Raw genomic sequence first — 510010 nt, forward strand, 5'->3', positions numbered from 1 at the left:
TATATTAACAGTAACATATATAGAGCACCTTAAGAATGTACTTAGGTGAGGTTAGGTGAAAATTAATAAATTAAGAAATTAAAATTGATACTATAAGTTGGTAGAGCATTCTTGAAGGATGAAAATAAGTTAAAAATATTGATATGTCATGGACCTCCTTTTCGAGATATTTGAGATTTAAAATATGGCGGGAAAAGTCTGACTCGGATTACCTTACATTTGCATTGGTATTATTTGGGTCTCAAAACATAAGAAAGAAAATCAAGAATCTTCTTAAAATTTGGAAAATGACCTTTCATGAGCTATAAAGTCTTGTATGAAAAAATAAATGGGTGTTATGGGACAAAATACCTTGTATTGTATGGAAAAACACCAAAAAGTCCGAACATTTGACACAAATTCCAAAACTTCACCTTAGTACATCCTTAATACCGTTGTATATTTAGGTTAATTAAAGGATTTCAGATCATGAGCAAAGCAATGCAAAATAACATTTAGGTCCATACCTCTTAACAGTTTAAGCATTTCACTTATAAAACATTTTTGTCAAATAGAAAAGGGCATATCCCCAATTCCTGCATAAGTAATTTGACATATCAAATTTTCTTTTTTGTTTTATCAAATTGATAAATTGTTATATCAAATAATTATAATCTGTTATATCAAATTGATAATCTATTATATCAATTAAACAGATAATTTGTTATATCAAATTGTAAAAAGTAAATAAGCACGACGCTAAAAGGCTTCCGTAAAAAATAAATGAAATAAAATATTTTGTCTCTAAAAGTAAAACAAAAATGACTTTTTTTAGGTGGAAATGCTAGAAGAAAAGAAAAGGACGAATGCACACTGACAAGAGAAACGGAAACCAGCCGACTTAAATGGCCCATCATGCTCATCTGGAAGGAAAAAAAACACAAAAAAAAACATCCTCAAAGAATAAAAGCAAGCAAAACAGTACTTTAAAAGTTAACAAAGATCTTGGAAAGAAACCAACACATCAGCATAGGAAAATAGTTTCTAAATCAAAAAGAAATGGAAAAAACCGAGCAGCTCAAGAAAAGATTCTGGTAGGAATATAATTATTCTTTTTTTTTATATTTTATATAATGATCTGATTTTTAGCTCACCTGGCCCTATGAGCCAAGTCAACTTTTCTCATCACTAGGTGTTCGTCGTTCGGCGTCTTTCGTCCGTCGTCCGTCAACTTTTACAAAAATCTTCCCTGATGAAACTTCTGAGCCAAAATTTCAGCAAACTTGGCCTCAATCAACATTGGGGTATCTAGTTTAAGAAATATGTCCAATGATCTGAACAACCAACCAAGATGACCACCATCGCTAAAAATAGAACAAATGGGGGGGGGGGGGGGGGGGGGGGGGGGGGGTATTTTGGCTTATATTTCTGAATCCAAATCATTTAGATCAAATTTGACAAGAAACAATTGGTTTTCATGTCTAGATCTATCTGTCCTGAAATTTCAGACGATCAGACAAGCTGTAAATTGTTTGGTTTTTGTCCCTGAATAAATAATTTTAAGGACATTTTAGTTATTATCTTGAATATTATTATTGATAGAGATAGAACTGTAAACAGCAATAATGGTCAGCAAAGTAAGATCTACAAATGAGTCAAATGACCAAAATGACTAATTGACCCCATAAGGAGTTATTGCTCTTTAAAGTCAAATTATTTATATTTTTTTCGAAATCTTTAACAAAAGTCTTCTCCTGAAATAACTGAGACAAATTTAATCAAACTGGCCAAAATCAGCATTTTGGTATATAGTTAAAAAAAAAATGTGTCCGATGACCCTGCTAACCAACCAACATGGCAGACATGGCTAAGAATAGACAATAGGGGGAAATGAAGCTCTTGACTTGTATCTCTGAAATTAAAGCAAAAGTTACAACGGTTGCATTATTTCATGCATCAATTGTAAATAAAAATATCAATGTGAGCAATTGAGCATCTTGTTCTATCTTACAATCACCTTTTACTAAGTGTTCCGAGCGACTGAACCGAACCCATCTGTTTGTGTTGGATTCCTCAATAGATGTCCTCTATACTGTCTGTTTTAGCAGTATTGACTCAACACATGGAAATATTTTGCAATAATACTTCAAAGAAACTGGTCCGTAACGGAAATTCACACTTCATTTACACCTTAAATGCTGGTTTACCTTTCTACAAACAAAATTCATGTGAATTGATTCCCTACGAAATCAACAGTTGCTGTTATTAAAAAAAGTTACACTTGTTTTTATTTAGATTGATATTTTATAGTGTGTGTTTCTAGGTTGTGATGTTATGCTACTGTTTCTGAAAAGGGAGAAGGTTTGGTACCATTAAAACGTTTAAACCATGAATCTGGAATCTGATGTTTAGTGGTTGTCGTTTATGTATGTGGTACATTTCTAGTTTCTCTTTCTAATAAGACCACAAAAAAAATTGGGATCGTATAATACTATGATGTTGTCGTCTACGTGGTGGTCGTCGTCCGAAGACACAATGGTTTCCTGACAATAACTTTAGTTTACGTAAAAGGATCTTTTTGATTTTGTTAGAAGGTTCAATATCACAAAAAGAAAGCCTGTGATAAACTTTGGGCATTAGTGTCCCAACCGTTTAGGAATAAGAGGCCCAAAAGGGTCCTAAACAAGCATTTTTCTAGTTTCAGGATAATAACTTGTGTATGAATATTTCTATTGGTTTGAAATTGTACCAAAATGTTAAATACCACAAGTAGAAGGTTAGGATTCTGTTTAGGGGTTATGGGACCAACCATTTAAGAATGAAGGGGTCCAAAACCAGTCTTTTCTAGTTTCCAAATAATAACTTGTGTGTAAGTGTATGGATCTCTCAAAGAGAATGATGAGATTGAGTTTGGGGTTTATTGCCCCAAACATGAAGGAATTAGGGGCAAAAAGGGCCAAAAAGAAGCATTTTTCTAGTTTCAGACAATAACTTGTGTTAAAGTATATGGATCTCGCTGAAATTGTACAGTAAGGTTCCAGATGAAATCTTCAATTTGCACACTGACAGTAACGAGTAATAGCTATAGATTTGCAAGATTTTTGACCAAATTTATTTTGTGTCAAAACCTATATTATGTCAAACATTCCAATTTCAGACAGTACCAAGCTTGAATGTTGTGTCCATACTTGCCCAACTGTTCAGGGTTCGACCTTTGCGGTCGTATAAAGCTGCGCCCTGCGGAGCATCTAGTTTATGTTTTACACTAGTAATTTTTGGGCCCTTTATACCTTGCTGTTCGATGTGAGCCTAAGCTCTGTGTTGAAGACCTTACCTTGACCTATAATGATTTACTTTAATAACTTGTGACGTGGATGGAGCGTTGTCTCATTGTCACTTATACCACATCTTCCTATATTTATTATCATTTTACATTACTGTGTTATTAATGATTCGATTCATGCATAATTTTGATTTTTTTTTGTCTGTTGTTTCTTACACTTTATCATCTTCGCTTGACAATGGTTACAATGTTATGCCCATTTCAACTACACAGCAATTTCTTTTAAGATGGTACTCTGACTAAAATCTTGTATAGGTTCTAATTGGACGATACAGGATTGCAATTACTTCTTATTGAAAGCTTATCCAATTTGGTGTAAAAAAATCCAGAAAATCAAAATAACATTTTACAAATTATATAAAATATGTTTAAAAATCTTCACCTCAAGGTCATTAAAATTTACTTTTTTAAGTAAGTGAAAGATTACATGTAGTCGATGTTTTAAGCAGCATTTTAATATCACCGTACGGCCTTCAAAAATGAGCAAACCCATACCTAATAGTCGATCAGCTATACAAGGCCACGAAATGACAAGTTTAAATCAATTCTAACAAGAAAACCAACGGCCAAATTCATGTACAAAAAAAATTAACTAAAACAAAATAAAAATATGTATCGCATCAACAAACGACAATCTCTGAATTACAGGCTTCTGACTTGGGACAGGCACATACATACAGAATGTGGCGGGGTTAAAAAGTAAAATCACAAAAATATAAAACTCCGAGGAAAATTCAATCGGGGAGTCCCTAATCACATGACAAAATCAAATGACAAAACACATCAAACGAATGGACAACAACTGTCATATTTCTGACCTGGTACAAGCGTTTTAAGTGTAGAAAATGGTGTATTGAACTTGGTTTTATAGCGCTTAACCTCTAACCTAAACATGTTAGCGGGATCCAAAACCTCTCATAACCTGGGAAAGTGGCACAACAGTACAACATACATTTGTAAGAACGAACTATAAATTCAGTTGAAAAAGCCTAACTCATCAGGTGGATAAATAGAAATACATATAACAAAAACACACTGTGGACGTGGACTGTGTATCCCAGCAACAAAAAAGACACTATCCATTTTTGCTGCATACCATGTACATGGCTTTGATTTTTATGCAACATGGACATATCTAGTAACAGGAAATACTACCTATTTTTTCTGTATAGTCTTCGATGAGAAAAAATGAAGAATATACCACTGGTACCCTATGGGAATTGCTTTATAGGAATAATATTGTTCTTTTGTAACATTCTTGACCAACGGAAACACTTGCACTCTCTGAAGTGTTGAGGTTTTAAAAATGATTTTGTCCACTAGTATAACATACATTCCTGGAAGCAGGAACCAGAAGGATACGTTGATATTCAAACATTTTGCGTGTGAAATTAACATATAGGAACTTCAATTAGTTGATTAAGAACTTTCAAATTGTCACTCATTGTTGTCTTATAATGTTTTTGGGTTTCAGACTTGATGCATAATCACCACATGGCAATCGTTTATTATTTTTTCTACATTCACACATGGTCATTAAACATGTTAAAGGCTCTTCGAATCATTTTAATTGAATGCTGCAAGTTACAAATGGGACCAATATAATCATTACCTCACTGATACAAACTTCTATCTTAAACAGCCAAGAGTGGAGAGGATGGGACTTGGTCATATCCCTTAGCCAGATTATATAACTTAAAATGAATTTATTTTGTTTTTATGAATATTGGTGTATTATTTGAGTTAAGTTCATGCTATTGATATATCTTCATGTTTTAGACAGAGAACATAATTATGCGGTACTTTATTTTTTCAGATAAAAACAAAGGCAACAAAGAAACAGAATCAAAGTACATTCGTGTGTGAACTAATAATACTATTACCAGAGAACTGCAAGAAGAGACAAACTAAGAAATTTCTTAGAACTAATTTTGGTTTTTGAACTTAATATTATGTTTTGTTGATATTGTATTGCAATGCATTTATCTGTTGTAGAATTATTATTTGTGTTCAATTAATTGATCATATTTCATCTTGAAGTGACTTTACATAGTCTCATTACTACTGTTATTACCGGAGAAAGGAATTGCTTTGTTTAACAATATGCCAAAACCAGCTAATAGTAGTGTACTGTTAAACATTCTAGTTAGTGGTTGTAGTGCATAAGGTAACAATTAGTACCTATTTTGTAAAATCACATTCTCTTACTTTTGAAACCTCTATGTTAAAAAAAGTCAAACGAATATGTAAGCTTCAAATCTATGGCCAGCCTCAAATCTGTTTTCTATAGGAATAAAATATACTGTGGGAAGAAAATGACGAAATAAAAAAGATATTCCAAGAAATGACGAAGCCTTTATAGGAAACGAAATGACAATTTTTCACATGGCTATAAATGCACTTGGAAGAAATTTCTTCCAACCAGTATCACTGACAACAAATTTGTACACTAAACAAGACAAAAAATTCTTACGGGTGTAAATGAACTTAGAAGAAATTTCTTCCAAGTAGTGGTGGAGACTTTATACAGAATGGAATGATTTTTTTCTTTCTGCTGTAAAAGTTCTTGGAAGAAATTTCTTCCAAGATTGAGTCTTGAAATGGAGTGACTTATTTGTTTTATAATATAAATACCAAATATAAATATGTTTCTTTGTTTAATATGTTGAAAATTATGTTGAATAATTAATAATGTATTGGCAATTTTTTGTTGTTGCTAAATTCAATTGAAACTTCTGCAGTGCACTGTGGAAATATATTTTTTTTAATCTTTAAAGAAATTTCTTACTGTTGTAAAAGTAACTGGAAGAAATTTCTTCCAAGAAGGAACATTAAATAAGTGAACTATCTGTGTTGAACAAATGGACAATAATTTGTAAAAATATTACATGTTTCTATATTTGTTGGAACAAGTTTTGGATGATTTAAATTTACTTGGAAGAAATTTCTTCCAACTTGTCAGGGGATACAAAATGAAGTAAAAAAGTTGAGTTTATGAACTAAAATTGTACGATACTTTATTGGAAATGAAATAAATTTTCTAATTTGTTGGAAGAAATTTCTTCCAAGGAGACGGGGAATTTATATGAACAAAATTTATTGAACAAATTATGGCTTTCCATTTTATTAATTTATAGGTTACTGTTCCTTCATTTTATTGTAATTTGAATGTTTTGTAAATTATGAATAGTAAATTAATATATATATCCAATAAAATTGTCATACTAATGATGTTTTTTTCTCCATGTGTTCCCTTTGCCAGAGAAGAAATTTCTTCTAACTGTTTATTTGCAAAAAATACCCATCAAAAGCAGAATATTAGCATATGAAATTGCAGAATTAGGAATTTTCACAATAACAGCAAATTTCGACCTGTAAAAAGGACATTCTTGGATTTTCCTTTTTTATTTTGGACTCTCTTTTTATTAATAGTTGTTATAAATATCAATTTTATTCAAAAATTGTTTCTTCCGTAAATATACACGGTGAAACTAATGTTTTAAATGCCTAGTTTTGTGTACACGTAATCTACACAAGGCCTACATCGAGTATCGACTGCATGTAGACAAAACATGATTTACACTACATGTAAACATTGATTTTATCAATGGGAACGTAATTTTGTTTAGTTTACGTGTGAATTACACTTACACAACACCGAGTTTAGGTCAATGTGAACACGGCCTTAGATTTTAACTGTGAATGTGTATATGTAAAGCAAAATTATATCCGGGTGAAATTTGATCCGGAGGAAAAAATGTCACAGTAGTTGTTGTTATTTTTTTATCCGGAGGAAGATATTTCCCTGTGATATTTGTTCCTTTGCCGTGAAATTCTATCTGGGTAGTTAACTTATTGAATAGTTATTAGACAAAATGATCCTTTACAAATACTATGAAATAATAATAGTGTATTTGAATTAAAGCTAAATTGTTAAAAAAAAATGTATTATAATGGGAAATAATTTCACAAATTATCATTGAAAAAATTTCATGAAATATTCAAGTAAATATCATTCTTTTAAAAAGAAAATTATCATGAAACATAAGAAAAAAAAACAGAAGTAATTTCAAAGATCGTAATTGTGAAATAATATCATGATTAAATAAGGTAAGTGAAATGCATGTAAAAGTGAGTTGTTTTCAGATCTCAGTTCAAATATAAATTAAAAAGTAAAGGTAGAAATATAGTTGCATTACTACTGTTTACAGTAATGAAAGAATTTGATTATGATGATAATTAACTATATAAATAGTTTTGTCTGTGGACAAAGATGTAGTTGTTGATTATATGGCAATCAGATAAATCATAGCATAACAATATATTAAAACAAAAGCAATTTTAACAGCTGGATAGTATTTATCTGTGAAATGTTATCTGTCTTATTAAATCATGTTGTAAGTCATCTTTTTATATAAATGAATATATAAAAAAATATGATTAAAGGAAAAATTTCACTATGAAATATATTCAGGAATATATTATATTAATATCTTTAAAATATAAATTGCTCATAATTACCTTTGATAAATTATGCAAATTTGTTCTACCTTTCACGGTGGAACATTTTATAATTTTAGTCAGGTATATATACCGGCATTGAATATATATAATAAAGTGTTTGTGTATATAAGTGTATAAAAAAGAATTCTATAGTAAATGGGAGTGCCAAAAAAAATCTAAATTCAAAATATAAGGGATTCTACACTGCAAGTAGATTTTTTTTGCCTGACTGAAGTGGTTCATCTGATAAAGGTAGAATGTACAGAATAGAGAAGACAAGAATGACTAGATTCTCCTTAGTAACCACTGCATGTCTCTGCTTTACATTGGTACTTAAATTATAATATTTATGTAATCGGTATTTGTATATATCTCTATACCATTGTATTTTGGTTTACGAGAATAAAGTTATATATATATTAATTCAATTGTTATATACAGGATTTAGGACGTGAATTAGTACACGAGTGTTTCACACGAATTAATTGTCATGAACTTGGACAAAGGAGCGGATTTTAATAACTCTATTTATTCAATTAATCTATTGTTATATCTATTTGGCATCTGTTTATCTACTTAATCCTTTAATTGCTTGTGCTTATATGATATTGAATGAATATTTTATTTGCAAAAGCATATATAACATGCTATGGCAATACATAATATATACATAATGTGACAAAAAACTGGTAACAGAGAACAATACAATAATAACATACATGTTGTAGCTAATCAATAATATCAGATCTAGCTTTCCATGCACTCTTCAAATAGTTACAGAGCTTAATTGTTAAAGATCTAGAATTAGCTTTCAACAAACAAGATAGTTTCAAAATAGTAGGCCATGAACAATAATAGCGTGGCAAAAACTATATTCTAATTGCCCTATATGCTGGACATACCAATACAAAATGGAATTCATTCTCAACACATTGCATGTTATAACATACACAAAGACGCATTTCTCTTGGTATATCAGAGAAGCGACCAACTTCAACATTAAGTTTCAATGTACCACTTCGTAGTTTTGTAAGAATGTTAATATTATTAATGTAGCTAAAATAATTCTCAAGACAAACTTTATACTTCTATACACACTTAATTTCTCACAGTCACATATATCTGCTGACCATTTTTGTAGATATTGATCTTTAATGCGTGTCTTTATAACATCAAACGATATATCAATATTATTCTGATCAATCCAAATATGGTTCATTCCAAGACTAAATTAAAAATCACGCACATTAGATGCCCAATTAATTTTACCATGATTTGCATCGTCATACAAAATTTTATATACATCATATACAAAAGCTGGTTTATATATAACAATACGTAACCAATATTTTAAGATTAACTTTTTTCTCAAAACATACATAGGTAGATGACCAAGCTCGCCACAAAGAAAACTAATAGGAGCACGTTTACCTAATTTTAAAACAAACCTACAAAAACGGTTATGAATAATTTCTATGTCGTTGGCACGGTGAAAACCCGATATTTCGGAAGAATAGTTCAGTACCGATCCAACCATACTGTCATAAAGAAGACATTGTTGCTTTGTAGAAATGTAAATATTATCTAAACATTTTAAGAGTGACGAAAGAGCTCTTGATCCTTGTTGTGATAGTCGTTTTTGCGTGTGTAAGAATTTCCCGTTAAAGTGCAGCAACATTCCAAGGTAAACGTATGAACTTACGATTTGAAGTTCTTGATTATTATACATGAAATGATTGTTTACAGGTTGCCATCCATTTCTAAACACAACTATTTTAGTTTTATCAGTGTTAACTTCTATGTTCCATTTTCTACAGTATTTGGATAGTTTGTCAAGTAGCTGTTGAAGAAGTTTGGCAGATTTGGCAAATAAGACAGTGTCGTCTGCAAAAAGTATCAAATAAATTAAAAGACCGTTCAGGTTCACTACATCTTCATTATCTGTAACAGTTATATCTTCAATAATATCGTTAATAAAATAGAGTAATAATAAAGGAGATAAAGGTTCGCCTTGTTTCACTCCTAACAAATTGTCAAATGCATCAGAAAGAAGTCCACCAGATCTTACTCGGAGACGCACAGACGTATAAATTGATTTAATTATAGCCACAAATTTACTGCTGACGCCACTGCGAAGTAATTTATAAATCAAAATTCTCCTGCTTAATTTATCGAACGCTTTTCGAAAGTCAACGAAAGCACAGTATAGTTTAGTTTTTTGTTGAAGAATATGTACAATTATACCATGTAAAACAAAAATAGCATCAATAGTTGAATGTCCAGGACGAAAGCCAAATTGATTGTCGATTAGTTTATCTTCTTCTTCGGACCATTCTAGTAATCGAGTAGTTAGGAGAGACGTGAACAGTTTTGATAACACACTCACTAAAACAATGGGTCGATAGTTATTTGGATCGGTCAAATCTCCACTCTTAGGAACAGCAATAACAATACCATCTGCCCAAGCATCAGGAAAAGTTCCACTTTCAAAAGTATAGTTGAAAAGTTTATTTAGAATTGGAGCAAAAAATCTTGGACTTGCAGCAAACATTTCGCTAATAATTTGATCTTCTCCCGCGCTTTTGTTCAATTTTAGTTTTTTAATCGACTTCACAATTTCATCTTCAGTAATTTCAGTGTCTAGAATATCTATGCCTATATTTTCAAAATGTTCATTATTTATTAAGTTCAATACTTCATCACAAAGATCGGGTGGATTTTCGCCGAGAATTCTTTCGAAATGTTTTAACATAACATCATTTTCAACTGTGCATCGTGTTCTTTTCGTAGGTCTAATAGTGGACCAAAACTTTCGTGGATCAGTTTTTGCAATATCACAAAGTTCAATACCCATCCGCCGTTTATAGTTAACTTGGGCTTGTCGTTTTATCCTGTTGAATCGATTTCTAGCATCTATATACGATTGCCTATTAACATCAGTGGGGTGTCGAAAAAAGAAGTTTCGGACTTGGTGAAAAATATTACGCTCCGATTTACACTTTTCGTCAAACCAATCATTGTTTTTTCTATCTGTATTATTATTTTCCTCTTTAATTAGGACTGATCGGCCAAAAATTTTAAAAGCACTGTCATATAATATACGAGTGATTTCCCCTACAGCTGTATTCAAATCGTTTTTAGAAGAGATGTTGTCTACCAATGAGAACAACGCGCTACGCTCTGTTTGTAAGACTTCCATGTAATCACTATTTTTATTTGAATCCCATTTGATATACTTGTGTAGCTTGTGATTTTTGTTCTGTGGACGATTGTTTGAAAAATTAAGTTGAAAAAATAATGGCTAATGATCAGAGAATTCATTAAATTGCAACACGTTAAAGTAACTAATAAGTTTATAGTCGATCGGTGATACAAGTAAGTAATCGTTCACGCTTCGTCCTCTACTTGTAAAAAAAGTAAACTTTCCATCTGAATCGTCACCAAGTCTACCATTGGCGACAGTAAGTCCAGTAGTATAGCAAAGTTGAATAAGCTTACGACCAAAAGAGTTCACACATTTGTCCAATGAACGTCTACTTTGAATGCTATAGGGGTTTTCTACGTGCTCAACGCTCTCGACATATTTATCTAAATTATCATCACACAAAACATCATTAAGTTTACCTACTCGACTATTCAGATCCCCACATACAAATACTGATCCCCTCTCTTTATATTGTTATTGTGTTCCATTACATTTAGTTTTGAGTTTGTTGTTCAGTCTTGCCAGACTGCTTAAATAAAAGTGTATTCCTTCTTGATTCCATATAGCCCGAACACTATCTTACCCGGTCCTATCGCTATTTGGGGGGGGGGGGGGGGGGGGGCTTTATTTGTTGTTCCTGAAGTCTAAGATATAGTATCGAGGTGAACACACACACAAAATAAGGTGTGAAGGGAAAGATCAATGCTTTTGAATGGGGACATGGGGTTGGATCCCCCCCCTTTTCTCCTGCGTTTGAACCCCCACTTTTAAAAATGACTGGATCTGCCCCTGAATCTTCAATAATTATGAACACTGCCAAATAATGATACAAAAAATCAACAAAATTACTTGTTATGGAACAGACTAATCTTACAAAAATAAACAAAAAACAAAAATAAAACAAAATTTATGCAAAAAAAAAAAAAAAAGGCACGAAGAGTCTTTTATCTTCGGTAAAATAAACCGGTTAATTTAGATCACATATTTACGCATTTTGTTTACTAAATTGAAAAAATTTTAAGACTTCTCCGCTTAATCACAGAATTCAAACCACATGCAATCCCATGGAAAGGGGTTTCGGTAAGTGAGCTAGTACGGAATCGGTTTATATATATCAACAAAGCAAAAAATAACATGAGCTTTAAGGATTTATCACACCGTCCGATCATCCCACTGAAAGCCACATACAGAGCTTATGTAATATTGTTATATGTATACCAGACATATTTCTTTATAGTGAACTTTCCATTGGATATCATTATCTTATACATAGACAATATCTTGTGTGTGTGTGTGTCTTATACATAGACAATATCTTGTGTGTGTGTGTGTGTCTTATACATAGACAATATCTTGTGTGTGTGTGTGTCTTATACATAGACAATATCTTGTGTGTGTGTGTGTCTTATACATAGACAATATCTTGTGTGTGTGTGTGTCTTATACATAGACAATATCTTGTTGTGTGTGTGTGTGTCAAATAAATTATTCAGTAAAGAATCCGTTTGATACATTATTTAATTATTACGCAAGTATTTAGAAATTGGTTAATTTAATGATTTATTTCTGTCAGATTTCCATATCAATTGTGTTTGTGCAAGTTAAACTTATAATAGGACAGAGAATATAGACAAATATTTTCCCCTATGGATTACAAATATTAAAAAGATCAAACGATAAATAAAAATAACAATTAAATTAGTTTCACATATGAAGCAGTTAAATACATATTTTCCTGTATTTAAAAAAAAAAAATAGGTATCCACTCCAGATTTAAGTAACTATATAGAATGGTGCAATTTAACAAATGAGTAAACTGAAGTTTTAATAAAAAGTCTTGTGTTAAATATGATTAGAGCTTTTTGTTATGGAACCGACTTACAAAAACAAAATAAAAACAATTTGAAACATTAATGAAAAAAAAGACATGAAGAGTCTTTTATCTTTGGTAAAATAAACCGGTTAATTCAAATCACATATTTACGCATTTCGAAAGAAATTTAAGACTTCTCCGCTTAATCCTAGAATTCAAACCTCCCCACAGAAACATTCAATTCCATGGAAAGGGGAAGCAATTCCATGAAAAGGTTAAATTTAAGTAAGTGAGCAAGTACGGAATCAGTATATATAGAAGAAGAAGATGTTTTATTTCCATTAAATGGGCTCACAAGGAGCATAGTACAATATAAGACATTAATAAGACAATAACACAAAGAAACAACAATAGTCTACATACAAGGAAAAGAAAATCAGTTTGAACATAATGAACTACACAAATACATGTATATAAATATACGCTCAACAATGTTTCCCTCCTTCTCAGTAATATATATGAACAAAACAAAAAAACAGTAACATGAGCTCTAAGCAGAGTTCTCACACTATCCGATCATCCCAATAAAAGACACCTAAGATCATCACAAATAAAAGCCACATAAGACCAGCCCATTAAAAGTCACCTAAGATCCGGGTAAACTTGTCGATCCTTTAATTAAACTTATTCTAAAAGGTTACCAATTCAACAATGTAATTAGATCTTTGAATATTCTTTTTATTAGTATTAATATTGATTTTGTTATCAGTATAGTTTTATATACATATGTACAATCATGGCTCTACAATCTGTCGATACCTGTATCTTAGCATTGCACAAGGTCGTGTTTTTCCCTGACTGTTAATGACGTCTTTACACTAAATCCATTGGATGTTAAATGTGTTCTGATTGATATTTTAGTCTTAGATGCATGATTTCTTTTTATTAGTTATTATTGGCTTTGAACTAGCTGTCAGTAATTGCAAGTAATCTCAGATCTGTACTTAATAGTGTCTTTTTATTGTGGGGATGTTTAAGTACCCTGCCACGTCCCCTCTGTGTTTTTGTTAGATGCATTTCTATTTGTATCCATCTAATGAATTAAGCCTTTTTTCAACTGATTTTTATTTGTATGTTCTTATGTTTTACTGTTACACCACTTTCCTAGGTAAGAGGAGGGTTGGCGCCTTCAAACTAGTTTAACCCCGCCACATTCTTTATGTGCCTGTCCCAAGTCAGGAGCCTGTAATTCAGTGGTTGTCGTTTGTTGCTGTGTAACATATTTGTTTTTCGTTCTTTCGTTCATTATTTTGTACATACATGAGGCCGTTAGTTTTATCGATTGAATTGTTTGACATTTGTTATTTTCAGTTTTCGCTAAGAAGGTAATTTTTCCTGTTGATGCAATTCAAGACCAAAATTCAACAAAGTTAAAAATAAATCTTATCCAAATTGATTGTACACTCGAAAATGGTTACTAATGTTTTTTGGGGTCAACAAATTTTCTTTCTAATTTCCTAATTCAAAATTATGTAGTGGTGTCGAGATATTTGCATTTCACAACATATTGTTGATAAGAAAGTTCAGCAGGACAGTTTCCCCAGAGGGCATTAATTAAAAAAACATACAATGAGTCCCTACCATCACTTGTTTCCTGTAACTCAGGCTTCAGTACAGGACTCTCACAGTTTTAAGAAACATCAATATTGAAAAAAATTACCAGCATTTTGAATCGTGATAATTTGTATAAAATTCAAGGTTATTATTTCAGTTCGACTACCACATGTCAAGCTAAGAATGATCATTCGACGTCTTACTGATGAAGGATATTAGTTATCCGAAATATTTAATATTTGTTCATGATTTTACTATTTTTTTGGTGATGCACCCTTTTAAACGTGCTTGCTATATATATAAACATAGAATGTAAAACTGAAAACAAAATAAAAATATACATTTTAAGAATAAAATAAACATTTTCTTTCAAATGGACAAAATGGCTGTATTTACACCTCAAAAACTACTCCGAGTACAGACTCGCCTGTGCAGTTGGAAAAGTTTATTGGCCTGGCATCCACTAGATATTTAAAAGTTAAATGCATTTTGTGTTTCAGAAAGATAAAATATTTTTTGGATTTTGATGGGCATTTTTTTTTTCGTTCCTGCAGAAGGTGTAAAAATAAGCAAACACCTGAATTGCTTTTGATACTGTTGTCACAGTGTAATTTTGCTTAAAAATTCTTATTTGAATTTTTATTAAGAAAAGCCTTATTTTAATATTTGAATTTTTATATTGCAATAATTTTATTTTTAATGAAAAACATTTTGAAGTTTTGTTACAAATAGACGCTTCATTCAGTCTTTGTTAAATTTAGCTTAACTTTATTTATTCTTTGTCGCATTTAGAAATTCTTAAGGACATAAGAAACAGGTGTTTAATTAAGTATTAACTTTTCTCTTTGTCAAATCTTAAGTGACAGATTTTATTATATAAGATCCTCTTACACTCTTTTGTTCAAAAAGATGAAAATTCTTTGTCTACATTAGTTTCAATTAAGCTCTTACGTAAAGCTTCTCCGAGCGATATAGGGGATAATCCTAACACGTGGTAACTTTAATTTTTGTGTTACCATGGATTAATATGTAGAAACGAATTCTGATTGGTTGAACCTGCAAAATTGTCTAAATCTGTGAATTGTCTTTATTCACTCAATAGCGTCACTTTTCAAATTGAACGCATTGAATAAAGACCAATTCTTCAGAAATCAGATTTGACTATTTTCAGGCCTGTCAAAAGACTCCCGTCAACAAGATCATTATATCTTGTCACAGCTGAAAATCATACAGTCATATCACCCTGCATCTGCCTGTCACACTTGCTTCAAAAAGCTCTACCACAAAAGAACAAACAACAAACACCCAAAATCTAAGTTTGACAATTGGCGGCGGACCCAAAGTTCCCAGCAAGAAAAGACAGCAGACCGCAACTTCAGGACAAACAGTTGATGAGCTACTGGTTAAGATCTGCTAACATGCAACCTCAAAATGCAGTTATAATGGACCAACCCATCATGGAAGAAGTACATGTTCAGCCAGAGAACCAACCACATCCACCTGTTGAAAATCAGCCACCACCACCTCCACCTGTTGAGATTCAGCCACTAGTATTGCAGGACCAACCACCACTGGTTCCAGTGCAGCCACCACCAGTTCAGGCCTCAGCTTCAGGGCAGGGTAGCAATAGACCCGCGCCCCCAGGTTTTTCAAACTCAAAGATCATGGTAAACTTAAAGCATTACAATGGTGACACTGATGCCGTTCAGTGGTGGGCAAGTTTTCTTGCCTACATTACCCTTCAGCGAATGGCAGAATGGGAGGCAATTCTTGTACTACCTTTTTATTTATGTGGCATTGCCGAACAATGGTTTGAAATGATTGATTCAACCACAAAAGCCTCGTTGGTTAACATAAAACTATCCTTTCTCAACCGTTTTAAACAACACAAACAAGAAGACATTGGTCTTACTTATCTCCGCCAACAAGAAAATGAACCGGTTGATCAATATCTACACAGAGCCTTAAATTACAATAAAACGAACAGTGTTTCAGAACAATTTTTAGTAAAACTTGCTTATAGAGGTTTGAAACCAAAAATTCAACAGATAGTTGTACCACAAAATCCTGTGTCAATGTCTGACTTACTCAGCAAATCGATTACAGCTGAAATGACCGTCAATATGGTACAACCTCAACAATCAAGTGTTGAAAATTCTATACTTAAAGCGGTTTCATCCATTGAAGATAAAATTATGGACAAAATTTCTTCTAGATTAGACTCTATAGCCGCAATTAGTTCCAACAAACAACAGTCTGATTATGTGCCTTATAATCAAAGAAATAACCATGTTACTAACTTTCAAAATTCACAATCTTTTCAGGTGCCTACTTACAATGACCGCCAGCCAATGATGCCAGTTCAGAGACAAAGACCAGTAATGAATAATGGTCCACCTGGATCCTGTATTGGGTGTGGTAAGTCATGTAAATCAAGGTCAATCTGCCCCGCTTACAAAAAGTCATGTCATAAGTGTGGCAAACAAGGTCATTTCAGCTATGTTTGTTTAAGTAAGGGAAACCAACATGTGTCACAAGGAAATAGGGGATAGGGATTCGAGCCTTCCTTTAGGCATCAGTCTAGGGGTAGGCACAAGGATGATAAAAATCATTGTCATAAAAATGACAAAACTGGTACAAACAAGGAGGTTTGCACAATTATTTCTTTAGACTCAGACAAATGCACAACTTACGTCACCATAGGTACAACCAGAACCAAAGCTTTGATAGATACAGGTGCAAATATTTCTGTCATAAATAGAAATCTTTTAGATAGGACCTCTTATGCTAAAGTTCCACTGCAACCTGGGGCAATGAAACAAGTTATTGCAGCCAATGGCAATCATGTACAAGTTCTAGGCAAGCTTTCAATTACCCTTCATGTAGGCAATAAACAGTTTACTCAAACTGTTCATGTACTTGATCAACTTCATCATTCTCTCATTCTTGGTGTTGATTTCATGAAGAAAAATGGAGCCTTCATCAATTTTCAAGACTGTACTTTAGAGTTGAAAGATAACCCAAATATTGTTCTTAGTTCTATTACTCTAAATTCAGGCTTAGTTCGGACAAAAAAGGTGGTTACTGTTCCTAAACATTCTGAAACCTTGATTCAGGTATCTGTCTCAAAGCAAGACGAAGATAACACAGTTCTTTTAGAACCTTTAGATGCTCCTCCTCAATTTCTCCAAAATGTAGTTGTGGCAAAATGTCTAGTCAAGATTCATAATGGCAAAGCTCATTTAAGACTTTTAAACCCCACTGCTACGGACATTAAGCTAAGACCACACAAAGTGATTGCCAAGGTTTCACATGTCAACACTGAAGAAATTCACTCTATAGATGATAAGCAATCAGCTGACACTCCTTCTTTTTCTCCTACTACTAAATCAAAGTCTGACGACGTGACTTTTGATCTTACTAGTGCTTGTTTGACACCAGTTGAAAAACAAAAGCTTCTAGCTTTCCTTCAGAAAAACAGGTCTATCTTTGCAAATTCTCTCAAAGAGCTAGGATGCACCCATTTATACAACCACCACATAGAGACAGTTCCTGGTGCAAAACCTTTTAGATCACCTCCATATAGGCAAACCCCAAAAGTTCGAGCAGAACAAGATAGGCAGGTCAAAGAACTTCTTGACAATGACATTATTGAACCCTCATGTTCTAATTGGGCTTCACCCGTTGTCATGTGCTTCAAGAAATCAGGCGAGATGAGGATGGCGATTGACTATAGGAAGGTCAATGCGCTTAGTATTCCTCAGACCTTCCCGTTACCCCATATGGAGAGTGTATTTGATGCGATTGGAGAGGTCAAGGCCCAGTATTTCTCATGTGTCGATTTAAAATCTGGTTTTCATCAGGTCCCTCTCACTGAAGAGAGCAAACACAAAAGTGCTTTTATCACACAGACAGGAATCTATCAGTTTAAGAGGATGCCATTTGGTCTAATGAACAGTCCTATCACCTTTCAGGCTATGATGTCTCATGTTCTTAGGGGTCTCAACTGGAAATTTGTATTGGTATATGTCGATGACATTCTCATTTTCTCTCAAACTTTTGAAGACCATTTAAACCACCTTTCGCAAGTCTTTGATCGGTTGAGGCATGCCAATTTGAAACTTCACCCTAGTAAGTGCCATTTTGCAGTGAAGGAAATTATGTTTTTGGGCCATATCATTTCTAGAGAAGGCGTCAAAGTAGATCCAGCCAAAACCAGTGCTGTCAGCAAGTTTCCAACCCCACAAACACAAAAACAGTTACGAAGCTTTTTAGGCATGGCAAACTACTATCGTCGTTTCATTAAGGACCATTCTAAGATTGTCTTTCCTTTAAACTCTTTACTACACAAAGACCAACCTGTAAAACTGAAGTGGATTCCAAAATGTCAAACAGCCTTTGACACTATCAAGCATGCCCTTGTCAATGCTCCAGTTCTTAGTTATCCAGATCTAGACAAACCTTTTATTCTTACATGTGATGCATCTGATACTGCTATTGCTTTTGTACTAGGACAACTGAACTCTGATAACAAGGAATACGCTATTGCCTATGGTAATAAATCTTTAACAAAAGAGGAGCGTAATTATACAACATCCGAAAAAGAGTGCTTAGCTATTCTCAAAGGTGTTGAAACTTTTCGTCCTTATCTGGCCAACAGTGCTTTCACAGTCATTACTGATCATAATGCTCTAGTATGGTTAAAATCAGCTAAACACACAGGTAGACTTTCTAGATGGGCTCTTAAACTTCAGGATCTTAATTTTGACATTATTCATCGTCCAGGGAAAAGTAATGTTGTAGCTGATTGTCTCAGTCGTGTACCCAATCCTTTTCGGGCCACACAAATTGACACTGGTTCTATACCGATTCAAGATCAGGGTATATCTTCTTTCGACTCTATTGAATCCCATGTTTCTTTAGAAAACCAGATTTCTGAATCTGATGATGAAGTACAGTTTGGAGCTGAAGTGCATTTCTATTATGCTTCTGAACATGCAACAGATTGTCAAGAATGTCCTATCATATCTGCAGTAGATACTGAAAACATTCAAAACATAGTCGAGGATAAACCTGCACTCTCTGAACTACAAAAACAATGTCCTGAATTTTCAGCCATCTACACTTATCTTGAATCTGGTGACCTTCCTGAAGAATCAAAACACAGAGATAATGTTGTTTCAGAGAGCAAATATTTTTCTTTGTCAGAGAGTGTACTTTTTCATTGGTATCAAAAACGTTGCAGAGGCATGGACCCTGAGTTTAGAAGAATCAAGCAAATAGCCCTTCCTAAATCTCTGCGACTTGAAGCGCTCCAATCATATCATGATTCATTGGCAGCAGGAGGACATTTTGGTATTGACAAGGTCAACAATTCCCTCATACAAAAATATTGGTGGAAAAGTATGCATCAAGATATCACAGACTATGTTAAGTCCTGTGATAGGTGTCAGAGAGCCAAGCAAAACTGCAATCCAAACAGACCCCCTCTTACCAAGATGCCCCAAGTTGGTCGTTTCGACAGATGGCATATAGATGTTCTTGGCCCCCTTACTAAAAACTCTCAAGGTTACGAGTACATCTTATTGGTCATTGATGCGTTCACAAGATGGTGTGAAGCATTTCCCATGAAAACCCAAACTGCAAAGGAGATTGCTGATAATCTATACACAGGAGTTGTATCTAGATTTGGTTGCCCAAGAGTTTTGCTAAGTGACAGAGGTCAGCCCTTCATGTCAAAGATTGTCAAGGCCATGTGTGAAATCTTACAAGTTACTCAGCATCATACCACATCTTACCACCCTAACACAAATGGCACGGTCGAGAGGCAAAATCACACACTTGCTCAATCACTTCGAACTTACTGTAATGATACCCATGACAAGTGTCCTTCTCTTATCCCAGGTATTATGATGGCCTTTCGAAGATCGGTTTGTGCAACCACAGGTTTTTCTCCATTTTACATGTTGTTTGGCCAAGAGATGAAAATTCCATTTGATATTGCTTTAGAGCCAAAAGACTCCTTGCCACAAGACACACGAGTGTACATTGACCAGTTCTTGTCGAACATTAAGATGTCACACAAGATTGCACTTCAGAATGAGGCAGCTCAAAAAGAAAAAGACAAAGTGAGGCACGATCAAACAGCCAGAGTACGCACATTTGCTATAGGAGATCTTGTTTTACTAAAGGTACACAAATTTCCCAAAGTTCAGTCACGAAAGCTTTGTGACAAAGCTACTGGTCCATATCGAATTGAAGAAATTGGCCCAAATTACACATATGGTATCAGGAGAATCTCAGACCACAAAAAGCAAGCTTCATTAGTCAATGCTACCAATCTGCAACCATATATACGACCTGATCCTACTCGGCAGAGACTCTCTCAAGAAGATCAAAATATTCCCCCAGATCCAGACTCTGACTCTGACTCAGACCCAGAAGTTGACCAAGGTGATGAAGTAACCCCAAATGTAGATGTTGAAGCAACCCAACAACCCACCCCAACCCCTCAGCAAACTCCAGACCCTGCTACAAGATACCAAATTCAAAAAGTTTTAAGAGGTCGACGAAAACATGGACGCAGAGAGATGTATATTAAATGGCTTGATGGTTCATGCACTTGGGAACCTGATACATGCTTCGACCAAGAGATGTCAGATTTCATTAATAGTAGATGGACAAAACAAGGAAAACGCAGGAAATCCTACTTTAATTGATACTGGTTTACTTGTTTTCTACCTAGTTGTCCTTTTGTTTTCACTCTTATTTCATTTCTCATTCTGGTTAGGTTTTAAGTCATTGTTTTTCTACATTTCATGCAAAGAAGTCTCTACTTGAAGTTAGTATTCAAACGTGACCACGACTATACCAGGACCAAGAAAATTCATGTGAAGAAAGATACCTCAGTATCACCACCTTGTTTATAGAAGATACCTCAGTATCACCACCTTGTTCATAGAAGATACATCAGTATCACCACCTTGTTCATAGAAGATACCTCAGTATCACCACCTTGTTCGTAGAAGATACATCAGTATCACCCCTTTGTTTATTAGAAGGATACCTCAGTATCAACCCTTTGTTTATTAGGATACATCAGTATCAACCCCTTGTTTATTAGAAGGATACTTCAGTATCACCCCACCCCTTTTGAAGAAATTTTAATCTTAGTTTTATAAGTATATTTTTGTATGTCTTTTGAGGTTCACCAATTACTACTTTTGACTCATATACCTTTTGGTAATAATAGGTTGAAGAAATGCTAGCTTGAGATTATTGTTCTAAATATATATGTCTTAGTTTATTATCTATTCTGATAAGTGGCTTTACTTGTACTCAGATCTCGAAAATTGGATTTGCTTTTGATGTTATTTTACAGTTATTTCTGTAGTCTTTAGTGCTAGATTGTATGTTGAGACGTCAACTATCAGTCACCTTAAAATTGGCATATCTAACTTTCTGCATTTGATATCGTTGTAGGCCACTCTTTGACTATTTGGAACAGTCTCCTTCTCACCTATATAGTCCTTTTAAGTATGTTTTCTGTTGGTGCCACAACCTCATCTCCCCAAGATGTTATCCAAAGACTCAACTATGGAGTAGTGTTTCGCCCAGATTCAAAGATGTACCTAGCCAAAGAAGCATGGCTACACACATTCCAAATAGATATACCAAGACCCAGAGAAATTCACATTTCTAAATTACCAATTTGTTCATACAAGAACCACTCCAGTATATGTTCGTCAATGAACAGTATGAGACATTTTATCCAGCATTTACACGACTCAATGGAACATGATTTGAAAGAAACAATACAAGCAATTAGAATATTAGTTCCTCAGACTAAATTATTTGAGTCAAATAGAAATGGTCGTGCCATTCTCCCTTTTATTGGCTCAATGGCCAAAGGTTTATTTGGATTGGCAACAATGAGTGATGTTCAGTTGTTGGCCAATCACATAAATGCTTTAAACGCAAAATCAAGAAGTATCACTCAAGCTCTCCAGCAACATAGTGATCACCTTTCATCTTTTGTGAAAGTGATCGATAAAAGAACATCCAATTTAATGCAGGGTATAAAAGACAATTCATTAGAAATTCAGACAATTGCCCATTCATTTCAATTAGCAATAGTTTCGTCGGAACAATCCATGGTGAATATTTCACAGATTCTAATCACCCTAACTAACAATTTTAATGTTTTGAAATCTAACTTACTTCAGTTACAGAATGCTTTTCAATCCTTGGTAGAAGGACGAATTTCACCTTTCCTCATTCCAAAGCATGATTTTTCTCGCACACTTCACCAAATTCAGAGCACATTAAACAAGAAGTACCCTGGTTTCTACTTAACACATTCTCATCCTTCATACTATTACACTACATCCAACTTTATATTTACCCGTAATTTCTCATCTCTTTTCATCACGGTTCAATTTCCAGTATCCTCACATGCACAACCTCTTCAACTCTATAAAATCATATCTTTACCTGTACCAACCCCTACTAATAAGACTACTAAGCATGCTACTAAATTGTTAGATTTACCACAATACCTTGCACTAACCTATCAGCATGATTATTATCTCCCCTTATCTACTGATGACCTAACTAATTGTGTGCATGGACCTATTGTTTTCTGTAGTTTTAATAAGGCACTCATTCCTATAACTGTTCCTGATTGTCCCCTTGCATTGTTCCAAAATAATGTCAAACAGGTATCAAGACTTTGCAATTTTAGGTTTCTAGAAAATCACCTTTCTCATGATATTATTGAGTTAACACCAACTTCGGTGCTTGTTTACGACAGTGAAGAATTGGACTTAGTTTGTCCTCAAAGCCAAAGAAAGATACCTGGGTGCACATTCTGTGTTATCAACATACCCTGCAAATGTTCATTGTCAACTAGGAAACTATATTTTTCTCCCAGATTAGTTGATTGTTATGAGTCAAGTTCAAATTTTTCAATTTTTCATCCAGTTAATTTAGCCCTTGTACAGGAATTTTTCGATGAAAAGCGATTTACCTCCCTTTTAGCAGATTCTCTTTTTACTACTCCTGTACAATTAGCAATCCCAGATTTTTCTTTTTATAACCATAGTATGTCAAAGATTTTAGCAGCAGACACAAAGACCCATTTAAGTTTAAAGAAAATAGCTGTTGCTGCTAAAAAGGATAAAATGATTTTTAAAACTTTAACTGAACCCCTGTTGTCTGGAGATATAAGCTTGCAGTCTTCTTGGCTGGATACAAATACTATTGTTAGTTTTTGTTCACTTGGCATTGCTATTCTTTCACTTTTTGCTTTCGCATTTTTATTTTGTAAAACAAGAAAGATAGCAATGACCATGACATTTATGCAACAAATGTCGCACACCAAGTCTCAGAGTGTACCCTCTTTTATTTATGTTAAACCAACTCAGCTTCCTCAAGCGGAGCAAGATGATATTATGAATAGAGTTAAGTCATTTTTCTCATCAGAATTTTCATGGGTACACGCTTCTGTTATTTTGAGTATTTTAGTTTTATTCTTTTTGTTATTTGTAATATGTTATTTGTACAAATCAAAGCACAATCGTTGTACCTCATTAGTTTTGGAAGTAACCTGTGGTGGCGACTGTGTTGTCATCCCAATATTAGATTTATCCTTGTGCCCATCTTACTACGGATTTTCAAGACCATCGGTCTTAGATTTGACTGTTGCCTCATTCCCCTCATGTAAAATGTTCGCAGTGTGGTCATCATTTGAAGTTACAAACAAGCTTACTCAAAAGTTTGTCAACATTCCGACCACACTTACCCTAAGTTTTCTTCAATCTTATAGAATTAAGAAAGTTTTGGCACAGCCATTTAATGCCTATATTTATGTGACACATCAAGGTTTCGCTACTATGTTGAGTCAGCCAGCAAATGTTTCTAAGCAAACAGTTCAAGCATTAGCAGCTGATTCAGATTCACTATATCCTAGTCTTTTAGCATGAATTTTCAATTCATTTCCTAAGTTAGTGAACAGCTAATTTTCAAAAAGGTTAATTATTGTACCTTGTTTGTCACAATTCATTCAATGATTCTTAATGTATATATATATGTAAATATGACCCCTTGATTTTTGGTTATTAGACATGACTTTATCTAAACTCCCCCTCTTATGGCAGATATTATGACCTTGATGAGCATGACTTACATTCAAATTATTTTAACATATTACTGGTATTATATTTTTTGGTTTATATATATGTATATAGAACTATTGGCACCATTGGCAACAGCAACCTGAAAAGTAGGCACCATCGACAAAAACCGTTGTGAATAAAAAGCATGATTCCTGGATACAATCAATTTACTTGAACACTCCGTATCAACCGTTGGATTGGACCTATTCAAAATACACATGGACACTACGTATCAACCGTTGGATCGAACCTATTCTCGAATTACACAAGAACATTCATAGGATGGAATTCATATCATAACCGACCATTATAATTCCAGAAACTGTACCGTTGGACATCCCAAAATTAACCATGAACATGATGACCGTCAACCCTCGTTCCAGTAGATGTGTTTTTCAAATGAACAATCAAAGACATTATTGTTTTTCTACTGATGACATTTAATAAAAAAATTGTATATGTATATAACATTTTGAAGCTTTGGGGTCCAAAGCAGTTGGGCCAGGGAGGAGTTGTCACAGTGTAATTTTGCTTAAAAATTCTTATTTGAATTTTTATTAAGAAAAGCCTTATTTTAATATTTGAATTTTTATATTGCAATAATTTTATTTTTAATGAAAAACATTTTGAAGTTTTGTTACAAATAGACGCTTCATTCAGTCTTTGTTAAATTTAGCTTAACTTTATTTATTCTTTGTCGCATTTAGAAATTCTTAAGGACATAAGAAACAGGTGTTTAATTAAGTATTAACTTTTCTCTTTGTCAAATCTTAAGTGACAGATTTTATTATATAAGATCCTCTTACACTCTTTTGTTCAAAAAGATGAAAATTCTTTGTCTACATTAGTTTCAATTAAGCTCTTACGTAAAGCTTCTCCGAGCGATATAGGGGATAATCCTAACACGTGGTAACTTTAATTTTTGTGTTACCATGGATTAATATGTAGAAACGAATTCTGATTGGTTGAACCTGCAAAATTGTCCAAATCTGTGAATTGTCTTTATTCACTCAATAGCGTCACTTTTCAAATTGAACGCATTGAATAAAGACCAATTCTTCAGAAATCAGATTTGACTATTTTCAGGCCTGTCAAAAGACTCCCGTCAACAAGATCATTATATCTTGTCACAGCTGAAAATCATACAGTCATATCACCCTGCATCTGCCTGTCACACTTGCTTCAAAAAGCTCTACCACAAAAGAACAAACAACAAACACCCAAAATCTAAGTTTGACACTGTCCACTCAGTTACACCCTTTAACTCACCTATAGTTGTGTAGATATCTATTGTCAGTCTTTTGTCCATGCCAATCAAGGACAATCAATACAATACCATACAGTTTTTACCTGAGAGGGAGCATCTCAAAGTTGTATCCCAACTTAGTTTATTTTTACACCTTCTGCAGGAACGAAAAAAAATGCCCATCAAAATCCAAAAAAGGATTTTATCTTTCTGAAACAAAAAATGCATTTAACTTTTATGTATCTAGTGGATGCCAGGCCTTCAAACCTTTCCAAATGCACTGGTTAGTCTACACTCAGAGTAGTTTTTGAGGTCTAAACACAGCCATTTTTGTCCATTTGTCATGATGAACTTTTATAACATAGCAGATCTTGGCAGAAATAAAAGTAAACATTTTCATCACTAAATAAAAACACTTTTGAAAAAACACTTTGCAAGGTAGCAGTAAAACTATTTATCAATACATAATGTGCCTTTAGGTGAAAACATTAATTGTTATGGATTACAAGTAGTCACATAGTTACGCTTAAATTATCTAAATTGAATTACTTATTATACCTAAACCCAATAAAAGAAAACACATGTATGAATGAATAGATTTAACGCAGATAAAAGGCTATATGTAATAATGGTCATGCATGCCAATGACGTAACCGTAACCGTGACATTCTGAAACCGAGTTTTAACCCGTAAGAACAAGACGTGAGAACATTGCAGAAATTTATTTAAAAAAAAAGAACATTGCAGAATTTAAAAAAAAGATATTTGGGTCCAACAAAAAAAGATGGACCGCCAGTGGTCCTTGTATGGAATAGTTTGTGTAATATTGTGGCTTTTTGTTCTATCTGAAGCCAAATTTATCAGATTTAAGACTGGATATGAGTATGAATATAAATTTGAGTCCAATGCACAATTAACAGATTACGGAAATTTTAACATAAAAGCAAAGGTAAGTGTTCTTAATCATATGTTAAATATTTGTTGACGATGTTCAGGATGAATAAGGGTCTTAATATTTGGCTTATTTTTTTTCCCAATGAAATCGTTCCTTAGACGGGCGTATAAAAATAATCGGGTGAATGTAAGCCCCCCCCCCCCCCCACCCCCCACCCCAAAGTAAAGTAAGTTTTCCGTTCACACACGTGCATATTTACATATTTCAGTCTAAAATAGACTTATTTTTTGCAGTTAAAATTTAGATACACAGAGTCGGGCTACAATTGTTTAGACACCATTAAATCTGTCAAATTGTCTCCTTACCCTCTTTAGCATGCATATGTTTAGCAAAACTCACATTCCACCAATAAGCTGCTATTTGCTAGAAATTAAGTTATTGATTCTTTATTGTTAGGGGTATTGTGAGCTTGTCCACTAAAGTTCTCTAATGTGAATAGGTCACATAAATATGCTAAGTGAAAGTTAGATTATAGAAAACAAGTACCATCTTTTAAAAAAGATATCTGACGCAATCAGATGTGTGCATAGAGTTTAAATCAAACCACGAATCTTTATCAGGTTCCGCAATTTGTATATATTACAAATAACTGTTAATTTGACTGGTCAAATTGTTTATATATATCATAGAGATAAGTAATCAGTGACCGACGGTATGTATAACGTCTAGTTTTACGTTAAATCTCTTATTTTATTTTTCTTACAGATTAGTTTTACGAAAATAGATGAAAAGTATGGCTACCAGGAGATTCTGCTACGAATTTATTCTTTTACATTTTATGCAAATGATCCAGGTAAGATATTGTAAGGCCTCTCCTCCATTTGGAATTTAAAAAAAAAAACACAGACACTAAACCCACAAAACAAAAAATATGAATAAAAAGATAAAATAAGAGAGACCATAACATAAAAATACACTCTTGATTAAACAATTTGTTTTACATTCGATAAGTTACATTTGTAGCACTGCATTCCATTCATTTCTTCATAAAAAAAAAATCGTAAGGGTTCCGCGGATCCCAGTGTCTCGCCTACTTTTGCTGTTAATCGCAGGCTCAACTAAAATGAGGAAAAAAATCAATACAAATATTCCTCTTGATACTATCTTTTGATTGTAAGCAGCTTCTGTCCAAGTTTGGTAAAAATCCAGGATAGTTTATGGATCTAATAAATGTTTTAAAAACTTTAACTGCAGACTGTATGTAATGTTTACTGGAAGAAAAACTAAGTCCATTTATAAGTAAAATACAGATACACAGGTACAAAATTTTAACAAAATTTCCTTCTAGATGCTAGCTTTAGATCATAAACAAGCTTATGTCTAAGTTTGGTACAAATCCAAAATAGTATAAGAAAGTTATTAAAATTTTAAAAACTTTAACCACAGAGTGAATGTGTTGTTTCCTGGCAGAAAATTTAAGTCCATTTAAAAGTAAAATACGGAAAAATGGAATTTTATTTTTAAAAAATTGACTTCTGTATACTATCTTATGATCATAAACAAGCTTCTGTCCAAGTTTGGTAGAAATCCAGGATAGTTTAAGAAAGTTATTAAAATTTCCAAAACCTTAACCACAGAGTGAATATTTGTGGACGCCGCCGCCGCCGACGACGACGCCGACGGAATGTAGGATCGCTATAACGTTGTGCACGATGTTCCTACAACACGACGTTACACTAAAAATGCGGCGTCAAAGAGGGTATTTGACTTTGATTAATTTTTGCAAGTTTTATTCGTTTTTTTTTTATATGTTGTTGGTTGATTCTGGTTCTGTTCTTTTTGTGATATCATTTTATCACAAATTACTTCAAGTTGTGGAAATCGATTTAATAATGTTTACCTTTTAAGTTATTTCACCTAAAATGCAGTGCTTACTGTCGCAAGTAATGTAGGAAGGAAAAATTGGACGGAAGTACATGTATACGGTTTCCATAAATAATGTGCAAAACTTTTATCATAGGATGTTTAACTTTCATGGTGCATATCATCTGTTATTGTAAAATTTCTATATCTTAATTCAACCCCAATACAAATATATCTCACACTCTGCAAGTAAATCGAAACATTTTTAACCTTGATTAATTTGAATAGAATTGTATTTTTCTTGGCACATAATTTGTCGAAATTCACCCCTTCAATTTCTTGAATCTTGGCTTGAGAATTATTTTCCAAGTCTTCTAAAGTTGCTTGCTTAAATTGTTTAACTTCTGATATACATTTTAAAATAAAGTAATCTACTCTTGAATTGTCCGTAAAAACGGCTAATATAATCCCGGGTTTTATTAGTTCAATGAAACGGTTTTCGTCGCTGTTTTAATTGGATTTGTCTTTCAATTACCTCAATTTCATGCACAAGTTAATATTGACGAAAAGTTCCGGCTTCGCTAGTACATGTAGTACAGGAATAACTTTCAGTTATAACATGAATAGCAGGACAAATTGCAAGGTAAAACATTCCGTGGACTTGTATTAAGTCTTTTAATATAATTGGTGAATGCACCTTACTGAAGAGACTACTTTAAAAGATCTATTTCGAAGTCCTTCTGCAACATAAATTAAAATTCGCATTTTACATTTAGAGGATTGTCTTGGTGTTTCCAATTTGTCTTTGCAAAAGTTGAACGAAGTTCATGTAATGCGATTTAATTTCCCTTTTCACGATTCTTTTAAATAAATCGATAAATGATATAAACGATCAATAAAAATTGCAAAATTTATCCTGTGTCGAATCTATGTCCCGGTCGGAGTCTATACATGTAACAACATACACTATTCTTTTTTTTCGGCAGCCATCAACATCTTTTTCCAAATTTCACCAAACGATTTGTTTTAATTATCATGAACATTTAATTGAAACTTTAGGACATGTAACGTCGGAAATTAGGGTTTTTCTGATTTTTCGACGTTTTTCGACGTTTGGACAAAATGGCTACCGTTTTGTAATGTGTTGAAAAAATTTATTCCTTAAAGACCCAAATATGTAGTTAATAAGAAAAGAATTTTGGCATTTTGTACTCTTCGTGTATCTAACTTTTGTTTTGATCAGTTATAAATAACTTATTGAAATATCAGTAAAAAATACGCGTTAACTGCTTTGAAAAATGAAATATCAACTTCGACAAAATGGCTACCGCTTGAAAAACGACTGTGTAGAGAAGATTTTATAAAATCTGCAATATTTGAACTCACGAACAATGAGGTAAATATTTGTACTTTTGGTAGATGTTGTTATTGTCTTACTCTTTTTATTCGTTTTCCGCTATATCTACTTATGAAATTCACTTTCAGTCGTTAAGTTACCGAAAAACGTCGTTGGATATTTTTCTTATTCAAGCTTAATATGCGGCCACCGAGTCAAATGAATGTTGGCAAAATAACGGCTTTAACGTCACAAAGAACCGACACATACCGTTGTTCCTGCCAAGTTTCCGGAAGATCAGAGAATAAGAAATGTGATCACTATAGGGGCACTATACATAAGAGTCAAAACAGTTTTTCATAAATGTAACGTTGGACATCCGTTTTTTTCACATAGCTTTGTTATTTTAATCCTCAAATATACTAGATATTACTTAGTATATGATCAAGAGCTATAAAAACATAACTTAAAACATATATTGAATTTGTTTTATAGTGGTTCGTGTTTGCTAACATTTTTATTTTGTTTTGCGGAGGAAATTTCGAAGATTGTGTTACAAATCCTAGGGGTTGTAGGCACAGCGTGCGTAACGTTTATGTCTCGCTTTTTCGACTAAAGTCGAAGGCTCGACAAAAATCTCGAAAAATGCTGGTTTTTCACGTATTGAACGATTTGATACCATTCAGACCGCTTGCTATATTCACTAATCTGTATATATTCCTTTTGCAGATGCGCCTGGCCATGATATGGACTTGAGTAAATGGTGAGTTATGTTATAGGTACAGAGAGAGAAGAATACAAACCACATGGTCCCAATTATTAACTCGTTAGCTCCTTGTGCCCTCTGAAGTAGACGATGTTATCCTTAATTAATTTTTTTTTATTTCGCGTAGGTAAAATAATTATACTTGCCGAGAAGGGGTGGCACGTTTTTGGGATGTTGGATATAGGGGTAAAAAAGATGGATCTAGGTATTTTTAAAAAGATGGGAAAAAAGGTGTTAAGTGTGAAAATATACAAAAAATATATATCGGGATATGGGAAATGAGCACTGTGTCACTCCCACACTTGTATGTCCAGAACGAAAGTGTAACTGTTCTTATTTGGTACGGTATCAGGTCCGTTCGCGCCCAATATACTTTCGCACCCTACACGTTCGCACCTCGCACGTTCGCACCCAAGGTCCGTTCGCACTCTACACGTTCGCGCCCAATTTTAATTCAAATTCCAGTTGAATAATTGGAAAATCATCATTGTTGTTTTTAATTGCTTTCGTGTAAATACTGAATGTATTTATAGCTTGGTATGAGTAAAAGATTGAAGATTATAAATGAAAAACACAAAAGATAATTGTTTTTAACAGCTTGGTCCCTTTGATCTGAAATAATGAAACAATAAAATATAGCAATACACTATTATAACCAAAACATGATAAAATTTATTCAAGACTCAAAAAAAAAACAAAAAAAAAACGTACGTAGTCAGAATCTCACTTCATTTTGAAACAAGTCAATGAAACAAAGTTATAGTAATACACTAATCAAAACATGATAAAGAGTTATTCAACACAAAATAAAACGTTGACAGAATCCCACTTTATTTAGAAAGGAATATTATTATTTTTTTAACAATCACTATCCAAAACATGATTAAGATTTATTCAACACAAAAAAATGCTGTATCACTTTATTTTGAGACAATGAAAACAATAATACTTATAAGAATACTACTTGATTACAAAGTTGAAATTGGGCGCGAACATGTAGGGTGCGAACGGACTTTGGGAGCGAACATATAGGGTGCGAAAGTGAAAGGGGGCGAACATGAGTGGGTGCGAACGTGAATGGGCGCGAACGGACCCGGATTCATTTGGTACGTTCCGAAAGGAGATGATGTCATCCCGAATTTCCGGAAAAATGAACGTTGAATTCCGAATTCCCCCAAAAAGAATCAATCTTTCAGTGTACATACAGAATCGATGTATACAGACATTATAAAAAATATCTCGTCTCGTACCTTAATTTGGCCGCTTATCCCTGGCTGAAATCATTGCTGAGCCTTACCATAAAAAAAATATCAGATCACAGTAAAGTATGAAAAAAAAAAATGAAAAGTATCTTTGTAAAATGGAAACATTTCCAATATTTGAAACTATTTACCATTCATAGGTTATGTCTTATCTATTATCTATATTAACTGAAGTTCCCCGTCTTCGTTTCGTTTCGCTAAAAAATTATAAATTTAGTTTAACATCATAAACAGATGAGGAGGCAGTTTCAAATTTGTTTTCGTCTTGAACTCTTCACAAGTACAACTCAGTCGAAGAAGCTTATTATTGCAATATTTTCTGTAATATCTCTTTCTCACACGAAATTGGTACTTTTATTCATGTGCATTTCCATTATTTGTATTTATTCAAGTATGATGTTCAGCTGAGAACACACTACACAGGCACTTGTTTCTATCCATACGAAGGTCGACTATCCATATAAATAGAAGCTTTATATGGATAGTCGACCTTCGTATGGATAGAATCAAGTGCCTGTGGCTGAGAACCCCGGATTCTGTAATGATGCGGATTAATTTTATGATTTATCCCCTCCTTTGTCGAATGAGTGCCAAAAGAAAGAGAACTGATAACTTGATCATGTGTATGCCAGTCATTTATATTTTATGTATTATAATGCAATGTACTTTGTATTGAACCTTTGCCGATTGTTTAATATATGGGTTCATATGGCAAAATCAAGGGTACTTTTAATAATGACTAGCACCACGTGACTTATGCCCTTTTGATTAAATTACTTCCCTTGAGGGGGGATAGGAGGGGTCATGATCCCGAAATTCCGAGCTTAAAAACACGAAATCCCGAAATCCCGGGCTTAAAAACACGAAATCCCGAGGTCCCGAAATTCGAAAAAAAATATTCCTGGATCCCGAAAGTGTCAATCCCGAAATCCCGAGCTTAAAAACACCCGATCCCGGAGTCCTGATAAAGGTCCTATCCCCCCTCTTCCCTTAGTTTAAAAGTGAAAAGATAAATTATATCAAATTTGCAGATAATCTAGTCCTTTTCCGTCATGTATCTATAAAAACTAATGTGTCTTTGAAACTTCCTTTGGTGGATATTTACAAAAATGTTGTGCAATTCTAAGGGAAAATGCTTAAAATTTGACTTTTTATGAAATGGGAAGTTTGAAATCATTATGTTTTTAAAAGAATTTGGCCGAAAACTTTAGAAAGCAGGTAAGTTAAAAGTTATTTAACTTTAAAATTCAACCTACAAAGTGTTTCCCTATATGCGGACAAATCATGAACAACATCTTCTTACATCTTTATTTCTGTTTTGAATATTGCTTTTTTACGATTTTTTGTTATTTTATATAGCAATTATACTACGGTTACGCTTCCCATCCTAAAAAGGCCGAAAGTTGTCAAAATAGACAGTGTTCATTTGTACACGGACAGAAGCCTAAAAGCATGTACAATTCACCTATATGTGGACAAATTGTGGATTCAACATAGGGACTGGCATATTGGCATTTTTATTTAAGGGGCATATATAATCCTATTGCTGCCGTCATGATAAGGCAAAATGGCTGCTATGCAAATTAGCAAAGTACCCCAAATTTTGCCATATGTTGTGCAAAGGTGAAATACTAATGTAAATATTGTAGGGATTGAGGGAATAAGCTTTACAGGGACCCAGTAGCCAATGCTACCCCAAATTTTGCCATATGTTGTGCAAAGGTGAAATACTAATGTAAATATTGTAGGGATTGAGGGAATAAGCTTTACAGGGACCCAGTAGCCAATGCTACTAAAAATTTGGTTGGGTCCAAACTTTTTTCAGAATATTTCCTTATGGTCAATACAAACGTTTCACATATGTCAGTTCAATAAGTTGGGCCACTGGAGTGAAATTTTGAAGCTTATTCCCTATATTGTCTGTTAAGACAATTTGTTTTTGGCTATTTCGTTATTAAAGTTTGCCTTGTTGAGGTAAAGGTTGATACAAATTGTAATCAAAATCCTATTGTTACTGGTTTGTAAGTTATATATTTTAAGCTATTTCAGGCCTTTAAAATCTTTACCTTTGATAGTGCAGAGACATATAGTGCAATGATGTGAAAATTCTTTAGATTATACTTGTGCCAATGTTCATGATGTTAGGCAGTTTATTGATATTATTTCTCCAAAATGATGTGTAATATATATATATATATATCAGTACTAGTACTATTTTATTGAAACATTGAATAGTTGTAGAAAGTAGAGATCTATCCATTCTACATTTTTTTTGTAAGTACAATTATGAACAAAGGAAGATAACTCCAATTCAAAATATTACCTGAATATGTTCTAGTGCTGAAATGCAATGCATGATGTTTGATAATAAGTTCAGTCCAAAATAAAATCAATCTTCACCCTATAAACATTATCAGCTGCATATATCTACCCTATAACATTGAACATGTTGATGTGGGTAAGTTATTGATAGTTGTCTCAATGGCACTCGTACCACATCTTATTTATAGTGTGTCCTTGGTGTCCTAAAGTAAAACAAAACATCTTTTGCACTAAATCTTAGCCAGTGATTCTAACTGCTTTTCTTTTTAGGTTCTCTTTTGAGATTACACCTGAAGGAAAAATTTTAAGAGTGTACCATCCAGAAGAAAGTGATGATTTTGTCTTGGCATCGAAGAAAGGATTTGCTGCTCTTCTGGCATCAAAACTTCATGAAGAAGGAGAAGTAATTATAAACATTTCATATGTTTTTTACCCCTTTTGACCTTTCATTTTATATACATTTGTATGTACAATGATGTATGCCACATTTAATTACTGTTCTTACTGTGACAAGTATGACATTGTCTAATATTCCTGTACTCATGAAATTCATCTTCTTGGTTGATGAATTCCAAGATGGTCTATTTATCTAATGCATTAATTATAATTTTATACAAAGGTTTAAATATTGATTTTCAATTTTTGAAGGATTACATTATTATGATAAAATGAGGAATTGATCTTATTATTTACCACTCACTTTGACATGAAATGAGGAATTGATCTTATTATTTACCACTCACTTTGGCATGAAATGATATGAACTCATTTCTGTGTTGCTCCTTGGTCAAATTGATGAATTATCTAAGATACAACCCTTTATCATGTTTATCAGCCAGGCATGGGGTAATTGTAATCAGTAATCATAATCAATTGTAATCGATTACATTTTGCTGTGTAATCACATGTCATCAGTAATCATGTATTTTCTGATTACTAGTAATTGTAATGTAATCGATTACAATGCAAAAAACAGGGGTAATCATGATTACTTTCAGATTTCTTTTGAATTCCATTCAAATGATTACTTGCTGATTACAAATTTTATATATAAAAATTGTTTTTTTATATACAAGCATAAATAAAAAAAAATCCTCAAACTAATGTTCAATATATATGATTGATCCTATTTTAACTATTTTATAATTTCAGTTTCAGTATACTGTAGGGTGTACATTTTTTTTGTAAATGTGTGCCTTTTTTTTTTGACAGTTTACCACATAAATTTACCTTTCCAAAAGTTTCACTTTGAGATTGAGCCCTTGTGATATAAGATGTGTGCTTTTTTTAATATTTTGTTGTTCCCTTGGGTTGCAGAAAATTCTAGGACTGTTAAGGATAAGTGCAAATTTTGCTCTTTATATTGACTTTGATTTTTGACTTTAAATGATAATGGAATTTAGAACCAATTATTTTTTCACAATTTTTATAACAAAAATTCATTATTTTTTGTCATGTGTTTTCTTAATATGTTTGTATAGAAATATAAATTTTACAATCATGTATATAATAAAAAATTAAATTGTATACAAATTTATGGATTATTCCAATCAAAACAATTCATTTTAATTACCCAAGCTCACATATTGTTTGTTATAAAATTGGAAGTAGTGATTCACACCCGTAAAACATAAGTGTCAATTATATCCACACTGACATAAAGGCTACTTCATCATTAAATAATCACTATTTGTTGATTTATTTTTCTTGCTTGAAAATATGTTTTAGATTTGATCTAAAGTATTAAAAAAACAATGTTATTCCTATAACAGAGAAAGCACAGAGACATTTACATTCAAAGTAAATCTGTCAAATAAGATGATATAAATTATGTCATCAAACAATACAAATATTACACTGCTCCTTTTCTAAGTTCTTATAAATAACACGTTTATATTTAAAATATTAAAACACTAATTTTAGATTAGCTTTTTATATAAGGATCAAATGTTTAAAAAGTTTGTTTTCAATACCACAGTATACAATGTAATCATAAGTAATCTAAAGTATTCATGATTACTTTAAAGAAAAATAATCGAATGTAATCAATTACATTTGAATTTAGGGGTAATTGTAATGTAATCTATTACATCAAATTAGCAAAGTAATTGTAATGTAATCAATTACATTTTAAAGTAATCAACCCCATCCCTGTTATCAGCTCATTGTTTTGTTATTATTTTATTACTAAAGTTTAGGATAAAAACTTAAATCTTAAAACTTTTAAAGTTGTTCATGACCTGACCACAAATATTTAAGGCATTTTCAATATTTTCCTACAAACTTTTTTTCTGTATGTTGCTCCTAGTTTAAAGGCTTCTTTCATTTCTTTCTACTGAATGTACTCAGTATGTTTTCTATGTTCATGTCAATCTATAGACATTACTTGAGTAAGAGTTCTGGTAAAGTCTTTTTGGTCTAATATTGAAATATTTGAAAAAAGCTATTTTGTTATTTTTCAGATATCTGGAAGTCAATCACATGAAGGTTTTACTTACCATACACAAGAACTTGGCCATGAAGGTAAATGATCAAATACTCCACAAAGTTCTGACAAGTTAATATTGATGTGTCACTCATCATTTTACCACCAGTTCTGACAAGTGAATATTGATGTGTCATTCATCATTTTACCACCAGTTCTGACAAGTGAATATTGATGTGTCATTCATCATTTTACCACTAGTTCTGACAAGTGAATATTGGTGTGTCATTCATCATTTTACCACCAGTTCTGACAAGTGAATATTGATGTGTCATTCAATATTTTACCACTAGTTCTGATGTACGAAGGCAGATTTATTTGGCTGGGATCCTAATCATTGGGGTTCCCGTTATTAAACATGTGTGCACTTGAATTGACGCACAATTTTCTGTTCATGAATCCATGCATCTGGGGAAGCTTCCTTTTTAAACAGCTGAGTTCAGTCATCCTCAAGATTATCTTTTATCTGTCAAAAAGTATTCTTGTTCTTAGTTGATGAATTTCAATACATTTATTTTTAAAAACAATTGAATAGGTCATTCAATTTGGAAAACCTACTTCTTGTTGATATTTTTATCAAAAATTTACTTCCATTTTCATACATTGCTTTGCATAGTTAGTAAATTAAAACCTTAAAGAATAACCAAACAAATTTTGGAAGCATTATCAACATTTCTGACTTATCTGGGGTGCAATGGAAGCATTATCAACATTTCTGACTTGTGTGGGGTGCAATGGAAGCATTATCAACTATTCTGACTTGTCTGGGGTGCAAAGATCATTTTTTTTTTCTTTGTACATACAGTGAAATATTTACAGACTCTATTTTTTATTTTGATAAAATATGATTATGTGGTTATGTTTTTCTTTATAGGACCTCATAATGCCTCATACACTGTTAAAGAGACAAGTACTGGACTGCAGTTTACTAAAGTACGACATGAATCACTGGTTAAAAATGCTGGTGGAAAATACCAAAAGGTAAGAGCCATCGCTAAAATTATACCTTGACCTTAGGCCATAACAAGATACATTCATGTATATAGAAAAATTTTGGTAGGTAGACATAGATTGATTGATTGTTGGTTGCTTAATGTCCAGTGGCAAATATTTCATGCATATTCAGGACGAGAACAAGTTCACAATAAATACAATAGGTAGGTTGTTGTAATAGAGGCCATCTAGGATGATGGTCAGGGAAATTTGGACTGCCACTGGAAAATGAGGGTATATTGGATAGGGACAGAAATTTGGCCTTGCAACAGGCCACCTACGGACCTCTCAAAGAGTTGTTGCAAGGGTTCTTAACGTGCAAAGAGCGTGGCACTCTCTTTACACGAGGCATCGGATTTAACGTCCCCTTCTGACGGACGTGACTGCGAACTTGATACATCCCGCACAGCCAAACGGACGCCCCACTTCGGCAAGCGTTTTACTGCCGGTCAGGAGAAGACCAAGTGACCATATTTCTATACCCCAGTCACCCTTGGGGTGAGGTAGACATAGAGACAAGTTATTTTGGTTAAACATGTTAAACAATACTAATAGACCTCAAATGCTAGTAATTAGGGATGTCAACGAGTACTTGAGTACTGGAGTATCGCTTGGTGGTACCGAGTTTCGATTACCAAAATGATACTCGACTAATCGGTTTCCTCATAGAATGTTGTTGCTTTCTTAAGTTTCAACAAACAAATATTTTAATTGAGAGCGCCTCCCGGGAAATGATATATTAATCAAAATTGATAATAATAAAAATATGATTCGATTGTTTGCGTTTAACTGTCATTTAAAATGCTTCCAAATGGAGGTACATACATGTAGGATATATGAACAAAGAGCATTTTCACATGGCTTACACTTTTCGCTTATTTTAGTCAATCCCCACCTCTGTACCGTCAGAGCATATATTTTCATCAGCAAGACTGTTAGTTACCTAACAAATTTGAGAAATCGCTACGTCCCAGAAAAAGTTGACAAGATAATATTTTTGAATAAGAACAAATTCGTTGCACCATGTATCGACCCTCTGAAAATGATTAATGACATCAGTAAGTTCTCATCACCCCTTTGTTGATCATTGATTGTGTTTTTTTAAGGGTTCCCAAATACTGTTGTTTGAGTAATAATTTTTCTATAGATAGTAATTAATTACTTGATTAGATTACTACCAGTTTACATAATTAGTACATGCAGTAAATGAGCTGTTGATTATAGGATAAAAGTCCTTGGACTAATATCTAGTCCTAGGTAATAATGTTGAGGGTTTTACGATCAGAAGACAACGACACACAATGCATAAAATGGGTACAATTTACTGTTTCCATTTTGTTAATGTTTTACCGAGAGAGTACTCGAGTATCGCTCGGTAAATCCAACGAGTAATCGATTAGAAAATCATCACAGAGTTGACATCCCTATTATTATTATTATTCAGGTCAAATAATTGAATGCCCTGATTTACTAACTTTCTAAACTTCAACCACATATGGTCATTATATAAATAACACATAGATGAGAGGGTGATAGAGCAGACTGTTACACTGAGAAAACAGTCAACCGAGGCGAAGCCAAGGTTGACACTGTTTATTAGAAAGTAACAATCTGCTCTATCACCCTCTCTGCTATGTGTTATTAAATTTATTATGCTGAATGTTCTGCCATTATGGGCTTTAAATTCTAAATTGAAATTAATTAACTATGACGTCATGTACATAACAACATTACAGTTATTTAAAAAGCAAAAACAGTAAAGCAAGATATATTTTTTTTATTTTGACAGTCTATGAAAAATTTCTGAGGTCAAAGCATAGAAGTTGAACATTGATTTTAAAATTATTGATGTCAATTCAATTCATTGTTCTTTGAATTATCGATTTTGATTGGTGTGCACGAGAGGGTGACATTCAAAAAATGGTCTCCCGCTGAGCCATGGGATAGAGTAAGTTATCTCCCTCTTATTAGTCAATCAAAATTTGGCATTTTAACATAAAGTATAATAAAACAAAGTATTCTTGTAACAAAAATAACAAGATATATCAAACTATTAAACAGGAAAGTTGCAGCATTCAACTTAAATATAATTATTTTATAAGTATTTGCATTTTGACATATTTTGATTTGAATGACCTATTCAATTGTCTTTCTTAAAAATTTGAAAAGTATCCTGGCAAAGGGTAAAACTACATCTTGTTTCTGACATTAATAGCATTAAAGATAAAAAAATCAAGATAAGCATCATGACAAAGGGTAAAATAGTATCTTGTTCCTAACATCTGGAAAAAATCAGCAATTTACCATTGGCTTTAAGGGGACGTGGCTGAATGGTCTAAGTAGTGGAACTACTATATCACTAGCCTGTCAACTCTGAGGTTGAGAGTTTGAACCAAGCATGTGGCAGGTGTGCTGGACTCCATTCTTATAATTGACCAGGACTGTCAGTTTTCCTACCAACGGACAGTTGTTCTCTCCGGGAACTTTGGCTTCCTCCATTAAAAAAAAACTGACCACCATGTAATAGCACAATAGTGCTAAAAGTGGTGTTAAATGCCAATCAATCAATCAATCATAGGTTTTAAACAGGTCTTTGAAAAAATGTAATTTTTCTTGTTACAGGTGATGCATTACCACAAAGACCTTGAAGTTATACACAGTGTTTTAATAGAAGAAGATTTCATATCCCCTTCTAGACCGTCTGCAAAGTAAGTACTTGTGACATAAATCAAAGGATTTTTGTCTCACCTTGAGGAAGTCAAAAAGCGAGACATATATGCATAGGTATGCTGTTTTCTGCGTTGTCGGCGGCGTCAACAGTGTATTAGTTTGTGATTTGGTCTAGTTTTTGGAGAACCACTAGTGGTAGGTCAATGATATTTGGTATACAGTTGTATAAGCATTGGCATATCTCATTTCCATGGAGATTATTTGGCTCCGCCCCCTTAGTCAAGGTCTATTGACTTTTAAATTTTGCTTAGTTTACATGTATTAGTTTGTGATTAGGTCAGTTCAAGGGGAATCATTAGTGGTAGGCCAATGTTAATTAATATTCAGTTGTATAAGCATTAGCACATCTCATTTCCATGGTGAATATTGGGCCCTGCCCCCTCAGTTTTTGTCTATTGACTTTGAAACTTTTGCTTAGTTTACATAAAATTGAGAAAGGAAATGGTGAATATGTCAAAGCGACAACCACCCGACCATAGAGCAAACAACAGCCGAAGGCAACCAATGGGTCTTCAATGTAGCGAGAATTCCCGCACCCGTAGGTGTCCTTCAGCTGGCCCCTAAAATATGCATAATAGTACAGTGATAATGGACGTCATACTAAACTCCGAATTATACACAAGAAACTAAAATTTAAAATCATACAAGACTAACAAAGGCCAGAGGCTCCTGACTTGGGACAGGCGCAAAATTGCGGCGGGGTTAAACATGTTTATGAGATCTCAACCCTCCCCCTATACCTCTAGCCAATGTAGAAAAGTAAAAGAATAACAATACGCACATTAAAATTCAGTTCAAGAGAAGTCCGAGTCTGATATCAAAAGATGTAACAAAAGAAAATAAATAAAATGACAATAATACATAAATAACAACAGACTACTAGCAGTTAACTGACATGCCAGCTCCAGACCTCAATTAAACTGATTGAAAGATTATGTCTTCATCATATGAATATCAGGTACAATCCCTCCCGTTAGGGGTTTAGTATCATACTATCATAAAATATATGAGAAGAACATAACCCGTGTCATGCCAACAACTGTTTTTTAGAAATAAATGTGTTTAGTTCCGATGCAAAGACCCTATCAGTGAATCAATGTTAAAGCCAAAATATGCAATCTTTAATGACCTGACAACAGTATCGTAACTATATCCCCTTTTAATAAGTCTATTTAAAGGTTTTGTTAGTTTCTGAGGAGAATACTGACATTTTTGTGCTTTATAAAGAATATTTCCATAAAATTTTGGATGTGAAATACCTGAACGTATAAGATGTCTGCATGTTGAGTTATATTTACGAATTATTTCCTTATACCGGTGATAAAATTTAGTAAATGTTTTGACCAGTTTGTGATATCGAAAACCCTGGTGTAATAATTTTTCAGTAATACATAAATTTCTCTCGCTAAAATCTAATACATTGTTACATACACGAGCGAATCGTACAAGTTGAGATATATAAACACCATAAGATGGTGACAAGGGAACGTCACCATCTAAAAATGGATAATTAACAATAGGAAATGAAAAATCATCTCTTTTATCATAAATTTTTGTATTAAGCTTCCCGTTTATGATATAGATATCAAGATCGAGGAAAGGGCAGTGGTCATTGTTATCATTAGCTTTATTTAAAGTAAGTTCTACAGGATAAATTTCTTTAGTATACATACTGAAGTCGTCATTATTTAGAGCCAATATATCATCCAAATATCTAAAAGTATTGTTAAATTTTTGTATCAAATGTTGTTTTGATGGGTCTTTGCTAATTTTAGTCATAAATTGTAACTCATAACAATACAAAAACAGGTCCGCAATAAGTGGTGCACAGTTAGTCCCCATTGGAATTCCAATAACTTGACGATATACGGAATCTCCAAAGCGAACAAAAATGTTATCAAGTAAAAATTCAAGTGCATAAATAGTATCAAAGCATGTCCAATTGACATAGTTCTTTTGTTTATTGCTACTAAAAAATGATCTAAAAGAGTTTGAACATATGTACTCGCATTCCGACTTTTTAAATGCCCAGTTAATTAGGGATGTGAATTTTTTCTTAATAAGAATATGAGGCAAAGTGGTATATAGGGTAGAAAAATCAAAACTTTGAACAGATTCAAAATCACCAATATATGCATGCAATTTATCAAGTACTTCCAACGAGTTTTTGACACTCCAAAAGTAATTAATTCCACTATTTTCAAAGGCCTTATTTGAACAATTTATTATCAGGTTTTTTATTGTACCAAGTGTACTAGTAAGTAAAACAGACAATTTAGTAGTTGAACAATGGCTGGAAGATGAAATAAATCTATATTTGTAAGGTTTTTTGTGCAGCTTCGGAAGCCAGTACATACTTGGGACTTTCATTGTGTTTGGTTCTGCTTGTAAAGAAGTAGCTAAAAGTTTATGTTTGTTACAGATGTCGTTTTCTGAAAATGAAGTCAGTTGGAATGTTGGTGAATTCGTGATTTCCTTTTGCAGAACCTCTATATAAAATTTACGTCAAACAATAATGATATTATTCGCAGCTTTATCAGCCGGGACAAAAACAAATTCCTTGGCTAGTTCTGTTAGTTTATTTTTGATACGCGAAATAGGGTTTTTTATAGTTTTTGTTGAGGGTAAAATGTTCTTTAAAATGTTGTATTCGAATATCAACTATCTTCATTACTGAATTAAAAAAAGAGTCCAAAGATTTTTTGTCAGCTTTTTCCCGTTTTACCCATTTCAAACAGTAGGCGCGGAGTGAGTCGTTGATGATATTACGACACTCATTCCAGTTAATAGTTGACGGGGGACGATATTTAGGTCCTTTACTGAGGAATGATTTTAACTCTCGGTCGCGAACGATGTTAAGGTCTCCTGTTATAACATGGGAAATTGGTCCATAGGTGTATTCTGAATTACTGCAATTACACGACATAGGTGTATTTTCAGTGATATTTACATCTTTACACAATTGGCTATAATTAAACACATATTTTCGGGTAGATTTCTTGTAAATATAACAAATGAGAGGGAGTTCAGTATTATCAAAATATCCAGGAATTTGGTCTTTAACAGAATGGTCGTTAAAAATACCGGCAATATTTACAAAATCAAAACCTTTATTGACATACTTTATTTTAATAAAATGTTTTTTATGATCTTCAGGGCGATCAATTTTTGGAAACAGTTTAGAATAACAATATGCCATTATAATTTGGACAATTTCATACTTAGGACTGTAATATGAAATTGTGTTGCAATCCTCTAAAATTTTATTTAATTTATTTATAGGTAAAGAACAAAGCTTGGTTAACAGATAATGTCTGCCGTTGTTTTTTGAAATGGAAATTAGGTCCGAAATATTTGTATGGTTGGTCCGAAATTTTCTTTGATTCCGATTTTTTCTGCGTCCATGAGAACGATTTTTACGAACAGTTTTAGAAACTATATCCAAAATGTTAACAGAATCGGTTCTTGTTGTTGTATTGGTTTGTGATTAGATCAGTTTAAGATGAACTGCTAATGTTAAGTCAATGATATTTGGTATGCAAAGTTATTGGCATTTGCATGTATTGTTTCCATGCAGATTATATAGCCCCACCCCCTCATTATGGTTCATTGGCTTTGAAACTTTTACATAGTTTACAAGTTAAATGTTTGTTTAGGTTTGTTTAAAGGGAGCGAGTTATAATAAGTCAATGGTATTAGGTATGCAGTTGTATTAGCATTGACACATCTCATTTCCATGGAGATTGTTTAGCCATGTACCTTCAGTCATGGTTCATCGACTTTGAATATTTGCATAACTTGCATGTTAAAGTATTGCTATTTTAATTTCAACATTTGCATTATCAAAATTACAAAAAGGCGAGACATATCTCTGTGATAACAGTTTATTAATTACATGTACTGAGTTAAATTATGATAGTATGGATTTATTTATTTTTATTCCTCTAGTCATTCTGAAAGTGCTTGAAATATTTCCCCCTGGAAATTTAGTAAACGATCAAAACAAAGTAGTAATTAGGTTCAATATGACAAACTATATATAAAACCGACAGAATTGCATGAAATAAGTATAAGATATATATTTTCCCTTATAGGTTTAATGCACTGCATGGAATGAGGAAAATTAAAGCAGTCAATGAATTCAGTTCCATGGGTATGTATTGAACTTAAAAAGTAAAACATGACTGTTATGATTTACTTTCAATAACCTACTTACAGAAAAGGTTTTACAACACATTTATGAATTGTAGTTTTGTTGAAATTATTTGGTTGAGGTTACACATTTTGACCTTGCCAAAGTTTTTCTATACATATATATAAAATATAAGCATATTTGCTCTCCTGTTAAAATATTCTTTTGTGAGCTCCATATATTCAATTTTGCAGAAACATTTTTTTTTTTCAAATTATTTCATACTTCCAGAGAAATCTACAAAGTATAAAAAAAAAGATTATTTGAGATTGATAATTTTTTTTATATAACTTGTCTGGCAAACAAATTTATAAAAAGGGAGTCTTAAGGTATATTGTACCTGCCTCACTAAAACATATTTGTTGCCATAAACTTTTATTTATAAAATATTAAACTTTTGTGAGAATTTATTTATTTAAACCAATTTATTGATGTTCCCTCAAAAATTCATTTTTTTTCTGCTGATTAAATGACATGAAACAGAGTGAAAAAGAGAACTGCATGAATTGACTTTAAATTCATAAGCAAAATTCTTATGTGCAATCATTTTATATTGTAGAATTTCCTGAGATGAAAGCCATCAGTAAAGGGAGACTATCCTATCTGACAAGAAGGTTTGAAAGAGATGCTGTCACTAAACCAATGCTTGGATTAGAAGAATCAACAATCCATGTAACCAAGGTCACAAACTTTCATTGTTTATCATTCTTTATAATAACTTTGAATTTTTTTTTATATAATTAGGATTTTCTACCCCAGCAATAGATTGCCTTAGCTGTATTTGGCAAAACCTTTCAGAAGTTTGGGTCCTCAATGCTCTTCAACTTTGTACTGTATTTGGCCCTTTTAACATTTTTGATTTCAGCTTCACTGATGAGTCTTTTCAACCCAACATGCACCCTTTTACAAGAAGCATTAAAAAACTCCAGACTTAACTGGTCAATCCCCTTCGAACAATCTACTTAGTGATTTTTTGGTTCTGAATATACATGTAATATTTTCCTCTTGACATCAATAACAATCAAGTAATTAATCCACTGACATTATAGAACAAATAATATATATATATGTGAATTAAAAAATAATTCAGCTTCCATAGTCTTATAGTTGATTTTATCATATCTTCTTTCAGATGACAAGAAAAATACCCATGCTTGACCGGGCTAAAGCTTGGCAGTACATCAAAGGGAATATAACCTGTATGTGGACCCAACCTGAAAATGGTAAATATATCCTAATGATAGAAAAAATGATCATTATCTTGACTGATTTTTCACCTTCCCGTATTCTATAAATGATACAGAGCCCTATAAGTATTTGATTTTATAAATTTGATCTCACTGATGAACAATGACAGATCATAAATGTATAAATGAGCCCTTCAGAAATTTGTGAATAATCTTTACAATGAATGAACTTGAACCAGATGCAACTATTTTAGCAAACTTTGGTTGTTGATTCACATATTTTCTCTTGATTCAGTCACTAATGTACATACTTTTTTATGACCGAAAAAATTGTAAAATCACTTAAATGAATTTAGTTCAGTAATGGTTTTATTGTAGTCTGATTTTTATCAAAATAGTCACTTAAAGATTTTGCTTTTAATATAGTGGCTTAAGGTCAAATTTAAACTATTAAATGAACCATGTTTTCCCTGCATAAGATATCATTCAGTACACCTCCAACAGATAAAGTATAAAAACTTTCTATTTATTTACAGGTCGTACATTGGAAGCAAATGCTTGTTTCTTCAAGATAGTTGATGTACTGAAATCAATACCCAAAGATGAACTTGTGAAGCTTGCTAACTACTACTTCATAGAATTGAAATCAGAGTAAGTCTGAGTCCTCTCAAAGTTTAATTGCATTGTGACATAGATATAGCAGTTTAAGTTTTAAGGTTATTAAAAATTTTCATTATCTTAAAACACTTTTAATCCAAAATATTACTGTATAAATGAACACAAGTTTTGGTGAATTTTCCTGTGCATTTCTGATTGAATTGTCTAGTCATGGCTAGGTACTGTGATTAATTTTTAAATTACATCTAAAAGTAATGACTATTTATATAATCAAAAACCCATTTAAGGATGAATTGTCCTTACTAGCAGAAGGTTGGTTCAAATGAATAAATTGCCTTAGTTTTATTTAAATGTGTTTTTTTTCAGTCGTTCAAGATATGTAGGAGCAATGAACGTCATGTTGGATGCCTTTGGGGTCATCTATACAAACTTCAGTGAGAACCTCCTGGCAGATTATATTTTAAAGAGTCCTCATCCTAAGACTACACTTATCTTAAGGCTGCTGACACACATTGTAGGGAAAGACAACCCACCACATGATGTATGTATTGTACTTACACAAAATAATTAATTATTTTTTTCCAAAGAACTGTTGAAAAACAATTTATGACATTGAAATGATAAAGGAGAAATGATACATTGAAACACATATGAATCAAAACATTGTGTAAAACTGAAATCTGCCTAAATTAAACCTGTAGAATAAACATTGAACATTTAAATTTGTGGTTCAGATGAACCTAGGAAATCCACGAAGATTGGTATCCCATGAGTAATAATGAATCCACAAAGATTGGTATCCCATGAGTAATAATGAATCCAAGAAGATTGGTATCCCATGAGTAATAATGAATCCACGAAGATTGGTATCCCATGAGTAATAATGAATCCAAGAAGATTGGTATCCCATGAGTAATAATGAATCCAAGGAGATTGGTATCCCATGAGTAATAATGAATCCACAAAGATTGGTATCCCATGAGTAATAATGAATCCACGAAGATTGATATCCCATGAGTAATAATAAATCCACAGTAGTCACTGTTATATAAACTATAGTTTGATTCTTTCTTATTTCAGAATATTATAGCTGCTATGGAAGACCTTGTATTTAACAAAGAGAACCACCCAGAAGAGATGTATAAAGAGAATCTCCATGAAAGGGTCTTGCTCTGTCTTGGCTCAGTGTCACACAAGTTATCAAAAGTGGGTCGGCAAGAGGATGCTATCAGGATAACTGTACGAGTTCATCAATGGCTAGGAATACATGGTAATAATATCTTTGTTCTGTGTTTTGAACTTCCTATATTTTTTATTTTTTTTTTATTAAATGCAAGAAATGATAATTCCTTAATACTTTTCATAAATTTTCAGTGGATTTTATCCCTACAATAGGGGTCATAGGGCAGGGGTTGAAGTGATTAAATCTGCTTACATTTTTTCACATAAATATTGTATATTTTGTTAGATCCGTTTGAATACAGAAAGAAAAGAGCCATTCAGAGTGAACAGGAACAAATTGATTACGACCATTGGAGAGTGATTCTGTTAGAAACACTAGGAAATGCCAGGATGGACTTCTCTTTTGAATATATTGTATCACATATCAACTCAACTAACTCAGCTTGGATCAAAAGAGCTGGAGTTCATGCTCTAAGGAAATTTGAACATGAAATGGTGAGTTGTATATAGGTTTTACAAAAAAAATCTACAATTTTGTACTTACCGTACTCTGTAATCTGCATAAGCTTACATGGTCAGGAAAATGTTTGAAAAAAAAACATGAATATTTTCTTAAATGTTACCTTTCATTTGTTCTAGTGTCACAGTTTTCTATGAAACCAATGCTTTTCATAAAAAAATAGATATAAATAATTAATTCCTGTACAATACGAATTGAATTATTTTAAGTCTTAATATTCACTAACAATAAATTTTAGTTGTCTCCCTGTTTGAAACAGTTCTCAAGTCATGATCCAAATTATTTTTAAGCTGATTATTCATTGTATAACAGTTTAACAAAGTAAAACAAAATAAACTCCATCCATATTATGGACATATAAAATTGTTGTTGTCATTACCTTGACATACATGAAAATGTAACTAAAAATAGGTCATAAGGCTATAAGTTGTAACATTTTTTTCAGGCTGCCGATGAGATGTATAAAGCTGCCATGTATGATGAGAACGATGAGGTCCGTTACGAGGCTTTATTGCAGTATCAGGCACATCCTCAAGCAAGGATTATCACACCTCTAAAAGCGTAAGTTTAAGAATGATGAAAATTAAGATTGAAAATGGAATAGGGGAATGTGTCAAAGAGACAACAACCCAACCAAAGAGCAGAAAACAGCCGAAGGCACCAATAGGTCAACACAGCGTGAAAATACCGCACCCATAGGTGGGCTTCAGCTGGCCCCTAACCAAAAATGTGTACTAGTTCAGTGAAAATGGACGTCAATCTAACTCCAAAACATATAAATGAACTAAAATTAAAAATCATACAAGACTATCAAAGGCGAGAGGCTCCTGACTTGGGACAGGCCCAAAAATGCGGTGGGGTTAAACATGTTTTGTGAGATCTCAACCCTCCCCCTATACCTCTAGCCAATGTAGAAAAAACAAACACATAGCAATACACACAGTTTATTTAAAATTAGTTGGTTTATTACTGAAATTGTCGATTTAAAACAAAAAGTGCCTATAACTTGGGAGAATTTTTTTTTTCAAGTCTTTGTTCATTTTTTGTGTTTTTATCCAGGCGAGAAGACGTTAATGGAACTGGTATTATTGACCCCTATGAGTCTGGAATCATGGAAATAGCACCTCAACGCAGAGAAAAACGAGACCTGGGTTTTCTGGAAAAGTTTCCCAAGATAAACTTTAGACTTGAGGCCCCAAGTGTTGATTGGAGAAAAATGTTAGGATCTGAATCTATAGGTGCTGCATTTGGTATCATCATGTATAACATGCTGGATCTGAAAATTGGTAAGTTGTCTCTATTTTGATTCTGCCTAGAAATAAATTAATTATACACATCTTTGTTAAAGACCTGATACTGCAGAGATCACATACCCTTAGAAAGTATAGTTGTCACCGTTTTTATTCTGCCTAGAAATATATCGATTACATACCTCTTTGTTTAAAGACCTCTAATACTGCAGAGATCACATACCCTTAGAAAGTATAGTTGTCACCGTTTTTATTCTGCCTAGAAATATAGCGATTACATACCTCTTTGTTTAAAGACCTCTAATACTGCAGAGATCACATACCTTTAGAAAGTATAGTTGTCACCGTCTTTATTCTGCCTAGAAATATAGCGATTACATACCTCTTTGTTTAAAGACCTCTAATACTACAGAGATCACATACCCTTAGACACATCTTTGTTAAAGACTGAGATCACATACCATAAGGAGTATTTGACAATATGAAGTTTAGGTCAGAGTTCAGCTAAAATATGTGTATTTTTAAAACATTAATGTAATATCTTTTGTAGAGCCCTTAAGCGGTCATTTGAGAATAAATGTTCACGATGAGGCCTATGCCAGAGTACTCCTTGGAATTTTGGACTTCAACTTGGACTTCTTTGTAGCCAGGCTTTGTTTTAAAGGAGGCACCCAGTACAATCTGAATATTTTACAAGTATGTTGGATAAAAAAGACAGTCTTTTGATGGTTTATCAGACACTGTCAATGTAACAGTTGTTTTGTTTTGGAGGTTAACAAAATATATAATTTATTTCCAGTAGTTCTTAATATTTGAAGAAGAATTGAGATCAATTTTGAAAAGAAATTGATAAGAATATAAAAATAAGGAGATGTGGTATGATTGCCAATGAGACAACTATCTACCAAAGTTCAAATGAAATGGATTTCAAATGAAGTTCAAGAGAAGCATTTTTTTGAAAGCTTGTACTGTGAATCACTTACATTTTTTGGACATTGTTTTTTATAGTGTTATATGTAGGCATATGTATTCGCACTGTTTTGATATCATCTTTTCATTTTTTTTATGCAATTTATGATTGCTTATTCATGTTAATTTTGACCTCAGTTATTTTAAAACATGTAAATTTTGACAACAGTTTTATATTTGCTGAAAATCCTGTACATTCATTGAAAAAAAAACTACATAAAACTTACTTAACGTACTTATTCTTTTACTCCATTTCTATTCTATAGAATTTTGTGCATAAAATTTCCAAATAAAAATGCTCAGAACAACAATTGTCCCCCTAAAATTATATTGGTATAATCTTGACTTGTCATGGACATTTTTTTATTGTTCTTTTTAGGAAAATGATATGAAGAAGATAATTCAATTGGCCACTCAGTTCGACAAGAAAGTGAAAGAGATTGTTGATGGCATTGAGACAGGAGTGAGGTTGTTTAAAGACCTGATTGGTGGTCAAATAAGCATCAAAGATATTGTTAATGAATTCATAGATGCCTTGAAGGAGTTACCTGGCAAGGTAAATATTCCAAATGGAGTTAACTGAAAGAACAATAAAACTGTAAACCTACTAAATTGTGCAAGTTATTTAATTACGCAACTTTCTTTAGAGAAAAAATAATGAGAATTTAAATATGTCTAACTTGTCTTAACTTATATAAATTTACACTAACACAGTCAGAAAACCCAGAAAACGAATTCCAGCAGAGTCAGGCAGAAAGGGGGGGAAGGGAATGTTTGTAAATTAAATTATTTTGACATAAATTTTATAAATTACTGATTTTTGTTCAAGTTTTGAGTAAAGTTTTAGATCATTGCCATAGAGAAATAATATTTTGTCAGTGGGCAAGTGTTAAAATAAAACAGATTTATACAAAGAATAAGGCACTCTGATCTATATTGTCAATGACTGATTTTGTTTTTTTAAGGTCAAGATTTCAGAGATCTTATTCAAAGAAAACACATTTGTCAATATGGTTTGTAATGATAGTGATAGACTGTGCAAATGTTCGGTACATGTATCTTCATCTGATATTCAAGTATTTTTAACATTATGTCTAGTTTATTAGAATTATATTTGAGGATTCTTATGTTTGTCTTAAATTTTTGAACAGGTTTGGGGTCTTAGAGACAAAGCAGCCAATGTGATGAAAATGTTAGGACAGCTAGATGAGGAAGAGTTACCTCCCTTCTTAAGACCACTCAGAAATCTGATTGTGAAAGTAACAACAGTCTTTAATGATGTTAAAACAGATATCATGAACTTTTATAATGTAAGTTTAAGTTACATATAGATGATCTCACTGTAAAGTAGCTGCAATGTAAAGGCTATTTACTTTTTGAATAATTTTTTTAAAAGAAACAAGTTTATTTATGTTTTATTTTTAAAAGCACTTGCTTTTATTGTTATCGTGTACGGACATTTTGAAATAGAGTGCACACGTTTTTCATTCTATAGTTCTTTTAAGATCAAGTAAAAGTATGTTTTTGCTTGATTTTTGTAATGAAAATTAATAAAATTTGATGGAAAATTCCTCCAACACAATATTAAATGAGATTGTAATTTTTAAAATTTGTAATCACTTTACTTAGAAAATTCAGCGCCCTCTATCGGGCACAGTCCTCTCAAAGAATGTATCGACAGGGTACCGGAAACCAGTCCTTAATCTTGATCCGTCTAGTTACCAGTTTAAAGGGTACCAACATGGTTAAATTTATTTTTTTACGAATTAAATCTTGTTGATTCCCCAATAAAAAAATACTCAAATCAGAGAATGTAAAAAAAAATTGTGATTGAGAGTTATTGCAATTATATTTTTTGTTCTAAAAAATATTTTTGCACAATGAAAATCTGATAGCTTACTAGCCCAAAGGACTTAGTGGCTTAAAAAGGTTTTTGGTGCAGACTATTGTGTATAAAATTAATTTATGAATTGTGATAACAGAACTAATCTTGCACTTGCATGTATATTACTTAGTATATGGCAAATGGTTTTACCAGCACTATCACACTTTGATTATCTTTCAGACATTGGTTCAGACCATCACTGTTATAATTCCACAGAATGCCAAATTAATCTATGAAAGTATCGTTGATATCATTGATGGTTTCAAGGTCCTTATGAAAGATCCTAAGACAGCTTTAACTAAGATCGGCAAAGGTGTTGTACAGTGAGTAGACTCCAATTTAATAGGCTACTATTTTTATGGCTGTAGAACTACCAGAACAATTCATAAAACTAATGCAATGAATATAAATATATGAAATATTGATACAAGTGAAAAAGGGATTTGGTTGATTCTTATAATATTTTATCAAATATCAGACTTGAGAAAGAAAAGGGAATGGAAAAGAGCAGATTCAAATGATAGAAGCAAAAGAATTTACTTTTTCTTCTCTAATACCTAATATTGAATGAGGTGTCTTTGTTTTACGAAGGTCTTTTGAATATTCTTATTTCACACATAAAGAATTAAGAAATGATTTTGAGATCCTTTTTATACATGTGTATGCCTTGCCTACGGAGCAGTTTTTGCCTGGTCTGTACCTAGGTCTGTCCTGTCCTTGGGTTATCCCTAATGATATTCAAGCTTTGGTGTTCGATAATGTCGACTTATTAAGATATGTACCAATAAAGGGTTTAAACAATTAAAATTTCTATATTTAACATAGAAATTGCCTTATATACAATTTTTTTTACATATGAATTTATAAGTTATAGTTTTTTTCTAAAAGGTCAGTTAATCATGTTATTTATTTTATTAGTTAATGACCTTTAAAAAATTGCAATGTTGGTATTGAAGTATTGCTGTCATCAGGGTAGACTTTTAAATTGTGTCAAATGAAGTTTTTAAAGGGAAGACCATAATTACGTATTTGTTCCTCATTTACATATTTGCTCCTCATTTGCATATTTTTGTTTCAGGATTTTCATGTCTATAAAGGCCTTACTAGATGCAAAGAATAAAACACAAGAAGCTTGCTTCTTCTTGAAAGGTAAGTTTATTTATAAAAAAAAGAAAAAGGCCTGCGAAAAATGCTTTAAATGACAAAATATATCCATGTTTAAATTCTAATGTACTTGAAAATAGATGTAATATTAAGATCATAATTTACTGATTGAAAAGGGAAACACCTTAAAATTCCCGGTTGTGTCAGTCCTGCATTATAATTGAGGATGAGTAACATTTTCTTCTGCATTGCAGGAAAAACTCCATCATAAGACCAGCTTTTATTAAAAAATTGATTGAGGCAAACTGTATTGAAAATTTTAAAGACCTAAATGATGATGCTAAAATGAAATTTATTCTCTGTCCATCAACACAAAAACAAGTAGAAAGCATAGGTTCCTTTATAAAGCAGTCATTAGTACTAAGGGTAGGGTACTCATTATTGAACTATTAACTATTATACTTTTATACTATATAATTATATGTATTCATTATTTTGTCTATTATGATTATACATGCTTTCTTCTTGTCATTTATTATATACTATGTTTTGTTTGTTTTAGTCACAAATCATGCAAGTTGATTTATATGACAATTAAGTTTGAATTAAATTGAATTAAAAGGTATGTAAGTAAAATACAGTTGGTTGAATAAGCTGTCAATTTTAACTAAACTATTTATTATTTTGCAGATGAAAAACCATACTGGTGGGATATTACAACAGTTTTTGAAGAAATTTGGGCTCTTTCACAACAAGCTGTAAAAGCCTTGGCAACAGGTGGACCCAACTGGATAGCAACTACTGTAATTCAAGGAGATGATCCTGTTGCAAAATTCACTAAAGGAAAAGTTTCACAGGTCAGTTAGACCTATCAGTCCTATGAAGTCATTCTCTGGGAACTGGGTAGATTTTGAGTCACCGAAAAAGCTGATATCAGAGAATTACATTTAAATTACTTGTAACTATCTCTATGGTCTCATGAAAGTATGCATGCCTCAAGTGTGGTAGAAAAAGATGACTTGAAAATTGATATTAACCCTTTCAACGCTATACACAGCATATGCCGCGATGACGTACGTCGTCCACCACTGCTATTCACGGCATATGCCACGAATAGCAATGGATTTTTCATCAGGACTCTTAAAACATTCGGTTTTCATTCAAGTCCTCTCTAATTTTTACTCATATGAATCAAGGATATACAAGGTCTCATTTGCGCTTGAAATCCCGGCAATTTTTATAGTAAAATCATGCAGTAGAAGGAAAATAGAAGGAAAATAAAAACAAATATTTTGACAAATGCAAATGGCGGAAATCGGAAACGAAGCTGTAAATATGGAAATATTTCAGCATTTCTATGGCGAAACTGACGAGAATTAGTTAAAAGGTTTCTTGTTATCTCAATGTGTTTATTACATTTAATTTGTGTGGGAAATATGATTTGATTGATCATTACAAGACGTAGAAAAAGGGGGGAAAACAGAGGTTGACTGAAAATTTTGAGGACGGAGCCAATTATTTGTGCCATGATTATATAATACGTTGTGAATGGTGCAATACGCTACGGAATGCGCAACTGGTGTCTTCTATATTATATGGGAGATAAAACAACAAAATAACTGAAGACTAAAAGTAGTTTTTATTCAAAATTCAACACAAATGTAATAAATTACACCTTTTACCTGTTAATTACCTAAAAATGCAGGTAATCTGATAAAAAATTTACTGAAATAATTGCCTTACATTACAGGTCATGCTCTCCTGAGCATTTTTCATGAAATAACTGTCTCTGTATCTCTTATAATAAAAAAGATACAGCAGTCTGAAAAGGAATATACTGTTCTAATGAATGAACACAAAAAAAAAAAATGTATTGTTTTTGAGTTTCAGTTAATTTCATGTATCTAGGTGAATAAATATCGAAGGTACCATACAGAAATTGGACAAATATGCCATTAAAACATATGTATGTGACAAATTGACAAATCGACATGAGCTTGCCCTGCATTACATGTAACAGTATTTGTCCATATCAATTTTAAGCAAATTAGGTCGTCTCGCAGGCCTCCAGATTTTTTTGAAAATTTAGTGTTCACCCAAGAACCAGTTTTGCCACAACATAACAATTTCAAGTTTATTTACAATTTACAAAGTGTGTATATGTTAAGTATGTTTAAATGAACATATGATCTCATAGTTTAAGACTTTATTCATTATAGGTTGAAAAATACAGGCAAAGTTTAGATGTTTATGAAGTGTCCTATATTTTGACTTTAGTGGAACCTTAAACAAACACATGTCTTCCTTCAAAAAGTAAAATAACAAAAATACCGAACTCCAAGGAAAATTCAAAACTGAAAGTCCCTTATCAAAATGACATGATAGGTGTCACAAAAATTATAAACCTCATTTTAAATTTTGAAGCGCTATTTATATGCAGTTTTTCTTGAAATGGCAATAACTTAAAATAACATTTACATCAATTATTCAACAAACTCAATAATAAATGTATGCAATAATTTGTGAATTTTCTGTTATGTGTCTGCATAGGGGGAATCCTATAAAGTGTTACCTTGTGAACTAGCATGTACAAAATCTGGGTCAGAAGTTAGAACAAAGCAGAGCTAATATTCATATTGCATTAACATTTTCATGTCTGAATATGCATTAGATTAGCCTCAGGACATTTAATTGCCATCCATCATCATCATCAAATATATTTATAATATATTTAAAAGCTTTTATTATCATATAGCTTATTTAGTATTTTTATTCTTTATATTTACAGCAACAAATAAAAGAACAGATCATTGATAATTTAACTAATATTATCGATGAACTTCTGGAACCGTTTGATGGTCTGAGAGGAATGGCAGATAAATTTATGAAAAAATATGGGGACTTCTTTAGTCTAGTTAAAAAAGTGAAAGAGGCATATGCAATACTGAAAGAAGGGTATGTTTTATGTCAGTTCTGTTGAAAACACTTTTGTTTAATAACTTTTTGGAGATCTATTTATAGTTAGGGGATTTGACTTACAAGCTTAGGGTGCTAACCAACTAAAATGGTTGCCATTACCTAAAAACAAAGCATAGGGATAAAAAAAGGTCTTGATGCTTGCAAGTACTGATGATTAATGAAAAATAGTCTGATGGTTACAGTAATCTTTTTGAATTGTCAACGTTAAGGCCAGAAATTTAAACCAATAAGTAAGATAAATTCTGTTATCCTCATAAAATTGTGTAAATTATTAAATAAATGCAGCTATATAATCTGACTATTTCTGTACATTCAGTTACTATGTCAGGTTGATATCATAACATGTCATCATTGTCAGTTACTATGTCAGGTTGATATCATAACATGTCATCATTGTCAGTTACTATGTCGGGTTGATATCATAACTTGTCATCATTGTCAGTTACTATGTCAGGTTGATATCATAACATGTCATCATTGTCAGCTACTATACATGTCAGGTTGATATCATAACATGTCATCATTGTCAGTTACTATGTCAGGTTGATATCATAACATGTCATTGTCAGTTACTATGTCAGGTTGATATCATAGCATGCCATTGTCAGTTACTATGTCAGGTTGATATCATAACATGTCATCATTGTCAGTTACTATGTCAGGTTGATATAACAAGTCATCATGTCATCATTGTCAGTTACTATGTCAGGTTGATATCATAACAAGTCATCATTGTCAGTTACTATGTCAGGTTGATATCATAACGTGTCATCATGGTCAGTTACTATGTCAGGTTGATATCATAACATGTCATCATGGTCAGTTTCTATGTCGGGTTGATATCATAACATGTCATCATTGTCAGTTACTATGTCAGGTTGATATCATAACATGTCATTGTCAGTTACTATGTCAGGTTGATATCATAGCATGCCATTGTCAGTTACTATGTCAGGTTGATATCATAACATGTCATCATGGTCAGTTTCTATGTCGGGTTGATATCATAACATGTCATCATTGTCAGTACTATGTCAGGTTGATATCATAACATGTCATCATTGTCAGTACTATGTCAGGTTGATATCATAACATGTCATCGTTGCCATATAATAAAAATTAATAAAACATTTTCCAAAAGATCATTGAAGTACAGTATTGAGGACATGAAATAAGCTCATCTTTGTTTATTGTGGACATGAATAGCTTACCTTTAATAACAAGGTAAAACACTGAAGTCACATGTGAATATCTCATAAAATACATATATTAACGACACAATTTAATATTATTTCAGATATGAATTTGGACAGTCTATCATTAACACACTTTTTGGACCCAAATGCCACAAGGACTTTCCAAGATTGTACAGATTAGATGCAGGGCCTTGTAATGGAAAAGGTTTTTATCCTTCGACAATGGGAAAATCTGGCCAAAAAGAATACGCTGTAGAAGGTGTGGACCTTGAAGTTGATGTTGGAAAGATCGTAAGTATAATCGATTCAAATTAATATGGGAAGATAGTAAAGAAACTTCCTATCATGTATGTCCTTTGATGTTAATTAACCTTATTTGATGTTAAATGTATACTTGATGGTTTTTTGAAAAGTTGAAAATTGTATCATTATTTGAATTTAGTGAAAATGATGAACAAATTAAAACTTTTTATTGTGATTTTAAATTGTTATTTTTAACGTAAAATTGAAAGTTCTCTTTTAAATGCAGAAAGCATATAAAGCCTTTTTTTTTATATTTTTCATAAGAGTTACATTTTTTTTTTAAACCAATGTCAACACGATTGACTCTTATTCAAATATATTTAATTTAGTGAAAAGTTATAGTCAATGAGTTTTTTTTTTAAAACAACCTTGACTACCCATGAGGGTCTCAAACGGTCGGTAAAGTTATAGTATCATACACTAGGGCCATGTTAGATTATTTTGTTTTCGTTACAGATATTATAGGCTTTGCATACTTTGTGAACATGAAATTATATTTTATTTGTTTTAATGTGAAATATGTAAATTTCTTTAACTTATAGTTATAAATATTTGTTACAGGTGGTTGCTCCTTTTCCTGGAATTGTTTATAAGGGAGATAACCCCGATGAGGTAATCATTGAGGCGAACACGGCCGCCTTAAAGGGAATAAAGATTATTGTAAACGGTGTTAATGTCAATAGGACTATTCTGCATCAAACAGACCAACTTTACATTGAAAACAGGGTAAGTTAATTAGCTGATATGTTTGGACAAACTTATTTCCTTAAGGAGATAACCTTGCTATATAGTTTTATGATAGATTCAACTGTATTTTTGTTGTTAAAAATTACTAAGAAAATAATTTGGTGACAATTTGTATGCCCCCACCTACAATAGAAGGTGACCCATCCTTGTGTATTCATAATTCCTTAGTGATCACACCTGCCATGTGTGGGACTCAAACTGACCGGCGTTTTGCATTTGCGCCGATCTGCATTTCATTTGCGCCGATTTTTTCTTTCATTTCCGCCAATTTTTGTTTTCATTTGCGCCGATTTTTTACAGGTAATTTACAGGTTAATTACAGGTGAATAGATATAAGAAGATGTGATATGAGTGCAAATGAGACAACTCTCCATCCAAGTCATGTTATTTTTCATTTATCATTATAGACCTCTTCCGTCATCCAGTTGTACACTATATTCACATACTTTAAAATCAAGAAGTAAAAACCTTAGATAAAAGCACTCTGGTTTATACTAAAATGACGAATTGAAAATCTATTTACTGCATTCAAATCCATAAAAACGGATTACATTAAAATCATAAATCTGTTCTTGCTGAGTATTTATAGGCAACACATCTAATATCTTCCTTTCTTGTGATTTCGTCTCTTCTATATTTGTTGTAATTGTGAATTTGTCAATAACGAAGTCCATCTTTTCTTTGTCTGGCTTACGTACTTATGTGTACAAATGGTGTATGGCCGTCGATGGTTAAAACTTTGATTCCTCGGCTCGTTGCAATGTGCAATATGTCCATCAATTTACAGCAAAGTTCAGAACAATATGAATCAAAATTAACTAAAACCTATGTTTATAACCAGATTTTACCAATATACCTTCACGGTAAAGTACATGTCCAAGTATTCTCTTACCTGTAAATCCAATTAGGAGCAAATATAAAATCGGCGCAAATGAAAAAATAAAATCGGCGCAAATGAAAGAATGAAAATTTTAAAAATCGGCGCAAATGTCATACGCCCAAACTGACAACCACAGATTTGACAGGCTAGTGATACACTTAGTTGAACTACTTAGACCACTCAGTCACCAAGGCCCCTAGTAGTGCTTAAGATAAGAAGTATAATCCTTGCATAATATGCAGAATTCTGGAAACATGTAGCTTCAAAAAGCATGGTGACCTTTACTTTATATTATATTTGTGAAAATGGTATGATGGAAACTGCATTTAATAAAATATTTTTTTTAATTGATTTTATTTCAATTGCCAAACTACCTGAAATAATTACAAGATCCATTATAGTAAAGATTCCACTACAGTTTCTAGTTAATGTTCTGGTTTGAACTGCTATGAAGTCTACATGCTGTAGTTCTGGTTTGAACTGTTATGAAGTCTACATGCTGTAGTTCTGGTTTGAACTGTTATGGAGTCTACATGCTGTAGGTCTGGTTTGAACTGTCATGGAGTCTACATGCTGTAGTTCTGGTTTGAACTGTTATGGAGTCTACATGCTCTAGTTCTGGTTTGAACTGCTATGGAGTCTACATGCTGTAGGTCTGGTTTGAACTGCTATGGAGTCTACATGCTGTAGTTGTGGTTTGAACTGTTATGGAGTCTACATGCTGTAGTTCTGGTTTGAACTGCTATGGAGTCTACATGCTGTAGTTCTGGTTTGAACTGCTATGGAGTCTACATGCTGTAGTTCTGGTTTGAACTGCTATGGAGTCTACATTCTGTAGTTCTGGTTTGAACTGCTATGGAGTATACATGTTGTAGTTCTGGTTTGAACTGCTATGGAGTCTACATGTTGTAAGTTTGTCTATTAATGATCCCATATACCATCTGTTAGAACCCAAATAACATGATGCATTTGCTATTAATAGATTGCTGCAGGAGCTCCCATTGGTACTGCTAAAAAGTCGCCTTGTTATCCATTCAACAGTATCCACTTTGCCATGATGAAAGACAATGGAACTGTGGATCCTACTAAGTTCCTGTCTCCAAGATTCTTTGAAATTCCAAAGTGGCTACAGATATGTGATGACTACAAATTAGTTTATAAGGTAAGTTAATACAGGGCACTCCCCTTCTGATTCCACCATTTGGACCTAACTTAGTTTTTAACAATAAACAAGGGTGACAATGTATTGAGCGAGAAACTCATATGAAAAGCATTGACATATTGAAAAAAATGGAATTAATGGCAATGAGTTAGTAATTCAAAACAGTTAGGGACATTATAACATGGGAGCAATGTGCTGGCAAGATTTATTTCAATTCCGTTATTCATATAAGATCTTGCATTTTTTAGAACAGATAAAATGAAATGAAATGTATTATCAATGAATTGATTAAGACCTCAAAAGGTGAAGTAATCGTAAACCTTGGTTGACAAGTTGTTGCGTGTATTTACATACTGGTAGTGTTTTCTGTGAGATGGCAGCATTTGGAGTTGTTTAGGAATAGGGTTGACACCTTCTAAAAGACACAACCCAAAAGTTAACTTATTTATAATGTTTGATGTTCATTTTCAGTTTGAGACAATAGCCGCTGGAGTTATTGTAGGGCTTGGTGGACGAAAACAAAATAACACCAGTCCTAAGTTAGACAAGAGTAAAGTTATAGCACCTGCTGCACCATCACCTAGTAAAGACCCAGGAGCAGAAGCAGAGACCATAAAAAGTATGTTTCAACTGCTTTTATAATTTTTTAAATTTTGGAAAATCAAAATTAAATAAAAAATTGCAGTATAAGCAGCTATGTGAACTTCTTTACATTTGAAATCTTAGAAATACAAAGTTAGAATTTTGGGCTTCTGACATGTAATTAGAATTACATGCATTATTGATGATTGCAGAGTATTTATGAATATCAAAGTTCCCAAGATGTTTACATAATGTTTGCTGTTATAATTTCTTCAAAGATTATAAAAATAAAAGAATCTTTGAAGAAATTATGTTTCATTTATCTTCAATTTTGATTTTTTTGTGCTGTTTTGAGTACACATGCATAAACAATTTTTACATTCATAATACATAAAAAGTATGTATATTTACACATGTTTTAAACTTAGATATAATGATATTTTGTTATAGGTAAACCAAAAGGAATGTATTCGAAAACTAAGGCTAATCAAAACAATTTACCTGATGACTCCAAAAATGGAAAGAAAGGTAGGTATTATTGTTAAAGGGCCAGCTAAAGCCCGCCTCTGGGTGTGGAATTGTTTTGCTGTATTGAAGGCTGTGGGCTGTTATCTGCGCTTTGGTCGTGTTGTTGTCTCTTTGACACATTCTCTATTCTATATTGTACTCAATTCAATTAAATATGCAATGTTGGGTAGTATATAGTGATGTTTTCATCATTTGTATTGAAAATTATTGACACGAAGATATATTCCTGCAACTCTTAAGTAAATTTTTGTTCTATGGAGGTAATTTAAGTTAGGAAACTGATTTATAATTCTGGATTAGATTACTTTTACCACACATTGTCTTTCAGGTTGTTTTTTTTACTTTTGAATATCAATATGAAATTTGTACAAGTGTTTCGGTTATAGCACTTATTTAAAAAGAAAAAAAATGGAATATCCTGTTAGAAGTTATATATTAGCTAGCAGCTTTATTAATTTTACCTCTTTCAAGTATTTTTTATATAGAACTGGTTCTTGCTGAAAGGAAACATCATTGTTTTCAACAAAAGACTATTGGCAATTATAGGATTTAAATTTGAGGATAATTTTATTGTCAATTTGTTCATCATTGATAATCAATTGATTGTATTTTTTAGGTCCATTTGCAACTCTGATGGCTAAAGCTGACAGCTTTATGAAGAAGTTTTCTCTACGTAGACTGAAAATGGGGACAATTATTGAGTTTTTAACAAAATTGGGAATGACAGACAGCAGAGCAAAGTTTGTTCAAGCTCTCAAAACTTTACAGGTGAGTGGTTATTCCAAATATCAAAATTCTAAATTTATTATTACAAGGATTGAGATTTGTTTTTTTTGTCTTAATATATTTTGAGCTGGTTTGGTTGTCTAAAATTATAAAATATCATTATGATGGAAGTTTTCTAATTATTAAAATCTGTTTTTACAAAACACAGCAAGGATTAATTGATTGAAATTGTTTGGGACATTGTAAGCCAAACACTATATTTTGGTGTACACTTTTGAAAATATAACCTAAACTGCATTAGATACTGAAATGGTGAATTTTACATCGAATTAGGTGTCAGGTGTTAAAGTTGATATGTGATTGAAATACTGTGATATACAGATATAAGTAGCATCTATTTCAAAAATTGTGTAAATTACTAAATTCTGTTTTTTTGCAGGCAATAATTGACAACAAACCATGTTTTAATCCACATGAGCTGACAGATGAACAAATCAAACAGACCCTACAGGAAAGAGGGAAACCAATCAATGGAACTAGAGCCCAAATGATTAAAAGAATTATGGATCAGGATAATCGTATGTAACAGTTGTTTATAGTACATGTCCATTACTAATTTGTTTACCTATTTTACTCTATTTACAAATATGCTGCAATAAAAATGATTGCCATAATACTAATTATTGAAAAAGCCATATGATATTCTCTATTTATTACACTTTTTACTACAAGTAATTCCTCATGCACTTACATCTTAAGCAAAGTAGCACCAAACGTTTAATTTCTAATCAGTCATTGGACAAAAGTGAGTTCCCACTCAAAAAATGTCCTATCATTTAAACTAAAATTGATATTTAAAAAAAAAAATATTACCAAGTAACTACACGACTGATTTATATCAAATAAATACCATAAGATGTAGAAATGTTTAAAGTTTTATTGTTTATTTGGCCATGATATTATTCAGGCTCATTTTAATTTTCTGATGAGGTGAACACAAAGAAAAAGATTCCTTGAAAAGTTTGCTATGTATTCTAACCAAATTGAAATCATAAAAGTTTGCATTTGTGTTTTACCCATCAGATAATGAAAACAAATCTCACCAAAATTATGGCCAAATAAACAATAAAACTTCAAACATTTCTACATCTTATGGTATCTATTTTATAAAAATTGCTCATAAAGTTACTTGGTAATATTTTTTGGAAAAATATTGATTTTAGTTGAAATGATAGGACATTTTTTGAGTGGGAACTCACTTTTGTCCTATGACTGTATTTTCTTTTTTCTTTTAGAAAAAAAATCTCAATGTTAGTGTTGACTTGACCAATTAACCCTTTTGGAGCTATTTCATATTTGCAATTTTTATATAATGGTCTTATAATTTGAGTACTTCTTTTTTGCAGAATGTCCACTGATGTCTTTCACATTGCCAAAGAGAGTATATTGTATCTTCTCCAGTGACTGTATGGCTGTGGAATGCTGCATGAACGTCAAAATATCCATGTTCCTCAGAGTGGTTAAAGCTTATGCTAATTTTAACCCATGTACTTTTAAGTTCAGCTACGGCTTTGATATGTTTAAGGGAGAAATACAGCTTCCTAAACTTGATTTTGATGGTATGTTAAAGAGGCAGTTTAGCCACTAATTTTGTTTTGCCACTTAACATAGCTCTTATCATATTAAAAGAGAGGTGAAAGATACAAGAGGGACATACAAACTCAAAAGTCCAAAACAAACTGACCATGCCATGGCAAAAATCGAAAAACGACAAAAAGACAAAAAACAATAGTACACAAAACACAACATAGAAATCTACACACTGAGCAACACGAACCCCACCAAAAACTAGGTGCTCTGGAAGGGTGAGCAGATCCTGCTCCACTTATGTAAAAGAGATGTATGCAGTAAATCAATGAAACAACAATCCAACAACAAAAAAAATTAAAAAAAGTCAGAGGTCAACAGACAGTCTCAGAAAAGTCATTTAGAGGTCAACAGACAGTCTCAGAAAAGTTATTTAGAGGTCAGCATAGTCAGAAAAGTCATTTAGAGGTCAACAGACAGTCTCAGAAAAGTCATTTAGAGGTCAACATACAGTCTCAGAAAAGTCATTTAGAGGTCAACAGACAGTCTCAGAAAAGTCATTTAGAGGTCAACAGAAAAAATATTCGCTTAAAAAAATTACCTAACTCTATAAAATCTGTTTTAAAGATTACAAAAAACTGCCAGAGGTAAAACAGTAGTAATGATATTGTATGAAGAAAAACCAGCAGTTACTGCAATCATAGGTAATAGGAAAAACAATATATAGTTGAAATGATTTCAAGCACTGGTAAATAGTAGACAATTCTTGCAGTTATGATGTATGACTTTTTCTTTGACAGGTATAGAGAAAATAATAAATACTGGTATTATCTTCCCAATTCCAGTGATTGGTGATCTGGAAATTGTTGTCTTGTAAGTTTACTTTTATTCATATTGAAAATTAGTTATCTTCATTGTTTAAACTCATGAATTTATGAATAACAAATCATCTCATACTTTTTTTTATATTTTTTCTACTGTAAAAAAGTAGTCATAAAACATATAAGCTTATCATTAAATAGGTCAAACTCACCTTTTGTTTACAGTGTCAGTTGACAGTTTAAATGATCAACAAAGATGAGCATGCAAACCAAAAGACTGATATACTATAAGCTCTAAATTGCTGAAATTGCAGAAATGAAATGTGTATATTTTTGTTTAAATTGATCTTTATTTGCCTTGACTGCAAGGAAAGAAAAAGAGGAAAGATTTTTTTAACATGGTAATAAAATATAGCATTACTGATTTTTAAATGAGCCTAAGCTACCCCAAAAAATAATGTTCTGCCATTTGAGTCCTGAATGTTAGACCATGACCCACTAGAGTTCAATTACAGGTATCTATGGTAGATTATTTTTTGTAATAGTAAAAATTGAAGAACTTTGCTTTGATTAAAAAGAACTAGAACACACCCGCGACATAGCGAGTCCGTGACTGAATGAAGTATCTAATTATGTGTAAGCCTTATTTTAGCCTGGATTTTTAGTATTGGTATTGTCATCTGATAAAGTCATGCTGGTTATAAGATGCACGGTTTTCTCTGCTTTCTAAATGTATCTGTTTGAACCCGTCGACCTCAAAACTTATCAATTATTGGTAATCTTAATTATTTGGAAAACAAAAGGGCCGGGAATGTTGTAATTTTTTGGATACAATTGCTTTCAAGCAATCTGTAGACTTATACGATTGGCTCAGGGTGTAATGCCCTCATGTCAACCGTTTTATTCTAAACATAAAGGAACATCTCAGATTCTTATGATTGTCTTGGTTTAAAAGGTAAAAACAAACAAATGGATTGAACTTAAAACAACTTTCCTATAATGTTCTTTTCATAATCTTCATGTTTGATATTTCCCTTGACTTATATGCGTGTTTTTAACAACACGGAAAATCAGAATTAAGCAGTATTTATATTTAGTGCTTTTATAAATTTAGAAATTCTTCAGATGTGATAAAAGAGGTATTAGATTGAATGGTTGCTCTGGATTCCCCACTCAATTGATTAATTTATAACTCATGGGAACCTTTCTATGTATGTCTGCTATTGAGGGTTATTGTTGTTGCATTATTTTAAATCATATGCATCATTTAAATTAAAATAAATGTAGTCCACATCGTAAAAGTAACTACAACACCCCTTCAGGCGAAATGGAGTCTTCCATATTATCGTTTCTAGTTGTCAGCCATCCGGAAGTAACTTCCGTGAATTCTGAATTAAAACAACACGTTGAGAAAAATAAACTTGTTCTGTCGATAAACGTTGTATTATATTTAAAACGATCACAATTTAAACCTAGGAATGTGTACAGAAAGAAGTCATGATAACTGACCCAAAGGAAATTAAATATTTAAAGAGTTAGGAATGGGGTTTCTCCTAGAATTAACGTAGGAAAATAGGTGATAAGATACGAAGTTAAATACTGCTCTCACTCTGAGTCTCGACTGTTGAGGAAAGTAAACTTAGAATTGATAGTACAAAACTAAAACACAATAGGATAAGTATATTGTTCACATACTTTTATCCGGGATTGGCTATTTTGTAACTATTTAGATTACGTATATTTTACATGTGCAGTTGAATTAGTTTTGAAAATAATATTATCCAGCTACATGTATACATGTGTCAATGAAAACAATGGCAATTGTATCCCTCAGAGCAATTCTCTCTTTGATTTATTAATGCCATCGTCCTATATTAGTTATATATTAAGTTGAATTCTTTTATTCACCGTTTTTACGTCATGCCGGCTAACAAGTTGGATACTGTACCTACTGGTAAGCCTTATTTTAGTCTGGATTTTTAGTATTCGTATTATCATCTTATAAAGTCATGCTGATTAAAATACTACAACCTGAAACAAACCGACAATAATAGAATTTAATAGTGTCAACCCTGTATAATGAAGAAGTTTAGGTGTGATTATGACCTGTGTATATAGCAAATCCTAAATACACAGTTTGGTGGTGCGCTTGACTGATGTGGAACGTACAGATTAGGTAAAGTAACAGGTGTCATATACTATTTGTATCGCAATCAGATTCGACCCAGAACTTGTTAATTATTGGTAGTATTAATTATGTGGAAAACAAAAAGGTCTGAGGTGGTGTAATTTTTAATCAACACCATTGTCCTATATTAGATACATATAAAGTTGAATTCTTTGATTCGTCGTTTTTACCCCATGCCGGCTAACAAATTGGACCTCGTTATTTTAGTATTATAGATAAATGAAATAGATTGATAACAATATAATTTCATATGTATTTAGCTTAAAGATAGAAAAGACAGACTTGGAAACTGTTATAACATTTGGAGGTGGTCTCTGTGACCCTGGATCTTACCCCGACGATGAAAATTGTTTGGTTACAATCAACCTCCTGGATCAAGCTGTTCTACCCTTGCCAATATGTTATCCTAATGGTAGTTACTCGTGGCCTGACAGTAAGTTAATTTATTATGTTATCCTAATGGCAGTTACTTGTGGCCTGACAGTAAGTTAATTTATTATGTTATCCTAATGGCAGTTACTCGTGGCCTGACAGTAAGTTAATTTATTATGTTATCCTAATGGCAGTTACACGTGGCCTGACAGTAAGTTAATTTATTATGTTATCCTAATGGCAGTTACTCGTGGCCTGACAGTAGGTTAATTTATTATGTTATCCTAATGGCAGTTACTCGTGGCCTGACAGTAAGTTAATTTATTATGTTATCCTAATGGCAGTTACTCGTGGCCTGACAGTAAGTTAATTTATTATGTTATCCTAATGGCAGTTACTCGTGGCCTGACAGTAAGTTAATTTATTATGTTATCCTAATGTCAGTTACTCGTGGCCTGACAGTAAGTTAATTTATTATGTTATCCTAATGGCAGTTACTCGTGGCCTGACAGTAAGTTAATTTATTATGTTATCCTAATGGCAGTCACTCGTGGCCTGACAGTAAGTTAATTTATTATGTTATCCTAATGGCAGTCACTCGTGGCCTGACAGTAAGTTAATTTATTATGTTATCCTAATGGCAGTCACTCGTGGCCTGACAGTAAGTTAATTTATTATGTTATCCTAATGGCAGTCACTCGTGGCCTGACATTGAATTACATTGATAATGAGAAAGTAAAAAAAAAGGCAGATAATAAAAATTGCTCATGTGGATAATGCATCGTAAAATTTGGGATTGAAATTTTATTTTGTGTTACAAGAATTAATGGTCAACTTATTTTACACTGAACCAATGCATTAACAATTCAGTCATGTGTCCTTTTTCAGACTTATATATTGTACTTTTTTATAATTGCAGTAAATTGGGCAACATACTTTAGCAAGGAAGCTGTCCTGGAAAGACTGAAACAGGCAGGCAAAAAGGCAGCTAAGCAGTTGGCCGGCAATCTAGCTGAAGAAGCATTGGCTGCTCTTGGTTTACCGGCAGTAAGTTTTTTTTTAAGAAGAAAGTGCTGTTTTAATTTGATATGCCAAATTTTTCTATATTGTTAAAGATAGATCTGTTTTATCTGTAAATTTCCTCAACCCTAACCTTGTAAATCATCATTTTAGTTCATATTTTAGAAAGAGCTATTTAATTACATTTTTTACAGAAATTCATAAAAACAACATATTTTTTATCATATGTATAATTCATCCACGTTATAGAAAATTAAAATAAGTTGATGTGCTTGTAATAGAGATACACGCTTTTTAAAAGAAAAGTTTTATGCTGGAAAAAAGTTGAAAATTGAAGTGAACCTAATTTTTGTTTAAAATTGTATAAAAACAAATTTCTCATATATTTAAACTCAGTTGACCTAAACATAAATTTACAAGAGCTATATATAAGTCTATAAATAACTTTTCTCATAATTTCAATCGAAACTGGTAAAAAATTATGAATAAGGCAGAGATAGTCTTTCAGTGTTATCATTAGAACTTAATTAATTGGACTGATAATAAAATAATAATACTTATTTTATACGACTGAAATATAAAGTTTGATGAAGCAGCTTGGATTATTATGACTGATTCAAGTACAAATAAAATAGAAATTTAAATCTGCACTTTTCTGAGTGTAAATTTTGCCAGCAAAAAAAAACCGTATGATGTGAAAAAAAATAAAATATACGTGCTATGATAATTATCTGGATTTTCACTTTTATATCCCCTGAGTCATCAGGCAAAGGAGATATAGGAGTAATACCACCATTGTTTCCCCCTTATTAGTCTTTGTTAAATTGGCACTTTTTAAAAAGTTGTGCAGAATTTATCTTTGTTTCAATTAAAGAAATACCTGGCATGAGTAAAGTTTTATCCTGTCCCAACACAAACAAAATTTCACATAACATTTTATTGCATTTAAGATAATCACATGCACTGGAAGTTAACTAATCAAATTTTCACCCCTTTTCTTCCCGTTTACAAGCTTTAGTAACCATGTAACCTCAAGTTTCCAAAATATTTTTTTAGAAACACCAAATAAAAAAAGAATGGTGCTCTGAAACACCCAAGGTATATGTTTATTACTGAGAAATTTACGTACTATGATTTGGTGGTATTACACCTATAGGGTACAGACGAGGAATATGAGCCTATATCCCCTGTCAAGGTAACCTATCAAATTTCAGGATTAGTCAGACTATTTCACTACAGTATAATATACCTATATATCTTTGTAGGATTTACTTTCTGCGACTGGACCATGCCCCAGACCAGAAAATATGACATTGGCCATATTGAAAGGCAAGATGATTGATTCAGAACTAAGCACCACTGGTACAAGACTTGATCTGAATGACAGATATGAACTGTATGATAGAAGTAAGTATATATCTTAAAGACTTAAACCATAGACTAGATTTCAATTAATTTTTCAAACACCCACTTTAAATTAGTATTTTAGCTAGGCTCACATTTTTTTTTAATTTTAGCAACTTCTGACATTAATATGGCTATTTGACTTTGAAAATTAAATGAAAGTTTTTTCATCTTGCTGTGTTTTCAATTATAATTAAACGCACGATAAAGGTTACTAAATGTTAAAGACATAAGTGAATAAAAGTTGTAATTTTCCTTATCATGTCTGATACACATCATCACTTTATATCATAAAGAAATATTTCTTTTTTTTTCCAGGCTGTTCCATAGCACTAATCAATAAAACCCTGACTCTTCCTGCTATAACTAACCCCACACTGAAGAAACATCTGTACTACCAAATGTCTCCAAACTGTATGCGATTTGATGCCTGTGCTGATATAACCATCAAGGCTATAGACTACACCAAAGCATTGAAAGCCTACGTAGAACTGGATCCCTGTCACTTCATCCTTTATGCTGGTTTTGAGAAATGGGAACGGCAGTTCATCCTCATTTCTTATGAATGGGGTAAGTTGTAGTAATGTTATAATGTTGCACAGTGAAGACAAACACATAATGAAATTTATGAAAAATGTTTTTTTCTTTTAGACAAGGGCTTTTTTATATAGTGATGCACTACACACTCATCTCTTGATTTTTTTTGTCAGTAACAATATTTGTATACTTAGGAGATTGAGACTGGATAAAATCCAGTTTCATTATCATAAACGTATTTACACTTTTGGTATTTTGCTGAATTTTGTCTCCGAATAACCTTAGATGTGCTCTGAATAACCTTATGACAACAAGCAACAATAATTTTTTAATTATGACATCAAACTTTTTAAATTGTGATGTCAAATTTTACGGGAACTTGTGTGATTTTAGGTAATGGCGGACAAATTTGCATACTAGTGTAAATACGTCTATTATATCTAATATTCTCTTAAAATTTCATTTTTGATTTCAGATTATTAATTTTTATTATATGATTTTAGTTGCTCATGCATAAACAATAATTCACTGTTTATTTACATATCAAAAATTTTAATGTTATAATTTATTTTTTTCAGGAAAAGAAGAAGTACTTGAAATAACACCTGAGATAAAAGTGATGTAAGTATTTATCCAAATTTTTTTTCTGTGTGCCTTTTGGGGTTTCAAATTCTAAAACTTGCAGCCCTCCTTATTTTTAGCTCACCTGGCCGAAAGGCAAAGTGAGCTTTTCTCATCACTAAGTCTTGGCGTCCGGCGTCCTCGTCGTCCGTCGTCGTCGTCCTGCGTTAACTTTTACAAAAATCTTCTCCTCTGAAACTACTGGGCCAAATTTAACCAAACTTGGCTACAATCATCATTGGGGTATCTATTTTTAAAAATGTGTCCGGTGACCCGGCCAACCAACCAAGATGGCCACCATGGCTAAAAATAGAACATAGCGGTAAAATGCAGTTTTTGGCTTATAACTCAAAAACCAAAGCATTTAGAGCAAATCTGACATGGGTTAATATTGTTCATCAGGTCAAGATCTATCTGCCCTGAAATTTTCAGATGAATCGGACATTCCGTTGTTGGGTTGCTGCCCCTGAAATGGTAATTTTAAGGAAATTTTGCTGTTTTTGGTTATTATCTTGAATATTATTATAGATAGAGATAAACTTTAAACAGCAATAATGTTCAGCAAAGTAAGATCTACAAATAAGTCAACATGACCAAAATGGTCAGTTGACCACTTTAGGAGTTATTGCCCTTTATAGTCAATTTTTAACCATTTTTCGTAAATCTTAGTAATCTTTTAGAAAAATCTTCTCCTCTGAAACTACTGGGCCAAATTTAATCAAACTTGGCCATAATCATCATTGGGGTATTTAGTTTAAAAAATGTGTCCGGTGACCCGGCCAACCAACCAAGATGGCCGCCATGGCTAAAAATAGAACATAGCGGTAAAATGCAGTTTTTGGCTTATAACTCAAAAACCAAAGCATTTAGAGCAAATCTGACGGGGTAAAATTGTTCATCAGGTCAAGATCTATCTACCCTGAAATTTTCAGATGAATCGGACATTCCGTTGTTGGGTTGCTGCCCCTGAAATGGTAATTTTAAGGAAATTTTGCTGTTTTTGGTTATTATCTTGAATATTATTATAGATAGAGATAAACTGTAAACAGCAATAATGTTCAGCAAAGTAAGATCTAAAAATAAGTCAGTATGACCAAAATGGTCAGTTGACCACTTTAGGAGTTATTGCCCTTTTTAGTCAATTTTTAACAGTTTTCTTAAAATTTGAAGATTTTCAATAACATTTTCCACAGAAAGTACTGTTATAGATAGAGATAAAAGTAAGCAGCAAGAATGTTTAGTAAAGTAAGATCTACAAACACATCACCATCACCAAAACACAATTTTGTCATGAATCCATCTGTGTCCATTGTTTAATATTCACATAGACCAAGGTGAGCGACACAGGCTCTTTAGAGCCTCTAGTTTATTTAAAGATGGTAGGCAACACACATCTTCCTTTGAAAATTCACACATTTTAGCTAAACGTTTTTTTTTAGTGTACTAGTACTCCCTGTCCCCAGAACACTTTTGGAGATACCAAAAACAATTTATTAGTTGGTATGTGTGATTGGTAAAATAAAAACACTCAGTAGATCAAGTTCAATATGATTATTAACATGTGCTTTTAAATAAAAAGTTTTTCTTAGAGTACACAAATTTTATTTTCAACAGTATCGTAAAATGACTTTAAACTGTATATTTCAAAAAAATGATTTGAAAATCCCTTTCTGTTACAGGATCAAGATAGATCGTGACGCTGATGTAAAGAAGGTATTCAGCGTGAACTTTGGACTCCGAATTTGTATAGCGGGAGACTGCATCATTGACGAGTATTTCATACAAGATTATGAAGTTCCCATACCTCTTTGTAATGAAAATTTCACATTACCAGGTTAGTCACATGATCACAATGAAAATATCACATAACCAGGTCAGTCACATGATCACAATGAAAATATCACATAACCAGGTCAGTCACATGATCACAATGAAAATATCACATTACCAGGTCAGTCACATGATCACAATGAAAATATCACATTACCAGGTCAGTCACATGATCACAATGAAAATATCACATAACCAGGTTAGTCACATGATCACAATGAAAATATCACATAACCAGGTAAGTCACATGGCCACAATGCAAATTTCACATACCCGGTCGGTCACATGGTCACAATGAAAATATCATATAACCAGGTTAGTCACATGATCACAATGAAAATTTCACATAACAAGGGACATTAATGAAAGAAGGGACATTAGTCACATGATCACAATGAAAGAAGGGACATCAGTCACATAATCACAATGAAAGAAGGGACATTAGTCACATGATCACAATGAAATTAGGGACATTAGCCACATGCTCACAATGAAAGAAGGGACATTAGTCACATGATCACAATGAAAGAAGGGACATTAGTCACATAATCACAATGAAAGAAGGGACATTAGTCACATGATCACAATGAAAGAAGGGACATTAGTCACATGATCACAATGAAAGAAGGGACATTAGTCACATGATCACAATGAAAGAAGGGACATTAGTCACATGATCACAATGAAAAAAGGGACATTAGTCACATAATCACAATGAAATTAGGGACATTAGCCACATAATCACAATGAAAGAAGGGACATTAGTCACATGATCACAATGAAAGAAGGGACATTAGTCACATGATCACAATGAAAGAAGGGACATTAGTCACATGATCACAATGAAAGAAGGGACATTAGTCACATGATCACAATGAAAAAAGGGACATTAGTCACATAATCACAATAAAAGAACGAATATTGGAGTAAATACAGTATTTAGAATACCACAAGAAAAGGGGTACAAATTAAAAAGAATAATAGGACATGCAATATAGTACATTTAAAAATATATGGGATTAAGTTGTTAGTGGCTTTGAACTAGCTGTCAGATAACTGCGAGTACTCTCAGATCTGTTCCTAGTGTCTTTTTGTTGTTGGAATGTACAAGTACCCCGCCACGTTCACTTGTATTTTTATGCAGTTAAGCTGCATTATGCGAGCACCCTAGATTTGTGTTCTACCCAATAAATCCTGAAATACTTGCCATTGTTATTATCTAGCTTGTTACTATGTTATATATAACTAATTGAACACTTTTTTAATACTTTTTATTCTGGATTACAAAAAAAATGACCAGAAAAACCTTAAATGATCGTCGATTTATCCAAAAATTTTAAAGTTACACATAGGAAGTAGTGCTTATTAAAAATCCTTGTGTAGTTCATTATGACTTGTGTTTTTAGCTAAGATGTCAAAGAACAATTGTATGAAATATTTAATCGCCGAAAATCTCTTAAGACAAGCAGTTTAGATTTCCCAAATGACAAAAGTCGTAGGAATAATGTTTGTCATCAATACGTAGTACAACTACGTCAGTAGTCTATTATATAATTCAACTGTTCATGCTGTTGGCGGCAATTTCAAATTAGAAAAAGAAATTTTCGTAGCTTTTCAATTTGGAGGTAGGTGTGCAAATTAGCGGTGGTCCGAGACCTTCCACTTTTGCAAGCGGAATTTCGACTAGGATAGTTGGTTTCTAGCTACGCCCGACGTAGTCGCCTTACATTTGAAAGAAAATAAGAAATTACTTTGCAAACCTTTTCACCATGTTCACCAAAGTCTCCAATTAAACGAGCTAAAAACTTATTTTTATCATTATTATTCATGACGGCGATATTCATTTTGTTCAACCGCTAGCTTTATACAGAAAATCGCCGACAAATATTGAATAAATTCGAGTAAAATCGTATCTGATTGACAAAAACAACATTGTAAACACATAACAATGGCGGCCGTGAAGACAAAATTTTACACAATCGGATACGATTCCGGAAGCGGATAAGGGTAATTCCGGGTTTGACGATCATTTACAAAATAAATCCAAGCAGGTGAAAAAATACATCTATGCATGGTAAATGAATATAAACACTAGTATTGTCAACCAAAAGATATATGTAAAAGAAAGAGAAAGCAGAAAAATATTTTATTCAGAAACTAAAAATTTCTTTTTGATAAATTTTAATTTAAAAATCCAATACAACGTGACAGCTGGGAACAGTATATCTAACAATATACATGTTCATGGTCACAGTCTAAATTTTCTTTATAAATGATAAATGATGATAATGCATGTGAGATGCTTTTAAAGTGTAAACATATTACTGCAATTTCGAGGGGTTATTTGTTTTTTCTCAATTTTGAAGGGTCAATGAAAGTAGCTGAAAGTTTCATTCTTTATTTTCACAAATAATGCAACTATATTATATATACCTTAATGTAAGTAAATCATATGATATATAGGTGGCATTCTTTGGGCCACTCTACCCCCTCCTGTTTGATAACTTGGAAACGGTCGAGCTCCCCACCCCTAAACCATATGAGGGGCAGATCCAGGATTTTAGGTTAGGAGGGGCGCAAACTTAAATTTTCGCCGAGCAGAGCGAGGCTAAAAAAAAATTGAGGTAACATTATCAGAATTTTCTTTATTAAGCTGAGAAAAACCCATGCTTTGCAAATTTAAGGGGGGTGCAAGCCCGCAACCCTCCCCTGTCTGAATCCGCCCCTGCATATATTCAAGTATAGGACAATATAATAAATAAAAAAATGAAATATAGGGGGAGTCCCTGGAGTTACCCCACCCCCTCCTGTTTGAGAACTTGGAAACGGTCGAGATCCACACCCCTTAACCATATATATTCATGTTTGTGACAATATGAAAAATCAAATGAAATATAGGAAGAGTCCCTAGGGGTCACCCCAACCCTCCTGTTTTAGAATTTAAAAATGGTCGATAGATCCCCATCCCTAAACCATATATATTCATGTATGGGACAATATAACAAATCAGATGAAAGATAGGGGGAGTCCCTGAGGTCACTGTTCACCCTCCTATTTGAGAACTTGGAAATGGTCAAGATCCTTACCCCTAAACCATATATACTCATGTATGGGACAATATAACAAATCAAATGAAATATAAGGGAAGTCCCTGTGGTCATCCCAACCCTCCTGTTTGAGAACTTGGAAACGGTTGAGATCCCCACACCAAAACAATATATATTCATGTATGGATCAATATAACTAATTAAATGAAATATAGGGGGAGTCCCTTGGGTCACCCTACCCTTCCTGTTTGAGAACTTGGAAACCAATGAGATCCCCACCCCTAAACCATATATATTCATGTATGGGACAATATAACAAATAAAATGAAATGTAGGGGAAGTCCCTAGGGTCACCCTACCCCCAGTGGCGGATCCAGAAATTTTCATAAGTGGGGCCCACTGACTGACCTAAGAGGGGCCCGCTTCAGTCACGCTTCAGTGATTCCCTATATAAGCAACCAAATTTATTCCCAAAAAGGGGGGCCGGGCCCCCTGCCCCCTAAATCCTCTGCCTACCCCTACCTGTTTGAGAACTTGAAAACCGTTGAGATCCCCACCCCTAAATTATATATATTCATATGTATGGGACAAAATAACAAATCATTTACATTTACTATTAGTCCAGCGGATATCAGAATAATTGATCACTTTATGGTAAAAGCATGAAACTTGGCATAGCGAAAGATTAAGGGGTATAGACAAAATTCAGATATGGAGCCACGAAAAAAAATTCCAATATGGCCGCCAAATTCAATATGGTCGACATAAGTATAACATAATTCACTTGATGAAGTCTTCCAATTTTAATGGGTTTAGAAGATGTCACAAACTTAAGGAAATACAATTAAGATATGTCAATTATTTTTTTTTTAAACCTTATAGTACAGAAATCATCAAAATGGCGTCCAAATTCAAAATGGCGCGTCAAAATGTCTAAGTTTGACAGTATACGTATGTATACACCATCATTGTGTGATAGAAAGTTACCAAATCCGTGAAACTGATCATTTGATATAAATAAAGGCCTACATTGTATCATTTACATACCTGGGTGCATAGATAATATTTTAAAAATGACGGCAAAATTCAAAATGGCGCCGTTTAACATGTCAAAATTTGACGTTTGTTTTTAAAAATGGTATAAAAATGATTAAAAACCAATGGATCATTTATTTCAATACAAGCACGTTTATACAAACATGTTATTATTTAATGTAACAGGTGACATTAACTTTGAAATAAAAATGGCCGATACAACTCAAAATGGCGTCTTTGACGAGTTCTTATTTTACAGTTACAGGTAGTGACCTTAGAAAATTTCACAATTTTACTGAAATGAAAAAAAAAAAAAAACCAACATATGCAGAATTGAATCAGTACAAAGAGTATTTCTTTTTTAGAAATGAGATAAGAAATTAAAAAAAAAACTCGCAAGTAACTATTTAACATAACAACATATCAAAATTATAATTAAAATATGATACAAATGCAGGAAAATCAAAAGAAAGCACAGTCTCAATCAGTTTCTCTTTCACAGTCCGGTAAGCAGTTGCATAATGCTGTGTATTTGAATGCTGCTTGCAAGAATTTACATGCATGACATTGAAGCTTCAGCAAGCACAGTCCAGAAAGGTATCCAAGTACCATCCAGTTTTTGCCAACCAAATAAATCTGGTGATGGCATACTTGAATTTGCAACTAAACAATTGCCCCCAAATAACACTTTTTGGTAAGCTGCACGTTTATTATGTTCAATGAAGAAGTGTATCTCGTGTTGGAGAAATATTGTCAATTGTTCTTGTCTTCTGCATGAATAACTGTTTTCTAAACTCATTCACCATATTAGCTGTACTAGACCGATCATACAAAAGCACAACATATCGTTCTATTACTTTTAACACTTTTAAAATTTCCACTTCATTTGGATTCTCAATAACCTGCAAAAATGCTCCTGACAACTACTCATATACGGACCATGTGTCCCAAGCTGATTTCTTACCTTTCCCAGAAAAAGCTGAGACTGTGTCACAACCGGTAAATGATCGAATGGAACAGTGGAAAGACTTTCAATTTCAATGGTCCTAGAGCAAGGCACAATCCATGAATTGAAATATATCGGAAGTTCTTCCCAGCGCCAAATCCTATCCACAGATGTTCAGCCATTTGAATTCCCCTTTTAATACAGCTGGGAATGAGGACATATCAATTGAAAGTTCTCCCTCAACTAATGGGATATCTGGTTCGCTGAATCTTAGTACAGCTGGTGGAAGATTTGAATAATTCTCTGGTAAAAGAGGCACTCTCTTTGACTGGCATTTCAAAATAGGTTCAGATTGGTCAAATGTTTGAACAACGCCTTGAACATCCTCTGAAATATGTTGGAATAAAGATATACCTGTACCATGGAATGAATCTTTTAACGAGATACTGCTTGGATTGTGATCAATGTTGGCTACAGCAGATGAAGTAAAAACATTTTGTAGTAGATTGGTAGGGCAAACAATACCTTCTTGGACATAACGACGACAAGCATCATTGGCCATGGAAGTAGAAATGTCTAACACTCGATCGTAGGAGACAGATAGTCCAAGTTTGAAGAAAGTGTCTACTAGATTACGTTTTATAGTCTTACAGTGGATTATGACTCCCAAATAAGCCGAACTGCAGGTTCATGATCTTTCATGTGACGGTTGGATAGTTTCTTTGTACAACCATACAACCACTTTTGTTAATGTCTACTGAGAATATGAACGATCCTGAATGTTGGGTCCAAACTGAATCATACTGACCAAAGAAAGCAATGACTGGGGTACAGAAGCTTCCTGACATCCCTTTGGGAAGGTTCCTTTAAATTCTAAATTTGATGCGAAAACATCTTTACGAACAAACCTAGCTGATTTTGATATGTTGACAAACTCATTATCAAAGTCTTCTAAGCAATCTCTCTTCAATGCAGGACCAGTGTCATCAAAGCAAGAATGTTTTCAAGGCCTTGTTTGTAAGCATCTAAGTTAGGGAAATTAGATACAATTCTGTGTACTATTAACTCGAGGTGAAACATCTGCACCTAGACATGTTATTCTTTCCGTATAAAGTTTACATAGATCTGACAACTTGTAAACAATTATGGTCTCATCGCATGACCTTGTTTCATTTATATAAGAGACTTGTTCTGAAAATGCAATACCATGGATTTTACTTTCCTTCTTAGATTCGACATTATAATTTTTCATTCTAATTCGAGATGCATGATTTTATAAGGAAACTAAACATTTAGAGTGGTACTTTGCTTCATGTGCATTAGATCGACAGCAATTAACTTTGCAAGTATCAATGTGTCATTTAATTTTACTGCACATTCTCTCACACGTGTATCTTGCCCAAACGTTGAGGACTCATGAAGGGCTTCTTGGCCATTTTCATTACAGAAAAAGCACACAGATGGGTTACTGGTGGACTGAACGGAAAAGCTATGTCTAGTTTTCTTTTTAGATGTGGTTGCTTTATTATCTATTCTCTCATGTGAGGTTCGTTTTTCTGCTCTATTCAACGTTGTCCTGTTCAGTTTTAAGTTGCAAGATTTGTGCCAACATGCCTATTCCAGATCCCTCATCTAAGTTTTCAATGCACACTTTAATTCCTTCAGGCATCAATCGTAATTCATGAAGCTTCTTAATATTGTCAGCTAAAGATTGATACCCGTACGAAAATTTCAACAGGAGTTCAACTGGACTTCAGCTGGACTTGAGACGTATTCCAGTCTGACTTTAAAAAGCCCAGTCTGACATGAGCCGTACACGTACTTTTTCTTACACTTCGGTTATTTGCCAGCCGGTATTTTCTTAAAAGTCCAACCGCACTTTTTGTAATTCTGATAAGAAAATAACTACGGCTGGACTTTTGAGGAAAATTATCCCTTCTGTAGAATGATCAGCAGGATTTTTGTCTTAGAAATTTTACAGTCATTTATGAGCAGGAATTTAGACTTAGAAAATTTTTATCAGCCAAATCTGCCCTTTATTATAATACAGAAATAAAAAGTTTGCCACGAGGATTCTGCTATTTGAAAGTAACAATTTCTTTCAAAATGGAAAACAGTTATAAATGGAAATTTGCAAGTTATAATAATGATATCATATTTTTTTTTTAGATATACTTTTTTGATCAAACTATAAGATGTGATCTTTCCCTAGATTTACAATTCCATTATAATATATTTAACTTAGACTGTAAATGGAAAGTTGAAATTTAATATAGGTGACTTAATTTTGATTCAATTATATCCCAGTTATATAATATGTTTTCAACAATTATTTAACATTTTACTTTTTCATGAAATGAAACCCTTAGCAAAATTACATCTGTTATGATAGGTTAAATTTATACATTTTCTAGTATATTTATATTTAATAAGATGAATGCATAAAATAAATAATTATCATCATTCTTTAACATCAATTAGAAACTTGAGCCATAACAGTGATCTAATAGCAGTAGTCTTGTAGAGAGTGCCATCTGTTTTCAATTAACCTTAGTCTGGACAGGTCACAGGAAGTAGCATCTCCACAGAGGTTGATCATGAGGCCATTTGAAGGATAACACATTTCTAAATACATATATCTGCAATTTCTTTCACTTTTATTAAACATTTAATAATTGAACAAATTAATAATTGATTTTCTTCTTTTAATATATCACATAATCAAAATTAAGACATATGCAAGAAATCATAAGAAGAAAATTTTTCACAGCTCCTAAAACAACCTCATGTATTGCATTAATACAACAAAATTTGAATTTGGAATAAACAGGAAGATGTGTCTTCTTTCTTGAACAAAATGAGAAATTTACATTGGATGTAAAGCAAATGTTTGGAAGTAGTTCTTTTCACATTATATTAGAGAAGATGGATCCTTCTGACTAGCATCAATTTCAATTTACGAAGATTAATGCTGTACGTGTGCATGTATTTTGGATTGCATATTCTGGTAAGTACAATGTAATTGAATTTCACCATTTTGGTAATATTATCTGATTTGCTCTTTTTTTCAACATATTGATGAAATAATTACAACATTATAAAAAGCTTAATTTTTATTTTTGAAGAGTAAAAAGAATTTAAATAAAAAAACCTACATTAAATAGTTATTCATGCAAAAACATTCAGTTTGAGTGATTTTCAAAGCTTTACTTTATGCACTTTAAAGTTATTTAGGCTCAATATATTATCATGATAATTATAACCACAAATTTATAGGAGTAAGCATTTAGCTTCACAATTCCCCATTTCTTGGTTTTGCCAGTATTAAAGACCGTAGAAAAAAGAAATAAGCTGTATATATGCATAATGCAATCTGTTTTTTTTTTATTTTCAGATTATAACAAAGGATGCATGATGCATATCAAACCAGAAGAATCCACCATCTGAAAAACTAAGCAGTAGTAGATCAAGAGGGAGGGTTCTGAGGGGGTGGAACCCCCCCCTTTTTTGTGGATCAGCCTTTAAAGGTCAAACGGAACTTTTTGAAGTCCAGCTGGACTTTAAAGAGTTCAGCTGGACTTCTCAAAGTTCAGCCGGACTGTGTAAAGTCCGGTTGAACTTTTTAGAGGCTATATTTTTGCCAGAAATGCCGGCTGGATTTTTCAGACGTACTTTTATGAAAGTCCTGCTGGACTTTCTGAACCGGACTCCTGCTAATTTAAATATTTCGAGCCGGTTTACGGCTAATTTCGCTGAAAGTCCAGCCGTGTTATCCATTATAAGCAATTCAAAGAAAAGTCCAAATGAATATTATAAGTACGGTTCTCAGTACGGCTACTGTCCGGCTGGAGTACGTGTCATGTTTTTCGTACGGGTAACCAGCACCAACATTGAGACGTTTAGAATCAAATGGGCATATAAGTTTAAATTTTTCATCTATAATTTCTTGGCATAGGATGTAGTTTGCTCAATCAATTTATTTTATTTAGTCGGTTTGTCATATTCTACACTTGATACCCTGATACCCTGAATGTCTTTTCAGTAGCCATGTTGTAAGAGCTATGATCGTAAATTGGTTTATATATTCCTTGTGAAAAACTTCTGTATATTAGACGCGTGTTTCGTCTACAAATGCCGTATCAGTGACGCTTGAATCAAAAAGTTAAAAAGACAAACAAAAAGTATGTAATTCAAGATTTGATAACCTGAAATCCTGAAAGTTTTGCAAAGCACAAATATTTGTTGATTGTTAATAGCTTTCTAGATATACACGATATAGTTTCTGATAATAAGACTTTTGGCGGCTATTTGGAATTTGTCGACCATTAAGGAATTATCTTTGTTTGTTCAATATTCAGAAAAGATTAATTATCATCATTACTAGCAATATTCAAAGTTTTGTGCTTTTATTTTCAAATGATCAATTATACCATTTTACTGGACTCTGCCTCATGACTGTTGGCGGCCATTTTGAATTTATCGGCCATTATTGAATTATTTTTGATTGTTCCATATTCATTAAATTAATAAGCACCATAACTAGCAATATGCAAAGTGTTGTGCTTTTATTTTCAAATGATAGATTATACCATATTTTGGGACTCTGCCTCATGACTGTTGGCGGCCATTTTGAAATTGGCGGCCATTATGTGTTTTTTTTTATTGTTCCATATTCAGAAAAGATTACTAATCATCATAACTAGCAATATGCAAAGTTTTGTGCTTTTATTTTCAAATGATAAATTATACTGTATTTTTCGACTCTGCTTCACGACTGTTGGTGGCCATTTTGAAATTGGCGGCCATTGTGGATTTTTTTTTGATGGCTCCATATCCAAAAATGTTTATAAGCATTATAACTAACACTGTGCAAAGTTTCATGCTTTTACCATAAAGTGATCAATTGTCCCAAAATATTGGACTTAGCTGCTGGACTATATGGGCAAGTCAGTCAGACCTCATCTTTGATCCCTGTTGTAGTGAACATTTGTCTGATTCGTGTCTCATAACTTTTGTACTATAGAACACAAACTCAGTTTTCTTTCCAGGGAAACCAGTTCATTCATACTATTACATGTTCATACTACGTCAAATTGAACTTCTAGCAGTCAAATAAAACCCAGGTTAACTACCAAGTAGAACAACTGCAATCATTGGGAACTTGCACCACTGCAGACTCACCATAATAAATATACATTGATATATGCATTGCTTTTGAAACCTTGATAACATATAAATTATTTGCCTTAATAAATAAATCATTAGATAAACATGAATGTATTATATATGAATGTTTAATGTTGAGGCAACATTGCCACAGTTTTCATAATTACGGTTGCCTTGGTTTTTGGTTAACTGCCTTCAGCGCTTACAGCGCTTTGATTAGCTTACATGGCCCGAAGGGCCAAGTGAGCTTATGCCATCACTTGGCGTCCGTCGTTGTCCGCCGTCTGTCGTCGTCTGTCGTCTTAAACTATTTCAAGAATCTTCTCCTCTGAAACAACTAGGCCAAATACTTCCAAACTTTAACTGAATGTTCCTTAGGGTATCTAGTTTATAAATTGTATCCGAAGTTTTGATCTATCAACAAACATGGTCGCCATTGCTAAAAATAGAACATAGGGGTCAAATGCAGTTTTTGGCTTATAACTCAAAAACCGAAGCATTTAGAGCAAATCTGACATCGGGTAAAATTGATTAACAGGTCAAGATCTATCTGCCCTGAAATTTTCAGATGAATCGGACAACCCGTTGTTGGGTTGCTGCACCTGAATTGGAAATTTTAAGGAAATTTTGCTGTTTTTGGTTATTATCATGAATATTATTATAGGTAGAGATGAACTGTAAACAGCAAAAATGTTCAGCAAAATAAGACCTAAAAATAAGTCAACATGACTGAAATGGTCAGTTGACCCCTTTAGGAGTTATTGCCCTTTATAGTAAATTTTTAACCATTTTTCATAAATCTTAGTTATCTTTTACAAAAATCTTCTCCTCTGAAACTATTGGGCCAAATTTAACCAAACTTGGCCACAACCATTATTGGGGTATCTAGTTTGAAAATTGTGTCCGGTGACCTGGCCAACCAACCAAAATGACCATTGGCTAAAAATAGAACATAGGGGTAAAATGCAGTTTTTGGCTTATAACTCAAAAACCAAAGCATTTAGAGCAAATCTGACATGGGGTGAATTTGTTTATCAGGTCAAGATCTATCTTCCCTGAAATTTTCAGATGAATTGGACAACCCATTGTTGGGTTGCTGCCCCTGAATTGGTAATTTTAAGGAAATTTTGCTGTTTTGGTTATTATCTTGAATATTATTATAGATAGAGATAAACTGTAAACAGCAATATAATGTTCAGCAAAGTTAGATTTACAAATAAGTCAACATGACTGAAATGGTCAGTTGACCCATTTAGGAGTTATTGCCCTTTATAGTCAATTTTTAACCATTTTTCGTAAATCTTAGTAATCTTTTACAAAAATCTTCTCCTCTGAAATTACTGCGCTAAATTAATCCAAACTTGGCCACAATCATCTTTTGGGTATCTAGTTTAAAAAATGTGTCCGGTGACCTGGCTATCCAAACAAGATGGCTGCCACGGCTAAAAGTAGAACATAGGGGTAAAATGTCAAAAACCAAAGCATTAAGATAAAATCTGACTGTGGTTGAATTGTTTATCAGGTCAAAATCTATCTGCCCTGAAATATTCAGATGGATCGGACGACATGTTGCTAGGTTGCTGCCCCTGAATTGGTAATTTTAAGGAAATTTTGCAGTTTTTAGCTCACCTTTCCGAAAAGGAAATGTGAGCTTTTCTCATCACTTGGCGTCCGTCGTCGTCGTCTGTCGTCGTTAACAATTTTTCAAACATCTTCTCCTCTGAAACTACTGAATGGATTTGGATAAAACTGAGCATAATTGTTCTTTAGATTATCCTGCACAAAGTTTGTGCTTTGATTTTTGATCTGTCAAAAAACATGGCCGCTGTTACTTAAAATAGAACATAGGGGTCAAATGCAGTTTTTGGCTTATATCTCAAAAACTAAAGCATTGAAAGCAAATCTGACATGGGAGTAAAAATGTTTATTAGGTCAAGATCTATCAGCCCTGAAATTTTCAGATGAATCAAACAACCCATTGTTGGGTTGCTGCCACTTAATTGGTAATTTTAAGGAAATTTTGCAGTTTTTGGTCATTATCTTGAATATTATTATAGATAAAGATAAACTGTAAACAGCAAAAATGATCAGCAAAGGAAGATCTACAAAGAAGTTAGTATGACCAAAATTGTCAATTGACTCTTTAAGGGGTTATTGTCCTTTAATGACAATTTTTCACAATTTGTTCATCATATTTGCTAACTTTTAAAAATCTTCTCCTCTAAAACTACCCAACTAAATTCAACTAAACTTCATTTGAATGATCAGTAGGGTGTATAAAATAAAGTTTGTGTTTTATTTTGTATTTCGTCAAAAAACATGGCCGAAGGCATTGTTTACCAGGTGAGCGATTCAGGCTCTTGAGAGCCTCTTGTTGTCCATCTGATGAGTTAAGCCTATTTCAACTGATTTTTATAGTTCGTTCTTATTTTGTACTGTTATACCACTGTCCCAGGTTAGAGGGAGGGTTGGGATCCCGCTAACATGTTTAACACCGCCACATTATGTATTTATGTGCCTGTCCCAAGTCAGGAGCCTGTAATTCAGTGGTTGTCGTTTGTTTATGTGTTAATTATTTGTTTTTCGTTCATTTTTTGTACATAAATAAGGCTGTTAGTTTTCTCGTTTGAATTGTTTTACATTGTCATTTCTGGGCCTTTTATAGCTGACTATGCAGTATGGGCTTTGCTCATTGTTGAAGGCTGTACAGTGACCTATAGCTGTTAATTTCTGTGTCATTTTGTTCTCTTGTGGATAGTTGTCTCATTGGCAATCATGCCACATCTTCTTTTTTATAATATATAGCTTAAAATAATTTACAATGGGTTATAGGGATGGACCCTGTGGTAAATTTGTTATTTATATTTTGATGGTAAATTTGTCCCAATCCTAATCAGATTTGTTGAAGGCTGTAATTATATGTGACCTTTAGTTGTTTACATCCTCCGGTCTCTGTTGGACAGTTGTCTCATTAGCAATAATACAACATCTTCTTATTTATGTATATTTGTTTTTAAACAAACAAAAACCTAAAAAAAAAAAATAGTTTTTAAACAAACAAAAACCTTACAAAAAATTAGTTTTTAAACAAACAAAAACCTTAAAAAGGTCAGTTATGAACCATAAAAGGTGAAAATCAATAAATTATTGATATTGTATATAAGAGAGCTTTTACTGAATTTGTTATTAAATAGGAAGTAAGAAAATGTGTATTAATTAATTGAGTTTAATGTGTCAAAAATACAACAACTCAATAACACAGAAAACCCTCAGACATTTAATGTTAGTTTTCATGTTTTTTTCAGGTGGTGGAGCGCTGAAAGACTTTGCTAAAACTCTAGGAGGAGCTATTACAGCTGAGGCTTTTGATCTCATTCTCAGGATGTTAAAATTAGATGTAAGTAGTACACACCAATATCAAGTTTTTTGCCATTGAAAGAAATAGATTTTTTCCTGTAAATTTTTTGCGTCACAAAAAAAAAGTTTGACATAACACAGCAAAAGTGATTTTTGTCGAGCCTGCAACTTTTGTTGCAGAAAGCTCGACATAGGGATAGTGATCCGGCGGCGGCGGCGGCGGCGGCGGTGTTAGCTCACTTCTTAAAAGCTTTATATTTTAGAAGGTGGAAGACCTGGATGCTTCATACTTTATATATAGATGCCTCATGTTACGAAGTTTCCATCAGTCACATGTCCAATGTCCTTGACCTCATTTTCATGGTTCAGTGACCACTTGAAAAAAAAGTTCAGATTTTTTGTAATGTTGAATTCTCTCTTATTATAAGTAATAGGATAACTATATTTGGTATGTGCGTACCTTGCAAGGTCTTCATGCCTGTCAGACAGTTTTCACTTGACCTCGACCTCATTTCATGGCTCAGTGAACAAGGTTAAGTTTTGGTGGTCAAGTCCATATCTCAGATACTATAAGCAATAGGGCTAGTATATTCGGTGTATGGAAGGACTGTAAGGTGTACATGTCCAACTGGCAGGTGTCATCTGACCTTGACCTGATTTTCATGGTTCAGTGGTTATAGTTAAGTTTTTGTGTTTTGGTCTGTTTTTCTCATACTTTATGCAATAGGTCTACTATATTTGTTGTATGGAATGATTGTAAGGTGATCATGTCTAGCTGACAGATGTCATCTGACCTTGACCTCATTTTCATGGTTCATTGGTCAAAGTTAAGTTTTTCAGTTTTGGTCTTTTTATCTGATACTATACGCCTTAGGTCAACTATATTTAGTGTATGGAAATATTTTATGATTTATATATTAGTCGCGCAGGTTTTATTTGACCTTGACCTCATTTTCACGGTTTATTGCTCAGTGTTAAGTTTTTGTTTTTGGTCTATTTTTCTCAAACTATAAGTATTAGGTCAACTATATTTGTTTTATGGAAGCATTGTTAGCTGTACATGTCAGCCTGGCATGGTTCATCTGACCTTGACCTCATTTTCATGGTTCATTGGTCTTTGTTTAGTTATCTTGGTTAATGTAACGTTTATGTGACAGTTGTAATAAAGCTTTATACTTAGGACTATCAACATAATATCAATGATTAGTAAAGAAGGCGAGACATTTCAGTGTGTGCACTCTTGTTTTAATTTGGCAACTATTTTTTAAATGAGGTCAGTTGGAATAATATCATATATTATAGATGCTCTAACATTCCATTCAATTGATTATAACAAAATCTGTAAATGTAAAAGTTAGTGATCTTTTACAAAATAAAAAAAAGGGAACCTGCTATAAATACATAAAATTTGTCCTTATTTTTCTATAATTTCTTTTTATTATTCATTTTCATAGTATCTCTTAAGATCTTTCTTTAAAAGCTAAATATATTTAGAAATACAAAAAATGTATTATATCAATTGATGAAATATGCAGCAACCTAGTTTTATACCCCTGTTTACGGGACATATTATGGTATAACGTTGTCTGTCTGTCCATCCGTTGTCAACATGTTGGACAATAACTAAAAAACGCTTTAACCAATTTGCATGAAACTTTGGTGAATTGTTTATATCTATTGATTTGTTTTGTATAATTTTACGTTTCAAAGTTATTGGATTTTATTCATAAATAAGGGGGGATTGTCCAGTTTATGGACAAAACCTCAAAAGTGCTTTGAGCAGTTTTCATGAAACTTTGGTGACTGTTTTATATCTATTAAAATAACCTTCCTTTTTTTTTTTTTTATAAATTTCTGATATGACATTGAGGAGTTAAGGAACTTTATTCTTTGTAAAAGCGACAGTTGTATCATGAGCTCATAGCACAGCTCTTTATTATATTTTTTGTTGTAGACGATTTTCCAGAAAGGAAGCTGTACAGTACCTCCAGGACCCACAGGTATGCAAAATAACCATTTTTGTTGTTGATGTTTTACAACATTTTAATGCCCTCCCACTATTAAATAGCTGGGACATAAAATGTTACCAATGTTATTCATACCATTCTTCTGTCATTCTGAAGTCTAGCAGTTTTTTTCATTATGCCTCTAGATATTTTTGATTTTTGGTAAATTTGTTTGTAATTATGACTTGCTGATTGAGTTTGCTGTTCAATCAGATCGATTGACTGTTTGCAGAATTATGACAGTTGAATAGAAATTTCATGAAAATTGTACTTGTCCTGATTTCTTTATGATGTCTGCAGATCATGAGTTGTTTTTTTGTACATTACTGTATAATGATGACTTACATATTGAGAGTGTATTTTGTTTTTGTTTTACTGACTGTTTGCAATAAGGCTGCAGGCAGGGACATTCATGTTGTTCTGACATATCTAGTGATATAATTTATCACAATTTAAATAACTTATATGAAAGTTGAAGAAATTGATTGGTATCAAAGAAGAATTCAACACTGTTTTTTTGTTGAGCCTTCGACTTTAGTCGAAAAAGCAAGACATAGCGATCCTACATTCTGCCGTCGTTGTCAGCGGCGGCGTCCACAAATATTCAATATGTGGTTAAAGTTTTTGAAATTTTAATAACTTTCTTAAACTACACTGGGTTTGTACCAAACTTGAACAGAAGCTTGTTTATGATCATAAGATAGTATCCAGAACTAAATTTTGTAAAAAATTAAATCCATTTTTTGGTATTTTACTTTTAAATGGACTTAGATTTTCTACCAGGAAACAACACATTCACTCTGTGGTTAAAGTTTTTAAAACTTTAATAGCTTTCTTATACTATTTTTAATTTGTACCAAACCTGGACAGAAGCTTGTTTATGATCAAAAGCTAGTATCTAGAAGGAAATTTTTTTCAAATTTTGTACCTGTGTATTTTTCTTATAAATGGACTTAGTTTTTCTTCTAGTTAACATTACATACAGTCTGCAGTTAAAATTTGAATAACACTTATTAGATTCATAAACTATCCTGGATTTTTACCAAACTTTGGATAGAAGCTTCTTACAATCAAAAGGAATATTTTATTGATTTTTTGGAAAATGACGCAGTCATTGTTCCATAACTGCCGACCTGATTTCTCTGCCTACTGCGCTTGGTTTCGTATTTACTAATTTCAATACAAACTGGAATGTGCTTGTGTTCCTTATCATTATGCATGAGCATTGTGTAGTAATCAGCCAGGAACCAGTTTACAAACTAACTGGTTTCTGTTTGTATTCCACTACAGTCGAACAAAGTGTTGTAGTTTGACAGGAACCAGTCCAGAATTTTGTAAACTACAAAACGTAATCGGTTATTATCATTCCGTTTTGGTGTTTCATACCGACTTATATGGTTTGAATAAGCTTAAGACCCTTCAAACATTAATGTGATAGGTATATTAAAGACTGTTTTACAAAAGGATGAAACTGTTTTTCTTTAAAAGTCGTACTATAGTGATATATGTTATGTACGGATTTCCACTCTCACCGGTTAATTTCTTCTTTTACACGTGCTTTTGAAACTTCCTGTTTAAACAGAATACAGAATTAAACATCGCAAGTTTTAAAATTGTTTTTTGAGTGAATTAAACTTATTTTAACAATCACGAAGCGTTCGGGAATCATTTCAAGCAGTTTCTTCTCTTTGATGATGGAAAATAGGTTTTCTCAAGAAAATACCGCAAACGATCGCGGGTCTCTAAAAACACCGCAAAGGACCTCCTTTGTGCACAAAGGAGCACAAAGGAGCACAAAGGAGCACTAAGGACCCTAAAAAAGTTTGATAAGAGCACAAAGGACCTGAAATTCCCTGTGAAGCATAAAAATATTATGATTCCTGAAGAAAAATGTAAAAAAAATAAAATAATTTCAATAAAAATTGCGATTTTTATAATGTACGATTGGATGTTATCACCGATATCGGATTGGAACCGACTTTATATCCGGGAAAGTGATACATGTAGCTCATGTATGTAAAATTTTTAATAGTTGTAATATGATATAAATGATAAAAACATCAATTATTATTCTTAATATTTTGTTGTTGTAATATATTTTAAGATAACAGACTTTACCAAAACTACGATAATTACGTAAGGATACCGATGTTTTGCTTTCATATTTCATCATCAGCTATAGCTTTCTTATGTATGGTAGGGTCGAGGGTCAATACAGATGACCGAGAATCTATACCAGTGCGGCAGTGCCAATACAGAAACAGCCAGTTCATAACACTTTTATTAAATGATAATAGGAAAATTAAAAACCGTAATCAATACAGGGCCAATACGGCTTTTTTCCCGCTTTTTTCTGTATTGGCCCTGTTTTTTCCGCTTTTGCCCTGTTCGAAGAGCAATATTAAATCTTGATTTATATCGACAGTGTAACGTTTTCAGTATTGCACATGCTGATTTATCCGTATTAGGGCTTATTTGCTACTATCATTTTATATTTTTGTTTATTCTGCACAAAAACAAAGTATGTACCGACATTTTCTAACTTGACGATTCTTAAATTGCTTTTGCGAAAACGTTTCTAAGACACAAAGGGAACAAACAGTATGAGATTTATTCTAAAGGTATAGGGAAATTGGTTTGAATTTTTTAATCCGTTTTTCAGAAATTTCAATACCGTGAGTCTTTGTTTTATCAAATGTTATTCGCACAAAACAAAGTAGTTTTATTGAGAGTGATGCATGTTGAAATTGTGAAGTTTGAATGTTTCAATGAAGTACTCTCTTATATTAATGTCTTTTACTTCTTATAAAATTTAGAGTAAAATGGTTTCCTCATATTTTTTTAAACTTCAATAGACGATGTCTTTGATCGCCGCTTGTGAGATCTATATTTCGAAAACTGGAATATTATTATTGTGCATATGTCTATAGTTTTCTTTTGTTTTTTTAAATATATTTATAATTTAAAAATACATATTTTATTATTTTCTGAATGTAATTGTTTTTAAAGACAGTCTTTTAACGCTAATAATTAACTGTAAAGAATTTATAACGTTTTTGTCATCCCAAGTGCTATCAAGTCTTCATGAAACAATCCTTATTAATGCTCGAGTCGAAATCTTGACCAACAATGTTTGCTTTATTTTTGTTCGGTTTATTGCCCAGTCTGTATTTATATCATATGTTTGTGTTTTCTCAATATTTTCTAATTCATGAATGTATTACTAAGTAAAATCTTATAGAAAAGGTCGTAATATTATGCATATCCGTACCCATTACAGAACACATGACTGTGCAGTTCGTAAATCTTCAACTTTAATACCAATTTAACTTAATACATATTTTTTTTTTTTAAATATTACAACAAAATATTAAAAATAATAAATGACGTTTTTATCATTAATATCATATTAAAACTATTTAAAAATTCACATACATGAGCTATCATATAGCCCGGATATAAAGTCGGTTCCAAACCGATACCGGTGATTATACCAAATCGTACATCATAAAAATCGCAATTTGTATTGAAACTATTTTAATTTTTTTACATTTTTCTTCAGGAATTATAATATTTTAATGCTTTAAAGGGAAATAAAGGTCCTTTGTGCTCTTATCAAACTTCTTTGAGGTCCTTAGTGCTCCTTTGTGCTCCTTTGTGCACAAAGGAGGTCCTTTGCGGTGTTTTTAGAGACCGAACGATCGCAGAGGAATTGAAACGTACAAGTCAAGTCGGCACCTGGTTAAATTGGCATCTAGTCAAATCGGCACCTATTTGACGTCAATTCGGCTTCCAATAATATTTATTATAATATTTTCTATTCAATTAATTAATAACTGTTACCAAGAACATAGTGAATATTAGGTAAACAACGAAACCAAAGTGAATATGTTGTTGTGTATAAAAGTAAACAACGAAGCTATTGTTTTAACCATTAGACAATTATTAAAATTAAATGGAAAACTATGAGTCCCTTTCAATAAATCAAACTTTCATGCCAAATAATTAGCAAATTTAAGGTGTTTTTTTTTTTCAGTAATGTTTAAACAGCATTAAACAAACAATCCTGTAAAAGACTCAACTGGTTAAATAATGCATAAAAATATCCAATATCTCATGTATTAGTCCAAATAATAATGACGTCTGACAAGGCTATTTTATTTTTTTCTGGGACGCCTTCCTAAGACGTTCGTAGGAAGGCTTCCTAAGAAGGCGTCCCAGAAAAAAATTAACATAGCCTTGTGGTCATAGGAAGGTGTCCCAGAATAAAATTTAAAAAGCCTTGCCAGACGTAATAATTATTTTGACTACTCATATATATCATTAAAAATACACCAAAAAATTCATGTAGTTGAGAAAAATAAATACATACAAAATGTACATGAACATCCAAAAAAGTGAAAGTTAGTATTAACTCTTTTTGCTTTAAAAATTTACAACTGCATTTAAGTATTGAATGCTTTTTTTTTGTAAATTCATTGAGGTGTAAAAGCGTTGACCGAAGTACTTTTTGTATGAAGCGCGTAAGCGTAAGCGCTTCATTCTAAAAATGTGCAAACGGTCAATGCTTTTGCAACCCTATGAGGTTACAAAAAGAAACATTCAATACTTATAATTACTTTTTTTAGCTAGGATCATGAAAACACGAATTTTATAACTTTTTTATTCAATTCATCTGTGCACTTTATTGTGGGACCACGTGTTATCATGAATGAAAAGTTTTATTGAGTGATGCAATTGCTTGAGGAATAACATGTGATGTGCAGTTAGCCAATCAGAATAAAGTATTATAATGAAACATATATCAAATGTAATTATAACAAAATACATTACGTTGTAAGAGTTATCTCCCCAAACACTGTTTTTCTTGTGGCCACCTCTCCTTCGTAACCGTAAAAGATTTTATTTTACCAAATTGCTCGTTACATATTAAGGATAAGAATATTCGTTTGAACCATAGCTCTATGGGGACTCCATATGAGAGTTATTCCCCCTTTTTCATTTGATTCAAGCGATATGCATTTTCAACTGGTAAACCATAACTGATAGAGACCTAGGGTCTTCATGAGGTCATTGGTACTTAAAATGAAAATGAGGTCAATGTCAAAGGTCAAGGTCATATTATAAATTTTGATTTTGGCTTATTTTCACTTCTTTTCAAATACCATATGACATTTTGACAAATAATTTTACATGTCCTTACTTGTATATTTTGGTTGAAAGGCTGCGCATACAATAAAAGGGAGTTTTTGTCCATCTTACATTTAAAATTATGCGTCAAGTGGTAGTACTCATTAACCAAACATATTAAAGACCTAGGATATTTTGATTCAAGGTCCATGGTTTGTGACCTTGAAATTGAGGTCAAGGTCATAGGTTAATAGGACGTCATAAAGCCATAAGAAACTAACATTTTAAACTGATTTTTCATATTTCAATATAAAAATAGATCTTTTCTAGTGGAAAGACTTCAATTGTTCTCTGAACAATTTGTTTTTAATTTACTTCATATTTTGTGGGAGAAGGGGGTTCAGACTATGTGGTATCAGGTCTGTTTGCGCCCAATACACTTTCGCACCTCGCACGTTCACACCCAAGGTCCGTTCGCACTCTACTCATTCGCGCCCAATTTTAATTCAAATTCAAGTTGAATAATTGGAAAATCATGATTGTTGTTTTAAATTGCTTTGGTGTAAATACTGAATGTATTTATAGCTTGGTATGAGTAAAACATTGAAGATTTTAAAGGAAAACACAAAAGATAATTGTTTTTAAGCCCTTTGATCTGAAACAATAAAATATAGGAACCAAAATATAGCAATCCACTATTATAACCAAAACATGATAAAATTAAACACACAGAAAAAAAATTAGTCAGAATCTCACTTCATTATGAAAGAGGTCAATGAAACAAAGTATAGCAATACACTGACCAAAACATGATTAAGAGTTATTCAACGCTAAATAAAACGTTGACAAAATACCACTTTATTTAGAAAGGATTATTATTATCTTTAACAATACGCTATCCAAAACATGATTAAGATTTATTCAACACAAAAAAAAATGCTGTCTCACTTTATTTTGAGACAATGACAACAATTATACTTATAAGAAAACACTTGCTTACAGAGTTATTAAACACAAAACCAATTAAGATTAGTTACGAACATGTAGGGTGTGAAAGTGAAAGGGGGCGAACATGAGTTGGCGCAAACGTGAATGGGCGCGAACGGACCCGGATTCAGCCTATGTACCAGTGAGAAATATAGAAGCCTTTCTACGGTATTTATTTGTACAATTCAGGTAGTCTTGACCTATTCATTTGTCTTAAAAAAAACCCCAGCCAGTTGGCACCTTCACTTCACACACACACATATACGAATATCAATTATATGCTTACGAGACATGTTGCATTGTTAAACTAATTACGGTATGTGAAAATCAAGACTTGCATAAAAACTATCCCAATATTAGAGACAGTGGCGTCATTTTTCTTCAGAGCTTTCAGCTCTTTGATTTCCTTTTTTTTGTTCAGCCTGAGATTTACAGCAAAAGTAGGCGAGACTCTGGGTTCCGCGGAACCCTTACAAATTTTTTATCTAATTTTTATGTCACTCTGACTGAAATTAAGATAAAGGTGTTTTATGGGAATTGAAACAAAATAAGGATGTTGGCTTGTACAGGAAAATCTTAATATACTGTAACAATAGTTAACTAACAACAGCATGGGAAGGTAGTAATTTCTAGATACTTCTTAAGTTCCCATTGATAAAATTGAGAATGGAAATGGGGAATGTGTCAAAGAGACAACAACCCGACCAAAGAGCAGAAGAACCTCTTTTTGATAACACACATGTATGTTACATTATTGCTAAACTTTAAGGATTTTTTAAATTGTAAATATAATTCTTCATTGATCTAGATTGTCCATGGAATATTAATGTAAAATCATACCTACCAGCTGGTGTAAAACATCTTGTAACCTGTGAGATGCCTGATAACTGTTTTGGATTAGACTGTTGTATCGACGTGAAGTTTACATTACCACCAGCTTTAGGAGGCAGAGTGATAGCATATTCTGTTCCATTCTGGTTCAAGATGAGTCCATGTGACTTCACAATTGATGTTGGATTTGGAACCTGGACCTATAAAAAGACTCTCTTTGAGTATGCTTGGGGTAAGATTTATTCTGTTAGCTTAATTCTTTACCATTGATGTTGGATTTGGAACCTGGACCTATAAAAATGAGTATGCTTGGGGTAAGATTTATTCAGTTAGCTTAATTCTTTACCATTGATGTTGGATTTGGAACCTGGACCTATAAAAAGACTCTCTTTGAGTATGCTTGGGGTAAGATTTATTCAGTTAGCTTAATTCTTTACCATTGATGTTAGATTTGGAACCTGGACCTATAAAAAGACTCTCTTTGAGTATGCTTTGGGTAAGATTTATTCAGTTAGCTTAATTCTTTACCATTGATGTTAGATTTGGAACCTGGACCTATAAAAAGACTCTCTTTGAGTATTCTTGGGGTAAGATTTATTCTATTAGCTTAATTCTTTACCATTGATGTTAGATTTGGAACCTGGACCTATAAAAATGAGTATGCTTGGGGTAAGATTTATTAAGTTAGCTTAATTCTTTACCATTGATGTTAGATTTGGAACCTGGACCTATAAAAAGACTCTCTTTGAGTATGCTTGGGGTAAGATTTGTTCAGTTAGCTTAATTCTTCACCATTGATGTTAGATTTGGAACCTGGACTTATAAAAAGATTCTCTTTGAGTATGCTTGGGGTAAGATTTATTCAGTTAGCTTAATTCTTTACCATTGATGTTAGATTTGGAACCTGGACCTATAAAAAGACTCTCTTTGAGTATGCTTGGGGTAAGATTTATTCTGTTAGCTTAATTCTTTACCATTGATGTTAAGATTTGGAACCTGGACCTATAAAAAGACTCTCTTTGAGTATGCTTGGGGTAAGATTTATTCAGTTAGCTTAATTCTTTACCATTGATGTTAGATTTGGAACCTGGACCTATAAAAAGACTCTCTTTGAGTATGCTTGGGGTAAGATTTATTCTGTTAGCTTATTTCTTTACCATTGATGTTAGATTTGGAACCTGGACCTATAAAAAGACTCTCTTTGAGTATGCTTGGGGTAAGATTTATTCAGTTAGCTTAATTCTTTACCATTGATGTTGGATTTGGAACCTGGACCTATAAAAAGACTCTCTTTGAGTATGCTTGGGGTAAGATTTATTCAGTTAGCTTAATTCTTTACCATTGATGTTAGATTTGGAAACTGGACCTATAAAAAGACTCTCTTTGAGTATGCTTGGGGTAAGATTTATTCTGTTAGCTTATTTCTTTACCATTGATGTTGGATTTGGAACCTGGACCTATAAGAAGACTCTCTTTGAGTATGATTGGGGTAAGATTTATTCTGTTAGCTTAATTCTTTACCATTGATGTTGGATTTGGAACCTGGACCTATAAAAATGAGTATGCTTGGGATAAGATTTATTCTGTTAGCTTAATTCTTTACCATTGATGTTGGATTTGGAACCTGGACCTATAAAAATGAGTATGCTTGGGATAAGATTTATTCTGTTAGCTTAATTCTTTACCATTGATGTTGGATTTGGAACCTGGACCTATAAAAATGAGTATGCTTGGGGTAAGATTTATTCTGTTAGCTTAATTCTTTACCATTGATGTTGAATTTGGAACCTGGACCTATAAGAAGACTCTCTTTGAGTATGCTTGGGGTAAGATTTATTCTGTTAGCTTAATTCTTTACCATTGATGTTGGATTTGGAACCTGGACCTATAAAAATGAGTATGCTTGGGATAAGATTTATTCTGTTAGCCTAATTCTTTACCGTGATATTGAAAATGTTTATGTGTTTACAGTGAAAAAAAATATTACACCTTATAACCAGGGTAAAAACATGTTTAGACTTTTGGCAAGGACATATCTAGACTTAGAGCAAAACAATATCTAGACTTAGGACAAGAACATATCTAGTCTTAGGGCAAGAACATATCTAGACTTAGAGCAAAACCATATCTAGACTTAGGGCAAGAACATATCTAGTCTTAGGACAAGAACATATCTAGTCTTAGGACAAGAACATATCTAGTCTTAGGGCAAGAACATATCTAGTCTTAGGACAAGAACATATCTAGTCTTAGGGCAAGAACATATCTAGTCTTAGGACAAGAACATATCTAGTCTTAGGACAAGAACATATCTAGTCTTAGGGCAAGAACATATCTAAACTCGGGGCAAGAACCATGTTATATTGTGATGGAGCTTGTCCTTCTAGAAATCAATATAATGACCTGTTTGATGTTTTTGTTATGAACTTAGCTTATTATTCCGTCTTTATTCTTTCATATGGAGAAAGTCGTCAGTTTTATTTATTTGTTCTGTATATGTAGATGTATATGAATATTTCATAATATTTCATAGGTACACAGAAAGAACTGACCATTGGTGATGGTGATCCAGCACCCGTTAAAATTTTGTAAGTACTTTGTATAAAGCATGATTGGTAAAAGTATACTATTAAAGTAAATCACAGCATTAAATTTTAGTATTTGTACATTTTGGATACTTTACCTGTAAACAGGTTTTTAAGGTTTGTTCATGACACAGCCCAGACATATTATTTCAAGTTTCATCAGCAATACCCCAGAGCTAAATGAATATTTTTGGGAGAGTTATGCCCGTTGTAAATAAAATGTGGAAAATCAACATTATGAATGCTCTCTCACCTACATTTCTCATGGAAGTTTCATGAACAAACTGTGTGAACTGGTTGCATCAGTAATATCTCAGTTGAGATAGAAAAAATCCATTATATTTTTAGGAAAGTTTGAAATAATAGTGATATTGAAAAAAAAGTATATCAGTGGATGATATTGGCTACTCTGTAGTGATCTTGGTTCATTTTAAACCAACTTATATATTCTTACTATATCTATTGTCAGGTACACTATAAGTAAAATGGGAGGAGGAGAAGGATTCATCATTGATGCTATAGTGTTGATCTGTATTCCATTTGATGACAATGAGCCATTCTGTGCACCCACACCTGATGGATTACACTTACTTAAGAATCAACAAGTTCCGCTCTGTTCCAGAAATATAACCAATATCCTCAGTAGTGAGTAGTCATCGATTTCATAGGGAATGTCATTTATAATCAATTCAAAATCTGTTGTCATTTCTTTTTCAATTATATATACAGTTAAACCTGCTTAAATCACCACATATTTAAAGCAAAACCTTAGTTATAGGACCATTAATTTGAGAACCTCTGTAGTGTGTTAAATATAGATTGAAACTGTATTTAAAGACCACCTGTCTTATGAGACCACTTTTCCCTCCCTTAAGTGGTCTCAAAATACGGGTCTCATTGTATATCTGATTCATTGTGAACTTATTTATCATTATTCCCCACTCTAAAAGTAGGTGCTATATTGAAATCACTAAGTATCTCGGTCTGTTTGTCTGTCCATTCATGCAACAAATATTTGTGTAACCCTTTTTTAAGAAGCATATAAACAGAATGACACCATATTTGGTCTACAGCTTGATGAGTTGTAATGTGTGATCAATTTCTAGATCTGTCAAATGTATTTTTCCTGTTTGAATATTTAAAAGTAGTGAATGAACTAAAAAAAAACAAAAATCATCCCAATTTTGTCAGAGTTGATATACCAACAGTTTTATCTCTTAATTGATCCACAAAATAGTGAAATACTTTAAGAAATTAACTTTTTGAGTTTAATAATCATCTCAAGATATGTTAAATTCCATCATTTTTTCACATTTCTTTTTTCAGACGTTTCTTTCTCTCAATTGGCAAAGGACGTTGGATATGAAGCAGGACAACAGCTGGCCCAGGGAGCAGTACAATATCTTCTAGAACAGGTGGGGCTGACCGATTTCTTCAAAACCAAATGTGATCGTAAACGTGGTATTTATGATCCCAGTGTAGTGGGATGGAATAATAGTAAGTTAAATCAGTTTATTTATAAATAGAAAAATAAGAAGATCATGTGTTATGATTGCCAACTGAGACAACTCTCTACCAGAGACCAAATGGCATAGAAGTTAGCAACTTTTTATGAATTAATTAATAGTTATTTTGCATTTGTCTTTTTATGAATAATTTAATAGTTATTTTGCATATTTTTTAAATGCATTTCATATGCTATATTGATGTTTTTTTGTTTTTTTATTTGATTCGGAGAATCTGCCTTTGCAAATTTTAAAGAAATGAAGGAAAACAAAAGATATACAATTTAAAATTTCTGTGAAGTACATGGCAAGTGTACAAATTTTCGTTAGCTTTATAACATGAACAACTAATTTTGAAAAATACCTTTATTTAGAGTAGTACCTGCATTCCTTTACAGATTGTCTATTTAGTATTTTCAATCTTCCTGATAATTATGATCCAATTTTTTTTCCCAATGTTAAGAAAAAGCATATTGGTAAATGGCTCCTGAAAGTTAAAAAAAAAATGTTGGTAAAACTTATTTTGGTATCCACAGCACCTCTTATACAGTTCATATTATTGGAATCTTGAGGATTTTGGTTAGTTTCATATTCCAAAATTAAAATAATGTATGTCATTTGTTGAATTTCCTTATTCCAGTGCTTGGCAGGAAGTGGTATTCTGGTTTACCTCTGTCTGTCTGTCTGTCTGTCTGTCCCATGAAACATTACCAGTCTTGGAAGGAAGGGGTATTCTGGTTTACCTATGTCCGTCTGTCTGTCCCATAAAACATTACCAGTCTTGGAAGGAAGGGGTGTTCTGGTTTACCTCTGTCCGTCAGTCTGTCCCATGAAACATTACCAGTCTTGGAAGGAAGGGGTATTTTGATTTACCTCTGTCCGTCCGTCTGTCCCATGAAACATTACCAGTCTTGGAAGGAAGGGGTATTCTGATTTTCCTCTGTCCGTCCGTCTGTCCCATGAAACATTACCAGTCTTGGAAGGAAGGGGTATTCTGGTTTACCTCTGTCCGTCTGTCTGTCCCATGAAACATAGAAGGAGTACCAATCTTTTTTGACAACTAGATTTTTAACCAAAAACAATGATTTGCTGTACGCTTTTAAATATATTACCCACAATGCTCCAGATTCTGTAATGGAGATTTAGGTTTGACCTTTTGATGGATGTTATTTATAATTGTTTCACTATTTCTTTACAGTGTGTCCATTAAGTATTTCCAAACTTCCTGAAATTGATGGTCCAATGACATGTATGATTACTGAAACCTGTAGTGGCATAGATTGTTGTGCTGAGGTACCATTCATTGGGCTGACCATTCACCCATATTTTCTGATCAACACATGTGAATATAGTATATCATTTGGTATCAACAATATGGGCGTGAATCTGTCATTGTTCGAAGGTGGAATTGACAGTTATGAATGGGGTATGTATCTGCAAGATGAATTACTTAATAACCTTCATTATATTTTGGATTTTTCTTTTACCCATGAAAACTAAGTGTTATTGAATTCTACAGTTTTTAAGAATTTGTTTTCACGAATAAAAGTTTGATTTCATTATAGTTTATTGAAATACTGCACATTTGTACCCCAATGAAGGCATACATAAATCAACAAAATACAATACATCATAAAAAACAATAAAAGAACAAACATTATACTAGTAATTGCTTTGATATTTTTACTTAATTTGAATCCTTAAAACTTAATTAAAATCATGATCAGTAGGCCTTTTATAAATTTCATGAACTTTTTTCTGTTTTCTTGTATTTATATTATACTATATTATAAATTGCTGATATTTACTTTCAGGAAAACCTTGGGTGCTAAATATAGAAGACATTGTCAAGATAACGTAAGTTTTGCAAGGACTGTATATATATATATATAACTTTATTTTGTGCATTTTCTAAGACATTTAGGTTTTCATGAGGTTTATATCCTGCATAGAATATTGAATTATACAGTCCAATGCAATAATAAGACCAACAGTTATATCTTGTAAATTTTCTCTACCTATCCTTCGTAAGTCAAGATCACCAAAACTTGCAATGATTACCATTATTCCAATAAAGGTGCTTTCTTTTTAAAAGCATTTAAGTTGTTGAATGGTATTTATCATTAATGGATCTATTTGGTTTTCAATTTTGTTTTAAATGTACAAATGATATTAAAAATTGATCAAAACAAAGTTATTGAACGTTACCACCTTGTGCACTACGATTGTCCTGCTATGATAATATAAATTTATAGTGTGTAAAAACTGTGTATAAGTTTTTGAGGTAGGTTATATTTTATTTTCAATTATATTGTATTGATTTAGCATTTGTGAATCCTAAGCAATTCAAAATGGCTGCCCAAGACATGTAAATTGTGGATTTAATGGTAAATTTTAGCCAATGAATTAAGTTGATACATAATATTGTAAAAAAATATAAGTTTAACAAGAATTCAATGACTTTTTTACAGACTTATAATGAAGAAACCACCTAATGAGAAGAAATTTATTGTGGATTTAACGGCCAGTGTATGTTTTGATGAAAGCCAACCAGACCAATGTTTGACCTTTCCAATGATGGTTGGAAGTGAAATTCCTCAGCCATTCTGTGACATGACAGCTACAATGAGTTTGTCAAGTAAGTCACAGAATAGTTATATAAAAAAGAAGATGTGGTATGATTGCCAATGAGACAACTATTAGGTCATTTGTTTAAGTTTCTGTGTAATGATTTGTGTTTTTATAACTTCCCTGAATACATTGGGAGCATGAAATGTTACCTCTTGGCATAGTTAATTTGTGACAGTATATCACATGATTTACATCCACTTATTTTAGAATACTGATTATACATCTCTATGAATAACTGAGATCTTACTTTTAGATACTTTATTAAATTATGTTGCATATATGTTGTTTGAAATACATTTAAAATTTTTCTTTTTTTTCATTTAGTATATTGAAAAAAATAGAAGGAAACATTGATTTTTTTTTGCAGATTTCTCAGCCATTGACTGGGGAGCGCAGTTAGGACTTAACCTGACAGACTTCACTGGAATTTTAGCGAAGAATGTAGCCCAACTATTGCTACAACAGCTTGGCCTAGATGAGTTGATGGATGTACCGGGATGCTCTCGTAATGCTGATCAATATCAACCTTCAGTATATGGATGGAAAAACAGTAAGTCTAGTTACAGATACTTATTTTTACTTAAATTTTGAAACATTATGTAAAGCCATTAATATTTACAGAGAAGCAAATTTCTCCAATTTGTTTTGCAAGTTTAACTCAGAAATTTAGACTTTTTTAGAAACTTGTTTTTTTGTTATACACAGTTATTTTTCCTTTGTATGAAAATTTACAAACACACATTATATTATACAGGTAATGAAAAAAAAAAAATTCTTCAAAAACTTTAAATGAATTTAAAAACAATAAAATAAAGGTTAATATAATCATTTCTTGTGACGAAATAAATAAAAATATTTGATTTTTTAGCCTGTCCCTTGGACATAATCAGTCCTCCTAACATAACAGTACCTATGAACTGTTATATACCAGACTATTGTACTGGACTGGATTGTTGCTTCCACTACGACTACCTGGATATCTCGTTACATGCTTACCTGTATATTGATACCTGTAGTTACATCATCCGAGGTGGAATCGAGAAACTTACCTTTGAATATAAAATCTTAGATTTTGGTGATTTGTGGGGTAAGTTACTGCAGTAAATTATATTTAAAGTTTGATAAAATATAAACTTGTCAATTTATCATTTGTCATTTAAAATGAGTTGCAGAAAAAAATTAAATATTAGCTAGCAATTTATTTTGTGTGATATGAACTAAGATTATGAAATAAAATTATGAACTCGTAAAATTCTGATCTTCTGTCAAAGGTAATTATAATTTTACATTATTTTTATGAGTGGTCAAATATTAATCTTATTTTCAATACATAACCAGCTTTTTCTTACTATAATAGGCAAAGAAATTGTTGTTCCACTGCAGAATGTGATCAAAATAAGGTAAGTAGTCAGATTTTATTTTACGTCATAGAAAAATTTTATAATTTGAAAAACAGATGTTCGGTTGACAACAGCACATGTTAACCATAAAATACATATAAAGATCACTATATATTCTAATGGGTAAGCCCCCAAACAGTGAAAAAATGACCCTGAATATAGACATCTTGTGAAAAATTCAAAGACAACAAACACATTGGCAAGATTTATGATGTAGAAAAATTACATCAAAATCTGATGAAGTTCACCCTTCTCTATTATCCTATTCAGTGGAAGAACAAAAGCTTGTTGGAAAAACTATAATTTGGTTAAACAGAGATAAATGGGCTCAAATATTTAAATGAAATACAGTTATCTCCCTTCACTGAAAATAGTAAACAAGGTTCTCGTAATTGTAAGCTGGATATATGACTCTAAATGAGAAGAGTACTCTGATCACATACATGATGGAATTGAAGCCATGACATTTCCCATTTGTCCAATCAGAATTGATTTTAGAATACTTTGATGACACATGTCAAGAACAAATATTTATAAGAACATCCATAAAAAAAACTCACAAGATATGTTTCAACTAATTTAGAATAATGCAATATAGAAAAAAAAATGAAAATGAAAAAAAAAAACAAAACAAAACAGTAAGACTTAAATAAGTGGATACTTAACATGATATTTTATGAAAATACAATGCATACTTCCTTTATAAGATATTAAAACATTCTATTGATAGATTTACGATTGACCAACTGTTGTTTGAGAAGAAGTTAATCGTGGATATGTCCATGTCTATTTGTTTGGATGTGAACACAGAGTGCCAATTCAACTTTGACATCTTGATACAACAGAAATTTCCACAACCGCTTTGTGATCTGGACATGGGTGGATGGACAGGCGATACAAGTATGTCTATTATTTTCGATATAATTTCCCATAATACACATATACACAGGATATATTTACCATACAAAAAGTTGGAACAACTGTTGTATAATTTTGTGGTAGATATGTCACATGGAGCTATGTATGAAAATTGTGCCAGTAAAACGTTCCTTACAATACAAGCTAACACCTGAGACAATGTAAACAATGCAAAGACCCTAGCAAAAACTTTCTTTTTCTTTCTTTTTAAAATTGAAGATGATGCTATAAATAAAGAGAGATATGAGGTATTCATCAATGAGACAAAAATCTAAGAGCATACAAAAGGGATGATTTATTATGCCCAATTTATGGGCATTATGTTTTCTGGTCTGTGCGCCCGCGCGTCTGTCCGTCCGTTCGTTCGTCTGTCTGTCCCGCTTCAGGTTAAAGTTTTGGTCAAGGTAGTTTTTGATGAAGTTGAAGTCCAATCAACTTGAAACTTAGTACACATGTTCCTTATGATATGATCTTTCTAATTTTAATGCCAAATTAAAGTTTTTATCCCATTTTCACGGTCCACTGAACATAGAAAATGATAGTGCAGATGGGGCATCCGTGTACTATGGACACATTCTTTTTTTATTTTGTAGTTGAGAACAATATTGTGAAATATGTAGACAGTATCAGCTTAAGTTTTATGGCTTGTTGATGCATCTTTTACAGTCGAGCATGGTTTTTCTTTAAAAATTATATATAGCTATGACCAAATTAGGATCTCCGGGCATCGTAATTTATATTTCTACCAACTGAGCAAAAGAAGTACTCAATCTGGGTAGTTGATGGATCTCTTAAGGTCAAGGACAATGTCAGTAGAAAATGTGTTTACAGTAGATAATTGTTTTTGTATGTTTACCCACACAGACTACATGTTTTGAAATATTTTTAAGAATTCAAAACTTATTTATTTTAATTTTAGATTCTCTTGTTGATTGGGTTAAGGACAAAGGATTAGAAGCTGGACAGTCCTTGTCCACGGCTCTGGCCAACAAATTATTTGATGATTTTGGACTGACCCAGTTCTTGTACAACCCTTCTTGTGACAGGTTTGATGGAATTTACTCTGGTGCAGTTGATGGTTGGAAGGCTGATGGTAAGATCTTGAAAAAAAATTATGTTTTTACTTGATATATTGAATCTTACTTTGTAAAAAATCTCTTTGATTCAAACAAAAAATTCTCTGAAATTGCTTGATTTCTTGATGACAACATATTTGTAACGTTTGTAGGACATTTTTTTCAACAAAAAATCAGCATTTTAAATGGAACCAATGTGCCCCTCTTCTTGCCGACTTGTTACTTTATTCCTATGAAGCTGACTTCATACAGGAACTTCTTAGGAAGAAAGAAAAGAAGTTAGCAGTATCCTTTAACTTTCCTTTCGGATATATAGATTATGTTTTCTCACTTTAGATACAATGTAGTCTTAGAATCTTATTAATAAATGTCACTTAGTAAACATATCAGTCTCTACAAGAAAATAACTTTCATAACAAAAAGCAAAGCCAATATTGTTATCTAAAAACATGTTACCACAAAAATATTTGGTCTTCTTGTTTAAACAAAAATGTTATAGACATTGAAAATTTTTAAAAAGCTTAACCTGTATTTATTTGTGAAATTAAGTTACAAGTAGAAATAAGAAGATGTGGTATGAGTGCTAATGAGACAACTCTCCTCCAAGTCACAATGTGTAAAAAATAAACAATAATAGGTCTAAATACAGCCTTCAACACAGAGCCTTGGCTCACACCAAACAGCAAGCAAAATGACTATTGTAAAACAATTCAATCAGGAAACCAACATTCTAATCTATATTAAAAACTTTGAATTGAGAAACACCATTACAAGTGTTCATTTTAACTACATCTGTAATAATTTCAGCCACACATCACATGATATTATTTTATTTATAGCTTGTCCAAAATCTGCTGATATGACTTTACCAAAGATCAGAGGAACAGTCAGTTGTTATGTACCAGACTATTGTACGGGTATTGACTGTTGTGTGGATGTAGGAAAGATCGGCAAATCGTTCCGTATTTATGCCTTTTTAGATGCATGTAACTGGAAGCTGAGTATTGGTATCGAGAAACGAGCCTTTAATTTCACCATTATAGATTATAAATGGGGTATGTATGTTCAAAAATTAAATAATTTAATTGTTTGCTAGCCAAGATTGAATAGCAGTATATCTGATTCATTACTTCACAGAAGAATCAATCAATTCATATCCATTTTTTATGTTGAGGAATCGTCATATAAGGAACTTCAAAATATTGTGGTATAAATTTGGAAAATAGTATTGTAAATATAGCAGTGGATATGCTATACTTATTGAGACTTTGAACATTAGTATTGTAAATATAGCAGCGGATATGCTATACTTATTGAGACTTTGAACATTAGTATTGTAAATATAGCAGTGGATATGCTATACTTATTGAGACTTTGAACATTAGTATTGTAAATATAGCAGTGGATATGCTATACTTATTGAGACTTTGAACATTAGTATTGTAAATATAGCAGTGGATATGCTATACTTATTGAGACTTTGAACATTAGTATTGTAAATATAGCAGTGGATATGCTATACTTATTGAGACTTTGAACATTAGTATTGTAAATATAGTAGTGGATATGCTATACTTATTGAGACTTTGAACATTAGTATTGTAAATATAGCAGTGGATATGCTATACTTATTGAGACTTTGAACATTAGTATTGTAAATATAGCAGTGGATATGCTATACTTATTGAGACTTTGAACATTAGAGATGTATGTAATAAATGTAATAATTATTTTAAAAAAATCAAATTTCCTTACTCTTCCTTAAAAAATAGTATTTAAAACTTTTTCAACTAAAAGTTACAAGGTGAGGTAAGTTTCGATTTAATATTTATATTTGAGCCTCGTTAACTATATTTTGCAACTTTGTGATGCCACAAGACAGGGTCATATTTATAGAGACTTTATTAATTTATTAATTTCATGTATGTTTTTCAGGTGAGAAGAAGACCATGTCAATTTTACAAGTTCTTAAAATGGAGTAAGTACACTTTATGATCCATGTTCAGATCAATAGCTGTTTGCATTTAGAAATTTAAACCTTGTGTTATAATATTCTATTATGATTAGTGCATTGTTATCAGTAAGAGTTAAATAATAAACTTTATACTTTGCAGGTACACAATTCATGACTTGCAGGCTGAGAAGAAATACATGTTAAATATGAACTTAAGTGTTTGTTTTGAGAAGAGTGGACCATGTCTGGTTTCTGTACCAGTATTTGAAAACACCAAACTCCCTAAACTGGGATGTGATTGGACACATACAAGTCTTGGTGAGATATAAGTTAATGTCTTTCATTCATAAGAATTAACAAGAATAGATTAATAGGTTAACCCTTTCAACGCTATACACGGCATATGCCGCGATGACGTACGTCGTCCGCCACTGCTATGTGTTTATTACATTTAATTCGTGTGGGAAATATGATTTGATCAATCGTTAAGAGACGTAGAAAAAGAGGGGGAAACGGAGGTTTACTGAAATTTTTTAGGAGGGAGTCAATTATTTGTGCCATGATTATATAATACGTTGTGTATGTTGCAAAACGCTACGGAATTGATCAACTGGTGTCTTCTATATTATATGGCAGATAAAACAACAAAATAAAGGACGACCAAAAGTAGTTTTTATTCAAAATTCAACACAAATGTAATAAATTACACCTTTTACCTGTTAAGGAGGCTCAAGGGTATAAAAATTTCAGAAAAAAATTAAACTTTTGTTTTTTATTACAAATTTTATTTATTACCTTTTGTAGTTGTTACTTTATCATATGCTACAAAAACATTCAGAACAATTAATTCGTGTTGGCTTAAAATGACTTTTAAAATGTAAACATCATTGAAAAAGTTCCAAATTATCTCCCTTTGGTGGAAAAATGCCATTTTTTGGCTTTAAAATTGAAATATCTCTTTTAAATCATCGGTGACCTATATTTTTTAATATAATTTCGATATATGCTGTACTTAAACTAAATTATTGTAAAATTTGAGCGATTTCTGTAATAAATTTCTTTTTTTATTTCGATATTACATTTATTTCTCCTATTAGTTCAACAGAAAAAAAACACTTTTACAAAGATTTATGCTTCTTTCGAAGGCAGATTGTGAGCGCAAATGAACGGTGATCCCATTTTTTTATTTTATTTTTCTATTAACTATAAGATAAAGTTCATTTATAGAAAAATATAGAGAAATCCTATATAAATGATTTAGACCCGCGAACCCCCTTAATTACCTGAATATGCAGGTAACCTGTTAAAAATTTTACTGAAATAATTGCCTTACATTACAGGTCATGCTCTCATGAGTATTTTTCATGCAATAACTGTCTCTGTATCTCTTATAATAAAAAAGATACAGCAGTCTGAAAAGGAATATACTGTTCTAATGAATGAACACAAAAAATATGCAGCAGCAGCAGCCACAATTTTATTTTTTTGTGTAGCGTTGAAAGGGTTAAGAGGCTAAATTTAAAAAAAAAATTATATAAAAAATTGTTTTTCTCAACTTTTATTTCTTATTCTGACCTCTTATTTTTCTTTGAATACACATGAGATGTTTTGTACAAAATTAGGTTTTCTAATGTTTTTAATTTCTAATCTGTTGGTAGGGGTTTTTCTAATTTAGCAGATACAAAAAAGACATTCATTGTCAAAAAGTACACTGTGGACTGGTAAAACTATTTTGTGTTCCTTGTGTAAATAAACTCATCATAGATACCAGGACTAAATTTTATATATACGCCAGACGCACGTTTCGTCTAATTATCTTACAAAAACTCATTACAATGATAAGGTGTTGATATGAGATGTCAGATATTCTATGTTAAATTTGTTCACAACTTTTCTAGACTCAACAACTTGCTTGACATATAGTATAGAGACTTTTTGTTATTGTTGAAGACCATATGTTAACCTCTAGATGTATTGATTTGTTTGTGTTGTTGGGTTCCTATTTCATAGATGTAATCACCACAACTCCTTTGTATAATTTTTCATAAAACAATTCATAAAAATCCTGTTTCAAATGAAAGTAAATGTTTTAATTATTTTACAATTTTTCAGATTTCTCATTAAGTGACTTTAAAGCTCAGAATAGTATTACTGGAGCTGTTAAGGGCCTAGTTCGTGACAAAATGCTGGAAGCTCTGGGACTGACGCCATATCTTAAGGATCCGTCTTGTAGCAGAACAGCAGCGCCATTTGCTGGATCTGTCAATGGATGGACTAACAGTATGTACATTTTTAATATTATTTGATGCAAACAAAATGAAATATACTTATAAAAGAGAGATAGACAATACTAAGAGACATTCAAAGCCAAAACTCTTAAGAAAAACTGATATAACCATGGCAAATAATGAAAAACAACAGAAAGAGAAACACAACAGTCTACAGTTGAAAACTGAAAGACTGTCAGAACAAAATGAACCCCACCAAAAACTGGGGGTGATCTTAAAACTGTCGTTCCGAATTGATAGCAGAAATTTTAGATGCCACATGAAAAGAGAATTTGCTTGATAAAAGTGGTAAGTTTGCCTTACAACAGGCTACCTATGGATTTCTTAAGAAGTTAGTAGCATGTGTTCATGCTGAGAGGATGACACCTTTCACTTCACACAGCATTCACAAATGTTTCATAATATAAAAGGCAAAGCTAACCTACTAATTTTTTTCTCAACAATTATGGATACTAAATCTTCCTTTTTATTTATCCGTATTACAGTATAATATCTGATCCAAAAGAAATAATAGGTTTATAGGGGTTTTTACATGTTATTTTTGTCTCTTTGTCAATACAAATACAATCATTAGTTGTATTATATTTTATTTTCAGAGTGCAATTTGACCTTGCCAATACAGTTACAAGCAATAAGTTCCCATATACCACTGACTTGTAGCATCATGGACACCTGTACTGGTGTTACATGCTGTTTAGATGTAGCTGACTTTGATCTGGCTGTTAACTTTTACATCAGTTTGGATGCTTGTAATTACCAGTTTTCAGTTGGAATAGAGAATTTACCATACAATAAGAAATTGTTGGACTATGATTTTGGAACAGAGGAAATTATAAGTCTGTCAGATGTTGTTCGCTTGAGGTGAGTTTTTTTATTTTAATAAATTTGTAGTTTACATTGTTTTACAGTGAAAAAGATTTGATTTTTTACTTTATACGTAAATTTATCTTAGGGCATATTTCTTTAGAAAAAAAAACACCATGTGACTTTAGAGTTTTAAATAAATATTATTTAAGGTGGTGGCATGTATGTACGAGTCATTTGATTAACTCTTACTCTTATGTTCTTTCATTGTGTTAGTTTTGTCAGCACTGGGTTGATGCCTCTGCTGTCCCAGAGGGTATCATCAGCTCAGTACCCAAGTACTGACATGATTTATAACAAACCTTTCTAAAATTGTCCGTTAATAAATTTTGAAATTAATGAGAAACTAAGGTTTTAACTCCCTCAGGCAAAGTTGACTTTAGATGGATTTGACTAATTTTTTAGGTCCTTTTTGGTAATATAGCTCTTTAAGTGTTTTAGTTCTTTATACATCACTGGCTTTCAAATAATCCGCTTTGAGGGTTTCTGATGAAAGTAAAACCTATAAAATTGCTTCGGACGCTTGAAATTTTTAACGTGTTGTTTTCATTTTTTATTTGCAAATTATTGATATCCTTTACTTGCAGGTTTACAATTGATGATCTGAAGACAGAGAAGATGTTTCTGTTGAACACTGGAGTATCATTATGTGTAGACAATAAACAGGCATGCCTTTATACAGTGGAGATTATGAAAGATATACTGCTGCCAAAACCTTTGTGTAATCTAGAGACTAAAATCTCTTTAGCCAGTAAGTAAATCAGTTGACAATATGTTTGCTCTATATGACCAAATACAAAAGAAGATGTTTGCTACAGTCTGCATACAATTCTATAGAAAATGTATACTTTGTTTAACATTTAAATGTTTACCTTACCTGTAACAATGAAATCTAGGAAAACTGGTACCCTACAAATAGTGAGGAATCCACGGTATACAGTTTGGTAATTTACATGTATTAGAACTTTAATATATAAATATTTATTATGACCTTGCATGTGAAAAACATTTATTTTGGTATAACTTTCATGAAGAAATCAAAATATTATTCAGTCTGCTCACTTCACCATTTTGATAAATAATTAATATTCTTTTTCAGACATCTCCGCAACTGACTTCTTGAAAGATCAAGTAGACCAAGCTCTTGATGCTATGCCAGAATATGTCTCTGATCTGTTCATAGAAGCGACGGGAATCAAACAGTACATGGAAGATCCATCCTGTAGCAGGAGTAGTCCCCCTTACTCTCCATCAACAGATGGCTGGAATAAAGGTAAGTACTTTTTAGGCAGAAGATCCATCCTGTAGCAGGAGTAGTCCCCCTTACTTTCCGTCAACAGATAGATGGCTGGAATAAAGGTAAGTACTTTTTAGGCAGAAGATCCATCCTGTAGCAGGAGTAGTGTCCCTTACTCTCCATCAACAGATGGCTGGAATAAAGGTAAGTTCTTTTTAGGCAGAAGATCCATCCTGTAGCAGGAGTAGTGTCCCTTACTCTCCATCAAAAAATGGCTGGAATAAGATTGATTAAAGATTGATTAAATATTGTACCTTGATAGAAAACAAGCTGTTTTTGTACCTTGATAGAGGTTGAAATAACATGTTTTTTTTACTCAAAAGGAATAAAGCTTCAAGTTAAATCTTTAAAAATGTTATATGCTTTTCTGGCCCTTTAACGAGGGGACTATTTTGCTATTATAGTGGACGAAAATGGGTATAGTGTATAAAACAAAATCCCTACAAACATGACAATATCTAAAGCAAAGAAACATTGCCCTTATTTCTGTTCTTCATTTTTCATGTCAAGACAGGACTATATAAATAAATGAGAGAAATTCCACAAAGTTTTTCCCATGACAAGGTCGGTAGGAAGGATTGTTTTGAAAATTATTTCAGCCACCAGATTAATATTAGGCAGTGAATTGTCCAAAAGTGGTGAGGGATGTCCTTTTCCAAATATTGTAGATATGTGGTAAAATTGGACACGTATAGAACAGGTTATAATTTATATGTAAATATTTGTCTTATACAATTTTGCCTTTTTTCCAGAATGTCCATTAGACATAACACTACCAGAGATACCTAACAACATCCCTGTTACATGCCACATACCAGATTATTGCACAGGTGTAGAATGTTGCGTTGAAATTGAGTTTATAAAGAAGTCCTTTCACTTCTACATACTGTTAGATGGATGTCAGTACCGAATCAAGGCTGGAATAGATCATTTTGGGGTTGATGAAGCCTTCTTTTCATTTGATAGTGGTATGTGTTTTGCCTTATTAGGGCTCAGCATGGATGATGCAGGAGCTCTATAGTTTTCATTTTTTTTAATGCAAAAAATCCCAAAATATGTGTAAAATTTTTTGGATGAATTCTCCCCTTGAATAATAATTTTTCCATAAGAAATTACCTGACATGACACCAAAGAAGATGCCATCTTGGTTGTACAATTTTCATTATTCTGCTTTCACATTGTATCAAATTATAAGTGCTTTGATTCATTCACAGAACATTCAAAATGTCCAACATCACAATTTGTACAATTGAAAAGGTACCAGAACCAGGAAAGAAGAATTTCCAGATTTTGACGATTAAAAAAATAAAAGAAAATTTCACACAGCATGCATTTGTAACATGCAGGTGTGCTTGAGTGACCTATAATTTATTATTTTTACCTCACTTATGATAATTTATATGTGAATGTTATGGCATTTTCAATTTTCAGGTATGGTGAAAAACCTTAAGTTGGGCAACATCATGTTTTTAGAGTGAGTATTATAGATTTAAGTATTTCAAATGGCTGATTAAATCCACTATATATTATTTTAGTAATACCATGAATGACTCATATCGTCGCTGTTATGCAAAAACCTCGTATCTCAATTTTTTGCGGAAATCTTTTTATCGAAGATTTAGAATTAAATATCTATGTTCCACTGTATGCGAGAATATCTGATCTTCTAACCAATCATTAACCCGAATTCTGACATGTGACGAAAAAGTGTAGTCGGATTGGTGAGACATTTTGTTGTGCGATAATATCGTATCTCAAAAGAAAAACACTTTTCACGGCAGCTGACATTATTACAGGTACGGTTTTATCAATTTTAGGTTCTCAAAGCTAATATATTAGCTTAAAAATAATGAAAATACAATATAGGTGCAGACATTTTTGCTCGTCTTGGTAATTGATTGGTTAGAAGATCAGATATTTTCGCATACAGCGGAACATGCATATTAAATTCTAAATAATCGATAACAAGATTTCAGTTTTTACTGCCTGGTGTAAAATTATCAAAACCTGAGATACGAGGTTTTTGCATAACAGCGACGATATGGATGTTACAAAATTAATCCTACATGTGTTAATTTTCATAGTTTTTTGCTTGTTTTCGATTCTATTTATTGCAAAGAAAATGAAAACTTTCCCCAGAGTCAGTTGGGGTTAACCTATCCATTTAAATTTTGCAAACTGTACTGGAAAAAACATTTACATTGTACTTTACTCAGGTCAATCTTAGATTATGCTTGTTGACCATGATAACTACATGATTCTCTGTTTACTTTCAAATTTCTTAGTCATTTTATACTTGTAGTGCTGTTTGTTTTCACTGGTAGCTATATGATTTTATTTTGTTTATAAATGAAGTTTTATGATTTTTTCTGTTGACAAGAAAAACAATTGTTGTTTTTGCTATTCTGTTTCTGTATGTTTCTGTAATTTTATTTTAACAATTCTCTTTCAGTTTTATGGTTATTGATTTACAAGCAGAGAAGAAGTTCATTGTTAGTATGAATGCCAGTGTTTGTTTAGAAGAAGGAGAAGCGTGCGACATAACCCTAGAAATTGTTAAGGACCTATATCTTCCAAAAATTGCTTGCGACTGGAGCATCAGTTTTAATAATTTCTCAGCCTCAGATTTCTTGGCGGAGCAAGGACTTTCTCTCCAAAGCCAATTGACAGATATTGCAGTTAAGCAGATTTTAGAGAAACTTGGTATAGCTGAATACCTACAAGATCCACAGTGTGATATAACCAGTCAAATGTACCAATCTCAGCCAACAGATTCTGTTGGTTGGAGAGATGGTAAGTTTATTTATATGTTTTGCCGTGTTCAAAAGGTGGTTATTATAAGAAATAACTGTGGTTGTGGGTTAATCATACAAACATTGAGAGTTCCAGATGAGCTTTCAAAGGAGAAGTTTCAAAAATAGTAAAAATTATTCAATCCTTTCCAAATTATGTAAATTTAATTGATAAATGAACAATATATATTATACGAAATTTGGGGGATAAAAAGTGGTGCGGATTATACACAAATGCCGACTATACACAGCTGAAAACAGTAGTCTGATCATTCTTGTGTAGAAATGTCATTTTTCTACAATGTTAGCAGTTACATGTGTAGTATTTAGTAAATTAGATATGAGCAATTGTTTTGCCAACATTTGAGCAATGTTATTTGATATATAAACACTACTTTCCTCATTTCAGAATGTCCCGAAGGATTAGGTAATCTAACAGCACTGACTCCATTATCTATAGCCACACCTAAGGGATATGTTGCATCACGTTGCACTTACATGGACTTCTGCTTATATATACCACTACTGAGGAAGTCATTGCATGCTTACTTTGACCTCAATATGTGTGAAAGGTCATTCAAGATTGGTATAGAAAAGCTTGTTATTGATTTGGACTTTCTGACCTACGCCTGGGGTAAGTTTAAACATTACAAATGTCAAGTTTAAGAAGTCTTGCGTTATTATCTACTTGTACAATTTAAAATGGAAACAATACTCTTCATTTGTTTGTTGTTGTATGACAAAGTTATTTTTATTCTGTAGTTTTATTTATAACATGCTAATGAAACAAATAATAAAAATTTAGAAAAATCTTATTTTACAGGACAGAAAGATACTAAAGATTTGTTAGATGCCTATATATTAGAGTAAGTTTTACACATTGATAATAATTGATGTCCTAAAAATAATTGTTTTTGGGTTGAGCTGCTATATAAAAAAAATAATTGTTTTTGGGTTGAGCTGCTATATAAAAATAATAAGGAACAGCTGTATTTTTGTTAAAGACAACTCTAAGATTTATGTCCAATTTTGAAAAAAATTCTGTAGTTTTGGTTTTATAAAAAGTCTTTCCAACCTAACACATCTAAACATCTAAATATAGGTAAAATAAATTATGTAGGTACAAAATATCTCATTGTGGTTAAATAGTACACATACAAGTGCTGCAAAAAGCCCTGAATTAAACAAGAGAAGCAAAAAGAAGTGAACAGAAAGAAGTTTAATATTTTATCGTTTTTTTCCTAGAATTGTGATATTGGGAATTTGTTTTTTACAGTTTTCTTGTTGACTACAATGAATTGGATGAGTATTTCCGTGTAGACCTGAACATGAGTATGTACTTAGACAGAGGTCAACAGTATGTTACCTTTGAACTTTTCAAGAAACAGGTTCTACCAATTCCTGTATGTGACTATGATACAAGTTATGGAGTACCAGGTAATTCTTACGAGATTTTAAAATCTATAGATGAGGAATGATAAAACTATTTACCGTTCAGTAGATCTATATTTCTAAATGTATCAACAAATAAAATGGCATGTATTTAGAGGTGATTGAGGACAGTTTCACAGTTTTTCAATGTACAGTTTAAATGAAAATGTGTTTTCTTTCATTTATACCTATCAATATAGATTAAACTATCTAACCTTCTTCCTGATTGTTCTAAGGGATAAGACAGTTAATTTTTTGGAAGATCATATTTGCTAGAATAATCTGAGTGAGATGAGTGAAAAAGAGTTGTATGAAAGTGTGAATGAAGGTGTTCAAATTTGTCTGAAAGGACCCAGCTGTGATTAGGAAATAAAGAATTTGATTTTTTGAATTTTTGAAATTTGAATTTTATAGTTACTTATATTATTTCTCTTACCATTTTGGATTAGAATACAAATTGAAATTCTTGTTAAATGATACGATAATATTCCAAGAAACAATAATCTACATACTTGTTTTAGGTTTCAACTTAAATAGTTGGTATAATTATCATAACATACCACAAGGGTCACAACTGAACCCTGCTAAGGCATCAAGCTTACTGGAATTCCTGAAAATCGGTGAAATGATGTCTCCCACACAGTGTCAACCATCAGGAATGAACTACAGTCCATCAGTTGGTGGATGGAAAAATGGTAAAAATGATTTCTCCCTGTATTTGTTTGATATATGTATAGTTGAAATAAAAAAGTCGGAAGATACAAAGGGAATAATCAAAACCATAAATAAAAATAATGACCAAATAACAAAAGATAAAAAACAACATCCTACAAAGAAAACAAAGATTTGTTAGCATAAACCCCAAAATGGTGGGTGAACTCTGGTGCGCTTGATGAGTAGGCAGTTCCTGCACCACAAGTGGCACCCATCTCTTATGAACTATGTTTAAAAGGTAAACAAAATAACAGTTTATAATAAAATAGAAAATCTGTTTAGTATGTATTTCTTCATGCAGTTTAGTTTAAACATATTTATTTATAGTGGATTGGGAAACAAGTTTTGCAACTTATATTAATCCCTTTCTCATGCAGTGCATTGCATGGGAAAGAACCTTAATTTCATGTCAGAGTTTAAGCATAATATAAGCATTGCAATTTCAGTTTGCAAATTGAAATGAAAAAAGAAAAATAAACATGAAAGCTTTATAACATATATATTAATATATTCATGATTTTGAATATTTTTACAGTGTGTTCACTTGATGTTCCCATGGCAACACTACATGCATCTTCAGTAGGATCCATTGCTGAAGTGTGTACAGCTGTAGATTTCTGTTCTGATGTTGATTTCCTTGGACGTCCATTCCACACATACATTGATCTAGATCCATGTACAAACATCGGCAAAATTGGCATTGAACGATTTAGTCTCAAATTAGATTTGACTGATGCTACCATTTTTGGTAATTATCATTTTTTATGGAATTCATTCATAATTAAGCTAACAATACTTTTTTAACCTTTGTCCTCTCCTTACTCTCCTCTTAAAAATAAGCATATCTTTGTAATTACTGTAGAAACATTTGTGATCCTAATTTATATTGATGATAAGAATTTACTGAGAGGGAATATTTGAATGCTTTTGATATTGTAGACTGTTTGTAAAATTTTATTATGAAGCTCAGTTATTGTTTGCTATGAGTTTGTTTACAAATCATAAACAAGAAATTGTATCAAATTTTTATTAAATTTGTGGTGTTTCTTTTGTTGCAAATATTTGTCAAGCAAAATGATTGAATATTTGGTATAATTTGCAAAAATAAATGATTTGAATTTTTTTTTTAAAGTTTTTTTTCTGATTTAAAAGTTCTGTTTTTGTTGCAGGTGTGGAGAAAAAGTTTAATTTGAAAGGAGTTGTAAAGTTGACGTAAGTAGAATTTTTATTTATTCAAAACTTTTTAAACCAAAAAAGTTGAATTTAGAGTACTTTTTTTATATCTATTTTTCATTTTTGAGTTTATCACTACTTTGTAGATACACAAAATATAGTGCATTGATCATAACACTTTTTAAACATCCTATCCATGAACATTTTCAGAAATATTAATGAATTATATGCTCAGGTATTCAAGTTATACAGTGATGCTATACTTGTCAAGAAAATTACATAACTTTTGCAAGGTGCAGAAATCTATTATCTGTTCTAAAAATATCAATGATGTCATTGTTTAAGTATCTTTAAAATTTGAGTTATCTTCCTTTGTTCATAATTGTTGAATCAACTACAACCAATGCTTTATTCAATGCAATGTTTAATTTTACTTCCCACTGATAAATTAAAGCAATCTTTGCCCTTCAGTGCTTACAAGCACTTTGATTTATCTATTTGTATAAAAATGTTGGTATTTTACACCATTTTTAGAAATGATACAATTCATATTCTGACTTAGGGTCCCATTGGTCATTGAATTATCAGCATTATGAATTTTTGTCTTACAGATACAAAATAGAAACATTCCCAGTAGAGCGTCAATACAGAGTCAACCTTAAAGTCCAGATATGTTTCAACAGTACGTCAGTATGTGAGATAGAAATGGATGCCTTCACTGATGCTATGATACCGTGGAGACAATGTGCTTGGGATCTGCCATATTCAACATCTGGTAAATTGACTTATATTTTATGTGTCTTTGATGCGATTTACCAAGGAAGTCTTTATTACTTCTTGGAGATATGAAATATAATTCTGCTTCTGTCAAAAATCTTGCTAATTCATTTGATAAGAATAATCCCATATTCTCAGTTAAAATTTTTTTTTTTTTTAGAAGTTTTTTACAGTATGCTTTTAGTACCAAAAACTCATCAGAGAGAAACATGCTTTTTTTCAGACTCCATATTTTCCTGTTTAACACATGTTAACCCTTTCAACGCTATACAAGGCATATGCCGCGATTACGTACGTCGTTCGCCACTACTATTTGCGGCATATGCCGCATGACAATGGATTTTTCATCAGGACTCTTAAACGATTCGGTTTTCATTCGGGTCCTCTCTAATTTTTCCTTGTATGAATCGAGGATATACAAGGTCTCATTTGCGCTTGAAATCCCGGCAATTTTTATAGTAAAATCATGCAGTAGAAGGAAAATAGAAGGAAAATAAAAACAAATATTTTGACAAATGCAAATGGCGGAAATCGGAAACGAAGCTGTAAATATGGAAATATTTCAGCATTTCTATGGCAAAATAGTCCGAGATTACTCTGATGTCCAACGGCTGTTTTGCCAGACAAGCTGGGGGCGTGGGACGTCAGAGCTCGTCCCATATCAAAAAGTGGATATTTGCTCACCCAAAATAGATGCGCTGCTTCATCGCTTCTGGTGCTAATCTCGGACTAATGACGAAACTGACAAGGATTAGTTAAAAGGTTTCTTGTTATCTCAATGTGTTTATTACATTTAATTCGTGTGGGAAATATGATTTGATCGATCATTACGAGACGTAGAAAAAGGGGGAAAAACGGAGGTTGACTGAAAATTTTGAGGACGGAGCCAATTATTTGTGCCACGATTATATAATACGTTGTGTATGGTGCAATACGCTACAGAATTGAGCAACTGGTGTCTTCTATATTATTTAGCAGATAAAACAACAAAATAAATGAAGACTAAAAGTAGTTTTTATTCAAAATTCAACACAAATGTAATAAATTACACCTTTTACCTGTTAATTACCTGAAAATGCAGGTAACCTGATAAAAATTTTACTGAAATAATTGCCTTACATTACAGGTCATGCTCTCCTGAGCATTTTTCATGCAATAACTGTCTCTGTATCTCTTACAATAAAAAAGATACAGCAGTCTGAAAAGGAATATACTGTTCTAATGAATGAACACAAAAAAATGCAGCAGTAGCAGCCATTTTTCTATTTTTTTGTGTAGCGTTGAAAGGGTTCATCACTATACAAAATAACATTGTAATTCATACTTGATTGTCACTATTAAAGATTGAATTATTGTTATAATTTCAGGATTTTCATTGGCTAGTCACCTGACGAGTATTGGTAAAACATCTGGACAGACATTCACTTCACAGGAAAAGACAGATCTGTTTAACTTACTTGGAATAAACTCCTATATTTTGGGAACACCTTGCACAGTGGTTGATTATTCACCAATTGGTGCAGAGAGATGGCAAAAAGGTAATGTTTTAATGCTGTGTTGTAGGAGTGTTTTATTGGTAGGGTTTAGATCTCATGTGAATATAGTAAATAATGCTCATCTTTACTTGACCCTTAGACTGCTGCATTCATTTCTATTGTACTTTTGTGTATTGCTGAATAAAATTTTAATCACTGATGAAATAAACATGTTTACCTACAATTGCTATATCTTTGTAAATATTGAATATTCATCAGTAAAAGTTATATAAAAAAGTATTGTTAGATTCTGTATGTTTTATTTATTTTATTTTTGTGTGAGTCTCTGGTCATTTATTGCCTGTACAGGTGCAAATAGAGGTAAACAAAGGTAAACTTATTTTATTTTATTAAAAAATCCATCAATGTAAAAACTTTACAAAATTTTAAAGTATATTCAAATATATCAAACTTAAAGTTCGGATCTATCGATGTCAGTGATCAATATTGATTCATGGTGGAAAGGCGCAATATGATAAAAATCCTGTTTCATGTCATCCATTTCGAAACATTGTCTCTGGGTTCCCCGTGGTTATTGCTTTAAAATAAAATTGAGAATGGAAATGGGAATGTGTCAAAGAGACAACAACCCGACCAAATAAAAAACAACAGCAGAGGGTCACCAACAGGTCTTTAATGTAGCGAGAAATTCCCGCACCCGGAGGCGTCCTTCAGCTGGCCCCTAAACAAAAGTCTTCTGTTCGCAGTTTTGCTAGAATGTTTCCATTTCCATCTATTATATCTTCTGTTTTCGTCCAAATCCTTTAAAATGTTTGCTGCTGTCACATCGTTATCATTGAAATACTTCTGAACGTGTTGGCCATCACTCCAAACAATATCCGCCATTTTGTCACTTTTTTCATCAAAATTTTTCACTTTCGGTTTCATCGCTTATACCTGTTTAAAGTCAAGAGAACCTTGAAAGAATGCAGATTTTTAAACAATCAGAATCCATACAAGTCTAAACTGCCACAATCTCATGAATATTGACTCCGCCCATTACATGGTAACTGTAAACAAACCAGTTACGGAAACGACAATAGTCGTGCGTAGCAGTAGCGGACTGTTTTATCGGAACGACAATAGTCGCAAGTAGCAGTCTAAGGGTTAAAAGAAAGAATAATTGAAAAATAAGGCAGTTCATTAGTATTTGTTAGTTAGAACCTCATATTCAAATTTCTCCATAGTTCTGTGACACATTGATATTCTTTGCTAATACATACAACTTTTTACTATATATTTTATTGCTTGGAAATTTATTTTTGAAGATAGATATCAAAATAGTTTGAGCAAGGCAAATCATTAGAAATTTTCCCAATTTTTTATAATCTAAACTAAAATTTGACTCCATTTAAATTCTGAATTCTCTATTTTCACTTATCTGATCCAAGATGTTTTTATTTACTTATTGTTAACAAATCAATGTAGAAAGATGATTCAGGCAGTAGATTATTAAGATTCTAATTTAATCCAATTGATAGATTGTGCTGCAGATGTCACCTTGCCAACACTTCCTGCCAATGCAGCCTGTAACATCCATGATAAGTGTACTGCTGTAGATTGTTGTATGTACTCCGACTTCCTTTTCAGATTGTGCAGCAGACGTCACCTTGCCAACACTTCCTGCCAATGCAGCTTGTAACATCCACAATAAGTGTACTGCTGTAGATTGTTGTATGTACTCTGACTTTCTTTTCAGATTGTGCAGCAGACGTCACCTTGCCAACCCTTCCTGCCAATGCAGCTTGTAACATCCACGATAAGTGTACTGCTGTAGATTGTTGTATGTACTCCGACTTCCTTTTCAGATTGTGCAGCAGACGTCACCTTGCCAACACTTCCTGCCAATGCAGCCTGTAACATCCACAATAAGTGTACTGCTGTAGATTGTTGTATGTACTCTGACTTCCTTTTCAGATTGTGCAGCAGACGTCACCTTGCCAACACTTCCTGCCAATGCAGCCTGTAACGTTAATCCACGATAAGTGTACTGCTGTAGATTGTTGTATGTACTCTGACTTCCTTTTCAGATTGTGCAACAGACGTTACCTTGCCAACCCTTCCTGCCAATGCAGCTTGTAACATCCACGATAAGTGTACTGCTGTAGATTGTTGTATGTACTCTGACTTCCTTTTCAGATTGTGCTGCAGATGTCACCTTGCCAACACTTCCTGCCAATGCAGCCTGTAACATCCATGATAAGTGTACTGCTGTAGATTTTTGTATGTACTCTGACTTCCTTTTCAGATTGTGCAGCAGACGTCACCTTGCCAACCCTTCCTGCCAATGCAGCTTGTAACATCCACGATAAGTGTACTGCTGTAGATTGTTGTATGTACTCTGACTTCCTTTTCAGATTGTGCAGCAGACGTCACCTTGCCAACACTTCCTGCCAATGCAGCCTGTAACATCCACGATAAGTGTACTGGTGTAGATTGTTGTATGTACTCTGACTTCCTTTTCAGATTGTGCAGCAGAAGTAACCTTGCCAACCCTTTCTGCTGATGCAGCCTGTAACATCCATGATAAGTGTACTGCTGTAGATTGTTGTATTTACTCTGACTTCCTTTTCAGATTGTACAGCAGACGTCACCTTGCCAACACTTCCTGCCAATGCAGCGTGTAACATCCACGATAAGTGTACTGCTGTAGATTGTTGTATGTACTCTGACTTCCTGCAACAAGGCTTCCATTCCTTTGTTGAACTGGATCCCTGTAATCACAAACTTAAGTTTGGTATAGAAAGGGTATATGAAACAGTAGATCTCAATGGATATGCATTTGGTAAGTTCTTGTGTAGGTAAACTTTTACCAAGTTGCTAATTAGTGATATTTTAGAAAAAAGTTGATATTCTGATATAGTTTTACTAATTTGGTGCCAATTAAGTGACATATTTTTTTTATTGCATTGAATCTTTGAATTTGTGGGTTGCCTTTACCCCCAAATCCTTGAAAATTATTGTCTGCTGAAAAAAGTGATTCAACAGCATTCATATTTGAGCTCTATTCCATTCTGAGCTAAGGACTTGTTAAGCAAAAATGTATGGGGTCTGAAGGTGTTTTTTTTTAGTCCATGCAAATTTGATATCATATCTTGCTGTGCAAAAAGTGTATGACTTGATTTATTGATTTTATGCCATGATGTTGTATGCTGCTGTTTGATCACTATGAATTATTTAAAAATATATATGATGCAAGTATTTTAATGGAAATTTTAAAGATTATCTGATGACAACAGTCTCTTTATAAAAATGTGTTCAATTGTAGGAGTTGAAGAGACAAAGACATTGATGAATGTTGTCAGACTCACGTAAGATAATTGAAGAAGATGTTAATCTTTATAGGATCACAATTTCTTGGAAAACTAGGGAAAAGCATTTCCTCCAAAAAATATTGTACTTTAAGCAGTTTTGAAATGTTTTCTACAACAAGCTAAAGAGTTGTCACTATACACTATATATATATAGCTACCTACACAAAAGTAGAATTCTTCAATTACTGCTATGCATCTACGCTGTAATGGAATTAATTCTGAGATTCTCACTCTCTTTCCACAACCAAATGGGGAGGAGAAGGATTTTATATTATGTTTAATTTCACCAAAACTTTGCTGTTTTGGAGTCATACTTGAAAATGAAGCATGAGATAATTATTTGAAGAAAAATATCAGAGCAATATCGATAAAAATTTAAAAAAAATTAAGTATTGCTAATGTTTTAATTGATTTGCTGGAATAAACCAAAAATGACATAATTGAAATAAACATATGTACAGTATAAAGGAAGAAAAAAGAATAATTCTCTTCTCGAACATCAAGCCTTGTCATCAAAATAACCATCAAAACATTTAGAACTATTTTTCTCTTAAAAATTTCTTTAAAATACAAGGATAAAGAATTGATATGATATTATATGATATTTTCAGGTATACTATCACAAATCTACAGTCTGCAGGAAAATTTCAGCTGGATATGACAATGAAGATCTGCTTTGAAACATCAGGGGCATGTGTCTTTGAAATGACTGTGTTTAGTGGTACACAACTTCCTAAACAATATTGCTTCACTGGTTCAACTTTCTTTGATTCAGGTATGTATATGTAATTTAAATAGTCTCGTTTTAAATGGCCTGACTTTGTGTATTATCCATTGCATTGAAACTTATGCTGCTAAGTATGTATGAATTCTTTTATCACAATGCTGCTACCAGATAGATTGGATAATTTTTGCATGGAGAGTTTGATTTTCACTTTTTACACATCAGTAACTGAGAAACATGTAAAACACTGTGTGAGTTAACATTGTAAGTGCATTTATTTTTAAAACATCTATGCAGTATCTCAAATTTGATATCACTGAATAAGGGTGCTCCTTTTTACTGTACTTTATATTCAGAATTTTTTTTTTCATTTATTATTGCTATTATTAAACAATGGAGAATCATAAAATAAGGCATAAAAATAATGTTCTCAAAGTTTAAAATGCAAGTTTTTTATTTTTGCCAAACCTGTTCTGTTGCAGTTTTGGCAATAATAAGAATATTCAAACATTTTTGAATTTACAATATTTCAAAATTTAAAAAGAATGAAGATGACATTCATGTACATTATTTTATTGCAATTCTCATATGCATAAATTTGCATATTCATTTCACAGCATTTTCACTGAACAACTTTTTACTGGCCGAGAATCAAGCTAAAGTTGATCCACTGCCTTCAGCGACAACAACCAAACTGTTACAAGATACTGGAATCAGTGACTACCTTCAAGTAACCCCATGTGATCACTCTGTCTTACCTTTCACCACAGCCAATGGCAGACTAAATGATGGTAAGAACATGGCTAACAGTTCACATGATTTCATCAGAATATTTGTATCTATTTTCAATTTTTCTTTAATTTTCGACTTCAATTTTCATGGCCTGGTTTAAATATGTGTGAATTCAATTCTTTATGTGAAAGTATGTAAATATTGTAAAGTAATTAAGACAAAAATGTTTGGCACAGCTTTATGTGTATAGTTTCAAGTATGTAGTTTTTACTTGTTGAATGATATGAAAAAAAAGATGAAATGACAAAATTGAACAAGGTGATTAAAAAACAAAATGAAAGATTTTCTTATGTGGACTTTAGGACCAGATTTTACAGATTTCATTTCAACATGTTCAACACAAAAAAGAAAAATAAGAAATTTAAAAAAAATGTTTGCTGTTTTTTAATAAAATATAATGGAAAATATGTAGATAGGGTAAAAGGCAACACTTTTAAATGCAATTCTTAAAATGCAAGACAATTTGTACATATTTGTTTTTCAGAGTGCGGTAAACTTGAAGACTCCATTACTCTACCAGCAGATGTATCATTAAACATCCAATCAGACTGTACATCAGTTACTATCTGTTCTGACATTGGCTATATTGATAAGAAAATCCAGTCCACAGTAAAACTGGATCCCTGTACAAATGAAATCTCTCTTGGCATTGAGACTATGGAAGCTACTGTATCCTTGTTACATTTCCAGTGGGGGAAACCACAATCTTTTACCTTACAAGGAGGACTTAGAATGGAGTAAGTTTAATCTGTATCAGAATACATTTTAAGAAATGCTATAAGAATATTTGTTTATTTAGAATATTTTTTGAGTCCCCTGTGACAATAGTAATGAAATCGAAACTCTTTATTGTTATTTTTGGTCTCTGGCATAATTGTAGGCATAAACGATTGTTGTATCTAGTGATAAGGTTTTAAAAGGCAAGACATATATCTGTGTTAAGATATCAACTAGAAAAAAACCTTGCTACTAATTGTACACTATATTATTTTTTAAACCTGTCTAAACTAACTTTAGAGTCTTTTGTGGTACAGTTCTGGTTCTTTTCTATTTTGACCTTACTAATATTCCTTTTTTCAAACTTTTTTCCAGCTATGTGATCCATGATTTAAATAGTGAAGGAATGTACCTGGTATCTGTTGACATGGGTCTCTGTATGGAGACTTCAGACAGAGACAGTTGTGATGTTAGGCATACAGTGTTAGATAATGTCAAACTGCCAAAGAAGTCCTGTAATTGGAACAGTGGATTTGCATTCTCTGGCAATCCAAGTAAGAATAAGTTTTGTTCTAAATGTTTTCTTGTTACTAATGTCGTTTTTGGTTATTATCTTGAATATTATTATAGATAGAGATAAACTGTAAACAGCAATAATGTTCAGCAGAATAAGATCAACAAAAAAGTTCACATGACCAAAATGGTCAGTTGACCCCTTAAGGAGTTTTTGCTCTTTATAGTCAATTTTGAACAATTTTTCGTAAATTTTTGTAATCTTTTACAAAAATCTTCTCCTCTGAAACTACTTAAGCAAATTTAACCAAACTTGTCCACAATCATCATTAGGATATGTAGTTTAAAAAATGTGTCCAATGACCCCGCCCCCCAACCAAGATTGCTGACATGGCTAAAAATAGTACATAGGGTAAAATGCAGTTTTTGGCTCGTATCTCTGAAAGCAAAGCATTTAGAGCAAATCTGACAAAATTGTAAAATGCAGTTTTTGGCTGGTATCTCTTAAGCAAAGCATTTAGAGCAAATCTGACAAGGATAATATTGTTCATTAGATCAAGATCTATCTGCCCATAAATTTTCAGCCCAATCCGGCAACCTGCTGTTGGGTTGCTACCCCTGAATTGGTAATTTTAAGAACATTTTGCAGCTTTTCGTTATTATCTTCAATATTATTATAGATAGAGATAAACTGTAAACAGCAATAATGTACAGCAAAGTAAGACCTACAAATAAGTCAACATGACCAAAATGGTCAATTGACCCTGTAAGGAGTTATTGCCCTTTATAGTCAATTTTTAACAATTTTCATAATGTTTTCCTCTGTAACTACTGGGCCAAGTTCATTATAATTAGAGATAATTGTAAGCAGCAAGAATGTTTAGTAAAATAAGATCTACAAACACATCTAATTGTAAGCAGCAAGAATGTTCAGTAAAGGAAGATCTACAAACACATCACCATCACCAAAACACAATTTTGTCATGAATCCATCTGTGTGCTTTGTTTAATATGCACATAGACCTAGGTGACCTAGGTGAGCGACACAGGCTCTTTAGAGCCTCTAGTTTTAATTATAAGATTTTAAAATCATACTGGAGATTATATACAAATTTCTTTATGATCTTTCATCAGTCAGAAATATGACCATTAGTTTATCAGTAGTACCAGCATTGCATGTAGAGAGACATTTGTATATATAAACATTTGAAGTAAACATATGTGGAATGTAAAACACAATTCCAATATAGAATCAATTTTTGTCAAACAGAAAGAACTGTAAGATATCTTATTTCTTAAACTATTAAGGTTCTATGTTTGATTTTTTAGACAAATTCTTCTTTTTAAGAAATCCAACTATGTTTTTCATTATTTTAGATTTTGACTTGTCAACCTGGCTATCAACTAACAGTTATACAGATTCAAATCCTTTGTCAGAACTTGTCGTCATTGAACTTAAGAGATTCTTACTGTTTGAGAATTATATACAGCCTAGTCAGTGTGTGGCATCTTCTGCACCTTATAAACCTGTCAACTCTGAGGGTTGGGCTGTTAGTTCAGGTGAGATTATTTACAGCCTAGTCAGTGTGTGGCATCTTCTGCACCTTATAAACCTGTCAACTCTGAGGGTTGGGCTGTTAGTTCAGGTGAGATTATTTACAGCCTAGTCAGTGTGTGGCATCTTCTGCACCTTATAAACCTGTCAACTCTGAGGGTTGGGCTGTTAGTTCAGGTGAGATTATTTACAGCCTAGCCACTGTGTGGCATCTTCTGCACCTTATAAACCTGTCAACTCTGAGGGTTGGGCTGTTAGTTCAGGTGAGATTATTTACAGCCTAGTCAGTGTGTGGCATCTTCTGCACCTTATAAACCTGTCAACTCTGAGGGTTGGGCTGTTAGTTCAGGTGAGATTATTTACAGCCTAGCCACTGTGTGGCATCTTCTGCACCTTATACACTTGTCAACTCTGAGGGTTGGGCTGTTAGTTCAGGTGAGATTATTTACAGCCTAGCCACTGTGTGGCATCTTCTGCACCTTATACACTTGTCAACTCTGAGGGTTGGGCTGTTAGTTCAGGTGAGATTATTTACAGCCTAGCCACTGTGTGGCATCTTCTGCACCTTATACACCTGTCAGCTCTGAGGGTTGGGCTGTTAGTTCAGGTGAGATTATTTACAGCCTAGCCACTGTGTGGCATCTTCTGCACCTTATAAACCTGTCAACTCTGAGGGTTGGGCTGTTAGTTCAGGTGAGATTATTTACAGCCTAGCCACTGTGTGGCATCTTCTGCACCTTATACACTTGTCAACTCTGAGGGTTGGGCTGTTAGTTCAGGTGAGATTATTTACAGCCTAGCCACTGTGTGGCATCTTCTGCACCTTATACACTTGTCAACTCTGAGGGTTGGGCTGTTAGTTCAGGTGAGATTATTTACAGCCTAGCCACTGTGTGGCATCTTCTGCACCTTATACACCTGTCAGCTCTGAGGGTTGGGCTGTTAGTTCAGGTGAGATTATTTACAGCCTAGCCACTGTGTGGCATCTTCTGCACCTTATACACTTGTCAACTCTGAGGGTTGGGCTGTTAGTTCAGGTGAGATTATTTACAGCCTAGCCACTGTGTGGCATCTTCTGCACCTTATACACTTGTCAACTCTGAGGGTTGGGCTGTTAGTTCAGGTGAGATTATTTACAGCCTAGCCACTGTGTGGCATCTTCTGCACCTTATACACTTGTCAACTCTGAGGGTTGGGCTGTTAGTTCAGGTGAGATAATATACAGCCTAGCCACTGTGTAGCATCTTCTGCACCTTATACACTTGTCAACTCTGAGGGTTGGGCTGTTAGTTCAGGTGAGATTATTTACAGCCTAGCCACTGTGTAGCATCTTCTGAACCTTATACACCTGTCAACTCTGAGGGTTGGGCTGTTAGTTCAGGTGAGATTATATACAGCCTAGCCACTGTGTGGCATCTTCTGCACCTTATAAACCTGTCAGCTCTGAGGGTTGGGCTGTTAGTTCAGGTGAGAAATATACCAACACACTCGCTTCTAAATATAAAACTAGCCAGTGTTTGGCGTCTTCTGCATCTTGTAAACCAGTCAACTTTGAAAACTAGACTATTAGTTCAAGTAATAAAGTGAGAAATATTTCAACACACTCACTTTCTAAATAAAAAATGATGGACAAATGTATATTGTTCATATTATTTTAGTAGTGCATGCATTGTTTGTTCACAATTCTACCTACATCAGTAAACATGTACAGTACTTGGTGGGATTTCATTAGAAGATTGTCATAATTCAACTTTTCTTATTTTTGTGTTAAGATTTTTCTTGTTGTTTGCATAGTTTGAAAATGATTACTGGTAACCTGCTTTGGTCTCCAAGAATGTCCTCAGAATTACTTTCTGTAATTATATATGCATTTTTCCGACAGGATGTCAGAATGCACCAACTCTCACTACACTGCCTGGTTCTGGTATTGTATGTAACCTTGGTGACAGCTGTACTAAAATCGACTGCTGTGTTGACATTGCCAAGTTAGATACGACCTTCAGAGTTTATGCTGACCTTGATGTGTGTAGTAAGGAGTTCACAGTTGGTGTGGAGAATTTCAACAGAACTATATCCATGTATAGTTTCCAGTATGCACAAGAGGATTCTTTCTCTTTTGGAGGACTTGTTAATATTAAGTAAGAACTATATTTACATTGAATTTATTTTCATTTCAACTTTTAAAAAAAAGTTTTTTTGTAAAACTGTCATTTTGAATTTTTTTAGGTGTATTTCAATTGATAATGAAATGGTACTTCCAACCCCACTTTCAGACACATTGGAATTATTTTTAATTACCTACAACTTTATTAATTTTGATTGCTCAAATTTCTAGTAAAAAGGGCAATTAATAAAAAAAAATTTATCCGTGCATACTTACTGAAAGGGATATTGAGAGCATTTGAAAATCTGAAAAAAAAAGAAAAAAAAAATTTAAAAAAAAAGGGTGTTTTTTTTATTTGTCCATTCACTCAATGACTGGGCATATAATATTACCAGGTCCATTTTTCCTTCCTTCCTTCCAAAAGCTTGCAATTTTCAAGTCTTTTTTTTACTGTTCTTTAGATACAAAGTAGTGAACTACCAGAGTGAGAGAGTGTTTGTAGTTAATATGGACATTGAAGTATGCTATGCTGCTGCTGGTCCATGTGCAGTACAACACACAGTACTGACTGATATCAAGTTACCCAAATCCTCATGTAACTACAGCCAGCCATATGCCATTCCTGGTGAGTACTTTGAACAAAAATGTGATTTAGGTAAAAAAAAAAACTTAAGGTTGGGCTTAAGCTATTCCTGGGAGGTTTGGAAACCATGATATTTTTTTTCTGCAGGTGATTGGGTGGACACATTAATATAATTCTGTTACCAAAAAAAAATTAAAATTGTTGGTGGTTGGGTATAAAGAAAGTGTTGTCTAACCCCCTCATACAAGTTTTCCTGGAATAGTTTTAGAAATATCAAATAAGGAGAACTGGAGAGAATTTTTGATGATTCTTACAGTTTTGTCCTTGACAAAAAGTCATTCATTTCCTTCTTTTATAAGGCTACTTCATTCAAGAAGCTGGAGACCTTGAAATAATTTCAGATATTTTTCTGTTGGTAAAAGATAAGACTTAAAACATGTTTGAATATTTCTATACATATACCTAAATCTAAATTGTAGTACTTATACTGATTTATTGATGAATTTTCCAGATTTCTCATTGGTGTCTTACATGAGTGAGTTGGATGTTGACACAAATGTCAATCAGCTACCAAGTTGGGCCGTTGACTTACTGATGGAAGAATTAGGAATAGCAGGTTTTCAAAAAGACCCTCAGTGTGAATTGTCAAGCTTTTCTGGAGCTCTAGCCAATGGATGGGATTCAACAGGTAAGGCTTTTTAATCCTGAAAGTAACCTCTTGTCATACCTAAACATGGAGTTTTGTAGTCAGCAACAAGAAATATTTCAGCTACAAATTGTAATTATCTTTTGACAGAAATATTGAAGACTTGAAAAGCAACATTTGCAGTAATTAGAGACCACATGTTTGAAAACAAAAAGTTAATTGACAGACCTTATATCCATATAAGAAATGACTAAATCTAACGCATACTATACTCAAGAGTCATAAAAAAAAAGTTTGGTGTACAACCAAATATCCAAATACACGGAGATCTCATTTCAATATTAATATTGTAACTGCCTCTTTGGTTTCTTGTGGGTGTGCTAATTTGAAGTTGGGAAGATGGTGGGTTCATAAGGCCAAGTCAATCCAAACAATTAAATGGTTATATTATAAGCTAGCACACAGAATTAAGGAATATAAGCCTTGTCAACTAGCACTTTAAACATTTGATCCAGCATGTCAATCTAGTTCAAAGTAGGGTTCATATTCATATCCGATTTACATGGGTCTAATATGCATGTACTATATGTCACATAATGTTAATTATCAATTCATCATCATCAACATATTAATTTGTAAGTATATTTTCAACTTTACAGCCTGTGGAGAACTTATAACACTACCACAGTTACCAGCCTATACACGGTGCAGGTTACCAAGTTACTGTACTGGTGCCCAGTGCTGTTCTGACATTATTTATCTCGGGAGAAAGTTGGAAGCCTTTGTCTTGGTGGATCCATGTAGCTACTCTGTCAGTATTGGACTGGAGAAAAGAAATATCAATGTTACATTGCTGGAGTTTACACAAGGCAGTTGGCAGACGGTCACATTAGGCAATCTGCTCAGACTACAGTAAGTTTTTTAGTGATGATATACATAAAACAAATATTTTATTCAGTCAAATGTAGAAAATGAGACAATTTAAAAAAAAATGTATTTTTAATGAATTTGTTTTTGCAGTTGGAAATTTAACCTCATTTTTTAGCAGCAGAGAGACATTGAAATGTTTGAAGTTAGACAAGATTTTGTGTGCAAGTTTGTTTTGTGAGTGTCAAAAGATAAATGATAAATAATTGAATGTTCTTTGGCATTTGTAAAACGGATTTAGGTGCTACCAACATAAAGTCAAATGTAAAGTCATTGCCATAAAGCTGTTTAGCACACTGTTTTTGGCATTAGCAGCATCAATAATTGTTTAATTTTGTGTCACAGGTGAGACATATCCGTGATTTCAACTTACAATTATCTGAATAGCTCTTGGAATTTTTTTATTTACAAGATACTAAAAAATTGATAGAATCATTTCTGCTTTCTGCTTTTGAACAGTTATGTCCTATGAGAAAACATTTTTTTATTATGTTATACCTTATTCATATTATATTTATACCCCACGCAACGGGTTGCAGAGGGTATAATGTTTTTGACCCGTCCGTCCGTCCGTCAGTCCTGTTTCTTGTCATCGCAACTCCTCTCAAACCATACAACAAAATTTCACGAAACCTTTTCAGATAATAAGGACATACTATTTAGTTGTGCATATCGACGGGAAATTGCGATTCAATTTTTTTTCTAGGAGTTACGCTCCTTTGAACTTATTTGCCTCACTATACTGTTGACTTCTCTCGCTTGGAATTTATGTATTACTGCAACAGTTTGTCATCCCAACTGCTCTCAAACCACACAACAGAATTTCACGAAACCTTTTCAGATAATAAGGACATACTATGTAGTTGTGCATATCGACAGGAAATTGCGATTCAATTTTTTTTCTAGGAGTTGCGTCCCGTTGAACTTATTTACTTTAATGTACTACTGCAACAGTTTGTCATCCCAACTCCTCTCAAACCACACAACATAATTTCATGAAACCTTTTCAGATAATAAGGACCTACTACCTAGATGTGCATATCGACAGAAAAGTATGATTCAATTTTTTTTTTGTTACACATATTTTATTTCTCCAATGACAATGTGGGGACGTGGGGTATGTGAGCATGCTCACTAAGGTTCTTTAATATTTTATATTCTAGGTACAAAGCAGAAGAGTTGACAGCTGAGAAAGTTTACTTGTTATACATGACCATCAGTATATGTTTTGAAACAGTTGGAGATTGCCGTTATTCTTTTACTGTATTTGATGGTGCAAAGATTCCTAAGCAACCTTGTGACTGGACTGGAGGATATGCTATTCCAGGTCTGTAATGAATTGTAGAATACCTGACACAGTACAAGTTCTTTTCAGGCCTAGCCTTTATAAAAAGCAACTCAAGCTTAAATATGCAAGGGAAACTTTAAAAAAGCAAGTCATTGATATAATGTTACTTTTTGAAAACACCAGATTTTTTTGGTTATTTTGATACTTAGACAAAATGATAATGAAATAAGTGCATAATCACTGCTCCACATTCCTGACAAAATAGGCAATTAAGGTGGTACCTAACACTACAGGGAGATAACTCTGTAAAATCAGCTAAACGTTTTAATTACGTTGTGTTGTTCAGGGAATAATAAGTTTCTCGATGATCAAAATAAGTGTTTGTCAAACTGTTATATAACCAGTGTAATTTTTCTGATAAAACGGTTGGTTCAAATTTTTTAGAATTTTTATGTTTTTGTCAAAGGGTCAAAGTAAATACTTTATCAAAATTTCAAGAAAATTAAACGAGCCAAATTAATTTTAGTTAAAGTGTTGGGTACCACCTTAAGAACTAAAACTGAGCTTTAATGCTGTTGTTATTAATGTTCGAAAGGGTTAATTCAGTTAAATATATTTAACATTAATTCTAAAACATATGTATTTGAATTTTATTTAGGGTTCAATTTGAATTCCTACCTGACTGGACAAGGATATTCCACAAGTACACCTCTGAACTCGTTAGTATCCTCACAGCTCCTAGAGTACATGGGAGTAGCCAGTTTGCTGAACACACCAACACAGCAGTGTCAGATGTCAGATCCTCTCTATACATCTCCAACTAACGGCTGGACAAAAGACGCAGGTAATTAAAGTAAACTGAAAGGAGTTTAGTTATGTAGGTCAACTAAACATATTTCTTGCATTACAAAGTTACAAAGACAAAGTTTGACACTTAATTTTTAGATTTAAAATTAGAATAAAAAAAAGTTTGTCAATAAATACTTTCCATCTTAAATTTTGGTTTAATTGATTGTCTATTTACAGCTTACATGGAGTGGAAAATATGAATCAAACAAAAATGAATGTCTTCGTTTCATATGTTTAATTGTTGAACTGAGGCTTTTATTGTAATAAAATCCAGCTACTTTTCAGGCTTTAGCACACATTGCTTGAAATCAACAGACTCAATTTAATAGAATTTTAAAACAAAAAAGACATGTTAAAAAATTCTTTACTATGCCATGTGTTGCATGAAAATTGAAAGAATTAAAATTAATAAATCGATGCATTTGATTAACAAAGAGAAGAGAAATGACCGGAAAAGGACTCAGCCTAGGTTTATAACTTAAATGTGTTTCGCAGAAGGATTCCAAATGTAGAGAACAAAAATGAAAATTTTGTATCTCGCCATCAACTTATTTTCACATCTATTTTAAACTAAGTAAAAAAAATTTATATATATTTTAGGTTGTACATCAACAGTTGATCTACCAAATCTAGGAAGTAATAGTGTATGTCACTTATATGATACCTGTACTGGTATATCATGTTGTCTACATTCTACAACTGTTGATAGAAACTTCAATGTCTTCCTCAAACTGGATCCCTGTACACAGAAACTTGACATTGGTATAGAAAAGTACCAGTTTGACTTTTCACTCTACACCTTCACATTTGAGACGACACAGTATTTCCATATTGACAGAGTAATTGAAATTGAGTGAGTACATTTGTTCTTTCTTTCAGTTATGGCTAACTCAAATATTTTTTGAATGTAAAATTTTTCTTGTATAATAAAATTGATGTTTTGCATATTAGCAGTTTATTTTGGATATGTAGTAAGCTATTGATTAATAGTTAATCATAGTTACCGGTAAGCTTAAATAGAAAAGTTATCAATGAGTTCTACACTCTTTCATTGATATGTAGGCTTTTGAATGTTTTATAAGACTGCTTTGCATATTTTTCATCTTTAATATAGATATGTAATTATATTTGCATTTTACATATTTTTACTCTTTAAATATGAATATGAAACTAGAAAAAAAGACTTTATTCTCCATTATTTTCTTAACAGGTACAAAATAACAGATTTGGTTGGTGAAATGGTCTATCTTGTGGATATGAAAGTCAAGATTTGTTTCAATGACCCTACACCATGTGACCTGCAAAATACCATAGTTCTGAATACGAAATTGCCAATTATGGTGTGTCCATGGTTTAGAGGATATCCAAATCCAAGTATGAAACAATTCTTCTATTGCCTTATGAATATGTTTGAAATATTGACCATGTCCAAACATTAAAAATTCATCTTTGAAAGATGACCATTTAGAATTGAAAATCCAAACTTTAATCAGAACTATCATTTGATGTTATATATAAAAATAATAATTTAAATGTGAAAATAACTAAATAGTTATTTATAATATCAGATTTTTTTTTTCAAGGACATTGCAGAAGAAGATTTAATACAAATGTACCTTAATCTTTCAGGTTGGTCCCTTAATCAGTGGTATTTGGACAATTCTTTGACACCAGGGTCAAACCTGGATTCCTCTGCAGTGTCTTCCCTGATGGAGGCATCAGAGATAGGAGAATATTTACTCAGTCCTATGGTATCCAGAGATGATCCTTTTGGAACTTATGCCTCGGCCTATCTTGGTTGGAGTTCAGGTAGATGTTTAAAACAAAAATTGTACCACTTTAAAAAATAGAACTTACTGAGTTAGTGCTGTATTGTTCCATACCCTAAGTGGATTAATTTGGGGTATTATTGGACTTAAAAGAAGATAAAGAAAAAGAAAAAAGTAAAAATAAGAAGAAAAAAATACCAGACTTGATAGTAAGGATTGGAAAGTTGGTTCAAAAATAAATTACGAGAATAATTAATTTTTTTTTACCTAAGCCAAAATAAAAAGACTAGAGAGAGAGGTTGTTATATCTACTGATGCTTATATTTAGAAATAAGAAAAAATTATATTTCACTTCAACCACCAATCTATCAATGTTAACTTTAACTTTCAGAGTGTACCGAGGCCCCTGTAACTCTCCTTCAAATGGACCAGTCTGTGATCTCCTGTAATCTAGAGAACACCTGTCGGGGATTGAGTTGTGCATTAGACGTACCATTCATCAGTAAAACATTTGAATTCTATATGAGACTAGAGCAATGTGACTACATGTTGAAAGTTGGAATTGAACGTCAGCAATACGAAAGAACACTCAAAGAATATCAATGGGGAGAATGGACTCATGTTGACCTAAATGGAATTTTTAAAATGAGGTGATTTAATCATTCTAAAAGTTATATACCATTCATTTTAAGGGTTTGTTTAACTGAGGAAAATTAAAATAAGGATTTATATTTTGTGGTTTAAAGAACAAATATAATCCATAAAAATTAGTACTTTGTTGATAATTTAACTTGTGGTAAATATTAATCATGACAATTAGTACCTTATGAATGATCATTAGAAATGTCCATCAAACTATGACAATTATGAAAGATTTAGAATGTAAGAATTATGTTGCTTTGACAGAGAAAAAGCTTCCTTTGTGTTTTATATATTGCATGTAAAATTATAAGCCACAGTAATGATTTATAAAAAAATGAAAATGATAAAAAAATAAAAACCTTCTACAGTTGTGTATAATATGCATCCCTCTATCAACTATATATCTTGGGTAAAAAGTGTGTACCATACACAACCAAATCCTTTGTTTTGTTATGATTTGTATCTATGAAGGTTATTTTTTGGAAGGCATTACTTTCCGGCTTTCTTTTATGAATAAATAAATTTTTTTTAGTTTTGTTCTCCATGACTTGCACGCTGAGCCTGCATTCCTGATTTCTATGAAACTGAGTTTGTGTTGGGAAGCTAACCAGCCATGTGGAACTGTTTACAATATCTTTGATAAAGTCAGACTACCAAAGAAAGTGTGTGATTGGGACAAAAAGTTCCTACAAAATGGTAGGTTTTTCAGAAAATTGTTAGGAAAGAAAAGAAAACAAAGTCTTTATGTCAGTCTCATAAATTCCTTTTATCGCTGAAATGAATTCAATGAGATTGACAAAAAAGGTATAAGTAATTGATGTCTGTCTGTTCATCACTAATGATTTTAACGCAAAATTCCCATCAAAGAAATGTGACCAAACTTTGCATTTTGAAATAATTTACTTAATCAAATAATGGAAGCTCATTTGCTTTAAAAAGTGGTTGCAGAAGTAATATTAATGAAAACGGGAGAAACAGTTAAATAGAATAACTGGAAACACAGGTATTGTAGCCGGGTGACAGTTTTTTTAATTGACTTTTAAATAGAATTCCGTTTTCTTTTCAGACTTTTCACTGAATCAGTATAAGACTGACAATGGTATTACTACCCTGGACGATCATCATGTGTCAGATATTCTACGCTTGACTGGTATTTCACAGTACATGAAGAGGAACCCATGTGTTAGGACTGCAGCTCCTTACGATGGAGCTGATGGAAACAATTGGAAGAATGGTAAGTGATAGTACAGTCAAACCTGATTAAACCGTACCCTGAATAAACCGGTTTCCTGTCCATTCCGGCCGAAAATGAAAGTCCCATATTTTTCCATTCAAAGTCTTTGTTAAAATACCCTTGGTAAACCGGACCCTGTGTATTCCGAATTCCGGTCTAATTATGAAGTCCCAATACTCTTAATTACATTAATTATTACGTGTCAAAACCGGTTTGTCTAATTAATTTCAATGATCGATATGCAATCAAAACATATTTGATAATCAATTAGTCAGGTGTCAAACTGTGAACCTACAATCGTACAGTAGTGAGCTGTATTATTCATTAAAACATTATAAACGTGTCAATTAATCGAAAAGACTCACCGAATATATCTCGGATTGAACTTTAATACGTTTTAACTTGGATAAACAAATTAAAATCGCGGAGTAAGAAATTCACATCGTGATTTCGAAATCCTGGGTTCCCTGTTGTGAACCCCTAAACAAATGACCTTGATAATGAAAAACACCCGGATGACAACAATCAATGGATATTGTACACTGTACGACAACGTTTCGAAAGTGATGAAATTACGTTTGATAATATTCTGGATTTTTAATCGGCCATTCCAACATTTCAAATTATTGATCATGGGAGTAAATCGAAACTCTCGTCTTACAATCCAAACAATGCGAGCATTATGATGCAAATGCAAACAATGAAAAACGAAGTGAAAGTATTTTAATTTATCAGATTTAATTTACAATCAGAGAGAACTTTTACATGCAAAATGTCGGACGTCACAAGTCATTAACTTCCGGTCAAAAAGGAAACCTGAATAAACCGGCTCACTGTCCAAACCGGCCCTTTTTCATAGTCCCGTAGCCGACCGGTTTATACAGGTTTTACTGTATTAATCTGAATCAATCTGCAATTAACTGAGAAAACCGGAGGATGTTTAAAGCAATTTTAAAAAGAAATGTTAAACTATAATTTTTTAATACAGAACAAATACTCTGTAAATAATGTAACAAAAAAATGTATGGTTTCAATTATCATTAATAAACCTTGAAATATTTAATTGTATAAGAATGAAAATAATATTTGTACTGATCCTTGGATGCATTTTTATTGTAGTGATAGAAGCCATACATTTTTTATGGTATGTAGCCATTGCAAAATTTTAGAAATTTTTGTTTGTTATCAAAACCTATCAATGTCAATGTGACAACAAAAGGTCAACAAAAACACACATCCTAAATTGACCTTATAGCATACAGATGATTGTCAAGCAACTACATAAAGGGGCAAGCTCTAAACTATATGACACAAGCAAATTCTCTTCTTTTTTTTAGATTGTGCTGATCCTGTTGGTTCTTTATTACCTTTGGGTAGTGATACCACATGTCAACTTGACTCATCATGTACAGCTGTCGATTGTTGTTTGGATTCTAGAAGCCTCGGACTGACTTTCAACGGATATGTAAGACTGGATCCCTGTAACTACAAAATATATATAAGCCTGGAGGGTATTGATTTAGACTATACACTCATCGACTTTAGCTTTGGTACAGTGCAACATTATGCCATGAATGAAGTTTTTAATCTAGAGTAAGTATTGGAAGTAAAAGTCTTTTTGTTCTCATTGTGTCAAATATAGGGAGCAGTTTTGAGAAAATAATCTTAAGCACAAAAGAGCATGCTTCAATAAAATCTATAATGTTTAGGAATTGACATTCCAGCCTTTGGGAATTATTATGAGTTTATCCTTCGATTAATCCTGCTAAGTTTAGAAGAGATTCAGGGATATTTCAAAATAGATGCAACACCTTTGGTTGATGTCATAGTTGCATTGCCAACGTATGTTTGTTCCTCCTAACAGAAGTTCCACTGGAAACCTTGTTATAAACTATGCCATAATATCTGTATCTGTTGGAACAGATATTCTATATTCTTTATTCCATAAGGAACAAATACTGGAATATTTGTTCCAGTGGAAATAATATTACAGAATATTTTTTCCACTTAGAATTTATGTTATGATAGAACTTCTACATTTTTATCTGGTCTTGCAGTTATCAAAATTTTGAGTAGGATCATTGTTCTCAGTCTCCAAATTTAACCAATCTAAATACCGGATTTGGTGTTTCAAGGACAAAATTTTGTACTGTGAGTGCTGATTAAGGGTTTTATGACCAAGAATCTGGGTGTACACCCAATCCACATCTTATTTGTTTCTAATTCCAGTTTTGTGGTAGATGATCTGACTGCAGATAAAGTATATGTTGTTACTATGAATATGTCAGTATGTCTAGAATCAGGAGGGGCGTGTGAAGTGTTGACCAATGTATTCCAGGATCACAGATTACCTAAAGCAGAATGTGACTATAATTCACAGTTTGTCATTCCTGGTATGTAATTCTGATACAGGCTACCTAAAGCAGAATGTGACTATGATTCACAGTTTGTCATTCCTGGTATGTAATTCTGATACAGGCTACCTAAAGCAGAATGTGACTATAATTCACAGTTTGTCATTCCTGGTATGTAATTCTGATACAGGCTACCTAAAGCAGAATGTGACTATGATTCACAGTTTGTCATTCCTGGTATGTAATTCTCATACAAATATTGTTACTGTGGATTCATTTATTTTCATGGGTACTTATTCTTGGATTGAGGGAAATTTGTATTTTCATGGTTTGGAATAAGTCTGCATAATAGCCTATAAAAAATTAACGCTTCGTTGAACATTTAAACTTTTTGGTTCACGCTTACCCATGTAATCCATGTAAATCGTTATCCCACAAATAATAATGAATTCAAGTTAATTGGTATCCCACAAATGATAATGAATCCACTTTAATTGGTATCCCACCAATGATAATGAATCCACGTAAATTGGTATCCTACAAATAATAATGAATCCACGTAAATTGGTATCCCACAAATGATAATGAATCCACGTAAATTGGTATCCCACAAATAATAATGAATCCACGTAAATTGGTATCACACAAATGATAATGAATCCACTTTAATTGGTATCCCACAAATGATAATGAATCCACGTAAATTGGTATCCCACAAATGATAATGAATCCACTTTAATTGGTATCCCACAAATGATAATGAATCCACGTAAATTAGTATCCCACAAATGATAATGAATCCACGTAAATTGGTATCCCACAAATAATAATGAATCCACGTAAATTGGTATCCCACAAATGATAATGAATCCACTTTAATTGGTATCCCACAAATGATAATGAATCCACATAAATTAGTATCCCACAAATGATAATAAATCCACGTAAATCGGTATCCCACAAATAATAATGAATCCACGTAAATTGGTATCCCACAAATAATATGAATCCACAGTAGTGACTAAATAATTTGTATTTTTTTGTCCATAGCAATAGATTCACAGCTTGCCGCCCAAAAAAACATTTATTCATAGATATTTTTCATGCACTTTTTATTTTCTACACAAAAAAGGATATAATGTTTTCCTTTGTAGAACAATTTTTTGTAAAGTTCACAACATATACTTAAAATCTGTATCTGTTTTCAGGGTTCAATCTGAATGAATACTTAGATGAGAGGAGTGTACCTACAAACACAGTACCCCTGGATGTCCACACTATTGCCCAATTGCTGCACGATACAGCTCTCGCACCATACATGATGGACGATGCTTGTGATCAAACTGTTATACCATATTATCCCAATGATCAAGGATGGAACAGAGGTAAGAGTACAGTCTGTGGTTATCACATGGTTGTCATGTGATCAAACTGTTATACCATATTATCCCAATGATCAAGGATGGAACAGAGGTAAGAATACTCTCTGTGTTAATCACATGGTTGTCATGTGATCAAACTGTCATACCATACTATCCCAATGATCAAGGATGGAACAGAGGTAAGAATACTCTCTGTGTTAATCACATGGTTGTCATGTGATCAAACTGTCATACCATACTATCCCAATGATCAAGGACGGAACAGAGGTAATAATGCGGTTGGTTGGGCGGCCCTGCGGGAGCCAAATGTTGTCTTTGCATTTACTCATGAACCGTTCAACCAAAGCTTTTAAAATTTTAATATGTTGTTACTGACAAAATAATGGAGGTCAGGTACAATAATGAAGATTTTGACTTTTACAGTTCTGGAGTTATGGTTCTTGAAAATTTGAAAAATTAAATTTTTAGAATTAAAATTTAGTTTTGTAAATTAAATACTCACCTTCATAAATTTAGATATCAGTCCACTCGCTGCATTATTCAACCGGAAACCAGCCAGAAAAAGAAACCATGACCCCGTGACAACCTCTCCCACCTGACACCTGTGTGTCCTAAACCTTCATCATTTATTCCTTAAAATGCTAGGCACTAAAAGGGGGATGAAGGGGAGGAGGGAGGGACCTCTGATTTATGAAGGTGAGTATTTAATTTACAAAACTAAATTTTAATTCTAAAAATTTAATTTTTATTACATTAAATACCTCACCTTCATAAATTTAGATAACAGAATTTAACGAAGGGCTGAATCCCCATCACCAGGAGGAGGAAAAACAACCTGTTGAGCAGCAACCAAAGGCCCTAAAGAATAGAGGTTGTCACAATGAAGAGGCATGGACCGTAAATAATGGTTATAAAAGGCACTATCAGACCTCCAAAAACCAGCTGACATGATTTCCGACATAGAGGAGGAATTAAAAATGTTCCAAGAAGAGGCTAAGGCTCTTACTTCATGTGCTTTAACTTGATGTTTAACTAAAACTGCAGAAGAAGCAGATTTATAGGCCAAAATGACAGTATTGCAAATCCAAGTAGAAATGGTTTTGGCAGAAATGTCAGAAATTCCTTTTTTAATAGGAATAAACAACCTAGAAGAACCAGCAGATCTTAATTTTGCTGAAGAAGCTAGGTAAACAAGCAAGGCTCTCACTGGACACAAAACCTGATTATCCGATGTGGGAGGTAAAGCAGGAATAGTAATAATACCAGAACCTTTATCAGGTAACTGGTTCTTTGCTAAAAAAGATGGATCAGTGAGAAGAGTAACTGAAGACTTATCAGATGCAAAGCGGAGACAAGACTCAGAAATTGACAGAGCATGAATCTCACTCCTTCTGCGACCAGTAGCCAAAGCTATCAGAAAACAACATTTATAAGATAAAAATTTGAAGGAGGCTGAATGTAAAGGTTCAAAAGGTGAAAACTGAAGAACCTTCAAAACTAAACCTAAGTCCCAAGAAGGAACCAAACGCCTTTGACGAGGTCTATTAAGGCAAAAGTTTTTTATCAATAATGACAAAAACTCATTATCCCCAAAATCAGAGCCTCCTGAAAGTGATATTGTTCTGGCTATGGCAGATCTATATCCCTTTATAGTAGAAGGAGAATAACCTTTCTCCTCAAAAAGGTAAAGGAAGAAATCCGCTAACTGTTGTACAGTGACAGAGAGTGGATTAATCTGCTTCGACAGACACCAAGTACAGAAGATAGACCATTTGGAGTCATAAACTGCTCCTGTAGATTGTCTGACTGATCCTGAGATACGCTTGGTTGCTCCCTCAGAAAAGCCTCCCTTTCTGAGGGAATCCCTGACAACAACCAAGCGTGCAGATGGAGATTCTCCAGACCTTGATGCAGTTTTCTTCCTCTGAATTGAGACAGTAGATCCTCTCTTAGAGGCAAACAAAGGGGCTTCGCACAACACAGAAGTAGTAGTTCTGGGAACCAAGACTGTCTTGACCAAGCCGGAGCAATAAGAATGGTCTTGCAAAGATCCCTCTGAATCTTGTGCAAGATCTTTGGAAGAAGACGAAAAGGAGGGAACATGTAACTGAACATTCCCTTCCAAGATAGGGTCATAGCATCTACTGCCCAAGCTTTCTCGTCTGGAATGGGAGAAACGTAAGTCTCCAATTTGTGATTCAGACTGGTGGCAAAAAGATCTATATGAGGACGATCCCAACGAAGAATGATCTCCTGAAACACTGATGGATGAATTTCCCATTCTGTGTTCACTGGAACACGGGAACGGGAGAGAGCATCCGCCAGAAGATTTTGACTGCCTGGAACATGTCTCACTGACAGAAAAATATTGAGACTGTGACACAGAAGAAGAATTTCCTTGCTCAGATGATACAGAGAAAAGGAATGGGTCCCTCCTTGATTCTGAAGATAAGCCACTACTGTGGAGTTGTCCGTGGCAACCAGTAGTGACTGACCCTGAATCACAGCCTGAAACTGACGGAGAGAAAGAAACACAGCTCTTATCTCTAGAAGATTGATGTGTTCCTCCAACTGAGCACCTGACCAAAGGCCTGATGCTGTCCTGCCCTCCAGATAAGCTCCCCAACCCATCAGACTCGCATCTGTGAACAAAGTTAGGCTGGGGTCTGGAGGATCCAACAAAACTCCCTTCCGAAGATGTTTTTCCTGAAGCCACCATTGAAGATGAGGTAACAACCGAGGAAGGATGGGAACAGGTGCCTCCCACAACTGAGAAATTGGATGCCAAAACTCCATCAGATACCACTGGATTGGACGAATGTGTAGACGTCCTAGTGGAATGACGTCCATGATCGAAATCAAGAAACCCACCAGCTGAAGCAATTGACGAGCTGGGACAGATGAAAACTGAGTCAGAGCATTGACTAACTGACATACCTTGACTACCTTCTCTTCTGGAGGAAGCACTAGACCCAAATCTGTCCGAAAATGTTCTCCCAGGAAATTGAAACTCTGACTGGGAATTATCTCTGATTTTTCCCATGAAATCAAAAAACCCAGTCTCAGGAGTAAAAGGATAGACAAATTGGTGTGTTCCTCCAAAAGAGAACGGCAATGATTCTTGATGAGAGAATCGTCTAGGTAGGAATGAATGAGAACTGCCCGAGTATGAAGATACGACACCACCGTCTGAAAAATCCTGGTAAAAACTAGGGGTGCAATAGCCAGGCCAAAAGGCATAGCCTTGAAACTGTAAACCTTGTCTGCCCACACCAGTCTCAGGAAATGACGAAACTTGTGAGAAATAGGGATGTGAAAATAGGCGTCCATCAAATCTAGAGAGGTTGTCCAAGTTCCTAAATGAATTGTCGACCTGATAGACCTGTTGGTCTCCATTTTGAAATGTGGGACCACCAGATACTGATTGAGAACAGAAAGATCTAGAACCGGTCTCATTTTCCCGTTCTTCTTGGGTACCAAGAACAGCCGGGAATAAAACCCTAGATGAGAAGGAGGATTTACCTCCTCCAAAACACCCTTCTGAATCAGAATGTTCACTTCGTTTTGTAACAACTGATTCTTTTGAGAATCCTTTGTCACTGACAGATTGATTGGAACAGGAGAAAGAGGAGGCTGTTCCAGAAACTGAAGTTCCAATCCCCTCCGTAAAATCGAAAGTACCCACTTGTCTGAAGTTATCAGAGCCCATTGATCTAGAAAGTGGGACAGCCTGCCCCCCACTGGAAGATGAGGAAGAGGAGAAGTATAATTTTCCTCTTCCAGTGGGGAACGATTCAACGGAGGGGACAACACATCACTTACCCTGCTTCTTTCCCTTAACCACTTTAGCTTTCTTCCCACTTGAATAGTTGGGACGAGAAAAAGCTGGCCTCTTCGTAGACTGTGAAGAAGAAGAAGAGGTAGAAGCCTTGGGTTGATGAGAAGACGAAGAAGAAGAAGGATTATTCATCTGAGTAGTTTTGACAAATCTTTTCCCATCAGTGACCTTCACATCCACCTTGACTACAGGAGGGGCCTTATTCACCTCCTCCTGTAACTGCTCTAAGGAAACAGAGAACAACTTGTCCTTAGACAAAGGAGAACTGACAAGTCTCTGCTGAAGAGCTTCAGAGACAGTTGATTTTTCAAGAATCTCCTGTCTCTTAGCAAGAGTAAAGTTTGCCACAGTACCAAGAAGAAGGAATTGAGACATTCCAAGACTCTTGTCTACCTGAAGCAGCATAGACCTCAAATCTGAAAATTCCTCCCCTTTGTCCTTTAACAGAGACCCAGCTGCTGACAAAAAGTGCTCAGCTGTCTCAAGAACAAAAGTCAAACACCTCAGATTATTCTCTGACTTGACATAAGAAGCTTGAGAAAGTCTGAGGCCATCCAAAGGTTTCGAACCAAGCAAACTAGAAAAAGCCCGGTCACAAGCAGGAGCCGACATACCCAAGGAAGATCCATGGATCTCAAAGTCCTTAGATCTACATCTCCCTGGGTAAGAGGCAGGTCCGAAACCAGAGAACTTACTACCACCAGTTTTGCTAGTGTTAGCAAGATTCTCAGCCAGAGAAGAGTTTACAAAAGACAAAGCAGTTGTAAAGTGCCCAGACTCTGGAAAAGAATAATACCCCTTAGACTCTGGCTTGACTATACCTGAGCAAGCCATGAAATCTGAAGGAGTAGAAGAAACCCTAGGTGGAGACGACATGGGCATATCCGACAAATTCCTACGAATAGAATAGACCAGACTCCTAAGGCATTCTGGGTTGCCTGAAGCAGGATCCTTAGGAGCGAAAGCATCTCCCTCTGTGCTTACTACACTATCAACATCAGAAATACCATCTTGGTCCTCCAAAAAGTTACCTTCCTGACTTCTAGGGGCCAAAGAAACTGAGTCGTCTTCCAACAACTGTCTAGGAGGTCTGGGAGGATCCTGTGCAGGATCCTGAGACAGACCCCTAGACTCCATAAGATCAAGCCTGTTACCAAATTCCAAAAACTTAGCATTAACAGTAGCTTGTATCTTGTGAATGGAGGTGGTAAGACTCCTCATCTCATCCTTAAAGGAGGATGACTCTGAAGAGGATCTACCACCAAACCCCTGACCAGACCAAACTGATTGAGCCGAATAAGGATCAAAAGGCTGGGGATAAGGCGGCAAGTTGGGCATTCCCATAGGCATGGGAGGGTATGCAAAATTCATGGGCCACCTAGTCCGAGAAAAGGGGTCACTCCTGATGCCAGCTGGTAGTGTCTCCTGCCTGCTTGTCGTGCAAGCCACAGGAGACGTTGGTATCTCTGCAGGCCTAGTTACGGTATGTGATACCCTGCTAGGCCTAGATAACCTCAACTGACTAGCACCAGGAGTGAAAGGCAAAGTCCTGACAGGAACAGGTTCCGAGTCCTGTTCCAGACCGACACCAGAAACACCTGGAATAAACTCCAAACTTCTATCCCAAAATTCATCTGAATGGGTGGCCGAACGCCAAGGGGACAACAAATTACCATTGGATGTGTGAATTTGACTGTCACTTACCTCTTGGGTACCTGAAGCTGGAATTTTATCCATAATATTCAGATAAAATTAATATAAAATTATCCAAATATACTATAATAATAAACAAAAATATCAATATAAATTACTAAATATATAAATTATCAACTTGTTAAACTGTTTGTGAAAAAATAAACTTTTTCCTCCTCCACAAAAAAACGTGCAGCATGCGTTGTAGAACCGGAAAAAATGATGAAGGTTTAGGACACACAGGTGTCAGGTGGGAGAGGTTGTCACGGGGTCATGGTTTCTTTTTCTGGCTGGTTTCCGGTTGAATAATGCAGCGAGTGGACTGATATCTAAATTTATGAAGGTGAGGTATTTAATGTAATAAAAATGGCGTTTCCAGTCCTGTCCATGCATTCACTCATGAACTGTTCAACCTAAGCTTTTAAAATTTTAATATGTTGTTACTGATGACAAAATTGAGGTCAAGTTCAATAATGACGATTTTCACTTTTTCCATTCAGGAGTTATGGCTCTTGAAAGATTGAAAAATTGTGTTTCCAGTCATGTTGTTGCATTTACTCATGAACCATTCAACCAAAGCTTTTCAAATTTTAACATGTTGTTACTGATGACAAAATGGAGGTCAAATTTGATATTGAGGATTTTCACTTTCACCATTCATCAGTTAAGGTTCTTGTGATATTGAAAAATGCCAGGACACAAATAAATGTTAATAAATCTGGTTTGCTGTCGCTCTGACAACCTCTTGTTTAAAGATGAGCTAAAATGAAGTTGATATTGTAATTTGCTGGAAAAGTTGTGTATTGTTAAAACTAGAAAATTGGTGTTATGTGTAAAAAAAAGAAGCTAGTAAGATATTAATTAATAAAGTGAAAAAGTGAAGAATTCAAATTATAAATTGTAATATTTAAATAAAAGTAAATTGAAACTTGACAAATTTTGTAATTGAAAATGCTTGAAATTGAAGAACGGTGACAGACAAAAATATTTTTTTGGATGTAGTGTTTGCTATGATCCTGACAATTATGATAAATGTAAGATCATTATTTTAATTCATCTCGCATGTTTTTTTATTAATCATTTTTAAAGACCAAAATTATATGGGGACAAAGTCCCCAATTACGGTAGAAAAATCAATGAAAAAAAAAATTAAAAAAAAATAAAAATCGGGAAAATTTCCCGAAATTTTTCATTCTTCTAATGAACTGAAAATCGTTAACTTTTTTTTTCAGATCTACTTCCTGTTCCGGTTTTCTCCGCTTTTGCGCAATTATCTGTCTTGTTTGCATGAGACTTTGAAAAAATTTATATTTATCAGTCTAGTAAAATATAAGATTGGATCTCAATACAAATTCAATTTTAATAATTGTTTGATATGAAAAAACGTTACCTGTTGAAAGCGTTTCTTTTGTTCACATCGAATATGACATCATAACTTAAAGAACGTCACAGCTAATTCCCTCACAACAGAATCAAAATCGGGAACGTTACGTACGGTATTTTGGTTTCTTTTATCAACGTGATTGAATTAAAAAAATAATACATACAGACTTCGTCCCCATTCACAGGTTATGCCTGCCACATATTATAAGATGATATCTTGGTTGTATACATCAGTCAGTTTTAAATAAATTGAATTCTGTTTTTTCCATCTGCAGCATGTGAAGAATATGTAGAATTACCAGTGCTGCAATCTGGTACCATATGTCATCTGTACAGCTCTTGTACTGGTGTCACTTGTTGTAGCAGCTTTCCAAGGATCAATAGGAATGTTAACACACAGATAAAACTGGATCCCTGTAACCGTAAGATGATCATAGTCATTGAGAAGCTTGAGATTACTATCAGTCTGTTTGGATATACTTATGGCGAAGTCAAAAAAGTAAAATTGCACGGAGTAATTGGTCTTGAGTAAGTACTAGTATTTAAAGAATAATTGAAAGGACTATACATGTATTAGGTCTTAAGTGATGATCTGTAAAGACCTTAGAAGTTAAATGTAGGACTATACATGTATTAGGTCGTAAGTGATGATCTGTAAAGACCTTATAAGTGAAATGTAGGACTATACATGTATTAGGTCGTAAGTGATGATCTGTAAAGACCTTAGAAGTCAAATGTAGGACTTTACATATATTAGGTCTTAAGTGATGATCTGTAAAGACCTTAGAAGTCAAATGTAGGAATTTACATATATTAGGTCTTAAGTGATGATCTGTAAAGACCTTAGAAGTCAAATGTAGGACTATACATGTATTAGGTCTTAAGTGATGATCTGTAAAGACCTTAGAAGTCAAATGTAGGACTATACATGTATTAGGTCTTAAGTGATGATCAGTAAAGACCTTAGAAGTCAAATGTAGGACTATACATGTATTAGGTCTTAAGTGATGATCTGTAAAGACCTTAGAAGTCAAATGTAGGACTATACATGTATTAGGTCTTAAGTGATGATCTGTAAAGACCTTAGAAGTCAAATGTAGGACTATACATGTATTAGGTCTTAATTGATGATCTGTAAAGACATAAGAAGTCAAATGTAGGACTATACATGTATTGGGTCTAAAGTGATGATCTGTAAAGACCTTAGAAGTCAAATGTAGGACTATACATATATTAGGAATATTTGTTTCAAATGAGTAAAGGTTTCAAAAAACATATTTTCAGATTCAAAATTGAAAATCTTGAAGCAGAAAGGAAGTTTATGGTAGACCTAGAGATGAGTATATGTATGGAGACAAATGGATCATGTGAAATAACTGTCCCTGTCCTGATAAGTACAGCCCTACCAAAGGCACCATGTGAATGGAAGAATGATTATGTTCAAGCAGGTATTTAAAAATCGGAATGATTTAGCATAGAATGTAAAAACGCAAATGATAACAATTTCAGCTCAAGGTTAAAGGTTTGAAAAGCAAACTATGTCAAATGTTTTAGAGCATGAAGACCAAAAGGACCTAAGCACAATAACCAATACAAATTATGAATATGATAACCAAGTTATTTAAATACACAACCCAATGAAATGCTTTAGGGATCCAAATGATTTGAAGTCTTTATGTGCAATACATCTACCAAGGGAGTTAAAAGATTTTTAAATGACTTGTAATATTTATAATTCTTAGTGTTACAGTCAAAAGAAAAATAATAAAAAGATTGTTTATACAAAATTCTCAGAAATGATCCTGAATATGTTTAATTGTCATTTGTTCCATGTTTGCATTGTGTTCTGATTCTTTGTAAATATTTTTTAGGGTAAATTTATTTCTGTTTGATGTGATGCTGTTCTAATCTTATTTTAATTGTCTTTTGTTTATACTGTATCTTTTCTGTGGTAATCTGTTATGTAATAGGGAAATGTGTGTTAACACCTGAGCAAACATCCAACCTCATATCTTCTTGCAAATTCTTTGACCTGACAATTAAACCATCCTGATCTAACTTTCGGCCCTATATTTTAATTTTGCTAATAAATGTGTCAGTGAACAAAATCCTCAAAGTCACACATAATGAGTTCATATTAATTTCATAGTAATTTAAATAATTTAATTACCCCTGATTTCTTTCAGAACACACTGTTTGAACTCATGATATGTAAAATTAAGGATTTAGTGCTCACATTATTATCAACCTAATTTTTCCTGCTATCACCTATCTTGTAAATAAACTCCTGGGAAATACTGTGTAGCAATGCCATTGGTATCCATGTTTGAATTAAACATAAATCGTAATTTACAAAATGTAATTGCAACTTTTATTTTATATATATACATCACAATTATAATTTGGCCCTTGGGGAAACTACTCAGCTAAAAAATTTAATTTTTTGCTCCATGCCTAAACCAAGAGCCTAGCTATGTGCATACTGAAAAGTAGCAAAGTATAGACCCCTGGCTTGACATCACACCAATCCAATTGGAACGATGGTTCAAAATAAATGCATGAGGCTATCAGGAAGCCTATGAGGCTATCATTCCTAGAGGCTATCATGCCTATGAGGCTATGAGGAAGCCTATAATGAGACAATGAGGAAGCCTGTAAGGAGGCTATGAGGAAGCCTAGTAGTGTTGATGTTGAATTGGTGTTGGAATGAATTTGTATGAAATTTGACAGTTTATCCCCAGAAATTCTTGGGGGATGAGTGAAATTTTTGAAACAACCAGTGATAAAATTTCATAAATGAAATCAATAAACATAATGCTGAGATTGCTTCCCCTGTCATGGCAATATTGAAGGTGAAAGGAGGGGTCGGTGGGAGGCAAGTTTTTAGCTAAAACACTATTAGCACTATTAGCCAAGATTATTCTATAACTGAATAATCTGCATTTAGATAAATGAATACTCAAGGCAGCATACACAGGTTTTTAATACACAACTTCTTAATGGGATACTCCTAAGTGGGAGGAGTTAAAACTGCACCCAGATTAATGTATCAAGAAACAAAGGACAAAGGAAGCCAAATGCCACAAGTGGTCACTAATTAACAAGACATGTATATTTGTATTGGAACTGATGAAATTAGACCTCCTGCTAAGAACATGTGATAAACTTCATATCTAACTGATTGACATATGATAATAAATCTGTTTCATCTCAACAGCAAAGAAAATACACATCCTGGGAAAATCCTAAAATAATGACTACTGAGTAATTAAAATCAAATTATGTATAAACATAACTTATATAACATATAAGTACCTATTTATACAAAATTCTCAGAAATGATCCTGAATATGTTTAATTGTCATTTGTTCCATGTTTGCATTGTGTTCTGATTCTTTGTAAATATTTTTTAGGGTAAATTTATTTCTGTTTGATGTGATGCTGTTCTAATCTTATTTTAATTGTCTTTTGTTTATACTGTATCTTTTCTGTGGTAATCTGTTATGTAATAGGGAAATGTGTGTTAACACCTGAGCAAACATCCAACCTCATATCTTCTTGCAAATTCTTTGACCTGACAATTAAACCATCCTGATCTAACTTTCGGCCCTATATTTTAATTTTGCTAATAAATGTGTCAGTGAACAAAATCCTCAAAGTCACACATAATGAGTTCATATTAATTTCATAGTAATTTAAATAATTTAATTACCCCTGATTTCTTTCAGAACACACTGTTTGAACTCATGATATGTAAAATTAAGGATTTAGTGCTCACATTATTATCAACCTAATTTTTCCTGCTATCACCTATCTTGTAAATAAACTCCTGGGAAATACTGTGTAGCAATGCCATTGGTATCCATGTTTGAATTAAACATAAATCATAATTTACAAAATGTAATTGCAACTTTTATTTTATATATATACATCACAATTATAATTTGGCCCTTGGGGAAACTACTCAGCTAAAAAATTTAATTTTTTGCTCCATGCCTAAACCAAGAGCCTAGCTATGTGCATACTGAAAAGTAGCAAAGTATAGACCCCTGGCTTGACATCACACCAATCCAATTGGAACGATGGTTCAAAATAAATGCATGAGGCTATCAGGAAGCCTATGAGGCTATCATTCCTAGAGGCTATCATGCCTATGAGGCTATGAGGAAGCCTATAATGAGACAATGAGGAAGCCTGTAAGGAGGCTATGAGGAAGCCTAGTAGTGTTGATGTTGAATTGGTGTTGGAATGAATTTGTATGAAATTTGACAGTTTATCCCCAGAAATTCTTGGGGGATGAGTGAAATTTTTGAAACAACCAGTGATAAAATTTCATAAATGAAATCAATAAACATAATGCTGAGATTGCTTCCCCTGTCATGGCAATATTGAAGGTGAAAGGAGGGGTCGGTGGGAGGCAAGTTTTTAGCTAAAACACTATTAGCACTATTAGCCAAGATTATTCTATAACTGAATAATCTGCATTTAGATAAATGAATACTCAAGGCAGCATACACAGGTTTTTAATACACAACTTCTTAATGGGATACTCCTAAGTGGGAGGAGTTAAAACTGCACCCAGATTAATGTATCAAGAAACAAAGGACAAAGGAAGCCAAATGCCACAAGTGGTCACTAATTAACAAGACATGTATATTTGTATTGGAACTGATGAAATTAGACCTCCTGCTAAGAACATGTGATAAACTTCATATCTAACTGATTGACATATGATAATAAATCTGTTTCATCTCAACAGCAAAGAAAATACACATCCTGGGAAAATCCTAAAATAATGACTACTGAGTAATTAAAATCAAATTATGTATAAACATAACTTATATAACATATAAGTACCTATTTATACAAAATTCTCAGAAATGATCCTGAATATGTTTAATTGTCATTTGTTCCATGTTTGCATTGTGTTCTGATTCTTTGTAAATATTTTTTAGGGTAAATTTATTTCTGTTTGATGTGATGCTGTTCTAATCTTATTTTAATTGTCTTTTGTTTATACTGTATCTTTTCTGTGGTAATCTGTTATGTAATAGGGAAATGTGTGTTAACACCTGAGCAAACATCCAACCTCATATCTTCTTGCAAATTCTTTGACCTGACAATTAAACCATCCTGATCTAACTTTCGGCCCTATATTTTAATTTTGCTAATAAATGTGTCAGTGAACAAAATCCTCAAAGTCACACATAATGAGTTCATATTAATTTCATAGTAATTTAAATAATTTAATTACCCCTGATTTCTTTCAGAACACACTGTTTGAACTCATGATATGTAAAATTAAGGATTTAGTGCTCACATTATTATCAACCTAATTTTTCCTGCTATCACCTATCTTGTAAATAAACTCCTGGGAAATACTGTGTAGCAATGCCATTGGTATCCATGTTTGAATTAAACATAAATCATAATTTACAAAATGTAATTGCAACTTTTATTTTATATATATACATCACAATTATAATTTGGCCCTTGGGGAAACTACTCAGCTAAAAAATTTAATTTTTTGCTCCATGCCTAAACCAAGAGCCTAGCTATGTGCATACTGAAAAGTAGCAAAGTATAGACCCCTGGCTTGACATCACACCAATCCAATTGGAACGATGGTTCAAAATAAATGCATGAGGCTATCAGGAAGCCTATGAGGCTATCATTCCTAGAGGCTATCATGCCTATGAGGCTATGAGGAAGCCTATAATGAGACAATGAGGAAGCCTGTAAGGAGGCTATGAGGAAGCCTAGTAGTGTTGATGTTGAATTGGTGTTGGAATGAATTTGTATGAAATTTGACAGTTTATCCCCAGAAATTCTTGGGGGATGAGTGAAATTTTTGAAACAACCAGTGATAAAATTTCATAAATGGCCATAACACAGATGGTAACAGCTGAGTGTCCCCAAGGATTTGTGAGGTTAGGGAGGGGGTACCTTCAATAAAGCCATGAAATAAAAAAAAAATAATAAAAAAAATAATAAAAATAATAAATGTTATCACATAATAATACACAATATCAAAATCAATTGTCAAACAAAAACAATATCATCTAGAATCTCTGTAAAAAACATGCGTATGGAAAAAGATTGACAAAGCTGTACAATTAAATAGCAAATTTAATTTGTCTTTAATTGGTGTTTGGTGGTGGACATTTCTTGTAACTGACATAGGATAACACAATTTTTGTTTCAGATTTTTCATTCCTTGGTTTCCTGAATGAGAAAGGTATAGGTGTAAATGATAATCTGGATATCAATCAGCTGTCTGCCTTGATAGAGAGGTTAGCCATTGGAGATTTCTTGATGGACACACAATGTAGTAGTTCTGCATCTCCCTACAGTGGACATACAAACGGATGGACTAATTGTAAGTTGTCCTGTAAATAATTTATTTTTTACAGATATTCGTAAAAGATGTATATATCAACCAAAATACATGTACTAATTTATTCCAAATATAAAATTTTGTGTTGATAATGTATTTAAGCCTGACCAATATTATATAGTACATATGGGTTATATCAAACTTTGAAATAACATTAAACATTTGCATGAATTTTGATTTCAACAGTTATTACGTTTGAGCAAATTTTCCTATAATTTAACTGAGTTTTACTTGTGTTTTAAACCAGACAAATTGATAATTAGAGAAATCTTAATTTTTTCAACTGAATTTTGTATTTGTAACGAGTCAAAAAAAAAGATTACTGTGATCAACTATTTATTGCTTACTTTTTGACAAAGTAGATAGATATTCAATTCTGCTTTAAAAAAATCATGCTGAAAACCTTTTTTTTTTTATACAAAGCATTTTAATTTTTGTTGATTTCTTGTTTGCCTTAAATTAAGGCAATCGATTAAAACCAGAAGTTGAGAACCCCCACCATCTCTTTTTTTCATTTGAAACCTATAAAAGATATCAATAACTGATTGTAATTGGTCATCAAAACTCCTCCTTTTAATTTTGATAATGACTTTTTAATAATTAGATGATCACACAGAATCATTGAAGTAGCTAATTTTTTTTTTATATAAACAGCATGTGGACAGTCTATGGCAGCTCTTCCTACTTTATCAGGAGCTGTATGTAATGTTGGCAGTGATTGTACAACTGTATACTGTTGTTTGCCAGACACCAGAATTGGAAAAAGTTTTGAGACATTTGTGAAGTTTGAACCATGTCTTTTCACACTGAATGTTGGAATAGACAAATTAACATTCAGTACACTTTTGTTTGATTATGAATGGGGTCAGCTGACTGAAGTTTGGTTGTTTGGATATGTTAGAATGGAGTAAGTATTGTCTTCACTTAAGAAAATCTTGTATAGTAAAACTGGTATTGGTACATGTATTTTCATCACTAAGAGTTGAATTTTTTGTCAAGCTAAATTAATCAATGAAATATTACAGGTCCCATTGAAAACAATTCACAGAGAACAGTAGCTCTTGTATTTATTCAATGGGACAGGTGAACTTGCAAAAATTTAAATACCTTGACAAAGAGGAACTGATTTTGTGGAAAGATTTCATGTTTTTAAACCATAAAATCAAACTGTTGTATAATATTCAATAATTTAATATTTTACATGTGTCCTATTCAGTCAAAATTTTGTTTGTATATAAATGATGTTTAAGATAAAAGAGAAAGAGCATTTGGAGTAAAACCTGTTTAGTGTCAAATGTATTTATAGATTTTAAATTTGTAGAATAAAATGTCGAATCTTAGTTCTTCAATAAAAACGATACCCTTTTTAACTGGTTATATAGTCAATAAAATGGAAAAATAATACCTCATGCTGGTAATTAATATGGGGACGGAGTCCCCAATAACAGTAGAAAATTCAAGATAAAAAAAAAAAAATACGGGAAAATTTCCCGAATTTTTCATTGTACTAATGAACTCAAAATCGTTCAAATTTTTTTTTGTCGTGTTTTGAAATCCCGGACCTGTGCAGAAATGTACAATGTACTTCCTTTTTCCGGTCTCGTTTGTATGAAACTTTGAGTAAAATATATATTTATCAGTCTAGTATAAAATAGGAAGGAACGCGCAATACCAATTTCATTTTTAATAATTCCTTGATATGAAAAAACGTTACCTGATGATAGCGTTTCTTTGTTTACATTGCATATGACGTCATAATTTAAATAACGTCACAACTAAATCCCTAACAACAGAACCAAAATCGGAAACGTTACGGTATTTTCGTTTCTTTTTTTTTAAACAAATATTTAAATTACAAAAAAATAATTCATACAGACTTCGTCCCCATTTACAGGTAATGCCTGCCTCATATTATAGAGGAAACAAAACCCTAAGCCTGAACGATAATTACACAGGATATGTATTTTGCAATTATCTTTTCTAAATATATACGAAGTTTGTAAAAATGTAAATACTAAAAAAAGACCAAGCACACCTGATTTAATTAAAACTTGCATTTTTTCTACAGGTTTACAGTAAAGGACTTAGAGATTGAGGGTGATTATTTAATTGACATGAAACTTCAGATTTGTCGTGAGTCAGATACAGAAACAACACCATGTGGAATTGATATTGTAATCTTTGATAAATACAGACTTCCTAAATTGTCATGTGACTGGAATTCAGGATTAGATACAGGTAAATATTAGTATTTTCACAAAAAATTTTATATATAAATTTGGTGACAATTTATAAAAGAGAGAAGGGCATGTGGTGATTTTTAATTTAAAAATGTAATCCAGTCAAATATTATGTATGCATGCATCATTCTATGCTACAAAGTTATGTTTGAAATATGAAATGAGCAGAAAATATGACAGATATAATTGGAAACCGAGGAAAAAATAGTAAAAAATAGTGTGAAAAAAGCCCTGATATATATGGACGAAAGTAAATGATGATTAAAAATCCTGTTTTTTCAGTGATAAAGTCTTATTTAATGAATCTAAATCACAAAGATCTGATAAGACCAAATATATCATTTCCATTTTATTTCCTAGGATTCCAAGGATTGACAACATGGCTGACAGACAATAGTGTAACCAAGACAGAACCTCTGAGGGGACCAGAAACATCCAAGTTAATGTCTGACGCTGGCATAGCAGCTTATCTGTATGAGCCTCCATGTGATCAACAGGGTAGTACCTTTTCTGGAAATGTTGGAGGTGTCAAAAATGGTAAGGGATTTGTATTAGCTGTCTGTTGTATATTTTGGACTGTGAAATGCATCCTTTTGTGACAGTTGTATATACCGTTTTTATATCCTTAAAATATAACAAGCCTGGCTTGTCAATGCAGTATAAAATTACAATTTCACACTTCTATGTATTTTGAAATGCTTGTTAATTTTAACATATCCTCTACACAGTTTGATACTAATTTTTTCCCTACATTTCAAAGAAAAAATCAAAAGGTATCCCCCCCCCCCCACCCTAGAAATTCAAATTTTTCTTATGTATCTTAAAGAAAGAAATATAAAGGTGTCTTTTTTTTTCTCCATTGTTTTTGTGTATTATACATAACCTATTGAAAAAGTCTTTATTTGTAAACTTGATATTTTAGATTTCTTTTTGCATTTAAAAAAACAAACTATTACCTATCTGCAGATTGTGGAATGACTGTTTCTGTCCCTGTGCTGCCATCAGGAGTTGTCTGTACTGTTTCCATGGATACATGTACTGGTTTAGAATGCTGTATCACCATTCCACTAACAAACAAGACGATGAACTTCCATATTAACATAAACCATTGTTACCAGGACATAACTGTTGGCTTGGAATCAATGTACAGACAATACAAATTACTGGAGTACACTTTTGGAACTATTGAACATTTTAACCTTATAGGAGTTGGAAGAATGGAGTAAGTGTTTTTGTTATGAATGCTAGGATTTTTGTAACCCTAAAGTTGGATATCCCTTTCCATATCCAAATTTTGATAATAAAAGAAATTATCTAGAATACCAACATGATATGACTAATCAGATGTCTGATAGGGGTGTCTTGCTAAGTTGCAATTTTTAAAGTATTGGACTTGTAAGACATAAATTTAAATGAAGATGGAACAGGATTTTCATTTGAATTATCTCCCCTTTGCCAGAAAAAACCAATTGAAAGTAAATCAATTATGACAATTGTTTTTTCCACATCCCTAATGCATAATACCAATGTCTAATAGGCCTGATACACACTGAAAATTATAACTAAAGGTGCTTTTCCAGATGCTTTTTATATATTTTATTGAAGCATACTTAACCTATTCTGCTGAGTTTTAGAGAAAAACAGTTTGCTGAGGTGTAGAGAAAACACAGCTGAAATATTTTGCTATCTAAAACTTACTGTTAACAATATTTCTATAGATGTAGTGATTTGATGGGAAACTTTGTTAAATATTTTGTAACCAGAAAGTTTTCTGCTTAAATTCAAAACATCAATAGAGAATCTGTTATACATTAAAATTATGAAAAAAATAGAGATAGCTTCTTATTCTTGCTTTTAAGTATTTTAAATGTACGGTAAGTTTCCTTTGGCATGAATGAGTGTTTTTGGCCTTTTCATTTAAAATATATAGAGAGAAGTAAATGTAAATGGCCCATAGACACATTCTCCATTTGTTTTGTTAATGCATTGAGAAGGGGAAAATCCAGAAAAGTTACAATATATTAGGGCAGTGTTAAAATTGTGTAAACCTGAATTTTTTTAGTTCTGGAGGATAGTGCAACAGATATCGTATTTCATTTTCAGATACAAAATAGAGGACTTCATTGGAGAGGGAGCTTACTTGTTGGATGTAAGCTTTTCCTTCTGTTTAGAGACGGGAAGTTGTGAATTTACAGAAACTATCATCCAGGATGTAAAGTTTCCTAAAAAGAGATGTACATGGGATGATACATATAGGGTGAAAGGTAAAAATCAATTATATTAATGTGCCAAATATCAGACTGTGGGAGCATGACAGTGGCTAAGTGGTCTAAGAGTTTATCTACACTAGCCTGTCAACAAACATTTTTTAAATAATTGTTTTAAAGAAAAGAAAAAAAAACTTGCTTTAAAAAGTCATTAAAATCTTGTTAATCACCATATTTTTCAATTTAAAAAATGTTTACCGTAGGAAAGAATTAATAATATGACTTTTCACGTTCTAATGTGTCCCATTGAAAATATAGAAAGCATCAAATTTGGGTTTTTTTCTTAAATATATGAAGTAGAAGAAAATTATTTCTCTATTTTCTTTAAACAGAATTGTGGATAAGTTGATTCTAAATTCAACCAATTTTATTTTTTTTAATTTGGTCTATTTATTAATCGTCTTGAGTATGCATGAAATATTTGCCTTTATTTGTCATTATGCAACTAACAATCAATCAATAAATCCATTTATTTATTGTGTAAATCTGATATTTAATTTCAGACTTTTCACTGAATCAATGGAGCAGAGAGAGATCTATTGACACAACACAAGTGTACCCAGCTTATTACATCTCAGAACTTCTACAGAACTTAGACCTGACCAGATACTTCCAATCATCACAATGTAGCCGTGCCACTTCACCGTATGATTCATCAACCAATGGATGGAAAAAAGGTAAGCTGATTTCACAAGATTAGTCAAAAACTACACAACCTTATTCGTAGAGTTTTATTAAGTTATTGTTTTTTTTTTAAAATAAAGATTTGTAATAATGTTGAGTTAAGAAAAAGTTAATTTTGAAATGATTTCTAAAAAATGCTCCGAAAATATGTCTGAAATACTTGTTAATGAAAATATAAAATAATTTTCTTGAAAGTCCATTTATATTGAAAATTCTCTTAAGCTAAAGATATATATCTCAAGACAGGTGGTTCACATGAAAGTAAAATTCACTATCTTATTTCAGAATGCTCTGACACAGATGTCGTAACTAACTCTACCAATCCAATGACATGTCGACTGAAGTCAGACTGTGCTGCTATTAGCTGTTGTTTGGATGAAGATTTCATAAGCAAGACTTTTGAAGTTTTCTTTGAGATAGATGATTGTGAGAGAAAGATATACATTGGAATAGAAAAACTGAAGTTCTATATTCCTCTGCATGACTTTGAATTTGGTAAGATTCATGTGAATAAAAAGTGGATTTTTTGCATTATTCTTTATGATTTTGCTTCCATTTTTATATGATTCACTTTTTTAAGATGTTCAATGAATTAATTTTAAAAATACCTTTCTACTTATAAATTGTGATAGATTATTATTCAAATATAATGACATCCAATCACTATAGTCTATAATCTTTCATGTATTAGGATTTTAATTCATGCATACTTCTGTTCTTTTAGATAAATGGCATGAATTCAGTTTAGTAAAGACAATACGCATAAGGTGAGATAAAGAAGGTTTACTATTGAATAATGCTGGGTTGCTGTCTTAGAGATTTTAGCAACAAATCTTTTATGGGTATTTTGTCACTGATCAAAAGGAAAAAGACCAATAAAATAGATGGCAGAAATGAATAAATCCTATAAGAAACCATAAAAGAAAATAAGATATTGTAGATTGGTTAAATATTTATTCTTTGATTTACATTTTTCAAACGACTTTCCGGAATTGAAAATAATAAATTGACTATTTCATTTAAGAATCAGAAAAGTTATTTTAATATGTAAGACAAAACAAAATGTAAATTAAGAATTTGAACTATAACATAAAGTTAATTATTCATTCAGGTACAATATATATGACCTATGGAGTGAAGGAGTATATATGGTATCTTTGGAGATATCGTCCTGTTGGGAGATGTATAGTAGTTGTGCCTGGACCCAGTCTGTTCTGGACTATGCCAGATTTAAAAAGCAGACTTGTGCTTCACAGATGACATACCAGAATGCAGGTAGTTATGTCTTAAAAATTGATTCATTAATGTTATAATGAAGTGAAAAAATGTTTCAGTGATTTGTGAAAAAAAAAGCAATTTTTTTTTTGAAAATTGATTAATTTATGTTAGTATGAAGTTAAAAATGTTTCAGTATTTTGAAAAAAAAGAGAACATTGTACGAGAATTTTAATTCCTTATACCTGCCAGGGAAGTATAAAGGAATCACATTGTCTGTTTACCTATCCATCTGTTTATAAAAAAGAAGATGCAGTATGATTGCCAATGAGGCAACTCTTTACAAGAGACCAAATGACACAGAAAATAACAACTATAGGTCACTGTACGGCCTTCAACAGTGAGCAAAGCCCATACTGCATAGTCAGCTATAAAAGGCCCAGAAATGACAAATGTAAAACAATTCAAATGAGAAAACTAACGGCCTAATTAATGTACAAACAAAATTGAACGAAAAACAAATATGTAACACAGCAACAAACGACAACCACACATAGGCACATACGTACAGAATTTGGCGGGGTTAAACATGTTAGTGGGATCCCAACCCTCCCCTAACCTGGAACAGTGGTGTAACAGTACATCTATCTATCTGTCTGTCTGTGTCAATCCAACTGTCCATGTGCCAAGTAACTCCTCCTTAATGGCTAGACAAATATTAATGAAATTTTACACAGTTGTAGACTTATAGACCCAAAGGGTCGGGTGTTCTAATTATTGTTTTTATATCTCACTGTATTATATAATATTTTGTGAAAAACACATGTCACTATAATAAATAATTTACTTACTTACTTACTGTAGAACACTACTTCTGAATGTATATATAGGAATCTTATTCCAAGTAAACATGTTGAAGGGGAGATAATCAAATTAACTTGCTTCATTATTGCAATAGTTGTAATAGTCACTTGTAAGCCCAATTCTCCCTCCAGAACAGTCAGACGGATATTGATGAAACTTTACATTAATGTTAAACACTACCTGAGGATGCGCATTAAGGAATATTATACCTGTCATTCATAATGTCTTTTGTTTGTAGATAATTTCAGGTTATTTGAAGGATTTCTTTTCCACATAGTGAATGTTTTATTATTTCCCACTTTCAAACTATAAAGATCACTTCAAAACAATAAAAGTTACGTAAAGGATCTAGACCTGATTGCTAGTCTTATATGCATTATAGAACATACAAAGTAAGACAAGATATACACATATAGATAGATAAATGCCATTTTATTACAGGCTTCTCTCTGACAACTTGGGCGACTAGTAACAGTATTGACAAGGATGCCATGACTGAAACGGACCTTACACGACTCTATGATGAACTGGATGTGGCTTGGTATCTTAAAAACTCATGTGACTATGAAATGTCACTGTTTATAGCTAATGGATGGAATAATAGTAAGTTAAAGTATAAAAGTAGATTTTGCGTTTATAACCAGTGGTCAGATATACTTTCAAAAGGTGGAGACCAACATACTTTTAACATCAAGGTTGAAGATGTATGTTAAATAAATGTTCAGAAAAATTTCATGGAAACTTTTTTATTGGCCCCTCTACCTCATTCAGATGTCTATTTATTAGAAAAAATTGAATTAAAAGAAGTAGTCAAATGTAAACTATGTGTAAATTTTAAGGAGTATTCTTTCATTATTATATAATTATTTATAACAAATTGTTTCAGCTTGTGGTTCAACCATTAACAACTTGCCAATGTTACCCAGTGGTACTTCCTGTTATATATCAGATGTATGTACAGATGTAAGATGCTGTGTTTCCGTACCATTTTTGGGTAACCATACATTTGATTTCTCACTTAATTTGTATGGCTGTACACAGTACATGGAGATTAGTTTGGAGAATTACAAGGAACAATTCATGTTGAGAGACTACACCTTTGGACTGGAAGATTATTTGTGGATTAAAGGAGTATTCAGACTCAAGTAAGTGTTTTTTAAGTCAATTATTCCTATCTCTAAGCTTGACTACGTTAAAACAAAGTCTGCCTTTCATTCCTGGCATCCCACCTTGAAGAACCTGCCTGTTATATTAATTAATAATAGTTACTCATCTTGAATATGCATGAAATGATTGCTTGCCACTGAACTTTAAGCAAACAAGCAACAATTAGTCAATCATTTCAATTCAAAGGATAAATTTTAAAGTGATTGTATGTAGGTTCTTCACATGATTACCTGTTTTAAATATTTTTTTTCAAATCCAGGTACACAATAGATGATTTGCCAGACCAGAATCTCTACAGAATATCTGTTATGTTTGAGGTGTGTACCACCAATGGTGCACTGTGTGAGTACAGCCTTACGGTTATGGACAGCGTTGAACTACCAAGATCTTCATGTCTACCACAGTGGGGATATGGATATTCTAAAGATGGTAGGTTTACTTGCATCTGGCTTCAATAAAAATCACAGGCTTAGATCTGTAGTAGGCATCAGTGAAGCAGCTACCCTACAACACAAGTAACCAAAACGGCATTCTCCAACAAAAGACGGGTGTCTATACAATATCTATTATCAACAACAAGTTCTTAAAAAAAAGAAAAAAACTTACATTTATAAGATCAAGTCTATGGGTAAAGGATAATGAGTTGATCACATGTTTTCCATTCTTTTTGATATAATTTAACTAGCAGCAGACATTAGGCGTGTTCCATGGAACACATGGGGCCCTTTCAAAAAGGTTAAACTATCTATTGAAGCAAATTTATCCTTTCACTTAAATTTTCACTGTACTTGATATCCACCCATATTGGAAATTTCAAAGTGCCTTCATTAGGTCCCATGTATGCTTTTATGGAACAGCCCTTACAACAATACTGATAATGCCTATAGACTCTTTGCCACAATATGGTTATTATTTAAAATTTAAGTGTACAAAAGCTCCTTGGGCCTCAATATAAAATGAGAGCTTTTTTGCCTTATATGGAATATGCAAGAGATTGAAATGCAATCATCTCATTTCTTTTAATGTAAGATTTGGTTTAGCGTACAATAATTCTATTATCATTTATTTCAGGTTTTACAAAAGAACAATGGAAGACAAGTCGAGGTCTTGAAGATGATGCAACACTGAACGCCTGGCAGATTGCCAAGTTATTGGAAGAAACAGAAGTAGCTCTATACCAAAACAAACCTCGCTGTAATCATACAATGGGAGACTACCAAGGATCAGTAGATGGTTGGGTTAACAGTAAGTCAAAATTTCTTGATGTTTTTGTAAACAATATAAAGTAATAAAAGTTTTTAAAAAAAGCAAAATTCTTCCATAAGGAATTGAATCAAAGCATTAGGTGAAGATAATCTAATAATTCAGACTGCCTATGGAATAAAAGGTGACCTTTTCTGTATCAACTGTGCCATTAATGAGATCAAAACTACTGTGGGTTTATTATAGCCCGGCCACACTGTTTGTTTACATATTAAAGTCTGTTTAAGATGAACCACTACTGGTATTAAAGTCAATGATGCTTGGTATGCAGTTGTATTAGCACAACTCAGTCTTGTATGGAGATTGTATAACCTTGCCCCCACTCTCAAGTTTCATCGATTTGAAACTTCTGCATATAGTGTACATGTTAAAGTTTGTGTTTTGATTAATTTAAGGGACACTTATGATTTATTTTTAGCATTGGCATGTCTCATTTACACAGATTAATTTGCACTGCATCTCGGTCATGGTTTATTGTCTTTGTATGTTTTGCATAGTTTACATGTTAAAGTATTGCCATTTTAAATTCAACATTGACATAAAATGTTAAAACTACCTACCTTATATCGGAAATGGTGTAAAATAAAGCAACACTTGAAATTCATTGAAGTCATCAACCTGCCAGATGGGTTGCAAATAAACATAAATTTAGAAATTGATTGATTGATTTATTGATTGGTGTTTAACGCCACTTTCAACACTATTATGCTATTTCGTGGCTGTTTGTTTTTATTGGTGGAGGAAACCAGAGTGCCCGGAGAGAACCACTAACCTTCGGTTGAAAAACTGACAATCTTAGTCAATTAAGATAAAAAAATTGATGTTAGATGAATTTTCAAATGATTTTGTTTAAAAAAAAATATCTGTGAAATGTTTGTTTACAGACTGTACATTTGGAGTGTCCCCTGGTGTTCTGGATGGAGATATTGTTTGTTTAATTGGTAGTAAATGTTCTGAAGTGTCCTGCTGTGTCAATGACCCTGAGACCATGAGTGACTTCAATGCCTACCTTAGTCTGGATCCCTGTCAATTCACCTTACTGATTGGGGTAGAGAAATACAGCTTCCAAGTCTCTCTCATTGGCTTTGACTTTGGTGAGTATGGATTAATATTTGATGTGTTGTAATTGTTTGGTACTTTTGATAATAAATCAATTGTTTGATTAAAAGGATTTGTTTGAGACAGCAACCCAATAACACAGAAAACAATAGGCAACTAGAAAAATATATCTGAAAAAGGAGGAAACATGTCAATGTACACTGTCTCCAATATTTATAGAAAAAAAAAGGAAAATTCCTCTTGGGGACAAACTTGATATAAGAAAATTTATGTATTATTCTTTGTTCTTTCAGAGAAGAGTTACGAGTTAGATCTTGGTGGTATATACAAAGTCAGGTAATTATTGGATTCACTAATTTAAAAATAGTAAATTTGAAGGCATGCAGAAAATAAACTGTTAGTACGGTTCCAGAAAAAAGTATATAGAGGTCTTAAGAGGCAAGAAATGTATATCTTAAGTGCCTTCCAAGACCACTGGAACACCCCTTAGGCATTCAACTTTTTCCCACAAAATTATGAAGCCCAATCCTATGACATTAGTGGAGGCACTATGTTTTCTGGTCAGTCCTTTTGTCTATTCTGTAACGGGTTAAAATATTTGGTTTGAGTAATTTATCTTTAGTCTTGGTCACATCAGATTGAAACTTAGTACACATGTTCATTATTATGTGTTATGCCAGTTCACTGAATATAACAAAATGTCATTTTAAAATGATAGTGTGAGCATGGTGTCCTATGGACAATTATATTCTTTGTTTTAGTAGTGCACATACCTGTCAACTGACCAGTATTCTGCATGTGTGACCCGAGATTTTCACAATTCTAAGGGATCACCCGGGACACCCGCCGGGTCATTGAATAACCCGGGAATTCCGAAAATGACCCGTTTTCACCTGGATTTCTTAGCCTTGAGATTGAATTCATAAGTGATTTTCCTTTGAAATACCGTCAAATTCTTAATTCTACCATGAACAGGTAGTTCAGCTAGCTGTGTAAACTGTCAAATTAAGTGACCCGTTTAAGTGCATGGCTTCACTTGACAGCTTTGGTGTCAAACACACTGTTAATTAACACCAATTACCTTAGTTTAAGGTTGTAAAGAATTTCACTGTTGTTTTACAAACATTTTTCATCTTGAGTTACTTCCCCTTTTTTATCACCATTCAAAATTGTTCCTTATATTTACGTTTTGTGAGGTAAAAAAGATTAAATCTACAATAAATAGAATTCAAATACATATTGAAATATAACTTTTCATTATTTTCATACCTTAATACAATTATGAACAAAAAAGTTGAAATATTATTTTTTCATCTATACTTCCTTTAACTGTTTAACTTTATTTTACTACATTCTAATTCTATTGTTACGAGGCTGATTAGCTGGCCACAAACAATTGAAATACTTTCATCTGTAGAATATGTAGAATACATCTTACAGTTGATGTATGAGGTTGAAATACATTAGAGGTCTTTTGTAGAAATATCAATAACAGATGATACACCAATTCATCAAAAGCGCAATGAAATAATAATTACTAGTAATAAAATTAAATTTAAATTACTTAACCAAGTGAACATGTTTTGGAAACTTTGATTTAAATTATAAGAAATATGTCCCCTAAATACTGAAATTCAGCTCGAAAAAGTCGTACATGTTATGACCTGAGATTTCATTCTTCAATGCAGGTCATGACCTGCATTTTCATCGTCACAGGTTGACAGGTATGAGTTTTTTGGTTTTTTTTAGGAAGACTGCTCATCATATATAAAATATCTTCCACTCATGTTGTAATAGTTTTGAAATATGCACTTAAAAAATATACAAGGCTAAATATTTATTCTAAAACCCATGCAGTCATTCAAATACAAGGTTCTATACAGTCTTGATAATATTAATTCATACCACTTTTGTCGTTAAATTTCAAACCATATGAATTAATTTGCCCATAAGCGTGTTCATTTTTGTTTACCCTGCAAATTACAAACAGAGTAGTTTAAAATAATTTGCTTAGCTTTTACTGCATTATCAACTCTGGGTTCTGTATCTGTACTTTTTCCGCTATATGTAAGTGTTGTCTAAGCCAGATACAGGTGATACAAACACACCATCTCCAGAGTTAAAGTCCGCTCCTTCATCAAACTGAATCTTGTTTAATTTCACTATAGAATTTATGTTTCGTACAGTATCAGAGGACAGTGTCACATAGAACATTACAGTATCAGAGGACAGTATCAGAGGACAGTGTCACATAGAACATTACAGTATCAGAGGACAGTGTCACATAGAACATTACATATTCCTCTGTACAGTATCAGAGGACAGTGTCACATAGAACATTACATATTCCTCTGTACAGTATCAGAGGACAGTGTCACATAGAACATTACATATTCCTCTGTACAGTATCAGAGGACAGTGTCACATAGAACATTACATATTCCTCTGTACAGTATCAGAGGACAGTGTCACATAGAACATTACATATTCCTCTGTACAGTATCAGAGGACAGTGTCACATAGAACATTACAGTATGAGAGGACAGTGTCACATAGAACATTACATATTCCTCTGTACAGTATCAGAGGACAGTGTCACATAGAACATTACATATTCCTCTGTACAGTATCAGAGGACAGTGTCACATAGAACATTACATATTCCTCTGTACAGTATCAGAGGACAGTGTCACATAGAACATTACATATTCCTCTGTACAGTATCAGAGGACAGTGTCACATAGAACATTACATATTCCTCTGTACAGTATCAGAGGACAGTGTCACATAGAACATTACATATTCCTCTGTACAGTATCAGAGGACAGTGTCACATAGAACATTACATATTCCTCTGTACAGTATCAGAGGACAGTGTCACATAGAACATTACATATTCCTCTGTACAGTATCAGAGGACAGTGTCACATAGAACATTACATATTCCTCTGTACAGTATCAGAGGACAGTGTCACATAGAACATTACATATTCCTCATTCTTTCCTGAAAAAATAAAAACAAAAACATGATTTAAAAACTATTAATAAAAATGAATTGTCTCCTAATTTTTCAAGAGATAATTGGAGAAAAATGTTTATTTTAATGTCTTCTTTTTCAGACTGCTGATTACAAGGAATATAAAATTAACCTAAATTTTGCATTATGATATTATGAAAAGTATTTTAAATAATTTTTTTGTTTTGTGAATTCTTTTCTAGGATAGAGATCTCTTTATTTACTAGAATGTTTCACAAAACATTTTAGGATACTTTTTTTTTTTTATCTTTATAATTTTTTTACTTGGCATATATATATAGTGCTTTTTTGTAGTACACATATTTTTTTTCACATAGTTTTATAAACTAAGCTTGAAAAATGGTGTATTTCACTAAAAGGCTACTAATTGTATTTTTTTCGATGGACATAATGCCATTATCAAAGTCTTATCAGAATGACAGTTGTGTTGAAGGCATGATGGACTTACTACAAAATTCTATTATCTAGACGTTTTTTAATTTTATGTATATTTCTGCCATTATTGTTTTGGTATTAAAGATAATTACTGATTTGTTTTTATAGTTTCTCTGTGGATGATCTAATGTACAGTGGAATGTATGTGGTCAACATGACGGTCAGCATCTGTTGGAGTAGTGGTCAAGATTGTCAGTTTGTGTCACAAATTTTCCAGAATACATTGTTACCTAAACATACATGTGATACACAGACAGATTTTGCACAGCCAGGTAACTAACAAGTTTTATTTCATGGGATGTTTAATGGAAAAGAAATCATATTGAGTATTTTCCTTGACATGAAACAGTTGAATCTTTTAAATTTTGACACAAGCAACATTTTCAATTTTAAGCAAATTGTATTCTGAGTTTAAAGAAAGGTAACTTTCTTCAGTACTGTTTAACCATTTAACAATGACATATATTCAATGAATGATATCCCTCAACCCTGATGCAAAAACATGAAGCTCATCAGTGACATCTTTATTTTGTTTAGGATTTAGTTATACCAGCTGGCTTTCCACAACTGGATATACAGATGCCACACCCCTGACAGGTGATACCCTAGATGACCTTGAAGAAGTCCTTGACATTGTCAAGTTCTATGAACCTACTAGTTTTACTGTAGTTAATGCCAGTAGTAACGGCTGGAATGATGGTAAGTGCATACACATGTTTCCATAAGAATCTGACATGGTATATCAGAGTTATGTCCCCTTAATAAATAAGTCACTTGGTTTGAAATGTATCAAGAGCTTCTATTTCACACTATTTGCTTGGTTTGTGTATAATGTTTAAGGAATAACAGTACTAGATGTGAAGGCCGCAAATGCAGTTTTACTGACGACACGTAGTAAAACGAGTCAGTAAAACGAATATTTGCCACTATCAAATCCCTAATTGACAGGCAACTCTTCAGTTATTCCTATTCTAATGCAATACTCTAAAATGTTCAAAACTAAAACATTTCAAATATCCCGTTATTTGGTAACGTTGTAGTCAATGACTCCGACTGTAAATTTATGATAGAGAGAAAAATATGTTACTGTTATACTCACTTCTAACATTTGATGTTTAGATGGAAAAAGCCATGGGAATGAATTTCTACACTTTTTGTTTTGTTTTATAATTTCTTTTTGCAAGATAATGCAAAAAACTTGAAAAGCGAACTTCAAATTTCTGTGAATTGCTTCGTTATAAAATTAAGTAATATGTTGAGATAATTGACTGTAATGCCTAAATGTCTTTTTCATGTCATAAAGAAATACAATTTTCTTAAGAAAAATGCTTGTCCCAGGTTTGCAGAATATTGCAACTGAACAACCCTTTTTGGGTTTATTCTGTTGAAAAAGATAAGTTCTTCAAACAAAAAATTGTTTAAATTGTTTATTTGAACATTGTAGTAATAATTTTAAAACTTAAGGTTCAACTGTCATCAAAGCAAATGTTTTGAAAATTATGTTGAAATCCATAGTATTATTTTCAGAATGTGCATTTGGTATGGTAGATCTACCAGACATTTCTCCTGAAGCAAATTGTACTCTTCAGCCACATTGTACCGCTATAGACTGTAGTATTTTCTCACCAAGACTTGGCAGGAGTTTCCATGCTGCTGTAGATATAGACCCTTGTCATGCTCGTATGATGGTACAGATAGAAAAAATGAACTTCAATGTCGGTCTACTGGAAAAACAATATGGTAAGAATGTAGGGCAAAAGGATTTAATACTGGAAGAAATCCAAAATAACTGTTATTACATCTTTAATTTTAACTGAATGTCTTAAAACAGTTACATAATTCAATATTTCAGAATCTAAAGGACTATGGGTAATCTCATTGCTTGTACCTCAAAATGTTAATATCTTCACACCATTGGTTGAATTTCCATTGTTTAGGATGTTTTTAACCAATCACAATGTTTTGGTGTACACTTTTAAAAATACTACCCAGAATGCATTAAATTCTGAAACGGTGAATTAAAGGAAATTCTTTTTAAGGAATGATGAATCTTGACAGTGGTTCCTAGTCATTTTAAGAATATAACCTTATAAATGTAGTAGTTTTGTTTTGATTTCAATGATATTATAATTTCTGAAATAGTATGAAGTATAGTCTTTACCAGTAGATCCACAAAGTAGATATACCTGCAACTAGTCTCGCTAACCTGTAGCTAATAATTTGTGCTGTTAGTTTTAAGAATTAATATAATATCCAAACAGCAAACAATATATATTGTGTAAAATTACATTTACTGAAACATAAAAGATTTTTGTGCAGTCGCTTTTTTATGAGTTTATTGTATAAAAGGTGTACCAAAAGTGTTTGTTATGACATTGTTTTGATATATGCTCTTCCTGTTTAATTTTAGGTGATTTGTGGCAAGTTTGGTTGAGAGGAGTTGTAAGAATGGAGTAAGTTGTTCTTTTCCTCCCCATGTTGTAATTATATCATGATGTATTTGAATAGATACCTGGTGAAAGACCAAATAGATAAACTTGCTGATATGATATCAAAACAGGGCTCACACTACTTCAGAATCATAGGGAGAAGTGACTTCTCTTTCTGAAACTGATAGGGAGAAGTGGTGAGATTTGAAAGAGAAGTGCTCCTTCCCGCGCTGCGCTACAATGCTTGGATTTTACTATAGTATAAAAGGTCATATGTAAATAATGTTCTTTTTATATTGTTCAATTCATACCTGAGTATACAATTAAAGTAATAGTTCAGATTCCAAGTTGTTTGAGTTTAGGTTCTTGTGAGAAACTACTAACTAAATATCTAGCACTAAAAACATTATTTTTTTGTCAAAAAAGTAAAGAAATTATGATTATTTAATCAATATTTTGAAACAATCCATATAAATTATATGGAATTATATACACTAATCAATTAGATGTAACCAAAAGTCTGTTAATGCGTGTGGAATGCGTAATTTTCCGTTTTGGGATCAATATTCTTCTGTCTGCTGTTCCATCCATGCATCCGTAGTTATTATTGTAAAAATATGGATTTCGGTCATAGCTGGTCCGATTCCGATCCGTAGTTAGAAACGGTCAATGGCGGACGAATGCAAGAAAATTTACAAAAATAAACGATGTTTGACAAGCTATTTGGAAAGGGACATGATGTTTTTAATGCAATAAATGGAATAAACATTTACTGGAGACAACTTTTATCACGTTTAAATGAAGTAACAAACTTATTTTGCTGCCGAAAGTTAGGTTGATGTACGTTTTCAAGTAACAAGCACAGGAAGTGCATGAAGTTATAAAAAGTTGTCTTTTTATTAAATAACCTGCTACACACTGTTAAGACAATGCTTCAACCTCTTTTCTTACGAAAATTAATCGTTTATATCTGAATTTCTTTAATTATCAATAAAAAAAATGATGTTTCATCAAATTGGAAAAAATTGAAAATGTCGGATGACGAAAGCGACTGAAAGTGAGTATCGTAAACAACAGGACGACTTGTTTTCACTTTTGGGGGTCGGGGAAAGCGACTTCTTCGCCCTAGTCGCCTGGTAGCGTTAGCCTTGCAAAAACCTGATTTTTTTCCCCCTTCTTATTAAAGATTTAAAAAAATTTCAATACATTAAATTTGTCACTCTTAAATACTTTATAGATCTTTTGAAAGATGAGCAAATATTTCCAAAAGATTAGATTTTTTTTGTATATAAATCATTGGAATAAGTGTTCTATTAAAAAATATCAAATGTATTCTTTACTTTTTGAACATTTATAGCTTTACCATCAACAACTTACCAATTGAGAATATGTACCTAGTAAATATGAACTTGAGTGTATGTTTCGAGTCATCAGGAGCATGTGAAGTTGGACCCGTAAACATTTTTGTCAACACTTTACTGCACAAGAAAACGTGTGATTTCTCCAGTGACTTTGTAGTTACAGGTATGTTAAGGAAGATATGCCTTACAGTGTACACAATGTATTTGTATGTATGTTATCTAGCAATCAATCATGATTTTAATTTATCAACAGCAAAAATGGTGTCACTCTGACATCTAAACTGAAATGGCTCAGACTTTTTTCTAGACTTGAGAAATTAGTCATTTTCCAGCAAAATTTACAAAAGGTAATACCTCCATTTTCAATTATTTGAAAACATTTTGTATTACATGTACTTGATTCATTTTTAACCTGATTTTTGTGACAAAAATGTCGGTTATTGATTTGGTGATGTACAGCAGGCGGGCGGGTGGGCGGCAATCAAATGTTGTCCGTGCATTAACTCATGAACCGTTCAACCAAAGCTTTTAAAATTTTAATATGTTATTAATACTGACAACTACGAAGGTCAAGTTCAATAATGGCGATTTTGAATTTTACCGTTCAGGAGTTGTGGTTCTTGAAAGATTGAAAAATGGAGTTTCCAGTCGTGTCCGTGCATTTATGCATGAACTGTTCTACCAAAGCTTCCGAAATTTTAATATGCTGTTACTGATGACAAAATGGAGGTCAAGTTTAATAATGACGATTTTAACTTTTACCGTTCAGGAGTTATGGTTCTTGAAAGATTGAAAAATGGTGTTTCCCGTCGTGTCCGTGCATTTTCTCATGAACCATTCAACCAAAGCTTTTGAAATTTTAATATGTTGTTACTGATGACAAAATAGAGGTCAAGTTGAATAATGACGATTTTGACTTTTACCGTTCAGGAGTTATGGTTCTTGAAAGATCGTAAAATGGTGTTTCCATTCACGTTGTTGCATTTACTCATGAACCATTCAATCAAAGCTTTTCAAATTTTAATATGTTGATACTGATGACAAAATGGAGGTCAAATTTGATATTGACGATTTTCACTTTCACCATTCATCAGTAATGGTTCTTGTGATATTGCCAGGACACAAATAAATGTTAATAAATCCAGTTTGCTGTCGTTGTGACAGCCTCTTGTATATACATCATATTCTTAAAGTCCATCATTGATATACCCTGTCCCCCAAATGTTTGTTGTGGAAACATCAGTGTTGTTCATCTGCAAAGCATGATTACTTACACCACTGTACCATTATTATAACCCACGCAACGAAGTTGCGGAGGGTATAATGTTTTTGACCCGTTCGTCAGTCCTGTTTCTTGTCATCGCAACTCCTCTCAAACCACACAACAGAATTTCAGATAATAAGGACATACTATGTAGTTGTGCATATCGACGGGAAATTGCGATTCAATTTTTTTTCTAGGAGTTCCGCCCCTTTGAACTTATTTACTTTAATGTTCTACTGCAACAGTTTGTCATCACAACTCCTCTCAAACCACACAACAGAATTTCACGAAATCTTTTTATATGAAAAGGACATATTATGTAGTTGTGCATATCGACAGGAAATTACGATTCAATTTTATTTCTAGGAGTTACGCCCCTTTGAACTTATTTGCTTCAATGTACTACTGCAACAGTTTGTCATCGCAACTCCTCTGAAACTACATAACAGAATTTCATGAAACCTTTTCAGATAATAAGGACATACTATGTAGATGTGCATACCGACAGGAAATCACGATTCAATTTTTTTTCTAGGAGTTACACCTCTTTGAACTTATTTGCTTTAAGGTACTACTTCAACAGTTTGTCATCTCAACTCCTCTGAAACCACACAACAGAATTTCATGAAACTTTGTAGAGAATAAGGACATACTACGTAGATGTGCATATCAACAGGAAATTACGATTCAATTTTTTTTCTAGGAGTTATGCCCCTTTGAACTTATTTGCTTCAATGTACTTCTGCAACAGTTTGTCATCTCAACTCCTCTGAAAACACACAACAGAATTTCATGAAATTTTGTAGATAATAAGGACATACTAAGTAGATGTGTATATTGACAGGAAATTATTATTCAGTATTTTTTCTTATACAATTTTTTTTTCTTATACTTATTTAATTTCTTCAATGACAATGTGGGGACGTGGGGTATGTGAGCGTGCTCACTAAGGTTCTTTATTTGGTTAAGCCTAGTAGAATGTTTACATTTGATTTTACAGGGCTTACGGTCATAAAACTTTACTCAGTAATCAGAGAACAACATTTGTGATTGGAACACCAAATTCTGTATTTTAATTGGTTGACTTCTGAGCCTGAATACAATAATCATATCCCTATTTTTATGATCACACGGCCAGGTTTCTGGTTGACAAATTGTTGTGGTATCATGTTACACACTTGACAGCCCTCTATTATTGGTAAAGAACAAGGATCCAGGGAGTAATCAACTAATGGCATTCTGTAATGAAGTACAAAATAAGCCATTTGTATGCAGTCTATTCTATTGTTACTTTTATTTTAGGATTCTCTTTGGAAGCAATGAGACAGACATACCATCTAGTTGGAGTGACCACACTTCCTAGCTACTTTGTACAGCAGGTTTTGAATACAGCCAGTGTGTCACAGTATCTTCTGGAGCCCTCATGTAACAGACTGTCTTCACCATTCGGTACCACTTACGATGGATGGATGAAAGGTAAAAGCAATTTCCTCTTATCAAATATTATGTGAAGACTGTTGTAATTACATTGTAACAACCCTGCATACTCTAGGTATCCACTTTAGAGATTCTATCATATTGAAGATAAAACAGGCATTGGTTCACTGCCATTTGTAATTCATCAAATAGTGATGCAAGTATAAACAATACCCATATATCATATAAGCAATTTTTTATGCAATTTATTTTTGGATAGGACAAATAAAAGTACACTACAATGTTTTCCTGTGTGTGTTCTTTAATATTGCAAAGATGTTTAAAAGTCTTAAATTGAGGTAAAAAGAGAAAAATCTATATAATCAATATGAATATTAGAAAAAAAAGTTAAAATAAGAAGTTTTCAATTTACCATTTCAAAAACATGGATTTTAAGTAATGTTTTCATTAGTGTACATCAAACTTTTTTAATGGGTTAACAACATCCTCTACAAAGGTATAACAGTATTTTTATATTTGGTGTATGTTCAAGGAAATTACCCATAATCCTTTTCTGATACAGAAAATGGATACAGTGAGACTGTGGATTGTAAATTCTGCTTTATATTGTTTATAGGTTGTACAACTCAGTCCTTGACACTGGAATATATTAAACCAACAGAGACAACATGTTATACGTTACCAGATTGTACAGGGTTCCAGTGTTGTGTAGATGCCTCTGTCATTGGAAGGTCCTTCTTGTACAAAATATCTGTTGATGCTTGTAAATACAAATTGACTGTCGGCATTGAAGGTCTGGAATATGAACAGAATCTTTTGACCTACAAGTTTGGTGAGTTCAATTGTGGAAAGAAAAAGATTAACGTCGTAAATGAATAATAAATAAAACATATTATCCTAATAATGAAATTGATGAATAATTGAAAAATAAAATGAAAAAGAACATATATGCATATGAACTATCAGAAAATTTCTGTTAATGAATAATTCATAAGTCATAGTGTGTTTCATTATAAAACTTTCCATCCATACAAACTTTGTCAAACATTCTATTTTTAGAGAGCTTTTTTTATCAACTATATATATATATATATGCTATTATTCCTTTTATAAATGTACTTTCTTTTTACAGTTAAGTAAAGAGATGATATCTCCTGTATATATAAATGATGTTTCTTGATTTATTTCAGGTACACAAGATAAGTTCTACATAAATGGTGTCTTCAAAATGGAGTGAGTCTTACTTTTAGTAAAAATAACATATTCAAAATCTGCAAAAAAGAATTAAATTGCAGCAAACATTTCGACATCAGACACAAACAGTTGATTATAATATCATAAATGCATAGAACTTTAAATAAAGTCTTTGGATTATCATTGTATAATTTTATTCAATACTGGTCATAAGCGGGAAAAGGGGGGGGGGAGTTATCAAGTCCATTATTGACTAAGTTTTAGTAGTGATATACAAGTTCCCTTCACAATGTCAAAATAACACTAAAAGCAGTTCAAGTAATATCAGTAACTATACAGGTTTTCAATATACTACTTATATTACTGTTTCATAATGGATACCATACTTTAAAGTATTCCCAGGACTGTTCAAATAAATATAAAAAATATCAGAATTTTTGTTACAAAATGGGTTTAATGGAGTGAGGTTACATTATGAATTTGTGTAAATTTCAGCTACCAAATAGAGGAATTGCCAATAGATGGTTCATACTTGTTGTCAGTAACACTCAGTGTATGTTTAGAGGCCAATGATGATTGTGCTGTACAGAGAGTAGTAGCAAGTAGTCTTAAGTTAGACAAACCTACATGTACATCTAATGGCCAGTTTGCCATTCCAGGTAATCTATCAGCTGCAATTTTTGAAATGCCTCATATTTACAATAAAAAAATTGAACTAAGGTACTAAAGGCGGCCTTCAAATTTACAGTAAGGTTAGTTAAAGTTCAAATTCAATGTTGTAGGCCTCAATGTTACTTTAAAGAATATGAAAAGCTTTGACACACATTCTATTGAAATAATGAAGAACCTCTTCACATAACTAAACTACATAAGATCACAATACAGTCGCTAAGTAGCGACGTCGAATATACTGTTATGTAATTACCACACTAAACTAAGTTAAGACGTTTACCAATTATAAGAAAATGTCTGTTACAATAGCAATAAAAGCACTGTACCTTTGTTTTTGTTTTTTTAGTGTGTGTACTAATTTTGTGTCATGAATTGTTACACCTTATCCTTGTTTTTTAGTGTGTGTACCAATTTTGTGTCATGAATTGTTGCACCTAATCCTTGTTTTTTTAGTGTGTGTACTAATTTTGTGTCATGAATTGTTACACCTTATCCTTGTTTTTTTAGTGTGTGTACTGATTTTGTGTCGTGAATTGTTGCACCTAATCCTTGTTTTTTCCATTAGCCACTCTAGTGTCTATACATATACAAGAAGGTTATCTGAAAGGTCATGATGAGATTTGTACTTGTTGATATTTTAGTTTTTAACTTTGTTAACATAATTATATATAAATGTTGATTATCACATATATTAATGTGGTGCATTAGTTAAATGTCTGCTTTCTGTGAATAAAAGCTCATTATGAATGGAATAACTGTGATTACATAAAAATTGCATTACAATTTAGGGATATTATTTACATGCAAAAGGGGGAGGGGTTCTTTCTAAAAAGCTTCAATCGCAATCCTTAAGTCCTATGGATACTTGACTACATCTCCTTTTACTCATATAAAAATTATATTTGCAGGATTTTCACTGACCGACTGGAAAGCTAGTAAAGGATTATCAAACCCACTACCAGAATATGCTGCTTCTCTTCTCATGAGTGATCTAAACATAGCCAAGTACATGCAGGAACCGCAGTGTACCATAGCATCACCAGGCTGGCAATCAGGAGGTAAGTACACGAAGGAACCGCAGTGTACCATAGCATCACCAGGCTGGCAATCAGGAGGTGGTAAGTACACAAAAGAACCACAGTGTACCATAGCATCACCAGGCTGGCAATCAGGAGGTAAGTACATGAAGGAACCACAGTGTACCATAGCATCACCAGGCTGGCAAACAGGAAGTAAGTACATGCAGGAACCACAGTGTACCATAGCATCACCAGGCTGGCAATCAGTAGGTAAGTACATGAAGGAACCACAGCGTACCATAGCATCACCAGGCTGTCAATCACAGGAAGTATGTAAAGGAAGGAATCACGGTGTACCATAGCATCACAAGGCTGTCAATCAGGAGGTAAGTACATGAAGGAACCACGGTGTACCAAAGCATCACAAGGCTGGCAATCAGGAGGTAAGTATATGAAGGAACCACGGTGTACCAAAGCATCACAAGGCTGGCAATCAGGAGGTGAGTACATGAAGGAACCACAGTGTACCATAGCATCACCAGGCTGGCTATCAGGAGGTAAGTACACGAAGAAACCGCAGTGTACCATAGCATCACCAGGCTGGCAATCAGGAGGTAAGTACATGCAGGAACCACAGTGTACCATAGCATCACCAGGCTGGCAATCAGGAGGTAAGTACATGAAGGAACCATAGTGTACCATAGCATCACCAGGCTGGCAAACAGGAGGTAAGTACATGCAGGAACCACAGTGTACCATAGCATCACCAGGCTGGCAATCAGTAGGTAAGTACATGAAGGAACCACAGCGTACCATAGCATCACCAGGCTGGCAATCAGGAAGTATGTACAGGAAGGAATCACGGTGTACCATAGCATCACAAGGCTGTCAATCAGGAGGTAAGTACATGAAGGAACCACGGTGTACCAAAGCATCACAAGGCTGGCAATCAGGAGGTAAGTATATGAAGGAACCACGGTGTACCAAAGCATCACAAGGCTGGCAATCAGGAGGTGAGTACATGAAGGAACCACAGTGTACCATAGCATCACCAGGCTGGCAATCAGGAGGTAAGTACATGCAGGAACCACAGTGTACCATAGCATCACCAGGCTGGCAATCAGGAGGTGGTAAGTACATGAAGGAACTGCAGTGTACCATAGCATCACCAGGCTTGCAATCAGGAGGTAAGTACATGAAGGAACCACAGTGTACCATAGCATCACCAGGCTGGCAATCAGGAGGTAAGTTCATGAAGGAACCACAGTGTACCATAGCATCACCAGTCTGGCAATCAGGAGGTAAGTACACGAAGGAACCGAAGTGTACCATAGCATCACCAGGCTGGCAATCAGGAGGTGGTAAGTACATGAAGGAACTGCAGTGTACCATAGCATCACAAGGCTGGCAATCAGGAGGTAAGTACATGAAGGAACCACAGTGTACCATAGCATCACCAGGCTGGCAATCAGGAGGTAAATACATGCAGGAACCACAGTGTACCATAGCATCACCAGGCTGGCAATCAGGAGGTAAGTACAGGAAGGAACCACAGTGTACCATAGCATCACCAGGCTGTCAATCAGGAGGTAAGTACATGAAGGAACCACGGTGTACCAAAGCATCACCAGGCTGTCAATCACAGGGTAGTAACCTTGGGATGAACAACTGCAATTTAAAATTTTGATTCCTTGATGTTTGATTGTGTTTATGTTCCATGTATTTTATACAAGCTGTTCACAAACCAGTAGGATTTGCTGACTCATTAGCATTGATATAATCTAGATTGATACTTTCTCAAAATAAATCTTTCATACATTATTGAACTGAAATTCTTATGCTGTGATACAGAATAAAAAAAACCAATGCTTTGAGCTCCTTTTTTTGAATAGACGTATTTACACTTGTATGCAAAGGAGTAGGTCCGGTAAGGACCGATTTTGGCCTCAAATTTCAGGTTCATCTTACGAAAGATTTTGACCACTTTTTAAACACTTAAGTGTCTATTTCATTTGAATCAATTAATTTATGTGAAAGATTTTAACTGATTTAGTCATTAAAAACAACCCGATTCAAGCTCAAATATGAAAAATCTACCAAATATGCCGAAAAATGTCACTTTTCAGATGATTTTTTTTTTAAATGAAAGTGGCCGCATCTGTGTTCATCCTCAACCTTTATATATGTTATGTATTATCATAAAATACAACTTACATTTCAATATTAAGGATGAACACGAATGCGGCCACCTTCGTTTCACACGAAAACTGTCTAAAATTTAACTAAAATGCTAGAATTGTGAAGATTTCATTAATTTAGCATGACTTAATGGTGCTAGTACCTGATATATAAAGTAAAAACACAAAAATACTGAACTCCGAGGAAAATTCAAAAAGGAAAATCAAAAGTCCAAGCACATCAAACGAATGGATAACAACTGTCGTATTCCTGACTTGGTACAGGCAATTTCTAATGTAGAAAATATATGTGCATTATATTGTCAAAAACAACATATATTTATGTAGCAGAAGCATTCTATTGTACAATAAATAACTAAACGTTTACATTTTAACAATTTTGTAAAACTGCTATATTTTGGGGCCAAAATGAGGTCTTACTGGACCTACTCCTTTGTTTGCCATTTTTAAGACCACACAAGTTCCTTTAAAATGTTGCATCACAATTGAAAACATTTATCGTCATGATTAAAAAGTGATTGTTGCATGACGTAAAAAGGTTATTCGTAAACAGATCTAGGGTCATACACAAGACAATTTAACTAAATACCCAAAAAGGTAAAACTTCTATACTGATGATAAGATGCTAAAAAAAATGTTTATACTTTATTTGAAATTGTTTTATGTTAAATAGTTTTATGAAAGCTATACTTTATAACAGTTTCTTTTTTGTGTTATGCTCAACTGTACAGTTTTGCATTGTTGACTTCTAAACAATGGTAGAGAAAATTAACACTGTTTTGAAAATATAATTATAGGTTGTGCGTTGAATGTGGACAAGCCAATGCTCCATGACAATGTAACCTGTCAAGTGACCAGTAGTTGTACTGGTGTTACCTGCTGTGTGTATACGGAGGTACTGAACCGTAACATTGATGTGAACCTTCTTCTGGACCCATGTGACCAAAGTTTGTCTCTGAAGATTGATTATCTGAAGTACAATAGAAGTTTGTATGACTTCAGCTTTGGTAAGTAATTTTTATATGACTGCAAAAAAATTTTGTGGTCGTATATTGGTATGACTTAAGCGTCGTCGTCGTTGTCGTCTGAAGACACATTGGTTTTCGCACTATAACTTTAGTTTAAGTAAAAAGAAATCTGAAATTTAAACACAAGGTTTATGACCACAAAAGGAAGGTTGGCATTGATTTTGGGAGTTTTGGTCCCAACAGTTTAGGAATTAGGGGCCAAAAAAAGGGCCCAAATAAGCATTTTTCTTGGTTTTCACACAATAACTTTTTACTATAAGTAAATAAAAATCTATGAAATTTAAACACAAGGTTTATGACCATAAAAGGAAGGTTGGGATTGATTTTGGGAGTTTTGGTCCCAACAGTTTAGGAATTAGGGGCCCAAAGGGTCCAAAATTAAACTTTGCTTGATTTCATCAAAAATTGAATAATTGGGGTTCTTTGATATGCCAAATCTAACCGTGTATGTAGATTCTTAATTTTTGGTCCTGTTTTCAAATTGGTCTACATTAAGGTCCAAAGGGTCCAAAATTAAACTTAGTTTGATTTTAACAAAAATTGAATTCTTGGGGTTCTTTGGTATGCTGAATCTAAACTTGTACTTAGATTTTTGATTATGGGCCCAGTTTTCCAGTTGGTCCAAATTGGGGTCCAAAATTAAACTTTGTTTGATTTCAACAAAAATTGAATTCTTGGGGTTCTTTATTATGCTGAATCTAAACATGTACTTAGATTTTTGATTATGGGCCCAGTTTTCAAGTTGGTCCAAATCGGGGTCCAAAATTAAACTTTGTTTGATTTCAACAAAAATTGAATCCTTGGGGTTCTTTGATATGCTGAATCTAATCATGTATTTAGATTTTTGATTATATGCCCAGTTTTCAAGTTGGTCTAAATCTGGGTCCAAAATTAAACTTTGTTTGATTTCAATAAAAATTGAATTCTTGGGGTTCTTTGATATATGCTGAATCTAACCATGTATTTAGATTTTTGATATTTGGGCCCGGTTATCAAATTGGTCCACATTGAGGTCAAAAGGGTCCAAAATTGAACTTTATTTGATTTCATCCAAAATTGAATTCTTGGGGTTCTTTGATATGCTGAATCTAACCATGTATTTAGATTTTGGATATTGGACCATAATAGGTAAATGTCCAATTTAAAATTTTTAAGTTTTTAAGTTTAAGTTCTTAGACCACATTCATTCTGTGTCAACTATTTAATCACAATCCAAATTCAGAGCTGTATCAAGCTTGAATGTTGTGTCCATACTTGCCCCAACTGTTCAGGGTTTGACCTCTGCGGTCGTATAAAGCTGCACCCTGTGGAGCATCTGGTTTGCTTTAATATTAAGACACAAGAACCAAAATGAAAATGAAATTTATATGTTATATAGAACTCAATCTGTAAATTTATGTAATTAAAATAAAATTTTGCAGAAGAAATTAATATTTTTGATTTTAGTAAGTTAAATTATTGTTTGCTAAACTTTAAATTGAAAAATTGTCATGCATGCAAATTGTAGAATTGAACAAATTGGATAAATAACCAATAAGCTTCTAAAAAGTAGGTTGACCAGGCTGAAATTTAGAAAATGATATTATTCAATTTTATAATACAACATATACTTTACTTCAATGCAAGGAGACAATTGAAGGGTTTCCAGTAAAAAAAATTGTAAACATTCATTTATCTTAAGTAAACAATGTATATAGTCTTGATGTATAATATTTTTATCCCTTACAGGAGGTCTACAGCAGTTTTACATGGAAAATGTTGTTAGAGTAGAGTGAGTATCTAAAATCAAAATAATATTTTTTATAACCAAAGTGACTGACCTTTATTATTATAAACAGATTTTTGCAAAAGTTTATAATTAAATACAGTAAACTGTTACTAGTGAAAGAAGTAATTTTTTGAAATCAGATCTTTTATGGGGTATAAAATTTAATAATTATTTTGTTTTGTTTAAATTTATTGATTGTTCACCATTATTAAATTTTCTTGTAAAGATATTAAAAATGTATATTTTACGATGAGATTCTGTGTATTTTTAATCTTTATTCCAGTTATGTGATATACGATCTGACCAACAACTTCCAATACCTTGTTGACATGAATGTCAGTATCTGCTACGAGTCATCAGCGCCATGTGAATTAGAATCAATGATTTTCCATAGTTCTATTCTGCATAAAAAGCCATGTCAGTGGAAAACAGGCTTCAGAGATCCAAGTAAGATGTTAACTAATACCATGACAGGGTCTGTCAAATTGGTCTTTGGCCAATTTATTAATATATTAGGTCTAGACCAGTGTAATACCTTTGTATTTGGAACCTCAATTCAAAGCTCACCTCTCTTTAATATGAGGTCAGTTTTCTGTGGTCTCTGATATCTACCTTTATATACAGGTATGACAGTAGACCTAAGATATGATAATATTTTTCGATAGCGAGGGAAACTTGAAAATTTGGTAATGCTAGTGTAAAAGTTTGAAATGAGAAATATGATATTTTGAAACCAATTTTATAATTACTGTCTTACAGACTTCTCTGAGTCTGAATGGAGAAGTGAGATGAACCTAACATCTGATGCCCAGCTGTTCCCCGTAGACATAGCCAAACTGACAGAGGCTCTATATGTTGGACCTTACCAGGCAGACACACCGTGTCAGGGATACAATTCACCATACACAGGAGCCATTAATGGATGGAAAGATGGTAGGTTTTTGGCATAAACTGAAGTGTTTTATTAGAAAAATCATGGTTTTTAATTTTCTATTTCATAAAGCAAATGACCTGAAAATGTGTAAATTGTTTTAATATTTCACAGTCTTGGTAACTCAGAAAAAATTACTTCAAAATATTCTTGTCCATTGATAACAGTAGATAAGCTTAAATGTTAATGGTTAATTATTTAAACATTCCATGATATACTATTTACATTACAGAATGCTCAGCTTCTAACTTGGAAAACTTACCCTCGTCTATGATGAAGTGTTACATACCCGCCACCTGTAGCTTTGTCAGGTGTTGTCATGACGTTGGTCTGCTTGGTACAACAATGGAGACAGAGCTTGAAATTGACTCGTGTAACTTTGAACTGTCAGTCAGGATTGAAAAACTGGAGTTCAAAGTTCCCTTCCATGACTACCAGTGGGGTAAGTTCTAGATAGGGGTATTTAAAATTAATTTTAAGATTTCAATAATGTTGAATTAAAAAAAAATCATGGACATATTCTTTCTCGTTTCTTCATTTTATCTTGCAATTTGAGCTTTATTCATTTAAAAATCTATTTATTTGACATTCCCAATATTTACTGATGTTAATATCAGTTCTTTGCTAAATAGCTGAGTCGAACTAACAATGTCTGTCTCAATTTACAGGAGTTGTACAAAGTATGGACCTGTTTGGTTTGTTAACAATGGAGTAAGTATTCTACTCACTTATATCAAAGGATAAAATGGTATATTTCTTAAATATGACCTTTATGTGTTATATGGTTGCAATGCTTGGATTTAAATGTTATTGTTAAAAATAATACTTTTTAGTAGCTACAGTGGTCAGAGATTGGGAACTATAGTGATCACAATAACCTCATAATTTATTATAATTGTATGGTTTGTTTATATGTTTTATTAAAGTAGAATAACTGTTTTAAATACTCCATATGAATGAGGTAAATATCTATGAGAAAACAACCTGACTGAACAAAATTCATATATAAGTACTTCTTTCATGGTTCTGTTTGAATAGACAAAAAAAAATGTAAAATACAAGGTAACAACGATTTTTTTTCTCTACAGCTTTGTAATAGAGAATCTATATGAGTCCAGACAGTTTTTAGTTTCATTGAATCTGACATTATCCTATGAATCAGCTGGACCCGTTAAAGCAGCCAACATACTAATGGACAAAGTCCTTCTATCTAAGAAACAATGTGATTGGAGTGCTGATTTCCATATATCTGGTAAGTATTTATATTGTCTATCTAAGAAACAATGTGATTGGAGCTCTGATTTCCATATATCTGGTTAGTATTTATATAGTTTCTGCATATCAACAAGATTAGATTAATATTGATTAATTAAAAACTTTCATTTCATGAAATATTTGATAAATTTTTATGTACCTTGTTTTAGTTCACTTTTTTTCTTTCATTTTAGAATATAAAAAAAATAACAGAATGATCATACATTGTCTTAAAATATAAATTTTTGTGTTGCTTAGAAACAGGTAGAAATGTGAGGCTTTTTTTCCTGTTTTGTACCAAGTACAAATTCATTTTATGATCCAAGACAATGTATTATTATTCTCTTTATACTGTTAAGCTCAAATATAAACTAAACATAACTTTTGTTTTATATGTCACTATGAATACAATAAATTATGATGATTTTAGATGAAAAAACATTTTTTTTTAAATTTCAGGTTTTTCACTATACACATATTTGATAAACAGAAACCATGGACCTACTGATCCCTTGACACCAAACTTGTTACTACAGTTTATGGAGGATACCAACCTGGCACCATTCATGCAGGAGGAAATGTGTAACCGAACTGGTGCCCTGTATAACAATGAATCATGGACACAAGGTATAAAACAATGCTAATCTTATTAAATAGCTGTCAGCTGTTGAAACTTTAAATTAGAGATCTCCTTCTGCAGAAAATGTTTTCAATGGGAGATTTGCATTAGAACCTGAAGACATTTTATCTTATTTTTGCAATAAGTTATTACTGTTTAAAAAAGTTGTAATAATCATTTAATTGTACACAACCATTTTAAATGAGTTAATTAGCTAAATTTGTTGTAATATGACATCAGTTGTTCAAATGTCACAATTTTCCCCAATGAAGTGTCGCAGATATCAAAATAGCAATTAGGTCTTTTATGCATTCTTTTCTTTTTTCAGATTGTGCTGCTAACCTGACGTTGCCAACTTTATCAGACAAAGTCAGTGGCCACATAACTACTATGTGTACAGGTGTTCAAGGTTGTATAGAGAATGATCTGATTCAGAGGTCAATTGAATTCTCCCTTCTACTGGATCCCTGTTCAAACAGGCTCAGTATCAGTATAGAGAGAGCTAGATACAACAGAACACTCAGTGATTTTGAATATGGTAAGTTACTTTTAAATATGGTATGGGTTAGTTACATTGGAATATGGTAAATATGGTAAATAACATTTGAATAGGGTAAGTTACATTGGAATATGGTAAGTTACATGTGAATAGGGTAAGTAACATGTGAATAGGGTAAGTAACATGTGAATAGGTTAGTTACATGTGAATAGGGTAAGTAACATGTGAATAGGTTTAGTTACATGTGAATAGGGTAAGTTACATGTGAATAGGTTTATTTACATGTAAATAGGGTGTGATAATGAAATTGTCTTTTTCTATCAAGGTTAATACCCCACAGATTTTTTGCAATAGATACAGTGAAAACTGTGTAAACCAAATCCAGCATAAATTAAAAACCTGTCTTTACTGGACCTATGTGGGTGGGGAGGTTGGACATACAGTGAAAATTCTTTAAAATGACTTTAAATTTCATGTTTAATTTTTTGTATTTGTAGGAGAAGACCATTACTACAGTTTACAAGGAATTGTCCGTCTCAAGTAAGTACATGCTATTTTGATGAATAAAAGTGAGAAAAACAGTTAACATATGTTAGACATAGTAATGTTGTCTGTAAATTTATATTGTTCTATGGAAAAATGTGAAGGGAATGAAAGATTAAACATGAAATAAAAATGAATGATGAGAAATGTTTGTTTACCATAATGAGACAGAAGCCCTTAAACCCAGTAAAATGAAAAACAATTTATAGAGGGCAACATATTGTGCTAAACATTTGACAAGTGTCTTTACCATCTGTCAAGCTCCAAATTGTCCCAAGTCTAGTCAAGTCCTGCCAAAAGTGGTCGTTCTCTCCTGGCCCGTCCACCAATAAGAAGTGACTGCCACGATAAAGCCAATAGTGCTGAAAAGTGGTGTTAAACACCCATCAATCAATCAATCACATATTATTTCTATTTCAGATACAATATAGAAGATCTTTACACAGAACGTTATTATCTGTTAAATGTGATTGCCTATTTTTGCTATGAAACATCAGGTACTACCTGTACACTGGAAAACACATTTACAATCTTTGAGAACACCAAGTTACCTAAAAGAGTATGTAGCTACGATCAAGGATTCAAAACCTCAGGTATGGATGTGTAAAGCAAAATTATATCCGGGTGAAATTTGATCAGGAGGAAAAAATGTCACAGTAGTTGTTGTAATTTTTTTATCCGGAGGAAACTATTTCCCTGGGATATTTTATCCTTTGCCGTGAAATTCTATCTGGGTAGTTAACTTATTGAATAGTTATTAGAAAAAAATTATCCTTTAAAAATACAATGAAATAATAATAGTGTATTTGAAATAAAGCGAAATTGTTAAAAAATATATATTATAATGGGAAATAATTTTACAAATTATCCTTGAAAAAATTTCCTGAAATACAAAAAAATGTATTCAAGTCAAAATCATCCTTTTAAAAAGAAAATTATCATGAAACATAGGGAAGAAAATCAGAAGTAATTTCAAAGATCGTAATTGTGAAAATAATATCATGATTAAATAAGGTTAGTGAAATTCATGTAAAAGTGAGTTGTTTTCAGATCTCAGTACAAATATAAATTTAAAAGTAAGGTAGAAATATAGTTGCATATTTCTACTGTTAACAGTAATAGAAGAATTTGATTATGATGATATTTTTAACTATATAAATAGTTTTGTCTGAGGACAGAGATGTAGTTGTTGATTATATGGAAATCAGATAAACCATAGCATAACAATATATTGGAACAATAACATGTTTAACAGCTGGATAGTTTTTACCTGTGAAATGTTATCTGTCTTATTAAATCAAGTTGTAAGTCATCTTTTCATATAAATGAATATATAAAAAATAAGATCCAAATAAAAATTTCGCTATAAAATAGATTCAGAAATATATTATATTAATGTCTTTAAAATATAAATTGCTCATAATTACCTCCCTTTGATAAATTATGCAAATTTAGTCTACCTTTGTGAAATATTTTATAATTATAGTCAGGTATATATTGATTGTGAGTAACTTACATAGTAGTTAATGGGACTCTATTTCACACGGTTCTGTGAAATATAATACGGCAAATATATACCGGTACATACTATCCGCATAACACAGATAGATTTTCACTCCTCTGGAAAAAATCAACCTGTGAAATACCATGCCTGGAAAAAAGTTACCGGGACAAATTATCCTCAGGATAAAATATCACAGAGGAAGAAATAAACCGTTACAGATGCACCATTTTCAACTATTTTTTTCAGTATGTTTTAAGACTTTTGAAGTTATGATATTTACTGCTAATGTTTACAGACAGTGAATCTATATATAGATTGTGCAAGTTAAGTGAGCATCCCACTTAGGAATCAACGGAACACTTTATTTTGAATATACTTGAATTTACAGTGAATGTCACAAGATCTTCAACCATTTTTTGTTTGCCAATCTTTTAACTACATGTGATCAGTTTGTACATGTATGGTTTGTTAATTATTTCTATATTTTTTCAGGTTTTTCCAAGACCCAGTGGTATGCTGACAATGGAATACCTGACGGACAAGTTCTACCTGACTGGGCAGCATCATCATTCCTGGATGACCTTCACATTGCTGCCTATTTACAGACAGAACAATGTGGACAAACTGGTCTACAATATACAGACGGATGGAATCTTGGTGAGAGTTTGAATTTAAACCTTTTTTTATATTGAAAAAAGCTGTTAATTCTAGAAAAAAGGCATCCTTCTTAAACTTAAGAAGTATCTGTACTTTGGGTCATGTAACAGTTTGGTTTAGGTTAGGGATAAGGCTAGTGTTAGGGTTAGGTATGAGTAAGGGGATAGTTTAGTATAACTCTATATGGGTTGGGACCCTGAAAGTAAAATGAGACAAAACTCTTAAGATCAGGAAAATAGTTAAAAGTAGTGCGAAAATATTTTTTTGATGGCTTTCTTTTTTAATTTGATTAAAATTCATTGCCATATCTAACTACTTAAGTTAACCCTTTCACCGATTGCTGCCCAGACAGAAGCTACTCTGAGACGATGGCTTCCCTGGCTACTATTACTCAAGTGGGAGATCTTCATAATAAATGTCAATAAAAACTTGTTTGTAGTTATTTGTGTATAATTTTATTTCTTTCACAAACATCATGTTCACAGTTTTGTTCATTTTTTGATAATTTATTCTCCATAAAATATTCAAATTTCCAAATTTTCGGCATTATCTAGGTGAAATTCTCAAAATTCTGCTCTAAGACCCCAAATCGTAATTTTTTAACCCAAAACGGCATAATTTTGAAAAATTTTATGAGGCTGTACAAATTCCTCGCACTGAACGATGTCTATTCCAAGTGTTATGTACATAAAACGACATTTTATGTCAAAAAAGTATACTAGTTTGGCTTCAATTCTTCCATATTCTTTCAAAAAAAATGTTCCCTCATTTCAAATTCTCGTAAATTCTGTAAATTTCGTCTGATTTTGACACGGTTTTCAACAAAAGGAAGGGCCATGTTTACACTTTCATCCGGGTATTCTTCAAAGAAAGATAACTCATGTTTGCACTGTTTTGAGCGGGAAATATAAAAGAGGTATTCCGATCCCGGTAAAACGGGACTCATCGTCAGCTGTCTGAAGCGTGAATCCCGGTAAACCGGGACTCATCGGCGAAAGGGTTAAGAGTAAATGGTTATATCACAGCAAACTTGAAAAAAGAGTAAAATCTTTCAATTATCAAGGAGCTCAAGACTTTTAGACATAATAAAAGAATTTGGTTTTCCCAGGCCTATTAAATACAACTGTATACATGATTCTTGTAAACAGGATGACCTTAACTCCTTATATTTTTTTCTATTTTCCTTATTGTTGAATTACAAGTATGGATTGTAGAATCAGAAATTAAAAACTAATGAGAAAAACAAAATATTATATTAAAATATATCTTTCAAAATATATTTATTATTCATACATTTTGTAGGTTGTACAAAGACTATGAGTTTACCCAACATTACAGATTCCACAAAATGTCACCTGACCTCAGGTTGTACTGCAGTGGAATGTTGTACTGAAATTGACTTCCTCTCAAGGTCATTCAGGACGTATCTACATATTGACCCCTGTAAACAAATATTGTATCTTGGAATTGAACGTTTCAATAGAAATGTTTCTTTGATCGATTACATGGAAGGTAGGTACCAGATTTTTATTTGATAGAAAAAAAAAAGTGCTAATTTTAGAGTTAAGTCGTCTGCTCAATAAAGTGAGTAAGATTGTCTCCAGATTTACAAACCATTAAACATTTTTTTGGCACATTTTTTTTTTCAAATTTGAATTTGAATTGTTAAATTCATATTATATTTTTTTCAATAGAATTGATAGTGATAAATCCTGAAAAAGAAAATGGTTCCTTAATTGTCATTTTTGTTTTTAAACTTTATTACATGCAATTTCACTACAAAGGATTACAAGCTATGAATCAAACATTTCAGCTGTAACTTACAAAAGTTTATGCAGTGAGTCTTGCGTAATTATTAGTAAACAATTGACATCTGTTTTAGGAACCAAGAAACAGTTTGCTCTTGTTGGATCAGTTATGATTGAGTGAGTGTTGGCTTAATTTATGGCAATCTTTGTTTTTCAATACTTTTTCCTCTTTTTTTTCCTTTTTTTGCTACTTTATAAGTTAAATCATGTTTTATATATTGCATGTCTGCAAATACTTTTCTTCTTTTTCTTACAAGTCTGTTTTTCTTTTGTGAATCTTAAACGACGTAAGTTATTCAGGATTCTAAGAACAGATTCATATTTAAAATATTATAGAACAGTAAAGTGACCTTCAGATATCATCTAATGTAACCTTTGCATACCAATGCTTAATCATAAGCATAAATTCTTGACATCTCATTATATATTTTCTAGCTACATGATAGAAGATATACCAGGAGAGAGTATGTACTTGGTCAGTATGAATATATCTTACTGTTACGAGGATGGACAGCCGTGTTATATGGTCACTACAGTGTTTGACAATACCAGATTACCTAAAGATATATGTGAATGGAAAACTGACTACCATATTCCAAGTAAGTCAAGTTTTCAGACTAGAGTATCAAAATATTAGTAATTGAAAACCTATACAAAATGTTCACATGCCAAATCATGTCAATCAAATTAAAGTGTATATAATGATCCAGGAAATGTTTGGTAAATTATTGTCATAGAATATACTGTGTTTTTCAAATTAGTACTGTTAAACTAAAACTTTTGACTAGCAAATATCAATTTCTGATTGTTAAAAGTAATTTTTTTTACCATGTGCCATTTCATTACAGATTTCTCATTTGAGACATGGCAAGGAGATCAAGGATTGACCATAGGTGACCCTTTGCCGATGTGGGCAGAATATTTGTTGTATGAACAAACTGGTCTGTCTCCTTATTTACAAGATAGTCAGTCTCAGTGTAGTAGAAGCAGTGCCAAGTTTAACTCATCTCTTGCTGGTGGATGGATTGATGGTAAGAGTTAATAGTAAAACAAATTTTTAGTCCAATCAGAAGATAAGTCCTGTACCGTAAATTTTTTTTTACTGTACATTCTCATTAAAAAAGAAAAATGAATTGTTCCTTTAATGTTTGAGATGTTGTGGTTTTCGTGTGGTAAAGAATAATTGGTAACAGTGTCACTATAATCTTAAAAATAAAACATTCTTGTGATTTTTTTATTAAGTCACCTAATAGTGCATTTCTAATTTAAAAAAGAAATGAAAGTACTGTACAGATCAAAATTTTATGTTTGTATTTCATTGTATTAATTTTAAAAAATTTTAAAAATCAATATTTCTAGATGATTTAATGTGATTTCTGTGCATGTTGTGGATAAATATAAGTAGCAAAATTAAGATGTAAGTTTGAATCAATGTGATGTTCCCCTTTCTGTTATTGCACTAATAAATAGATGATATTGATTTCTGATTCTACCCTTTCTGTTATTGCACTAATAAATAGATGATATTGATTTCTGATTCTACAATCCATACTTGTAATTCAACAATAAGGAAAATAGAAAAAAATATTACTGATTTTATATATTATTGTTTTGAATTAGATATCAGACAAGTTTATCTCAAATATTATGTTAAATATTAAAATGATTGTGATTATATTATTTAGAATGTAGCCTGAACACCACTATACAGGATCTATCGAGCAGCTACACGGATATAACATGTCATGTGACATCAAGTTGTACGGAAATCGAGTGTTGTGTTGACTCAACCAAGTTTCGTAGACCTTTCCATGTGGTTGTCAACTTAGATCCTTGTGATTTTGTTATCAGTGTTGGAATTGAAAACTTTCAGTACAAACTGGCCATGGTAGACTATTCCTTTGGTAGGTTATTGATAAAAAATTCCCTTTTAAGTATATTCCTGAAAATGCAAGAAATATTCCCACTGCACTTACAGCAAGCAATGATAAATCATTCCTAAGAAATAAATATATATTGAATGTTATATACTATGAAAGTTAGACAAATATTATTAATCATATAAATTTCATTTTGTTGCTTTTTCTAGTGCAGTAAACCATCTTATTTCCATGACTTTCATAAGTAGAATAATAACTTATTTGTTACTTGTTGTTGACATTTGAGTTACCAGTGTCATAATCTTTTTTTAATATCTATTTTAGGTGAACAGAGAAACTTCTCCTTGGGAGGAATAGTCAAAACACAGTAAGTCATATGAAAAGAAAATGCTGTGTTAAAACTTGAAACTCTAGATTTCCTTATTTTCTTGTTGTGTGTATACTATTATAAACTGTCATCTTTTAAGATGTTTCAGTCTTAATAGTCTTCTTTGTTTTTAAGAAAATGCAGTATAAATCTACACTGGTTGTGGTTAAGAAGTTTCAGGGATCCAAAGAAGTTTCATGGTTTGGGGTTCAAAATGTAGGTCTAATGTTTGTGACTGCAAATGTTGTGTAAGAGCCTTTAAGATTTTTATCGTATAGAAATAATAATGAATAAAATTGTACGTTGGAACAGTGCAAAACTATTCCACAAACATGACATGTATTACATTGGGAACTTTCGAAAGACAAAGGACCTTATTTTGAAAGAAAGAAATTAGGATTGTGTCTGTAAAAAGTATTTGTATTTCTGTATATTTAATAGTAACTATATACCTTTTGATTTTTATTTTATTTTATTGAATTTAATTTATAGGTTTACTGTGTATGATATTGAGTCAGAAAATGCCTTCCTAATAGATATGAACATTTCTGTCTGTACCGAGAGTGCCCAGGCTTGTGAGCAAGATTATGTGATAGCACAAAATGTCCTTCTGCCTAAAAAACAATGCCCATGGGAAGCAGGATTTGTTCATCAGAGTAAGTTAATTTATTATTATATAGAATTCTAATTTATCTTACAATGGAAACACAATCAAATACCCCATAAAATATGTAAATTTAAACTTATTTCAAGAGAATTGATCTTTTATTCTTGCTCTTTATTTTTACTGTAATAATGGATAAAACCTTTCAAAGACCTTTTAAATGGTAAGTGCAGGCTCATTTAAGAAATGCACATATACATATACAAACACAAAATATGGTAATGCAAGAATGTCATTATTGCATATTTTCTTTTTTCAGACCTTTCTTTAGCCCAGTTTAAGGCTGATAATCATATCTCCGGAAACTTGGCGCGCTATGATGCCTCTCGGTTTTTGGATGAAGCTTTTGTATCGTTTTACCTATTAGCCACACCATGTGATAGAAGCGATGACTTATATTCTACTGGCACCAATGGATGGACAACAAGTTAGTGAACAGAGTAATATTAGGGGTCGTAGAATATAGAAGTCACAGCTTATCTGATAAGATACATTGATAATTTGATTTTTCAACGATATTATCCACTAGACTTGATTTAAACAACACTTTCACTAATTCTTTAGTCAGAGGCGGATTTAGGGGGCCCGGCCCCTCCTTATGGAGCTACATATAAGATAAATGCATATAATTATTACAAGCATCAGTCCAAACGTTGTCTAACTAGGGGGCCCCTCTTTTTCAAAATCCTGGATCTGCACCTGTTAGTATCTAATTGCATTGTTCACCTATATTTTACTTTCTTATAGAAATGATATTTGGGGTTTCCAATAGCAAAACATGGACTTTGCCTAATCAACGAAAGGGTTAGAAAACTTGTATCAGCTAGCCACCTTTAATCTGGAATTATAAAAACAATAGTCCCATTTCAATGAAACAGTCATAAATTCTTTTGCTATTGAATTTAGTTGTGAATAATTTTAAGGGTAATTTTGCATTAAAACAAACACTTCACAATATCTATACAGTTGCAAGATTAAAAGGGTATGGAATTGTATATAAATTATGATGATTATAAGCAGCACATTTTATATAGCTTATTTTTTTAGCTTGTTCTGATGTCCCTACAAGTAGCTTGCCAGCGCTCACCAATACAGTTTCATGTAATGTTGACAACACTTGTGAAAAGTTTACATGTTGTTTTGAGGAAACAGAAGTAGGTCGAAGTATCCAGACCAGTGTTCATATAGATGCATGTAAAGGAGAACTGATTGTTACACTTGAGAGAATGACTCGTATCATATCTTTGATTGGATATGTTTGGGGTAATTATTCATAGATTTTTTTAAGCAAGCCTTCAAAATTTGAAAAAAATATGTCATAGTAAATTAGACGGCAGAAAATTGAATAATGACAAACTAATTACTTGTATTGAATTTATAATTTTACTGATGAAAATAAGACCTTAACACTAATTACTTGTACATGAATTAAATGTGTAATTCCACTTATATAAATAATATTAACAATACATTGATATTTTAGGAACGGAGGAAGTTTACAAGTTAAATGGAGTGTATGGCCTTAGGTAAGTTTATACCTTAAAAGAAAGCACTGACGATTACTTGTTTAGCAAAACTCAAAAGTGTATAACGTCTACCATGATCGTTGTTTGTTGCATTGGTGTAATTGATATTAGATGATAAGTAATATTATTACAAAGAAACAAAAAAACGACCATGCAAGACCCTCATGGGTAGTCAAGGTCGGTTAAAACCATCCTCTTCTTCATCTTTTTATTATATTTCTAAGAAAGCCTATGATTACTTGAATAATGAATTATATGAAGAAGAAAAAAACAACAATTAGGTTGTGTCTCAAATAATTTGATCTTTGTCCTGATTTTAATAACAAGCATGTAGACCTTTTTTTTTTTTTTAAAGAAACACAGACTTACTGTATTTATAGAGTTTTAAATCAGATAAGTAAGTGTTGATGCAACTTTTTATTTCAACATATTTTAGTGCATTCTAAAGGAATTATGAATGATAAAGGTTTTTTTTTATGTAGTTTATTGGTCTATAAACTTGGTTAACTCACTCAAAATCTTAATAATCACGTAAAACTTTACATATTTCAATAAAACTAGTAAATAATTGTAAGAGTTTGTGTATAAAACATTACATGCTATTGTAGGTTTACAGTTAACAATTGTGTATAAAACATTACATGCTATTGTCGTTTACTGTAAACAATTGTGTATAAAACAATACATGCTATTGTAGGTTTACAGTTAACAATTGTGTATAAAACATTACTTGCTATTGTAGGTTTACTGTAAACAATTGTGTATAAAACATAACTTGCTATTGTAGGTTTACTGTAAACAATTGTGTATAAAACATTACTTGCTATTGTAGGTTTACTGTGAACAATTGTGTATAAAACATTACTTGCTATTGTCGGTTTACTGTGAACAATTGTGTATAAAACATTACATGCTATTGTCGGTTTACTTTGAACAATTGTGTATAAAACATTACTTGCTATTGTAGGTTTACTGTGAACAATTGTGTATAAAACATTACATGCTATTGTAGGTTTACTGTGAACAATTGTGTATAAAACATTACATGCTATTGTAGGTTTACTGTGAACAATCTGATGACAAGTAATAAGTATTTAGTGAACATGGACTTGATGGCCTGTTATGAGGCAAACGGTGCATGTGCTTTACAAGAAACAATCCTCACAAACTTTGAACTCTTGAAGCAAGTTTGTGATAGGGCAACAGGTTTTGTTAATCCGCAGTGTGAGTTTTTATTTATATACCTGTCATTTCAATGTTGGTCTTTTTTTTTTTACTTTTAAAAAAACGATTATTAGAGTAAAAAATTTGACAAAGATGTTTCTTCGTGTATAATGTCCACTTTATAATATAAGAATTTTTTAAATCTGATTCTCAAGTTCTGTAACTTTTCAACAGCAAAATATTTTGCTTATACAGTTCTGTATAGTACATGTAATAGCAAAATGTATCTTATTACAGTTTCCTATAGTACCTGGCTGTCATCAGTTGGTCTACCAGCCAATACTTCACCCCTACCAGAATGGGCCAGACTACAGCTGATTGATGACCTGGATGTGAATAATTACTTCAGTCTTGACGACAAGTGTTACAATGTTGACACTCCATTCATGACAGCAACTGCAACAAATGGCTTCAATAATGGTATGTAGTATGTTTGAAAACTTTCAATGTTATTTTGAATTTTTTAACAGTTATTTAGAAGATAAGTAAACTGTAAATATTAAAGGGATATAAAAGATGTGATGATTTCAAATTAAGTGTACAGATAATATATTATTACAGAAAGTATAACAGTCGATTTATTTATTGTTGTGGCTACCAGTTTTTGTGGATTAGGGAATGACTGTATTTTTGTGGATTAGAGAATAACTGTATTTTTGTGGATTAGAGAATAACTATTTCATGGGTTTGCCAAAGCCTGCATACATGTCTATAGAAAATTTATACTTTTTAACCGGTTTTTGTGACAAAAATGTCGGTTATTGATTTAGGGATGTACGACGGGCAAGCGGTCGGGCTGACGGGCAGCAGCCAAATGTTGTCAGTGCATTTACTCATGAACTGTTCAACCAAAGCTTTTAAAATTTTAATATGTTGTTACTGACAGCAAAACAGAGGACAATAATGACGATTTTGACTTTTACGGTTCTGGAGTTATGGTTCTTGAAAGATTGAAAAATGGAGTTTCCAGTCCTGTCCATGCATTTACTCATGAACTGTTCAACCAAAGCTTTTAAAATTTAATATGTTGTTACTGATGACAAAATGGAGGTCAAGTTCAATAATGACGATTTTGACTTTTACCGTTCAGGAGTTATGGTTTTTGAAAGATTGAAAAATGGTGTTTCCAGTTGTGTCCGTGTATTAACTCACGAACCGTTCAACCAAAGCATTTAAAATTCAAATATGTTGTTACTGATGATAAAATTGAGGTCAAGTTCAATAATGGCGATTTTCACTTTTTCTGTTCAGGAGTTATGGTTCTTGAAAGATTGAAAAATTGTGCTACAGTCATGTTGTTGAATTTACTCATAAACCATTCAGCCAAAGCTTTTCAAATTTTGATATGTTGTTACTGATGACAAAATGGAGGTCAAGTCTGATATTGATGATTTTGACTTTCACCGTTCATCAGTTACGGTTCTTGTGATATTGAAAAATGCCAGGACACGAATAGATATTAATAAATCCGGTTTGCTGTCGTTCTGACAGCCTCTTGTTTATCATTTAAATTCGTGGTTTACCTTTACCTATGAAATCCACAAAATTGGTATCCCATGAGTTATACTGAATCCACAGTGATCAATCATAATATAATGTTTAAATCTAAAAATCAAAATCCCTGAGCTAGAACATATGTAAATCTTGCTGTAAAGTTTCCTGAATCTGGTTTCTTCACTTAATTTTTTGCTTATTAACTTCTATCAATTTGTTTAAAGCTTCTGTTACAGTGTAAATAGATCATACACATATAAGAGGAAAGGGAGAGGTTTGAGAGGGATGCAAATGTATATTTATTGTGGAACAACACAATCACAAGAGACAAAGGCAAAGTTTTGTTTCTCTAATAAAAATTAAAATAAGATTTCATGAACTTATATTGCAAATTGTTAACATGTACAAATTTTATTTTTTTTTGCTTTATTCAGAATGTGGTTCCTCAATTGTACACAATACATTTTCACCAGCTGATACAATTGTGTGTAGTATACCAACAGACTGTAATGGGGTACGATGCTGTGTTGATGTGCCTCAGCTAAATACATCACTGGAATATAAAATGATTGTGGACACATGTGGCAACAGACTACGTCTCAAAGTAGACAAACTTGAAACAGACATACCATTACATGATTATGATTTTGGGTCTAGTGCCAAATTTTCTATATATGGCTTAGCTGAAATAAAGTAAGTTTTTATGCCCTGCCAACTATAGAAGTGGGGCATTATATTTTCCAGTTGGTCCATATATCCATCCCTTGTCAGGTTAAAGCTTTGGTTCAAGGTTGTTGGTGATGACTTAAACTTAAAATGTAGTACATATGAATTATGATTTTTATCCTCGTTTCATTTATTGATACATATTGAATAAGTAGTGATTTGTACTTTTAAATCAGGAACAATTAATGTTACTCACAAACAATGTTATTTCATGAGATATAATGTGAGATAAGCTAATGGTTACATTGAATCGTTTCAACAGTTCTAGCATATAGACGAGACATAGATGGTTATGGAATCACTCTTGAATATATATTTAACTTGCTGTATTTATACTAATGTCATATTTTATTTATTTTAGTTACCTAGTAAACAATCTGTTGCTAAGTAACCAGTATGAAGTTACAATGTCAATAAAGTTCTGTTTGAATGCTGATACCTCGTTGGTGTGTGACCAGGAATACACCATTTTTAATAAAACAGTCATTGATAAAGAAAGCTGTGATTTCAATACAGACTTCAAAGATGCAGGTGAAAATAACACTTTATATAAATTTTATGTGTCAAAACTTTTTCTGGATTTACCTTTATGAGAAACACTCAAGGCCTAAAATTGAAAGCATAGGAAGTATAAGTACCGAAACATGAGCTGTACGAACAAAAGGGAATAAAGATGTTCTAAGGTCAACTTTGCCTGAGGGAGTTGGAACCTTAGTTCATAACAATTTCTTAATTTATCAATGAAATTAAAAGAAAGTTAAAGATTTGTTTTAAAAACCAGTTAAGTTGAGAATTACATAAAACTCGAAAAAAAAACCCCAAAAAACAATGTCCTAATGGATAATTTCAGACGGTGAGATTGTTGATAAGAAAATTTGAAAAATAAAGCATTGTCGACAGTATTGAATCAGGTTAAACTGCAAGCTTTATTTAATGTCACCCTGAAATTGTAGTTTCTATAATAATGATGTTTATACTTTGTTCACACGATACACTAGGTAGGTATTTATTGATATAATGTCTTTGTTTTCCTTGCAGGATTTTCTCTATCCACCTGGTTAGGAAATAGAAGTTTAGGATTAACAAACATGTCAAATGTGGATGCTGATGATTTATTACAGTTACTGCAGATAGATGATTTTATGGAGTATTCCAACATTTGTAACTTCACTGGATCACCATATGTTGATGCTGTCGATGGATGGAATAATGGTTTGTATCATTAAAAAAAAAGAAAATAGAAAGAGTGAAGTGGTCAAGTTTTGGCTTCACCTTATTACATGTATATTCAAATTTTTTCTCAATAATGTAGATCATACATATACATCAACAGTCAAGTTTGAAAACTTCAATGTAAGAGCTATTATTAAGATTGAGTAATCTAGTATTTCATGTAAGTTTTTTGTGTCTTGTACAACTACCCAATATCCTATCTTTTCCAATTCATTGTTTTATAAGTAAATGTCATTGTTTCAGCTATTAAAAGACAAAATCATCTTTTTTTGCCAAAAAGAAACTTGTTCAATGATATAGAAATATAGTCACTAAAATGATAAGTCATAAATATCTTGTTAAAATGGCTGTATTTTGAAAATAAAATGATAAAATTGTACTTTTTTTGCTTGCTCCATCTTTCAATCATATATAAAAACATTTGCACTTTTTTTTCTAATGCATACCATAATAAAAATTCTCTATTACAGAATGTAACAATGTAACATCAGGGGACTTAACTCTTCTACCTTCAACAGAATTACTGTGTCATATTGCTACTGATTGTAATGCTGTTTCCTGTTGTGCCAAGTCTGATGTTCTGAAACGAGACTTTTTTGTTTCTGTGACCATGAACACTTGTAGCTACACGCTGAAGATACAGTTGGAAAATCTGATAATTGAGAAGGATTTACTGAACTATGCTTGGGGTATGCTACAAAGCACCAGTGGTTTTTCACAAAAATTCTTACGAGTAAAAATACTCATAAGTGATGAATGTTTCAATCTAATATAGATTATTTGTGAAAAGAATCGCAGGAAATCATTTTTATCTATTTAAACTGCTGTTCACTGGCAAATGGTAAATGTTGAGTTAAATAATGACCTTAACCTTCTAAATAGATTTTTTCTTAGTTATATTCTTTACCATTGACTAAAATATTGTCATTTCAGGTTTAATGAATTTGTTCTTTTCATGAAAATTCATGAAATACTCTTCATGTCAGGCATTTAACAATCTGTCATGTTATGTTTAATAAATTAAGAAGTACTTTTTCAGACTGGTGTTTGTATAAATACCACACTTTGATAGTTACTTATGGAATCAAAGGTATATTACTATTGAGATGGTTTTTCATATTTTTTGTTTAACATGTCAAGATTTTAATGTACACTCTTACATCGTTTTAAATGAGAAAAAAAACATTTCATTTTCTTTTACAGGAACGACAGAGAACATGAATCTCTATGGAGTTTTGAGAGTAATGTATCGTGTAAATCATGTGGCATCAATGAAACACTTCAATGTTGATTTAACTATCAAATTATGTTTTGAGTCTGGTGCAGGGTCATGTTTACAAGACTATACCATATTTACCAGTAATAGACTTTACTATCCTGAGTGTACACAGCCAAACCTACCTTTCTATGGTATGTATGAAAAATTGACTTCATCAAAATTATAAAGATAATTCTTCCCGCTGGCTGTTCAATTGTTCCCAATTAAATTTCCATGATAGAATAGAAAAGAAAGGGTATGGGGTATCCATCCTTGACACAAAATCAGTACATGCACAGCAAAAAAGATTACAAGAAGCAAAGGAACAGCGCTTTTATTGCAGTTCTTTGCCGCAAAGTCGCAGTGAGGCCTTCATTAAAGAAGAAAAACTCTCACCTCACTGCAAGTTTAAGATGGTTCCTAGCACCAATTCGAGGGGAAATCTTTGCAACCTGACTATCAGGCCACAACTGTGAATTGAAGAATAAAGCCAAGGTGTTAAGTTTTTTTGGTGACATTTTTAAACTATTTTGTTGCATACATATTCATGATTAATCAGTTCTATTTTTATTCTCTTTGGATGTTTTGAAGTTATGAATTAGGAATGAAATCTTAATTGTGTCTATTTTTCTGTCATCAAATTGATACCTTACCACTGCTTTTGTATGGCAATATGAATAGCTGTACCATCTTGCCTTTTTCTGGTTTAATTGCCCAAATTTGATCTTTTTTTCTAATAAATGATAACACTGATATGTAAATGGAGAAATATGAAACTAATGAGAAAGTTTATGCATCAATTACAATATTTTACAATTACAATATTTTACATTTTGACAGGAATAACCTTTGACTACTGGAAACCAATAGTTTGTTCACAGTTTTCTACAGGAACATATGCTCAAGGTATATTATATTAATAATTTTTTATTGTTATTTATTAATTAATGATTAAATATGCTGTAAAATAAAAATGAAGTGATAACCACCATAAACACAATTTATAAAAACAATTTTTTGTGTCTTAATAATCTATTTATACAACAATAGTTCCCCTAACCAATATACTCTCAGTGGCAGTCCAAATTTTTCATTTCATCTTGGTCAACCTGCATGGCAGAACCTTCATACTGGATATTATTTATTTGTTTTATTGAATATGCAGGAATATTTGCCACAAGATACTAAGTATACAAAAATCGTATAATATTTTCAACTGGATGTTAACCAAATGAAAATCAATTATTCTTTTATCTAAATACTATTATAAAAAAAAAGAGACAATGCTATTTATTGCACTTTTCTAGGCTGTCCTGGTGTTACCTTTACCACCTATGCTCAGACGAGATGTCAGATGGCTGCTGACTGTTTCAGTGTCACATGTTGTTTAGATTTGGACTTTGTACCTGGTGCACGTAACACAGAGCTGACATTTGCTTTGGATTCATGTGCTGATCAAATTGACTACACTCTAGAGAGACACACATGGACTAGGACTGGACTGGCTTCAATTAATGGTATTACTTTTTGTAATAGGATCATTTTTAATATTAAAAGGGTTGTAACGATAATAATATTTCTTGTTAAATTTTTTATTTTTGTCATATATTTTAGAAATTTCAAAATTTTGAGATTTTTCTTATTTAATAAAAACAGGGATTTATTGTTTTTCCTTCTATTGATTTTTCAAGGTTATTTAAAGAACCGTTTCCATGGGTAAAAAATATGAAAAGATATGATCAATTAATAAAACTGTGAATACCATAATAAGAATTAACTGTATACAGGAATCTTTTCAAATTAAACAAGCTTTTCAAATTAAATGAGCTTTTCAAATTAAACGAGTTTTTCAAATTTGATTTTTACAGGAATCGAACAGGTTGAAGAATTATCTAGCTCATTCATGTTAAACTTTACTCTGGACACAACAACCTCAGCTACAGCTTACAAGACCACTATAGGACTGACCGCATGCTACATTTCTCCTGGAACATGTGAAGATTATCAGTTACTGACAGCCTCTGACCTGAAGAAGAGAACATGTACAGGTCGTAGAAGACGAAGACGTGCACCATCACAGTATGTAGTGAAAACAGTTCACTTTTTAGGGGCTGAATTTTTAATTTAGATAATTTTGTGATTTTGTAATTTTACCCTCTTGCCATGTTTGTAATTCCAGCAGATTTGGAGCTGATTTTTGGGTAAAAGGTTTTTAATAATATTGCCCAAATATGTACTTCTGCTTTATACAAAGCATTTTTTTTTAGATCACATTGCAAATGAAAACAATCTTTACCTTGCAGTGCTCACAAGCACTTTAATTGTTACATCAAAATTTAAAGATCACTAACATATTGAGTTTACTTTTCGTTTTGGTAGAGTGAAATTTGTCAGAAAAACATCTTTTGGTTATGAAACTCCTTTCCAAGATATTTAATTTTTTAATGGGGGGAAAAGGCCTACTCAGACTTTTACCTTGTATTTAGCATTGACATTATTATACCTCTGCTTTAAAAAAGTGGGGGTATACTGTTTTACCTCTGTCTGTAAACTTGGCCACAATCATTATTAGGGTATCTAGTTTAAAAATTGTGTCCGGTGACCTGGCCAACCAACCAAGATGGCCACCATGGCTAAAAATAGAACATAGGGGTAAAATGCAGTTTTTGGCTTATCACTCAAAAACCAAAGCATTTAGAGCAAATCTGACATCGGGTAAAATTGTTTATCAGGTCACGATCTATCTGCCCTGAAATTTTGAGATGAATTGGACAACCCTTTAATAGGTTGCTGCCCATGAATTGGTAATTTTAAGGACATTTTGCTGTTTTTGGTTATTATCTTGAATATTATCATAGATAGAGATAAACTGTAAACAGCAAAAATGTTCAGCAAAGTAAGATCTACAAATAAGTCAACAAGACCAAAATGGTATGTTGATTTCTGTAGGAGTTATTGCCCTTTATAGTCAATTTTTAACCATTTTTCGTAAATCTTAGTTTTCTTTTACAAAAATCTTCTCCTCTGAAACTACTGGGCCAAATTAAACCGAACTTGGCCACAATCATCATTGGGGTATCTAGTTTAAAAATTGTGTCCCGTCCCAACCAACCAAGATGGCCACCATGGCTAAAAATAGAACATAGGGTTGAAATGTAGATTTTGGCTTATAACTCTGAAACCGCAGCCTTTAGAGCAAATCTGACATGGGGTAAAATTGTTCATCAGGTCCAAATCTATCTGCCCTGAAATTTCCAGATGAATCTGACAACCTGTTGTTGGGTTGCTGCCCTTGAATTTGTCATTTTAAGGAAATTTTGCTGTTTTTGGTTATTATCTTGAATATTATTATAGATAGAGATAAACTGTAAACATCAATAATGTTAAGCAAAGTAAGATTTACAAATAAGTCAACATGACGGAAATGGTCAATTGACCCCTAAGGAGTTATTGTCCTTTATAGTCAATTTTTAACAATTTTCATAAAATTTGTAAATTTTAACTAACATTTTCCACTGAAACTACTGGGCCAAGTTCATTATAGGTAGAGATAATTGTAAGTAGCAAGAATGTTCAGTAAAGTAAGATGTACAAACACATCACCAAAACACAATTTTGTCATGAATCCATCTGCTTCCTTTGTTTAATATTCACATAGACCAAGGTGAGCGACACAGGCTCTTTAGAGCCTCTAGTTTTTGTCGAGCCTGCAACTTTTGTTGCAGAAAGCTGGACATATGGATAGTGATCCGGCGGCGGCGGCGGCTACGGCGGCTACGGCGGCGGCGGTGTTAGCTCACTTCTTAAAAGCTTTATATTTTAGAAGGTGGAAGTCCTGGATGCTTCATACTTTGTATATAGATGCTTCATGTTACGAAGTTTCCGTCAGTCACATGTCCAATGTCCTTGACCTCATTTTCACAGTTCAGTGACCACTTGAAAAAAAAGTTCAAATTTTTTGTAATGTTGAATTCTCTCTTATTATAAGTAATAGGATAACTATATTTGATATGTGCTTACCTTGCAAGGTCCTCATGTCTGTCAGACAGTTTTCACTTGACCTCGACCTCATTGCATGGATCAGTGAACAAGGTTAAGTTTTGGTGGTCAAGTCCATATCTCAGATACTATAAGCAATAGGGCTAGTATATTTGGTGTATGGAAGGACTGTAAGGTGTACATGTCCAACTGGCAGGTGTCATCTGACCTTGACCTCATTTTCATGGTTCATTGGTTATAGTTAAATTTTTGTGTTTTGGTCTGTTTTTCTCATACTATATGCAATAGGTCTACTATATTTGTTTTATGGAATGATTGTAAGGTGTACATGTCTAGCGGGCAGATGTCATGTGACCTTGACTTAATTTTTAGGTTCAGTGGTCAAAGTTAAGTTTTTGAGTTTTGGTCTTTTTATCTAATACCATATGCCATAGATCAACTATATTTGGTGTATGGAAATATTTTATGATCTTTATGTCAGTCACATAGGTTTTATTTGACCGTGACCTCATTTTCACTGTTCATTGCGCAGTCTTAAGTTTTTGTGTTTGGTCTACTTTTCTTTAAACTATAAGTAATGGGTCAACTATATATATTGTATAGAAGCATTGTTAGCTGTACATGTCTGCCTGGCATGGTTCATCTTACCTTGACCTCATTTTCAAGGTTCATTAGTCTTTGTTTAGTTATCTTGGTTAATGTTAAGTTTATGTGACAGTTGTAATAAAACTTAGCTTTATACTTAGGACTATCAACATAATATCAATGATTAGTATAGAAGGCGAGACATTTCAGCGTGTGCACTCTTGTTTACATACCCGGTAGTCATTTTTTTTTTTGCTTATGAAAAATTTTCCTCAAAATAATGGTCATTCGGTCGTGATGCAATTTATTGAATGACATCATTGTTTGGTAAGTGACGTCACGAACGTCAATTTTTCATATTTTTTTGCACACTAAATGGAACTATAAAAAATACAAAACACACAAAAAAATACAATAATAAACAAAATATTTTTAAAACAACAGCACGCAAATTGTAAGGTAACCTAGGTTTTTCGGATAAGTAAATGAGCAGTTCAAGGCCTTTGAAACAATACAAAAGTAGAACTGAAGGTAACCCAGTGCTATGGATCAGAAAACAGTTCATATAATATAATACTCTTCTGTTGAAATATATGATAAAGCGTATAAAACATGGCAAAATCTGTATCACATGCCGTATTACCCTCGACCAATATCATCCCTCGGGCCTAAAGGCCCTTGGGCTGATATTGGTGTCTCAGGATGATACAACATATGATACGGATTTTGCCATGTATTATTCTCTATTTACAACGACATACATTTGGAAATATTGTAATCTTATTAATAATGTACTTTTGGGAAAAATTTATTTAAAGTTTTTCTGAACTTATTTAATTACACAAAAAAATATGGATAAAAATTTCTCTTTTCTTATTGCGTTTTTATTGATTTTCTAAGGGTGGACGTCAAAGACATGAAAGGAGGCCTACGAATATTGACAGATAGAAAGGCAACTGAAGCAGAGAAGAACTTTTTTATTGCTGCTTGTATGGACTACAGTGTAAGTATAATGCAATAGTCCCAACCTTCAACAGCTTGTGATGTAGCATTTTTGATGCTGCTTGTATGGACTACAGTGTAAGTATAATGCAATAGTCCCAACCTTCATCAGCTCGTGATGTAGCATTTTCACTCTGATGCAACTATATCACAATCAATTAATCCATCTTGTCCTTCATCCAGGTTACTCTCTGTGGATTCAATACTATTATTGATGGGATACCAATTTTTGAAGGTTTTGTGGGCAAAGACTGTAAATTCAGAAATTATTAGGTGCATTTATTATTGTGATTTTAATTTTTGCGATATTGTTAAAAATCATGTTTAATTCATATTGAAAAAAAAATTGAAATGCAAATTATTGTGATTATAACCCTGTCGCATTTTTTCGCAATAAGAAAAACATCGCAATAATTTCTGAATTTACAGTTGTTTCTGTGGATTCAATATTATTATTGGTGGGATTCCAATTTTTGAGGATTTCCTGGGCAAAGGTGAACCATGAATTTTAATGTTCAATGAAGTAACACTTTTCTATAGATTTCTCTTTTTGAATATTCACCAAATATATGCCAAATTATAGACTTTTGGTCGGCTTTGGACATATGCCCTTTAAAAACAATGCTACCTGGTGGAAGTTAAATTGCAAAGAAACTACTACTCTAGTGTAAAGTGACACTGACATAAAATTAGAGACATCTCTTGAAAGGAGCCACAAAAACCTTTCACAAGAAATATTTAGTTTTTGGAGTACTTTGATTGTTGAGTTAGAAGAGAGAAATTGTATTGTAAAGAATAGTTATTACACAAATTTACAAGAAAAAAAAAAGAAGTCAACAACAAAAAAGAGGCTGGATTTTTGATGAACTAATTTATTTTGAAATTGTTTTTAAGATAAGGGATGTAAATGAAGGAAGATTTAAGGTTTACATCAATTCAGCAGCATCCCGATGACAAAAGCATCCAACATTTTTCTTAACCTTAGGTTAACATATACATATGTTTTTGGGATTTTGTGGGAAAATCTGAGATTCTTTTTCAACTGACTTCTAAAAACACTATTTTTTAATACTGTGGATTTATTAATTATCCTTGGTATAGATTTTCTTGTATTGATGAAAACTTGCATTTTTATGGATATTTGATTGCATGGTTTATCCAAAGTCTGCATTATGTACAAGCCTATAGATAATTTGTAATTAGTTGAACATTTAAATTCACCTGTACCAATGGAATCCACGAAAATGAGTATCCGTCGAATAATAATGAATCCACAGTATGTAATACCATAGAATATGATGTATCTCTTTCATTTGAAATCATTCTACAATTTAAAAGTAACATATTTTGATTGTGTTCTTTTATGGTATTCCAGAAAAATAGTAAGGATTATTCGGTAACAGATATTGATGATGGTGATGAAAAAACAGGTGGAAAGTCTGCTCTTAAAGCTCTTGGTAATGGTATGCCTACCACTGTTGGTGTTAGTGGAGAAACATTCAGTGGAACCTTTACAGTACAGGGAGGTAAATATTTCATTAAAGGGAGGTAAATAATAAAACTAAGGGAGATAATTATAACAGTACAGTGAGCTACATATCATTATATTGATAACTGTAGCCATTTGTTATTACTTATTTTGAATTAAAAATTAGAGATTTTGAAGAATGTGGTAGTGAAAGTGTTCATAATAATTAAGCCATTTATACTTTCACCAATTTCTAGAAACTAGTCTGGTCAGTTTTAATTGTGTTGAGAGCTGTTCAAAATTGTGAAATGTTAATGAAATCCTCTTTGAATGTAGTTAATTTGAACATGGAGTTTAGAAATGGGATGCACCATTGGGGACACCAGTTCAAGAAAACCAAAAATAAGAAAAACATAGTGTTTAATTTAAGGTTAAGGATGGCAATCCCCATTTCTGTCCCAAAGCTGAAATACTGTATTCCACACACTTATATTTTACTAGTATTCCACACACTTATATTTTACAATTTTTGTCTACATAATTTTCACTTTGGTTTTTCTAGGTGAAGAAATCTTTAAGGAACTGGATTTTGTTGTTACTGGTATAAAGGATGCCTATTCTATTGGTCAAGGATTGTCAGAGGTTGGAGCCAAACTTTTAGGAGAGAAGTTAGCCAATATGACAGTTGGTGACATTGAAACATTAATGGACTTCAAGAATATTGATCCAATATTGGTGGCCCAGCTTATGAAAGATTTGAGAGACTTAGCAAAAGCATTGGTATGTTTTAGATAATGGGTCAGCATTAGATCCTGTGTCCATATATCTGTGTTCCACTTTTGAATTTGAATAAAAGGAGATTTGGGATATATAAGTCAATGAAAAAAATAACCAAAAGACATCTTAAGAACATCCTTACTTACTCATTTTTTTCTAGGTTTCAAATAAATTGAGATTATAATATTATGAATATTAGTCAAGTACTAAAATGTAACACTGGATAATTTTCATCAAAGCTTAGCCCATGGAGAAGATAAACTACATAGAAAATAGACATACATTGTGAGCACACTTATCCTTGTAATTGTTAAGGGTTTCAATAAACTTGATTATGAAAGATTTTTAATACCAATATCTTATTTAATTTTGAAAATAAGACTCTGTTTGTGAGTTATTTCCCTTGAAAATGTTAACTTTATGGAAAGTTTACCTACATGTAAATGCTCATTAGCTCCCATTTCTTTTTAAGATAACATTGAAATGTAGATGAGAGGTAAATGGTACAAATATCTCTGTTGAGTTTTAAAATAAGTGCAGCTTAAATATTTCCATTTTATCATGCTGTGGACTTTAACAATGTAAATTTCTCAGGCCTTGAAGTGTTAAAAAATCCAAGGTCTCCATTAATTTTTTTAATCTCCAGTTAGATATCATTTTATAGGTATTACAAGTAATATTATTGTTTGCATGATACCTGTTAACCTCACTTATATAATTATAATATAATGGATTTTTTTTGGTGGTTAATAGTTAAATCATGGAAAAATAAAGTAGATTTGATAATATAAAACAAGAATGTGTCCATAGTACACGGAGGCCCCACTCGCACTATCATTTTCTATGTTTATTGGTCCGTGAAATAAGGTCAAAACTCTTAATTTGGCATTAAAATTAGAAAGATCATATCATAGGGAACTTGTGGACTAAGTTTTAAGTTGATTGGACTTCAACTTCATCTTCACCTTGACCAAAAACTTTAACCTGAAGCGGAACAGACTGATGAACAGATGAACAGACGGAAGTACAGACCGAAAAACATAATTCCCCTAGGTGGGGCATAAAAAAAGATATTTAAAGAGAACAGATGATCTTTGGTATACTACCCCAGGAATAGATTACCTTAGCTGTATTTGGCAAAACCTTTTGGAATTTTGGGTCCTCAATGCTCTTCAACTTTGAACTTTATTTGGCCTTTTGAACTTTTTTTATTCAGGCATCACTGATGAGTCATTGTAATCCTGTTATCTATGATGAGTTTATTTTTTATAGTTTTTTTCAATTTTCTAATTGTAGTATTCAGAGTTTCTTACCAAGCTACTGACCAATGGTGATGAGGTTTTCAAATCTTTTGACTTTACACTGGGGGGAGACTTTAGTTTCCCTAAACAGGATATAACACTGTTTAGCTACAGTGTCAACATGCTAGTTGGTGGACTTATACCAATGCAGTTCTGTAAGTAATCACACATTTATGTGTGTGTTCCAGTTTAAAAATAATGTTGTTTTCAACCAAAGTATATTGCCTATTTCCAGCTAGATATCTTCAATATTAATACTAACAGTTTAATATTTTTATCCTTTTAAAGTTCTTCATCTGAGCATGATTAAACAATTCAAAGTAAAATATAATACTTTTACAAGAGCTTCTAAAAATATAGAAATTTATAGATCTTTCTGCTTGACCTTGTTAAATTCCTCCTATTTTTAGCACCAGTGAGTTATTTTACTCCTATTTTTAGCACCAGTGAGTTTAATCTTCATCATTTGATATTGATTGTTTATTGAATTGTTTTTTACTATGTACAACCAATATGGCTTCTCTTTAGATTTAACTTTCAAATTAGCATGTTAATGGTTTATTAAATCATCTTTACATTTAGTAAGGTCAACCCCCTAGGAACATAATTTCTGCATACGATCTTGTGATAATGTAAAATTATGTTTTTATCCAACCAAAGACTTTTATCAATAAAACCTATACATTAATTAACAATGCTTATTACGTTATGTTTACTTTAGCTAGGTTTCATAGAAGATTTAAATTTGGAGAAATAAGAATAGCATCCAGGAAAATTGGTTGTTATTTTTAAAAAGTGTGAGAATAAATTTTAACATAAAGTTTAAATAATATTTTAGCATTTGGTGCTGGAGCATACTACGGAATGAAGTTTGAAATTGCAGCCAAGGTGTTAGAAATGAAGGCTCAATGTATTGTAGAACCTTATGCTGGAGTGACAGTCTATGGTGAACTGGGTATTGGATTTCTACTATATGGAAAACTCCGTTTAGAGGGAAGAATTATGGACTTGCGTTTCCCAACAACAGCTGAGATTACATTCAATAAGTTTCCTCTAGATGTTGGGTGAGTAGAAGATATATTTTAAATGGTTCCACACACAGTTTTACCATAAATTTGAATGTTTTGGTGTGGGGATATTCTGGCACTTTTTGTCAAAACTGTATTTTTAGCTCACCTTTCCGAAGTGGTGTCCGTCGTCGTCTTCCATCCGGTGTAAACTATTTCAAACATCTTCTCCTCTGAAACTATTTAACCAATCCCAAGCAAACTTAAGCTGAATGATCCTTAGGGTATCTAGAATAAAGTTTGTGTTTTATTTTCTGTCAAAAAAATACAGCCACCATGGCTAAAAATAGAACATAGGGGTAAAATGCAGTTTTTGGCTTATATCTCAAAAACTAAAGCATTTACAGCAAATCTGACATGGAGGTTAAAGTGTTCATTAGGTGAAGTTCTATCAGCCCTGAAATTTTCAGATGAATCTAACAACCCATTGTTGGGTTGCTGTCACTAAATTGGTAATTTTACAGCTAATACATTAATGCTAGCAAGACAAATCTTTGTTTGGCTTGCTTGCTTTGCTTGTATCAATGTTTGCTCAAGCATGGTAATTAAGATAGGCGGGGCTTCAGCTTGTATACGTCATACTTAAATTTTATTGGACGGTTATGTTTGAAGTTAAGGACACTAAATTTTAAACATCACAGGATGACAAATATAAAGCGCAATCGTAGAAATGGAAGCCAAAAAATGTATTTGTTTTTTCTCGAAGATATGCATTTTCATCATCCAACTGAAAAGACTGTGGTCAAGTACTTTTAGAAAAGCAAAATAACTATTCGAACACACCTACTCTGATTTAGTGATTCATTACATAGGTATTTCATTTGACCCATATATTTCATCTTTTAGTACTGTGATTTTTTTTTATGTTATAAATTCAACATGTAGCTTTGCTATATAAAAATGATAGAATCTGAAGCGAGATGATGTATCAAATGTTCTTCCTTTGTGCGTTTTTTAGACAAATTATTCATCTCAAACACACCCTAACATAAGGAGGTTCGCTCGATTTCCTCTTTTTGATACAATTGTTTCCAATTTTTTGATTTTTTTTCTTGAGTCACGTAATGGAAGGACAGACACGGAAATAAGTAAACTTATAGATTGATATGTTCTCCGTCTGTATTAATTAAAAACAAAAGGGAAGAATTTTCTTCATCCAACTTGATAGATAACCATGTCGTCGACTTGATATCTAACTGTTCTACTTAACTATGTAATAGATGAATTAAAAACTTATACAAATGGTTGTTTTTTTTACAATAAAACACTCGTATTTGAGAAGAAAATTGTTATTTTATTTGTTTCTATTCACTTTTAAAAAATTTCTTACTAAAGTAAACATAACAGAAAGCATTTATCGCCTTCTCTATAAACAAAGAATAATCAGTTTGAAGGTTTACAAGCAAAAATTAATCCAAATTGCGCAATATTCAATAACAATAGACATAATAAATAAAATAATTAAGTCATCCCCCCCTAATTAATTTATCCCTTTTATTAGAAAATCAAGTGCACCTTCTTATGTTAGGGTGTGTTTGAGATGAATATTTTGTGTTGAAAACGTACAAAGAAAGAATATTTGATACATCATCTCGCTTCAGATTCTATCATTTTTATATAGCAAAGCTACAGGTTGACGTTATAACATAAAAAAATCACAGTACTAAAGGATGAAATGAATGGGTCAAATGAAATACCTATGTAATGAATCACTCGAAATCAGAGTAGGTGTGTTCGAATAGCTTTTTTGTTTTACAAAAAGTACTTGACGACAGCCTTTTAAGTTAGATGATAAAAATGCATATCATCGAGAGAAAAAAAAATACAATTTTTTGGCTTCCATTTCTGCGATTGCGCTTTATATTTGTCATCCTGTGATGTTTTAAAATTTAGTGTCCTTAACCTCAAACATAACGGCCAATAAAATTTAAGTATGATGTAAACAAGCTGAAGCCCCGCCTATCTTAATTGCCATGCTTGAGCAAACATTGATACAAGCAAAGCAAGCAAGCCAAACAAAGATTTGTCTTGCTAGCATTAATGTAAAAGCTGTAAGTAAATTTTGCTTTTATTTTTGTTATCTTGAATATTATTATAAATAAAGATAAACTGTAAAGAACAAAAATGTTCAACAAAGTAAGATCTACAAATAAGTTTATTTGACCAAAGTTGTCAATTGACCCCAAAAGGAGTTAATACCCTTTAAAGACAATTTTTCACAACTTGTTTATCTAGTTTGCTTACTTTAAAAAATCTTCTCCTTTGAATCTGCTGAATCAATTTCAGCCAAACTTGGGCTGAATGAGTTTCAGAGTATCAAGTATAAATTTTGTATTTTATTATACCCCCGCTTTAAAAAAGGGGGGGTATACTGTTTTACCTCTGTCTGTCCGTCGGTCCGTCCGTCTGTCCGTCCGTCAGTCAGTCTGTCCCATGAAACTTTCGTCACATTTTTCTCAGGAACTACACATCCACCGTTTTACCTCTGTCTGTCTGTCCATCAGTCCGTCCGTCCGTCCGTCAGTCCGTCCGTCCCATGAAACTTTCGTCACATTTTTCTCAGGAACTACACATCCACCCTTTCTGTAATTTGGTATCAACATTTATATATGTCAGCCATACCGTGTGATGCGTTTTCAGATTCATCACTTGACAACTTCCTGTTTACCGAACACTTGTCTGATTTTACACATGATAGCCAAGTTGAAAATTTTCGTCACATTTTTCTCAGGAACTACAATACAAGGATTTCTGAAATTTGGTTTCAGGATTTATATAAGTCAGCTATACCGTGTGATGCGTTTTCAGATTCATCACTCGACAACTTCCTGTTTACCGAACACTTGTATGATTTTACACATGATAACCAAGTTGAAAATTTTCGTCACATTTTTCTCAGGAACTACAATACAAGGATTTCTGAAATTTGGTTTCAGAATTTATATAAGTCAGTTATACCGTGTGATGCGTTTTCATCACTCGACAACTTCCTGTTTACCGAACACTTGTATGATTTTACACATGATAACCAAGTTGAAAATTTTCGTCACATTTTTCTCAGGAACTACAATACAAGGATTTCTGAAATTTGGTTTCAGGATTTTTATAAGTCAGCTATACCGTGTGATGCGTTTTCAGATTCATCACTCGACAACTTCCTGTTTACTGAACACTTGCATATTTTTACACTATTAATATTATCCACTTGCGGCGGGGGTATCATCAGTGAGCAGTAGCTCGCAGTTTCACTTGTTTCCTTCTGCGTGAAGAAACATAGCCACTATGGCTAAAATGGAACAAAGGGGTAAAATGCCTTTTTTTTGCTTTTGAAGAAAATATGACAGATACAAAGAGCATTTAAATGGCATTTTTAAGCCACTCATTAATATATATTGAAAAGTAAAAATAATCATTGATGAAAGATTTAAGCAAAAAATTACAGGTGAGCGATTCAGGCTTTTGAGAGCCTCTTGTGAATTCAATCGTTTAATGATTTGTTGGTGACTAGTTAATATTTGAAATAAACAATGAGACATGAAAAAATGATTATGTAGAGATTGTATTTACTTCAAAGATGCATTACATGTAGAAGAAGCAAGTGTTCAATAAATGTGGCTAATGCCACATAACTTGACCCCATTTTGTCATGCTGATGAATATTTGGTTAGTGCCACATAACTTGACCCCATTTTGTCATGCTGGTGAATATTTGGTTAGTGCCACATAACTTGACCCCATTTTGTCATGCTGATGAATATTTGGTTAGTGCCACATAACTTGACCCCATTTTGTCATGCTGATGAATATTTGGTTAGTGCCACATAACTTGACCCCATTTTGTCATGCTGGTGAATATTTGGTTAGTGCCACATAACTTGACCCCATTTTGTCATGCTGATGAATATTTGGTTAGTGCCACATAACTTGACCCCATTTTGTCATGCTGATGAATATTTGGTTAGTGCCACATAACTTGACCCCATTTTGTCATGCTGGTGAATATTTGGTTAGTGCCACATAACTTGACCCCATTTTGTCATGCTGATGAATATTTGGTTAGTGCCACATAACTTGACCCCATTTTGTCATGCTGATGAATATTATCTGAATTGTTTTTTCCAGTCTGGTTATGTACTTGAAACTTACTCCAATTGAACTGAATTTGTATGCCTTGGTGACTCTAGAGGTCAATCTTGGTCTGACTAAGTTTAAGAAAGTCTTGTTTAAAGTTGAATTATGGTCATACAAGGCTCCAACCATTACTAAGAAACTGATCGACAACAGGAAAGATGAAGAAGACAAAACTCCTCCAGAAATATCCCCATTTACAGATGATAAGAATTCAGGAAGAAAGAGAAGGGTAATATAATTTTTTGTATGGAACTTTCTGTATAAGTCCTTTGAACATTTTTCTATATTTTGCAGCATTTGACCTTGAAAGTTAATAAAAAAAAATTACATTTTATTGACATATGGTGTTTCAGAAGGTATTAAAAAGTGGTGTAGAAAAGTAAAGATAAAAGAGGTTAAAATTAATGATGAAAAATATCCAAAGAATAAAACACTAAGAAAATAGAAAATCTAATTGAGAAACATGAGATATCTTTCAGCATTCTGAACTTTACCGTAGTCTTTAATGATAAGAAAATGTCCATAACTTACACCAAGTAAGTTTCTATATTTAAATATTTAGGCCACACCAAGTTGTGAAGTAGATCAGATAGCAGGTAGAGATTATGTAGAGCCAATGTTTGAAATCGCTGTTCGTGCTGAGGATGACAGGAGTGATGTAGCTTACTTCCTTGATGTTGGAACAGTACCAGGAGGAAAAGATGTAATGAACCAGCATAGTCTTGGTGGGCCAAAGACTTCAGTTGATGAGGCAAGTCTTTTATAATATGCTTGAATCTAGTATTCAGGTGATAGATTTTTATTTTAAAGTTTTCATTTAAAATTTCATTTAGAATAAGATATTATTAGTTCATCAAAATTGTATGCCAAAATTAATACTTTTCTATTGCCTTTTTTTCGACATGTACATGCAAACATATATATTTGTCTTGTCTTTGAGATATTAACTTATATAAAAGAAAAGTAACTTTTTATGGATGCCTAACACTGATTTAGTTTTAAGCCAAGATATAGATCTGAGCATTTAATTGAATAGTCAGTTAACATCCTAGATAATAATGAAAATTTATACAGAAAGAGGATCACTGCAACCTTAATCATCTGTGGATTCATCTATTTTTATGGGTACCAATTTTCAATGTATTTTCATTGATACATGAAAAATTCTGCATGCAAGCTTTTATGTAATAAGTATTTTCTTGAACATGTGAACTTGTAGTTCACTTATAACAATGAAATCCCCCCAAAAAAATTGGAGAATGATTGGCGTTAAATGAGCAAGATAATTAGCTGGTACACCAATTTTAATTGACACTTTTTAAAAATCTTGTTAATTTTTTATGCTGTTTTTTTCAGAGACTTAGTACTACTGGAGTTCCTCTGTATTTTACAATGTATGCACAAAATGACGCTGGTGAGCGCTCCATGGCAACATGTTCTTTAAATACATATGATGTAACTCTCCCTGGTGGTCGATTCACTGCCGACTTTTTATCAACTAGTAATCCAGCAGTGATGAAGGCATCCGTTGTTGTTTACGAAGACTCGGATATAGTGTTGACACAAGTTGGATTGGGATATGGAAAAGATGTGTGGGGAGATCAAGTAATTCCATGGAACACAGTCAATATTAATGCTGATGCCTTTGTACCACCTGATCTAAGTAAGTTTTAAGAGTTTCTGTGGGGGGAGGGGTGTGGTGAGATCAAGTAATTCCATGGAACACAGTCAATATTAATGCTGATGCCTTTGTACCACCTGATCTAAGTAAGTTTTAGAGTTTCTGTGGGGGGAGGGGTGTGGGGAGATCAAGTAATTCCATGGAACACGGTCAATATTAATGCTGATGCCTTTGTACCACCTGATCTAAGTAAGTTTTAGAGTTTCTGTGGGGGGAGGGGTGTGGTGAGATCAAGTAATTCCATGGAACACAGTCAATATTAATGCTGATGCCTTTGTACCACCTGATCTAAGTAAGTTTTAGAGTTTCTATGGGGGAGGGGTGTGGGGAGATCAAGTAATTCCATGGAACACGGTCAATATTAATGCTGATGCCTTTGTACCACCTGATCTAAGTAAGTTTTAGAGTTTCTGTGGGGGAGGGGTGTGGGGAGATCAAGTAATTCCATGGAACACGGTCAACATTAATGCTGATGCCTTTGTACCACCTGATCTAAGTAAGTTTTAGAGTTTCTGTGGGGGAGGGGTGTGGGGGGATCAAGTAATTCCATGGAACACAGTCAATATTAATGCTGATGCCTTTGTACCACCTGATCTAAGTAAGTTTTAGAGTTTCTGTGGGGGGAGGGGTATGGTGAGGTCAAGTAATTCCATGGAACACGGTCAATATTAATGCTGATGCCTTTGTACCACCTGATCTAAGTAAGTTTTAGTAGTTTCTGTGGGGGAGGGGTGTGGTGAGATCAAGTAATTCCATGGAACACGGTCAATATTAATGCTGATGCCTTTGTACCACCTGATCTAAGTAAGTTTTAAGAGTTTCTGTGGGGGGAGGGATGTGGTGAGATCAAGTAATTCCATGGAACACGGTCAATATTAATGCTGATGCCTTTGTACCACCTGATCTAAGTAAGTTTTAAGAGTTTCTGTGGGGGGAGGGGTGTGGAGAGATCAAGTAATTCCATGGAACACGGTCAATATTAATGCTGATGCCTTTGTACCACCTGATCTAAGTAAGTTTTAGAGTTTCTGTGGGGGAGGGGTGTGGGGGGATCAAGTAATTCCATGGAACACGGTCAATATTAATGCTGATGCCTTTGTACCACCTGATCTAAGTAAGTTTTAAGAGTTTCTGTGGGGGAGGGGTGTGGTGAGATCAAGTAATTCCATGGAACACGGTCAATATTAATGCTGATGCCTTTGTACCACCTGATCTAAGTAAGTTTCAGAGTTTCTGTGGGGGGAGGGGTGTGGTGAGATCAAGTAATTCCATGGAACACGGTCGATATTAATGCTGATGCCTTTGGACCATTTGATCTAAGTAAGTTTACAGTTACACTTCAGAAATACTGTTGATTTTATTACTTTTTGTGGATTGAGGAAAGATTGTTTTTCTTTAATACTTGATTTCACAGTTTTGCCAATGTTTGCATCTGAACTTTATTGAACACTTAAATTCATTGTTCACAACATTCATACTAGGTGATTGGTTCTCTATGAATAATATTAGACTTGGGTGTTTTTACAGGACATTGTTTAATAAATGTTCAACATGAAAAGGTCAGTTGAATAAAACTGTACATGTAGGTTTTAAATAATTTAAAACTAAGTTACAGGCACATATCAAAAGATGAAATCATTAACAGAAAGACAATGTTTCCAGTTAGTAACATTTGTTCTTATTAAAAGGAAATTTAGTAATCCCATTATGCAAACGCTAATGAACTGATCAGCAATAAAATAAAATATTTCACTTTGACACATATTTTTTTAAGATTGACAAACATTTCCAAGAATGTTTAATTTGTTTGCTATAAAATTTTGATGGAAATAATAATAATTAAACATGTATAAGGTAACTTATCACTTTTTGAATATTTATTATTTAGGTAATGATCCACATAACCATAAAGTTATGGAAATGTTCACAGACTTCAGAATAGGTCGACTTATTGCGCCATTTGGAGGAGAGGTAACCAGGGAAGATACACAAGGTGATTGTGCTAAACGGTGTGCAGATTCGCCAAAAACCAAATGTATGAGCTTCAATTATGACTTTTTAGATGCTACATGTGAACTGCTGGAAGGAATAGAAGGTCATCACTATAAGCTGGCACAGTCCGGATTGTTCCAGCATTATGAAAGACTTGGTATTGGACATATCTTGAGTTTTGATTATAATAGTTTATGGCTGATCCATAATAAGACACATTACTTCAACTTCCGTATCATAAACACTTTAGGATTTGAGAGTATTATTTCCACACCAGGCGTTGTGGTGGATACTACACCTCCAACTACAGGTGAGTTATCTGTTTAAAAGGAGTTCAAATAAAAAATGGTAGTCAATTTTAAGAAAAAATTAGATATTTCTCCTACAGATTTAGTAGTAAATTAATCATACATCATATTATATTTAAGGTCCTATATACAACAGCACAATTGATTATTTGGAACTGGTAGATTGCAGTACAAAAATAGTACCAACCGATAGACCAGACTTCCGTATTTGGTGTAGAGGTGAAAATTCAGCAGTTAAAAATCACAGGTATATATTATTGTTCTGTCTGATGCAATTTTCAGTTGTATATGAAAAATATATAAAACTGCGTACTCTTATCTTGATAAGGATTGTAAGGAATTCTGTGAAAGAAAAATAAAAAATGATATGCAAGCTTTTAAAAATTTCTCTATAATTTTGGTGTTGATCTGTAAACCTTATTCCTCTTTGATTCTACAATACATTTGACCACAGGATAATTTGTTCTAGACATGGTTTACTGTGTTTCCACATCTTTCACCAATTGTTTCTTCATTTTTTTTTTTACCAAAAAACACATGTTACTACAGTAAAATCTGAACTGGCCAGCTATGGGACTATGAAAATAAGAAGGCTGGTTTTTAGGTTTTCAGATCTACAGGAATTTATTGGCTTGTGGACCGATATTTTATCCTCTGAGCATGAAATTTTTTGTCAATGAAGCAACTGGGCATTATTCTTGCATGATATCATGTTGTGGGAATTCTTGTTTGTTATTGGCGGATGCTTATCTAGTTTTGTAGACTATATGTTGACATGTTGTGGGAATTCTTGTTTGTTATTGGCGGATGCATATCTAGTTTTGTAGACTATATGTTGACATGTTGTGGGAATTCTTGTTTGTTATTGGCGGATGCTTATCTAGTTTTGTAGACTATATGTTGACATGTTGTGGGAATTCTTGTTTGTTATTGGCGGATGTTTATATAGTTTTGTAGACTATATGTTAACATGCTGAAGTTTTTTTTATGTTAATTGGTTGCTGATGTATACCCACACTTCCTCTTAATCATAAAACTTTTCCCTAGAAAACACTGAAAAATCACAAAAAAATGTGACTAAAGGGAGATAATAAGAATGAAAAATCCACCCTATATATAATATTATATAGTCTTATATCCTCAAAGTGTGTTGTAACAGAACATTTATTGTACAGATGGATTTTAAGAGATAGTAAAGCCATAATTGAACTGTTTGAAAACTATCATTTTATCTTTATTTTGTAGAGTGATACAAGATGGACCAGGTTCATTAGCTGTTTTCAATGGACCAATATTTATGAATGACATGATGTATACAAGAGCCAATAATTATATCTCAGGTAGAATTATGTATGATTACCATGTTTCTGGAATACTGTAGAACAACCTATTTTAATGGATACTTTTTTTTCATGAAAACCCCTTTCTAATTTTGTTGGTGTATTCATATGAGAGAAGATTTATGTTTGACCTAATTTTAGTTATTTTCTTATTCACACAAATTAGTTTGTTCTCTGTAACCTTTATAAGGTCAAGACCAAAAAACTTGGAAACATTAATTAGCAAATTCAAAATGTGATATAGAAGAAGAAGATACAAATGAAAGACATTTTTACCTAAGAAAAATATGGAAATTAAACCATCAAAAAGAAATATTGGTTTTTTTTATGTTTCACATTTACTTTAAAAGTACAACATCAAGCAGTTATTTTTTTTTATGACATTGTTATGTCAGGGAATATTTTTAACATTTAAAAAAATTATGTTTAAAAAAATACAAAAAAAAAACGCTGCCAGTTTATGCCAGAAACATACATTTATCATGTTATTTATATAATGGCTTTCCAAAAATTGTATGATAATCATAATCTGTGTAGTGGCAACTTTTTTTATTATGATTATTAATGGTTATGTATATTGGTGTTTTTCAGCAAATTGGGATGGATTTAAAGACAGGGAAAGTGATCTTCTCTTTATCACTGTAACTGTTGGTACTGAAATCTGTGAAGAAACAATCCACCAATATCATGATCCGCATGCTCATTTGTTTGATGTATCTCAGTGGACACACAGTGCTATGATAAGTCCTCTCCCAGCCCCTTATACACAGCTACCAGGTATGTATAGAATTTGACATATCTCAGTGGACACACAGTGCTATGATAAGTCCTCTCCCAGCCCCTTATACACAGCTACCAGGTATGTATAGAGTTTGACATATCTCAGGGGGACACACAGTGCTATGATAAGTCCTCTCCCAGCCTCTTATACACAGCTACCAGGTATGTATAGAGTTTGACATATCTCAGGGGGACACACAGTGCTATGATAAGTCCTCTCCCAGCCCCTTATACACAGCTACCAGGTATGTATAGAGTTTGACATATCTCAGGGGGACACACAGTGCTATGATAAGTCCTCTCCCAGCCTCTTATTCACAGCTACCAGGTATGTATAGAGTTTGACATATCTCAGTGGACACCCAGTGCTATAAGTCCTCTCCCAGCCCCTTATACACAGCTACCAGGTATGTATAGAGTTTGACATATCTCAGTGGACACACAGTGCTATGATAAGTCCCCTCCCAGCCCCTTATACACAGCTACCAGGTATGTATAGAGTTTGACATATCTCAGGGGGACACACAGTGCTATGATAAGTCCTCTCCCAGCCTCTTATACACAGCTACCAGGTATGTATAGAGTTTGACATATCTCAGGGGGACACACAGTGCTATGATAAGTCCTCTCCCAGCCCCTTATACACAGCTACCAGGTATGTATAGAGTTTGACATATCTCAGTGGACACACAGTGCTATGATAAGTCCTCTCCCAGCCCCTTATACACAGCTACCAGGTATGTATAGAGTTTGACATATCTCAGGGGGACACACAGTGCTATGATAAGTCCTCTCCCAGCCTCTTATACACAGCTACCAGGTATGTATAGAGTTTGACATATCTCAGGGGGACACACAGTGCTATGATAAGTCCTCTCCCAGCCCCTTATACACAGCTACCAGGTATGTATAGAGTTTGACATATCTCAGGGGGACACACAGTGCTATGATAAGTCCTCTCCCAGCCTCTTATTCACAGCTACCAGGTATGTATAGAGTTTGACATATCTCAGTGGACACCCAGTGCTATAAGTCCTCTCCCAGCCCCTTATACACAGCTACCAGGTATGTATAGAGTTTGACATATCTCAGTGGACACACAGTGCTATGATAAGTCCTCTCCCAGCCCCTTATACACAGCTACCAGGTATGTATAGAGTTTGACATATCTCAGGGGGACACACAGTGCTATGATAAGTCCTCTCCCAGCCTCTTATACACAGCTACCAGGTATGTATAGAGTTTGACATATCTCAGGGGGACACACAGTGCTATGATAAGTCCTCTCCCAGCCCCTTATACACAGCTACCAGGTATGTATAGAGTTTGACATATCTCAGGGGGACACACAGTGCTATGATAAGTCCTCTCCCAGCCTCTTATACACAGCTACCAGGTATGTATAGAGTTTGACATATCTCAGTGGACACCCAGTGCTATGATAAGTCCTCTCCCAGCCCCTTATACACAGCTACCAGGTATGTATAGAGTTTGACATATCTCAGTGGACACACAGTGCTATGATAAGTCCTCTCCCAGCACCTTATACACAGCTACCAGGTATGTATAGAGTTTGACATATCTCAGTGGACACACAGTGTTATGATAAGTCCTCTCCCAGCCCCGTATACACAGCTACCAGGTATGTATAGAGTTTGACATATCTCAGTGGACACACAGTGCTATGATAAGTCATCTCCCAGCACCTTATACACAGCTACCAGGTATGTATAGAGTTTGACATATCTCAGTGGACACACAGTGCTATGATAAGTCCTCTCCCAGCACCTTATACACAGCTACCAGGTATGTATAGAGTTTGACATATCTCAGTGGACACACAGTGCTATGATAAGTCCTCTCCAAGCACCTTATACACAGCTACCAGGTATGTATAGAGTTTGACATATCTCAGTGGACACACAGTGCTATGATAAGTCCTCTCCCAGCACCTTATACACAGCTACCAGGTATGTATAGAGTTTGACATATCTCAGGGGGACACACAGTGCTATGATAAGTCCTCTCCCAGCCTCTTATACACAGCTACCAGGTATGTATAGAGTTTGACATATCTCAGGGGGACACACAGTGCTATGATAAGTCCTCTCCCAGCCCCTTATACACAGCTACCAGGTATGTATAGAGTTTGACATATCTCAGGGGGACACACAGTGCTATGATAAGTCCTCTCCCAGCCTCTTATACACAGCTACCAGGTATGTATAGAGTTTGACATATCTCAGTGGACACCCAGTGCTATGATAAGTCCTCTCCCAGCCCCTTATACACAGCTACCAGGTATGTATAGAGTTTGACATATCTCAGTGGACACACAGTGCTATGATAAGTCCTCTCCCAGCACCTTATACACAGCTACCAGGTATGTATAGAGTTTGACATATCTCAGTGGACACACAGTGTTATGATAAGTCCTCTCCCAGCCCCGTATACACAGCTACCAGGTATGTATAGAGTTTGACATATCTCAGTGGACACACAGTGCTATGATAAGTCCTCTCCCAGCACCTTATACACAGCTACCAGGTATGTATAGAGTTTGACATATCTCAGTGGACACACAGTGCTATGATAAGTCCTCTCCCAGCACCTTATACACAGCTACCAGGTATGTATAGAGTTTGACATATCTCAGTGGACACACAGTGCTATGATAAGTCCTCTCCAAGCACCTTATACACAGCTACCAGGTATGTATAGAGTTTGACATATCTCAGTGGACACACAGTGCTATGATAAGTCCTCTCCCAGCACCTTATACACAGCTACCAGGTATGTATAGAGTTTGACATATCTCAGTGGACACACAGTGCTATGATAAGTCCTCTCCCAGCACCTTATACACAGCTACCAGGTATGTATAGAGTTTGACATATCTCAGTGGACACACAGTGCTATGATAAGTCCTCTCCCAGCACCTTATACACAGCTACCAGGTATGTATAGAGTTTGACATATCTCAGTGGACACACAGTGCTATGATAAGTCCTCTCCCAGCACCTTATACACAGCTACCAGGTGTGTTCTTATCAATTGATACCTTTTGATAACTAAATTTATTTTAATACTTTCGCTATATGTATATATACAAAGAAATTTAATCGTTTGACTGCCTGATGGAGTTGTTACTGAATGTCACCCATGGTGTAAGATAGACATTAGAATCACAGACAGTTTTGAGACAGCAAACAAACAACACAAAAAACTAAAAATACAGCAGTTGAAAATCCTTATATGTGTCAACTTTTGTGAAAAATATATACAGTGTATAGTTTTCAGAAGCACATTTGTTTAGTTTAATAGATGAATATTTCCCCAGTTGAGCTTGCCTTGTTTATAGAAAAAAATATAAGTATAGGTCATCATACAATAGAATAAGTTTTAAATGGTCTAGAAAAAAAGTAAATGTTAGAATCAATTCTAATTGAGTCCTGTTATATTTACAGATGGCCAGTATTTCATCTCAGTCAGAGCTATGAACGCAGTGAAATATGGAGGCCCCTTAGCAACAACTGTATGCCACACAACCCCTTACATCGTTGACAATTCACCTCCATTTATATATGAGCTCTATAACATTGGGTATGATGAATTCCAGTATAACCTGACCTACAGACACAATTCATCGTAAGTATTAAAAAACTCTGTTAGTCTTATGGTAGCATACTGTCTTCTAGTATGAAAGATTGAGGGTTTCATCTGCAGCTGGGTCAGACAATAAAATTACATTATCTTGTATATTATTATAGATAGAGATATACTGTAAACAGCCATTATGTTCAGCAAAGTAAGATTTACAAATAAGTCAACATGACCGAAATGATCAGTTGACCCCTTTAGGAGTTATTACCCTTTATAGTCAATTTTTAACCATTTTTCGTAAATCTTAGTAATCTTTTAAAAAAATCTTCTCCTCTGAAACTACTGGGCCAAATTAATCCAAACTTATCCACAATCATCTTTGGGGTATCTAGTTTAAAAAATGTGTCTGATGACCCGGCCATCTAACCAAGATGGCCCCCATGGCTAAAAATAGAACATAGGGGTAAAATGCAGTTTTTGGCTTATAACTCAAAAACCAAAGCGTTAGAGCAAATCTGACAAGGGGTTAAATTGTTCATCAGGTCAAGATCTATCTGCCCCGAAATTTTCAGATGAATCGGACAACCCGTTGTTGGGTTGCTGCCCCTGAATTGGTAATTTTAAGGAAATTTTGCTGTTTTTGGTTATTGTCTTGAATATTATTATAGATACAGATAAACTGTAAACAGCAATAATGTTCAGCAAAGTAAGATTTACAAATAAGTCAACATGACCGAAATGGTCAATTGACCCCCTAAGGAGTTATTGTCCTTTATAGTCAATTTTCAACAATTTTTATAAAATTTATAAATTTTTACTAACATTTTCCACTGAAACTACTAGGCCAAGTTCATTATAGATAGAGATAATTGTAAGCAGCAAGGATGTTCAGTAAAGTGAGATGTACAAACACATCACCATCACCAAAATACAATTTTGTCATGAATCCATCTGCTTCCTTTGTTTAATAGTCACATAGACCAAGGTGAGCGACACAGGCTCTTTAGAGCCTCTAGTTATATTTGCAGACTTTAACCTTGCACATTTGACTCAGCAGTTCTATTTTTGACTCAGCAGTTCTATCTAGTACAGAAGAGGGTTATTAATTTGGCATGCTATCAACCTAAAATGAATATAATGATTGCTGTCTTGTCAAAAGAGACTGTTATGTGCTAATCTTTATATATATGTTTATAATTTCAGTGATCCTGAGTCAGGTATATTATATAATGATTGCTGCCTTGGACTAACCCAAAGAGACTGTTATGAACTTTCATGGGCACGTCTGGATTACAGCGATTTTGTTATGCTTACTGTGTCCCTAAGTGCTGGCATACCAATATGGGTTAAAAACAAAGCTATAAATAATGGTAAGTGCTCTTAATGTAAAGATACCTTATCAAGATTTTAACTTGTATGTGTCCGTCATTACTTTTTTTAGGGTACATACAAAAGTTTAAATCTGTTTTTCATCATTTTATATTGTTTCCCATGTTGAGGGGATGTTATATTGTTTCCCATGTTGAGGGGATGTTATATTGTTTCCCATGTTGAGGTGATGTTATATTGTTTCCCATTGTTTCCCATGTTGAGGGGATGTTATTTCCCATGTTCAGGTGATGTTATATTGTTTTCAATGTTGAGGGGATGTTATATTGTTTCCCATGTTGAGGGGATGTTATATTGTTTCCCATGTTGAGGGGATGTTATATTGTTCCCCATGTTGAGGGGTTGTTATATTGTTTCCCATGTTGAGGGGATGTTATATTGTTTCCCCTGTTGAGGTGATGTTATATTGTTTCCCATGTTGAGGGGATGTTATATTGTTTCCCATGTTGAGGGGATGTTATATTGTTTCCCATGTTGAGGTGATGTTATATTGTTTCCCATGTTGAGGGGATGTTATATTGTTTCCCATGTTGAGGGGATGTTATATTGTTTCCCATGTTGAGGGGATGTTATATTACCAGAGAAAATATTGTTGTAATTGAGGCAAACAGAGGAGAGACACAAATTACATAAAGTACTGTCCAAACCCCAATACACCCAATTATACCCTGGAATAATCCTCAATACAACTTTCCCTGGAATAATCCTGAATACAACTTTCCCTGGAATAATCCCCAATACAACTTTCCCTGGAATAATCCCCAATACAACTTTCCCTGGAATAATCCCCAATACAACTTTCCCTGGAATAATCCTCAATACTATTTGTAATTTGTATATGAAGTTGAATTCTAATTACAGTGGACCTGAGAACAATTAGAGCAGCAGACCAGCCAATCATTGTTGACCCAACTCCTCCAATTGCTGGCACAGTTTATGATGGACAGACTTATGGAGTTGATCTTGCATTCACAAAAGATCCAGATGTGGTAAGCTTTCAGATTTTTCTGTCTCTTCATAGACAATTCAACGGGGTAGACCTGGGTAGCCCCCAAATTTTCCTCTCTTTTAATTTTTCTTATATTTACACCAACAAAAGGGTAGAGGCCTTTCATCATCTGCCATAGTCTTGTTGAAATTCAAGGTTGCATTTTATGTTTAGGGTATATTGAATATAAACAATGATAAAGTAAGATGAATGGCATTTTGAAATCAAAAGATTTTTTCAATGAATATTAGTTGTTGTATTAGCAAAAGTTTAAACAGTTTTATTTTATTTTATTATAGTAAATATTATTTTAAAACCTATGTGATGTAGAAAAACTGTTTTGTATTTATTAAATGGTTAATCAAAACATTATAATTTATTTATGCAAAGAAGTGAATATATTTCATTGATTTGTTATGGTTTTTTTTTACAGATATGTGCAAACTGGAAAGGCTTCTTTGATCCTGAATCTGGAATATCATTCTACCAGGTTAGCGTAGGTTCTGAACCATTAGAAAATGTTACGGACATTTCTAACATGACACAAGTCAACAAGAAGTCACATGAAGCCTGCGTTCTCCTACAACCAGGATTTTATCTTGAACATGGCAAGACTTACTATACAACAGTCTGGGCATTTAATGGAGCAGCTAGACAACTAAATATTTCCTCAATTTCTAATGGAGGTAATTTGAACTACTATAAACAAATGTACAGGTACTTACAAAAACTGGTAATGAAAAATAACGTGGTAAACACATAAAGGGAAAAAAAATGGTAGGTTAATGGCATTTTTCAAAATTTCTCATACTGATGCTTTGATTGGCTGTTTATTATACAAGGAAAAGGTTACAATTATTGATTTATAATACTATATATTTGGTTCATTTTGTGTGCCAAAAATTGCCAAAATTTCCCATCAATATATATAAACTAAAGATTTTCTATTGGCTTGTAGGTATAATATTTCAAAACAAAGAAATCATGTAACCATTATACAGTTTTTCCTGAATTCACAAAAATAATTACCCATGAAAAGGAATGAATCAACAGTATATATGTACTCTGTGCAGATGACTTCAACCAGTTAAATCTGTCATAAGCATTATTGTGCAAAATTAACAAATTACACTTTAGTTCAAAGTATATGATTGTCTATTAAATGAACACTTAATTAATGTGTGTCCAGATCACTTTCTCAATTTAATTCCACCAGGAAAACTCAAAACTAAAAACCTTGAAAGTTTGGATGTAGAAATACTTGAGCAAGTAAGCTAAACAGAATAGCGCAAACCATTTTAGATCAAGTTTGGCCTGAGGAAGTTGGAACCTAAATTTGGAGTAATGTTTTAAATGATGTCAATGGCCAAGCACTGCCTACTATTCCCCCCAGATCAATGGCCAAGCACTGCCTACTATTCCCCCAAGATCAATGGCCAAGCACTGCCTACTATTCCCCCCAGATCATTGTGATCTTTACTTCTGTATTGAGAAAGGGGTATGAAAAGACGTCAAACAAACAAAATACTCAGTATGAAAATGACTTTTCAAATGAATGCTCAATATTTTTATTACTAGTTCTGGTTGATTTATCTGCACCAGTACCTGGGGAAGTGGTTGATGGATTGATGGATAATTTTAATGACTTAGACTTCACATCAAGTCAGGCTAAAGTGGAAGCACAATGGAAGGATTACTCTGACCCCGAGTCTAATATAAAACAGTATGATGTACAGGTCTCCAGTGCTCAGTAAGTGTTGTCAGATTTGTCTATTGTAAGGATTACTATGACCCAGAGTCTAATATCAAACAGTATGATGTACAGGTGTCCAGTGCTCAGTAAGTGTTGTCAGATTTGTCTATTGTAAGGATTACTATGACCCGGAGTCTAATATAAAACAGTATGATGTACAGGTCTCCAGTGCTCAGTAAGTGTTGTCAGATTTGTCTATTGTAAGGATTACTATGACCCAGAGTCTAATATCAAACAGTATGATGTACAGGTCTCCAGTGCTCAGTAAGTGTTGTCAGATTTGTCTATTGTAAGGATTACTATGACCCAGAGTCTAATATCAAACAGTATGATGTACAGGTGTCCAGTGCTCAGTAAGTGTTGTCAGATTTGTCTATTGTAAGGATTACTATGACCCAGAGTCTAATATCAAACAGTATGATGTACAGGTCTCCAGTGCTCAGTAAGTGTTGTCAGATTTGTCTATTGTAAGGATTACTATGACCCAGAGTCTAATATAAAACAGTATGATGTACAGGTCTCCAGTGCTCAGTAAGTGTTGTCAGATTTGTCTATTGTAAGGATTACTATGACCCAGAGTCTAATATCAAACAGTATGATGTACAGGTCTCCAGTGCTCAGTAAGTGTTGTCAGATTTGTCTATTGTAAGGATTACTATGACCCAAAGTCTAATATCAAACAGTATGATGTACAGGTGTCCAGTGCTCAGTAAGTGTTGTCAGATTTGTCTATTGTAAGGATTACTATGACCCAGAGTCTAATATAAAACAGTATGATGTACAGGTCTCCAGTGCTCAGTAAGTGTTGTCAGATTTGTCTATTGTAAGGATTACTATGACCCAGAGTCTAATATCAAACAGTATGATGTACAGGTCTCCAGTGCTCAGTAAGTGTTGTCAGATTTGTCTATTGTAAGGATTACTATGACCCAGAGTCTAATATAAAACAGTATGATGTACAGGTCTCCAGTGCTCAGTAAGTGTTGTCAGATTTGTCTATTGTAAGGATTACTATGACCCAGAGTCTAATATAAAACAGTATGATGTACAGGTCTCCAGTGCTCAGTAAGTGTTGTCAGATTTGTCTATTGTAAGGATTACTATGACCCAGAGTCTAATATAAAACAGTATGATGTACAGGTCTCCAGTGCTCAGTAAGTGTTGTCAGATTTGTCTATTGTAAGGATTACTATGACCCAGAGTCTAATATCAAACAGTATGATGTACAGGTCTCCAGTGCTCAGTAAGTGTTGTCAGATTTGTCTATTGTAAGGATTACTATGACCCAGAGTCTAATATAAAACAGTATGATGTACAGGTCTCCAGTGCTCAGTAAGTGTTGTCAGATTTGTCTATTGTAAGGATTACTATGACCCAGAGTCTAATATCAGACAGTATGATGTACAGGTCTCCAGTGCTCAGTAAGTGTTGTCAGATTTGTCTATTGTAAGGATTACTATGACCCAGAGTCTAATATCAAACAGTATGATGTACAGGTCTCCAGTGCTCAGTAAGTGTTGTCAGATTTGTCTATTGTAAGGATTACTATGACCCAGAGTCTAATATCAAACAGTATGATGTACAGGTCTCCAGTGCTCAGTAAGTGTTGTCAGATTTGTCTATTGTAAGGATTACTATGACCCAGAGTCTAATATAAAACAGTATGATGTACAGGTGTCCAGTGCTCAGTAAGTGTTGTCAGATTTGTCTATTGTAAGGATTACTATGACCCAGAGTCTAATATAAAACAGTATGATGTACAGGTCTCCAGTGCTCAGTAAGTGTTGTCAGATTTGTCTATTGTAAGGATTACTATGACCCAGAGTCTAATATAAAACAGTATGATGTACAGGTCTCCAGTGCTCAGTAAGTGTTGTCAGATTTGTCTATTGTAAGGATTACTATGACCCAGAGTCTTATATCAGACAGTATGATGTACAGGTCTCCAGTGCTCAGTAAGTGTTGTCAGATTTGTCTATTGTAAGGATTACTATGACCCAGAGTCTAATATCAAACAGTATGATGTACAGGTCTCCAGTGCTCAGTAAGTGTTGTCAGATTTGTCTATTGTAAGGATTACTATGACCCAGAGTCTAATATCAAACAGTATGATGTACAGGTCTCCAGTGCTCAGTAAGTGTTGTCAGATTTGTCTATTGTAAGGATTACTATGACCCAGAGTCTAATATCAAACAGTATGATGTACAGGTCTCCAGTGCTCAGTAAGTGTTGTCAGATTTGTCTATTGTAAGGATTACTATGACCCAGAGTCTAATATCAGACAGTATGATGTACAGGTCTCCAGTGCTCAGTAAGTGTTGTCAGATTTGTCTATTGTAAGGATTACTATGACCCAGAGTCTAATATCAAACAGTATGATGTACAGGTCTCCAGTGCTCAGTAAGTGTTGTCAGATTTGTCTATTGTAAGGATTACTATGACCCAGAGTCTAATATCAAACAGTATGATGTACAGGTCTCCAGTGCTCAGTAAGTGTTGTCAGATTTGTCTATTGTAAGGATTACTATGACCCAGAGTCTAATATCAAACAGTATGATGTACAGGTCTCCAGTGCTCAGTAAGTGTTGTCAGATTTGTCTATTGTAAGGATTACTATGACCCAGAGTCTAATATCAAACAGTATGATGTACAGGTGTCCAGTGCTCAGTAAGTCCTTATGTATGATGTACAGGTGTCCAGTGCTCAGTAAGTGTTGTTAGATTTGTCTATTGTAAGGATTACTATGACCCAGAGTCTAATATCAAACAGTATGATGTACAGGTCTCCAGTGCTCAGTAAGTGTTGTCAGATTTGTCTATTGTAAGGATTACTATGACCCAGAGTCTAATATCAAACAGTATGATGTACAGGTCTCCAGTGCTCAGTAAGTGTTGTCAGATTTGTCTATTGTAAGGATTACTATGACCCGGAGTCTAATATCAAACAGTATGATGTACAGGTCTCCAGTGCTCAGTAAGTGTTGTCAGATTTGTCTATTGTAAGGATTACTATGACCCAGAGTCTAATATCAAACAGTATGATGTACAGGTCTCCAGTGCTCAGTAAGTGTTGTCAGATTTGTCTATTGTAAGGATTACTATGACCCAGAGTCTAATATCAAACAGTATGATGTACAGGTCTCCAGTGCTCAGTAAGTGTTGTCAGATTTGTCTATTGTAAGGATTACTATGACCCGGAGTCTAATATCAAACAGTATGATGTACAGGTCTCCAGTGCTCAGTAAGTGTTGTCAGATTTGTCTATTGTAAGGATTACTATGACCCAGAGTCTAATATCAAACAGTATGATGTACAGGTCTCCAGTGCTCAGTAAGTGTTGTCAGATTTGTCTATTGTAAGGATTACTATGACCCAGAGTCTAATATCAAACAGTATGATGTACAGGTCTCCAGTGCTCAGTAAGTGTTGTCAGATTTGTCTATTGTAAGGATTACTATGACCCAGAGTCTAATATAAAACAGTATGATGTACAGGTCTCCAGTGCTCAGTAAGTGTTGTCAGATTTGTCTATTGTAAGGATTACTATGACCCAGAGTCTAATATCAAACAGTATGATGTACAGGTCTCCAGTGCTCAGTAAGTGTTGTCAGATTTGTCTATTGTAAGGATTACTATGACCCAGAGTCTAATATCAAACAGTATGATGTACAGGTCTCCAGTGCTCAGTAAGTGTTGTCAGATTTGTCTATTGTAAGGATTACTATGACCCAGAGTCTAATATCAAACAGTATGATGTACAGGTCTCCAGTGCTCAGTAAGTGTTGTCAGATTTGTCTATTGTAAGGATTACTATGACCCAGAGTCTAATATCAGACAGTATGATGTACAGGTCTCCAGTGCTCAGTAAGTGTTGTCAGATTTGTCTATTGTAAGGATTACGATGACCCAGAGTCTAATATCAAACAGTATGATGTACAGGTGTCCAGTGCTCAGTAAGTGTTGTCAGATTTGTCTATTGTAAGGATTACTATGACCCCGAGTCTAATATAAAACAGTATGATGTACAGGTCTCCAGTGCTCAGTAAGTGTTGTCAGATTTGTCTATTGTAAGGATTACTATGACCCGGAGTCTAATATCAAACAGTATGATGTACAGGTGTCCAGTGCTCAGTAAGTGTTGTCAGATTTGTCTAATGTAAGGATTACTATGACCCCGAGTCTAATATAAAACAGTATGATGTACAGGTCTCCAGTGCTCAGTAAGTGTTGTCAGATTTGTCTATTGTAAGGATTACTATGACCCGGAGTCTAATATCAAACAGTATGATGTACAGGTCTCCAGTGCTCAGTAAGTGTTGTCAGATTTGTCTATTGTAAGGATTACTATGACCCAGAGTCTAATATCAAACAGTATGATGTACAGGTCTCCAGTGCTCAGTAAGTGTTGTCAGATTTGTCTATTGTAAGGATTACTATGACCCAGAGTCTAATATCAAACAGTATGATGTACAGGTCTCCAGTGCTCAGTAAGTGTTGTCAGATTTGTCTATTGTAAGGATTACTATGACCCAGAGTCTAATATCAAACAGTATGATGTACAGGTCTCCAGTGCTCAGTAAGTCCTTATGTATGATGTACAGGTCTCCAGTGCTCAGTAAGTCTTGTCAGATTTGTCTATTCTTAAGATTTCATTGTAATTCAATACTGCAGGGTAATACACAAATCATCAATTTACTAAGTTTTGCATTTTAAGTTAATATTCATGTATGTCAATTCCATGAATTTGTTGACAAGTGGGTTTTATAGTGATAACATTGCAAAGTAAGAACAAAAGATATCTATATATAATGTTGTGTTAAATAAAAACTTTTTTTCAGAAACATGTCTAACGACTTCACAGTGATTAGAGAATGGGTGACGTTCAGTAACGACTCCACCAGTGCTAGGTGGCTTAATTTCCACTTGGCACACAGAGATAAAATAAAGATAGAACTGAAAACGACAAACGGAGCTTTAAATTCCATCGTAAATGAAACTGATACATATGTTGTGGACTTAACTCCTCCCGCCCTGAGTTACCTTGGAGATGGATTAACACAGGGTGATGATATAGACTTCCAGGTAGGAGGTTATTTTTAGAAAGGGAAAATCCAACTTGTAATTATCAATCTGATGTGAAAGCATCATAAATCTTAAGCAGCAATTATTGCAGATCATAACCTATATTTGACAACCTTGGCCTATATTCATTTTCAGATAAATTTTTTCATTTTGCAAAGGCCATATGTTTCTCGTTGCACTGAATCTGGTACTTTGATTTTAAAACAATGAAAGTTTCAAATATTTTGTTTTTTGTTTGTAACCTTTTTAATATATTTGTTTTCATGAATGTTTTAATCATCCTGAACATGCATGAAATATTTGCCACTTGACATTAAGTAACCAACAATCAAGCAATTAACGAATGTTTAACATTAATTTTTTAGTCTGATGCCACTTCCTTAAGTACAAACTTCAAATTTGAAGACCTTGAATCTGGACTGGATTACTATAGAATACAGATTTATGAGCAGTACCAGGGTACCAGAAGACAAATTGTCCCAGGTAATATTACAAAACAAAACACACCATATTGTTTGTCAGGGCACCAGAAGACAAATAGCCCAATTAAACAAAGATTAGTTCAAATCTATATTAATCATATGTCAAGGTACAAAGATATGCATTATGCCTAGTAATTAACTTGTTGAACTCTTGTTTTAATCATATACATGATATCTGGAGGTGACTTTTTTTTTGTAATTATTTTATTTTTGATGATGAAACATGTGAAATTACATACTACAGTATTCGATACACATTTTAAAAATAAAGTAATACTTGATAAATCAATTAAGTCATATGGATATAATAAGATATATATAAATATTACAAAAAGATTTTGTTAATTAATCAATAAATTAGATAAAAGCTGCTTCTAACATATGCCATTTCTGATCCATTTTTACTTTTCGTACAGGCGTATTTTAAATATTCTACCCCTCCATATTTTGTGGGGGATATGTTCTTACATCTACATTTGTATATATAATATTTGAATAACAACAAAATATTGTTAACTGTTTTACTGTTAACAAAATCCTCAGACACATCTAACATGACTTCTTTTGCACTTTTGCACATCTGGAGGTGACTTACCAAAGCGAGTTAATGCAGTTTTTGGCTGTTATCTGAAAAACTGTAGGAGCTAGGTTAAAAGAGTAAATAGCAAAAACGTTATCAGAGTTCTCATTACGTACTGGCATTTCTTAACCAGGTGAGCGATACAGGCTTAGGTGAACCTATTGTTTATTGTGAGTTTAATTGATATATAATGTGAAATATGGGGGGAAAAAATTCCTTACCAAATCATTTACCAATCAATATATTTTAAAGGAAGTAATGTATGTATTGTATGTTGTAGTAATTAATGGTGACTGGGTGGATCTATTGGGCAACCCAACAAGGACATCCTGCACACAAACAGGAATGTCCCTGAACCTTGGGGCCGCTTACAGTATCAGAGTGGGATCCCTTAACAAAGCAGGACATATGTCAGTATTTGAAACTGATAGTGTTAGAGTGGATACAACCCCTCCTAAGGTAAGTTCATACTTTTAAGATGAAATAAACGTCTTGTTCACTAAGAAAACTGTTAAATGTTGTCATTATTATTAAAATAGTTTGAAGTTAACAGTGATACTGTAACTTCAGAAATTATTGCGTGGATCATTATTATTATTATAAAGCCTTTGCATTATCATTTCTGAATTTACAGTATTCTTATTCTGGTTGTAAGGAATTCTATTGATATTTGATTATTTTGAATAGGTCAAGTGGCTCAAAGTAGGAACATTAGTCTCCGGAGAAGAGGAGGAAGTTGGTGGCTACGTGTGGCAGGCCAGTACTAAAGGGATCAAGGCAGCTTGGTCAGCTAAAGACCCTGAGTCTGGTATTATTGGGTATGAGGTCGCTGTCGGAACTACTCCTGGTAAATATTTTAAGATTAAATTATACACTGGTATGAATAAAATAATTATGTTCTTGTAACTATTGGTTTATTCAAATGTTTACAGAACCTGTCAAATCAGTTTTGCTGTTGAAATTAAAAAAACTGAAGGGAAAACTCATAATTAGCTTTTAATTGAAAAAATCATGATAAATTTGATGTGCCCAAAGAGCTTCTCTAGATTTACCTTCATTAGGAACACAAAAACCAAAAAATATGTTAAAAGTCGAAGATGTATAATTACCTGAATATGTACATGAGGAGATATTTGACCAAGTGGGACCTAAAAGGAATAGCTGACCTGTTTTGAACTTTAATGAATTTCCTATGGATCTGTTTATTTTTCAAGTAAAAAAAAAATATGTATTGAGCAATAGCTGTACAAAATTATTTATTGTTATCAATATCATTAGGAAAATTCTCCTCTTTTCTTTCTTATTTGGGGTGTATGTTCATATGTAAAAATAAATCTGTAACAGACTTGTCAATATATGTGAGATATATCTTGTGCAAAAACTTCAAACTTAGGCTGTATGGTGACTTTTAGTGACTTAAATCTACCTTATTTAGACTCTTATGTGGATAGTTGTCTCGTTATTTTATATTAATTCTACACAAAAGTTTTAAATTCCATGCAGGCATTTGTTTCACAAAAAATCTTATGACTGAAATTAATATCAAGTGTTCTAAATTGTTCATGACCTATAATTAATTTTTGTTGTAAGACTTTTTGTGAAATGAAGACCAATGGTTCAAAATAATGCTAAAATATATATAGTATGAAAGTTTCCACATATTATACAATATTTATTGTTTGTATAATATCTTTTGTCTCTTTCTTATAGGTGGAACCAACAAACTAGGGTGGACATTATATGGTGCAGAGAATGATGTATATGTACAAGGTCTTAGTCTGGAGATCACCAACCTTACTACCTACGAGCCTGTATATTACCTCAGTCTAAAGGCCCAGAATGGAGCACAACTACTCAGCTCGTCGATTACATCTACTCCTATTGTGGTTGTTGAAGAGGACAGAGCAGGTAATTGTATAGTCACAAATCAGAAAAGAGAAACAAATTTATCAATCCTGATGTAAAACACAATCTGTCAGTACTGTTGTCTGTCATCACTTTCCATCAGCTCAAATAACCTATCAAATCTTATATTTCAACTGTTAAGCAAGCACATTTCCATAGAATTGCAGACAAAATTTTCATGACTAAAAGGCATGCTTCTGCTTAGATGAACATAGCTGAATATTATATGTATTTATTTAATGAAAGCAAATCTTTATTCTAAAAGCATAATGCAGACTTTAACAAAAAAGTAAAACCTTTATCTTAGATTCACCAATCTTGAGTTGTTTTTATGAATGAGTTACACCAGTTGACCTTAGGTCATCGAACAATCAGTTCTTACTGTGTTGTAATAACATAAGCATTGTGATGTAGGAAATTTATGGAAAAGTGCATGAATTTAAAAGTCATCCATAGATTAATAACAGTAAAGTCTAAAGTAATGAAAGAGTAAATATTACGTCTAGAACATTATACGCAGGTCTTATTGTTGATGGAGCTGACGGAACAGACGGAACCTCAACAGAATTAGGCGTGGATGTGGACTACACAGTGGATACCACCACTGTCACTATACAGTTTGATGGATTTGAAAGTCACCTACATGGTGTAATGATGTATGAATGGGCTGTGGGTACCACACCAGGCGGGGAAGAGGTACAGCCATTCATCATTGAGGGTATCATACATTCAGAGGAAGAAAATGTTGCAGGAGATGGTAAGTGTAGTCTGCTATTGACTCAGTTGGAATCACAGGAGATGGTAAGTGTAGTCTGCTATTGACTCAGTTTGAATCACAGGAGATGGTAAGTGTAGTCTGCCATTGACTCAGTTTGAATCACAGGAGATGGTAAGTGTAGTCTGCTATTGACTCAGTTTGAATCACAGGAGATGTTTAGTGTAGTCTGCTATTGACTCAGTTTGGATCACAGGAGATGGTAAGTGTAGTCTGCCATTGACTCAGTTTGAATCACAGGAGATGGTAAGTGTAGTCTGCTATTGACTCAGTTTGAATCACAGGAGATGGTAAGTGTAGTCTGCCATTGACTCAGTTTGAATCACAGGAGATGGTAAGTGTAGTCTGCTATTTACTCAGTTTGAATCACAGGAGATGGTAAGTGTAGTCTGCTATTGACTCAGTTTGAATCACAGGAGATGGTAAGTGTAGTCTGCTATTGACTCAGGTTGAATCACAGGAGATATTTAGTGTAGTCTGCTATTGACTCAGTTTGAATCAGAGGAGATGGTAAGTGTAGTCTGCAATTGACTCAGTTTGAATCACAGGAGATGGTAAGTGTAGTCTGCTATTGACTAAGTTTGAATCACAGGAGATGGTAAGTGTAGTCTGCTATTGACTCAGTTTGGATCACAGGAGATGGTAAGTGTAGTCTGCTATTGACTCAGTTTGGATCGCAGGAGATGGTAAGTGTAGTCTGCTATTGACTCAGTTTGAATCACAGGAGATGGTAAGTGTAGTCTGCTATTGACTCAGTTTGAATCACAGGAGATGGTAAGTGTAGTCTGCTATTGACTCAGTTTGGATCACAGGAGATGGTAAGTGTAGTCTGCTATTGACTCAGTTTGGATCACAGGAGATGGTAAGTGTAGTCTGCTATTGACTCAGTTTGGATCGCAGGAGATGGTTAGTGTAGTCTGCCATTGACTCAGTTTGAATCATTCATGAGTGAGGGTATCATACATTAAGAGGGAGACAATGTCGCAGGAGATAGAAAGTGTAGTCTGCTATTGACTCAGTTTGAATCATTCAAAGACAATATAATTTAAAACATTCAATGGACATCAGCTATTCTTATCTCTACATGTCACTCAGAGAAAGATCATTTTTACCCAATTAAAGAGGGATAATTTAGAGGTACATCACTATTAAGCATAAGGTTCATTGTTTTAATGTTTACTTGTAGGAGTAACGAGCTCTGGACACGCCCATGCCACACTACCATTGAAGCCAGAGACCATGTATTACACCTCTGTTAGGGGAATCACTAATGGTGGAAATGTTGTACAGTCATCCTCTGATGGTTTTATGGTTGATGTTTCACCACCGACAGTCATAATTGACAGGTAATTAAAGTAGCTTAGTGTGTGGAATTTACAAGTAAAGGTTGATCCATGAAAACAAACCTAAGAAGGCACTTCAAAATCTCTAACGCTACATTTTCCAAAGCAGCACACCTTAATCTGTTTAGCTGTACTCCTGTTTCTAAAGTCATCCTGTATTGAATGACATAGATACTAAAATAAAGGTTGAGTCTTGGAACGATGCTATTTACTCTAGTCATTCCAGTAGAATATGACTCTAGAACATCCAGTTGAAAGCTGTGTTTAACTGAATTCCATTGGATTGACTAGTTAAATTCCAGTTGGACTTTCAATTCCAATGAAAATTATTGGGATTCCACTGGATTGACATCTTTTGTTATCTGTACATATTTTTTTTTCACTCTTTATAATTGTATTTTAATAGGTTAACAGACAAGACATCATTAGATCAGGACATCACTAGTGGTCATTCTCTGTACGAGACAACAACTGACTCACTGACCGCCCAGTGGACATACAACGACACAGAGAGTGGTATAGTACTTGGGTGGTATTCAGTAGGAACCTATCCATTTGCTCAGGACATTGCCTCAATGGTTGAGGTAGAGATTTCATCCATGGATTTCAGTACTTTACCATTGGCTTATGTTACTGCTGTTGATACAGGTATGTAACAATGTTAGAAAATAGTCTATGATGTTCTGGAATTGCTGATGAATAGTGATAAGGTGTATTCAACCCCTATGTGACTGTTTTAAATGTTTGATTTACTTAAAATTCTAACGGTAGGTTTGTGCCTGGAAGAAATGCTAACATAAATATAGATAATCTAGTTGACTGAGCAGTCTAGGCTGCTAAACAAAGTTCAGGTGATGTGGTTGATAATTCAAATTCTCAACAGCTTGCATGTGCAAAATTGCATTTTTGTAATTGATACGCCTTATTTAAGATGTAAAATATATATGATTCTCTGATAGATATTATATACCGTGGATTCCTTTATTTTCATTGGTACTAAATTTTAGGAATGAGGAAAAGCCTTATCTGCGTAAATATTCTATTTCATGGCTTTAAATTAATGTTGTCCATACAAGATTTCAAAAATTTGTATTTCATTAAAACTTAAATTCATCGTTAACTTTAACCCACAAATTCCACAATAATAAATACCCTACAAATAATAATGAATGTACTTTATATGTGTTGGTTTTAGGAAAACCAAATATCATCAGCATCTGGGCAGAGAACAAAGCTGGACTCGTGTCTGAAGTAGCTACAGGTTCAGTTATCATTGACAAAACTCCACCAGGAGAAGGCTTTGTCTCATGTCCTGATTATGTTGGGGTGAGTATATTATTGAAAAACTCCATCAGGAGAAGGTGTGTCTCCTGTCCTGATTATGTTGGGGTGAGTATATCATTGACAAAACTCCACCAGGAGAAGAGACAATTATGTTGGGGTGAGTATATCATTGAAAAACTCCATCAGGAGAAGGCTTTGTCTCCTGTCCTGATTATGTTGGGGTGAGTATACCATTGACAAAACTCCACCAGGAGAAGGCTTTGTCTCCTGTCCTGATTATGTTGGGGTGAGTATATCATTGAAAAACTCCATCAGGAGAAGGCTTTGTCTCCTGTCCTGATTATGTTGGGGTGAGTATACCATTGAAAAACTCCACCAGGAGAAGGCTTTGTCTCCTGTTCTGATTATGTTGGGGTGAGTATATCATTGAAAAACTCCATCAGGAGAAGGCTTTTTCTCCTGTCCTGATTATGTTGGGGTGAGTATACCATTGAAAAACTCCATCAGGAGAAGGCTTTGTCTCATGTTCTGATTATGTTGGGGTGAGTATATCATTGAAAAACTCCATCAGGAGAAGGCTTTGTCTCCTGTTCTGATTATGTTGGGGTGAGTATATCATTGACAAAACTCCACCAGGAGAAGGCTTTGTCTCCTGTCCTGATTATGTTGGGGTGAGTATATCATTGAAAAAACTCCACTAGGAGAAGAGACAATTATGTTGGGGTGAGTATATCATTGAAAAAACTCCACCAGGAGAAGGCTTTGTCTCCTGTCCTGATTATGTTGGGGTGAGTATATCATTGAAAAACTCCATCAGGAGAAGGCTTTGTCTCCTGTCCTGATTATGTTGGGGTGAGTATATCATTGACAAAACTCCACCAGAAGAAGGCTTTGTCTCCTGTCCTGATTATTTTGAGGTGAGTATAACTAGTTTTATTATTGACAAATCTCCACCAGGAGAAGGTTTTGTCTCCTGTCCTGATTATGTTGGGGTGGGTATAACTAGTTTTATTATTGCCTTAAATGTAATTTTTATCATTTAGGATTGCATCAAATCATGTAACTTTTCAACTTCTAAGCTTAGGTTAAAAAAAGCTTTGATATAAATAAGGTTAAAATAGTCAGAAAAGACCAGCACAATTTATATATTTGAATTCAAGATGTATTGTAAGCAAAAATGAGACAGCAACTAGTTTTTAACCTCTAAATAATTTGGTAGACATTTGTCTCATTGTCAATCATACCATAAACTTACAGATTGTAAAATCATTTTCAAGTTTTCAGCAAGGTGGACTTATCTTTGTAGATATATCTTATGTTTAAGGGCTCTATTAAAAAATATAGTGATATATGTTTTTATCTTTGTTGTGTACAGTTGAATGCCCCATTACTGTGTACATGATTTATGTTTTAACATTGTACAGTTGAATGCCCCTATACTGTGTACATGGTATGGCTTCCTAGACAAACAGAGTCCTATCCAGAAATACAGGATAACAATGGGAAGTCAACAAGGATCAAATAATATCTTCAATGGAACAGAGGTCCCAGGATACATAAGTCAATACTCAATCCAAGGTGAGTTTCAACTGTTAGGTCAGGATTTAGGAGTCAATAATCAATTTAGATATATTTCTATCACAATATGCAATTTAAAAAGAGTTCTATTTCAATACTAGAACTGAAGATCCATGACATACAATTTAGGTCTTATGAAATAAGGAGATGTGGTTCACAAATTATTTTCCAACTGCAACCAAGAATTCAGCAAGAATTTATGAATTTAAACATACACTTAGTCTTAAAAGTTATACCAAAGTAAATTATAGAAAGTTTTAATAAATGGGGTAATAAATTTTGAATCAAGCTTATGGAAAAACTTTGAAACAAAAAATAATTGTATTGATAAATTTTGAAAACTTTGGAAAAATATATTTGATTGATTGATTTTTGTTGTTTTCCAAAATTAAAGTGACAAATATTTCAAACATTTTTAGGAAAAAAATAGTAATTTTGGAAAGAAAGTTATTGCTATCATATGTTTTGATATCTTAAAGTTACCATAAATCTCGCTACATTGAAGACCTGTTGGTGACCCTCTGCTGTTGTTTTTTATTTGGTCGGGTTGTTGTCTCTTTGACACATTCCCCATTTCCATTCTCAATTTTATTATTAATTCATAAATATATGATTTCACCATACTTAGGAATAAGAAATTTTCTTTATTTTTCTTAGGTCTTGGTAACAAGTTATATCATGGTGATAAATACTATGTGACAGTTACTGCAGTAAACTTGGTTGATATGGAGACATATGCCTTCTCTCCTGAGATTGGCATAGACTCCACACCACCAACCTACGGCAAAGTCATTGACTTACACACTACATACAGGGTAGATGTCACCAACACTGAGATGACTTTAGCCATGAATGCAAAGAAATGTGACACAGATGATGGTAAGAACATATTATTACAGTGAAACCAGTCTCAAGTGAACCCATTTAACGCTGAATATTTTATTTGTACAAGACATGTGTCCACTTGGGAATTCTGCAAGAGATATTTTTGTCTTGAGATCTAATATTATATTTGTCAGTGTTCTTCTAATCAGTATGATCAGTTCAATAATTCCATGTTCCTTGATAGTAAATGTGGCAATGGATTTAGAAGAATTTAACACAAAGACATATTTCCTTTACCATAACAACAGTTACCTCCCCTTTTAATATGATAGGGTTGTCATTTTTTGTTTTAGAAAGATTTTACTTATGTTACATAACTGAATTATAACCTATTTCATATCTGATTAAAATTAAAGTGATTTACTCTGAACAGACAGGAATTTTGAATAATATATATGCAGATAAGGACACGGTTTTCAAGCTTGAAAATTCTGAGCAACTACACATTTTTTTTAAAAGGTTTTCTTACTTATGAAATTAAAACTTAAGTAGATACATGATAACTATTTTGTTTACTTTGTGAAATGGTCAGTAAGATGTTACTGGTATTTCTAATGTAATAAATGTTTTTTACATCTTTTTGCAGAATGTGACTTGCTGGATGCCACTTGTTCAGAGTCAATGACTTCAGTGTCAGCCACATGGCAAGCATTCCAAGATCCAGAATCTGGGATACAAAGGTCAGTTTAAGACACAAAAAACTTACTGATAATTTCAGTTATTATCTGTTAAAAGACCTTGCAAATCTCAAAATAGGTTGCAGGATCGTAGCAAATCATTCATTATTCAATTAAAAACCTAAGAATCAGTGATGACAACCATTCCTTCATTAGTCGGCTAAACTACTTAACTTAGTTTTTCCTATTGTTAAAGGCTGTACGGTTGCTTTTAATTGCTTAATTAGCAGTCTCATTGGCAATCGTACTACTTTTTCTTATCTTCATATTAAATACAGAGGATAAAAACTGAACAATGTCAAAAGGAAATTTGGCAAAAGAAACAGGACTATATTTTGAACTGATATCCTCTGGAAAACTTGATAGACAGTGACAGGAACAAGTAGATTGGCCTTAGAAAATTCTGTGAAATTGTAGCCTTAATGGACTAAAATTAACTTTTAATTAGTTTTAGCTGAACTTTATATAACTTCAGCAAATGTTCCATATGGCTGTTATATCATATGTATGTATATGATGGGTAAATGCATGCATGCAAAATGTACTAACTTCAAGTCTCAAATTACTGTTTCATAATCTGCCGAATTTTTAGTAATTTATTGTCTGTACATATTAAGCCATTGTTCAGGATGTTGTAAGTTAATTACTATGCTTTGAAAATATTACCCAGAATGCAATAGTTTCTGCACTTGTGTATTATGCATTGACATGAGTCCTTGATATACTTTATAGGTACCAGATAGCCCTTGGAACGACACCTGGTGGGGGACAAATTAAACCTTTCTCTGACATAGATTTAGAAGATGGTGTCAGATCCTATACCATTGGTGCTCTCAATCTTGTTGGTTATAGAGTGGTAAGTTTGACATAGATTTAGATGATGGTGTCAGATCCTATACCATTGGTGCTCTCAATCTTGTTGGTTATGGAGTGGTAAGTTTGACATAGATTTAGATGATGGTGTCAGATCCTATACCATTGGTGCTCTCAATCTTGTTGGTTATAGAGTGGTAAGTTTGACATAGATTTAGATGATGGTGTCAGATCCTATACCATTGGTGCTCTCAATCTTGTTGGTTATGGAGTGGTAAGTTTGACATAGATTTAGATGATGGTGTCAGATCCTATACCATTGGTGCTCTCAATCTTGTTGGTTATGGAGTGGTAAGTTTGACATAGATTTAGAAGATGGTGTCAGATCCTATACCATTGGTGCTCTCAATCTTGTTGGTTATTGAGTGGTAAGTTGGGAAATTTTTGCCAAAATATTTAAGGTTGAGAAAAAAAAAATCAATTGAGTGTAAATAGAGATCAACATTAACACGCCCTTTCCATGGCAGCTGCCTTATAGAAATTCATTATCTATTCTTAAAATAGAATACAGGTAAGTGTGAAAATAAATTATCCCTGGTTTCAAAACTATACTTTGTGTAATATTTGGGAAAGTAAAAAGAGAGTGCATTCCTGTACGTCTCATCTAATGTGTGTATGTATGTACGTAGATCCCTGCGTTATTTGGAGCACCCCGCAAGTGCTGCGAGGATACAGTGGAAACCTAATAACTTATAAGATAAAGTTTTGTATAATGCCTGGTAGTGCTTTTACTGTTGTTCATGATCTTAATCTTATTTATTGCTGATTTTCTAAATGATTATTTTAGGTTTATGTTTCTGTGAAAGGAATCAATGGAGCTAGTCTGACAAGTGTTGCCACATCCAATGGACTTTATATGTCATACCTCAGTCAGGGAATGGACCCCCTCAGTCATGTAGGGGTCAATGATGTATTGGAGAATTCTGTAGGAGATGTGTAAGTGAAACAATATGCTCTATCACCATCTCAGCTATGTGTTATTTAATAGTGAAACAATATGCTCAATCACCATCTCAGCTATGTGTTATTTAATAGTGAAACAATATGCTCAATCACCATCTCAGCTATGTGTTATTTAATAGTGAAGCAATATGCTCTATCACCATCTCAGCTATGTGTTATTTAATAGTGAAGCAATATGCTCTATCACCATCTCAGCTATGTGTTATTTAATAGTGAAGCAATATGCTCTATCACCATCTCAGCTATGTGTTATTTAATAGTGAAGCAATATGCTCTATCACCATCTCAGCTATGTGTTATTTAATTTGTTGTACTGAATGTTCTGTTATTACTGTCTATTGAATTTCAAATTCAAAGTAATGACTTGTTCATAACAACAATCTGGATTATATAAAGCGCACAATTGATCAAGCAACTCTGTGAAGGGTAATGGAGTATCATCTATGGGATAGGTTAAATTATCTCCCTCGTAGTAACCAATCAAAACCTGGAATTTTAACACTAAGTACAATAATCTGTATTATTTTACTTTATGCAAATTTCTTATATTATCCATTCATTTCATTTGACACGTGGCATTTGTTAATTTTTACTAACCTTTCATAAGCCCCTCCTACCCATAGCAGCATGTGATAATATTAGCAACGTGTGCTAATGCCTAAAATTAACACCCGCTGAGCCTGAAGTTTGCCAATCCAGAACAATTAACACCCACTTCGGCTGAGGTTTACCGATTCTAATTACTACATCTCCATCGTTTTGTTGTTGTAATTAGTAAACTATCTTAATTTATGACTTTATCTTTTCACAATTGCCCTTCTAATAACATAGTGCACACTTGAATCATAAGGTATGCAGTATAATAAAAAAAAAACATACTGCCCTTGGATGAAGGTATTAGGGTGATTAACACACTTGGTGAAAAAATTATCACCTGCGACTTCGTCATGGATGATGATTTTTCCCCTTGTGTGATAATCTACCCTAACACCTTCATACAAGGGCAGTATATTTATAATATATATTTTTTTATAGTCAGTTCCAGTCTGGTGATGATACTTACAGAGCATCATGGGATATGTCAGGTGACCCATGTCCAGTTACAAGTTATGAATGGAAGATCCAAAGGCTTGATGGTCTTGTTGTTCAAGACTGGCTGCAAATGAATCGTAAGTTTTTTTTTTATAATGGCTACCAATAACACGTAGTTACAAATTATGTAAGGTCAACATATTTATAAGTCAATTAGGATTTTTTCTCACTGATATTTATAATTGCATATTATGAAGTCAGTATAATTTGTATGTGAAGTAATAATAACTTTTTAACATATCAATTCTATGATGAGTTTATTTCCAATTTATATATAGAGAATATCATATGACTTTTTCAATATCACATCCATATCAACCCGAGACACCAATAAAATCCCAAGAGCTCTGCTCGAGGGATTATATTGGTTGAGGGTTGATACGGTGTGTGATATTGAAAAAGCCATATACACTTTATTATATACCTTAAGTAGATGTTTTGTATGTGACATGCATATTATACAGATTAGGGGCTTGATAAAGCCTTTGCAACAGTGACTAATATCAATGATGTGACATCATACAGATTAAAGGTGTGATAAAACCTTTGCAATCGTGACTGATATTGATATCATCACGGATGGCTGATACAGCACGATTGCCTTTGACTGTATTACACATACAATTTATCTGTATTTACTACTAAGTATATAATAAAAGTTATTTAAGTTATTCCTGTTATTTTTTCCAGTGAATACTGATGGTATGACAGATGGGTTGTCACTAGAGAATGGTAAAATGTACTACTCCTTAGTGAAGGTGACCAATAAATTGAACTACACCTACATTCTAAGATCAGATGGTGTCACCATTGAGAAAAACCCACTCTTACCTGGAAAGGTGTTTGATGGAGATGTGACTGGATATGATATAAACTACCTACCATTCAATACAATTGTCTATGCTAACTGGGATGGATTTGGTTTACCTGCTGATTCCATGAAACAAGTGGATGTGTTGTCAGGTAATGTTCAAATTGTAATAATTTATTTTTGGATGTAAATTGTCTTCTGGTTGGTTGAAAGTTTTTTGCATATCAGGTCATAGACATAATTTTGTCATGCGACAGTGACATCATCAACATTTTTTCCTAATTTACTCTTTAAAAATAGAATTTAGAATTAAATTATAAGGAATGACTTTAATATTTTTTCTATCTATTAGAAATAACCTTAAAAATGTGGTGCACACTTTTAAATAACCTGCTACACTTAAATAATATAAAAATTCTGTTGTAATTTGCTGAATAATTGATATTTATGATTTCTTGGAGACAAATATTCAGTGAATTAATAAAATGAATGAAATGCAACAATTTTGGTATATTATTACTAATTATAGAATATATGATTTGAAAGTATGATGAAGCAAACAAAAAACAAAATCTTAAACACAAAATCAACTCGAATCAACTAGTGGAAGTTTGTTATATAAAATAATTTTCCTGAAAAGGGAAATGTTCATTTACAAAATTGTTAACATCTGAATTGCTTTAAAGAGATGTATTGAAAAAATTACAGTATATGGATGAAAGAAAAAAATTAACATTTCTCCCAGTTTAAAGGAAGAATTCATTTAACTTCTTGAAATTTTGACAGGAAACCCTGGATTGCAAGTGGACCAGTCCAAGTTGGATGCACAAGATCCCAATCAGGAAGTGGTGTTCTATGAGGTTGCCGTGGGAACAGACAGAAGATTCCCCAAGACCAGGGATGATGTAGTTCCATACACAAATGTAGGACTAAACAAAACTACCATTTTCTATGACCTTGAGTTGACCCCAATAACTGGTATCTACTACTTTACAGTGAAGGCATACAGTGCGTCATACTCTGTGGCTACAGTCACGTCAAATGGTTTCAGGGTCGGATTTAATGGAGGAGTTACAGGTATGTGTTCACAATAGACGTATTAACATTTATATACCTTGAGTTGACCCCTCTTACTGGTATCTACTACTTTACAGTGAAGGCATACAGTGCGTCATACTCTGTGGCTACGGTCACGTCTAATGGTTTCAGGGTCGGATTTGATGGGGGAGTTACAGGTAAGTGTCCACAATAGTATACTGAGGAAAAAAGATTTTAACAACAAATGTTTTTGATATTATTACAAAAAAGTATTTATTTTAAATCAAGCTTAGGACTTAAAAGAAGCAATTGATAATTTTTTTCATAGATATAGGAAGATGTGGTATAAGTGCCAATGAGACAACTCTCCATCCAAGTCACAATTTATAAAAGTAAACCATTATAGTTCAAGGTACAGTCTTCAACATGGAGCCTTGGCTCACACCGAACAACAAGCTGTAAAGGGCCCCAAAAAATTACTAGTGTAAAACCATTCAAACGGGAAAGCCAACGGTCTAATCTATATAAAAAATTGAGAAACGAAAAACACTTATGAACCACATCAACAAACGACAACTACTGAACATCAGATTCCTGACTTAGGACAGGTGCAAACAATTGCAGCAGGTTTAAACGTTTTAATGGTTCAAACCTTCACTCTTATCTGATTTAACTTGGTAGAATAAACCAAAAAGTACATTCAAACAACCTATTGTGCACTTAGGGCTATTCCTTGGTCGGACACTATCTTTTATTTAACCCACCATGCATAGCAGAGTATATTGATTTCCAAGTATACTTAACTTTATATTGATGAGCACCTATAAATCGGGAATGTGGTGAATTATTTTGACCAACAATCATCTCTAATGTTAATTTCATTGGATTTGAATTACAGGTGGAGTCTTTGTGATGGAGAAATTTATTCCTACAGACACATATTTAGATATTCAATTTGAAGGATTTAGTTCCAAGTTAGATATCTTGATGTACTACGTGGCTTTGTCAAACAACTCTGATGCCAACAACACTAATTGTAAAGCATATGTAAGTTATTTATTATTACCTCTTTCTCTGATGCCAACAATACTTATTGTAAAGCATATGTAAGTTATTTATTATTACCTCTTTCTCTGATGCCAACAATACTAATTGTAAAGCATATGTAAGTTATTTATTATTACCTCTTTCTCTGATGCCAACAATACTAATTGTAAAGCATATGTAAGTTATTTATTATTACCTCTTTCTCTGATGCCAACAATACTAATTGTAAAGCATATGTAAGTTATTTATTATTACCTCTTTCTCTGATGCCAACAACACTAATTGTAAAGCATATGTAAGTTATTTATTATTACCTCTTTCTCTGATGCCAACAATACTAATTGTAAAGCATATGTAAGTTATTTATTATTACCTCTTTCTCTGATGCCAACAATACTAATTGTAAAGCATATGTAAGTTATTTATTATTAACTCTTTCTCTGATGCCAACAACACTAATTGTAAAGCTTATGTAAGTTATTTATTATTACCTCTTTCTCTGATGCCAACAACACTAATTGTAAAGCATATGTAAGTTATTTATTATTACCTCTTTTTCTGATGCCAACAACACTTATTGTAAAGTATATGTAAGTTATTTATTATTACCTCTTTCTCTGATGCCAACATTACTGATTGTAAAGCATATGTAAGTTATTTATTATTACCTCTTTCTCTGATGCCAATATTACTAATTGTAAAGCATATGTAAGTTATTTATTATTACCTCTTTCTCTGATGCCAACATTACTGATTGTAAAGCATATGTAAGTTATTTATTATTACCTCTTTCTCTAATGCCAACAATACTTATTGTAAAGCATATGTAAGTTATTTATTATTACCTCTTTCTCTGATGCCAACAATACTAATTGTAAAGTATATGTAAGTTATTCATTATTACCTCTTTCTCTGATGCCAACAATACTTATTGTAAAGCATATGTAAGTTATTTATTATTACCTCTTTCTCTGATGCCAACAATACTTATTGTAAAGCATATGTAAGTTATTTATTATTACCTCTTTCTCTGATGCCAATATTACTAATTGTAAAGCATATGTAAGTTATTTATTATTACCTCTTTCTCTGATGCCAACATTACTGATTGTAAAGCATATGTAAGTTATTTATTATTACCTCTTTCTCTAATGCCAACAATACTTATTGTAAAGCATATGTAAGTTATTTATTATTACCTCTTTCTCTGATGCCAACAATACTAATTGTAAAGTATATGTAAGTTATTCATTATTACCTCTTTCTCTGATGCCAACAATACTTATTGTAAAGCATATGTAAGTTATTTATTATTACCTCTTTCTCTAATGCCAACAATACTTATTGTAAAGCATATGTAAGTTATTTATTATTACCTCTTTCTCTAATGCCAACAATACTAATTGTAAAGTATATGTAAGTTATTCATTATTACCTCTTTCTCTGATGCCAACATTACTAATTGTAAAGCATATGTAAGTTATTTATTATTACCTCTTTCTCTGATGCCAACATTACTGATTGTAAAGCATATGTAAGTTATTTATTATTACCTCTTTCTCTAATGCCAACAATACTAATTGTAAAGCATATGTAAGTTATTCATTATTACCTCTTTCTCTGATGCCAACATTACTAATTGTAAAGCATATGTAAGTTATTTATTATTACCTCTTTCTCTGATGCCAACAACACTAATTGTAAAGCATATGTAAGTTATTTATTATTACCTCTTTCTCTGATGCCAACAACACTAATTGTAAAGTATATGTAAGTTATTTATTATTACCTCTTTCTCTGATGCCAACATTATTAATTGTAAAGCATATGTAAGTTATTTATTATTACCTCTTTCTCTGATGCCAATATTACTAATTGTAAAGCATATGTAAGTTATTTATTATTACCTCTTTCTCTGATGCCAACATTACTGATTGTAAAGCATATGTAAGTTATTTATTATTACCTCTTTCTCTAATGCCAACAATACTTATTGTAAAGCATATGTAAGTTATTTATTATTACCTCTTTCTCTGATGCCAACATTACTGATTGTAAAGCATATGTAAGTTATTTATTATTACCTCTTTCTCTAATGCCAACATTACTGATTGTAAAGCATATGTAAGTTATTTATTATTACCTCTTTCTCTGATGCCAACATTACTGATTGTAAAGCATATGTAAGTTATTTATTATTACCTCTTTCTCTAATGCCAACATTACTGATTGTAAAGCATATGTAAGTTATTTATTATTACCTCTTTCTCTGATGCCAACATTACTGATTGTAAAGTATATGTAAGTTATTCATTATTACCTCTTTCTCTGATGCCAACATTACTAATTGTAAAGCATATGTAAGTTATTTATTATTACCTCTTTCTCTGATGCCAACATTACTGATTGTAAAGCATATGTAAGTTATTTATTATTACCTCTTTCTCTGATGCCAACAACACTTATTGTAAAGCATATGTAAGTTATTCATTATTACCTCTTTCTCTGATGCCAACAATACTAATTGTAAAGCATATGTAAGTTATTTATTATTACCTCTTTCTCTAATGCCAACAATACTAATTGTAAAGCATATGTAAGTTATTTATTATTACCTCTTTCTCTGATGCCAACAACACTAATTGTAAAGCATATGTAAGTTATTTATTATTACCTCTTTCTCTGATGCCAACATTACTGATTGTAAAGCATATGTAAGTTATTTATTATTACCTCTTTCTCTGGTGCCAACATTACTAATTGTAAAGCATATGTAAGTTATTTATTATTACCTCTTTCTCTGATGCCAACAACACTAATTGTAAAGCATATGTAAGTTATTTATTATTACCTCTTTCTCTGATGCCAACAACACTAATTGTAAAGCATATGTAAGTTATTTATTATTACCTCTTTCTCTGATGCCAACAACACTAATTGTAAAGTATATGTAAGTTATTTATTATTACCTCTTTCTCTGATGCCAACATTACTAATTGTAAAGCATATGTAAGTTATTTATTATTACCTCTTTCTCTGATGCCAACAGTACTGATTGTAAAGCATATGTAAGTTATTTATTATTACCTCTTTCTCTGATGCCAACATTACTGATTGTAAGGTATATGTAAGTTATTTATTATTACCTCTTTCTCTGATGCCAACATTACTGATTGTAAAGTATATGTAAGTTATTTATTATTACATCTTTCTCTGATGCCAACATTACTGATTGTAAAGCATATGTAAGTTATTTATTATTACCTCTTTCTCTGATGCCAACATTACTGATTGTAAAGCATATGTAAGTTATTTATTATTACCTCTTTCTCTGATGCCAACATTACTGATTGTAAAGTATATGTAAGTTATTTATTATTACCTCTTTCTCTGATGCCAACATTACTGATTGTAAAGCATATGTAAGTTATTTATTATTACCTCTTTCTCTAATGCCAACAATACTAATTGTAAAGCATATGTAAGTTATTCATTATTACCTCTTTCTCTGATGCCAACAATACTTATTGTAAAGCTTGTGAAAGTTATGCATTATTACCTCTTTTTGTGACTAAAAAGAGGATATGATACCAACCTAAATCAAAAGCTGCCTAAATGTCAAAATTCTGTCATCAACAATATACAAGATTCTATTCAATGTTTCAAGCCCTAAACTGCCTCGAGTCTAGAAAATTAATGAACAAATTTGTTAAAGACTATCAGATATTTTTCAAGTAAAACAAGTTGTCCAAAATATAGAAAATAGGCCAAAATTTCAGATATTTATCAAAATCAACAATGGTGTTTGGCATACAAATTGCCATAAAGTACCAGTACTATCTATATGTCTTCCTCTCCAGGTAAATCCTGTCCTTAATTTATGACATTAGCATGATCTCTTTATCTCATCCTTTCTTAAGGCATGATTTTTTAATATCTACTATTTTACACAGATTGATGGTGGTTCAGCTACAAATGAAGAGAAGAAGCAACTGTTTACAGAATATGATGTCTCCAATATAAACCAGTACACTGTCACAACAATCAGAGGTCTCAATCTGACACAGGGAGCTACCTATTATGTGTATGCTATGGGTAAGTCCAATCTGACACAGGGAACTACCTATTATGTGTATGCTATGGGTAAGTCCAATCTGACACAGGGAACTACCTATTATGTGTATGCTATGGGTAAGTCCAATCTGACACAGGGAGCTACCTATTATGTGTATGCTATGGGTAAGTCCAATCTGACACAGGGAACTACCTATTATGTGTATGCTATGGGTAAGTCCAATCTGACACAGGGAACTACCTATTATGTGTATGCTATGGGTAAGTCCAATCTGACACAGGGAACTACCTATTATGTGTATGCTATGGGTAAGTCCAATCTGACACAGGGAACTACCTATTATGTGTATGCTATGGGTAAGTCCAATCTGACACAGGGAGCTACCTATTATGTGTATGCTATGGGTAAGTCCAATCTGACACAGGGAGCTAAATTTAGAATTTGGAATAGTTATGTTTGCTGTCTTTGAAATTGATAAAAATTAAACATTGAACAAGTTTAGCTAGCAACTCATGTTACAGTTACTTATAATGCCTTGCAATACAAGGATCAAAGTCACCTGTGTTAAATATTACCATGCTATAACTGACTTTTGTTTAGCAATAGTAACATCAATCTATTGTGCATGTCACATATGAATATTCTACTTGATGCATGTTGAATAATGGTGCTTTGATGACATCAGTACGATTGTTGATGGATTTCACTGGTCAGTCCATTAATCTATTGTTAGGTCAAAAAGGTACAAAAAAACTGAATTCCAAGGTAAATTCTAGAAGGGAAAGTTAAACAAAAGTTGGGTTAAACCTGAAAATTTCACGTAATACTTTGATATATTCATTGTTGTCTCACCTTTCATGGAAGAGAGAGATGCTGTTTCATCAGTCGTGCCAACAATTGATAAAGATTGAGAAAAATATATCACACAGACAAGACATAGCTCTGTGTCAACAACTGATAAAAATTGAAAAAATATATCACACAGACAAGACATAGCTCTGTGTCAACAATTGATAAAGATTGAGAAAAATATATCACACAGACAAAACATAGCTCTGTGACAACAATTGATCAAGATTGAGAAAAATATATCACACAGACAAGACATATCTCTGTGTCAACACTTGATAAAGATTGAGAAAAATACATCACACTGACAAGACATATCTCTGTGTCAACAATTGATAAAGATTGAGAAAAATATATCCCACAGACAAGACACAGCTCTGTGTCAACAATTGATAAAGATTGAGAAAATATATCACACAGACAAGACATATCTCTGTGTCAACAATTGATAAAGATTGAGAAAAATATATCACACAGACAAGACATAGCTCTGTGTCAACAATTGATAAAGATTGAGAAAAATATATCACACAGACAAGATATATCTCTGTGTCAACAGTTGTTTCAATCTCTTATTTTTTCTTTAACAGGTGCTGATAAATCTGGAGCTTGTGGTATGGTAATGCATGAATTCATAGTGGACACCACACCACCAGACATGGGCAGGATCAAAACTGGACCTTATTATGATATGGTTTGTATATTTATGGCTGCACTAGATTTAACAAAAGGGACTAATTATGTGATTTCAAATTATTTATGAATTGTAAGGTGACATCTCTTGCATTGTGAAATAGCACTAGCCATTGCCTTTATTAGAAGTAAGCATCACAGTTAAATTATTTTCAGACCAGAATGTCAATACTGAAAAGAAATAAGGCCTAGATTTATTGCTAAATATGCTCTGTATTCCATCTTATAAATAAAAAAAAATCATCAGATCTATATATTACAGTGAAGACAAAGGGAATAAATAAACGTAAATGACTCTATGCAAAAGACTTACCCTATTCAAGCATCATGTTATCAAAAATAAATTATGGATTAATAATTTGAAGGTCTATAACATTAGAATTAAGGTATGTGCCTTGAAATATTTATGGAGGGACCATGGACACAAGCGTTGCAATAAAAAAAAATTTAAGTTTTCATTCCTTTTAATAAGTTAAAAGAATTAAGGTAAAAACAAAATCATTGACTTGATGTTCTGGATTATATCAGTCCTTTGGAAAAACAGTTTTTGAAAGTTGATTCCCCTTAAAACATGATTTTTTATTCCAGTGTGCTATGAGAAAAATAATTTTAATACATAACTATTGAACTGCTTTTGTTTCAGGTTGTGACATATGCTCAATCTAATACCTCAGTGCACGTGAATTGGGAGGGATATGGTGACGACGTTTCTGATATAGCCACATATGAAGTATCACTGTGGAGAAATAAATCATGTTCAGTAGAGGTTGAATCTGAGATGGTCGTTAGCTGGATTACCTTGTCCAATAATTATACTGATTATAACTTCATAGATCTAACTCTTAATGTAAGTTATTGTGTTGTAGGAATAATTTGTTTCTTCTGTTTTATTCTATTTATCATAAATACGTATCTTCTACATACTTTGATAAATATTTGCTAATTTGAACTATTTCTGAAACATTGGTAAACATACAAGATGTGCACACACACTTCTTTTTATGCCCCACCTACGATAGGAGAGGGGCATTATGTTTTCTGGTCTGTGTGTCCGTTCGTTCGTCCGTCTGTGCGTCCGTTCGTTTCAGGTTAAAGTTTTTGGTCAAGGTAGTTTTTGATGAAGTTGAAGTCCAATCAACTTCAAACTTAGTACACATGTTCCCCATGATATGATCTTTCTAATTTTAATGCCAAATTATAGTTTTGACCCCAATTTCATGGTCCACTAAACATAGAAAATGATAGTGCGAAATTCAGGTTAAAGTTTTTGGTCAAGGTAGTTTTTGATGAAGTTAAAGTTACATCAACTTGAAACTTAGTACACATGTTCCATATGATATGATATTTCTAATTTTTATTCCAAATTAAAGTTTTTACTCAATTTCACGGTCCTCTGAACATAGAAAATGATAGTGCGAGTGGGGCATCCGTGTACTATGGACACATTCTTGTTTAATTACTGTTATAAGAGAATTTCAAGACTGAAAGTTTTAAAGTTGATTTTAGGACATTTATATTTTTTTTCATAGAAATCAGAACCACTAAGTGTCAAGTTTATCATCACAAACGGAGCAGGCCTCTCCATAACAGACGAGTCAGTACCAATACTATTAGACATGACCAAACCAACTCCTGGAAAAGTTGTTGATGGCTGGGATTTCAAGAAAGATCGTGTTTGGTTTAACTCTCCGAGCAGTGCTAAAGGTTAATTTGTAAAAAAAAAAAGAAGAATTTTTTTTGATGCATTACTGAATTACAATTTGTTTGAAAAAGGGGAAAACATAAGACAATTCTCCCCTGAAGAACTGGTTAATTCAAAATTTAAAAACACATATGTTATTGCTTGATGTCGGGCATCAAAAGTTAATGATCCCCCTCCAAAATGTCAAGTTAACTAGTTATATTTGATATTTCATATATTTCAAGAAATGTTGAAAAAGTTTACACCCATAAAATGCAAAAATTCTAAATTATGATTTCTAGATATAGAAACAAAAAACTATCAATTTACTTTATTGGTATTGGTAAAATATTGCATATTCTCTATAAAAATTTCAGGATCTATTCTGCACATGGCGACTCCATTTGGAGCAGCCTGTCCAACACGTCCAGTATCAATTGTGAACGATACCAACTGGAAGGTCCTTCAGCAAATAGGCTTCAGAGATCCTAAAGGAGAGGACTGGCCCATTAAGATGCGTAAAGAAAATCTTGGAAAGGAAATTTTAGATGATGAACTTTGGATCAAGTTGGCAAGAGATACTAATTTGAATCTGATGTATTCTGGAGGATACTACAGAAAAGCTGACTATGAAAGAGGAGGGGAATGGGAGGTTAGTTCAAAACCAAAAAACTTCCTTTCATTTGTGTATGAATTAGTATAGTACAAAATGACTATAGAATGATAAATACCATTTTGATTTTGTTTTTTTAGATCTGATATTTAAGCAAAATGTTCTTGTAAATGATAAATTGACACCATATATAAATACAAAACTCTGTTATAGAATAAATTTGATAGTCAAATTAAATTGTAGTACAGGTAGCTTCAATTTCTTCATATCAATTAGAAACAGGTTTACTTGTAAATATTTAAAATTACAGTTTGAAATAAAGTCTGCCAGTGGTGAAGGTATGGCTGCCACATCTGTGATGTTATGGGACGGACCAGAAGGTGAAATTATGCCATTTGATCATGTTCCAGAGGCTGACTGGTCTGACACTGCCTGTTATTGCTGTTTTGAGAATCCTATTCCAGCAGTAAGTATGAATTCCTTTAAATATGTGCAAGGCTTTAGGGGAAATAATCTCTCCACCTGAATTTTTTTTAGAGGTATGATGTAGACTTTAGATTGTTTTTGAAGACAGTATGTTGACCTTCAGATATCTTTGTAATGTTTGGGTGCTGACTAGCTTTCAAGGGTAAATGTTAATAAGACAGTAAGCTTTTAACATTGATTTATCAAAAGTTGATTCAAAAGAATAATATAAAAATTAGAAGATGTGGTAGATTGCCAATGAGACAACTCTCCAAAAGAGCCCAAATGAAATAGAAATTAACAACTATAGGTCACCATAAGGCCTTCATGAGTGAAACCCATACTGCATAGTCAGCTTTAAAAGGCCCCGAAATGACAAATGTCAAAACAATTCAAACAAGAAAACTAATGGCCTGATTTATGTACAAAATAATGAACAAAAAACAAATATGATATACAGCAACAAACGACAACCACCAAATAACAGGCTCTTCACACCATCATAGTAAAGTTCTGTTCATTTTGTTGTAGTATTGTACTTTAATTATAAACAAAATTTATGATCATTTCAAAGGAGAAACAACTACCTTTTTTTAATAAATAATAGATGTGATACCTTCAGGGATAAATTTGGTCAACAAAATATTTGACAAAATACTGAAATCTCTGCTTAACAAAATATTTTACTGTATACATTGACCTTCATATGTTACATTGAAATTGAGAAATATGTTCGTGAAATGATTTGAATATCCTAAGCTCTGTAGTTTGACCATGACTAACTGGTCATTTTTTAGACAAAATTAATATCATCAGAAAAGTTTGCATATTTGACATAAATTCTGGCAAAGTAAATGAACAGTTTACATAATTCTTTATTATTTAGTGGTAATCTGCTAAGCCAAATAAATTAACCTTTGATATAACTCTCGCTTAACCAAAAAATTGACATTATTTTCCATTTTTAGACATGCACTGCTTGTAACTGTACAGCATATATAGCTGAAAAGTTTGGTAACGGTTCAATAGTTGCACCAACAACTGAAGCCATTCCTGTTGTTCATAACAAAACATCATCTCCGTACCAAGTGGTAGAAAACCCTGCAGGTGGACCTGTCACCTCACGCATTGACTTATCTACACAGCCTGCTAGAGCGTCGTGTGGTATTGAAATTTTTGCAGGTAAAATATACTTAATTTTATCCTTCCATGTGTTAGTCCATCTGGTATATCAGGTTTAAGTTTTATCCTTCCATGTGTTAGTCCATCTGGTATATCAGGTTTAAGTTTTATCCTTCCATCTGTTAGTCCATCTGGTATATCAGGTTTAAGTTTTATCCTTCCATCTGTTAGTCCATCTGGTATATCGGGTTTAAGTTTTATCCTTCAATCTGTTAGTCCATCTGGTATATCAGGTTTAAGTTTTATCCTTCCATCTGTTAGTCCATCCGGTATATCAGGTTTAAGTTTTATCCTTACATCTGTTAGTCCATCCGGTATATCGGGTTTAAGTTTTATCCTTCCATCTGTTAGTCCATCTGGTATATCGGGTTTAAGTTTTATCCTTCAATCTGTTAGTCCATCTGGTATATCAGATTTAAGTTTTATCCTTCAATCTGTTAGTCCATCTGGTATATCAGGTTTAAGTTTTATCCTTCAATCTGTTAGTCCATCTGGTATATCAGGTTTAAGTTTTATCCTTCCATGTGTTAGTCCATCCGGTATATCAGGTTTAAGTTTTATCCTTCCATCTGTTAGTCCATCCGGTATATCAGGTTTAAGTTTTATCCTTCAATCTGTTAGTCCATCTGGTATATCAGGTTTAAGTTTTATCCTTCAATCTGTTAGTCCATCTGGTATATCAGGTTTAAGTTTTATCCTTCAATCTGTTAGTCCATCTGGTATATCAGGTTTAAGTTTTATCCTTCCATGTGTTAGTCCATCCGGTATATCAGGTTTAAGTTTTATCCTTCCATCTGTTAGTCCATCCGGTATATCAGGTTTAAGTTTTATCCTTCCATCTGTTAGTCCATCCGGTATATCAGGTTTAAGTTTTATCCTTCAATCTGTTAGTCCATCTGGTATATCAGGTTTAAGTGTTTATCCTTCCATCTGTTAGTCCATTCTGTATATCGGGTTTTTTTATAAAAATTTTATTGATTCTCATTCACCATTTTGTCATGACCAAATACTTATCTTTTTCAACCTGCAAAAAATGGGAGAGTTTGTAAACACCGACAAACTCAACGATTTGGTGAAATATAGTATGACAAAACAGACTGCTATATTAAAATTGTATTGACATGTGCCATATCATATCTGTATGATTTTTCAAAAAATGAATTGATGTAATAACATGAGTTGATTTTGTGTATAGGTGATGACCCACATGTTGTAACGTGGTGTAGAGTCTTCAATGATACATTACCACCACAAATGGTAGAAGATGTCCTAAATTTTGACCCATCAGCTGATTTCCACACTTACAAGATTGTTGTTGACTTTGAAGCTGATGAAGCTGTGAATGTAAGTTTGTAATAAAAATTCAGGAAAAAAATTGAATGTTAATGTGAGCTGTTATTTTGTTTGGTTAGAGTATTCTAATTATTTTTAACACAAATATTGTTTCGGCTTTATAAGAAATGATTGTATGAAAGAAGTCCTCATGTTCTGTAGAGGAATGTTTTGTATTTAAAGTTGATGAATGGAAATTGACTTTGTAAATCTGACTAACAAAGGAAAGGAAATAAATAACATTTAATGTATAATCAGGGTAAAATAAATAACATTTAATGTATAATCAGGGTAAAATAAATAACATTTAATGTATAATCAGGGTAAAATAAATAACATTTAATGTATAATCAGGGTAAAATAAATAACATTTAATGTATAATCAGGGTAAAATAAAAAGAAGCAAGAAAGTTGATTTACAGTATTTAATGCAGAAAAAGTATGTGAAATCTAGTTAAATTATACATAGTATATTGATGAAGGATTTTACCAAGCCTTTCTTTGCATGATCTATTAATAAAAGCAATTAGTTCTCAGTTATTTTAATGTATTTTTCTTTACATTAAATGCATTGCCTTTTCCCTTATCATTATTGCCTTTAATATGTTTTGTAGGATTTAATTATTTCCTTTTCGTTTTACAGCCATCATTGTGTTTCTATTTGTATGTGGATGGAGTATTATGGAGTAAAGTATGTGGTATACGTGATCTCAGTACAGACACAGACCTAATCTTCCATGTATTCCCTAAAAACAATTATTTACCTCCAGTTTTTGACAGTTTTAATCCCTATTCCACCAAGGCATTCTTCCGTAATGTTGTTTTACCTCCTGAACCAGGTGCACATTGCAGATATGGTGCTCCTTTCCGAGGTGGAACAAATCCAATAATCAAGTATGAAATTGGTATAGGAACTACGATATTAGGCACAGAGGTTGTTCCTTATAAAGAAATAATATCACCATGTCTCCCATGTTATAACTTTTGTTCACGTTACAATTGTAATTCAACATGTGATGCTAATGAACATGTGTTATACCAGTTTATGCTTGACAACTTTACTCTGCCAGCTACAAGAATGGAGGACAATCAGACTAAAACAATAGATTATTATATCACAGGTAAAAATAGATTATTATATCACAGGTAAAAAACATCTTACAGTCTATGCATAGGATTTCTTTTCTCTTCTTTTCTTTTCTTTTCTTCACTGTGCTAAAATACTGGCTTGTAAAATAGATTATCACTATTTTCTTAAATTTTCCTTGGATATTTTTTTACGAAAATTTTTAATATCACGCTGCTCGAGTCGTATTTTCTCAGTAGAGTAGGAAGAGAATCTATGACCTCATATGCCTACTTCATTGACGTTACCTAGGAAAATACCGATAAAAAGATCATTAATGGTCTTTCAACCTCAAGGATGTTTCTCTGCTACATCTCATCTCAGGGCTTTAACTCTTTGATTGATAATCTATAATTATATTTTTTTTAAATTGGAAACTAATGCCAGTGAAAACAATATCTGACAGGTGTACACAAGCACAGATGACAACAGTTTGCTTGAAGAGAGATTGAGTGGATCTAGGATAGAGAAGGAATTTGTTCATTTTAATTTTTAGAACACAATATGCATTTATTGCTATTTTGTATCAGTGTTTTAAAGGTCAACTGAAGTGTGTAGATCAGGTATCAAATCAGTATATTTCCTTATATAGTTCATTGATTTGTATTATATGATCATCCTTCTTGAGGTGCACATTTTTGTGTTTTCCCCCAAAAAAGGTGAATTTTCAGAAGGAATAAAACATGAAATCCATTAATAGGATTAAAAAAAAAAAAGAATTTTAACCTTGATTTATTGACTGTCATTGAAAAAAATGTCTGATTTAAAAAAAAAACTTGAATAAATTAATTTCAGTGAAAGCTGTGCTTGGTTCTGGTGTTACCACAGTTGTGTCTTCAGATGGATTTTACATTGACGATACACCACCAATATTTGATCCTGATGTGATGGGCAGTGATATTTATATTGATGTAGATCAAGGGGAGTTCACTCCTGCCAGATATCAGGGATCCAACAGCACAATAAAGTCATTCTGGAGATGTTTTGATGAAGAAAGTGATATTGTGGTTAGTATGAGATATTTATATTGTTATAGATCAAGGGTGGTTCACTCCTGCCAGATATCAGGGAACCAACAGCACAATAAAGTCATTCTGGAGATGTTTTGATGAAGAGAGTGATATTGTGGTTAGTACATTTACTTGTGCCTGCTATAAAGGACTCTGGTGTGTTTGATTTATTGCCCACCATTGTGTGAAGCATGTATAAATGCAAAAGGTGCACTTGATTCAAAGGAATCCTACAAAACCTTTTATTTTCATTGACACAAAACATAGATGTTGTTAGATTACAATGGTCGTTTTGAATTAAAGTTAATAAAGTCATAAATATTTTGGGTCTCTGCTATATTTTGTTTTTATTTATTTTAAGGAAAATTGGTGGGCCATAGGTACCACAGTTGGTGGACAAGAGTTACAGGAATTTGAGTCTATAGGTGCCAATCAGACTGCCATTAACAGTACATTTGAAGGCATCTTGAAACACAATACCACTTACTATGTGTCCCTGATGTGTGCTAATGGTGCTGGATATGTTGTGAGCTACAATGATACTAAAGGTATATAACGCTACATTCCCATTTATAGGACTCCAACAGTTCAATTTATTTTGCCAGACAAGTTTTGAGAACAGTCAGAATATTCGTATTTAGGACAAATACTGATTTATGTGAATAATAGTCACAATTCTAGATAAAATTGTAATGGTTTAGGAAGTCATAACTGTAGAAGAAAATTAAATATGTTTTTAGTAGGTCAGATACTGAAAAAGTTGTGAATTTATGGGAAAAAGATTTAAGATGAGAAATGATGATATCAAAAAGTGGCCAATTCAAATTAAAAAGATTAACATATGCAAAAACTGAACAAGCATTCTAGAAAAAAATTAAAAATTAAAGAGAAGAATGTCAGATAATCTAAGGTATTCATGGCTGTCTAAGAATGTCAGATGATCTAAGGTATTCATGGCTGTCTAAGAATGTCAGATGATCTAAGGTATTCATGGCTGTCTAAATATGTCAGATGATCTAAGGTATTCATGGCTGTCTAAGAATGTCAGATAATCTAAGGTATTCATGGCTGTCTAAGAAGGCCAAATTTTCAGGTCAAGCTTTGTATTTATTATGATAAATAGAAACTACAAATGTTAAAGCAGTTTGATTTACTTGACAGGTGTTATTGTACTTCTGGAGGATCCAGTAGATGATGTAAATACCACTATACCTGGGGCTACCCAATTATCAGCTGATGTCACTCCAATAGATTCACTGCAAAGTACTGATCCAACCAAACTTGGAGTGGAATTTACACTAAGTCAAGACGACACAATCAATAGATATGGTATGTATATTAAATTTATTATTATTTAAACACGATTTTTATCAGGTCTTTGCCGGCATTTGATGTCAAACTAAATTAAGGCTTTTATATTGTATTGTCAGTGAGGTTTTTTTTCTCCTCCTATTTTTGAGCCCTACCCTGAATTTCTTTCAGGCACATCATGTAGTTATTGTTGTATTAAATTCTGAATATTTTACTTCAGTTGCCACAAATAGTTGGTTAGATATTTTAGTTTTTATTTGCAAGATCCATTAAATTTTAATTTTGAGCATATGTTAAGTTTTAGGAAAAAAGTGTTGGCCAGTTGCTTGAAAAATTACATGTCGTTAGAAGCCTAGTATTGATAATGGTAGATATGATCACTTATAAAACAAGACATTACTTTAATTACCAATAATTTTTTTTATGGTAGATTTGCGTCAAAATTCTTCCAACCCTTGCATGCATGCTTATTATCAAGAATTTATTTTCTTCATTTTTTTAACCAATTGAAAGTTATTTTCCTTTATGACCTGTATACCGGTTTAAGTTCATCATAGCATAATTATTGAGTTTGAATTGCCTTTTGCATCGTTGATTAATAGAATTAGATTGTAGGATCTAAGATTTTAACTTCCATACATTTTTATTGAAAAATGTTTTTGTAAATTTGCTACAGCTATGACTAATGTTAAATACTATTTCTAATGTAATGGTGGTCAAAAAAAAATTTCAGATTTGTGCTGTGGAACAGATGAAGAAAAAGATGACATTTTCCCATGTACTTGGGTAGGATACAATGTTTCTGGGACAATCATGATTGAAGATGGATACGTGAGAATAAATGGTGAAAACATAAGACGATTATCTGAATTAAACCCTGTTCAAAATACAAGTTTGTCTGAAGCAGATCGTCTTTCCGGTGCCAATAATGTATTTAATATGGAGCCAGGACGTACCGTATTTATGATGATGAGGTTATGTAATGAGGCCATGAGATGTATTAACAAGACAATGGGAAGTGTCATAATAACCAATGCCAACACTGACCTAGAAACATCACTGAATGGGTTGCCCATTACAATATCAGTCAACCCAGGTTCTGGCAGCAGGAAGAAGAGAGCTGTCGGAGATGATTTAATCATTGTAACACCAAGTAGTAAGTATTAGCAAGATTTATAAGGACACAACAAATATTTAATGTAACAATTGAAACCTCTGGCATGGCAAGTATAGAAGTCAATCCACTAAATTTACTAAAAAAAAATTGTTTGCACTCTTGATAATTTCTTGAATTACATTAAAAATTTAAATTCAAAAGAGCTTAGGACAGACATATTCAAATCTTCCCCTCAACCAGAGTTCTGAAAGTGGCTTTAAACACTTACAATCAATCAATCATACATAAATGTACATGTCAGAAAGTTTTTGTACATTTGATTATAGACAGTATAACATTATTTTGATCATTTCTTGTTCTGCATTGTAGATTTGACTTCTGGACACAGTACACATATAGACAGTATAACGTCATTTTTATCATTTCTTGTTTATTTTAGATTTGACTTCTGGACACAGTACAACATTTACAATCCTGACACATTCTGAGTTAACAGCAACCTATGATTCTGCAGCATCAACAGATTTTGTACCTTATATTGTTGATCCATCTACTACCATTGATTTGGTGGATAGAACTCTTCTTGGAAGGTATGATTGTGAAACTGAAAGTTAAAAATATGTTTTTTGGGATGGCAGAAACTAAGTTGATGAAAAATCTCATTTCACAGCATTTGGTGTTTATGACTCCAGAAATATTGTCAAAATTTTGACTCATATCAATCATTTAATGGAGAGGGTGCGTTCCTTTTGTTGTTTAATGTACATTGTAAATTTTATATGATTTGAAACCCTACATGGTTGTGTTTTGCTGATGATACAATTAACAGTTAAACATATCTCAACCAGCTTTTCTCCTTAAATGAATTTTTTTTACCATTTAATTATGTTGGATATTTTCTGTTCTAGATTATATGGAAGTGAATTTGCCTTTGCCTTTGTGTCTGTGGGACATATTATGATGCCTGGACCAATTGTGATGACATACAGTGATGTTGCTGGACCAGGACCCCATGATTCTGGCAATAGGACATTATTAGTACACTGGAATCCAGGTAAAATAAGAAATAGTTGTGTTGCACTGGTTCACTTTTCTTTTACTTTAGATTCTTTAACTTTAGTTCATTTCAATCTCATCCTAAAATATTTGCCACTGAACATTATGCATTCAACAATCAATCAACCATTTGTAAAAAGATTTCAGCATTTCATTATGAGGTCTCCTTAGTACATTTAGCATGGCCTTAGTTTGTTTGCTTATGCGGCATGAAAATATGATTCAACGAACATTTGCCTACTTACAATTATTATACATATTACTTCATAATTGCCTTGAACATTATATTATAGTATTAATGAATGGGTGTTTTTATAATGGCCCTGTTATATGTCCAAGGTCTGTTATAATGGTCGAGGAAGTCTGTAATGGCCCGAGGCAACGCCGAGGGCCATTACAGACATCCGAGGCCATTATTACTGACCGAAGACATATAACAGAGCCATTATAAAAACACCCATTTCTTAATACATTTATTAACCAACTTAATAAAAGTGTATGTGTTAATATACCAAATATCCAAGATATTAAGTTGACAGAAGTTATGCGTTGAAAAACAGGAGGAACAGTGATCCCTATATATGGTTCTTTAATGTTGGTTGCTGGTTACTAAATTAAATAAAATACAAAAAAGTATTATACTCTTTACAACTTAATTTTATTAACTTTATTAAAAACCCTAACTGTGCTTTATACAGACAAACCGGGCATTAATACAGGGCCATTACAGAAAAACAGGGCCATTACAGAAAAAAACAGGCCCATTACAGAAAATATGTTATTTTTAATAACCAGTCATTTTTGGCAATAATGTACTTAGTTGGTTAATAAAAAAGGATATGATATGTAAGAAAAATTCAAATACAACAGGAAGTCGAGTAAAACAATAGTACAGGATGAAATAAATATAAAAAGTGTTACAGGAATACCAAAATTATTAGACAGTACAACAGGCTCCCCTGAGAAAGTACATATAAGAATCTACAGGAACAACAATGAAAACTATAAGGTCCAGAAAGCCTTATTTATCCTCCATTCTTAGAAATAATTTATATGTTTCAGTGAGACAAGTGTGGGAGGAGACCAGTAGATCCTGTAATGAAACAGATACTGAGGTCTTCAATAATGATGGTACCGTCACTGTCAAGGTATTTTTTTCTGTCATGCTTACAGAGTCCTTCTTTTTACAGTTGAATTTGGGCTTTTGATTGGGTTTATTCTGCACTTTTGATCTCTAAGATTTTTCTAAGACTTTTAACTCTTTTGTAATAATTCTACTTACCTGGTTATTAAAACTAAGCCAATTAACCAGATTTTTTACCAGCATTCTTGGCTGGTTTATATTTGTATTATTTTAGAACTTTATCATGTTTATCATTTCTTGACAATTTTTTTTATATGTCCAGGTTTTTTTTATTGCCTTCCAATGAAAATAACACTTCAGTAATTTTATGCGTTTTTCTGTATTACTTTATCAAGAACACGCAAAGGTGAAAATTTGAAAGCCTTAGATGTATAAAGTTATTTAAATACCTGAAGAGCTGTATGACATATAGGGAGCTTAAAATAGTAACCAAATCTATCTAAGGTCAACTTAGCCAAATCTATCTAAGGTCAACTTAGCCAAATCTATCTAAGGTCAACTTAATCAAATCTATCTAAGGTCAACTTAGCCAAATCTATCTAAGGTCAACTTAGCCAAATCTATCTAAGGTCAACTTAGCCAAATCTACCTAAGGTCAACTTAGCCAAATCTACCTAAGGTCAACTTAGCCAAATCTATCTAAGGTCAACTTAGCCAAATCTATCTAAGGTCAACTTAATCAAATCTATCTAATGTCAACTTAGCCAAATCTATCTAAGGTCAACTTAACCAAATCTATCTAAGGTCAACTTAGCCAAATCTATCTAAGGTCAACTTAGCCAAATCTATTAAATTTCAACTTAGCCAAATCTATCTAAGGTCAACTTAACCAAATCTAACTAAGGTCAACTTAGCCAAATCTATCTAAGGTCAACTTAACCAAATCTATCTAAGGTCAACTTAGTCAAATCTATCTAAGGTCAACTTAGCCAAATCTATCTAAGGTCAACTTAGCCAAATCTACCTAAGGTCAACTTAGCCAAATCTATCTAAGGTCAACTTAGCCAAATCTACCTAAGGTCAACTTAGCCAAATCTATCTAAGGTCAACTTAGCCAAATCTATCTAAGGTCAACTTAGCCAAATCTATCTAAGGTCAACTTAGCCAAATCTATTAAATTTCAACTTAGCCAAATCTATCTAAGGTCAACTTAACCAAATCTAACTAAGGTCAACTTAGCCAAATCTATCTAAGGTCAACTTAACCAAATCTAACTAAGGTCAACTTAGCCAAATCTAACTAAGGTCAACTTAGCCAAATCTACCTAAGGTCAACTTAGCCAAATCTATCTAAGGTCAACTTTGCCTGATTTGTAAGATGTGTTAGGTGTTGTATAGTGCTGAAAGCCATATAGTTTGTCCTGTAGATGTTATTATTAACTTTTTTTGTCCTTTTTGATCTGTGTTGGATTATTATCACATTGACAAGCATAACATATATCTCCATTTTTACACTGCAAATAGCAAATATAATTTCAATGGACATCTTCATGTTTTACTTTTAGAATACATTTTTCTTTCATTAAATATAAGGTTTAATTTGACTTATGCTAACAAGATTTTGTAATTTATATATTTTCTACCATGTTTACAGGTATGCAACACGTGGAGAGATTTAACAGAAGGTGCAGTCAATGAACCATACTTCAAACATGAGACAATGTTTTCTCTGGCTAATGCCAAGGCATCCATTACAAATTCAGAACCCCATCTTACAGTACCCGATGTTATCTACATGTCAGAGGATGCTGGTAAGACATGACACACAAAATTGTCTTTAGAAAAAGAAAAAAAACTTCAACCTTTTGTTGAAGGGGTGATCAGCTAAGACGTCAAGTACCCCAACTTTTTTATATATTTTGATTATAAAATATACACACCCTATCATATATAACCTTTATCTATCATGCTTATGAATTTGTCATTTTGGGACCTTTTTATAGCTGACTATGCGGTATGGGCTTTGCTCATTGTTTAAGGCCATACAGTGACCTATAGTTATTAATTTCTGTGTCATTTGGTCTCTTGTGGAGAGTTGTCTCATTGGCAATCATACCACATCTTCTTTTTTATTATTACATTATTTCATAGAGAGATAAATAGATTTGATAAATATCTGATGAATTAACAACCAGTTTTTAGGAAGGATATAAGAGAGTTACAAATGTACCAAATGCATACAATACCCTTTTTGAGCTGTAATCACTCTTCTATGTGGCTCCAACATGGTCAAATCTGACCTGCCACATTTGGGGGTTTGGGGTGCGATCTTGCAATATGACATCTAATTTTAAAGGACCTGTGACCTTTAAAAATGTTTCAAAACCATTTTATTTAAATGTTTTATATGCTTGAAAGTGACCTCAGGTGAGCTTAGTATAAGGGGTACCTTAATTAATTACTGGAGCCCCTTCTATGATAGTGCCATTCAAGTTTGTTCATTTTTAAATTTCAAAAAGTTCTATCATAATGACATTTGATAGTTAACTTGTTCTTGCAGAGTTTTAAAAGTTAATAGACTATAATTATGTGTGATTTGTATATGTTTAGGTACAATACAGTACCAGTTTATAGTGTGATTTGTATATGTTTAGGTACAATACAGTAACAGTTTATAGTGTGATTTGTATATGTTTAGGTACAATACAGTACCAGTTTATAGTGTGATTTGTATATGTTTAGGTACAATACAGTACCAGTTTATAGTGTGATTTGTATATGTTTAGGTACAATACAGTACCAGTTTATAGTGTGATTTGTATATGTTTATGTACAATACAGTACCAGTTTATAGTGTGATTTGTATATGTTTAGGTACAATACAGTACCAGTTTATAGTGTGATTTGTATATGTTTATGTACAATACAGTACCAGTTTATAGTGTGATTTGTATATGTTTAGGTACAATACAGTACCAGTTTATAGTGTGATTTGTATATGTTTAGGTACAATACAGTACCAGTTTATAGCTACTATAATTATGTGTGATTTGTATATTTTAAGGTACAATACAGTACCAATTGGAAGCTACTGATGATGAGGGAGATACAATTGAGTTCTATTTGGTTGGTAACTACACTAATTATACCATGGGAACACCTATCCTATCTGTTGATGGAATGTAAGTTCATTTAATGATGATACTGGCAGTATAAGATTGTAAAATACGTCATTCTACCCTTGGTTGGCTTTTTATTAATGTTGCAGGTATGGTTTTCACATAAGTCTTAAAAGTTGCAACACCTGCATCAAATATCTCCATTGAACAAATATTTTTTAATCTAGATCTCTTAATGTTGAAATTGAAGTTCCAGGAATCAAGATTTTACATATTCAAAATTATATGGTATACCACAAAATATTTTTAAAGTAATTTCATTTCTAAAAATAATCAATACTTGTATTTTATTTATCTTGGTAGCCTGCTGTACACATTTGTGAGAACTATTTGGGTATTGATTTGTTTTCACTTTTCAGACTGCTGTTCACACCTTGTGAGAACTGTCAGGGTATTCAGACATTCCCAGTCATTTTACAGGAAGTTCAAACTGATCCAGTTATTCCACCAAATAATGGAACAGTATGGCTGACTGTCAATGTAACAGATGTAGCAGACCCACCAACTATCTTCCTGACTTTGTTGGGAATCTCACAGCTACCATCAGATCCTACAGAACCAGTTTTGGTAAGTTATCTCCCCCTAGTAACGATGCAAACCATTTATTTTATTCTTAATATTCTCCCTGGAAAAAAAAAATTGTTATTAAAAATAGTTATCTTTTAATCTGGCCTTGTGTCCAAAACAAATGGAGAATAATACTATGGTTTTTGGGGTCAGTAGGTCAAAAGTCAAGGTCACTGTTACCATATATAGAATAAAAATGATAAGGACAAGTAAAAATAGTATAGAAGTTTGCAAACTGATTTATTCAGTATTGCACAACAGAAAATGTAAGAAACCTAAAAACGAATATAATTTTTACACACTTGAAATAATACACTATAAATTTAGAAATCTCCTTAAATTTGTTCTGTTTCAATGCAAACAAACACCTCTTTTAGCAAAAGTGAAAATCAGTAGTTTAACTTGATGAGTTCAATGCTTTGATGTAATGAAAAATAAGAGAATAATTCAGTAAGACTTAAGATATTGACCTAATATCAGAGCTTATCATTGTACTTTTAAAAGAGAGGCCAAAGGTCCCAAAGTGACATTCAAACTCATTAGTCGAACACAAACTGACAATGCCGTGGCAAAAAAACTAAAAACAATCAAAGACAACAGTATACAAAACATTACATAGAAAACTAAAGACTGAGCAACAGGAACCCAACCAAAAACTAGGGGTGATATCAGGTTCTCCGTTACTAAGATCCTACTTCACATGTGACACCAGTGGTGTTGCTCATGTTAGTACAAATCTGGTAGGTCACAATAGTGGGAAAGGACATGAATGTTAAAGTATTAATTAAATTTGATTCATCAATTACAGGTTTATCTGGAACAGAAGAATGATTGGAATGAGCATATCTGGTCACCTTCCTGGTATGCTTTCCTAGGAGCTTATGATGTAGAAATAGGGGATGCACTACAGCTTAATGTCCATGAACCAGTCGGGGGATTTATGAATATCACAGACAATTCAACAAGTATACCCACCATTGCTAATCCATGTCCAAATGTAACAGAAAGAACTGTAAGTTCATTTCAGTAGAGATTGGGAAAATGTTGAAACTCTTAATTATACACTCTCAGTAATAATAGCTATCATGGTTTTATAAAAGTCTAAACTCAAAATCTTCATGATTTTTAAGGGTTTTTATATCAAGTTTTTTTGTGAAGCACTGATCCATTTTTGTTTGCATACAATGATTTTATAACGAAAAAAAAGTTCCAATGCTAGTTTGGTTACGCTTTGATTAAATGATTATATAATATGTCCAAAAACTACTAGCATACAGCAATTGGACTTTGGAATCCACCCAAGTATACATATGTTTTGAATCCATTCAACATGTTTTGGGCCTATTACAAACTTTTGTAATTATATCAGTTTTAATGTAAGCTCAAACTTGTTGATTGATAATAAATTATTCAGTTTTTCTTGGAAATTTCAAATATTTCTACATAAAACCATGAATTGATTACTTAGAACCATGAAATGACCATGCTTTTTTTAGCTCACCTGGCCCAAAGGGCCAAGTGAGCATTTCTCATCACTTGGCGTCTGTTTTCTGTCGTCGTAAACTTTTACAAAAATCTTCTCCTCTGAAACTACTGAGCCAAATTGAACCAAACTTGGCCACAATCATCATTGGGGTATCTAGTTTAGAAAATGTGTGGCGTGACCCAGCGAACCAACTAAGATGGCTGCCATGGCTAAAAATAGAACATAGGGGTAAAATGTAGATTTTTGCTTAAACTCTGAAACCAAAGTATCTAGAGCAAATCTGACGGAGTGAAATTGTTTATCAAGTCAAGATATATCTGCCCTGAAATTTTCAGATAAATCAGACAACCAGTTGTTGGATTGCTGCCCCTGAATTGGTAATTTTTAAGGAAATTTTACCGTTTTTGGCTATTATCTTGAATAATTTTATAGATAGAAATAAACTGTAAACAGCAATAATGTTCAGCAAAGTAAGATCTACAAATAAGTCAACATGACAAAAATTGTAAGTTGATCCCTTAAGGAGTTGTTGCCCTTTATAGTAATTTTTTACAAATTTTTCGTAAATTTTTGTTATATTTTACAAAAATCTTCTCCTCTGAAAGTACTGGGCAAAATTTAACCAAACTTGGCCACTATCATCATTAGGGTATTTTGTTTAAAAAATGTGTGGGATGACCTGGCCAACCAACCAAGATGGACGCCATGGCTAAAAATAGAACATAGGGGTAAAATGTAGATTTTGGCTTAAAACTCTAAAACCAAAGCATTTAGAGCAATTCTGACTGAGTTAAATTGTTTATCAAGTCAAGATCTATCTGCTCTTAAATTTTCAGATAAATCAGACAACTGGTTGTTGGATTGCTGCCCCTGAATTAGTAATTTTTAAGGAAATTTTACCGTTTTTAACTGGATTTTTGTGACAAAAATGTCGGTTATTGATTTGGGGATGTACAGCGGGCGGTCGGGAAGTCGGGGGGGCGGGGTGGGCGGCAAACAAATGTTGTCAATGCATTTACTCATGAACCTTCATCCAAAGCTTTTAAAATTTTAATATGTTGTTACTGACAACAAAATGAAGGTCAAGTCCAAGAATGACGATTTTGACTTTTACCGTTCAGGAGTTATGGTTCTTGAAAGATTGAAAAATGGTGTTTCCAGTCGTGTCCGTGGATTTACCCATGAACTGTTCAACCAAAGCTTCCAAAATTTTAATATGTTTTTACTGATGAAAAAATGGAGGTCAAGTCCAAGAATGACGATTTTGACTTTTACCGTTCAGGAGTTATGGTTCTTGAAAGATTGAAAAATGGCATTTCCAGTCGTGTCCGTGCATTTACGCATGAACTGTTCAATCAAAGCTTCCTAAATTTTATTATGTTGTTACTGATGACAAAATGGAGGTCAAGTTCAAGAATGACGATTTTGACTTTTACCGTTCAGGAAAGATTGAAAAATGGCGTTTCCAGTTGTGTCCGTGGATTTACCCATGAACTGTTCAACCAAAGCTTTTCAAATTTTAATATGTTGTAACTGATGACAAAATTGAGGTCAAGTTTAATAATGTCGATTTTGACTTTTACCGTTCAGGAGTTATGGTTCTTGAAAGATAAAAAAAATGGTGTTTCCATTCATGTTGTTGCATTTACTCATGAACCATTCAACCTAAGCTCTTTCAAATTTTAATATTTAAATACTGATGACAAAATGCAGGTCAAATTTGATAATGACGATTTTCACTTTCACTGTTCATCAGTTATGGTTCTTGTGATATTGCCAGGACACAAATAAATGTTAATAAATCCGGTTTGCTGTCGTTGTGACAGCCTCTTGTTGGCTATTATCTTGAATAATTTTATAGATAGAGATAAACTGTAAACAGTAATAATGTTCAGCAAAGTAAGATCTACAAATAAGTCAAATGACCAAAATTGTAAGTTGACCCCTTAAGGAGTTATTGACCTTTATAGTCAATTTTTAACAATTTTCCTAAATTTTGTAAATTTTTGTAAAATTTTACAAAATATTTTCCTCTGTTACAAATGGGCCAAGTTCATTATAGATAGAGATAATTGTAGCAAGAATGTTCAGTAAAGTAAGAACTTCAAACACATCACCATCACCAAAACACAATTTTGTCATGAATCCATGTGTTTCCTTTGTTTAAAATGCACATAGACCAAGGTGAGCGACACAGGCTCTTAAGAGCCTCTAGTTTCAGTTCAGGTCAATTATTCACATACTGTATATTCAGAAATGTTTGAGACATTTTTATTATTGTGGAAATTTATATGGGATAGTTGTCACTAAGCTATAGCATTTTAAGTTTTGATAGTATTATTTGTGTGCAGCATTTGTTGAAATAGTAAGGATTAACCTCCCATTTGTGTCCATTGTTCTATAATGGCAATAATAAATTCATGCAAAAAAAATATGAATTTACAGTGTATAAATGGATGCATAATAAATTGATGATATATGTAATTTACAGGATAATTTGATGTTCCCATGTGATCTTTCACTGTTGAAGCCAGTAAACGAACATGAATGGAACTACATGAAATTGGCATACATACAGAATTATTCCTTCTCCGGCTATGATGAGGCTAAAGTCTACTTCTCAGACACTAACGGTGCCTTCTCACGTCTAGTCACCATACAATTCACTGTGATGGAGTCACCATGTCGCAACTTAGGAGAATGTGAACGTAGGTTTGCCAAAATATTTATGTGAAAGAAAATGTCGGAATTCAAAGGATTCTTATTTTTGCCAATAAAAAATCAGTATTGTTATTTGTTGAACACCTATTGTAAATATTATTTGACAAAGTTTGAAATAATTTCAAAAGATGGTTCTTTTAAGTTTAATTTTCTTAAATCCATCTAGGGCATATTCTTGAACATGTTTATTTCTGTATGACAACACTGCATCTTCTCAAATAGATGTTTTATGTTTTCAGCAAAGAACAACAGTATATCCTATCCATGTCAACACTACCGTAGGGCTTTCGAAAGTTTTGATATCAACTACAACTGTATATGTGCGTCTGGTTGGACTGGCATCCACTGTGAAGAAAATATCAATGAGTGTATTAGCTCCCCTTGTCCAGACCCATTTGTGTGTTATGACTACATCGATTATTATCAGTGCGCTTGTCCCGAAGATAATCCAAACTGTTTGTTGCGGGCATGGATGATTGGTTTGATCATCATTGGCGTGTTACTAATCCTCGTGATTGCACTGCTGATAGTTTACAAATGGAAGAGAAGAGAGTAAGTGTTGTCTATTTATAGTTTGTGGGAGTTATCTCCCATTACTTGTTTTTGGTTTCAATTAGTTTGTATAGAGATTTTTATTCCACTACCAGCAACAACTATAGTAAAATGAATCTATTTCTATATTTGATTGTCAAATGTGCAGTCTTTCTATTCCTGTTTTTACATGCATTTGGCATATGAGCTTATTATTTCAAGAAATATTAAAAAAATAAAATGTTATTTTTGGAAGGGAAACATTAAAGTGCATTCATTTCTGAAACAGATATTTTCCAAAAAAGAGTATTCTTTTCTTGTTGAGATTTGGTTTTTTGGGCAACAGCTGTTTTATGAAACTATTGTGACAATTTGTCAGATCAGACAAATTATGACAACAGCTGTGTCCATATATATGATTCTGTTGATTTGACAATGTAAACATTAAATACTGATGTCACAGTTAAAAGAAACATCATTACAAAATAATAAAATAAATTTCTTGAAATTCAAATATATATTACCTTCAACTTATTTTTTAAAGGTTATATTGTCACCATGTATCATCGGTACAGCTGATATAGGTAGTAACCAAGCAAGCATGATCGATTTTTACCTGACACGAAACGAAAATCTTTAATTTGTTTACATAATATCAATGTGTACTTCAATCTAAACATAACTGTTGTTTTAAGAAATGATTTGGTCGTAGGTTGATGATTAGAGAAGTCTCATTATTTTCCTAATACAAGAACGCTCACTAAAAACATGTGCAAATACTTGTCAAAGAAGTTCACTCTCGTCTCATTCGATATGATTCTATATTCATTGCAACTCTTTTTCTGATAGAAGGCCACTTTTGTGTGTAATAAGTATAGCTGTTTCAATAATTGGCATTGAAATCTTTCATACATATGTTAGTTTTCGATATTTATTCCGAAAAGAAGTGTTGTGTACGGTGTATAGCTTACCACAAAAATCCTGTACGGTGCAGTTAAGTTGCTGTACACTGTATAGTCACACTTGTTTATTACCCAAATTTTTTCATGCAATGAGTTATCACAGGTAGGTTTATGATTGGTAACTATTACTTTTGCCCTGTATTAGCTTTCATTCAGATAAAACATGTAAATGGCTCGACAACTGTATCGAAATTAAAAGTTGGTGTTGACATTCACAACTATTTGCGCATGTAAAAGTTTATTAATCTTATTAGAATATAAAAGTTGGCGTATAGTTAGGAAAAAATCGAAGCGAACATTAGTTGGGAGCAGGAATGTTGAGAAATGTACACTGAATGTAGATCAAACAAAACAAAGATTTTCTTACAGTGTCAGATAAAAATTTATCCCACCCCGCTTGGTTAGTACCTATATCCGCTGTACCGATGATACACGGTGATTGTGCTATTTAAAGTTTTTATATAGAGAATATTATATGGCTTTTTATACGACCGCAAAAATTGAAAATTTTTTGGTCGTATATTGGTATCATGTTGGCGTCGTCATCCGAATACTTTTAGTTTTCGCACTCTAACTTTAGTAAAATTGAATAGAAATCTATGAAATTTTAAAACAAGGTTTATGACCACAAAAGGAAGGTTTGGATTGACTTTGGAAGTTTTGGTCCCAACATTTTAAGAATTAGGGGCCAAAAAGGGCCCAAATAAGCATTTTCTTGGTTTTCGCACTATAACTTTAGTTGAAGTTAATAGAATTCTATGAAATTTTGACACAAGGTTTATGACCACAAAAGTAAGGTTGGGATTGATTTTGGGAGTTTTGGTTCCAACAGTTTAGGAATTGGGGGCCAAAAAAGGGCCCAAATAAGCATTATTCTTGGTTTTCGCACAATAACTTTAGTATAAGTAAATAGAAATCAATGAAATTTAAACACAAGGTTTATAACCATAAAAGGAAGGTCGGGTTTGATTTTGGGAGTTTTGGTCCCAACAGTTTAGGAATAAGGGGCCCAAAGGGTTAAAAATTGAATTTTGTTTGATTTCATCAAAAATTGAATAATTGAGGTTCTTTGATATGCCGAATCTAACTGTGCATGTAGATTCTTAATTTTTGGTCCAGTTTTCAAATTGGTCTACATTAAGGTCCAAAGGGTCCAAAAATAAACTAAGTTTGATTTTAACAAAAATTGAATTCTTGGGCTTTTTTGATATGCTGAATCTAAACATGTACTTAGATTTTTGATTATGGGCCCAGTTTTCAAGTTGGTTCAAATCAGGATCCAAAATTATTATATTAAGTATTGTGCAATAGCAAGAAATTTTCAATTGCACAGTATTCAGCAAGAAATCTTCAATTGCACAGTATTGTGCAATAGCAAGAAATATTCAAATGCACAGTATTGCGCAATAGTTAGAAATCTTCAATTGCACAGTGTTGTGCAATAGCAAATATTCTCTATTACACAGTATTGCGCAATAGCAAGAAATATCTAATTGCACAATATTGTGCAATAGCAAGAAATTTTCAATGAATTGGAGTTATCTTTCTTTGTCCAGAATAGTAGTTGAATCAACTTAAATCATTGTTTTATACAAAATACAATGTATATTCACTTTTACTACCAACTGATAAATTAAAACAATCTTTACTATTCAGTGATAACAAGCACTTTATTTTACATTTTAATATTTGATTAATATTCAACAGCATAGTGAATTGCTCAAAGGCAAAAAAAAATTTTTAAGTTCATTAGATCACATTCATTCTGTGTCAGAAACCTATGCTGTGTCAACTATTAAATCACAATCCAAATTTAGAGCTGAATCCAGCTTGAATGCTGTGTCCCTACTTGCCCCAATCGTTCAGGTTTCAACCTCTGCGGTCGTATAAAGCTGCGCCCTGCAGAGCATCTGGTTTCAATATGACACCTGTATCAACCTGAGACACCAATATAATCCAAAAGCTCTGCTCGAGGGATTATATTGATTAAGAGCTGTCACAGTGTGTGATATTCAAAGAGCCATATCATATACACTTTTTTATTCATCTAAAACTGTTCTTTCTTATAAAATATAATTTTCGTAGTAACAAAAAAAGGGAGACAACTTTAAAAAAATAAACCTAGCAAACTCATTAGTGTCATATACACTTTAAAAATATCTAATCATCTTTTTTATTGTGAAGTGTTTATTAATTATACATTGTGTGCATATATATGCAGCTTACACTTAATAAATGATATCAAAATGACCTTTCAGGAGCCACATACCATGGGTTGAGAAGTACATCTTATGTCAATGTGGAGACACAGCCAACTCATATGGATCACAGGCCTCTCTTGGAGATTTCATGGATGATTCTGATGGAATGTCAACTGACAATCCTTCTTTTGGTATGTGTATTATATGTGTAAAAAGTCATCAGTATTTGGTTTATTGAAATACAGATTAATGTAACATTTGCATAATTTCTTTAGGATTTTCTTTGCTATGAAAAATATTAAAAATGAGACATGTTCTCGCAAAGATTTTCAAAAGCTGGATATGGTGTTACATATATACTAAGTTTAAATATTTTATGTTGAACATGTGGAATCTTGGATTTATTGTTTTATTCCAATTTATTATTTATCATAATTGTTATATTACTTCTCTGTTTACAATTTCCAAATTTTGCTTCAACATTAAAATATATTAGTAGTAAGCTATAATGATTGGTAATCACAAATAAACTCATCTAGAATTTTTTGGGTTTTTTTTTTGTTTCATGCAGTTCTTCAGAAGACAATAGATTTTTAATTATATGTATCTTCAGTGGAACTTTTAAAGTGCTTTTGTAATATAGTTTATTATAAAAAAAAAAAATTTTTTTGCAGATTTTAACAATCCAGATAAAACGGTAAGTTGTTGTTTTGTTTTTGTTTGTTTGTTTTATAATTATTTTAGAAAGCTTGTGTTTTAAGTTTTTTACCATAAGCAATATCTAATGACAAGGTAATATAAGTATAAATAAAAGTAGGTTTAATGGAAGTCTTCTCTCCAGACTGAATAGATTTTTTTACAATGAGATGTTTCAGCCAATGGCCATCTTCAGTTCTCTATTATTTTTCTAAACTACATGGTATACAAGTCACTTTTCATAATGCATTCAGATATGCAAGTCACTTTTCATTATACGTTTAGATGTATAAGATCTAAATGCATTATGAAAAAATTACTTGTCTACTTTATAGGCTAGAAAGATAATAGAGAAAGATGGCCAGATGCCAAAAGTCTTGAAAATGATTTAATAACTGCAGTTATGTAAAATGTGTTCCCTATTGGAATTTCTACATGATGAATAGATTTTATAACAGAATGTTTTTTGAATGTGGTACTACAATTTAAGGGGACCATATGAAAATACTAAGGAGAACACTATAGTAGGGTAAACATCAATTAGCCAGTAACCCAGCATACAAAAATATATAGAGATGAACAATATACAAGTGACTCTACAATACATCAAGATCTAAATTACCCAGAGAGCACAAGATGGGAAAGAATATAATTTGAAAGATGCTACCAATGATCTACTATCAACAGTAATGAAAGTTTTCCGCAAATCCCCAGATTTTCACTTTTTGAGTTCATGTTTTTTCCGCCATTTTTATTTTTTACCATATTTTGACTGCCAGGAACGCTGTTTCCCCTTTTTATGTTGGAGACCAATTTTATTCCTGTATCAAAAACCCAATTCCTAAAAGTTCAACCAAAACATAGTCATATATAAAAAAAAATCACTGAAGAGGCTTCTAAAATGTGAAACTCAATATATGGCACGGTTCACATAGTTTTTTATCTCAATCTGCAAAATAACAAGATACATAGATAAATGGTCAATAAATTAGACTAATTATAACCTTTATCACTTAGCCTTTTAACCAAAAGAGATTTGAAGGACAATGTATGCACTAGATTGCTTTATAAATATCATATCCATAGACTAATTATAACCTTTATCACTTAGCCTTTTAACCAAAAGAGATTTGAAGGACAATTTATGCACTAGATTGCTTTATAAATATCATATCCATAGACTAATTATAACCTTTATCACTTAGCCTTTTAAACCAAATATCATACCCATAGATAAAAGTATTGAATTTAAACTGCAACATCAAAAAGTGTTTTGGCACATTGGTATTGTGAAAGGGCAAAGCTTCTGGGATCAGCACAGTAATAAGTTTCTGTTTTTTTACAAATGGAAGAATGAATAATAATGTTTTATGATGAAGTTGTCAGTTTTATATGCTTTAATAGGTTTTCTTCAATCTTTTACAATTGATTAGTAGTGAAAGTCAGTGCATCACTCTGCTGGCACTTTAAGATTTATGTGATTTATTTGTTAAACATGAATCTTTGTAATGTTAAACTGTAACTTTAGTGTAATATGAGAACTTTTCACATGAACTGACCTTAAGGATAAGTAGGGTTTTTGACAAGTTTACAGATGATTGATGTATCAGGCTTGTATCAAAGATCTATTTTGTATTCATAATTATATCATTTGGGCTGTAAATCTTTATATACTGCTTAATCTCTGCAACAAAAAAATAGAAATATTAATTTTCTGTTTTAGGAATTTCCTCCAAAAGGTGATTTGAACATTAAGAAATGTCATGTGTCTTCATTTGATCCTCTGATATCAAAGTCCGGCCCTAAAATTGCACCACATCCATGTGAAGTTGTTGAGCCCAATCTGTCAGCAGATATAAATGCCTTGTCAAATAATGGACCTAAACCAGGGTCCTCAGGATCTGGTACTTCCATACCACAACCAATGTCCAAGAATGCTGCTCAATGGGCTCCATCTGTATCCAGTGGATCACCAGTGCCATCAGGTCAAAATACATCTCACTCTAATGGATCTGAGGATGGTCGGTCATCTGGAACTAAATCTCCATAGTGTGTCAGTGACAGTCAGACGTCCACAAAAGACCCTGGTAAAATATCAGAATATGATGGAACAATGACACCAACACTGGAAGGACTTTGATCACAACCAATTCATTTAAATGGACAATGGAAATTGAACATGGACAAATATTATTTATTTATTATTATTAAAATTAATTTAATTTAATTTCCATATGCGTTTATTACAGCAAAATATAATTTTACATAGATATATTTTTATATAATTTTTATTTATTTTTCATGTATGGCTCAGAAACTTAGATCAATGGACTATGTGATGCATTTTATAAGTAATTTATTAACTACTGTGATCAATTTATACTTTTTAGTATAAATTAAACTTTACTTATTTATGATCTTGTCTAATAAACTTTAAAAAAAATCTCTGTTTATTTCTTCATGGTGGCAAATGACATCTGAATAAATGTTGTGACAGCTAGTTTTGTAAAATTGATAAATGAATTAAAAGAAAGTAGATGTGATTACAGACAACTATTAATAAATATCAAAGTACAAAGAGGTGAACAATTACATGTCACCATGGCCTTCCAACAATGAGCAAAATCCATACCAAATAGTCAGAAATTGGAAACAATTTAGAAGAGAACCAAATGCCGGATTTATAATACAACAAAATGAAAAAATAATTATGAAAGATAGCAAAAAACACTTAACCCCGCCACATTATTTATGTATGTGCCTGTCCCAAGTCAGGAGCCTGTAATTCAGTGGTTGTCGTTTGTTTATGTGTTACATATTTGTTTTTCGTTCATTTTTTTTTACATAAATAAGGCCATTAGTTTTCTTGTTTGAATTGTTTTAACTTTTGATAGGCACTTGGTGGAAATGAGAAAATTTATACTGTTACAAAATATATCAACTACCATCAACCACTGGTTTATCAGTTTTTGGCTTTGGACAGACACATACTTGTGAACACTCAACCCTCCAAAATTAACCTTGGTGTAAAAACTTTAACACAACTGCATTTATAGCCACATTATATTTCATACTAATCAAACTCTGATATTGCAACCTTGGTATAATCATAACAATTGAAGAAAGTCAATTTATTAAGCTTGATCTGGGAAACCACAAAAAAGTCACCATCAATTAAAGAAGCCAAAGTAGACAATACTAAGACACAAATGTGAGATCAATTATTGCGATTTCAGGAAATGCACAAACAAATAACAGAATGAAAATCCAAATGTTGAGTATTCATTATTGTTACACCTTTCCCTTCATAACTTTTTCAAAAACGAAAATATAGGGAAAAAAATCTGAAATTACAGTATTTAATTATGGAGATAAGCATTGTGACGTAATGGTTAAGAAACACAAAAGTTTAAATGATACTTTCATTAAAACTACATGAAAATAATATGTTAATGAAATGTCTATGTGCACGTTTGTGTGAGTACACAAGATAGATCTGGTCAAACTACAAAATGTCTATCAATTAATAGAATCATAGGATTGTATGGTGGTCATATAGTTTGGTCTATAAACAGTAATATTTATGAGTTATTGTTCTATATCATAAGTTTATTGAAAGTCAATGTTCTGGATACAAAGGTATACATCATCATTACGTTCCTGGCTTCTTAATTAATATTGATAAAGGACAATTGGTTTGTGTATCATCAAGGCTAGGTAAATGGTCATCAGACATCTTGGTTTGTCTGATATCTGGGTAATTACATTTAAATATTATTATATTCAACTATGTTACACTTTTCCACTCCATTCTAAAGAAATATTGATTGTTTGTTGCTCTTTATCATATTTGTTTCATGAAACATGACTTTTCAGATGATTTCAAGATCAAAATGTTCGTTTCAGTCTTAAATTCGTGTACTAATGATAGTAACTCAAAATTCACAATATCTGCCAAAGAATCTTTTGTAGGTCAAATTTGTTTACATTCTGAATATAAAAAAGAAGATGTGGTATGATTGCCAATGAGACAACTTTCCACAAGAGGCCAAATGACACAGAAATTAACAACTATAGGTCACTGTACAGCCTTCAACGAGCAACGCCAATACTACAAATCTCTTAAATAAAGAAAATGCAATAGATGTATGTTTGCACACTATATAAACGTTCAAATAGATGAGTTTTATAGTGGAATTTAAGGGAATACTTTTTACCTAAAAAATAATGAGATTGCATTAAACAAAAAAAGAAGATGCAATCGTAAATTCATCAGATATTTATCAAATCTATTTATCTCTTTATGAAATAATGTAATAATAAAAAAGATGTGGTATGATTGCCAATTAGACAACTCTTCACCAGAGACCAAATGATATAAGAGCAATCAATTATAGGCCATTGTACAGCCTTCAACAATGAGCAAAACCAATACTGCATCGTCAATATATATCAAAACATAAGAATTATGTGCGACATGCTTACAAGTGAGATGTTTAGCTAGCTTTAAAAACAGGTTTAATCCACCATTTTCTACATAAAAAATGCCTGTATAAAGTCGGGAATATGGCATTTGTTTTTCATTGAGGGATTTTCCGTTTTTGAATTTTCATTGGAGTTTTGTAATTTTGTTATTTTAATTTTTGGGCTTTTGATTTTGCCATTTGATGAGGGATTTTCCGTTTTGAATTTTCATTGGAGTTCTGTATTTTTTTTAATTTTAATTTTTAAGACATTTGTCTACCAAAAACAAATAGACATGAGTTTAAAGAACTACAGGTAACTGTATAGGATAATAAAAATCTAAAACAATTCAAAGGAGCAAACTAATGGCCTGAATTTAGATTTTAAAATTAAAACAAAAACAAATGGTCACTAAGGAAAACCACTAGCCTCCAGGCGTGTACATTTTTAAGAGTGTGGTTGGTAACAAAACCCTTAGCGACGTGTTAATCGTTTAGAACACTTCCAACGAATTAAGTTGAAAGATATCTATCTTATGTAGTCTAAGAAAAGCATGACTTTGTACAAGGCCAAAAATGGAAGTATCGACTGAAAATAGGATTAAAAGTGTTCCTAACGGATTGCAATAATTGTATAACATTAAGCTATTGAACATGAAATCATAGTTGGTACTGATAGAAACACTGCAAGACGATTTAATCATATTAATATTAAATTCATAATTATCCTTCATGAGTAATTAAGTACACTTAGCCTTGATTAAATTTTAAATTGTATCTTAGATACTGATATATAGTTTAAATGTTTAGCTAAATATCAAATTTTTAGAATTAAAATTTAGTTTTGTAAATTAAATACTCACCTTCATAAATTTAGATATCAGTCCACTCGCTGCATTATTCAACCGGAAACCAGCCAGAAAAAGAACCATGACCCCGTGACAACCTCTCCCACCTGATACCTGTGCTTCCTAAACCTTCATCATTAATTCCTTAAAATGCTAGGCACTAAGGGGACGAAGGGGAGGGGGAGGGACCTCTGATTTATGAAGGTGAGTATTTAATTTACAAAACTAAATTTTAATGCTAAAAATTTGATTTTTATTACATTAAATACCTCACCTTCATAAATTTAGATAACAGAATTTAACGAAGCGCTCAATTCCCATCACTAGGAGGAGGAAAAACAACATGTTGAGCAGCAACTTAAGGCCCTAAAGAATAGAGGTTGTCACAATGAAGAGGCATGGAACGTAAATAATGGTTATAAAAGGCACTATCAGACCTCCAAAAACCAGCTGACATGATTTCCGACATAGAGGAGGAATTAAAAATGTTCCAAGAAGAGGCTAAAGCTCTAACTTCATGTGCTTTAACTTGATGTTTAACTAAAACTTCAGAAGAAGCAGACTTATAAGCCAACATGACAGTATTGCAAATCCAGGTAGAAATGGTTTTAGCAGAAATGTCAGAAATTCCTTTTTTTAATAGGAATGAACAACCTAGAAGAACCAGCAGATCTTAATTTAGCTGAAGAAGCTAGGTAAACAAGCAAGGCTCTCACTGGACACAAAACCTGATTATCCGCCGTGGGAGGTAACGCAGGAATAGTAATTAAACCAGAACCTTTATCAGGTAACTGGTTCTTTGCTAAAAAAGATGGATCAGTGAGAAGAGTAACTGAAGACTTATCAGCCGCAAAGCGGAGACAAGACTCAGAAATTGACAAGGCATGAATCTCACTCCTTCTGCGACCCGTAGCCAAAGCTATCAGAAAACAACATTTATAAGATAAAAATTTCAAGCAGGCTGAATGTAAAGGTTCAAAAGGTTGGAACTGAAGAACCTTCAAAACTAAACCTAAGTCCCAAGAAGGAACCAAACGCCTTTGACGAGGTCTATTAAGGCAAAAGTTTTTTATCAACAAAGACAAAAACTCATTGTCACCAAATTCAGAGCCTCCTGAAAGTGATATTGTTCTGGCTATGGCAGATCTATATCCCTTTATAGTAGAAGGAGAATAACCCTTTTCTTCAAAAAGATGAAAGAAAAAAACTGTTGGACAGTAACTGTGAAAGGATCAATCTGTTTCGACAGACACCAAGTACAGAAAATTGACCATTTGAAGTCATACACTGCTCCTGTAGATTGTCTGACTGATCCTGAGATACGCTTGATTGCTCCCTCAGAAAAGCCTCTCTTTCTGAGGGAATTCATGACAGTAACCAAGCGTGCAGATGGAGATTCTCTAGACCCTGATGCAGTTTTCTTCCTTTGAATTGAGACAGTAGATCCTCTCTTAGAGGAAGACGAAGAGGCTTCGCACAACACAGAAGTAGTAGTTCTGGGAACAAGCCGGAGCAATAAGAATGGTCTTGCAAAGATCCCTCTGAATCTTGTGCAAGATCTTTGGAAGAAGACGAAAAGGAGGGAACATGTAACTGAACATTCACTTCCAAGATAGGGTCATAGCATCTACTGCCCATGCTTTCTCGTCTGGAATCGGAGAAACGTAAGTCTCCAACTTGTGATTAAGACTGGTGGCAAAAAGATCTATATGAGGACGATTCCAACAAAGAATGATCTCCTGAAACACTGATGGATTAATTTCCCATTCTGTGTTCACTGGAACACGGGAATGGGAGAGAGCATCCGCCAGAAGATTTTGACTGCCTGGAACATGTCTCACTGACAGAATTATATCGAGACTGTGACACAGAAGAAGAATTTCCTTGCTCAGATGATACAGAGAAAAGGAATGGGTCCCTCCTTGATTCTGAAGATAAGCCACTACTGTGGAGTTGTCCGTGGCAACCAGTAGTGACTGACCCTTAACCACAGCCTGAAACTGACGGAGAGAAAGGAACACAGCTCTCATCTCTAGCAGATTGATGTGTTCCTCCAACTGAGCACCTGACCAAAGGCCTGATGCTGTCCTGCCCTCCAGATAAGCTCCCCAACCCATCAGACTTGCATCTGTGAACAGAGTTAGGCTGGGGTCTGGAAGATCCAACAAAACTCCCTTCCGAAGATGTTTTTCCTGAAGCCACAATTGAAGATGAGGTAACAACCGAGGAAGAATTGGAACAGGTGCCTCCCACAACTGAGAAATTGGGTGCCAAAACTCCGACAGATACCACTGGATTGGACTAATGTGTAGACGTCCTAGTGGAATGACGTCCATGATCGAAATCAAGAAACCCACCAGCTGAAGCAATTGACGAGCTGGGACAGATGAAAACTGAGTCGGAGCATTGACTAACTGACGTACCTTGACTACCTTCTCTTCTGGAGGAAGCACTAGACCCAAATCTGTCCGAAAATGTTCTCCCAGGAAATTGAAACTCTGACTGGGAATTATCTCTGATTTTTCCCATGAAATCAAAAAACCCAGTCTCAGGAGTAAAAAGATAGACAAATTGATGTGTTCCTCCAAAAGAGATCGGCAATGATTCTTGATAAGAGAATCGTCTAGGTAGGAGTGAATGAGTACTGCCTGAGTATGAAGATAAGACACCACCGTCTGAAAAATCCTGGTAAAAACTAGGGGTGCAATAGCCAGGCCAAAAGGCATAGCCTTGAAACTGTAAACCTTGTCTGCCCAAACCAGTCTCAGGAAATGACGAAACTTGTGAGAAATTGGGATGTGAAAATAGGCATCCATCAAATCTAGAGAGGTTGTCCAAGTTCCTAGAAGAATAGTCGACCTGATAGACCTGTTGGTCTCCATTTTGAAATGTGGGACCACTAGATACTGATTGAGAAAATAATGATCTAAAACTGGTCTCATTTTCCCGTTCTTCTTGGGAACCAAGAACAACCGTGAATAAAACCCTAGATGTAAAGGAGGATAGACCTCCTCCAATACACCCTTCTGTATAAGAATGTTCACTTCGTCTTGTAACAACTGATTCTTTTGAGAATCCTTTGTCACTGACAGATTGATTGGAACAGGAGAAAGAGGAGGCTGTTCCAGAAACTGAAGTTCCAATCCCCTCCCTAAAATCGAAAGCACCCACTTGTCTGAAGTTATCAGAGCCCATTGATCTAGAAAGTGGGACAGTCTGCCCCCCAATGGAAGATGAGGAAGAGGAGAAGTATAGTTTTTCTCTTCCAGTGGGGAACGATTCAACGGAGGGGACAACACATCACTTACCCTGCTTCTTTCCCTTAACAACTTTAGCTTTCTTCCCACTAGATTAGTTGGGACGAGAAAAAGCTGGTCTCTTCGTAGGCTGTGAATTCGAAGAAGAAGAGGTAGAAGCCTTGGGTTGGTGAGAAGAAGAAGGTTTGTTAACCTGAGTGGTCTTGACAAATCTTTTCCCATCAGTGACTTTCACATCCACCTTGACCACAGAAGGGGCCTTATTCAACTCCTCCTGTAACTGCTCTAAGGAAACAGAGAACAACTTGTCCTTAGACAAAGGAGAACTGACAAGTCTCTGCTGAAGCGCTTCAGAGACAGTTGATTTATCAAGAATCTCCTGTCTCTTAGCAAGAGTAAATTATTCTTTATTTTCTATGTTGTGTCATGTGTACTATTGTTTTTCTGTTTGTCTTTTTCATTTTTAGCCATGACGTTGTCAGTTTGTTTTAGATTTATGAGTTTGACTGTCCCTTTGGTATCTTTCGTCCCCCTTTTTTTAACATAGTTGTTTCTTATGATGGTCAAATGATCTGTATACTTTTTGGTGAAAATAAGATTAAAACTTTTTGAGTTACGGCACTTTGTAACTAAAACAGGTTTTTTTTTCACATGTCGCACCGTATCTCAAAAACGATTCTTGATTATGGCTTACAACTTTAAACACTTCTTAGTTATATTAATCTTAATGTCTGTTTACTTTTTGGTGATGATTCAAAATTTTATTTTTGAGTTATTGAGTATTTTGTAAAAAAGCGGGAGGGCTTTTTTACATGTCGCACCATATCTCAAAAACGAGTTATGATTATTGCTCAAAACTTTACACACTTCTTTGTTATATTAATCTAAAGATCTCTATACTTTTTGGTGATGACTCAAAATTTTATTTTTTTGAGTTATTGAATATTTTGTAAAAAAGGGGAGGGTTTTTTTTACATGTCGCGCCGTATCTCAAAAACAATTTATGATTATTGCTTGAAACTATACACACTTCTTTGTTATACTAATTTAAAGATCTGTATACTTTTTGGTTTGATTCAAAATTTTATTTTAGTGATATTTGTAAAAAATAAACAGGGTGGGGGGGGGGGGGGTGTGGTAGTTTCACATGTCCCGCCGTGTCTCAAAAACAATAAATGGTTATTGCTTAAAACTTCCTCAGAAACTATTTATAATTATTGCATAAAACTTCCACACAAGACGTCGGACGTATCATGCGCTCATGGCGCAGCTGTTTATTTTTACATGTTGTGCCGTATCTCAAAAACAATTTATGATTATTGCTTAAAACTTTACACACTTCTTTGTTATATTAATCTAAAGATCTCTATACTTTTTGGTGATGACTCAAAATTTTATTTTTGAGTTATTGAGTATTTTGTAAAAAAGGGGAGGTTTTTTTTTACATGTCGCGCCGTATCTCAAAAACGATTTATGATTATTGCTTAAAACTTTACACACTTCTTTGTTATATTAATCTTAAGATCTCTATACTTTTTGGTGATGACTAAAAATTTTATTTTTGAGTTATTGAGTATTTTGTAAAAAAGGGGAGTTTTTTTTTTTTAACATGTCGCGCCGTATCTCAAAAACAATTAATGATAATTGCTTGAAACTATACACACTTCTTTGTTATACTAATTTAAAGATCTGTATACTTTTTGGTGATGATTCAAAACTTTATTTTGGAGTTATTGAGTATTTTGTTAAACAGGGGAGGTTTTTTTACATGTCGCGCCGTATCTCAAAAATAATTTATGATTATTGCTTAAAACTTTACACACTTCTTTGTTATATTAATCTAAAGATCTGTATACTTTTTGGTTTTGATTCAAAATTTTCTTTTAGTGATATCTAGTTTTTTGTTAAAAAAAAAACCAACAGGGTTTGGGGTTTCAAATGTCCTGCTGTGTCTCAAAAACAATATATGGTTATTGCTTAAAACTTTCTCAAAAACTATTTATGATTATTGCATAAAATAAAACTGGGTTGGGGGTTTCACACGCCGTGTCTCAAAAACAATATATGGTATAACAAAGTATGCTGGCTCTGCTGGAATGTTGCCTTATAGAAATAGAAAGTTCACAATTGGGAAGCTGAAATCATCTCGTTTGTCGCGTAAAGTTTGTTTTCAACCGACCCTCACTGCCAAGTTTTAGGTTAGGCAGAAATAACTGTAACTGTTGTATCCTTTATCTCAAGTGAGATGAGATCAATGTGATCAACATAGTAACCAAACTTAGAACTATTTAGTGAGAGATTAGCTACTGTCAAATATGGTTTATAGTTTGAATACCTATATTTTAAGTCATTCCGATAGCCTTTACCAGCGATTCTACAACACCTTTTGCAAAACCAGTAATGCAAATTTTATAGTAGCCATATCTTAATAAATTTTATATTTTCATCTTTTTTTTCTCTGATACTTTTAAGGGGTTTTGAGCGACACTGATGAGTCTTTTGTCTACGAAACGCGCGTCTGGCGTATATACTAAATTTAGTCCTGGTATCTATTAGTTTTTTTGTACTGAGTTCCTACTTTTAAAGCTACTTTTGCTTATACGCAATTACATCATGATCACTTACAGTGACAAAACAAAATTGTAATAAGCAATCTGGTTTACTTTCCGATATATTGATGATGTTCTATCATTGAATAACCCATATATCAGTCAATACTTACATCTCATATATCCCACCGAACTTGAAATTAAAGATACTACTGATACTAGAAGGACTGCTTCATACCTTGATCTTTTCCTCAATATTGACGCAGATGGACGACTTCACACGAAAATCTACGATAAACGGGACGATTTCAACTTCCCTATTATCAATTTCCCATTTCTCAGCAATAACATACCCTCTGCCCCTTTGTATGGTGTTTACATATCACAATTGATACGTTATTCTCGTGCATGTTCACACTATACGGTTTTCACATACAGAAGTGTGCTCCTTACACAGAAACTGTTTCAACAAAGTAATGAGGAGGACAGATTAAAGTTGACTCTCCGTAAATTTTATGAACACCATCACGAATTAGTTGATCCATACGATGTGTCTTTGACCAAACTAGCTAAGGACATTTTTACCACATGGTAGATTGTGGTTTGTCATTACGTCGTATAATCTTTTAATTACCGAACGTGACTTATTCCCGATTGTGACTGTTTTGCTGAGTGTGAATTCGCATTACTATAAGACGTGTTACGATACTTATCTATCCCAAATTCATGTATTTAGTTTCATGTTAAATTTGTTGTATTTGTAATTTTCATCGGATTTTGTCAAATTGGTTGACGTCTTTTCTATTATATTCATGTGTTATGGTAAAGAAAATTAATCACCGCCTTCATTTATTAGTTCTGCTTTTGTTCAACGTAATCTGTACGATATTTTGTGATTGAAGTTAGATTCAAAACAAACCGGACATATATATAATATAGTTAATTGCTATTAATTAGTATTGCAATGTGCATTGTGTTTAAATGTAATATCAGTATTTAGTTCTATTATTATCTTAAATCAATCCTATTACTATCTTATTTTTGAGATATAGTTTTTCAAATGTGACGTTATTTTTGTGCAGTTTCAGAAATTCAAATGTCTGCGAGACGTAATTTTTGTGCCATTTTACTACTTCGTATGTGACGTCATTTTTATGACTTTTTGCGTTGAGGCCTGGACCAAGTCGGGTCTGTGTTGGTCTTCAATGTATTATGTATTCGGGTTTTGTTTTCTGTAATTAGTTAAGACGTCAGTATTATCATGTAAATCTTTTATATTCATCTGAAAAAATGTACTGTTTGCAATAGCTTAAATTGTTCTAAATAATAAGGATGTTATTATCACAAGCAGAAAACCCTAGCCGTATTTGGCACAACCTTTTTCAACTTCTGATCCTCAGAGCTGTACAACGTTATACCTTTTTTTGACTTTCGAACTTTTATATCTGGGCGTCACTGGTAAGTCTTGTGTGGACAAGGCGCGGTTTTGACGTATTGAATTTTAAACCTGATGCCTTTTGTTCTCTATTATTCATGTGTTTCTTTGCCTAATATGTTCTCCTATATTTTTGTATTGAAGTCCTGTATTATTATTTTGTCATTTTAATTTTATATTTAACAATGCCATTAAAGTGCGAGGTTAGGCATGCCACAAAACCAGGTTCAACCCACCATTTTTTTTCTTTAAAAATGTCCTGTACCAAGTCAGGAAAATGGCCATTGTTATATCATATTTCGTTTCTGTGTGTGTAACATTTTTACGTTGTGTTTCCATTGTGTCGTTTCTTTTCTCCTATATTTGAGTGTGAATTCACATTACTATAAGACGTGTCACGGTACTTTTCTATCCCAAATTCATGTATTTGGTTTTGATGTTCTATTGGTTATTCTCATCGGATTTTGTCTAATGCTTAGTCCGTTGCTGTGTGTGTTACATTTCTATGTTGTGTCGTTGTTCTCCTCTTACATTTAATGCGTTTCCCTCAGTTTTCGTTTGTTACCCCGATTTTGTTTTTTGTCCATAGATTTACGAGTTTTGAACAGCGGTATACTGCTGTTGCCTTTATTTATTGTTTATTGACGTAACGGAATAGATTATCTGTCATACGTTTCAGATCTATTTTAGAATATGTATTTTTAACTTTAAAAACAAACCTTAGGTTTAAATGAAGGATTTAAAATCTTTCTTATCAGACAACTTTTTGAAAGTTATACTAATATTAGATTAATGAATCTTTTCCTTCTATTGAATTGTCTCTCTGTTTTGGGGTTAGGGTTAAAATTTCCAAATTGACCATATTTCTACAAACATTTTTTCATAGAACCTTGATCTAATAAAAAAAAGATATGATTTCTATTCACTTTAAATTCACACCTAGATGTGAACTATCGTTAACACCACTTTTTAATTAGAATAGAAAAATATTCTAAGGTCAACGTTACTAAAGAACGGTAAACTATTAACAAAAAACATTAAAGCGAAAGAATAAAATTGAGAATGGAAACGGGGAATGTGTCAACTGAAAGGATAACAACCCAACCAAAGAGCAGAACACCGTCTGAGGCCACCAATTGGTCGACAATTCTACCGATAATTAGATATTGAAATCGATAATTAGATATTGAAATCGATAATTAGATATTGAAATCGATAATTAGATATTGAAATCGATAAGAAAGAGACAAATCAAGGGAACAAAAAACTGAGTGAATCGCATTAACTCAAAAACGTCATCAATCGGATGAGTCGAAAATTATTGTCTCCTACTATGTATGGACCATTCGCCATACTAGTTCACACTCAGCCAAAGTATATTAATCGGCAATACATTTAAAACTCCGGCACATCGTTTCGGTAAACCTATTTGTGATTCAAACTACACAATGTTGCATTGTCAATGTCAGCCGTTCTAAATCATAATTTACTTGGATTAGTTTTTGTGCATAAATAAACTCATCTTAGATACCAGAATAAAATTTTGTATACTTTTTATATATACAAAATATTTATGCCCAGTAGCCAGTACTTCGGTACTGGCATGAAAATACGGATTTTTTGTGTTATTAAAATTTGCTGTTACAAAATGATAGAAATTATTATAAATTAAGGAATGTATCTCCCTCATGCAAAGCTCTGATTCCTTTCAAGGATTTGGCTATACTTTTTGGACCTTTTGGATTATAGCTCTTCACCTTTTATATAAGCTTTGGATTTCAAATATTTTGGCCACGAGCATCACTGAAGAGACATGTATTGTCGAAATGCGCATCTGGTGCAAGAAAATTGATACCGTTAATTTTATTACTATCACTGGGTCGATGCCTCTGCTGGTGGACTATTAGTCCCCGAGGGTATCACCAGCCCAGTAGCCAGTACTTCGGTACTGGCATGAAAATACGGATTTTTTGTGTTATTAAAATTTGCTGTTACAAAATGATAGAAATTATTATAAATTAAGGAATGTATCTCCCTCATGCAAAGCTCTGATTCCTTTCAAGGATTTGGCTATACTTTTTGGACCTTTTGGATTATAGCTCTTCACCTTTTATATAAGCTTTGGATTTCAAATATTTTGGCCACGAGCATCACTGAAGAGACATGTATTGTCGAAATGCGCATCTGGTGCAAGAAAATTGATACCGTTAATTTTATTACTATCACTGGGTCGATGCCTCTGCTGGTGGACTATTAGTCCCCGAGGGTATCACCAGCCCAGTAGCCAGTACTTCGGTACTGGCATGAAAATACGGATTTTTTGTGTTATTAAAATTTGCTGTTACAAAATGATAGAAATTATTATAAATTAAGGAATGTATCTCCCTCATGCAAAGCTCTGATTCCTTTCAAGGATTTGGCTATACTTTTTGGACCTTTTGGATTATAGCTCTTCACCTTTTATATAAGCTTTGGATTTCAAATATTTTGGCCACGAGCATCACTGAAGAGACATGTATTGTCGAAATGCGCATCTGGTGCAAGAAAATTGATACCGTTAATTTTATTACTATCACTGGGTCGATGCCTCTGCTGGTGGACTATTAGTCCCCGAGGGTATCACCAGCCCAGTAGCCAGTACTTCGGTACTGGCATGAAAATACGGATTTTTTGTGTTATTAAAATTTGCTGTTACAAAATGATAGAAATTATTATAAATTAAGGAATGTATCTCCCTCATGCAAAGCTCTGATTCCTTTCAAGGATTTGGCTATACTTTTTGGACCTTTTGGATTATAGCTCTTCACCTTTTATATAAGCTTTGGATTTCAAATATTTTGGCCACGAGCATCACTGAAGAGACATGTATTGTCGAAATGCGCATCTGGTGCAAGAAAATTGATACCGTTAATTTTATTACTATCACTGGGTCGATGCCTCTGCTGGTGGACTATTAGTCCCCGAGGGTATCACCAGCCCAGTAGCCAGTACTTCGGTACTGGCATGAAAATACGGATTTTTTGTGTTATTAAAATTTGCTGTTACAAAATGATAGAAATTATTATAAATTAAGGAATGTATCTCCCTCATGCAAAGCTCTGATTCCTTTCAAGGATTTGGCTATACTTTTTGGACCTTTTGGATTATAGCTCTTCACCTTTTATATAAGCTTTGGATTTCAAATATTTTGGCCACGAGCATCACTGAAGAGACATGTATTGTCGAAATGCGCATCTGGTGCAAGAAAATTGATACCGTTAATTTTATTATGCAAGACGCGCGTTTTGTCTACAAAAACTCATCAGTGACGCTCGAATCCCCAAAAGTGGAAAAGGCCAAATAAAGTACGAAGTTGAAGAGCATTGAGGACCAAAATTCCTAAAAGTTTTGCCAACATCTAAGGTAATGAAAACCATTATTTGAAATACCACACAACAGAAAATGGAATTCACATGGGAAAACAGGAATCTCGCATTTGTTCCCGACTATGACTGTTTTGCTGACTGTGAATATGTAGTCGTAAATTCATGTTTTTTCCCCCTTTGTATTTGTGTGTTATGGTAAAGATAATTAATCACCCAGTTCATTTATTAGATTTTAGTTTGGGTCAACTACATCTACTAGTATACGATGTATTTGGTTTACAGTTTGATTTAGAAGAAACACCGACAAAGTTAGATAATAAAACTAATTATCTAATTACGACCACATTTTTATAATAATAGGTATTGTAACTTTCATTGTTATTAATAAATGTTAAATCAGTATTACAAACCTTATCTTCAATTCTATCCTAATTCTAATTTAATGGCACTTTTCGCATAAACAGTTCACTTAAATGTCAACTGATGGAGACATCTTTCAACAAATGAAATAAAGGCAACAGTAATATACCACTGTTCAATAGTCCAAATTCGAATAAACAAAACAAAAATTCAGGTAACAAAACAAAACCGAGGGTAAGACATCAAAATGAATGTAACTCCTCTATTCAATAAGCATTGTTTGGTTTATCCAATCGACGAAGCTGGTTTTGCACCTTGTTAAGTTAATCAAGTAGACGCAGCCGGTCTTGCTCTTAGCGTAGATAATACCCTTTGTCTTCGTTTGTCAAAATGATTGTAATTGAATAATGAGATTTGAACATCAGAATAATACAGTTATAAACTAAGATAGGAATTTAAAAAATGGGCTCCGAAATTAGAAAGAAAAAATTAAAAAAAATTTCTTGTTCAAAAAATACTTTACAAAACTGTTGCAGTTCAAGTAACTTTTTTATATTTGCAGCCGGTTACAATGCGTATCTTTTAAGCAAAGTGTACAAATAAATGTTAATCACTTACAAAACTGTTGTAGTTCAAGTAAAACTTTTTATATTTGCAGCCGGTAACAATAAGTAAATTTTAAGCATAGTGTAAAAATAAATGTTAATCACTTCCACAACAATAGAACTCAACATCATTTAAAGCTGTGTCATCACTGAAGCCTCCTTGAGGTTTCTGTAGTTTAGTTCTCAGCCCACAGATAGCACTTCCTTTTGCACATGACAAACTCCAAGCACCGTAACTACCCCAAAAACCGTTATCACCAATGCTGTGAGAACTGCTTACACTGTTTAAATTTCGACACTGAAATTTTACATAGTTGGCTGCAGTGTCATCTCCATTTTCCTGAAAAAAGTGTTAAAATGTTTAGCACTTAAAATATCAATACATTGTATTCTTACTATAATATTTCTTAATTAACGCTTTGAACTTTAAAGAAGTAAAAAAGGTCGGTACAGAAAAGTCCATAATCTTAAGGCATACAATTGTACCTTACTAGTACCATAATACTTTGTTTTTTAATTTATTTAAATGTATTTTTAGTTACACTAGACTTTATCCAAGTTAAGCGAAAGGCCCAAAAAAAAATTCAGCGAAACAAACTTTACAAGATCAACTCGTAAAGTAACGATTTTTGTCATTGGTTACTTCAACATTCGACTTCAAATAAATTCAAGCCTCTTCCGAATACACATGTAAAAAACACCTCTGCGTCAGTGAGCTGATTATGTACACTAATGTGCTTGATAATCATGTAGCATTTCTAGCTTGCATACTGTGTAAATCAAACTTTTATTATTATGTGAAGAAATCATTTGCCTGGAATTTTCCAATTGTATAGAAAATGATCTTTTTTAAGGCTTGATATAAAATCAATGTATCCTCTAAAATAGTTCTGGATTAATAAATGCAACAGAAGTATACAGTTGTTCGAAAGTCATAAATAGTTTGAGAGGAAACAAATCCGGGTTACAAACTTAAGCTGATTGGAACACATCAACTATAAAAGGAAGACAACGAAACAACAGAAACAAAAAACACGACGACAATGCAACACACACCCACAAATGAACTAAGCCCGTGCAAATTCTTTCGGTGAACTTATATCATAATATTATTACATTGAGCAAACATTATGAAATAAAAAGTCTGGACGTGCTGAGTAAACGAAAATAAGACTGTAAATAATGGTAAAATGACAAAAATACATACACGGTTATTAGTGAATATATTTGTACAATAAATTGTTCAAACTCATATTATATCGTCCGCATGTCACATCCTCTCTCTTCCAAAATAAATGGGGCGGGACACTTACTTTGGCAGCAGATAACACGTTAACTGTTTCCCTAACCGGTTTTAAAGTAAGCCCCTCTTACAGTTTTTTTTAATATTGTTTTTTCTTGACAATAATTCAGTTTACATGCGCAAAGTAAAAAGGGTAGCAGCATCGATCCTCTTTTAACTAAGTTCAAATGAAACTATACCTTTTGCAAACATAAAACTACAATACAAAGAACTTAGAAAAATAAAGGATTTACATCCTAGCAAACTTTAGTAACTTATAAAATAAGTGAAGCTAGAATTTGGAGATTCAACCTTTGATCGATGAAGTTAACTTGATTTCAACCAAGAAAATACCTGAATGGAAAGCTAACCATCAGTAGCCTCCCTCTGAATTCCCTAATGCATTATCTTTTAAAAGATATTTCGTCTTTGTTACATTGTTATCTATACATTATAACCTATCCTCGTCAACCAGTATAATCACAATATATCTACATTTAGCGCATACGCAGTAATACACAAAAAAACGGCTGTTCTGCGTTACGAACAACTTATTTTATTACCAGATATTCTCAATTTTCGACATCAAAACCCCCAGTTTACGTAGACCAAGATTCAGATACAATACATTTATCTCTGTTCTACAGCAAAATAAACAAATCAATCCATTTTAATTTAATTTTCATGGAAAAATTTCATAAAACGAAAATTCCGTGAAATGGTGTTGTTGTCTTGGCATGTCAACTAAACATGGTGACATCACAAGTATGTTTCCGTAAACAAAAAATTAAAAATGAAAATTGAGTGTTTCAAAACGAATTTCAGAACGAATAAAATTACAATGGAAAAAAATATATAAGTGAAAAATAATCATCGATTTATATAATATTACTAAAATTATCAAAATTAGGTAGAAAAGAACAGCCAAAAACAGTATCGTATGTATATGTCTTTCACGGTTAGCCAAATTACCGTATTTGTCTTATCAGAATCGAAATAACGCTCAGGGTAAAATAATCGAGTATAAATGCCTAACCCATAGTTAAATGAAAACAAATCTACGGCTGCCATGCATTATTTCTTAACTATTAACCACGGCATATGTAATGATATTATAAAGGTAAAAAACGACTGGAATGGGCTAAAGCAGTGCAATCAGTTTTGACAGAAAACAATTTTTTAAATACTTTATGCATCTTATTTAATAAAATAACAAGCTCACTACTTTTTTTAGAAAGCTCTATTCTTACGATAGATTCATTGTTTTTTGATTTTTAGAGGCACATTTGCGTTCCATTAAAGTTCCTTCAGATACTTGTCAATGTCTTTTGTTATCTAGGTAGTGTTTTATTATGTGATGTTTGTCTTTCTGCCGATTGTTTTTTCTTCTATGACTTACTTTTTCTCTTCATCGTTCTTCTTTGTGTACATTTGTGAAATATTTAAAAAAAAATAATAATAAGAGTTTTTCTTTCAATTTCTTTTTATCGAAGCTTATAATGTTGTTCGAAAGAATGGCTATAATGTTTCTTATTTTTTGGAATAAATACCTGGTTACTTTCAACTTGTAGAGAGAAGGCGGTTAAGAATTTTCCTGCACTTCCACATGTTATCAATCCTTTCCAATTTCCCCAACGGCCATACCCAGATGACACGTTATATCCGTTCTCGGAAGTATTATATCTGGTACCACACACCAATTCTATACCATTCAAAGAAGTATCGTCCTGCCAGGGAAGGAAACCTTGTCTTCGTTCAATCTGTTTCAACATTGCAATTTATTTATATTCTTATTAATGTTATTATTTTAATTATTGTTATAGATATCCATATTATTTTTACTTAGTTTTTTTATGATTGTGATGATGATATTACTTTACAGTTACAGCATGTGACTCGTTATTGTTCTGAGAATTACAGCTTTTGGGGGATTTAGTGGTGCAACAGAGAATAGATATACTAGTACTGGTCTCCTGTCTGAAATTTGAATGGTTTATCAGCTGTGTTGACAAAACTGATATTATTTCTTTTTTTTAATCATCATTAGTAAATATAAGTACACCATAAATGTTAGCAGCCGTATGCTTATTTTGACTGTACGAGATGTAAAGAATTAATTGAAATCACCTTTGCTGATACGCCCGGCGGTGAATCATCTATAATTGACACAATATAACTGACATATTATATGATAATTTCTAAAGCACCAAGAACTTCGACTTTTTTACATCATAACCTCCCGAGTTCACAAAGGTTTAAGTAACATTTTATCATGAACACGACGAGTGCCACATATGAGGCAGTATCTGCTTGCCCTTCCGGAGCACTTGTGATCAAATTCAGTTTAAGGAGGGGTTCATATTGCTTAGTCTTTAATTTCTAAAATTGGTTTTGTATACTGTTGTTTGAAGATTGATCGATGTTTTTTTTATATTGCCATGGCATTATCAGTTTGTTTTTGACTAATTAGTTGAATATCTCTTCAGTATCTTGCGGTTCTCATTAAAAATATCTATATTGTAAGATGAAGACGCCGATTTCATTTCTCAGTGGTGCTCTAAAGAAATAAAACAAAAACTCTATGGCAAATTCAAAAAGGGGTAGTCAATGAAATATGTAAACATCAAAGCTATCAATCGATGGAATAAATTATAAACAGCTGCCATATTGCTGACTTAGAACAGGAATTTTACAAAGAAAACGAGATATTGATCTTTGTTGAATAGCTAGTTAAACCTCACAAACTATTAAAAATCAGAAAAGTATCAAACTAAATCAAGCCATTTTGTACGTTGCATGGATAATAATTTCTTTTTGTTAAATTTTTCATCTTTTCGTATAATGAAGTTTTCTCAAGTATGACAGGAAATTAATAAATAAAACAAGAATGTGTCCAAAGTACACAGATGCCCGACTCGCACAATCATTTTCCATGTTTAATGGACCGTGAAATTGGGTTAAAGATCTAATTTGGCATTAAAATTAGAAAGATCATATCATAGGGATATGTGTACTAAGTTTCAAGTTGATTGGACTTCAACTTCATCAAAAACTTTAACCTGATACTTACACTTTCATTTTCTATGTTTAGTGGACCGTGAAATTAGAGTCTAAAGTATAATTTGGCTTACGAATTAGAAAGATTATATCATAAGCAACATATGTACTAAGTTTCAAGTCGATTGGAATTCAGCTTCATTAAAAACTACCTTGACCAAAACCTTTCACCTGAAACTTGCACTTTCATTTTCTATGTGCAGTGGACCGTGAAATTAGGGTCTAAAGTCTAATTTGGCTTTAGAATTAGAAAGATTATATCATAGGCAACATGTGTACTAAGTTTCAAGTCGATTGGATTTCAGCTTCATTAAAAACTACCTTGACCAAAAACTTGAAGCGGGACGAACGGAGTGACGAACGAACAGACGAATAGACGGACGGACGCACAAACCAGAAAAAATTATTCCCCTCTACTATCGTAGGTGGGGCATAAAGAGACGAGGAAACATCCGAATTAACAAATTTTTAGCTCTTTTGAAACAGCACTGTAAAACATTATATCATACCTTTAATTTATAACCACTGGCAAATTGTCCATCTGGACAAAAACTTGGTGCTTGCCATGTACCCCAGCGTCCACCATTTGACACTCTTAAAGTTCTGCCAATGCGCCTTGGAAACGTGGCATAACAAGCACATACGACTAAACTAAATAACAATAATACTCTACACATTCTTGATGAATTGGACTTTGTATCGCAGTTTATTCTGAAAGCATAAAAATATATTCTAAAATACATCATTTTCAATTTTCATAACATAACCCGTATTGAATCACATCAAAGCTCATATGATTGAGGGTAAAAATGGAAAGAATTGGCCGGCGAAAATATTCGTTATAGGCAGCAGCATACTTATACATGAAAAATCTTCAATGGTTCTTTATCATGTTTATTCTGATAAAATGTACTTTAATTTATGTTGCACAGACGACAATTGTTATATCTGTTTATTATTTGATTTAAAATATTGATCTTTAGTGGTATACATATACCAATGATATAATATTAGTGAAGTGTGTACTTACTGATATAGTCGACACATTTCAAGCTTACCTTGTTTAGTACTGTTCAAAAAGTAAAATCACAAAAATACTGAACTTGGAGGAAAATCAATTCGGAAAGTCCATAATCACATGGCAAAATCATATAACAAAACGCATCAAAAACGAATGGACAAGAACTGTCATATTCCTGACTTGGTATAGGCATTTTCAAATGTAGAAAATGGTGGATTAAACTTGGTTTTATAGCGCTAACCTTCTCACTTTAATGACAGTCTCATCAAATTCCGTTATATTTACATCTATGTGTTAACTAAAAAGACACAATAAATGAAAAAGTCAAAATATGGGTACATCAGTCATCATCGTATAACAATTTTAAAAGGAACAATTTAACAGAACACAAAAACATCTATCTACAAACACATTCATTGATTTGTGTGTCTGACGTCAGAAAATTGTATACGTCACATAGATTTTTTGTGCATACAAACAATTTTAAAATTTACCTAGGTAATGTTAGCATACAGGGTTAAAAAATAGGCAATGTTAGCATACAGGGTTAAAAAATCAAAAGTATGTAAGAATAAATTTCAGAAATAGACCGAGATTTAAACTAGTCCAAAAGTTATATATATTGAATTTATAAGAATTCACAAATAGTTTATTCCCCTACGCGATTGAATGATTTTGTCGTTTGTGGTTCAACGTATAGTGTAATTCATAACAAACCGTCTTATGGGTATAACCAGATAATTTCATCATATTATATAACTACCATTCAAGTTGTTTTTTTCCGTTTTGTAATCTTAAGATTTTCTTTGAATAATTAATGTTCTGGTTCCTAGAAAATTATATAGGAAAACCAGGTTCAACCCACCATTTTTTCCTTTAAAAATGTCCTGCACCAAGTCAGGAATATGGCCATTGTTATATTATAGTTCGTTTCTGTGTGTGTTACATTTTAACGTTGTGTTTCCGTTGTGTCGTTTTTTTACTATAAGACGTGTCACGGTACTTATCTATCCCAAATTCATGTATTTGGTTTTGATTTTATATTTGTTATTCTCATAGGATTTTGTCTAATGCTTAGTCCGTTTCTGTGTGTGTGTGTGTGTGTGTGTGTGTGTGTGTGTTACATTTTAATGTTGTGTCGTTGTTCTCCTCTTATATTTAATGCGTTTCCCTCAGTTTTAGTTTGTTACCCCGATTTTGTTTTTCGTCCATGGATTTATGAGTTTTGAACAGCGGTATACTACTGTTGCCTTTATCTATATAATTTGTATTTTTTTTCAAATGTACTTCGTCACATGAACTATAATTTTCTTTTCGTGACCTGATAATTAAACAACACACTCAACGTGAACAGTTAGGGATGTATCATGACATATACATATGTACTTTTATAACATGCAAAAGCCAACCAATATGGGATAATGTAATATTTTTACGGACGCAAAATATGAAAGAGGGGAGAAAAATACCAGAGGGATATGATAGGTTTACATTTTTAAAAATCTGAATTTTGCGAAAAGGGAGAGCAGAACCCTTACTAGAATTATGACAACTGCGATGATTTGAACTTTCCAATTGCCAACTTCCCAATTCTCAGCCAAACTAAAGTATTAACAAAAATATCGAACTCCAAGTAAAAATTTGAAAAGGAAGGCAGTTCATAAAACTTGAAATAATGAAATGCTTGAATATATCAACCAAATGAATTAAAAGTAAATATTTTTTAAGGAAGGTATGAAGTTCATGGATATGTAAAATTAGTCGTACAAAAGGTTCATCATATGAAGATATCTAATATTATGTATGTCTTGAAAACATGTACAACATAGCCTTGTAATAAAACAGGGCATGTTTTAGTGCCATAATCTTGAAACCAGTCTATCGAACCCATTGATATTAGTTTTAAAATTTAATCTTGTCAGAAGATTAAATGCATTATGAGTGAAAGTGAGGATTTTTGACTTCTAGTAAACCTAATGAACAGTTTTTAATTATTGTTGGTTGCTTAATGTCCAGCAGCAAATATCAATTAATTGAGACTGTTGTCTCCAAACTAGATGGCATGATTCCTACAGACCTATATGCAAAGTCTTTTGACCTTCAGAAGTACACTTCTTCCAAAATTTGCAATCCTCCTCGCTTTATCAGAAACATTACGTAAAGTTGGACATTTAAATTCGAGCGAATATGTTGCAACAATAAAACACAAGATTGAGTTAATTCGAAACCCGCCGAACAAACGGGTCAACATAAGACTAGATGCAACATCTTTGGTAAGCGCCGAGTTCTTAAGGAGGTAATTTTTGCTTAAAAAAAATATCATAACTCCATAGGCTCTAACTTATCACCCATCAATTTCAGTCTTATTCTGTAGCATTGGAAATCAGTTCCGGGAAAATATGATACGTTCCAATATCTTTCCAGGCTCGTCCACTTTCACTGATAATTTTCAAGGAACTAATAGCCTTAGTGACCTAATGAAACGTTTGAAGTGTCTAAGTCCAGTTTTGAGTTTTGAAATGGAGATTGACTGCTGACAACGCTCCCTTTGTTGAACTCTAAATTCGTTTCTTCATCAACATTAGTTAGTCAGTAAGCCTCACCCCCTCCCCCACTTTCCCTTATATTCCATAAACGTCCTTTTTCACGCTAGAATATCCGGTATTTGATCTTCAATGAGGCTAAATTTGGTTTATTATAGTGATGCTCATAGGGAATTACGAAGCAGGTATCTGAATAAAGGTTATTGTAGGTATTGTCTTTGCTTAGACATAAATAACTTTGTCAAACCTTCAATGAATTTTTATGTCATTTGGACAGAAGCTTGAAGAATATTTATAAAACCAAACAAGTACAAAGTTGAAGAGCATTGAGGATCCAAAATTCCAAAAAGTTGATGTTAAAGCTTCCTACTTTGTAAAGGATCACTCTGATTCAAACAAAAATTTCTCTAAAACTGACATTATCAAGCTGCTTGATTTCTTGATAGACAACATATTTGTTTCGTTCGGAGGACGTGTTTTTCATCACACTATCGTTATTCCAATGGGAACGAATTGTGCCCCTCTTCTTGCCGACTTGTTTCTTTATAATTTTGAGGCTGCCCTCATACAGGAACTTCTTAGGAAGAAAGATAAAAAGTTAGAAATATACTTTAACTCTACTTTCCGTTATATAGATGATGCTCGTTCACTAAATAATTCAAAATTTGGTGACTATGTCGAATGCATCTATCCCATTGAACTAGGGATGAAGGATACAACAGATACAATTAAGTCGGCCTCATATCTTGACTTACATCTAGAAATTGACAATGAGGGTCGATTGAAAACAAAACTTTACGAAAAAAGATATGATTTCAGCTTTCCAATTGTGAACTTTCCATTTCTAAGTAGCGACATTCCAGTAGCACCTTCATACGGTGAATATATCTCCCAATTGATCCGATATTCCCGTGCTTGCATTTCCTTTATGGAATAACCGTTTCACAAATGATATCGGATATGTTCCTTACGTCGTTACTACAATCCCCTTCCCTTTCATAAATGTTACCTACCGAATTAGACTATTTACCGGATTTGTTATCTCATTCGCAACACGACGGGTGCCACATGTGGAGCAGGATCTGCTTACCCTTCCTGAGCACCTGAGATCACCCCTAGTTTTTGGTGGGGTTCGTATTATTTATTCTTTAATTTTCTATGTTGTGTCATGTGTACTATTATTTGTCTATGTGTCCTTTTTATTTTAAGGCATGACGTTGTCAGTTTATTTTCGATTTATGAGACATACACACCGGATTCTGCGGAACTCTTTGCGAATATATCATGTTTTTTTTATAGCTTCATATCTAATGTTTAACAGAATGACACTTATACTTTTGAGTTTTATATGCACTCACACATTTTGGATTACATTTCATTTATACCTTTCGAGATTAATGATTTAAAATAGTAATGAAAATATTCTGTAATTGCATTTTTATAAAAAAATAAAAAAAAAAAAAAAAACAGACTTACACTGACTGGCCATTTTTGTACCAAAATTTTGTCTTTGCGATATTTTCATATTTTATTTCATATTGTTCTTATATATTATCTTTTGTCAGTTTCGTTTTACAAGTTTTCAGATTTTTATCAATTTACATCTGTTTCTAAAATTTTTTGTATGTCATGGTATAACCCAAAATGTCATGATTGGTGTTATGTTTAAGTATCAGGTCACAAAAAGGAAATTATATTTTATGTGACGAAGTATATTTGAAAAAGATGACAAATAATAATAGCCATATTGAAGATCAAATACCGATATTGTATTGTGAAAATAAAATAGTAACTTCTGCAGATAACATTGCAAAATCGTATATGGAATCTTCACTTTCACTCATAATGCATTCAATCCTCTCACAAGATTAAATTTTAAAACTAAAATCAATGGGTTCAATAAACTGGCTTCTAGATTATGGCCCTACAAAATGCCATGTTTTGTAACAAGGCTATGTTGTACATGGTTTCAAGACATACATAATATTAGATGTATTCATCTGATGAATACCGTTTTTATATCTCCATGAACTTCATACCTTCCTTAAAAATATTTACTTTTAATTCATTTGGTTGATATATTCAAGCATTTCATTTTTTCAAGTTTTTAAACTTCTTTCCTTTTCGATTTTCATTGGAGTCTTATAGGTTGTTATTTTTGTTAATACTTTAATTTGGCTGAGAATTAGGAAGTTGGCAATTGGAAAGTTCAAATCATCGCAGTTTTCATAGTTTCTAGTAAGGGTTCCGCTTTCCCTTTTCATGTTAAAGGTATAAACCTTTAATACCAATATATGATACTACAAATGCAACTTTTATCATGGTTTATTTTTGAAAACAACAAGGGTTTTGTTTTATTTTTGCTTTTTTTAAATTTGGTCAGTGTCTAATACTAGGTTATGTTGTTACTCTGCATTCGTCGTGTGTCTTAATTTTTCTAACATTTCAAAAATATTACTAATATAAAACAGATGATGTGATATAATTGCCAATGAGACAACTCTCCACAAGAGCCCAAATGACACAGAATTAAAAAATAACACGGCCTTCAACAACGAACAAAGCCCATACCGCATAGTCAGCTTTAAAAGGCCCCGAAATGGCAAATGTAAAACAATTCAAAAAAGAAAACTATATAACGGCCTTATTTATCTACAAAAATGAACGAACAAAATATGTAACACATCGACAAGCGACAACCATTGAATGATAGGCTCCTGACTTGGGACAGGTACATACATAATGTGGCAGGTTTAAACATGTTAGCAGGATCCCAACCCTCCCCTTTCCTGGGCAACTGGTGTAACATTACAACATAAGAACGAACTATAAAAATCAGTTGAAAAAGGCTTAACTCATCAGAGGATACAATAAGAAATACTATACAGAGTGGATGTGCCAGGTGCTTCTTTATCTCATACAACAACAACAAAAACAACACACAACACATAATACATAATTGAAAAAAAGAAAAGAAAAAAAACCAATATGATTTCAAAAATACATACACTGTATTATAAGAAAAAATTAAGAAACACAAAATAATTCGAGAAAACAGAATAAAATAAAACCATACCCGAAAATTGACAAAACAATTCCGACTTACTAACTCACAGAAAGGAGTTTTTCAATATAACAAAGTAGAAGCATTAACAACTCAAAGATATTGTGTTGTACAAGTTATTATCTTTTTCTCAACAAAAATTGTACAAGTAATTACTGGTACAATTATATTTGTACAGGTAATAACTTGTATAATGGCATCATACAAGTAATTACTCATACAAAGTATTTGTACAAGTAATAACCTGTACAAAATAATCAAATGTACACGACATATATATGTAACTGTATATACCATTTTTTATAGTCTATCATAACTTTTTTTAGAGTGGCTCTTGTTTTGTATTGGAAATTGTAATATTATGCAAATGTTTTACAAGAGATGAGACTCAAATAATTTATTTTATCCTGATTAAGAGTAATTTCTCGCTATTTGATTGGCTTATATTGTCCTAATAAATTTCAGTACAATTTTTTTATTACGTCAATACGAATTATCTCCCTTATTTATTACGTCAATTTGGAATTATCTCCCTTTTACCATTGACCTAATAAAAATTTTTAAAAAAACATTTGCTTTATAGTACTAATATTTTCAATTTTTAACAAGTTTAGATTAAATATCTTAAATATATTTGGTTGATTATTGTACAAATATTGAATTTGAATATAATAATATGTAATATAACAAAATCAGGATAAATTCGTTACACAGTGTTCAATTGTCCTAATACGGAATTTATCGGGTAATAAAATTCATATCGGGTTTGGCTTCGCCTCACCCGATATGAATTTGATTGACCCGATAAATTCTCGTATTAGGACAATTGCACACTGTGTAACTAATAGTCTTGTCTCGTCTATCTATATATTTAAAAATATACTTTAAACTTAGTGATTGTGCATGTGTGATGGTCCATCAGAGTATTTGGACAATTAGCGTATGGTCATTACCATAGTTTTGTGAAATCTTTGCATCATGCATTAGATATTACGCATTTTTCATTTCACGTGTCATTTGCATTGAAGGTTTTTCATTATGAAGTTTATTTTTCAAATTACATTTACTATAATTTAAGCGCAAACGTTTTTATTAGTTAATATTATATTTGAAAAAAAACCAGCAAAACGTTCGTATACTTATAAGTACATATAATCGGGAAAACATATTTGACATAATATAACTCTTCATCCTAAAGGTAAAACTTGAGAACAAAACTTGAGCATGCAAGAAAAGCATTAATGTGGGCCTGGTCAGAAAGGAATACTTGTATACAAACAGATGGTAAAAGTTTTAAACAAAATAGGTCATACGCATGGGTGCATTTAAATCAGTACGATTTTATTCTAATAGTTATATAAAGTGAACCCTTGATAATTTGGGATCACCTGTGCAAAGATTCGTTAAATTTAAAAAAATAAATAAATAATAAAAACGAAATAGGAGAGCAAATTCTGCCTTTTGCACAGATTGTAAATACATGTTACGTACTACCAAACTTCCGCGAACCAGTTCGCTCTTAAAGGGGCACTATCTACGAGATATATAAAAAATCTAATATATTAATTTTTTTGCTCAATCATTTATGAAAGTGAAATAATAAAGTGAAAGCTTTCATTTTTTCAAAATTAGTTAAAAAAAACATTGATTATGAATTATTCACTTGCAAGTGAATAATACGACCTCATTGAATCTGTATTCATGTGAACTTCAATTTAACCCCTTAGCTTGAGATGGATAACACGTGAATTGTATGTGTAAAGTTATTTAAAGAAAAAAATGTCAACATTGAAAGTGAAACAAAGGTAAATCATTTGATTGACTGATACGATCCACATAAAATCATTCTTACACAGGTAAAAAAACCAATAATAAACATTTATTTTTCATCTATAATATGAAATTAAGTAGACCTAGAATAATCCAACAACTCGAGTTTCTTAATTTATTTATATCTATATTTATATTTACATCGCTTATATGGTCATCGGATGACTTTAGAAGTAAACTCGATAATTAGTTAGATGGCTTCGGGACTAAAATACACACGAAATGAAGCTACGTATTTGCATGCCCGTGCCCTGTTAAATTGATTATTTTAGATTTTTAATAGTTTGTATAAATGTTTTACATTGTTATTAAATAAATATGAGAATTTGATTAAAATCGGTGAACATGAATTTGACATCTAGTGCCCCTTTAAATGCAAGGAAATTGTATGTTAACACTTTTAACACAAGCTAGGCAAGTTACAGTTTTTACATTAAATTTGAATTTTATTCATAATTGACAACTTACAACTACCATAGTAGTTTCTTTTGAAGCCAACGAATGATTTGTATCTGTACGAATTTCAAGTTTCAAACTTACGCACGTAAACGCAAGTGACTTAGGCTTACAATTATACGGACTTATAAGACATAAATTATTTTGTGGTTGTCTCCCTTTGCCGGTTTCAGAATGTCAAATTTCAGTCGGATAATATTCTTTTAATTCTAATTAACACTCATGTACTAAGCAAGGACCGTTCGATATTGGGGGAGGGGGGCGTGGTGTGAATTTAAAAGGAAGATATTTCTGCCCATTAGATAATTTTCAAAACAAAATTTCCGAATCAATATCTCTCCCCCACCCCCCCCCCCCCCCCCTAGCGGACCAATATCGTTTGTGACGTCAATATATCGCCTGCATTGGCGTTCAGAGATTTAAGAAGAAAAGGCAGACATTTTTCGTCAGAGTAAATTCTGGGTTTTGTATTAATATATTTCTATGTAATGTAAGAAAAATGTAAGAAAAACTTATACATATTTCTACGTAATACAACATGTAATTATCAGAAAAGAATTTTTTTTTTTATGAGATTCAGTAAAGATAAATTTTTGGTAAGTTTTGCAGTGGGATTTAACGTTAGGCGTGGTTTTGTATAAAATCCTTCAAACGCATAACTAATTGATCTCTATAGCGAGGATCGATATATATAAGTTCTGAATTAAACCAACGTACACACTTGCATGAAATAAGTAAAAAAGGATTTGTTGTTCACATTTCGAATATTAGTTTTTCAGATTGTGTGAAAGTAATATGAGAAGAACGGCCCGGAAGACTAGGAGCCCGTATGCGGCGGCCAACAGGAAGTCCGCACACCATTCTTCAGATGGGGAAACAGTAATTTATCGGAGGACTGGAAGTGTGAATGCCACTACTCAGCGAGTTCCCCAGCAGCAACCGACCGCAAGCCTGAGTCCTGAGTTGGAGCAGGTGGCAGATACTGTCACCCAACGCATCGTGCCAGAATTAAAGGACCAAATAGCTAAAGCAATTGAGGCTATCCAGAGGACACCCACACTCTGCTCAACCCCAGATACAGATTTGTCAGGTATAAATCTCACTAATAACAGCATACTTGTAAATGATAATGATAATATTGCCCCTGTTAAAAGTTTCAATGATGACCTTGGAGTGCACATTTCACAACAAGTGAGAGACAAAATTATTAATGGGGAATATGTAGAATTAGAAAACTTATTGCTTATTTCTCATTCCGAGCAAACAAGGGCAGTAGTTATGGATAATAATGGAAATCTTAATTTAAAACCAAAATCCGGAAAGAAAATATCCGACATTAATACATGGTTCGATGCTATCTTAATTTATACTAGCATTTATACAGCAGCACATCCTAGTAGTACTCCGGGTTTACTGAAGTATATTTATAATGTAAAATTGGGGGCAGGCAGATGTGCTGATATGGGTTGGTTAACCTATGATCAACAATTTAGACTAAAACGTGCCAGAAACCCATCAAGGAATTGGGGTTGTGTAGACATGGAGTTATGGCTTCTGTAAATTTCCCAGGGTGTAACTCCTACACAAGAACCTCAAATATCTCAAATGAATGCAGGAAAATGTTTCTTGTACAACAATAAAGGTAGATGTGGCCGTTCAGCTTGTCGTTATCTTCATAGGTGCTTAAAATGCGGGGGTGCTCATGCAGCTTTGTTTTGCAATTTAAAAACTACACAACACAGTCAGAATGAGAAAAGAAAGCCTTATGAATCATTTCGGAGTGACTTTCGGAGAGAAAAAAGCTATAAAAACAATGTCAATGGATTTAGATTTAAGTCCGCATCGTCAGTCCCAGGAAGTATATAGCCAGTATAGGCTAACGGAATTAGGAAAGACACCGATTAAAGTGGAAAGATTAAGACATTTTTTAAAAAGTTTTCCAAATAAAATTGATGCACATTATATTGTTAGATGGATTTACAAATGGATTTAAAGTAAATTACATGGGTCCGCGTCAAGCTGTAAATTGTTCGAATTTGATTTCGGCAAAGCAGCATGAGTCTGAATTAGAGGAAAAAATTACGAAAGAGATTAACGCAGGGCGAATAGCGGGCCCCTTTAAAAACAAACCTTTTTCTAACCTCCGCTTATCACCGATAGGGCTTGTAGCTAAAAAGTCTCCTCCTGGCTCTGAAATTCACGGATGGCGTATGATACAACATTTGAGTTATCCACTGGGAAGTAGTATTAATAGTTTTATTGACCCCCAATTAGCAACTGTGCAATACACATCCTTTGACAAAGTTCTTGGCACTATTAGTAAACTAGGAAAAGGGGCAGAAATTGCACGAATGGATATAGTCTCGGCATTTAGATTATTAATATTGCACCTTGATGAATTTGTTTTATTTGGTTTTCGCTTTCAAGACAACCTTTATTTCCAGAAAGCGCTCCCAATGGGATGTTCGGCGGCGTGCGCGCTGTTCGAAAAGTTTTCATGTTTTTTAGAGTGGTTGGTCCGTTTTCAATCGCACAAGGAATCAATAGAGCATTATTTAGACGATTTCCTGCTTGCCGGAGAAGCTCGGTCGGGGGAATGTTTACATCTCATGAACAATTTTAGGACTATTTGCAGCGATATTGGAGTTCCTCTAGCGGAGGAAAAAACTTTAGGTCCTACGTGTATTATGACTTTTCTGGGATTAGAAATAGACACTTTGGAGATGGTTATTCGGATACAACAAGACAAACTAACAGAGGTTAAGGGAAAACTGGAATTGACTATAAAGAAAAGAAAAATCACTCTAAGGAATCTTCAATCTTTAGTGGGCTCCCTAAATTTTTGTGCCAAAGCAATTCCGTCAGTTCGGGCTTTTAACAGGAGGTTTTGTGATGCTATGTGCGGTATACAAAGGTCAAATCATTTTATCCGAGTAACACTAGGTATGAAGGAGGACATAAAAACTTGGCTTACATTTCTCGAGAATTTCAATGGTACTTTGGCTTTTGATGAGAGCGAATGGCTTTCAAATAGTAAAATTCATTTGTTTACAGATAGCGCTGGTAACCCAGATTTAGGTTGTGGGGCTTACTTTTCAGGCCGATGGGCTTATTTTCAATGGCAGTCTAGTTGGGAAAACACTGACGTTATGGCTGATATAACCTTTTTGGAGTTAGTGCCTATTGTGCTATCGATTTTGTCGTTCAAAGAGGATTTGTACAACAAGCGAATACTTTTTCATACAGATAATAAGGCACTTGTGAGTATTTTGAACAAGAAATCCTCAAAATCGAGACGGGTGATGGAGTTTTTTGTTCGGCCTTTTGTATTACAAACAATGCTTTTTAATATGCAATTTAAAGCAGTACATATTGAAGGTCGTTCGAACTTTATTGCTGATGCTATTTCACGTAAACAGTGGCACAGATTCCGCATGGTAGCACCACAAGCAGAGACAGAGGCGACACCAATCCCAGAAACTTTTCTGCAGCTGATTTCCGGTCTGAAATTGATCGTCTAGTAGATGCCTCGCTAGCTTCGAACACGAAGGATACATATAGAACGGGATTGCGGAGTTTCGAGATATTTCGGAAAGACTTTAATATGGAGTGCGTGTGGCCGCCTCCCCCCTCGCATATTGTGCTTTTTATTGCATATTTATCACTGAAAGGGAGAGCACATAAAACTGTCAGCTGTTACGTGACTGCTATCGGTTTTCGTTGCAAGGTTCTACAGTCTCAATTTATGGACTATTCACAAAATTTTATTATACGAAAAATGTTAGAGGGTTTGAAACGCAGTAAGTTCTCGAAGGATAAGAGGCTTCAAATTACATCGGAACTTTTGACTAGGATAATTGAAAAGTTGCCATCGGTTTGTTATTCAGCATACGAATCTTTGCTTTTTGCGGCAGCTTTTTCAGTCGCCTTTCATGACTTTTTAAGAGTTGGAGAATTAGTTTACACAAAATTAGGTCAAGCGCAAAATATAATATCAATACACGGTACACAAATTTTATGGGGAGCAAAAGGGGAGTTTATTAGGCTTCACTTAACGCACTCTAAGGGGGATCAAACTGGTAAGGGTATTTCTATTGATATAAGGAAGACGGATTCAACAGTTTGTCCAATACTGCTATTAAAAACATACCTAAGAGTAAGACCAAATAAAAATGGTCCTTTACTCTGTCACCTTGGTGGAAAATGCGTGTCTCGTTATCAGTTCTCTGGTATATTATCTAAAGCATTGAATGTAATAGGTATTGATTCAAGTGGCTACAAGTCACATTCATTCAGGATTGGGGCAGCTTCAGAAGCCTCTGCTAAATGAGGAAAATATGAAGCTAGGACGATGGAAATCTGGGGCATATAGGTCATATATCAGATTGTAAAAATTTTATTTTAATGTGGTCATTTATTGACATAAAGACAATTATTGTTTATATATAGCTGTACATAGGTGGTATATATATGTTATTAAACGTTTAATTGTGTTTTAATAGGGATACTTGAGAGATATGAGGAAAAGTCTGTTTGGATAATAGGCTCGTCCATTGTAAAACATGCATTTACCCATGCCCGCACCACTTATGACGGCATCCATTTGGGTTTGAAGCGGAAAAAATGTACCATTTGGTGGCAAGGTAAAGGGGGCATGAATTGGCAAGAATTAGTACCAAGGATAAAATATTTATTAAGATTTGAACAGGAGCCAGATTTTTTAATTATACATTTTGGGGGCAACAACATAGGCTCCTGCAAGTTACATAATTTTAGACGGCAAATTAAGTCGTCTCTTTGTAAGGTTTCAGAATTGCTCCCTAAAGCTAAATTAATTTGGTCCCAGATACTACCAAGGCTAGTTTGGCGGAATGGCCAAAACATTAAGTCTCTGAACCGAGCTGCGGTCAGAATAAACAATTTTGCTGGTTGGTTATGTCTTAAGTCTGGTGGAGGATACATTAAATATCCTGAAATAACATGGAATGAGAAGGGACTTTTCAACATGGACGGTGTTCATCTTTCAAACATGGGGAATGAACTATTTTTGTATAGAATTCAAAGTTTTCTCCAGGAAGTTATGTAAGAGTTCCTAATGAAAGAAAATGTACAGATAATGATTTAGTGTACAAACTGTGTGGTTACTTCTAATAATGTTTTGTTGATTTAAGTCGTGCACTTGCAATAGTGTGCTATGACGTTCGTTTATTTAAAGGCTTCACCCTGCAAGAGAAGGGATAAATATAAATATGTAGCAACCAAGTCAATAAGGCCACGGCTTGTTGCGTCGTTTTCTTTTATTTCATGGCGGTGGTCGCATGTTTAACATGTTACATGCGACCATTTGGCGGGAAAGCGACACAACGCCAAACATCTTGCTTCCTGTTCACATAATGGACTCTAATATCCGTTACTGAGCTTCTGTTCCCAGGGCCAGTATTTTTAAAGTCAATGTCAGTATTGGACAGTAATGATAAAGTGCTCTTTTTGTACAGATGGTTTTTATTGATCATTCTTGATCCATGCTAATGTTATAATTGATCAATCGTGATCCATGCTAAAGTTTTTAATTGATCAATCGTGATCCATTCTTATATTATAACTGATCAACAGTGATCCACGCTAATGTGTTAATTTTGATCATTTGTGACTCATGATCATGCTAATGTTTCATCTTTATTGATGATAAATTAATGTTTGATAAATTTGTGAGCCGTGGCCTTTATTTTGCCAATAAAAATAATAATTCATTTATATCTCTTTGGTATTTATTCAAGCATAAATCTTAAGTTAAAGAAAAAATCAAGCAGGCAATCAATGACAAAATAGGCTCAATCGAAATTTCTCCAAAAATGTTAGAAATAAAACAAATTTATTCATGTACCCCCTGAAAATAAAAGGGTTGCTTCCTTATCAAAAACATGGTCATGTATTTAGCTGAACGAAAGTAAAATGTGTACAAAAGTAAGACTATAACACATTTCCAGAAAAAAGGTTTACCACAAAGTTTTTTTTGGTATTCTTTGTTTTTTAAAGTCAATACTTTCCTTTCTTTTTTATCCGTTTTCCGTTTTCTCGGGACTGAGGGAATTATCGACCTCACTATACAAAATTTATAGGTCTGCTTCGAAATGTGCAGAAAGCTGTTCAACTATCTGACTATGCCTCATAAGGTCAGGTCAAGTAAGATAAACGATACTGTAGTTCCATCGGGAAATCGGAGGAGTAAATCGGTTTATATGTTACAGTTCATAAGTTGACAAAGTAACAGGCCGACAGGTTGACAGGTTGACTTTAAAAAGGTCCACAATGTTGACAAGTGTTAAGGTCGACAATTTGACAGATCGACATGTTTAAAATTCGATAAATGCATAAGTCGACAGGTTGACAAGTGTACAGGTTAAACGTCGTTTGAAGTTGAGTTATGTGTTTGACTTGCAAAGAGAAGGGCTGGATTAATAAATGATCCTGATGAAGAACAAGATGTTCTTACGGTTGCAGAATAAAGTCAAGAATGTTTAAATTTCGTTCTTAAAAGATAAAATTGTCAATATTTAAAAAACCTTTTTTGTCCATTTTTCAAATTACAGTCCTTGTGGTTAATTAAGTAAGGACGGATCCTTTTCATTTTTTTGTATACCAACTAGTGTAGGTGAGTGAGACTCAACTGATATACATAACAGCAAGGACTGTGATCTGAAAATTGAACTGTATAAACTGAAAAATCTAAACTTTTCAGTTCGATTTGGTCGTTTCAGTCTGATTATTAATATTTAGTGGCAAGTTTCACGTCGTCGCTACGAAAACATGTATGTGCATCAAGTTTAATTTAGAATAAAGAAGTTAAATAACTTAAACCTTTGTCTCATGATTATATGACTTGAAACACAATAATTGTTAGATACATCGAGAAAAAATATATACTGAACATTAATGATATGTATTATCTATAATAATAAAAAATGACTCAGAAAATAAAATAAACTTAAAACCTAAAAATGTCAAAGATCAGAGTCAAGTTCAAGGCCACTAACAACTAATAAAATAATCATGCATATAATACTAGTCTGATAGCTATCCGAATCAAAACACTAACAACAGAAATTTTAAACAAAGCAAATATGCTGCTTTATGCAGCTTTGATTGTCACTTATGCGTAATTTAGTTCCAATATTTAAGGCAATGCAACAGGAAAAAATATAAAGATTTCTATTTCCAAAAACCTTACTCGACATGGTTCACCAGTCATGGTAATGTATCGGTTTGATTGACAGCTAAGCTTGTACAACAATGCCATGTGACAGTCAATTTCTAAAGTTTATGCGCTGATCGTGGGAAAAGGGTCCAACAATCTTAGAATCAATCCATGCTTCGTTGACATAAATGTTAGAGATATTATAACCCATTCTGCGTAATTTGATACCGTATCTTGTATTTGATAACTCACATGTTGGCTTGGATTTTTTTGTCGAAACGCCGAACTTTTCTCTTCACGAGACAGCCTTCTTTTTTTTTAGTAATTACCTGTCTCCAGCAATGCTTCGAGGGGTAATAGTAACACAATGATACCTTCAATTCCTCTGTCTGTCCGTCGGTCTGTCCGTTCGTAACACTCCTGTTGGCACTCTTGAACCTAAATCCTTCAAGAAATTCTAAACATGAAACATGGCAAATGTATAACACAGCGATATGGTTTTTTTCACTTTCCATAATGAACTTTCCAAGGAAAATAAAATTGGGAATGGAAATGGAAAATGTGCCAAAGAGAAAACACAACCATAGAGCAGACAACAGTCGAATGCCATCAATTGGTCTTCAATGCAGCGAGAAACTCCCCCACACGGAGGCGTCCTTCAGCTGGCCAAGTTTTCAAACTACTTTTCTTGATTATGGCACACACGACACAGATCATTCATTGAAAAAAAGAAAAGCTGGGTTATCAATAAGACAAAAAAAGGTAAAGCCCTTACTCATTTTAAAGGCAATCAAATAAAATAACTCCCAGAATGATCTAATAATCAGATAATCATGGTATTTTAATATGCCCAAATATTAGAAAAAATCACAACTTTCATGTATATTTATGCACCTAATTTACGGAACTTGTACAAGGTCCTTTATCCTTGATAAAATTTATCCTTTTTAGAATATATATGTGAAAAAAACTCATTTTCCCGTATACTCTTTGAACGCTATGTTAACAATTAATTTGGTTGACCACAGAAACTCGTTTTGCACGAAAATATGAAACATTTGTAACTGTATATATTGAGAGCCGCTGTGACCCCCCCCCCCCCCCTTTTCAATTTTCCCCTAAGAAATGCATTAAAAATAATTATTCGACGTCCTTGAAATTCTCGCCCGCAAATTATCATTATTCCAGCTAGAAAATTTCAAAGTATATACCTGTGGCCCATGCGAACATGGCCTTTTGTATAAGACAAGTGTATACTCTGAGTCTCGCTCGTGGAATACGCTATATTTAATAAATTTGAATTTTTGTTTAATTCAGAAGTTAAATGGTCAAAGGGAGTTAGCAATGAACATATTTTTGAAATGTTAACGTTTGTTAAGTACGACAAAAACTTAAAATTATCTACTGAAACATAGAATCTGACAAGCATTTTATCAATTTAAAAAATAAAAATTGACTATAAAAAAAAGACAAGTTACCTTGTATTGGTTAACTCCAGTAAATGTATACAATACAAGATTGATACATATTATATATAGTGACCTGTCAGAATAACGCTATGACGATTTTGTGTTTCTAAAAATTGTTTATTTGAGTTTTTTCAGGAGGTGGGACCTACAATGTACCTTATTTTTTTTAATTTATTGACGGATGTTACAAGGCGAGGTTACTCGACAAATTAATTCTAGGAATTGCCATAGGTTTGTGTTGTAAACAAAATGATTTAAGGAGTTGTTTAGATTTAAAACAGTGTCGTTCCACTCCATATCCTTTTCATGAACAAAGTCACAATCATCGGTGTTTTGATAATGTAGTCGCTGAATATTCATCTATAAGGACTTGGTACTTACTGATAACCTTGAAAAGAAAAATTTAAAGGTTAAGGAACAGTAAATGTGTCATCTTTCAATTTTGCGTACAGCATTGGCAAGTTGAAATCAACTCTCAATTGTGACTGGGGATTCTGGTGAATAAAATAGTGTCCCTGTTGGTCTTCTTCCGAGCGGCAGTGCAGGATGCATAAAAACGAAGCCATGTCAGTTCAGAATGCGGACATAAGGCAGATGTTGACAACATAATGATAAGCTATAAATTTATATTTCTTTGTGTCTTTCCTCCCAGCTTCATTATATTTCTGAACAATAAATATATTATTATTTTTTTTTAATATATATCGATAATAATAGTATGCATGTTTAGTTTATTGAGAAATTATGGACATATTTCCCTGCATTTATATGATATAATTGTGTTTCTCTTGTTATTAAGGTCTTTTCTTTTTCAAAAGGGAAACCCCTTACTATTTCTTGTTTATTATTATTTTTTTTCCGCCAAACTTTGACGAAGTTATCCGCCTTAACTGTAAGACATGTCGCTTTCATGTTCACACTTTGTCTGGATGTCATGAATACCTATCTGGAACTCACCCTTTGAGTCGAAAAATTTTTGTTGGTTCTGAGTTATCCCTCTGAAACCAAAAAAACTGGTTATCGTACCAACACCTTAACCGTAATAGGTAGAAAAAAAAAACCAAGGGTGAAATTTGTTCAGGACCAGACGCTGGTTCTTCGTTACATTTAAATCCAAAAGATTCAACGACTCATTGGTATGGTTATGCCCCTATGAAAGTTAACCAGTGTCGGTTGGCCACCAAAAATCAGAAACCGTAAGTCGTAGACACCTAGGATCTTCACCATTCATCATTAATTCATGTGATTTTGAAAAATACCTCAAGGTCAAATTGTATGTTGACTTTGACCTTTGATGTAGCACCTTATTATGGGATAATCTGAGCAACCTTAATACTTACAGAAGTGTTGAATAGTGGAAAATGTTTGAGTCATAATTCGCAACTTTGTTATATTTTGACTGGAGAGATTTGACCTTTCTCTAAGGGGCATAACCCCTGTTTTAGGTTTCTGAAAAGACAAAATCAGCTTTTACTATATAACCAAAGGTCCAAGACCTATGGGGTCTTCAGCAATGACATTTGGAACTAATAACCTTGACAAATCAATAGGTCAAAGGTCAAGGTCATGTCTGGGATTACGAATTATGTGTTTTTTTTTACCTTATTTATGGTTATTTTAGAGTGTTTTAAAGGTTTTTCAGGTTGACCTTGACCTGTGACCTTTCAACTTTTTGGTCGGTATCTCTAAAACGGTTAATCTTACAGAAATAGTAAACACTGAAAATGTTTATGTCACTCTGGCACAACTTTTTTATATTTTGACCGAAGAGATTTGACATATTCTTAAGGAGCCCGCGTTAACGGTTCTGAAAAGGTAAAATTAGCTTTAACTCTTGAACCAAAGGTCTTAGATCCATGGCGTCTTTTGCAATGAAATTGTGGACTGATGATCTTCACAAAGATCGCAAGGTCAAAAGTCAAGGTCACCTCCTAAAAAGGGAATTTGTTGATTTTTATCATATTTTAAGTTTTTCGTGTGTTTCAGAACTTTTCAATACGTTATACCTCTATTGGAACATGTGTTTTACATTTCAAAAGGAAAGACCTCGTAATTGTTAAGAACATTTTAATTCTAAATATTTTTTATTAGTGTTTGTACATATTATATTGACCTTTACTATAAATAATCTTAAGTGACCGTTATAATAACATTAACGGTACCAATTTTCCTGCACCATATGCGCATTTCGACAATGCATGTCTCTTCAGTGATGCTGGTGGCCTAAATATTTGAAAAACCAAAGCTAATATAAAAGATGAAGAGCTATAATCCAAAAGGTCCATTAACCATCCATTTAAGTATATTTAACAATGAATTTAATCAATTCTGTACAACTTTAATTCAAAGTCCCTGTAAATTATTCGTTAAATATGGATTGTCCGTTTTACCAAAAATAAAGTAGAATTTATTTCTTCACAGTTTCTTTTCAAGTGTACTGTGTTTTGTTTTCGGTTTCATTTTTAACAAACTATGCAGAATTATGTCTCAACATTTTAATTTGTAGTGAAAGGTACGATTGGTATGGATATACATATCATTATAACATTTAACTTATAATATTCTCTTGGTATTTTTTAATAAAACAACACTCATTCAACATACCAGGTTTATAATGTTGTAAACCTGGCGCACTTTTCATCTACACTCACTCGTCAATAAAGCTTGCATTTAAAAGTACGAAGTTCATTATTTTTAAGGACTGAATATTTTGCCAATACTGTCAGGTAATGTGTGTAGTTTTTTCATGCCCAATCAATGGGCATTATGTTTTCTGGTCCTTGCCTTCGTTCGTTCGTCCGTTCGTCCGTCTGTCCCGCTTCTGGTTAAAGTTTTTGGTCGAGGTAGTTTTTGATAAAGTTGAAGTCCAATCAACCTGAAACTTAGTACACATGTTCTCTTTGATATGATCATTTTAGTTTTAATGCCAAATTAGAGATTTCACCCCATTCTCACGGTCCACTGAACATAGAAAATGATAGTACAAATGGGACATCCGTGTACTGGGGACACATTCTTGTTTATTATTGTCATTATTATGTTGATTAACTTATAAAACATCATATAAGTAATCAATCTACGACAACATTTACATTTTATACGTCATAACATTGTACTTTACTAGACATTAATTAAACGTCATTCTTGTTTTCTGTGAAACAGCGTATTTGTTATTGTTTTCATAAAATTGCATATAATTTCTTTGAAATTAATAATTACTTTACAAACAGAGATGTTGTTATCTACAATGTAATAAAATGCTTCTTTTAAAGATCTGACTGAAGATTTAGAATGATAAGTCTTACTGTTACGTTATGATATTTTGCTTTAGATGATAAAATCATGATCAATAATACAGCAATAAGTTATCCTTTTCTATACTTTGATATTTAATTTCATCCGGAAAATCAATGCAAACGTTTACGAAAATAGAGACAATATGTGGTTCCCTTTTTATAGTTGTACATTTTCAAACATTGATATTTCTTTAATCCCTTCTTGCTGAATCGAATTTACCAAATTTTTCTATAGAAACAAAAAAGAAGATGTGGTATTATTGCCAATGAGATAACTCTACTCAAGAGACCATGTGAAACAGAAAGTAACAGATAAAGGTCATCATACGACCTTCAACCATGAGGAAAGAATATACCGCATAGTCAGGGCCCTGAAATGACAAATATAAAACAATTCAAACGAGAAATCTAACGGCATAATTTATGTTCCAAAAAAAAATATGTTATGTAACACAATAACAAACGACAACCACTGAATTACAGCCTCCTGACTTGGGATCCCAATACTCTAATAACCTGAGACAGTCGTGTAACAGTACAACATAAGAACGAACTATAAAAATCAGTTGATAAAGGCTCAACTCATCTGATGGATACAAATAGGAATACATCTAACATAAACACAAAGTTTTTATATGCCCGTTTCCATTTGGACTTTTCAGATTACAATATACGTAATCTATATAAATATCAGTTATAACTTGAAATGATATACGTTATTTAAATGAAGACGACATAGAATCAAATTCATAACAGTGTGGTAGACGGTAAAAAATTTGTTATTAATTGAACTGAAAAGATTCCTATCACTTGTTTGTCATTGGCGATGATTTTAAGCTCACTCAATCTATCAGAGGCCTTCCAGTGGAGATTTAAATAATCACTTGTTAAACATTTCGATACATAACATTAAACTTTCTTTTAACAAAGCTTTAAAGGAATCTGTTTTGAATAATTTTAATACCATCAAGTACAACAGTTTTATGTTTAAGTAAATAATGTTTTCAGTTGATATCAATAAATAATATTAAATACGAAAAAGGTTGCATTGGGCCTGTTTTCTGTTCTCGTTTTTTTCTGGTTGTTGTCTCTTTGACACATTCACTGTTTCAATTCTCAATTTTATTAAAGATATAACAGCATATAAAAAAAGAATATGTGGTGTGATAGACACTCAGACAAATCATTTCAAGGAACCAACAGACGATAGCAACTATAGGTCACCGTGTGACCTTCAAAAATAAGTAAAACACATACTGCATAGTCTGAAAGCTTTAAAAGGTATTTGCATGGCAAACACGAAAGATGAGTGGATGATAACAGAGAGAGAAAGAAAAAACCCATGGAACCCGCAAGGACAAATGGTCCGCAATATTACTTGGGTCAACTCGCTAAAATGAATGAAAGACCTTTCGAATGTAAGTCCTTATCTATGGCTAGGACGTATGTTTAAAAAAAGGAAAAAAATTGAAAAATGTTATATAAATATAAGTAGATATAGGAAGATGTGGTGTGAGTGCCAATGAGACAACTCTCCATACAAATAACAATTTAAAAAGTAAACCATTATAGATTAAAGTACGGCCTTCAACACGAAGCCTTGGCTCACACCGAACAACAAGCTATAAAGGGCCCCAAAATTACTAGTGTAAAACCATTCAAACGGGAAAACCAACGGTCTAATCTATATAAACAAAACGAGAAACGAGAAACACGTATATATTACATAAACAAACGACAACTACTGTACATCAGATTCCTGACTTAGGACAGGTGCAAACATTTGCAGCGGGATTAAACGTTTTAATGGATCCAAACCTTCTCCCTTTTTCTGAAACAATAGCATAACATCACAACAAAGAAAAACATACGATAAAATATCAATTGGCAGACTTAACTCAATCAAAAAACGTATGATAAAACAATGAACGAATAAATTTGATCTGCGATATCTGAATACAAATGCACAGTTAATTAAATATTAGAGACAAACATTCATGACCAAAAAGCTAACAAACAAATTCAAATACAGGACATGACTGAGAAATATTTAACCTAGAGACAAACATTCATGACCAAAAAGCTAACAAACAAATTCAAACACAGGACATGACACTTGGTTTTAAATTGTAAGTAAGCTGAAAAAGTCGATAATAAATAATCACTCACAGACACATCCATAAAAAAAAGCTGATTATGCGAACTGCAGTGCACAGTATAATATATTCATATTTTATTTGCGATCATAAAATATACGAAGTCGTCCTAAACTATGTAAATTGGGTAGATTTAAAAAAAAAAGTTGATATAAAAAAAGAAAAGTGGTATGATTGCCAATATGACAACCCTTCACAAGAGACCAAAATGAATACGTTTATTTCGACAAGGGTTTTTTACAAGTATAGTAGTGAACAGAATAGCTCAAGTTCCTATATACACCACATTATACATTTTTCGTACACATTTATATGAAATAACGTAAATACAAATTTCACAAGGCTTGATCCAAATAGCTTTTTTACTGTCCAATAACTTACAAGTACGAAAAAGACAGTCCTGGCAGAAGTATATTTTCTATTAGTTTGTCTATATGTTTTGATTTTGCACAACTTTTAAAAGTTGATCATGCATTCGTTCTAAAATAAGATTTCATACCTGATAAAAGTTAAAAAGATGACATAATTCGACAACCGCAATTGATAAATCCCTATAACATCCGAAAAGAGATAATTATCAACACATGCATTGTAACTTTTAAAGCCATTTAAATCATTTTTTTCTGATAGTACGTGCAATGTCATTAAAAATTGATTATCAAAACATAACAAAAACACAAGTAAAGGTTTTTTTAAGTTTTTAATATTATAAATCAAAACGTAAAGGTTATTCCTGATTAGTTGTTCAAATTGTTTTATTTAGGCGTGGAGTACCTTTGGTGACCCCACAGTTTGAATGTCTATCGTAAGAACGTCGTGGGCTGTGGTCGTTACAGACAAACGTTTCACCCAATCTGTCCAAGTCTATGGATGAATTAAATGCGTCAATCAATGGCCACAGCTACACTGTTATGAATTTCATTCTATTTGTTTCATTTTATAGTGATTAAGATCATAACACAATGTTGAATGTTGTTGAATGTTGTACCCCAATTTTGACATTTGTACCAATTATGTCAGTTTGTTTTGTTCACACATTTTTGTCGATATAATGAAATATAATGCCACTGTCGTACAAGTGAGAGGTTTAGCTAGCTATAAAACCAGGTTTTATCAATCATTTTCTTTGTAAAAAAAATGCCTGTATCAAGTCAGGAATATGACAGTTGTTATCCATTCGTTTGATGTGTTTGAGCTTTTAATTTTGACATATAATCCTAGGGGAGTATTGGGATCCCGCTACACGTTTTGAACGTTTTAAAAATAATAGACAAAACTTTCTCTTTATCCCTATGTTCTATTCTTAGCAATGCTACATTTGTAGAGATGTAGGTTGGTATACAGGGTTATCTGATACATTTTGTTAACTAGATACCTTAATGATGAGTGTGAGCATCACCGGTAAGTCGTAAGTAGAGGAAAAGCACATCGTGCGTACAAAAAATTAAGCCTTATATCGTTTATGAGTTTTTTTATTATTATTAATACACATACAAATCAAACATACATATAACGTACGGAAACATAATAAATATACTTATATTTGTAAATTGAAACCAGAAAATAAATAAAACAAAATATCACACATTTCTTTACATTAGTTTTTTCAAAGCATTATTTATCTTAATACACATAATCAAACACATTTATATTTAACTTCTAAATATTTGTAGGTTTCATAGCAGGGATCACCAAACTGTCCATTATCAGCCTTTACTCGACATATTCTTTTACCATTACACATTGCTTTTACTTTATTGTCAGAAGTTGATGATCTGCAATTAGTTGTACGTATAGGTAAAGAAGGATGAGGGCATATGCTTCTATCAGTGGTCCGTCCATATATTGCACTTGAGACTTTAATCTTAGAAGGATATGAACATTTTATGTATGCTAATTTACCTTCACAAGCAATGACATCGGCAGAGACTGAAATATAAAACAAATACATTCATCATATTGCAATGACATAATGATTATAAGTGGTATGTCAATATTTACGATGCCGTCGTTTTCATAAGAAGAAATAAAATCAATCAATATCTTAGAAAAGTTATCAAATTAATAAAAAGAAACATCGGATATCGTCAAAACAATCTATTTATGACGCATGGCTTATTACAAAAGATTAATGTAAACCAATTTTTCACTGGCTCATATAAAGAGAAATCCATGATGTTGAAAATCTAACTTTTAAATTTCATGCTTCTGAAGCGCCTCTCTGGATTTCCCTTCATCATGAATAAAAACCTATATATTCAAATAGTTTGTAAAAGAGGAAGATACCAGAGGGACAGTCAAACTCATAAATCGAAAATAAACTGACAACGCCATGGCTTAAAATGAAAAAGATAAACAGACAAACAATAGTACACATAACACAACATAGTAGTAAACTTACCATTTGCAATAATCACTCCTAAGATCAAAAGTCCTTGAAGAGTTATAATGGCCATCGTTATTAACAATCTACAATACAGATCATATATATTTGAATATATCAAATAAGTTTTCTATTACTCAAATTATCACTTTTTTTTTTTAGTATTTTGCATTGGTAGTATACGTACATGTATGTATCAATATATATGTGTGAAACCCAATCCTGCTGGACTGCCTGTTTACTAAAGTAACATACATGTAGCAGATAAGAACCAAGTGGTTTATTCTTTGCATAAAATACGAAATTTTCAAATTATCTTATCAAAACTTACACGTTTTATACGGTATCAAACAACTAACAACTTGCGATTGGTGGCATGTCTCTACAGAAATTGTCAAGATTTAAATCTTACATATCTTGTATTTGTATTTTTATTTGGTGATGAAAATGTTTATTTTTATACTGCCAAAATCTGCTATGATATTTTACTGAAAAGAAAATGTTTATTATATTCTTAAAATTTGTATACTCTTAATTTGTTTTATGTTTTATATTTTATGTGTGTATATATATGTCGTGTTATTACTTGTACAAACATTTTATACATGTAATTACTTGTATGAAGCCATCATACAAGTTATTACTTGTACAAATACAATTGTACAAGTAATTACTTGTACAATTTTTACTGAGAAAAAGATAAAAACTTGTACAAATCATTATATTTGAAATCGTTTCACTTTAAACAAATGATTTATTACTCAGACTTAAAGGTATAAACCTTTAATACCAATATATGATATTACATATGCAACTTGTTATCATTGTTTATTTTTGAAAACAACTTGTAGAAGGGTTTTTTTTTTTTTTTTTTTTTGCTTTTAACGACTTTGTCACTTTGCACTAGTAGTCACTATTTAAGTGACAACTAGCTGTTAAGCTAAATTTGTTCAATGTCTAATGCTAGGTTATGTTGTTACTCTGCGTTTGTCGTGTGTCTTAATTTGTATAATGGCATCATACAAGTAATTACTCATACAAAGTATTTGTACAAGTAATAACCTGTACAAAATAATCAAATGTACACGACTTATAAATGTAGTTGTATATACCATTTTTTATAGTCTCTCATAACTTTTTTTAGAGTGGCTCTTGTTTTGTATTGGAAATTGTAATATTATGTAAATGTTTTATAAGAGATGAGACTCAAATAATTTATTGTCTTGTCTTGTCTATCTATATATTTGAAAATATACTTTAAACTTAGTGATTGTGCATATGTGATGGTCCATCAGAGTATTTGGACAATAAGAGTATGGTCATTACCATAGTTTTGTGAAATCTTTGCATCATGCATTAGATATTACGCATTTTTCGTTTCACGTATCATTTGCATTGAATGTTTTTCATTTTCAAATCACATTTACTATTAAGCGCGAAGGTTTTTTTTATTTAACATTATATTTGAAAAAAAACCAGCAAAACGTTCGTATACTTATAAGTACATATAATCGGGAAAACATATTTGACATAATATATAACTTTTCATTCTAAAGGTAAAACTTTAAGAACAAAACTTGAGCATCCAAGAAAAGCATTAATGTGGGCCTGGTCAGAGAGGAATACTTGTATACAAGAAGGTGGTAAAAGTTATAAACAAAATAGGTCATACGCATGGGTACATTTAAATCAGTACGATTTTATTCTAATAATTATATAAAGTGAACCCTTGATGATTTGGGATCACTGTAGAAGTCCTGTGCAAAGATTCGTTAAATTTAAAAAATAAATAAATAATAAAAACGAAATAGGGGTGCAAATTCTGCCTTTTAGCTTAAAAAAACATTGATTATGAATTATTCACTTGCATGTGAATAATACGACCTCATTGAATCCGTATTCATGTGAACTTCAATTTAACCGCATAGCTTGAGATGGATAACACGTGAATTGTATGCGTAAAGTTATTTAAAGAAAAAGAATGTCAACATTGAAAGTGAAACAAAGGTAAATCATTTGATTGACTGATACGATCCACGTAAAATCATTCTTTTAATACACAGGTAAAAAACAATAATAAACATTTATTTTTCATCTATATTATGAAATTAATTAGACCTAAAATAATCCAACAACACGAGTTTCTTTTACGAATCTATGTATATCTATATTTATATTTACATCGCTTATGAGGTATATAAGTGGACAAAATCGTGTCAAAACGGAATACATAGAACAGTGACGTATAACAGACGCATGCGCATTGGAATATAATTTTCAAAATGGCGGAAGATTTAAATATGAATTGTAATGATGTGAGAGATCAGGTAAAAACAATGAATGCAAAACATGCTGTGCCCTATTCATTAATCAAAGTTTTACCTATAAGAATAATATCTTTTGTGAACAGTTTTTCAATTGTAATATATACCATGCCTTTCATGGGCAGCCTATTTGAAAGATCACATTTACAAGAATGATACATTGATAGTGATACTCATTTTTGTACCGAAAAATACCTGTTTCGTTCAATGAAGATACACTAACGTGAAGTTTTAATAGTTTTCCAACAATACCAATGGATAGAACAACCCTCCGAACTGACTATTTGGTAAGCTCGACAGGTGGAATAAGTAGAATAGGGCGAGTAAAATATATACCAGTAACCACTCAAAGATACAAACTTGTGCATTTTTTGTCACATAGAAACTAAGAGTAAGAAAGGGGCCTCAATGGCCCAATGGTTTAAGTATTCACTTCTGTTATAACAAGCCAGTCAACACTGAGGTTGTGAGTAAGGTGGTTTTCAGGCACTTCAACTTCTTCCATGAATAAAAAACTGGCCACCATGAAATAACCTAAATGTGCTGCTTAAAAGTGGCGGTAGCATAGAACAGATGCAGGTATACCAATACCACCCAACCGTTAACAAGGACAATTTTTGTCACATGGAACAGATACATGTATACTAATATCCCCTCCTGATACATGGACATATTTTGTCACATAGAACCGCTACATGTATACCTGCACCCCTAGATATTACATGGATATTGTATGTCACATAGAACAGATACATGTATACTAATACCCCGTCCTGTTACATGGACAATTTTTGTCACATAGAACAGATACATGTATACTAATACCCCATCCTGTTACAAGGACAATTTTTGTCACATAGAACAGATACATGTATACTAATACCCTGTCCTGTTACATGGACAATTTTTGTCACATAGAACAGATACATGTATACTAATACCCCGTCCTGTTACAAGGACAATTTTTGTCACATAGAACAGATACATGTATACTAATACCCTGTCCTGTTACAAGGACAATTTTTGTCACATAGAACAGATACATGTATACTAATACCCCGTCCTGTTACATGGACATATTATGTCACTTAGAACAGTTACAGGTATACTAATACCCCGTCCTGTTACATGGACAATTTTTGTCACATAGAACAGATACATGTATACTAATACCCCGTCCTGTTACATGGACATTTTTTGTCACATAGAACAGATACATGTATACTAATACTCCGTCCTGTTACAAGGACAATTTTTGTCACATAGAACAGATACATGTATACTAATACCCCGTCCTGTTACAAGGACAATTTTTGTCACATAGAACAGATACATGTATACTAATACCCCGTCCTGTTACAAGGACAATTTTTGTCACATAGAACAGATACATGTATACTAATACCCCGTCTTGTTACAAGGACAATTTTTATCACATAGAACAGATACATGTATACTAATACCCCGTCCTGTTACAAGGACAATTTTTGTCACATAGAACAGATACATGTATACTAATACCCCGTCCTGTTACAAGGACAATATTTGTCACATAGAACAGATACATGTATACTAATACCCCGTCCTGTTACATGGACATTTTTTGTCACATAGAACAGATGCATGTATACTAATACCCCGTCCTGTTACAAGGACAATTTTTGTCACATAGAACAGATACATGTATACTAATACCCCGTCCTGTTACAAGGACAATTTTTGTCACATAGAACAGATACATGTATACTAATACCCCGTCCTGTTACAAGGACAATTTTTGTCACATAGAACAGATACATGTATACTAATACCCCGTCCTGTTACAAGGACAATTTTTATCACATAGAACAGATACATGTATACTAATACCCCGTCCTGTTACAAGGACAATTTTTGTCACATAGAACAGATACATGTATACTAATACCCCGTCCTGTTACAAGGACAATTTTTGTCACATAGAACAGATACATGTATACTAATACCCCGTCCTGTTACAAGGACAATTTTTGTCACATAGAACAGATACATGTATACTAATACCCCGTCCTGTTACAAGGACAATTTTTGTCACATAGAACAGATACATGTATACTAATACCCCGTCCTGTTACAAGGACAATTTTTGTCACATAGAACAGATACATGTATACTAATACCCTGTCCTGTTACAAGGACAATTTTTGTCACATAGAACAGATACATGTATACTAATACCCCGTCCTGTTACATGGACATATTATGTCACTTAGAACAGTTACAGGTATACTAATACCACCTAACGGTTACAAGGACAAAATTTGTCACATAGATGATAGAACAGATACATGTATACTAACACCACCCAACCGTTTACAAGGACAAATTTTGTCACATAAAACACTTAACAGATAAATATATACTAATACCACCCAACCGTTAACAAGGACAATTTGCTACAGATGTTTTTACATTTTACAGAATGTTGCAGAGGAATCCAACACCATTGAGCATGTTGAGACAGTTAAGGTAACATATGTTAACAGATGATTTATATGTATATGCCGCCCCTCCCCCCTATATGTTGACAGTGGCATTAATCTTTTCCCTTGTCCATACATCATGTACATACAAATTTGTTACTGTTAATCAATTTAGTTAGCCTCAACCAAATGTTTACGAGATGGGTCTCACTGAGGTCACTTTGCATACGGAAAATATGTCTGGGGAATTGCTTGCTGGAAGGAAGCAATTCAAATAAAGTAAACTTCTTCTAAATATGAATAAATTAAAGAATTTTCTTCAGAAAAAAGTATATGTACATAAGTTTTATAATGAAAACTATCCATTGAGTTATAAAAAACATATGCATTATTTTTTTTTATTTGAGGTTTCTTATGACTTTAAGCTTTATGATCATGAAAAAGTCACTTACATGTACTGTAAATTTATAATTGAAAATACAATATATTATGTTTTGTTTATTTTTTATCTACTTATTTAGGCTATTCAACCAAGGAGCCGGAAGAGGAGAGTCGAGAGACAATACCAACTTATTGTAAAGAGGGTATACACTTTTTGTCTATAATTTTTTTTTATATATATACACATGTATATATATCTTCTTTTAAACAGAGAACTTTATCAACATTTAAAACTTTGTTTTATTTTAAGCATTAAGTGATTAACTTAAAAAAATAAAAACAATAATTTATTAATTATTGATTACATATCTCCAGAATTTCGTATTTAATACAGTATGAGTCATTGACTTGTCTATATATTCTTGTAATTTGCATTTTATTCATTTCTGCTTCATTATCTCTCTAATTTTAGGCCAAGAATTGGTATGAAGATGGCAGTGCACCTCCAAACTTTGCAATGTTTTATTTGCAGAGAGGAGAAATTGTGACAGAAGGTATGACTGATTATAAATATAAAAAGAACGGATATGGATAAATGACACAAAGACATACAGACTCACTAACTGCAATACAATAAGAAATTTGGGAAACACATGAAATTTGATTAGCAGGAACTAACAGACAAACAACTTGGATGGTCCTTAACAGAACAAAATCAATCAAACCAAAGGGCACAGCAAAATGTCCAAGTATTTAATTTAAAACAAATAAGTTTGATAAGACAAGGATACCCAAATGGCCAAACAAATACTATTTATTAAATTATTATTGAAACATTATATTTATACAAGCCAAATACCTAAACAATTTAATCTACATTCAAAATATATTACAGGACCATCTCACATGGCAGGATTTCTAAGAGATCCTTTAGTGCTGAAAAAGTTCAAGGAGGTGGCACTGGAAAGGACAGTCAATTTTCACACTGCCTCAGGTATATATGATACTTGACACTTAGGTTATATTGTTATACCTAAGCTATTATATATTTTATTGTGTTTTTTGCCTGTGGGAGAACACATAGTAAATAATATTTATTGTTGCTTTTTGTTTTTAGTGTGATGAATTGTGATATTATGACTGTATAATAACTTCATACATTGTGTGTAAACTTCAATCTTTTTGTCATTATTTTTAATTTACACTACCAGCATTTGGTTGAACCTTTTTTATACTATAATCCTGATAAAAATTTACTATTTTTTCTGCCCATTTAGAAACAGCAGCTGAACCTGAGACTGAACTGTTTGAAATGCCATATGAAAACCCAAATTCATATACCTGGGATGTAGGGGTTTTCCTGCTGCCAGTTTTATTGGCAAGAGAGGGAATAAAAGGTATTAATTAAGATAAAATTTAAGAGGAAAATTAACCTGAAGAATTGACCCCTTTCCATAAACAGGGACAATCTAATTTTAGGAAGCTGAATTCCATTTACTATGTTTACCCTTCAATTTCTTTGCCAATTTCTTTGAGTAAGGTTGGTGCTAGTTTGAGAGATAGCCTAATTCCAAGTGTTAGATTTTCATTTTTGTTGTCTATGCATTTAGGCAGTAGCCATCCAAATAAAGCAACAAAATTATTCAGGAAAAAGAAAATTGTTTGTTAATTTGTATAACATAGAATAAAACAGATGCCTCACTCAAGTTTAATAAACAATTATAGTTATAAAATGGAGTACCTAATTTATTCTTTTGAGTTAGTGACCAATTATAATAGGAGGTTTAAATATGAATGTAAAGAGGATTTTTTTTTTCCCAGGGAAACATGCCTATAGGGAGGAAAACAGACCATCTTGGTGGCCAGAGCATGTAAGATTCTGTTCACCAAACAGTTCTTCAACAGGTAACTACAATGTTTACTACTTCACTTTTTTGGTCTTTCTTGGGAAGAACTCTGTTTGGTTTGTATATATGTACTTATTCTTGCTGTAATTCAGGATAAGTTTTGTGAAAGTGACATTACAATTTCTGTTGACTGAATTTTTTACATTTTACCCCAACTATAGTACTTATGATCTAATGCATTTATACAAAACACCTACATATACCATCATCATTGCTCTAAGACTTATTATTAAAACAACCTAACTTTTCAAATGATCAGAATTTAAAGATATGTTTTCAGAACTTTTACCATTTTTCAAACATGCACAAGGTTGAAAATCATTGCTGACATATGGAGTCATTTATTTTCCTGGATATTTGATTCCATAGTTTTGCATTAGTTTATAATTACATTAGATGTATGTTTCATTATACATTGTAATACGTTATTCTGATTGGCGAACTGAACATCACATATTATTTCTAAAGCAATTCATGATAACACAAGGTCCCACATTAAGTGTACAGTTGAATTAATTAAAAAATTGATAAAATTTGTGTTTTCATGTTTCTAGATAAAAAATGTAATTAGTATCATGAGTATTGAATGCTTCTTTTTATAACTTCATAGGGGTGGAAAAGTGTTTCTCTAATTTTTGTGCTATTTTCACATTTCCTGACTGATGTGAGAAAAATATTTCTCCTCTCTAGTGAAAAATCTGTTCTTGGCAAATGGTTTATCAAAATTTGATTATGACGTCAAAATGTTTTGTTTTCTTCTCAATTTTCCTATTGTGACGTCATGAAAAAAGGAGACCTTGCCTGATGACGTCGCATATAAAGAGCACAATTTTCTGAAAATCTTTGAAAAAGAACGCTAAAATGCATTAGAGAAACAGATTCCGACACTATAACTCATGTATTACGATATTTCTCCACTCTCGACAGTTAAATTTATTATTTAAAGGGCTCGGCAAGCCTCACGTTTTAAATAATAAGATTTAACTGTCTCAAGTGGAGAAATATCGTTCAATTTTCTAAAAAAGTGTTTATCATCAGATGAAAGTGAGATACTTTGATGGGAAATAAAAGAATAATATATGTCATTTTTACCTGTAGATTCTAAACGACTTAATGTAACAGAACTAAGGGTTGTTATTGGATCATATTTGCAAAACTGCAAACATATGTATACGCTGTATGTCCTGAGTATCAAATTGCATTGTTCATGTTGACTGCATGTTGTTTCAGTTTGCATATATCTGAATTGAAGTTTTGAGTATCTAACTATCAAATTGCATTAATCATGTCGACTGCGTTTTTTTTTTGTTGCCTGCATTTCTGCATAACAGTTTTTGAGTATTAAATTGCATTGCTCATGTTGACTGCATGTTATTTTTGTTATTTGCATTTGTGCGTTGAAGTTTTGAGTAGCAAATTGCATGTTGTTTTTGTTCTTTATTTTCTGCATTGCATTGAAGTTTTGTTACAAAAACAATTTTATTTTATATTTTAGAAAGTTTTTAACTGATTAAGGGCTGTTCCCGACGATAAGACAATGGGGATGGCTCTGAAGACACCTTTTTCAACCCATATCATGCAAAGATTTTTTTTAATGTAAACGTATTATGAAATCACAGTCACCTATTTAATTTTACATATAGGGCCTTTAAAGGGCACCATTTAATATTTTCTAGAAAAGCATTAAAGAACTTCACTTTTCTGTTTAATTTAAAAGCTCAACTTTTTCAATAAATCTATTAAAGATATAAATTTGTTTGTTTTGGATCAACCTTAAAAGGCAAACTTTTTTCAATATTATGATAAAAATATAAATACCACTGTTTAAAGTGGTACCTAATACTACACGGAGATAACTCTGTAAAGTCAGCTAAACGTTTTAATTAAATTATGTTCTGTTGTAAAAGGAATATTAAGCTTCTCAATGATTAAAACTGGTGTTTGTCAAACTGCTATATAACCAGTGTTTTTTTCCTGGCCAAACGGTTGGTTCAATAAAAATTAAACGAGCCAAATTAACTTTAGTGAAAGTGTTGGGTACCACCTTAAACATTTTAGATTGGACGACATCTTTTTTGAATTCCGAAATAAACCAATTAAATCTGTTCTTGCATTTGAAGTTATTTCTTGTATGAGTCTACAAATCAGCTGCAGTAGCTAACTTATCAACAGCATGTAGAAATGCACTTTGAAGCTGTCTATGAAATTTCGGGAGATACAGAAAATTGAACAACACCTCTTATTTTATTTGGCTTAACATATATTCTGACTTAATGCAATCATTTCTATATCTTGATAGTAGTTGAACTGAAAGATGATCTCTCTTTATTTCTCTTTTTTGAATGCTTAGTATCAACACTTTTTGGAAGGAACATGCATATGTAGATATTGTTTTTCATTCCCTGTATATTTATATAAATTTTTATTATGTATTCTTTTCATATATATATATATATCATTTATATACAAGTATGTAGTAACTGATAATCTTTATAATTGTATTAACCCACATTATTATGTTTTTTTTCTAGAGTTGACAGTGAAGAACAAGTAGAAGGCAATGCAATTGTAGTAGACACCCCAGTCAACATTGACAGCGGGACTGACATAATTACAGGGACAGACATGGAGACTGGAATTGGCACAGGGCAAGACGTAGACCAGGAGACGGACAGTGACAGAGGACAAGACATGGACAGAGGACAAGACGTGGACAGAGGACAAGACGTGGACAGAGGACAAGACGTGGACAGAGGACAAGACGTGGACAGAGGACAAGACGTGGACAGAGGACAAGACGTTGACAGAGGACAAGACTTGGACAGAGGACAAGACTTGGACAGAGGACAAGAGGTTGACAGAGGACAAGACGTTGACAGAGGACAAGACGTGGACAGAGGACAAGACGTGGACAGAGGACAAGACGTTGACAGAGGACAAGACATTGACAGAGGACAAGACTTGGACAGAGGACAAGACTTGGACAGAGGACAAGACGTTGACAGAGGACAAGACGTGGACAGAGGACAAGACGTTGACAGAGGACAAGACTTGGACAGAGGACAAGACTTGGACAGAGGACAAGACTTGGACAGAGGACAAGACGTTGACAGAGGACAAGACGTTGACAGAGGACAAGACGTGGACAGAGGACAAGACGTGGACAGAGGACAAGACGTTGACAGAGGACAAGACATTGACAGAGGACAAGACATTGACAGAGGACAAGACTTGGACAGAGGACAAGACGTTGACAGAGGACAAGACTTGGACAGAGGACAAGACGTGGACAGAGGACAAGACGTGGACAGAGGACAAGACGTGGACAGAGGACAAGACATTGACGGAGGACAAGACGATGATGGAAGACAAGATGTTGACAGAGGACAAGACATGGACAGAGGACAAGGCGTGGACATGACAGTTAAACAGACTGAACAGACTTATAGTCATAAAGTTTTAAGATGTAAGTAACTTTTATATTAGAGTATATTAATTCAAGTAACTCTCCAGAACTATGCAACTACTGAGGATTCATTTGCATAATTGTTGGTATTTTATTGCGTGGATTTGAAATCTCTCAGTCTGTATACAGAACCTTTTGTCGTATTGAAAATAAGTTATGTTGAACCTTTGTATTTGTGGTTCACCTGTGCCCACGAAACCCACAAAAATTGGTATCCACCAAAAATGTATCCACAGTAATGTATTGTGATATATGTTTGTGGTGTCCAATTCCTTTTCTTTAAGCTTTTAATGATTGTAACAAATTTGCCTTTGTCACATATTCTTTGTCCTTGTGGCCTTATGAAAAAAAATGATTTGCGTAGAGGGAGCATGGTTGTTTGTTTTTATAAAGTTTTAAAAAATCAGAATTGATATATATTTGTTGCATCTTTGGGGCATTTAAGATATTAATATTTGAAAAATGGGTGACTGTGTTTAACAATAATATCAGTATTATCAGTATTATCATTACATTTTTAAGTTTCACTAATTTCTGTCAGTAATATTATTAATTCAAAGTGTTCATTATTAAAAAAAAAACAACAATAAAAAACATACTAATATAATCAAAGTTTTAGAAATAAAATATTTTAAACAATTATTGATTTACAGTTGTAAGGAAACTTTGGGAAACAAAATTAAAGACAGACTTTTTGATGACCATATGTGAGGATATTCGTTTGAATGCCTCAGCATTCCTCACTCTCAGAGACAAGGTTTCAGATGAGGTAAGGATAATTTTTAGCATGAGAATAGTTAAGTTCTTAGATCAAATAACAAACTATATACTATATACTATCAAAAGTATAGTTTTATACAAAAAAAATCATTGAACTTTAATAGTCTGTACAAATACCAAAAACATTGTAAAGGAATGTAATTTATGAATGTGACTTTCAATTTGCAAACTTTTCAATTTATTGAAATATCACAATTGTTGCTTTATTTACTTTATAACAGTTGAACGATTTTATTTTATTTCAGATAATTGATGCATATATGGCCACACTTCTAAGAGTTAAGAAGGTATGCTTTTTATATGCTGTATTCAAAATGAACCTTTAACCAGAATTTTAATTGGTGTACACCCATGAATAACTGCCAATGAGACAACTTTCTATCCAAGGCTTTCAGTAGTTAATATAATCAAAGAAAGGTCACAATACAGCCTTCAACAAAGTGAGCTATTTTAAAATGCCCTCAAATTAACTAGTGTAAACAATTCAGATTGCTCAAACCAATGGCCTCATTTAAATTGAAAAAAAAAAATGAAAAACACTTATAAAACGCATCAACAAGCATAAAAATTGCATGCTCCTGTCTTAGAACAGGTACATATAGTATAAAATGCAGTGAGGCAAAGCATAAATACTAGATCTAAACCCTCTCTCCAACTGTGGACAGTGGTGATAAAGACGATTGAGTTTTCAATAACACAAAATTATGTTCTTGATAATGAACATATTCCATCCTTAATAGGTTGTTTCATTGACTTGTTCTTTGCTGTTCTGGAGTTATTGCCCTTGATTTATTCAACATTATTTGTCAATATTACCAAAACTGAAATCAGATGTTATTTTAATTGGTAAATCAACTGAAATGTGCATGATTAGTTGCATCCCGAAAAAATTATCATTGATTCAAGAATCCAGATGCGGGTCAATAAGAATTCCTTTGAAAACAAGAGTGGACACAGATGAGTGTGGATAGTGTTATGCATTATGATAGTATTTCACAAAATGTGAGTCAACTCAATAAAGAAATCCTCCTCCCCCACACCCATCCCATTATGGCATATTTACTAAACTACATTCAAGCTTAATACAGCTCTGAAATTGGATTGAGATTAAATATTAAACACATCACAGATTTCTGATACAGAATGAATGTGTAACTACTATTAATGACTTAACATACAAGGAATACACATACATTTACATATTGCTATATTTAAATGAATGAACATTTAAAATAAAAAATAATTAGCGTTAGTGATATTTATACTAAGTAATTTCAATTATCTCCCTTGAAAAAAAATTAACCAGAAATATCCTCCTTCATGCACATCTACAGGTTATGTACAACAAATGTGTATGTTTCATCAATATTGATTTATCTGTAAAGGAGAAGTTGTGGTTACAAGACTTGTTGCCATTTATTGCTATATTTTACTAAGTAAATTCAATTATCTCCCTTGAATTAATTCCTACCAAAAATGTTTTTCTTCATGCATATCCTCAGGATGTGTACTACAACTGTGTGAAGTTTGATCAATATTGGTCAATCCATTAAGGAGTAGTTGCGCTTACAAGACATATGGACAGACAGACAGAAGGATGGATGGACGGGTGATTCCTATATACCCCCCAAAACTGTTTTTTTTGGGGGTATTATGAAGGTCCAATCCCAAAGAAATACATGGAAGTCCTTCCACTCCTTTAAGCAGATAACTACTTAATAATGTTCCAATGATTTTACATGAAATATTAGGCCAAAGATTAGAGAATCTATAAATTTTGTCATTCAACAGATCATACTGTAAATTTTTTCTTTAGCCAAAAATTTTGCAAACCTGCAAAGGTAACCTCCATCTGCTGACCGCAGCACTCAATTAGTTCAGTTCCAGCTACATCACATGAACATGTGTAAATCCAATGGAAATCGCCCTCAAATGACATAGCTCTTCTTGAAACAAATAAAAACTGTGTAGCCTGAATAAAGCATATATAAATGAAAGTATACATAATGAAAATATGCCCTCTGAAATTTTACAAAACTTCATGAGAGCTGTCTCAGATAGAAATTGACCAAGTGTAATAAATGCATTTACATTGTATGTACATGTATCTAAATAGAAGAATATTAAATGTTTATAACAGAACAGATTTGCACAATTTTCATCATAGTTAATACTTCATAAAAGTTGTGTCAATTATACCAACTGCATCACAGTTCTGGAACGTTTCTTTTTTGAATTACACAATAGGGTTATGGTTGTCTTGACTACATGTAAATGTCATGAATGTGGTTCAGAATATTGCATAGTCAATGCCTACTTAAATATATATTTTCCAATACAGTTAGAACATGATTTTTAAAAAGGTGCTGCTGAAGTTTCTCTTACTTTTAGTTGTAATCTTTTACTGTCAAATTCTTTCAATACAAATGTTCTATACCCATTGTCAGAACAAAAAATACCACAATTTTCCTTCAACAAATTCAGATATACATCATCTGCTGAAAGAACAGAGACATTTTCAGGATCCAGTTGGCACTGTAGGTCAAATGAACCAAAAGTTACAATATCTTCTTGGCCCTAAAAGATATATGAACAAGTTTAAAATGTAACTGAAAATGAATAAAAAAGATATTTCAAAATATACAAATAATGAATTGGTATGTGCTTATTTCATTAAATTTTTTAGTTTTAAATTAGATATTTGTATATTGATTAATCTTGCTGTGTTTTGAGGCCACCCAGAGCTGGCTGTGTGCTACTTTCTGTTCCATTGAAATGTATATGGTGATATCTTATTGCTATTACCCTCAATCAGTTCTTTTTCATATAAAAAACTTCCATCAGAAATTGATTGAAAAGAAAAATAAAAAAGATATTGCAAAAATTTAAAAAACATAACAGTGCAATTCTTACTATGAATGAAAATTGAGACATCATGTGAAATGGATTAATGCATGCACATGTAATAAAGAGATGAAGTTAGAAAATAAATTCTGTTAAACCTTGAAAACTCAAATAGAAAGTAACCAAAATAGTCAAAGTTGAGTTCAATATAGGATATGAGCATTATAAAATTGAAAAAAGATCAGTCTAAACAAGTAAGGCCATGGTTTTTTAATTTGTTGGTTTACGGATCCCCCAAACTTATTTTTCTGAACTAAGAATAAAAATAAAATTCACATTTCATGCTTTTTTATTCCAGCCCACCCTAGCACATATATTATCCCTGGAAATAAAAAAATGGGAATGCATGACAACTGATAAATCCTATATCCTGGATTTCCAGTTGGCGGGTCTATTTCGTTTTAGACACGGAAGTTTAAGCTATTTTCATACCATGTGTTTGCAATTTTTATTTTCGTGCTTGAAGAACATTTTTCACCATGTTTCCTGAAATTTAGAAAAGCAATGTGGATCTGATTTCTTTTTTGTTTGTGAAATGACAATTTAATTTCGTCTTTGTCTGTGCACAAATCCCCATTTTTGGAAATTGTATGATGGTATGCATTTTATGTTTAAAACAGCTCAGCAATAACATTTGGAACTAAAATTTAAAAAATGATGACAAAGTAATATACCAAACATATTTTTAGTAAGGTGAAATATATTTAGTTTTTTTACATATTTATGTCTTGAACAATATTTTTTTCTTTTATTTTTCTGATCAACCAACCTGACTTTTCCATGTGAAAAATCTGTGAACCAACAAATTAAAATACCCTGGCATAAGGATATAATTTAAAAACTTGGTGACTGATTAAGCTAATACAATTTGAATTGTGTTACACAAAGTCATGTTATTTTTGGGCTCTTTATAGCTTACTGTTTGGTGTGAGCTAATGGTCTATGTTGAAGGCCTTACTCTGACATATAACTATTAACTTTTTATACATTGTGACTTGGATGGAGAGTTGTCTCATTGGCACTCATACCACATCTTCTTATCTATATCTACATATGAACCTACTGCATCCTCATTAGCAACAATCATGCTTGTGCTAGAGGTTTCTTGTACATGTGAAGCTGTGGATGTAATGCCTTCAGGTCTCCCTTTCTTCGAAACATCCCTGCCAGTGGCACCTTTTAGTTTAATTATTTTGGAAAAGTCATACTTTGACTCCCCAAAACACCTTGCACTCTTCACTAAGTCTGAAGATCTTATTCTTTTCTGAAAATAAAATAACAACATAACTGTAATGTATGTATCCATTCTATGTGACAAAAATGTCCATGTAACAGTCAGGTGAGTGGTATATGTATACATGTATCTGTTCTATGTGACAAAAAATGTCCATGTAACAGGTGGGTGGTATAGGTATACATGTATCTGTTCTATGTGACAAAAAATGTCCATGTAACAGGTGGGTGGTATAGGTATAAATGTATCTGTTCTATGTGACAATAAATGTCCATGTAACAGGTGGGTGTAATAGGTATACATGTATCTGTTCTATGTGACAAAAAATGTCCATGTAACAGGTGGGTGGTATAGGTATACATGTATCTGTTCTATGTGACAAAAAATGTCCATGTAACAGGTGGGTGGTATAGGTATACATGTATCTGTTCTATGTGACAAAAAATGTCCATGTAACAGATGGGTGGTATAGGTATACATGTATCTCTTCTATGTGACAAAAAATGTCCATGTAACAGGTGGGTGGTATAGGTATACATGTATCTGTTCTATGTGACAAAAAATGTCCATGTAACAGGTGGGTGGTATAGGTATACATGTATCTGTTCTATGTGACAATAAATGTCCATGTAACAGATGGGTGGTATAGGTATACATGTACCTGTTCTGTGTGACAAAAAATGTCCATGTAACAGATGGGTGGTAAAATGTATAGGTATACATGTATCTGTTCCTGATTTGTTCTATGTGACAAAAAATGTCTATGAAACAGGTGAGTGGTATATATATGTATACTTGTATTTGTTCCTGATCTGTTCTATGTGTGACAATAAATGTCCATGTAACAGGTGAGTAGTATAGGTATACATGTATCTGTTCTATGTGACAAAAAATGTCCATGTAACAGGTGGGTGTTATAGGTATACATGTATCTGTTCTATGTGACAAAAAATGTCCATGTAACAGGTAGGTGGTATAGGTATACATGTATCTGTTCTATGTGACAAAAAATGTCCATGTAACAGATGGGTGGTAAAATGTATAGGTATACATGTATCTGTTCTATGTGACAAAAAATGTCCATGTAACAGGTGGGTGGTATAAGTATACATTTATCTGTTCTATGTGACAAAAAATGTCCATGTAACAGGTGGGTGTAATAGGTATACATGTATCTGTTCTATGTGACAAAAAATGTCCATGTAACAGGTGGGTGTAATAGGTATACATGTATCTGTTCTATGTGACAAAAAATGTCCATGTAACAGGTGGGTGGTATAAGTATACATTTATCTGTTCTATGTGACAAAAAATGTCCATGTAACAGGTGGGTGTAATAGGTATACATGTATCTGTTCTATGTGACAAAAAATGTCCATGTAACAGGTGGGTGTAATAGGTATACATGTATCTGTTCTATGTGACAAAAAATGTCCATGTAACAGGTGGGTGGTATAGGTATACATGTATCTGTTCTATGTGACAAAAAATGTCCATGTAACAGATGGGTGGTATAGGTATACATGTATCTGTTCTATGTGACAAAAAATGTCCATGTAACAGATGGGTGGTATAGGTATACATGTATCTGTTCTATGTGACAAAAAATGTCCATGTAACAGGTGGGTGGTATAGGTATACATGTATCTGTTCTATGTGACAAAAAATGTCCATGTAACAGGTGGGTGGTATAGTTATACATGTATCTGTTCTATGTGACAAAAAATGTCCATGTAACAGGTGGGTGTAATAGGTATACATGTATCTGTTCTATGTGACAAAAAATGTCCATGTAACAGGTGGGTGGTATAGGTATACATGTATCTGTTCTATGTGACAAAAAATGTCCATGTAACAGGTGGGTGGTATAGGTATACATGTATCTGTTCTATGTGACAAAAAATGTCCATGTAACAGGTGGGTGGTATAGGTATACATGTATCTGTTCTATGTGACAAAAAATGTCCATGTAACAGGTGGGTGTTATAGGTATACATGTATCTGTTCTATGTGACAAAAAATGTCCATGTAAAAGGTAGGTGGTATATAGGTATACATGTATCTGTTCTATGTAACAAAAATGTCCATGTAACAGGTGGGTGTAATAGGTATACATGTATCTGTTCTATGTGACAAAAAATGTCCATGTAACAGGTGGGTGGTATAGGTATACATGAATCTGTTCTATGTGACAAAAAGTGTCCTTTTAACAGGTTGGTGGTATAGCAAATACCAATAATATGAGACAGGCGCTACCTGAAATGCCAGCGAATACGGAATTGACCCGCTGTTGATTGTGTTTGAACTGCTATTAAAGTTTCTAAAATTTAGAAAAGTAAGACATGCACGTCCTTTACTTTAATTACAATGCATATATGATCTTGTTAACCTGGAATCCTGGTGAAATATTTTCGTTGTCGCAAGTAAAATTATATACCGCTTACGGTATTGAAATTAATCGTACAAGATTATAGCTAGGAGAGCGATGAAACTTTTCAGATGGGTCATATGGAAAGAGTTATCGTTCTTTAATTTGATACCTTTACCATAAGTGCCTGCTTCTCAGACATATCAAGCCTATGGTGATCAAAATCTGAATCTAACAACTAAAAATAGAATGGGAATATTTTTTTTTATCGCTCGCAACATAGGTTTCACCTATTGACATATTATGGCTTCACTTGGACATGCGTTGTCCAGATTACACAATCTTCAGTAAGTTGAAGGCGGTCATCACAGAGTAGAAATAGAAGAAGTAGAGTCTAGAGAAATAAATATGTCAACAACCTCCCCCTTTTTCAACATTCAAGTTGCTATAAATTTACCAATAACGATACAGATATAAAAATTAAAATAATTAGCTGCCCACTCTCCGTCCACATTTAAATTTGTAAATGAATACCTTTTTTACTGGTTCTGACATTCTCTGTAATGTATTATATTTTATTTGATGTGATAGATCTATTTATCTATGGGCGCAGCCATTTTTTATTTTTTGAGCATGCGCAGATCATTATTATGGCTCTGACGTCACTGTTCTATGTATTCCGTTTTGACATCTTTTTTGTCACATAATATACCTCCGCTTATAGAAGTAAACTCGATAATTAGTTAGATGTCGTCTGGACTAAAATACACACGAAATGAAGCTACGTATTTGCATGCCCGTTACCTGTTAAATTGATTATTTTAGACTTTTAATAGTTTGGATAAATGTTTTACATTGTTATTAATTAAATATGAAAATTTGATTAAAATCGGTGAACATGAATTTGACAGCTAGTCCCCTTTAAATGCAAGGAAATGGTATGTTAAAACTTTTAACACAAGCTAGGCAAGTTACAGTTTTTACATTAAATTTGAATTTTATTCTTTTATTTAACTTATAACTACCATAGTAGTTCCTTTGAAGCCAACGAATGATTTGTATCTGTACGAATTTTACACCTATTAATGCCATTGTAAAAATCATGAGATGAAACATTCAAACCGAACGTTTATTTTCTCATATTAGTCTTATTGGTTAGATCTTGTATTATAATTCGATTGACGTTTTAATATTCAAATTTTCTTGACGCAAATTCAATATAGTAAACTTTTGATCTCTTAAAATCTTTAAAACAAAATTTTACAATAAACTCATTTAATCATCGTGTAATGAAACATGTGTAGAATTTGACTGTGCATTTTATCGATTTAAAAAATAAAAATTGACGATAAAAAAAAAAGACAAGTTACCTTGTATTGGTTAACTCCAGTAAATGTATACAATACAAGATTGATACATATTAAATATAGTGACCTGTCAGAATAACGCTATGACGATTTTGTGTTTTTTTCAGGAGGTGTGACCTACAATGTACCTTATTTTTTTTAATTTATTGACGGATGTTACAAGGCAAGGTTACTGGACAAATTATTTCTAGGAATTGCCATAGGTTTGCGCTGTAAACAAAATGATTTAAGGAGTCGTTTAGATTTAAAACAGTATCGTTCCACTCCATATCCTTTTCATAAACAAAGTCACAATCATCGGTCTTTTGATAATGTAGTCGCTGGATATTCATCTATAAGGACTTGGTACTTACTGATAACCTTAAAAAGAAAAATTTAAAGGTCAAGGAACAGTAAATGTGTCATCTTTCAATTTTGCGTACAGCATTGGCAAGTTGAAATCAACTCTTAAGGGTGACTGGGGATTCTGGTGAATAAAAATAGTGTCACTGTTGTTCTTCTTCCGACCGGCAGTGCGGGGTGCATAAAAACGAAGCCATGTCAGTTCAGAATGCGGACATAAGGCAGATGTTGACAACAAAATGATAAGCTATAAATTTATATTTTTCTGTGTCTTTCCTCCCAGCTTTATTATATTTCTGAACAATAAATATAAATTATTTTTTTTTAGCCTCTTGTTATTGTCTTTTCTTTTTCAAAAGGGAAACCACTAACTGTATTTCTTCTGTTTATTTTTTTTTCCCGCGAAACTTCGACGAAATTATCCGCCTCAACTGTAAGACATGTCGCTTTCATGTTCACAAATTGTATCGGTGTAATGAATACCTATCTGGAACTCAACCTTTGAGTCGAAAAATTTTGTCGGTTTGGAGTTATCCCTACGAAACAAACAAAAACTTGGTTATCGTTCCAACACCTTAACCGTAATAGGTAGAAAAAAAACGAAGGGTGAAATTTGTTCAGGACCAGACGCTGGTTCTTCGTTACATTTGAATACAAAAGATTCAACGACTCATTGGTATGGTTATGCCCCTATGAAATTAACCTGTGTCGGTTGGCCACCAAAACTCAGAAACCGTAAGTCGTAGACACCTAGGATCTTCACCATTCATCATTAATTCATTTGATTTTGAAAAATACCTCAAGGTCAAATTTGTATGTTGACCTTGACCTTTGATCTAGCACCTCGTTATGGGATAATCTCAGCAACCTTAATACTTACAGAAATGTTGAATAGTGGAAAATGTTTGGGTCATTAATGCGCAACTTTGTTATATTTTGACTGAAGAGATTTAACCTTTCTCTAAGGGTCATAACCCCTGTTTTCGGTTTCTGAAAAGACAAAATCAGCTTTTACTATATAACCAAAGGTCCTAGACCCATGGGGGTCTTCAGCAATGACATAGGGGACTAATTACCTTGGCAAATCAATAGGTCAAAGGTCAAGGTTATGTCCCGGATAGCGAATTATGTGTTTTTTTTTCCTTATTTATGGTATTTTTTAAAGTGTTTTAAAGGATTTTAAGGTTGACTTTGACCTATGAGCTTTCAAATTTTTGGTCGATATCTCAAAAACGGTTAATCTTACAGAAATAGTAAACACTAAAAAATGTTTAGGTCACTCTGGCACAACTTTTTTACATTTTGACCGAAAAGATTTGACAGATTCTTCAGGAGCATAACCCCCGTTGACGGTTCTGAAAAGGTAAAATTAGCTTTACCTCTTGAACCAAAGGTCTTAGATCCATGGGGTCTTTTGCAATGACATTGTGGACTGATGATCTTTAAAAAGGTCACAAGGTCAAAAGTCAAGGTCATCTCCTAAAATTCGAATTTGTTGATTTTTATCATATTTTAACAGTTTTTTGTGTGTTTAAGAACTTTTCAATACGTTATATCTCTATTGGAAAATGTATTTTACATTTCAAAAGGAAAGACCTCCTAATTGTTCAAGAACAATTGACATATTAATTCTAAATATTTCTTTTATTAGTGTTTGTACATATTATATAAACCTTTACTATAATAAATCTAATTGACCGTTATAAATTAAACCATCTTTTTTAAGTATATTTAGCAATGAATTTAATCAATTCTTTACAACTTAAATTCAAAGTCACTGTAAAATATTCGTAAAATATGGATTGTCCGTTTTACCAAAAATAAAGTAAAATTTATTTCCTCACAATTTCTTTTCAAGTGTACTTTGTTTTGTTTTCGGTTTCATTTTTAACAAATAATGCAGAATTATGTCTCAACATTCTAATTTGTAGCGAAAGGTACGATTGATATGGATATACATATCATTATAACATTTAACTTATAATATTCTCTTGGTATTTTTAATAAAACAACACTCATTCAACATACCAGGTTTATAATGTTGTAAACCTGGCGCACTTTTCATCTACACTAACTCGTCAATAAAGCTTGTATTTAAAAGTACGAAGTTCAACATTTTGTGGGGCATCCGTGTACTGGGAACACATTCTTGTTTATTATTGTCATTATTATGTTGATTAACTTATAAAACATAATTTAAGTAATCAATCTACGACAACATTTACATTTTACGTCATAACATTGTACTTTACTAGACATTAATTAAACGTCATTCTTGTTTTCTGTGAAACAGCGTATTTGTTATTGTTTTCATAAAATTGCATATAATTTCTTTGAATTAATAATTATTTTTGATAGTGTTTTATGTATGATTGACAGGTGAGATTTTTCGGCTCTACAACAAACTACAACATACTTTTATACAAACAGACAATGTAATAAAATGCTTCTTTTAAAGGTCTGACTGAAGATTTAGTATGATAAGTCTTACTGTTACGTTGTGATATTTTGCTTTAGATGATAAAATCATGAAACTTTTATACAAACAGACAATGTAATAAAATGCTTCTTTCAAAGGACTGACTGAAGATTTAGAATGATAAGTCTTACTGTTACGTTGTGATTAATTGCCATGCTTGAGCAAACATTAATACACACAAAGCAAGCAAGCCAAACAAATATTTATCTTGCTAGCATTAATGTAAAAGCTGTAATAATTTCTGACTGAAGATTTAGAATGATAAGTCTTACTGTTACGTTGTGATATTTTGCTTTAGATGATAAAATCATGATCAATAATACAGCAATAAGTTATCCTTTTCTATACTTTGATATTTAATTTCACACGGGGAAATCTATGCAAACGTATAACGAAAATAGAGACAATATTTGGTTCCTTTTTATAGTTGTACATTTTCAAACGTTGATATTTCTTTAATCCCTTCTCGCTGAATCGAATTTACCAAATTGTTCTATAGAAACAAAAAAGAAGATGTGGTATTATTGCCAATGAGAAAACTACCCAAGAGACCATGTGAAACAGAAAGTAACAGATATAGGTCACCATACGACCTTCAACAATGAGGAAAGAATATACCGCATAGTCAGGGCCTTGCAATGACAAATATAAAACAATTCAAACGAGAAATCTAACGGCCTAATTTATGTTCCAAAAAATAATATATTATGTAACACAATAACAAACGACAACCACTGAATTACAGCCTCCTGACTTGGGACAGCCACATACATACACTATTAAACATTGTAGCGGGATTCCAATACTCAAATAACCTGAGACAGTCGTGAAACAGTACAACATAAGAACGAAATATAAAAATCAGTTGATAAAGGCTCAACTCATCTGATGGATACAAATAGGAATACATCTAACATCAACACAAAGTGTTTATATGCCCGTTTCCGTTTGGACTTTTCAGATTACAATGTACGTAATCTATATAAATATCAGTTATAATTTGAAATGATATTAAGAGACTTCGTTATCACGTTATTTAAATGAAGGCGACATAGAATCAAATTTATAACAGTGTGGTCGACGGTAAAAAAAAATTGTTATTAATTGAACTGAAAAGATTACCTATAACTTGTTTGTCATTGGCGATGATTTTAAGCTCACTAAATCTACCAGAGGCCTTCCAGAGGGGATTTGAATAATCACTTGTTAAACGTTTCGATACATAAAATTAAACTTTCTTTATACAAAGCTTTAAAGGAATCTGTTTTGAATAATTTTAAAAACATCACATACAACAGTTTCATGTTTAAGTAAATAATGTTTGTAGTTGAAACCATTAAATAATATTAAATACGAAAACATCCGCAGGTTGCCTTGGGCCTGTTTTCTGTTCTCGTTTTTTCTGGTTGTTGTCTCTTTGACACATTCCCTGTTTCAATCCTCAATTTTATTAAAACTGCATATAAAAAAAACCAATATGTGGTGTGATAGACACCCAGACAAATCATTTCAAGGGACCAACAGACGATAGCAACTATAGGTCACCGTGTGACCTTCAAAAATAAGAAAAACACATACTGCATAGTATGAAAGCTTTAAAATGTCTTTGCATGGAAAACACGAAAGATGAGTGGATGATAACAGAGAGAGAAAAAAAAACATGGAACCCGCAAGGACAAATGATCCGCAATATAACTAAGGTCAACTCGCTAAAATGAATGAAAGACCTTTCGAATGTAAGTCCTTATCTATGGCTAGGACGTATGTTTAAAAAAAGGGATTTTTTTTTTTTTAAATTATATAAATATAAGACTTGGTTTTAAATTGTAAGTGAGGTGAAAAAGTCGATAATAAATATTCTAATGCAATTAGTTCGTATCAATGGTTCTGATTGGATGACAGTTAGCGTAAAATTCTCTATCTCCTTGTCTGTAACTAAGGTAGCCGACATTTTGAATACACCTTATCGCTATTTAGTCTATTCCGGGAAAAACAGTCATTTATACAACTTCCTGTTTTGGGTCCCCGGCCGGAAAATGGAGGTCATCAGTAGTGAGCTGAGGGAGAAAAAACTTTAGAAAGTGATCATAAAGAAACTTTGATATAGTATGATCCACTTTTTTCGAAATTAAAATTAAAGTAAAAAAATATTTTGTTTGAAGTATTTACGGTAGTTTAAACAGGTCTCATTAAAAAGTATCATGCATGGTGCATTGTTTAAACAGGGTCCCAGATAACTTCAAATGGATGAAAAAGTTGTGTAATTTTAGAACTTATCCGGAATGGAATAAATAGCGATTAGGTGTATTGCTGAATGTATTGACATGTAATTTCTACAATAATAAAGCCATAAAACTCACATGTTACACCTAAAAATCCTCTTTTTATCAAATTTTATTACATTCTGAAGCGGCACAGAAGCCAGAAAACGCCCGGTGTTTATGTTTGACGCCGGAAGCATACCTATGACGTCACCTAGTGTAGGGACCAAAGAAGATAACATATTTTCGCGGAATTTTCTTTAATGAAGATTTTACACTGAAATAATGATTGAAATTTAATTATGAAGTTGTTTTGCATTATAATAGAGATAACTGTATTGTATTTGAAGCTTTTCGGACGTCGCCAGGTAAACTAAATTTGCGACAGTAAAACTACCGATGGACGTCCTTAAAGCTTCAATTACAATACAGTTATCTCTTAAATCACTCCAAGAAAGACGACAAATCCATAAAAAAAGATGATTATGCAAACTGCAGTGCACAGTATAATATATTCATATTTTATTTGCGGTATATAGGAACTTGAACTGTTCTGTTCACTACTATACGTGTGAAAAACCCTTGGCGAAATCAACGTATTCATTTTGGTCTTTTGTGGAGGTTTGTCTCATTGGCAATCATACCTCTTTTTCTTTTTTTTATATCAACTTATATATTTTTTTAAACCGACCCAATTTACATACACATGTATATGAAATAACGTAAATGCAAATTTCACAAAGCTTGATCCAAATAGCTTTTTTACTGTCCAATAACTTACAAGTACGAAAAAGACAGTCCTGGCAGAAGTATATTTTATATGATTTTGTCTATATGTTTTGATTATGCACAACTTTTGAAAGTTGATCATGCATTCGTTCTAAAATAAAATTTCATCCCTGATAAAAGTTAAAAAGATGACATAATTCAACAACCGCAATTGATAAATCCCTATAACATCCGAAAAAAGATAATTATCAACATTTGCATTGTAACTTTTAAAGCCATTTAAATAATTTTTTTCTGAAAGTACGTGCAATGTCATTTAAAATTGATTGTCAAAACATAACAAAAACACAAGTAAAGGTTTTTTTAAGTTTTTAATATTATAAATCAAAACGTAAAGGTTATTCCTGATTAGTTGTTCAAATTGTTTTATTTAGGCGTGGAGTACAGTTTGAATGTCTATCGTAAGAACGTCGTGGTCTGTGGTCGTTACAGACAAACGTTCACCCAATCTGTCCCAGTCTATGGATGAATTTAATGCGTCAATCAATGGCCACAGCTACACTGTTATGAATTTCATTCTATTTGTTTAATTTTATAGTGATTAAGATCATAACACAATGTTGAATGTTGTACCCCAATTTTGACATTTGTACCAATTATGTCCGTTTGTTTTGTTCACACATTTTTGTCGATATAATGAAATATAATGCCACTGTCGTACAAGTGAGAGGTTTAGCTAGCTATAAAACCAGGTTTAATCCATCATTTTCTTTGTAAAGAAATGCCTGTATCAAGTCAGGAATATGACAGTTGTTATCCATTCGTTTGATGTGTTTGAGCTTTTGATTTTGACATATAATCATAGGGGAGTATTGGGATCCCGCTACACGTTTTGAATTTTTCTTTCAATTTAAATCAGTATGTTTTTCATCATTAGACGGATAAGTATTTTGAATTGGTCTTATCTGAGTATTTTTGTCAATGATTCACCTGACAGACTGACGTATTATTTGGCTTTTTTTTTTTTTAGAAAAGCCGTAACTTACTTTTCTATCTAAATATAAGAAAGGTTTGCATGATTGCCAAATAAGACAACTATCATCCCCCAGACAACATATGACGCGAACGTTAGACACAAATATGTATGTGTTTACTGTATTTCAAAAATTATTTAATTTGATAATTTCGATTGCAAATTATTATACAAATTCGACCGCCTTATTTGAATTATTTCTTTATCTATTTACATCTATAATCAGTAGTGTACAAGTCCGTCGTCCTCTTAAAATTGTCCTGGACGGATATATAAAAGGTCGCTACAGCTATAATTAAAATACTTTTGTTGACCAAATTGTTTCCGTTTGCTCTTTGTTTTCAATTAGTCATTAAGAGACGACATCAAAAGTTCAATGTAGGATGAAAAACTTAATTCATATAATTTTTCCTTTCAGATTTACTATATTTATAACGTTTTAAAAATAATAGACAAAACTTTCTCTTTATCCCTATGTTCTATTCTTAGCAATGATACATTTGTAGACATGTAGGTTGGTATACAGGGTTATCTGATACATTTTGTTAACTAGATACCTTAATGATGAGTGTGAGCATCACCGGTAAGTCGTAAGTAGAGGAAAAGCACATCGTGCGTACAAAAAATTAAGCCTTATATCTTTTATGAGTTTTTTTTATTATTAATACACATACAAATCAAACATACATATAACGTACGGAAACATAATGAATATACTTATTTTTGTAAATTGAAACCAGAAAATAAATAAAACAAAATATCACACATTTCTTTACATTAGTTTTTTTCAAAGCATTATTTATCTTAATACACATAATCAAACACATTTATATTTAACTTCTAAATATTTGTAGGTTTCATAGCAGGGATCACCAAACTGTCCATTATCAGCCTTTACTCGACATATTCTTTTACCATTACACATTGCTTTTACTTTTTTGTCAGAAGTTGATGATCTGCAATTAGTTGTACGTATAGGTAAATGTGGATGAGGGCATATGCTTCTATCAGCGGTCCGTCCATATATTGCACTTGAGACTTTAATCTTAGAAGGATATGAACATTTTATGTATGCTAATTTACCTTCACAAGCAATGACATCGGCAGAGACTGAAATATAAAACAAATACATTCATCATATTGCAATGACATAATGATTATAATAAAAAGAAACATCGGATATCGTCAAAACAATCTATTTATGACGCATGGCTTATTACAAAAGATTAATGTAAACCAATTTTTCACTGGCTCATATAAAGAGAAATCCATGATGTTGAAAATCTAACTTTTAAATTTCATGCTTCTGAAGCGCTTCTCTGGATTTCCCTTCATCATGAATAAAAACCTATATATTCAAATAGTTTGTAAAAGAGGAAGATACCAGAGGGACAGTCAAACTCATAAATCGAAAATAAACTGACAACGTCATGGCTTAAAATGAAAAAAGATAAACAGACAAACAATAGTACACATAACACAACATAGTAGTAAACTTACCATTTGCAATAATCACTCCTAAGATCAAAAGTCCTTGAAGAGTTATAATGGCCATCGTTATTAACAATCTACAATACAGATCATATATATTTGAATATACCAAATAAGTTTTCTATTACTCAAATTATCACTTAAGGCTTTTTTTTTATAGTATTTTGCATTGGTAGTAAACGTATGTATCAATATATATGTGTGAAAACCAATCCTGCTGGACTGCCTGTTTACTAAAGTAACATACATGTAGCAGATAAGAACCAAGTGGTTTATTCTTTGCATAAAATACGAAATTTTCAAATTATCTAATCTAAACTTACACGTTTTATACGGTATCAAACAACAAACAACTTGCGCTTGGTGGCATGTCTCTACAGAAATTGCCAAGATTTAAATCTTACATATCTTGTATTTGTATTTTTATTTAGTGATGAAAATGTTTACTTTTATACTGCCAAAATCTGCTATGATATTTTACTGAAAAGAAAATGTTTATTATATTCTTAAAATTTGTATACTCTTAATTTGTTTTATGTTTTATATTTTATGTGTGTATATATATGTCGTGTTATTACTTGTACAAACATTTTATACATGTAATTACTTGTATGAAGCCATCATACAAGTTATTACTTGTACAAATACAATTGTACAAGTAATTACTTGTACAATTTTTACTGAGAAAAAGATAAAAACTTGTACAAATCATTATATTTGAAATCGTTTCACTTTAAACAAATGATTTATTACTCAGACTTAAAGGTATAAACCTTTAATACCAATATATGATATTACATTTGCAACTTTTTATCATGGTTTATTTTTGAAAACAACTTGTAGAAGGTTTTTTTTGGTTTTTTTTTTCTTTTAACGACTTTGTCACTTTGCACTAGTAGTCACTATTTAAGTGACAACTAGCTGTTAAGCTTAATTTGTTCAATGTCTAATGCTAGGTTATGTTGTTACTCTGCGTTTGTCGTGTGTCTTAATTTTTCTAACATTTCAAAGATAGTACTAATATAAAACAGATGATGTGATATAATTGCCAATGAGATAACTCTCCACAAGAGCCCAAATGACACAAAATTAAAAAAAAAACCACGGCCTTCAACAACGAACAAAGCCCATACCGCATAGTCAGCTTTAAAAGGTCCCGAAATGGCAAATGTAAAACAATTCAAACGAGAAAACTCTATAACGGCCTTATTTATCTACAAAAATGAACGAAAAAATATGTAACACATCGACAAGCGACAATCATTGAATGACAGGCTCCTGACTTGGGACCGGTATATACATAATGTGGCAGGATTAGACATGTTAGCAGGATCCCAACCCTCCCCTTTCCTGGGCAAGTGGTGTAACATTACAACATAAGAACGAACTATCAAAATCAGTTGAAAAAGGGTTAATTCATCAGAGGATACAATAAGAAATACTACACATAGTGAACGTGGCCAGGTGCTTGTATATCCCATACAACAACCAAAAAAACACAACATTAATTACAAAATACACAATTGAAAAAAAAGAAAAGAAAAAAAATACAATATGATTTCAAAAATACATACACTGTATTATAAGAAAAAATTAAGAAACACAAAATAATTCGAGAAAACAGAATAAAAGAAAACCATACCCGAAAATTGACAAAACAATCCCGACTTACTAACTCACAGAAAGGAGTTTTTCAATATCTGTAACAAAGTAGAAGCATATACAACTCAAAGATATTGTGTTGCACAAGTTATTATCTTTTTCTCACAAGTAATTACAGGTAATAACTTGTATAATGGCATTATACAAGTAATTACTCATACAAAGTATTTGTACAAGTAATAACCTGTACAAAATAATCAAATGTACACGACATATAAATGTAACTATATATACCATTTTTTATAGTCTCTCATAACTTTTTTTAGAGTGGCTCTTGTTTTGTATTGGAAATTGTAATATTATGTAAATGTTTTATAAGAGGTGAGACTCAAATAATTTATTGTCTTGTCTTGTCTATCTATATATTTGAAAATATACTTTAAACTTAGGGATTCTGCATATGTGATGGTCAATCAGAGTATTTGGACAATAAGAGTATGGTCATTACCATAGTTTTGTGAAATCTTTGCATCATGCATTAGATATTACGCATTTTTCGTTTCACGTATCATTTGCATTGAATGTTTTTCATTTTCAAATCACATTTACTATTAAGCGCGAAGGTTTTTATTATTTAACATTATATTTGAAGAAAAAAAACAGCAAAACGTTCGTATACTTATAAGTACATATAATCGGGAAAAAATATTTGACATTATATATAACACTTCATCCTAAAGGTAAAACTTTAAGAACAAAACTTAAGCATCCAAGAAAAGCATTAATGTGGGCCTGGTCAGAGAGGAATACTTGTATACAAGAAGATGGTAAAAGTTATAAACAAAATAGGTCATACGCATGGGTACATTTAAATCAGTACGATTTTATTCTTAGACTAATAGTTATATAAAGTGAACCCTTGATGATTTGGGATCACTGTAGAAGTCCTGTGCAAAGATTCGTTAGATTTAAAAAATAAATAAATAATAAAAACGAAATAGGGGAGCAAATTCTGCCTTTTGCACAGATTATAAATACACGTTAAGTACTACCAAACTTCCGCGAACCAGTCTACGAGATATATAAAAAATCTAATATATTATTTTTTTTGCTCAATCATTTATGAAAATGAAATAATAATTCGCTTTTAGCAGTCCGTATGCTTTAATTTTGTCAAAATTAGCTTAAAAAAACATTGATTATGAATTATTCACTTGCATGTGAATAATACGACCTCATTGAATCCGTATTCATGTGAACTTCAATTTAACCGCTTAGCTTGAGTTGGATAACACGTGAATTGTATGCGTAAAGTTATTTAAAGAAAAAGAATGTGAACATTGAAAGTGAAACAAAGGTAAATCATTTGATAGACTGATACGATCCACATAAAATCATTCTTTTAATACACAGGTAAAAAAACAATAATAAACATTTATTTTTCATCTATATTATGAAATTAATTAGACCTAAAATAATCCAACAACACGAGTTTCTTAATCTATGTATATCTATATTTATATTTACATCGCTTATATGGTCATCGGATGACTTTAGAAGTAAACTTGATAATTAGTTAGATGGCGTCTGGACTAAAATACACACGAAATGAAGCTACGTATTTGCATGCCCGTGACCTGTTAAATTGATTATTTTAGACTTTTAATAGTTTGGATAAATGTTTTACATTGTTATTAACTAAATATGAGAATTTGATTAAAATCAGTGAACATGAATTTGACAGCTAGTGCCCCTTTAAATGCAAGGAAATGGTATGTTAAAACTTTTAACACAAGCTAGGCAAGTTACAGTTTTTACATTAAATTTGAATTTTATTCTTTTATTTAACTTATAACTACCATAGTAGTTCCTTTGAAGCCAACGAATGATTTGTATCTGTACGAATTTTACACCTATTAATGCCATTGTAAAAATCATGAGATGAAACATTCAAACCGAACGTTTATTTTCTCATATTAGTCTTATTGGTTAGATCTTGTATTATAATTCGAGTGACGTTTTAATATTCAAATTTTCTTGACGCAAATTCAATATAGTAAACTTTTAATCTCTTAAAATCTTTAAAACAAGATTTTACATGAAACTCATTTAATCATCATGTAATGAACCATATGTAGAATTTGACTGTGCATTTTATCAATTTAAAAAATAAAAATTGACGATAAAAAAAAGACAAGTTACCTTGTATTGGTTAACTCCAGTAAATGTATACAATACAAGATTGATACATATTATATATAGTGACCTGTCAGAATAACGCTATGACGATTTTGTGTTTTTTTTCAGGAGGTGTGACCTACAATGTACCTTATTTTTTTTAATTTATTGACGGATGTTACAAGGCAAGGTTACTGGACAAATTATTTCTAGGAATTGCCATAGGTTTGCGCTGTAAACAAAATGATTTAAGGAGTCGTTTAGATTTAAAACAGTATCGTTCCACTCCATATCCTTTTCATAAACAAAGTCACAATCATCGGTCTTTTGATAATGTAGTCGCTGGATATTCATCTATAAGGACTTGGTACTTACTGATAACCTTAAAAAGAAAAATTTAAAGGTCAAGGAACAGTAAATGTGTCATCTTTCAATTTTGCGTACAGCATTGGCAAGTTGAAATCAACTCTTAAGGGTGACTGGGGATTCTGGTGAATAAAAATAGTGTCACTGTTGGTCTTCTTCCGACCGGCAGTGCGGGGTGCATAAAAACGAAGCCATGTCAGTTCAGAATGCGGACATAAGGCAGATGTTGACAACAAAATGATAAGCTATAAATTTATATTTTTCTGTGTCTTTCCTCCCAGCTTTATTATATTTCTGAACAATAAATATAAATTATTTTTTTTTTAGCCTCTTGTTATTGTCTTTTCTTTTTCAAAAGGGAAACCACTAACTGTATTTCTTCTGTTTATTTTTTTTTCCCGCGAAACTTCGACGAAATTATCCGCCTTAACTGTAAGACATGTCGCTTTCATGTTCACAAATTGTATCGGTGTCATGAATACCTATCTGGAACTCAACCTTTGAGTCGAAAAATTTTGTCGGTTTGGAGTTATCCCTACGAAACAAACAAAAACTTGGTTATCGTTCCAACACCTTAACCGTAATAGGTAGAAAAAAAACGAAGGGTGAAATTTGTTCAGGACCAGACGCTGGTTCTTCGTTACATTTGAATACAAAAGATTCAACGACTCATTGGTATGGTTATGCCCCTATGAAATTAACCTGTGTCGGTTGGCCACCAAAACTCAGAAACCGTAAGTCGTAGACACCTAGGATCTTCACCATTCATCATTAATTCATTTGATTTTGAAAAATACCTCAAGGTCAAATTTGTATGTTGACCTTGACCTTTGATCTAGCACCTCGTTATGGGATAATCTCAGCAATCTTAATACTTACAGAAATGTTGAATAGTGGAAAATGTTTGGGTCATTAATGCGCAACTTTGTTATATTTTGACTGAAGAGATATAACCTTTCTCTAAGGGTCATAACCCCTGTTTTCGGTTTCTGAAAAGACAAAATCAGCTTTTACTATATAACCAAAGGTCCTAGACCCATGGGGTCTTCAGCAATGCCATAGGGGACTAATTACCTTGGCAAATCAATAGGTCAAAGGTCAAGGTTATGTCCCGGATAGCGAATTATGTGTTTTTTTACCTTATTTATGGTATTTTTTAAAGTGTTTTAAAGGATTTTAAGGTTGACTTTGACCTGTGACCTTTCAAATTTTTGGTCGATATCTCAAAAACGGTTAATCTTACAGAAATAGTAAATACTAAAAAATGTTTAGGTCACTCTGGCACAACTTTTTTACATTTTGACCGAAAAGATTTGACAGATTCTTCAGGAGCATAACCCCCGTTGACGGTTCTGAAAAGGTAAAATTAGCTTTACCTCTTGAACCAAAGGTCTTAGATCCATGGGGTCTTTTGCAATGACATTGTGGACTGATGATCTTTAAAAAGGTCACAAGGTCAAAAGTCAAGGTCATCTCCTAAAATTCGAATTTGTTGATTTCTATCATATTTTAACAGTTTTTTGTGTGTTTAAGAACTTTTCAATACGTTATATCTCTATTGGAAAATGTATTTTACATTTCAAAAGGAAAGACCTCCTAATTGTTCAAGAACAATTGACATATTAATTCTAAATATTTCTTTTATTAGTGTTTGTACATATTATATTAACCTTTACTATAATAAATCTAATTGACCGTTATAAATTAAACCATCTTTTTTAAGTATATTTAGCAATGAATTTAATCAATTCTTTACAACTTAAATTCAAAGTCACTGTAAAATATTCGTAAAATATGGATTGTCCGTTTTACCAAAAATAAAGTAAAATTTATTTCCTCACAATTTCTTTTCAAGTGTACTTTGTTTTGTTTTCGGTTTCATTTTTAACAAATTATGCAGAATTATGTCTCAACATTCTAATTTGTAGCGAAAGGTACGATTGATATGGATATACATATCATTATAACATTTAACTTATAATATTCTCTTGGTATTTTTAATAAAACAACACTCATTCAACATACCAGGTTTATAATGTTGTAAACCTGGCGCACTTTTCATCTACACTAACTCGTCAATAAAGCTTGTATTTAAAAGTACGAAGTTCAACATTTTGTGGGGCATCCGTGTACTGGGAACATATTCTTGTTTATTATTGTCATCATTATGTTGATTAACTTATAAAACATAATTTAAGTAAGCAATCAACGACAACATTTACATTTTATACGTCATAACATTGTACTTTACTAGACATTATTTAAACGTCATTCTTGTTTTCTGTGAAACAGCGTATTTGTTATTGTTTTCATAAAATTGCATATAATTTCTTTGAATTAATAATTATTTTTGATAGTGTTTTATGTATGATAGACAGGTGAGATTTTTCGGCTCTACAACAAACTTCAACATACTTTTATACAAACAGACAATGTAATAAAATGCTTCTTTTAAAGGTCTGACTGAAGATTTAGAATGATAAGTCTTACTGTTACGTTGTGATATTTTGCTTTAGATGATAAAATCATGATCAATAATACAGCAATAAGTTATTTTTTTCTATACTTTGATATTTAATTTCACACGGGGAAATCTATGCAAACGTATAACGAAAATAGAGACAATATTTGGTTCCTTTTTATAGTTGTACATTTTCAAACGTTGATATTTCTTTAATCCCTTCTCGCTGAATCGAATTTACCAAATTGTTCTATAGAAACAAAAAAGAAGATGTGGTATTATTGCCAATGAGAAAACTACCCAAGAGACCATGTGAAACAGAAAGTAACAGATATAGGTCACCATACGACCTTCAACAATGAGGAAAGAATATACCGCATAGTCAGGGCCCTGCAATGACAAATATAAAACAATTCAAACGAGAAATCTAACGGCCTAATTTATGTTCCAAAAAATAATATATTATGTAACACAATAACAAACGACAACCACTGAATTACAGCCTCCTGACTTGGGACAGCCACATACATACACTATTAAACATTGTAGCGGGATTCCAATACTCAAATAACCTGAGACAGTCGTGAAACAGTACAACATAAGAACGAAATATAAAAATCAGTTGATAAAGGCTCAACTCATCTGATGGATACAAATAGGAATACATCTAACATCAACACAAAGTGTTTATATGCCCGTTTCCGTTTGGACTTTTCAGATTACAATGTACGTAATCTATATAAATATCAGTTATAATTTGAAATGATATTAAGAGACTTCGTTATCACGTTATTTAAATGAAGGCGACATAGAATCAAATTTATAACAGTGTGGTCGACGGTAAAAAAAATTGTTATTAATTGAACTGAAAAGATTACCTATAACTTGTTTGTCATTGGCGATGATTTTAAGCTCACTAAATCTACCAGAGGCCTTCCAGAGGGGATTTGAATAATCACTTGTTAAACGTTTCGATACATAAAATTAAACTTTCTTTATACAAAGCTTTAAAGGAATCTGTTTTGAATAATTTTAAAAACATCACATACAACAGTTTCATGTTTAAGTAAATAATGTTTGTAGTTGAAACCATTAAATAATATTAAATACGAAAACATCCGCAGGTTGCCTTGGGCCTGTTTTCTGTTCTCGTTTTTTCTGGTTGTTGTCTCTTTGACACATTCCCTGTTTCAATCCTCAATTTTATTAAAACTGCATATAAAAAAAACCAATATGTGGTGTGATAGACACCCAGACAAATCATTTCAAGGGACCAACAGACGATAGCAACTATAGGTCACCGTGTGACCTTCAAAAATAAGAAAAACACATACTGCATAGTATGAAAGCTTTAAAATGTCTTTGCATGGAAAACACGTAAGATGAGTGGATGATAACAGAGAGAGAAAAAAAACATGGAACCCGCAAGGACAAATGATCCGCAATATAACTAAGGTCAACTCGCTAAAATGAATGAAAGACCTTTCGAATGTAAGTCCTTATCTATGGCTAGGACGTATGTTTAAAAAAAGGGATTTTTTTTTTTAAATTATATAAATATAAGACTTGGTTTTAAATTGTAAGTGAGGTGAAAAAGTCGATAATAAATATTCTAATGCAATTAGTTCGTATCAATGGTTCTGATTGGATGACAGTTAGCGTAAAATTCTCTATCTCCTTGTCTGTAACTAAGGTAGCCGACATTTTGAATACACCTTATCGCTATTTAGTTTATTCCGGGAAAAACAGTCATTTATACAACTTCCTGTTTTGGGTCCCCGGCCGGAAAATGGAGGTCATCAGTAGTGAGCTGAGGGATAAAAAACTTTAGAAAGTGATCATAAAGAAACTTTGATATAGTATGATCCACTTTTTTCGAAATTAAAATTAAAGTAAAAAAATATTTTGTTTGAAGTATTTACGGTAGTTTAAACAGGTCTCATTAAAAAGTATCATGCATGGTGCATTGTTTAAACAGGGTCCCAGATAACTTCAAATGGATGAAAAAGTTGTGTAATTTTAGAACTTATCCGGAATGGAATAAATAGCGATTAGGTGTATTGCTGAATGTATTGACATGTAATTTCTACAATAATAAAGCCATAAAACTCACATGTTACACCTAAAAATCCTCTTTTTATCAAATTTTATTACATTCTGAAGCGGCACAGAAGCCAGAAAACGCCCGGTGTTTATGTTTGACGCCGGAAGCATACCTATGACGTCACCTAGTGTAGGGACCAAAGAAGATAACATATTTTCGCGGAATTTTCTTTAATGAAGATTTTACACTGAAATAATGATTGAAATTTAATTATGAAGTTGTTTTGCATTATAATAGAGATAACTGTATTGTATTTGAAGCTTTTCGGACGTCCATCGGTAGTTTTACTGTCGCAAATACCCGTTTACCTGTCTCCGCTACGCGTCGCCAGGTAAACTAAATTTGCGACAGTAAAACTACCGATGGACGTCCTTAAAGCTTCAATTACAATACAGTTATCTCTTAAATCACTCCAAGAAAGACGACAAATCCATAAAAAAAGATGATTATGCAAACTGCAGTGCACAGTATAATATATTCATATTTTATTTGCGGTATATAGGAACTTGAACTGTTCTGTTCACTACTATGAGTGTGAAAAACCCTTGGCGAAATCAACGTATTCATTTTGGTCTTTTGTGGAGGTTTGTCTCATTGGCAATCATACCTCTTTTTCTTTTTTTTATATCAACTTATATATTTTTTTAAACCGACCCAATTTACATACACATGTATATGAAATAACGTAAATGCAAATTTCACAAAGCTTGATCCAAATAGCTTTTTTACTGTCCAATAACTTACAAGTACGAAAAAGACAGTCCTGGCAGAAGTATATTTTCTATGATTTTGTCTATATGTTTTGATTATGCACAACTTTTGAAAGTTGATCATGCATTCGTTCTAAAATAAAATTTCATCCCTGATAAAAGTTAAAAAGATGACATAATTCAACAACCGCAATTGATAAATCTCTATAACATCCGAAAAAAGATAATTATCAACATTTGCATTGTAACTTTTAAAGCCATTTAAATAATTTTTTTCTGAAAGTACGTGCAATGTCATTTAAAATTGATTGTCAAAACATAACAAAAACACAAGTAAAGGTTTTTTTAAGTTTTTAATATTATAAATCAAAACGTAAAGGTTATTCCTGATTAGTTGTTCAAATTGTTTTATTTAGGCGTGGAGTACCTTTGGTGACCCCACAGTTTGAATGTCTATCGTAAGAACGTCGTGGTCTGTGGTCGTTACAGACAAACGTTCACCCAATCTGTCCCAGTCTATGGATGAATTTAATGCGTCAATCAATGGCCACAGCTACACTGTTATGAATTTCATTCTATTTGTTTAATTTTATAGTGATTAAGATCATAACACAATGTTGAATGTTGTACCCCAATTTTGACATTTGTACCAATTATGTCCGTTTGTTTTGTTCACACATTTTTGTCGATATAATGAAATATAATGCCACTGTCGTACAAGTGAGAGGTTTAGCTAGCTATAAAACCAGGTTTAATCCATCATTTTCTTTGTAAAGAAATGCCTGTATCAAGTCAGGAATATGACAGTTGTTATCCATTCGTTTGATGTGTTTGAGCTTTTGATTTTGACATATAATCATAGGGGAGTATTGGGATCCCGCTACACGTTTTGAATTTTTCTTTCAATTTAAATCAGTATGTTTTTCATCATTAGACGGATAAGTATTTTGAATTGGTCTTATCTGAGTATTTTTGTCAATGATTCACCTGACAGACTAACTTATTATTTGGCATTTTTTTTTTAGAAAAGCCGTAACTTACTTTTCTATCTAAATATAAGAACACAAATATGTATGTGTTTACTGTATTTCAAAAATTATTTAATTTGATAATTTCGATTGCAAATTATTATACAAATTCGACCGCCTTATTTGAATTATTTCTTTATCTATTTACATCTATAATCAGTAGTGTACAAGTCCGTCGTCCTCTTAAAATTGTCCTGGACGGATATAAAAGGTCGATACAGCTATAGTTAAAATACTTTTGTTGACCAAATTGTTTCCGTTTGCTCTTTGTTTTCAATAGTCATTAAGAGACGACATCAAAAGTTCAATGTAGGATGAAAAACTTAATTCATATAATTTTTCCTTTCAGATTTACTATATTTATAACGTTTTAAAAATAATAGACAAAACTTTCTCTTTATCCCTATGTTCTATTCTTAGCAATGATACATTTGTAGACATGTAGGTTGGTATACAGGGTTATCTGATACATTTTGTTAACTAGATACCTCAATGATGAGTGTGAGCATCACCGGTAAGTCGTAAGTAGAGGAAAAGCACATCGTGCGTACAAAAAATTAAGCCTTATATCTTTTATGAGTTTTTTTTATTATTAATACACATACAAATCAAACATACATATAACGTACGGAAACATAATGAATATACTTATTTTTGTAAATTGAAACCAGAAAATAAATAAAACAAAATATCACACATTTCTTTACATTAGTTTTTTTCAAAGCATTATTTATCTTAATACACATAATCAAACACATTTATATTTAACTTCTAAATATTTGTAGGTTTCATAGCAGGGATCACCAAACTGTCCATTATCAGCCTTTACTCGACATATTCTTTTACCATTACACATTGCTTTTACTTTTTTGTCAGAAGTTGATGATCTGCAATTAGTTGTACGTATAGGTAAATGTGGATGAGGGCATATGCTTCTATCAGCGGTCCGTCCATATATTGCACTTGAGACTTTAATCTTAGAAGGATATGAACATTTTATGTATGCTAATTTACCTTCACAAGCAATGACATCGGCAGAGACTGAAATATAAAACAAATACATTCATCATATTGCAATGACATAATGATTATAATAAAAAGAAACATCGGATATCGTCAAAACAATCTATTTATGACGCATGGCTTATTACAAAAGATTAATGTAAACCAATTTTTCACTGGCTCATATAAAGAGAAATCCATGATGTTGAAAATCTAACTTTTAAATTTCATGCTTCTGAAGCGCTTCTCTGGATTTCCCTTCATCATGAATAAAAACCTATATATTCAAATAGTTTGTAAAAGAGGAAAATACCAGAGGGACAGTCAAACTCATAAATCGAAAATAAACTGACAACGTCATAGCTTAAAATGAAAAAAGATAAACAGACAAACAATAGTACACATAACACAACATAGTAGTAAACTTACCATTTGCAATAATCACTCCTAAGATCAAAAGTCCTTGAAGAGTTATAATGGCCATCGTTATTAACAATCTACAATACAGATCATATATATTTGAATATACCAAATAAGTTTTCTATTACTCAAATTATCACTTAAGGCTTTTTTTTTTATAGTATTTTGCATTGGTAGTAAACGTATGTATCAATATATATGTGTGAAAACCAATCCTGCTGGACTGCCTGTTTACTAAAGTAACATACATGTAGCAGATAAGAACCAAGTGGTTTATTCTTTGCATAAAATACGAAATTTTCAAATTATCTAATCTAAACTTACACGTTTTATACGGTATCAAACAACAAACAACTTGCGCTTGGTGGCATGTCTCTACAGAAATTGCCAAGATTTAAATCTTACATATCTTGTATTTGTATTTTTATTTAGTGATGAAAATGTTTACTTTTATACTGCCAAAATCTGCTATGATATTTTACTGAAAAGAAAATGTTTATTATATTCTTAAAATTTGTATACTCTTAATTTGTTTTATGTTTTATATTTTATGTGTGTATATATATGTCGTGTTATTACTTGTACAAACATTTTATACATGTAATTACTTGTATGAAGCCATCATACAAGTTATTACTTGTACAAATACAATTGTACAAGTAATTACTTGTACAATTTTTACTGAGAAAAAGATAAAAACTTGTACAAATCATTATATTTGAAATCGTTTCACTTTAAACAAATGATTTATTACTCAGACTTAAAGGTATAAACCTTTAATACCAATATATGATATTACATTTGCAACTTTTTATCATGGTTTATTTTTGAAAACAACTTGTAGAAGGTTTTTTTTGGTTTTTTTTTTCTTTTAACGACTTTGTCACTTTGCACTAGTAGTCACTATTTAAGTGACAACTAGCTGTTAAGCTTAATTTGTTCAATGTCTAATGCTAGGTTATGTTGTTACTCTGCGTTTGTCGTGTGTCTTAATTTTTCTAACATTTCAAAGATAGTACTAATATAAAACAGATGATGTGATATAATTGCCAATGAGATAACTCTCCACAAGAGCCCAAATGACACAAAATTAAAAAAAAAACCACGGCCTTCAACAACGAACAAAGCCCATACCGCATAGTCAGCTTTAAAAGGTCCCGAAATGGCAAATGTAAAACAATTCAAACGAGAAAACTCTATAACGGCCTTATTTATCTACAAAAATGAACGAAAAAAATATGTAACACATCGACAAGCGACAATCATTGAATGACAGGCTCCTGACTTGGGACCGGTATATACATAATGTGGCAGGGTTAGACATGTTAGCAGGATCCCAACCCTCCCCTTTCCTGGGCAAGTGGTGTAACATTACAACATAAGAACGAACTATCAAAATCAGTTGAAAAAGGGTTAATTCATCAGAGGATACAATAAGAAATACTACACATAGTGAACGTGGCCAGGTGCTTGTATATCCCATACAACAACCAAAAAAACACAACATTAATTACAAAATACACAATTGAAAAAAAAGAAAAGAAAAAAAATACAATATGATTTCAAAAATACATACACTGTATTATAAGAAAAAATTAAGAAACACAAAATAATTCGAGAAAACAGAATAAAAGAAAAACATACCCGAAAATTGACAAAACAATCCCGACTTACTAACTCACAGAAAGGAGTTTTTCAATATCTGTAACAAAGTAGAAGCATATACAACTCAAAGATATTGTGTTGCACAAGTTATTATCTTTTTCTCACAAGTAATTACAGGTAATATAATGGCATCATACAAGTAATTACTCATACAAAGTATTTGTACAAGTAATAACCTGTACAAAATAATCAAATGTACACGACATATAAATGTAACTATATATACCATTTTTTATAGTCTCTCATAACTTTTTTTAGATTGGCTCTTGTTTTGTATTGGAAATTGTAATATTATGTAAATGTTTTATAAGAAGTGAGACTCAGATAATTTATTGTCTTGTCTTGTCTATCTATATATTTGAAAATATACTTTAAACTTAGGGATTCTGCATATGTGATGGTCAATCAGAGTATTTGGACAATAAGAGTATGGTCATTACCATAGTTTTGTGAAATCTTTGCATCATGCATTAGATATTACGCATTTTTCGTTTCACGTATCATTTGCATTGAATGTTTTTCATTTTCAAATCACATTTACTATTAAGCGCGAAGGTTTTTATTATTTAACATTATATTTGAAAAAAAAACCAGCAAAACGTTCGTATACTTATAAGTACATATAATCGGGAAAAAATATTTGACATTATATATAACACTTCATCCTAAAGGTAAAACTTTAAGAACAAAACTTAAGCATCCAAGAAAAGCATTAATGTGGGCCTGGTCAGAGAGGAATACTTGTATACAAGAAGGTGGTAAAAGTTATAAACAAAATAGGTCATACGCATGGGTACATTTAAATCAGTACGATTTTATTCTTAGACTAATAGTTATATAAAGTGAACCCTTGATGATTTGGGATCACTGTAGAAGTCCTGTGCAAAGATTCGTTAGATTTAAAAAATAAATAAATAATAAAAACGAAATAGGGGAGCAAATTCTGCCTTTTGCACAGATTATAAATACATGTTAAGTACTACCAAACTTCCGCGAACCAGTCTACGAGATATATAAAAAATCTAATATATTATTTTTTTTGCTCAATCATTTATGAAAATGAAATAATAATTCGCTTTTAGCAGTCCGTATGCTTTAATTTTGTCAAAATTAGCTTAAAAAAACATTGATTATGAATTATTCACTTGCATGTGAATAATACGACCTCATTGAATCCGTATTCATGTGAACTTCAATTTAACCGCTTAGCTTGAGATGGATAACACGTGAATTGTATGCGTAAAGTTATTTAAAGAAAAAGAATGTCAACATTGAAAGTGAAACAAAGGTAAATCATTTGATAGACTGATACGATCCACATAAAATCATTCTTTTAATACACAGGTAAAAAAACAATAATAAACATTTATTTTTCATCTATATTATGAAATTAATTAGACCTAAAATAATCCAACAACACGAGTTTCTTAATCTATGTATATCTATATTTATATTTACATCGCTTATATGGTCATCGGATGACTTTAGAAGTAAACTTGATAATTAGTTAGATGGCGTCTGGACTAAAATACACACGAAATGAAGCTACGTATTTGCATGCCCGTGACCTGTTAAATTGATTATTTTAGACTTTTAATAGTTTGGATAAATGTTTTACATTGTTATTAACTAAATATGAAAATTTGATTAAAATCGGTGAACATGAATTTGACAGCTAGTGCCCCTTTAAATGCAAGGAAATGGTATGTTAAAACTTTTAACACAAGCTAGACAAGTTACAGTTTTTACATTAAATTTGAATTTTATTCTTTTATTTAACTTATAACTACCATAGTAGTTCATTTGAAGCCAACGAATGATTTGTATCTGTACGAATTTTACACCTATTAATGCCATTGTACAAATCATGAGATGAAACATTCAAACCGAACGTCTCATATTAGTCTTATTGGTTAGATCTTGTATTATAATTCGATTGACGTTTTAATATTCAAATTTTCTTGACGCAAATTCAATATAGTAAACTTTTAATCTCTTAAAATCTTTAAAACAAGATTTTACATGAAACTCATTTAATCATCATGTAATGAAACATGTGTAGAATTTGACTGTGCATTTTATCAATTTAAAAAATAAAAATTGACGATAAAAAAAAAAGACAAGTTACCTTGTATTGGTTAACTCCAGTAAATGTATACAATACAAGATTGATACATATTATATATAGTGACCTGTCAGAATAACGCTATGACGATTTTGTGTTTTTTTCAGGAGGTGTGACCTACAATGTACCTTATTTTTTTTAATTTATTGACGGATGTTACAAGGCAAGGTTACTGGACAAATTATTTCTAGGAATTGCCATAGGTTTGCGCTGTAAACAAAATGATTTAAGGAGTCGTTTAGATTTAAAACAGTATCGTTCCACTCCATATCCTTTTCATAAACAAAGTCACAATCATCGGTCTTTTGATAATGTAGTCGCTGGATATTCATCATGGTACTTACTGATAACCTTAAAAAGAAAAATTTAAAGGTCAAGGAACATTAAATGTGTCATCTTTCAATTTTGCGTACAGCATTGGCAAGTTGAAATCAACTCTTAAGGGTGACTGGGGATTCTGGTGAATAAAAATAGTGTCACTGTTGGTCTTCTTCCGACCGGCAGTGCGGGGTGCATAAAAACGAAGCCATGTCAGTTCAGAATGCGGACATAAGGCAGATGTTGACAACAAAATGATAAGCTATAAATTTATATTTTTCTGTGTCTTTCCTCCCAGCTTTATTATATTTCTGAACAATAAATATAAATTATTTTTTTTTTTAGCCTCTTGTTATTGTCTTTTCTTTTTCAAAAGGGAAACCACTAACTGTATTTCTTCTGTTTATTTTTTTTTTCCCGCGAAACTTCGACGAAATTATCCGCCTTAACTGTAAGACATGTCGCTTTCATGTTCACAAATTGTATCGGTGTCATGAATACCTATCTGGAACTCAACCTTTGAGTCGAAAAATTTTGTCGGTTTGGAGTTATCCCTACGAAACAAACAAAAACTTGGTTATCGTTCCAACACCTTAACAGTAATAGGTAGAAAAAAAACGAAGGGTGAAATTTGTTCAGGACCAGACGCTGGTTCTTCGTTACATTTGAATACAAAAGATTCAACGACTCATTGGTATGGTTATGCCCCTATGAAATTAACCTGTGTCGGTTGGCCACCAAAACTCAGAAACCGTAAGTCGTAGACACCTAGGATCTTCACCATTCATCATTAATTCATTTGATTTTGAAAAATACCTCAAGGTCAAATTTGTATGTTGACCTTGACCTTTGATCTAGCACCTCGTTATGGGATAATCTCAGCAACCTTAATACTTACAGAAATGTTGAATAGTGGAAAATGTTTGGGTCATTAATGCGCAACTTTGTTATATTTTGACTGAAGAGATTTAACCTTTCTCTAAGGGTCATAACCCCTGTTTTCGGTTTCTGAAAAGACAAAATCAGCTTTTACTATATAACCAAAGGTCCTAGACCCATGGGGGTCTTCAGCAATGACATAGGGGACTAATTACCTTGGCAAATCAATAGGTCAAAGGTCAAGGTTATGTCCCGGATAGCGAATTATGTGTTTTTTTACCTTATTTATGGTATTTTTTAAAGTGTTTTAAAGGATTTTAAGGTTGACTTTGACCTGTGACCTTTCAAATTTTTGGTCGATATCTCAAAAACGGTTAATCTTACAGAAATAGTAAACACTAAAAAATGTTTAGGTCACTCTGGCACAACTTTTTTACATTTTGACCGAAAAGATTTGACAGATTCTTCAGGAGCATAACCCCCGTTGACGGTTCTGAAAAGGTAAAATTAGCTTTACCTCTTGAACCAAAGGTCTTAGATCCATGGGGTCTTTTGCAATGACATTGTGGACTGATGATCTTTAAAAAGGTCACAAGGTCAAAAGTCAAGGTCATCTCCTAAAATTCGAATTTGTTGATTTTTATCATATTTTAACAGTTTTTTGTGTGTTTAAGAACTTTTCAATACGTTATATCTCTATTGGAAAATGTATTTTGCATTTCAAAAGGAAAGACCTCCTAATTGTTCAAGAACAATTGACATATTAATTCTAAATATTTCTTTTATTAGTGTTTGTACATATTATATTAACCTTTACTATAATAAATCTAATTGACCGTTATAAATTAAACCATCTTTTTTAAGTATATTTAGCAATGAATTTAATCAATTCTTTACAACTTAAATTCAAAGTCACTGTAAAATATTCGTAAAATATGGATTGTCCGTTTTACCAAAAATAAAGTAAAATTTATTTCCTCACAATTTCTTTTCAAGTGTACTTTGTTTTGTTTTCGGTTTCATTTTTAACAAATTATGCAGAATTATGTCTCAACATTCTAATTTGTAGCGAAAGGTACGATTGATATGGATATACATATCATTATAACATTTAACTTATAATATTCTCTTGGTATTTTTAATAAAACAACACTCATTCAACATACCAGGTTTATAATGTTGTAAACCTGGCGCACTTTTCATCTACACTAACTCGTCAATAAAGCAATAAACATTTTGTGGGGCATCCGTGTACTGGGAACACATTCTTGTTTATTATTGTCATCATTATGTTGATTAACTTATAAAACATAATTTAAGTAATCAATCAACGACAACATTTACATTTTATACGTCATAACATTGTACTTTACTAGACATTATTTAAACGTCATTCTTGTTTTCTGTGAAACAGCGTATTTGTTATTGTTTTCATAAAATTGCATATAATTTCTTTGAATTAATAATTATTTTTGATAGTGTTTTATGTATGATAGACAGGTGAGATTTTTCGGCTCTACAACAAACTTCAACAAACTTTTATACAAACAGACAATGTAATAAAATGCTTCTTTTAAAGGTCTGACTGAAGATTTAGAATGATAAGTCTTACTGTTACGTTGTGATATTTTGCTTTAGATGATAAAATCATGATCAATAATACAGCAATAAGTTATCTTTTTCTATACTTTGATATTTAATTTCACACGGGGAAATCTATGCAAACGTATAACGAAAATAGAGACAATATTTGGTTCCTTTTTATAGTTGTACATTTTCAAACGTTGATATTTCTTTAATCCCTTCTCGCTGAATCGAATTTACCAAATTGTTCTATAGAAACAAAAAAGAAGATGTGGTATTATTGCCAATGAGAAAACTACCCAAGAGACCATGTGAAACAGAAAGTAACAGATATAGGTCACCATACGACCTTCAACAATGAGGAAAGAATATACCGCATAGTCAGGGCCCTGCAATGACAAATATAAAACAATTCAAACGAGAAATCTAACGGCCTAATTTATGTTCCAAAAAATAATATATTATGTAACACAATAAAAACGACAACCACTGAATTACAGCCTCCTGACTTGGGACAGCCACATACATACACTATTAAACATTGTAGCGGGATTCCAATACTCAAATAACCTGAGACAGTCGTGAAACAGTACAACATAAGAACGAAATATAAAAATCAGTTGATAAAGGCTCAACTCATCTGATGGATACAAATAGGAATACATCTAACATAAACACAAAGTGTTTATATGCCCGTTTCCGTTTGGACTTTTCAGATTACAATGTACGTAATCTATATAAATATCAGTTATAATTTGAAATGATATTAAGAGACTTCGTTATCACGTTATTTAAATGAAGGCGACATAGAATCAAATTTATAACAGTGTGGTCGACGGTAAAAAAAATTGTTATTAATTGAACTGAAAAGATTACCTATAACTTGTTTTAAGCTCACTCAATCTACCAGAGGCCTTCCAGAGGGGATTTGAATAATCACTTGTTAAACGTTTCGATACATAAAATTAAACTTTCTTTATACAAAGCTTTAAAGGAATCTGTTTTGAATAATTTTAAAAACATCACATACAACAGTTTCATGTTTAAGTAAATAATGTTTTTAGTTGATACCATTAAATAATATTAAATACGAAAACATCCGCAGGTTGCCTTGGGCCTGTTTTCTGTTCTCGTTTTTTCTGGTTGTTGTCTCTTTGACACATTCCCTGTTTCAATCCTCAATTTTATTAAAACTGCATATAAAAAAAAACAATATGTGGTGTGATAGACACCCAGACAAATCATTTCAAGGGACCAACAGACTATAGCAACTATAGGTCACCGTGTGACCTTCAAAAATAAGAAAAACACATACTGCATAGTATGAAAGCTTTAAAATGTCTTTGCATGGAAAACACGAAAGATGAGTGGATGATAACAGAGAGAGGGAAAAAAAACATGGAACCCGCAAGGACAAATGATCCGCAATATAACTAAGGTCAACTCGCTAAAATGAATGAAAGACCTTTCGAATGTAAGTCCTTATCTATTTTTTTTTTTTAACGTAACAATATCTTTATTGCAATCTTGCTGTAACAAATTACTAAGTTTACAGCTTTAACTTAGTATCCCTCATGTTAGCTTACCAAATAGTTAAGGGAAGCACTATTTGGCAAGGTATTATTTATTCATAATATTAGTATTCATAACATAAAATTTTTCACAAAATATATTCTATAAATTAATGTGATTATACACATACATTACATTTTGTTTCTCTTTTTCATAGTATTTATTTTTTCCGGAATCAACTCCGTTATCGGTATGATCCGTGTTTCCATTAGTATTGGGCACAGTATGTGTTGTTTTTCGCATGTGCGTTATCGGGTATAGTTTGGATGTGTGTCTAAATTATATAAATATTATCCACTGGATTTAACGATTATATATGTTGAGTTTACTATATTCAAATTTTCTTTAGTTATCTACTGATCTTTTTTGTCGAAATGTATATGTGTAATTCACAAATAGGTAATTTAAGTGTAACAAGTTGAAACACTCGACATGCGAAATGATACATTATTTTTCCACATTAATTAATAAACGTACGGATATACTGTTTATAGTATAACTTTTTTTTTATCATTGTAAATACAAAATTTAAAATATAAAAAAAATGCTGTATAATTTACATGTGGTGACTCATGCATGGCTGAACATGCTTACAAACCTGTTACCTGTTACCTTCTGTAAATCCCTCCTCTATCAGGAGAACCTGGAGTTCATCCAGTAAAATTTTGTTGCCTTATATTTACATCTGTTTCCAGTCACTATACATTTATCTTTAAACAATTTTATCTATTTACAGCCTATGAGTTTGGTAAACCTTACAACTTTTAAATGTTTATTTACTTTCAAGGAGCACACTACGCTTTTCATGGAGCGAGTAACACAGGCTTCTAGTGATTGATTCCATTTTTCTCCAACACATGATACCACTCGAAACGACTACAGTCCAAGATTAATTGTATCATTTTCGAGTTACTAACGCAAATGTCAGTCCATGCAACAGTTCCAATCTTTGGTACAACAACTGTATAAAGCTTTGAGATAAAAATGTCTCTAATACTTGTTAAGGCAGAGCATACGACAAGAAAATGTTCTAAATGTTCAGTTCCTTTCTCACATAGCGGACAAATTGAAGTTTTTTGACCATTTGAAAATTTTGAACGGTGGTACTGTAGAATATATGTATCCAACAGCATTTTGATCTTATAACAGGCTTTACGTATACACATTTGTTCTGAACCAGCACTTTTCCATATAGAATTAACAACACCAATTTTACAGTTTTTGATATTTAAGTACCGTAATGACGGTTTTGATTTGGCTTCAGTAAACAGTTTTTCGGACCAAAAGTTATCAATACACTTTTTTACTTTCATTTTCCACTTGTATTTTGTCTCTGGTTTAAGTAAAACTTCTGAGGCACACGGCAAGTTATATTGTTTCAAAATCTTGTCAGCCCTAATAAACCAGCTTTTAGAGTTTTTTCCTTTTGTAGACAGTTGACGCTTAGCAAGATCATTTTCGACAGAGTCACTTCTGGCAATGGTACCAAACGTTATCAGAATCTTTTTGTGTAGAAGTGCAATAATAGGTAATTGACCTAAAAGTAGATAAGCTCCAGCGTTGGAGGCTCTAGCAGGTAAATTTTGAATTTGTTTCAAAAAGTTATTACAAAAGATATCTAAGCGGGCAATATCTTTAGCACTAAGATTTACAATTTCAAGTCCAAATAACAAACGTGGAACCACATATGTCGACCAAAGTTTACATGACACCTCTGGATTAAGTCCATTTAAACCATGTAGTCCTGAGCCCATAAGTGCGTATGAAGTCTGTCTTGCAGTTTTTAAACGATTTCCAATAATTGTTCTTGTTGCCTCTACTTCACGGGAGTCTCTATCAATACCAATATGTTTATAATTTTCTACAGTTTCTAATGTTTCTGAGCCAATGTGAAACTTTTCCATTTGATTCCAAAGGTTGCAATTCAAAGATGAGTTCCATATCATAACTTTAGTTTTTTCCTTACTTATATTATGTCACCTAATATTATAGTTGTTGAGTTACTATACTTTGTCATAATTTCACCTAGTTCGTCCAAAGTACTTTCAAATAAATCCATGGAATAATTTTGACACGGCATATAAACACAATACAAATTAAAATCTAAAATATCATCACTAAGTGTCACTGCACTAATTCTATGACTCCCCTCATTCAAAACAGTAATTTTCTCTGTTATTTTATTTGACCATAACATTGCTGTACCGGCCATACCTCGCGGTTTTGCATAATTCGAAATCGGATCTATATCATCAACACACTTTATAAGACAACTCCAATTATTTTCAGAACAAAATTTTTCCAATTTTGATTTTTCACAATTATATAGAAAATGTTCCTGAATGGCAATTACAAAATTTGTTTTCATTAAAGTTAATAAATATGCCTTATTGGATGTAAAGCACTCAATGTTCAATGTTGTAAGACTCAGTTGTTTACAGGTGTTCCTGTAGTCCTCGGCGGATGATTTGATGTTTGGCCTTTCTCTAAAAAATGATGTGTAGGTAAAGTTTCACATTCCGAATCTACTGCACTCACTAACGGGTTATTTTGAAAGTTATTTACGGACACAGGTTCAGCTCTTTCGGACATGTTCTGAGAGATTTTTAAGTTCGTTTCTTGCTTCTTTCTATGGGCTTTTGCCTCTACATGAGTTCCCTGTTGTCGTAAATTGTTGTTGTTATACGTAGAGTTGAATTGTGACTGATTCCTTGTTGTAGGGCCAACATTTTGGTTAGTGTGCATTTGGAAGACTTGCGCTGGTCCAGGTTGACCTTGAGGAACATGTACAAAATACGGTCGTATAACAGAGGTGCCTAGAGTATGTGCAAACTGCTGAGGATGAAGTACTGGTACAGTAGTTGGAGGTTTCCTCATGTTATAATGCTGACTCATATGTGGTTGAGCTTGATGTACATTTTGTTGAGCTACATTTTGTAAATTAAAGTTATTTGATGATAAAAGTTTATTGTTTATCTTTTCAATTTCATGTTTCATTGTTACCTTCTCCACTTCCAGAGAGCAAATTCTTGACATAAATTCATACTGCCTTTCTGACTGAGTAGCTTGCATTCGCAGAAATTCCATTTGAGTATCAAGTAGCTTTTGAGTTTGAATGCCTGAGTTTTGACAATTATTATTTTGTTGACCTGCTGAGTATTGAGACGATTTACAGGTATGATCTTGATTTAACGAACTAGTGTTCAGAGATGTCTTATTCGAATGGTTTTCTTGGTTTTTGTTTTGTTCTATAAGAAAACGGGATTTGAGTAATCTATTTGAGTGATCTAGATCGGTCACAGTTTTTTCTAGTGCTAAAATTTTAGAACGGGAAAGAGCTAATTGTTTTGCAACTGCTTTTTGGTCGTATTCGCGTTCTTTTAGTTCTTTTTCCCATTTTTCTAACTCCTTTTCCTTCTTTTTTAACTGTTGTTCGAGAATAGTGAGTTCTGAGTTATCAATGGTTGGCAATGTTGACGCAGCATATAACGGTTGATTGACATTACAATGACTTTGTCTTGCATTTCTAGGCTCAGATATAGTAACATCAGTACCATGACTTTCATAAATAAGTGTATCATCGTTATCCTTTGCTAGTTCAGAGATTGTTGGAGAGAGCAGGATTTGATTGTCGTTTGAAAATATGTCAGAGTTTGTATCTTGAAGTAGATCTATGGCTATAGGCGACGTGTTTACAGATAGAGAACACATTTCTACACAAGGGACATCTGGATTTTCAGATACCGATTGAGAGTCGAGTGGGGGTCCTCGAATATGATCACATTGGAGATCTTCAGTTAGTTCGTTATAGGAAATATCAGAGATTGACAGTTTATTTAATTTTGGTGAAGAAATTCCCCAATTTTCATCAGGCTGTGTATCATGACCAATATTATGGTTTACTGGTGTTTCTAATTGAGATAGACCTGCTAAACATGCACTTCTGATACTTTCATTTATTTCCTTAAGTAGTGGATTTTGATCCAGAGTCTCTAACACTTTTGGTAGGTCAACCTTCACAAACTCTAAGAACTGAGAGCCATTGACAAGAATACGAGATGTTGTATTATAAAGATTGATTTTATACAGTTGCCTTTTTTGGTTGGCTAGTTTTACAGAGATATTTTCTTCTACTGTCAGACCTTCCTCATCAATAGTTTTAGTAATAGAGTGAACTTTTGTGCAGGACGGATCATTAAAATATCTATAAAGTTCTATTTTGAAAACCTCAAATAATCCGGCATCACATTCAATAACTAAATTGCCCTTTTTTACAATTGCAACTACTAAGAATTCCCTATCTGAAGCTTCAATTTTCTTTTTCAGTGCTTTCTTTTTGTTCAGTGCGTAACTTTTTGTATGAATATTTTCACTTTTATTTTCTACACACAATTGAGTCCTGGAGGGAGTAAAGACTTGTGCTGGTCTCCGAGTCCTCCTAGATCGAATTGACAGTTGTGACATGATGACGTTTTATAAGTTAAAAATTTGTAGGTTGTCGATAAAAAGTTAATAAAACTCTTTTGGCATTGATAAAAAGTTCATATGACGCTAACTTGACGGTGGACAAAGTTCTAAAATCTTTAAAAGTACGACTTCTGCATTAAAAGTTAAAAGTTCGTCAGACAGGCTGGCACTGCCGGTAAAAATTGTTCTGAGTGAATATTAAAGTAATCCCAAAGTTCATTTATTTGTTTCACTTGATGATAGGATCACAATAGCTATGCTTGCCTAAGTTTAAAGGGGTACCAAACTCATATTTGTTTTTGAAATCATAAGGTGGCCGCCATTTTGGCTTTTCAAAAATATACAGGTGCGTGAGATAAAAACCTTTATGTACACAATAAAAGGTAAAATTTCGGGCTGTGAAATGTTTGCGTGGGTGATAAATGTATATATACAAGTGACTTTACTAAAAAGTGATGGAAAACAGACTATTAAAATACTTTAAAATTCTAAAAATCTGTGAGCTGTGAAAAAACGTGCTGCTATACAACAGGAACCGGAAACGCTATTCAAACATTGATCATGCATGGTTGAACTTGATCATAAATATTGCCATATTTGGTTTGTGTACAAGAAACAATTTTGTACACAATGTTGTGTGCTTCATACATAGCTTAGTCCTGATTCAATTGAATCTTTGTAATGAATCTATTTGTTTTTATGAGTATCTGTTTAGTTTTTTTGTTATTAAAATTGTTTATTTCAATTATTTCTGAAATTTCTTTCTGGAAAATTTTTAAAATGTTTATTTCTTTTGTCTTCTTTTCTGAGACAAAATGTGATTTGTATATTGAGAAGGATATTAAAGTTAATATATAATTAATATCAAAGTATGCTGAATCTTCAATTTTGTACCCTGTTACTAAATTTTCAAGGCTTATAATGTCTTTTTCAATACCTAGGGATTTCATTAATTTCATTATTATTTTTAGAAAGTCATTATTGTATGAGCAATTGACAAAAAATGTTCATAGTCTTCCTTTTTTTTACAATGCTTACATAAGTTGTCTTCAGTAATTTTCCACTTTTTTAATAGTTCATTACTTGTCAGTATGTAGTGAATAAGTTTCCATCTAAATATTTTCAATCTATTATCAGTAAGATATTGAAAAATAAAAACAAAAGTATTTTTCAATTTAGAATTTAAATGTTCATCAAATATTTTTTCCCACATAAGAAAACCATTTGGTTTATCACAACTATTTTTCAATGTCAATAATTTATAGAGTTCTTTTGTACTTATAAAGGGAGTAATTGCCCTGTGCATAATTTTTAAATCATTTATAACTTTAACTTTAGTTTTGAATGAATCTTCAGTGCCAAGAATTGTTTTCCAATCAAATGGTATTGCTTTTTTTAACATAAATAATTGCCTTATCCAATTTTGTTTATTTTTAAGTTTAGTCAAAATGATAGTTTCAGAGATATTGCCCTGTTCATCAATTACATCATTTATATTAGTAATGTCACTTTTTATCCAATCTTCAAAGTTTAAACATTTTCCATTAAACCGGATATTATCATTTCCCCATAAAACTTGTTTTCTAATTTCAAGAAAATTTTTGGGATATTTTGTATTACCTCCCTTTACACTTATCCAATCTTTAATTAGTTGTTTATAGAAGTCCGGTAAATATTGTAACTTACTTTTATCAATGTCGTTTATATTCTTTAAGTTCATTTTAAATACAAGAAGATTTTTTCCTAATTTGTTAAAGTAAAATTTGGGAATAATTGTCCAGTTGTCATTTTTATTTTCACTTAATTTAAGAATCCAGTTGATATGCAGTGATTTTATATAAGCATCAATGTCTGTCATTTTAAGTCCACCTCCAAGAAAATCATTTGAAAGTGTTGATCTTTTTATTCTATCCCTTTTGCCTTTCCAAATAAAATTGTATATTAAAGTTTTAAAGTTTTGCAACATTTCCTTAGGAATAATAGTGTTTGATGCAACATATGTTAGGTTTGGCAAAACCAAAGATTTGATGACGACTATTTTTCCTATGATAGTAAGATTTCTTTTACTCCAATCAGATATTATTTTTTTACTTTTTAACAGTTGTTTTTCAAAGTTAAGTTTTTGACATTCTTGTTTATTATAACCAAAGTAAATTCCTAGGCTTTTGATAGGTACAGTACACCAATTTATATCTTCAAATTTTTCCCGACTGTGTTTTAATCGACCAAGCCATATTCCTTCAGTTTTTGTTTTATTCAGTTTCAAACCTGAGAGAGTACCAAATATTTCTATTAAATTAATTGCTAGAGTTACATCCTTTTTTGATTGAAGAAATAGAGTAGTATCGTCAGCTAATTGGCAGATTTTCAGGGTATTACTCCTACCGTCTAATTTTATTTCTAGTCCTTTTAAGTTTTTATTTTCCCTTATCTTTATTGCCATAACTTCTACAGCTAGAACAAATAGTAACGAAGATAACGGACATCCTTGTCGGATCCCGCGAGATGCCCTAAAGCGGGAGGAAACCCACCCGTTATTAATAATGCATCCTTTAATATCAGAGTACATTGTCTGAACCCACCTTATAAAATTATCTTTAAATCCAAATTTTTTTAAAGTCTCAAACATGAAGTCCCATTCTAATGAGTCAAATGCTTTTGTAAAATCAAGAAATAAAATTGCCCCATCAATTTTGAAAGTTTCAGAATAGTCTATGACATCTTGTATTTGTCGAATGTTGAAACCAATATACCTATTTTTGACATATCCTTTTTGATCAGTATGTATAATCTTTGGTAGCAGGGTTTTAATCTTTGTGCTAAGGCATAAGCAAGTAATTTAGCATCATAGTTCAAAAGAGTAATAGGTCTATAATTGTCTAGAGAAAAGGGATCATTCTTTTTATAAATTAGAGATATTAAGCCAACTTTCTGAGTGTTAGATAGTTCTCTTTTTTCATGGCAGTAATTAAAAGTGGAGACTATAAAAGATTTAAGTTCATCCCAGAATGTTCTGTAAAATTCCACATTTAATCCGTCAAGCCCGGGCGCTTTATTGAGTTTCATTTTAAAAATTGCATCAGTACATTCATCAACAGTTATTTCCCCTTCACAGGAATTACTTTCACAGTCAGTTAACTTCTTATATTCCTTGAGAGAATCTAAATACTTTTTAGTTGCTTCTATATCAGGGTTTTTTGTAGAATATAAATTTTTATAATAATTTGCTTCCAATTTTAATATTTTGTCTTGATCTCTTGTAATTTGACCTTTATCATCATATAATTGGGTTATTGTTTTTCTACTCTGTCTTGATTTTTCCATTCCTAAAAAATATGCCGAATTTTTCTCTCCTTCTTCAACCCATTTTACCCGTGCTCTTATTTGATTTCCTTTTATTTTTTCGTTATAGAGTTTTCCTATTTCATTGTCTATAATATTATTTAATTCTGTTAAATTTTTTTCCAACTTGCTGATTAGGTTTTTCTTATTCTTAGCTTTTGTTTTGCAATAGCTTATTGTCTGGTCCCTAACTTCTATTTTGAAATTGTCCCACAGTATGTCAAGATCTGTTCTTGTTTTAGCTTTGTTTTTAAATTTTTTAATTATTTTCTTAATTATTTCAGCATAGTCTTCATTTTGAAGTACACTGCTGTTTAATTTCCAGTACCCTTTTCCTTTTTGGCCTCTGTTTAGATTTATTTTTAAAGAAACACAGTTGTGGTCTGTGTATTGTAATACTATTGGTCTAATGTCACATGAAACACAGTTTTTAAATATTTCTGGAGCTATTAAAAAATAATCTATTCGTGTTGACTCTGACCTGTCTTTTCTGCTCCATGTGAATTGAATTTTATTCGGATTTTTGATTCTCCACACATCATTGAGCTTTAGAGTCTTTATAAGTTTATTTAAGTTGTGAACTTTTTTCCTATTTTTTTGTTGCTTAGGTTTACCCTTTGAATCAATTTGACATAAAATTTCATTATGATCTCCTCCTAGAATAAGTTGACCTAAACTTTTTTCTTCTATTAATGTATGGACAGTTTTGAAAAAAAATATTTCTGGTTTTTGGATTGTTTGGTGCATAGATATTAACTATTGTTATTATAGTGTCATTTATTTCAATATTAACAAGTAAAAGTCTTCCTTCTTTATCTTTATAGTCATCAATTACTTTAAGGTTTAAATTTTTATTCAGCCATATGGCAATACCTCTAGAATTGCTAGAACCATTACTCAGTAACAGATTACCTTCAAATTCAGTATTTAAAGTGTTTATTAAATTATCTGTAAAGTGTGTTTCTTGCATTAGAAGAATGTCACACTTTTGGGATTTTGACCATTCAATCAATCTGTTTCTTTTATCAGGTTGTTGCAGACCTTTACAATTAACTGTACAGATATGAAGATGTTTGTTAAATACCATGGTTGGTGAGTAGTTAATTTTATTTATAATCCCTTTACCGTGTTATGTGTACTTTAAAAGTTAACATAGGTAAAATCCCGTTAAGTAATACAATTAGGTCACACTGAAGTTGACCTTCACAGAGCACGAGACTATAAATAGACATCTTTTCAGTTGTTTTATTTTTATCGCTTTTCTCTGTTCTAGAACATTTATCTATGATTCGACTTTTACTTTGTCTTATTAATAGGCATAAGTTATTGATTTTTCTTTTACATTTGAAATTCAATTTCTTTGTTTTATAGTTTATACAATTTATACTATTGTAAATATCATGATTGTTATCTTTGTAAATAATGTTTATAAACAGGGTTATTTTTTTACCTGTATTTGTATTTACAATCCTTTTGCAAAGAGGATAAAATACATATTTAGTTTGAATGTTTTTACATGTATTCACAAGTAAAGTGTTAACACAATTTGTTTCTATTAAGAACATACAATAACAAGTTGCATATACATTCATAGATAAATAAAATCTATTGTTTTCATTTACATATACCCCATGGGTCATTATTTGGGTCATCCATGTGACTTCAAAAACAGACATTGACATGTGCCTCACAATTTTAGCACACTCAATGTTTGTCAAACAAATACAAGTACAGTTATTTATGCGTTTCATATTGAAATACATATGCAAATCAATTTTTAAAAAAAGAACAATATTTATATACAAACAAGGTAAAAAATATTTATTTTTATTTTTAGGATAAGAAGACCTCTCTGACTGGTTGTGAATGAAGGAATGTGAAAAGATCAATAGAAATTGGATTTTTTCCAATGTTGCTTTACTAGAAACATTATTAAACAATATGCTTGATAGTGATTGTAAAAAATAAGCAGTTTGATACCAATTAAATGCTTTGTATTTTACAGTTTCTTTACTTTTTAATCTGTGATAGGTATCACTTGCCAAAAACAGAAAATTAGAATACAGCGGACTACATTCCAAACACATATATAAACCAGCAATGAGAAATGAAAAAGTGAAAAGTGTTATATACAGTGACATTTTTTTTTATTTTTTTTTTTTTATATGGTAAAAATATAATATCAACTAAAATGAAATAGTTTAGTGTTAATTTCAAAGTTCAATATATATGACATCTACAGAACTATATTTTTGTTGTTTTTGATTTTTATACGACCGCAAAATTTGAAAAAATTTTCGTCGTATATAGCTATCACGTTGGCGTCGGCGGCGTCGTCGTCGTCGTCGTCGTCGTCGTCGTCCGGCGTCCGAATACTTTTAGTTTTCGCACTCTAACTTTAGTAAAAGTGAATGGAAATCTATGAAATTTTAACACAAGGTTTATGACCACAAAAGGAAGGTTGGTATTGATTTTGGGAGTTTTGGTCCCAACATTTTAGGAATTAGGGGCCAAAAAGGGCCCAAATAAGCATTTTCTTGGTTTTCGCACTATAACTTTAGTTTAAGTTAATAGAAATCTATGAAATTTTGACACAAGGTTTATGACCACAAAAGAACGGTTGGGATTGATTTTGGGAGTTTAGGTTTCAACAGTTTAGGAATTAGGGGCCAAAAAAGGGCCCAAATAAGCATTATTCTTGGTTTTCGCACAATAACTTTAGTTTAAGTAAATAGAAATCAATGAAATTTAAACACAATGTTAATGACTACAAAAGGAAGGTTGGTATTGATTTTGGGAGTTTAGGTCCCAACAGTTTAGGAATTAGGGGCCAAAAAGGGACCCAAATAAGCATTTTTCTTGGTTTTCGCACCATAACGTTAGTATAAGTAAATAGAAATCTATGAAATTTAAACACAAGGTTTATGACCATAAAAGGAAGGTTGGTATTGATTTTGGGAGTTTTGGTCCCAACAGAATAAGGGGCCCAAAGGGTCCAAAATTAAACTTTGTTTGATTTCATCAAAATTGAATAATTGGGGTTCTTTGATATGCCGAATCTAACTGTCATGACTGTGTATGTAGATTCTTAACTTTTGGTCCCGTTTTCAAATTAGTCTACATTAAGGTCCAAAGGGTCCAAAATTAAACTTAGTTTGATTTTGACAAAAAATGAATCAGTTAGGTTCTTTGATATGCTGAATCTAAAAATGTACTTAGATTCTTGATTATTGGCCCAGTTTTCAAGTTGGTCCAAATCGGGGTCCAAAATTAAACTTTGTTTGATTTCATCAAAAATTGAATAAATGGGGTTCTTTGATATACCAGATCTAACTGTGTATGTAGATTCTTCATTTTTGGTCCTGTTTTCAAATTGGTCTACACTAAAGTCCAAAGGGTCCAAAATTAAACTTAGTCTGATTTCAACAAAAATTGAAATCTTGGGGTTCTTTGATATGCTGAATCCAAAAATGTACTTAGATTTTTTATTATGGGCCCAGTTTTCAAGTTGGTCCAAATCAGGATCTAAAATTATTATATTAAGTATTGTGCAATAGCAAGTCTTTTCAATTGCACAGTATTGCACAATGGCAAGAAATATCTAATTGCACAATATTGTGAAATAGCAAATTTTTTTTTTAATTAGAGTTATCTTTCTTTGTCCAGAATAGTAAGCAAGAAATATCTAATTGCAAAATATTGTGCAATAGCAAGATTTTTTTTTAATTGGAGTTATCTTTCTTTGTCCAGAATCAACTTAAATCTTTGTTATATACAATATACAATGTATATTCACTTTTTACTACCAACTGATAAATTATAATAAATAACATTCAGTGATAACAAGCAGTTTTTTTTACATCTTAATATTTTATGATGTATTTAAATGAGTAGTTATTGTTGCAAACTCCATTAAAAATTTTAATTGAGATTAGTTTTGGAATAAGGGAAAGGGGGATGTGATTAAAAAAATTGGGTTCAATTTTTCTCATTTGAAATTTCATAAATAAAAAAGAAAATTTCTTCAAACATTTTTATACCCCACCTACGATAGTAGAGGGGCATTATGTTTTCTGGTCTGTGCGTGCGTCCGTCCGTCCGTCTGTCCGTTCGTTCGTCCGTCCGTCTGTCCCGCTTCAGGTTAAAGTTTTTGGTCAAGGTAGTTTTTGATGAAGTTTAAGTCCAATCGACTTCAAACTTAGTACACATGTCCCCTATGATATGATCTTTCTAATTTTAATGCCAAATTAGAGTTTTTACCCCAATTTCACGGTCCACTGAACATGGAAAATGATAGTGCGAGTGGGGCATTCGTGTACTGAGGACACATTCTTGTTTTGAGAGGATTAATATTCAACAGCATAGTGAATTGCTCTAAGAGAAAACAAAAATTTTAAGTTCATTAGAACACATTCATTCTGTGTCAGAAACCTATGCTGTGTCAACTATTTAATCACAATCCAAATTTAGAGCTGTTGTGTCCATACTTGCCCCAACCGTTCAGGGTTCAACCTCTGCGGTCGTATAAAGCTACGCCCTGCGGAGCATCTGGTTTACTTGTGTTGTTACTAGCACCATCGTGTAGCTTTTCTGTAGGCGTCACTGGAGACTTCTCTAAACCACTCCTGTTTGAAGTTTTGACTGGAGTGTCTTGATGTTGGTTTCGACGTGTTGACTGATTTGGACCGTGAATGAAACTGGTGATTTGTGATTGACCACGGGAATTTCTGTTGGTGGCCTCACTTGTTGTATGTGAGGGTTTGTTCGTTTCCCTTCGACCTGGTTTTATTTTTGGTCTGGCTGCTGGAGGTTGATTTTGTTGTTCACATAGAGGGCTCGAGCTCTGGTCTTCAGTCAAGATTGATTGTGATTTTATTGCATCATCGTAAGTGACTGTATTTGCGACAGAATCATTTTCTGCGTGTGCTACATTTTCAGTTGGTTGCATAGCATCAAGATTTTCATTACTGTTTGTATGTTGTTGTGTGTTTACATCGCTCGGCTCGTAGTGATTTTCATGATGTGCGCTAGAGGCACCTTCTTGCTCCTGCTCAGAAGACATTTCACTGGTGCATTCATTTTGCCTGTGGCCTGATTCACCACAGATTCTACACTTCCAATCATTTTCACAATTTTTGGTTGTGTGTCCAAGTTCCATGCACTTGTTGCATTTAATGTTGTCATTTTGTTGACCTCTGTAAATAACCGTTGCTCTATATTTCCCAATTGGAATAGACTTTGGAATAGCAGAGATCAATGGACCTTAACAATAAACTATCCTGTCACCAGTTTGACAGTTAGTTATCATGTCATTGTAGCGCAATCGTTCTCTTAAGTGCTTCAAAATTACACAATTGTACCCCTCTAAGGCTCTCAAAATCTGTCCATCGTCAGCCGAGAGTGGTACATCTTTAACACGAATTTTCACATCTGTTGAATTTTCTTGAATGCGAACTCTAGGATTTATAGAGTAAATAGAAATAGATTTGCCTCGAATTTCAAGACCTTCAGAAAGGAGAAATTCTTTGCCTTTTAATGTGTCGAGATAGATTCTCCACAAACCTTTAATTCTCTGAAGGCCCATAACTGATCTGTCTGGCACGACTGCACCTATAGCCTTGTACATTTCAGATATAGTTAAAAATAAGCCTCTAGTGGCTTCTTTGGGGATGTGACTAAAGACATCTGATTCTTCCACAAACACTGGTTTTACTGAAGTCAGAGAGTCAGTTGTTTCAGATTTAGGACCTCTTTTAAATGCTTCGGCATACGACGCCATATTGGATTCTTCTTGTGTGTTTGATTTTGTCATGTTCACTAAAATATCTTGATAGTTTTAAATTGCAAATGCAATTTTACGAGTGAATAATTATCATTGTTTGTAGTCTCTCTTATTTTAAATAATCTGCATTCGATATTCACCGAGAATTGATACTAAAAATCTATTTTTTGCTGAGCTACTCACAGACCCGTTACCTTAGTTAGGGGCCGCAACTCATCTCTTATCTATGGCTAGGACGTATGTTTAAAAAAAGGGATTTTTTTTTTTTAAATTATATAAATATAAGACTTGGTTTTAAATTGTAAGTGAGGTGAAAAAGTCGATAATAAATATTCTAATGCAATTAGTTCGTATCAATGGTTCTGATTGTATGACAGTTAGCGTAAAATTCTCTATCTCCTTGTCTGTAACTAAGGTAGCCGACATTTTGAATACACCTTATCGCTATTTAGTCTATTCCGGGAAAAACAGTCATTTATACAACTTCCTGTTTTGGGTCCCCGGCCGGAAAATGGAGGTCATCAGTAGTGAGCTGAGGGAGAAAAAACTTTAGAAAGTGATCATAAAGAAACTTTGATATAGTATGATCCACTTTTTTCGAAATTAAAATTAAAGTAAAAAAATATTTTGTTTGAAGTATTTACGGTAGTTTAAATAGGTCTCATTAAAAAGTATCATGCATGGTGCATTGTTTAAACAGGGTCCCAGATAACTTCAAATGGATGAAAAAGTTGTGTAATTTTAGAACTTATCCGGAATGGAATAAATAGCGATTAGGTGTATTGCTGAATGTATTGACATGTAATTTCTACAATAATAAAGCCATAAAACTCACATGTTACACCTAAAAATCCTCTTTTTATCAAATTTTATTACATTCTGAAGCGGCACAGAAGCCAGAAAACGCCCGGTGTTTATGTTTGACGCCGGAAGCATACCTATGACGTCACCTAGTGTAGGGACCAAAGAAGATAACATATTTTCGCGGAATTTTCTTTAATGAAGATTTTACACTGAAATAATGATTGAAATTTAATTATGAAGTTGTTTTGCATTATAATAGAGATAACTGTATTGTATTTGAAGCTTTTCGGACGTCCATCGGTAGTTTTACTGTCGCAAATACCCGTTTACCTGTCTCCGCTACGCGTCGCAAGGTAAACTAAATTTGCGACAGTAAAACTACCGATGGACGTCCTTAAAGCTTCAATTACAATATAGTTATCTCTTAAATCACGCCAAGAAAGACGACAAATCCATAAAAAAAGATGATTATGCAAACTGCAGTGCACAGTATAATATATTCATATTTTATTTGCGGTATATAGGAACTTGAACTGTTCTGTTCACTACTATACGTGTGAAAAACCCTTGGCGAAATCAACGTATTCATTTTGGTTTTTTGTGGAGGTTTGTCTCATTGGCAATCATACCTCTTTTTCTTTTTTTTATATCAACTTATATATTTTTTTAAACCGACCCAATTTACATACAAATGTATATGAAATAACGTAAATGCAAATTTCACAAAGCTTGATCCAAATAGCTTTTTTACTGTCCAATAACTTACAAGTACGAAAAAGACAGTCCTGGCAGAAGTATATTTTCTATGATTTTGTCTATATGTTTTGATTATGCACAACTTTTGAAAGTTGATCATGCATTCGTTCTAAAATAAAATTTCATCCCTGATAAAAGTTAAAAAGATGACATAATTCAACAACCGCAATTGATAAATCCCTATAACATCCGAAAAAAGATAATTATCAACATTTGCATTGTAACTTTTAAAGCCATTTAAATAATTTTTTTCTGAAAGTACGTGCAATGTCATTTACAATTGATTGTCAAAACATAACAAAAACACAAGTAAAGGTTATTTTAAGTTTTTAATATTATAAATCAAAACGTAAAGGTTATTCCTGATTAGTTGTTCAAATTGTTTTATTTAGGCGTGGAGTACCTTTGGTGACCCCACAGTTTGAATGTCTATCGTAAGAACGTCGTGGTCTGTGGTCGTTACAGACAAACGTTCACCCAATCTGTCCCAGTCTATGGATGAATTTAATGCGTCAATCAATGGCAACAGCTACACTGTTATGAATTTCATTCTATTTGTTTAATTTTATAGTGATTAAGATCATAACACAATGTTGAATGTTGTACCCCAATTTTGACATTTGTACCAATTATGTCCGTTTGTTTTGTTCACACATTTTTGTCGATATAATGAAATATAATGCCACTGTCGTACAAGTGAGAGGTTTAGCTAGCTATAAAACCAGGTTTAATCCATCATTTTCTTTGTAAAGAAATGCCTGTATCAAGTCAGGAATATGACAGTTGTTATCCATTCGTTTGATGTGTTTGAGCTTTTGATTTTGACATATAATCATAGGGGAGTATTGGGATCCCGCTACACGTTTTGAATTTTTCTTTTAATTTAAATCAGTATGTTTTTCATCATTAGACGGATAAGTATTTTGAATTGGTCTTATCTGAGTATTTTTGTCAATGATTCACCTGACAGACTAACTTATTATTTGGCATTTTTGTTTTAAAAAGCCGTAACTTACTTTTCTATCTAAATATAAGAAAGGTTTGTATGATTGCAAATAAGACAACTATCATCCCCCAGACAACATATGACGCGAACGTTAGACACAAATATGTATGTGTTTACTGTATTTCAAAAATTATTTAATTTGATAATTTCGATTGCAAATTATTATACAAATTCGACCGCCTTATTTGAATTATTTCTTTATCTATTTACATCTATAATCAGTAGTGTACAAGTCCGTCGTCCTCTTAAAATTGTCCTGGACGGATATAAAAGGTCGATACAGCTATAATTAAAATACTTTTGTTGACCAAATTGTTTCCGTTTGCTCTTTGTTTTCAATTAGTCATTAAGAGACGACATCAAAAGTTCAATGTAGGATGAAAAACTTAATTCATATAATTTTTCCTTTCAGATTTATTATATTTATAACGTTTTAAAAATAATAGACAAAACTTTCTCTTTATCCCTATGTTCTATTCTTAGCAATGATACATTTGTAGACATGTAGGTTGGTATACAGGGTTATCTGATACATTTTGTTAACTAGATACCTTAATGATGAGTGTGAGCATCACCGGTAAGTCGTAAGTAGAGGAAAAGCACATCGTGCGTACAAAAAATTAAGCCTTATATCTTTTATGAGTTTTTTTTATTATTAATACACATACAAATCAAACATACATATAACGTACGGAAACATAATGAATATACTTATTTTTGTAAATTGAAACCAGAAAATAAATAAAACAAAATATCACACATTTCTTTACATTAGTTTTTTTCAAAGCATTATTTATCTTAATACACATAATCAAACACATTTATATTTAACTTCTAAATATTTGTAGGTTTCATAGCAGGGATCACCAAACTGTCCATTATCAGCCTTTACTCGACATATTCTTTTACCATTACACATTGCTTTTACTTTTTTGTCAGAAGTTGATGATCTGCAATTAGTTGTACGTATAGGTAAAGAAGGATGAGGGCATATGCTTCTATCAGCGGTCCGTCCATATATTGCACTTGAGACTTTAATCTTAGAAGGATATGAACATTTTATGTATGCTAATTTACCTTCACAAGCAATGACATCGGCAGAGACTGAAATATAAAACAAATACATTCATCATATTGCAATGACATAATAATAATAAGTGGTATGTCAATATTTACGATGCCGTCGTTTTCATAAGAAGAAATAAAATCAATCAATATCTTAGAAAAGTTATCAAATTAATAAAAAGAAACATCGGATATCGTCAAAACAATCTATTTATGACGCATGGCTTATTACAAAAGATTAATGTAAACCAATTTTTCACTGGCTCATATAAAGAGAAATCCATGATGTTGAAAATCTAACTTTTAAATTTCATGCTTCTGAAGCGCTTCTCTGGATTTCCCTTCATCATGAATAAAAACCTATATATTCAAATAGTTTGTAAAAGAGGAAGATACCAGAGGGACAGTCAAACTCATAAATCGAAAATAAACTGACAACGCCATGGCTTAAAATGAAAAAAGATAAACAGACAAACAATAGTACACATAACACAACATAGTAGTAAACTTACCATTTGCAATAATCACTCCTAAGATCAAAAGTCCTTGAAGAGTTATAATGGCCATCGTTATTAACAATCTACAATACAGATCATATATATTTGAATATATCAAATAAGTTTTCTATTACTCAAATTATCACTTTTTTTTTAGTATTTTGCATTGGTAGTATACGTACATGTATGTATCAATATATATGTGTGAAACCCAATCCTGCTGGACTGCCTGTTTACTAAAGTAACATACATGTAGCAGATAAGAACCAAGTGGTTTATTCTTTGCATAAAATACGAAATTTTCGAATTATCTAATCAAAACTTACACGTTTTATACGGTATCAAACAACTAACAACTTGCGATTGGTGGCATGTCTCTACAGAAATTGCCAAGATTTAAATCTTACATATCTTGTATTTGTATTTTTATTTAGTGATGAAAATGTTAACTTTTATACTGCCAAAATCTGCTATGATATTTTACTGAAAAGAAAATGTTTATTATATTCTTAAAATTTGTATACTCTTAATTTGTTTTATGTTTTATATTTTATGTGTGTATATATATGTCGTGTTATTACTTGTACAAACATTTTATACATGTAATTACTTGTATGAAGCCATCATACAAGTTATTACTTGTACAAATACAATTGTACAAGTAATTACTTGTACAATTTTTACTGAGAAAAAGATAAAAACTTGTACAAATCATTATATTTGAAATCGTTTCACTTTAAAAAAAAATGATTTATTACTCAGACTAAAAGGTATAAACCTTTAATACCAATATATGATATTACATATGCAACTTTTTATCATGGTTTATTTTTGAAAACAACTTGTAGCAGGGTTTTTTTTTTTTTTTTTTTTGGCTTTTAACGACTTTGTCACTTTGCACTAGTAGTCACTATTTAAGTGACAACTAACTGTTAAGCTAAATTTGTTCAATGTCTAATGCTAGGTTATGTTGTTACTCTGCGTTTGTCGTGTGTCTTAATTTTTATAATGGCATCATACAAGTAATTACTCATACAAAGTATTTGTACAAGTAATAACCTGTACAAAATAATCAAATGTACACGACTTATAAATGTAGTTGTATATACCATTTTTTATAGTCTCTCATAACTTTTTTTAGAGTGGCTCTTGTTTTGTATTGGAAATTGTAATATTATGTAAATGTTTAATAAGAGATGAGACTCAAATAATTTATTGTCTTGTCTTGTCTATCTATATATTTGAAAATATACTTTAAACTTAGTGATTGTGCATATGTGATGGTCCATCAGAGTATTTGGACAATAAGAGTATGGTCATTACCATAGTTTTGTGAAATCTTTGCATCATGCATTAGATATTACGCATTTTTCGTTTCACGTATCATTTGCATTGAATGTTTTTCATTTTCAAATCACATTTACTATTAAGCGCGAAGGTTTTTTTTATTTAACATTATATTTGAAAAAAACCCAGCAAAACGTTCGTATACTTATAAGTACATATAATCGGGAAAACATATTTGACATAATATATAACTCTTCATTCTAAAGGTAAAACTTTAAGAACAAAACTTTAGCATCCAAGAAAAGCATTAATGTGGGCCTGGTCAGAGAGGAATACTTGTACACAAGAAGGTGGTAAAAGTTATAAACAAAATAGGTCATACGCATGGGTACATTTAAATCAGTACGATTTTATTCTAATAGTTATATAAAGTGAACCCTTGATGATTTGGGATCACTGTAGAAGTCCTGTGCAAAGATTCGTTAAATTTAAAAAATAAATAAATGATAAAAACGAAATAGGGGAGCAAATTCTGCCTTTTGCACAGATTATAAATACATGTTAAGTACTAACAAACTTCCGCGAACCAGTCTACGAGATATATAAAAAATCTAATATATCATTTTTTTTGCTCAATCATTTATGAAAATGAAATAATAATTCGCTTTAAGCAGTCCGTATGCTTTACTTTTGTCAAAATTAGCTTAAAAAAACATTGATTATGAATTATTCACTTGCATGTGAATAATACGACCTCATTGAATCCGTATTCATGTGAACTTCAATTTAACCGCTTAGCTTGAGATGGATAACACGTCAATTGTATGCGTAAAGTTATTTAAAGAAAAAGAATGTCAACATTGAAAGTGAAACAAAGGTAAATCATTTGATTGACTGATACGATCCACATAAAATCATTCTTTTAATACACAGGTAAAAAAACAATAATAAACATTTATTTTTCATCTATATTATGAAATTAATTAGACCTAAAATAATCCAACAACACGAGTTTCTTAATCTATGTATATCTATATTTATATTTACATCGCTTATATGGTCATCGGATGACTTTAGAAGTAAACTCGATAATTAGTTAGATGGCGTCTGGACTAAAATACACACGAAATGAAGCTACGTATTTGCATGCCCGTGACCTGTTAAATTGATTATTTTAGACTTTTAATAGTTTGGATAAATGTTTTACATTGTTATTAACTAAATATGAGAATTTGATTAAAATCGGTGAACATGAATTTGACAGCTAGTGCCCCTTTAAATGCAAGGAAATGGTATGTTAAAACTTTTAACACAAGCTAGGCAAGTTACAGTTTTTACATTAAATTTGAATTTTATTCTTTTATTTAACTTATAACTACCATAGTAGTTCCTTTGAAGCCAACGAATGATTTGTATCTGTACGAATTTTACACCTATTAATGCCATTGTAAAAATCATGAGATGAAACATTCAAACCGAACGTTTATTTTCTCATATTAGTCTTATTGGTTAGATCTTGTATTATAATTCGTGACGTTTTAATATTCAAATTTTCTTGACGCAAATTCAATATAGTAAACTTTTAATCTCTTAAAATCTTTAAAACAAGATTTTACATGAAACTCATTTAATCATCATGTAATGAAACATGTGTAGAATTTGACTGTGCATTTTATCAATTTAAAAAATAAAAATTGACGATAAAAAAAAAGACAAGTTACCTTGTATTGGTTAACTCCAGTAAATGTATACAATACAAGATTGATACATATTATATATAGTGACCTGTCAGAATAACGCTATAACGATTTTGTGTTTTTTTCAGGAGGTGTGACCTACAATGTACCTTATTTTTTTTTAATTTATTGACGGATGTTACAAGGCAAGGTTACTGGACAAATTATTTCTAGGAATTGCCATAGGTTTGCGCTGTAAACAAAATGATTTAAGGAGTCGTTTAGATTTAAAACAGTATCGTTCCACTCCATATCCTTTTCATAAACAAAGTCACAATCATCGGTCTTTTGATAATGTAGTCGCTGGATATTCATCTATAAGGACTTGGTACTTACTGATAACCTTAAAAAGAAAAATTTAAAGGTCAAGGAACAGTAAATGTGTCATCTTTCAATTTTGCGTACAGCATTGGCAAGTTGAAATCAACTCTTAAGGGTGACTGGGGATTCTGGTGAATAAAAATAGTGTCACTGTTGGTCTTCTTCCGACCGGCAGTGCGGGGTGCATAAAAACGAAGCCATGTCAGTTCAGAATGCGGACATAAGGCAGATGTTGACAACAAAATGATAAGCTATAAATTTATATTTTTCTGTGTCTTTCCTCCCAGCTTTATTATATTTCTGAACAATAAATATAAATTATTTTTTTTTAGCCTCTTGTTATTGTCTTTTCTTTTTCAAAAGGGAAACCACTAACTGTATTTCTTCTGTTTATTTTTTTTTTCCCGCGAAACTTCGACGAAATTATCCGCCTTAACTGTAAGACATGTCGCTTTCATGTTCACAAATTGTATCGGTGTCATGAATACCTATCTGGAACTCAACCTTTGAGTCGAAAAATTTTGTCGGTTTGGAGTTATCCCTACGAAACAAACAAAAAATTGGTTATCGTTCCAACACCTTAACCGTAATAGGTAGAAAAAAAACGAAGGGTGAAATTTGTTCAGAACCAGACGCTGGTTCTTCGTTACATTTGAATACAAAAGATTCAACGACTCATTGGTATGGTTATGCCCCTATGAAATTAACCTGTGTCGGTTGGCCACCAAAACTCAGAAACCGTAAGTCGTAGACACCTAGGATCTTCACCATTCATCATTAATTCATTTGATTTTGAAAAATACCTCAAGGTCAAATTTGTATGTTGACCTTGACCTTTGATCTAGCACCTCGTTATGGGATAATCTCAGCAACCTTAATACTTACAGAAATGTTGAATAGTGGAAAATGTTTGGGTCATTAATGCGCAACTTTGTTATATTTTGACTGAAAGGATTTAACCTTTCTCTAAGGGTCATAACCCCTGTTTTCGGTTTCTGAAAAGACAAAATCAGCTTTTACTATATAACCAAAGGTCCTAGACCCATGGGGGTCTTCAGCAATGACATAGGGGACTAATTACCTTGGCAAATCAATAGGTCAAAGGTCAAGGTTATGTCCCGGATAGCGAATTATGTGTTTTTTTACCTTATTTATGGTATTTTTTAAAGTGTTTTAAAGGATTTTAAGGTTGACTTTGACCTGTGACCTTTCAAATTTTTGGTCGATATCTCAAAAACGGTTAATCTTACAGAAATAGTAAACACTAAAAAATGTTTAGGTCACTCTGGCACAACTTTTTTACATTTTGACCGAAAAGATTTGACAGATTCTTCAGGAGCATAACCCCCGTTGACGGTTCTGAAAAGGTAAAATTAGCTTTACCTCTTGAACCAAAGGTCTTAGATCCATGGGGTCTTTTGCAATGACATTGTGGACTGATGATCTTTAAAAAGGTCACAAGGTCAAAAGTCAAGGTCATCTCCTAAAATTCGAATTTGTTGATTTTTATCATATTTTAACAGTTTTTTGTGTGTTTAAGAACTTTTCAATACGTTATATCTCTATTGGAAAATGTATTTTACATTTCAAAAGGAAAGACCTCCTAATTGTTCAAGAACAATTGACATATTAATTCTAAATATTTCTTTTATTAGTGTTTGTACATATTATATTAACCTTTACTATAATAAATCTAATTGACCGTTATAAATTAAACCATCTTTTTTAAGTATATTTAGCAATGAATTTAATCAATTCTTTACAACTTAAATTCAAAGTCACTGTAAAATATTCGTAAAATATGGATTGTCCGTTTTACCAAAAATAAAGTAAAATTTATTTCCTCACAATTTCTTTTCAAGTGTACTTTGTTTTGTTTTCGGTTTCATTTTTAACAAATTATGCAGAATTATGTCTCAACATTCTAATTTGTAGCGAAAGGTACGATTGATATGGATATACATATCATTATAACATTTAACTTATAATATTCTCTTGGTATTTTTAATAAAACAACACTCATTCAACATACCAGGTTTATAATGTTGTAAACCTGGCGCACTTTTCATCTACACTAACTCGTCAATAAAGCTTGTATTTAAAAGTACGAAGTTCAACATTTTGTGGGGCATCCGTGTACTGGGAACACATTCTTGTTTATTATTGTCATTATTATGTTGATTAACTTATAAAACATAATTTAAGTAATCAATCTACGACAACATTTACATTTTACGTCATAACATTGTACTTTACTAGACATTAATTAAACGTCATTCTTGTTTTCTGTGAAACAGCGTATTTGTTATTGTTTTCATAAAATTGCATATAATTTCTTTGAATTAATAATTATTTTTGATAGTGTTTTATGTATGATTGACAGGTGAGATTTTTCGGCTCTACAACAAACTACAACATACTTTTATACAAACAGACAATGTAATAAAATGTTTCTTTTAAAGGTCTGACTGAAGATTTAGTATGATAAGTCTTACTGTTACGTTGTGATATTTTGCTTTAGATGATAAAATCATGAAACTTTTATACAAACAGACAATGTAATAAAATGCTTCTTTTAAAGGTCTGACTGAAGATTTAGTATGATAAGTCTTACTGTTACGTTGTGATATTTTGCTTTAGATGATAAAATCATGAAACTTTTATACAAACAGACAATGTAATAAAATGCTTCTTTTAAAGGTCTGACTGAAGATTTAGTATGATAAGTCTTACTGTTACGTTGTGATATTTTGCTTTAGATGATAAAATCATGAAACTTTTATACAAACAGACAATGTAATAAAATGCTTCTTTTAAAGGTCTGACTGAAGATTTAGTATGATAAGTCTTACTGTTACGTTGTGATATTTTGCTTTAGATGATAAAATCATGAAACTTTTATACAAACAGACAATGTAATAAAATGCTTCTTTCAAAGGACTGACTGAAGATTTAGAATGATAAATAAAGGCAACAGTAGTATACCGCTGTTCAAAACTCATAAATCCATGGAATAAAACCGAGGGAAACGCATTAAATATAAGAGGAGAACAACGACATAACACTAAAATGTAACACACATAACACATGTAACAAGTCTTACTGTTACGTTGTGATATTTTGCTTTAGATGATAAAATCATGATCAATAATACAGCGATAAGTTATCCTTTTCTATACTTTGATATTTAATTTCACACGGGAAATCTATGCAAACGTTTAACGAAAATAGAGACAATATTTGGTTCCCTTTTATAGTTGTACATTTTCAAACGTTGATATTTCTTTAATCCCTTCTCGCTGAATCGAATTTACCAAATTGTTCTATAGAAACAAAAAAGAAGATGTGGTATTATTGCCAATGAGAAAACTACCCAACAGACCATGTGAAACAGAAAGAAACAGATATAGGTCACTATACGACCTTCAACAATGAGGAAAGAATATACCGCATAGTCAGGGCCCTGAAATGACAAATATAAAACAAATCAAACGAGAAATCTAACGGCCTAATTTATGTTCCAAAAAATAATATATTATATAACACAATAACAAACGAAAACCACTGAATTACAGTCTCCTGACTAGGGACAGCCACATACATACACTATTAAACATTGTAGCGAAATCCAAATACTCAAATAACCTGAGACAGTCGTGAAACAGTACAACATAAGAACGAAATATAAAAATCAGTTGATAAAGGCTCAACTCATCTGATGGATACAAATAGGAATACATCTAACATAAACACAAAGTGTTTATATGCCCGTTTCCGTTTGGACTTTTCAGATTACAATGTACATAATCTATATAAATATCAGTTATAATTTGAAATGATATTTAGAGACTTCGTTATCACGTTATTTAAATGAAGGCGACATAGAATCAAATGTATTACAGTGTGGTCGACGGTAAAAAAAATTGTTATTAATTGAACTGAAAAGATTGCCTATAACTTGTTTGTCATTGGCGATGATTTTAAGCTCACTCAGTCTACCAGAGGCCTTCCAGTGGGGATTTGAATAATCACTTGTTAAACGTTTCGATACATAAAATTAAACTTTCTTTATACAAAGCTTTAAAGGAATCTGTTTTGAATAATTTTAAAAACATCACATACAACAGTTTCATGTTTAAGTAAATAATGTTTTTAGTTGATACCATTAAATAATATTAAATACGAAAACATCCGCAGGTTGCCTTGGGCCTGTTTTCTGTTCTCGTTTTTTCTGGTTGTTGTCTCTTTGACACATTCCCTGTTTCAATCCTCAATTTTATTAAAGATATAACTGCATATAAAAAAACAATACGTGGTGTGATAGACACTCAAGCAAATCATTTCCAGGGACCAACAGACGATAGCAACTATAGGTCACCGTGTGACCTTCAAAAATAAGCAAAACACATACTGCATAGTATGAAAGCTTTAAAATGTCTTTGCATGGCAAACACGAAAGATGAGTGGATGATAACAGAGAGAGAAAAAAACCATTGAACCCGCAAGGACAAATGGTCCGCAATATAACTAAGGTCAACTCGCTAAAATGAATGAAAGACCTTTCGAATGTAAGTCCTTATCTATGGCTAGGACGTATGTTTAAAAAAAGGAAAAAAAATTAAAAAAATTTTATAAAAACATTTATAAGACTTGGTTTTAAATTGTAAGTGAGCTGAAAAAGTCGATAATAAATATTCTAATGCAATTAGTTCGTATCAATGGTTCTGATTTGATGACAGTTAGCGTAAAATTCTCTATCTCCTTGTCTGTAACTAAGGTAGCCGACATTTTGAATACACCTTATCGCTATTTAGTCCATTCCGGGAAAAACAGTCATTTATACAACTTCCTGTTTTGGGTCCCCGGCCGGAAAATGGAGGTCATCAGTAGTGAGCTGAGGGAGAAAAAACTTTAGAAAGTGATCATAAAGAAACTTTGATAAAGTATGATCCACTTTTTTCGAAATTAAAATTAAAGTAAAAAAATATTTTGTTTGAAGTATTTACGGTAGTTTAAACAGGTCTCATAAAAAAGTATCATGCATGGTGCATTGTTTAAACAGGGTCCCAGATAACTTCAACTGGATGAAAAAGTTGTGTAATTTCAGAACTTATCCGGAATGGAATAAATAGCGATTAGGTGTATTGCTGAATGTATTGACATGTAATTTCTACAATAATAAAGCCATAAAACTCACATGTTACACCTAAAAATCCTCTTTTTATCAAATTTTATTACATTCTGAAGCGGCACAGAAGCCAGAAAACGCCCGGTGTTTATGTTTGACGCCGGAAGCATACCTATGACGTCACCTAGTGTAGGGACCAAAGAAGATAACATATTTTCGCGGAATTTTCTTTAATGAAGATTTTACACTGAAATAATGATTGAAATTTAATTATGAAGTTGTTTTGCATTAGAATAGAGATAACTGTATTGTATTTGAAGCTTTCGGACGTCCATCGGTAGTTTTACTGTCGCAAATACCCGTTTACCTGTCTCCGCTACGCGTCGCCAGGTAAACTAAATTTGCGACAGTAAAACTACCGATGGACGTCCTTAAAGCTTCAATTACAATACAGTTATCTCTTAAATCACTCCCAGAAAGACGACAAATCCATAAAAAAAGATGATTATGCAAACTGCAGTGCACAGTATAATATATTCATATTTTATTTGCGATTATAAAATATAGGAAGTCGTCCTAAACTATGTAAATTGGGTCGGTTTAAAAAAAATATATAAGTTGATATAAAAAAAAGAAAAAGTGGTATGATTGCCAATGAGACAACCCTCCACAAAAGACCAAAATGAATACGTTGATTTCGCCAAGGGTTTTTCACACGTATAGTAGTGAACAGAACAGTTCAAGTTCCTATATACACCACATTATACATTTTGCGTACACATGTATATGAAATAACGTAAATGCAAATTTCACAAAGCTTGATCCAAATAGCTTTTTTACTGTCCAATAACTTACAAGTACGAAAAAGACAGTCCTGGCAGAAGTATATTTTCTATTATTTTGTCTATATGTTTTGATTATGCACAACTTTTGAAAGTTGATCATGCATTCGTTCTAAAATAAAATTCCATCCCTGATAAAAGTTAAAAAGATGACATAATTCGACAACCGCAATTGATAAATCCCTATAACATCCGAAAAAAGATAATTATCAACATTTGCATTGTAACTTTTAAAGCCATTTAAATAATTTTTTTCTGAAAGTACGTGCAATGTCATTAAAAATTGATTATCAAAACATAACAAAAACACAAGTAAAGGTTTTTTTAAGTTTTTAATATTATAAATCGAAACGTAAAGGTTATTCCTGATTAGTTGTTCAAATTGTTTTATTTAGGCGTGGAGTACCTTTGGTGACCCCACAGTTTGAATGTCTATCGTAAGAACGTCGTGGGCTGTGGTCGTTACAGACAAAAGTTCACCCAATCTGTCCCAGTCTATGGATGAATTTAATGCGTCAATCAATGGCCACAGCTACACTGTTATGAATTTCATTCTATTTGTTTAATTTTATAGTGATTAAGATCATAACACAATGTTGAATGTTGTACCCCAATTTTGACATTTGTACCAATTATGTCCGTTTGTTTTGTTCACACATTTTTGTCGATATAATGAAATATAATGCCACTGTCGTACAAGTGAGAGGTTTAGCTAGCTATAAAACCAGGTTTAATCCATCATTTTCTTTGTAAAGAAATGCCTGTATCAAGTCAGGAACATGACAGTTGGTATCCATTCGTTTGATGTGTTTGAGCTTTTGATTTTGACATATAATCATCGGGGAGTATTGGGATCCTGCTGCACGTTTTGAATTTTTCTTTCAATTTAAATCAGTATGCTTTTCATCATTAGACGGATAAGTATTTTGAATTGGTCTTATCTGAGTATTTTTGTCAATGATTCACCTGACAGACTAACTTATTATTTGGCATTTTTTTTTTAGAAAAGCCGTAACTTACTTTTCTATCTAAATATAAGAAAGGTTTGTGTGATTGCCAAATAAGACAACTATCATCCCCCAGACAACATATGACGCGAACGTTAGACACAAATATGTATCTATAATCAGTAGTGTACAAGTCCGTCGTCCTCTTAAAATTGTCCTGGACGGATATAAAAGGTCGATACAGCTATAATTAAAATACTTTTGTTAACCAAATTGTTTCCGTTTGCTCTTTGTTTTCAATTAGTCATTAAGAGACGACATCAAAAGTTCAATGTAGGATGAAAAAACTTAATTCATATAATTTTTCCTTTCAGATTTACTATATTTATAACGTTTTAAAAATAATAGACAAAACTTTCTCTTTATCCCTATGTTCTATTCTTAGCAATGATACATTTGTAGACATGTAGGTCGGTATACAGGGTTATCTGATACATTTTGTTAACTAGATACCTTAATGATGAGTGTGAGCATCACCGGTAAGTCGTAAGTGGAGGAAAAGCACATCGTGCGTACAAAAAATTAAGCCTTATATCTTTTATGAGTTTTTTTTTATTATTAATACACATACAAATCAAACATACATATAACGTACGGAAACATAATGAATATACTTATTTTTGTAAATTGAAACCAGAAAATAAATAAAACAAAATATCACACATTTCTTTACATTAGTTTTTTTCAAAGCATTATTTATCTTAATACACATAATCAAACGCATTTATATTTAACTTCTAAATATTTGTAGGTTTCATAGCAGGGATCACCAAACTGTCCATTATCAGCCTTTACTCGACATATTCTTTTACCATTACACATTGCTTTTACTTTTTTGTCAGAAGTTGATGATCTGCAATTAGTTGTACGTATAGGTAAATGTGGATGAGGGCATATGCTTCTATCAGCGGTCCGTCCATATATTGCACTTGAGACTTTAATCTTAGAAGGATATGAACATTTTATGTATGCTAATTTACCTTCACAAGCAATGACATCGGCAGAGACTGAAATATAAAACAAATACATTCATCATATTGCAATGACATAATGATTATAAGTGGTATGTCAATATTTACGATGCCGTCGTTTTCATAAGAAGAAATAAAATCAATCAATATCTTAGAAAAGTTATCAAATTAATAAAAAGAAACATCGGATATCGTCAAAACAATCTATTTATGACGCATGGCTTATTACAAAAGATTAATGTAAACCAATTTTTCACTGGCTCATATAAAGAGAAATTCATGATGTTGAAAATCTAACTTTTAAATTTCATGCTTCTGAAGCGCTTCTCTGGATTTCCCTTCATCATGAATAAAAACCTATATATTCAAATAGTTTGTAAAAGAGGAAGATACCAGAGGGACAGTCAAACTCATAAATCGAAAATAAACTGACAACGCCGTGGCTTTAAATGAAAAAAGATAAACAGACAAACAATAGTACACATAACACAACATAGTAGTAAACTTACCATTTGCAATAATCACTCCTAAGATCAAAAGTCCTTGAAGATTTATAATGGCCATCGTTATTAACAATCTACAATACAGATCATATATATTTGAATATACCAAATAAGTTTTCTATTACTCAAATTATCACTTAAGGCTTTTTTTTTATAGTATTTTGCATTGGTAGTATACGTATGTATCAATATATATGTGTGAAACCCAATCCTGCTGGACTGTAACATACATGTATCAGATAAGAACCAAGTGGTTTATTCTTTGCATAAAATACGAAATTTTCGAATTATCTAATCTAAGCTTACACGTTTTATACGGTATCAAACAACTAACAACTTGCGCTTAGTGGCATGTCTCTACAGAAATTGCCAAGATTTAAATCTTACATATCTTGTATTTGTATTTTTATTTAGTGATGAAAATGTTTACTTTTATACTGCCAAAATCTGCTATGATATTTTACTTAAAAGAAAATGTTTATTATATTCTTAAAATTTGTATACTCTTAATTTGTTTTATGTTTTATATTTTATGTGTGTATATATATGTCGTGTTATTACTTGTACAAACATTTTATACATGTAATTACTTGTATGAAGCCATCATACAAGTTGTTACTTGTACAAATACAATTGTACAAGTAATTACTTGTACAATTTTTACTGAGAAAAAGATAAAAACTTGTACAAATCAAAACATTTGAAATCGTTTCACTTTAAACAAATGATTTATTACTCAGACTTAAAGGTATAAACCTTTAATACCAATATATGATATTACATATGCAACTTTTTATCATGGTTTATTTTAGAAAACAACTTGTAGAAGGTTTTTTTTTGTTTTTTTGCTTTTAACGACTTTGTCACTTTGCACTAGTAGTCACTATTTAAGTGACAACTAGCTGTTAAGCTTAATTTGTTCAATGTCTAATGCTAGGTTATGTTGTTACTTTGCGTTTGTCGTGTGTCTTAATTTTTCTAAAATTTCAAAGATAGTACTAATATAAAACAGATGATATAATTGCCAATGAGATACCTCTCCACAAGAGCCCAAATGACACAGAATTTAAAAAAAAACCACGGCCTTCAACAACGAACAAAGCCCATACCGCATAGTCAGCTTTAAAAGGTCCCGAAATGGCAAATGTAAAACAATTCAAACGAGAAAACTCTATAACGGCCTTATTTATCTACAAAAATGAACGAAAAAAATATGTAACACATCGACAAGCGACAATCATTGAATGACAGGCTCCTGACTTGGGACCGGTATATACATAATGTGGCAGGGTTAGACATGTTAGCAGGATCCCAACCCTCCCCTTTCCTGGGTAAGTGGTGTAACATTACAACATAAGAACGAACTATCAAAATCAGTTGAAAAAGGGTTAATTCATCAGAGGATACAATAAGAAATACTACACACAGTGGACGTGGCCAGGTGCTTGTATATCCCATACAACAACCAAAAAAACACAACATTAATTACAAAATACACAATTGAAAAAAGAACAGAAAAAAAATACAATATGATTTCAAAAATACATACACTGTATTATAAGAAAAAATTAAGAAACACAAAATAATTCGAGAAAACAGAATAAAAGAAAACCATACCCGAAAATTGACAAAACAATCCCCACTTACTAACTCACAGAAAGGAGTTTTTCAATATCTGTAACAAAGTAGAAGCATATACAACTCAAAGATATTGTGTTGCACAAGTTATTATCTTTTTCTCACAAGTAATTACAGGTAATAACTTGTATAATGGAATCATACAAGTAATTACTCATACAAAGTATTTGTACAAGTAATAACCTGTACAAAATAATCAAATGTACACGACATATAAATGTAACTGTATATACCATTTTTTATAGTCTCTCATAACTTTTTTTAGAGTGGCTCTTGTTTTGTATTGGACATTGTAATATTATGTAAATGTTTTATAAGAGGTGAGACTCAAATCATTTATTGTCTTGTCTTGTCTATCTATATATTTGAAAATATACTTTAAACTTAGTGATTGTGCATATGTGATGGTCAATCAGAGTATTTGGACAATAAGAGTATGGTCATTACCATAGTTTTGTGAAATCTTTGCATCATGCATTAAATATTACGCATTTTTCGTTTCACGTATCATTTGCATTGAATGTTTTTCATTTTCAAATCACATTTACTATTAAGCGCGAAGGTTTTTATTATTTAACATTATATTTGAAAAAAAAAGCAAAACGTTCGTATACTTATAAGTACATATAATCGGGAAAACATATTTGACATAATATATAACTCTTCATCCTAAAGGTAAAACTTTAAGAAAAAACTTGAGCATCCAAGAAAAGCATTAATGTGGGCCTGGTCAGAGAGGAATACTTGTATACAAGAAGGTGGTAAAAGTTATAAACAAAATAGGTCATACGCATGGGTACATTTAAATCAGTACGATTTTATTCTAATAGTTATATAAAGTGAACCCTTGATGATTTGGGATCACTGCAGAAGTCCTGTGCAAAGATTCGTTAAATTTAAAAAATAAATAAATAATAAAAACGAAATAGGGGAGCAAATTCTGCCTTTTGCACAGATTATAAATACATGTTAAGTACTACCAAACTTCCGCGAACCAGTCTACGAGATATATAACAAATCTAATATATTATTTTTTTTGCTCAATCATTTATGAAAATGAAATAATAATTCGCTTTAAGCAGTCCGTATGCTTTAATTTTGTCAAAATTAGCTTAAAAAAACATTGATTATGAATTATTCACTTGCATGTGAATAATACGACCTCATTGAATCCGTATTCACGTGAACTTCAATTTAACCGCTTAGCTTGAGATGGATAACACGTGAATTGTATGCGTAAAGTTATTTAAAGAAAAAGAATGTCAACATTGAAAGTGAAACAAAGGTAAATCATTTGATTGACTGATACGATCCACATAAAATCATTCTTTTAATACACAGGTAAAAAAACAATAATAAACATTTATTTTTCATCTATATTATGAAATTAATTAGACCTAAAATAATCCAACAACACGAGTTTCTTAATCTATGTATATCTATATTTATATTTACATCGCTTATATGGTCATCGGATGACTTTAGAAGTAAACTTGATAATTAGTTAGATGGCGTCTGGACTAAAATACACACGAAATGAAGCTACGTATTTGCATGCCCGTGACCTGTTAAATTGATTATTTTAGACTTTTAATAGTTTGGATAAATGTTTTACATTGTTATTAACTAAATATGAGAATTTGATTAAAATCGGTGAACATGAATTTGACAGCTAGTGCCCCTTTAAGGGCAAGGAAATGGTATGTTAAAACTTTTAACACAAGCTAGGCAAGTTACAGTTTTTACATTAAATTTGAATTTTATTCTTTTATTTAACTTATAACTACCATAGTAGTTCCTTTGAAGCCAACGAATGATTTGTATCTGTACGAATTTTACACCTATTAATGCCATTGTAAAAATCATGAGATGAAACATTCAAACCGAACGTTTATTTTCTCATATTAGTCTTATTGGTTAGATCTTGTATTATAATTCGTGACGTTTTAATATTCAAATTTTCTTGACGCAAATTCAATATAGTAAACTTTTAATCTCTTAAAATCTTTAAAACAAAATTTTACATTAAACTCATTTAATCATCGTGTAATGAAACATGTGTAGAATTTGACTGTGCATTTTATCAATTTAAAAAATAAAAATTGACGATAAAAAAAAGGCAAGTTACCTTGTATTGGTTAACTCCAGTAAATGTATACAATACAAGATTGATACATATTATATATAGTGACCTGTCAGAATAACGCTATGACGATTTTGTGTTTTTAAAAATTGTTTATTTGTGTTTTTTCAGGAGGTGTGACCTACAATGTACCTTATTTTTTATAATTTATTGACGGATGTTACAAGGCAAGGTTACTTGACAAATTAATTCTAGGAATTGACATAGGTTTGTGCTGTAAAACAAATGATTTCAGGAGTCGTTTAGATTTAAAACAGTATCGTTCCACTCCATATCCTTTTCATAAACAAAGTCACAATCATCGGTCTTTTGATAATGTAGTCGCTGGATATTCATCTATAAGGACTTGGTACTTACTGATAACCTTAAAAAGAAAATTTTGAAGGTCAAGGAACAGTAAATGTGTCATCTTTCAATTTTGCGTACAGCATTGGCAAGTTGAAATCAACTCTTAAAGGGTGACTGGGGATTCTGGTGAATAAAAATAGTGTCACTGTTGGTCTTCTTTCGACCGGCAGTGCGGGATGCATAAAAACGAAGCCATGTCAGTTCAGAATGCGGACATAAGGCAGATGTTGACAACAAAATGATAAGCTATAAATTTATATTTGTCTGTGTCTTTCCTCCCAGCTTCATTATATTTCTGAACAATAAATATAAATTATTTATTTTTTTTAGCCTCTTGCTATTGTCTTTTCTTTTTCAAAAGGGAAACCCCTAACTGTATTTCTTCTGTTTATTTTTTTTTTCGCGAAACTTTGACGAAGTTATCCGACTGTAAGACATGTCGCTTTCATGTTCACAAATTGTATCGGTGTCATGAATACCTATCTGGAACTCACCCTTTGAGTCGAAAAATTTTGTCGGTTCGGAGTAATCCCTACGAAACAAACAAAAACTTGGTTATCGTTCCAACACCTTAACCGTAATAGGTAGAAAAAAAAACGAAGGGTGAAATTTGTTCAGGACCAGACGCTGGTTCTTCGTTACATTTGAATACAAAAGATTCAACGACTCATTGGTATGGTTATGCCCCTATGAAATTAACCTGTGTCGGTTGGCCACCAAAACTCAGAAACCGTAAGTCGTAGAATCCTAGGATCTTCACCATTCATCATTAATTCATTTGATTTTGAAAAATACCTCAAGGTCAAATTTGTATGTTGACCTTGACCTTTGATCTAGCACCTCGTTATGGGATAATCTCAGCAACCTTAATACTTACAGAAGTGTTGAATAGTGGAAAATGTTTGGGTCATTAATGCGCAACTTTGTTATATTTTGACTGAAGAGATTTAACCTTCTCTAAGGGTCATAACCCCTGTTTTCGGTTTCTGAAAAGACAAAATCAGCTTTTACTATATGACCAAAGGTCCTAGACCCATGGGGGTCTTCAGCAATGACATAGGGGACTCATAACCTTGACAAATCAATAGGTCAAAGGTCAAGGTTATGTCCCGGAGAGCGAATTATATGTTTTTTTACCTTATTTATGGTATTTTTTTTAAGTGTTTTAAAGGATTTTAAGGTTGACTTTGACCTGTGACCTTTCAACTTTTTGGTCGATATCTCAAAAACGGTTAATCTTACAGAAATAGTAAACACTGAAAAATGTTTAGGTCACTCTGGCACAACTTTTTTTACATTTTGACCGAAGAGATTTGACAGATTCTTCAGGAGCATAGCCCCCGTTAACGGTTCTGAAAAGGTATATTAGCTTTACCTCTTGAACCAAATGTCTAAGATCCATGGGGTCTTTTGCAATGACATTGTGGACTGATGATCTTTACAAAGGTCACAAGGTCAAAAGTCAAGGTCATCTCCTAAAATTCGAATTTGTTGATTTTTATCATATTTTAACAGTTTTTTGTGTGTTTAAGAACTTTTCAATACGTTATATCTCTATTGGAAGATGTATTTTACATTTCAAAAGGAAAGACCTCCTAATTGTTCAAGAACAATTGACATATTCATTCTAAATATTTCATTTATTAGTGTTTGTACATATTATATTAACCTTTACTATAATAAATCTAATTGACCGTTATAAATTAAACCATCTTTTTTAAGTATATTTAGCAATGAAATTAATCAATTCTTTACAACTTAAATTCAAAGTCACTGTAAAATATTCGTAAAATATGGATTGTCCGTTTTACCAAAAATAAAGTAAAATTTATTTCCTCACAATTTCTTTTCAAGTGTACTTTGTTTTGTTTTCGGTTTCATTATTAACAAATTATGCAGAATATTGTCTCAACATTCTAATTTGTAGCGAAAGGTACGATTGATATGGATATACATAACATTATAACATTTAACTTATAATATTCTCTTGGTATTTTTAATAAAACAACACTCATTCAACATACCAGGTTTATAATGTTGTAAACCTGGCGCACTTTTCATCTACACTCACTCGTCAATAAAGCTTGTATTTAAAAGTACGAAGTTCAACATTTTTATGGACTGAATATTTTGCCAATAAAGGTAATGTGTGTGTTTTTATGCCCAATTAATGGGCATTATGTTTTCTGGTCTGTGCCTCCGTTCGTCCATCCGTTTGTCCGTTTGTCCGTTCGTTCGTTCGTCCGTCTGTCCCGCTTCAGGTTAAAGTTTTTGGTCGAGATAGTTTTTGATGAAGTTGAAGTCCAACCAACTTGAAACTTAGTACACATGTTCTATATGATATGATCTTTATTGTTTTAATGCCAATTAAGAGATTTTATAACATTATCACGGTCCACTGAACATAGAAAATGATAGTACGGATGGGGCATCCGTGTACTGGGGACACATTCTTGTTTATTATTATCATTATTATGTTGATTAACTTATAAAACATAAGTAATCAATCAACGACAACATTTACATTTTACGTCATAACATTGTACTTTACTAGACATTAATTAAACGTCATTCTTGTTTTCTGTGAAACAGCGTATTTGTTATTGTTTTCATAAAATTGCATATAATTTCTTTGAATTAATAATTATTTTTGATAGTGTTTTATGTATGATTGACAGGTGAGATTTTTCGGCTCTACAACAAACTTCAACATACTTTTATACAAACAGACAATGTAATAAAATGTTTCTTTTAAAGGTCTGACTGAAGATTTAGAATGATAAGTCTTACTGTTACGTTGTGATATTTTGCTTTAGATGATAAAATCATGATCAATAATACAGCAATAAGTTATCCTTTTCTATACTTTGATATTTAATTTCACACGGGGAAATCTATGCAAACGTATAACGAAAATAGAGACAATATTTGGTTCCTTTTTATAGTTGTACATTTTCAAACGTTGATATTTCTTTAATCCCTTCTCGCTGAATCGAATTTACCAAATTGTTCTATAGAAACAAAAAAGAAGATGTGGTATTATTGCCAATGAGAAAACTACCCAAGAGACCATGTGAAACAGAAAGTAACAGATATAGGTCACCATACGACCTTCAACAATGAGGAAAGAATATACCGCATAGTCAGGGCCCTGCAATGACAAATATAAAACAATTCAAACGAGAAATCTAACGGCCTAATTTATGTTCCAAAAAATAATCTATTATGTAACACAATAACAAACGACAACCACTGAATTACAGCCTCCTGACTTGGGACAGCCACATACATACACTATTAAACATTGTAGCGGGATTCCAATACTCAAATAACCTGAGACAGTCGTGAAACAGTACAACATAAGAACGAAATATAAAAATCAGTTGATAAAGGCTCAACTCATCTGATGGATACAAATAGGAATACATCTAACATCAACACAAAGTGTTTATATGCCCGTTTCCGTTTGGACTTTTCATATTACAATGTACGTAATCTATATAAATATCAGTTATAATTTGAAATGATATTAAGAGACTTCGTTATCACGTTATTTAAATGAAGGCGACATAGAATCAAATTTATAACAGTGTGGTCGACGGTAAAAAAAATTGTTATTAATTGAACTGAAAAGATTACCTATAACTTGTTTGTCATTGGCGATGATTTTAAGCTCACTCAATCTACCAGAGGCCTTCCAGAGGGGATTTGAATAATCACTTGTTAAACGTTTCGATACATAAAATTAAACTTTCTTTATACAAAGCTTTAAAGGAATCTGTTTTGAATAATTTTAAAAACATCACATACAACAGTTTCGTGTTTAAGTAAATAATGTTTTTAGTTGATACCATTAAATAATATTAAATACGAAAACATCCGCAGGTTGCCTTGGGCCTGTTTTCTGTTCTCGTTTTTTCTGGTTGTTGTCTCTTTGACACATTCCCTGTTTCAATCCTCAATTTTATTAAAACTGCATATAAAAAAAAAAACAATATGTGGTGTGATAGACACCCAGACAAATCATTTCAAGGGACCAACAGACGATAGCAACTATAGGTCACCGTGTGACCTTCAAAAATAAGAAAAACACATACTGCATAGTATGAAAGCTTTAAAATGTCTTTGCATGGAAAACACGAAAGATGAGTGGATGATAACAGAGAGAGAAAAAAAAACATGGAACCCGCAAGGACAAATGATCCGCAATATAACTAAGGTCAACTCGCTAAAATGAATGAAAGACCTATGGCTAGGACGTATGTTTAAAAAAAGGGATTTTTTTTTTAAAAATTAAATAAATATAAGACTTGGTTTTAAATTGTAAGTGAGGTGAAAAAGTCGATAATAAATATTCTAATGCAATTAGTTCGTATCAATGGTTCTGATTGGGTGACAGTTAGCGTAAAATTCTCTATCTCCTTGTCTGTAACTAAGGTAGCCGACATTTTGAATACACCTTATCGCTATTTAGTCTATTCCGGGAAAAACAGTCATTTATACAACTTCCTGTTTTGGGTCCCCGGCCGGAAAATGGAGGTCATCAGTAGTGAGCTGAGGGAGAAAAAACTTTAGAAAGTGATCATAAAGAAACTTTGATATAGTATGATCCACTTTTTTCGAAATTAAAATTAAAGTAAAAAAATATTTTGTTTGAAGTATTTACGGTAGTTTAAACAGTTCTCATTAAAAAGTATCATGCATGGTGCATTGTTTAAACAGGGTCCCAGATAACTTCAAATGGATGAAAAAGTTGTGTAATTTTAGAACTTATCCGGAATGGAATAAATAGCGATTAGGTGTATTGCTGAATGTATTGACATGTAATTTCTACAATAATAAAGCCATAAAACTCACATGTTACACCTAAAAATCCTCTTTTTATCAAATTTTATTACATTCTGAAGCGGCACAGAAGCCAGAAAACGCCCGGTGTTTATGTTTGACGCCGGAAGCATACCTATGACGTCACCTAGTGTAGGGACCAAAGAAGATAACATATTTTCGCGGAATTTTCTTTAATGAAGATTTTACACTGAAATAATGATTGAAATTTAATTATGAAGTTGTTTTGCATTATAATAGAGATAACTGTATTGTATTTGAAGCTTTTCGGACGTCCATCGGTAGTTTTACTGTCGCAAATACCCGTTTACCTGTCTCCGCTACGCGTCGCCAGGTAAAATAAATTTGCGACAGTAAAACTACCGATGGACGTCCTTAAAGCTTCAATTACAATACAGTTATCTCTTAAATCACTCCAAGAAAGACGACAAATCCATAAAAAAAGATGATTATGCAAACTGCAGTGCACAGTATAATATATTCATATTTTATTTGCGGTATATAGGAACTTGAACTGTTCTGTTCACTACTATACGTGTGAAAAACCCTTGGCGAAATCAACGTATTCATTTTGGTCTTTTGTGGAGGTTTGTCTCATTGGCAATCATACCTCTTTTTCTTTTTTTTATATCAACTTATATATTTTTTTAAACCGACCCAATTTACATACACATGTATATGAAATAACGTAAATGCAAATTTCACAAAGCTTGATCCAAATAGCTTTTTTACTGTCCAATAACTTACAAGTACGAAAAAGACAGTCCTGGCAGAAGTATATTTTCTATGATTTTGTCTATATGTTTTGATTATGCACAACTTTTGAAAGTTGATCATGCATTCGTTCTAAAATAAAATTTCATCCCTGATAAAAGTTAAAAAGATGACATAATTCAACAACCGCAATTGATAAATCCCTATAACATCCGAAAAAAGATAATTATCAACATTTGCATTGTAACTTTTAAAGCCATTTAAATAATTTTTTTCTGAAAGTACGTGCAATGTCATTTAAAATTGATTGTCAAAACATAACAAAAACACAAGTAAAGGTTTTTTTAAGTTTTTAATATTATAAATCAAAACGTAAAGGTTATTCCTGATTAGTTGTTCAAATTGTTTTATTTAGGCGTGGAGTACCTTTGATGACCCCACAGTTTGAATGTCTATCGTAAGAACGTTGTGGTCTGTGGTCGTTACAGACAAACGTTCACCCAATCTGTCCCAGTCTATGGATGAATTTAATGCGTCAAGCAATGGCCACAGCTACACTGTTATGAATTTCATTCTATTTGTTTAATTTTATAGTGATTAAGATCATAACACAATGTTGAATGTTGTACCCCAATTTTGACATTTGTACCAATTATGTCCGTTTGTTTTGTTCACACATTTTTGTCGATATAATGAAATATAATGCCACTGTCGTACAAGTGAGAGGTTTAGCTAGCTATAAAACCAGGTTTAATCCATCATTTTCTTTGTAAAGAAATGCCTGTATCAAGTCAGGAATATGACAGTTGTTATCCATTCGTTTGATGTGTTTGAGCTTTTGATTTTGACATATAATCATAGGGGAGTATTGGGATCCCGCTACACGTTTTGAATTTTTCTTTCAATTTAAATCAGTATGTTTTTCATCATTAGACGGATAAGTATTTTGAATTGGTCTTATCTGAGTATTTTTGTCAATGATTCACCTGACAGACTAACTTATTATTTGGCATTTTTTTTTTTAGAAAAGCCGTAACTTACTTTTCTATCTAAATATAAGAACACAAATATGTATGTGTTTACTGTATTTCAAAAATTATTTAATTTGATAATTTCGATTGCAAATTATTATACAAATTCGACCGCCTTATTTGAATTATTTCTTTATCTATTTACATCTATAATCAGTAGTGTACAAGTCCGTCGTCCTCTTAAAATTGTCCTGGACGGATATAAAAGGTCGATACAGCTATAGTTAAAATACTTTTGTTGACCAAATTGTTTCCATTTGCTCTTTGTTTTCAATTAGTCATTAAGAGACGACATCAAAAGTTCAATGTAGGATGAAAAACTTAATTCATATAATTTTTCCTTTCAGATTTACTATATTTATAACGTTTTAAAAATAATAGACAAAACTTTCTCTTTATCCCTATGTTCTATTCTTAGCAATGATACATTTGTAGACATGTAGGTTGGTATACAGGGTTATCTGATACATTTTGTTAACTAGATACCTTAATGATGAGTGTGAGCATCACCGGTAAGTCGTAAGTAGAGGAAAAGCACATCGTGCGTACAAAAAATTAAGCCTTATATCTTTTATGAGTTTTTTTTATTATTAATACACATACAAATCAAACATACATATAACGTACGGAAACATAATGAATATACTTATTTTTGTAAATTGAAACCAGAAAATAAATAAAACAAAATATCACACATTTCTTTACATTAGTTTTTTTCAAAGCATTATTTATCTTAATACACATAATCAAACACATTTATATTTAACTTCTAAATATTTGTAGGTTTCATAGCAGGGATCACCAAACTGTCCATTATCAGCCTTCACTCGACATATTCTTTTACCATTACACATTGCTTTTACTTTTTTGTCAGAAGTTGATGATCTGCAATTAGTTGTACGTATAGGTAAATGTGGATGAGGGCATATGCTTCTATCAGCGGTCCGTCCATATATTGCACTTGAGACTTTAATCTTAGAAGGATATGAACATTTTATGTATGCTAATTTACCTTCACAAGCAATGACATCGGCAGAGACTGAAATATAAAACAAATACATTCATCATATTGCAATGACATAATGATTATAATAAAAAGAAACATCGGATATCGTCAAAACAATCTATTTATGACGCATGGCTTATTACAAAAGATTAATGTAAACCAATTTTTCACTGGCTCATATAAAGAGAAATCCATGATGTTGAAAATCTAACTTTTAAATTTCATGCTTCTGAAGCGCTTCTCTGGATTTCCCTTCATCATGAATAGAAACCTATATATTCAAATAGTTTGTAAAAGAGGAAGATACCAGAGGGACAGTCAAACTCATAAATCGAAAATAAACTGACAACGTCATGGCTTAAAATGAAAAAAGATAAACAGACAAACAATAGTACACATAACACAACATAGTAGTAAACTTACCATTTGCAATAATCACTCCTAAGATCAAAAGTCCTTGAAGAGTTATAATGGCCATCGTTATTAACAATCTACAATACAGATCATATATATTTGAATATACCAAATAAGTTTTCTATTACTCAAATTATCACTTAAGGCTTTTTTTTTATAGTATTTTGCATTGGTAGTAAACGTATGTATCAATATATATGTGTGAAAACCAATCCTGCTGGACTGCCTGTTTACTAAAGTAACATACATGTAGCAGATAAGAACCAAGTGGTTTATTCTTTGCATAAAATACGAAATTTTCAAATTATCTAATCTAAACTTACACGTTTTATACGGTATCAAACAACAAACAACTTGCGCTTGGTGGCATGTCTCTACAGAAATTGCCAAGATTTAAATCTTACATATCTTGTATTTGTATTTTTATTTAGTGATGAAAATGTTTACTTTTATACTGCCAAAATCTGCTATGATATTTTACTGAAAAGAAAATGTTTATTATATTCTTAAAATTTGTATACTCTTAATTTGTTTTATGTTTTATATTTTATGTGTGTATATATATGTCGTGTTATTACTTGTACAAACATTTTATACATGTAATTACTTGTATGAAGCCATCATACAAGTTATTACTTGTACAAATACAATTGTACAAGTAATTACTTGTACAATTTTTACTGAGAAAAAGATAAAAACTTGTACAAATCATTATATTTGAAATCGTTTCACTTTAAACAAATGATTTATTACTCAGACTTAAAGGTATAAACCTTTAATACCAATATATGATATTACATTTGCAACTTTTTATCATGGTTTATTTTTGAAAACAACTTGTAGAAGGTTTTTTTTTTGGTTTTTTTTTCTTTTAACGACTTTGTCACTTTGCACTAGTAGTCACTATTTAAGTGACAACTAGCTGTTAAGCTTAATTTGTTCAATGTCTAATGCTAGGTTATGTTGTTACTCTGCGTTTGTCGTGTGTCTTAATTTTTCTAACATTTCAAAGATAGTAATAATATAAAACAGATGATGTGATATAATTGCCAATGAGATAACTCTCCACAAGAGCCCAAATGACACAAAATTAAAAAAAAAAACACGGCCTTCAACAACGAACAAAGCCCATACCGCATAGTCAGCTTTAAAAGGTCCCGAAATGGCAAATGTAAAACAATTCAAACGAGAAAACTCTATAACGGCCTTATTTATCTACAAAAATGAACGAAAAAAATATGTAACACATCGACAAGCGACAATCATTGAATGACAGGCTCCTGACTTGGGACCGGTATATACATAATGTGGCAGGGTTAGACATGTTAGCAGGATCCCAACCCTCCCCTTTCCTGGGCAAGTGGTGTAACATTACAACATAAGAACGAACTATCAAAATCAGTTGAAAAAGGGTTAATTCATCAGAGGATCCAATAAGAAATACTACACATAGTGAACGTGGCCAGGTGCTTGTATATCCCATACAACAACCAAAAAAACACAACATTAATTACAAAATACACAATTGAAAAAAAAGAAAAGAAAAAAAATACAATATGATTTCAAAAATACATACACTGTATTATAAGAAAAAATTAAGAAACACAAAATAATTCGAGAAAACAGAATAAAAGAAAACCATACCCGAAAATTGACAAAACAATCCCGACTTACTAACTCAAAGAAAGGAGTTTTTCAATATCTGTAACAAAGTAGAAGCATATACAACTCAAAGATATTGTGTTGCACAAGTTATTATCTTTTTCTCACAAGTAATTACAGGTAATAACTTGTATAATGGTATCATACAAGTAATTACTCATACAAAGTATTTGTACAAGTAATAACCTGTACAAAATAATCAAATGTACACGACATATAAATGTACGTGTAACTATATATACCATTTTTTATAGTCTCTCATAACTTTTTTTAGAGTGGCTCTTGTTTTGTATTGGAAATTGTAATATTATGTAAATGTTTTATAAGAGGTGAGACTCAAATAATTTATTGTCTTGTCTTGTCTATCTATATATTTGAAAATATACTTTAAACTTCGGGATTCTGCATATGTGATGGTCAATCAGAGTATTTGGACAATAAGAGTATGGTCATTACCATAGTTTTGTGAAATCTTTGCATCATGCATTAGATATTACGCATTTTTCGTTTCACGTATCATTTGCATTGAATGTTTTTCATTTTCAAATCACATTTACTATTAAGCGCGAAGGTTTTTATTATTTAACATTATATTTGAAAAAAAACAGCAAAACGTTCGTATACTTATAAGTACATATAATCGGGAAAAAATATTTGACATTATATATAACACTTCATCCTAAAGGTAAAACTTTAAGAACAAAACTTAAGCATCCAAGAAAAGCATTAATGTGGGCCTGGTCAGAGAGGAATACTTGTATACAAGAAGGTGGTAAAAGTTATAAACAAAATAGGTCATACGCATGGGTACATTTAAATCAGTACGATTTTATTCTTAGACTAATAGTTATATAAAGTGAACCCTTGATGATTTGGGATCACTGTAGAAGTCCTGTGCAAAGATTCGTTAGATTTAAAAAATAAATAAATAATAAAAACGAAATAGGGGAGCAAATTCTGCCTTTTGCACAGATTATAAATACATGTTAAGTACTACCAAACTTCCGCGAACCAGTCTACGAGATATATAAAAAATCTAATATATTTTTTTTGCTCAATCATTTATGAAAATGAAATAATAATTCGCTTTTAGCAGTCCGTATGCTTTAATTTTGTCAAAATTAGCTTTAAAAAACATTGATTATGAATTATTCACTTGCATGTGAATAATACGACCTCATTGAATCCGTATTCATGTGAACTTCAATTTAACCGCTTAGCTTGAGATGGATAACACGTGAATTGTATGCGTAAAGTTATTTAAAGAAAAAGAATGTCAACATTGAAAGTGAAACAAAGGTAAATCATTTGATTGACTGATACGATCCACATAAAATCATTCGTTTAATACACAGGTAAAAAAAACAATAATAAACATTTATTTTTCATCTATATTATGAAATTAATTAGACCTAAAATAATCCAACAACACGAGTTTCTTAATCTATGTATATCTATATTTATATTTACATCGCTTATATGGTCATCGGATGACTTTAGAAGTAAACTTGATAATTAGTTAGATGGCGTCTGGACTAAAATACACACGAAATGAAGCTACGTATTTGCATGCCCGTGACCTGTTAAATTGATTATTTTAGACTTTTAAAAAGTAAAATCACAAAAATACTGAACTTAGAGGAAGATCAATTGGGAAAGTCCATAATCACATGGCAAAATCAAATAACAAAACGCATCAAAAACGAATGGACAAGAACTGTCATATTCCTGACTTGGTACAGGCATTTTCAAATGTAGAAAATGGTGGATTAAACCTGGTTCTATAGCGCTAACCCTCTCACTTTTGTAATGACAGTCTCAGTAATAGTTTGGATAAATGTTTCACATTGTTATTAATTAAATATGAGAATTTGATTAAAATCGGTGAACATGAATTTGACAGCTAGTGCCCCTTTAAATGCAAGGAAATGGTATGTTAAAACTTTTAACACAAGCTAGGCAAGTTACAGTTCTTACATTTAATTTGAATTTTATTCTTTTATTTAACTTATAACTACCATAGTAGTTCCTTTGAAGCCAACGAATGATTTGTATCTGTACGAATTTCACACCTGTTAATGCTATTGTAAAAATCATGAGATGAAACATTCAAACCGAACGTTTATTTTCTCATATTAGTCTTATTGGTTAGATCTTGTATTATAATTCGATTGACGTTTTAATATTCAAATTTTCTTGACGCAAATTCAATATAGTAAACTTTTAATCTCTTAAAATCTTTAAAACAAAATTTTACATTAAACTCATTTAATCATCGTGTAATGAAACATGTGTAGAATTTGACTGTGCATTTTATCAATTTAAAAAATAAAAATTGACGTTAAAAAAAAAAGACAAGTTACCTTGTATTGGTTAACTCCAGTAAATGTATACAATACAAGATTGATACATATTATATATAGTGACCTGTCAGAATAACGCTATGACGATTTTGTGTTTTTAAGAATTGTTTACTTGTGTTTTTTCAGGAGGTGTGACCTACAATGTACCTTATTTTTTATTAATTTATTGACGGATGTTACAAGGCAAGGTTACTTGACAAATTAATTCTAGGAATTTACATAGGTTTGTGCTGTAAAAAAATAATTTCAGGAGTCGTTTAGATTTAAAACAGTATCGTTCCACTCCATATCCTTTTCATAAACTAAGTCACAATCATCGGTCTTTAGATAATGTAGTCGCTGGATATTCATCGTTAAGGACTTGGTACTTACTGATAACCTTAAAAAGAAAAATTTAAAGGTCAAAGAACAGTAAATGTGTCATCTTTCAATTTTGCGTACAGCATTGGCAAGTTGAAATCAACTCTTAAGGGTGACTGGGGATTCTGGTGAATAAAAATAGTGTCACTGTTGGTCTTCTTCCGACCGGCAGTGCGGGATGCACAAAAACGAAGCCATGTCAGTTCAGAATGCGGACATAAGGCAGATGTTGACAACAAAATGATAAGCTATAAATTTATATTTTTCTGTGTCTTTCCTCCCAGCTTCATTATATTTCTGAAGAATAAATATAAATGATTTATTTTTTTTAGCCTCTTGCTATTGTCTTTTCTTTTTCAAAAGGGAAACCCCTAACTGTATTTCTTCTGTTTATTTTTTTTCCGCGCAACTTTGACGAAATTATCCGCCTTAACTGTAAGACATGTCGCTTTCATGCTCACAAATTGTATAGGTGTCATGAATACCTATCTGGAACTCACCCTTTGAGTCGAAAATTTTTGTCGGTTCAGAGTAATCCCTTCGAAACAAACAAAAACTTGGTTATCGTTCCAACACCTTAACCGTAATAGGTAGAAAAAAACGAAGGGTGAAATTTGTTCAGGACCAGACGCTGGTTCTTCGTTACATTTGAATACAAAAGATTCAACGACTCATTGGTATGGTTATGCCCCTATGAAATTAACCTGTGTAGGTTGGCCACCAAACTCAGAAACACCTAGGATCTTCACCATTCATCATTAATTCATTTGATTTTGAAAAATACCTCAAGGTCAAATTTGTATGTTGACCTTGACCTTTGATCTAGCACCTTGTTATGGGATAATCTCAGCAATCTTAATACTTACAGAAATGTTAAATAGTGGAAAATGTTTGGGTCATTAATGCGCAACTTTGTTATATTTTGACTGAAGAGATTTAACCTTTCTCTAAGGGTCATAACCCCTGACAAAATCAGCTTTTACTATATAACCAAAGGTCCTAGACCCATGGGGGTCTTTAGCAATGACATAGGGGACTAATAACCTTGACAAATCAATAGGTCAAAGGTCAAGGTTATGTCCTGGATAGCGAATTATGTGTTTTTTTACCTTATGTATGGTATTTTTTTTAAAGTGTTTTAAAGGATTTTAAGGTTGACTTTGACCTGTGACCTTTCAACTTTTTGGTCGATATCTCAAAAACGGTTAATCTTACAGAAATAGTAAACACTGAAAAATGTTTAGGTCACTCTGGCACAACTTTTTTTACCTTCTGACCGAAGAGATTTGACAGATTCTTCAAGAGCATAACCCCCGTTAACGGTTCTAAAAAGGTAAAATTAGCTTTACCTCTTGAACCAAAGGTCTTAGATCCATGGGGTCTTTTGCAATGACATTGTGGACTGATGATCTTTACAAAGGTCACAAGGTCAAAAGTCAAGGTCATCTCCTAAAATTCGAATTTGTTGATTTTTATCATATTTTAACAGTTTTTTTTGTGTGTTTAAGAACTTTTCAATACGTTATATCTCTATTGGAAAATGTATTTTACATTTCAAAAGGAAAGACCTTCTAATTGTTCAAGAACAATTGACATATTAATTCTAAATATTTCTTTTATTAGTGTTTGTACATATTATATTAACCTTTACTATAATAAATCTAATTGACCGTTATAAATTAAACTATCTTTTTTAAGTATATTTAGCAATGAGTTTAATCAATTCTTTACAACTTAAATTCAAAGTCACTGTAAAATATTCGTAAAATATGGATTGTCCGTTTTACCAAAAATAAAGTAAAATTTATTACCTCACAATTTCTTTTCAAGTGTATTTTGTTTTGTTTTCGGTTTCATTTTTAACAAATTATGCAGAATTATGTCTCAACATTATAATTTGTAGCGAAAGGTACGATTGATATGGACATACATATCATTATAACATTTAACTTATAATATTCTCTTGGTATTTTTAATAAAACAACACTCATTCAACATACCAGGTTTATAATGTTGTAAACCTGGCGCACTTTTCATCTACACTCACTCGTCAATAAAGCTTGTATTTAAAAGTACGAAGTTCAACATTTTTATGGACTGAATATTTTGCCAATAAAGGTAATGTGTGTGTTTTTATGCCCAATTAATGGGCATTATGTTTTCTGGTCTGTGCCTCCGTTCGTCCGTCCGTTTGTCCGTTTGTCCGTTCGTCCGTTCGTCCGTCTGTCCCGCTTCAGGTTAAAGTTTTTGGTCGAGGTAGTTTTTGATGAAGTTGAAGTCCAACCAACTTGAAACTTAGTACACATGTTCTATATGATATGATCTTTCTTGTTTTAATGCCAAATAAGAGATTTTATAACATTATCACGGTCCACTGAACATAGAAAATGATAGTACGGATGGGGCATCCGTGTACTGGGGACACATTCTTATTTATTATTGTCATTATTATGTTGATTAACTTATAAAACATAATTTAAGTAATCAATCTACGACAACATTTACATTTTACGTCATAACATTGTACTTTACTAGACATTAATTAAACGTCATTCTTGTTTTCTGTGAAACAGCGTATTTGTTATTGTTTTCATAAAATTGCATATAATTTCTTTGAATTAATAATTATTTTTGATAGTGTTTTATGTATGATTGACAGGTGAGATTTTTCGGCTCTACAACAAACTTCAACATACTTTTATACAAACAGACAATGTAATAAAATGCTTCTTTTAAAGGTCTGACTGAAGATTTAGTATGATAAGTCTTACTGTTACGTTGTGATATTTTGCTTTAGATGATAAAATCATGATCAATAATACAGCAATAAGTTATCTTTTTCTATACTTTGATATTTAATTTCACACGGGGAAATCTATGCAAACGTATAACGAAAATAGAGACAATATTTGGTTCCTTTTTATAGTTGTACATTTTCAAACGTTGATATTTCTTTAATCCCTTCTCGCTGAATCGAATTTACCAAATTGTTCTATAGAAACAAAAAAGAAGATGTGGTATTATTGCCAATGAGAAAACTACCCAAGAGACCATGTGAAACAGAAAGAAACAGATATAGGTCACTATACGACCTTCAACAATGAGGAAAGAATATACCGCATAGTCAGGGCCCTGAAATGACAAATATAAAACAAATCAAACGAGAAATCTAACGGCCTAATTTATGTTCCAAAAAATAATATCAGATTATTACATGGCATTTTTCATATCGCATGTATTATCAGCCCTAGGTTCAATATCAGCACAAGAGCCGCATGGCTCGAGGGCTGATATTGACCGAGGGCTGATAATACATGCGATATGAAAAATGACATGTTATGATCTTTTTATCATATGCTTCAACAGTAGAGCGGATAGCAGATTCATATATTGATCCTTCTACATGGTTCCCGAAAAGAAGTTGAAAGAGTAAAAAGTTCACGGACGTCGGACCCAAAATTTGATACATTCAATATGAAGTCTTTCTATCATATGCCTCAACAGAGAAAAACACACATTTTAATATTGACGAATCGACAAAAAATAATTCAACAATATACATAATGAACATTGTTTGGAAAAGTCAACTTTTTTAAAGTAACTTTCTAAATTTTGTTTCAGAAAAACTTAATAACTGCATATATTTAATATTTTTTTTTTAATTTAATTTAATCATTTTACACAATATACTTTCTACTATTCAAATACTTGTTTTGTACACTACTTTGTAATGTTTTTCACTTAAAACGTAGCTTTGAGGTGTATTTTCCGGAATTTGCCGAGTATCACCGGAATGCCATGTGATAACGTTACGGAAAGGCATGTGATAACAATCGAAGCATGTGATAAACTTTTCATATCAGCCCGCTAAGCACCAATTCGAAAAATATGGAAAATACTTTAATGTAATGCTATTATCATACGGTAAAAATCATATGTTATTTAGTCTTAGTATATGATAATATATTATATAACACAATAACAAACGACAACCACTGAATTACAGTCTCCTGACTTGGGACAGCCACATACATACACTATTAAACATTGTAGCGGGATCCAAATACTCAAATAACCTGACACAGTCGTGAAACAGTACAACATAAGAACGAAATATAAAAATCAGTTGATAAAGGCTCAACTCATCTGATGGATACAAATAGGAATACATCTAACATAAACACAAAGTGTTTATATGCCCGTTTCCATTTGGACTTTTCAGATTACAATGTACGTAATCTATATAAATATCAGTTATAATTTGAAATGATATTTAGAGACTTCGTTATCACGTTATTTAAATGAAGGCGACATAGAATCAAATTTATTACAGTGTGGTCGATGGTAAAAAAAATTGTTATTAATTGAACTGAAAAGATTACCTATAACTTGTTTGTCATTGGCGATGATTTTAAGCTCACTCAGTCTACCAGAGGCCTTCCAGTGGGGATTTGAATAATCACTTGTTAAACGTTTCGATACATAAAATTAAACTTTCTTTATACAAAGCTTTAAAGGAATCTGTTTTGAATAATTTTAAAAACATCACATACAACAGTTTCATGTTTAAGTAAATAATGTTTTTAGTTGATACCATTAAATAATATTAAATACGAAAACATCCGCAGGTTGCCTTGGGCCTGTTTTCTGTTCTCGTTTTTTTCTGGTTGTTGTCTCTTTGACACATTCCCTGTTTCAATCCTCAATTTTATTAAAGATATAACTGCATATAAAAAAAAACAATATGTGGTGTGATAGACACTCAGACAAATCATTTCAAGGGACCAACAGACGATAGCAACTATAGGTCACCGTGTGACCTTCAAAAATAAGAAAAACACATACTGCATAGTATGAAAGCTTTAAAATGTCTTTGCATGGCAAACACGAAAGATGAGTGGATGATAACAGAGAGAGAAAAAAAAAGGATAAATGGTCCGCAATATAACTAAGGTCAACTCGCTAAAATGAATGAAAGACCTTTCGAATGTAAGTCCTTATCTATGGCTAGGACGTATGTTTAAAAAAAAGGGGAAAAAAAATTAAAAAATTATATAAATATAAGACTTGGTTTTAAATTGTAAGTGAGCTGAAAAAGTCGATAATAAATATTCTAATGCAATTAGTTCGTATCAATGGTTCTGATTGGATGACAGTTAGCGTAAAATTCTCTATCTCCTTGTCTGTAACTAAGGTAGCCGACATTTTGAATACACCTTATCGCTATTTAGTCCATTCCGGGAAAAACAGTCATTTATACAATTTCCTGTTTTGGGTCCCCGGCCGGAAAATGGAGGTCATCAGTAGTGAGCTGAGGGAGAAAAAACTTTAGAAAGTGATCATAAAGAAACTTTGATATAGTATGATCCACTTTTTTCGAAATTAAAATTAAAGTAAAAAAATATTTTGTTTGAAGTATTAACGGTAGTTTAAACAGGTCTCATTAAAAAGTATCATGCATGGTGCATTGTTTAAACAGGGTCCCAGATGACTTCAACTGGATGAAAAAGTTGTGTAATTTCAGAACTTATCCGGAATGGAATAAATAGCGATTAGGTGTATTGCTGAATGTATTGACATGTAATTTCTACAATAATAAAGCAATAAAACGCACATGTTACACCTAAAAATCCTCTTTTTATCAAATTTTATTACATTCTGAAGCGGCACAGAAGCCAGAAAACGCCCGGTGTTTATGTTTGACGCCGGAAGCATACCTATGACGTCACCTAGTGTAGGGACCAAAGAAGATAACATATTTTCGCGGAATTTTCTTTAATGAAGATTTTACACTGAAATAATGATTGAAATTTAATTATGAAGTTGTTTTGCATTAGAATAGAGATAACTGTATTGTATTTGAAGCTTTTCGGACGTCCATCGGTAGTTTAACTGTCGCAAATACCCGTTTACCTGTCTCCGCTACGCGTCGCCAGGTAAACTAAATTTGCGACAGTAAAACTACCGATGGACGTCCTTAAAGCTTCAATTACAATACAGTTATCTCTTAAATCACTCCCAGAAAGACGACAAATCCATAAAAAAAGATGATTATGCAAACTGCAGTGCACAGTATAATATATTCATATTTTATTTGCGATTATAAAATATAGGAAGTCGTCCTAAACTATGTAAATTGGGTCGGTTTAAAAAAATATATAAGTTGATATAAAAAAAAGAAAAAGTGGTATGATTGCCAATGAGACAACCCTCCACAAAAGACCAAAATGAATACGTTGATTTCGACAAGGGTTTTTCACACGTATAGTAGTGAACAGAACAGTTCAAGTTCCTATATACACCACATTATACATTTTGCGTACACATGTATATGAAATAACGTAAATGCAAATTTCACAAAGCTTGATCCAAATGGCTTTTTTACTGTCCAATAACTTACAAGTACGAAAAAGACAGTCCTGGTTGAAGTATATCTCCTATTATTTTGTCTATATGTTTTGATTATGCACAACTTTTGAAAGTTGATCATGCATTCGTTCTAAAATAAAATTTCATCCCTGATAAAAGTTAAAAAGATGACATAATTCGACAACCGCAATTGATAAATCCCTATAACATCCGAAAAAAGATAATTATCAACATTTGCATTGTAACTTTTAAAGCCATTTAAATAATTTTTTTCTGAAAGTACGTGCAATGTCATTAAAAATTGATTATCAAAACATAACAAAAACACAAGTAAAGGTTTTTTTAAGTTTTTAATATTATAAATCAAAACTTAAAGGTTATTCCTGATTAGTTGTTCAAATTGTTTTATTTAGGCGTGGAGTACCTTTGGTGACCCCACAGTTTGAATGTCTATCGTAAGAACGTCGTGGGCTGTGGTCGTTACAGACAAACGTTCACCCAATCTGTCCCAGTCTATGGATGAATTTAATGCGTCAATCAATGGCCACAGCTACACTGTTATGAATTTCATTCTATTTGTTTAATTTTATAGTGATAAGATCAAAACACAATGTTGAATGTTGTACCCCAATTTTGACATTTGTACCAATTATGTCCGTTTGTTTTGTTCACACATTTTTGTCGATATAATGAAATATAATGCCACTGTCGTACAAGTGAGAGGTTTAGCTAGCTATAAAACCAGGTTTAATCCATCATTTTCTTTGTAAAGAAATGCCTGTATCAAGTCATGAATATGACAGTTGTAATCCATTCGTTTGATGTGTTTGAGCTTTTGATTTTGACATATAATCATCGGGGAGTATTGGGATCCTGCTACACGTTTTGAATTTTTCTTTCAATTTAAATCAGTATGCTTTTCATCATTAGACGGATAAGTATTTTGAATTGGTCTTATCTGAGTATTTTTGACAATGATTCAACTGACAGACTAACTTATTATTTGGCTTTTTTTTTTAGAAAAGCCGTAACTTACTTTCCTATCTAAATATAAGAAAGGTTTGTGTCATTGCCAAATAAGACAACTATCATCCCCCAGACAACATATGACGCGAACGTTAGACATAAATATGTATCTATAATCAGTAGTGTACAAGTCCGTCGTCCTCTTAAAATTGTCCTGGACGGATATAAATGGTCGATACAGCTATAATTAAAATACTTTTGTTGACCAAATTGTTTCCGTTTGCTCTTTGTTTTCAATTAGTCATTAAGAGACGACATCAAAAGTTCAATGTAGGATGAAAAAACTTAATTCATATAATTTTTCCTTTCAGATTTACTATATTTATAACGTTTTAAAAATAATAGACAAAACTTTCTCTTTATCCCTATGTTCTATTCTTAGCAATGATACATTTGTAGACATGTAGGTTGGTATACAGGGTTATCTGATACATTTTGTTAACTAGATACCTTAATGATGAGTGTGAGCATCACCGGTAAGTCGTAAGTAGAGGAAAAGCACATCGTGCGTACAAAAAATTAAGCCTTATATCTTTTATGAGTTTTTTTTTTATTATTAATACACATACAAATCAAACATACATATAACGTACGGAAACATAATGAATATACTTATTTTTGCAAATTGAAACCAGAAAATAAATAAAACAAAATATCACACATTTCTTTACATTAGTTTTTTTCAAAGCATTATTTATCTTAATACACATAATCAAACGCATTTATATTTAACTTCTAAATATTTGTAGGTTTCATAGCAGGGATCACCAAACTGTCCATTATCAGCCTTTACTCGACATATTCTTTTACCATTACACATTGCTTTTACTTTTTTGTCAGAAGTTGATGATCTGCAATTAGTTGTACGTATAGGTAAATGTGGATGAGGGCATATGCTTCTATCAGCGGTCCGTCCATATATTGCACTTGAGACTTTAATCTTAGAAGGATATGAACATTTTATGTATGCTAATTTACCTTCACAAGCAATGACATCGGCAGAGACTGAAATATAAAACAAATACATTCATCATATTGCAATGACATAATGATTATAAGTGGTATGTCAATATTTACGATGCCGTCGTTTTCATAAGAAGAAATAAAATCAATCAATATCTTAGAAAAGTTATCAAATTAATAAAAAGAAACATCGGATATCGTCAAAACAATCTATTTATGACGCATGGCTTATTACAAAAGATTAATGTAAACCAATTTTTCACTGGCTCATATAAAGAGAAATCCATGATGTTGAAAATCTAACTTTTAAATTTCATGCTTCTGAAGCGCTTCTCTGGATTTCCCTTCATCATGAATAAAAACCTATATATTCAAATAGTTTGTAAAAGAGGAAGATACCAGAGGGACAGTCAAACTCATAAATCGAAAATAAACTGACAACGCCATGGCTTAAAATGAAAAAGATAAACAGACAAACAATAGTACACATAATACAACATAGTAGTAAACTTACCATTTGCAATAATCACTCCTAAGATCAAAAGTCCTTGAAGAGTTATAATGGCCATCGTTATTAACAATCTACAATACAGATCATATATATTTGAATATACCAAATAAGTTTTCTATTACTCAAATTATCACTTAAGGCTTTTTTTTTATAGTATTTTGCATTGGTAGTATACGTATGTATCAATACATATGTGTGAAACCCAATCCTGCTGGACTGTAACATACATGTAGCAGATAAGAACCAAGTGGTTTATTCTTTGCATAAAATACGAAATTTTCGAATTATCTAATCTAAACTTACACGTTTTATACGGTATCAAACAACTAACAACTTGCGTTTAGTGGCATGTCTCTACAGAAATTGCCAAGATTTAAATCTTACATATCTTGTATTTGTATTTTTATTTAGTGATGAAAATGTTTACTTTTATTCTGCCAAAATCTGCTATCATATTTTACTGAAAAGAAAATGTTTATTATATTCTTAAAATTTGTATACTCTTAATTTGTTTTATGTTTTATATTTTATGTGTGTATATATATGTCGTGTTATTACTTGTACAAACATTTTATACATGTAATTACTTGTATGAAGCCATCATACAAGTTATTACTTGTACAAATACAATTGTACAAGTAATTACTTGTACAATTTTTACTGAGAAAAAGATAAAAACTTGTACAAATCATTACATTTGAAATCGTTTCACTTTAAACAAATGATTTATTACTCAGACTTAAAGGTATAAACCTTTAATACCAATATATGATATTACATATGCAACTTTTTATCATGGTTTATTTTAGAAAACAACTTGTAGAAGTTTTTTTTTTTTTTTATGCTTTTAACGACTTTGTCACTTTGCACTAGTAGTCACTATTTTAAAAGTGACAACTAGCTGTTAAGCTTAATTTGTTCAATGTCTAATGCTAGGTTATGTTGTTACTTTGCGTTTGTCGTGTGTCTTAATTTTTCTAAAATTTCAAAGATAGTACTAATATAAAACAGATGATATAATTGCCAATGAGATACCTCTCCACAAGAGCCCAAATGACACAGAATTAAAAAAAAACCACGGCCTTCAACAACGAACAAAGCCCATACCGCATAGTCAGCTTTAAAAGGTCCCGAAATGGCAAATGTAAAACAATTCAAACGAGAAAACTCTATAACGGCCTTATTTATCTACAAAAATGAACGAAAAAAATATGTAACACATCGACAAGCGACAATCATTGAATGACAGGCTCCTGACTTGGGACCGGTATATACATAATGTGGCAGGGTTAGACATGTTAGCAGGATCCCAACCCTCCCCTTTCCTGGGCAAGTGGTGTAACATTACAACATAAGAACGAACTATCAAAATCAGTTGAAAAAGGGTTAATTCATCAGAGGATACAATAAGAAATACTACACATAGTGGACGTGGCCAGGTGCTTGTATATCCCATACAACAACCAAAAAAACACAACATTAATTACAAAATACACCATTGAAAAAAACAAAAGAAAAAAAAATACAATATGATTTCAAAAATACATACACTGTATTATAAGAAAAAATTAAGAAACACAAAATAATTCGAGAAAACAGAATAAAAGAAAACCATACCCGAAAATTGACAAAACAATCCCGACTTACTAACTCACAGAAAGGAGTTTTTCAATATCTGTAACAAAGTAGAAGCATATACAACTCAAGGATATTGTGTTGCACAAGTTATTATCTTTTTCTCACAAGTAATTACAGGTAATAACTTGTATAAAGGCATCATACAAGTAATTACTCATACAAAGTATTTGTACAAGTAATAACCTGTACAAAATAATCAAATGTACACGACATATAAATGTAACTGTATATACCATTTTTTATAGTCTCTCATAACTTTTTTTAGAGTGGCTCTTGTTTTGTATTGGAAATTGTAATATTATGTAAATGTTTTATAAGAGGTGAGACTCAAATAATTTATTGTCTTGTCTTGTCTATCTATATATTTGAAAATATACTTTAAACTTAGGGATTGTGCATATGTGATGGTCAATCAGAGTATTTGGACAATAAGAGTATGGTCATTACCATAGTTTTGTGAAATCTTTGCATCATGCTTTAGATATTACGCATTTTTCGTTTCACGTATCATTTGCATTGAATGTTTTTCATTTTCAAATCACATTTACTATTAAGCGCGAAGGTTTTTATTATTTAACATTATATTTGAAAAAAAAAGCAAAACGTTCGTATACTTATAAGTACATATAATCGGGAAAACATATTTGACATAATATATAACTCTTCATCCTAAAGGTAAAACTTTAAGAAAAAAACTTGAGCATCCAAGAAAAGCATTAATGTGGGCCTGGTCAGAGAGGAATACTTATATACAAGAAGGTGGTAAAAGTTATAAACAAAATAGGTCATATGCATGGGTACATTTAAATCAGTACGATTTTATTCTAATAGTTATATAAAGTGAACCCTTGATGATTTGGGATCACTGTAGAAGTCCTGTGCAAAGATTCGTTAAATTTAAAAAATAAATAAATAATAAAAACGAAATAGGGGAGCAAATTCTGCCTTTTGCACAGATTATAAATACATGTTAAGTACTACCAAACTTCCGCGAACCAGTCTACGAGATATATAAAAAATATAATATATTATTTTTTTTGCTCAATCATTTATGAAAATGAAATAATAATTCGCTTTAAGCAGTCCGTATGCTTTAATTTTGTCAAAATTAGCTTAAAAAAAACATTGATTATGAATTATTCACTTGCATGTGAATAATACGACCTCATTGAATCCGTATTCACGTGAACTTCAATTTAACCGCTTAGCTTGAGATGGATAACACGTGAATTGTATGCGTAAAGTTATTTAAAGAAAAAGAATGTCAACATTGAAAGTGAAACAAAGGTAAATCATTTGATTGACTGATACGATCCACATAAAATCATTCGTTTAATACACAGGTAAAAAAACAATAAATAAATAAGCATTTATTTTTCATCTATATTATGAAATTAATTAGACCTAAAATAATCCAACAACACGAGTTTATTAATCTATGTATATCTATATTTATATTTACATCGCTTATATGGTCATCGGATGACTTTACAAGTAAACTCGATAATTAGTTAGATGGCGTCTGGACTAAAATACACACGAAATGAAGCTACGTATTTGCATGCCCGTGACCTGTTAAATTGATTATTTTAGACTTTTAATAGTTTGGATAAATGTTTCACATTGTTATTAATTAAATATGAGAATTTGATTAAAATCGGTGAACATGAATTTGACAGCTAGTGCCCCTTTAAATGCAAGGAAATGGTATGTTAAAACTTTTAACACAAGCTAGGCAAGTTACAGTTCTTACATTTAATTTGAATTTTATTCTTTTATTTAACTTATAACTACCATAGTAGTTCCTTTGAAGCCAACGAATGATTTGTATCTGTACGAATTTCACACCTGTTAATGCTATTGTAAAAATCATGAGATGAAACATTCAAACCGAACGTTTATTTTCTCATATTAGTCTTATTGGTTAGATCTTGTATTATAATTCGATTGACGTTTTAATATTCAAATTTTCTTGACGCAAATTCAATATAGTAAACTTTTAATCTCTTAAAATCTTTAAAACAAAATTTTACATTAAACTCATTTAATCATCGTGTAATGAAACATGTGTAGAATTTGACTGTGCATTTTATCAATTTAAAAAATAAAAATTGACGATAAAAAAAAAGACAAGTTACCTTGTATTGGTTAACTCCAGTAAATGTATACAATACAAGATTGATACATATTATATATAGTGACCTGTCAGAATAACGCTATGACGATTTTGTGTTTTTTTCAGGAGGTGTGACCTACAATGTACCTTATTTTTTTTAATTTATTGACGGATGTTACAAGGCAAGGTTACTGGACAAATTATTTCTAGGAATTGCCATAGGTTTGTGCTGTAAACAAAATGATTTAAGGAGTCGTTTAGATTTAAAACAGTATCGTTTCACTCCATATCCTTTTCATAAACAAAGTCACAATCATCGGTCTTTTGATAATGTAGTCGCTGGATATTCATCTATAAGGACTTGGTACTTACTGATAACCTTAAAAAGAAAAATTTAAAGGTCAAGGAACAGTAAATGTGTCATCTTTCAATTTTGCGTACAGCATTGGCAAGTTGAAATCAACTCTTAAGGGTGACTGGGGATTCTGGTGAATAAAAATAGTGTCACTGTTGGTCTTCTTCCGACCGGCAGCGCGGGGTGCATAAAAACGAAGCCATGTCAGTTCAGAATGCGGACATAAGGCAGATGTTGACAACAAAATGATAAGCTATAAATTTATATTTTTCTGTGTCTTTCCTCCCAGCTTTATTATATTTCTGAACAATAAATATAAATTATTTTTTTTTTTTAGCCTCTTGTTATTGTCTTTTCTTTTTCAAAAGGGAAACCACTAACTGTATTTCTTCTGTTTATTTTTTTTCCCCGCGAAACTTCGACGAAATTATCCGCCTTAACTGTAAGACATGTCGCTTTCATGTTCACAAATTGTATCGGTGTCATGAATACCTATCTGGAACTCAACCTTTGAGTCGAAAAATTTTGTCGGTTTGGAGTTATCCCTACGAAACAAACAAAAACTTGGTTATCGTTCCAACACCTTAACCGTAATAGGTAGAAAAAAAACGAAGGGTGAAATTTGTTCAGGACCAGACGCTGGTTCTTCGTTACATTTGAATACAAAAGATTGCAAATCTAAAGCTAAAGAAAAAAGAGATAAGATAAATATTTTAGAAAAAGACTTACAAAGACTTAATATCTTAGCTGATACTGAAAACAATAATACAACCAAAACAAGTTTATTGCAAACAATAGAATATACAGAAGAAAAATTAGGAAAGCTTTACTATGAAAAAATAAAGGGTAACCAAATTAGAGCTAGAGCAAAATGGGTGGAAGAGGGTGAAAGAAATTCAGCTTATTTTCTAGGTCTTGAGAAATCTAGGCAAAGCAAAAAAACCATAACACAACTATATGATGAAAAAGGGGAGATAACTAGGGATCATGAAAAAATATTAAACCTTGAAGTAAAATATTATAAAGATTTATACACGTCAACAAATCCAAATTTACAAGAAACACAAAATTATTTAAATGATATTAAAAAACATAAAAAATTAACTGAAAGTGAAAGTGATACTTGCGAAGGAGAAATAACTGAAAAAGAATGCACAGAAGCTATATTTAAAATGAAATTAAACCGTGCCCCAGGATTAGATGGACTAAATGTTGAATTTTACAGAAAGTTTTGGGTAGAATTAAAAACTTTAATAGTATCAACATTTAACTATTGCTATTCTAAAGGACAATTGTCCAACACACAAAAAATAGGCGTTATATCACTTATTTATAAAAAAAAATGACCCATTGTCACTTGATAATTATCGACCTATAACACTTTTGAATTATGATGTTAAACTTCTAGCATATGCCTTGGCACAAAGACTTAAACCCCTACTTCATAAACTGGTACATTCTGATCAAAAAGGATATATAAAAAATAGGTACATTGGTTTCAACATTAGACAGATACAAGATGCTATTGACTATTCAGAAAATCTCAAAATAGACGGAGCTGTCTTATTTCTAGATTTTAGCAAAGCTTTTGACTCTCTTGAGTGGATCTTTATGTTTGAAACACTAAAAAAGTTTGGTTTTAAAGAAAGTTTTTTAAAATGGATTCAACTAATGTATTCAGATATTAAGGGATGTATAACTAATAATGGCTGGGTTTCAAGTCGTTTTAAAGCATTCCGTGGTATTAAACAAGGCTGTCCGCTTTCTTCGTTACTTTTTGTTCTTGCCGTAGAAATAATGGCTATAAAAATTAGAGAAAATAAAAATATTAAAGGATTAGAAATTAAGCTAGAAAGCAGCACCAATACACTAAAAATATGTCAACTAGCAGACGATACCACTTTGTTCCTACATTCTAAACAGGACATTACAATTGCATTAAATTTAATTGAAACATTTGGTAACTTTTCTGGTCTTAAACTTAATAGAACTAAAACTGAAGGAATATGGCTTGGCAAATTAAAGCACTGCAAAGAAAAATATGAGAATATTAATTGGAGTGATAAACCTATCAAAAGTTTAGGAATTTATTTTGGACACAACAGATTAGAATGTCAAAATCTTAATATTGAAAAACAAATATTGAAATGTGAAAAAATCATAGCTAACTGGAAGAAAAGAAAACTAAGTATATTAGGAAGAATAGTAGTAACTAAATCTTTAATTCTACCAAACTTAACATATATAGCATCAAATACTGTAATACCAAAAGATTCGCTACAAAAATTTAAAACCCTCATATATAATTTTATATGGAATGGTAAAAGAGACAAAATTAAAAGATCAACTCTTTCAACAGAGTACAAAAAAGGGGGACTTAAAATGATAGACATCGATAATTTTATAAAATCCATACACATGGGCTGGATAACAAAATTATTTAATACTGAAACAGACAATTGGACAGTTATACCAAGATATTATTTAAATAAATTTGGTAATAACTTGATAATATTTCTAATGAATCTGAAAAATATAAATGATCTAGATAAATCAATTTTCAAGAGTGTTCCAGAATTTTACCAAGAATTAATTAAAACTTGGATTAGTGTTAAAGGAGGTGGGTCATCATACCCACATGACTTTCTACAAATAAGAAAACAATTTCTATGGGGAAATAACTTTCTCAGACTAAATGGAAAATGTTTATTCTTTGAAGAGTGGGTAAAAAGCAATTTGTATTTCATAAATGATATTACAGATGACAGAGGTCAAATTTCAGAAACATATATACTTTCTAAACTAAAAAACAAACAAGATTGGATCAGGCAGATATCTTGCATTAAAAAAGCTATACCAAATCAATGGCTTACAATAATAAATCAAGATAATTCAATTAAAACTAAAGTTAATATTCATAATACTATAAATAGTCTAAAAATCATGCTTAATCAAGAAATCAATTCTAAAATGAGTACAAAACAAATTTATAACATTATTATAAATGAAAACAAACTGGACAAACCTATAGGAGTTATAATGTGGGAAAAAATGTTTGCCAAAAACCTGTACTTCAAACTAGAAAATTGTTTCAACTTCATTTTTAACTACTTACCTGACAATAAATTGAAAATGTTTAGATGGAAATTAATTCACTTTATACTTCCATGCAATGATTTATTAGTTAAATGGAAAATACTCACAAATAATAAATGTAATCATTGCAGTATAAAAGAAGATTATGAACATCTTTATTTTTCTTGCAGTTACAACAGCAATTTTTTATCAAAAATATCCAACCTTCTTAAATTTATAGGTTTCAATGAAAGTATTCTTAATATAGAAAATCTTGTAGTAGGATATAAAATAAATGATGAAGCTTACTATGATATTAACTTTCTTTTGACTGTAATATCTTTTTCTATCTACAAATCATATTACATCTCTGACTCAAGAAGAACAAAAGTAGATATCTTTAAAATATTCAAGGCAGAAATAAAATCTATAGTTGAAATCAATAATATAATTAAAAGAAAAACCAGTAAATTGATTTTAAAAACCCTAAACTACATAAATGATCATAAATAATAACAAGGATTTGTACAAATATCCCTGAGATCACATGACCCAAGTATTAAGTCACATGACTTGAGCATGTCAGGTGACATTAATGTACTTTAATACCACGTGTTAAAAAAAAAAAAAAAAAAAAAGATAATAATGTATCATTCAATATTGTATAATACACACTTTTTTGTCTTCTTTTTTTACTTTATACCTTATGTGTTTATCTTTGACAACTATGTGTAGTGCACTCTGATGTCGTGTATAATCATGTTTACCCGAGTAGTTTAGATACATCAGTCTAAAATACAACAGGTTTCAAATAAGTTAACAGTTACACTTTTATTATGATTCAAAACATCACGAAAATTATGATCAACTTACCTTTTAAATTAGACAAACTGTCTAAGTATTGTGAATTAAATTTATCCAAATCACAAAGATGATGATGGAAAACGATGCACATTTATCTAATATTAAAAAACACTATCGGACGGAAGTGAAATATTCTCCGGTAAACATGAAATCATTTAAAATATTGTAACATTGTAATGTAACATCAATTTACCTTTATTAGATATTCTCCCTGGATACCTAATAACTAATATATCAGGGATACTTAGTGCAATGCTGTACACTAAGAAAATTGTTAACAGCAATAGAGTGCAATAAAGTATATTATCCACGTTAAAAAAAAAAAAAAAAAAAGATTCAACGACTCATTGGTATGGTTATGCCCCTATGAAATTAACCTGTGTCGGTTGGCCACCAAAACTCAGAAACCGTAAGTCGTAGACACCTAGGATCTTCACCATTCATCATTAATTCATTTGATTTTGAAAAATACCTCAAGGTCAAATTTGTATGTTGACCTTGACCTTTGATCTAGCACCTCGTTATGGGATAATCTCAGTAACCTTAATACTTACAGAAATGTTGAATAGTGGAAAATGTTTGGGTCATTAATGCGCAACTTTGTTATATTTTGACTGAAGAGATTTAACCTTTCTCTAAGGGTCATAACCCCTGTTTTCGGTTTCTGAAAAGACAAAATCAGCTTTTACTATATAACCAAAGGTCCTAGACCCATGGGGGTCTTCAGCAATGACATAGGGGACTAATTACCTTGGCAAATCAATAGGTCAAAGGTCAAGGTTATGTCCCGGATAGCGAATTATGTGTTTTTTTTACCTTATTTATGGTATTTTTTAAAGTGTTTTAAAGGATTTTAAGGTTGACTTTGACCTGTGACCTTTCAAATTTTTGGTCGATATCTCAAAAACGGTTAATCTTACAGAAATAGTAAACACTAAAAAATGTTTAGGTCACTCTGGCACAACTTTTTTACATTTTGACCGAAAAGATTTGACAGATTCTTCAGGAGCATAACCCCCGTTGACGGTTCTGAAAAGGTAAAATTAGCTTTACCTCTTGAACCAAAGGTCTTAGATCCATGGGGTCTTTTGCAATGACATTGTGGACTGATGATCTTTAAAAAGGTCACAAGGTCAAAAGTCAAGGTCATCTCCTAAAATTCGAATTTGTTGATTTTTATCATATTTTAACAGTTTTTTGTGTGTTTAAGAACTTTTCGATACGTTATATCTCTATTGGAAAATGTATTTTACATTTCAAAAGGAAAGACCTCCTAATTGTTCAAGAACAATTGACATATTAATTCTAAATATTTCTTTTATTAGTGTTTGTACATATTATATTAACCTTTACTATAATAAATCTAATTGACCGTTATAAATTAAACCATCTTTTTTAAGTATATTTAGCAATGAATTTAATCAATTCTTTACAACTTAAATTCAAAGTCACTGTAAAATATTCGTAAAATATGGATTGTCCGTTTTACCAAAAATAAAGTAAAATTTATTTCCTCACAATTTCTTTTCAAGTGTACTTTGTTTTGTTTTCGGTTTCATTTTTAACAAATAATGCAGAATTATGTCTCAACATTCTAATTTGTAGCGAAAGGTACGACTGATATGGATATACATATCATTATAACATTTAACTTATAATATTCTCTTGGTATTTTTAATAAAACAACACTCATTCAACATACCAGGTTTATAATGTTGTAAACCTGGCGCACTTTTCATCTACACTAACTCGTCAATAAAGCTTGTATTTAAAAGTACGAAGTTCAACATTTTGTGGGGCATCCATGTACTGGGAACACATTCTTGTTTATTATTGTCATTATTATGTTGATTAACTTATAAAACATAATTTAAGTAATCAATCTACGACAACATTTACATTTTACGTCATAACATTGTACTTTACTAGACATTAATTAAACGTCATTCTTGTTTTCTGTGAAACAGCGTATTTGTTATTGTTTTCATAAAATTGCATATAATTTCTTTGAATTAATAATTATTTTTGATAGTGTTTTATGTATGATTGACAGGTGAGATTTTTCGGCTCTACAACAAACTACAACATACTTTTATACAAACAGACAATGTAATAAAATGCTTCTTTTAAAGGTCTGACTGAAGATTTAGAATGATAAGTCTTACTGTTACGTTGTGATATTTTGCTTTAGATGATAAAATCATGATCAATAATACAGCAATAAGTTATCCTTTTCTATACTTTGATATTTAATTTCACACGGGGAAATCTATGCAAACGTTTAACGAAAATAGAGACAATATTTGGTTCCCTTTTATAGTTGTACATTTTCAAACGTTGATATTTCTTTAATCCCTTCTCGCTGAATCGAATTTACCAAATTGTTTATAGAAACAAAAAAGAAGATGTGGTATTATTGCCAATGAGAAAACTACCCAAGAGACCATGTGAAACAGAAAGTAACAGATATAGGTCACCATACGACCTTCAACGATATGGAAAGAATATACCGCATAGTCAGGGCCCTGAAATGACAAATATAAAACAATTCAAACGAGAAATCTAACGGCCTAATTTATGTTCCAAAAAATAATATATTAAATTAAAATGTCAATTGTTCTTGAACAATTGAGAGGTCTTTCCTTTTGTAATGTAAAATACATGTTCCAATAGACGTAGAATGTATTGTCAAATATAAAAGAGTTGCGCCTCATCCTCTTCAACGTTTTTCACTATTTACTATTTCTGTAAGTACAATCCTTTTTGAGATATCGACTAAAAGGTTGTAAGGTCAAAGGTCAAGGTCAACCTTAAAAAGCTTTAAAACACACTGAAAATCCTTTAAATAAGGTCAAAAACACATAATTCACTATATGGGACATGACCTTGACCTTTGACCTTTTGACCTTCGTCAAGGTCATTAGTCCCCTATGTCATTGCTGAAGATCCCATGGGTCTAGGACCTTTGGTTATATAGTAAAAGCTGATTTTGTCTTTTCAGAAACCTAAATCAGGGGTTATGCCCCTTACAGAAAGGTCAAATCTCTTCGGTCAAAATGTAACTAAGTTGCGCCTTAATTACCCAAACATTTTCCACTATTCAAAACTTCTATAAGTATAATGGTTTCTGAGATTATCACATAACAAGGTGTAAGGTCAAAGGTCAAGGTCAACATACACATTTGACCTTGCGGTATTTTTCAAAGTCACACGTGATGATGAATGGTGAAGATCCCAGGTGTCTACGACTTACGGTTTCTGAGTTTTGGTGGTCAACCGACACCGGTTAATTTTCATAGGGGCATAACCCTACCAATGAGTCGTTGAAACCTTTGGATCCAAATGTAACGGAGAACCGGGGTCTGGTCCTGAACAAATTTCACCCTTCGCTTTTTTTCTACCTCTTACGGTTACGGTGTTTGAACGATATCTAGGTTTTTTGGTTTTGGAGGGATTACTCCGAACCGACAAAATATTTCGACTCACAGGGTGAGTTCTGGATAGGTATTCATGACACCGATACAAAGTGTGAACATGAAAGCGACACGTCTTACGGTTAACGCGGATAAATTTGTCAAAGTTTGGCGGAAGAATAATAATAATAATTAAAAACCAATTGTTCAGAGAACCATTGATGGTCTTTCCACCACTTACAACATATTTTGATGTGAAAATATTAAAAATTCAGTTGATATGTCAGTTCCTATGACTTTATGATGTCTAAATATGAATTTGGAGCAAAGGTCAAAATCTAGAACGTCCAATTAACCTATGACCTTGACCTCAATTCCAAGGTCATAGACTAAGGATCTCAAACCTAAAGACACTAGTTCCTTAATATGTATGGTTTATGAGTAATATCACTTTACGCATAATTCTAAACATAAGAGGGGCGAAAACTCCCATTTATTGTCTACGCACCCTTTCAACCAAAATTTATAAGTTTAAACATGTCGCAACTAACAATTTAGTAAAAATAATTTGTCGATAAGTTATAAAGCTTTTGAAAATAAGTGAAAATAAGCCAAAATCAAAATTTATAATATGACCTTGACCTTTGACCTTGACCTTATTTTCATTTTTTTGGACCAAGGACCTCAAATCAAAAGACACTAGGTCTCTATCACTTATGGTTTACCAGTTAGAAATGCAAATTCTTATATCAAACATAAAAGGGGGGATAACTGTCATATGGAATCTATATATGGCTTCGGTCAAAATAAAACAGAACATCCTGAGGATATAACGAGCAATTTTGAAAAATAAATTTGTCGGTTTCTTATACGGTTGCGAAGCCTTAGAGATAACAAGAAAAACAGTGTTCGGGGAGATAACTCTTATTTGGGAAAGTATTCGGTTAAAACGAGTTGGTTTCAAAAGCGTATAAACTGTTCGATATCATATTCCAAAAATCTAAGCGACATATGGAAACAAAAAAACAGCGAAGGAAAAAAATTAGGCGGAAGAAAAAAAAAAAATTAAAAACCAATTGTTCAGAGAACCATTGATGGTCTTTCCACCAGTTAAGACCTTTTTTTAAATGAAAATATTAAAATTTGGTTTTAAATGTCAATTTTAGCGCCAAATGACAGCTTTTTGAAAGCTTATTAAAAAAATATATGGTTTCTATAAAAAAATATATATATATATATATTACTTCCGGTATTATTTGATAGTTTACTTGACACTGATTCCAAAAATATATGGTACAAAAAATAACTACTTCCGGTTTACAAAAGGTCACTTCCGGTTGTGTTTTTTAAGGTCACAATGCTAATACAACTTAATGCAAAAAGTCCCATGGCTTTATCATGTGTACATATGAGGTAAAAGCAAAGGTCAAAATCTAGAACGTTTAATTAGCATATGACCTTGAGCTCAATTTCAAGGTCATAAACCAAGGACCTCAAATCAAAAGACTCTAGTCCTCTACTTTATATTGTTAATGAGTTATATTACCATACGTATGATATTAGATATAAAAAAGGGGGAAAACTCGCGTCAAATGTCTTTGTACCCTTTCGACTAAAATTCATGTGTTACGACATGTCGTAACTAACAATTGTGTGAAAATATTTTGTCGATATCTTGTATGATTTCTGAAAATAAGAGATAACAAGCCAAAATCAAAAATTTGAACATGACCTTGACCTCATTTTCATACTTTTTGAGCAAGGGCCTCAAATCAAAAGACCCTAGGCCTCTATCACTTATGGTTTTCCAGTTACAAATTTATTTCACTTATTTCAATACAAAAGGGGAAATTACTCTCATATGGGGTCTTCGTAAAGCTTCGGTCAAAATAAAACGTAACATTCTGAGGATATAACGAGCAATTTGGAAAAATAAATTTGTCGCTTTCTTTTACGGTTGCGGAGGAGATCTGATAACAAGAAAAACAGTGTTTAGGGAGATAACTCTTACAAAGAAACGTGTTCGGTTAAACAGGGTGAGTTTCAAAAGCGTATAGACTGTATGATCTCATGTACAAAAAAACTAAGCGACATCTTTTGAAACATTTTTACACCGCAAGAAACAAATTAGGCGGAAGAAAAAAAAAATAATCAGAACAAAATCAATATGTCTTTCCACACAAAAGGTGGAAAGACCTAATAATAATAATAATCAGAAGAAATCCAATAGGTCTTTCCACGGAAACGTGGAAAGACCTAATAATAATAATAATAAACAGAAGAAATACAGTAAGGTCTTTCCCTTTAGAAAAAGGAAAGACCTTAATAACACAATAACAAACGACAACCACTGAATTACATCCTCCTGACTTGGGACAGCCACATACATACACTATTAAACATTGTAGCGGGATCCCAATACTCAAATAACCTGAGACAGTCGTGAAACAGTACAACATAAGAACGAAATATAAAAATCAGTTGATAAAGGCTCAACTCATCTGATGGATACAAATAGGAATACATCTAACATAAACAAAAAGTGTTTATAGGCCCGTTTCCGTTTGGACTTTTCAGATTACAATGTACGTAATCTATATAAATATCAGTTATAATTTGAAATGATATTAAGAGACTTCGTTATCACGTTATTTAAATGAAGGCGACATAGAATCAAATTTATAACAGTGTGGTCGACGGTAAAAAAAAATGTTATGAATTGAACTGAAAAGATTACCTATAACTTGTTTGTCAATGGCGATGATTTTAAGCTCACTCAGTCTACCAGAGGCCTTCCAGTGGGGATTTGAATAATCACTTGTTAAACGTTTCGATACATAAAATTAAACTTTCTTTATACAAAGCTTTAAAGGAATCTGTTTTGAATAATTTTAAAAACATCACATACAACAGTTTCATGTTTAAGTAAATAATGTTTTTAGTTGATACCATTAAATAATATTAAATACGAAAACATCCGCAGGTTGCCTTGGGCCTGTTTTCTGTTCTCGTTTTTTCTGGTTGTTGTCTCTTTGACACATTCCCTGTTTCAATCCTCAATTTTATTAAAGATATAATTGCATATAAAAAAAACAATATGTGGTGTGATAGGCACTCAGACAAATCATTTCAAGGGACCAACAGACGATAGCAACTATAGGTCACCGTGTGACCTTCAAAAATAAGAAAAACACATACTGCATAGTATGAAAGCTTTAAAATGTCTTTGCATGGCAAACACGAAAGATGAGTGGATGATAACAGAGAGAGAAAAAAAACATGGAACCCGCAAGGACAAATGGTCCGCAATATAACTAAGGTCAACTCGCTAAAATGAATGAAAGACCTTTCGAATGTAAGTCCTTATCTATGGCTAGGACGTATGTTTAAAAAAAGGAAAAAATTAAAAAAAATTATATAAATATAAGAATTGGTTTTAAATTGTAAGTGAGCTGAAAAAGTCGATAATAAATATTCTAATGCAATTAGTTTGTATCAATGGTTCTGATTGGATGACAGTTAGCGTAAAAATCTCTATCTCCTTGTCTGTAACTAAGGTAGCCGACATTTTGAATTGCAGAATGTATTGACATGTACTTTCTACAATAATAAAGCCATAAAACTCACATGTTACACCTAAAAATCCTCTTTTTATCAAATTTTATTACATTCTGAAGCGGCACAGAAGCCAGAAAACGCCCGGTGTTTATGTTTGACGCCGGAAGCATACCTATGACGTCACCTAGTGTAGTGACCAAAGAAGATAACATATCTTCGCGGAATTTTCTTTAATGAAGATTTTACACTGAAATAATGATTGAAATTTAATTATGAAGTTGTTTTGCATTAGAATAGAGATAACTGTATTGTATTTGAAGCTTTTCGGACGTCCATCGGTAGTTTTACTGTCGCAAATACCCGTTTACCTGTCTCCGCTACGCGTCGCCAGGTAAACTAAATTTGCGACAGTAAAACTACCGATGGACGTCCTTAAAGCTTCAATTACAATACAGTTATCTCTTAAATCACTCCCAGAAAGACGACAAATCCATAAAAAAAGATGATTATGCAAATGCAGTGCACAGTATAATATATTCATATTTTATTTGCGATCATAAAATATAGGAAGTCGTCCTAAACTATGTAAATTGGGTCGGTTTAAAAAAATATATAAGTTGATATAAAAAAAAGAAAAAGTGGTATGATTGCCAATGAGACAACCCTCCACAAAAGACCCAAATGAATACGTTGATTTCGCCAAGGGTTTTTCACACGTATAGTAGTGAACAGAACAGTTCAAGTTCCTATATACATCACATTATACATTTTGCGTACACATGTATATGAAATAACGTAAATGCAAATTTCACAAAGCTTGATCCAAATAGCCTTTTTACTCTCCAATAACTTACAAGTACGAAAAAGACAGTCCTGGCATAAGTATATTTTCTATTATTTTGTCTATATGTTTTGATTATGCACAACTTTTGAAAGTTGATCATGCATTCGTTCTAAAATAAAATTTCATCCCTGATAAAAGTTAAAAAGATGACTTAATTCGACAACCGCAATTGATAAATCCCTATAACATCCGAAAAAAGATAATTAGTCATTATGAGACGACATCAAAAGTTCAATGTAGGATGAAAAAACTTAATTCATATAATTTTTCCTTTCAGATTTATTATATTTGTAATGTTTTAAAAATAATAGACAAAACTTTCTCTTTATCCCTATGTTCTATTCTTAGCAATGATACATTTGTAGACATGTAGGTTGGTATACAGGGTTATCTGATACATTTTGTTAACTAGATACCTTAATGATGAGTGTGAGCATCACCGGTAAGTCGTAAGTAGAGGAAAAGCACATCGTGCGTACAAAAAATTAAGCCTTATATCTTTTATGAGTTTTTTTTTTATTATTAATACACATACAAATCAAACATACATATAACGTACGGAAACATAATGAATATACTTATTTTTGTAAATTGAAACCAGAAAATAAATAAAACAAAATATCACACATTTCTTTACATTAGTTTTTTTCAAAGCATTATTTATCTTAATACACATAATCAAACGCATTTATATTTAACTTCTAAATATTTGTAGGTTTCATAGCAGGGATCACCAAACTGTCCATTATCAGCCTTTACTCGACATATTCTTTTACCATTACACATTGCTTTTACTTTTTTGTCAGAAGTTGATGATCTGCAATTAGTTGTACGTATAGGTAAATGTGGATGAGGGCATATGCTTCTATCAGCGGTCCGTCCATATATTGCACTTGAGACTTTAATCTTAGAAGGATATGAACATTTTATGTATGCTAATTTACCTTCACAAGCAATGACATCGGCAGAGACTGAAATATAAAACAAATACATTCATCATATTGCAATGACATAATGATTATAAGTGGTATGTCAATATTTACGATGCCGTCGTTTTCATAAGTAGAAATAAAATCAATCAATATCTTAGAAAAGTTATCAAATTAATAAAAAGAAACATCGGATATCGTCAAAACAATCTATTTATGACGCATGGCTTATTACAAAAGATTAATGTAAACCAATTTTTCACTGGCTCATATAAAGAGAAATTCATGATGTTGAAAATCTAACTTTTAAATTTCATGCTTCTGAAGCGCTTCTCTGGATTTCCCTTCATCATGAATAAAAACCTATATATTCAAATAGTTTGTAAAAGAGGAAGATACCAGAGGGACAGTCAAACTCATAAATCGAAAATAAACTGACAACGCCATGGCTTAAAATGAAAAAAGATAAACAGAAAAACAATAGTACACATAACACAACATAGTAGTAAACTTACCATTTGCAATAATCACTCCTAAGATCAAAAGTCCTTGAAGAGTTATAATGGCCATCGTTATTAACAATCTACAATACAGATCATATATATTTGAATATACCAAATAAGTTTTCTATTACTCAAATTATCACTTAAGGCTTTTTTATATAGTATTTTGCATTGGTAGTATACGTATGTATCAATATATATGTGTGAAACCCAACCCTGCTGGACTGTAACATACATGTAGCAGATAAGAACCAAGTGGTTTATTCTTTGCATAAAATACGAAATTTTCGAATTATCTAATCTAAACTTACACGTTTTATACGGTATCAAACAACTAACAACTTGCGCTTAGTGGCATGTCTCTACAGAAATTGCCAAGATTTAAATCTTACATATCTTGTATTTGTATTTTTATTTAGTGATGAAAATGTTTACTTTTATACTGCCAAAATCTGCTATGATATTTTACTGAAAAGAAAATGTTTATTATATTCTTAAAATTTGTATACTCTTAATTTGTTTTATGTTTTATATTTTATGTGTGTATATATATGTCGTGTTATTACTTGTACAAACATTTTATACATGTAATTACTTGTATAAAGCCATCATACAAGTTATTACTTGTACAAATACAATTGTACAAATAATTACTTGTACAATTTTTACTGAGAAAAAGATAAAAACTTGTACAAATCATTATATTTGAAATCGTTTCACTTTAAACAAATGATTTATTACTCAGACTTAAAGGTATAAACCTTTAATACCAATATATGATATTACATTTGCAACTTTTTATCATGGTTTATTTTTGAAAACAACTTGTAGAAGGTTTTTTTTTTTTTTTTTTTTTCTTTTAACGACTTTGTCACTTTGCACTAGTAGTGACTACTAGTGCATAATATATTATTTTTTTTGCTCAATCATTTATGAAAATGAAATAATAATTCGCTTTAAGCAGTCCGTATGCTTTAATTTTGTCAAAATTAGCTTAAAAAAAACATTGATTATGAATTATTCACTTGCATGTGAATAATACGACCTCATTGAATCCGTATTCACGTGAACTTCAATTTAACCGCTTAGCTTGAGATGGATAACACGCGAATTGTATGCGTAAAGTTATTTAAAGAAAAAGAATGTCAACATTGAAAGTGAAACAAAGGTAAATCATTTGATTGACTGATACGATCCACATAAAATCATTCGTTTAATACACAGGTAAAAAAACAATAAATAAATAAGCATTTATTTTTCATCTATATTATGAAATTAATTAGACCTAAAATAATCCAACAACACGAGTTTATCAATCTATGTATATCTATATTTATATTTACATCGCTTATATGGTCATCGGATGACTTTACAAGTAAACTCGATAATTAGTTAGATGGCGTCTGGACTAAAATACACACGAAATGAAGCTACGTATTTGCATGCCCGTGACCTGTTAAATTGATTATTTTAGACTTTTAATAGTTTGGATAAATGTTTCACATTGTTATTAATTAAATATGAGAATTTGATTAAAATCGGTGAACATGAATTTGACAGCTAGTGCCCCTTTAAATGCAAGGAAATGGTATGTTAAAACTTTTAACACAAGCTAGGCAAGTTACAGTTCTTACATTTAATTTGAATTTTATTCTTTTATTTAACTTATAACTACCATAGTAGTTCCTTTGAAGCCAACGAATGATTTGTATCTGTACGAATTTCACACCTGTTAATGCTATTGTAAAAATCATGAGATGAAACATTCAAACCGAACGTTTATTTTCTCATATTAGTCTTATTGGTTAGATCTTGTATTATAATTCGAGTGACGTTTTAATATTCAAATTTTCTTGACGCAAATTCAATATAGTAAACTTTTAATCTCTTAAAATCTTTAAAACAAAATTTTACATTAAACTCATTTAATCATCGTGTAATGAAACATGTGTAGAATTTGACTGTGCATTTTATCAATTTAAAAAATAAAAATTGACGATAAAAAAAAAGACAAGTTACCTTGTATTGGTTAACTCCAGTAAATGTATACAATACAAGATTGATACATATTATATATAGTGACCTGTCAGAATAACGCTATGACGATTTTGTGTTTTTTTCAGGAGGTGTGACCTACAATGTACCTTATTTTTTTTAATTTATTGACGGATGTTACAAGGCAAGGTTACTGGACAAATTATTTCTAGGAATTGCCATAGGTTTGTGCTGTAAACAAAATGATTTAAGGAGTCGTTTAGATTTAAAACAGTATCGTTCCACTCCATATCCTTTTCATAAACAAAGTCACAATCATCGGTCTTTTGATAATGTAGTCGCTGGATATTCATCTATAAGGACTTGGTACTTACTGATAACCTTAAAAAGAAAAATTTAAAGGTCAAGGAACAGTAAATGTGTCATCTTTCAATTTTGCGTACAGCATTGGCAAGTTGAAATCAACTCTTAAGGGTGACTGGGGATTCTGGTGAATAAAAATAGTGTCACTGTTGGTCTTCTTCCGACCGGCAGCGCGGGGTGCATAAAAACGAAGCCATGTCAGTTCAGAATGCGGACATAAGGCAGATGTTGACAACAAAATGATAAGCTATAAATTTATATTTTTCTGTGTCTTTCCTCCCAGCTTTATTATATTTCTGAACAATAAATATAAATTATTTTTTTTTTTAGCCTCTTGTTATTGTCTTTTCTTTTTCAAAAGGGAAACCACTAACTGTATTTCTTCTGTTTATTTTTTTTTTCCCGCGAAACTTCGACGAAATTATCCGCCTTAACTGTAAGACATGTCGCTTTCATGTTCACAAATTGTATCGGTGTCATGAATACCTATCTGGAACTCAACCTTTGAGTCGAAAAATTTTGTCGGTTTGGAGTTATCCCTACGAAACAAACAAAAACTTGGTTATCGTTCCAACACCTTAACCGTAATAGGTAGAAAAAAAACGAAGGGTGAAATTTGTTCAGGACCAGACGCTGGTTCTTCGTTACATTTGAATACAAAAGATTGCAAATCTAAAGCTAAAGAAAAAAGAGATAAGATAAATATTTTAGAAAAAGACTTACAAAGACTTAATATCTTAGCTGATACTGAAAACAATAATACAACCAAAACAAGTTTATTGCAAACAATAGAATATACAGAAGAAAAATTAGGAAAGCTTTACTATGAAAAAATAAAGGGTAACCAAATTAGAGCTAGAGCAAAATGGGTGGAAGAGGGTGAAAGAAATTCAGCTTATTTTCTAGGTCTTGAGAAATCTAGGCAAAGCAAAAAAACCATAACACAACTATATGATGAAAAAGGGGAGATAACTAGGGATCATGAAAAAATATTAAACCTTGAAGTAAAATATTATAAAGATTTATACACGTCAACAAATCCAAATTTACAAGAAACACAAAATTATTTAAATGATATTAAAAAACATAAAAAATTAACTGAAAGTGAAAGTAATACTTGCGAAGGAGAAATAACTGAAAAAGAATGCACAGAAGCTATATTTAAAATGAAATTAAACCGTGCCCCAGGATTAGATGGACTAAATGTTGAATTTTACAGAAAGTTTTGGGTAGAATTAAAAACTTTAATAGTATCAACATTTAACTATTGCTATTCTAAAGGACAATTGTCCAACACACAAAAAATAGGCGTTATATCACTTATTTATAAAAAAAATGACCCATTGTCACTTGATAATTATCGACCTATAACACTTTTGAATTATGATGTTAAACTTCTAGCATATGCCTTGGCACAAAGACTTAAACCCCTACTTCATAAACTGGTACATTCTGATCAAAAAGGATATATAAAAAATAGGTACATTGGTTTCAACATTAGACAGATACAAGATGCTATTGACTATTCAGAAAATCTCAAAATAGACGGAGCTGTCTTATTTCTAGATTTTAGCAAAGCTTTTGACTCTCTTGAGTGGATCTTTATGTTTGAAACACTAAAAAAGTTTGGTTTTAAAGAAAGTTTTTTAAAATGGATTCAACTAATGTATTCAGATATTAAGGGATGTATAACTAATAATGGCTGGGTTTCAAGTCGTTTTAAAGCATTCCGTGGTATTAAACAAGGCTGTCCGCTTTCTTCGTTACTTTTTGTTCTTGCCGTAGAAATAATGGCTATAAAAATTAGAGAAAATAAAAATATTAAAGGATTAGAAATTAAGCTAGAAAGCAGCACCAATACACTAAAAATATGTCAACTAGCAGACGATACCACTCTGTTCCTACATTCTAAACAGGACATTACAATTGCATTAAATTTAATTGAAACATTTGGTAACTTTTCTGGTCTTAAACTTAATAGAACTAAAACTGAAGGAATATGGCTTGGCAAATTAAAGCACTGCAAAGAAAAATATGAGAATATTAATTGGAGTGATAAACCTATCAAAAGTTTAGGAATTTATTTTGGACACAACAGATTAGAATGTCAAAATCTTAATATTGAAAAACAAATATTGAAATGTGAAAAAATCATAGCTAACTGGAAGAAAAGAAAACTAAGTATATTAGGAAGAATAGTAGTAACTAAATCTTTAATTCTACCAAACTTAACATATATAGCATCAAATACTGTAATACCAAAAGATTCGCTACAAAAATTTAAAACCCTCATATATAATTTTATATGGAATGGTAAAAGAGACAAAATTAAAAGATCAACTCTTTCAACAGAGTACAAAAAAGGGGGACTTAAAATGATAGACATCGATAATTTTATAAAATCCATACACATGGGCTGGATAACAAAATTATTTAATACTGAAACAGACAATTGGACAGTTATACCAAGATATTATTTAAATAAATTTGGTAATAACTTGATAATATTTCTAATGAATCTGAAAAATATAAATGATCTAGATAAATCAATTTTCAAGAGTGTTCCAGAATTTTACCAAGAATTAATTAAAACTTGGATTAGTGTTAAAGGAGGTGGGTCATCATACCCACATGACTTTCTACAAATAAGAAAACAATTTCTATGGGGAAATAACTTTCTCAGACTAAATGGAAAATGTTTATTCTTTGAAGAGTGGGTAAAAAGCAATTTGTATTTCATAAATGATATTACAGATGACAGAGGTCAAATTTCAGAAACATATATACTTTCTAAACTAAAAAACAAACAAGATTGGATCAGGCAGATATCTTGCATTAAAAAAGCTATACCAAATCAATGGCTTACAATAATAAATCAAGATAATTCAATTAAAACTAAAGTTAATATTCATAATACTATAAATAGTCTAAAAATCATGCTTAATCAAGAAATCAATTCTAAAATGAGTACAAAACAAATTTATAACATTATTATAAATGAAAACAAACTGGACAAACCTATAGGAGTTATAATGTGGGAAAAAATGTTTGCCAAAAACCTGTACTTCAAACTAGAAAATTGTTTCAACTTCATTTTTAACTACTTACCTGACAATAAATTGAAAATGTTTAGATGGAAATTAATTCACTTTATACTTCCATGCAATGATTTATTAGTTAAATGGAAAATACTCACAAATAATAAATGTAATCATTGCAGTATAAAAGAAGATTATGAACATCTTTATTTTTCTTGCAGTTACAACAGCAATTTTTTATCAAAAATATCCAACCTTCTTAAATTTATAGGTTTCAATGAAAGTATTCTTAATATAGAAAATCTTGTAGTAGGATATAAAATAAATGATGAAGCTTACTATGATATTAACTTTCTTTTGACTGTAATATCTTTTTCTATCTACAAATCATATTACATCTCTGACTCAAGAAGAACAAAAGTAGATATCTTTAAAATATTCAAGGCAGAAATAAAATCTATAGTTGAAATCAATAATATAATTAAAAGAAAAACCAGTAAATTGATTTTAAAAACCCTAAACTACATAAATGATCATAAATAATAACAAGGATTTGTACAAATATCCCTGAGATCACATGACCCAAGTATTAAGTCACATGACTTGAGCATGTCAGGTGACATTAATGTACTTTAATACCACGTGTTAAAAAAAAAAAAAAAAAAAAAGATAATAATGTATCATTCAATATTGTATAATACACACTTTTTTGTCTTCTTTTTTTACTTTATACCTTATGTGTTTATCTTTGACAACTATGTGTAGTGCACTCTGATGTCGTGTATAATCATGTTTACCCGAGTAGTTTAGATACATCAGTCTAAAATACAACAGGTTTCAAATAAGTTAACAGTTACACTTTTATTATGATTCAAAACATCACGAAAATTATGATCAACTTACCTTTTAAATTAGACAAACTGTCTAAGTATTGTGAATTAAATTTATCCAAATCACAAAGATGATGATGGAAAACGATGCACATTTATCTAATATTAAAAAACACTATCGGACGGAAGTGAAATATTCTCCGGTAAACATGAAATCATTTAAAATATTGTAACATTGTAATGTAACATCAATTTACCTTTATTAGATATTCTCCCTGGATACCTAATAACTAATATATCAGGGATACTTAGTGCAATGCTGTACACTAAGAAAATTGTTAACAGCAATAGAGTGCAATAAAGTATATTATCCACGTTAAAAAAAAAAAAAAAAAAGATTCAACGACTCATTGGTATGGTTATGCCCCTATGAAATTAACCTGTGTCGGTTGGCCACCAAAACTCAGAAACCGTAAGTCGTAGACACCTAGGATCTTCACCATTCATCATTAATTCATTTGATTTTGAAAAATACCTCAAGGTCAAATTTGTATGTTGACCTTGACCTTTGATCTAGCACCTCGTTATGGGATAATCTCAGCAACCTTAATACTTACAGAAATGTTGAATAGTGGAAAATGTTTGGGTCATTAATGCGCAACTTTGTTATATTTTGACTGAAGAGATTTAACCTTTCTCTAAGGGTCATAACCCCTGTTTTCGGTTTCTGAAAAGACAAAATCAGCTTTTACTATATAACCAAAGGTCCTAGACCCATGGGGGTCTTCAGCAATGACATAGGGGACTAATTACCTTGGCAAATCAATAGGTCAAAGGTCAAGGTTATGTCCCGGATAGCGAATTATGTGTTTTTTTTACCTTATTTATGGTATTTTTTAAAGTGTTTTAAAGGATTTTAAGGTTGACTTTGACCTGTGACCTTTCAAATTTTTGGTCGATATCTCAAAAACGGTTAATCTTACAGAAATAGTAAACACTAAAAAATGTTTAGGTCACTCTGGCACAACTTTTTTACATTTTGACCGAAAAGATTTGACAGATTCTTCAGGAGCATAACCCCCGTTGACGGTTCTGAAAAGGTAAAATTAGCTTTACCTCTTGAACCAAAGGTCTTAGATCCATGGGGTCTTTTGCAATGACATTGTGGACTGATGATCTTTAAAAAGGTCACAAGGTCAAAAGTCAAGGTCATCTCCTAAAATTCGAATTTGTTGATTTTTATCATATTTTAACAGTTTTTTGTGTGTTTAAGAACTTTTCAATACGTTATATCTCTATTGGAAAATGTATTTTACATTTCAAAAGGAAAGACCTCCTAATTGTTCAAGAACAATTGACATATTAATTCTAAATATTTCTTTTATTAGTGTTTGTACATATTATATTAACCTTTACTATAATAAATCTAATTGACCGTTATAAATTAAACCATCTTTTTTAAGTATATTTAGCAATGAATTTAATCAATTCTTTACAACTTAAATTCAAAGTCACTGTAAAATATTCGTAAAATATGGATTGTCCGTTTTACCAAAAATAAAGTAAAATTTATTTCCTCACAATTTCTTTTCAAGTGTACTTTGTTTTGTTTTCGGTTTCATTTTTAACAAATAATGCAGAATTATGTCTCAACATTCTAATTTGTAGCGAAAGGTACGACTGATATGGATATACATATCATTATAACATTTAACTTATAATATTCTCTTGGTATTTTTAATAAAACAACACTCATTCAACATACCAGGTTTATAATGTTGTAAACCTGGCGCACTTTTCATCTACACTAACTCGTCAATAAAGCTTGTATTTAAAAGTACGAAGTTCAACATTTTGTGGGGCATCCATGTACTGGGAACACATTCTTGTTTATTATTGTCATTATTATGTTGATTAACTTATAAAACATAATTTAAGTAATCAATCTACGACAACATTTACATTTTACGTCATAACATTGTACTTTACTAGACATTATTTAAACGTCATTCTTGTTTTCTGTGAAACAGCGTATTTGTTATTGTTTTCATAAAATTGCATATAATTTCTTTGAATTAATAATTATTTTTGATAGTGTTTTATGTATGATTGACAGGTGAGATTTTTCGGCTCTACAACAAACTACAACATACTTTTATACAAACAGACAATGTAATAAAATGCTTCTTTTAAAGGTCTGACTGAAGATTTAGAATGATAAGTCTTACTGTTACGTTGTGATATTTTGCTTTAGATGATAAAATCATGAAACTTTTATACAAACAGACAATGTAATAAAATGCTTCTTTTAAAGGACTGACTGAAGATTTAGAATGATAAGTCTTACTGTTACGTTGTGATATTTTGCTTTAGATGATAAAATCATGATCAATAATACAGCGATAAGTTATCCTTTTCTATACTTTGATATTTAATTTCACACGGGGAAATCTATGCAAACGTTTAACGAAAATAGAGACAATATTTGGTTCCCTTTTATAGTTGTACATTTTCAAACGTTGATATTTCTTTAATCCCTTCTCGCTGAATCGAATTTACCAAATTGTTTATAGAAACAAAAAAGAAGATGTGGTATTATTGCCAATGAGAAAACTACCCAAGAGACCATGTGAAACAGAAAGTAACAGATATAGGTCACCATACGACCTTCAACGATATGGAAAGAATATACCGCATAGTCAGGGCCCTGAAATGACAAATATAAAACAATTCAAACGAGAAATCTAACGGCCTAATTTATGTTCCAAAAAATAATATATTAAATTAAAATGTCAATTGTTCTTGAACAATTGAGAGGTCTTTCCTTTTGTAATGTAAAATACATGTTCCAATAGACGTAGAATGTATTGTCAAATATAAAAGAGTTGCGCCTCATCCTCTTCAACGTTTTTCACTATTTACTATTTCTGTAAGTACAATCCTTTTTGAGATATCGACTAAAAGGTTGTAAGGTCAAAGGTCAAGGTCAACCTTAAAAAGCTTTAAAACACACTGAAAATCCTTTAAATAAGGTCAAAAACACATAATTCACTATATGGGACATGACCTTGACCTTTGACCTTTTGACCTTCGTCAAGGTCATTAGTCCCCTATGTCATTGCTGAAGATCCCATGGGTCTAGGACCTTTGGTTATATAGTAAAAGCTGATTTTGTCTTTTCAGAAACCTAAATCAGGGGTTATGCCCCTTACAGAAAGGTCAAATCTCTTCGGTCAAAATGTAACTAAGTTGCGCCTTAATTACCCAAACATTTTCCACTATTCAAAACTTCTATAAGTATAATGGTTTCTGAGATTATCACATAACAAGGTGTAAGGTCAAAGGTCAAGGTCAACATACACATTTGACCTTGCGGTATTTTTCAAAGTCACACGTGATGATGAATGGTGAAGATCCCAGGTGTCTACGACTTACGGTTTCTGAGTTTTGGTGGTCAACCGACACCGGTTAATTTTCATAGGGGCATAACCCTACCAATGAGTCGTTGAAACCTTTGGATCCAAATGTAACGGAGAACCGGGGTCTGGTCCTGAACAAATTTCACCCTTCGCTTTTTTTCTACCTCTTACGGTTACGGTGTTTGAACGATATCTAGGTTTTTTGGTTTTGGAGGGATTACTCCGAACCGACAAAATATTTCGACTCACAGGGTGAGTTCTGGATAGGTATTCATGACACCGATACAAAGTGTGAACATGAAAGCGACACGTCTTACGGTTAACGCGGATAAATTTGTCAAAGTTTGGCGGAAGAATAATAATAATAATTAAAAACCAATTGTTCAGAGAACCATTGATGGTCTTTCCACCACTTACAACATATTTTGATGTGAAAATATTAAAAATTCAGTTGATATGTCAGTTCCTATGACTTTATGATGTCTAAATATGAATTTGGAGCAAAGGTCAAAATCTAGAACGTCCAATTAACCTATGACCTTGACCTCAATTCCAAGGTCATAGACTAAGGATCTCAAACCTAAAGACACTAGTTCCTTAATATGTATGGTTTATGAGTAATATCACTTTACGCATAATTCTAAACATAAGAGGGGCGAAAACTCCCATTTATTGTCTACGCACCCTTTCAACCAAAATTTATAAGTTTAGACATGTCGCAACTAACAATTTAGTAAAAATAATTTGTCGATAAGTTATAAAGCTTTTGAAAATAAGTGAAAATAAGCCAAAATCAAAATTTATAATATGACCTTGACCTTTGACCTTGACCTTATTTTCATTTTTTTGGACCAAGGACCTCAAATCAAAAGACACTAGGTCTCTATCACTTATGGTTTACCAGTTAGAAATGCAAATTCTTATATCAAACATAAAAGGGGGGATAACTGTCATATGGAATCTATATATGGCTTCGGTCAAAATAAAACAGAACATCCTGAGGATATAACGAGCAATTTTGAAAAATAAATTTGTCGGTTTCTTATACGGTTGCGAAGCCTTAGAGATAACAAGAAAAACAGTGTTCGGGGAGATAGCTCTTATTTGGGAAAGTATTCGGTTAAAACGAGTTGGTTTCAAAAGCGTATAAACTGTTCGATATCATATTCCAAAAATCTAAGCGACATATGGAAACAAAAAAACAGCGAAGGAAAAAAATTAGGCGGAAGAAAAAAAAAAAATTAAAAACCAATTGTTCAGAGAACCATTGATGGTCTTTCCACCAGTTAAGACCTTTTTTTAAATGAAAATATTAAAATTTGGTTTTAAATGTCAATTTTAGCGCCAAATGACAGCTTTTTGAAAGCTTATTAAAAAAATATATGGTTTCTATAAAAAAATATATATATATATATATTACTTCCGGTATTATTTGATAGTTTACTTGACACTGATTCCAAAAATATATGGTACAAAAAATAACTACTTCCGGTTTACAAAAGGTCACTTCCGGTTGTGTTTTTTAAGGTCACAATGCTAATACAACTTAATGCAAAAAGTCCCATGGCTTTATCATGTGTACATATGAGGTAAAAGCAAAGGTCAAAATCTAGAACGTTTAATTAGCATATGACCTTGAGCTCAATTTCAAGGTCATAAACCAAGGACCTCAAATCAAAAGACTCTAGTCCTCTACTTTATATTGTTAATGAGTTATATTACCATACGTATGATATTAGATATAAAAAAGGGGGAAAACTCGCGTCAAATGTCTTTGTACCCTTTCGACTAAAATTCATGTGTTACGACATGTCGTAACTAACAATTGTGTGAAAATATTTTGTCGATATCTTGTATGATTTCTGAAAATAAGAGATAACAAGCCAAAATCAAAAATTTGAACATGACCTTGACCTCATTTTCATACTTTTTGAGCAAGGGCCTCAAATCAAAAGACCCTAGGCCTCTATCACTTATGGTTTTCCAGTTACAAATTTATTTCACTTATTTCAATACAAAAGGGGAAATTACTCTCATATGGGGTCTTCGTAAAGCTTCGGTCAAAATAAAACGTAACATTCTGAGGATATAACGAGCAATTTGGAAAAATAAATTTGTCGCTTTCTTTTACGGTTGCGGAGGAGATCTGATAACAAGAAAAACAGTGTTTAGGGAGATAACTCTTACAAAGAAAAGTGTTCGGTTAAACAGGGTGAGTTTCAAAAGCGTATAGACTGTATGATCTCATATACAAAAAAACTAAGCGACATCTTTTGAAACATTTTTACACCGCAAGAAACAAATTAGGCGGAAGAAAAAAAAAATAATCAGAACAAAATCAATATGTCTTTCCACACAAAAGGTGGAAAGACCTAATAATAATAATAATCAGAAGAAATCCAATAGGTCTTTCCACGGAAACGTGGAAAGACCTAATAATAATAATAATAAACAGAAGAAATACAGTAAGGTCTTTCCCTTTAGAAAAAGGAAAGACCTTAATAACACAATAACAAACGACAACCACTGAATTACATCCTCCTGACTTGGGACAGCCACATACATACACTATTAAACATTGTAGCGGGATCCCAATACTCAAATAACCTGAGACAGTCGTGAAACAGTACAACATAAGAACGAAATATAAAAATCAGTTGATAAAGGCTCAACTCATCTGATGGATACAAATAGGAATACATCTAACATAAACAAAAAGTGTTTATAGGCCCGTTTCCGTTTGGACTTTTCAGATTACAATGTACGTAATCTATATAAATATCAGTTATAATTTGAAATGATATTAAGAGACTTCGTTATCACGTTATTTAAATGAAGGCGACATAGAATCAAATTTATAACAGTGTGGTCGACGGTAAAAAAAAATGTTATGAATTGAACTGAAAAGATTACCTATAACTTGCTTGTCAATGGCGATGATTTTAAGCTCACTCAGTCTACCAGAGGCCTTCCAGTGGGGATTTGAATAATCACTTGTTAAACGTTTCGATACATAAAATTAAACTTTCTTTATACAAAGCTTTAAAGGAATCTGTTTTGAATAATTTTAAAAACATCACATACAACAGTTTCATGTTTAAGTAAATAATGTTTTTAGTTGATACCATTAAATAATATTAAATACGAAAACATCCGCAGGTTGCCTTGGGCCTGTTTTCTGTTCTCGTTTTTTCTGGTTGTTGTCTCTTTGACACATTCCCTGTTTCAATCCTCAATTTTATTAAAGATATAATTGCATATAAAAAAAACAATATGTGGTGTGATAGGCACTCAGACAAATCATTTCAAGGGACCAACAGACGATAGCAACTATAGGTCACCGTGTGACCTTCAAAAATAAGAAAAACACATACTGCATAGTATGAAAGCTTTAAAATGTCTTTGCATGGCAAACACGAAAGATGAGTGGATGATAACAGAGAGAGAAAAAAAACATGGAACCCGCAAGGACAAATGGTCCGCAATATAACTAAGGTCAACTCGCTAAAATGAATGAAAGACCTTTCGAATGTAAGTCCTTATCTATGGCTAGGACGTATGTTTAAAAAAAGGAAAAAATTAAAAAAAATTATATAAATATAAGAATTGGTTTTAAATTGTAAGTGAGCTGAAAAAGTCGATAATAAATATTCTAATGCAATTAGTTTGTATCAATGGTTCTGATTGGATGACAGTTAGCGTAAAAATCTCTATCTCCTTGTCTGTAACTAAGGTAGCCGACATTTTGAATTGCAGAATGTATTGACATGTACTTTCTACAATAATAAAGCCATAAAACTCACATGTTACACCTAAAAATCCTCTTTTTATCAAATTTTATTACATTCTGAAGCGGCACAGAAGCCAGAAAACGCCCGGTGTTTATGTTTGACGCCGGAAGCATACCTATGACGTCACCTAGTGTAGTGACCAAAGAAGATAACATATCTTCGCGGAATTTTCTTTAATGAAGATTTTACACTGAAATAATGATTGAAATTTAATTATGAAGTTGTTTTGCATTAGAATAGAGATAACTGTATTGTATTTGAAGCTTTTCGGACGTCCATCGGTAGTTTTACTGTCGCAAATACCCGTTTACCTGTCTCCGCTACGCGTCGCCAGGTAAACTAAATTTGCGACAGTAAAACTACCGATGGACGTCCTTAAAGCTTCAATTACAATACAGTTATCTCTTAAATCACTCCCAGAAAGACGACAAATCCATAAAAAAAGATGATTATGCAAATGCAGTGCACAGTATAATATATTCATATTTTATTTGCGATCATAAAATATAGGAAGTCGTCCTAAACTATGTAAATTGGGTCGGTTTAAAAAAATATATAAGTTGATATAAAAAAAAGAAAAAGTGGTATGATTGCCAATGAGACAACCCTCCACAAAAGACCCAAATGAATACGTTGATTTCGCCAAGGGTTTTTCACACGTATAGTAGTGAACAGAACAGTTCAAGTTCCTATATACATCACATTATACATTTTGCGTACACATGTATATGAAATAACGTAAATGCAAATTTCACAAAGCTTGATCCAAATAGCCTTTTTACTCTCCAATAACTTACAAGTACGAAAAAGACAGTCCTGGCAGAAGTATATTTTCTATTATTTTGTCTATATGTTTTGATTATGCACAACTTTTGAAAGTTGATCATGCATTCGTTCTAAAATAAAATTTCATCCCTGATAAAAGTTAAAAAGATGACTTAATTCGACAACCGCAATTGATAAATCCCTATAACATCCGAAAAAAGATAATTAGTCATTATGAGACGACATCAAAAGTTCAATGTAGGATGAAAAAACTTAATTCATATAATTTTTCCTTTCAGATTTATTATATTTGTAATGTTTTAAAAATAATAGACAAAACTTTCTCTTTATCCCTATGTTCTATTCTTAGCAATGATACATTTGTAGACATGTAGGTTGGTATACAGGGTTATCTGATACATTTTGTTAACTAGATACCTTAATGATGAGTGTGAGCATCACCGGTAAGTCGTAAGTAGAGGAAAAGCACATCGTGCGTACAAAAAATTAAGCCTTATATCTTTTATGAGTTTTTTTTTTATTATTAATACACATACAAATCAAACATACATATAACGTACGGAAACATAATGAATATACTTATTTTTGTAAATTGAAACCAGAAAATAAATAAAACAAAATATCACACATTTCTTTACATTAGTTTTTTTCAAAGCATTATTTATCTTAATACACATAATCAAATGCATTTATATTTAACTTCTAAATATTTGTAGGTTTCATAGCAGGGATCACCAAACTGTCCATTATCAGCCTTTACTCGACATATTCTTTTACCATTACACATTGCTTTTACTTTTTTGTCAGAAGTTGATGATCTGCAATTAGTTGTACGTATAGGTAAATGTGGATGAGGGCATATGCTTCTATCAGCGGTCCGTCCATATATTGCACTTGAGACTTTAATCTTAGAAGGATATGAACATTTTATGTATGCTAATTTACCTTCACAAGCAATGACATCGGCAGAGACTGAAATATAAAACAAATACATTCATCATATTGCAATGACATAATGATTATAAGTGGTATGTCAATATTTACGATGCCGTCGTTTTCATAAGTAGAAATAAAATCAATCAATATCTTAGAAAAGTTATCAAATTAATAAAAAGAAACATCGGATATCGTCAAAACAATCTATTTATGACGCATGGCTTATTACAAAAGATTAATGTAAACCAATTTTTCACTGGCTCATATAAAGAGAAATTCATGATGTTGAAAATCTAACTTTTAAATTTCATGCTTCTGAAGCGCTTCTCTGGATTTCCCTTCATCATGAATAAAAACCTATATATTCAAATAGTTTGTAAAAGAGGAAGATACCAGAGGGACAGTCAAACTCATAAATCGAAAATAAACTGACAACGCCATGGCTTAAAATGAAAAAAGATAAACAGAAAAACAATAGTACACATAACACAACATAGTAGTAAACTTACCATTTGCAATAATCACTCCTAAGATCAAAAGTCCTTGAAGAGTTATAATGGCCATCGTTATTAACAATCTACAATACAGATCATATATATTTGAATATACCAAATAAGTTTTCTATTACTCAAATTATCACTTAAGGCTTTTTTATATAGTATTTTGCATTGGTAGTATACGTATGTATCAATATATATGTGTGAAACCCAACCCTGCTGGACTGTAACATACATGTAGCAGATAAGAACCAAGTGGTTTATTCTTTGCATAAAATACGAAATTTTCGAATTATCTAATCTAAACTTACACGTTTTATACGGTATCAAACAACTAACAACTTGCGCTTAGTGGCATGTCTCTACAGAAATTGCCAAGATTTAAATCTTACATATCTTGTATTTGTATTTTTATTTAGTGATGAAAATGTTTACTTTTATACTGCCAAAATCTGCTATGATATTTTACTGAAAAGAAAATGTTTATTATATTCTTAAAATTTGTATACTCTTAATTTGTTTTATGTTTTATATTTTATGTGTGTATATATATGTCGTGTTATTACTTGTACAAACATTTTATACATGTAATTACTTGTATAAAGCCATCATACAAGTTATTACTTGTACAAATACAATTGTACAAATAATTACTTGTACAATTTTTACTGAGAAAAAGATAAAAACTTGTACAAATCATTATATTTGAAATCGTTTCACTTTAAACAAATGATTTATTACTCAGACTTAAAGGTATAAACCTTTAATACCAATATATGATATTACATTTGCAACTTTTTATCATGGTTTATTTTTGAAAACAACTTGTAGAAGGTTTTTTTTTTTTTTTTTTTTTTCTTTTAACGACTTTGTCACTTTGCACTAGTAGTGACTACTAGTGCATAATATATTATTTTTTTTGCTCAATCATTTATGAAAATGAAATAATAATTCGCTTTAAGCAGTCCGTATGCTTTAATTTTGTCAAAATTAGCTTAAAAAAAACATTGATTATGAATTATTCACTTGCATGTGAATAATACGACCTCATTGAATCCGTATTCACGTGAACTTCAATTTAACCGCTTAGCTTGAGATGGATAACACGTGAATTGTATGCGTAAAGTTATTTAAAGAAAAAGAATGTCAACATTGAAAGTGAAACAAAGGTAAATCATTTGATTGACTGATACGATCCACATAAAATCATTCGTTTAATACACAGATAAAAAACCAATAATAAACATTTATTTTTCATCTATATTATGAAATTAATTAGACCTAAAATAATCCAACAACACGAGTTTATTAATCTATGTATATCTATATTTATATTTACATCGCTTATATGGTCATCGGATGACTTTACAAGTAAACTCGATAATTAGTTAGATGGCGTCTGGACTAAAATACACACGAAATGAAGCTACGTATTTGCATGCCCGTGACCTGTTAAATTGATTATTTTAGACTTTTAATAGTTTGGATAAATGTTTCACATTGTTATTAATTAAATATGAGAATTTGATTAAAATCGGTGAACATGAATTTGACAGCTAGTGCCCCTTTAAATGCAAGGAAATGGTATGTTAAAACTTTTAACACAAGCTAGGCAAGTTACAGTTTTTACATTAAATTTGAATTTTATTCTTTTATTTAACTTATAACTACCATAGTAGTTCCTTTGAAGCCAACGAATGATTTGTATCTGTACGAAATTTACACCTATTAATGCCATTGTAAAAATCATGAGATGAAACATTCAAACCGAACGTTTATTTTCTCATATTAGTCTTATTGGTTAGATCTTGTATTATAATTCGAGTGACGTTTTAATATTCAAATTTTCTTGACGCAAATTCAATATAGTAAACTTTTAATCTCTTAAAATCTTTAAAACAAAATTTTACATTAAACTCATTTAATCATCGTGTAATGAAACATGTGTAGAATTTGACTGTGCATTTTATCAACTTAAAAAATAAAAATTGACGATAAAAAAAAAGACAAGTTACCTTGTATTGGTTAACTCCAGTAAATGTATACAATACAAGATTGATACATATTATATATAGTGACCTGTCAGAATAGCGCTATGACGATTTTGTGTTTTTTCAGGAGGTGTGACCTACAATGTACCTTATTTTTTTTAATTTATTGACGGATGTTACAAGGCAAGGTTACTGGACAAATTAATTCTAGGAATTGCCATAGGTTTGCGCTGTAAACAAAATGATTTAAGGAGTCGTTTAGATTTATAACAGTATCGTCCACTCCATATCCTTTTCATAAACAAAGTCACAATCATCGGTCTTTTGATAATGTAGTCGCTGGATATTCATCTATAAGGACTTGGTACTTACTGATAACCTTAAAAAGAAAAATTTAAAGGTCAAGGAACAGTAAATGTGTCATCTTTCAATTTTGCGTACAGCATTGGCAAGTTGAAATCAACTCTTAAGGGTGACTGGGGATTCTGGTGAATAAAAATAGTGTCACTGTTGGTCTTCTTCCGACCGGCAGTGCGGGATGCATAAAAACGAAGCCATGTCAGTTCAGAATGCGGACATAAGGCAGATGTTGACAACAAAATGATAAGCTATAAATTTATATTTTTCTGTGTCTTTCCTCCCAGCTTTATTATATTTCTGAACAATAAATATAAATTATTTTTTTTTTTTAGCCTCTTGCTATTGTCTTTTCTTTTTCAAAAGGGAAACCCCTAACTGTATATCTTCTGTTTATTTTTTTTCCCGCGAAATTTTGACGAAGTTATCCGCCTTAACTGTAAGACATGTCGCTTTCATGTTCACAAATTGTATCGGTGTCATGAATACCTATCTGGAACTCACCCTTTGAGTCGACAAATTTTGTCGGTTCGGAGTAATCCCTACGAAACAAACAAAAACTTGGTTATCGTTCCAACACCTTAACCGTAATAGGTAGAAAAAAAACGAAGGGTGAAATTTGTTCAGGACTAGACGCTGGTTCTTCGTTACATTTGAATACAAAAGATTCAACGACTCATTGGTATGGTTATGCCCTATGAAATTAACCTGTGTCGGTTGGCCACCAAAACTCAGAAACCGTAAGTCGTAGACACCTAGGATCTTCACCATTCATCATTAATTCATTTGATTTTGAAAAATACCTCAAGGTCAAATTTGTATGTTGACCTTGACCTTTGATCTAGCACCTTGTTATGGGATAATCTCAGCAACCTTAATACTTACAGAAATGTTGAATAGTGGAAAATGTATGGGTCATTTATGCGCAACTTTGTTATATTTTGACTGAAGATATTTAACCTTTCTCTAAGGGTCATAACCCCTGTTTTCGGTTTCTGAAAAGACAAAATCAGCTTTTACTATATAACCAAAGGTCCTAGACCCATGGGGGTCTTCAGCAATGACATAGGGGACTAATTACCTTGACAAATCAATAGGTCAAAGGTCAAGGTTATGTCCCGGATAGCGAATGATGTGTTTTTTTTACCTTATTTATGGTATTTTTTAAAGTGTTTTAAAGGATTTTAAGGTTGACTTTGACCTGTGACCTTTCAACTTTTTGGTCGATATCTCAAAAACGGTTAATCTTACAGAAATAGTAAACACTGAAAAATGTTTAGGTCACTCTGGCACAACTTTTTTTTACATTTTGACCGAAGAGATTTGACAGATTCTTCAGGAGCATAATCCCCGTTGACGGTTCTGAAAAGGTAAAATTAGCTTTACCTCTTGAACCAAAGGTCTTAGATCCATGGGGTCTTTTGCAATGACATTGTGGACTGATGATCTTTACAAAGGTCACAAGGTCAAAATGCAAGGTCATCTCCTTAAATCCGAATTTGTTGATTTTTATCATATTTTAACAGTTTTTTGTGTGTTTAAGAACTTTTCAATACGTTATATCTCTATTGGAAAATGTATTTTACATTTCAAAAGGAAAGACCTCCTAATTGTTCAAGAACAATTGACATATTAATTCTAAATATTTCTTTTATTAGTGTTTGTACATATTATATTAACCTTTACTATAATAAATCTAATTGACCGTTATAAATTCAATCATCTTTTTTAAGTATATTTAGCAATGAATTTAATCAATTCTTTACAACTTAAATTCAAAGTCACTGTAAAATATTCGTAAAATATGGATTGTCCGTTTTACCAAAAATAAAGTAAAATTTATTTCCTCACAATTTCTTTTCAAGTGTACTTTGTTTTGTTTTCGGTTTCATTTTTAACAAATTATGCAGAATTATGTCTCAACATTCTAATTTGTAGCGAAAGGTACGATTGATATGGATATACATATCATTATAACATTTAACTTATAATATTCTCTTGGTATTTTTAATAAAACAACACTCATTCAACATACCAGGTTTATAATGTTGTAAACCTTGCGCACTTTTCATCTACACTCACTCGTCAATAAAGCTTGTATTTAAAAGTACGAAGTTCAACATTTTGTGGGGCATCCGTGTACTGGGAACACATTCTTGTTTATCATTGTCATTATTATGTTGATTAACTTATAAAACATAATTTAAGTAATCAATCTACGACAACATTTACATTTTACGTCATAACATTGTACTTTACTAGACATTAATTAAACGTCATTCTTGTTTTCTGTGAAACAGCGTATTTGTTATTGTTTTCATAAAATTGCATATAATTTCTTTGAATTAATAATTATTTTTGATAGTGTTTTATGTATGATTGACAGGTGAGATTTTTCGGCTCTACAACAAACTTCAACATACTTTTATACAAACAGACAATGTAATAAAATGCTTCTTTTAAAGGTCTGACTGAAGATTTAGAATGATAAGTCTTACTGTTACGTTGTGATATTTTGCTTTAGATGATAAAATCATGATCAATAATACAGCAATAAGTTATCTTTTTCTATACTTTGATATTTAATTTCACACGGGGAAATCTATGCAAACGTATAACGAAAATAGAGACAATATTTGGTTCCTTTTTATAGTTGTACATTTTCAAACGTTGATATTTCTTTAATCCCTTCTCGCTGAATCGAATTTACCAAATTGTTCTATAGAAACAAAAAAGAAGATGTGGTATTATTGCCAATGAGAAAACTACCCAAGAGACCATGTGAAACAGAAAGTAACAGATATAGGTCACCATACGACCTTCAACAATGAGGAAAGAATATACCGCATAGTCAGGGCCCTGCAATGACAAATATAAAACAATTCAAACGAGAAATCTAACGGCCTAATTTATGTTCCAAAAAAATAATATATTATGTAACACAATAACAAACGACAACCACTGAATTACAGCCTCCTGACTTGGGACAGCCACATACATACACTATTAAACATTGTAGCGGGATTCCAATACTCAAATAACCTGAGACAGTCGTGAAACAGTACAACATAAGAACGAAATATAAAAATCAGTTGATAAAGGCTCAACTCATCTGATGGATACAAATAGGAATACATCTAACATCAACACAAAGTGTTTATATGCCCGTTTCCGTTTGGACTTTTCAGATTACAATGTACGTAATCTATATAAATATCAGTTATAATTTGAAATGATATTAAGAGACTTCGTTATCACGTTATTTAAATGAAGGCGACATAGAATCAAATTTATAACAGTGTGGTCGACGGTAAAACAAATTGTTATTAATTGAACTGAAAAGATTACCTATAACTTGTTTGTCATTGGCGATGATTTTAAGCTCACTCAATCTACCAGAGGCCTTCCAGAGGGGATTTGAATAATCACTTGTTAAACGTTTCGATACATAAAATTAAACTTTCTTTATACAAAGCTTTAAAGGAATCTGTTTTGAATAATTTTAAAAACATCACATACAACAGTTTCATGTTTAAGTAAATAATGTTTTTAGTTGATACCATTAAATAATATTAAATACGAAAACATCCGCAGGTTGCCTTGGGCCTGTTTTCTGTTCTCGTTTTTTCTGGTTGTTGTCTCTTTGACACATTCCCTGTTTCAATCCTCAATTTTATTAAAACTGCATATAAAAAAAAACAATATGTGGTGTGATAGACACCCAGACAAATCATTTCAAGGGACCAACAGACGATAGCAACTATAGGTCACCGTGTGACCTTCAAAAATAAGAAAAACACATACTGCATAGTATGAAAGCTTTAAAATGTCTTTGCATGGAAAACACGAAAGATGAGTGGATGATAACAGAGAGAGAAAAAAAAACATGGAACCCGCAAGGACAAATGATCCGCAATATAACTAAGGTCAACTCGCTAAAATGAATGAAAGACCTTTCGAATGTAAGTCCTTATCTATGGCAAGGACGTATGTTTAAAAAAAGGGATTTTTTTTTTTTTAAATTATATAAATATAAGACTTGGTTTTAAATTGTAAGTGAGGTGAAAAAGTCGATAATAAATATTCTAATGCAATTAGTTCGTATCAATGGTTCTGATTGGATGACAGTTAGCGTAAAATTCTCTATCTCCTTGTCTGTAACTAAGGTAGCCGACATTTTGAATACACCTTATCGCTATTTAGTCTATTCCGGGAAAAACAGTCATTTATACAACTTCCTGTTTTGGGTCCCCGGCCGGAAAATGGAGGTCATCAGTAGTGAGCTGAGGGAGAAAAAACTTTAGAAAGTGATCATAAAGAAACTTTGATATAGTATGATCCACTTTTTTCGAAATTAAAATTAAAGTAAAAAAATATTTTGTTTGAAGTATTTACGGTAGTTTAAACAGGTCTCATTAAAAAGTATCATGCATGGTGCATTGTTTAAACAGGGTCCAAGATAACTTCAAATGGATGAAAAAGTTGTGTAATTTTAGAACTTATCCGGAATGGAATAAATAGCGATTAGGTGTATTGCTGAATGTATTGACATGTAATTTCTACAATAATAAAGCCATAAAACTCACATGTTACACCTAAAAATCCTCTTTTTATCAAATTTTATTACATTCTGAAGCGGCACAGAAGCCAGAAAACGCCCGGTGTTTATGTTTGACGCCGGAAGCATACCTATGACGTCACCTAGTGTAGGGACCAAAGAAGATAACATATTATTCAAGGAATTTTCTTTAATGAAGATTTTACACTGAAATAATGATTGAAATTTGATTATGAAGTTGTTTTGCATTATAATAGAGATAACTGTATTGTATTTGAAGCTTTTCGGACGTCCATCGGTAGTTTTACTGTCGCAAATACCCGTTTACCTGTTTCCGCTACGCGTCGCCAGGTAAACTAAATTTGCGACAGTAAAACTACCGATGGACGTCCTTAAAGCTTCAATTACAATACAGTTATCTCTTAAATCACTCCAAGAAAGACGACAAATCCATAAAAAAAGATGATTATGCAAACTGCAGTGCACAGTATAATATATTCATATTTTATTTGCGGTATATAGGAACTTGAACTGTTCTGTTCACTACTATACGTGTGAAAAACCCTTGGCGAAATCAACGTATTCATTTTGGTCTTTTGTGGAGGTTTGTCTCATTGGCAATCATACCTCTTTTTCTTTTTTTTATATCAACTTATATATTTTTTTAAACCGACCCAATTTACATACACATGTATATGAAATAACGTAAATGCAAATTTCACAAAGCTTGATCCAAATAGCTTTTTTACTGTCCAATAACTTACAAGTACGAAAAAGACAGTCCTGGCAGAAGTATATTTTCTATGATTTTGTCTATATGTTTTGATTATGCACAACTTTTGAAAGTTGATCATGCATTCGTTCTAAAATAAAATTTCATCCCTGATAAAAGTTAAAAAGATGACATAATTCAACAACCGCAATTGATAAATCCCTATAACATCCGAAAAAAAGATAATTATCAACATTTGCATTGTAACTTTTAAAGCCATTTAAATAATTTTTTTCTGAAAGTACGTGCAATGTCATTTAAAATTGATTGTCAAAACATAACAAAAACACAAGTAAAGGTTTTTTTCAGTTTTTAATATTATAAATCAAAACGTAAAGGTTATTCCTGATTAGTTGTTCAAATTGTTTTATTTAGGCGTGGAGTACCTTTGGTGACCCCACAGTTTGAATGTCTATCGTAAGAACGTCGTGGTCTGTGGTCGTTACAGACAAACGTTCACCCAATCTGTCCCAGTCTATGGATGAATTTAATGCGTCAATCAATGGCCACAGCTACACTGTTATGAATTTCATTCTATTTGTTTAATTTTATAGTGATTAAGATCATAACACAATGTTGAATGTTGTACCCCAATTTTGACATTTGTACCAATTATGTCCGTTTGTTTTGTTCACACATTTTTGTCGATATAATGAAATATAATGCCACTGTCGTACAAGTGAGAGGTTTAGCTAGCTATAAAACCAGGTTTAATCCATTATTTTCTTTGTAAAGAAATGCCTGTATCAAGTCAGGAATATGACAGTTGTTATCCATTCGTTTGATGTGTTTGAGCTTTTGATTTTGACATATAATCATAGGGGAGTATTGGGATCCCGCTACACGTTTTGAATTTTTCTTTCAATTTAAATCAGTATGTTTTTCATCATTAGACGGATAAGTATTTTGAATTGGTCTTATCTGAGTATTTTTGTCAATGATTCACCTGACAGACTAACTTATTATTTGGCATTTTTTTTTTAGAAAAGCCGTAACTTACTTTTCTATCTAAATATAAGAAAGGTTTGTATGATTGCCAAATAAGACAACTATCATCCCCCAGACAACATATGACGCGAACGTTAGACACAAATATGTATGTGTTTACTGTATTTCAAAAATTATTTAATTTGATAATTTCGATTGCAAATTATTATACAAATTCGACCGCCTTATTTGAATTATTTCTTTATCTATTTACATCTATAATCAGTAGTGTACAAGTCCGTCGTCCTCTTAAAAATGTCCTGGACGGATATAAAAGGTCGATACAGCTATAGTTAAAATACTTTTGTTGACCAAATTGTTTCCGTTTGCTCTTTGTTTTCAATTAGTCATTAAGAGACGACATCAAAAGTTCAATATAGGATGAAAAACTTAATTCATATAATTTTTCCTTTCAGATTTACTATATTTATAACGTTTTAAAAATAATAGACAAAACTTTCTCTTTATCCCTATGTTCTATTCTTAGCAATGATACATTTGTAGACATGTAGGTTGGTATACAGGGTTATCTGATACATTTTGTTAACTAGATACCTTAATGATGAGTGTGAGCATCACCGGTAAGTCGTAAGTAGAGGAAAAGCACATCGTGCGTACAAAAAATTAAGCCTTATATCTTTTATGAGTTTTTTTTATTATTAATACACATACAAATCAAACATACATATAACGTACGGAAACATAATGAATATACTTATTTTTGTACATTGAAACCAGAAAATATATAAAACAAAATATCACACATTTCTTTACATTAGTTTTTTTCAAAGCATTATTTATCTTAATACACATAATCAAACACATTTATATTTAACTTCTAAATATTTGTAGGTTTCATAGCAGGGATCACCAAACTGTCCATTATCAGCCTTTACTCGACATATTCTTTTACCATTACACATTGCTTTTACTTTTTTGTCAGAAGTTGATGATCTGCAATTAGTTGTACGTATAGGTAAATGTGGATGAGGGCATATGCTTCTATCAGCGGTCCGTCCATATATTGCACTTGAGACTTTAATCTTAGAAGGATATGAACATTTTATGTATGCTAATTTACCTTCACAAGCAATGACATCGGCAGAGACTGAAATATAAAACAAATGCATTCATCATATTGCAATGACATAATGATTATAATAAAAAGAAACATCGGATATCGTCAAAACAATCTATTTATGACGCATGGCTTATTACAAAAGATTAATGTAAACCAATTTTTCAATGGCTCATATAAAGAGAAATCCATGATGTTGAAAATCTAACTTTTAAATTTCATGCTTCTGAAGCGCTTCTCTGGATTTCCCTTCATCATGAATAAAAACCTATATATTCAAATAGTTTGTAAAAGAGGAAGATACCAGAGGGACAGTCAAACTCATAAATCGAAAATAAACTGACAACGTCATGGCTTAAAATGAAAAAAGATAAACAGACAAACAATAGTACACATAACACAACATAGTAGTAAACTTACCATTTGCAATAATCACTCCTAAGATCAAAAGTCCTTGAAGAGTTATAATGGCCATCGTTATTAACAATCTACAATACAGATCATATATATTTGAATATACCAAATAAGTTTTCTATTACTCAAATTATCACTTAAGGCTTTTTTTTATAGTATTTTGCATTGGTAGTAAACGTATGTATCAATATATATGTGTGAAAACCAATCCTGCTGGACTGCCTGTTTACTAAAGTAACATACATGTAGCAGATAAGAACCAAGTGGTTTATTCTTTGTATAAAATACGAAATTTTCAAATTATCTAATCTAAACTTACACGTTTTATACGGTATCAAACAACAAACAACTTGCGCTTGGTGGCATGTCTCTACAGAAATTGCCAAGATTTAAATCTTACATATCTTGTATTTGTATTTTTATTTAGTGATGAAAATGTTTACTTTTATACTGCCAAAATCTGCTATGATATTTTACTGAAAAGAAAATGTTTATTATATTCTTAAAATTTGTATACTCTTAATTTGTTTTATGTTTTATATTTTATGTGTGTATATATATGTCGTGTTATTACTTGTACAAACATTTTATACATGTAATTACTTGTATGAAGCCATCATACAAGTTATTACTTGTACAAATACAATTGTACAAGTAATTACTTGTACAATTTTTACTGAGAAAAAGATAAAAACTTGTACAAATCATTATATTTGAAATCGTTTCACTTTAAACAAATGATTTATTACTCAGACTTAAAGGTATAAACCTTTAATACCAATATATGATATTACATTTGCAACTTTTTATCATGGTTTATTTTTGAAAACAACTTGTAGAAGGTTTTTTTTGGTTTTTTTTTTTCTTTTAACGACTTTGTCACTTTGCACTAGTAGTCACTATTTAAGTGACAACTAGCTGTTAAGCTTAATTTGTTCAATGTCTAATGCTAGGTTATGTTGTTACTCTGCGTTTGTCGTGTGTCTTAATTTTTCTAACATTTCAAAGATAGTACTAATATAAAACAGATGATGTGATATAATTGCCAATGAGATAACTCTCCACAAGAGCCCAAATGACACAAAATTAAAAAAAAACCACGGCCTTCAACAACGAACAAAGCCCATACCGCATAGTCAGCTTTAAAAGGTCCCGAAATGGCAAATGTAAAACAATTCAAACGAGAAAACTCTATAACGGCCTTATTTATCTACAAAAATGAACGAAAAAAATATGTAACACATCGACAAGCGACAATCATTGAATGACAGGCTCCTGACTTGGGACCGGTATATACATAATGTGGCAGGGTTAGACATGTTAGCAGGATCCCAACCCTCCCCTTTCCTGGGCAAGTGGTGTAACATTACAACATAAGAACGAACTATCAAAATCAGTTGAAAAAGGGTTAATTCATCAGAGGATACAATAAGAAATACTACACATAGTGAACGTGGCCAGGTGCTTGTATATCCCATACAACAACCAAAAAAACACAACATTAATTACAAAATACACAATTGAAAAAAAAAGAAAAGAAAAAAAATACAATATGATTTCAAAAATACATACACTGTATTATAAGAAAAAATTAAGAAACACAAAATAATTCGAGAAAACAGAATAAAAGAAAACCATACCCGAAAATTGACAAAACAATCCCGACTTACTAACTCACAGAAAGGAGTTTTTCAATATCTGTAACAAAGTAGAAGCATATACAACTCAAAGATATTGTGTTGCACAAGTTATTATCTTTTTCTCACAAGTAATTACAGGTAATAACTTGTATAATGGCATCATACAAGTAATTACTCATACAAAGTATTTGTACAAGTAATAACCTGTACAAAATAATCAAATGTACACGACATATAAATGTAACTATATATACCATTTTTTATAGTCTCTCATAACTTTTTTTAGAGTGGCTCTTGTTTTGTATTGGAAATTGTAATATTATGTAAATGTTTGATAAGAGGTGAGACTCAAATAATTTATTGTCTTGTCTTGTCTATCTATATATTTGAAAATATACTTTAAACTTAGGGATTCTGCATATGTGATGGTCAATCAGAGTATTTGGACAATAAGAGTATGGTCATTACCATAGTTTTGTGAAATCTTTGCATCATGCATTAGATATTACGCATTTTTCGTTTCACGTATCATTTGCATTGAATGTTTTTCATTTTCAAATCACATTTACTATTAAGCGCGAAGGTTTTTATTATTTAACATTATATTTGAAAAAAAACAGCAAAACGTTCGTATACTTATAAGTACATATAATCGGGAAAAAATATTTGACATTATATATAACACTTCATCCTAAAGGTACAGAAAAACTTTAAGAACAAAACTTAAGCATCCAAGAAAAGCATTAATGTGGGCCTGGTCAGAGAGGAATACTTGTATACAAGAAGGTGGTAAAAGTTATAAACAAAATAGGTCATACGCATGGGTACATTTAAATCAGTACGATTTTATTCTTAGACTAATAGTTATATAAAGTGAACCCTTGATGATTTGGGATCACTGTAGAAGTCCTGTGCAAAGATTCGTTAGATTTAAAAAATAAATAAATAATAAAAACGAAATAGGGGAGCAAATTCTGCCTTTTGCACAGATTATAAATACATGTTAAGTACTACCAAACTTCCGCGAACCAGTCTACGAGATATATAAAAAATCTAATATATTAATTTTTTTGCTCAATCATTTATGAAAATGAAATAATAATTCGCTTTTAGCAGTCCGTATGCTTTAATTTTGTCAAAATTAGCTTAAAAAAACATTGATTATGAATTATTCACTTGCATGTGAATAATACGACCTTATTGAATCCGTATTCATGTGAACTTCAATTTAACCGCTTAGCTTGAGATGGATAACACGTGAATTGTATGCGTAAAGTTATTTAAAGAAAAAGAATGTCAACATTGAAAGTGAAACAAAGGTAAATCATTTGATAGACTGATACGATCCACATAAAATCATTCTTTTAATACACAGGTAAAAAAACAATAATAAACATTTATTTTTCATCTATATTATGAAATTAATTAGACCTAAAATAATCCAACAACACGAGTTTCTTAATCTATGTATATCTATATTTATATTTACATCGCTTATATGGTCATCGGATGACTTTAGAAGTAAACTTGATAATTAGTTAGATGGCGTCTGGACTAAAATACACACGAAATGAAGCTACGTATTTGCATGCCCGTGACCTGTTAAATTGATTATTTTAGACTTTTAATAGTTTGGATAAATGTTTTACATTGTTATTAACTAAATATGAGAATTTGATTAAAATCGGTGAACATGAATTTGACAGCTAGTGCCCCTTTAAATGCAAGGAAATGGTATGTTAAAACTTTTAACACAAGCTAGGCAAGTTACATTAAATTTGAATTTTATTCTTTTATTTAACTTATAACTACCATAGTAGTTCCTTTGAAGCCAACGAATGATTTGTATCTGTACGAAATTTACACCTATTAATGCCATTGTAAAAATCATGAGATGAAACATTCAAACCGAACGTTTATTTTCTCATATTAGTCTTATTGGTTAGATCTTGTATTATAATTCGATTGACGTTTTAATATTCAAATTTTCTTGACGCAAATTCAATATAGTAAACTTTTAATCTCTTAAAATTTTTAAAACAAGATTTTACATGAAACTCATTTAATCATCATGTAATGAAACATGTGTAGAATTTGACTGTGCATTTTATCAATTTAAAAAATAAAAATTGACTATAAAAAAAAAGACAAGTTACCTTGTATTGGTTAACTCCAGTAAATGTATACAATACAAGATTGATACATATTATATATAGTGACCTGTCAGAATAACGCTATGACGATTTTGTGTTTTTTTCAGGAGGTGTGACCTACAATGTACCTTATTTTTTTTAATTTATTGACGGATGTTACAAGGCAAGGTTACTGGACAAATTATTTCTAGGAATTGCCATAGGTTTGCGCTGTAAACAAAATGATTTAAGGAGTCGTTTAGATTTAAAACAGTATCGTTCCACTCCATATCCTTTTCATAAACAAAGTCACAATCATCGGTCTTTTGATAATGTAGTCGCTGGATATTCATCTATAAGGACTTGGTACTTACTGATAACCTTAAAAAGAAAAATTTAAAGGTCAAGGAACAGTAAATGTGTCATCTTTCAATTTTGCGTACAGCATTGGCAAGTTGAAATCAACTCTTAAGGGTGACTGGGGATTCTGGTGAATAAAAATAGTGTCACTGTTGGTCTTCTTCCGACCGGCAGTGCGGGGTGCATAAAAACGAAGCCATGTCAGTTCAGAATGCGGACATAAGGCAGATGTTGACAACAAAATGATAAGCTATAAATTTATATTTTTCTGTGTCTTTCCTCCCAGCTTTATTATATTTCTGAACAATAAATATAAATTATTTTTTTTTTTAGCCTCTTGTTATTGTCTTTTCTTTTTCAAAAGGGAAACCACTAACTGTATTTCTTCTGTTTATTTTTTTTTTCCCGCGAAACTTCGACGAAATTATCCACCTTAACTGTAAGACATGTCGCTTTCATGTTCACAAATTGTATCGGTGTCATGAATACCTATCTGGAACTCAACCTTTGAGTCGAAAAATTTTGTCGGTTTGGAGTTATCCCTACGAAACAAACAAAAACTTGGTTATCGTTCCAACACCTTAACCGTAATAGGTAGAAAAAAAACGAAGGGTGAAATTTGTTCAGGACCAGACGCTGGTTCTTCGTTACATTTAAATACAAAAGATTCAACGACTCATTGGTATGGTTATGCCCCTATGAAATTAACCTGTGTCGGTTGGCCACCAAAACTCAGAAACCGTAAGTCGTAGACACCTAGGATCTTCACCATTCATCATTAATTCATTTGATTTTGAAAAATACCTCAAGGTCAAATTTGTATGTTGACCTTGACCTTTGATCTAGCACCTCGTTATGGGATAATCTCAGCAACCTTAATACTTACAGAAATGTTGAATAGTGGAAAATGTTTGGGTCATTAATGCGCAACTTTGTTATATTTTGACTGAAGAGATTTAACCTTTCTCTAAGGGTCATAACCCCTGTTTTCGGTTTCTGAAAAGACAAAATCAGCTTTTACTATATAACCAAAGGTCCTAGACCCATGGGGGTCTTCAGCAATGACATAGGGGACTAATTACCTTGGCAAATCAATAGGTCAAAGGTCAAGGTTATGTCCCGGATAGCGAATTATGTGTTTTTTTACCTTATTTATGGTACCTTTTAAAGTGTTTTAAAGGATTTTAAGGTTGACTTTGACCTGTGACCTTTCAAATTTTTGGTCGATATCTCAAAAACGGTTAATCTTACAGAAATAGTAAACACTAAAAAATGTTTAGGTCACTCTGGCACAACTTTTTTACATTTTGACCGAAAAGATTTGACAGATTCTTCAGGAGCATAACCCCCGTTGACGGTTCTGAAAAGGTAAAATTAGCTTTACCTCTTGAACCAAAGGTCTTAGATCCATGGGGTCTTTTGCAATGACATTGTGGACTGATGATCTTTAAAAAGGTCACAAGGTCAAAAGTCAAGGTCATCTCCTAAAATTCGAATTTGTTGATTTTTATCATATTTTAACAGTTTTTTGTGTGTTTAAGAACTTTTCAATACGTTATATCTCTATTGGAAAATGTATTTTACATTTCAAAAGGCAAGACCTCCTAATTGTTCAAGAACAATTGACATATTAATTCTAAATATTTCTTTTATTAGTGTTTGTACATATTATATTAACCTTTACTATAATAAATCTAATTGACCGTTATAAATTAAACCATCTTTTATAAGTATATTTAGCAATGAATTTAATCAATTCTTTACAACTTAAATTCAAAGTCACTGTAAAATATTCGTAAAATATGGATTGTCCGTTTTACCAAAAATAAAGTAAAATTTATTTCCTCACAATTTCTTTTCAAGTGTACTTTGTTTTGTTTTCGGTTTCATTTTTAACAAATTATGCAGAATTATGTCTCAACATTCTAATTTGTAGCGAAAGGTACGATTGATATGGATATACATATCATTATAACATTTAACTTATAATATTCTCTTGGTATTTTTAATAAAACAACACTCATTCAACATACCCATTGGAATACCGACTGTCTGTTGAAATATAAATCCTCCAAACTCAACAAATATATTGTCGATCAAAAAGTCCAGCATTTTAATAATATCATCTTCAGTATATTTTCTGGAAGATTCAGTGTGATTCTTCACAAAATATGAAGTATTGTATCCCAAAACAATAAAACAACACTCATTCAACATACCCATTGGAATACCGACTGTCTGTTGAAATATAAATCCTCCAAACTCAACAAATATATTGTCGATCAAAAAGTCCAGCATTTTAATAATATCATCTTCAGTATATTTTCTGGAAGATTCAGTGTGATTCTTCACAAAATATGAAGTATTGTATCCCAAAACAATGTGCATCTTCTCAATACAATTATAGTCCAGCTGGTCATATTATTACTGGTGACCTTGGTATTGTTACCAATAAACAACTAAAAGAGTTGCTAGCCAAGGGACCAAAGTATAGAATCCCCCAGCCCATCAACTGGAAAAATAATTTCAAGTTACTGATGGATGCAGTTGAGGACTATGCAAGAAAATGGATAAAGCGCGAACCAGACGAACCCGAACTGGACACTTTGTCTGAATGGATCAAAGCTATTCGATCATGCATTCAGAGGCGCATACAAAAACTAAGATGTAATATGAGTACAAGAGTTTCTAACCCTTTCAAGAATCCGGAGGTTGTGGATGCTTTATCCTCTTTGCATGACAAATATGTCGTCGTTCCGGCAGATAAAGCCTCCAATAATATTGTCTTCATATGTAAAAAACATTATTTGCAATGTCTCACTACAGAGCTTGGAATTGATCAAACTACTGGTAATCCTACATATTCTTTAACATCATTTACCAAGGATGAAATTTTACAAAATCATAAATCTGTCCTTCTTTCTTTTGGTATCAACATCAAAGAAAACGAAGAAAACTTGCCCTCATTATACTGGATACCTAAATTACACAAAACTCCATATAAAGAACGATACATAGCTGGGTCTTCAAAATGTTCGACTAAACATCTTTCTAAAGTATTGACTACTATTCTTTCTACAGTTAAAGATGGGCTTCAAAAATATTGTGAGGAGATATATTCTACCAGTGGTGTTAACCAGATGTGGATTCTCAAAAATTCGAAAGATCTACTGCTTAACCTTCGATCACAATCTTTGCAATTTTGCAGCAACATAAAAACTTTTGATTTTTCTACGCTATATACTACGATTCCCCATGCTCAGTTGAAAGATCGACTTCACCAACTCATAAAACAGAGCTTTTTCTATAAAAATGGGAATCGTAGATACAAATTTCTTGTTTTGGGATACAATACTTCATATTTTGTGAAGAATCACACTGAATCTTCCAGAAAATATACTGAAGATGATATTATTAAAATGCTGGACTTTTTGATCGACAATATATTTGTTGAGTTTGGAGGATTTATATTTCAACAGACAGTCGGTATTCCAATGGGTACTAATTGTGCACCCCTGCTGGCTGATTTGCTTTTGTATTCGTATGAAGCAGAATTTATTCAGAACCTTCTAAAAGACAAAAAGAAAAAGCACCTTGCGAAATTCTTTAATTTTACTTTTCGATATATTGATGATGTTTTATCGTTGAACAACCCATACTTCAGCCAATACTTACATCTCATATATCCCAGTGAACTTGAAATTAAGGATACTACTGATACTAGAAGGACTGCTTCATACCTTGATCTTTTCCTCAATATTGACGTAGATGGACGACTTCACACAAAAATCTATGATAAACGGGACGATTTCAACTTCCCAATTATCAATTTCCCATTTCTCAGCAGTAACATACCCTCTGCCCCTTCGTATGGTGTTTACATATCACAATTGATACGTTATTCACGTGCATGTTCACACTATACGGACTTCATATACAGGAGTGTGCTCCTTACGCAGAAACTGCTCCAACAAAGTTATGAGGAGGACAGATTAAAATTGACACTCCGTAAATTTTATGGACACCATCACGAATTGGTTGATCCATATGAAGTCTCTTTAACCAAACTAGCTAAGGACATTTTTACCACATGGTAGATTGTGGTTTGTCATTATGTCGTCTAATCTTTTAATTACCAAACGTGACTTATTCCCGATTGTGACCGTTTTGCTGAATGTGAATTCGCATTACTATAAGACGTGTTTCTGTACTTGTTTATCCCAAATTCATGTATTTAGTTTACATGTTTAATGTTATATTTGTAATTCTCATCAGATTTTGTCAAATGTGTTGACGTCTTCTTATTATATATTTAGGTATGGCGTATAGAAAAATTAATCACCTCCTCTTTATTAATTATATTAAATTTTGTACGATTATTTACGTTTGAAGTTGGATTCATAACAAACTGGACATATATATTTATTACAGTTAATTGCTATTAATAAGTATTGCAACATGCATTTTGTTTAAATGAATTATCAGTATTTAGTTCTAAATCAATCCTAATTCTATCTCATTTTTGAATGATAGTTTTTCATATGTGACGTCATGCTGTTTCTAAATTTCATAAATTCAAATGTGGCATAACGTTTCTGCCTTTTCGCCATCGTATGTGACGTCACAATTTTTTTAATTACGTTGACGCCTGGACTGAGTCGGATGTGTGTCTATTTTGTGATAAACTTGGGTTTAGTTTTCTGTAATTAGTTAATATTTCAGTTTCATTATGTATATCTCTTTCATATTCATTTGTTAAAATTTACTGTTTGCAATAGCATTAAGTATTCTATATAATAAGGATGTTCTTATCCCGTGCATAAAAACAATGCCGTATTTGTCAAAACCTTTTCAACTTTTGATCTTCAGTGTTGTACAACTTTGTACCTTTTTCACGTTCGATCTTTTATATCTAGGCGTTATGTATTCAGGTTTAGTTTTCTGTAATTAGGTAATACTTTAGTTTCTTTGTGTATATCTCTTTCATATTCATTTGATAAAACTTACTGTTTGCAATAGCATGAATTGTTCTATATAATAAGAATGTTCTTATCCCGGGCATAAAAACAATGCCGTATTTTGCGAAACCTTTTCAACTTTTGATCTTCAGTGCTGTACAACTTTGTACTTTTTTCACTTTCGATCTTTTATATCTGGGCGTCACTGGTGAGTCTTGTGTGGACAAGGCGCGTTTTTGGCGTATTGAATTTTAAACCTGATGCTTTTTGTTATCTATTAATCATGTTTTTCTGTGTCTAATATGTTCTCCTATTTATTTGTATTGTAGTCCTGTAATATTATGTTGTCATTTCCATGTTATATTTAACTTTGCCATTAAAGTGCGAGGTTTGGCATGCCTTAAAACCAGGTTCAACCCACCACTTTTATTCCCCTTTTAAAAGTGTCCTGTACCAAGTCAGGAAGATGGTCATTGTTATAATATTGTTCGTTTCTCTTTGTGTTGCATTTTAACGTTCAGTCGTTTGTGTTTTCTCTTATTTTTGAGATATTGAGATAAGACGTGGCACGGTACTTGTCTATCCCAAATTCATGTATTTGGTTTTCATGTTACATTTGTTATTCTCGTGGTGTTTTGTCTGATGATTGGTCTGTTTCGGTGTTGTGTCGTTGTTCTCCTCTTATATTTAATGCGTTTCGCTCGGTTTTGGTTTGTTACCCCGATTTTGTTTTTTGTCCATGGATTTATGAGTTTTGAACAGCGGTATACTACTGTTGCCTTTATTTATAATGTTGTAAACCTGGCGCACTTTTCATCTACACTAACTCGTCAATAAAGCTTGTATTTAAAAGTACGAAGTTCAACATTTTGTGGGGCATCCGTGTACTGGGAACACATTCTTGTTTATTATTGTCATTATTATGTTGATTAACTTATAAAACATAATTTAAGTAATCAATCTACGACAACATTTACATTTTATACGTCATAACATTGTACTTTACTAGACATTATTTAAACGTCATTCTTGTTTTCTGTGAAACAGCGTATTTGTTATTGTTTTCATAAAATTGCATATAATTTCTTTGAATTAATAATTATTTTTGATAGTGTTTTATGTATGATTGACAGGTGAGATTTTTCGGCTCTACAACAAACTTCAACATACTTTTATACAAACAGACAATGTAATAAAATGCTTCTTTTAAAGGTCTGACTGAAGATTTAGAATGATAAGTCTTACTGTTACGTCATGATATTTTGCTTTAGATGATAAAATCATGATCAATAATACAGCAATAAGTTATCTTTTTCTATACTTTGATATTTAATTTCACACGGGGAAATCTATGCAAACGTATAACGAAAATAGAGACAATATTTGGTTCCCTTTTATAGTTGTACATTTTCAAACGTTGATATTTCTTTAATCCCTTCTCGCTGAATCGAATTTACCAAATTGTTCTATAGAAACAAAAAAGAAGATGTGGTATTATTGCCAATGAGAAAACTACCCAAGAGACCATGTGAAACAGAAAGTAACAGATATAGGTCACCATACGACCTTCAACAATGAGGAAAGAATATACCGCATAGTCAGGGCCCTGCAATGACAAATATAAAACAATTCAAACGAGAAATCTAACGGCCTAATTTATGTTCCAAAAAATAATATATTATGTAACACAATAACAAACGACAACCACTGAATTACAGCCTCCTGACTTGGGACAGCCACATACATACACTATTAAACATTGTAGCGGGATTCCAATACTCAAATAACCTGAGACAGTCGTGAAACAGTACAACATAAGAACGAAATATAAAAATCAGTTGATAAAGGCTCAACTCATCTGATGGATACAAATAGGAATACATCTAACATCAACACAAAGTGTTTATATGCCCGTTTCCGTTTGGACTTTTCAGATTACAATGTACGTAATCTATATAAATATCAGTTATAATTTGAAATGATATTAAGAGACTTCGTTATCACGTTATTTAAATGAAGGCGACATAGAATCAAATTTATAACAGTGTAGTCGACGGTAAAAAAAATTGTTATTAATTGAACTGAAAAGATTACCTATAACTTGTTTGTCATTGGCGATGATTTTAAGCTCACTCAATCTACCAGAGGCCTTCCAGAGGGGATTTGAATAATCACTTGTTAAACGTTTCGATACATAAAATTAAACTTTCTTTATACAAAGCTTTAAAGGAATCTGTTTTGAATAATTTTAAAAACATCACATACAACAGTTTCATGATTAAGTAAATAATGTTTTTAGTTGATACCATTAAATAATATTAAATACGAAAACATCCGCAGGTTGCCTTGGGCCTGTTTTCTGTTCTCGTTTTTTCTGGTTGTTGTCTCTTTGACACATTCCCTGTTTCAATCCTCAATTTTATTAAAACTGCATATAAAAAAAAAAACAATATGTGGTGTGATAGACACCCAGACAAATCATTTCAAGGGACCAACAGACGATAGCAACTATAGATCACCGTGTGACCTTCAAAAATAAGAAAAACACATACTGCATAGTATGAAAGCTTTAAAATGTCTTTGCATGGAAAACACGAAAGATGAGTGGATGATAACAGAGAGAGAAAAAAAAACATGGAACCCGCAAGGACAAATGATCCGCAATATAACTAAGGTCAACTCGCTAAAATGAATGAAAGACCTTTCGAATGTAAGTCCTTATCTATGGCAAGGACGTATGTTTAAAAAAAGGGATTTTTTTTTTTAAATTATATAAATATAAGACTTGGTTTTAAATTGTAAGTGAGGTGAAAAAGTCGATAATAAATATTCTAATGCAATTAGTTCGTATCAATGGTTCTGATTGGATGACAGTTAGCGTAAAATTCTCTATCTCCTTGTCTGTAACTAAGGTAGCCGACATTTTGAATACACCTTATCGCTATTTAGTCTATTCCGGGAAAAACAGTCATTTATACAACTTCCTGTTTTAGGTCCCCGGCCGGAAAATGGAGGTCATCAGTAGTGAGCTGAGGGAGAAAAAACTTTAGAAAGTGATCATAAAGAAACTTTGATAAAGTATGATCCACTTTTTTCGAAATTAAAATTAAAGTAAAAAAATATTTTGTTTGAAGTATTTACGGTAGTTTAAACAGGTCTCATTAAAAAGTATCATGCATGGTGCATTGTTTAAACAGGGTCCCAGATAACTTCAAATGGATGAAAAAGTTGTGTAATTTTAGAACTTGTCCGGAATGGAATAAATAGCGATTAGGTGTATTGCTGAATGTATTGACATGTAATTTCTACAATAATAAAGCCATAAAACTCACATGTTACACCTAAAAATCCTCTTTTTATCAAATTTTATTACATTCTGAAGCGGCACAGAAGCCAGAAAACGCCCGGTGTTTATGTTTGACGCCGGAAGCATACCTATGACGTCACCTAGTGTAGGGACCAAAGAAGATAACATATTTTCGCGGAATTTTCTTTAATGAAGATTTTACACTGAAATAATGATTGAAATTTAATTATGAAGTTGTTTTGCATTATAATAGAGATAACTGTATTGTATTTGAAGCTTTTCGGACGTCCATCGGTAGTTTTACTGTCGCAAATACCCGTTTACCTGTCTCCGCTACGCGTCGCCAGGTAAACTAAATTTGCGACAGTAAAACTACCGATGGACGTCCTTAAAGCTTCAATTACAATACAGTTATCTCTTAAATCACTCCAAGAAAAACGACAAATCCATAAAAAAAGATGATTATGCAAACTGCAGTGCACAGTATAATATATTCTTATTTTATTTGCGGTATATAGGAACTTGAACTGTTCTGTTCACTACTATACGTGTGAAAAACCCTTGGCGAAATCAACGTATTCATTTTGGTCTTTTGTGGAGGTTTGTCTCATTGGCAATCATACCTCTTTTTCTTTTTTTTATATCAACTTATATATTTTTTTAAACCGACCCAATTTACATACACATGTATATGAAATAACGTAAATGCAAATTTCACAAAGCTTGATCCAAATAGCTTTTTTACTGTCCAATAACTTACAAGTACGAAAAAGACAGTCCTGGCAGAAGTATATTTTCTATGATTTTGTCTATATGTTTTGATTATGCACAACTTTTGAAAGTTGATCATGCATTCGTTCTAAAATAAAATTTCATCCCTGATAAAAGTTAAAAAGATGACATTATTCAACAACCGCAATTGATAAATCCCTATAACATCCGAAAAAAGATAATTATCAACATTTGCATTGTAACTTTTAAAGCCATTTAAATAATTTTTTTCTGAAAGTACGTGCAATGTCATTTAAAATTGATTGTCAAAACATAACAAAAACACAAGTAAAGGTTTTTTTAAGTTTTTAATATTATAAATCAAAACGTAAAGGTTATTCCTGATTAGTTGTTCAAATTGTTTTATTTAGGCGTGGAGTACCTTTGGTGACCCCACAGTTTGAATGTCTATCGTAAGAGCGTCGTGGTCTGTGGTCGTTACAGACAAACGTTCACCCAATCTGTCCCAGTCTATGGATGAATTTAATGCGTCAATCAATGGCCACAGCTACACTGTTATGAATTTCATTATATTTGTTTAATTTTATAGTGATTAAGATCATAACACAATGTTGAATGTTGTACCCCAATTTTGACATTTGTACCAATTATGTCCGTTTGTTTTGTTCACACATTTTTGTCGATATAATGAAATATAATGCCACTGTCGTACAAGTGAGAGGTTTAGCTAGCTATAAAACCAGGTTTAATCCATCATTTTCTTTGTAAAGAAATGCCTGTATCAAGTCAGGAATATGACAGTTGTTATCCATTCGTTTGATGTGTTTGAGCTTTTGATTTTGACATATAATCATAGGGGAGTATTGGGATCCCGCTACACGTTTTGAATTTTTCTTTCAATTTAAATCAGTATGTTTTTCATCATTAGACGGATAAGTATTTTGAATTGGTCTTATCTGAGTATTTTTGTCAATGATTCACCTGACAGACTAACTTATTATTTGGCATTTTTTTTTTTAGAAAAGCCGTAACTTACTTTTCTATCTAAATATAAGAACACAAATATGTATGTGTTTACTGTATTTCAAAAATTATTTAATTTGATAATTTCGATTGCAAATTATTATACAAATTCGACCGCCTTATTTGAATTATTTCTTTATCTATTTACATCTATAATCAGTAGTGTACAAGTCCGTCGTCCTCTTAAAATTGTCCTGGACGGACATAAAAGGTCGATACAGCTATAGTTAAAATACTTTTGTTGACCAAATTGTTTCCGTTTGCTCTTTGTTTTCAATTAGTCATTAAGAGACGACATCAAAAGTTCAATGTAGGATGAAAAACTTAATTCATATAATTTTTCCTTTCAGATTTACTATATTTATAACGTTTTAAAAATAATAGACAATACTTTCTCTTTATCCCTATGTTCTATTCTTAGCAATGATACATTTGTAGACATGTAGGTTGGTATACAGGGTTATCTGATACATTTTGTTAACTAGATACCTTAATGATGAGTGTGAGCATCACCGGTAAGTCGTAAGTAGAGGAAAAGCACATCGTGCGTACAAAAAATTAAGCCTTATATCTTTTATGAGTTTTTTTTTATTATTAATACACATACAAATCAAACATACATATAACGTACGGAAACATAATGAATATACTTATTTTTGTAAATTGAAACCAGAAAATAAATAAAACAAAATATCACACATTTCTTTACATTAGTTTTTTTCAAAGCATTATTTATCTTAATACACATAATCAAACACATTTATATTTAACTTCTAAATATTTGTAGGTTTCATAGCAGGGATCACCAAACTGTCCATTATCAGCCTTTACTCGACATATTCTTTTACCATTACACATTGCTTTTACTTTTTTGTCAGAAGTTGATGATCTGCAATTAGTTGTACGTATAGGTAAATGTGGATGAGGGCATATGCTTCTATCAGCGGTCCGTCCATATATTGCACTTGAGACTTTAATCTTAGAAGGATATGAACATTTTATGTATGCTAATTTACCTTCACAAGCAATGACATCGGCAGAGACTGAAATATAAAACAAATACATTCATCATATTGCAATGACATAATGATTATAATAAAAAGAAACATCGGATATCGTCAAAACAATCTATTTATGACGCATGGCTTATTACAAAAGATTAATGTAAACCAATTTTTCACTGGCTCATATAAAGAGAAATCCATGATGTTGAAAATCTAACTTTTAAATTTCATGCTTCTGAAGCGCTTCTCTGGATTTCCCTTCATCATGAATAAAAACCTATATATTCAAATAGTTTGTAAAAGAGGAAGATACCAGAGGGACAGTCAAACTCATAAATCGAAAATAAACTGACAACGTCATGGCTTAAAATGAAAAAAGATAAACAGACAAACAATAGTACACATAACACAACATAGTAGTAAACTTACCATTTGCAATAATCACTCCTAAGATCAAAAGTCCTTGAAGAGTTATAATGGCCATCGTTATTAACAATCTACAATACAGATCATATATATTTGAATATACCAAATAAGTTTTCTATTACTCAAATTATCACTTAAGGCTTTTTTTTATAGTATTTTGCATTGGTAGTAAACGTATGTATCAATATATATGTGTGAAAACCAATCCTGCTGGACTGCCTGTTTACTAAAGTAACATACATGTAGCAGATAAGAACCAAGTGGTTTATTCTTTGCATAGAATACGAAATTTTCAAATTATCTAATCTAAACTTACACGTTTTATACGGTATCAAACAACAAACAACTTGCGCTTGGTAGCAAGTCTCTACAGAAATTGCCAAGATTTAAATCTTACATATCTTGTATTTGTATTTTTATTTAGTGATGAAAATGTTTACTTTTATACTGCCAAAATCTGCTATGATATTTTACTGAAAAGAAAATGTTTATTATATTCTTTAAATTTGTATACTCTTAATTTGTTTTATGTTTCATATTTTATGTGTGTATATATATGTCGTGATATTACTTGTACAAACATTTTATACATGTAATTACTTGTATGAAGCCATCATACAAGTTATTACTTGTACAAATACAATTGTACAAATAATTACTTGTACAATTTTTACTGAGAAAAAGATAAAAACTTGTACAAATCATTATATTTGAAATCGTTTCACTTTAAACAAATGATTTATTACTCAGACTTAAAGGTATAAACCTTTAATACCAATATATGATATTACATTTGCAACTTTTTATCATGGTTTATTTTTGAAAACAACTTGTAGAAGGTTTTTTTTGTTTTGTTTTTTTCTTTTAACGACTTTGTCACTTTGCACTAGTAGTGACTACTAGTGCATAATATATTATTTTTTTTGCTCAATCATTTATGAAAATGAAATAATAATTCGCTTTTAGCAGTCCGTATGCTTTAATTTTGTCAAAATTAGCTTAAAAAAACATTGATTATGAATTATTCACTTGCATGTGAATAATACGACCTCATTGAATCCGTATTCATGTGAACTTCAATTTAACCGCATAGCTTGAGATGGATAACACGTGAATTGTATGCGTAAAGTTATTTAAAGAAAAAGAATGTCAACATTGAAAGTGAAACAAAGGTAAATCATTTGATTGACTGATACGATCCACGTAAAATCATTCTTTTAATACACAGGTAAAAAAACAATAATAAACATTTATTTTTCATCTATATTATGAAATTAATTAGACCTAAAATAATTCAACAACACGAGTTTCTTAATCTATGTATATCTATATTTATATTTACATTGCTTGTATGGTCATCGGATGACTTTAGAAGTAAACTCGATAATTAGTTAGATGGCGTCTGGACTAAAATACACACGAAATGAAGCTACGTATTTGCATGCCCGTGACCTGTTAAATTGATTATTTTAGACTTTTAATAGTTTGGATAAATGTTTCACATTAATATTAATTAAATATGAGAATTTGATTAAAATCGGTGAACATGAATTTGACAGCTAGTGCCCCTTTAAATGCAAGGAAATGGTATGTTAAAACTTTTAACACAAGCTAGGCAAGTTACAGTTTTTACATTAAATTAGAATTTTATTCTTTTATTTAACTTATAACTACCATAGTAGTTCCTTTGAAGCCAACGAATGATTTGTATCTGTACGAAATTTACACCTATTAATGCTATTGTAAAAATCATGAGATGAAACATTCAAACCGAACGTTTATTTTCTCATATTAGTCTTATTGGTTAGATCTTGTATTATAATTCGATTGACGTTTTAATATTCAAATTTTCTTGACGCAAATTCACTATAGTAAACTTTTAATCTCTTAAAATCTTTAAAACAAAATTTTACATTAAACTCATTTAATCATCGTGTAATGAAACATGTGTAGAATTTGACTGTGCATTTTATCAATTTAAAAAATAAAAATTGACGATAAAAAAAAAAGACAAGTTACCTTGTATTGGTTAACTCCAGTAATTGTATACAATACAAGATTGATACATATTATATATAGTGACCTGTCAGAATAACGCTATGACGATTTTGTGTTTTTAAAAATTGTTTATTTGTGTTTTTTTCAGGAGGTGTGACCTACAATGTACCTTATTTTTTATAATTTATTGACGGATGTTACAAGGCAAGGTTACTTGACAAATTAATTCTAGAAATTGACATAGGTTTGTGCTGTAAAAACAAATGATTTCAGGAGTCGTTTAGATTTAAAACAGTATCGTTCCACTCCATATCCTTTTCATAAACAAAGTCACAATCATCGGTCTTTTGATAATGTAGTCGCTGGATATTCATCTATAAGGACTTGGTACTTACTGATAACCTTAAAAAGAAAATTTTGAAGGTCAAGGAACAGTAAATGTGTCATCTTTCAATTTTGCGTACAGCATTGGCAAGTTGAAATCAACTCTTAAAGGGTGACTGGGGATTCTGGTGAATAAAAATAGTGTCACTGTTGGTCTTCTTTCGACCGGCAGTGCGGGATGCATAAAAACGAAGCCATGTCAGTTCAGAATGCGGACATAAGGCAGATGTTGACAACAAAATGATAAGCTATAAATTTATATTTGTCTGTGTCTTTCCTCCCAGCTTCATTATATTTCTGAACAATAAATATAAATTATTTATTTTTTTTAGCCTCTTGCTATTGTCTTTTCTTTTTCAAAAGGGAAACCCCTAACTGTATTTCTTCTGTTTATTTTTTTTTTCCGCGAAACTTTGACGAAGTTATCCGACTGTAAGACATGTCGCTTTCATGTTCACAAATTGTATCGGTGTCATGAATACCTATCTGGAACTCACCCTTTGAGTCGAAAAATTTTGTCGGTTCGGAGTAATCCCTACGAAACAAACAAAAACTTGGTTATCGTTCCAACACCTTAACCGTAATAGGTAGAAAAAAAACGAAGGGTGAAATTTGTTCAGGACCAGACGCTGGTTCTTCGTTACATTTGAATACAAAAGATTCAACGACTCATTGGTATGGTTATGCCCCTATGAAATTAACCTGTGTCGGTTGGCCACCAAAACTCAGAAACCGTAAGTCGTAGAATCCTAGGATCTTCACCATTCATCATTAATTCATTTGATTTTGAAAAATACCTCAAGGTCAAATTTGTATGTTGACCTTGACCTTTGATCTAGCACCTCGTTATGGGATAATCTCAGCAACCTTAATACTTACAGAAGTGTTGAATAGTGGAAAATGTTTGGGTCATTAATGCGCAACTTTGTTATATTTTGACTGAAGAGATTTAACCTTCTCTAAGGGTCATAACCCCTGTTTTCGGTTTCTGAAAAGACAAAATCAGCTTTTACTATATGACCAAAGGTCCTAGACCCATGGGGGTCTTCAGCAATGACATAGGGGACTCATAACCTTGACAAATCAATAGGTCAAAGGTCAAGGTTATGTCCCGGAGAGCGAATTATATGTTTTTTTACCTTATTTATGGTATTTTTTTTAAGTGTTTTAAAGGATTTTAAGGTTGACTTTGACCTGTGACCTTTCAACTTTTTGGTCGATATCTCAAAAACGGTTAATCTTACAGAAATAGTAAACACTGAAAAATGTTTAGGTCACTCTGGCACAACTTTTTTTACATTTTGACCGAAGAGATTTGACAGATTCTTCAGGAGCATAACCCCCGTTAACGGTTCTGAAAAGGTAAAATTAGCTTTACCTCTTGAACCAAATGTCTAAGATCCATGGGGTCTTTTGCAATGACATTGTGGACTGATGATCTTTACAAAGGTCACAAGGTCAAAAGTCAAGGTCATCTCCTAAAATTCGAATTTGTTGATTTTTATCATATTTTAACAGTTTTTTGTGTGTTTAAGAACTTTTCAATACGTTATATCTCTATTGGAAGATGTATTTTACATTTCAAAAGGAAAGACCTCCTAATTGTTCAAGAACAATTGACATATTCATTCTAAATATTTCATTTATTAGTGTTTGTACATATTATATTAACCTTTACTATAATAAATCTAATTGACCGTTATAAATTAAACCATCTTTTTTAAGTATATTTAGCAATGAAATTAATCAATTCTTTACAACTTAAATTCAAAGTCACTGTAAAATATTCGTAAAATATGGGTTGTCCGTTTTACCAAAAATAAAGTAAAATTTATTTCCTCACAATTTCTTTTCAAGTGTACTTTGTTTTGTTTTCGGTTTCATTTTTAACAAATTATGCAGAATATTGTCTCAACATTCTAATTTGTAGCGAAAGGTACGATTGATATGGATATACATAACATTATAACATTTAACTTATAATATTCTTTTGGTATTTTTAATAAAACAACACTCATTCAACATACCAGGTTTATAATGTTGTAAACCTGGCGCACTTTTCATCTACACTCACTCGTCAATAAAGCTTGTGTTTAAAAGTACAAAGTTCAACATTTTTATGGACTGAATATTTTGCCAATAAAGGTAATGTGTGTGTTTTATGCCCAATTAATGGGCATTATGTTTTCTGGTCTGTGCCTCAGTTCGTCCGTCCGTTTGTCCGTTTGCCCGTTCGTCCGTTCGTCCGTCTGTCCCGCTTCAGGTTAAAGTTTTTGGTCGAGATAGTTTTTGATGAAGTTGAAGTCCAACCAACTTGAAACTTAGTACACATGTTCTATATGATATGATCTTTATTGTTTTAATGCCAATTAAGAGATTTTATAACATTATCACGGTCCACTGAACATAGAAAATGATAGTACGGATGGGGCATCCGTGTACTGGGGACACATTCTTGTTTATTATTGTCATTATTATGTTGATTAACTTATAAAACATAAGTAATCAATCAACGACAACATTTACATTGTATACGTCATAACATTGTACTTTACTAGACATTAATTAAACGTCATTCTTGTTTTCTGTGAAACAGCGTATTTGTTATTGTTTTCATAAAATTGCATATAATTTCTTTGAATTAATAATTATTTTTGATAGTGTTTTATGTATGATTGACAGGTGAGATTTTTCGGCTCTACAACAAACTTCAACATACTTTTATACAAACAGACAATGTAATAAAATGCTTCTTTTAAAGGTCTGACTGAAGATTTAGAATGATAAGTCTTACTGTTACGTTGTGATATTTTGCTTTAGATGATAAAATCATGATCAATAATACAGCAATAAGTTATCTTTTTCTATACTTTGATATTTAATTTCACACGGGGAAATCTATGCAAACGTTTAACGAAAATAGAGACAATATTTGGTTCCCTTTTATAGTTGTACTTTTTCAAACGTTGATATTTCTTTAATCCCTTCTCGCTGAATCGAATGAACCAAATTGTTCTATAGAAACAAAATAGAAGATGTGGTATTATTGCCAATGAGAAAACTACCCAAGAGACATTGTGAAACAGAAAGTAACAGATATAGGTCACCATACGACCTTCAACAATGAGGAAAGAATATACCGCATAGTCAGGGCCCTGAAATGACAAATATAAAACAATTCAAACGAGAAATCTAACGGCCTAATTTATGTTCCAAAAAATAATATATTATATAACACAATAACAAACGACAACCACTGAATTACAGCCTCCTGACTTGGGACAGCCACATACATACACTATTAAACATTGTAGCGGGATCCCAATACTCAAATAACCTGAGACAGTCGTGAAACAGTACAACATAAGAACGAAATATAAAAATCAGTTGATAAAGGCTCAACTCATCTGATGGATACAAATAGGAATACATCTAACATAAACACAAAGTGTTTATATGCCCGTTTCCGTTTGGACTTTTCAGATTACAATGTACGTAATCTATATAAATATCAGTTATAATTTGAAATGATATTAAGAGACTTCGTTATCACGTTGTTTAAATGAAGGCGACATAGAATCAAATTTATACCAGTGTGGTCGACGGTAAAACAAAATTGTTATTAATTGAACTGAAAAGATTACCTATAACTTGTGTGTCATTGGCGATGATTTTAAGCTCACTCAGTCTACCAGAGGCCTTCCAGTGGGGATTTGAATAATCACTTGTTAAACGTTTCGATACATAAAATTAAACTTTTTTTATACAAAGCTTCAAAGGAATCTGTTTGGAATAATTTTAAAAACATCACATACAACAGTTTCATGTTTAAGTAAATAATGTTTTTAGTTGATACCATTAAATAATATTAAATACGAAAACATCCGCAGGTTGCCTTGGGCCTGTTTTCTGTTCTCATTTTTTCTGGTTGTTGTCTCTTTGACACATTCCCTGTTTCAATCCCCAATTTTATTAAAGATATAACTGCATATAAAAAAACAATATGTGGTGTGATAGACACTCAAGCAAATCATTTCCAGGGACCAACAGACGATAGCAACTATAGGTCATCGTGTGACCTTCAAAAATAAGCAAAACACATACTGCATAGTATGAAAGCTTTAAAATGTCTTTGCATGGCAAACACGAAAGATGAGTGGATGATAACAGAGAGAGAGAAAAAACCATGGAACCTGCAAGGACAAATGGTCCGCAATATAACTAAGGTCAACTCGCTAAAATGAATGAAAGACCTTTCGAATGTAAGTCCTTATCTATGGCTAGGACGTATGTTTAAAAAAGGAAAAAAATTGTAAAATGTTATACAAATATAAGACTTTGTTTTAAATTGTTTGTAAGTGAGCTGAAAAAGTCGATAATAAATAATCACTCCCAGAAAGACGACAAAACCATAAAAAAGCTGATTATGCGAACTGCAGTGCACAGTATAATATATTCATATTTTATTTGCGATCATAAAATATAAAAAAAAAGTTGATATAAAAAAAGAAAAAGTAGTATGATTGCCAATGAGACAACCCTCCACAAGAGACCAAAATGAATGCGTTGATTTCGCCAAGGGTTTTTCACAAGTATAGTAGTGAACAGAACAGTTCAAGTTCCTATATACACCACATTATACATTTTGCGTACACATGTATATGAAATAACGTAAATGCAAATTTCACAAGGCTTGATCCAAATAGCTTTTTTACTGTCCAATAACTTACAAGTACGAACAAGACAGTCCTGGCAGAAGTATATTTTCTATTATTTTGTCTATATGTTTTGATGATGCACAACTTTTTAAAGTTGATCATGCATTCGTTATTAAATAAAAGTTCATACCTAATAAAAGTTAAAAAGATGACATAATTCGACAATCGCAATTGATAAATCCCTATAACATCCGAAAATGATAATTATCAACATTTGCATTGTAACTTTTAAAACCATTTAAATCATTTTTTTCTGAAAGTACGTGCAATGTCATTAAAAATTGATTATCAAAACATAACAAAAACACAAGTAAAGGTTTTTTTTAAGTTTTCAATATTATAAATTAAAACGTAAAGGTTATTCCTAATTAGTTGATCAAATTGTTTTATTTAGGCGTGGAGTACCTTCGGTGACCCCACAGTTTAAATGTCTAACGTCAATCAATGGCCACAGCTACACTGTTATGAGTTTCATTCTATTTGTTTAATTTTATAGTGATTAAGATCATAACACAATGTTGAATGTTGTACCCCAATTTTGACATTTGTACCAATTATGTCAGTTTGTTTTGTTCACACATTTTTGTCGATATAATGAAATATAATGCCACTGTCGTACAAGTGAGAGGTTTAGCTAGCTATAAAACCAGGGTTAATCCACTATTTTCTTTGTAACGAAATGCCTGCATCAAGTCAGGAATATGACAGTTGTTATTCATTCGTTTGATGTGTTTAAGCTTTTGATTTTGACATATAATCATAGGCGAGTATTGGGATCCCGCTACACGTTTTGAATTTTTCTTTCAATTCAAATCAGTATGTTTTTCATCATTAGACGGATAAGTATTTTGAATTGGTCTTATCTGAGTATTTTTGTCAATGATTCGCCTGACAGACTAACTTATGATTATTTGGCATTTTATTTTAGAAAAGCCGTAACTTACTTTCCTACCTAAATATCAGAAAGGGTTGTATGATTGCCAAATAAGACAACTATCATCCCCAATACAACATATGACGCGAACGTTAGACACAAATATCTATGTGTTTACTGTATTTCAAAAATTATTTAATTCGATAATTTCGATTGCAAATTATTATACAAATTCGACCGCATTATTTGAATTATTGCTTTATCTGTTTACATCAATAATCAGTAGTGTACAAGTCCGTCGTCCTCTTGAAATTGTCCTGGACGGATATCAAAGGTCGATATAGCTATAATTAAAATACTTTTGTTGACCAAATTCGTTCCGTTTGCTCTTTGTTTTCAATTAGTCATTTAAGGACGACATCAAAAGTTCAATGTAGGATAAAAACTTAATTCATATAGTTTTTTCACTGACCCCTCCCCTCCCTCTTAACTTAATTTGGGGGGGGGAATGATTGATCAATAAGGATATATATAAATCTGATGTATATGCAACAAAACTTGCAGAAATTTTGACCCCTCACCCCAATACTATTTGAATTAACTTTTTTTTTGTCCTTCATTGATTTTTTTATGACGTCCCTAACATTTGAATTTAATTTTGTTATTTGACCTCTTTTGTCTTACAACAATATTTAAAAGGTTAAATATATGTTACATTGTTTTTTTTAATATTCATTGATAAAATAATCAAATTTGAACCATCGATGTTTGCAAATGTCTTAAAAATATTTTACGGCACTCGGTTTTTTTTTTGGAGCCAAAACACTATTAAAAGGCAGTCAGAGTCCGATGTCGGAATAGATAACAAAAGAAAATCAGCAAAAACGACAATAATACAAATATTAACAAAATAATTCTAGCAGTTACTTCATCATGTGAAAATCAAACACAATCCCTCGCGCTAGGGGTTAAGTATCATACCATCATAAAATATATGAGAAGAACATAACCAGTATCATGCCAACAACTGGATTTAGAATAAATGTTTTTATTTCCGATGCAAAGAATATGAGTGAATCAATACTAATACCAAAAATATGCCATCTTTAACGACCTGACAACAGTATCGTAACTTTATCCTTTCTTAAGGAGGTTCGAGGGTATAAAAATTTCAGCAAAATTTAACAACAAAAAATTTCATTACAAATTTTGTTTATTACACTATAAGTTGTTACTTTATTATATGGTACAAAAATCAACCAAAACAAAATCGATTTGATTTTTTTTTTGGCCCCAGATGACTTTTAAAATGTTTATATTATTGATAAAGCTAAAAATCTTCGCTTTAAAAAATGCCATTTTTGGGCATTAAAAATTGAAATATCTTTTTTAACTTATCGGTGACCTATATTTTTTTTTTTCAAATAAAAAATTAACAATTGAAAAGTTAGGCGATTTCTGTAAAAAAAAAAAAAAAGGGGGGGGGGGACATGATTAGGTTCAATGGTAGTATAAAGTTGCAATAATTATTATTTTTTTGTGACAAGATATTTCAAGAAATACAAAATATTTTGTTTCATCAAATTATATTTAAACATTCAAATAAAGTCAACAGTAGTATACCGCTGTTCAAAACTCATAAATCCATGGACAAAAACAAAATCGGGGTAACAAACTAAAACTGAGGGAGAATCGCATTAAATATAAGAGGAGAACAACGACACAGCATTAAAATGTAACACACACAGTAATGGACTAAGCATTCCTATGAGAATAACAAATATAACATCAAAACCAAATACATGAATTTGGGATAGATAAGTACCGTGACACGTCTTATAGTAATGTGAATTCACACTCAAAAATAAGAGAAAACAAACGACACAACGGAAACACAACGTTAAAATGTAACACACACAGAAACGAACTATAATATAACAATGGCCATATTTCTGACTTGGTACAGGACATTTTTAAAGGAAAAAATGGTGGGTTGAACCTGGTTTTGTGGCATGCTAAACCTCCTTCTTTTATGGCCATGTGAAATATAACATTAAAATGACAACACAACATTACAGGATTACAATATAAATAAATAGGAGAACATAATTGGCAAAGAAACACACGAATAATAGCTAACAAAATGCAACAAGTTTAAAATTTTAATACGCCAGAAGTGGATTTTGTCCACACAAGACTTACAAGTGAGGCCCAGATACAAAAGTTTGAAAGCCGAAACAAGTACAAAGTTGAACAGCATCGAGGACCAAAAGTTCACAAAAGTTGTGTCAAAAACGGCCAGGGTTTTCTGTTAGGTACCAGAACATCCCTATTATTTAGAATAATTTATACTTTTGCAAACAGTAAATTTTATAAAATGACTATACAAAAGATATATGATAAAATTGAAGTATTAACTAATTACAGGAAACAACCGAAATACACTACATAACCCGACATTTGAATTTGTAAAACAGACCATCAAAAAATGAAAAATGACGTCACATTTGAATGAATAAGATAGAATAAGGATTGATTTAAGATTATATTTGAACTAAATACTGATATTACATTTAATAACAATGCACATTTCAATACTTATTAATAGCAAACTAAGGTAGCAATTAACTGTATTATATGTCCGGTTTGTTTTGAATCTTACTTCAAACGTAAACCATCGTACAGATTACGTTGAACAAAATGAAATCTAATTAATGAAGGCGGTGATTAATTTTCTTTACCATAACACGTGAATATAATAGAAAAGACGTGAACACATTTGACAAAATCCGATGAGAATTACAAATATAACATTAAACATTTAAACTAAATACATGAATTTGGGATAGATAAGTACCGTAACACGTCTTATAGTAATGCGAATTCACACTCAGCAAAACAGTCACAATAGGTAATAAGTCACGTTCGGTAATTAAAAGATTTGACGACGTAATGACAAACCACAATCTACAATGTGGTAAAAATGTCCTTAGCTAGTTTGGAAATAATAATAATAATGTTTCGACGAGTTTTTTCAACGCGTTCTCCTTTTTCAGTTTATTTATATGTGTGTCAACATAATTGACAGGAATAAATATTATTGTAAGAAAAGTTCCTGGAATAGTAAGTATATAATGGAAAATGTAGGAATATCATTGTTATATATATATGAGAAGTTTCTGAAAAATGATAATGTTATAGAAAGTCCAGGAATATTTTTTTTAAAAGAGAAATTCCTTGAAAAGATTATCTTAGCCGTAGTTGACAAAACTCTAAGGAATTTAAGGTCCTCAATGATCTTCAACTTCATTTTTATTTGACCTTTTTTAGCATTTTTCGATTAGAGTTCTGTAGACGAAACGCGCGTCTTGCACAAATATAAAATTTTAATCCTGGTATCTATGATGAGTTTATCTAAATAATGAATATGTATATAACAGAATTTCCAAAAATAACAACTATGTGAGAGAAGAAACAAAAAATGCATACAATAAATGCTTATAAATGTAAATTGCTTTTTTATTTATTTTAAACCTTGATTTATATGAAGTATGTAAATTGCTGCAAACCTCCGTGGCATTTATGACAATATAAAAAAGTCAGGAATATGTCAGTTGTTGTCCATTCCTTTGATGTATTTTGTCATTTGATTTTGCCATTTGATTAGGGACTTTACGGCTGAATTTTCCTCGGAGTTCAGCATTTTTGTGATTTTACTTCCCACCTTCATTTATGAAAAATTTCATGCAGGTATAAAACTACATGTCCTGGTGATTAATTTTTAAATGCACTCAGGTGGATGATAATTACTTGATAAATATGGCCTTTGAAACCACATTATTGTTACAGTATTATTTCTTGTTATTCTAGGTACAAATCATTCGGGCTTTAAGTTCCAGGCATTTCTGTTATGGAGAAGTAATAAATATTTTGCGATTTTCGTTCTCAGGAACTTTTGTAATATAGTTTTTCTTTCCATGTCGAGCAGATGTTTTGCGGAACAAATAATTATACAGTCAAACTTTTATTTTAAAAAAAGTCAGAAACTGCTTGTTATTACCCGTACTATTCTTATCTACACAATGTTTGAAATTATTATTTGCATCGTACAATGTTAGTAAATAGCTAGTGACGTTATGTACAATTTGCTGTTAACATTGGTATATCTTGAAATTAAGCTTATTCTTTTCATTTCCATAGTTTCCCCGTTATATGTGGTCTTCATGAGTATTTTATCACAACGGTCATTTATAATTCCGTGATTTCTAAAGTTTTCATTGACGTTTTTGAGTCCGAGGAATTCAAACTTTTCTGTCCGACTGCAACAGGTAAACTGTTATCCGAATTCTCATCGGCTTCTATCTGAGTATTGTGAAAGCTTGAAGCACTAAACAGTTGCGCAAAAACACTTTCTTTGCTCGACATGGGCAAACGTTTACTTATTTGTCCGACAAGCCTTCTAAGGCTTTCTCTCCGGAATAACAGGTACACCCATGGATCTAATATTTGGTTAAATGATGCAATCCTTAGAGTAACGAGATCCACCATTTTATCATGACGTCCAGTAATTTGGGTTATTATGATCCGAACCTAAAACGAAACAAGGTATCTATACAATTCTACTTTTGTTAACCAGTTATCAGTCATCTTTAAGCACTATGTAATTGTGAAAACCATAGCAAATTGTCTTCATTCATTAAAATCTCGTTAAAGATGACAGGCTTATAACTTGGTACACTTATCATAATCAGTAGCGCTCGATTTAACAGTTGGATTCAAAAACAAAATTTAAGAGCATTAAGAACCGAAAAATCTGAAATGTTGTGTCCCAAACGACAAAGGCAGTATTTGACAAGGGAAGACAAACTTTTATAGGAAACGCAAGCATAGCCACAAGCGCAATGACTCCAAAAAGTATAGTCATCTTGTCTCAACGGGAATTTTTTTTTTTTAAATTACAATCGAGGTTTTGACCGGCTATATATCAAAAAAACATGGTAAGATCATAGAAAAATATAAATTAGCGGTAACATTAAATATTTTTTTCTGTTTGACACTAAAACAATGAATGATTACCATAATCGCACACTTATTGATACACTTTATGTAATTATGATTTAAACATTCAACTTACCACAAATGGTGACCAGCAAACAGCAAACACTACAAAAATTACAATTAGCAGAATCATAATATACACATCAATATGTCGTTTGGACCGGGAAGTGTTGCTGCCTCTTCTAACATTGCTTCGTTTTCCAACAATTAACTTTGCCAAAGCCCAAATATTCAGAGTAGCTGTCATGATCACTAGCAGTAATATGGTGATCGAATAAAAGTAAGCAAATATTGCACAATCAATAAATGAATCGTAAAAATTAGGGAAACACCAAGATCCCGGAAAATGAACGACATTATGACTGATTCCCATTATAGGAAAACACGAAACAAACGCTGAGAAAAGTAGAATTCCTGCTATAATAAATTTGACTAGTCTATCTTTCGGTATTGTTCTATACTTGATAGGATGAACAATAGCAACATATCTGTCCAGCGCCATCGCTGCTATAATCAAACACGTGCACATACTACTAAATATCAACATGAACGAGAAGAAATGACAAAGTCCTTTCCCGCCTACCCAATTCATTTCATTTGTATATACAGCTATTACAATTGGTGATAAAAACGAAATTCCTGTTAGGTCAACGATGGATAATGTCGTTATCATCTTGTAAAACACTTTCCATTTGTGTATGTGTGCTGATTTCACTAAAATAATTAAAGCGAGTAAGTTCCCAAATACGCCAAGAGACAATCCGACTATGGAAAATATTGGCTCTGAGTCAGCTGGAACAGATTTTGATGTGTTCGTAGTATTATCGTGGTCTTGTAGTTTGTATAGAAGATCTAAAAATAAGAAACCTTTCTTGGTCAAATTTCTAATTCCGGACATTTTAGGTAATACACGAAACGAAGAACAAGCCGTAAATGGTCTGCTGTTCGAAGTTTTGGTGATTTAATGCTCATTGTAAGACTTGATTAACAAATTATGCGTTGCAGTTAATTGTGTGTCACATATCTGTTTATAACATCAAATTGGCATTTATAAATCAGTAACAGAACATCTATATGAATCCCCCAATTATTGAACGATTAGTATCTACCATCATGTTTCACCACAATAACCAATAATATATAGACCATGGATAATACGTCCATGTATAGACTGATGCTGACCCGGACATATTCATGTCGGAAATGTATCATAGAATAATAAGTTTCCGCGTTTCGAAGTATAGAGGAAAATGGTTTTGTACTATTTAGTTCTTTGATATATATGTTAGCGGCAATAAGTGAAATTAGGAATTAAATCCTAGACAATAACCTCACGCTTAGGCATGACATCTGATGACGAAGATTATTCAACCCGTATTGCCGAATCTCATTTCAGGCAATACGTTACTCTTTGGATTTTTATTGTATTTTCAAAAAAAATGTACATTCGGTGAATTATTCTTTAAAATATTACTAGTAAAAAGATAAATATATTCCAAATTTGATACACATTCATTTAAAAGACCTTCACATGTTCGTATTAGAAGTAGAACTTACTCTTAGTTCTTCGTGGTATTGCAAAACTAATGAGTTTTAAACAAGTAATTGTATCTAATGGAAAAGGGGGAATTGAAAATTTGTTTTGAAAATTATGTAAAGGAAAAAGTAAAATCACAAAAATACTGAACTTAGAGGAAGATCAATTGGGAAAGTCCATAATCACATGGCAAAATCAAATAACAAAACGCATCAAAAACGAATGGACAAAAACTGTCATATTCCTGACTTGGTACAGGCATTTTCAAATGTAGAAAATGGTGGATTAAACCTGGTTCTATAGCGCTAACCTTCTCACTTTAATGACAGTCTCATCAATTTCCGATATTATTACATTGATGCGTTAAATAAACAGACACAATAAATATAATAGTCAAAATATGGGTACATCAGTCATCATCGTTTAACAATTTTAAAAGGACATTCTCCTTCCCTAATCGAGCCAGTTATAGCTGGTCACAAATGTACAACTGTCAGATCATTCATGAGAGATGGCATAGTTTGATATTAGTATTGATTCACTGATAAAGTCTTTGCATCTGACATAAACACATTTATTCTAAAAACAGTTATTAGCAGGGTTCATGGTATGTTCTCTTCATATGTTTTATGGTGGTACGATACTAAACCCCTAATGACAGGAACTGTGCTTGATTTTCATATGATGAAGACATAATCTTTCAATCGGTTTAATCAAAGTCTGGAACTGGCATGTCAGTAACTGTAAGTAGTCCCTTGTAAATTTATACATCCTTGTCATTTTGTTTAGTTTCTTTTGCTACCTTTCTGACATCGGACTCGGACGTCTTTTTAACTGAGTTTTACTGTTCGTATTGGTGTTAGTTTGGAATCATTGGCCATTGTTAGTCTTCTTCTTTTTCTTTTTTTTTTTAAATTTTAGTTCATTCATACCACATCTTCCTCTATCTATATATGTTTTTGGAGTTTATGTGACATCCATTTTTATTGAACTAGTATACATTTTTTTAGGGCCAGCACACCTCAAGGCGTGATCATTTTCTCGCTGTGTTGAAGACACAATTGGTAGCCTTCGGCTGTTTCTGCTCCTTTTTGGTTTGATTGTTGTCATTTCCATTCTCAATGTTTTAATTGTAGATTTAAAAATACGTGACATTATCTTTCCATAGATTTCATTAAAATCCCATCTTGTCCTGGATTATAAGCATTTAAGCGACTACGAATTTCTTTAATTTTTGCGGAATACAGAGTTGAATCAGGAGGGGGGAATTGACATCGAAAGAGCTATATAGACTAAAAATGGTTTGACAGTTTTTTACCATTGGAGGTATGAAATGATTTGTTAATAAAGTAAACAAAAATGATGAGGGATATAAGATTATGTTTTTCTAGAGGAACTGTATGGTATTTTTAGGGGAAACACATAATGAAATAGGCCATCGTGTCCTATCATTATTGTAGACCCTATAATAAAACGGTAAAAACAAATATAGAACAATTCAAACTAGAAATCAATTTTGTTTGTACAAATAAATAAACAAAGCAAAGTACTTGTGAGCGCTGAGGTTAAAGATAACTTTAATTTTAAAGCGGGAACTTCAAGATAATATAGCTATGGTTTAGCATTGGAGGCAACATTTTGAACTGGAGGATAATTGACTAATTGTCGTACATGAAGGTTGAAATTCAACGATGAACTAAGGAAGATAACTCCAGTTTTAATATACTGAATAAAAAAAGTTCGGTAAAATTTATAGCATAAAATTGAGAATGGAAATGGGGAATGTGTCAAAGCGATAATAACCCGACCATAGAGCAGACAACAGCCGAAGGCCACCAATGGGTCTTCAATGTAGCGAGGAACTCCCGCACCCGGATGCGTCCTTCTGTTGGTCCCTAAACAAATAATTATGTATACTAGTTCAGTGATAATGGACGTCATACGAAACTCCGAATTATACACAAGAAACTAAAATTAAAAATCATACAAGATTAACAAGGGCAGAGGCTCCTGAATTGGGACAGGCCCAAAATTGCGGCGGGGTTAAACATGTTTTTGAAATCTCAAACCTCCCCTATACCTCTAGCCAATGTAGAAAAAACAAACGCACAACAATACGCACAGTGAAACACAGTTTAAGAGAAGTCCGAGTTCGATGTCAGAATATGAAACAAAAGAAAATAAACAAAATGACAAAAATACATAATTAACAACAGACTACTAGCAGTTACTGACATGCCAGTTCTAGACCTCAATTCTGATTGAAAGATAATGTCTTCATCATATGAACATAAGGCACAATCCCTCCTGTTAGGGGTTTAGTATTATACCTTCATAAAATATATGTGAAGAACATAACCCGTGTAATGCCAATAACTGGTTTTAGAATTAATGTGTTTAATTCCGATGCAAAGACCCTATAAGTGAATCAATATTAAAGCCAAAATATGCAATCTTTAATGACCTGACAACAGAATTGTAACTATATTCCTTCTTAATAAGTCTGTTTAACGGTTTGGTTAGCTTTTGAGGGAATTCTGACATTTTTGTGCGTTGTAAAAGATTGGATGTGAAATACCTTAACGTATAAGATGTCTGCATGTTGAGTTATATTTACGAATGATTTCCTTACACATGTTATACCGATGATAAAATATAGTAAATGTTTTGACTAGTTTGTGATATCGGAAACCCTGATGTCATAATTTTTCAGTAAAACATAAATTTCTGTCGCTAAAATCTAATACGTTGTTACATACACGAGCGAATAGTACAAGTTGGGATATATAAACACCATAAGATGGTGACAAGGGAACGTCACCATCTAAAAATGGACAAATAACGTTAGGAAATGAAAAATCATCTCTTTTATTATAATTTTTTGTTTCCCGTTAATGATATAGATATCAAGATCCAGGAAAGGACAGTGGTCATTGTTAGTATATGCTTTATTTAAAGTAAGTTCAACAGGATAAATTTCTTTAGTTTACATACTGAAGTCGTCATTATTGAGAGCCAATATATCATCCACATATCTAAAAGTATTGTTAAATTTTTGTACCAAATGTTGTTTCAATGGGCTTTGCTGATTTTTGTCATAAATTGTAATTCATAACAATACAAAAACAGGTCCGAAATAAGTGGTGCACAGTTAGTCCCCATTAGAACTCCAATGACGTGATGATATACGGAATCTCCAAAGCATGCTTATATTCATGCTATTGGTGATTTTGAATCTTTTCAAACTTTAGTTTTTCTTCCCCATATACCACTTTGCCTCATTTTCCTTTTAAGAAAATAATTCACACACCTAACCACATGGGCATTTAAACAGTTTGATTGCGATTATATATGTTCAAACTTGTTTTTAGGTATGATGTCAAGTTGGTTTTTAGGTCATTAAGTAACAACAAACAATAAAACTATGTCAATTGGACCTGGTTTGATTTTTACTAGATGACATTTCAACAGACCAACCAAAACAACATCTAATGCAAATATAAAATAATACTTTTAGACATTTCGATGATGTATTGGTTCTCAATAATGACGACTTCAGTATGTACACTAAAGGTGTTGATCCAGTTGGACTAATCAGGAACATATATATTAACTTTACTATGCCCAGGACTAACTTTAAATACAGCTAATACTAACAATGAACCCTGCCCTTTCCTGGATCTTGATATATAAATCATTAACAAGAAACTTAATACCAGTATGATAAAAGTGAGAGATGATTTTTCACATTTCCTATTGTCAATTATTCATTTTTAGATTGTGACGTTCTCTTGTCACCATCTAATGGTGTTTATATATCTTATTTTATTCAATTCATCCGTGTATGTAACAAAGTATCAGAATTTAACGAAAGAAATATATGTATTACTAAAGAAATATTACCGGCAGCAGGGTTTTGGATATCTCAAACTTGTCAAAACATTTACCAAATTTTATCATCGGTATAAGGACATCATTCGTAAATATAAAACAACATACAGAGTTCTTGTACGTTCAAGTATTTCACCTCCAATCTTTTATGGTTCAAAGCACAAAAATACCGGCATTCACAACTTAAGGATGTACTGGTGAGGTTACGTGAAAATTAGTAAATCAAGAATTTAAAATTGATACTTTAAGCTGGTAGAGCATTATTTAATGATAAAAATAGGCTAAAAATATTGATAAGTCATGGACCTCCTTTTCGAGATATTTGAGATTTAAAATATGGCGGGAAAAGGCTGACTCGGACTTTTACCTTATGTTTGCATTGGTATTATTTGGGTCCCATAAGAAAAGAAAGACAAGAGTGCACACGCTGAAATGTCTCGCCTTCTTTACTAATCATTGATATTATGTTGATAGACCTAAATATAAAGCTTTATTACAACTGTCACATTAACTCAACATTAACCAAAGAAAACGAAACATTGATCAATGAACCATAAAATGAGGTCAAGGTCAGATGAACCATGCCAGGCAGAAATGTACAGCTAACAATTCTTCAATACAACAAATATAGTTGACTTATTGCTTATAAATTAAGAAAAACAGACCAAAACACAAACACTTAACACTTAGCAATGGACCGTGAAAATGAGGTCAAGGTCAAATAAAACCTGCGTAACAGACATATAAATCATAAAATATTTCCATACACCAAATATAGTTGACTGATGCATAAAGTATTAGAAAAATAGACCAAAACTCAATAACTTAACTTTGACCACTGAACCATGAAAATGAGGTCAAGGTCAGATGACACCTGCCAGTTGGACATGTACACCTTACAGTCCTTTTTTTCAAGTAGTCACTGAACCATGAAAATGAGGTCAAGGACTTTGGACATGTGACTGAAAAAGTTCGTAACATGAGGCATCTATATACAAAGTAAGAAGCATCCAGGTCTTCTACCTTCTAAAATATAAAGCTTTTAAGAAGTTAGCTAACGCCGCCGCCACCACCGTAGGATCAATGTCCATATGTCGAGCTTTCTGCAACAAAAGTTGCAGGCTCGACAAAAATTAAGAATCTTCTAAAATTTTGGTAAATGACCTTTCATGAGCTATTTAGTCTAATATGAAAATAATAAATGGGTGTTATCGGGCAAAATAGTTTACCTTGTTTTGTATGGAAAACACCAAGGAGTCCGAAAATTTGACACAAATTCCAAAACCTCACCTAAGTACATCCTTAACCTAACTCAACCTTTAAACAGACTTATAAAGAACAGGTGTAGTTTCGATACTGTTTTCAAGTCATTAAAGATGACATTTCTGCTTTAAAATTGATTCACTTAAAGGGTCTTTGCATTGGAAATAAACATATTCTAAAACCCAGTTGTTGGCATGATGCAGGTTGTGTTCTCATATATTTTATTATGGTATGATACAAAACCCCTAATGGGAAGAATTGTTCTTGATATTCATATGATGAAGACAATATCTTTTAATCAGTTTATTTGAAGCCTGAAGCTGGCATGTCAGTAACTGCTAGTAGTTCTATGTTAATTCATGTATCATTGTCTTTTGCTTAGTTTCTTTTGTTTCCTTTTCCGACATCAGACTCGGACTTATTTCTAAATTGAGTTTTACTGTGCTTATTGTTATGTGAAGACCCATTGGTGGCCTTCGGCTATTGTCTGCTATATGGTAGGATTGTTGTCTCTTTGACATATTCCCCGTTTCCATATGTCTTTCATGCTTAATCTTAGTACTATGTAAGTTTATAATGTAAATGTATGTATTAGCTGGTTATGGGAGTTCAAAGAGCGTATGTTATTGTTTCGTGACATGCCTGCTTTAAATGAAGCTTTTGATTTGAATTGACTTAACCCCCAAAACAACAAAAACAAAGACAAATAAGATAGACAGCAATTAACGACAACCACTGAATTACAGGATCCTGATTAAGGACAGGCACACACAAGATGTGACAGGGTGATAATGTCTGTTCTCAACGCTCGCCAGCCTGGGAAGCTGGAGTAACAGCACACACAAGATGTGACAGGGTGATAATGTTTGTTCTCAACGCTCCCCAGCCTGGGAAGCTTGAGTAACATCACACACAAGATGTGACAGGGTGATAATGTTTGTTATCAACGCTCCCCAGCCTGGGAAGCTTGAGTAACAGCACACACAAGATGTGACAGGGTGATAATGTTTGTTCTCAACGCTCCCCAGCCTGGGAAGCTGGAGTAACAGCACACACAAGATGTGACAGGGTGATTATGTTTTTTTCTCAAAGCTCCCCAGCCTTGGAAGCTTGAGTAAAAGCAAACACAAGATGTGACAGCGTGATAATGTTTGTTCTCAACGCTCGCCAGCCTGGGAAGCTGGAGTAACAGCACAATATAAATAATCAGTTAAAAAGGGATGAATTAATCAGATCCACCTAAAGCCAAGGCCGTAACTAGGCATCTTATTTTAGTGAGGCAAAATAATTGAGCCGAGCAAAGCGAGGTGAAAATTTTTTTTGGAGGGTATGAAATGAATGGTGCAAAATCCTGCATTCTACGCATTTTTAGAGAGTTTGATAATGTTTTGAATTTGTACACTTTTTATATAATTTTTTCATATTTTAAGACTTTTACTAACACCAAATTTTTAACAACTTTATTTAAATTAATATGTGATATAATCATCCAAATATCACTGATTTGAGTCTGCTGCCAGAACATAAAACAAACATCGATTCAGTAGAGTTTGCCACATTTTTCTATGGCCGGTTCAGTCAAATCGTTTCAGAATCATGATTTGGTCTGCTGATATCCTTATCGCGATGAACATGGAGCATGGCAAGACCGCACAATATCTCGCCACTCATGTATGCTCTTTTCCAAGTTTTCAGTCGTTTCAGGGCAGTCTGTGTTTCTAAATTAAGGTAGCACATTATCATCAACACAATGATCAATGTCTTCTTCCAATTCCTTCTCCATCAGCAATTCGGTAGCAGCTTTTGTTTGCAAAAGGGAATTAAGCTTTCCTGTAAGCACCATCATACAGTCGCAGTTACAAAATATTAAACTCGCTTTTATGCTGACAAAGAGTAGACAAACTAGGGATAGAATGAGATAACATACATGTATATGATTCTATTTATAGATTAAGTATATATGGGTACAGGGGAATTGGAATGGAGTTTTTGACGTTTATATGTAGTTCCGTAATTTCAAATAATTTCTGGAAATAGTTGATGGTATTTTAGTTCCAGAATCTATAAATTTAGGGGTTAGGGGTTGGAGGTGTCCGATTCCGAAACCCCGAATATAAAGAAACGAAATTCCGTAGTCCCGAATAT

At 32.4% G+C, this 510010-nt stretch overlaps 11 protein-coding genes and 9 long non-coding RNA genes across 21 annotated transcripts; 5 read left to right on the forward strand and 15 right to left on the reverse strand.

The window, feature by feature from the left end:
* The first annotated feature begins 15602 nt into the window (after window positions 1–15602).
* LOC139522993 (uncharacterized) lies at window positions 15603–25719 on the forward strand. The gene is made up of 2 exons (XM_071316701.1): window positions 15603–16875; window positions 21940–25719. The coding sequence occupies exons 1-2, from the start codon at window positions 15849–15851 to the stop codon at window positions 24438–24440; spliced, it is 3528 nt and encodes a 1175-aa protein (XP_071172802.1). The 5' UTR covers window positions 15603–15848; the 3' UTR covers window positions 24441–25719.
* Window positions 25720–26549: 830 nt separating this feature from the next.
* LOC139523012 (uncharacterized) lies at window positions 26550–111954 on the forward strand. The gene is made up of 59 exons (XM_071316736.1): window positions 26550–26827; window positions 27539–27626; window positions 30702–30735; window positions 34593–34725; window positions 36785–36845; window positions 37682–37788; window positions 40423–40508; window positions 44625–44683; window positions 45282–45403; window positions 45855–45945; window positions 46446–46560; window positions 46894–47068; window positions 47608–47797; window positions 47996–48204; window positions 48675–48790; window positions 49289–49515; window positions 50030–50175; window positions 50828–51004; window positions 51600–51758; window positions 52514–52656; window positions 53412–53482; window positions 54128–54294; window positions 56226–56392; window positions 57714–57903; window positions 58477–58641; window positions 60525–60704; window positions 61176–61323; window positions 61737–61814; window positions 62431–62582; window positions 62980–63118; window positions 63947–64159; window positions 64928–65000; window positions 67397–67569; window positions 68428–68555; window positions 69794–69935; window positions 70251–70502; window positions 71048–71090; window positions 72770–72924; window positions 86420–86511; window positions 88426–88471; window positions 95403–95657; window positions 97959–98013; window positions 98480–98655; window positions 99337–99507; window positions 100714–100941; window positions 101330–101372; window positions 101987–102153; window positions 102514–102696; window positions 103015–103233; window positions 103504–103546; window positions 104277–104446; window positions 105384–105557; window positions 106380–106595; window positions 107476–107518; window positions 107655–107812; window positions 109607–109774; window positions 110379–110643; window positions 111234–111397; window positions 111746–111954. The coding sequence occupies exons 1-59, from the start codon at window positions 26663–26665 to the stop codon at window positions 111952–111954; spliced, it is 8484 nt and encodes a 2827-aa protein (XP_071172837.1). The 5' UTR covers window positions 26550–26662.
* Window positions 111955–112029: 75 nt separating this feature from the next.
* Window positions 112030–230021, forward strand: LOC139506806 (uncharacterized). Its single transcript, XM_071295554.1, has 111 exons — window positions 112030–112087; window positions 112696–112911; window positions 113375–113417; window positions 114396–114736; window positions 115145–115369; window positions 115559–115601; window positions 116012–116172; window positions 116688–116861; window positions 117416–117628; window positions 118050–118092; window positions 118665–118828; window positions 120198–120368; window positions 122941–123150; window positions 123634–123676; window positions 124291–124454; window positions 125021–125194; window positions 125680–125932; window positions 126288–126466; window positions 127803–127985; window positions 129863–130118; window positions 130546–130709; window positions 131179–131355; window positions 131973–132225; window positions 133404–133567; window positions 134187–134372; window positions 134978–135230; window positions 135588–135751; window positions 136007–136186; window positions 136538–136796; window positions 137321–137484; window positions 137855–138022; window positions 139360–139615; window positions 140252–140415; window positions 141585–141761; window positions 148947–149199; window positions 149956–150119; window positions 154877–155050; window positions 155723–155975; window positions 157137–157306; window positions 157669–157845; window positions 158275–158530; window positions 159412–159572; window positions 160079–160252; window positions 160545–160754; window positions 160984–161026; window positions 161371–161534; window positions 162780–162941; window positions 163225–163483; window positions 163765–163934; window positions 164577–164750; window positions 165653–165862; window positions 166121–166163; window positions 169408–169571; window positions 169837–169998; window positions 170827–171039; window positions 171710–171752; window positions 173086–173252; window positions 175656–175829; window positions 176407–176622; window positions 176981–177023; window positions 177480–177643; window positions 178565–178714; window positions 181671–181880; window positions 183630–183672; window positions 183953–184116; window positions 184429–184602; window positions 184833–185042; window positions 185269–185311; window positions 185689–185852; window positions 186314–186481; window positions 186802–187011; window positions 187470–187512; window positions 187936–188108; window positions 189512–189676; window positions 190979–191188; window positions 191559–191601; window positions 191920–192083; window positions 192333–192515; window positions 193170–193388; window positions 193689–193731; window positions 194224–194387; window positions 194655–194822; window positions 195443–195658; window positions 195879–195921; window positions 196979–197145; window positions 197383–197565; window positions 199074–199332; window positions 199727–199896; window positions 200404–200577; window positions 201069–201287; window positions 201802–202008; window positions 202697–202762; window positions 203164–203373; window positions 203725–203935; window positions 207341–207443; window positions 208818–208968; window positions 209473–209690; window positions 210984–211143; window positions 211827–212052; window positions 216178–216415; window positions 216749–216937; window positions 217543–217849; window positions 219756–220169; window positions 220288–220414; window positions 221413–221507; window positions 222099–222284; window positions 225755–225935; window positions 227094–227260; window positions 228141–228268; window positions 228701–228953; window positions 229846–230021. Exons 3-111 carry the CDS (start codon window positions 113377–113379, stop codon window positions 230019–230021), a joined length of 18885 nt encoding a protein of 6294 aa, XP_071151655.1. The 5' UTR covers window positions 112030–112087; window positions 112696–112911; window positions 113375–113376.
* A 3810-nt stretch (window positions 230022–233831) lies between these two features.
* LOC139506822 (uncharacterized) lies at window positions 233832–282808 on the forward strand. Its single transcript, XM_071295555.1, has 45 exons — window positions 233832–233883; window positions 234493–234595; window positions 234858–235101; window positions 235467–235584; window positions 236444–236622; window positions 236851–237010; window positions 237874–238071; window positions 238589–238825; window positions 240030–240189; window positions 240593–240834; window positions 241382–241512; window positions 242895–243048; window positions 243706–243927; window positions 244520–244613; window positions 245343–245466; window positions 246271–246419; window positions 247482–247615; window positions 248229–248501; window positions 249136–249426; window positions 250286–250434; window positions 254388–254913; window positions 255949–256052; window positions 256695–256898; window positions 257581–257755; window positions 258110–258384; window positions 258656–258811; window positions 259779–259992; window positions 261188–261336; window positions 261968–262445; window positions 263246–263457; window positions 263822–264008; window positions 264622–264789; window positions 265505–265927; window positions 266328–266478; window positions 266797–266942; window positions 268007–268092; window positions 269682–269838; window positions 271092–271209; window positions 271566–271773; window positions 272582–272785; window positions 275751–275967; window positions 276220–276532; window positions 279732–279865; window positions 280349–280371; window positions 282094–282808. Exons 1-45 carry the CDS (start codon window positions 233832–233834, stop codon window positions 282418–282420), a joined length of 8769 nt encoding a protein of 2922 aa, XP_071151656.1. The 3' UTR covers window positions 282421–282808.
* Window positions 282809–297177: 14369 nt separating this feature from the next.
* LOC139523016 (vitelline membrane outer layer protein 1 homolog) lies at window positions 297178–319256 on the reverse strand. Of its 2 annotated transcripts, none has more exons than XM_071316750.1 (4): window positions 319179–319256; window positions 302101–302302; window positions 300085–300294; window positions 297178–297592 (listed from the first exon to the last, which is right to left on the reverse strand). In XM_071316750.1, exons 2-4 carry the CDS (start codon window positions 302266–302268, stop codon window positions 297350–297352), a joined length of 621 nt encoding a protein of 206 aa, XP_071172851.1. In that variant the 5' UTR covers window positions 302269–302302; window positions 319179–319256; the 3' UTR covers window positions 297178–297349. The 2 variants fall into 2 exon arrangements, with proteins under 2 accessions (XP_071172851.1, XP_071172858.1); XM_071316757.1 differs by lacking the exon at window positions 319179–319256 and adding an exon at window positions 302650–302759.
* Window positions 319257–326072: 6816 nt separating this feature from the next.
* LOC139523032 (uncharacterized) lies at window positions 326073–346261 on the reverse strand. Its single transcript, XR_011664550.1, has 3 exons — window positions 346201–346261; window positions 327023–327090; window positions 326073–326550 (listed from the first exon to the last, which is right to left on the reverse strand). It is a non-coding gene; the product is annotated as an uncharacterized lncRNA (long non-coding RNA).
* On the reverse strand, window positions 339404–345530 carry LOC139518991 (uncharacterized). Its single transcript, XM_071310706.1, has 5 exons — window positions 345365–345530; window positions 342292–342492; window positions 340710–340901; window positions 340158–340296; window positions 339404–339414 (listed from the first exon to the last, which is right to left on the reverse strand). The coding sequence occupies exons 1-5, from the start codon at window positions 345383–345385 to the stop codon at window positions 339404–339406; spliced, it is 564 nt and encodes a 187-aa protein (XP_071166807.1). The 5' UTR covers window positions 345386–345530.
* Window positions 346262–353858: 7597 nt separating the features above from the next.
* LOC139506848 (L-rhamnose-binding lectin ELEL-1-like) lies at window positions 353859–354596 on the reverse strand. Its single transcript, XM_071295563.1, has 2 exons — window positions 354542–354596; window positions 353859–354151 (listed from the first exon to the last, which is right to left on the reverse strand). The coding sequence occupies exons 1-2, from the start codon at window positions 354594–354596 to the stop codon at window positions 353859–353861; spliced, it is 348 nt and encodes a 115-aa protein (XP_071151664.1).
* Window positions 354597–365729: 11133 nt separating this feature from the next.
* LOC139506864 (L-rhamnose-binding lectin ELEL-1-like) lies at window positions 365730–366467 on the reverse strand. Its single transcript, XM_071295565.1, has 2 exons — window positions 366413–366467; window positions 365730–366022 (listed from the first exon to the last, which is right to left on the reverse strand). The coding sequence occupies exons 1-2, from the start codon at window positions 366465–366467 to the stop codon at window positions 365730–365732; spliced, it is 348 nt and encodes a 115-aa protein (XP_071151666.1).
* Window positions 366468–383093: 16626 nt separating this feature from the next.
* Window positions 383094–384357, forward strand: LOC139523215 (uncharacterized). The gene is made up of 2 exons (XR_011664578.1): window positions 383094–383447; window positions 384193–384357. It is a non-coding gene; the product is annotated as an uncharacterized lncRNA (long non-coding RNA).
* Window positions 384358–386862: 2505 nt separating this feature from the next.
* LOC139506895 (uncharacterized) lies at window positions 386863–387513 on the reverse strand. Its single transcript, XM_071295566.1, has one exon. The coding sequence runs from the start codon at window positions 387511–387513 to the stop codon at window positions 386863–386865; it is 651 nt and encodes a 216-aa protein (XP_071151667.1).
* Window positions 387514–391335: 3822 nt separating this feature from the next.
* Window positions 391336–395351, reverse strand: LOC139523218 (uncharacterized). The gene is made up of 3 exons (XR_011664579.1): window positions 395274–395351; window positions 392281–392348; window positions 391336–391807 (listed from the first exon to the last, which is right to left on the reverse strand). It is a non-coding gene; the product is annotated as an uncharacterized lncRNA (long non-coding RNA).
* A 7764-nt stretch (window positions 395352–403115) lies between these two features.
* LOC139523222 (uncharacterized) lies at window positions 403116–404123 on the reverse strand. Its single transcript, XR_011664580.1, has 2 exons — window positions 404067–404123; window positions 403116–403593 (listed from the first exon to the last, which is right to left on the reverse strand). It is a non-coding gene; the product is annotated as an uncharacterized lncRNA (long non-coding RNA).
* Window positions 404124–415347: 11224 nt separating this feature from the next.
* LOC139519111 (uncharacterized) lies at window positions 415348–420306 on the reverse strand. The gene is made up of 3 exons (XR_011663517.1): window positions 420225–420306; window positions 416209–416276; window positions 415348–415818 (listed from the first exon to the last, which is right to left on the reverse strand). It is a non-coding gene; the product is annotated as an uncharacterized lncRNA (long non-coding RNA).
* An 8205-nt stretch (window positions 420307–428511) lies between these two features.
* LOC139519114 (uncharacterized) lies at window positions 428512–433311 on the reverse strand. The gene is made up of 3 exons (XR_011663520.1): window positions 433230–433311; window positions 429457–429524; window positions 428512–428984 (listed from the first exon to the last, which is right to left on the reverse strand). It is a non-coding gene; the product is annotated as an uncharacterized lncRNA (long non-coding RNA).
* Window positions 433312–445814: 12503 nt separating this feature from the next.
* Window positions 445815–448849, reverse strand: LOC139519122 (uncharacterized). Its single transcript, XR_011663521.1, has 3 exons — window positions 448768–448849; window positions 446761–446828; window positions 445815–446287 (listed from the first exon to the last, which is right to left on the reverse strand). It is a non-coding gene; the product is annotated as an uncharacterized lncRNA (long non-coding RNA).
* A 12813-nt stretch (window positions 448850–461662) lies between these two features.
* On the reverse strand, window positions 461663–464492 carry LOC139519131 (uncharacterized). Its single transcript, XR_011663524.1, has 3 exons — window positions 464419–464492; window positions 462416–462483; window positions 461663–461942 (listed from the first exon to the last, which is right to left on the reverse strand). It is a non-coding gene; the product is annotated as an uncharacterized lncRNA (long non-coding RNA).
* Window positions 464493–471704: 7212 nt separating this feature from the next.
* On the reverse strand, window positions 471705–476438 carry LOC139519136 (uncharacterized). Its single transcript, XR_011663525.1, has 3 exons — window positions 476357–476438; window positions 472567–472634; window positions 471705–472176 (listed from the first exon to the last, which is right to left on the reverse strand). It is a non-coding gene; the product is annotated as an uncharacterized lncRNA (long non-coding RNA).
* Window positions 476439–487283: 10845 nt separating this feature from the next.
* On the reverse strand, window positions 487284–490188 carry LOC139519141 (L-rhamnose-binding lectin ELEL-1-like). Its single transcript, XM_071310964.1, has 3 exons — window positions 490162–490188; window positions 488146–488213; window positions 487284–487755 (listed from the first exon to the last, which is right to left on the reverse strand). Exons 2-3 carry the CDS (start codon window positions 488198–488200, stop codon window positions 487463–487465), a joined length of 348 nt encoding a protein of 115 aa, XP_071167065.1. The 5' UTR covers window positions 488201–488213; window positions 490162–490188; the 3' UTR covers window positions 487284–487462.
* An 8460-nt stretch (window positions 490189–498648) lies between these two features.
* On the reverse strand, window positions 498649–502261 carry LOC139519149 (prostaglandin E2 receptor EP4 subtype-like). Its single transcript, XM_071310976.1, has 2 exons — window positions 501251–502261; window positions 498649–500706 (listed from the first exon to the last, which is right to left on the reverse strand). Exons 1-2 carry the CDS (start codon window positions 502070–502072, stop codon window positions 500365–500367), a joined length of 1164 nt encoding a protein of 387 aa, XP_071167077.1. The 5' UTR covers window positions 502073–502261; the 3' UTR covers window positions 498649–500364.
* Between the last annotated feature and the right edge of the window lie 7749 nt (window positions 502262–510010).

This window comes from Mytilus edulis, chromosome 1 (genome assembly GCF_963676685.1).
Source record: "Mytilus edulis chromosome 1, xbMytEdul2.2, whole genome shotgun sequence".
Classification (NCBI taxonomy): Eukaryota; Metazoa; Mollusca; class Bivalvia; order Mytilida; family Mytilidae; genus Mytilus; species Mytilus edulis.

What these genes read in the sequence shown, in the direction of transcription:
- LOC139522993 (XM_071316701.1), top strand. Translation starts at nt 15,849, where the DNA reads ATGAGCTACTGGTTAAGATCTGCTAACATGCAACCTCAAAATGCAGTT. An exon ending in TGGATCCTGTATTGGGTGTG is followed by an intron (nt 16,876 to 21,939) that starts GTAAGTCATGTA and finishes ATATCGTTGTAG; the next exon opens with GCCACTCTTTGACTATTTGG.
- LOC139523012 (XM_071316736.1), top strand. Translation starts at nt 26,663, where the DNA reads ATGGACCGCCAGTGGTCCTTGTATGGAATAGTTTGTGTAATATTGTGG. An exon ending in GTGGACCCAACCTGAAAATG is followed by an intron (nt 45,946 to 46,445) that starts GTAAATATATCC and finishes ATTTATTTACAG; the next exon opens with GTCGTACATTGGAAGCAAAT. An exon ending in CCAGCACCCGTTAAAATTTT is followed by an intron (nt 98,014 to 98,479) that starts GTAAGTACTTTG and finishes ATCTATTGTCAG; the next exon opens with GTACACTATAAGTAAAATGG.
- LOC139506806 (XM_071295554.1), top strand. Translation starts at nt 113,377, where the DNA reads ATGGTGAAAAACCTTAAGTTGGGCAACATCATGTTTTTAGA. An exon ending in CAGTGACTTTGTAGTTACAG is followed by an intron (nt 173,253 to 175,655) that starts GTATGTTAAGGA and finishes CTTTTATTTTAG; the next exon opens with GATTCTCTTTGGAAGCAATG. An exon ending in TGCTGGTGGATGGATTGATG is followed by an intron (nt 192,516 to 193,169) that starts GTAAGAGTTAAT and finishes TATATTATTTAG; the next exon opens with AATGTAGCCTGAACACCACT.
- LOC139506822 (XM_071295555.1), top strand. Translation starts at nt 233,832, where the DNA reads ATGACCCAGAGTCTAATATCAGACAGTATGATGTACAGGTCTCCAGTG. An exon ending in CGCTGTCGGAACTACTCCTG is followed by an intron (nt 237,011 to 237,873) that starts GTAAATATTTTA and finishes TCTTTCTTATAG; the next exon opens with GTGGAACCAACAAACTAGGG. An exon ending in AATCATTGTAACACCAAGTA is followed by an intron (nt 265,928 to 266,327) that starts GTAAGTATTAGC and finishes TGTTTATTTTAG; the next exon opens with ATTTGACTTCTGGACACAGT.
- LOC139523016 (XM_071316750.1), bottom strand. Translation starts at nt 302,268, where the DNA reads ATGTGTAGAGTATTATTGTTATTTAGTTTAGTCGTATGTGCTTGTTAT. An exon ending in CCAGTGGTTATAAATTAAAG is followed by an intron (nt 300,295 to 302,100) that starts GTATGATATAAT and finishes ATGTTGAAACAG; the next exon opens with ATTGAACGAAGACAAGGTTT. An exon ending in TACAAGTTGAAAGTAACCAG is followed by an intron (nt 297,593 to 300,084) that starts GTATTTATTCCA and finishes CACTTTTTTCAG; the next exon opens with GAAAATGGAGATGACACTGC.
- LOC139518991 (XM_071310706.1), bottom strand. Translation starts at nt 345,385, where the DNA reads ATGTCAGAACCAGTAAAAAAG. An exon ending in TGTCAGAACCAGTAAAAAAG is followed by an intron (nt 342,493 to 345,364) that starts GTATTCATTTAC and finishes TTTTATTTTCAG; the next exon opens with AAAAGAATAAGATCTTCAGA. An exon ending in TTGTTGCTAATGAGGATGCA is followed by an intron (nt 340,902 to 342,291) that starts GTAGGTTCATAT and finishes TATATCTTTTAG; the next exon opens with GGCCAAGAAGATATTGTAAC.
- LOC139506848 (XM_071295563.1), bottom strand. Translation starts at nt 354,596, where the DNA reads ATGGCCATTATAACTCTTCAAGGACTTTTGATCTTAGGAGTGATTATT. An exon ending in AGGAGTGATTATTGCAAATG is followed by an intron (nt 354,152 to 354,541) that starts GTAAGTTTACTA and finishes TTTATATTTCAG; the next exon opens with TCTCTGCCGATGTCATTGCT.
- LOC139506864 (XM_071295565.1), bottom strand. Translation starts at nt 366,467, where the DNA reads ATGGCCATTATAACTCTTCAAGGACTTTTGATCTTAGGAGTGATTATT. An exon ending in AGGAGTGATTATTGCAAATG is followed by an intron (nt 366,023 to 366,412) that starts GTAAGTTTACTA and finishes TTTATATTTCAG; the next exon opens with TCTCTGCCGATGTCATTGCT.
- LOC139506895 (XM_071295566.1), bottom strand. Translation starts at nt 387,513, where the DNA reads ATGGAACTTGGACACACAACCAAAAATTGTGAAAATGATTGGAAGTGT.
- LOC139519141 (XM_071310964.1), bottom strand. Translation starts at nt 488,200, where the DNA reads ATGGCCATTATAACTCTTCAAGGACTTTTGATCTTAGGAGTGATTATT. An exon ending in AGGAGTGATTATTGCAAATG is followed by an intron (nt 487,756 to 488,145) that starts GTAAGTTTACTA and finishes TTTATATTTCAG; the next exon opens with TCTCTGCCGATGTCATTGCT.
- LOC139519149 (XM_071310976.1), bottom strand. Translation starts at nt 502,072, where the DNA reads ATGTCCGGAATTAGAAATTTGACCAAGAAAGGTTTCTTATTTTTAGAT. An exon ending in TTTGCTGGTCACCATTTGTG is followed by an intron (nt 500,707 to 501,250) that starts GTAAGTTGAATG and finishes GTTTCGTTTTAG; the next exon opens with GTTCGGATCATAATAACCCA.